The sequence below is a fragment of the Stegostoma tigrinum genome, chromosome 2, assembly GCF_030684315.1.
Source record: "Stegostoma tigrinum isolate sSteTig4 chromosome 2, sSteTig4.hap1, whole genome shotgun sequence".
Classification (NCBI taxonomy): domain Eukaryota; kingdom Metazoa; phylum Chordata; class Chondrichthyes; order Orectolobiformes; family Stegostomatidae; genus Stegostoma; species Stegostoma tigrinum.
The window spans coordinates 20,738,107-21,313,445 of NC_081355.1; the positions used below are offsets into that span (position 1 = coordinate 20,738,107).

General features: G+C 41.4%; 8 protein-coding genes across 18 annotated transcripts; 5 read left to right on the top strand and 3 right to left on the bottom strand.

The window, feature by feature from the left end:
- The first annotated feature begins 40,498 nt into the window (after positions 1–40,498).
- Positions 40,499–87,944, top strand: LOC125461187 (ankyrin repeat and SAM domain-containing protein 6-like). Of its 3 annotated transcripts, none has more exons than XR_007249426.2 (15): positions 40,501–41,910; positions 46,291–46,335; positions 50,830–51,034; positions 53,910–54,016; positions 59,003–59,148; positions 61,975–62,203; positions 63,945–63,994; positions 68,272–68,475; positions 69,588–69,765; positions 72,555–72,724; positions 73,481–73,664; positions 77,800–77,867; positions 78,807–78,850; positions 81,086–81,202; positions 85,030–85,126. XR_007249426.2 is itself a non-coding variant. In XM_048549673.2 (15 exons), exons 1-15 carry the CDS (start codon positions 41,058–41,060, stop codon positions 87,409–87,411), a joined length of 2,697 nt encoding a protein of 898 aa, XP_048405630.1. In that variant the 5' UTR covers positions 40,508–41,057; the 3' UTR covers positions 87,412–87,944. The 3 variants fall into 3 exon arrangements, 1 of the variants encoding a protein (XP_048405630.1); XM_048549673.2 differs by lacking the exon at positions 78,807–78,850 and adding an exon at positions 87,368–87,944 and having other exon boundaries at positions 40,508–41,910; XR_007249428.2 differs by lacking the exons at positions 81,086–81,202; positions 85,030–85,126 and adding an exon at positions 75,464–75,668 and having other exon boundaries at positions 40,499–41,910; positions 78,807–78,849.
- Positions 87,945–88,766: 822 nt separating this feature from the next.
- pdcd6 (programmed cell death 6) lies at positions 88,767–118,211 on the bottom strand. The gene is made up of 6 exons (XM_048554936.2): positions 117,889–118,211; positions 106,019–106,080; positions 101,947–101,991; positions 99,443–99,601; positions 92,510–92,619; positions 88,767–89,545 (listed from the first exon to the last, which is right to left on the bottom strand). The coding sequence occupies exons 1-6, from the start codon at positions 117,966–117,968 to the stop codon at positions 89,447–89,449; spliced, it is 555 nt and encodes a 184-aa protein (XP_048410893.1). The 5' UTR covers positions 117,969–118,211; the 3' UTR covers positions 88,767–89,446.
- Positions 118,063–132,703, top strand: pigm (phosphatidylinositol glycan anchor biosynthesis, class M). Of its 3 annotated transcripts, none has more exons than XM_048554915.2 (5): positions 118,063–118,260; positions 124,148–124,734; positions 125,892–126,150; positions 128,254–128,355; positions 128,804–132,703. In XM_048554915.2, exons 1-5 carry the CDS (start codon positions 118,174–118,176, stop codon positions 128,969–128,971), a joined length of 1,203 nt encoding a protein of 400 aa, XP_048410872.1. In that variant the 5' UTR covers positions 118,063–118,173; the 3' UTR covers positions 128,972–132,703. The 3 variants fall into 3 exon arrangements, with proteins under 3 accessions (XP_048410872.1, XP_048410881.1, XP_048410862.1); XM_048554924.2 differs by having other exon boundaries at positions 118,123–118,500; positions 128,285–128,355; positions 128,804–128,917; XM_048554905.2 differs by having other exon boundaries at positions 118,125–118,500.
- Positions 132,704–133,936: 1,233 nt separating this feature from the next.
- On the bottom strand, positions 133,937–168,032 carry exoc3 (exocyst complex component 3). 2 transcript variants are annotated; one of them, XM_048559885.1, is made up of 14 exons: positions 167,734–168,032; positions 164,029–164,074; positions 160,836–161,002; positions 157,936–158,155; positions 150,643–151,324; positions 148,596–148,713; positions 146,503–146,628; positions 144,714–144,814; positions 142,323–142,433; positions 141,740–141,896; positions 140,823–140,945; positions 140,221–140,382; positions 136,833–136,960; positions 133,937–134,859 (listed from the first exon to the last, which is right to left on the bottom strand). In XM_048559885.1, exons 3-14 carry the CDS (start codon positions 160,977–160,979, stop codon positions 134,688–134,690), a joined length of 2,244 nt encoding a protein of 747 aa, XP_048415842.1. In that variant the 5' UTR covers positions 160,980–161,002; positions 164,029–164,074; positions 167,734–168,032; the 3' UTR covers positions 133,937–134,687. The 2 variants fall into 2 exon arrangements, with proteins under 2 accessions (XP_048415842.1, XP_048415833.1); XM_048559876.1 differs by lacking the exon at positions 164,029–164,074.
- Positions 168,033–169,973: 1,941 nt separating this feature from the next.
- LOC125460580 (aryl hydrocarbon receptor repressor-like) lies at positions 169,974–366,868 on the bottom strand. 3 transcript variants are annotated; one of them, XM_048548199.2, is made up of 11 exons: positions 366,823–366,868; positions 366,087–366,320; positions 323,213–323,394; positions 226,402–226,520; positions 196,288–196,377; positions 185,411–185,546; positions 183,091–183,218; positions 181,751–181,953; positions 176,268–176,374; positions 175,804–175,945; positions 169,974–175,327 (listed from the first exon to the last, which is right to left on the bottom strand). In XM_048548199.2, exons 2-11 carry the CDS (start codon positions 366,146–366,148, stop codon positions 174,100–174,102), a joined length of 2,397 nt encoding a protein of 798 aa, XP_048404156.1. In that variant the 5' UTR covers positions 366,149–366,320; positions 366,823–366,868; the 3' UTR covers positions 169,974–174,099. The 3 variants fall into 3 exon arrangements, with proteins under 3 accessions (XP_048404156.1, XP_048404172.1, XP_048404164.1); XM_048548215.2 differs by lacking the exon at positions 366,823–366,868 and adding an exon at positions 366,586–366,747 and having other exon boundaries at positions 366,087–366,159; XM_048548207.2 differs by lacking the exon at positions 366,823–366,868 and adding an exon at positions 366,586–366,747.
- Positions 366,869–375,611: 8,743 nt separating this feature from the next.
- LOC125448717 (small nuclear ribonucleoprotein-associated protein B'-like) lies at positions 375,612–390,445 on the top strand. The gene is made up of 7 exons (XM_048524195.1): positions 375,612–375,632; positions 379,877–380,028; positions 380,529–380,640; positions 383,453–383,593; positions 385,686–385,803; positions 387,648–387,776; positions 390,408–390,445. Exons 1-7 carry the CDS (start codon positions 375,630–375,632, stop codon positions 390,443–390,445), a joined length of 693 nt encoding a protein of 230 aa, XP_048380152.1. The 5' UTR covers positions 375,612–375,629.
- A 27,976-nt stretch (positions 390,446–418,421) lies between these two features.
- LOC125465597 (NFX1-type zinc finger-containing protein 1-like) lies at positions 418,422–481,436 on the top strand. Its single transcript, XM_059652771.1, is given in 20 exon segments — positions 418,422–418,480; positions 431,689–431,786; positions 434,417–434,704; positions 441,792–441,998; positions 444,082–444,288; positions 447,933–449,588; positions 451,202–451,330; positions 454,115–454,263; positions 458,324–458,467; positions 460,394–460,556; positions 460,951–461,012; positions 461,739–461,874; positions 462,782–463,017; positions 468,488–468,627; positions 471,090–471,244; positions 472,720–472,865; positions 474,427–474,537; positions 476,092–476,187; positions 477,352–479,389; positions 479,392–481,436. Coding segments are annotated over 19 exon segments (6,228 nt in total). The 5' UTR covers positions 418,422–418,480; positions 431,689–431,728; the 3' UTR covers positions 479,499–481,436.
- A 29,475-nt stretch (positions 481,437–510,911) lies between these two features.
- On the top strand, positions 510,912–572,769 carry LOC125448602 (nucleotide-binding oligomerization domain-containing protein 1). 4 transcript variants are annotated; one of them, XM_059652783.1, is made up of 13 exons: positions 510,912–511,033; positions 537,178–537,468; positions 539,805–539,979; positions 541,164–542,123; positions 542,595–542,964; positions 550,144–550,227; positions 556,295–556,378; positions 559,805–559,888; positions 563,276–563,359; positions 564,857–564,940; positions 566,409–566,492; positions 567,804–567,887; positions 572,217–572,769. In XM_059652783.1, the coding sequence occupies exons 2-13, from the start codon at positions 537,178–537,180 to the stop codon at positions 572,284–572,286; spliced, it is 2,454 nt and encodes an 817-aa protein (XP_059508766.1). In that variant the 5' UTR covers positions 510,912–511,033; the 3' UTR covers positions 572,287–572,769. The 4 variants fall into 4 exon arrangements, with proteins under 4 accessions (XP_059508766.1, XP_059508757.1, XP_059508758.1 ...); XM_059652774.1 differs by having other exon boundaries at positions 541,164–542,964; XM_059652775.1 differs by lacking the exon at positions 510,912–511,033 and adding an exon at positions 518,119–518,231 and having other exon boundaries at positions 541,164–542,964.
- The last annotated feature ends 2,570 nt before the right edge of the window (positions 572,770–575,339 follow it).

Sequence of the window (575,339 nt, forward strand, 5' to 3'; positions counted from 1 at the left end):
AATAGATGTGAGTATGAGCTGTGAAAAGGAGAAAATGGGACTGCAGTGCTGACTACAAAGCCAACAAGATACAAACAAGTTTCATGGTTGGGGCAGAGTAGGGATGTGAGAAAAATGGAGCACAGAGATCATATTCTGCAGTTGTGGAACTCAATAATTAGTCCGAGAGACTGTAAAATGCTTAAGTGTAAATGCGATATTATTCCACTGGGGATAGTAAGAACTGCAGGTGTTGGAGTCAGAGATAACACAGTGTGGAGCTGGAAGAACACAGCAGGCCAGACAGCATCAGAGGAACAGGAAAGTTGATGTTTCAGGTCAGGACCCATCTTCAGGTTCCCAATCCAAAACATCAACATTCCTGCTCCTCTGATGCTGCCTGGCCTGCTGTGTTCCTCCAGCTCCACACTGTGTAGTATAGTACTAATAATCTGCATTGGCAGCTGCATTCTATCCTATCAAAAGCAAGACACCACAGCCATTGCTGCCTACATGCCCAGTTGGTTAGAAAACTTGTTACTTGTTGTGAGGAGAGATAATGGGAACTGCAGATGCTGGAGAATCCAAGATAATAAAATGTGAGGCTGGATGAACACAGCAGGCCAAGCAGCATCTCAGGAGCTCCTGAGATGCTGCTTGGCCTGCTGTGTTCATCCAGCCTCACATTTTATTAACTTGTTGTGAGGAGTCTACACTAGGGGTGGTGGTGTGCTGTCTGGCTTACTGCAGTTCTTATTTTCCTGTCTTCAATCAAAACTGTGTTGTTTCTGTTATTCCACCAGGTTGTGTTCTAGACATCCCTGCCCCAGAGATGTGTCATACTGTGCCTGAACCCCCAGGGCTTTAATGGGTGCAATGATAATGTTCCTACTTCTGGTAGAGCTAGAAGGTCTTGGTTCAAATCCTATGTGTGCTGTAACATGTCTGAACCAATTGATTAAAACTATCCACAAACTTATCTAGCAAAGGTTCTAGGCCTGAAACGTCAGCGTTTGTGCTTCTGAGATGCCTGCTGTGTTCATCCAGCTCCACACTTTGTTATCTTATGTTAAATGCAACCTGCCTGATTGAAACTGGAGTGCCACCACTGGTAAAAAGCTGTAATTACAGTGTTACTGAATAAATGTGAGCAATTCCTGACATAAATGTGAAGTCAGAATGCATAGCAGAAATACAACAAGGGAATATTGCTTTAAAATTGGACTCTTGTTATGCTGTGGTCTCTAGTCCGATTGGCTCTTGCTTCTAAACCTGTTTCAATTGAAGACAGGAAAACCAGAACTGCAGTAAGCCAGACAGCACACCACCACCCCCAGTGTAGACTCCTCACAACAAGTAACAAGTTTTCTAACCAACTGGGCATGTAGGCAGCAATGGCTGTGGTGTCTTGCTTTTGATAGGATAGAATACAGCTGCCAATGCAGATTATTAACAGTAGAAATTTATCTGGAGTTTGAATGGTGAGTGCTGCAAAGACCAATAGCATAAGAAGCAATACTTTTCCCAAGTAATGTTGTACAATAATTATCTTACTATAGTTCCAATAATATGGATAACATTTGTTGACTTTCTGATTAAAATAATTATTATAACAACAAAATTAGTTGTGGAGTCAGGATGTTTCAGAATGCCAATTTAATGTGTAGTCAGATATGAGATGGCCAACACAATCATTGGATGTTTAAGGCTACTTCATAGCTCAGGCTTCCAATTAGTGTATAAGAATTCATGATTTCCACCTGTTTGGGTTTTGAAAGTAGAAGATCAAACTCATGTTCATGTGTAACAAGAAATCCCCTGTAAGAAATGTATTCTATTGTACAAGAAGTTTCTTTGTTGGTTTGAATTGTGTGAAAACCTATAAGATCTGTTAAGCAAAAGAATCAGTTACTGTAGTTTTGCACAATTCTCACTATAATATTCTTTCGCAAGTACCGATGTTCCTTTTACTGAAAATATTCACTGAACCTTCAATAAGGTTCTCTGCAGTAGATTGGTTAGTAAGGTTAGATCACATGGGACCCAGGGAGAGCTACCCAATTGGATACAAAATTGGCTTGACGGTAGAAAGCAGAGGGTGGTGGTAGATGGTTGTTGTTCAGACTGGAGGCCTGTGACCAGCAGTGTGCCACAAGGATTGGTGTTAGCTCCACTGCTGTTGGTCATTTATATGAAGAATTTGGATGAGAATATCGGAGGCCTGGTTAATAAATTTGCAGGTGACAACAAAATTGGTACTATCTTGGATGATGAAGACGATTATCTAAGAATATAATGGGATCTTGATCAACTGTGCCAGTGGCCCAAGGAATGGCAGATGGAGTTTAATGCGGATAAGTACAAAGACTCGCAATTTGGTAAGACAAACCAGAGCAGGACTAATACAATTAATGGTAGGGTCCTGGGGAGTGTTGTTGAACTGAGGTGTGTTGGTACACAGTTCCTTGAAAGTGGCGTCACCTGTAGACAGGTTGGTGAAGAAGGCATTTGGCACACTTGCCTTCATCAGTCAGAGCATTGAGTCTAGAAGTTGGGATATCATGTTACGCTGTTCAAGACTTTCGTAAGGCCACATTCTGAGTACTGTACTACATAGAATTCTGGTCATGTTGCTGTAGGAAGGATATTATACTGGAGAGGTTACCATTAAGATTTGCAAGGATGTTACTGAGATTGGATGCTTTGAGGTATAAGAAGAGACTGCAGAGGCTGGGACTTTTTTTCTTGGAGCGTAGGAGGCTGAAGAGTAACCTTATACAGGTACATAAACTCATGAGGGGCACAAATAAGGTGAATAGCAAAGGTCTCTTCTCCAGAGTAGGGGGGTCCAGAACTAGAGGGCATAGGTTTAAGGTGAGACTTGAAAGATTTAAAAAGAGACCTGAGGGGGCAACTTATCACACAGAGGATGATACGTAAATGGAATGGTAAATGCAGGTGTATTTACAACATTTAAATGACATTTGGACAGGTAAACAAATAGGAAAGGTTTAAAGGGATGTGGGCCAAATGCAGGCAAATGGGACTAGTTCAGTTTAGGAAACCTGGTCAGCATGGATGAAAAAGGCCTATTTCCATGCTGTATGACTCTTTGTTCTTCTGTTCATAGTTATTCATAGATGAAATACAAATAATGACAATAAATCAAGACATTGTGTCAGACTTAACATGTGAAGGTGGTGTTTAATAGACCAAGTTTACCAGACAAATTAATACCTCATGTGCTGTCTGTCAGTGCTTTGGGGAATGAAGAGCACAAGTGCGTGGACGGCGATGAAAAGTATGTATGACAGCTGATATTGGCGACCATGCCTTTAGCCAATAAGCCTTGACTTTCCTGAAATAATTCTCTCCCTAAATTTCTTCATCTTTCCACCTCCCTGTCCTTCTTTGAGACCTTCCTTAAAACTCATTTCTTTGCCTGAGCTTTTGCACACCTAACAATTTTTTTCCGTAGGTCATCACACAGAAAGACAGGTTTCCAGGTATCTGCCATCTTATATTTCATATGAATGAAATCAACAGATAATAAAGAAATTGAAGACTGTTTTAAATCTGCTTGGCTGGTTTCACTTCACGTTGGAATTTCTTTTGGTTTGCACTCTAAAGTTTTTCTCACATGCAATGGACACCTCACTAATTGATATTGACAATTAGTATATTGCTTATTAAACATTCAAGCTGATGATGTATTCTGGATTCAAAATGTTCCAAAAAATTTAATATCTATTGATTAATTGAGACAGAAACCCATGTCACATCCAAAGTTCAAGACATAGATGTATTGTTTAGCTAACTCACTGAATGTTGCTCAATTTGTTTTTGTACTGTGTAAAGCCCAAAGCACATGAAAGTAATGAGTGTAATTTCATGTGCCATTTAAATGAATAAAAACATATTAAATGCAGACAAAATATAAATCATTGGAATGCAGAAACAATAAAGGAGCGATTACATGTTTTTGTTTTATTTTCTAAGCCAAATAGATTAAAGGCCATAAGATAGATTTATAAATAAATTACCAAGTAAAACTAGAGAATAATGAGAGGCTTTAACTAATCCAATGTTGAATGGGATGATGCGAGGATTGTGTAAAGACTAGAGAAAATGATGAACTTCCAAAGGTTATCCAGGAGATTTTTCTTGATCACTCTGTTTCTGCCCAGTGGGGAAGAGAATGTAACTAATCCTGGAGAATGAAATGGGTCAAGTGAAGAATATCAGAGATGAACAGCATCACAGAAATGGTAATGAGAGTATCGTTAGGTTTAGATCAGTTACAGAGAAGTATAAGGAGCAATCTAGAATAAAAATACTTAATTGCAGGAAAGCTAATTTCAGCAGATTGAGAATGGTTATGACCTGGGTGAATAGGAATCTAAAGCGGGAAGATTTGATTTGAATTGAACGATTTATTGTCACGTGTATTCAAAGTAAAAATACAGTGAAAAGTGTGTACCTTCGCCGTACATACATGGCGCCGTTCACATTAACTTACAATAAGGCAAGAAGGTAACTTAAGAAGGTCCAACTTTTCTTTCCACTGCCACAGCCCCATTCAGAGTTTTCCAGCCCTTGCCTTGCCTCCACGAGAGTCTCGTTTCGGGCTTTCCAGCCCACGCCATGCCGGTGTCAGCATGCGGCTGTGGGTGGCCTCACTGTCCCGATCTCTTGCCAGACCACTCTTGACCTGCCACCGTTGCTCCAGTCCACGCTGGATCCGCCATCGTTGCAGGACACAACCCGTACGTTCAGCTCCTGCTATGTGGTTCCCGTTCATCAGCCAGCTCCTTGCCGACTCCTTAGGTAAATAGTTAAAAGGGGTGGGTGGGGAGGGAGAGATAGAATTAAAGGCGTTTCATGGAGAAATCAACAGCTTTTCTTGTGGGGGTATTTGGATCTGGTCCAGGTGCTCATTTACAAGGGGAAATAGGAGGACACAAAGATTAAGGCTAAGATAACAAAGTGTGAAGCTGGATGAACACAGCAGGCCAAGCAGCACCTCAGGAGCACAAGAGCTGACGTTTCGGGCCTAGACTCAGAGGGTCTAGGCCCGAAACGTCAGCTTTTGTGCTCCTGAAATGCTGCTTGGCCTGCTGTGTTCATCCAGCTTCACACTTTGTTATCTTGGATTCTCCAGCATCTGCAGTTCCAATTATCTCTGACCACGAAGATAAAGGCTCTTTGGTTGAAGGAAATTGAGAGAAGGAGGAAGCAGGAAAAGAAGTCCTCTGATAGATGTCAGCTTTGTAATACAAATGTGAATCAAGCTGAATATAAAAATTACAGTGGACTAGGGAAAAACGAAATAAGATAGTACAAGAACAGCTTGGCTGCTGATTTAGGAGGAGATCCAAGGTCTTCTAAAGGCATTTAACAGTTTTAAGAAGATGTTAGAGGAGTGGTGGGATGAAAATCGAGAACAATTTATGTAGGCAGAAGCAAAAGACAAATTTGAGGTACCAAATCAGTGTTTACCCAGATGACATTTCCAGAGTTGTTGGTAAACAAGAGGTTGCTGGAATACTGTTTGAGATTAAAGGCACTAGAAAAGCTGATAATATTTAAAGCGGATTAATTATCTGGTCTGAAACAGATTGGATTAAGATTAGAAATTCCAAAGGAGCTAGTCTCAATCTTTCTATGTTCCAGGGTTTTTTCTAGTTAGAGGTGGTGCCAAAAGATCCAAGGACAGCAAAATGTTAAACACTTGTTTAGAAAACAGAAGAATGATAAACTATGCAATTACAGACCAATCATCTTATTGTTGGGGAAAGTTTTGGAAATAGTAGTCCAGGAAAGAAATGAACGGTAATTTAAGCAAAAATAAGTAACAGGAGAAAATAGTAGGAGCTGGAGTTGACCAGTCGGCCTACACCAACATTCAATATGAATTTATTATGATCAAGGATTATCATGCAACTCAGTACCCTGTTCCCACTTTCTTGCCATACCCTTTGATCCCTTTAGCCTTACGAATATATCTAACCACTTCTTGAAAACAGACAGTAAGGGAAAAAAAGGTTTTAGTACAGGCAAATCAGTGCTTGACGTGCTTTAATGATATTTTAATGTAACAGAGATGAAGTATATGTGAAGTCCAGTTAAAGTTGTGTACCTGGACTTGCTAAAGGCATTTGAAAGGAATGTAAAGGCATCCTTTCTAAAGGATAAAGTATACACAGGACCTGTTAGCAAAATTGATACTCAAGGAACTTAAAGATAAATAGCAGAATTGATAGAAAGCTACCTGCGATATAAAAAGAAAGGCCTGAGTTTTCATTGCCAGGTCAGGAGCAATATATTTGAGACAATTTCCAGGTCTGCCAATCCAATTTTGGAAAAAAAAATTCCCTGGATGTCATATTTTCATGACAGGTGCACAGATTCTCTAAGGGGCAAGCCAATGTTGCAGAAGGTTTCTTGTGGGAAGCTGGACTGGGCAGAATGCCTGCTTCGGTTTTCTGGAATTAAGAAAGAAAAGCAATAAAATATAAATCTGACCTCTAACCCACACCATTCCACACATGCCCCTTTCAGGCCACCAAATGCCTCCCACCCAACCAATGATCTCTCATATACCCCATGCCAAGGTTTTTCATTTGCTCACCTGATTACCCCACTTATGTTTCATTCCAAGCAATAAGCTCACCCACTCTCAAGGCCTCTTTAATGACAACTTAGAGCCAACACACCCTTTGCTCTAGCACCTACTACCATAAGCAGACCTCAAGACCCAAACTGAGATGAAGTAAAATAAAGCTTGAGTGTCTATTGCAGGTTTTCATTAAAAACAGTAGTTCTCACAAATCCATTCATTGTATTTACATTCCTTCAACTTCATAATTCTTGATAGTAACACACATTTTATTCAAGTACATAATCCTAATTAAAAAAATAGAATTCATAATCCTATTCCATGAAATGCACATTCATGTAAAGTTCTGTGTTTGGAGATGAAATTTCCTATTTTTGGCCTCTTCTACTATTTTTGCAATAAAAATGAGGTTCTCCATCATTCCTAAACTCCAGGCCAGAGAATTATGGTGAATGGCTTTCTGTCTGGAGAAAGATACATGGTGGTGTTCAATGAGAGTCATTACTGCAATGACTGCTGTTATTGGTTTAAATTAATTACATCACCTACAGGTTGAGGACACAATTTTGAAATTTCAGATGATGCACTATGGGGAAGTATTGTAAATAGTAAGAAAGGTTGGAAAAGACTCCAAGAGATTGTAGACTGGCTGGTTTAATGATGCAATTTATAGGCATGCAAACAAAATGAGACAGATGTGAGAATGGTTATGCAAAAACCTTTCAAGATGGCAGGACAAATTTACAAAGAATTTAATAAAGCATATCAGATCTTGGGCTTTTTAAATAGATGCATTATGTATAAGAGGCAGGAAGTTATCCTAAAATATATAAAATTCTAGTCTGTCTCTAGCTGAAGTATTTTCCATTCCAGGCCAATCTGTGCCTGCATCTTTGAAACTGTAATGGATCTTTGTTCCTGCTCATTCAAACTTGGATGTAATAAGCAAGCAATTATTTTTAACCAATTCTGAAAAATGCCTTTGTGTCAGCCATGGGTCAGAGACTGCACTTTCACCTCCATGTCAAAAGATTATTCTGGGTTTGTACAGCACTTCAGAGATCTAAGATCAAAAGCTGGGGTGAAATTTCGGTGCTGCACTAACGTCATGATTCAGATGAGAAGTGAAACCCATGGCCTATTAGCTCCTTGAAATTAATGTAAGAGATTCGGTGGCAATATTCACATAGTAGTAGAGCCCTTCCCACTGTCTAGCTCAAACTTTAACCCTCAACAACGTCACTAAAATAGATTATTCAATCACTTAATTCATTGCTGACTGTGCACCTGCCCTATATGCAGATTAGGTGCTCTGTCTGCTATATTTCAACCGCAGCTGCATTTCAAATGTACTTTATTAGTTGTAAAGTTGTGAAAGGGATTAAAGTGCAAGTCTTTTCTTTGCTGAGAATGATTCTGGATCAGAGTTCCCGTGAAGGGAAAGTGATCTGGAACAGAATGTTGAATTCTGCATTTGGATCAGATTCTGCGGCCAATAAGCTTGATATAGATTTGATACAAGAAAACGGCTCATATACAGTTCACTTCTTTGTTGAGTGGTAGATCTTTTATGAATCACAAGATAATTTAACCTGACAAAAATAAAACACCCAATTACCAGCCCCAAAATCTTACATGAAGTGTTGTGGCTAATGTTTGTCCATCACTTAAGAAAAAATGACACAACTGCAAGAACTATGAGGGAAAAATAATCAGCTAATGCATGTTGGTTTCTTCTGATTAGAAGCTAGAGATTGATATATTATGACACTGGTGTTATGAGCAGGGAAAATCGCCTTGGCTACTGGATAAACTTTGCCCTGCATGACTGCTTGGTCAGTGGGCTTAAAGGTATAGGAAAGAAGAAAACAAAAACTCCATCTTGGGCGGCACGGTGGCTCAGTGGTTAACACTGCAGCCTCACAGCGCCAGGGACCCAGGTTCAATTCTAGCCTCGGGTAACTGTCTGTGTGGAGTTTGCACATTCTCCCCGTGTCTGCGTGGGTTTCCTCCGGGTGTTCCGGTTTCCTCGCACAGTCCAAAGACGTGCAGGCTAGGTGGATTGGCCATGCTAAATTGCCCATAGTGTTCAGGGGTGTGTGGGTTATAGGGGGATGGGTCTGGGTGGGATGCTTCAAGGGGCGGTGTGGACTTGTTGGGCCGAAGGGCCTGTTTCCACACTGTAGGGAATTTAATCTAATCTAATCTTCAGCATATCAAAATTGTTGCTTGAGACTACCACGACAAAAAGCCCAGATATCTGCCAGAATACAAAATGTAATAACAACAATTAGTTTAAATGGTACCAAACAAGAGTACTGCATAAATGTAGAACAGAAAAGTTCTAAATTTCTAAATGTCAGAGAATCATAACATTTGAGCATTTTATTGAACAATGCAGTGAGTCCACATTTAGACAAAATGTGAATCATTAGCAAGAATGCAATTGTAGTGGCTTTCCAGTTTAATACCAATGAATTCTGTGTTTACTAGTTTTGGTATGTGATATAGAAGAATCTAGTTCCATGATTAGCTATTTGTATTCTATATGAGGTCAAAAGTTGACTGTCAAATGCATCATGTATTCCTTAATTCTTATTGAATGTAATGACTACTATGTAATATTATCTCTCAGTTATTAATGTCTTATCTTTTAGCGTCAATCAATGTCATTTGCTTCAGTAATTAAAGAAAGATTCTTCAATATTTAAATCAAGATCAATAAATCTGAAAGCTCCAGGATGCCACTAATGTGTATAGTGGTGGGTTGTGTAACAACTTGCGTAATGATTTATAAAGACAAATATTTATTTTTAATATTTCTAGTTTCTAGAATTTCTAGTTGAAAGAAAGCCATGAGAACAATTCACATTTTAAAACTTTTATTTTAACAGATGACTCATAAAAAGACAGTGACAAAACACCATTTATTTTTGTTGACAATTTATATTTTAACCTACCAGAAGTGATTTTCCTTTTTTATACTCATCACATATCACATTCTACATTGAATTTCAGTCCCTTTAGCAAACAGTCCACAGTTCCTCCTTGCCTCCAATGGGTTGACATATCAACATTTTGCCAGGTAGTAACCATCTTTAGGTGCTTTCCTTAATTGACAGACTGTTCCTTAAATCTATCAGCAGTGGTAAATCCTGTTATAATGATTTTTCTTCACCCTGAGCGTGCCATGCCTAGCCAAATCTCCTGAAATGCTTAGAAAGGCACAGATGCATCTCTTTGGATAGAGGCTTCTCCTTCCTGCATCTGGCTCTGCAGCTTGCCAAGCCAAGCAGTCTTTCATTTGGCTGACCACGCGGCATCTAATTTGAGTTGATTGATTTATTATTGTCACATGTTCCTCGGTACAGTGAAAAGTTTTGTTTTGTGTGCAGTACAGACATATCATACCAGACAAAGTGCATTAGGTTAATAGAACAGAGCAAAGAATACAATATTGTATCTACATTGAAGGTACCAAAGGTGCACAAAGAATGAGGGCAATATTTAAATTCAAAATTCAAGCAGTCCATTCAGAAGTCTGACAACAGTGGGGAAGAGGCTGTATTGAATCTGTTGGTACGTGTGTTTGAGCTTTTGTATCTTCTGCTTGACAGAATAGCATCGGAAGGGTCTTTGATAACGTTGGCTGCCTTCCCAAGACAGCGAGAAGTATGTTTGTTGTTAGCAATCCCAAGGACAGAACAGCAAGAAAAGGCTGATAAAAGCCCCAACAAGCTTTGCAGTACATATTTAACAGAAATTAGAGAGTCTGGGAAAGATGTCTGTTCTCAGCATTTAAAACAGTAGCTGTCTGTATGTGAGATAACATGGTGCAGAGCTGGATGAACACAGCAGGCCAAGCAGCATCAGACAAGCAAGAAGGCTGACGTTTCGGACCTAGATCCTTTTTCAAAAATTTTCTGAAGAAGGGTCTAGGCCCAAAATGTCAGCCTTCCTGCTCCTCTGATGCTGCTTGGCCTGTTGTGTTCATCCAGCTCTTCACCTTGTTATCTCAGATTCTCCAGTATCTGCAGTTCCTACTGTCAGCTGTCTGTATGTGCTGCCTTCCTAAATAAGAACATTTCCCACCAATTAGTTATTTCTCTTAAGATTTCTCTAATCAGTCAGTTATACTACTACAAGTAGGTTTTAATTAAGATTCTTCAAGATAATCATAGATATAGTTTCCAAATAAATTGTAGATTTAACACACAAATATATATATAAACAATCATTTAAAAATTGGAAAGAAATATTTAAAAATTAATTACAAAGGGGCTTCCCTTATCTTGCACCAAGGACTGTAGCTATAAGAATAACCAAACAAAAGTTGAAAAATAGTACTCACTAAGAGTGAAACTTTTCACATACCAAAAGGGCCCTTTCAGATCACAACAATGAGTAATTACTAATATAGAATGATATACTAAAAACCCAATCATAGTTAGACGACTAACCACTAATTTACTTGTATTTAGAATTAAAACATCATTGCCTTTTCTTCCAATCTGAGCTGAAGATTAAGGGACTAATTGAACCCTCAAATTGATGCCAGATTTGGGGTAGTCTGTGGCCTTTCCTTGCATTGTGCTATTAGATGCTTGAAATAAAATACCACATGGCTGAATTCTGCTGCTTCCTGAAAATTTATTACCTCCGTAAACTCATTCCTACATTTTTGTTATTCAGTGATTTGTAGATAAGCCTTAAAGTTGATCTCTGACCTGACTTGCTCTGCCATCTTTACCCATGATAGTGTGAAACATATTAACTTTACATCTAAACTGAAATGCTGATTTACCAGATAATAAAATGTGAGGCTGGATGAACACAGCAGGCCAAGCAGCATCTCAGGAGCACAAAAGCTGACGTTTCGGGCCTAGACCCTTCATCAGAGAGGGGGATGGGGGGAGGGAACTGGAATAAATAGGGAGAGAGGGGGAGGCGGACCGAAGATGGAGAGTAAAGAAGATAGGTGGAGAGGGTGTAGGTGGGGAGGTAGGGAGGGGATAGGTCAGTCCAGGGAAGACGGACAGGTCAAGGAGGTGGGATGAGGTTAGTAGGTAGCTGGGGGTGCGGCTTGGGGTGGGAGGAAGGGATGGGTGAGAGGAAGAACCGGTTAGGGAGGCAGAGACAGGTTGGACTGGTTTTGGGATGCAGTGGGTGGGGGGGAAGAGCTGGGCTGGTTGTGTGGTGCAGTGGGGGGAGGGGATGAACTGGGCTGGTTGAGGGATGCAGTGGGGGAAGGGGAGATTTTGAAACTGGTGAAGTCCACATTGATACCATATGGCTGCAGGGTTCCCAGGCGGAATATGAGTTGCTGTTCCTGCAACCTTCGGGTGGCATCATTGTGGCAGTGCAGGAGGCCCATGATGGACATGTCATCAAGAGAATGGGAGGGGGAGTGGAAATGGTTTGCGACTGGGAGGTGCAGTTGTTTGTTGCGAACTGAGCGGAGGTGTTCTGCAAAGCGGTCCCCAAGCCTCCGCTTGGTTTCCCCAATGTAGAGAAAGATATTTGAAAACAATGGGAGCAATCTCTGAGTTAACAATGAGTAGACTCTGAGTCTCCCAACATCCCAGAATGATGTTGTTGGTGTAGATTATAAACAATTATAAACTGCCCCTCTATTTCTCATTTCCACTCCCCCTCCCATTCTCTTGATGACATGTCCATCATGGGCCTCCTGCACTGCCACAATGATGCCACCCGAAGGTTGCAGGAACAGCAACTCATATTCCGCCTGGGAACCCTGCAGCCATATGGTATCAATGTGGACTTCACCAGTTTCAAAATCTCCCCTTCCCCCACTGCATCCCTCAACCAGCCCAGTTCATCCCCTCCCCCCACTGCACCACACAACCAGCCCAGCTCTTCCCCCCCACCCACTGCATCCCAAAACCAGTCCAACCTGTCTCTGCCTCCCTAACCGGTTCTTCCTCTCACCCATCCCTTCCTCCCACCCCAAGCCGCACCCCCAGCTACCTACTAACCTCATCCCACCTCCTTGACCTGTCCGTCTTCCCTGGACTGACCTATCCCCTCCCTACCTCCCCACCTACACCCTCTCCACCTATCTTCTTTACTCTCCATCTTCGGTCCGCCTCCCCCTCTCTCCCTATTTATTCCAGTTCCCTCCCCCCATCCCCCTCTCTGATGAAGGGTCTAGGCCCGAAACGTCAGCTTTTGTGCTCCTGAGATGCTGCTTGGCCTGCTGTGTTCATCCAGCCTCACATTTTATTATCTTGGAATCTCCAGCATCTGCAGTTCCCATTATCTGCTGATTTACCATCTTTGTGTACAACTCCCTTTGATCTGAGAAATAGAGGGGCAGTTTATAATTGTTTATAATCTACACCAACAACATCATTCTGGGATGTTGGGAGACTCAGAGTCTACTCATTGTTAACTCAGAGATTGCTCCCATTGTTTTCAAATATCTTACGTTGTCTTACTATGAAAAAGGTGCAAGTCTTCCTTTGATCGGTAACAATCAGGCTTACTGACAAGTGTACTGCAACAAGTCATTTCACCCTCTCCATTTACCTTGACATTCATCACTGCTTGAACAAACTGTAGTGTAAAGTGTATTTACAACAAGTATCAGGTAACTTGGTTTTAAAAATGAGGTAAAACTTCCACAATTCTTGTTTTTTAAAACAGTCCTTTTTGTATACAAGTCCACAGTCTAAACTACAGAAAAACCAACAGATATGGTATTTATATTCATCACAGGACATAGAAATGAGTGTTGTGCACCAGTTGCAGGAGGTCATACCCTCAACATAGGGTGTATAGGAAGATCAGATTCAGCATATGATTGAACAGTAATGTCTCAGGAGCCTCAGATCTTCCAGACTGGAATTTCCAGCCTCCAGCCAGAAGAGCTCCTTCCATAAAGACTAGATGAGCACACATTACCAGTGACAAAACCACCACAGCTCTGAATTTCTTCACCCTTGGCTTCTTCTGGGGCAATTTGTTGATCCGCTGGTGCCTCTCCAAATTGTACTGCCATGGCCAGAATTTATGTGGACTTGGCTACTAGGAAGGTCAGGGAGAATGGAGGGCCTTGGATTAGGTACTCTGTCTCAATTCTTAAAGGTCCAGAGATTTAAAAATAGCACAGATGTAGCAATCAAGGCATCCTCTAAACGCCAAAAGTATTCATGAACAGGAAAAAAAATTCAACTTAGGCAATGGCCAACTGGTCGACGACTACTGAAAGGTCATCAGCCATTTCTGTGCAACATATCAAGGGAACTATCATGATGCTTTCATCCTGCAAATCAGTCTGGTATCCACAAGTATTCCCATATCTAAACATAATTAACAGATAGCTCTTTGGAGACAAGGTCTACCTGCCAGAAACATGGTTGATGACTGTTGACACACCTGCCTTCAAAATAGAAACAATGTTTGATTCCCATTGTTTTTCCAAACTGCTGTCTCATCTCCAGTCTGCGATCTGTTAAACATCCCAGAATGTTTTGCTGTCCCTCCCAAGTTCTATCTTTCCTCAAAGTCCATATTTGAATGTCTCCAGACAGGTTTGTATACCTGCTTCTGCACTGAAATAGCTATTAGCAATGTCACATTCATGTGACGTTGACAAAGGCAAACTTCCATCTTTGCGCAGTCTCTGATATAGGTGATCACACCATCGTCATTTAATGTCTCTCCACTGTCATCTAGCTGTCACCTACTCTTTCTAATCATGGCCAGAAGATCTGTTCCTATGCATCCTTCGCTTGTTTCCACACCATTATCACTGGTCTTTCCTGTTACTTGTCTGGCTTCTATTCCTCATCTACATGCTGGCACTGTTATCAATTTTACATGTATGTTGACAACATCCAATTTTAGCTCATCACCACTTTCCTTGACTCATGGGAACAGGAGGAGGCCATTTATCCCCCTCAAGCCTGTTCTACCAATCAGTGAGGTCATGGCTGATCCATGGCCTTACTCCATTTGCCAACCTTGGCCCAATATACTGTAATACTTTGACAAAATTTATCTGTCTCAGCTTTAAAATTAGTATCTGGCCCTATGTCCATTGCCATTTTTGGATGAGAGTTCGAAACATCTACCACTTTTTGAGTGTAGAAATGCTTCGTAACATCTCTCCTGAACCCAAATTCTCAGGGTGTGCACCCAATTCTAGAATCCACAACCAATGGAAATAGCTTAACTACTGTTTTTTCCTGTTAATATCATGAAGATTTCAATCAGATCACCCCTTAACCTTCTAAATTCTAGAGAAAACAGGCCTAATTTGTATATTCTCTCCTCATAGCTTAACCCCTGAAGTCCAGGTATTATTCTACGTTCTACTCCCTCCAAGGTCAATATCTCTTCCTAAGGTGTGGTGCCCTGATCTACTCACAGTACTCCAAGTGGGGGACCTTCCTGTTATGAAATGATTGGACTGCATCCAGTGGGAATATCCTCCAAATATTGGGAAGACTGAAGTCATTGTATGCCAGGCATGCTCAAAACTATTGTTCCCAAGCTATGGACTTGATCTCTCTCCCAGGCAACATTTCAGCATAAACCAGGCTGGTCACAACCTTGGTGTTTCATTTGATTCCAAGTTGAGTATTTGAGGACTGATGCTATTGAGTCATTTCCCCAGTTCTTTTACTCCTCTAACTACAGCCAATTTGTTTGACTGTATCTGTATATGTTTGGGGAGTTTTAAAGAAGATTGAAGTTTCAACCGGTAGAGTTCTATGTTGCCAATTCATAGCTGGTTACCGGTAGTTAGAAGCTATTTCTTTGTAATGTGCTTGTCATGTGCAAAAACTGGTCCAAATTTTCTGTATCTGAGTACTTCATTAAAGTTTTTTAACTTTTGTAGTCACTCTAGGGCTTGATTTCCAGCACGCAACCCTAATGAGGCATGATAACATTTCGTGGGGGTTCATGTGGGACATTGTAAAACCAAAATTAAGGAGAATGCGGATGAAGAAAAACACCAGATGATGTACTACATCTAAGAATTGGCACTGGAAATGACAAAGGATTTCCTGCAGGTGACAGAGTTCCCCGGCAAACTTGAATTTTCACGCTTGGTGTCATTTGAGAAAATAGGGAGACAAATGAATTGGGCAAAAGAACTCTGGGCATTGCTTATGCAGAATAAGTTCACAGGTAAAGCACAGGAAATTTATACTCTAATAGTCAAAGAAGTTTGCATGCAATTACAATGCTGTTAAAAAAAAACTTCCATTGGCTGCATACGAATTAGTGCCTGAGGCACATGGTCAGGGGTTTTGGAATTTAAGGTAACAACCTAGGAAAACCTACATTGAATTCGAAAGGGTTAAACAGAGTAATTTTGATGGCTGAATAGAAAATTAAAAGTTGAGAGCACCTATAAACCCCTTAGAGAGATTATTCTCTTACATGAATTTAAAAATTCACGAACTTTCATTCTTAGATCCATGCTGAGAACCAAAGTTTTGCAAATGCGAAACAAGCAACAATACTAACTGATTGTGAGCTAATCCATCAATGAAGCATTTTTTTCCGTCATCCTCACAACTTTGAAAGGCATAGAAAATAGCGGATTGAAAAGAAGGCAAGTAGTGAGGGGAAAGAATGGATCGCTGGAAATGTCTTAAGGTATTCTCAGATTTGAAAGGAATCTAAGGGTGGAGATGAAATTCAAAAGCAGAATTGTTTCCATTGTAACAAAATGGGACATGTTTGCTAAGAATGCTAAAAGTTACGAGGGAAACTTGTGGTTCTTTCTGAAGCCAGTAAGAATGAGTTCAAGAAAGAAACTCAAAAGGAAAATGCCATAGATGGAGTTGTAATTTTAACTACAACTAAGAGACCAGGTATGGAAGAAACATATTGGGTAGATGAGAGATATGAAAGTTTTTTTGCCCGAAGGGAAGATAACCAATTTTTCTTCAAATGAAGCATCCAGGCACTTAACAACACAAAGGTATATAAGGTCCATCAAATTTTTTGATGGAGAAAGATTTAATTTTCCCTCCATACTGTTCAATCAAAGCTAAACTGTTGGCCCGTGAAATAGATGGAGAGTATATCACAGTTCCGTTACACAAAACCCACTTGGAGTGTGACTTCTTTGTGTGGAGCATTGGTAGTTGGGTAGTTAAGAAATTACCAGCGGACGGAGTTGATTTACTGCTGGGAAATGATTTAGCAGGAGTGAAAGTTATAGCTTCACCCGTAATCATGGGAAGCCCAGTTCAGACTGAAGAGAAAGAGAATTATTGCAAGAATAGGTTTCTGGGTACTTTTCCATTGAGTGTAGTGATTAGGGTAATGGCTAAAGAAAGCCCATCACCAGAGGTCAAAGTAATACTGCCAGTAAATGTTAGGGTAGCAAAAATTTTATTTAAGAATGAGGATTATTCAAAAAACGTGTTTGGCATGTTTACCTTAATTGAGGCTCAAGAAGCAGATCCAGAGTTAAATAAGTAAGCACAGACAGCTCACATTCAAACTGAGGTTGAAGGAGTCTGGGAATATTATTGTATTGAAAGCAGACTTCTGATGAAGAAATGGAGACAATCTTACAAACCTGTGAACAAAGTATGTGCGGCTGTTCATCAAATAGTGGTACCACTCAAATATCATAAGGGGCTATTGTGAGTAGCACATGAAATTTCTAATGGAAAGATATACAAAATACAGAATACAAAAACACAAACATTGATTAACAGCTATTTGACATGGCCAAGACTTCGTAAAGACATAGTGCAGTTTTATAAAAAGCATCATGCGTAGCAAGCAGTTAGAAAATTTCAACTTTAATTTGATACCTATACTAGTTTTGAAGATCCATTCAATTAAGTATTAGTAGGCTGTGAAGACATTACCTAAAACAAAAGCAGAACATCAGTATATTTTTAGAAAAATGGATATAACAATTCCTGGAAACTATTCCTTTAAGGTGGAAATGAAAAGTTAACTCTTTTTTAACTTATTTTGAATTACCAACTGAGATGCAAAACTAATCAAGTTTCTTTCTTAATTGTCAAAAGTTTTCCAGGTGATCGTTAGCAGTTTGACCTCAAGACCGTTGAAGTTAACTGCTTGTCATCCGCAACCATAGAGAATTTGGACTCTCAAAGCAATGACGAAGACATACTGTCATGAATACCTATAGGGCTGAGACAAAGGATTAGTTTTCTTACTATTTGCTGCCATAAGCTCCCCAGATGAAACAACTGGTTTTAGTCTATTTGAGTTCATTTGTAACCATGAGATTTGTGGTCCATAAAAATTGATTAGAAATAAATTCTTGAACAAAAAGATGAATACTCAATGTTAAATCACTTGTCCATGTTTTTAGAAAGATTCACAGGAGCATGTAAGGTAGCACAAGAGAATACCTCTGAGTTTTACAAGTGAACATGAAAGAATGGGAAATAAAATTTCATAAATTGACTGACAGAATAAATACTCCTGGAGCTCGGAGGAAGAATTGATTATGTCACACAAACATGTTGAAGATGTATCAGCACAGTGAAGAGGATAAGGAAGAAAAATTGTGTAATTGTAAAATTGTGGTAAGTGTAGTGGAGGATGACAGAGACAATAAGAGTAAGGAATAGCAAACAGTTCTCAAAGCAAGCCTCCTTCAATTTGGTTATCCAACATAGAAATATTGGGATGTTTAGACACTATATACTCATATTTAGAGAAAGGAGAATCATGTAAGACTACTTAGGAAGTGTAAGGTGAACTGCAGAGATTGGAACCCAAAGTACAAGCTCAGATAAAATTTGATACAGCTAGAAAATCCCTTGATTGAACCTGGTCAAAGCAGCTGGAGTTCATTCGTAGTTCCCAAAACTGAAACAGAGATCATGAGATTTTTAGGAATGCTTGCGCTTTGTTTTGGAAATTTCTGAGTAATTTCAGCACAATGGCTGTAGCTGTAACAACTTTTTAAGGGAGCAAACAAAAGTGGTACAGTCAGCAGAAGCCAGGCAGCAATTGAGACTAGTATTGAAAGTCATTGATTTTCCCAGACCTTTCTAAATAGTGATTGATTCTCATCACTTGGGTTTAGGTGTGGACATGTGACAGGATGTGCAGTTTGGAAAAAAGAAGCCAGAGGAGTCCTGTAAGACATTTAACTATTATCAGAAGAAGTAGTCTATCAAAGAAAAGGAGAGTTTAGAATTATTTAGAATTAGCACTTTGAAGTCTATATCCACAATGATAACAAAGAAACAGTAATCTCTGCTGAATATAATCCATTAATTGAAAATTTGAAATCCATGACTTTTTAGATGGAGTCTTTTGTTTCAACCATTTTAATGTAAAGATTATTCACATGGCTCGAAAAAATAACATATTGACTTGTTTGTAAAATAACAAAATAAGTTAAAGTTTGAAGAAATGCAAAGATTGGAGAAGGTTATGAGGAAAGGATGGATGAATGGATTTAAGCCCTGAGTTTTGTTGTTTATACATCACATATTTTGTAGAAACAAATTTTTGAAATGTTGCTTTACCTTTTAAAATGGAGGCATGTAAAAGCGATATCTTTTTATTTTAGTTTTTATTATGGACTGAGCTGAGAAGACGAACTGTTAGGACTATCGAAGGAGATCCTGCACATTTATAAAGCAAGTTATGAAATTTGTTTTAAGTTGCATAAACACTGTTTTGTTCAAGGAGTGGGGGAGATATTTGGTAATTAGCACCAGTGTCATACACATGTACAGTATGGAAACAGACCCTTTGGTCCAACTCATCTATGCCGACTGGATATCCTAAATTAAACATGTCATATTTGCCAGCATTTGGCCTGTATCTTTCTAAACCCTTTGTTTTCATAAAACTATCCAAACGCCTGTTAAACGTTGTAATTGTACCAGCCTCCACCACTTCCTCTGGCAGTTCATTCCATACATGCACCACCCTCTGTGTGAAAAAGTTGCCCCTTAAGTCCCTTTTAAATCTGGTGTGTTCACTAGGTGAGATTTGGCCAGGAACAGGGCGCTGATTGGTTTGTGGAGATGTGACTATTTGTGGATGCCAAAGGCCATCAGCCCAGCGGCAACTAATTGATTGACTCCTGGATAGCTGAACAGCTTGTGGGTGTGTGAATGACACTGACAGAACTCTTTGGACTATTGAAAGGGCACATGGTCTCTCTCCCTCTCTCTCTCTCTCTCTCGTGAAATACATAAAGCCCAAAGAAAGGCTGTTTCTTTCCCAACCATTGCTGTAAGTCATTATTTTTAACCGCTAATGCAGAAACTTTATAATTGGTTAACCAGTTACTCTGTACCTCCTACTATGAAGTGTGAAAACCTGAAAGAAAAGCTCGAAGGACTGAAGGACTTGTGAAACAAAAGGAACACTCCATTGGACCCTGAGGGCTTGTGCTATTGAACTGTTTCCCCAGTACTTTTTGTGTTCCATATCAATAACACAATTTTATCTGTCTGTAAATGATATTCAGGGAGTTTAGAAGGGGGTTAGAGTTTTAACTGGTGAAATCATATGTTGTCAGTCTATAGTTGTTTAACCCATGGTTAGAATGTCGTTGTTTATACTACACTGTAGTCCTTGTCAAGTACACAAACTGGTGCATATTTTCCATTAATCTGGGTCTATTAAACAGATAATTTGGGGACTTTGCATCGTTTGATAATTTTTTTTAACTTTTGCAATGACTTGGGGAATAGCAGAGCTTGATTTCCAGTGCACTACGCTCATGAGATGTGACAAAATTGTGATCAAATACACGAGGAAAAAAAATATCGGGATTGTGAAGTGTTGCACCCAGGTCCTTTATAAACCATTTAAGTATGGGAAAGAAATTATTAGGAGGAGAAAGAAACAGTGAAGTAGAACTGGTTTAGCTAACATAAGAACATCTTGCCACCTTATTGCAATTATCCACGACTTTTAATAAATATACTCTGAGAAATTACAGCTCTAGTTATGGCAGCACAAAGCGCTGTGTTGTGGTTAGGTCACTAATGTGCTACCACTTCTTCTAAATCTTTATGTAACTTAAATTTTAATCTACTGTGATGCTACTGAATACTTAATGTGTCCTCAGTCTGTCCTTTCAAAATACAATACTTTTAAAACTCAGACATGGAAATTAATGTGAGTAGCATGATTGAGAGTGCAACGTGTAAAATCATGGTAGATAGGTCACCTTCACAAAGCAACAAGACAAATTTTGTACAATTGCAGTCATGGAGACAGGGTAAATTTTAGTTAGCCCCTTGTGGTCTCCTATTCATCTTAAGAGGCCGAATAGTTGCTGGATGATGCTTGTGAGAATTTCTTTAGGATAGAGCTTAGGGGAAAGCAGCTGTTGTAAAAAAGTGAGTAGTTTGTTTTTCCACTTTCTTTTTTTTCCTTAAATTAAATCCTGTTTTAATTTATAACTACCATTAATAGATGCTAAACATATTTGTAAACAGACTTAGGACTTGGATATCAAAAATGATCTAGAAATGAAATGTTCTCATTCTTTACATAAATGCTAAAAGCATTATCAAATATCAAAACCTATGTTCAAATGATTGAAATATTTGATATCCCTTCCTCCTCCCAAAATATATTTGTGTATATTTTATTAAAATACCGTAACATTAAAAGTAAAACTAATTTTATATTAAGTTCATTTAGGACACATTTCTAACAGGTGGATGAAAGCATAGGTCAGATAAATAAAGCTACAAAACTGGAAAAGGAAAATACAAAAAATGCTAGTGGAATGTTTGCCTGAGAAACAGAGTTAACTTTCCATGTCCAGATAGACTCTCCTTTAGAGCTGAAAGGTGTTGAAAAATGGTGTCCTTTCTACTTGTGACATAGGTGGAGGAGCAACAAGGGAAACACATTGTGTGGAGGCCCAGTGGAAAAGCCAGAGAGGTTGCTGATTGTGGTGAAAGAGAAATAGACATGTTAAATTGGTGTAAATTAAGATGTGCAAGGGAGAAAATAAGTCGTCTCCGCTGAGTACGAGTTAAAAGTCAAGGACATTGGGGGAGAGAGAATGTAAGAAAAATGGAAAACGAATGTCATGCAGACAGGCAGGTCAAGTTGTGGAATTCAGTATTGAGTCCTAGAGGTTATAAAGTGCTGAAGTAGAAAATTAGTTCTTTGTTTCTCAAGCTTGCGTTATGGTGAAACATTACAGCAGACCCAGGACAGAAACTTTGGCCTGAGAACAAAGTTGTTATTGAAATAACAAGCAACTAGAAGGTCAGGGACATTGTCATGGATAGAATGAAGGTTTTCCACATAGATATCACCCAGTTTACATTTGGCCTTGCCAACACAAAGGAGACTGCATGTGAAGAGTGAATACAGTAGACTAAATTGTAAGAAGTACAAGTAAGATAAAATGTAGCATTTCCTTCCTATTCACTGTCTAAAAGGTCTCAAACACACCTTACAGTTAAAGCACAGTTTTATTTGTACTTCTTTCAAGCCACTCTACTAAATTTGCTGCACACAATGCAGTTTTCAGTTCTGAAGAAGAGACATACCAGATTTAATACAGTAACTGTGTTTCTTCTCTACAGATGGCACCAGACCTGTTGGATCTTGCCAGCATTTTTTGTGTTTGTTTCAGATTTCCAGTATCCACTATATTTTGTTTTCATCTACATAATTGAAGCTTGCGATGCCTTGAGTTCCCAGAAATCAGAAATAATTGGCCTATTTAAGACACATGCAGGAACTTACATTGAGTGTATTTTTCCAGATCTCACGGTGTCCTGCAGCATTGTTGCTTTTGGAACACTGACTGCGCTGCAATGTTTTCAGGAGGTAATGACTAAATTAGCAAAAGGAGATCTTGTGGATGTGATCTATTTGTATTTCCAGAGTGCCTTTTACAAGGTTCCACATAGGAGATCGTTAAATAAGATAAGAGCACATGATGTTAGGAGCAATGTGGCATGGATACAGCTTAGTCAGATAAAGGGATCTTTCTCAGGATGGCAGGTGGTGACTGGTGGAGTTCCACAAGGGTCAATGTTGGCACCAAAACTGTTCACTTTATGTATTAACGATATGGATGAAGAAACTAAGTTTGCAGATGACACAAAGATCAGTAGAGCGACAGGTAGTGTTGAGGAAGTGGAAGGCTGATAAAGGACCTGGACAGCCTAGGAGAGTGGACAAAGAGGTGACAGTTGGAAAACAAAATGGGGAAGTATGATTGATTGATTTTATTGTCATGTGTACCGAAATACAGTGAAAAGCTTTGTTTATGAGCGGTACAGGCAGATCACAGTAAGCAAAGCATGTACAGATCAGAAAGACTTAGAGGCATACAGGTTACATTGCAGGTTACATTATTTGAGGCTAGAGTCCATTCAACAGTCTGATAATGGCTGGAAAGCAGCTGTACCTGAACCTGCTGGGGCGTGTGTTCAGGCTTCTTTATCTTCTGCCTGATGGAAGGGGTTGCAGGAGGTCATTACCAGGGTGTGATGGGTCTTTGATCACGTTGACCACCTTTCCCTAGCAGCAAGCAGTATACATAGAGTCCCCGAATGGAAATTTGGCTTTCATGATGGTCTGGGCGTGCACACCACCTTCTGTAGTTCCAGACCATAAGACGTAGGAGCAGAAATTAGGCCATTCGTCCCATCGAGTCTGCTCCGCCATTCAATCATGGTTGATAAGTTCCTCAATCTCATTCTCCTGCTTTCTCCCCATAACCCTTGATTCCCTTGATAATCAAGAACCTATCTATCTCAGTCTTAAATGTAGTTAATGACCTAGCCTCCATAGCCTTCTGTGGCAGTGAATTCAGCAGATTCACCACTCTCTGGCTGAAGAAGTTTTTCCTTATCTCTATTCTAAAAGGTCTTCCAATTACTCTAAAGTTGTGCCCTCGGGTCCTAGTCTCTCCTACCAATGGAAGCATCTTCCCAACATCCACTTTGTCCAGGCTATTCAGTATTCTGAAAGTTTCAATTAGATCCCCCTATATCTTTCCAAACTCCAATGAATATAGTCCCAGAGTCCTCAAACATTCCTCAAATGTAAGCTTTCCATTCCTGGGACCATTCTTGTGAACTTCCTCTGAATCCGCTCCAGGGCCAGTACATCCTTCCTGAGATATGGGGCCCAAAACTGCACACAATACTCCAAATGAGGCCTGACCAGAGCCTTATAAAGCCTTAGTAGTGCATCCCTGCTTTTATATTCAAGTCCTCTCAGAATAAATGCCAACATTGCATTTGGCTTCCTGACTACTGACTTAACCTACAAGTTTGCCTTGAGAGAATACTGGACTAGAACTCTCAAGTGTCTTTGCACTTCAGACTTCTGAATTTTTCTCCCCATTTAGAAGATAGTCCAAGCTTTTATTCTTCTTACCAAAGTGCATGACCTCACACTTTCCCACATTGTACTCCATCTGCCACTTCTTTGCCTACTCTCCCAACCTGTCCAAATCCTTCTGCAGCCTCCCTACCTCCTCAATACTATGAGGTCCCTCTACCTATCTTTGTATCATCTGCAAACTTAGCCTGAATGCCCACAGTTCCTTCATCTAGATCATTTATGTACAAAGTGAAAAGTTGTGGTCCCAGCACTGATCCTTGTGGAACACCACTTGTCACTGACTGCCATCCTGAGAAAGACCTCTTTATCCCCACTCTCTGCTTTCTGCCAGACAACCAATCTTCTATCCATGCTACCACCTTGCCTCTAACACCGTGGGCCCTTATCTTACTCAGCAGCCTCCTCTGTGGCACCTTATCAAAGGCCTTCTTTAAGTCCTGGTAGCTAACTTCCATTGGCTCTCCTTGGTCTACTCTGCTCGCTACTTCCTCAAACAATTTTAGCAGATTTGTCAGGCATGACCTCCCCTTGATGAAACCATGCTAACCTTGCCCTATTTTACTGTACACTTCTAAATAATCAGAAATCTCATCCTTTACAATGGACTCCAAAATCTTACCCACAACCGAGGTTAGGCTAATCAGCCTGTAATTTTCAGGCTTTTGCCTTACTCCCTTTTTCAACAGGGGTATCACGTTAGCGATTTTCCAGTCCTCTGGGATCCTCCCTGACTCTAGCGATTCCTGAAAGATCACCACTAATGCTTCCACTATCTCTTCAGCCATCTCCTTTAGGACTCTGGAGTGTAGTCCATCTTGTCCAGGTGGTTTATCCACCTTCAGGCCAATTAGTTTTACCAGCACCTTTTCATTGGTGATGGCCAACATACTGAGCTCTGCCCTCTGACTCTCTTGAATTTTTGGGATACTACACATGTCTCCCACCGTGAAGACTGACGTGAAGGAATTATTCAGTTCCTCAGGCATTTCCTTGTGCCCCTTTACTATCTCTCCACTGTTACTTTTCCAGTGGTCCACTGTCCACTTTTGCCTGCCTTTTGCCCTTTATATACCTAAAGAAACTCTTACGGTTTTAATTTATATTATTGGCTAGCTTACCCTCTTTTTCATCTTCTCCCTCCTCTTTGTTGCCCTAAATTGATCTTTGTAAGCTTCCTAGTCCTCTGGTTTCCCACTGCCCTTTGCCACATTATATGCTTTCTCTTTTGCTTTTATGCTATCCTTGACTTCCTTAGTCAGTTTCTTATAGACCAGATGCCATATGCATCATTATGGGCAGTATGCTTTCAATGATGCTTCTATAGAAGTTGATGAGGGACTTTATGCACATGCCAAATTTCCTGAACTGCCTGAAGTTAGGTACACTGATAGGAAGAATAGAGGTTCTCTAAATGGAGAAAAAGTTTGGAGATCTGAAGCACAAAGGGACTTGGGAGTCCCAGTTAAGGAATTTCTTCAGGTTAAAATGTAGGTTCAATTGGTAAATAAGAAGGCAAATGCAATGTTAGCATTCATTTCAAAAAGTCTAGGATACAAAAGCAGAGATGTACGCTGGGTTACTGGGTAGGGTGTAATGCTGTTTGGAGGGTCAGTGCAGACTCAATGGGCTGAATGGCCTCCTTCTGCACTGTAGGGATTCTATGATTCCAGACTGACTGAATTTATCTGTCTTTGAAACAATGTGCCATTGGGTAATGTATTGTTGAGGTCATTATAATGAACCCAACTGCAAATTCCATACTTTCTGGAGATGAACGATCAACCTTACATTAATCCCTGAATCAGCAAATATAAATTGTGTTGCTGTGGTGATTGCCTTAGCTCTCAAATCTTTCATCTTTCTGGTGAACAAGAACTTTGAGTAATACTACTACTACTAGATACAATTCTTGGTTGTGTTAAACTAATTGACTCCTACAATATTGCACGATCAGTGTAGTACCTCACAAGCTATCATTTCTTTCTGCATTTCTGATAAACATTGCATGTAGCTACCTTGCTTTTGATGGCTTTGTAGATGCTTATACATTACATAGTTGACCTGTCTCTAAGTTCACACTTACTCCTGTGTGGCCTTCACATATCTTACGCAGAGTCTTTCAGTACTATTTTTGAGAAGATAGTTTGGATTTGGCCAACAGAATAAATTCCAGTAAGATATCTGATTGACCAATACTGTGATAGAGTCATAGAGTGTGGAAAGAGACCCTTCAGTCCAACTAGTGCACGCCAACCTTGCTCCCAAACTAAACTAGTACCTCTTGCCTGCATTTAGTCCATATCCCTCCAAACCTTTCCTATTCATGTACTTATCCAAATGTTTTTAAAATGTAATTGTACCTGCATGTACCACTTCCTCTGGCAGTTCATTCCACATACGAACTGCTCAGTGTCAAAAAAAGTTGCCCCCATGTCCTTTTTAAATCTTTCCTCCTCTCACTTTAGAAGTATGCCCCCTAGTTTTGAACTCCCCACTCTAGGAAAAAGACCCATGCTATTCATCTTATCTGCACCCCTCATGATTTTATAAATCTCACTCTCCTATGCTCCAGTGGAAAAAGTCCTAGCTTATCTTTACAACTCAAACCTTCTATTCTCGGCAACATCGTGGTAAATCATTTCTAAACACTGTACAATTTAATAATACCCTTCCAATAGCAGGGTGCTCAGAAATATACACAGTACTTAAAAACAGGCCTCACCAATGTGCTGTACATCCTAATATCTACAGTCAGAGGTCTGAGCAAAGAAGGCAAGTGTGCTAAACATCTTCTTAACCACTATGTCGATATGTGATGCAAATCTCAAGTAATGATGGACCTTAATCCCTAGGTCTCTGTTCGACTACACTACCCCGAATGCCACATTTAATTGAATAAGTGCTGCCCTTTCTTGTTTTATCAAAATGCAATAACTTGCACTTATCCAAATTAAATTTCATCTGTGTCTCCTCAGTCCAGGTCTTGCTGTGTTTCCTGCATTTCAGGCCATTTTTGGATTACTTGGTGAAAGTACCTGTAATTCTTCAACATCTGGCTCAGTTTCAGCGACGTTACATTCCACTGATGGATACTCACATGTGGATCTTTCATCTTTTGTCTCTCATGTGGTTGCAGACTAGATAGAGCATCTGACAACTCTTCTTTTCCTGGTTGTATTTCAAAGTAAAACCATTAGTATTGATGGTGCTCTATGTGAATTTAACATGAACAACTGCTGTAACGGATGATGATCACTTTTCACTATTAACATTTTAACATCGAGATTTGTATGGAATTTCTTCAACTCATATGCCATTGCGAAAAGTGCTCTTATATCAGCATTGCTGATCTCATCCCACAGTTCTTTTGGGCGTGAATGCTGTTAGGTTTCCCTCTGGTACTATGGCTACTCCCAGTCCTTTAGTAGAAACATTCATTTGCTGTGGCTGCTTTCAGACTGTTGTAGTTTGAGACACTTGTCTTCTGGAATATTGCGTCTTTGAGTTTGTTGAAACGAATTTCATGTGAGTCTGACCACTGGCACTCAGCATCACTCAGAGGTTTGCTGTGTTCCGATATGTCTGAGGTGATCTGAACATTTTGTCCTCAAATTCACAAACATCTTCCAGGCTGTGAATATTATGGTTCAGTTTCTGGTGTGTCCAGTTGCTATGCCTTTGGTAATTCCTTTGCATGTTTTCTTTCCGTATGTCTTCCGGTAGTTTCTGGAGCACATTCTGTGGTCGCTAACAACTATTCTTTGTTCAGCCAGTGTCAATTTTTTTAAAAAAACATAGTTTTTTACACAATTTAAGATTTCTTTTTTGTGCCTCCTAGGTGCCACATTACAAACATCTGCCACCACCATTTGTGTGGGTCCCAGTAGTGTGAAATAATCAACTACCTAACAAAAATACTGCACCTTACGTAGAATACATTCTTCCTAACCATGTGCTGCACAGTGACATTACTGCTTTACACACAGACTATATAAAGTAAAATAGCAACTAATGTACAACCTAGTTATATGTGCAAAAAAATAAAAAAATAAAGTTCCCTAAGCCATTTTAGAATAACACTGAGTTCTAATCAGAATTTTCTCCTCCACTGGCTTTAAAAAAAAGTCATGTTAGTCATTCAAATCTGAAGTTTCCACGATTGATTTCCAGTCTGTTTTAATGTAGTGACTGCCAGCTTACAAAATAGTAGAGGTGCCACAGTTAGTCGCAGCTAGGTAGGGGATTAAAAAGGTGGTCCATGTTCTGCATTGCTGTATCATAAGGCAATGATTTGGTATTGTTCTGTGTTGCTGACAGCAAGTAAATTTTAGTTAACAGAAAAATACTTGGAAATGATACTATATCTGAGCAGTAGTTTAGATAGAATTGAGAGCTACATTACATCATTTTGCTTAGATACAAGTCACTGTGACAAGTGTGCATAGCCACTGTGTCTCCATTGTTTCCTTATCAAAATCTTGTCAAACAAAACCTACACTTTTACAAATGCCTAGTGGTTCTCCTTAAATAACTCTCATATTTCTGACTGCATGCTTAACCTTCTTTCACTTTTTGAGTTTCTAAGCACAGTTGGGTTGATTGGCCTATATCTCTTGAATAATCCTGTTCGAATTGATGTGTTCCATTGATACTTGCAGCCCTCTGACACAATTTTCATTTCTTAGGATGTGATTAATAAAACTTCTGGTATTTATCCCTCAACTTCCCTCCATATTCTAAGATGTGTATCAAAATGTCTGTAAGTTTTTCCATGTGCTTATCCAGATTTATCATATCTGATCTTTCTGCTTCCTTCTATCATTAATTGGTCCTACCTTTTTTCTAATATTTTAATGTACTTAGAGAGTTATCTTTGATGCTATGTTTTGCTTCTATATTTGGATTGATGTTTTTACATTATAAGCCTTTCTATCAGAACACATAAAGTGAATAAGCAGTAGTACCTCAGTGAAACTCAGTTGCCTTCCTGTACGTCACTGATAGTGCTCTTGTCTCTGAGTTATAAGATTATGTTTCATTCTAAGCAGCTTACTTAGGTTGACATTTGTTGGTTGAGACATTAAATTGGGCCCTGTTTGCCAGTACCTGTGGACATTAAGGATTCCAAGGCATGATTCAAAGAGTTCTGGAATTCTACTGTTCTAGCCAATATTTATCAACCAACGTCATAGGCAGAATATTAGAGTCCACTGCTGGCACTTTTACAAGCAGAATGAAGACCCAATAAAATCCTGCCAGGCACTGAACTTTCTGCAATTTTACAGGGAAAAGTGAGTACTAGGGTGACCTGTCCAACTACAACCCAAGGGAAGCCATTAAATGATCATTTTCAGCCTGACTTCAATGTTGAGGCTTGAGACTGGAGTTTAGAGGTGAGGAAATTACAGATCATCCAGTTCTTGCCTCAGCTGGGATGAGAAGGGACGGGAAGGGAATGACTTCCACAATGGCTCACTTAAGGTCTGCTCCCCACAGTTGCTCCTTTCGATCCTGTCCTCCCCATACAGCTTGTTTTTTTCCTCATGGACGCTGCCTGACCCACTGTGATCTCCAGAATTTTGTGTTTTCAGTGCCAATCCCCAAACCTTCCTTGCATAATCCTGAATTTCACTTTTCTTTTTTACAGTGAAGACCAACCCTTGCTATTTAAAGTTACCTGGTCCTGGACTTACAATTTTAAAACAGAGTGTAGTTGCAGTAGCAGCCTCTATTGCTGCTGGTTGACAGCTTTGTCAGTTGAGACTTAAGTCTGAATGAGAAGAGGAAGTCCTGCCTTTAGCCAAATATCACTTTTTAGAGAATTAGATGGTTGCTGTGAGCGGTGAGGACACATTCCCTGCTGACGCTTTGGGTGATGAGTCCAAAAACCCTGTCATCTGAAAAAAACCTTCCTGCTGAGATTCTGCATGGTAGGCTGGTTAGCCAGATTAAATCACATGGAATACAGGGAGAACTAGCCATTTGGATACAGAACTGGGTCGAAGGTAGGAGACAAAGGGTCGTGGTGGAGGGTTGCTTTTCAGACTAGACGCCTGTGAACAGCGGTGTGCCATGAGGATTGGTGCTGGGTCAACTGCTTCTTCTCAGTTACATAAAATGATTTGGATGTGATGTAAGAGGTATGGTTAGTAAGTTTGCAGATGACACCAAAATTGGTTGTGTAGTGGGCAGCCAACAACATTACCTCAGAGTATAACATGACCTCGATCAGATGGGCCAATGAATGGCAAATGGAGTTTAATTTAGATAAATATGCGGACTTCCATTTTGGAAAGGCAAATCAGGGGAGGATTTATACACTTAACAGTAATGTTTTGGGGAATGTTGCTTAACAAAGAGACCTTGGAGTGCAGTTCATAGTTCCTGGAAAGTAATCGCAGGTAGACAGGATAGTGAAGAAGGCATTTGGTACGCTTGCCTTAGTTGGTCAGTGCATTGAGTATAGGAGTTGGGAGGTCATGCTTTAGCCGTTTAGGACATTTGTTTGGCCAATTTTGGAATACTGCTTTCAATTCTGGTCCCCCTGCTTTGGAAGGATGTTGTGAAGCTTGAAAGGGTTCAGATAAGATTTACAAGGATGGTGCCAAGGTTGGAGGGACTGAGCTGTAGGGAGAGGCTGAATAGGCAGGGGCTTTTTATCCTGGAGTATTGGAGGCTGACGGGTAGCCTGATAGAAATTTATAAAATCATGAGGGGCATAGGTAGGGGGAATAGCCAAGGTCCTTTCTCCAGGGTAGGGGAGTCCAAAACTAGACGGCATAGTTTAGGTGAGAGAGGAAAGATTTTAAAGGGATCTAAGGAGCAACTTTTTCACACAGAGGGTGGTATGTGTATGGAACAAGCTGCCAGAGGAGGTGGTGGAGGCTGGTACAATTACAACATTTAAAAGGCATCTGGATGGGTACATGAATAGGAAGGGTTAGACGGATATGGGCCATATGCTGGCAAATGGGACTAGATTAATTTAGGATATCTGGTTTCCATGGACAAGTTGGACAAAGGGCCTGTTTTCATGCTGTATAGCTCTACGACACTAAATTCTATTAACTGGCTTTTTTTTTCTCTCTGTACTGTTTGTGGGGCCTTGCTTTGAAGCAACTGGCTGCTGAATTTATCCATATGACAACAGTGATTACACTTCAAAAGTAATCAATTGGCTGTAAAACATTTTGGAATAAAAACGTAAGAACTAGGAGTAAAAACAGGCAACTTAGTCCCTTGAGCCTTTGGAGCAATTTAATTCAATCATATCTGATCTCATCTCGGCCTCAAAAATCTTTTTCTGACAATCCCTGTGTTACAAACGGGTTGCCTTCTCGAGTGCATTCGCCAGTCAATTTACACAAAAGTCTGAACACAACACAGGACAATATAGCCAGTTGTAAGTACAGGAAACGTTTGTATGTCAGATCTTTAAAAGTTCACCTTTGTATGAAATCATGTTTACAAATACAAGAGTTCGTAAATCAGATGTTTATAAATTGGGGACCGCCTGTACTTAAAAAGGATGCTATTTAAATAAAAATACTTTTCTTTTCCTTGTTCATTTCATATGAAGAAAATCATTGAAGGCTGTGATGTTGATTTACATCATGAAATTGATCTGTTTTATAAGTTGGAAAATAATTTATACCAAAAAGCAACAAACCACAGCAGCCTGGAGTAGAAATCTATATGGCACCCGCCTGCAGCATGAGCACACTGGAAGCTGCTAACGTTAAATCCAATGAAATTGACTAACATTGGAAGGAAAAATCAATACAGGCACAGAGCTGAGGATTAAATGAAGCTATTTTTATTGATATGAGCAGAGCAAAGCACACACTATTCCCTTCAAATTGTTTCCAAAGATATCCTGGAAACAATTGTCAGCTAGTTCCCAAAATAGCTGGGATATCTGTGGCATAATTCTGATGACATTGAAGAGAAGCATTAGTATTCAGGCTTCTGTCTCATGTTAACAGGAAGGGCAGGCAATTGAGCATTGTTACAGGCAACTTTTACATTACGAGACTGGGAAATCCAACAGAAGTTTTGATATTTAAATACAGTCTAAAGGAGGTGAGCTATACTGTCTTTTTATTGCAGCAACTGGCAAACATCTTCAAATTGAATGCAAAGACTCGGATGATGTGGAATTCATGACTGAGAGGAACAAAGTCTTCTTGCAGCCAATGGGGGACAACAAGGCTGAAGTTTTTTTTGAAACAAAGTCGAGGAGTACCCTAACTGATGTCTTTAACATTGTAATGGAGGGAATCCTTAACTCAGATCGTAAATATATGCCAGTAACTAATAACTCCAATCTGGAACTCAAAAGAATCTCCTTAGCTAGAATATAGTTAGAATATGAAAGTTACCGCAACAAAATGAGACAAATGGCATATGTAAAACAAAGCTCGATAAATGCATTTTATAGAAAGAAGTAGTCATTGGGGACTCCATAGTTAGGGGAGACAGATAGTAGGTTCTGTGGGGACGAGAGAGACTCACGGTTGGTGTGTTGCCTCCCAGGTGCCAGGGTGCGTGATGTCTCTGGTTGTGTTTTTGGGATTCTTAAGGGGGAGCGGGAGCAGCCCCAAGTCGTGGTCCACATTGACACCAATGACATAGGTAGTAAGAGAGATGGGGATTTAAGGCAGAAATTCAGGGAGCGAGGATTGAAGCTGAGAGCTAGGATGAACAGAGTTGTTGTCTCTGGTTTGTTGTCCGTGCCACGTGCTATGAGACGGGGAATAGGGAGAGAGAGGAGTTGAACACGTGGCTTCAGGGATGGTGCAGGAGGGAGGGTTTTGGATTCTTGGATAATTGGGGCTCTTTCTGGGGTAGGTGGGACCTCTACAAGCAAGATGGTCTTTCCCTGAACCAGAGGCATACCGATATGCTGGGGGGGAAATTTGCTAATGCTATTCGGGTGGGTTTAAACTAATTCAGCAGGGGGATGGGCACCAAAATTGTAGTTCGACTATAGAAAAGGTTGAGAGTAGGGTGGTCCGAAATAAAGTTTCAGGGACGCGAGATGGCACCAGCAAACAAGAAGTTGGATTGAAGTGTGTCTACTTCAACGCCAGGAGCATCCGGAATAAGGTGGGTGAACTTGCAGCATGGGTTAGTACCTGGGACTTCGATGTTGTGGCCATTTCGGACACATGGATAGAGCAGGGACAGGAATGGTTGTTGCAGGTTCTGGGATTTAAATGTTTCACTAAGAACAGAGAAGATGGTAAAAGGGGGGGAGGTGTGGCATTGTTGGTCAAGGACAGTATTACAGTTGCAGAAAGGATGTTTGGGGACTCGTCAACTGAGGTAGTATGGGCTGAGGTTAGAAACAGGAAAGGAGAGGTCACCCTGTGGGGAGTTTTCTATAGGCCTCCGAATAGTTCCAGAGATGTAGAGGAAAGGATAGCAAAGATGATTCTCGATAGGACTGAGAGACAGGGTAGTTGTCATGGGGGACTTCAACTTTCCAAATATTGACTGGGAACACTGTAGTTTGAGTACTATAGATGGGTCAGTTTTTGTCCAGTGTATGCAGGAGGGTTTCCTGACACAGTATGTAGATAGGCCGACAAGGGGCAAAGCCACATTAGATTTGGTACTGGGTAATGAGCCCGGCCAGGTGTTAGATTTGGAAGTAGGTGAGCACTTTGGTGATAGCGATCACAATTCTGTTATGTTTACTTTAGTGATGGAAAGGGATAGGTGTATACCACTGGGCAAGAGATATTGCTGGGGGAAAGGCAATTACGATGAGATTAGGCAAGATTTAGGGAGCATAGGATGGGGAAGGAAACTGCAGGGGATGGGCACATTAGAAATGTGGAGCTTATTCAAGGAAAAGCTCCTGTGTGTCCGAGATAAGTATGTACCTGTCAGGCAGGGAGGAAGCTGTAGAGTGCGGGAGCCATGGTTTACGAAGGAGGTGGAATCTCTGGTAAGGAGGAAGAAGAAGGCTTATGTTTAGATGAGATGTGAAGGCTCAGGGCGCTTGAGGGCTACGAGGTAGCCAGGAAAGACCTAAAGAGAGAGCTCAGAAGAGCCAGGAGGAGACATGAGAAGTTGTTGGTGGATAGGATCAGGGTAAACCCTAAGGCTTTCTATAGGTATTTAAGGAATAAAAGAATGACGAAAGTAAGATTAGGGCCAATCAAGGATCGTAGTGGAAAGTTGTGTGTGGAGTCAGAGGAGATAGGGGAAACACTAAATGAATATTTTCAAACAGTATTCACTCTAGAAAACAACAATGTTGTCGAAGAGAATACTGAGATACAGGCTACTAGACCAGGTGGGATTGAGGTTCACAAGGAAGAGGTATTCGAAATCCTACAGAGGGTGAAGATAGATAAGTCCCCTGGGCCGGATGGGATTTATCCTAGGATCCTCTGGGAAGCCAGGGAGGAGATTGCTGAACCTTTGGCATTGATCTTTAACTCGTCATTGTCTACAGGAATAGTGCCAGATGACTGGAGGATAGCAAATGTGGTTCCCCTGTTCAAGAAGGGGAGTAGAGACAACCCTGGTAATTATAGACCAGTGAGCCTTACCTCAGTTGTTGGTAAAATGTTGGAAAAGGTTATAAGGGATAGGATTTATAATCATCTAGAAAAGAACAAATTGATTAGGGATAGTCAGCACAGTTTTGTGAAGGGAAGGTCGTGCCTCACAAACCTTATTGAGTTCTTTGAGAAGGTGACCAAACAGGTAGATGAGAGTAAACCAGTCGATGTGGTGTATATAGATTTCAGCAAGGCGTTCGATAAGGTTCCCCACAGTAGGCTATTGTACAAAATGCGGAGGAATGGGATTGTGGGAGATATAGCAGTTTGGATTGGAAATTGGCTTGCTGAAAGAAGACAGAGGGTGGTAGTTGATGGGAAATGTTCATCCTGGAGACCAGTTACTAGTGGTGTACCACAAGGGTCGGTGTTGGGTCCACTGCTGTTTGTCATTTTTATAAATGACCTGGATGAGGGCGTAGAAGGATGGGTTAGTAAATTTGCAGATGACACTAAGCTCAGTGGAGTTGTGGATAGTGACGAAGGATGCTGTAGGTTGCAGAGAGACATAGATAAGCTGCAGAGCTGGGCAGAGAGGTGGCAAATGGAGTTTAATGCAGACAAGTGTGAGGTTATGCACTTTGGTAGGAGTACCTGGAAGGCAAAGTACTGGGCTAATGGTAAGATTCTCAGTAGTGTAGATGAGCAGAGACATCTCAGTGTCCATGTACACAGATCCTTGAAAGTTGCCATCCAGGTTGACAGGGCTGTAAGAAAGCATACAGTGTTTTAGCTTTTATTAATAGAGGGATCGAGTTCCGGAACCAAGAGGTTATGCTGCAGCTGTACAAAACTCTGGTGCAGCCGCACTTGGAGTATTGCATACAGTTCTGGTCACCGCAGTATAAGAAGGATGTGGAAGCTTTGGAAAGGGTGCAGAGGAGATTAACTAGAATGTTGCCTGGTATGGAGGGAAGGTCTTTCTAGAAAAGGCTGAGGGACTTGAGGCTGTTTTCATTCGAGAGAAGGTTGAGAGGTGACTTAATTGAAACATATAAAATAATCAGAGGGTTAGATAGGGTGGATAGGGAGAGCCTTTTTCCTAGGATAGATACGGCGAGCATGAGGGGGCATCGCTTTAAATTGAGGGTGAAAGATACAGGACAGATGTCAGAGGCGGTTTCTTTACTCAGAGAGTAGTAAGGAAATGGAACGCTTTGCCTGCAACGGTAGTAGATTCGCCAACTTTAGGTACATTTAAGTCGTCATTGGATAATCATATGGACGTACATGGAATAGTGTAGGTTAGATGGGCTTCAGATCAGTATGACAGGTCGGCACAACATGGAGGGCTGAAGGGCCTGTACTGTGCTGTAATGTTCCATGTTATGTTCTAAAAATTATTTCCTGAGGCTCACATCTAGCGTACACTTTGGCATCGACCAACTGGACAAAGTTAACTATTACTCCAGGGGAAGACGAAGGCAATTTGGTGAGTAGTCTCTGGAACTCTAGGTTATTGCACAGTGCGTGAAGGGTGAAGGAGAAAGTTCAGTGTCAAGAGAATAGAATGAGAAAATGGCCAAACAACTCTTAGTTCATTTCTTCCTGCTTCTCCATCTTCCATGCTTCTTCCCATCTCTGGAATCGACATATAAAGCAGCATTCTATTGTATGGCAATTGAGTGAATGATGTTATTTGTCTTAAATTAGTATTGGTACACACCAGCCTGACCTGTAAGAATAGTGGGAGAGTGCTGATGTATCACCGGTGATCATTGCAAAAATGTATGCCTATGATCGCCTAGCATAATTTACACAGCAAGAGAAAGAATCAGCAGGTGTCAGGAACACAGTTCAGTAATGCTGTGGGCAGTAGCAGGTGCAAAGCTTGAAAACAGAAGGAGCTGCCAATCATAGAATCCCTACAGTGTTGAAACAGGCCCTTTGAGTCAACAAGTCCACACCAAACCTCATAGCATTCCATGCAGATTCATCCCCCATAACCCACCTAATCTAGGGCAATTTAGCATGACCAATTCACCTAATGTGCACTTTGGACTGTGGGAGGAAACCGGAGCACCTGCAGGAAACGCACACAGACACTGGGAGAATGTGCAAACTCCACACAGGCAGTTGCCCAAGGCTGGGATCGAACCCCGGTCCCTGGTGCTGTGAGGCAGCAGTGCTAACCACTGAGCCACCACGACACCCCCTAGTTATTCAGCTGTTGCCAAAGGATATAAGTGAATGTTATATGTCAGTTGTATGAAAGACATGATGTTGGAATGTGACATGGAGGTGGAGGTCTAAAATGAAGAAGCTATCAACATTCTGAATGGAAGCAGGAAAAGTGAAGGATCACAAACTATTCAAACACCAGAACTAAGAGGAATACAAGACCTTTTTCCTTGTGAGCAATAGCACCATCTGAGTGATATCACTTAATTAAGAAGATTTTCACTAAATTAGGTAAAGAAGATTTTGACTGACAGGGGAATAAATTATTTACACAATGAAAGTCCTTTTAGAATTACTATCTCAAATAGAGGAACAAAAGTTTGAGTCTAGGCAATGGTCTTAAGAATAGAAGTACATCTACAGTTATGTGATGAAAAAACTACAAATATGGAGGCCAATAATATTTAGTAGGTGAATTCTGAATAAATTAATTCAAAAATAGCTTGGAAATTCACACATGGATGACAGTGTGTCTTGGATCACAGTGCATCCAAGTGGTTCTTTTCAGATTCGGTTAAATGTGGTTAAGAGAAGGCTCAACAATAGCAATTTGCTTAAATATGAACATTTATTGAGTTATAATAAAAGCTGAAAAAGAAAGAAACATTTATTAAGTAAATAAAAAGAATGATAAAGAGAGGAAAAAAACAATAAGCCTCCCGCCCTTATGCCTGTCAGGGTCCCCTTGATCGAGGGCTGGTCTGGAGGCTGAGTTGTTTCTGGCAACATCTGCAATCCTGATCCGAGGTGAAGTCCAGTGACTTGGAACAAAACTCTCTCTCTTATACGGTGTAACAAACAGCAAGGCAAAGAAAAAAACAATTATAGAAAAACACGATTGTGCTGTCTTCAGCACATACAGGAATGCTCACTGGACTCCTTCAAGGTCGTGCAGCTTTCGAATATCATCATTGACTTTTAGCCCTTTGGTACATCCTATCCAAATTACAATCAGAAATGGAGGTGCTTTCTGGTTTTGGAGACACTGAACAAACGAACAGACAGCCCCATTTTTAAATATGGGGTGGCATAAATACAAGTGTTTCAAAAGATTTGGAGATTACATAACTGAATGATAGAGGAAGTTCTCCAAGAAATCTCATATCTTAGAGAATAGTGGGAAAACTGAGAAGAATCACTGGTGAATTCCTGAAAGCTGTGGCACCAAGGACCGGGGTTCGATCCCAGCCTTGGGCAACTGCCTGTGTGGAGTTTGCACATTCTCCCAGTGTCTGTGTGGGGTTCCTGCAGGTGCTCCGGTCTCCTCCCACAGTCCAAAAATGTGCCCATTAGGTGAATTGGTCATGCTAAATTGCCCTAGATTAGGTGGGTTATGGGGATGAATCCTAAAAAGTGTAGACTCAGTTAGATCCTGCACGTGCAAGGGAACACTTGGGTGGAAATAAAGATCATAAGATATAGGAGCAGAATTAGGCCATTTGCCCATAAACACTATTAACAGGGACTTTGCATTGAGATTTTTGCATTGAAAATCCAACTGTTTACAAAATAGAGTGTTAAACTAATTATACTTGTTCTATTTAGCTCTTGTACAGTATGAGTTCTTTTTGTTTGAAATGTGGATCTATGACACATTATTCTTTCAAATAATAATTGGTAGTTTGAGTTGGGGTTAAATGTTAATAATCTCCTTCAAGATTGTAACATCATTTGAAAAAAATTCAAGCCAAAATGGAAAAATCAGGACAGTGGCACTTTATGCATTTCTCCATCAGAGTATTAGCATAATCAGAATGGTCTTCTTCCGTGCTAAAAACATTCTGTAATCATCTGAAAAGGAAGAATTTGCAGGGAGCAGGGAGAAAGCCAGGTAGTGGAACTAGATAAATTGCTAATGCCTCTGCACACATGAAAGATCAAAAAGCCTTCTCCTGTGCTGGGATCATTCTGTAATTTTGTCTTCTACCTAACCAGATCTGGTTGTGTGGGGTTAAGGTCTAGATGATAGGCATGTTTACCTGGGAGATGGTGCTGCTGTTGGATGAACTTGCTTGACATGGGATTTTAAGCTTCACGTGAAGGTACTGGTGTTACCATAAGACATATGACCATAGGCCATTTGGCTCAAGGAGTCAATTTTGCCATTCAATGAGTTCAGTGGCTGATCTGATAATCCTCAACTCCAATTTCCTGCTGTATCTCAATAACTCGAGAAACCCTTCCTGATCAAAAATCTGTCCGTCTCAACCTTGAACGCTGTAAGACTGTGACCCCTAACCAAGGACAAAGACTCAGGAGATAGACAGGATTCAGGCACGTAGTGGACATTTAGTCAAGCAAAAACCAGTTAATGCAGGGAGAGGGCCAAATAATCTTCCTTGAACCTGGCTTGGACATGAGAACACAATTGTTCCCTTAATCTGCATCTCAGATCAGAAAAGAGATCAATCACATGCTGATTTTTACAGTAAAAATGGAGTATTTTTATACATTTTGTTTTACAATGATCATACACAATGTGGTTACTGTACCCTCACCTTCCTGTCAATAGGACCAATCCTGTAAAACACCTGATCAATGATGGGCATTAGTATAGACAACCCTCGAATCCCTTAGCCTTTTAACAATTACTGTAATCTTTAGACTTTGGGACCTTTCTATGTTGCATTCCAAAGTTACTGGTCGCACTCCTCTGGCCACCTCGTGGCCCGCTCACCTCTGAGGACTGACTGGATTCCACCGTTTACTGCACTTGTCATACTCATCAAATTTTATTACTTCTTTTTAATTTAAAAAAAGTTAATTCTGTTATAAAATTCATATTAAAATTGTGTAATTACTTCTACAGTTAACACTCTTTAGTTAATGAGACAAGATATGCTAGACATCTCTTTAACGTTTTCGTTTGGTGCCTTCATTTTTAAGTTTTATAATGACATTGAAATTTTTCGTGATTTAAAAAAAACCTTTAACTAGAACCAAGTAACACTGTAAACAACTTCAAAGAAACAGCCAATCTGCGAGATAACACATTTAATGACCAGCCTCCACAGTCAAGAATTCCAGATTATTACCATTTGAAAGAAAACAAACTGTCTTAAACAGGCAATTTCTTTACTCTGAGATTAAGCTCTCTGCTCCAAAACTCTCCCACAAGGAGAAACAGTGTCTCCTCATCTACTTTGTTAAGCTCTACAAGAATCTTGTTTCTGTAAGATTGCTTCTCATTCTTCTAAATGTCAGCTACCCAACCAAGTCCAAACTACACGACCTCTCCCCGAAAGACAATTCCCCGCATCCCTGCAATCAACATAGTGAACTTTTCTCTGAATGGTCTCCAATGCCAGTGTATCTTTTCCAAGGCAAGGAGATCAAATTTGTTGACATAGTCCAGGGTGAGGTCTGACTAATGTCTTGTGTAATTTTAGCCACACCTCCCTATTTTTAGGTATTTTCTGATCAACTCAAATGTTTTGCACATGCTGATGGAACTTGAACGGAAGCCTCCTGGCTCAGAAATTAGGTCACTACCACTACACAAGGCTCTACTGATTTTCCAATGCTTTAAACTGCCCTCTGTGGGTTGCCCAAGCGTCTTCAGTTTTTAGTAGCACGGACACCATTGCTGTCTAATAAACCACAAGATCAGACTTGGGTTGCAGGTCCTGGTCCTGAAACACTATTTCATTCAAAAATTAGAGGCGTGATAAATTTGGTCATCTGGTTTATTTGCCGAATGTTTAGTCCATTTCTCTCGTATGCTTTGGGACTTCAAAAAAGTAGCCAGCCTCATCCCGGAGCGAGTGCATACAGAAGCATCACGTAGATTGTTCGGCAGCCCCCTCGATCACTGAGGTTAGTGTACAGCTGGGCTCTGGGACGCGCATGAGCGCGGGGTTCCCATAGTCAGAAGCAGAGCCTGGGGAAATCCCATTGTGACGCATGTGGTAGCGTCATTCGGCACAGCCTATTAGCCAGCCCTTTGGGAACAGTTCGACGTGTCGCTCGGTACTGAAGCCTCGTCCCTCCTCGCCGCGAATCGCGCGGTTTCGGGGCTCTTCAAATGAAGTCGGGAAGGAGGCGGGGAAACGAGTGAGACGGTGGTGTCTGATTGGTCGTTCGTCATGTCAATCGCAGGGAGGGTTACTTGGGCTCGGCCCTTCTGTTTTCTGCACCGACCCGTCAATAGGGTTCAGCACCGGGAGAACTGACCTCAATTGGTCGCTATAGTAACGGGAAAGACGGTTCCAACGTGCATCAGGGTTCCTCGCAAATCCCGACTGGCGACCAACTCCGGCGTGAGAGGAAAGAAGAACGTCGCAGCGATGTCGTTGCTTCAGGGCTGGACGCTGATGGGCGACCGGGACGCATCACCTTTGCTGTTGCCGCCTAGGCCTTAAAAAAAAATGGAGTGCGGGATCCCCCCAATCTACCAGCTTCTGTTCCGCGCCTGCGAAGAAGGAAACTTCGAGAACGCCAGGCGGCTGCTGGAGCCGGCACCGCGAGACGGCGACGAGGAGGATGAGGAGAAGAAGAAAGAGGAGGTAGAGCGGGGCGAGCAGGCGGCGGGCCCGGACTTCAGGGCCCCGCAGGTGCCCGTCGACTGCACGGACGACGACGGCAACTCGGCGCTGCAGTTCGCGGCCGGCCACGGCCACGAGCACCTGGTGCGGTTCCTGCTGATGAAGGGCGCCTCGGTGGACAGCCGCAACCGCTACGGCTGGACGCCGCTGATGCAGGCGGCCCGCTTCGGGCAGCTGGGCGTAGCGCGCGTGCTGCTGGAGCACGGCGCCGACGCCAACGCCGCCAACAAGCTGGGCGCCAGCGTGCTGACGGCGGCGGCGCGCGGAGGCCACGTCGGCCTGGCGCGCGCCCTGCTGGAGGGCGGCGCGTGCCCGGATGCGGGCGGTGGGGGCCGGCAGCAGCGGGTGGGGGAGGGGCAGGAGCCTGCGCTCGCCCCCGCCTTGACACCCCTGATGGTGGCGGCCCAACATGGCGCTGAGCCGCTGGTCAGGGCCCTGCTGGAATGGGGGGCTTCCTGCTCCGGAGCGCCTGCGGGACGCGCTGGGGGCTGGAGCGCCCTGATGCTGGCGGCACTCAACGGCGAGCTGGCCGTGGCCCAGCAGCTGGTCGATGCAGGCTCGGATCCCAATCAGACGAACGTGGGAGGGATGACCGCCTTCGAGATCGCCTGCGCCTGTAGGCAGAAGGAGATCAGAGACTACCTGGATTCCAAGACCACCAATCGGCCCAAATCAGGTAGGGGTTTGAAGGGGATGGCAGCAATGCAGATGCTGGAAATCTGCAATAAACTCAAGACGCTGGAAATAGCAGCACCATCGTAGAGAGAAACAGAATTAACGTCTGCAGTCCAATATGTGCTCAACCTTAAAATAACAGGGGACTTTTTAAAATTCATTCACGGGATGAGAGCGTCGCTGCTAGGCAGCATTTGTTGCCCATCGCTGATTGCCCAGAGGACAGTTAAGTGGCCTGCTGTGTTCATCCAGCTTCACACTTTGTTATCTTGTTCTATTATCTTGTCAATGTAGCTGAAATTGACAACACTTCCAACCAGAAGGTGGTGTATTCGGCTCCAACAAAATCCAGCACTGGCATAGTGTTGTGATATAACAGGTACTTTCCCGATGAAATGTAAATCAGAAGAAATGCCTAACCTTGTGAGAGGATAAGGGTCTAGGCCCAAAACGTCAGCTTTCCTGCTCCTGTGATACTGCTTGGCCTGCTGTGTTCATCAGCTCTGCACCTTGTTATCTCATGTATGAGTATAATTTATGCTCTTTCATAGAGGAACAATGACATTTAGTCATAGAGATTTACAGCAGGGAAACAGACCCTTCATTCCAACTCATCTATACCAACCAGGTATCCTAAATTAATCTAGTCCTATTTGCTTCCTGATATTTATCCTTTATCGCTGATTCTTGTAAAATGGATCACAACATGACAAGCAACCTTTGAGAGATAATGGGAACTGCAGATGCTGGAGATTCCAAGATAATAAAATGTGAGGCTGGATGAACACAGCAGGCCAAGCAGCATCTCGGGAGCACAAAAGCTGACGTTTCGGGCCTAGACCCTTCATCAGAGCTCTGATGAAGGGTCTAGGCCCGAAACGTCAGCTTTTGTGCTCCTGAGATGCTGCTTGGCCTGCTGTGTTCATCCAGCCTCACATTTTATTATCAAGCAACCTTTGAGCTTGCATCACCATTTTATCAGACAAAGACTGGTCTGATTTTCACTTCAATTCCACATTCCTGCATACTCCCAATAATGTTTCATCCCCCTTATAATCAAAAATCTATCTACCGATGCCTAAATTTGGATGGGAATTCAGAAGGTCTGGTTAGTACATCTGTGGGTGGCAAAATTAGTGGTATAGTCGACAGTGAAGAAGGTTATCTAAAGTTACAAAGGGATCTTGATCAATTGGGCCAATGGGCTGAGGACTGACAGATGACATTTAATTTGAATTAATGCAAGAGTTTGTATTTTGATAAAATGAACAAGGGCAAGATTTATACAGTTAATGGTAGGGCTCTAGGCACTGTTGTAGAAGAGAGACATAGGAGTTTAGATACAAAGTTCTTTGAAAGTTATGCCCTAAGTAGGCAGAATGGTTAAGAGGGCATCTAGCATGTTTGTTTTCATTGCTCAGACCATTGAGTGTAAGAGTTGGAACAACATTTTGAGGTTGCACAAGATGTTGGCGAGGCCACTTTTGGAGTACTGTGTACAGTTCTGGGTGGCCTGCTTTGGGAAGGATATTCGTATTAAATTGGAGAGGGTGCAGAAAAGATTTATCAGGATTTTGCTGGGATTGGAGGATTTCAGTTGTAAGGAGAAGCATGGATAAGCTGGGACTTTTTTCACTGGAATGTAGGAGGTTGAGAGGTGACTGCATAGAAATTTATGAAATCATGAGGAGCATTGATAAGGTAATAGCAAAGGTCTTTTCCTGAACATGGGAGAAACGAAGGGGCATATTTTTAAGCTAACATGAGGTGCAACTTTTTTAAACAGAAGTTGATTCGTTTGTGGAATGAACTGCCAGATGAAGTAGCAGATGCAAGTACAGTTACGACATTAAAAGACATTTGGACAGGCACATGAATAGGAATTTAGAGAGACCCGAAACGTTAACTCTGATTTTTCTTCACAGATGCTGCCAGACTTGCCCAGCAACTTCTGTGTTTGTTCAAAGTTTAGAGGGATGTGCACCAAATGCAGGCAAGTAGGACTAGTTCAGTTTGGGGAACTTGGTCGGCATGGACAAGTTGGACTGAAGGTGTTTTCCCTGCTGTATGACTCTATAAAACATTTAAAACATTCAGAACTCCGAACGTTTGAAAAAGGGTCTCTGGACTTGAAACATTAACTCTGACTTTTCTCCACAAGTGCTGCCAGACCTGAGCTTTTCCAGCAATTTCTGTTTTTGTTTCAGATCTCCAGCATCCGTAGTTTCTTTTTTGGTGTATTTTTTAAAGATTCTGCCATTTGGGAATGGAATTCCAAAGACACTCAACCCTATGCGAAAACTATATCCTCAAAACTATTCTATGTAGGCATTTCCCTTACTTTTAAACTTCCATAAGAACAAACTTTTAACTTCTACCTGGTCAAGTCCCCTCAAGGCCTTGTGTTTCAATTAGCTCACTTCTGATTCTTCTTATCTCTAGAGGGCACAGGCCTAGCCTATTCTCACAGGGAAATCTGCTCATTCCCCATTAGTCCAGTAAACCTCTGAACTGCTTCCAATGCATTAACAACCTTCTATAAGTAGTACATCCTTATATCCATTATTTCAGGTCTGGTCTCATCGATGCCCTTTTATAACGGAAGCTTTTGCATTTAATTCCCCCTGCAATTAAACATAACATTCTGCTAGCTGTCACGATTACTTGCTGTACTTGTATACTAACCTGCGGTTTGTGTTTTAGGACTGCCAGATTTCTCTACATCTCAGAACTCTGCAACCTCTGACTATTTAAATAATGCTTTTAAAATTCATTCTGCCAAAATGGACAATTTCACACCTTGACACAGTATTGTCTATTTGCCCATCACTTAGTTGTAGTCCTTTGTAGGCTTCTTATGTCCTCTTCACAACTCTCATTCCTACCAATCTGTGTCATCAGCACATTTTATCTACGATGCCTTTAGTTCCTTCAGCAAAATAATTTTTAGAAATTATAAGCAGTTGAGGCCTCGGGGCCTGTGGCACACGACACATGACATCCTGTCATCTTGACAAGGACCCATTTATTCCAACTCTGTTTTCTGTCAGCCACCAATATGTTATCCCCTACACCATGAGCTTATATTTACTGAATTAATCTTTGATGAGGCACCTTATCAAATGCCTTCTGAAAATCTAAATACAATGTATCCACTAGTTCCCCTTTTATTGACAATACAAGTTCTACTTCAGAGAACTCCAATAAATCAATTAGATATACCATTTCACAATGGCATTGCCTGATGATCTTGAACTAGCCCAAGTGCCCCATTGTAATGTTTTAATAATAGCTTCTAGCATTTTCCCAATGACAGATGGTAAGCTGACTAGCCTGTAGTTACCTGCTTTCTGCCTCCCTTGAATAACCTGAAGGAACATTAAATAAGTCTAATGAGTTTTGGAACAATAGCACAATTATGCAACTATTACTTTTCTTTTAAAGACCCCAGGATGAAATCCTGAAACTTATCAACTTGCAGCTCCAACAATTTACTGTAGTACTGCACTAGTGTGAGTGATACCTACACCCCATGCATTGTGCTTTTACAATGATTATGTGGACCTCTTGATCCACTGGAATATTTGGTCATTTCCCATACTTCTGGTTCCAATGGTGCCGATTAATAACAAGTTTGCTGCATTTTAAATTTTCTTTCATTTCTCCTTCCCTTTCTGTTGCTCACTTACAGCTATTATAACCTGTATCCACTTTAATGAAGACCAATGCAAAATAAGTGTTCAATTTGTCTGCCACCTGTATCCTCCATTACTAGTTCCTCTGACTGATTTTGGCTAACTTTCTCTCATACTCTAATTTTTCCTTTCTTATTATTCTTTTAGTAATTCTTTGCTGTTTATTGTCTTCTATCCAGTCTTTTGACCTGCCACCTATATTAGCACAATCATTATTAACTTACAGGTTATGGGGCATCTCTGTATTCAAATTGGCTGCTGACTTTAATTAAGCAGTAAATTTCACAAAATATGATCAGGACTAGGTCTTTTTTTTTTTTGAAAGGAAGCGACAACCCCGAGATACCCTCATTCACCAAACTCCCAGTTTCTTGCTCAGTCCGAGTGCACTACATGCACCGTCCCATTTATATTAATCTTCTAGATTCAATGTTATAACACAAATTTAGTATCCAACGGAATGTGGTAACTATTAACTGATAAGATGTAAAGAGTTTTACTATGTTTGGGTTTTTGTGCTTGTCGAATGGCTGTGTAGGTCTCATTTTTCTATGTTTAAATGCCTAATCAGTTTGTTAATTTGGAAATTAAGAGTTTTGTGCACTGAGAGTGTGTTACCTGGAAACGATTGATAGAGGAAAATTGATGTTAACTGTTATTGCTGATGTGTTTCTATTTTGTTTCAGATGAAGACAAAAAGAGACCAGACATATTTCATGCATTAAAACTGGGTAAGCACTAATGCATTATGTTTTGCCTTCATTTGGAGGGCTAGAGATTACGTTGAGTTGGATTATGTCAAATTACAGTTGAACTTTTGTATAAACTATGTGAAGTGCATTTTTTTTATCATAAATGTATCCTTTCCATTCAGACAGCAGTTCTGAAGGACAGCCTTGAAAAGTATAGTAAACAGGGGATTGCTAGTGAGTACTGATATTCTGCACCCCACCTGTTCATCTGGCAACTTTAAATCTGTTTGCTCTTCATCTGCAAAGAGAATGGTCAATACGCTTTACAGGCTGGTGGGCACATTGGAAGAAATTGAACACAGGTGCTTTGAAAGCCTACAAAAACACAGTCCAAGGGGGAATATAAAAGGCAGCAGTGGAAGTGAATTACAGAGATGCTAAAGGAAAACGTTCTAAGACTGAGGACAGTAGTGGCTTAAGAATTGCTTATACTCAATAGAGATAATGGAAGGGACAAACCCAAGCAGGAGTTGATGGTATGTTGAATTTGTCTTGATTTGGGACTAGAGAATTATTAGAGATAGGTCTGGTGGGGTTATGAAGATGCAGATGAGAAAGTGGGTTGTAATTTTCTCAATTTGATTTTAAGAATAGTGGAGGCAGATAATGAAAGAGTCAGAGAGTTGATTCTTTTAAGTGACTTTACAAATCTGGATTAAGGGAGAGAGGCTTGATGCAGAAATTGATATTACAGATATGAAAATTGATCTTGCTGATGTGAAATAATGAACCTGTGTTTATATTACTCAGTATGTGTCAAAGCACTTTACAGCCAATTGAGAATTTTGATTGTTTCAAGAGCAAGAGGAGAGATATTTACCTGAAGTAGTAAACAGAGCCTAAGCTGCTGAGGTTCTGAGGAAGGGTCACCGGATCCAAAACATTAATTCTGTTTTCTCCTCCACAGATGTTGCTAGAACTGCTGAGCTTTTCCAGCAACTTTATTTTTGTTGCTAAGATGCCGAGGTCGTTAAGGAGGAAATTTCAGGATCGTTTTCATGAAAAGAGCAATATGGTGGTTATGAAAGATGGAAATAATCAAGCAAAGTTCATGAACTGCTGGAAAAAATGAGAACCATGAACAGGGGAGTGAACAAGAAGTTTCATGAGAAAAGAAGCAGAGGGTGGGCACCTTGGGAAGAAAAATGAATGAGGAAAGATTAGGAGGAAGAGACAAAAGATAATATGCATTGGCCAGAGAAAATGGGAAGACTGGACTTTAGCAACTTGCCTTAACTATAAATAAATATTACTGTCATCTCAGGCCAAGTGAGAGATATGGAACCGTCTCAGCTGCTACAGGTTTCAGCATTGATTTAGTTCACTTTTTCAAATGAACACAGGTTCAAGTATCACATTAGGAAATTGAGTGCTTAATCTGGGGTCACATTTTAAATAATGAGGGAGTACTGCATTGCTAGAGTTGCAATCGTGTGGATGAGACATTAAACCAAGACCATGTCTATCATTTCATACAAATGCAAAATCTCCTGTAGGACTACCTAATATGCTAACTGACATTCATCTGTCATGAACACTCCTATCTGAGTGTTATTTGTGAACTCTTGTACGGCACAAATTGGCTGCCACATTGAAACAAGCAAAATTCTCAATTGGCTGTAAAGTGCTTTGACACATACTGAGGATAGAAAAGTAGTAATATAAACACAGGCTCACTATTTCACATCAGCAAAGTCAATTTTCATATCTGTAATATCAAATTCTGCATCAAGCCTCTCTCCCTTAATCCAGATTTGTAAAGTCACTTAAAAGAATCAACTCTCTGACTCTTTCATTATCTGCCTCCACTATTCTTAAAATCAAATTGAGAAAATTACAACCCACTTTCTCATCTGCATCTTCATAACCCCACCAGACCTATCTCTCATAATTCTCTAGTCCCAAATCAAGACAAATTCAACATACCATCAACTGCTGCTTGGGTTTGTCCCTTCCATTAATTCTTAAGCCACTACATTCCTCAGTCTTAGAACATTTTCCTTTAGCATCTCTAATTCACTTCCATTGCTGCCTTTTATACTCCCTCTTGGACTGCGTTTTTTGTAGGCTTTCAAAGCCTCTGTGTTCAATTTCTTCCAACGTGCCCACCAGCCTGTAAAGCATATTGACGGTTCATGTTCCTGCTTTCTTCTTTAAACCCTGGCACCTTGTTCGGTGTTCTTTTTCCCCCCATAAATCCTTGTATGTTAAAAATATTTGACTTCCCATTCAACCATGCTCTCTCAGAACCTCAGTTGAGTCAATCACAATCAAGGTCTGTATTGCACACCATTCTCACCTCCTATGAACTCCTGTGTCTTTCTCTAAGGGATTTTAAAAAAAATCTTACCAAAGTTAGCATCAGCAGCAGTTTCTAGCTGTTTACCTTTGATCATTCATTCAGTCCAGCTATTGATCTGCTTAGGTACAATGTCAGCTCTAGTTTCAAGTCAATGTACAGTTAAAACTGTCTTACCCTAATCATTTTCTTGAGTATACTTGAGCACAGTTGGTTTTAGACCTTTATTGATGGATCAGATAAGCCTTGTTAGACCCTTCTGTTCACTACCAGAATGGTTCAATTCCAGTGTCATCTTCCTTCTCCCTTTTCCTAATTCATCAAGCTAAAATTACCTCCCCTCTCTGCCAGCACTTGCTGTGGTGATATCTCTATGTAATTTCACTCCTATCTCTCCACATCTCCTGATTTTAGCTTGGTTATTTGACTTGTCTGATTTTGGTGTATTTCTGTTAAATTCTTGACTGACCAGCTTTCTTTTCCTTTTGCCTATGCTAACTAATATGTTTAAAGTTTTCCTATCCACCAATCACAACATGCCCCTTTGAAATCTCATATCTTCTCATTGATCATAAAAAAATCCATCTTCAACCTTCTGTATTTCTCCAAAATCCTGCAAGTGTTAGTACCTCCTAAATCTCTGTCATTCCTATCATGTTTAAATCTAATCAGGTTTCCACCCTGCACAGTACTGAATAGGCTAAAGGTCATAAATCATATTCTCTAAACTGTGACTGTAATGTGCTGTTGCTGTCCATCCTTCTTTACAAATCTGAAGCTCACCATACCATTATCTTTTCTTTGCTCGTTGGATAGGTGTGAGTGTCCTAGCCTACTTAATATTGATATCAAAAGCTCTAATCGAAGCTTTAACTTACCAATATAATGCCTCTTTTGACAGCCATAAAAATGCACTTTAGACTTGAAGTTTTCATATTACACTCACATGGGTAGCCAAGTATCAGGCATTTTGGGTGCTTAACCAGCTGCATGACTCGGTTGCGACTATCTAAATATTGTAACATTTGGCACAAGAGTTGATGTGGGTCATTGGGGAGAGAGCGCCTCTTGCTGAAGATGTGTGCTGAGCATGCATCTTTAATCATCAACGGAGTTTCTGCCTCCCTAAATGCAACATGACTTCTTGAACCAGATGGTGAAATAACCATCAGGGATAAAAATGCTGCTTTGAACTTTTCCTCCCAGGCTACCTGTCTTAGATCCATGAGGATATTTTTGGAGTGGCTGCTGCATAGTACTTAGGGAGATGAAGTTCTGAATTAATTGTGAAGACATCTTCCATCATGTTGTGACGTGACCACCATACTGAAAGTGAAATATTGCAATCAGTTCAAGCCATTCAGAGTTGGATTTTGAAAATATCCTGTGGATCACCAGCAACAGCAAAAATATATTCCACTATATTTCCAAAAGCCATTTGACAAAAATGCTGCACAAAAAGCTGCTGCATAAAATAAAAGTGCATAGCGTTACAGGCAATGTATTTAGCATGGATTGAGGATTGGTTAACTAACAGGAAGCAAAGAGTGGGAATAAATGCGTGCTTTTCTGGTTGGCGAACAGTGACTAGTGGTGTACATTGGGCATCAGTGCTGGGACTGAAATTGTTTATAATTTACCTTGATGATTTGGAGTTGAACCATGTGTACTCTGTTAAAGTTTGCGGATGAGTGGCTGAGCAAAGTGTGCAGAGGACTCTGAAAAAGGTTAAAAACTACATATACGGAGCAAGGATAGGCAAGCATTGTCAGCATATACTTGACTACCCTAGTTTCCAAGAGTTGTTTGCCATTCCTCAACCAGCATTTTTGCACCCCATCCTTCCTTTCAGCTCATTTGTGGATCTTTCAGCTGCCTTGGTGGGTGCCCTTTGCCCGAGCTTGCTTCCTTCCTTTTGTGTCTATGCAGAAATTCTTTTTCTGTCCTTGACTTCAATGCTTCTCTCTCTTCATCAAAGGCTTGGTCATCTCGCTTGTTGATTTACCATAGCTATTTTACTCATTTTAACTTCCCCCTCCAATATGTTCAAATGCAAAGTGACTTCGGGTTGATTTTAGATTTAATGTTGGTTTGCAAGTACAGCATTACAGTTCCTTTCTGAATAAAATGCAAAAAAAATTGTTTCTTCTGAATTTGCTTTGTTTTGTAAATAGGAAGCTATCAGTTGGTGAAAGAGATTCTTGATGAAGATGAATTTCAGGCCAATGTCACTAATGCAGATGGCGCCTCTCCATTAATGATTGCTGCCATGACAGGTCAACTAGACCTTGTACAACTTCTTAGTGAGAGGAACTCTGATATTGACAAGCAAGATGGTGTACATGGATGGACAGCCTTAATGCAAGCTACTTATCATGGGTAGGTAAAACAAACTTATTCACTTTTTAAGATGTCTATTAATTTCATAATTGAGATATTCTTGGAGATTCTTGGAGATTCATAGAACATAGAACAGTACAGCACAGAACAGGCCCTTCAGCCCACAATGTTGTGCCGACCATTGATCCTCATGTATGCACCCTCAAATTTCTGTGACCATATACATGTCCAGCAGTCTCTTAAATGACCCCAATGACCTTGCTTCCACAACTGCTGCTGGCAACGCATTCCATGCTCCCACAACTCTCTGCGCAAAGAACCCGCCTCTGACATCCCCTCGATACTTTCCACCAACCAGCTTAAAACTATGACCCCTCGTGCTAGCCATTTCTGCCCTGGGAAATAGTCTCTGGCTATCAACTCTATCCACGCCTCTCACTATCCCGTATACCTCAACCAGGTCCCCTCTCCTCCTCCCTTTCTCCAATGAAAAGAGACCGAGCTCAGTCAACCTCTCTTCCTAAGATAAGCCCTCCAGTCCAGGCAGCACCCCGGCGAACCCCCCCCAAAGCATCCACATCCTTCCTACAAGAGGGCGCCCAGAACTGGACGCAGCACTCCAAGTGCGGTCCAACCAAAGTCCCATAGAGCTGCAACAAGATCTCACGACTCTTAAACTCAATCCCCCTGTTAATGAAAGCCAAAACACCATATGCTTTCTTAACAACCCCGTCCACCTGGGTGGCCATCCTAAGGGATCCATGTATCTGCACACCAAGATCCATGTATCTGCACACCAAGATAACTAAATATTTTGTCAGGAATGTGTTCTGAGGGAAAATGTGGATAGTGGGTCTATGCTGGTTTGTCCCATATATAGGGAATGTGTCTACATTGAGATCGTCTTACTCAGATTCCTGGAACTTTGTAACTACATTTTGCATTAATTTCACCCTTCCTTCACTTTGAAGAAGGAGGGAGTAGGTACAGAATTCAGGAAGAGGGACTGAGGGATTTGTGAGCATTTTTATCTAAAATGTGAGAAGATGCTAGAAGTTTTGGCAGGCTTAAAAATGGACACATGCCTTTTTCTAGATGAATTGTATCCGAGGGAGATGTGGGAGATGAGGGGGAAATGGCAGGGGCTCTGACTCAAATTTTTAATTGCTGTCTGGCCACTGGGAAGAGGTTAGAGGACTGGAGAATGGCTAATAGTAGGCTTCCACTTTTCAAAAACGGTAGTAGAGATAAACCAGGGAATTTCAGATGAGTGAGAGCCACATTGGTGAACTATTGGAGAAAATTTTGAAGGAGAGAATTAATATTCACTTAGCCAAGCAAAGTTTGATCAGGATAGTCAGCATGGCTTTGTCAGAGGGAGGTCATGACCAACAAATTTGATTTACTTTTTTGAGGATGTGACCAGGTGTGTAGATGAGGATAGTGTGGTTGATGTAGTTTATTTCAATTTCAGCAAAGCTTTTGACAAGGTTGCATATGGGTCAATGATAAAACGGTAAAAACATATGGGATCCAGGGAACCATGACAAGTTGGATCCAAAATTGGCTTGTTGATAGGGGACAGATTTTGGTAAAGTTACAGCTGGAGTACTGTGTGCCGTTCTCGTCATTGCACTGGAGGGGTGCAAAGGAGATTGACTAGGGTGTTGTCTGGGCTGGAGCACTGTAGCTGTGAAGAGAGACTAGATAAGCTCATGTTTTTTGAAACAGGAGAAGACTGACAGGGGACCTGTTTGAGGCATGTTGGATGGACAGGGTGAACAGAAAGCAATTTTTCCCCTTAGTTGAACAAGGGACATCATTTTAATGTTAAAGGTACAAAGTTTAGATGGCATTTAATGAAAATATTTTTCACCCAGGGTGATGGGAATCTGGAATACTCTCCTAGGGAGGTTAGTTAAGGCAGATAACCTCACAGCCTTTTAAAAAGTGTTTGGATGAACACTTGAAGTATCATGATGTTCAAGGTTATGAGCCACGTGTTGGAAAGTGAGACTGATGTAGGTTTAGAGTAGTTTTTGCTGGTTGATGGGCCAAAGGGCCACATCACACTATGATTCAATTATTCTGATTAAACTAAAGCAAGGTCAGGAAATTGCTTTTTTAAGAAAGTTTGAACAAATGGAGCCAGTATATTCTTTTGGTTTTGTATTTATTCACTAGTCTTTGCTATCTAGAAAAGATTAGCTTTTTGAGTCACTGAATTCAAAATTAGGATCTCACTGATGCAGTTCAACAACATTTGTGTTACTTTTCTGTATCAGTTCCTCATTTGGTGTGTTTGTGCATGAGTTTTTTTTTTAGGGAACTTGGGATAATGATGATTCCAAGAAAGATATACAGCAAACCTTTTATTATCTGCTATCTCTTGGACTAGGAGTGAGCCTGTTGATCAAGAGGTCCATTATGAATGTATAATCTGTAATGTATAATCTGTAATGTATAATCTGTAATGTATAATCTGTAATGTATAATCAACGTAGAAACACCTATGAAGCAATAGAAACATAATGCAGGGGTATATGATCATGTTATACTTTATTTACAGCATAAATCAGTTAAATAATAATGCATCTTTGGGTTAAACTAAACATACTAGCAGGGAGCTTTCACACTCTCATTCTGAACTGACTATTCAGGCACTGCGGAGATTGCAATAATACAATTAACTTCCAGGATTTGAAGTATTCGATTTTTTTTGCTTGTTTATTGAACATGCCGGTTCAAACTAAGTTTGCTGTACCTGGAAGTTGGCCAGTGTAAAATCATAAGTTGCCTCTTTGAATATGAGAGGAAAAGACCTGGATTCCCTCCCTGGTTTTGAAATGGTTTGAGATGTTTGCAGAGTGACAATGTAATGCAGTATAATTTGTACATTGTTTTCTTGTTAAAGGAGTAAAGATGTTGTGAAGTACTTGTTGAATCAAGGAGCAGATGTGAACCTGCGAGCCAAAAATGGAGTAACTGCATTTGATCTTGTAATGCTGCTAAATGATCCAGGTAACTGTGCAGGTTAACTTTAAGCTCATAAGCAAGTAACATAAGTAACCACTAATCCATGTTTTCAGTTTTGAACACTTTTGTTATGAGTAGTTATCTGCCGCAACAACTACTGTGTGACGGTTAGCAAACAATATTAAAAACTAAAACATAGCAGTGAATCAGTAATAACCAGATGTCCTGTTATAACTGTTATACTAGCTTACAATTAGCAATGCAAAATGCTGGCAGGCAACAAGTGGAGGAGAGCATATGCAGTGAGAAGTCATGCGGAAGCATACATTTTTTTTTAAGGGTTTTGAGAAGTGATGTGGAAAAGCCCTGGTTTGGGGCCTTCAGTTAGCTACAAGGTTTTTCCAGGTGCTTAATCTGGTAGAACAGCCCTCTTTACCTGTTTCAATCTGATTTTCAGACAGTAAGGACTGCAGATGCTGGAAGCCAGAGTCAATAGATGTGAAGCTGAAAAGGCACAGGAGGTCAGACAGCATCTGAGGAGCAGGAAAATCAGTGTTTCCTGCTGAAACCCTTCGTCAAGACTGGGGAGGGGTAGAGGAGCCCAGAAGTAATTAGAGGGAGAGGGTGGCGCAGTGATAGATTTATTGTGATTGGTCAGTGGGAAGGGTAGAGCAGATTGTTGAGCAGGCTAGGTCAGGTCAGGAGAAGACGGGCTGGACATGGGATAAGGCTGGAGTTGGAAGGATTTTGAAGCTGGTGAGGTTAATATTGAGGCAATTGGGCTGTAAGCTCCTAAAGTGAAATATTAGCTGTTGTTCCTCCAGTTTACATTTGGCTTCATTCTGACAGTGAAGGAGGCCCAGGATCGACATGTCGCCAGGGGTTTGGGAGGGGGAATTAAAATGGATGGCAACCAGAAAATCCGGGTTGAGTGCTGCCACTTCTGCCAATGTAGAAGACTGCATGTCTGCCGACAGTATTGATGACCACGTTACTTTTGCTTCCACCAACATGACCGCTCCAGTGCCCATACCCACACCTGATGAAGTCTCCACTCATGTTCCTGACATCAGCTCTCCACTCAGCCCCAAAACCCTGCTGCGTATTCACCGTCCCCCCAAGACCTCCCTGTCACAGAAGTTGAACAGTCAGTCCTCAACAAAGGGCTCGCCTTCATTCCCCTATGCCCATACGCAAACGAGTTCTGAGCAAATCATGATGTCGAACTATTTTTCCGCCGCCCCTACCTCCACACCTATTTCTTTGGATGGGAATCCAACCCACCCTCTAACAACCCCTTCTCCTGCCTTCAGTAAAAACTCCATCTTTCTGGACGCTGTCTCCTGGCCTGGCTTCCTACCCTACCTTGACGCCCTCATCTCAAACTGCCACTGTGACATCAATCACTTGGATCTCTCTGTCCCTGTCACTTACTCCAACCTGTACCCATTGGAATGCACAGCACTCTGCTCCCTTCGCTCCAACCCCAACCTCACTGTCTAACCTGCTGACAAGGGGGTTGGAGTAGTCGGTGGGGTGGGGTGGGGGGGGGGTGGTGGTGGTGTAGGTGGGGAGGTGGGGGAACGGGTTTGCAGAAGGGGTTTGATGGTAAAATGGCAAACTGACCTCTATCACTGTGGACAGATGCCAACTCTCTGACATTTCCTCCTACTGTCCCCTCAATTGTGACCCCACCTCTCACTCCAAACCATAATCTCCCAGACCATCAAATCCTCATCACTTCATCCCATCCACAGCCTCCAACCTGATAGCTTCCCAATCCCGCACCACGCGTTTCTATCTCCTTCCCAAAATTCATAAATCCGACTGCCCAAGTTGACCCATTGTCCCTACCTGCTCCTGCCTCCTTGAGCTCCTCTCCTCCTATCTTGACTCTGTTCTTACCCCCTTTGGCCCAGGTACACCCCACCTACATGTGCGACATAACCCATGTATCCTCTCTTTCTGCCTCTCCCGTAGGCCGAACCAGTCCCCCTCCACTGACACACTCAATTGTTTGGCAGAACTGATTGACACACTCGACAGTTTTTCCTTTGATTCCTCCCACTTCATACAAGCCAAAGGGGTGACCATGGGCACTTGCGTGGCCCTGAGCAACACCTGCCTCTGTGTAGGATTTGTGGAATAGTCCCACAAATACACCAGCACAATCCCTCGCCTCTTTCTCCACTATATTGATGACTGGATCATTGCTGCCTCGTGCATCTGCAACAAGATTGAGGAGCACATCAACTTTGCCAACACCTTCCACCACATCCTCAAAGTCATCTAGACTGTTTTTGACATCTCCATCCCCTTCCTGGACCCCTCCGTCTCAATCTCCTCCAACTCATCTCCGGCATCCATTTCAAACCCACTGACTCTTACAGCTACATCAACTACACCTCATCTCACTCATTCATTCTCCTGAAAAATGCCATCCCATATTCTCAATTTCTCCGTCTCTGCGGCATCTGCTCCCAAGATGAGGTATTCTACTCCAGGAAATCCCAGATCTCCACCTTTAGGTACTGTGGTTTCCCTTCCTCTGCAATTAATGATGCCATCAACTACATCTCCTCCATTGCCTGCACTTCTGCCTTCAAAACCCCCTCCCCCGAACAGCAATAAGGGTGGACTCCTCTTAGCCCTCATGTCCCACCCCTCCAACCTCTGAATCCAACACATCATTCTCTGATGTTTCTGCCACCTACAATCAAACCCCCACCATCAAAGAAATTTTCTTCCCACCCCGTCAGCTTTCTGCAGGGGCTGTTCGTTCCACGACTCCCTTGTTAGGTCTGCATTCCCCACCAAATTCTCCTCCACACATGGTACCTTTCCCTGCAACTGCAAGAGGTGCAACACCTGTCCCTACACCTCTGTTCTCACCTCTACCCAAGGCCCCAAACAATCTTTCCAGATCTGGCAGAGATTCACCTGCACTTTGTCCAATCTGACCTATTGTATTCGTTGCTCCCAGTGTGGTCTTGTCTATTTCAGAGAGACCAAACACAGACTTGGGAACTGTTCGCGGAGCATCTGTGCTCTGCATGCGTCAACCAACTTGACCTTCCAGTTGCCATCCATTTTAATTCCTCCTCCAACTCCCAAAATGACATGTCCATCTTTGGTCTCCTCCACTATCAGAATGAGGCCAAATGTACACTGGAAGAACAACAGCTGATATCTTGCCTTGGGAGCTTACAACACCCATTGGCGTCAGTATTGACTTCAGCTTCAAAATCCCTCCACCCCAGCTTAATCCCATGTCCAGCCCCCTCCTCAACACCTCCCTTACCTGATCTACCTATCGTCCTACTCCCCTATCCACTCCGCCCTTCCCACTGACCAATCATAATAAACTATCACTATCTCACCTACCCTTTCCCCAGCCCCAGCATCCTCCCTCTGTTTGATTTTGGGCTCCCCTTCCCCTCCCCAGTCCTGATGAAGGGTTTCAGTAGGAAGCGTTGGCTTTCCTGCTCCTCCAATTTCTGACCTAATTGCTTTTCCAGCTCCACATCTATTGACTCTATCTGATTTCCAGTAGACCTCTATGGTCTACCAATAAAGTGCAACATCTTTTTTAAAAAAAAATCTTTTAAAAGATGTGAACTGTCATACACTATGGTGTTTACCTCAAATAAGGGAGAGCTTTTACATTAGACAAGGGTATTTGAAGTTCATGGAGTAAATGGATTCAATGTGCAGGTCAGTGATGACCCAAATGAGCAGCAGAACAGACTCAGGATTGATGGGGCTACTGTTTTCTAAATTGCGTTCCTTTCTACGTTATCATCAATTGACTGTTGAATAGAAGAACTGCATCTCAGTCGAAACTATTATTCATCGACATCCTAGTGTCTCTGTATTACAAAACAAGTCTGTAATTGTAATTACAGCGCAAGGATTTTTGTGTCGTCTTTTTAACCTTTAGGTTTCATCTTCAATGTGTCAACACCCCATCATGTTGTACTACATCATTGATAAGATAGTGAAGTCTTTCAATAATATACTACTATTCATATAAGGAAATGTTGCAATACATTCCAAAATGCCTGGAGCAAGCACTCCACCTCTTTCATTTGTTTGATTTAACACATTGTTGGATATTGTAAGCGAGAGATTATTGTTGATAAGTTTGCCTCGTCAATTCAAGAGAGATGTGTTCTGGATCTCGTCTACCCGTGCACTTACCTTGGAGGTGGTCTATGTTTTACAGATAAAATCCAGGATTTGGCTGTGCATTCACACAGCATGAGAACTATATGAAGCATTGGGTCAAAAGTCTTATGAAAGTCGCTGAAAGCAGTGTAAGTGTAGTGCAGAAAAACAGTATAGTTTGAAGAGGGTGAGGTGATAGGAGTGTTGGAGAGAATGGAATGTATGTTACAATATATTTTGTAATTTTTGATAGCCTAGAGATTAATTGGAGTCTTCAAAAGGTCTGGACTTTAAGTGATGATCCTTAATACAGTGTTTGATTTTCTTGTGGTCTTCCTTTTCCCATATCTATTTAGTCACCTTGGCTGTTGCCTCCCACCTCCACAATAGCTCACTTGTTGCTTGCCCTAAGTCCTTCTGTTGATGCCAAAACCATGGGTTATACCTTCACCAACCAATTAAGCTTCAAGCAACAAACATAACAAACCTATATATTTGAGTCATGTAGTCTATTAGAGGAGTATCACTGAACTGAAAATATAAGTTCAGATCTAATGTAGATATTTCCTTCCTAATTCTTCATTTTATACTTCTATTTCAAACTTGGTTTCAAGAGCTTTGTTAAATATGCAAAAACAGATTATTTTCTGCTCTAGTGGGAAAACGCTTTTGTGATTTGAAGCCATGAGAACATTGATAAGTGTTTATAAGACAGCTCATTCTTTTGCTGCTTTTAATTTAGTAGAATGTAGAATGCCTATAACACCCCACTTCTCAAAGAAAAGTAGAGTTGTTTTGGCAGTCTTTTCCTGAAAATGATCAAAACTATATAAAATTTCTTGACTCTTTTTTACTACCCATTAGATACAGAACTTGTGCGACTTCTGGCATCAGTCTGCATGCAGTTAGATAAAGAGAAGAGCAAACAAAAATCCAAGACAATGCCTCGTTCGAAAAGTAAAGCGTCATTAACGATTCCTGTACCCCCAGAAGACAAAGGAGGATTGAAGGTATAATAATTTTTTGATCCATTTAAATTTGTTTTTGTGTCGGTGTTAACTTGTGAATTTCAGAAAGAAACTTTCCCTGACTTAGGTCACCTTTCACTAGGGAAACAGCACAATGTCCTTTTCTTACTTTGCTGGTACAATTATTCCTGTCACACAGAATTGATTGTATATTACTCATACCACATTTATAGAAGTAATTGAAAGTATATGACACTGAAATAGCTTCTTGATCCACTGCATGTTTGGTGACTGACAAATGAGCCGTCTGGCTTAATCCCACATTTCAGTGACCAGTTTGTGGTCTTTCAGATTATATCCCTTGAGGTGCATATACTTTTTAAATGAGTTTAGCGTTTCTACCTTTGCTATTTTTATTAGACAGAGTCCCATGCCCCTATCAACTTCTGGGTAGAAAAAGCCTTTAATCCTTCTGCCACTTACTTTAAATCTGTGCCCTTTAGTCACTTACTTCCCTGCTAAAATAAATAGACATCTCCAATACACACTCTACGGTGCCCTCACAACTTTTTTATACTTTGATCTGTTACAAGGAGTCTAGCTCCAGCCTGTCCAATCTTTGCCCTTAGTTGCAGTTTTCCAGTCCTCGTAGCATCTTTGTAAATCTCTTTGTGTGATTAGATATCAAGAGCTGCATACAGTACTCAAGTTTTAGCCTGACTTGAAATTTGTACAGTTCCATCACAACCTCCCTACTGTTACAGTCTATACCTCTGATAATAAAGGATTCTATACATTGTTTTGACCACTATCTCAATCTGTTCTGCTGTCATCATCACCACGTTGTAAAGATTCATTCCAAGATTACTTATTTCCTCTTGTAACTTCTTATTAATTTTGTATTCTATTGCTTGATTGACCTTCCCAGATGCTAATGCAACCCCTCACGCATCTGGATTATGAACATATGAATGAGGAATAAGTAGTAGACCATTTGGCCCTTCAATAAGATTATAGATGATCTAATTTTACTCTCTGTATACACCTGTGTACCTTTAATAATCTTTCATTCCCCTGATATTCAAAAAGTGCTAAAAGATTCTCCATCCAGTCCCTTTTGAGAAAGGGAATTTCAAAGACACTCAGCTCAGAATTTTCTTTCCTTCTCTCAATCTTAAATGGGCAATCCTTTATTTTTAATCTATGACTAGTTTCTCACAAATGAGAAAACACCCTTTTCCACATCCAGCTGGTTAAGTTCCCTCAGGATATTTTACGTTTCATTTAAGGCACCTCTCACTCTTCTAAACTCCGAAAGATACAGGTCTACCCTATCAAGCCTTTCATAAGGCAATGCACACATTCCAAGAATTATTGTGGTAAACCTCTGAACCTCTTCAAATGCATTAATATTCTTTCATAAATATGGTGTTCAATTCTTTATGTAACTTTTCTGCTCATGTGACCAGTTCTAGTCTCCAATAGTATTATAGTATTACTTACTTTAAAAATCAAACTTTCCACGTGTGCATCATATGATACAACACTTCTATTAAAATGGAATTCATATTGCTTTTGTCTGATCCTTTATGGTCAAAATATAATGATGATGAATGATCACTCCAGCTAATTATTGGTGATCACTGCTGTTTCTAAGGGAGGTTTGCAGGTTGGTATTTACATATAAATCACTTGAACAAGTCAAATTTATAAGCTCAGAAGAATTAATTGAGAATGAAAAGCTTTATCTTTTTACATTTTTCCTAAATTATAGGATGCAAGCTTTTTAAAATGATTTGTACTTGGTTTATGTCTTGCTTTGAAATGTGTACACTGCTTTATAGTTTCTCTGACACAATTGAACTGCCTTCCATCCCCTCACCTGCTAAAATGATTAATGGATAAAAGAATAGTGTATCTTAGTGTAGGTTGTCCAACTCCTCATTACTAATGGGATGACTTGTCCAACTAGTACGTAATGGGTCCAATTTTTATTTCTCTGCATGGTAAGTATCATATTTTAGGTTCTGGGGAAATATATAAAACTTACATCTTGAACTTCATTCCAAATCTTTTCAGTTGCCGTATGCACCTTTTCTCCAAATCAGTACATAAATGAAAAATATTGCATGATTTAACCAAAACAAAATCGTAATGCCTGAAAAAACAACGATCCAAGTTGGCAATTTAGAAAATGGAAACCCGATGAAAATCAGTTTGAACATTTAGTAGACAGATGAGTTACTGTTAAACAAAAGACAACCAAATCGTATCAAGTAATTTGGAATTGGCAATAACAACGAAACAAACCAGTCAAACTGTTCATATAATTCATAATTGTCAACTGCCCATTTCCTCCTCAGCATTGTGTTTATACAGCTAGCAATAACTTGCATAATACTATAATCACAGAACATAATTCTGAATAAACTCTTGAGCAAGAAGAGTAGGCATCCTGTTTTATCTTGAGCCCTAGCATGAATTGAAAATTTAATTTGGTGCTGCACATTTCTGTATTGCAAGTTTAATTATTGATGTGGAGTTCCTGCTAGAGGCACTATAAGCAACAGACATCCAAAATTTGCTGGATATTGAACCTGTGCTGAAGTGCCTGCATAAATTTGGCACAAGGTCAAACATAAAATCTCTTTATGAATCAGTACAAGCAGATGTTGTGATTGACTGGAGTTTGTTATATAATGTACTAGCATAATGCACCCAGAAATTTGCAAAACAAAAACTTTATTTTAAATTAATTTATCTGCAGCAGCATAATTCAATCCAGAATTGAAGCCTTGGCCTTGCTTCCTAATGGAGTTTGATTAACTGCTGATTCCTTCAAATAATTGTTTTCTTCATTTTATGTAGTCTTGGTGGAACAGAATGTCCAACAGATTTCGAAAACTGAAGCTGACTAGGACACTCAGACATGGCTTTTCCACAAATAGGCTTGCTCCTTTTCTAGATGAAGCGGAAGTGGGATTGGATGCAACAATGAAAGCTAACCTGAAAGATGACAGCAACCATTCGGCAGTGATCATGTCTACACCTAATACTGATAGCTCATTGGCTTGGGCGTCAAAAAGAAAGGACAGTGGTAAGGAAATGCTTTTTTTATGAAGCGCCTTTGTGTGTATGTTCTCTGAAAATAATAAAGCCTGCAACATAAATCAAAATGTTCTCCAATTTTTCACTTGTAGCTAGTCTAGTTACAACCGACAATAAAATGGTCTTAAAGCTGCTACAAGTTACATACCTATGCCGTGAACAGCATAGGGATATCTATTCATGACAGTCATGTTATTTTATATCTTATTGTAGGCGTGCTTAAATCTTTCAAGTTCTTGCTCTTCCTGTACAGATTTTTTTTTTAAAAACAGAAATGAGGTATGCATGAAGTTCTGGGATGATATTGAATCAGGCAGTATGAATTGAATTGGGACAAGATGTATTTATTTCTTGAGAGAAAGCTAATTGGAAATGTGTTTGAGAAGTTGGATAAATAGAATTGATGAAAAATGTTTTATTTTTAACCTAATTGGCCCCTAATTGAATACAAGAATGTGCAATATTATTTCACCTCTGAGATCTGGGTTTGAATCTTTCACCTAACTGGTGGGATAATAGTTCTGACCCAATCAGAACATAACATGTGAGAAGGAGTAGGCCAAAGAGCTTGTTGAGCCTAGTTTCAAGTACACATTCTTTGACTCTGTCCAAAACTCTGTTTTGGCCTTGATTGTATTCAATTAACCTAGCCTCCACTACTCTGGGATAGAATTCTGAAGGTTCTTGACTTTGAGAAAAGAAACTTGAAGGGCCCCAACCTGAAACATCAACTTGTCTGCACCTCTGATGCTGCCTGGCCTGCGGTGCTCCTCCAGCTCCACACTGTTATCTTCTCACCTGTCTTAAATAGGTGATCATTTCTTAAGAAGCTCTTATGCTTCATTTTGGATTCTCCCAGGAGCAGAACCATCCTCTTGTCAGGCCAAACACCCGCTTCCAACGAAACACCAATCCATGTTGAAATCTGTAGAGCATACAGTTCTCCCAATGTCCTGCGAATGTGCCCCTTCTCCACCACCATAAGCACATTTTAACTGATAACTTATTTCATTTCTGTTGGCGGTCCTCTTTTGTTGAGAATTGATCGCAACTTTCATAATGTTTTGCCAATTCCAACACTTTGGAAATAATTAATGTTCAAGATGACCCTGGTAATTAAGTAATTTATTTCCTTACTGCTAGGCAGGTAAACCACTGGTTCAGTGAAAGGTTGTTTTATGTTTCCATGACTGCCACGTTGACAACAAATGATTGCTTCAAATATTACCACATAACTAACTAGTATATGTATGTCAAGTTTATCTTTCTGAAAGTGGTAAGTGTAAACAATGCAACCTCTGCTTCTTGTCCTGTTTTTGAAGTCTCTCTCTCTGTGAAAGGAATTCAGTCTCCCTCGTTATATGTAACACATTAAAGAATAAGCAGTCATGGCCTTCCATGTTTAATTATATTCTTTTTATAATCCTTAGTGTATCAAGCTCTCAAACAGCCATTCTCTATGGTATTATTAGATAATGTGTACATTGCAAAGTTGTGTGTGTTTGGTGCTTTATACTATGAGAGTTTGAGTACTATACAGTTGAAATGATTACTAAAATTACAAAGTGATAGATTTCCTGTTAATATATCTAATTATTTATTCTTGACGTTTGTGTTTTGATTTGTACTAGATATCCTGTTGAAAAATGAATTTAAGTACCAAAGTTTTATATACATCTGATTTAAGCACAGTTCAATGTGTATATTTATTATTTTAATTCACTTAATAGGACTTGACCATACCATTGGAGGAAAAGGCGATGTTCTTCTCTCAACTATGGTAGGTTGTGAATTTGTATGTTAGGTAATCACTCTTTCAGTCAGTCTTATATTGCTGAAATTGAATTTGAATTTTTCAGGGTTAGTATTTGTTGCTGAACCCACTGCTTTCTGTGCATTATAAGAATTAATGTGAAGGACTGACTGCCAAAAAATAGTTGGCAATTTTGGATGGTGCTTTTTTTTTGTTTAGTTAACTCATGGTATGTGGGGGTCACTGGCTGGCCAGCATTTACTTCTTGTCCCCAGCTGTCCTTGAGAAGGTTTGGTGGTGAATTGCCTCTTGAGCCATCGAAATTCATGTCCTTAGGGAGAGAACTCCAGGATTTTGACCCAGAGACAGTGAAGGAACAGTCAGAATGGTGAGTGGCTTGGAAGGGGAACCTTGCAGGTGGTGGTGTTCCCATGTATGTGCTGCTCGTATCTTTCTAGATGGAAGTAGTCTTGGGTTTGGAAGGTGCTGTCTAAGGATCTTTGCATTTTGCAGTTAATCTTGTGGATAGTGCACACTGCTGTAACTGAGAGTTGGTGATGGAGGGATTGGATGCTTGTGGGTCTGCTGCCCAGTCAAGCAGGTTGCTTTGTCCAGCATGGTGTCAAGCTTCTTGAGTGTTGTTGGAGCTGTACCCGTCAAGGCAACGGGAGAGTATTGCGTCACGCTTTTGACTTGTGCTTTGCCAATGATGGACAGACTTCGGAGTGTCAGGAGATGAGTTACTGGCCACAGTATTCCTAGCCTCTGACTTGCTCTTGTAGCCACTGTATTAAATCTAGTTGAGTTCTGGTCAATGGTAAATTACTCAATGTTGGTAGTAGTGGATTCACTGTTGGTTATGCCATTGAATTTCATGGGGAAGTGGTTATATTGTCTTTGGTTTTGGAGGTGGTCATTGCCTCACATTTGTGTGGCACGAATGTGACTTGCCATTAGTCAGGCCAAGGCTAAGTATTGTCCAGGACTTGTTGCATTTGAACATGAACTACTTTAGTATTTGTGGAATTATGAATGGCATAGAACATTATGCAATCATTGGCGAATACTTCTGATCTTATGATGGAGGGATTGTTGTTGATAAAGCAACTAAAGATAGTTGACTGAGGACACTACCTTGAGGTTCTCCTGTAGAGATGACTGACCTCCAACAATCACAACTGTCTTCCTATATCGCATTCCAACTGTAACTTGTAACTGATATTTACATTCTTTTCCTAATTTGTTTGATTCTAAGTGATTGATACTTCTGCAAATTATCATGGAGGCTCTATATTTAATTTTATGAGGACCAGAGTTTTGAAGGATTATGGGAATATGATTTATTATCTAGCTGTGCAGCGATATGTTTTTTTGTTGAGTAAGTCAATGAAAGGATACCAAAACTTTTCTTAAAATTACTTATAGGAAGTCACATGACTTGAGCTGATTACTTGAACTTGCTTCTTAAAAATCATCTGCCTGGGTTCTCGCTTTTTTGTATGAACAATGTTTGGTTTTCTTGGAATTTTTTTGCTTTTCAGTTGAGACAGGGAAAAGCTTGTTGAGCTGAGGATACCTGCCTTATCTTTTGTTTCTCAGAAACCCCTGTTGTGAACCAGTAGGCTTCACTAGGTGCTGTTGTTGTTGATAAGTATGTCTGCAAGACTCCTGGATATTATTTCCTGAGCAAGCAGTGTCTGCTAAGATTCCCAGAGGCATGACTGGTCACCTGTCAGTATGGCTGAATGCCAGATCAGCAGCCATCTGAACATTTCACATCTTGCTTTTCTCTTCAGGGATTAACTGTTGTTCACCAGAAGTGATTTTTTTTTGTTTAAAGTGAATTTCTGCAGAAAAATGTTTGAGTATTATTTAGTATGTGTTTGTGTTATTTAGAGGCAGAAACATTTATATTTTTGCATTACATTTTATGGATTGACCAGTATGTTATGATTCTTTGAATTAGTTTTGTCTTATAATTACCTTTTTTTTATTCTAAGTATAATCTATGGAGAGCATACGATTAGTCATGTCAAATACTATTTCAGACATGTTGTGGAATTAGACATGGTGCAATCCTCCAATTTTTCTTCTTGTTAACCTCGATCATGGGATGTGGGTGTCACTGATAAGGCTAGCAGTTATTGCCCAGAGGACATATAAGAATCAGCCACATTATTGTGGCTTCGGGGGTCACATGTTTGCCATATAAACATAGATGATAGAAGCAGGAATAAGCCATTTGACCTCTTGAATCTGCCCTGCCATTCAATATGATAACAGCTGATCAATACACCTATCCCACCCGCCTCCCATATCCATTGATCCCATTTTCCACAAGAGCTATAATGATTTGCCTCAACCAGTTTCTGTGGTAGTGAATTCCTCAGTGTCTCTAGTCTCTGGATGAAAACATTTATCCTTGTCTCAGTTCTAAAAGGTTTAGGCCTCATTCGTAAATTATGACTCTGATTCTGAATTCGTCCTTCATTGGGAATATTCTTTCTGCACCTACTCTGCCCAGTCGTGTTAGAATTGTGAACAAAAAAAAGAAGCTACAAATCCTCTTTCGTTCTTCTAAATTTCAGTGAATGCACTTCCAACTAAGTCAATCTCTCCTCATATGTCAGGAATCAATTTTCTAAACCTTTTGATGTATTCCATCTATAGCAAGAATGGCCTTTCTCAGGTAAAGAGACTTAAACTGCGCACAGTCCCCCAGGTGTGGCCTCATCAATGACTTGGCTAATTGCAGTAGCAGAAATTTCTTCCTGTGCTGAAATCCTGTTGCTATGAAAGTCAACATACAATTTGCCTTCTTTACTGCCTGCTGCACCTGTGCGCTTACTTTTGGCGACTGGTTTGCAAGGAAACTTGGGTCTCAACTTACAACCATTCAAATCATAGCCCTCCTATTTTTACTGTTAAAGTTGATGACTTCACATTTATCCACATTATGCTGCATCTGCCATGCATTTGCCCACTCAGCCTGTACAAATCACACTGCAGCACCTCTGCATCCTCCTCGCAAATCACCCTTCCTCCCAACGTTGTCAAAATTTCTGCAAATTTTGAGATATTACTTTTAGTTGTCTCATCTAAATCATTAACATGAAATATGAATAGCTGGGATCCTAGCACTGATCCCTGCAATACCCCATTAGTCACTGCCTGCTGTTCAGAAAAAGACCCATTTATCCATACTCTTTGTTTCTTGTTTGCTAACGAATTTTCTAAGGCCACCTTGGGTAAGGACAGCACATTTCCTTCCCTAATGGACGTTAGTGGACAAAATGGTATTTTCAACAATCTGCCATTAGGAGCCATAATTAGTGTTAGGTTTGTCTTTTCGTTCCACATTTTTATTGATTTGAATCAATAATGCCCTCAACATTAGCCCAGGTTAGTGGATTATTAGTCCAGTGACATTACCAGTAGGCCAACACCTCTCCTTTGGTCATAACAAGTTAGAATAACTTGTAGTTTATAATGCCCTCGCCAAATGGTTGTGCTGTATGGTAGCAGCAGAACTCTTGATCCTGTTGCCTAAGATGCTTCTGTATCTCATTTCGGAAGATTTCCCACATGCTATTGTTGCATTTATTCCCTACTTTAGTCCTTCCTGTGGATATCCTGAGATTGTAATATGTATGGTACTGGAACCTAGGTGGAGCCTATCAAAAATCTGAAAAGGGCCTATGCTTGTTTTGCAGAATTGAGTTTATATTAAGTGTGATTCCTTAATCTTTTAAAAAAAGCCCATAATTTGTTACTGAGATCAGAAAGGAGCAGAATTAGTGATTCATAAGCTAGTGATTGGCTTGATTGTCACTGTTTAAAAGATTGCAGTTTTTTGGTTAAAATTGATAGAATAGAAGAAATTCTGCAGCTTTGAGCAATTGGGGGTAAATATAAGTGTGAGGCTGTCATGGGTTTTAATTTTTAATGTGGTGGGAAAACAATAAAGTGAAAGAACATGCACTACAAGATTTGAGAAGGAAATGAAAAGAAAATTTTGAGCACATGAACAGAGGTTTTGCTAAATCACTGCTATAATGAGTCCTTGAAAGGAGATTTTGTTTTGATTAAGTTTACCAAGTCTGAATTTCCATAAATGATCTTCAGTGAGTGCATTGTTCTCGTGGAGACACACACTATAGTGGACCAAGTGTTGCTGCATGTGTTTTGCATCTTTCATATACATTTTTAGTTAATGTAAAAAATGTACCCGGCCTACTTCACAAGGACTTGTAAAATCTATAGAATACTAGTTTTGCCATATTTAAGTAATCCCTCTATTACAGTTGAGAAACGGTGCACCCTTCACTCGTCTTCCAAGCGACAAGTTGAAAGCAGTTATTCCTCCATTTTTGCCTCCGTCCAACTTTGAACTATGGAGCTGTGACAGGACACGAATAAACAAAGAGGGCAAACTGGATCATGTTGGGCTATCTGCGCCTCGTCGCCTTGCAAAACCCAATTTCAACAGCAGTGGTAATTCTGACATTGTAAGATTTGTTTTGTTTTATTACTTTGTACCACATTTGTCTTTTGGAAAAAGTTGGTAGTAACAGATATTGTTGCAAACTTCAGATGGAAACATTGGTGTGTATGGTAATAATGCAGCATAAAATTGATTTAATGGAGGTAGCCTAACTGAAGACAAATTACACTGAGATCAAAAAAATTGACTTTGTGGGGCTCATTAACTGAAGGATCATTGAAATTTGCACTTAAAGTATGTACCTGGAATTCGCTGAATCAAGCATGTGGAATATAATGATTTGGCCAAAAATTGTAAGAAATGACTTGTATTCTATTTGAGAGTTATTTTGAAACCTAAAATGACTTTGGGAGTGAAATTTTCTCTTGATGTGAAATTTTGTGGTATGTGCAACTGTGTAACTATTTCCAATTTGTTATAATTTGATATATTATTTTCCCCAGTCAAATTTCAGAGTAAAGTCTCAGAATACAAAGTGAAATTTATACTTTTAGCCCACGCATCAGTTGTACTAAAATTCGTTAGCAACTTTCATTCATTTGTAACCTAATTGATTGAAAATATTTTTTAAGTAAGTGAGCATCCCTGTGTAGTGTTTTTGTGATGTCTCAAGTGCTAACATTCTTTACAGGTAAACAAAACATAGATGTAGGTGCATGATTTTTATTAAGCTGGTTAAAATTAGATATCTTCTGTAGATGATGTGTGTAGTTTATAACTATGAACGTATTTTAAGGCAGTCAAACTTTAATCTTGTGAATATAATTTTACTTTTGGCTAAAAATTATAATTGTGTGCTAGAGGTTAGATCTTACTGTACTTGTATTAGGTTATTATAAATGGGTTAAAATAGGTGGGGCAATGCTTCTTAAGGTAAACGTTGCTGAAACACCTGCAACATTTATTGATGAAAAGCATTCATAGTAGTTTCTAGCCCTTTGCATTTAAAATTTGAAATTGTCGCCCTCTGCATGTAATTTTATTTTAATTTGTTTTCCGATTTGCATCACATGCCATAACAAGTGGCAAATGTGAATTGCTTTTTGGAATAAGTAAAAATATGTGCAGTAAATGTTACAAATGGTGGATGGCTTGCCATTTGCTTGTTTATTTCAGACTTCTGTCAGCAGAATGGGCAGATCTGTTAAACTTCCTCCTATTACAAATCTTACGAGGCGCCCAGCTTCTCCCCCAAACTCTGGACGTTTCAATTATTCTCCACATTCCTCTGGTGGATCTAATGGAGTGGTTGGCATCAGTAGACATTGCATCAGTGAACCACATAACCGCTCAGGTTTGAAGAATATTCTTGCTGGCTTCTGTTAAAAGCAGTTTTGTTTTTAGATTTGAGTGCCTTCTAGTGTTCAATGTCGATAATCAATTTGATGAGATTAAATTGCCTCCAGCAATTGGAGTTCTGTGCTTGATCTTTTGTGTTCAACATACAGTCATTTGGGGTCAATTGATGTAATTGTTGTCAAGGGCAGCATTTTCTAACCAAAGAAATCAGAGATTCTAGCAGTGCAGAAGGCACCCATTCAGCTTATTCTGAGATTGGAAGTAGCTACCCAGCTAGGCTTACTTCTCTGACTTTCCCCACAGCTCTTGCCAAAGATGTCGGATGTTTTTCCTTAAATTTTGATCCTTTCCCCAGTGGACATTTCATCATTATTTACTCTCTCTCAAATCATTTGAAGTTTTGAGCAAGTATATTACATTTCTTATTAATTGTTTCTGCTGTAAGGACAATACCAGCTTTTGTCTGCAAGTCACTTAAGTAAATTATTTTTAATTTTTTTCCCCTCCACTGGATGACACTTCTAATTTTACTGTATAAAATAATTGGTATTAAGGTAACCATGTTGTAGTGTGCTTTTCTAAAGTATATGTCTTGAGATTCTGTTGTAATGCACTAATGTAGAATAGCCATTTAAGTGGTTGCCATATGTAGTACGTTGTGATTTTTTTTAAATTAGAAAAATTTTGTAAACATAGTCCTGAAGAAGTTAGAATTGTTTGAATGTACAATGTCTAACTTCTGGTTAGTGACTGAATCCCACTGTTAACATCAACCAAGGAACGAATTGCATCCACTTCAAAACTTTAAACCAGTAATCCACAATGTACAGTTTATTCTTCATTTCATTTTGTATAATTTTAAAACATCTGATTCTATTTATTTAAGCACCAAATCACTTATTATTTATGCTTGCTGCTTTGAATCACTGATTTTTAGAACAAATTTAAATTATTAGACATAGTCTACACTTAAAATGCTGCACATGTAGTTTAAAAGAGAAATTTTCCACATTATGCATTCTTGAATTTTGAAGGGCTTCCATGAGATATTTTGTAATTATTAGTTGACATTCAACATATACTGCTTGGACATTTACAAATGTGAATGAGCAAACGTACAGTTGAAAATGTGTCTCAACACTTCTCAGGGTTTGGGCTTTTTAACCCGCATAACCTGTCTCCTCCTGAACAATGAAACATCATTGCAATGGTCAGTTTTGATATTTTTCTGAAGTCTTCAACCAACTAAGTGGATTCAGTGCATGAAAGCATATAAAACCTTGGCTAGACTTGGCATTCTTGTTAGAATAATGCAGTCAACAGGAAATATAATAGAAGTATCTAAAATTATTGCAGAATAGGACAGTGTACTGTTTCTGGTGGTAGAGTGGCCATGAATATAAACATGATTCAAACAGTTGCCTGGTGGTAGAGAACTTGGACCTTCCCATTACCACAGAGTTAATGTCTGCATATTTGAATGAATAAAGCACCTGAGTTGTATGGAATTCAGCCTTCAATTCTTGATGTTCATGTTGGTCTGGCAGAACTAGTGCTCAAATAGCTTAGTAATTTCCTAGATATTTGGGTTATCGATTGCAGAATGTCAAATGTAAGGTGGTTAACAGGAATACGTAGGGGGCCGGAGAAGCATAGACAAGTTATTCTTCTGTTACAGGAAAGAAATTTTAGAATTAATTGTAAGAAATTTGATGTAATATCTAATTGATACAAACTAACTGGTGAGATTTGGCTTGCGTTTGTTAAGGGAAAATCCTAACAAATCAATTTAATAGGTATATTTTAATTTTTGTATTTATAAACTGCTAACGTGTAGATTGAGACAGCAGTAGACGTAGTTCGCTTGCGTTTTGAACAATCTTTGAAGCCTGTTGGACAGATCTCAACACAAGATAGATTAGTAGAAAGGAACAAAAAAAACATTGTAGGTTTGTTCGGTCAAAATAGAAATACGTGGATATAATCTAGTGAAACTGGATGACTGAGAATGTTGATATGGTATATCACGACTAACGTTGCAGGGATGTCTAAAAGGGATAAAGTATCTTGTCACAGTTATGTTGAATACTGTGAGTTAGTTTTGGTTAGAGTTGCTTAATTGTAATGAAGTAATGGGAATATGATGAATCTTAGCAGAAAATTATGACAGAGCTGAGAGTTCAAGTAGAAGAAAACTATTTAAGACGAGAGGAAGGAGAACGTGCAGCTAAGGCAAGTACGAGGATAAAGTATATCACATTAACTAAAATCCATTCACTCTGTACTTAGTGTTTAAGGAGGTAGTTGTTTAGAGAAGAGAAGGATTGTGAGGTTATTGAAATTAATGAAAAGTCAGTAGGTGACTTCTGATGTGGTGAAGTACAATCTGAATAAGATATGAGCATAAGTTGTTGGAGGATAAATATTTTTAATATTTATAAAGAAGGTTGTAGGCACATTGGGGTAACTTTTATGAAAGCTCATCGTATATTCTTGTGAGGATACCTATTGAAATGACTGTAGCCTTTTCCAGCTTAGCATGGAGAAAAGCAAGCAACTGACTTCAAGGCTCAGTTTGTGTCATCATTTAAGCTGCTGGAAGTCATGTCGATAGGCTAGTGGCTGCTAACAGTTGTCTTTCCTCATTCTGCTCTGCATGGCTTTCTTCACAGCATGGTTAAGGTTTGAATTTAATTGGGATATCCCTATGACCTTCATCTTGGTGTCTATCTCTTATCAGCAATTGAGGAATGTAACTGAAATTACATCATTTTAAATTCACAGGAGGAAGTTCAGATAATGTCTTGTCACAAATTGCTGCCCAGAGACGGAAGGCAGCAGGCTTACCTGAGCTAAAAACAAACCGATGTGAGATTTTGCCTCACCCAATTTCTGTTGAAACTAGCCTTCCTGAGCTGCCAGTCTCACCAGCTGACAGTAACTGCATTGTACAGGTAAGTGGTGAATGTGACCATTTGAATAGTGTGTCATTTGACCTTGTGTATAATAACAATAATGATCCCGCTCTTAAGGTGACATTCAGAGCTTTGCACTAATCAGCTCCAGATAAACAATCAAATTTGGTTTAACATGTTTTGGTTTGATAACTATTAAAAACTGGAATAATGATGGGTTGAAATAATCATTATATATTTCTTTTGTCAAGAGAAAAGGAATATGATCTAATTTTTTTTATGCCCGAATTAAAAAGAACTATGCTAGACATATTATGTTTTTTCACTTTGCAAAAGATGTAGCAAAGAAACTCAAGTGCTCTTTGCCCTCCTGCTTTGCAAATCAGTTTAAAAATGTGTTGGGCTTTAAATTAGATACTAAATTTTGAAGTTAACTATTGTGATATGCTAGACTATTCTTGATTGCCTTATTGTGCTGGAGAGCAATTTGTCAGTTTCATTTTGACTCCTAAATCAGATCCGTTTTTTGCCTTTTTCCAGGAGATTACCTGCTGGTCAGGTGGGAAACAAATGGTCTAGTTATAATATTGTAGGCATCAAAATATAGAACATGCTTGATCCAATTAGTCTTTTTCTGTCTTATTATTTTCTTGATTTTATACTGTATTGCAGTCATAAGAAATGTAGGCGTCTTGATAGTGAGCAGAGCACGAACAGCACTTAAAATTTAAACTGTTATTGCTCTAGAATTACTCGAGTGTCAATTTACACAAATTATATCTTCTGTTAACATAGAAATGTGGGAAACAGCGTCCATCATCTTGTACATCATCAAATTCAAAGAGCACCTCTCCTACTCTGACTCCATCACCGTCTCCGACCCCTAAGAGTCCCCAGGGGGAATCATCGCTAGCCTCATCTTCACATCAGCAGTCTAAGAGCAGTGGCGGGTCCAGTAGTGGAACCCTCACAGATGAAGGTAATGCATATTTTGTAATGTGGATATTTTGTACTTCCCTCCAGCAGGATTTGGCAGAGCTTTTTGGGCTAAATACGATTCAACTAAGTGTGCTATAACACCTGTGAATGTTGATAGTTATGAAAATGTAGTGCTTTGAAGGAACCAATGTAATATCTAAGAAAATGAAAGATGAATTTTATGTATTTTTGAGTCATCTGCAAACATGGCTATAGAACATTCACTTTCTTCATTCGAGTCATTGATATATTATAAAAATTGTGGCACCCACTAGTTACAGATTGCTATCCTGAAAATACCCCCTCATCCCAATGGTGTCATCTGTTAGTTAGCAAGCTTCTATCCATGCTGATATACTACCTTTAATACCGTGGGCTCTTGGCTTTTTACAGAGCCTAACTATGGAAAAAGGATGGTGTCATACTATGAAGAAAAGTTGCCATAGTCCTACCAGATTTCAGGGCAGCTCATTAGAAAGAGACAGCTGTTGGTGGTTTAATGTCAGAGTCACCACACCTCATGCGAGAGAGGTTGATGAGAAGAATCGTTCATGGTAGCCCTAGCCATTGCAGGAATTGAACCCATGATGTTGACATTATTCTGCATTGCAAAGTGGCTGTTTTACTGTCTGAGTTAACTGACCCTGTTATGCTGTGCAGAATAACTAGGACAAGGAAGATTAATGCTATTGATGGAGATAAGGCCAAAAGTAGAGGAGAGGGTGTGATTGAACAGAATGGTAGATACAGAATTGGTTGTTGTAATAGTGTATTAGTTTCCTGAGAGTCTAGCACCAAGAGGGTGTAATCTCATTTTAAGGAGCCTCATATATCAAGGGAATGAGGAGGGATTTCTTCTTTTGAAGCCGTGAATCTGTGGCGTTCCTTACCATAGAGACTGGGTCGTTAACTATATTCAAGGCTAAGATTGGTGAGTGATCAGTAAGAAAAACATGTTTTGTGGGGAAAAGGCAGGAAAATGGAGCTGAAGATTATCAGATCAGTCATGAATTTATTAAATGACAGAGCAGTTTAATGGATAGAGTAGCCTACTTTTGCTCCAGGGCCTTCCAGACCAAGTGATGCAGATTACAATGTCTCCGGTCAACGTCTGATTTTCCCATTATTTGCTAAAATGAGTCAATGGCACTGTTTGATCCCACTTTCCTCTACCATTCTATGATCATTTTGGAATATGAAGGTAGTTCTTTATGTACACTAAAAAATAGCAGCAGCAGTTGGTCACCTCGTGTCTTCAGATTAATACACCCCCACCTACCAAATAGACTAAGTAAAAAGGGAGAAAATGCTACAGTTGTTGGGATGATTTGTAACCAGATGATACAAATTTGAAATAATTTATGAAAACATTGATTGGGGGCAGCCCATTCAATCATTACTTTCATAGGAAAATTGGGCATATATCTTACAAGAAAAACCAAGAAATTTTCAGGAAAAGAGTTAGATTTCTTAAAAAAAACACTTTGATGTGGAGGTGCCAGTGTTGGACTGGAGTGGGCAAGGTCAGAAATCACACAACACCAAGTTGTAGTCCAACAGATTTATTTGACATCACAAGCTTTTGGAGCGCTGCTCCTTCGTCAGGTGAAGTCACATTAAAACATTTTACTTTCCTTTGAGATCAAAAATTTGTCTAACTGAGTATATTAAATGAGACCGCAGCTGTGATCTAAATTACAAAAATCCAAAGATTAATAATCCTTGGAAAGAGACAATTTCTCCTTCTCTCCATTCTAGGTAGGTAACCTCTCATTTTGAATATGTGGCTCCTTGTTCTAGATTTCTTCTCGAAGAGAAATATTCTCTCAACATCTACTCTGTCGAGCCTTCTCTTATGTTCATAAGATCTCGTCTCATGCAACTGAACTTGAATGGGTATAAACCCAACCTACTCAACCTTTTTTTTGTAAGATCATTATTTCATCTCTGGAATCAGACTAATGAATCATCTCTGAACTTTTCGCAGTACAAATATTTCCTTCAGGTAAGGAGACCAAAACTGCAAAGTAGCTTGAGCGTATCCTCACCAGTGCCCTGTGCAGTTGCAACAGAGTCTGTACTTACATATTTCATTTCCATGTAAATATCAGCATTTAATTTGCCTTCCTAGTTAGTTAATTCATATGCATGCTAACATTTTGTGATTCGTATACAAAAATAACTGAATCTCTCTGGATCACAGCCCTACTGTTTGCCTGTACTAAAATAACATTCTGCTTTTCTACTTTTCCCAAATAAAACTTGTCTGCCAACATTTTACTCATTGAAACTATGTGACCTTCTCACAACTTTGTTTCTTATCTATGCTTGGATTGTCAGCAAATGTTATAGGGTCGTAGAATCCTAGAGGTCTCTAGGTCTTCTGCCGGCTTGAATCTGTGCAGGTCAAAAACATCCACCTAATTATTCTAATCCTGTTTTCTACACTTGGTCAATAGCTTTGCATGTCTTGGCATTGCAAGTGCACATCTAAATACTGCTTAAATATTGAGGATTTCTGCTTTTATTACCTTTTTACAGGCAGAGTTCCAGATTCCCACCACCCTCAAGTGAAAAAAAATTTATGTAAAATCCACTCTAAAGCTCCTGCCCTTTCCTGAAATCTATGCTTCCTGGCCACTGATCGTTCCACCAAGGAGAAAAGTTCTTTTCTGCCCATTCTGTCTATAGCCATATTGTTATTCTTCTTAATAATGTCCTGCTTCAGCTTCCTCTTCAGATGTACCAGTGAATCCCTGAACCAGAATTCCCAAGTGACCTTTGTATTAGATTTCAAAAATCTTTCCTCAGTTAGAAAATGGTCTACACCTCTATTCCTACCGAAGTGCATAACCTCACACTTCCTACGCACTACCCTACAGCTTTCTCTGGCAACTCTCAGAAGCAATTTCTCCTCCTCTCAGTCTTAAATTGGTGCCCTTTATTCTGAGACTATACCCTCTGGCCGTAGATTCATCCCCTCAGCATTCATCCTGTCAGTCCCCTTAAGAATCCTAGAAATTTCAATTTGATCGCTGCTCATTCATCTAAATTTCAATGAGTAGAGTCCCAACCTGGTCATTCTTGCCCACAAGATAGTCTCCCCAAACGGAGGATCATCATATTTATTTTTATCTGAGCTATGTCCAGTGAAGTAATATCTTTGCTTAAATGATGGGACCAAAACTGCTTTCAGTACTCCTGATGTTATTACACTGTTATGTAGTTGTAGCAAGACTTCCCCACTTATGCTGCAGCCTCCTTTAAAATAAGGATACAGATTCCCTTAGCCTTCCTGAATACCTGCTGCACCTGTTTGCTCGCTCTCTTTGTTTCATGCAGAAATAGCCCATCCCCCACCCAACCACCACATCACTTGCTTTTGGCCCAGAAGGAGAAGTTGAAGCTTTCAGCCAAAGGAATGGCAGATTTAAAACTAGTGAGAAGAAATTTCTTTGAAATGATAATGAATTTATGGAATTCACTGCTTCAGTGTACAGTGAATATCAGGACATTGTCCATCTCTTCCTCAAATTTATTGATTGTTAATCAAATATGTTGTATGGTCTAACATCCTCCAGTGTCTTTTCAGGCAGAGAGTTGCAGATATCCTCCAACTTTGAGAAAATCAGAATTGAATTCCGTTTGGCTCCAATGCATTTGGCTCTTTTGTCTAAGTTGTTAATGTAGGTTAAAAAATTTGACATTCTAGCATTAATCCTACTGATCCTTTGGCACCTCACTAGTTTGTTTGGTAACATGAAAATTACCCATTTATCTCATCTTTGTTTCCTGGTAGTTAGCCAACCCCCTATCCGTGCTAATAACATTGCCCCCAATTTTAGGAGTTAGCCTTCCAAACCAGTCTAAATGAAATTAGATCACCATTCCTTCACTGTCACTGAATCAAAATTTTAAAACTCTCTTGCTAACAACGTTGAACATCGAGATGGTCATAAGTCCAGGTCTTTGTTTTCTCTTGAAGCTGTGTTTGTGAAGTTAAATCTGCTTTTATTTTGTATGTCCTTTTGTATAAGGGCATACAATATTCTTAGACTTTACTGCTTCACAGATGAATTCCAAGTAAATTTTGATTTTGAAGAATAATTTGCTGATCCTTCCTCATGTTTCTCCAGATGAATTATCCAGTATCCTAAAAAGGTTATCGTTGGAAAAATACCAACCTATATTTGAAGAACAGGAGGTAATATTGTTTTGATTCTCTTCAGAAGTTAGTATCTTTATTCATATCTTATTAAAGTTATGTGGAAGTTTAACTTGCAAAACCTGCTTATTGTGTCAAACTGTGCATTCTACAGGACTAAAACAAAAGATCCCTGTGGTGTAAAATATTTTATTTTGTAGCAGCAACTTCCAACATTTGCTACATTCCAATGTGCATAAAGCAGGAGTTTTTCCTTCTACTTCAGATGTGTTCTGTCTATAATTTCTGCTATTCTTTAAACATTTTCCTTATCAAATTTGATGAGTGATTTTATTGTCAACTTTTCTTTACATGAGTATTTTATATCTGATCAATCCTGGAAGGATTAAGGAAAAGCCAAAGGATATCATGTTATTCATCTTACCTGTAATGTATTGTCAGTTTTATTTTTATTAATACTATATTAGGTTTATTTTTGGTTTTAATTTCACTTTTTAATCCTTTCAAGCTTTATCATCACCACCTTCATCAGAAATTCTTGGGTTTTCTTATGGAAGACCTTTTGTCATATTATTATTCCTTGGCTCAGGTTTAAGCAAGAGTGCAGTTAGCTCTCAATGAACCTGACAGTGCTGGTCTTGAGCTTGTCAGTGAAATAGCCTACTTGCTATTTCACTTATTTTCTCAAAATATTTCAAACATTTCTCGTTTCCTTGGTTGTTTAATAGATATTCACTAGATGGAATGAGCATACTATTTCAGTGTTGGTCACAGTTCTGCTTCTAGTTCTTTAATAGTATTTTGATTAGTCACGTTTTTTTATATACTCCTTTCAATTTCACTCTTGACAGAGAAATTCTTGACAATTATCCTGATTAGTGTGATTCTGAGAGAGTTCTGACTTCTTGCTTATTTCTGTGTATATTTCAATGGCGTATGATATCCCAAATCTCTATATCCTCTCTTGTCTTTCTGCAGTCTTCCACTTCAATTCTGTCTCTAGTTGTGAATATAACCAGATGGTAAGTTTTCATTCTTGTAAAGAATGTCAGTCCAGTCTGTTCTTCTGATTGTTTCTTTATATATTAAGCAGATCTGTTCACTGCACTGCAAAATGTTGTTCTTTCAATTTCAGCTGCAAATAAAATTTTTTAAATATATAGTTTCTGTTGTCTTGTTTCAGCCGTTGTCTAATGCAGCTATTGTTTCTGTGACAGTAATGTATTAAGAAGGAGGTTTAATAGATTGGTTAAATGATGGATTTCCACAGAAGTCTTTTTTATGGTGAATGATCTTGCAGTGCAATTTCACTGGAATTGTCTACTGTGTATTTTCTGACATTCAAATTATTTGAAAACCACTTTTTTCTTTGTTATAACATGAACTGCATAATGTCTGAAATGAATTAGCAAAGGAAATGCCACCTAAAAGTGAACTCTGTTCACAATGTGAAATAGGAACATTAGTACCATTAGGCCCTGTGAGCCTGTTCCGCCAGTTAAAAGGATCGTGACTGATCTGCTTGTTTTGAATTCCACATTTCCTGCTATCCTGATAATCTTTGATATCCTAGCCGAACAAGAATCTAGCTCTGCCTTAAAAGTATTGAATGACACCTCATCCACCATCTTCTGAGGCCAGGAGTTTCAAAGCCATACACAATCTTCAGAAAAGTCATTTCTTCTATCCTAGAAGGGCAACTCCTGATTTTAAAATGTACCCTCTAGTTTGGACTTACTGACGAGAATAAACATCCTTTCTGCACCTAAGCCCTTTCAAGATCTTATACACTTCAATCAGATTAGCCCTCATGCTTTTCAAGTCTGATGGAAACCGGCCCTGTCTGTTAACAATCTGACTGTTCAACCTGGTGTACTGATCATGTAGTACTTGGATGACGTTGTGATTTGTTGCTAGAGATTGCAACCAATTTTGACCCAAGCAGTTGTAATTATCTTTACATCCTTCTTTCTATTCCACACAACCTCTGAGATCCAAGTTAAAATGAAGTTTACATGTAAGGATCCCTTTAGGAATCTGACATTAAGTGGATGGTGTAAAATGCACAGATTAATAATTATATTGTTTAAAGTCATAAGCCCTATTTCTAAGTAATACCTGGGCATGTAGCATTGTGTATTTATTCTTTGTTGCTGGATGGAAACAGAAAGGCATTACATAGAATCATAGAAGATAGGAGCAGGAGGAGGTCATTCGGCCCTTTGAGCCTGCTCTGCCATTCTTCACGATCATGGCTGATTGTCCAACTCAATAGCCTAATCTTGCTTTCTTCCCATAACCTGTGATCCCATTCCAAGTGCTACATCTAGTTGCCTGTTGAATACATTGTGTTTTGGCATCAACTCCTTCCTGTGGTAATGAATTCCACAGGCTCACCACTCTTTTTTGGGTGAAGAAATGACCCCTCATCTCCAAACCAAATCATTTACCCCAAAACCTCATACTGTGACCCTTGGTTCTGAACATACCCGCTGTGGGGTACATCCTACCTGCATATACCCTGACCAGTCCTGTTAGAATGTTATAAGTCTCTGTGAGATTCCACCACTTCTCTCTCCCACCCCCCTTCATTTGTCTAAACTCAGCAAAATCAATCCTGGTCAATCTCTCCTCATATGTCAGACACACTATCCCCAGAATCAGTCTGGTGAACCTTCGCTGTACTCCCTTGAGTGCAAGAGCATCCTTCCTCAGAAAAGGAGACCAGAACTGCACACAGCATTCTAGGTGTGGTCTCACCAAGGCCCTGTACAACAGCAACAACTGAAGGAAGGATATGGAGGCTTTGGAGAGGGTGCAAAAGAAGTTTACCAGGATGTTTACCGGATTGGAAGTGTATTAGCTACATATATTTCCCTGCCACGACTACCACTCCTCCTTCCTGTGGCTTTGTATCCAAATATGAAATTATGTGCAAAAGAGAGAAACCTTTCTTCATTCTTCCTGTGAGCATGTTTCACCATCATTTCCTTCCCCTTTCTCCAGCCTATCACTGAAACATTACGAAATGCAAACTGAGATATACCTTGCTCCAAATATAAACTGACTGTCCAAGGCAGAATATGCTATTTAGCAGCAGTGTATTTAAATGGGATGTTCAGTACCAAATATCTTAATGGGTTGTGTTCATTTCCAGCAGAATTTCTGTATGGAAGGTGCTAATTAGAAGAAGAGTTATGCTAGAATATATGTTTGGTCAAGCATCCAAAGATAAGAGCTCACTCTTGTCGTTACAGGTGGATATGGAAGCATTCCTAACACTAACTGATGGTGATTTGAAGGAGTTGGGTGTAAAGACAGATGGTTCAAGGCAACAGATCTTGGCTGCAATCTCAGAGTTGAATGCTGGAAAGGTATGGATAGAAATAACTTTAGTATTCTGGTCTCTAAAATTTGATTTAGTTTGTTGCTCATTTTTTTAAATAGAATCCCTATAGTGTGGAAACAGGACTTTTGGCCCAACAAGTCCACACCGAGCCATCCCCTTATAACCCATTTAGTCTCCACATCCCTGAACAGTACGGGCAATTTAGCATGGCCACTCCACCTAACCTGAACATCTTTGGACTGAGAGTTATTCAAGAAATAGTCCAAACAGTAATGTGCAATTAACACAGTGTAAGGAGATTTATTTTTAACTCATGTAAATGCTTCATTGTAGTTTTCTCTTGTGTACTGTCCAAATTAAAATTCTTTGTAAGACTCTGATAGCATGATAATTGTTGTTACAACCAGGAGGGGAGGAGTGATAGGCTTCCCTCTTTTTGAACACTCTGTCAGTCACAATAAGTAACTTCATTTCGTTTTTTTAGCACATAACTATCAGGCTTCTATTAAATCCAGTTAACCATATCAAAAATGAAGAGAACCAATTCCAAGGCTTTGAATGAAGAAAAGGTTTCATTTTTTAAATCTCTTAACCCCAAGGAAGAAAAATAAGTAAACACACCTAATCTGAATGCTCAACGCAGATTATAAGGTTGCAAAGATGAATAGGGATGCACACAGAGTTGCCTCTTACTATTTTGAAGCCCTTGAGTTGTAAGCATGAAACTTGAGAACCACCAGGTTAACTGTTGTCCTGTTTCTCTAGCAGTGGCAGGGATTTTGGATAAGCTTTGATTTCTCGGTGAATGGTGATTTTCTCCAAGTGGCTTTTTCATTGGGTGCTGACTTTTGAGATCGACTGTACCACAGTTCTTTGTTTCCCTGTCTCTATGCTGCTGTTCATCTATAAGTATTTTTAATTCATAGAAGGACACTGGTATTAGAATCAGATGACAGAAGTTGAATATTGATAGTCTATTTTGACTTAGTTGTCATGCTGATATAATCAAACCAAGGATGAAAAGCTTGGTTTTTATGATTAATGTATGTTCAACTATCACGCAAGTTATAGCTATGACGAAGCCACTACCTATTCAAACAGATTCCTCTTTACCCATTTCATGTGTCCAGAAATTTTTCATACATTCTTAAAGAACCCTGTTTTTGATGGAGATCTTGAATATGACACCAAACGTTGAAAAGAAATTTTCTCTCCAGACCCCTTGGCTGTGAAATAATGACATTTTGATTGTTAACTGCCGATTGGCATCGCAAAGGATCAGATGGTGCATTATTAGCAGTTTTTTGTTCCCTTTTATTGGTTCCACTAAACCTCTGACATTCATAACAATTGGTATTTAAATACTGTTTTTAATGTAGTGTGATATCTCAAAGACGTTCATTAAAGTGTTATAAAGCAAATGTGCCACAGACCCACACAGAATTCATAGAATCTCTACAGTGTGGAAGCAGGCTGTTTGGCCCATCAAGTCCACACTGACCCTCCAAAGAGCAATCCACTCAAGATCCTCCTCGGTTCCCTTTCCCTGTAACCCTGCATTTCCCACAGTTAATCCTCTAGCTTGGATACTACGGGCAATTTAGCATGCCTCATCCACCTAAATCTTTGGATTGTGGGAGGAAACCACAGCACCCAGAGGAAATCCATGCAGAAATGGGGAGAATGTACCAACTCTATACAGACAGTTGCCTGGAGGCTGGAATTGAACCTAGGTCCCTGGCACTGAGACAGTAATGCTAACCACTGAGCCACTTGGGCAGAGACTTATTAAATGTGAGACATGAGGACTACAGAGGAAGGAAAAGAGGCTTAGAGCAGGAATTTCAGAACTTAATACCTAGGCAACTGAAGGCACAGCCACAAGAACAAGCAATTAAAGTCCAGGATGTTCAAGGCTAGAATTAAAAGACTGCAGACATTTTAGTTGTTCATAGCACAGGGAGAGTTGAGGCAGTGGAAGAATCTGATATTTCCGACTACTCTGCTGTCAAATATCTGTATCAAATTGCTGGGTCAAATAGAAGAGTGTGATTCTTTGTACTGCTGTGGTTCAATGTGCCTCTGTGCTCCAAAGGTAATACAGTCATATGCAGCTGCAAACATATCACACAATCCTACTTGATTTTGATGTTTGGCAGTGTCTAACTTCCATTCCACTTCATAGTTTAAAAAAGGAAAATTGTGGTCCCTTATTCATCATGGGCGGGATGGGTTGATGCAGAGAAGCTAATATGCAGGTGAAAATGAGCAATCTTAGTGATGGCAGTGATATGTAATTGAAATTTCTATCTCTGGGTAAAATAGTGCCAGTCTACTTTATAGTCAATGAATTGAGAATTGAAAGAGCCAATCCTGGATATCTGATATTGTAGTGATTCTGGAAGAGTAGAGAGAGCTGACGGAAAGAGAAACCTAAACGTTTTCAGATGCTGCTGAGGGGCAGCATGCATTTGGGAAACGAGAGAGTTGAAGATAGACACAAGTGGTAACAGATCAGGAAAAGAAACCATTGTAGGTGATACTATGACTGGTTAGAGAGATGAGAGTTGGTCAGTATGAATTTCAATTCCTCCTATTTGGACATGAAGAAACACTAGGCTGGGGCTGTGGACAAGTGAGGAATATCAAGCAGTGATATCCTAATCTAACAGTGACTTCATGATGTGAGACCTTTGAGTTCTAATATGGCTATATATTGGAACTGTATATTTAAACTGACAATCATAATGAAAGAATTAAAGAGCTTACTTCTATTTGTACTTCAGTGACAACATTCTAATATTCCATAAGTTAGATTTTTAAAAATAACTAATTCTGGATGAGATTTGCTCGCTGAGCTGGAGGGTTTGTTTTCAAACGTTTCGTCACCATTCTAGGTAACATCATCAAGTGAGCCTCCGACGAAGCACTGCTGTTATGTCCCGCTTTCTATTTATCTGGTTAGGTTTCCTTGGGTTGGTGATACTATCCCCTGAGAAAAAGAACAGGAAATGACATCACCAACCCAAGGAAACCTAACCAGATAAATAGAAAGGGGGACATAACACCAGCGCTTCATCGGAGGCTCACTGATGATGTTACCTAGAATGGTGACAATGTCTGAAAATGAACTTTCCAGCTCAGCGAGCAAACTTGCATTCAGAACCTCAACCTGAGCTACAAATCTTCTCAAAACTCACTATAACTATTAGTATCACTTTTAATAAGGAGAAGAAAATTAATAAAACTATTTTCTCTACACTGTTGGCCTATGTAGAGGGGTACCCTTTGTTAGAGTTGACAGCTGTCTTTTTAAACTTTCTCTCGGGATGTGTTCCCAGCAGCCAAATTAAGAATTGACCTGTACTCAATGAGGAATGAGTGCACGAGCTTCAACTCTGGGTCTAGTATCTTCTCTAAATTTGTCATTTGCTAATGCTAACATCTGTCTGAAATATGGTGAATTTAAATGTGATCCTTTAATTTTACTTGCCTTTTTGTTTTCAGTGACTGATTGTAGGCTTGAGCTAGTAGGCTGATATAGTACTTCATGGTTGGACCAATATTTATATAGTGTAAGCTAATTGTTTACATGGTAAACGAAGAAAGTACTCTACTCAATCCATGGAGTTTCACCTTGACTTAGATCCAACAGAAATGTATTATAGTAAATGGTAACCTGCACTAATAATCCCTATATTAGTAATTTCTGACAGCATCGCCAATGGTACCACTTATCCATTTTGTTCTTAAGCCACCTGCTTGTACAGACTTTCAATCTTTGCCTTGTAAACATTGATGTAACAGATACAATATTTTTCACCTAAATGTGAAGTTTTCTTTTAAATACAGGGACGTGAGAGGCAGATTCTACAAGAAACTATTCATAACTTCCATTCATCTTTTGGAAGTAGTGCAAGCAATTCTCGTCAACAGAATTTTTTGCAATGTAAGTTTTTTTTATTCTGAATAGTGAACTTTGAATTAATTACAGGTGATGCCTTGAGTCCACAGAAGTTCATACTATGGATTCACAAGCTCAAGATTTTTCAAAATGCATGTTGTCTAATCTTGGCTAGGGTCCGGATTGTCATGGACCTTATTGTCATCTACCTGAAAATCTTCTGCATTTCTGCTTTAGTTGAATTTTGTCTACCTAAATGAAAAAATGACAAACAACATTGTTTATGGCCTGTTGAAATATTTATAACTTACTTTTCATTGCTTCAGTGGTCATGATAGAATATAGTAGGCAGCTGAAAGCAGCCAGAACCACCTAAAATACATAGGTAATAGCAAAATTGCTTTCCTAAAATCAGTGTGGAATATAAAGCTAACTCCTGGCATCTCTTCCTGTTGTAAACTACCTTGTGAAACAGTTCTATTCTAGCACATTTAGAATCTCATGGGATTTTTTTTGTCTCAGACATGAGACATTTGATCAACTTCCTCTGCCACTTCCCTGAAATCCCATCCTGTCTCTTCTTTTGTCCAAAGAGATCTGCCTTCTGCTCCCTCAATTTGATCCTATTAAATTGCTGATCACTGAACTTGCCTTCCTGGCTTACCTGCTAGCTGGTGTTATTTAATGGTTCCTTCTATTTCAGACATTGTATCTCTGTCCTTTACGTCTGCCTTATCTCCCACTACACTTGAAGTAAAATGGCTTGCAATATTGTCTTTTTCTAGAATAGCTTCATGACACGGTAATACAGTCAAGGAAAAATGTCCAATAGCAAGTAGTTCAATTAATTCAAAGTAAATCATAAGTTTAAAAAGGTACTAATAGCCTCGACTCAAATCTTAGCAAACGTGCTTAACTTTTCATCTTTGGAATGCAATGTGAGGTGTTTCTTTTAGGGTGCTGTAGATTCCTGGCATTGTCAAACAATTGCAGCAAACTGAGAACAACTTAAATCTCAACTTTATTTTTGTTTGAAACCTTGTTTTGATTTGAAATTGGTTTTTTGAACAGGAAGTACATTTTACTGATATCAAATAAAACCAAGTTGTGGATATCTTTCATTTGTAGGGCTTTTAATTTATCTAGTTCACTATCCTAATGGTGGGACACCAACCCAATGCCCCTATAGCATAGATTGAGAAATAAACTATTTCAGTTAATGTAACATGTACAGATATTAATTCAAGGTAAAAATGAAGTAAGTACACTAGTAAGAATTGCTATTTAAACATAATTCAATAAGTGAGAGGCATTGCTACAATTGAATATTAGCTCACTATAGGAAAGCTGCCTGGAACAGTAGCTGGTTAAGAAATGTCTTCTGCTGCTCCAGTGCTGTTTACAAGTCTCAAAACTAGTGACTGTCAAAATCAACTATGTAGCCACCCTTGTTATCAACTAATACACGGATAAACAAATATTCTTGTAATACAGCATTTAGTTGGCGACTGAAAACACCTTCAGTGTGACTCATTTAATAAAAGAATTTGCATTAAAACCATACCTTAAGTATAGAATCCTACGATCCTTCAGAGGCATAAATAAAAAGCTAGTCGCCACTTTTTTTGGTTTCCAAACCTTAGAGTTGAGATGGGAATATTGTTAAAGGTTCAAAACACAAGGAGGAAATGCATTCAATTTTTTTGAAAGAATACTCCAAATGATTCTACTCCACTGGTCCAGCAGATTTCTCCTTTAAGAATTTACCAGATTCTGACTGTATTCCAGTTTCCACCTCAGTGCTCAGTGTTTTTAATGATGAATAGGAACCCTGAAGTACTGTGAACTCTTAAAGACAGTCTGGAATTAGAGTGAATAACTGCAGGTGCAAAAAAAAAAATTAGGTAGGACCATGGTGATGTAACACCAAGTTGTCAATGAAACATCATGGGACCAATGTGTTTAAAAAACTGGGAATCTTAGCCGGTATCGGGTCGTAATAGCATACAGGTCACTTCACCCAACAAGTAAGGCCCTGCAAAATGAAATTTGGACAAAAACTTGTGGCACACGTGAAAATACTATATAGGCAGCATACTAGAGCTGTACCATTGGATTACTTTTTTGGCACAATGACCAATACTACCTCTGCTGATTGGGTTGGCAACCTAGATTGCATCTATGGACTTCTGAATTGTCTAACTAATATTGGAAACTTAGACTAATGTTTATGGTGATTTGTATGGAATTTAATGCAGTCAACTACAATACATTTATTTTCTGCAGCTCCTGCATGGACTAGACCAGTTGTAACGTCTGAAAAGAGATGACCTTTAACTGGATGGACTATTCGAAGAAGGATTTTTTTGCAAAAGCATGTGTAAACTAATTTTAAATCTCAGCATTTTGGTGCACAATCACTGCAGCAGTGACCATGGTTGCAGATGATATGTAAGCCTTAAAATTACCACTTCACTAGGAGGATAGAAATCAATTTTGTCACTTCAGTTTATGAAGTTCTGCCTGCCTTAGATGTTTGGTTTATGTTTAATTTAAAAATGCAAAACACTATATGCTAGCTATTAAATCTAATACTTTTCAACTGTATATCCATTAATCTTGTATGAATGTGATGTATTAAACAATTACCATAAATAAGTGAAATAAACCAAAACTTTTTTAAAAAACTTACTTCAGTACTCCACTCAGTAAATTACTTATTGCTTTGAACGGAAGTTAAGGATGCTGCATAGGCTAAGTGTTTTAATTAGTGGTATTTCAGGGTTGAAGTCCCACTTGCTCCATAGATACGGCACGTCACTAAACAATGACATTTTTTAAACAACTGAAGTACAATGATACTAAATTTCCTACAACAGATACATGTTCCATTTATCATAAATCATATCTTGGAATTATTTGAGTTCAGACAGTAGTTGGGGGGGGGGGGGGGGAAGAGGAGGAGAAGAAGAATCTTATTTCAAATCACATTTGCACAAATTTAGACATTTTGATGAATATGAAGTTGCTACATTCAAAGGAAAGGAACTGCACTCCTGAAAAGCATTTTCTACCTATAAAGTTCCTCTCTGCCTTATAGACCAGTAAGTCCCTGGTTTAACTCTCAAGGAGCAGTAAAGACAGTGTATTTGGACTTGGAAGGGGAAAACGTAGCCAACATTAAAGGGCAGAAAGTCACTGCTAACAAATATGGATCTGAAGATTTTCACTCAAAGGAAGCAATGACTTATATAATCCAATACTGAGAAAGTAGATTAGAAGCTTATGCAGGACTAACTGTTGTTTATCTGGTTGCTGAAAAGGGGTCAGTTTTGTTATTTGTAAAAAAAACTACTTAATTCTATTTAATGGGGGTCATTAGCTTGCAACATTCATTACAATGATCTGATATTTCTACTACTCATCCCTCTGAAGCAATAACTCAAGCTTTTCAAAGAATCTGATATAGAGGGTACAATCAGCATGATGGAGAAAGTGAAAAGGGAATAGAGTTGACAGGGGTGTAATCTAGGTCGGTGTTGATTCTTTTTAAAAAAAAAACAAAAGATAGAAAGTCAATTCTTAAGAGACATATCCAGGAGGGTGGAGTTGGGAGATTGACAGCCTACCACATTTATTATTCTTTGTCTGAAAAAAGTAATATTAATTTTCTTGTCAAAATCCATTCAGATAACAAAAGTAAGATTTATTTCACTTTGAATTACTGTTAGCATTATAAATGTTACAGTAGATAAATATTTGGCACCACTTCTACTTGTTTAGAGCATTGTGTATACAAGATCAAGTTTCATAAATGGCATTTCCCCTGCTAAGTACAAAAAGCTCAAGTCTGTGCATATTACATGATGCTTTATGATACCCATTACAATTTCAAAACTATTAACATATTTTGTTTAATATAAATTACAAAGAATTTAAAATGAAACAACTAAATTTACCAGGGTACAGCTTGCCTAGGTTTACAGATTTACTCAGTTTGGACTAAATACTTGCATTACAGTTAATTTCATAAGGCACCATGCATAACTAAAAGCTTCTCCTGCTCTAGATGGGCTTGGCTATTATATATCTAAAATAGTTAATCAACTCATTTGTTACAGATGCAACAAAATATTGTATGGCACATCTGCATGCAAAAAGCAACTGCCAATATTAAAGGAGTTAAATGTCTTCATTTTATAAAAAGAAATTGGTCAACATTTTCTTGTACATTATGCCTTTAAGATTTACATCAGTATTTAACTTTTGTGTTCTCAATTAAGTCTAAGTTGTGACATAATAATCTGCAACAATCACCTGACTCAAAAGTTGGCTACAGTCAAAGGTTTATAAAGTATTAAACGTTTATAGGACAGTGAAGACCAAGTTGAGGTACTGTTCGTATGAAATTTGAATCCAGCCATCCTGGTCAGTATCATATCGCCTGAATAAGTCAGTCAGTCTCTGCACAAAGAAAAATAAATCTTTATATGCAGTAAAATATTCAACATTCAAACTGGTACTATTTAGATTTAAGTATTATCCTTAAGCGTTTCAAATACAAGCTGGGACAAAAGCCAGGAACTTTGTCAAAGTGATTATTCTCATCCTTTCCCTAAAGCAAGGGTTTCAACTGTGAATTTTGATTTAATCTGAGCAAGCTTCCAATCTTCAGTCAACATTATGAACAGAAAATGAAATCCCATTATCAAAATTTAGTGAACTACACCGATTGACTCCCAAAGCTTTCTTCTACTCTGGTGAAGATGCAGAGCCAAACAAGTCAACTATTAGGGATCATGCTCTCATCTCACATAGAAAAGTCAGAGTAGTGATAAGGAACAGAAATCCTGACCGATCCTTCCCCTCTCTAAGCATTGCAGTGACAATCATAGTACTCCTACCCAATGCTGATTCATCATACAACTGAGCTGGGTACTGCTTTCCTGGTCCAAAATGTCCATTCAGAAAGTCTTTACATCCCTGTTGTAGTTGTTCCACAGCAATGTAATTCATAAAACTTTAGAAGATTCCAAGGATGCACCAGCTCAGCATTGAGGTGGCGATACAAAAGTAATGTTCACTTTGTCAGTGCTATAAATAAGACCATCACAGGACAGATTCCAGCGAACACTAAACTTATCACTACAGTCTTTTATTTGGAAGAATTTGAGAATAGATAGCAGGAATAGCTTGGATGTATTAAACGGAGGACTAGATAAGCACATGGAGATAGGATAGATGAATATGCTGACTGGACAAAGCACAGTTTGAAAAAGGTTTCTGCAGTTTAAATGCCTGCACAGGTCTGTTGGGTATTCAAGAGGATACAGAAGATAGTGAACTTGGGGAAATAAATAGCAGTATCTTGAAAAATGTCCATATTATAGAGGTAGTGGTGCTGTGTCTTAAAACACATGAAGGTTGATAAGTACCCAGGACCAGATCAGGTGTACCCTAGATTTCGGACAGAAGCTAGGGAAATGATTGCGGGACCCCTTGCTGAGGTATTTATATCATAGTCAGTCACCGATGAGCTGTTAGAAGACTGAGGTCGGCTATCATGGTGTCACTATTAAAGCCAGGAAACAGGCTGGTGAGCCTGACAACAGTGGAGGGCAGGTTGTTTAGGGGTGATCCCGTGGGACAGGATTAACATGTATTTGGAAAGGCTTTGTGCATGGGAAATAGTGTCTCACTAACTTGAGTTTTTGAAGAAGGCAGAGCAGTGGACGTGATCTACATGGACTTCAGTAAGGCATTTGACAAGGTCTGTTGTAGTAGACTGGTTAGCAAGATAAGATAGTATCAAATACAGACAGAACTAGCCATTTGGATACAGAACTGGCTCAAAAGTAGAGGGTGGTGGTGGTGGAGGTTTGCTTTTCTAAATGAAGGCCTGTGACCATTGGTGTGCCACAAGGATTGGTGCTGGGTTCCCTGCTTTTTGTCATTTTATATGAATGATCTAGATGTGAACGTAGGAGGTATTGCCAGTAAGTTTCGAAATGACGCCAAAATTGGTGATGTCGTGGACAGGGGAGGTTACCTCCGTACAACAGAACCTTGATCCGATGGACCAATGGGCCAAGGAGTGACAAATGCTGCATGTTGGAAAGGCAAATCAGGGCAGGACTTATAACACTTAGACCTTGGAGCACAGGATCATGGTTCCTCAAAAGAGACCCAGGTAGACAGGATAATGAAGGGAGTATTTGGTATGCTTGCCTTTATTGGTCAGTGCATTGAGTATAGGAGTTGAGAGGTCATGTTGCTGCTGTACAGGACATTGGTTAGGCCGCTTTTGGAATACTGCTATGGAAAAGGTGCTATGAAACTTGAAAAGGTTCAGAAAAGATTTACAAGGATGTTGCCAGGGTTGGAGGGGTTGAGGTATTTTTGCTGGAGTGTCAAAGACTGAGGGGTGACTTTACAAAGGGTTATAAGATCATGAGAAGCACGCATAGGGTGAATAGCCAAAGTCTTTTCCCTGGGGTGGGGGAGTCCAAAACCAGAGGGCATAGGTTTAAGTTGAGGGGAAAGATTTAAAAGGGACGTTAAGGGGCAGCTTTTTCCACAGAGTGGAGCATTTATGGAATGAGCTGCCAGAGGAAGTGGAGGAGGCTGGTACAATTACAACATGTAGAAGCTATCTGAATGGTATTTGAAATAGGAAGGGTTGAGGGGGATACTGGGCCAAATGGGACTAAATTAATGTAGAATCTGGTTGCTATGGATGAGTTGGACCAAAGGGTCTGCTTCCATGCTGTATAGCTGTGACACTTAAAAACTTACATCTATGCTATATGCTCATAGGTAATATTTTTACTGGATGGTGAAGTAATCATTTTTTTTTGTACTTCACACGATTGGTGTACACACCAGTGACACCTCAAATGAAAATGCATGTGAAACAGTCTTAGTTCACTCCAGAATAAAAACCAAAAGAAATGTGGATGTGTAAATCAGAAACAAAAACAAGGTTGCTGGAAAAGCTCAGCAGGTCTGGCAGCATCCGTGGAGAAGAAAACAGAGTTAATGTTTTGGGTCCGGTGACCCTTCCTCAGAACAGTTCTGAGGAAGGGTCACTGGCCCCAAAACGTTAACTCTGTTTTCTCCTCCACAGATGCTGCCAGACCTGCTGAGCTTTTCTAGCAACCTTGTCTTTGTTTCACTCCAGATTGAATGTTCAGACCAATCTAATTCTTATGATCACTTCCAGGTTTGCTGAACGAGGATTCACAATAACCAACAGGTAGATAATTAATGTATCATATGATTAGTCTATAAGTGTCACCTAGAAATCAGGAGTTCCAACTTAATAGCTCAATCCTATTCTTCAGATTTACTCCTAAGTTTTCTACATTCAGTTACCTTTTTCCTATTCACTGAACAGCCTGGATAGCTATGGAACGATCTCAAGCTTACCTGCAAGACAATGCAGCACTGAATAAAATCGTCAAAGGCTACCTGTCCTCGCCCTTGTCGGTCAAATTTATTAAGGAGGACATGGTAGAACTGGTCTGACAGACGGTACCCTTGAAAAAGATTAGTGGCAAGAAGAATACTTTAGAGACAGTCTTGTAGTTGGACACTGAAACTTCGAGTTACATTTCATTTGTCATATCTAAACACACAGTAATACAAACACAATTAAACTAATTTTGACAGGATTCTCCTTTCTGAAACAACAAGCTTACACGGGTGGCATAGTTTTCTTTGGTATGATTAAATACAGACTTTATACCCACAAAAGGTACAGGAAGAGAGATACCTAAACACATCCCATGAAGCCCACAACTGTTTCAGAGGTAATGGGAACTGCAGATGCTGGAGAATTCCAAGATAATAAAGTGTGAAGCTGGATGAACACAGCAGGCCAAGCAGCATCTCAGGAGCACAAAAGCTGACTTTTCGGGCCCAGACCCTTCATCAGAGAGGGGGATGGGGAGAGGGAACTGGAATAAATAGGGAGAGAGGGGGAGGCGGACTGAAGATGGAGAGAGTATAGGTGGGGAGGTAGGGAGGGGATAGGTCAGTCCAGGGAAGACGGACAGGTCAAGGAGGTTGGATGAGGTTAGTAGGTAGATGGGGGTGTGGCTTGGGGTGGGAGAAAGGGATGGGTGAGAGGAAGAACCGGTTAGGGAGGCAGAGACAGGTTGGACTGGTTTTGGGATGCAGTGGGTGGGCGGGGGGGGGGGGGGGGGGGGGGGGGGGGGGGAGAAGAGCTGGGCTGGTTGTGTGGTGCAGTGGGGGGAGGAGACAAACTGGGCAGGTTTAGGGATGCAGTAGGGGAAGGGGAGATTTTGAAACTGGTGAAGTCCACATTGATACCATTAGGCTGCAGGGTTCCCAGGCGGAATATGAGTTGCTGTTCCTGCAACCTACGGGTGGCATCATTGTGGCAGTGCAGGAGGCCCATGATGGACATGTCATCTAGAGACTGGGAGGGGGAGTGGAAATGGTTTGCGACTGGGAGGGGCAGTTGTTTGTTGCGAACTGAGCGGAGGTGTTCTGCAAAGCGGTCTCCAAGCCTCCGCTTGGTTTCCCCAATGTAGAGGAAGCCACACCGGGTACAGTGGATGCAGTATACCACATTGGCAGATGTGCAGGTGAACCTCTGCTTAATGTGGAATGTCATCTTGGGGCCTGGGATAGGGGTGAGGGAGGAGGTGTGGGGGCAAGTGTAGCATTTCCTGCGGTTGCAGGGGAAGGTGCCGGGTGTGGTGGGGTTGGAGGGCAGTGTGGAGCAAACAAGGGAGTCACGGGAGCCACTTCCTACAGACTAAGGGGGTGGCCATGGGCACCCGCATGGGCCCCAGCTATGCCTGCCTCTTTGTAGGTTAGGTGGAACAGTCCCTCTTCCGCACCTACACAGGCCCCAAACCCCACCTCTTCCTCCAGTACATTGATGACTGTATCGGCGCCGCCTCTTGCTCCCCAGAGGAGCTCGAACAGTTCATCCACTTCAACACCTTCCACCCCAACCTTCAGTTCACCTGGGCCATCTCCAGCACATCCCTCACCTTCCTGGACCTCTCAGTCTCCATCTCAGGCAACCAGCTTGTAACTGATGTCCATTTCAAGCCCACCGACTCCCACAGCTACCTAGAATACACCTCCTCCCACCCACCCTCCTGCAAAAATTCCATCCCCTATTCCCAATTCCTCCGCCTCCGCCGCATCTGCTCCCACGATAAGACATTCCACTCCCGCACATCCCAGATGTCCAAGTTCTTCAAGGACCGCAACTTTCCCCCCCACAGTGATCGAGAACGCCCTTGACCGCGTCTCCCGTATTTCCAGCTACACATCCCTCACACCCCGCCCCCGCCACAACCGCCCTAAGAGGATCCCCCTCGTTCTCACACACCATCCTACCAACCTCCGGATACAACGCATCATCCTCCGACACTTTCGCCATTTACAATCCGACCCCACCACCCAAGACATTTTTCCATCCCCACCCCTGTCTGCTTTCCGGAGAGACCACTCTCTCCGTGACTCCCTTGTTCGCTCCACACTGCCCTCCAACCCCACCACACCTGGCACCTTCCCCTGCAACCGCAGGAAATGCTACACTTGCCCCCACACCTCCTCCCTCACCCCTATCCCAGGCCCCAAGATGACATTCCACATTAAGCAGAGGTTCACCTGCACATCTGCCAATGTGGTATACTGCATCCACTGTACCCGGTGTGGCTTCCTCTACATTGGGGAAATCAAGCGGAGGCTTGGGGACCGCTTTGCAGAACACCTCCGCTCAGTTCGCAACAAACAACTGCACCTCCCAGTCGCAAACCATTTCCACTCCCCCTCCCATTCTCTCGATGACATGTCCATCATGGGCCTCCTGCACTGCCACAATGATGCCCCCCGAAGGTTGCAGGAACAGCAACTCACATTCCGCCTGGGAACCCTGCAGCCTAATGGTATCAACTTCACCAGTTTCAAAATCTCCCCTTCCCCTACTGCATCCCTAAACCAGCCCAGTTCGTCTCCTCCCCCCACTGCACCACACAACCAGCCCAGCTCTTCCCCCCCCCCCCTCCACTGCATCCCAAAACCAGTCCAACCTGTCTCTGCCTCCCTAACCGGTTCTTCCTCTCACCCATCCCAAGCCGCACCCCCATCTACCTACTAACCTCATCCCACCTCCTTGACCTGTCCGTCTTCCCTGGACTGACCTATCCCCTCCCTACCTATCTTCTTTACTCTCCATCTTCGGTCCGCCTCCCCCTCTCTCCCTATTTATTCCAGTTCCCTCTCCCCATTCCCCTCTCTGATGAAGGGTCTGGGCCCGAAACGTCAGCTTTTGTGCTCCTGAGATGCTGCTTGGCCTGCTGTGTTCATCCAGCATCACTGTTTCAGAGGCACTGGCAAAAATCACGGATTCTGACTGTTGCTATCTAATCTGGAACTTCAAAAGAGTGAATAATAATGTTTGAACAGAACAAAATGACTTAATGGTATCCAGGCTATATTTATCTCTCAGCAAGCAGAGATATTAGAAGCTTAGCCAATTACAAGCAAATTACTTAAACTGTAAGTAATGAGACTTACATTTATTTACCTTGTTTCCTCACTTTCAGGACCAATTATATATCAGAGCTGTGACATCTTTATTGCATTAAGATGACAAGTTTCTAAAATTAAGGGTAATGGCAGTGTCACTGTAACCATGACAATGAAACAATCAATTTTTATAAAAACACATTTGGTTACTGATGTCCTTTGGGGGAGCCAACTGCCATCCAGACCTGGGCTGGCCTAAAGTGACTCCAGGCCCAATGCAACATTATTGACTATTAAATGCTCTCTGAAATGGCCTAGCAAACTACTCAGTTCACAGTTGGGGATGGACAACACATGCTGGTTTCACCAACTGATGCTCATATCCCATACAGTTTTTGAAAATTAATGGCACCATTTAGAGTAGTAATGACTGCCTGATTTGCTATGCTTGATAAGTATTCAAATAACACAGCAAAACTGGGAGCATGCTCACAATGGTTAAACTGGGATGTGAAATGATTCAATTACTGCTGCAGGAACAATGTATTCTTGCTAGAGGAACTTGGGGAGTTCTTTTATGCATTAACATTTGTGTACCTTATTTCTCAAATTTAGAAATGAACTGTCAATTACAAAATCAAGTAATCAAATGAGATCATTCTAAATTAAAGCAATCCTCTGTCTATAACCCACACAACATTCAAAAGCATATGGTATAAGCTTAATAACACAGTCAACTAAAGCAACAACTGTTGTAAGTGTGTATAATGTTAACAATTTTAGAATTTACATTTTTAAAATGAGGCAGATGGGTTTCGGTTGGTCCTAAGGGTTTATTTTAAGTAGTCAGGAAATAATTTGAACATTGACCTAAACACAGAATTTCTAGAAGGCATAAGACTTCAGCTAACTGCCTATCAAAGCTTGCAGTGTAAATAAAATGTTTATATAGTTATGACAGATAAACAAACATTAAGGCCATTACGTTAAAGGTCTCAGTTCAGAAGAGTATTTTTCTACTAGTACAAGAATCAGGATTTTCAGATCAGGAGACCAGTCGCCTTTTAGAAGTGGTTTCTAGTCTGAAGCATCCATATTGAGAGTGTGGAGAGAAGTGTCCTATTATCTAAAATTAAAAGATTTAAGTGAGCAAATTCAGAAAGGTTCATGGCAGTACACTTGGGGGGAAAAAAAATTCTCTCTGCAATCCGAAGGAAGGAAACTAGAATTTCAAAGATAACAAAGTGTGGGGCTGGATGAACACAGCAGGCCAGGCAGCATCTTAGGAGCACAGAAGCTGATGTTTCGGGCCAAGACCCTTCAGTGTTCATCCAGCCCCATATCTTGTTATCTTGGATTCTCTGGCATCTGCAGTTCCCATTATCTCTGATAGAATTTCAAAGAGTTGAGTTGGAACTGGAGTTTCTCAGTAGCTTTGATTTTAACAGCCTTGTGAGTATTACACAAGAATAAAGAACATCTACAGTGTCATGTGAATGTGTTTCACAGAAAAATCACCACAATATGTAACCAGCTGCAAAAGTTAAACTTATGACCTATCAAGCTAGGATCATTTTAGGATCTGACTTGTCCAGTATTACCATCAGCTGGGTTGTAACACTTTTTTAAACTAGGTTAATATTAGGTTTGAAGATGCAACCAAAGCAACACCAGGTAACTACAGATTTCTTGCAATTACAAAAACACCTAAATATGTAAGTGGTCAGTTTAAATATAGCAATTGAAGGGGCTTTCATTGTGCTGTTATTACACTGGAGTTTTACCGACTACAGAAAATATCCTCAGATCAATGAAAAGGACTTTCTTAAAAAAGGTATGAATTTAAAATGTTGCATTTCCATCCTTCAGTTCAGGTCACTTAAAAAACTTCACAACAACTCTGACTGACTGATAGACTTGTAATTCACAATGATATTAGAGATCTACAGCACAGCAAAAGGCCCTTCAGCCAATCATATCCATGTCAATGAAAAACCACCAAGTACCTATTCCAATCCAATTGTTTAGTACTTGGTCCATGGCCTCGTATACCTTAGCATTGCAAGTTCACATCTAAATGTTTCTTAAAATGTCAAGAGCTTTTGCCTCCACCACCCTTACAGGCACTGAGTTCCAGATTCCCACCATACACTGGGTGTAAACATTTCTCCTACCATCCGAAACCTTCTACCCCTTCCCTAGAATCTGTGGCCCCAGTCACAGACCTCCCAAGCAAAGGGAGAAAAGTTTATTCCTATCTATGCCCCCTCAATTTCATACCTCTCAATCATGTCCTTTCTCAACCTCCTCCACACTAAGGAATACAACCCCAGTTTGTCCAATCTGTCTTCATTATCAAAACCCTTCTGTCCATTCTGGTATTGCTATCACATCCTTCCTGGAATGTGGATTCTAGAACTGCATGTGATACTCTTAGCTGTGGCTTAACTAACATTTTATTTTAGCATAACCTCCCTGCTTTGACAATAAAAGTATCCCGTTTACCTCCTCAATCACTTCATCCAGCTGCCTGATACCTTAAGGGACCAGTGTACATGCACTGGTCTTTCTGTGCTTTCCAGGGTCCTGATGTTCATCACATATTCCCTTGCATTGTTTGTCCTGCATTAATCTCACATTTACAGATTGGATTCCATTTGCCACTGATCAGCCCAATTATACTCTCCAGTCATCTAAAGATTTCCTACTAATTATTTACCACCCCATGTATTAGTAGCGCACTTACAGATCAAGTCACCTACATTCAAGTCTAAAATAATTTATATAAAATCATAAACAGCAACGAACCAACATGGACCTTTGTGACCCCACTGGACAAAGCCTCCAGTCAGAAACACACCCCTCAACCAACACCCTCTGGTTCCTGCCACTCAGCCACAGTGGATTCAATTTACCAAATTTCCTTGGATCACATTGGCTCTTACCTTTGTTATCAGTCTTCCATGGGGAACCTTTTCAAAAGTTGTGCTGAAGTCCAAGCAGATGACATTAAAAGCATTCCCCTCATCTAGCCACCTCTTCAAATATTTTAATCAAGTTCGTCATATATGGCCTCACCTTAATACCATGCCAACCATTCTTGGTTAATCCCTGCCGCTCCAAATGCAGATTAATTCTGTCTCTCAGAATTGCTTCCAATAGTTTCCCCACCATTGAGATTAGACTGATTGGTCTGTAGGTTCCCGTTTTATTCCTTGTTCCCTTGAGTATCACTACTCTAGCTTAGGAAATAGCATTCTGGAAATAAAGTTTCTGAAATCCTGAATAAAAACCAAAAGAACTGCAGATGCTGTAAATCAGAATCAAAAACAGAAGTTGCTGGAAAAGCTCAGTAGATCTGCCAGCGTCTGTAGACAGAAATCAGTTAACGTTTCAGGTCTAGTGATTTTCTCCAAACTGATTGTACCTAGGAAAATATTGGTTTATATACAGAAGATAGGGTGGAGGGAAGGGGTAAGGAGTAAACAATATGGTGATAGAGCCCAAACAGAAAAGAATAGTTGGACAAAGGAGTGGATAACCATCTGGCCAGGAGAGTGAATAGCTGTTAATGGAGACTGTTTGTAGCTAACAATAGGTAGTAGGAAATGACAAACGTGATAACAGTCACTTTAAAAACCAATATATTCCCAGCTACCGTCAGTTCTGAGGAAGGGTCACTGGATCTGAAACGTTAACTGATCTCTCTTCACAGATGCTGCCAGACCTGCTGAGCTTTTCCAGTAATATTTGTTTTTGGTTCTGTAATCCTTCTTCATGCCTATTGCTACTTTCCCTTTAAAAAGCTAATGAACTAAGTTCATACTCAAATTCTGAAGCACTTACCAAAACCTGACAATGCCTGTTTAAGTTCGTTTTTGTCGATGAAATTAGAGTTATCCCGGTCATAAGTTCGAAAGATGTTCTGCCAGTCAATTATGTACTTCCAAAGACCCATGAATTCATTGAAATCCACTCCTCCTCTATTATTCCGGTCAAACATTCCTGTGTTTACAATAAAACTAAAATGTGCCATTGTGTAATACATTTAATGTGGAGCCATATTAATTGATATTAACATTAAAAGTTCAAATCAAATATAAAAGGAGAGAAATAAATTACCTTTTAACCAAAGAATAAAACCGCTCTGACAACCAAGTACTAAATATTTTACCTGCTATGAGCTTAGATAAGACTGAGCAACTGCATTTCAGTTCATAAGAACTAGGAACAGGAGTAGGCCATATGGCCCATCGAGCCGGCCCCACCATTTAATAAGATAGACAAAAGGTGCAGGAGTAGGCCATTCGGCCCTTCGAGCCAGCACCACCATTCATTATGATCATGGCTGATCATCCACAATCAGTACCCTGTTCCTGCCTTATCCCCATAACCCTTGATTCCACTATCTTTAAGAGCTCTATCTCTTTCTTGAAAGTCCTCCACTGCCTTCCGGGGGAGAGCATTCCATATATCCACCACTCTCTGGGTGAAGAGGTTTCTCCTCAACTCTGTTCTAAATGGCCTACCCCTTATTTTTAAACTGTGTCCTCTGGTTCTGGACTCCCCCATCAACAGAAACATGCTTCTTGCCTCCACAGTGTCCAATCCTTTAATTACGTTATGCTTCTCAATCAGATCCCCTCCCATCCTTCTAAACTCAAGTGTATACAAGCCCAGTCGCTCCAATCTTTCAACATAGCATAGTCCCGCCATTCTGGGAATTGACCTCATTAACCTACGCTGCACTCCCTCAATAGACAGAATGCCCTTCCTCAAATTTGGAGACCAAAACTGCACACAATACTCCAGGTGCGGTCTCACCAGGGCCCTGTACAGCTGCAGAAGGACCTCTTTGCTCCTATACTCAATTCCTCTTGTTATGAAGGCCAGCATGCCGTTAGCTTTCTTCACTGCCTGCTGTACCTGCATGCTTGCTTTCATTGACTGATGTACAAGAACACCCACATCTCGTTGTACTTCCCCTTTACCTAACTTGACTCCATTGAGATAGTAATCTGCCTTCCTGTTCTTGCCACCAAAGTGGATAACCACACATGTATCCACATTAAACTGCATCTGCCATACATCCATCCACTCACCTAGCCTGTCCAAGTCACCCTGTATTCTCATAACATCTTCCTCACATTTCACCCTGCCACCCAGCTTTGTGTCATCAGCAAATTTGCTAATATTACTTTTAATGCCTTCATCCACGGCCGATCTTTGAGACTCAGCTCCACGTACCTGCCCACTCACCATAACCCTCAATTCCTTCACTGTTCAAAAGTTTATCTAGCCTTGCCTTAAAAACATTCAGTGAGATAGCTTCAACCACTTCACTGGGCAGAGAATTCCACACATTCACAACCCTTTGGGTGAAGAAGTTCCTCCTGACCTCAGTCCTACATCTGCTTCCCTTCATAATCTTATGTTTCTACAAGATCTCCCCTCATTCTTCTGAATTCCAAAGAGTATAATCCCAGTCTACTCCGTCTCTCCTCATAATCCAACAGGCTCAACTCTGGAATCAACCGTGTGAATCTCCTCTGCACCCCTTCTATATATCTCTACAAGTAGTGAAAGAAAATTGGTGTTGGATTTGAACTCGGGTAAAAGGACTATGCTAAATAATTACTACCCAACACCTAACGAATTAACAAGAGTAGATTGGGAATTTCAGAGAATACATTATTGTGCCCATTATAGCTGGTGAGCCAAGTTCTAAACTTTCTGTCAAACCATATACTTGCCTTGATTTTCCAATCTTCCACAGTAATGCCTACACTATATTTCTTACCTTTTATTCGTTCAGACAATAAGCTAGGAATGGGCTATGGATTTATACTGGAAACAATTTCAAATTAACAACTACAAAAATGGACATCTGTGCGGGTTTTAAAAGTGACCCTCCATTTAATTTGTTTTATTATTAAATCAGTCAACTAGCTTAATGTCTCTCTCATGGGCAGTATTATACACTGTCATTGCTAAAACATGAATCAAGAATTTGGTTGTATTAATCAATTAATGAAGATCATCCTATTAAAGTAATCTTTAATCCAGACTTCAAACAGAAAAGAGAACAGTACGAAAAGAAAATTCATGTTCTAGATCTAATCTTCTGCAAAAAAGAGCAGTTTCACAGCCATTAACCCTCTGTGATTCCCGAGTAGCAAAACATCCCCCTTCCATGTTTTATCTGGTCACCATCACATTTTCCTTACCGCATTTCACGCAAGGCTTTTTCCAGCACCTAATTAATAACATTACTACAACCCGTAATACTTCCACTAATAGTGAGCTGTAATTATTATTAACAAATGAAATGGAATGAACAGATTTCTTACCAATGATGGACCTGACAGTCTTTGGATTGAAGGGTGTCCATGTTCCTATCAAAGGAAAAAGACAAACTTAACTTTGGAAGTGTAATGTCTTCTTGTTTCATTCCTAGCAAGTAACTGCTATCGAGAAAGCAAGTGGGCAATTCACTCCCAGGGAACATGTTGCTGCCCAGAAGTAGATGTTTACTTTTGCACTTCAACCTCTCATTCCCAAACTCAACACAAAACATCCATGCTGTGATCAGTACTGTTTTGCTTAATCAAAATAAAAAGTCTCACCAAGTTGTAATTTTTAACTATATCCTTTCCTCCAAGGATGAGCAACTTGGTTCTTAATTTCCTTGGGCTTTACTAGAGAATTATATCAGGTCAAAGGCAGGGAGAGAGCAAGAGCGAAGTAGAGAATTGAGGCAACAAATTCTGCAACGCACTCTAAATCTGGCAACATTGATCTCTCTCAATCACAGCTCAAATCACCTCTGTATTTGACGTGAACCTCCTGCACTAGTTCTTCAATACTGCTAAAATATTTGGATTACATTCACCACAATGCTATTGCAACAGGATTTATTTGTCCTTACATACAAACCAAAATAATCATCCACCATAAAGAACTTAGTCTTTTAGGTAACAGGAAAAAAAATGAATACATTGACATAAGGACGTTTATCCAGTTTACGGGGAAATAACAAACATTTGCAGGTTAAAATAGTATCAGAGATAATGGGAACTGCAGATGCTGGAGAATCCAAGATAATAAAATGTGAGGCTGGATGAACACAGCAGGCCAAGCAGCATCTCAGGAGCACAAAAGCTGACGTTTCGGGCCTAGACCCGTCATCAGAGAGGAGGATGGGGTGAGGGTTCTGGAATAAATAGGGAGAGAGGGGGAGGCGGACCAAAGATGGAGAGAAAAGAAGATAGGTGGAGAGGTGGGGAGGTAGGGAGGGGATAGGTCGGTCCAGGGAAGACGGACAGGTCAAGGAGGCGGGATGAGGTTAGTAGGTAGATGGGGGTGCAGCTTGGGGTGGGAGGAAGGGATGGGTGAGAGGAAGAACAGGTTAGGGAGGCAGGGACAGGTTGGAATGGTTTTGGGATGCAGTGGGTGGAGGGGAAGAGCTGGGCTGGTTGTGCGGTGCAGTGGGGGGAGGGGACGAACTGGGCTGGTTTAGGGATGCGGTGGGGGAATGGGAGATTTTGAAACTGGTGAAGTCCACATTGACACCATTAGGCTGCAGGGTTCCCAGGCGGAATATGAGTTGCTGTTCCTGCAACCTTCGGGTGGCATCACTGTGGCACTGCAGGAGGCCCATGATGGACATGTCATCTAAAGAATGGGAGGGGGAGTGGAAATGGTTTGCGACTGGGAGGTGCAGTTGTTTGTTGCAAACTGAGCGGAAGTGTTCTGCAAAGTGGTCCCCAAGCCTCCGCTTGGTTTCCCCAATGTAGAGGTAGCCACACCGGGTACAGTGGATGCAGTATACCACATTGGCAGATGTGCAGGTGAACCTCTGCTTAATGTGGAATGTCATCTTGGGGCCTGGGATAGGGGTGAGGGATGAGGTGTGGGGGCAAGTGTAGCATTTCCTGCGGTTGCAGGGGAAGGTGCCAGGTGTGGTGGGGTTGGAGGGCAGTGTGGAGCGAACAAGGGAGTCACGGAGAGAGTGGTCTCTCCGGAAAGCAGACAGGAGTGGGGATGGAAAAATGTCTTGGGTGGTGGGGTCGGATTGTAGATGGCTGAAGTGTCGGAGGATGATGCGTTGTATCTGGAGGTTGGTGGGGTGGTGTGTGAGAACGAGGGGGATCCTCTTTGGGCAGTTGTGGCGGTGGCGGGGTGTGAGGGATGTGTTGCGGGAAATACGGGAGACGTGGTCAAGGGCGTTCTCGACCACTGTGGGGGGAAAGTTGCGGTCCTTAAAGAACTTGGACATCTGGGATGTGCGGGAGTGGAATGTCTTATCGTGGGAGCAGATGCGGCGGAGGCAGAGGAATTGGGAATAGGGGATGGAATTTTTGCAGGAGGGTGGGTGGGAGGAGGAGGTGTATTCTAGGTAGCTGTGGGAGTCGGTGGGCTTGAAATGGACATCAGTTACAAGCTGGTTGCCTGAGATGGAGACTGAGGGGTCCAGGAAGGTGAGGGATGTGCTGGAGATGGCCCAGGTGAACTGAAGGTTGGGGTGGAAGGCGTTGGTGAAGTGGATGAACTGTTCGAGCTCCTCTGGGGAGCAAGAGGCGGCGCCGATACAGTCATCAATGTACCGGAGGAAGAGGTGGGGTTTGGGGCCTGTGTAGGTGCGGAACAGGGACTGTTCCACGTAAGCTACAAAGAGGCAGGCATAGCTGGGGCCCATGGCCAACCCTTTAGTTTGTAGGAAGTGGGAGGAGTCAAAAGAGAAGTTGTTGAGGGGGAGGACGAGTTCGGCTAGGCGGATGAGGGTGTCGGTGGAGGGGGACTGGTTGGGCCTTCGGGACAGGAAGAAGCGGAGGGCCTTGTTGCAGGTGGGCTTGGTCTAGTAGCTGTGTCCTTTAGGACTTGGTTAGCTTGCTCAGTAACGGTGCTACTGAGCCACTCTTCCCTCACCGCTTCCCTAAACCAGCCCAGTTCATCCCCTCCCCCCACTGCACCACACAACCAGCCCAGCTCTTTCCCTCCACCCACTGCATCCCAAAACCAGTCCAACCTGTCTCTGCCTCCCTAACCGGTTCTTCCTCTCACCCATCCCTTCCTCCCATCCCAAGCCACACTCCCATCTACCTACTAACCTCATCCCACCTCCTTGACCTGTCCGTTTTTCCTGGACTGACCCTTCCCCTCCCTACCTCCCCACCTATACTCTCTCCACCTACCTTCTTTTCTCTCCATCTTCGGTCCGCCTCCCCCTCTCTCCCTATTTATTCCAGAACCCTCACCCCATCCCCCTCTCTGAAGAAGGGTCTAGGCCCGAAACCTCTGCTTTTGTGCTCCTGAGATGCTGCTTGGCCTGCTGTGTTCATCCAGCCTCACATTTTATTATCATGCATTTGCAGGTGTTGAGTTAGATCAAAGCCACGTGTACTAGTTCAATGACATGCTGTGCTGAATTGATTTACTGTTTGCCCAACTTTCAAAGACTCCACTTCAAAATGACCTTCCCGAGGTTGCAGTGGCATACTGTCAGGAGGGAGTTGCCCTGGGAGTGATCAAGATGGACTCTGGACCCCATGATGTCTCATAAGGGTGAAATAAGGGCAAGAAAATCACCTGATTACCATCTATGACTCCCAGTTGATGCATCAATTCTCCATATTGACCAAATTTAAAGTTGCACTTTGGGAAGCAAGGGCATAGAATGCATTTTGGAGGGGGGCTTCAACATATCACCAAGAGTGGCTCAGTAGCACCATTACTGAGCAAGCTAACCAAGTCCTAAAGGACACAGCTACTAGACCAAGCCCACCTGCAACAAATTGGTGAGGGAACCAAGAGGGAAAGATATACTTGATCTTAGGCTCACTAGTCTACAAGCAGCAGGTGTATCAGTCCATGACAGTGTCAAAAAGAATGAGATCCACACACAATCTTGGTGGAGATGAAGACCTGCCTCCATACAGTCTGCTACGTTGTCTGAACTATCATGCTGATTGGAACGGATTTGAAACTAACTGGGAGGTGGACACACCGGAAGTAAGGAATAACAAAAAAAAAACACCACCCCTGTCAAGCTTCAAAACAGGACCGCTTGCATGCCGATTAATCTCACAAACGACATATCGGATAAAAATTAAAGTATGAAAAATTAGTACTGAGTGAGAAACGAGTCAAAATGAAATATTATTTTGTGAACAGTAATGACAAGGGTTTACACATGAAAGCCAAAGCAAATAGTAACTCTAAGCAATATGAATTAAGTTCAGTTTTACTGTGCATTTTTTAAAATTTGCAATCCAGTACCTTTACACAAGCCAGCATTGATATCTTTTCATTTATCCCACCATCATGAAATTTCATTTCAGTGCCATGATAGTCAGTAAACGGTATTTTTTTTTAGTTTCAAGAAAGACACTACAAAATTAAAGACTGTATTTATCATCTTACCATTGGATAAAGCCTGCTGAAGCTCACTTTCAGTGATAACACCACTTCGGTCTCTATCAACTCTGAAACAAGGATGAAGAAGGTATGAATAATGTAGCATCAGTTACAATTTTCATAGAGATGATTTATCAATACACAATTTCCACCTCAATTTTGATACTCAAGATCTGCATGAAGTAAAATGGCTATTTAAAAGCGCATGAATGCTGATCAAAATGGCTGTGATCAAGTTGAGCCATGCTCAATAAACATGTCAACCGGAGCTGAAATAAACCTGTTATGAAAAGGCATTGAAAGTGACCTCTGCATCTCCTGTTTACCCATACATAACTGAAAAGTTTTTTTTTCCAAAATCTAAACTATTTTCTAAACAACCTATTCAGCAATGTTAATACACATTTCTGGAGCAAGCGAGATTAGAAGACAGGCTTCTGGGTCCAGAGGTTGATATTTTCCCCAGTGCCACAAGAGGGCACCCTACGTAAATGGAAGTTGCTCACTGAGATGGAAGTCACGTGCAGATCATCCAGTTTGGGGGAAACCAAGAATCCGCAAAGGAACTGTACTTCAGGCAACTGTTTTGAGAAGCAGTGAGAAGAAAATATGAAGGAAGAGATTTCCCCTTTGTCTCTCTCGATCTCAGTGCCAGTGAAAGAGCAATTTGGAAAAAGTAACCATTTGCTAGGAGCTCAAGGATATCTGCAAATTTCACTGCTACTGAAGAAAGACAACTAGTAAACAGTTCAAACTCGTGTTAATTCTTAACTCAAGAACGTTAAACTACAACTGCCTTGTTCCTATCCGGAATAGAAATCCTCCTTGCACTTTTTAAGCTTATTATTAGTGCTTGTGTTTGACGTCGTGGTGTTATTTTTTTAATGGGTTACTATGAAAATTTCCTTTTCTTACAACACGAGTAAACCAGACCTAATTTGACTCTCTAATTTTTGATGTAGTAAATGATGTTGAAAGCTCAAGAAAGCAAAATTGTCGCAACAGAACAAGATATTATTGAAAGGGGAGCCAATTCCCTTTCCTCATCTGGTAACATTGCTATGTACTATTTCACGCATACTGCTTCAAAATCGGTGAAACACTCTTTTCTGACGCTATCCCAGCAGGCAGCTTGGTCAAGACGATAGGTTTATGGGACCATGTGGTAGCACCATGTCTTTGTCCATTGTGATTCTGTGAAATGGATGTAGTGGTTTTTTTAAAAAAATAGACTATAGAGAAGTTAAAATACACTACAAGAAAGTAAGTGTCTTCCTCCATTTATTGTGAACTCTTAATTTTTGACTGGGGAACTGGATACAAGAGCAAAGCCTAATAAATGAATCAGTAAGAAAGAGGCAAAGTATTTAGATCACTGCAAAACATTTCCCCTCAGCTTATGACTGGAAGCCTCCAAATTTCTATAGGAATTGATTGCAGCAAGTTGAGTGCAAAGTGTGGAAAAGCCAAGATTACTTAGAATCAGCAATATTAATAAGAAATCAGAAACTCCAAAGTTTCCCAAGGTGAGCATAGTTTTCATTAGTAATAAATTCAACAGATAAATGGTATTAATTCCAGAAAAAAAATTAATGAAAGCTTCAGCTCTTATTCTGTGCAATAAGACATTCGAGGTGATTCTATATAAGCAAAGATCAAAGACTAATGAAATCTACAGATGCCTGGGTCAACAATTTTACAAACTGAAACATTGGTATGCACCCAATTTAATGTACCCTTTGTACATTGGACACACTTATGAAGAGCATTTGTTATTTTACGATATGCATCTTAGCACCTTAGAATACCATCAATTCCTGGAAACTTAATTTAAAATTTCTCAACTTAGATTGAACCATTCCATTTTGATCAATTTGATTTTTAAAAAATTTATCACATTTATATAAAAATACAGTGAAAAATGTGCAAAATGCAAAGTGACACCATGCTCCGCCAACATGTTGAAACACCGAATATAAGGCAAGACTTTACTGCAAGTGTTCATCTTTCCCTCTTCTTACTACCCTCCACTATTCGACAAGAGCCAAGCACTGTAATGGGCTCTGAAATCTCCGTCTCAGGTTCCCTCCACCATTGCCACCATTTCCAGCTGTCCGGCAGCAGGAGGCGGCCATTTGACCCATTGAGCCTGCTCTGCCATTCATCACAATCAAAGCTGATTGTCCAACTCAACACCTTAATCCTGCTTTCTCCTCAAAATCTTTGATCCCATTTCGACACAAGTGCTATATCTAGCCACCTCTTGAATACATTCAATGTTTTCGCATCAATTGTTTCTTGTGGTAATGAATTCCACAATTTCACCACTCTGGGTGGTTTCTGTCCTAAATGATCTACCCCAAATCCTCAGACTGTGACCCCTGTTTCTGGACATATCCATCATCGGGAACATCCTCTCTGCATCAATGCTGTCAAGTCATGTTATATAAGTCATATAAGTCTCTATGATATTCCCAGTCATTCATCTCAACTGCAGTAAAAACAATCCTAACCTAGTTAATCTCTCCTGCCAACCTGGAATCAGCTTGGTAAGCCTTCACTGCACTCCCAAGAGCATCTTTCCTCAGAAAAAGGAGACCAGAATGGCACACGATATTCTGGGCGCAGCCTCACCAAGACCCTGCATAACTGCAACACATCCCTGCTCCTGTACTTAAAACCTCTGGCAATAAAGTCCAATATACCATTTTCATTCTTTACTGCCTGCTGCACCTGCATGCTTACATTCAGTGACTGGTGCACAAGGACACCCAAGTCGAGCTGCACACACTCTCGTCCCAAATTACAGCCATTCACGTAGTAATCTGCCTCCTCCTTTTTGCTTCAAAAGTAAACAACATCACATTTCTCCAAATTATACTGCATCTGCCATTGATTTGCCCACTCACCTAACCTGTCCAGATCATGCTGAACGATCACTGCATCCTCACAGTTCACCCTCCCACCCAATTTGGACTCGCCGATAAACTTTGAAATATTACATTTTGTTCCCTCATTATATATTGTGAATAGCTGGGGGTCTCAGCAATGATCCCTGTGGCACGCCACTAGTTACTGCCTGCCAAAGAACCTGCACAACATTTGAGAAGTGCATTGTGATCACTTGAAGCTTCATATTATACAAGGCTGTGGGCCAACTGATTGAATTGCTCAATGACTGGCAATGGGCCGAATGAGCCATTTCTGTGATGTAAACCATTTACCAAACTTTTGATCAAGGCTTACCTTAACACATGCAACTAAATTTGTGCAAACCTTCTAGGCACCGACTGAATCGGACCAGCACCCTGGTTTATGAGGGGAAATCGTAAAGCATGGAAACAGACCTTTCAGTCCAACCAATCCATAATTCCAAAACTAAGATAACAAAGTGTGAAGCTGGATGAACACAGCAGGACAAGCAGCATCTTAGGAGCACAAAAGCTGACATTTCAGGGCCCTTCTGGTCTAAGCCCGAAATGTCAGCTTTTGTGCTCCTAAATTGCTGCTTGGCCTGCTGTGTTCATCCAGCTCTACACCTTGTTATCTTGGATTCTCCAGCATCTGCAGTTCCCTTTGTCTCTGACATAACTCCAAACTAAACTGGTTCCATCTGCGTTCACTTGGCCTGTATCCCTCCAAACATTTCTTATTCTTGTACTTATCTAAATGTCTTGTAAACGTACCTGCATCCATCATTTCCTCTGGAAATTCATTTCACACACAAATCAGTGTATAAAAAAAAAGTGCCCCTCATTTCTTTTTTAAAAATCTTTCTTCTCTCACCATAAAAATATGCCCCTAGTCTTGAAAATCTGCACCCTAGAGAAAATACACCTGCCCTTCACCTTAGCTGCACCCCACACACGATTTTGTAAACCTTTGTAAGGTCACTTCTCAACATCCTACGCTCCACCGAAAAAAGTCTCAGCCTATCCTTAGAACTCAAACAACACCATTCCCAGCAACATCCTGGTAAATACCTTCTGAGCCCTCTCCACCTTAACAATATCCTTCCTACAAGGAAACCATAACTGGACACAGTACTCCAGAAGACGCCTCACCAACAACCTGTGCAACCTCAACACAATTTCTCATCTCCTACACTTAGAAATCTGAGCAAATGAAAGCAAGCATGCTCAATGCCTTCTTAACCATCCTATCCATATGTAATGCAAACTTCAAAAGAATTATGTACCTAAATGTAGACCATGAAGACACATGTAAATCAAGTGAATGAAAATGTGGAAGTAAATATCACCAATTTCAAGTACACTGCTCCAGGAAACTGGAACTTAACTTTAGCTTTCAACCTTGATCAAGAACAATCATCTTCAGACACATGGGCAAAGTTATCACAACGGACAATACACTCCATCAGGTAATAAAGACAATGCTGAAAGATATTTTGAAAAGGGACTTGGATGAGGAGGTTGAGGGGTGGGTTAGTATGTTTGCTGATGACACAAAGGTTGGAGGTGCCGTTGATAGTATTGAGGGCTATTGCAGGCTTCAGCGAGACACTGGCAGTATGCAGAGCTGGGCTGAGAAATGGCAGATGGAGTTCAACCTGGATAAATGCGAAGTGATGCATTTTGGAAGGTCAAACTTAAATGCTGAATATAGGATTAAAGGCAGGATTCTCGGCAGTGTGGATGAACAGTGGGATCTTGGTGTTCAAGTGCATAGCTCCCTCAAAGTTGCCACCCAAGTGGATAAGGTTGTTAAGAAAGCATATGGTGTTTTGGCTTTCATTAACAGGAGGATTGGGTTTAAGAGCCGCGAGGTTATGCTGCAGCTCTACAAAACCCTGGTGAGACCACACTTGGAATATTGTGTCTAGTTCTGGTCGCCCTATTATAGGAAAGATGTGGAGGCTTTGGAGAGGGTGCAAAGGAGGTTTACCAGGATGCTGCCTGGACTGGAGGGCTCGTCTTACGAGGAGAGGTTGACTGAGCTCAGACTTTTCTCTCTGGAGAGAAGGAGGAAGAAAGGTGACCTGATCGAGGTGTATAAGGTAATGAGAGGCATGGATAGAGTCAATAGCCAGAGGCTTTTCCCCAGGGCAGGATTGACTGCCACGAGGGGTCATAGTTTTAAGGTGTTAGGAGGAAGGTATAGAGGAGATGTCAGAAGGAGGTTCTTCACCCAGAGAGTTGTGAGCGCATGGAATAGTTTGCCAGTGGTAGTCGTGGAAGCAGAGTCACTAGTGACATTTAATCGACTGCTGGACATGCACATGGACAGCAGTGAATTGAGGGGAATGTAGGTTCGGTTATTTTATTTTTGGATTAGGATTATTCCAGGGCACAACATCATGGGCCGAAGGGCCTGTACTGTGCTGTACTTTTCTATGTTCTATTATCTATAGGGAGGTCCCATATAGGTTGCCAGAGTTAAAAGCAAGTGCCTGCAAGAACAGTTTACTCCAGGTTGGAGTGTGCAGAGGTTGAGACCTGTGGTGCCAAGGATGTTCATTATAGTGAATATTGGTGAGATTCCATTAGATTAAATAAACATGTAATTTCTAAAATATATAACCTAGTGACCAAATGGACCCATGCAGATATAACCTCATTTTTCTTCAGGTGCAGTTCAACTTTGATTTTTCTCATTATCAATGTGCATCTTAACATATATACATTTAACTTGTGAATATCAGATATACATTCTGATTAACTGTCAGCCAATAAAATGGAAGGTCTTTTAAGTTAACCAACACACTCTTTAGCAAAGCATGCGTAGGACGAATGTAGGGAGTTAATACAACTCAGGATCACTAGATAGATGAATAGCCCAAGTCAGAATGTGTAGTAGTTTATATGGTAAATTTTCATACACTATTAGAACAAGTCTACAAACAAACACTATCTGAAATTATTTAATTTCAATTGATTGACTTTATTGTCACGTGTACTGAAATACAGTGAATTATGAGCACTACAGGAGATCACAGCAAAGGATGTACAGATCAAAAAGACTTACAGGCATATAGGTTACATTGCAAGTTACATTATTTGAGGCTACAGTCATTCAACAGTTTGATAATGGCTGGATTTACATGACAAGATCATTTGAAATGCACTTAGAAGATCCGTAACTTTCCAGCAAGTGTCGAGTTTTCATTTTTGAAGCAATCCAAATTAGAGTTGGGGGCAATAATATTGAATCATTAGGAATAGACAGGTTCCATGCCAAAGATCAAGACAACAAATATGAATGGCTTGCACTTCAAATTATTTGCAATCTGAGTTTAATAGAAATGATGTTTTTGAAAAGAACTGTAGTTCAAATTAAAATTGAACTTCTGAGGAAAACATTAAATGTTTTTGAAATACAAAATTTCCAAACCTCAAATATTAGTCGTCAACAATTTTAATTGCTGTAGTAAAGTCATTGCTTCAATTGATTTATTCTAAGTAGTCATTTTGGACACATTTGATTACACTTGCAACATGGGAATATTTCTTAACAGTTTCAGTTTACACGGTAAACTAACAATCTGAAATAGTAAGTCTTTTTGGTGATTTAGCAATGATCATTCCCATGGCTATCTGCACTGGCTTTTCTGGTGGCCAGAAAGTAGATTTTTCTCATTATCAATATGCATTCTAACACATGTATGTTTAACTTGTGAATATCAGGCATACATTCTGATTTACTGGATTCATACCAGTGTTTCACATTTAAATAAATCATTAGGACACAGTTTTTATACACTACTTCTATTTCCACTACGTAGTTAAATCACATTAGAATATCAAACAACTCCTGTTACTGAAGTCTTCACAGTGCCTCTTTCATTATGAGATGTTAGTCCCAACACAACCCGCAATGCCTAGCAACTGCAGGAAAATAACCACCTAAATATCAAACAAAGACTTGGTGGAGAAATTCTTTGACTGAAAGAATGCACTGCCTATTTTTTTTTCTTAAAATCATAATCCCTACCCACAATAACACAAATCACAAAAAAACCAAGATCCCAAAAACAACAATTTTCAGCAGGTTTAAAAAAAAGAGTTGTAAGGTCATAGAGATGTACAGCACTGAAACAGATGCTTCAGTCCAACTATTCCACGCCAACCAGATATCTTAATTTTACCTCATCTGATTTGCCAGCATTTCAGACATATCCCTCTAAAACCTTTCTATTCATGTACCCATCCAGATGCCTTCCAAATGTTGTATTTGTACTAGCCTCCACCACTTCCTCTGGCAGCTCATTCTACACACACTACCCTCTGCGTGGAAAAGTTGTCCCCCTCAGGGGTCCGTTTTAAATCTTTCCCCCCTCACCATAAACCTATGCGCTCTAGTTTTGGGCTTACCTACTCAGGGTAAAAAGACAGTCTTTTCCCCAATCTATGCCCCCAAGACTTTATAAACCTCTATAAAATCACCGCTCAGCCTCTAATGATTCCAGGGAAAATAGCCCCAGCCTATTCAACCTCTCTCTCGCTCAAACCCTCCAGCCCCAGCAACATCCCAAATATTTTCTGAAATCACAAGGGTTTCACCAGTGTACTGTGTTAAACCCTCAACAGGTAATCTTGTTAAATATTATATTTCCTTTTAAGCTTTTTTCAATCCAATTCATCACTCTACATATGCAAAAGCTGCAAGTTTTCTCAAGCACTCGTCATTTCAACATCTTTAAACCTTTATAAAGTCAAACTATAGACAATGTATGTATTGCTAAAACTTTCCATTTCTACTTTTAACAATTACCAATTGTGAAATTTTAGTGTAAAGTCTGAAGTCAGTAAATATTTCTTGCATTATCTAAAAATTTTCCCACTATCCATTTTCAGCTACATGCTGAAACATCAGAACTCAACACCAATTTACGACAAACATGAACTCATCATTTACAGCAAGAAACACACAAACATGATCTTCCACCCTAACCTGTCAAGGGAGTATTGACAATTAAACCAGTAAAGCATTTCATAGTTTTCTCTTTACAGGAACTAGGAGGGGGAAAAAAACAAACTCTAGAGTCCCAGTGGGATTAACTTCCCTCCAGTGCCTTATGCAAAATATGCAAGCCTTTAGTTGGGGGACTAGAAAATCAGCATTACTGTGAAACTTGGAATGTAGGTGCAAACAATGGGTATGAATATATCCTCACCTACTCAATACAAGCAGGCATGTCATGAAGATGGCAGACAGGCAGACAGGCAAACCTTGTTAATTTCTTCCTTTTCTAGAGACATTCAAGTCAAATGGATTGCTTCCACTGTACCGCAGCACAAAACAAGTTCAAACTGCAGAATATTTTGACATGACTCAATGTACATTTTACATCTACACAAATAAATCCACAGAGTATTACATAAAGTGCATCCCACACAATCATGTTACAGCTAAACAAATTCCATTTCTTCAAAACAACAAGTGTTATCGGTTGCCCATACCTCTTTTTACTCAATACCTTCAATCTGAAAAATTTCAAATAGTGGATCAAGACTTTTTTTAAAAAACTATAAAATAAGCATCAGTGTTGAGTATATCCCAAAATTTAATTTTACTTTCTCATCTAGTATAAAACAGTAAGATGATATCCTAGCTACTAAAGTTATAAATTTTCCAGCAGTCAGCATAGCTCCAATTTTTAACTCCATTTGCCTTTTTAAGAAGTGAAATCACTCCTGTGACCAAAGTGATGGGTTTTCTCAGTTTATGTTCGCACAAACTTTAGCAACATAGTTCTTCTTTAGATCTTTACAGAGCTCAATGTTAAAACTTAAAAATGATAGATAGTAGCACATAGATGAATGATCTCCAATGATACTAAGGAATAATTGTGAACTTAATTTGCTCAAATGTCCTGAAATAACAGATATAACCAAACAGCATGCCAAGGGCCTCAATCTTCTAGATTTATATGATGTGTCACTGCTAAAGCAAGTGTGATTAAATCACATTCAAGTCCAGCAGAATCCTGACAGGACTTCACATTTGACTCTGTGTGCATTTTAGATTTCATCAATTTAGTCACTTACTTCAGTTTTCTCTTCCGTCTATTTCCCTACTCACGTTTGAGAGATTCTCTTTTAAGGACAACCAGTGAGGCTGCAAGAAAAAAATCTAACAGTGCTGCCAACTGTTTCTGCGTTACACTAAACTTCCGTATCAAGCTGTGCCACCCTTCCCCATGCGAATTCACTAAGAAACTACCTGGGGTTGGTTAGCTCAGTTGGATGGGTAGCTGGATTGCGATGCAGAGTGTCATCAAAAGTATGGGTTTGATCCGTGTACTGGCTGCAGTTACCATAAATGTCCAGCCTTCTCAACCTTGGCCCTTGTCTGCGTTGTGGTGATCCATGGGTTAAACTCACCAGTTGTCTCTCTAATAGGAAGATGGCAACTTTATTTTTGCCTCAAAAGCTACTTCGTTAGGATGCTAGAAAACTATAAGATTCTAAATTGATTACAACGAGACTAAAGTAGGTAAGGACCTAGACACAATCATTATCATGTAACAGGTAGTATTGGGTAAGCAAATGGCCAAAGATAGACAAGTCTCCTGGCTCTGATGGAATGCATCCAGGGTACTAAAAGCGATGGCAAGAGTAATAGCAAATGCACTTGGGGTAATTTGCCAAAATTTGCTGGACTCTGGGGCAGTTCCAGCAGATTGGCTATTTTCCAATGTGACGCCACTGTTTGAAAAAGAGGGTGGACAAAAGATGGGGAATTATAGGCCAGTTGGCTTAACTTCTGTAGTGGGAAAATACTTAAATCTATCAAGGAAGAAACAGTGAGACAACTAGATAGAAATTCCCCTAATGGGCAGATGCCACATACCTTCATTAAAGACTGGTCATGCTTGACTAATTTGCTGGAATTCTAAGAAGACATTGAGCTCAGTGGACAACAGGGGTCCAGTAAATGTTGTGTATCTGGATTTCCAAAAGGCATTCGAGAGGTTTGACACACCAAAGGCTGCTGCATAAGATAAAGACGCATGGCATTACAGGTAATGTATTAGCATGGATTGAGGATTGGTAAACTAACAGGAAGCAAAGAATGGGGATAAACAAGTGTTTTGCTGGTTGGCAAACAGTAACTAGCGGTGTGCCCCAGGGATCACTCCGAGGACCGCAACTGTTGATAACTTGGACTTGGGGACCACATGTAATGTGTGTCACTGCTTGCGATGACACTAACATGAATGGTACAGGAAGGTGTGCAGAGGACTCTGAAAATTTTTGGAGGGACACAGATAGTTTAAGTGAGTGGGCGAAGGTCCGGCAGATGAAAGCCAATGTTGATAAATGAGAAGTCATCCATTTTAGTAGGAGTAACAGTAAAAGAGACTATTATTTGAACAGTAAAAAGTTGCCACATTCTGCTGTGCAGAGGGACTTGTGTGCCCTTGTGCACGAATCACAGATGGTTGGTTTGCAAGAGATATTTCTGCCATCGCAAACTGATGAGGCCAAAACACTGACGGCTTTCAAGAAAGGTGTAGATTTAGTTTTTAGGGCTAAAGGGATCAAAGGATACAGGGAAAAAAACTGGAAAATGTACGAAGTTGATGATCAGTCATGATCATATTGAACAGCAACCAAAGGGCTGATTGACCTACTGATGCAACAATATTCTATGTTTCTATGTAAGCCTGCAACATGAACTGTAGCCAGCAATTAGAAATTTGTTCAGATACTAGTCTGTTATGCATTATCCAACTTCTGAATGCACCTATGGTTAGTAGCAGAGTAAAGCCTTTGATTCTCCAGCTTATACAGCATTTACAGCTGAGCTTTGAGGGAATATAATGTTACTAGTGGTAGAAATGCCTGGATGAGACAAAGTTGTTGTTTCTTTTAATTCCCCTGGAGAACATAAAAGATCCAGTGAGGTAGGAACAGAAGTAGAACAATACACCAGGTGTAGGGACCAGACTTTACCATTCAAAACTTTAACCAGTCACTTGGCTTATTGTGGTCTGGATATTTGTCAACAAATTGGTGGATGTGTTCTCCAAATAACAATGACAGCCATTCAAAAATAATTTGCTCCCTGTAAAGCAATCTGAACACTCAAAAGTTGTTACATTAAAGCAAGTGGTAAGACTCTGAAGGGTACTATGCAAATATCAGTACTGAGGGTCTGAAAGGTGCAGCATAAATGCCCATTCCGAGGGCGTAATGGGGACAGTACAAGTGACGCTGACAAAAGGAGTTGTTTGAACAGTCATCCCAGAGAGAATTCCACTAAGCCTCACCCCAGAGGAAGGAAACATTACCAGTAAAGGATGAAGTACCATCATAGTTAATGAAGTAATGTGGGAAAGGCAACAATTTTGCACACAAACTACGTGAAAACAAGCTCATTACCTTCAGTGACTTTAATTAAGAAGTCTTGTAGCAATACGAATTTCCCTCGTTATTCAGACAGTCAGTGCGCGAGGAACACTCTGGCAATCAGTCAAGGAGCCCGCTGGCCCTGTCACTTCACCCCTTGCTTCCAGGGTACCATGTGAGTGGGCTCAGGCCCTCCCCGGTGGGGGAGCGGGCTCAGTGTTTTCCCCCAAAGATGGGAGAGGAAGGAGAGAGAGAGAGAGAGAGAGAGAGAGAGAGAGAGAGAGAGAGAGAGAAACAAGACTTGAGGATGGTGAAGCCAGTTAGGGGAGTGTGGAGATAATGGGGTGGAGTAGGACAGAGGGCATATTGGAGAGGAGTAGCAGCATGGGGTGGGTGGTGGTTGTTGTGGAGAGGAATAAGAGTCTCTCCCATGATACTTCAACGCTCCGGACCATCTAAATCAATCAAGCTCGCTCTCTCTCTCGTCCGTCCGTCCGTCCGTCCGCCCGCCTGCCTCCCTCCCACACGTTCCGCGCCTCCCGTAATCAAGATGCCATGTACCTCTGGAAGACATTCCACAGGAAGCCTTGGTCGGGAAGGCCGTTGTTGGCCGGTTGCTGCGGCCGGTAGTGATACGCCATCGGAGACCGTTGTTGCCACGAGCTTGGTCTCAATAGCTTCCCCCGCTCGAACTATCTCGCTTCCGCCCGCATCACCTGACCCCGCCGCGCCCCTCCGCGTCCAGCCACGTGATAGTGAGCCGTCCCGCGATGGTTCCGTCTCAACTGCTTCGCGCTCCGTGGCGGTTGCGGTGATCTTTCAGACCTGCATGCATAAACATCCAGAATGGGATTTGAAAACCTCCGAGAGGACAGGGACCGACGGTTCGACCTCCTCAGATCAACCGCTTGCTGTTTCGCCACCGTTGCTGGGGTGACGTCCCCGTTAAAGTTCCTTGTAATTTTACATTGGCCGATGTAAATTTCCCCGCCCCCCCCCCCCCGATCAATGGGCCGAGCTTTGAACCCTGGGCGCGCTGCCCTGTTTGCAGTCGCTTTCTGCCTCCGCGTCGGCCTTGTCTTCTATGGGCTGCACCAGGACCGCTCCATGCCGGTCAAATACACCGATGTGGATTATCATGTCTTCACAGACGCCGCCAGGTTTGTCACTCAGGTAAACCGGATTGGGCGTGGAAAGTTCAATGGCGCAACTCTGGAGCTGTTGCGTCTTGAACCCGAATCCCCTTGCTGGCATACAGACCGAAAGAACTGCGGAAGCTGTAAATCCGAAACAGAATTTGCTGGAAAAGCTCAGCAGACCTGGCAGCATCTGTGAAGAGAAATCAGAGTTAACATTTCGGGTCCGGTGCCCCTTCCTCAGAACAGATGCTATCTAAGGAAATGGTAGACAAACAGGGGGTCCCTGGGGAGCGCTGCTGAACGAAGAGACCTAGAGGTGCAGTTCCTTGAAAGTGGAGTTGGCAGGTTAACAGGTTTGCGAAAGTGGCATGGCACCCTTGCATTCACTGGGCACAACATTGAGTCTAGGAATTTGAATGTCATGTCGCAACTGTACGTGAAATTGGCGAGGCCAGTTTTAAAATACTGCATTAAATTCTGGTCACCCTCCTATATGCAGGATGTTGCTCAACTTGAGAGGGCGCAGAATGGTTTTACAAGGGCTGCCAGGACTGGATGGTTTGGGTTATAGAGAGGGGCTGAATAGACTGGGGCATTGTTTTCTGCAGCTTTAGAAGCTGAGGAATGACCTTGTAAAGGTTTGTAAAATCATGAGGGGCATGGATCAGGTGAGTAGCCAAAGTTGTTTTTTCTACAGTAGGGGATCCAAAACCAAAAGGCATAGGTTTAATGTGAGAGGGGAAAGACTTAAAAGGGACCTAAGGGGTAAGTTTTTCATGCAGAACATGGTGCATGAATGGAACAAGTTGCTAGACGAAGTGGTGGACGATGGTTCCCTAGGGCATTAGCCTGGGCCTCTGGGTTACAAGTCCAACGATAGTACTACTTTGTCACCACTTCCCTGGCTGTTGTATTTTCTGAGCCTGAGAAATCATTCTGGAAATGTTCAGCAGATCAGTCAGGATTAATTAACACACACAGTTTCAGGATTAAGGGGAGTGTTTATAGGAGAAGTAAGGGATCAAAGATTTATCTGGAAGAATGAATAGCTGGTGTCTGAAAGTAAAAGGAATAAGAAAAAATGTCATGACTCGTGCTGGAAATCAAACCCCAAAATTCCTGTAAAAGCCAAAAGAGCTGCGGATGCTGTAAACCAGTAACAAAAACAGAACAGCAGGTCTGGCAGCATCTGTGAAGAAAAAAATCAGAGTTAACGTTTTGGGTCCAGTGACTTTTACTCAGTATGGTAGTTGGGAAAATGTCCCTAATTTCTGCATATAAACTGATGTTTTGCCGACATTTTAACCAACATTAACTCTGATTTTGTTTTCTTCACAGTTGCAGCCAAACCTGCTGAGCTTTTGCAGAAAATTTTATTTTTGCTCCAGTATTCCTACATTCCCTCGACTGAAAATTTGGTTGAACAATTAACTATCTAATTTTACCTAGTTTTCTAGTTCAGGTTAAAAGAATGTGCACATCTGGCTTTTTAATATCAAGTCAATAAAAAGTAAAATCACCATTGTCCCCTCTCATTAGAAAGAGATGACGGATGGTGGTCACTATGCTTCAAGCAAGGGGAGAGGCTGAGAAGGAGAATCCTTCGTGGTAACCTCAGCTGGTGCAGGAATTGACTCAATGCTGTTGGCATCACTTTTCATCTCACGCCAACTAACTGAGCTCCTAGTGATGTTAACTATTCATCTGTTCTGGACCAACTGCAAGAAACAAAAAAGAATTGCTAACAAATTAACTAAAATTCTACCCACTTTCTAAAATTCCCATACACAGCAGGGACAAAATGTCGTAAGACACAAATTTTATAGGTGGGAAGGGGACAAAAGGTAAAGAAGCATAGTTCTAGCGCCATTTTGGATCACAGATTTCAATGAATTATTTGTTTTAGTTTATTTCTCTGCACAGAATTGTTGTGGCACAGAAAGAGGCCATTTGGTCAATCATCCACAGTGTCCTGGCTGGTGATTCATGAACTCAGATCATAATTACAGGATATGGGGTCAGTGAATTAGGATCAAGATTAAGTGAACTTTCTCCCTTATTGGCTTGTGAATCTTTGATATTCAATAGCACAACGGGTTGTGAAGGCTTAAACAATGAGTACATTTAAGATAACAATAGATTTTAGGTACAAAGGGAAATTGAGGGATGATGGACAGGAAAGTGGAGTTGATGTAAAAGTTGACCCATAATCTTTTTGAATGGGGCATCAGTGTTGTGGAACCATATGGCCTACTTTGAATTGTAGTCCTTGAGAGCTTATGAATTTTCAAATTTATTAGTGCTGAATTCACGGTTCTGTAAATTCTCTGGATTATTCCAAATCAGATTTTGTATAAATCAGAAAATAGATCAAATGGATCATTGTGTGGCAATTGTCACAAAAACACAGTTATTTCAGAGCCGAAGGAGGCAATTTAGCCAATCATGTATGTGTTGGCACTGCAAATGAGTAATTGACTTGCTGCTATTGTCTTGCTTTACCCCCCATAACAATGTGCAAAATTCATGGGAGTGACAGGCAAATCTGCTCCCAAAATATCCAGTTGCCTGGGAAAATTCAATCTTAGGGTGACTGATCAAAGAAATGTCACTCCCCTAATAGAAAGGAAGGAATTAGTGAGGAACTGATTCTCTAATTACAGGCACAGTAGAATTGCTAACTTCTGCAATCAGTCTTCGTAACTGAAGTTACTCATTCCTGGAATCACTTTGGTGTATTATTTTCTTTGTTCTCATGAATCAATGTCTTCACATTCTTAAGTGAGTCATCCATATGAATCAATCTTCTTTTTTTGATCACTCCCTCCAAAACCATTACCTTCCACAACAGGATTGTAATTTTTTCTAAAACTTCTGTTTTAAAGCTATTGTAAACAAAATGGTGCTTTGAGAGTATGGATTGTAAGCACTTTGTGTTTATGAGATCGAAGACTGTGACATAGCACTGTGACATACATAGAACAGAACAGGCCCTTCAGCCTACGATGTTGTACCGACCATTGATCCTCATGTATGCACCCTTAAATTTCTGTGACCATACGCATGTCCAGCAGTCTTTTAAATGACCCCAATGACCTTGCTTCCACAACTGCTGCTGGCAACACATTCCATGCTCTCACAACTCTCTGTGTAAAGAACCCGCCTCTGACATCCCCTCTATACTTTCTTCCGACCAGCTTAAAACCATGACCCCTCGTGTTAGCCTCGTGTTAGTCTCTGGCTATCAACTCTCTCTATGCCTCTCATTATCTTGTATACCTCAATTAGGTCCCCTCTCCTCCTCCTCCTCTTCAATGAAAAAAGTCCGAGCTCAGTCAACCTCTCTTCGTAAGATAAGCCGTCCAGTCCAGGCAGCATCCTGGTAAACCTCCTCTGAACCCTCTCCAAAGCATCCACATCTTTCCTATAATAGGGCGACCAGAACTGGACGCAGTATTCCAAGTGCGGTCTAACCAAAGTTTTATAGAGCTGCAACAAGATCTCAACACTCTTAAACTCAATCCCCCTGCTAATGAAAGCCAAAACACCATATGCTTTCTTAACAACCCTGTCCACTTGGGTGGCCGTTTTAAGGGATCTATGTATCTGCACACCAAGACCCCTCTGTTCCTCCACGCTGCCAAGAATCCTATCCTTAATCCTGTACTCAGCTTTCAAATTCGACCTTCCAAAATGCATCACCTCGCATTTATCCAGGTTGAACGCCATCTGCCACCTCTCCGCCCATCTCTGCATCCTGTCAATGTCCCGCTGCAGCCTACAACAGCCCTCTATCCTGTCAACGACACCTCCAACCTTCGTGTCGTCTGCAAACTTACTGACCCATCCTTCAATCCCCTCATCCAAGTTATTAATAAAAATTACAAACAGTAGAGGCCCAAGGACAGAGCACTGTGGAACCCCACTCACCACTGACTTCCAGGCAGAATATTTTCCTTCTGCTACCACTCGCTGTCTTCTGTTGGCCAGCCAATTCTGTATCCAGACAGCTAAGTTCCCCTGTATCCCATTCCTCCTGACCTTCTGAATGAGCCTACCATGGGGAACCTTATCAAATGCCTTGCTGAAGTCCATATACACCACATCCACAGCTCGACCCTCGTCAACTTTTCTAGTCACATCCTCAAAGAACTCGATAAGGTTTGTGAGGCATGACCTGCCCCTCTCAAAGCCGTGTTGACTGCATTTAATCAAGCCATGCTCTTCCAGATGGTAATAAATCCTATCCCTCAGAATCCTTTCTAACACCTTGCAGACAACAGACGTGAGACTTACTGGTCTGTAATTGCCGGGGATTTCCCTATTTACTTTCTTGAAGAGAGGAATTACATTTGCCTCTCTCCAGTCCTCGGGTACGACTCCAGTGGAGAGCGAGGATGCAAAGATCTTCGCAAGTGGCAAAGCAATTGCATTTCTCGTTTCCCAAAGCAGCCGAGGACAAATCTGGTCCGGGCCTGGCGACTTGTCAATCTTAATCTTCATCTAAATGATCTTTGTTATGAGGTTACAAGTTGTAAGTTTTGAATATTTACCTCTTCCCAATGCAACTTTTATAGCTTACTGTTGACATTGTGTTTATCAGAGATAAGGTACAAAGTGACCTGTATAGTTTAGCTTAGTTAGGTTCTTGTCTAGCATACATTCTTAATAAAGTGGGCTGTAATTAATTAATTGGGCTGTACTTTGGAGATTGAGTTCTTAGTGATGGGTTGTCCTATTTTTTTCCCCTTCCTGCCTCCTGAGTTCCAACTCGTCTGCGTCAACCAGACATCCTACTCCCATTTGCTAGCATTTGGTCCATATTCCATTAACCCTTCCTAATGCCTTTTAAAGTGTTATTATTGTACCTGCCTCCACCACTTCCACTAGCAGCTCATTCCATACTTGCACCAGCTGTGAAGCCCTCAGATGCTTTTTAAACATTTCCCCTCTGACCCTAAACCAATGCCGTCTAGTTCTGGCCTCTCTACTGTAGGGAAAAGATCTTGTCTATTCACCCTGTCCATACGCCTCAACCTCCAATACCTTCTGAATAGCTTGGGAAGAATAGCTTGACTTTTGATCAGACAACACTGAGGCAACATCAGGTTCAATGGAAAACATTAGTCTCATGGTCAAGTCCAACATTCAAGTGTTTCTTTTTCTTTGCTCGCAATCCTACATGTTGAAAATTCAATCTTGCATTTGTATATTGTAACAATAAAATAAATTTTGCTTAAAAACTACGTTGTTCATCCTTGTGCTTGTGATAACCCATGCTGTGCACATGGTGCCAGACTGGTTGGTCAATGTCGCGTGAGTTCTGCGGGAGAAGGTACTGTGTTATCTTGTGTGGCCTCAGCCTCTGACATCGCAGAGAGGCTGCCATTTTGAACCAACTTGTGGCCTCACTGGCAAAGTGCAGCATTCCCACTGACACCTGGGAATCTCTGGCCCAAGACTATCCAAAGTTGAGAAGGTGCATCTCAGAAGGCATTGATGAAATATTGGTGTTTATGAAACTACTGTAAGTTCAGAATGAAGTGGACACATTTGAAATAAAGTAAGACATTTATGCAAAAAAGACTGCATTTTTAATAGCATATTTCAACCAGTATTCTAAATATGTCTCTAGCTTACAGTGATCATCAAATGAATAATTGTATCTTTTTCTGTTTCAGGGAGATTCTCCTTACAGAAGAGCAACCTATCGTTACACCCCATTATTGGCATGGATGCTGACTCCCAACATCAACCTCACAGAGCTGTATGGGAAAATCCTCTTCATTATATGTGATATTCTTGCTGCTCATTTCATGCATAGAATCCTAAGCCTTCGAGGATTTGACAACCGGAAAGCATGCTGGTACTGCAGTCTATGGCTTTTCAACCCGTTGCCAATGATTGTCTCAAGCAGAGGGAATGCAGAAGCCATTCTTGCAGGCTTGGTGATGGTGACTTTGTACTACCTGGAAAGTAGGCAGATTGTGAAGGCTGCATTATTCTATGGGCTTTCTGTGCATATGAAAATTTACCCAGTGACTTATGCTGTACCCATAGTCTTATCACTTCAGACTGATCAGCAAGCAATGGAGGAAAATAATTTGACTAAATGGAATGAAGGCTACCTTAAAAAAGGCACATGTTTTCACAATTGTATAAGGAACTTTCTGAAGCTGGTTGTCAGACTGCTAAACCAGGAAGTGCTGCTATTCATTTCTATTGCAGGACTGCTATTTTTTGGTCTGGGAGTACTTTTCTATTGCAGGTAAAGTAACTTAAAGTACTCTTCGCTCAATGGGCTCAACAGCCATAAGTTGTGCTCTGTAGAATTCTCTGAAACAGCCTCACAAAGTCAACTATCTAGCTGCATGCCTGTCAGAAGCTATCCTGCAAGGCAAGCTGTCAGCTATGAAGGAGAAAGTTTCCCACTCATTTATTCCATTCTAAAATATGTCTCACAATATGAAATGACTGACTACAGAGAAGAAATACAACTAAAACAATAGAATAGAAATTGTTTTAGTGGCATAAATTGAGGTATGAAAGCTGGTCAGGTTCCATAGATCAATGATTAATATATATAAGAATTCCAAAACAGCAACAAAAACAGAAGTTTGAAAATGCTCAGCTGGTTTGGCAGCACCTGTGAAGGAAAAAAATCAGAGTTAACCTTTCAGGTCTGATGATCCTTCCTCAGGATCCGAGGAAAGGTCACTGGACCCGAAACGTTAACTGATTTTTTTTTTCTTCACAGATGTTGCCAATCGCCTTAAATTTGTGTTTCTAGTAATTGACTGTCTACTAGGGGAATCAAGTTTTCCCTATCGATATCTTGTACACCTCAATTAAGTCACTCTCCATCTTCTCTGCTTTAAAGAAATCAACGCCGGCCTATCCAATTTTTCTTCCTAAAGCAGGGCTTTCAAGCCCTGCTACCATCTTTGTAAATCTCCTCTGTATTCCCCCTGGAGCATTACGTCCTGGTAATGTGACTAGAATTATATGCAGAACTTTAGCTGTGTCCTAATCAATGTCTTGCATTGTTTCAGTATTGCGTCCCAATATTTTGCATTCAATATCTTACCTAATGAAGGAATCCATTCACCTTATCTTTACCACCATATTTATTTGTTCTCTCAGATCTCTCATTTCTTTGACCCTTCTAAAAATACACCATGTGTGTTTCTTTGCTAAATATCAAATTTACTAATGCCACCATCTGTGGTGGGATTTAAACCTGAGTCCCCAGAACATTAGCTGCGTTTCTGGATTAATAGTCTGGCAATTATACCACTAGGTCATTGCCTACCCATTTACCCAAGCGCAATAAAATTGTCAGCTATGAAAAATAGCATTCTGTTACAGTGCTTTGATTGTAGCACGTACAGTCTCAGTTTACATTTGTTTTTGTTTCAAATCCAGATATGGCTGGGAGTTTCTGGATCACACGTACCATTATCACTTAACACGACGAGACATTCGCCACAACTTCTCGCCCTACTTCTACATGTTGTATTTGACGGCAGAGAGTGAGTGGAGCTGTGGCCTGGCTCTAGCTGCTTTCATCCCACAGTCTCTGCTGCTCCTTGTCACATCTTTTGCATATTACAAGGACCTGACCTTTTGCTGCTTCTTGCAAACTGCGATTTTTGTCACTTTCAACAAAGTGTGTACTTCACAGGTAAATGTGAAGAAATTCTCCTTTGCAACTTTTTAATTAATTGTATTTCAAATTATCCCTGGAAAATTACCATTTTAGGACTGTGGGTGAATCAGGCTGAATGAATTAGATATAACAAAGTGTGGAACTGGAGGAACACAGCAAGCCAAGCAGCATCAGAGGAACAGGAAAGCTGACGTTTTGGGTTGGGACCATTCTTCAGAAATGGGCAGGGGGAGAGGAGCTCAGAAATAAATCGAGAGGATGGGTAGGGTTGGGGAAGGTAGATGGGTTGGTGGTGGGTGAAGGCAGTGGTTGCAATTGCTTAGTGATGTTGGAGTGGTGGATTGATGGGAGGGAAGATGGACAGAGACAGGAACTGCCAATGCTGGAGAATCTGAGATGTGTGGGAGTGGAACGCTCCATCTTGGGAGCAGATGCACTGGAGGAATTGGGAGGGGGTGAGAGGAAGTGTAGTCTAGGTAGCTCTGGGAGTCAGTGGGCTTGAAATAGATGTCGGTCACGACGCAGACATCAGAGATAGAAACAGTGAGGTCCAGGAATGAAAGAGAGAGGTATCGGAGATGGTCCAGGTGGATTTGAGGTCGGTGTGAAAGGTGTTAGTAAAGTTGATGAACTGTTCCAAGTTCCTCGTGGGAGCACGAGGCAGTGCTGATGCAGTCATCCACATAGCAAAGGAAAAGGCGGGAGAAAACGCCAGTGTAGCAGCAGAAGAGGGACTGTTCCATGTCTCCTACGAAGAGACAGGCATAACTTGGGCTCATATGGGTTCCTGTGGCCACCCCCTTAGTTTGTAGGAAGTGGGAGGATTGAAGGAGAAGTTGTTAAGGGTAAGGATGAGTTCAGTTAAGTGAATGAGGATGTCGATGAAGTGGGAGAGGAAGAAACGTAGGGCTTTTAGGCCATCCACATGGGTGATACAAGTGTAGAGGGATTGGATGTCTATAGTAAAGATGAGGCGCTGGAGGCCAGGGAAATGGAAGTCCTGAGAAGGCAGAGGGTGTAGGCGATGTCCCAGATGTAGGTGGGGAGATCCTGGACTTGTGGGGGTGGGGGGGGAGATAAAAAGAGTCAAGGTAGGTGGAGATGAGTTCATTGGGCAAGAGAAGGTAGAGACATTGGGTCAGCCGGGTTTGTGGATTTTGGGAAGGAGGGAGAAGGATGAATTAATTGTGGTTTTGGCAGTTCTAAAAGGACTAGATGATCCAGAATACCACAAATTATTTCACCTTCTCTAGAACCAGAGAATATGATGTTAATATCAAATTAATTTTTCGAATCTGTTTTACCTGCCCTAAGAGGTTGGAGTGGAGGCAGGGCCTGGCAAAATACTGGGGAGTAGCACCATTGAGCTGGATGACATACCCCAGTTGCTGGGAAGGATTCACAGTGACAGGAAGGAGGCAAGCCAGGATGAGATTTGATTTTTTTTTATGGGCTGTAAAATGAAGTTCTCGCAAGGGAAGGCCACCACCAATTCCGTTGACCCATAGGCTACCCTGGCCAGAGATGGTGCTGCAAACAGCAATTGCAGCCCCTGTAGTCCCAAACTCTTGCACCCTTGATCAGTCTGAATTTAAACTGCACCTCTCCTGGGTGCATCCATTTTGAGACACCCTGAGAATCTCTTAGCTGCCTCAACAGCATCTATCTCTCCGTGTTCGAGTGAGCAGAATCAGGAACCTATCTGACACCCTCAATTGGACAGCAGGCCCAGAGGCTGTCTCTGGCTTTTTAAAAGAGAGGTTGAACCAGGGCCACTGACATCCTTTGGTCCTGATTCTGATAATTTTATGGGGGAAAACATCACTAGGGAGAAGGCTGAAACAAAATTAATTCATGCAAATCTGAATTCTTATATTCAAAGGTACTGATTATTTTCTGAAAAAAAAAGTGTTAATGTAGCATGAATGAAACAGGGTCAAAGTCACTAAAGATTTCCAAATTTCACACTCTCTCTTTATCATTTGTCTTGTCCCATCTCTAGATTTCATGCAAATGAAATATTGTATAACCTTTCAGTCATGTGGCAAGTTGAAAGAAACTTGCATTCACTATATTTAAAACTTTGCAAATATTTACATACTGTATTTACAATTTTAGTATTTCCTGTGGTATTTGTGTCTGCTCCCAGTGGTTCTTCCAAATCTGGCGCTGACCTGGAGAAGAGGCATGGTGTTGTTGGTTTTGTGGTTCATCGGTCAGGTTAGTACTGTTGCTTTATCCTATTGATGTCTTAGTGTTATGGTCACAGAAAGTACCACAGCTTCATTTGTAACATCATGTACAGGGGGCTGTTTAGTGGAACATTGTTGCTAGGCTGCAGTTGTGCAACTCCTAGTTAGCCAGTGTTGTGTAGCAAGAGCTTTGGATATAAGTGGCTGTTTTAGCGTCTACTTCTTATTTTTATTGTCTGTGTGCTTGTCCCTGCAAAATTCTAGTGTGTTGGCTTTTATCGGCCCAATATGTGTCATCTTCAATGTGTTTTAACCGTTGCAGAACACAGTTCACCAAATGGTTGGGAAGGGAGGCAAAGAAAATATTTTTAGAAAAGGGAATGTTAATGTCAGACAGAAACTTTGTTTGTATAAACACATTTCTTTAGAACCAGGACTGAATTTTTTTTTGTTTTGGTTTTGTTTTGTCAACCTAGGGATTATGGCTCACCCCTGCATATTACCTGGAATTTGAAGGACAGAACACCTTTCTGTTTATTTGGTTGGCTGGTTTGGTATTTCTCTCCATCAACTGCTACATTCTGTTGGTATTGATCTCAAGCTACAAGGAAAGGGAATTGCAGCCAAAAACAAAGACTGAATAACAGAAGTGCTTCTATGTACAGAATGTTGCTGTAGATTCTGATCTGTTATGATCTCTATGAGGCAAGTTGACTCGGATTAATTGATCAAGGCATTATCGTGGAGAATGCACCAGGACCTTTTCTTGCCGTGAGCTTTGTTGAGCAAAAAGAAAGACACAATATCTGAACATGCTGTATGAATCAGTGTAGCATGTAGCAAGTAAAAGTGAGCTATGTTGCAAATCTGATTAACGACCTTAATTTGGGTGTTTGTGTGATTCTTCAGCAGTTTTTGAAGGATGAGTTCTGCTAATTGATGTAAACTCTTAAGACCTTTTCAAACAATCTTGAAATTACAAATTCCGCAGACAACTTAATGTTTCACTTGCACAAAGGAACATATTTTGTAAATGAAGTAGTTATCCACTTGTGGGAAATAGACTGCAACATATTGCAGACGCCCTGCTTCTAAGGATATCAAGGGAAATACAATCATAAATCTTTTTGTTTAGGAACGGTAATCTTTGACCCAGAGTACTACTGTAAAGAACATTTATAATTTTTAAGTTGTATGTGGAATGTGTAATTGTTTTTTAAAAATGTACATAAAGGACTTAAATGTTTGCATTAATTAGCAAGATTTACCCTTTGAAAATTGTATGGTCAGTATTACACTGCTTTTTAAAATTCAGTTACGGGATGAAGGCATTACTGGCTAGGCCACCTTTCATTGCCCATCCCTAATTATCCAGAAGGCTGTTAAGAGTTAAGCATGTTGCTGTGGGTGTGGAGTCGCACGTAGGCCAGACCTGGTAAGGATGGCAGTTTCCTTCCCTAAATGAAATTAGTGAACCAGATGGGCTTTTCCGACAACCAGCTTTGTGGCCATCATTTGACTGTTAATTCCAGATTTTTATTGAATTCAAATTCCACCATCATGGGAAACCCTAAACACTTTCCCTGCCAATTTCAATCTGTGCTAGAAGCTCATTTGTCTTGTATAGGATATTGCCTGCATTTAAGTACAAAACTCAGTCCTACATAAACTGCCTCTTCCTCGGCTGTACCTGAAGTTACATTACTGGCCCCTTCCAGACTGCGTCTTACTACTTGTTCTGGAAACTTAAATAACCTCCACTGATTTCCCCCCACCCCGTCTTACCACTTCCATAACTTTTCAAGCGACTGAACCCACCCCACTGTTTAGCTTAAACCATTTAGGACTGAGGAGAAGAAAATTCTTCCCCCAGAGTGGTGAGTCTGTGGAATTCTCAACCACAGAAAGCAGTTAAGATCGAAACACTATCATTTGAACAAGGAGTTAGATAGCCTAGATAGAATGGACGTAGAGAAGATTTTCCACTAGTAGGAGAGACTAATACTGGAGGCCAAAGCCTCAGACTGAAAGGATGACCTTTTAGAACTGAGATGAGGCATTTCTTCAGCCAGAGCCTGGTGAATCTGTAGAATTCTTTGCTGCAGAAGGCTGTGGAGGCCAAGTCATTGAGTGTATTTAAGACAGATATCGGAGTAATCAGGAAAATGGGGTTGAGAAACACATCAGCTGCAATTCATACATGATGGGCTGAATGGCTTAATTCTGCTCCTATAGATTACAGTCTATACCCATTGGTCATCCACAACATCCTACTTCAACCCTGTCTCATCCTGTTAGAGTTTTATATGTTTCTATGAGATTCTACCTTTTTTTTGAAATCCAGTGAATCTCGTCCCAACTGATTCAACCTCTTCTCATATGTCAGTCTCTGCATACCCTCTGTAGCAAGGACATCCTTCTTCAGCTAAGATCCAATCTGCACACAAAATACCAGGCATGGTCTCACCAAAGCCCTGTGTCATCACACCAAGACATCCTGGCTCCTGTACTCATATCCTCTCACTATGATGGCCAACATACCAGTTATCATCTTCACCAAGTGCTGCACCTGCATGCTTACTTTATGACTAGTGTACAAGGTCACCCATGTCTTGTTGCTGTTTTGATAATCTGCATCTCTATTTCTTTTCCTCCTAAACTGGATAATTTCACATTTATCTGTATTTGCCATATTTGCAAATTCAGCTTGTTCAGATCAGTGAAGCATCTCTCCCTCCTTACCCTTCCATGTAGCTTTGTGTCATCTGCAAATTTGAAGATATTACATTGAGTTTCCTCATCCAAATCAATGTTGTGAATGGTGGAGTCCTAGCACTGTTCCTGCCAGTACCCTACTATTTACTGTCTGTCATTGAGAAAACCATGTATTTATTCCTACTTGTTGTTTTCTGTCTGCCAATCCATTTGTGATCCATCTTCATACACTACATTCCCCCTCACCCCAACCCTATGTACTTTAATTTTACATGCTAATCTCTTGGACTTTCAGAAGACTTTTAACAAGTAAACCATATCTATTGGCTCCCTCTTGCCAACCCCAAATTACTGCCTTGAAGAATTCCAGTATGTTTATGAAATATGCTTTTTGTGAATCCATGATGATCATCTGATCCTGCCATGGTCAAACACAGCAGCTCAGAACTTTATTTTAGATAATCAACAATAGCAGTGTCTTGACTGAAGCATCTTTAGCTGCATTTTTTATAGTCATCCCCCCCATGATAGAGTTGGAAATAAAATGTTCATAGGTTGTGTGTCAGTAACATTTGTGCCTCACAAGGAAAAGGCAGTAACTATCTCCAACATGATGCACTTATTCTCCATCTTAAAAAACACTGCGCTGAATCAGCCACACCAGAGCAACAAAAAACAGGTTAAGAGGCAGGGAATTCTGAAGTAACACGTCCCTTGCTACAGTCTGTACACCATCTACAAGACAAGTCAGGAATATAATGTAATGCTTCATGCCTGTCTGTATGAGTGCAACCCTAAGAACAAAGTTCAGTATCCAAGATGAAACAGTCCCTTGGTTGTCACTGGTGAATGGGTTGCCGAAGTGTACCAAAAGTTGCTAATGAACTGACTCTTTGGAGCTGAGTGGACTTGATAGAGGTTCAGTAGGATGATTCCTAGTATGGAGAGATTCTCGCGTGAGCAAAGGCTGAACAGATTAGGGATCTCCTGATTGGAGCTTAAAAGAATAAGAGATGATCTCATTGAAAGATATAGGATTCTTAAGAGGCTTGCAAAGGTAAACGCTGAGAGGATGTATAACCTCATGGGAAGTGTCTAGGACTAGACAGCACTACTCTGAATAAAGGAGTACCAATTTAAGACTGAGATGACAAGGAATTTCTTCTGAGAGTCTCTGAAACAGATAGCCATGAGGGCAGAGTCATATATATTTAAGGCTGGGATTGACAGAATCTTGGTGAGTAGGGGTAATCCAGGATAACAGGGAAAATGCAGGAACGTGGACATGAGAAATGTCAGATCAGCCATCCTATTCTATGTTATGGCAGGCCTACTCTTCCTAGGTCTTCTTATAGAGATATATTAAGTTATGAGGGGCGTAGATAACATAAACAAGTGATGGGAGGAACAATGACCAGGGGCATAAATTCAAGGTAAGTGGAGGTTTAGAGATGTGAGGAAAACATTTTTCAAAAGTGGTGGGAATCTGGTGCTCACTGCCTGTGTGGTTGGCAGACGCAGAAGCCCACCTAACATTTAGTTATGCACTTGTGATAGCAAAGCATACAAGGCTATGGGGGCAAGTGTTGGAAAATAGGATTTGAATAGTTAGAGATAATGGGAACTGCAGATGATGAAGATTCCAAGATAATAAAATGTGAGGCTGGATGAACACAGCAGGCCAAGCAGCATCTCAGGAGCACAAAAGCTGACGTTTCGGGCCTAGACCCTTCATCATCTGATGAAGGGTCTAGGCCCGAAACGTCAGCTTTTGTGCTCCTGAGATGCTGCTTGGCCTGCTGTGTTCATCCAGCCTCACATTTTATTATCTTTGAATAGTTAGATGTTGTTTTGATTGGCCCAAGGGCCTTTTTCTGTGCTGTAGTTCTGTATTGACACCATCATCCTGCTATGGAAATATGTTACTCCTCCCTCACTATCACTGGGTAAAAATTCTGGAATTTCAGCTCAGTATCATAAGTGTACCTATAAGTATTGGTGATTCAAGAATTTAGCTCACCATCACTTTCTCAAGTGTAATTAGGAATGAACAATAATGCTAGCCCTGCCAGTAATACTCTCATGCACAAATTAAAAAGCTAGTATCAATGACCATGATCATGTATCTGCTGGATTGTTGTAAAAACAAACGTTTACAAATATCCTTTAGGAAAAAAAATCTGCCTTCAGCTGGTTTGTGATTTAAGAACCATAGCAACGTGGATGACTTTTGTGCCTCAAATGACCAGGCAATTCATCAACACCTCTTCAAGGACAATAAAAGTTTGTCTTCCCATCAATAACAATATCCCTGTGAATTAATTAAAAATTAATTCAATTTACATAAATGTCTTCTGGTAAAATCTGTTGTCATAATGTTAGATTTTCATTTTAACTGAAGTGTCTGCTTCCTTTTATTGTATTCAAGGGAATGCCTTCAGCTCTAGTTAATTCATTCTGTTCTTTCCTCCTTCAAAAGATATCGATAACTCTAATTTTTAATTTCTCCCAACTTGTGGAATTCACCAGCTCGGTAACGGTTCAGCCATCTTAGTTTGATGTGTTCTATTCACCATACTTTTAAGCAATTTGCCAATAACTCTTAGTCTAAACCAGGTATACTAATCTCCCCGGTGAGATGAGGGGAAACAAAATTCTGAGGTTTAAAAAAAGTGTTACATTTTGTTCCTCCACCCTTCCAAATAACAAAACCAAGGTACAATTCCTAAATGGTCAGGTCAAAACAACTAGACAATGTGATACTAATTCATTTTTCACCAAATACCTCTGCCATTAGGTAGGCCAATTTTCGTAACAAAAGTACTGATCACTTAATTTAGAAATATATGAAAAGATAAGTTCTAAGATAGCATGAAATAGAGCCTACCACTGTAAACCACTGCATCAATGCTTTATTATTTTTGCTTTGTATAGACGAAGTTGTCAAAAAAGCAACCATTGCACAAAAACATCTTTATGTTCATTATTAAATATTGATTTTCTTTTCATGTTAGGTGTACATGTTCACTCAACCATTTTGCTTCAGACCATCTAAATCTGATGCAAAAATCTACAACAAAACCCGATCAATTTTGCTAATGGAAACATACCTTAAATTCTGTACAAGTGCACATACATAAAAATACATTCCTCATTTTGTCTGTCTTCCAAAATGTGGCATTAATTACTCTCAAAAATTCAGAAGACAAAGGCAAAAATACATTTAATGTAGCCCCTCATGAATGACAGTTGTACCTCACATTTCTCACAGCACCCGATTGCCATCAATAAGTTTATTAAAAACAGTCTAGCCCTTTTAATTAACAAAATAATGAAACCACAGCTACGATCTTCCAGCAGTCCAATATCTGAGAACACTAAGCTGCCACAGGGCTGCCTAGACGACATACTATAAGCAGTATAGGTGAGCCCATTAAGTTACATTGGTATCTCATGAACAGAGCTCATTCATTTCATAATTCAAGAATGATTTTTGAAGGAAGAGAGGCTTGCAAATGATCGTTAAAAATTACTCCAGGAAAAGGATACTGGAGCTTAATTCTTCTGTAACACTTTCTATATGCCTCTCAAATGTAGCTGTATTGGGTGAAGGCCTACTATAAAGTAACTTGCAAAATGTACATTTTACTTGACTAATTTTGACAATGTTAGATTTTGTACTGAAATATCTTTGAAGATTGGCTTAAAATTAGGACCAGGTTGTGCTGGGTTTTGCCACAAAATCTCAATGACCGTCTGCTTCATTTCTCTGCTGGCATCACCTCTCATTGACATCAGTGCTGTAATGTGTTCTTCCCTGTGGGGTAAGATGGACAGTTACAAGTGCAGCAAAATCATAAAAGGTTCGTGAGAACATAAATTTATTTTGTTAACACATTACAGATGTGCGTATTGCTCAAAACCCACAATATTAAAAATCTTTAACACAAGTTGTTTATAAATAAACCAATATACTGTTGATTTCCTAAAGAGTTAAGGACTCCAAGTGGAAAAGTGATCCTTAGCTGATGTGGAGTTAGAGTGATGGAGATAACTAGACTAGGCACATTCCTGTGCAGTTTTTACATTCCCTCCTCATTTCTAGATTTTGATGATAAATTCTTATATAATATCCTCAACAGAAATTAAATGTAATAGCATATTAGAGGTCTACAAATTCTGGCCACTTACAATGCAACAACATATTGCTGAAGGGTGCAATTACAAACTGCAAGTTTACATTCTTGGTGACAACTAAGTGTTTATACTAGGCAGACGCATGCATTTTAACATAAATATTAGAACATTAGTAATTGTGTCTTTTTTAATTCACACTAATATAATTTAAAAAGAAAATCTTCAGTTGTGGTTTGCATATTCCTATGCAGAGCAACTTATTATTGCAGTCAGCTGAAGTTGTCTACAGCAGGTTTGAATACAATTTCTACAGCCTTTTCTCCCAGACTGACATTGGTTACACATTCTGCATTACCACTGACACCAAGGATTCGAGTGTTATGCTTATGTGTAGCACATATACACAGCACTACAGAACTGTGATGTATTTCAGGCTTAGTGGCCAAGTCATTTTGCATAAAGTCTGACCTCACTTGTGCCATTTTATTTTTGAATTCCGCCTGCAATAGGGTCTACTTCACTGATCATGTCTCACAAGGAGCAGCTGTTGACACAGCTTCCAGCATCTAGGGAAAATGCAATATTTGTTGGGCCACTCTGATAGTAGTGTCCTGCCACTGTGAGAGAATTTGAATGAAAGCTTTAATGAAATATGAATTTGCTACTGGAAACCACCAAAGCACAACAATGCATGGAACTGCAAAGTCTAATACTTTCATAGAAGATGCAATTTCTAAATTATCCAGAAACTATTTTCTCAGCTTAATGAGCTGCCTCTGTGTCGAGTGGAGAGAAAAGCCCTTTCTCGGGCTTAACAAGGCTTAATGGAGACTCCAGTGTATTATTGAGAAGACTGGGTGGTAACACACTTCTCACAAGTTATCTGCCTGTTCCAGTAGTTTAGGTGAACACTGAAGATCAGCTGATTCTTCACTTTATTGATGATATTACTTTTAAATGGAGTCCCCTTACGACATTTCGTCAGAAGTTGCAAATTTATGAAAGGCATGTGCTCATTATAGAAAACAAATGAGAACTGAGATAAAAAAATACATTTCCTGATCAGAAGTGTGGACTATTAGCAGGCTACAATTCCTCCTAACAGTACTAGATTTCAAAATGTGATAGAGAGGTCAAGGACTGGGACCCTACCTAAACAGCATTGTCAATAAATCTTTGTTAAATTTACTTTCCCCCTTCTTGAGCCTTGCCAAAGTTTACAAGTTCCCAATTGCTGTAACTATAAACGTTTTATCTGTGAAACATTGGAGTTCAAAATAAATAATTTTCCTCTCCTCTCCTTGTATTATGTTCCAGTCTCTTGACAGAATTTGGTGGCCCACAAGTTACTTATGACTGTTTCCAATGTCACCCCATTAGGGAACAGGAATGTGAGAAAATTAAAGTGTGTCTTATTAGAAAGAGAAGATTTCTGCTTTTTGATATAATGAACAAAGATAACCTTGCTCACATTTAATCCAAACTGGGTTCTGAATATTGCGCAGATCTGGGACTTAAAACGTTTTGCTGAGATCAAAGCTTTACCAGTTCACCTGATGGATTGATTGTGTAGTAAGCAATGGCTCTAAACATGCTGCTCCCTACAAAATAATACTATTTTTCCATGACAACATGTTTAATAAGAAATCTAACCTGAAGTCAGGAAATTTGTTCACCAATGTCGAGACCTCAAGACTTAATAATGATGGATCAGTGAGCTTCAACACTTCAGCGAGAGCTGGAATAGCATCACACAACAAATCTGTGTCCTCTCCAAAGCCCTGTATGTACAGACAAAACAACTGGTGGTTATAAACACAACAGCATATCCTCTATATAAATATGGAATTCAGTCATGCAGTCTGATTTGTGTGGAAGATTTGTGTCACATTTTTGATTTACTACTTATTCTTTTATAATCATTTTCCTTTCCTCTACATCCACATTAGTCTTATCTCTCTGCTAGCAGTCACAAGTGTGGCTTGTTGATGGTTTTCTTCCAAATGTAGGTAGATATCTAACTTCCTCAGCAGTGCCGTCAAAGGTGGAACTCTCACCAGATTCAGACAAGTGGAGCTATTCTATCATCAGTTATAGTTCTACAACTGAAGAGTTAATATATTGCACTACACTAATGAAGAAGAACAAAAACACTTTAAAGTACTTGTGCAATTTATTCCGTAGGTATGTCCATGTTAGGCATCTAAGCAGCTATTGTGGGAAGCCCAAACCAAATTTCTGATCAACAATACAACAGACGGAGCATCATGGTGGTACTCTTAAGACAATGTGCTGAAAACTGGCATCTATAAGCACCATGTAATAAGTTATATACCAAGAGGATTGAGGGTTGTTAGATTGTGATATGAAGAATAAGAAAGTCACATACTGGTTGGATAACTAGCATGTGAATAGGCAGAACAGTTGATATAAATACTCATAACTGTAAAAGTAGCGATGTAGCTTTATGAAGCCAGAACAATAAGCAAATAAAGCAAGAGTACTCATTTCTAGACAGAACTAAAAAACAGAATAGATTTGGTTAGAACACTCTTAAGGGTACAGTGTTTAATTATTATCTCCATCCTACAGAATGGATTTGTATCCCTGAGAAATATCTAAAACACTCACGTGGATGACACAAGAAGATAATCATTAGGAAAGGAGATAACAAAGTGTGAAGCTGGATGAACACAGCAGGCCAAGCAGCATCTCAGAAGCACAAAAGCTGACGTTTCGGGCCTAGACCCTTCTTCAGAGAGGGGGACGGGGAGAGGGTTCTGAAATAAATAGGGCAAGAGGGGGAGGCGGACCGAAGATGGATAGAGGAGAAGATAGGTGGAGAGGAGAGTATAGGTGGGGAGGTGGAGAGGGGATAGGTCAGTCCGGGGAGGACATACAGGTCAAGGAGGCGGGATGAGGTTAGTAGGTAGGAAATGGAGATGTGGCTTGGGGTGGGAGGAGGGGGTAGGCGATGGGAAGAACAGGTTAGGCAGGAGGGGACGAGCTGGGCTGGTTTTGGGATGCATTGGGGGGAGGGGAGATTTTGAAGCTGGTGAAATCCACATTGATACCATTGGGCTGCAGGATTCCCAAGCGGAATATGAGTTGCTATTCCTGCAGCCTTCGTGTGGCTTGATTATGGCACTGCAGGAGGCCCAGGATGGACCTGTCATCTAAGGGATGGGAGGAGGAGTTAAAATGGTTCGCGACTGGGAGGTGCAGTTGTTTACTGCGAATTGAATGGAGGTGTTCTGCAAAGCGGTCCCCAAACCTCCGCTTGGTTTCCCCAATGTAGAGGTAGCCACAACGGGTACTGTGGATGCAGTATACCACACTGGCAGATGTGCAGTTGAACATCTGCTTGATATGGAAAGTCATCTTGGGGCCTGGGATGGGGGTGAGGTAGGAGGTGTGGGGGCAAGTGTAGCACTTCCTGCCGATGCAGGGGAAGATGCGGGGGTGGTGGGGTTGGAGGGGTCTTTGGAGCAGACAAGGGAGTCCCGGAGAGAGTGGTCTCTCTGCAAGGCAGACAAGGGTGGGGATAGAAAACTGTCTTGGGTGGTGGGGTCGGATTGTAGATGGCGGAAGTCCAATGTACCCGTTGTGGCTGCCTCTACATTGGGGAAAATCAAGTGGAGGCTTGGGGACCGCTTTGCAGAACACCTCCGTTCGGTTCGCAATAAACAACTGCATCTACCAGTCGCAAACCATTTCAACTCCCCTCCCATTCCTTAGACGACATGTCCATCCTGGGCCTCCTGCAGTGCCATAATCAAGCCACACGAAGGCTGCAGGAACAGCAACTCATATTGCGCTTGGGAACCCTGCAGCCTAACGGTATCAATTTGAATTTCACCAGCTTCAAAATCTCCCCTCCCCCACTGCATCCCAAAACCAGCCCAGTTCGTCCCCTCCTGCCTAACCTGTTCTTCCTCTCACCTACCCCCTCCTCCCACCTCAAGCCACACCTCTATTTCCTACCTACTAACCTCATCCCGCCTCCTTGACTTGCCGTCCTCCCCGGACTGACCTATCCCCTCTCTACCTCCCCACCTATACTCTCCTCTCCACCTATCTTCTCCTCTATCCATCTTCGGTCCGCCTCCCCCTCTCTCCCTATTTATTTCAGAACCCTCTCCCCATTCCCCTCTCTGAATAAGGGTCTAGGCCCAAAACGTCAGCTTTTGTGCTCCTGAGATGCTGCTTGGCCTGCTGTGTTCATCCAGCTTCATGCTTTGTTATCTCGGATTCTCCAGCATCTGCAGTTGCCATTATCTCTGATCATTAGGAAAGGCTTTGCTTTACAACATTAAAAAAAAGAGCAGTAACCTAGTAGAGAATTTTTAAAGACAGTGATGCAGCGAAGATGTTTCCATTTGTGAGGGAGACCAAACTGGAGACCACAAGTGTCAGATAGTCACCAATAAACCCAACAGGGAGTTCAGGAGACTTCTTTACTGACAGCGTGGTTAGAACTTGGAACTAACAGCCATATGAAGTGGCTGAGATCCTGCATAAAACCAGGGCCACGTAGCCAGTTTCCAAGTGTTGAAAATTCTATGCAATTCTGCTGGGAAAGCACAGCTTCAACAAGCATCAATGCACCTCATGACTTTTATGTACTTTCGGGTGGCCGTTAACAGGGCAAATCATTAGGAAAATTCAATAAAGACATACATTCGGCTGGGTGCTGTGCTTACCAGTAACGCAAATCAGGAACTGAGGCAATGTATGCCCCATCTTCCACCATCATTAAAATTTTTTAAAAAATGTGGACAGCAGCTCAATCTGAATATTATATTTGAACCCATCAGATGGGCTTCCTGTTGCAGCATAGTTTCAGAAAATGATCCAATAGTCTGGCCTCTTGTTACTTTGGATAGGAGACTAGAAAAAGCATTGGGGATGACAGGAACTTTTTAAAAAAAACTCACTGTTCAACCCATACTGATTATATCTCATGGAGTTTACAATGTCCATTTCATCAGTTTAGAAACATCACTGAAACCTCCACAATAGGGGAAACCAAACTACTTACTGCAGAAAGTTTATTGAACAAGAATCGAAACTGCTCTGCATCTCTGATCACTCTCTCAGCTCCCTCTCTGCGCTCCTCCAAATTCCTAAAGGTGATCCTTCTTTGCATCATAGTTCTGATATACTCCACCACGACCCTTCGATGAGCTTCTATTGTTATTTCCTGCATGTAGAACACAAGGTAGTTTTTGATGCTATAAAGATCTCCAGAGGGAATTGCTGTCACGCATGTTCTTTTCAAACCAGAACAATCCAATCTACAAATAGTTCCAAGGGAGGGTCACTGGATCAGAAACGTTAATACTGATTTTTCTTCACAGATACTGCCACACCTATTGAGCTTTTCTAACAACTTCTGTCTTTGTTACAAACATCAGTGAATGAAAGAAATCTGTGGCAGACAACCGTTAATTTTCTGCATCTTCTATATTGTGAACTTCAACTTACTATATCAAAAGAAAATCTACAATTTTTATGGAATTGTTTAAGACAGATAACTGTTCACAACCAAGTAACATATGGGCAGTTAAGGATATTAGTTCTCCTTAAGGAATAACATTTTGAAAAGAAGAAATGGTTCTAAATGAAAAATTCGATTTGTACCTTATTGTATGGCTTTTTAATTTTAGCAAAATCGTTGAAATAATCCTCAATGGTAACACAAATGATATCCACAGCTTTAGACCCGGCAAGCCATTTTCTGGTCATCAGCTCCTGGAGATGGGACTGAAATACAGTATGTGGATTTTAGCTATGCACAATGGCCATAAATCCTAATTGTGCCAGTGTGCATGACAGAGCCACTTGCACTCAAAAGAAAATGCATTTTATCATTAGTTCATTTGCTTAAAATACAATGGCTGTTGGGCTCCTTTGAATCATTCCCATCACTTGAAAGAAAAAAAAACACACATCCCCAAATTACAAAACAAAATATATATTATTGCAAGCTTATCCAAAGTCAGGATGCCGTAGAACCTTTCAGAATCAATTAATCACTTGTAAAGATTAATCTCTAGGCAGGGATGAATGGTCATTTGCACAAAGCAAACAAGATAACTTGTTTTTGTTAGCTGATTGCAAAGCTCCCTACTCATTTTTAAGTAGATCCATGGGATCTTTTGCATCAACATGAAAGACCTTGGTTTAATGATTAATTCACATGACATATCCAACACTGTATCACAGTCTTGGTTCTGTACATTTTCATTATATTCATGCTCTCTGCACGCTACTAGTGTTATTATAAAAACATTCATGAGGGAAAGTACAAGTCTTCCCTCACTTTCTTCTCTCAGCAGTGAGAACAGTAAGTTTTGTAGGGGCTAAGGTTAAAATAAAATACATTTCAATTGCAAATAGTTTCAAAGTGAAAATAAAAGTAAATGGACTTTTGAGAGTGAATATTTTACGAACCGTATCAATATGTCCTTAGAGTCTTCTAAAACTACTCTTCTTATATCAGTCAATTCATTCTATGTTTTACTTATAATTGAAGTAGTATTTAAGAGTACACTCACCTCCAAGTCAAGGAAGACTTCATCTAACAGATAGGTACACCCATCCTTGGCAATAGTATCTAGAGTTACCTCAATTGTTGGTTGATTAGCATAATGTTCTTCCTCCATCTCTAACTCATAGTTTGTATATTTTCTCTTCAAACTATTGACAGATTCTCTGCAGTAAACAAAATGAATAACTTAACATTAATTACCTCAAGTCTGTTTGAAGAACATTTAGGCTTCCTGTAGTGCAGACATGTTTCTTGGCAAAAAACAATTGTTCTTCCACTACTGCACAAGAAACAGCGACATAATCAGTACTTTAATAGTCGGTGATGCTTTCATTCTTGTTGTTAAACTCTGGTTAATTGTTAAAAATGGAACTGTGAACTCTGTAAAGATCTGTCCTATCATTGATAGTTCTGCAGACACCCAGGAGTATTCACAGGTCAGTTCCATTGTATACAAGGGCAGTGTTGTTAAAAATCTACGTAGCCTAGGTATTAACATCTTAGCAATACAGAGAAGAGATTCAATCAAGTTAAACTTTTCAATGCAACTAAACAGTATATATGGTAAAGAAAATAAGCTAGACATTTACTTGAAAGTCTGGCAATTATTAACGACTGCAATCATGTACTGAATGTAGAACTGAGGATTCTGACGATCTTTCAGATGATCATCTTTATACACAGTCACTTCTTCTTTGTACCTGGCAAATTGAGAAATCCCATTATTTCAGCATTCAGGCAAACCTAATGTACTATTCAGATGTATCCAAACACTGTCTTCATACAACATTTAAAATTAAAGAGCCCTCAGACCTCTCTCAGCATACTTCAATCAAGAGTCTATGCCTGTGTATCAGAGTTCTTTACCTCTCCACTAGGTAAGGTTGCCAGCTGATGTCGTCACCTATGAGTTTGACTTGGAAGATACTCTGCTCTATCTGGCATTGCCTACAGTTGTACACTTTACAGTTGTGAAGTACCAGTGAATAGAATGGAACATAAGGGCCTTTGTAGTGCAATGGTAATATCCCTACAAATGAGCCAGGAGGCCCGGGTATCTCTGGACTGATTGATTACTTCAGGTTTTCTACTTGAAAACTACAACATGCAAAACATTTAGAGGCAATCATCTCTAAAAACTCCATATTTTACTTTTTCCATATCAATTATCTTTCCTGGTTGGTGTATGACTAGCAGTGGACAACTCTGTCCAGGCATCCTAAAAAAAATCACCTGCGTCTGCTTCTATAGAATCACATTTTCAGATATTTTAGAGAACAAAGAAATTTTTGCACATTACCAGCTCTCGCTGACATGCTGAGGTGTATACTTTTCCAATTTGAATTAAGCATGAGTAAATATCAAATCATAAAATTAATCCAATCATTTTAATACCTGAAACTCTAAATAAAAGAATTATGCAGAGTTTATCAGATCTTTATTGGTATTTTAAATTGGAAAAATGAAATTTTTCAAATCATGACGCTGCTTTCCTTTTCAGGAGATTGAATATTTGGGTGCAAACTATACAAAGGCAACAGGAGGATTGTGACCAGACTACTTAAACATATGTCAGTCCACTGCAAATACAGGAACATATCTAAAGCATTGCTCCTCCAGTTTTTCCCACACACCTGACTGTGTAGGAAATTACCAATTAGCCTTAGTTAAGCTACTTTCCATTCAAGATATTTTCGAATCAACCTGTTTTTAGTTGCTATTGCACGTATCTGGAGAAGGTAGTACTTGAACCCGAGCCTTCCGGCCCAGAGATAGGAAGACTACCATTGCACTACAAGTGTCCTTACGTTTCATTCTATTTGCTGACACTTTAATTCTGTGCAACTGTCGGTAATGCCAGATAGAGCACAGCATCTTCCAACTGAAACCAACAGGCTAAAATATCAGTTGAAAACCTTCTCTAGTGGAGATGTAAAGAACTGGGATACACGCGCACACAATTTTGATGAGAAGATCTAGTATGTGGCAAAATGGACAGAGACATCTTTAGATACACTGTGGGTTGGGTGATCTTGCAACAATTGGGAATGAGGGATTCCTAACTGAAATAACTCCAGCAATTCAAGAACTTTGAGGATTGTTTGGAATCATTCATCTGGGCCAGCATAGTGCTCAGTGGTTAGCACTGCTGCCTTCCAGCACAAGAAACCGGTGTGCGATTCCAACCTCGGGCGACTGTCTCTGTGGAGTTTGCACATTCTGTGTCTGTGTGAGTCTCCTCTGGGTACCCTGGTTTCCTCCCACAGTTCAAACACGTGCACACTAGGTAGACTGGCCATGCTAAATTGCCCATCGTATCTAGGGATGCGTTGATTAGGTGAGTTATTGGGGGGGGGGGGGGGGGGGGGGGGAAGAAGAGGAGGTAGGTCTGCGTGGGATGCTCTGAGGGTTAGTGTAAGACTTGTTGGGCTGAAGGGCCTGTTAACACACTGTAGAGATTCTATGATCCAAGATCTTCTAAAAGAGGAGCTAACAGGAAACACCCATAAAATTTTGACTTTTTCTAAGCTGTGAAAATACTTTTTTTTGAGAGGAAAAGTGCAATTTTCAAGTTTCAAGGACACCAACCTAATTAATGAATCTCAACAGACACCAAGTACATGCATTTTGGACTCTCTAGTTGCTAGTTGCAAATGTTTCTAAATAACAAAGTGTAGAGCTGGATGAACACAGCAGGTCAAGCAGCATCTTAGGAGCACAAAAGCTGACGTTTCGGGCCTAGACCCTTCATCAGAAAATGATTTTCTAATGAAGGGTCTAGGCCCGAAACGTCAGCTTTTGTGCTCCTAAGATGCTGCTTGACCTGCTGTGTTCATCCAGCTCTACACTTCGTTATCTCAGACTCTCCAGCATCTGCAGTTCCTATTATCTCTGACTAGATTCTAAATGTCACTTAGTTCCATTGTTTTCTGTAGACTTTGAACAGCAGGGCTGCACAAATGCTGGAAATGTATACTCACCTGCTCAAGAAAGAGTTCATTTGCTGAAGACACAATGTCAGCACCTTAAGTTTCAGATCATTACTGATCTGAGCAGCGACCTGTAGATTCTGTTCAAACATCTGAAACAACATGTCAACGAATGATGTCTATTGTTAAGTGTACATCAATCACACTGATAGCCCCAAAAACTGCCACCTCTGTCGACTGTTTTCCTTAATCAGAAAACTACAGATCAGTGCAAAGGGTCTGATCAGGGGGGCTGTTTTATCTATCCATTTGTATTTTCCAATGTTATTTTTTATTTTAAAAAAGATACTGCTGTACAGCATACACACAATGTTACTTACTTGTATGTGCATGGCAGAAAGGGTTTAAAATTCCTTAAGGTTAGTCTCAAAAAATGGTTGTCTATGCCCTATCACTGATACAGCAGGAGCTCAGACAAACCCAAACAAGACTTCCTGGACTATATTCCAGGGTGTTTACGAATTGCACAATTAATGCTGCACAACACTACTTCCAAAAGCAGCATTAACAGCTGCTTCAAATTAGTTCTGCAACATATAAATGTGGAGAAAAGCCATTCTATTCGTTTTTAAAAAAATACTGCAAGCTTTGGAAGAGCCTAAGAATAAAAGAGAGGCAACCGAACTCTGGAAAGAAATATTTGTTTCTAGCTAAGGAAACAACACTTTCTTAATAAAAGCATGATTTCTTGTGGTCAAAGTCATAGCCAGTCAAAGCTGTCATTAAAATTCAACCAAAAATAGAGGCAAAATCTCCCAATTAATAATGCAATCAGTCAAGTTTAGAGTACAACTCTTGAACAGGTGTGCAGATCTGACATTTTTAATAAAAAAGGTGAAATTTTTAACATTACATTTCTACAAAGCCAAGCATTTTGAATAAAACACATTACTCCAATTTCACTTCCTCTTAAATGAGGTGATGTAGTGATGCCATGCTATGTTTGAATAGTCTGTTAATATTTAGAGAAACACGCACTTTATTAAAAATATCAGTTGCACTGAAATTCTTGATTATAATTAATGTGATCATCCTACAATTTAACAGTATAATTTCATGTTTTAAATGGAAGGTATTAACAGTGAAGAAATACTAGACAATTTAGAATTTTACTACAAACTAGTTGTCTCTTTCAGTGTTGCCCACAAGCAGTGAAGATTAAACGTAGACTTCATTTGAGATGTCGTTAAAATGCGGGATGTAAGTGGATCAGAGAACCCCAAAATATTTCACTCCCCACTTTGAACAAGTGCATTCTACCCTTATTTTTATGTAAAATGTCAGTGTTTTCAATCATCAATTCCCATATCCAGATGTATAATGATTCTGAAGTATAAACTTGTCACAATGTAAAGCCACCCTCCACTAGTTTGATGATGCAGTGCCTCCACTATCTGGAAGGTATAATTACAATGTGACATGTCTGGACAAGCAGTTTCCATAATAAAGGTGAACAGGAATGTCAAGGGGAAAGCTGACAGGAAGTGCATGGATGTGAAAGAGTTTCAACATATTCGAGACCGGACATTAAAAGAGAAGACTTCCTACTAGTACAATAACAGTTTCACATCTTTCAGGACAACTTAGTTTTGTTGTCATAGTTCTGCTCTACAGAAGCAAGCAGATTGAGGAGGTTCACCTACAAAACAGTATTATATGGATAGCTAAAATTTGTCTTGGATGCCACTGGTAACAATTTAACCATGTCAGAGTGCCTCACGTCATAATAAAATGCATACACAGTATTTGCAAAAGATGTAATCGAAGAGTCTAAAAATACCTGGAACACAATAGCTGGCAATGTGGTCTGATAATATCCATCCTGATCTGCTTCTGGCTCTTGCTCTTTTTTCCAATCCTTCTTGTCAGTTTCCAGTGCTTTCCGTAGCCAGCCAATAATGTTGGACTGCAAAGATTAAAGTAGTCTTCATTAAGGTGCAAACTTTTCATCATATTCTCAACTGCCTTAAAACAACTGAAGCATGAAAACTCAAACTCACTGAGTTAACTTGAAGAACAACAACATACAGCAAGATCTCTCTACAAACTGACCATCACTGTTTTGGAGCAATGCAACATCTTGGTTGACAAATCTTCTCAGCTTCTTTAAAATCTTCATAATTTTTTTTGTTTCTCTTTTCATATGATTTGGGTCTCATTGGCTAGGCCAGCATTTATTGCTTTTTCCCAATAATCCTCGAACAGGTGGTGAACTGCTTTTGTGCACCACTTGAAGTTCAGTGGGTGCAGATAAGCCATCATGCTGTTAGAAAGGGGGATCAGGTGTTCATACCCAGTGACTGAAGGAATATCTACAGTTTCAAAGCAGGATGGTACACACTTTGGAGGCAGCAAGAGTAAGCTGATGGGGTGGTAATTGGCTGGCTTGGATTTGTCCTGCTTTTTATGGACATAATCTACCTATGTCAATTTTCCACAATTGATGGGTAGATACCAGTGTTGTATCTGAACTGGACTAGCTTGGCTAGGGGTGCAATTAGTAGGGAACACATGTCTGCATGACGATATCTATGATGCTGCCAAGCTCCTCTGTAGCAGCCAATGTGTTTGGCCATATTTTGATACTAGGCTGTTGTTTAAGAATCTGTTGAACAGCTCTCCCCAGATGTTACTAAGAAGGATCCTTCAAGGTTAACAGGGGTGGGTGTGTTGCTGTTGTTTCTGGTTGATGCTGTGCGGTCCACATAGTTTCATTCCTTATTAACTGTTCTTAAATGGTGTGACACAAGCAAGTGGTTTGCTATTTCAGAAGTCATTTAAGACCAAATTGCTGCATGTCTGGAGTCTTGCCGGACCGGCTAAGAAGAGCAAATTTTCATCCCCAAATGATATTAGTAGATCAGACAGGTTCTTACGATAATTAACATTGGATTCATGGTCACCATTACCAAGACTAGCACTCTATAGAAAGACATTAATTTGGGATAACAAAAACTATGAAGTTACACATGAAAGATCTGTAATTAAAAGCAACATGAATGTGCAGAGAACATCGGACTGTACAAAGTTATTGTTAAAGATGTAAAAGTAGAATGTACTTACGAGAGGAAAAAATGTCATATCTGGAGGATGTTGCTGTGAAGACTATCAAATACAACAAGTGTTCGACTTCTGCCACCAATGTTCTTACCCAATTACATATTTGGACTATGTCCTTTTGCAGCCTTTTTATGACCCCCATCTCACATAGTTTTATAAAAATAGCAAACCTAGATATATTACACTTGGTTCCTTAACTAAGTCACTGATATAGATTATAAAGAGCTAAATACAAGCATTGATCCTTTCCAAAATTCCACTGCTTGCTTACAACCTGCCAAATCAAAAGTGACTCATTTATTCCTATTTTCTGGCCTTGAACTAATCCTTAACCCATGCTTACGTATTATTCCCAATTCTCTCATCCTGCTCTTGTGTGACAAACCTTTGTGTAGCACGTGATCAAATGCCTTCTAAAAATTCAAAATTATACATCCATTGGTTTTCCTTTAGCTACTCTGCTAGAGATTTCCAAGTACCTCCACACTCAGATTAAATCACTTGTCACCTCCTGTCCCAGGTAGCAGTAAAACCACATTATTTTAACAGGAAATTTTAATTGTTATTACGAAAATGCTCCACTGTTAGACCTTGTTTCAGTTAAGACTTTGTGCCTGAGTAGTGCCCAGACATTTTAAAAACAAGGTTCCACCTGCTCAGAGTGTGTTTTCTTTCTTCTCTCAACTCTTGACTATAAGAAATGTTTGTGGAAAATGTACCATAAACCTTTAGTTTTATTCAGAAAGGATGTAAATGCTGATTTTATACAGATATCACACCCGTCCCTCCCCCATTTAGATGCTGTTAACTCACTTTTAGGGTTGTCATGTATCTGCTGAGGAGCACATCGGCCACATCATTTGACAATAAGGGTTCCAAGCTCTTTACATCCACCTCTGGCGCTAGGTCGGGATGTCCCATCATATCCACACTATAAAGATATCAGAACGTAACAGAATTAAATTGTAATTAAAATTCAACAGCACAAACTCAAAGTTTAAAATGAAGAACCAGAGCAAGCCGTTGAAGATAAATCCTAGCAACTTTATGATACAACTGCAGAAAGTTCTGAGCAGACTGTACGTAAAATATTGCATCAGGTTCGAGACATCACACTAATCTTGGATTCCTCAGGTTGTTACCAATATTAATGGGGTTAAATGAAACCATTTCCCTTTGTCATTCAGTGTCATTATCACCACTGAATCACCCATTTAAATGGCCAGAAACTCAACTGGACTGTCTATTTAAATACTACACCTACAAGAGCAGGTCAGATGTTAGGAATCCTGAAGAGCATAACTCACATCTTGACCTCTTAGTAGCAGTGGTAAGTACCATTCATCCTATACAGCAAAAATTCACCAAGGCTTCTTAGCACCATTCTAAACCTTGACCACCATGAAGAAGGATGACAGCAACAGATACAAAGGAGTACAACCACCTGCAAGCGTCCTGTCAATCCACTCACCGTCATTACTTGGTAATGTATCAGCATTCCTTCAGTGTCGCTGAATCAAAATGCAGAAACTCCCTTTCCAACATCATTTTGGGCATATCTAATGGACATGCAGCAGTTGAAGGTGGCAACTCACCATCAAATTCTCAACAGCTTCTCGGGATGGGGAATAAATACTTGCCTACGTCCACATCCCATGAACAGACAGGGAAAAAAAAAATCATACAAGATCAAATTCCAAAGGCTAGACATGAGTTCCTTCAAGAATCGATGACTGCAGTTGATCCAATGGAGATGCTTTCAATTAGAAACGATCAACAGATTAAACAAAAATGACTCTATCCAAGACCCACGTTCAGTGGTAACTGTGTGCAACATACAAAATGCAGCAATGGGGAAACAATTAAATTGGAGCTAGTTCGATGTAAGGAAAAACCTCTTCCAAATAGCCTATAAACCTTGTAGAGGCCAGGTAAATTGGAGATTAACATCTTAAAGGGTATTAAAATAGGTAAATTCATAATCTCTGCTCAGAACAGGGTCACAGGGCTGAATGCCTGACTCCTATTCCTCCATTCCCATATTGAGTTTAGCTTTGTATTTATTTTGATTAGTATTTTTAATAAAGTTTAGTTGCAAATTTTCTTCACTGAAACAAGATGGCAGAGCTGAAAATTAGTTCAACAGAAAACATGAGGATTCCTAAAATTCTAATTAAAGTATGGCTTTAATACCTCGACTAGGAGTCAAAAATACTTCATGAGGCATAGTATTTTGAAGTCTGTCTTCTAACTGTCAACTGGAACATTTATCTCCTTAAAAAAAAATGGGCCAGTGAAAGCAACGTTATTTTTCTCGTTTTCATCCATTCACTCATTCCTACCTCACTTTTGCAACTATTCTGAGCATGCCAGTGCCTCATAGCAATTAATACATTTGCTTTATTTTACTTTGGTTCCTATTGTTTCAGGCTAACATAATGGCATCTTAAAAAAAAAATCGCTTTGTCACCCAAGCATTTTCCGTGTGCCCTCTATTTTTAAACGCTTGCAAATTCCTTCAGTTTATCAATAATGTTAAGTCATCCATTCGCTTTCACAAATGCTGGCTAGAAGTATTTCCAGTATTTCATGCTGATACGTCAAAAAAAACCTCAGTAAATAACTCGGATCAACCTGTAATGTAAATGGTGTGCTGAATGCACCCACATACATATTCCTGGTTCCACAATAACTTGCCTCTAATTTTTCTTTCCTTCTCCCACCAGTCAGAAAATGTTTGTTTCTTCCTATTCCCTGAAGACATCAAAATGGGGGCTTAACAGGTCAGGACAAATCATGTGAGAAAAATTGCACACTCACACCCCATATGGTATCACACACCGACATGTTCAACTCTTACCTATGGTATGTATTTAGAACCCATGTCAGAAGGGAAACAATTTCATTGGCCTCCAAATCCTCAGAGGCTAGTTCCTCTACACGCGCTATTAGTCCCTGGTGATACAAATTCTGAAGTTTTTTGAAGATGTTGTAATGAGGGGGAAAACACTGCACCATCAAGCTCTTCATGACTAGCAAGTCCTCAAGAACATACTTTCGCAAGAGCTCCAGATGACGCACAAGCCACATTTTGTCTTGCTCCCGTGTATCAGACTGACTGGCTTCAATCCGATTGGCAACAGTCTGTTCCAGCACAGCAAACAACTTGTCTTTCCACCGTTTCGGTCTCCCAGGTGGTATGAATCCTGTCTGTTTCTGACGGTCAAGCATCCGCTTATCAATTTTTTCCTCTCTCTCAATTATTCGAATCACTGAAACGAGCTGGGCTGGGTCACTGCGCACTGTGACCGAAGCCCTTTGCACCAGCATCCAGATCTGCTTGCCCATTTGTTCAGAGAGGTTCTGCACCTCAGTAAAGTAAGCCTGGATGAGTTTCATATCATGTGTATTCTTGCTGTCCATGCGGTACTGCTCATACATGAGGTCATCACGGGAACACTCCAGATCCATCAGTTTTCGGTGTGCTGCAAGTAGTTCTCCTTGTTCTATCAGTTCACAGGCTTCCTGCACAATCTCTGGAACTATAAAACCAAAGAAGTAGAATATTAACTGATGTACAGTCACTGTCTCAAAAGTAATACTGCAATACAGTACACAAATAGTGAAATAATCTCGAGTGAATATCATTTCAAATAAAGTTGCGTCTTACAAATTCTTTACAAAGATAGTGACAAGAGAGGTTAGAAGGAATGTCTTTACACAGAATATTAAGGTGTAGCCCATTGCATCTATTTTCTGAATCCAGCAAAGACATGATGATCCAAACAGCTTCTTTCTGTAAGCTTGAATACAGGTAAGGAAAAACATGTTCAACAACACAAATTGAACCCTCATGTAATACCTATTCCCAGTGGAAGCAAACCTTCTTGCTTACAAACAACCTGCACATTATTTCATGAGTCTAGGAATTTTCCCCAAGGTTTTTGTCTCATTGTGCCAGTATACAATTGAAGGGGATAGAAACTATTGCCCTGATATAGAGAAAATTGATTCACAATTCTTTAGAAAGAGAAGTAATCTTCTCCACTGGGCTATACCAATGTATGTATTAAATACAAAGGATTTAGTTTTTTTTCCCACACAAAAAAAACAGCCAAATCCAAGTGTTTCTACAATCAAGATAATAAAATGTGAGGCTGGATGAACACAGCAGGCCAAGCAGCATCTCAGGAGCACAAAAGCTGACGTTTCGGGCCTGGACCCTTCATCAGAGAGGGGGATGGAAAAAGAGGGAACTGGAATAAATAGGGAGAGAGGGGGAGGCGGACCGAAGATGGAGAGAGTATAGGTGGGGAGGTAGGGAGGGGATAGTCAGTCCAGGGAAGATGGACAGGTCAAGGAGGTGGATGAGGTTAGTAGGTAGATGGGGTGCGGCTTGGGGTGGGAGGAAGGGATGGGTGAGAGGAAGAACCGGTTAGGGAGGCAGAGACAGGTTGGACTGGTATGGGGATGCAGTGGGTGGGGGGGGGGGGGGGGGGAGAAGAGCTGGGCTGTTGTGTGGTGCAGTGGGGGGAGGGCACAAACTAGACTGGTTTAGGGATGCAGTAGGGGAAGGGGAGATTTTGAAACTGGTGAAGTCCACATTGATACCATTAGGCTGCAGGTTCCCAGGCAGAATATGAGTTGCAACTCATATTCCGCCTGGGAACCCTGCAGCCTAATGGTATCAATGTGGACTTCACCAGTTTCAAAATCTCCCCTTCCCCTACTGCATCCCTAAACCAGCCTAGTTCGTCCCCTCCCCCCACTGCACCACACAACCAGCCCCAGCTCTTCCCCCCCCCCCCCCCCCCCCCCCACCCGCTGCATCCCAATACCAGTCCAACCTGTCTCTGCCTCCCTAACCGGTTCTTCCTCTCACCCATCCCTTCCTCCCACCCCAAGCCGCACCCCCATCTACCTCCTAACCTCATCCACCTCCTTGACTGTCTGTCTTCCCTGGACTGACCTATCCCCTCCCTACCTCCCCACCTATACTCTCTCCACCTATCTTCTTTACTCTCCATCTTCGGTCCGACTCCCCCTCTCTCCCTATTTATTCCAGTTCCCTCTCCCCATCCCCCTCTCTGATGAAGGGTCCAGGCCCGAAACGTCAGCTTTTGTGCTCCTGAGATGCTGCTTGGCCTGCTGTGTTCATCCAGCCTCACATTTTATTATCTTGGAATTCTCCAGCATCTGCAGTTCCCATTATCTCTGTTTCTACAATCAATTCTTTGCAGATATAAATTTGTTTTGAAAGATGAACACAGAGCTCAGGTTTTGAATATAGCTTGCTGCAATGTCACAAATTTAAACTACTTAAATCCATTGTTAAACTACCTAATCCCTTGTCTCAGAGTATATTAGTGTAGTGGGGATGGGCTTAAACTTGTAAGGCAGACTGGTGGGTTGAGTAATCGACCTGGTTTTGGAAGTACCAGTGAGGGCAAAAGAGAAGATGGGAAATAGAAAAAAGGAAGTGAGGAAGACTTGAATGTTGACAATGGACCAAGAAATGGTCAGCTTCCACTGGGCAAAACTCTATGTATGTAAATACACAGATGATAGTGAACAAAATTAGGCAACAGGAAGCAGAAATTGCTCAAAGGGAGTATTACATAACAGCATTGACAGAAATGTGGCTCAAGCTAGAACTGGGCTACATACTTAACATTCCATAAGATTTTTAGTAGAAACAGGGTGTGTAAAAAGGGAGGTGTTGCAGTCTTGGTCAAAGGTGATACCATTGCCCTTGAACGGAATGTAGTTCCTGAATTAGAATCTATACATTTAGAGCTGAGCAACAGGAAAGAAGCAGTGACATTGTTGAGTGTTTATTACAGTTCTCCAATAGTGGGGAGCAATTCCTGCAGTGTGTGCAGGAAAATTTTCTGGGACAGTACATTTTCTGTCATACCAAGGAGGAAGCTGTGCTGGGTCTGGTCCTGGGAAATGAGGCAGGCTAAATGGAAAACATCAGAGCGGGAGAGCATTTGGGAATCGCAATCAGAATATACGGTTCAATATTAAGTTGGAAAAGGATAAAAAATCAGTCAAGAATTCAAATCCCAGGCTGGAAAAGGACAGATTTTGAGGGTCTAAAAGTTAAACAGAAGGAAGTGGATTGAGAATGTATTTTGATGGATAAAAGAGCGGATGAAAAATGGGAGACTTTCAAAAGAGTGACGAACAGGGTGCAAGTTAGGTACATACTCATGAGAAATAAAAACAGAGTATCCAAAGATGAATTACCCTGGATGACTAAAGATATTTATCAGAAAGCAAGGAACAGAAAGGAGCTACATGATGCATACCGAAATAATAATAGCAATAAAAATCAGCAAGAGTATCTGAAATGACGGAAACAGGCTACGGCTGGAAACAAAGGAGGCTAGAGGAAGTGTGAAAAAACGATGGCATCTTGTGCTAAAACAAATTGTAAGATGTTCTTCGAACATATTAACATGAAAATTAATGAAGGATAGATCTGAGCCCATAAGGGACAAGCAGGATAAGCTGCTCACTGAAGCAAAGGGTATGGCAGAGGTACTAAATGAGTACTTTCCTTCTATATTTAGCAAATTATGGTCCAGTTGAAAATATAACTGTTGAGCAACTGAGCAGTATAGCGTAAAGAAGAGATACTGAAAAGGCAGGCAGTGGTCCAGGTAGACAAGTCACCCGGCCCCGATGGGAATGCATACTAGAGTGTCAAGAGAGGTAAGGAGCAAATCACACAACCACTGACAGAAATTTTCCAGGCCTCTGTGAACACAAGATTAGTCCCAGGAGAGTGGAGGATCGCAAATGTGCAAATAAGAATGCAGCAAAGGACAATTCAGGAAACTGTAGACCTGTCAGCTTGACGTCAGTAGTGGGAAAGCTAATGGAGGCCATTATATGGGTTAAACTAAATATATGCTTAGGAAAAAAAATAATTCTAGACCGTTAACATAGCTTTGTCAAGGGCAGATCATGTCTGAGAAACTTAACTGAACTCTTAGACAAGGTGACACAGACAATGGAAGAGGCAGTGCTGTGGATGTTGTATATTTGGACTTTCAGAAAGCATTTGCTAAGTTGACACATGGCAGGTTAGTTAGCAGGTTATAAATGTTTGGGATTGATGGTTCCTTGCCAACAAAAATTAAAAATGATGGTTGGTTGGCTCGCCGAGCTGGTTTGTTGTTCCGCAGACATTTCATTACCCTGCTGGGTAACGTCATCATTGCAGCCTCCGATGAAGAGCCAGGGTGTTTTCCCACCTGGTTTTTTAAACTCTGGAGTCCGTTGAACTGGATTGCCTCACTTCCGGTTTTCCTTCACTGTTGAGAGTATGTGGAGTTTGAATTCTACATGCTTATTGATGGCTTTCTTCATAGCTTCTACAGTTTTCTAGAAATTCCCATGCCTGTCTCTGCTGAGCTACAAATCTACTCCAAAACCTTAGAAATTAAAAATTAGCTAAAAGCTAAGCAGAGGGTAGGCACAGATGGATATTTCTCAGAGTGGAGGCAAGTTGAAGGTGCTGTCCACCAGGGATAAGTGTTGGGACCCTTGCTTTTTCTAATTTACATAAACAGTTTGGAGATGGGTGTTGAGGACAAAACTTATAATTCTGTAGATGGGAAAATCTCCACTGTTTGAAGCCATATCCAATATGTAAAAAGCTGGTTTTGTTCAGAGATCATTTTGTAGAACAGAGGAACCTTGGCATTCAGGTACATAATTCTTTGAAGTCCGTGTCACATACGGACAGGGCGGTTCGAAGGCATTTGGCATGCTTACTTTCATTGCTCAGTCCTTTGAGATGGAGATTTGGGAAGTCACGTTGAGATTGTACAGGACATTGGTGACACCTCTTCTGGAATATTGTGTCCAGTTCTGGTAGCCCAGTTATAGGGAGGATATTATTAAGCTGGAGAGGGTTCTGAAGAGATTCACCAGGGTATAGAAGGCTTGAGTTATAACTAAAGGCAGGATAGGCTGGGACCTTTTTCCACTGCATCTTAGGAGGTTGAGAGGCGACCTGATACCAGTTTATAAAACAATGAGGGGGTACAGATAGAGTTAATGGTAATTGTCTTTCCCCAAAGATGGGGGCTTCATTGGTATGGGACACATTTCTAAGGTGACAGGACAGGAATTTTAAAAAGCCAGAGGGACTATTTTTTTTAAAACACAGAGGGTGGTTTGCTTGTGGCTGAGGAAGTGAGGGCACAATTACAATGTTTAAAAGACTTCTGGATAAGTACACAAATTGGAAAAGTTGGGAGAGATATGATCCAGGAGCAGGCAGGTGGGGCTAGTTTAGTTTGGGATTATGAGTCTATTTCTGCGCTCTATGACACTATCTCAGCCTCTGAACAGTGCTGCAGGAGATACTTAGGGTGGTGACCTTTGCTTAACTTTAACCTTAAAAGTGGGGATGTTAATATTGAAAAGTGGCTTCGGCAACTCCTCATATTAAAACAGGCTGCGCTTGCAAGAAGATCCAGACAATATTCACATTTAGGTTTAAGTAACGAATAGCATTCATGCAGCACAAGTGCCAGACACTAGCCATTGCAAACAAGAGTGAATCTAACAATTTTCCTATGACATTCAACAAGCATTACAACTGCTGAATCCCTCACTAACAGCATTCTGACAGATACCACTGAGTAGAAACTTAATTGGACCAGCAGAGTAACCAGCAAATTAGTTACAAGAACAGGTCAGAGACTGCTAATTCTGTTGCATGTAAGTTAACCTTCCGAGACATGCTTTTTGCTCCAGAGCACAGTGTCGATCCCTACCACTACCTTACCTATCCGGCAACTCCCACTTTTAAATAACCAGAAGAGCCTGAAACCTGTCATATAACTGCAAAGGCTGAGGCTCCTACACTCTTGTCCCAGTTGCAGCCACACCTTTCATTTGCCAACTAATGACCAAACAGAAGGTCCTAGTATAAGGGGTGAGACCACCTCCCAGAATAAAATGGCCAGGTAAACCTTCCTCTCCTTGAGAAATTTGTAGTTTGGATTCCACCTCAGTTTCTGAACTGAAGATTCCAGTTGAAAACACTCGCTCAGACAAATATGCCCTGGATCACGGTGGCATCCAGGAGCTCCCATATATTGCAGCTGTAACATACCACATTGTAGTTAAAATGGCAATTAATGGCTATCTTGTGGGAACTCAAAAATATGCTTTTCTTGCATTCCAAAATACCCATCCAAATCCTAAAAGCAATTCAAAATATCCTTATTAATGATCCTACCCCAAATGTTAAAAGGTAGTAAATTAATTACATTGGTAAATTGTGAGTTAGGCTGGAGCGCTATATCCAATTCTGGCCAGTGCACTTTAAGATAATATTCCTTGTAGTAGTACATAATGGGACTGAAATAAGGGACTAGTTACATGAAGTGCAGTTTGTTCTCCTTAGAGCAGAGTTTAATGGAAATTTAGTAAGTGTTCAAAATCACCGTCAATTTTGATAGTGAAAATAAAGGGAAACTATCTTCAGTGGTGAGACTCAGATGGTCACACAGATTCAAGATTTAAGATAACTGGCAAAAAAAAACCCAGGTGGGAGGGAGGAAAACTATATTTCTTCTAGTGAATTACGATTAATTTGAATGCAATGCTTGGAAGGTTGGTATATGTAGATTCAACAGAAACTTGGGATCTGGACATCTTTCTTAAAAGGCAAAGCAAAATGTTTCAAGGCAATAAGAAGGGGCAATTAACTGGCAGCTCTTTAAAAGAGATAGTACACTATGTTGAGTCAGCTGACTCCATTTTCTGTTATATGATTCAATAATACAGCATCACATCCAGATACTTCCTCTTCTCATGTAAGATATCGTTGTCTCTTCAATTTAATGCTAGCATTATATCTGGAAATTATTCTCAATCTAGAATGGCAAGTAATTATTTTTCACAGAATGAATTGCATTTGCTCAGTGGTGGCCATCACAGCACATTTAGATGTGCTTTGTCATTACTAATCAATCGTCTGAGCATCATAGACAAGAATTCTACACCAAGTGCACCCTAACTGAAACTGGGTTACATTGAAGAGACTAATTTCACCAAGATTTTCCTCAGTTTAAATTCTCATTCAGGGATTGTCACATACCAAAAACATAAAAGTTAAAATTACCTGAAAAAATATTTTTGAGGTTTTCCACAGCAGCTGCCAGTTGGCTATGTTGAACCACAGCATCTTTTACATCCTTCAAGTTCTCTATCGTATTAATGCTCTGTCTCCAGTCCTTACTGACATCTGCCAAAGAATGCTGGATGTCTTTAACATCATTCAAGGCATTGTGAAGCTGGCTTAGCCCTGTCCGCACTCCATCCAACTGGCTCTGGATGGCTGCCTGAAAGACAGTTCAAAAGCAATGTTTGTAACAATGCGAAAAATGCTGACAGCTTGAAGCACTGCTTAGGACATGTCATTTGCTGAACAATGAAGTTTTATCATTATGGAAGGTTCATTGAATTTGTTTCAAACTATAGGCAGACACATGATCAGAGATAATGGGAACTGCAGATGCTGGAGAATCCAAGATAACAAAGTGTGGAGCTGGATGAACACAGCAAGCCAAGCAGCATCTTAGGAACACAAAGGCTGACGTTTCAGGCCTAGACCCTTCATCAGATACATGATGCTTTTTCTCCCTTGTGTAAGTTTTAGTCTACAAACATTCTCCCATTCAGTTTGAAGATTTAAAATGAGGATGATCCTTTCTGCAGTAACTGTCCTTGCTTGTGTGAAGGATAAATGTCAAATGGACAGGCTCAACTGAATGGCCAGATCTGTGCTATAACATTGATATACCATTTGTAGGCAGGATTTGGATCACAGGACATGAAATATCAACAATCCAGAGGTGCAAAGGCTTGGTAGATTCCTCAGAATAAAAATCAGTTTAGTACATTCAGGCCAAGCAGCATCTTAGGAGCATAAAAGCTGACGTTTCGAGCCTAGACCCTTCATCAGAACACCTCATCCCACACACCCCACCCCCACAATAACCGCCAAAAGAGAATCCCCTAGTCCTTATAAACCACCCCACCAACCTCCGGATACAACGCATCATCCTCCGACACTTCGGCCATCTACAATCCAACCCCACCGCACCCAGCACTTTCCCCTGCAGCCGCAGGAAGTGCTACACCAGCCCCCACATCTCCACCCTCACCCCCATCCCAGGCCCCAAAATGACCTTCCACATCAAGCAGATGTTCACCTGCACATCCACCAACGTGATATATTGCATCCACTGTACCCAGTGTGGATTCCTCTACATTGGGGAAACCAAGCGGAGACAGAACACCTACGCTCGGTTTGCAATAAACAACTGCACCTCCCAGTCGCAAACCATTTCAACTCCCCCTCCCATTCCTTAGAGGACATGTCCATCCTAGGCCTCCTGCAGTGCCATAATGATGCCACCCGTAGGTTGCAGGAACAGCAACTCATATTCCGCTTGGGAACCCTGCAGCCTAATGGTATCAATATGGATTTCACCAGCTTCAAAATCTCCCCTCCCCCCCACTGCATCCCAAAACCAGCCCAGCTCGTCCCCATCTGCCTAACCTGTTCTTCCTCTCACCTGTACCCTCCTCCCACCTCAAGCCACACCTCCATTTCCTACCTACTAACCTTATCCCACCCCCTTGACCTGTCCGTCCTCCCCGGACTGACCTATCCCCTCCCCAACCATACTCTCCTCTCCACCTATCTTTTCCCCTATCCATCTTCAGTCCACCTCCCCCCTCCCCTTATTTATTTCAGAATTCTCTCCCCACCCCTTTTTCTGATGAAGAGTCTAGGCCCGAAACATCAGCTTTTATACTCCTAAGATGCTGTTTGGCTTGCTGTGTTCATCCAGCCCTACACTTTGTTATCTTTGATTCTCCAGCAACTGCAGTTCTCATTACCTCTTAGTACATTTCAAATTGGTCATATTTAGAATTTGAGATAGCTAAAAGTAGTATCAATAGTTAATGTTTTCAGTGTTCTTGAATGGATTTTAATGTAACCTGGCAAAAGCAGATAGCTGAAAAATTACACCTTTCAGTACAATTTAAATAAATTACTCTTAATAGTAAATCTGAACTTTTTCATTTAAAATTAATTTTAAATTTGTAAGAAACTCTGATAGGACAAAGACTTTAATTTACAAGTTAGCATATGGAATTAGTTTAGTAACAGATTAAAAATACAACTAAAACCTTACTCAGTTTGAGGAAACTGAGTACTTTAGAATAGCTATTTTACTTTAAGATATATTTATATTTGAGATTTTCCATTTTTATTTACTTCTAACAACAATCATACAGAGACAGTAAGACTCAGAACCATTATAACACAGAAGGCTATTTCACCCATGCCAGCTCGCAGCGGCGTAACAGTCAGTCCCATTTCCACACTTCATCCCCAGAGCCCTGCAAATTTGTTTTCCTCAAGTTCCCGTACAATTTCCTTTCTAAACTTACTGATATGCTTTGCTTGCAAAACCCTCATAGGCTGCAAGCTTCAGGTCATTAGCATATCCTGCATAGAAGTTCTTCCTCTCATCCTAGTGCATTTTTTACCCAAAGCCTTAAAACTGTGCCTCTTATCATTGTGTAATCAACGAATTTGAATTTAAGTGGATTAATGGGAAGTTAATGTTATCTATTGTAAATGATTGGGTCCACTTTAATTTAGTTTGTCAAACTACTTTGACAGCACTGCCTGCAGTGGAGTCATTGCACTGTAGTGATTGGAAAGTGGACTTGCATGACAAGCTTACACAGGTAGCTTCAAATATGGAACTATAAAAGATTGAGACAGTGAATGACGTCTAAATGTGAAGTGAATAATTTCTATGCAACCATTCCCCCCTTTTCACTTGAATTCTTGTTTTTCAACATGCAAAACAGGAGGATAACTCGACAGGTAGTCAAGTTATTGTTTACATGACATGAAGAGAACATATCAGGAGGTTCCTCCTTCACAATATGCAGGTCAAAAGGAAGAACTGTATTCTGCCCTTCCAGCATACTAACCTTCAGCCTGGCTTCCACAGAGGCCTTCTTCCGAGCCTCCCGTCTGCGATACTGCTCCACCTTATCAAGCTGATCAGGTCGCTGCAGCATCCCAGCCACTCGCTGTGCAGCTGTCCACACAGCTTCCCGGTCAGTCTCTTCCATATTCAAAAAGTTTACTGTAAATCCTAAAAAAAAAGTGGATGCTTGTGCAAGTTAACATTTAAATACTCCCTCCCCTCCTAATTTAACTAGGCAGTATTGAATTTCTGGCATTAGGACACATTTTAAATATTTTGTTTAAATTTATATTTTGTTCAATCTACCATGTTAGTTATTTAGACAAGTTACTCTCCATTTGTACAGGCAGAAAATGGAGGCAGTTTAGTAATCTTGTGGGATTTTATTTAAAATATTTGGAAGAACCGCGGATGCCAGAAACAAAAACAGAAATTGCCGGGAAAATTTTATTCTGTTGCCTTTAATCTTTTGACACTGCACACTGTTCCTTACTCAATATTGCTACTGATGATCGACCAGGTGACCAGAAATAGTCTGTCACTTGGATACGGGTTCCAATAGACAAGCCATGTCTGGCAGTTTGATGAATCTTTGCTGGGGCTTTAGCCAAGTCCAGTGATAATTCCGTAGATTCTAGGATTTGGTGAAGCCAATCTGTAACCAAGCTGTCTGAAATCAGGTTATTGTAATTATCATTATGATAAAAAAGAAGTGCCATCACAGTTTTGGAAACCTATTTGATTTCCTAACCTGAATTGGAGCTCATGATAACAAGGTGTAGAGCTGGATGAACACAGCAGGCCAAGCAGCAGAGGAGCAGGAAAGCTGACGTTTCAGGCGTAAACCCTTTGTGAAAGTGGAGCAGCTAGGTCTTTTTATATTAATAAAATGTGAGGCTGGATGAACACAGCAGGCCAAGCAGCATCTCAGGAGCACAAAAGCTGACGTTTCGGGCCTAGACCCTTCATCAGAGAGGGGGATGGGGAGAGGGAACTGGAATAAATAGGGAGACAGGGGGAGGCGGACCGAAGATGGAGAGTAAAGAAGATAGGTGGAGAGGTAGGGAGGGGATAGGTCAGTCCAGGGAAGACGGACAGGTCAAGGAGGTGGGATGAGGTTAGTAGGTAGCTGGGGGTGCGGCTTGGGGTGGGAGGAAGGGATGGGTGAGAGGAAGAACCGGTTAGGGAGGCAGAGACAGGTTGGACTGGTTTTGGGATGCAGTGGGGTGGGGGGGGGGGGGGGGGGGGGGAGCTGGGCTGGTTGTGTGGTGCAGTGGGGGGAGGGGACGAACTGGGCTGGTTTAGGGATGCAGTAGGGGAAGGGGAGATTTTGAAACTGGTGAAGTCCACATTGATACCATATGGCTGCAGGGTTCCCAGGCAGAATATGAGTTGCTGTTCCTGCAACCTTCGGGTGGCATCATTGTGGCACTGCAGGAGGCCCATGATGGACATGTCATCTAGAGAATGGGAGGGGGAGTGGAAATGGTTTGCGACTGGGAGGTGCAGTTGTTTGTTGCGAACTGAGCGGAGGTGTTCTGCAAAGCGGTCCCCAAGCCTCCGCTTGGTTCTTTCTATATATAGCTTTTAAAATCCTTTGCTGTCTGTGAAGGCATCCTCTGCTTAATGCGATGTGTAGATGAAGCCATCTTGAAGCCTGTATTTGAATTGTGGATAGTTAGAAAGGTTGAAAAACCTGGAAGATTTTCTGCAACCGCTTTTAGGATGCTAAGGGTCCAGGCCCGAAACATCAGCCTTCCTGCTCCTCTGATGCTGCTTGTTCTGCTGTGTGCATCCAGCTCTACACTTTGTCACCTTAGATTCTCCAGCATCTACAGTTCCTACTATCTCTGGAGCTCATGATGATTTATGCATGTATTTAGACAGTTGCTAAACAATCTGATTGTACATCACTTCAATGTCAGTTTGCAGCCAAAAACAAAAGCGGTTGCAGAAAATCTTCCAGGTTTTTCAACCTTTCTAACCATCCACAAGTCGAATACAGGCTTCAAGATGGCTTCATCTACACATCGTATTAAGCAGAGGATGTCTTCACAGACAGCAAAGGATTTTAGCTATAAATAAAAATACATAGCTGCTCCACTTTCACAAAAGGCTTATGGAATCTCACCACTTCCAGTCAAGTAATGGCCTCTGCTGGATGGTTTAGCAGATTACAAAAGGAAGAAAAGTCTTACTTCCAAATTTAGAAGAAATATATTTTCATACAGTAAAATAGCAAATTAAGAACTATTCTTGAAGGGATTTGTATACTGTATTGGGCTGCATCTATCAATCCTATGCAGATAAAATGTTTTCCTTTTTTGTATTTGATGTCGTAGTATAATATTCATTGTCTGTGGTTAGCTGGATGGCTGGTGTACCATGCAGTGTGATGCTAACAGCATCCATTCAATTGCTCAACTGACCAAGGTTACTGTGAAAGGCTGTCCTTCCCAATCACTCCCCTGCCCTGAAGTGTGCTGACCCTCTGGATAAAGCAACCATCAACTCTCTCTCTGAGAGGGGAGCTCTATGATCCAGTAGAACTATGGTGTCTTTATGTTTACCTATAACATTCAGTATCTAATCGTATTAGTCACGAAATAAGTCACGAAAGATCATTTTGTGTGATGGAATCCATTACAATCATAGAGCCATGAAACAGACTCTTTGGCCCAACTCATCCAAATTTCACAAACTAAACAAACTAGTCCCATTTGCCCACATTTTGTCCTATTCCTCTAAATTTTTCCTATTCGTGTAGCTGTCCAGATGTCTTCTGTATGGGATAGAAAAATTCTTTTAAACCAATATTTTCAATCTTAGTACACTTTGTGATCTACTCCAAACCATAAATTGCTCCCTGTGCTATCACAATCAGTAATTTATCCAAGTATTATATTTATCCAATGTTCTCTCCAAACACAAATAATACAAACATTTGCACAATCAGAGCATTTTCCTTTAGATCAGGGCAAAAATTTCACATGATGACTTAACCAAGAAAATATTGTGACAACAATCTGCAATAATTTTAAAAATGTATAAAACTTTTAGATGATGCTTCTTTTCATAAATCTAAGTAACTCCTGGGTACCACTCTGAAAGTAATTAATGTTTTCTTTTGAACAAGGTATGCTGCATTGGAGTAGGTCAACCAAAGTGAAAGATATTTAGAATGTCTTACTTACTCCACTTTGTTAACTAAAGGGTGAAATCTGATGGCAGAGATCCAACCTGCACAATGAAAAAATGTGTGAATTGTTTGATGTAGACTGAAGGAGACCCCAGTTATAGCTGTGGCTTGTCATGTGTTACTGTTGAAGTAATTGTTCTTCCCCATAGCTTTGAATATATCATGCTGTACTCTTCCTCCTCCTCGCATCCTCACTGTGCTTAAATCAAGACATAGTATGCCATCTCCTCTCCAAAGTCATTCTTTACCAACAGTTTAAAACTGTGGAACTTAGTATCTTCCTTCCTGAAAACTCTTATCTTTTAAAACCCATGGCCAAAATCAATAAATCACTGGGATAACAAAGTGTGGAGCTGGATGAACACAGCAGGCCAAGCAGCATCTTAGGAGTACAAAAGCTGACGTTTCAGGCCTAGACCCTTCATCAGAAAAGGGGGCTGGGGAGGGGATTCTGAAATAAATATGAAGGGGGGTAGGCGGACCGAAGATGGATAGAGGAGAAGATAGGTGGAGAGGAGGAGCAGATGATTACCTGTACATCCGCCAATGAGGTATACTGCATCCGCTGTACCCGGTGTGGTTTCCTCTACACTGGGGAAACCAAGCAGAGATTTGGGAAATGCTTTGCAGAACACCTACGCTCGGTTCGCAATAAAGAACTGCACCTCCCAGTCATGAACCATTTCAACTCTCTCTCCCATTCCTTAGACATGTCCATCCTGGGCCTCCTGCAGTGCCATAATGATGCCACCCATAGGTTGCAGGAACAGCAACTCATATTCCGCTTGGGAACCCTGCAGTCCAATGGTATCAATGTGGATTTCACCAGCGTCAAAATCTCCCCTCCCCCCAATGCATCCCAAAACCAGCCCAGCTCGTCCCCGCCTGCCTAACCTGTTCTTCCTCTCACCTATACCCTCTCCTCCCACCTCAAACCACACCTCCATTTCCTACCTACCAACCTCATCCCGCCCCCTTGACCTGTCCGTCCTCCCTGGACTGACCTATCCCCTCCCCACCTCACCACGCATACTCTCCTCTCCACCTATATTCTCCTCTAACCATCTTTGGCCCGCCTCCCCCCTCGCCCTACCTATTTCAGAATCCTCTCCCCGTCCTCCTTTTCTGATGAAGGGTCTAGGCCTGAAACGTCAGCTTTTGTACTCCTAAGATGCTGCTTGGCCTGCTGTGTTCATCCAGCTCCACACTTTGTTATCTCGGATTCTCCAGCATCTGCAGTTCCCATTATCTCTGATCTCAATAAATCACTGGTTCTTGATTTACCATTTTATCTCCAGCTTTCATAACCTTGATGCTGCACTGCATCACAGACTTTAGCCTGTCAACAAGATCAAGTAATGTGGCTCAATGACCCAAATGAAAGAATATTATATGATCAGCAGACGCATAACCTTCTTTTACCACTTTTGCATTTTGTACATTGGGAAAGAAAAAAAGCTGCCAACTCAGGGCATTGGAGTAAGATGCTATAAACCATTTTAGCCTGATGTGTTGTATTACAAAAAGCCAGTTGGCGAAGAACAGAACCTTCTTAACGCAAAGATAAACCTTTTAATTTAACAACAGTTTTAGTTTGTCTAGCTCCTCTGCTAGGAATTCCATCCTTACACTTTATTTCCAAAGTCGATGGAGACTGATTTAGCTCAGTCATTACCAAGATCATCATTTGGCCAAGCACTATCCACTCAAAGTTTCCAAACTGATAGGTAAAATGGGAAGCTAAAGCTCCTAAGAGTTTACCCTGGCCTAGCAGATGGATGAATTTGACATCTTTGGTAGTTGGGCCATTCAGATACAGCGAGGCAGTGACTGGGTTGAATTGATTTCCAGAGATCAATTTACTGCAGAAAGGAAGCATACAAAGGAATTTTGAGTGAACGGTGTCTGTTCAAAGCAGATTTGAGACAATCTCACAAACAGACAGACCTTACAAGACATTGGGAATTGTAAAGAAGCCTGGGCCAGATGCCCCACTGATTGGTCTCTCCATAATCACTCCCTGGTTATGCCAGTCTTCCACCTACAGCATAACAGTGTTCAAACAATTGCATATCTTGAATCTTACTTATGCTGAATAAAATATAACCAAAGTATTATTACTCTGAATCATTTTGGAACTCGGGACAGGAGGCTAAATGACTCCCAGAATCCAGATTTTTTAGCACGCACATGACTGATCTTGATTCATATTTTACACTAGAATTAGTTTAACTGAAATGAGTGTTCAGACTAGGTGGCTGCAGAGTGAGAAAGAAACAATATTGCTTTAAAGTTTGGCTTGAAGCTGCTGAACAGTACAGAACATATAAGGGACAATAGTGAAGTCAGATTAACAGAGACAGAATTACACTTGCTGATACAGTAGGGATGTTGAGCAAGACAGTAAAGTGGCTAGCAGAAATAAACTACAACTTAAAAAACAAACACAATTTTACTGAGGAAAAAACCTCTCTATAGCAGGAATCAAGTTTGTGTTATGAAACATGAAATACTCCCTAAAACAAATACCATTACTGATTTTAAAAAAATGTTTCTGATTGCAAATACATCCTACAACAAAACGGCATTCACAATTTTGCTGCAAATAAATTGTTCATAAAACTGGGGAAAAAATCTTCTCAGACAGTGTCCAAATAAAGGACTTGATTTTGTAATGAAATGTTATAAATAAAGCTACAAAACCAAATACTTCTCTGAAAATCATAAATAATTAGGCATTTATGAAACTAAAGTGATGCAAAATGTATATTGACATTGGTAACAGGTATAGTACTACAAATAATCATCCTATCAAGTTGTCTAATCATGAACAAAAAGTAATGTCCCATTTTGTTGGTAGCTGCAACAAAACAGTGGTCATTCCCCACTACATTGCCCCATATGACTTGGTGTTATCAGAATGGAAGAATGGAAATGGAATTCTGCAGAGATACTGAGTGCCAGTTTGTCTCTGTGATAGCAATCACCCTTCTGAAGGCAAAAAGACTGAAGCTTCAACACTAGCACAGGACTCTGCAAAAACTAACGTGACACTTTAATGTAGTACTGCGGGAGTGAATGATCATAACTCCACTTTTCTGCTAGGGTGTTACCCAGAGCTCAGTTCACCTGTTTAAGCTGCTCTCAAATCAATATGCCCTCATTCTGGTTGAACATAGTGCACTACAATAAGAAACTTTAGCTACCTGACCAAGACTAAAGGATAGTAAGTGCTGGATTGAAATTTTGACATAATCCTTTAACTGACACTTCACAATAACAATTCTTTAAGGCTATCGTAAACTTTTGACAATTGCCTTATGTAAAGGTAACTTTCTAATATATTTCATCTCCAGTTCTAGGACAACAATAAATAACAACACAGCTGAACAATAACACGACAGCGTGGGGTAGCAATAGCACAGAGAAGGAAGCAAGTCCCAGATCTTGAAGCTGTAATATCATCATTGACAAGGGTTCGCAATGATTGCCATTTACCAGGCCCTGAGACTGCAATAACACGCACAGTTGGATCTGAGGATTTTAATAAGATTGCTAGACTGAGAACACCAGACAAGCACAGACTCCCATAGACCCGCACTAACATTTACCCAGAGCCAGCGACTGCAATGTCACCAGACTGCACTCTTAATCTGAAACGAAATGCGTCCCGAACCGCAAATGTCACTGACTGTCCTACCCTGGGAACGAAATAACACCACACCCGGGCTCGTTTGACCGTTTCTTGTCTTTTGACGCCTCTCTGCACTTCAAGCAGCAGGAACAGGCCCCAGGCCCGGGCCTAGCACCACCTTCACCACTCCAGATCCTCCTAACCCTGCCTGGGGTACTACGGCCTCTCGCAGCGCCAGAGGGACGGCGGGAAGACAATAACGAAATCGAACACCACGAGCATTCAAACCGTGTCCCGCGACGGCACGAAACTCCGACCGGCCAGATTAGAAACCGCGCCGTCCGACGGGTAGTGTAGTCGGCCTGTCGCATTGGGGAAACTACATAACCCAGCATGCACCACGGCAGAGCAAGTACATTTCCGGCCAGCTGGGGAACGGTTTGGAGATTGTACTTTGGCTGCGGTCTCCATTCCTATCTGCATTAGACTATCCAAGAAATCAGTGAGCTATGTCTAGAGCAGTCTGAAGCTGTCGTAGCAAACATAATTTATCTAAACCAAAGTCTGTATACGCTGCAAAGAGAGTCTATCTTAAAAATAATCTCTACAAACCACAACAAACAATCTATGGCCGAAATTATAGCAAAGTATACTAATAGACACTGGGAGTTACATAAAATCTGGGATCTGGAGTGGGCCATTCAAACCCTTATGCGTGAGCGATGTCAAAAAGATCACGGCTGATCTCACTGCCTTGCCTCTACTTGCCTGCTTGTTTCCCATAGCCCTTGACTTCCTTGTTGATCAAAACCCTAGCTAACTCAACCTTGAATGACTTCAAAGATCCAGCCTTTGCTTCTGCCTGTGGAAGACAATTCAAGGCTAACCAGTTGCTGAGAGAAGTGTGCGAAAGCAAGTTGGCTATGTTGATAGAACGTGAGATTGTCTTAAACTGGGGTTGCGAGCCCAGCTAGTCCAGGCACCACATTTTGGTGAGGATGTGAAGGCATAGGAGAGAGTTCAGAAAAAAAATCATGAGAACGGTTCTCAAGATGAGAAAGTTATGAAGGACCATTTCTGTTGGAGAGTAGAAGGCTGAACAGAGATTTAATAGATGCAGTGAGCAATCCTACCAAAATAGATCGGGAGAAACTTACCATTTGTGAAGAGATAGAGAACATAATGACATAGTTTTACAATAATTAGTAAAAGAAACAAAGGCAATGAGATTTTTTTCACATAATGAGTGGTTCTGTTTAAGGTGTACTAACTGAGATTGTAACAAAGGCAGATTCAGTTGAAGCACTCACAGTAGAGTTAGACTATTATCTGAAAAGGAAGAATATACAGGGTTTCAGACAGAAGACCAGGAAATGGCACTAAGTGAATATCCCATCCGGAGAGCTGGCAGAGGCATGATGGGTCAAACTGCCCTATAATTTGTCAAATTATGTGAAGAAATGCTTGCATTCGAACAGCACCTTTCATTATCTCAACACATTCCAAAGCTTTTTAGCCATTGAAATATTTTAAACAATTGTTACTGTAATAATATAGGGAATTACAGTAACCAATTGTTCACAGGACAAACCCACAGGATAATTTGATAATGACCACATAATTCATTGTTGCTACAGGAATAAATACAGCCCTGGGCACTGGGGAGAAATGCCACTGCTTTTCATCAAATTGTCACATGGTGTTTTCACATTGATCTGAGTGCACTTGAGAGCACACAGTGAGAGTAAGTCTTACCTTAGTGTCTCAATTATAAGGCAGCACCTGCAACTGTGCAGCACTAACACAGTACCGCAATGGCAGTTTCAGCCCAGAATTTATTCTCCACTTCCTGGATCAGAACTTGAACTCAAGACATTCTGCCTCATCCACAACTTGTGTTCCAGCTGAATATTAGTAGCAGGAGTATTCAACACCAAGAGTCTGCTCAAATCATGGCTGGTCTGCACCTCAATTGCATTTGTCTGCCTTGCTCCACATTCTTTACCACTTACCCAACAAAAATCTACTGATATCTGTCATGGACACCTCCAGCAGCCACAGAATTTTGGGGGATAATGTTCTGATTTATGCCCATTTTTCCCTTTTTAATTCACATCAAAATGTTCTTGCAATAAATAGACATAACAATAGCACTGTGTTAAAGAAAGATAGCCTAGAATTTACAACTTCAAACAACACTTGTCTATCTTTGGTGCCTTGTTGAGTTGTATGCTACTTGCAAAGACACTGATAGCAGCAATTCCAAGACGTTTTGACAAGATCTGTACAAATACTTTATTGTAGGTTTTTAAACTAAGTATTTACAATGTTTTGTAATTATAAAACAATAATTAGTGCACACTGCAAAATGGCAGAACTTGAAGGATTCTTTCATTGTCAAACATTGAAAAAAACATTCATTGGAGAAACTGACTGTTTACATGTTCTCCTGATAGATCCACACAATCTGAAAGAAAATGAGGATAATTTTCTTCTATGTATTTTCATTAAGGAAATATGGAATTCAATGATGTAAACTGTACTGTAATGAAGATTTTACAAAGTTTTGTTTTTGAACAGAACCAATCTTCTCAAGCTTTAGAAAAACACAGTTATTGCATATATATATATTTCAAACCCTATATTAAAAACTTTACATTTACAAAGACCTCCAGTTATTATTTTACCATTGAAAACCCTTTTGTCCATATTTATTCTGGAAAGTGTAGCAACACCACATAGGGTAGTGGATAGAATAGTTTTACATAGGGAAGGAAAAATAATAGAGCTTGCAATTATATAGTATTTCTCCAATGTTAGAACATTCCAAAATTCTCATGAGCAATTGAATACTTTTGAATTGTCATCACTGAAGATATGACAGCTAATCCATGCACAACACAACGCAATAATGAGTTCATACTTTATTTTAGTGAACTTGTTTTAGGGATAATTGTTGACTTGGACTTGGACACCAACTCCCCTGTTTTTTCTTTGAAGTAGTACTATGAGATCATTTACATTTACCTGAAAGGGCAGATGGACCCTCAGTTTAAAGCCTCACAGGTCATATCCATTTAAAGGTGGAGACATAGGAACCTATCATAGAAGTGAACAGGAAAGGACAGAGTGTATGATGCCAAACCTGGACTGAAATACATTATTGTGTTTTTCTCCATCTGAAAACAATATTATGTCTTGACTACATGTGTGCAACACTACTTAAGATTGACTGGCATTGAAAATAAAATGTAATTTAAAACTTACAAATGATCTCAGAAATATCTGCCAGTGAAAACTTCTAAAATATGCAATAGGAACTGCAGAACAACTGGGTGTAGAAACCTTGACGTTCTCCAAAAGGGAAGTGGGGAGCTGACAGGGAACAAGTACTTAGCAGTCATAGGTTTGAACTGTTAAACACCTATTTGTTACAGCAGTGGGTTTATGAAATTTGTGTTGTTGTTGTTTGTTGTTGTGGAGTGGGTTTATAAAGTTGACTTTAAGGCAATTTGTTGGAACCGAGGAATGGCTATCAGCAAATATTTGACCAACAAGTGCTTTTTTGCAATAATCTGCACTATCCCAAAAGAAAAAGATTATTAGACACAAACAAAAGCAAAGTATTAAAGATATGACATATGTTAAAGCTAAATTGTCATTTCATAAATACATGTTGCTTTCTGTACATTATTGCTGTTTTTATATTTATTTACAAAAATGAGCAGCAACATTGACAAAGTATTTTAACAGTTTGTAAACAGTGATGGAGAAGCACTTGTTCTCAAAATTTTATCTCTTTAATACTTGATTTAATAGGCTAGGCATATTTGTTTCTCTTTCTGGTGTTCTGAAAGAGACAACACAGAAGAATAAACATTTTTGAGACAACAGGCAAAGAGAATTATATAAATCTTCACAGGGAAGCTGTCTGAATTAAAACGTAATGTTGGGGTTATCACATTTAATATGTGATGTATGGAACAATGTTTAATGTCTCCCAGTGATGTACTGAGGTGAAATCCCTTTGATCTTGCAGTAATTAGGTCACAGATATAATGAATGAATGCAATGGGGTAAAATTGTTTAAAACGGTATCTACTTTCAACCTTAGCTCTAATTTATTGTTACAAGTAACATCGATATTTTTATGTAGATGCAATCAGAATGATGTTCTTAAGTAAATATTTAATAACATGTGATGCTCCTATCTTACTATGTCAATGAAACAATTTGCTGTGTCTGATTTCATATGATTATTGTCTGTGTTTTCTGATTCTTATGATTATGACACTTTTGAACAAAAAATACAAAATCATTTTGACTTGGTAAGTATTCAAAGCATCATACAAATGCAAACGAAGAAGATGAGGAATATGTTGCAGGCACCTGTGTTTATAACAGAATTGCAAATGGGATATTGGCATTATTGGCAAGGCAATAATTTATTGACACTCACTGATTACTTTGAGAAGGTAATGATGCAACTGAGTATCTGAGTTTGTTATGGTCTCTTCCAGAGCATAACAGAAAGTCTGTTATGAAATCACACACAGAGACCACACTGGACAAAGGTGAAAGGTTTCCTTCCTGAAAGGACGTCAGTGTTTTTGGACAATCCAACAGCCACAGGGTCACATTCAATGTGAACTTACACTCTATAGAGGTATAGCCCAACAATATATCCATTATACTACTCAGGCCCTGGGTAGATTTTTCTACTTAGGGTCAGGACCCTGACATCGGGATCAAATCCTGTTTCCAACTCTGCATTTTGTCAGGACGGGTCGTCTGACACAGATTTTGCCTTGATTCTAGCCAATTAGAGACTTGAAAACATGCCTGCCATCCAATTAACACTGGTGGGTGGGCTTTTAAAGCACAGAAGCCAATGAGACACCCTCCAGCACAGAAGGAACTGCGGCCCACCATTGTTGGCAAGGAAGAAATAGGATTTTTCCATTTTGAAGAATATCCCAGTCGGCCTGTGGTCCAAGACCTTAATTGGGCTCTAATGACCCTAACTACCTACGATCCAGTTGCAGGTGGGTAGCTGTTCCACCCTGACCAGGCCCTCACAAAAATGGCTTGGGGCCAGAATTATGCTGGTAAACTGGCATGCTAGCTGGTGGTGCAAAATGATGCCTTGTTCCTGTTGCATAACAGGATGAAAATCCTGCTCTATGTTCTGTTACAGAGCAGGTTTGAACATGCATGATTGCGGACACAGGTCCAAATACAATAGAAAATCAATATATAGGGGAGGTGCATCTCTAAACTCTGTTATTCTACATGTTGGATCCAACAGCATGCATTTACATAGTGTCTTTGAAGCAAACAGATGTCCCAAGATACTTCATTTCCTTCTTCATTTAAAGAACAGGAAAACTCCCTGCACTTTATGCTGTCTGTCAAGCACATGGTTCGCAAAGTAGTGTGCATAACAATCTTAGTTAATTATGCATTAGATGGTTTAAAGTGGAAAAAGAAACAAGCCCAGGTACAATACTGAGAAAGGAAGATCCTACACTTCATCTCTGATCTGTGCTGTCCTGTTAAGCATCGCAGGATTGTAATTAGCCTGAATGTGGTCATTTCAGGTAAAATACACCTCATTTCTCCATGATCACCAACATTCAGGTGCTGGAGCTCTGTGGATATCAGGTTCAGACTGGATGAGGCTGAGCTATTCAGTAGATCTGCTATTTCATAGACTGATAACATGAAAAAAATTTCAGACAAGGTATCAACAGCAGAACAGTGGACAACTGTTTTAAGGACAAGACCAGCAACTCAATGGTCAAGAATAAAAAGAAATTGAATGTTTTTGTACCTGGCAACATAAAGGCTACATATCTTTTAACTAAATAGGTGCCCTCATTTTAACAGTCCGTAGACTCAATACCGTATGTTAAAGTCAGGAATTTATTCCATTCACTTGGACGCTAAGACTTGAAAGCACAGACCCTAAGCTTTGGAATTTCCCAGCTGTCCCACTGATCCTTTTTTCCTCTCTAGTTCTCTCTTCTTTTAGAACACTCCTTAAAGCCTACCTCTTTGGTCAAGTTGTCCTAATATCTTCTTTGCAGGTCTTAGGATCAAACTTCATCTGCTAATGTAGTTTTAAAGTGCTTTAAACCTTTAAAATTCTGTTAAAAGCACTGTACAAATCCAATTATTGTTCTACCTGTGGATTCTTCAGACATAAATATCAAGTATTTCAATGTTTTTCATGTGCTCCCAAGACTGCTACATTCATACACAATACATCATAGGCAAATTATAATGAAAGTCCTCATACAAAATTGCAAAATAAATGGCAATAGGTAATACATCAGGGTTTACAGCAAAGTAAATATTTTCATTAGACATTCTTAGAGTAAAGGCATTTTGAAATAAAAACTGTAAAATAATTTCATTATAAAACAAAAATTACAAGTATGTGTTCTGTGTAATTTTGTGAGTCAATGAATTTAACAAACAACTGGGCATATTTCTTTGTAAGCTTGACTGTATGTTGTGTGGATTGTCACAAGACCAAGGAGGAGAGAGTGAGGGTTCGCGTTTGATGACTGTGTGGATTAGGTCATGACCTTTGAACTGCAGCGGTATTTTGTGTGTCTCCTGACTTAAGCCCTTGTCCTGGATAGCACGCTGTGGGAAGGCACCTGCCTGTAAACAGTCTGCGACTTGATCATGGTGAGTGCAACGGGACTGGACAGCCCTCTGTGGACTGAAATGAGCCATGTCTATGTCATGTTTCAACAGCCTGTTGTGGTTACATGTGCTGCTTGTCATCCACAGGCCATTGCCTTTGACCATGCTGGCTCTGCAGAATGGGGGTAGCAGAGGAGTCTTCAGTTTTTCACAGGCTGGCAACTGCTCCAGCGCATTGGGGTCGCACTTCACCTGAGGCTGCCCTGGGAAGCTCGTTGCCATTTTCTGCCCAACTTCTCCACTGTCAGCCCATTGATGACTTGGAGATCCCAGTGGCTCGTCCAATTCATTGTGCGGGTCAGGACTGTATTCACTTTTGATGTGCACTCCCAGAAACACTTCTGCACTGTTGCAGTACCCCACAGTGGGGTGCTCCTTTGGCCTGCTAGCCACAAAGCTGGCATCATTAGTCTTACAGCTTTCAGACGGGTAGCCATCCAGGTTGGTGTATGGCAAGCTGCCATAGGGCTGGTTCTGCTGCACCTCTTCTCCAATGCTCCTGAAGCTCTGGGGTATACCTTGAAAGCTGGAGACCTGGGTGCTACATCTGAGCCGGGGTTCGGACAACTGTCTACTTCTGCCACAGAAGGGTTTGGCCTCCCGACCAGGAATGTTACTTATCTTCTCCATTTGTTTTGGTGGCTGCAAATTCGAGAGACCTCTGGAGTACTCTGGACCCCATAAATCATCTGCCATGCTAACTTTTGGAACCCTGGGAAATGAGGTGCAAAAATTAAGTGGTTCATTTTGGTTGATGCCACCGTCACTTTTAATGGTCTCATATTTCTCCTCTCTTCCTTCTTTTTCTGCATGCTGCTCATACAGATGTTTTAACTGCAGAGGTGTTTCAGCGCAGTTGCTGTACACTAGTCTGTTGGCACTGGCAGTCTGGTCAGGATTTGACTGGTTCCTCAGGCGCTCCTCTCTGGATCTCTCTACGTCCCTGTGGAAAGCAAGAAACATTATTACACCATGCATGGAGTATGGCTTTGAAGATTAACGACCATGAATCTAGGCATTCACCCATTTGTGTTAACTTCAGTTTTAAAGTGGCTGGTTATAGCATTTTAAGTATTCTTCTGGGCAGAAGCATTTGGGATTACTCCCCCATTCACAGCTCATTTCTGCGCATTGATCAAATTAATAGATAAATGAACCAAGATAATCCTCTTCTAAGTGAGGTAAGATTACAATTTGTACTGACTGTAGTTTAGAGTTGCAGGGTGGAAAGGAACTGGTAATAAATGCACAAAAGTCCTAAATTACCCTGGAGATCCCAAGAATGTAAAGATTAATCTCCAGAATACTTTTGACAGCAACACTGGAGGAAAACAAAAATGTATGTTTTGACACTTAAAATAAAAAATAATTAATAGTCAGTGACTGACAATAATGCAAAAATTGTGAAATGAGACTTACTTGATTTCCTCGTTAGGTGACATGGCATCTTCTGGGGTTTTGTTCCTGTGGGGCAGATGGCCATTACTTTGAAGCCAAACCCATTGGCCGTCCTTTGTGAGTACTCTGAAGACTGTCACACCCTTTTCTTCAGCATTCATCACTGTTTGTGAGAACATAAAACATTTCTCAGAATAACATTCGATCAACTTTACTCTGCTTAGCCTTCCTGTTTCTAGTCAATTTGGAAAATTTCACACATTGATTGTGGAGTGGAGATTCTAACCTACAACAACTTTATACTCACATGGTGCCTTTAACCTATCAAAAAGTGCCATTATGTTTCATAGCAATGTAATCAAGCGTAATATAACACTGAGCCACATCAGGATAGGTGACCAATAACTTGGCAAAGACCAAGTTAAATGAGCAAGCTTTAAAAGGAGAGAGAAATAGCGAGATGGAGGTGTTCGGGGGGAACTTACTTCGTATTTGGTTCTCTGCGCAGTACAGCATGTCTGTGAAGTGGAGGTAGTGGCAGCCTGACCTTGCTCGGAGTTCTGCGTCTGAGAATCCTGCAGCTGCTTTGCCCCTGCGTGCAACAAAATAGAACCATTGCATCATTAGAGGGTAGATGTTATGTTAAATTCATATAAAATTCTGCTCAGACAGCATCTAGTGCAGTGTGTTCAGTTTGGGGTATTGCACCACAGGAGCTAAAAAGATTAAATATTAAGGACTAATAATAAGGACAATGTGGACTTCACAAGCTTCAAAATCTCTCCTCTCCCAACTTCATCCCAAAACCAGCACAGCTTGTCCCCGCCTCCCTAACCTGTCCTTCCTCCCACCTCAAGCCCCACCCCTATCTCCTACCTACCAGCCTCATCTCACCCCCTTGACCTGTCTGTCCTCCCTGGACTGACCTATCCCCTCCCTAACTCCCCACCTATACTCACCTTCACTGGCTCCACTCCTGCCTCTTTGACCTGTCTGTTTCCTCTTCACCTATCTTCTCCTTTATCCATCTTCTATCTGCCTCTCTCCCTATTTGTTTCAGAATCCCCTTCCCCTCCCCCTTTTCTGATGAAGGGTCCAGGCCCGAAACGTCAGCTTTCCTACTCCTCTGATGCTGCTTGGCCTGCTGTGTTCATGCAGCTCCACACCATGTTATCTCAGGGAGAGAATTCCTGGAGTGGTAATGTATATTTGTTTATATTGCTTGAGTTTTACAATGAAACAAAAGAGCAGTAGCTTGAATTTGGTTTAGAAGAATCAGGAATTGATTTTTTAGGGGAAAAGCCTATAGCTTGGAAAACTTTTTGTTTCAGTTCACAGAGGTTCTAGTTGAAGTAAGATGTAAGAAACAGTTTGTCCTGGAGAAAGGAATCAGTTTAGAACAATTAGGAAATAGGTTACCTCAATGGCACCATTTTAGTTGAAGGCTTCAAACCAAAATGCTTGGTTTGAACCCTGAAGGGGTTATTTGAAGCTGAGAAAGTCTATGCTCAGTTGTGCGAATAATTGAGGAAAAGACTATCAAACTCCTAAAGCTGAGAATTGAATGCAAAGGTACATCAAACCTCTAGATGTATGAAAAAAGGGGACTCTCTCTGATACCGAGTATTGTAAATGATAGTATTGGAATAGATGGGATGGTATTTTTATTCTGTGTTTCAAAATCTTTCAAATTGTATTTCACATAAACAGCTGGGTTTATTCTGTTTTATCTTAATTTCTTTCTCATATTAAACTTTTGTTCTGGTTAAACCATATCTACAGAATTGAGTGCTTGTGGTTCAAAGAAAAACAAGCTAGTTCAATAAAAAAAATGATAATCCAACTAGATTTTAGTCTGGGATCTGCTTCAAAAACAAAGTTGCTGGAAAAGCTCAGCAAGTCTGGCAGCTTCTGTGAAGGATAAAACAGAGTTAACATTTCGGGTCCCGTCACCCTTCCCCAGAACAGATCTGCTTGTCCAGTAATAATATCAGGTAGAATCATTACAACAGGTTTTTGGTAGACAAAGATATTACAGTCTACACTGCCAGGATTGGTTAAGATACAAACTAACAAAATGGCAGAACAGGCTTTAGGGCCTGAATGACCTATTCCTGTTTCTCTGTTCCAAAAAACAGAAAGAATTTGTAGCAACAGGAAGATCAAATGGTATGAGGGAGATTTCTGGGACACTCACTATACCACATGAACATGGGGAAAAAAACAAGCCAATAGGAAAGGCAATGGGCAACCTTCATATGAGAGAGTCCATTGGCCCTTACTGGGACAGAGAAATGATCTGAATGACCTTAATTTCCAAGGATATATCTAGCCTTTGTTGAGTGAGGGATCAATTGCAATTGGTTCAGGGTCGCTTTGAGCTTTATTATAATTGAGGCATTTTCTACATTATCTTCTCTTGTGCACATTACAAACTATCACTCTCATAGGTCTAAGTGCCAAAGCATGACATCCTGTGCAAAGTACCCTGGAAGATTTGATCCCTGGGATAGGCAATGAAATTTAGCTGCTAGTAATGCATTGTATATACTATAAGATTCCATGCAATGTAAAAATCAGACTGGCTTCAACAAATCGATTCATTGTCAATTTAGTTAGAATGTTACAAGATACTTAACTGTATCTGCACCACGAACTGTAGTGTTCAAAGAAGGTGACTCATTAATATCACATCTCAGGTCGAAAGAGCAACAATGAAAATCCCAGATTTAGCTTTCACAAAAATTTAACAAAACTTTGAATGCAGGCTGGTTCTCAATGATAGGGCGAGGCACTGGCTCATGGTATTATCACTGGATTGTTGACCTAGTTAACTTTCTGGGGATCCAGATTCAAATCCCGCCATGGCAGATGGTGGAATTTGAATTCAATAGAATACCTTGAATTAAGACTAATGATGACTGTGAATCCATTGTCAATTGTCTGAAAAACCCATCTGTTCATGAATGCCCTTTAGGAAACTGCCATCCTTACCTGGTCTGCCTACATATGTCTTCAGACCCACAGCAATCTGGTTGACTCTAAACTGCCCTCCGGGCAATTCGGGATTGGCAATAAATGCTGCCTAGCCAGCAATGCCGGCATCCCGTGAATAAATAAGTTTAAAAAATGCTGCATGTACTAAACTTGCCTTACACCCAAAGATCAGATGATCCTCTGTGGATTTAGGGGTACTGTACCATATTCAATATTAAGTACTATATAGTATCTAATATGCAAATTAATATTGCGACAAAAACCACCTTCTTGAAGGCATCCAGGGATAAAGCAATAAATTGGCTTAACTGAAAAATACAATGAGCAGAAGCAGGGGAAAAATAGGGTTAATACACTTTCTTTAAACTACAATGTCTGTTTCAAATGATTTAAAAATATTGCCAAGTACAATGACTGTTGGCTTTGCAGCTTAAGAGAACCATAAAAGGGATTTAGATGCATGTGTAATTCTGGCTGTTTACCAGCAGATGGAAATGCTGGACTTGTATTGCTCGGTGGAACTCGGAGTAAGTGTTTTGATGGAGGGGATAGAATTCCGGAAATAAATATTCTCAGAACAAAAACATAATGCTGGAACACTCAATTTGGCATCATGTGTGTTGACATTCTGTATTCTGACCCAATTATTGGATGGAGTGCTTTGTGTCCTGAAGTAACCCTGATTGTTTCAGGTCACATAGTGAATTTGAGGGTGGGTGTTTGTGGGGGTGGTGGAGACAGTGAGGAAGGGCGAGGAAACTGGATGCTGAATTTTGCTTTGTCCATCCCTATTAATAAAAACACAGAATTTCTGTTTTCATTTATCAATCAGCTCATTGCCCTAATAACCACATCTGATTTAATTGGAGTTTAAGACTGAGCAGGAGAAAGCAGAAAAACAGAGGCAGATTCTTCAACAGCCATCAGAAAGAACATCCACAAGCCTTTTTTGTAGCATCGCCAAATTTGAATACTGTCTCCCACCAGTGACATTTGAAAATAAAATGTATATGCTAATTCTTATTTCATCTCCATTCAATTGGTATCAAGTTTGCTTCTGAGCAAAGACCTCCGACCACGTAGGAAAGGAAATAGGCCATTCAGCCCCTTGAGTCTTTACTGACATTTGTTAGAATTGTGGCAGACTTGATCAACTACATTTACCTGCACTTATTCTGCACTCTTTGATTCTTTACTTGACAAAAATCCACTGGTCTCAGGTCTTAAGAATTTCATTTCTGATCTTTAGTCTTCCTCAAGTCAAAGGCTTAGCTGTTATGAATTATAAGAAGGAACTTCCCCAATTTAAACCAGGTCCAGTTGTGTTTGGGGCAGGGGATGTGAGGAGTGGGTTAGGAAGAAATGAAGGCAGGATGAGAAAGGAGTTCAGAAGAGGAACGGGTGACATTTTGGTTTACCCTGAAGGCCATCTGGTATTGCCTAACCTTTGAAGACACCCTACAGTTTGTTTCCCTGAATTTAAATAGCTTTGCTTGTGATCAGTGAAAGTAGACCAGAGTGGGAATGAGGAGATGGAGGCAGCTGCAATTCATGCATTTTGAAGTAATTTGACTTGAAGCTGGAAAATATATTGTTTTTAGTTGGTTACTGAGTGCCTGCTGCATCCAGAGGCTTTACCAAAATAATAGTATTAATGATGGTTAGGCCACTCTGCCAGTAATTCAGAGACTTAACTTAATAATCCAGATAACATGAGTTCAGGTATCTCAATGGCACATTGACAGTTTGAATTTGATTTAAAACAAATGAAGAGGGAACTCTGTTTGTATTGTGACAGCTGTGGCAAACTCTAACACATCTGCTGAGCCAATTCACAACCTTCTAAAACAATCAACAATGCTCAAAATTAAACAACTCACAACATTCTCTTAGAAGTGTCAATTTGCCCCATGCCCCAGTGTTAACAAATCTTCAAAAAATTCCGATGTCCAGATTTACATCTTCACCAAAAATTGAGCAGTTTTCCTTGGGCCTTACCCGACTTTGTGTACCAAATTTTGTTGAACTTCATCTGTTAGTTCGGGATTTATTGTTTATGCACAAACAGGGTAATAGGGACAAAAACATTTATCTTCAGTGATGAAGATAAAAATGTGGAAATAAAGTGTATGGATCAGCAAAAATAACTTTCACTGCGACTGTATACTAACCACCGTCTGAAAAAGCCTAACAAACCACTAGCACTATTGTAAGCTAGCAGCTTACAATAAAGGCTATGTATCTTCTCAGGATATTTCAGGAAAGGAGACAAATGCTGACCTGGCCAGTGACACCCATAAATTAAAAACGGTTATAGATTCTAAAAAGTTCAGGACAAAAACATAATAGTTATATCCAATTTGATATGTAAATGTGACTAATTAAGAACTTAGTTTGGCTATTTGTATTTCTGATTGTTAAATTAGAAAAAACCAAGAGACATTATTGCTGGGCATATGATATTTTAAAGTTTTCAAAAATATATTAATTTGAGATGAGTCAGCTTCAGCATGGAGAATATTCATTGTCCATTACTTGTTATCTTGATTTGCAGTCACTTGCACCTTCAGAAGGCAGCTAAAAGTCAACCATGTTATCATGGGACTGGAGTTAAAGATCATGCCCGACCTAGTAAGAATGTTGAGATTCCTTCTCCAAAAGACAACTTTTATTTAGAACATCCTCAAAAGAGATAGTGCATTTCATCTTCTCATGAGCTCTCTTGTTATATCCTTGTCTCTGTTTCACTAATTATGGAATCAAAAAACACTGAAGGTGTTCATCATCCTAGTACCAGTGCTCTTGAAAACACTATGCAGTTTGTTTTACTCCTCCACTCTTTCCCCAGAGCACTGTAAAATTGTCTTTCTCATGCATATAATTTGAAAGTTAGTTTATTTGTTTCTACTTGTTTCATGAAGTGCATTGATGATAATTCTAATACAATTGAGTTAGGGAACTTATCGCTTACTTTGCATTGAGTGCCTGAGGACTGAGGTCGAGCCTGTGCTTGGTTTTGAGGAGCAAACCTTTCAGATTCATCTCGCTAATGGGAGGGAACAACAGCGGCACGGCAATACAGAACAAACCCAGCTGTGGTGGAAGGTTGGCACCAGAACCAGTTTTCTTCTTCTGTCCCTGGAGGTACTTCAGTCTGCCTTGGAACTGCATCGTCTGCCATGAGAAGGCGAGAGGAGAGAAAAGATGAAGAACCAAGCAGAGCAGACGATAAAATAATGAATGTGCAAAAACTGGTTGAAACAGTGACGGAATTACACTTCTTTTCCATTACATTTAGAAGATCAAGGAGTGATCAAATCAGCATATTTAAATATTAAAAGAATTGCCAGGGTAGCAATCAAGAACCAGTTTCCTTTGCGAAAGGAGTCCAGAATCTGGGAGGAGAGGGGACTAATCTTGAAGTTAAAGCTGAGCCATATGTGGGTGATGTCAGGAAGTAATTTTTCATACAATAGGTAGTGAAAATTTGGAAATTTCTCCCCAGAAATTCTCTTGAAGGCACATCAATTGAAACTTTCAAGATCCAGTTTTATTTTGTTGAGTAAGGATATTGGGTATCTTAAAATCAAGGCAGGTAGACAGAATTAAGATATAGATCGACCGTGATCCATTTGAATGGCAGAAGATGCTTGAGTGTCTGAATGGTCCACTCCTGTTCCTGTCTGAAACATGAGAACCAGAAGGCTCCCCAGGTCTATCAGCTGTAGTATTCTCAATGAAGGCTGATGATCAGACCAGGCCCTAACCTACAGAGCATTTTCCTATGGTTTGGTTCATGTAGAGGGGTAGGTGAGCCTTCACTCATTCTGACTGAGTCCATTTATCTGGAAGTGCCAGATTGAGGACTCTGTAATTGTGAAGACCCATGTCTCAAGTCTGCTGGATGTGGTCAGTGGATCCTCAGAGGCTGGAAGGCTGAGAGAAAGGAGGCATAACAAACTTGATGGCAGCAATTGTGGGCCTTTCCTTGGAGTGGGAAGGTGGAAGGACGGAGACGGCCATAAAAGTCATCTTTCTAGTGAGTTAGTGGTAGGAGAGAATTCTGAGACTGGTAGATGCCTGACAATTCTGATGGGGCAGACTGGAACCTAAGGTTGGCACATAGTGACATAGATATACACTCATGACAAGACCTCTCCTCCTACTGAAATGATATGCTTAGGCTGTGTCATGTTGGAGGCCCTCGCCAATGATGATTCACAATGCTTTCATGGGGATCAGGCCCCTGCTTCTGTCCTTGGATGTCAAGTCACTTGAAGGCAGTAGCTTTTTCCTCAACAGTTAACATACCAGGAATCCCGATGTGCTATCCAACAGGCATCGCACTCGGCTGATGAAACAACGGTTCAAAAATGGAGAAAACTCTGGTGGCAGAACTTTTGGGTCATGAACTTTGTAAGAGCCCCGATACTCGTCACCTGAAATTTGACAAAGTAAAGTTAGCTTCAGAATAACTAATCTCTCACCAAGAAATCAAGTCACAGTCATATCCACTACAACTGATATAGCAGTAGACAAGGCAATAGGAGGCTTCAGGTGATTCAATATATCTTGGAAGCCTAGAAAAAAACTGAAAACTAGCGTTGCATACTAAAGCCTTATCATATCTTTCAGAACGTACTTCATAGCATCCATGCAAGGAATCCAGTCACTGCCTCCATTACATAAACAGCAAAGGTGATTTTCAATTCACCAGTGTTTAGCACTATTGATTGAGAGAAGATGACAAAGAGAGAACTCCAAGATAACAAAGTGTGGAGCTGGATGAACACAGCAGGCCAAGCAGCATCTTAGGAGCACAAAAGCTGACGTTTCGGGCCCAGACCCTTCTTCAGAAAAGAGGAATGGGGAGAGGATTCCAAAATAAATAGGGAGAGAGGGGGAGGTGGACTGAAGATGGATCCCCTGCTCTTCTTCAGATAGTCCTCTGGACCGATATGCATCAAGACATACTAATGTGATTTTGGCTTAATGTCCCATCAGGAGAATGAGTAGGAATGCAGTTCTGAAATATCAGACTTGACTATGATCTCCACTCCTGTGATTGGCTTGAACTCTCAACCTTCTAACTCAGAGGCTGGAGTGCTATCAACTGAGCCAAGCTGATGCTGCAGTTTGGGCTTTCCAAAATCATCTCAGTTATGTAGATCATAGAGACTAAACAATATTACCAGTACTTGAATTTTCTTGTCAAAAATAGAATTCCATTTAATAATAAACTCCATCTGTTTACCATCTCTTAAAAATGTTCCAAACACTATTATAAAGGAAGAAAAGAAAACTTGCACTTCAATCTTACTCCATAGTGCTGTACAACCAATGAAATAACTTTGAAGTATATTTGCTATTGTAATTTTGGGAAGCCGTTTGTTCACAGTAAACTCTCACAAACAGCAATGTGATCTTGACTAGTTAATCTGATGCATGATATTGGTAGATATTAAGCAGAACACTGGAAGAAACCTTGTGCTCTTCTTCACAATAGCAGGTCATCAGAATATTTAAGTCCAGCTCAGAGGGCAAATGCTGTCTCGCTTTAATTTTCCATCCGAAAGACAGCAGCTCTGACTATACAGCACTCCTTCAGTAACACAGTGGAGTGTGAGTCCAGATTATGCATTTTAGTCTCTAGAATGGGACACAAACCTACAATATTTTACCTCAGTGGCGAGAGGACTACCTCTAAGCTAGAGGCAATACCAAGTCTAACAAAGTTTAATATTTATCCAACTAGTTACCTCTACACTTGGTCATTTGCATGTTCACCCATTGTTTTTCGCGTTTAATCTGACTAGGCTGGACTGTCCTCAGGGAGTCTTACGCACAGAGACCAGGTTTTGGAAATTCAAAAACACACCAATGCTGCATTTTCTGTAGTTGGTTTTAGTGAAGGGAAGATAACTTGATAGAGCTCTAATACTGTGTGGATTTTGTTAGATGGCATTTTGGGTCAGAGATAGCGCTAGCTAATAACAATATAGAGATTTTCAGTGAAGAAGAATAACCTATTGTAAAGCTGGCAAATATGTCAGTCCTCTACTGTTGCATTTTTAACAAAATCATCCATATTGACAGAGCATAGGTCATATTCCAGCCTTTGTGAACATGAAAACATGAAAAATGATAGAACTGAATTCAATTAATTTGTTAGGTTGCAGGTCAACAGGAGAAACACAGCAATGAAAGCTGCCAGATTGATGGAAGACCCAAGCCTGGGATGGAATTTTGACTTTGTGCAACATTATAAATATTGAAATCAATGGAATTGAAAATTGGGAGATGTCGAATAGATTGCTGATGGATTATCGTCAATTTTCTGTCATTGCGCAAAGTTAAGATTATACTCTCCAACCAGTTCATTAAATGGGAGAATCTGGCCTGGTCTGGTCGAGATTTGACTGCAATCCAATACTGTGCTGCAGAGTATTAATGCCCTCTGATATAGTTTAGAAAATCACTGAATTGTGCTGTAAGGCAAGAAGGTACAGCACCACCTGTTCATACAACCACAAGTCAATTTTGTCCTACTGCTACTCTACAAGGGCAACGCTCACTTCTCATACTCCATGATGCATTGAGGGTAATGAGAAAGCAGACTGAATGTACGCACCATTGGCTCCCTGTCCTGGAGGCTCTGGCCCAGGCACCTGCTGGGGTGGATTCATGGCCCAGTGTAGCTGCCTCTGGAACTCCTGCCGATCATCAACATGGATGAAGTCATACACACTTTGGTGCATCACATCAGTCTGAATATGCAAAAATAGACAGGTTAGCTTGCAGCAGACACCAGTCAAAGGAAAGTCTTAATATATGTAGAGACATAGGTTTAGAATTTAAGATGTCACAGTACAAGTCTGTATTGGAGGGACAAAGAAGGATCAGATTAGAGAAATACTGCACTCAACATGAAGCATCAGAAATATAAAAAAATCGCTTCTTCTTTACTCCATGAACCTCCCACGAGTCTGTTTGGGCAATGAAATGTTGGTTTTTCTCCTTGCTGTGTGTGGGAGGAGTTCCCAGTAAAATTGATAAGCAGATGACATAAAGTCCTGTTGTGTAAAAATTCTACCCTCCTCCACACTGCCTCATGATTTCTGGAGATTAGTAGAATTCATTTTTGTACTTTCTGTTAATTTGGGGGATGTGGGTGCTGCTGGATAGGCATTTATTGCCCATCCTTAGTATATCTTGAGGACTTCACTTTCTTTGTAAACTTATCAGTTTGTGCGATAAAGTTAATCCCATAGTGCCTTTAGCTTGGGAATTCCAGAATTTTAAGATAACTATGTTGAAGGAATGAACAACTCAGTTTGGCAGTATGGAGCAGAATTTGGAGGTGAGGGTGTCCTCACACACTGGCTTCTATTTTCCTGCTGGATTGGAAGGTTCCATACATTTCATCGCAAGCGATGATGTGGAAGATGAACTCCAGCACCACACACTGTCCAGTGATGAGGACACTATCCCAAGGATCTTTGCATTCAGAAGAAGAGATGAGGGTTCAGTGCATTTGGAGTGGATCTCCTTGTTCTCTGATTCCTCCGTCCCTTAGCCAGGTGTTCTGTGTCCTGGGTCCAAGCAAGGAAGACTGCGTTAGCAGAGATGCAGGTGATGCAGTCTAATTGGGGGTCCCTGCAAAATGAAGCTAACTCCCCCCAACCTTTACAGCCATATATTCAGGGATATGAGCAACCTGTCTTCACCTTCCCTGTGGCCACAAGGGGGGCACTGCTTAAGAGTGTTTGAGAGCAAAGGCAACGGTGTCAGTTATAGCATTAATGGAATCGCTGTGTTGTTTAGATAAGTTTATTTGTGTTAAGCAAGGAACTAGGAATGCATAAACAAAACAGATACATTTATCTGTGAAAAATAATGGCTATCATCATTGTATTAACAAGCATGTACATAAAGTCCAAATAACTTATTATCTTAGCCAATCTAAGCAGTATATCCTTCTGTGGTCCATCAATCCTCTAGCCTTCTGGGTCTTTCTAATGTTTATTCCCTAATGTAGCCAGGTCACTTAGTCTGAACCTCTGGTCAGTTTACAACCTCAGGGCACAGAACCATCTAACAATGAGCCATTGCATCTGGTGATGATGGGCCCTACATGAATTGTTTACGGCAAGCGGATGGATGAGCCGGAGTGAACTCTTGTTGACATTCACCTCACCAGCCTTGTGGGTACCGAATGTTTCCAACTCCTTATCTGAGGGGTGGATGCATTCCTTCTTGGGGTCCAGATTGAACTGATATTGGTAGAAAACTGTGGAACATGCAGAAGATCACATTTATTCTGGGAGGCGCCCACTGCACTGAGTCCTCCGGGCACCTGATCTACACATTGAGAAGATTTCTGAGCTGTTCAGTGAGTGGCCTTGTATGAATGAGGCTGCCGGTGTACCTTCTCTGCAGTTGAGTCAGGAGATGTTGTAGCTCTGTAAGAAATCACGTTTTTAGGGATTAGCTTTTCTCCTGGAGGATTCAGCTATGCTCAAGGAAAGTGAGTCTAAACCTTCTTGGCAATCCAGACTGCCTGAGGATAAACAAATCATGGCAACTGATACAAACATGTAACCGCCTTTTGTGATGGTCACAGAGGGGTTACCTTGTTGAGGGAGGCGGTGGCCCCTTTCAGCTGCTGTGCCTGACTGCATTCACATGGGGTATCCTTATTGTAACATGCACACAGTCAACTAAAGCCTGTACCTAGGAGGATTCAGGGACAGAGAAAAATCCTGACAGCCTCTGTGTCTGCAGCACTCCATCTGAGTTGAAGCAAGTGAAATGCACTACCCTGGCATAAAGGGCAATAGTTGCCTGATGGATACTCCCTGTGTGCTTCAGATTGAGAGACTCACAGTGGAGCTTTGAAAAGAGCAAAGATGTATAGGAATCGAGAATCCTGGTCACCTTCTAGGGCAGTGAACGCAACTGATTTCTCTTTGGCTTGAAACCTTCTTGCAAAATGTTCTAACGCCTAACCACCACATCTCTGAAGAGACACAGCTTCCTCCAACCTTGCCTTTTGATCATATCGAGGTTCTTTATCCTATACCTGTATAGCCTCTCAGCTGGATGCCTCCTCAGCATACTGCACCTCCTTCTTGTAGAATCTCAATGCAGCTGTGCCTTGGAGCCAGGTAGGTGACACATAAGTCGCTTTTAAGCTGTTGCTCCATCTTTGTCTCTACATACCACAGATGGAACAGGACTGTTTCCATTCTAAATTTCAGATTTTAAAAGGGCTTTTCTTAATGCTCAGGAGGTTGAGTTCAGCTTCTTCTTTCTGGTGTTCAGATGTTTTGGGCTTTGATTTAATGTAATTCTCCGTTCAGCCTCCCTTCCGACTAAATATTTTATGTCCTCATACACCGTGATTTGTGGCTTATAAGTTGCAGAAAAACATCAAGGACAATCACTGTACTTTACGCATTTCCTTTTCACAGCCCGATGAATTTCCTCAGGACTAAATAGGCATCCATTTATTTGGTTCGTTAAATGCACACTTCTCAATGAAAATTAGGAAATACAAATTTCTTCCCTCTCTTACACAAAAGAATTTGAATCCAGCAGACGTGGTTATACATTGTACACAGGGAGCATTGTGACTTGCAAAAAAATAGCATTATAAAGTGGTGTTCAGTGAGGCAGAAGAAAATAGTGTTTGCCTTGAAAAATTCTAAGTTTGGCCTTTTGAGAATGAGAAACACCTCTAAAACCAGATGAAAATTAGCCCCATCATGTTTGAAGAAATTTTGAATATTTGGGGGAAATAAAATTGCTCCCTTTGACACACGATTGAGAAGAGGTCAGTATTCAAACAGTTGATATGGCTAGTCTAAAAGTAGCAGCACTAATACTACCTATAGAACAGCACAAGAGTCAAATCAACTGATTATGTCTCCGAATGAGCAATTCATTCAGCTCCATTCTCCCAGCTTCTCCTTAGAGCTCTGCAAATCTTCCTTTTTGGATAATAGTCTAATTCCCTCTTGAATGCATTAATTGGATCTGCAACAACCATAATGTCAGGGAGTGCAGTCTAGACCTTAATCATTTGCTGTACAAAAATAATTTTTCCTCATGTCATTTTTGCTTCTGTTACCAATTATTTGATACTCATGCCTTCTTCTCAATCTGCTCAAGGTTGGAACCAGTTTTTCCCCTTTTATAGTGCCCAGAACTCTATCAAATCTCCTCTCAATCTTCTTTTCTCCAAGGAAAGCAGTCTTAACTCTGCCTACCTACCTTCCAAATTGAAGTTCCTCATCCCTAGAGCTATTCTTCTGAATCATTTCTGCACTCTCTCCAATGTCTTCATATTCTTCCTAAAGTACAGCATCCAGAACTTGTCAGAATGCTCCAGCTGAGGTTGAACCAGTGTCTAAAATAGATTCAGTGCAACCTCCTCTCACTTGGACTCCAAGCCAATATTAATAAAGCCTTGGACACTGTCTATTGTTTTGAATTGCTCTCTCAACCTGTCCTGACACTCTCAATGAATTGTACACTTCTACACTCAGGTGTCTCTGCTCCTGTACACCTTGTGAACTGAGCCCTTCGTTTTATGCCATCCTTCCATGTTCTTCATACCAAAATGAATCACTTCCTTGCGTTGAGCCCATATCAGATAAAACTAGACTATCTTGAGTTAATTTCTCTAGTAGTAATCGTAGATTAGATAAGTTTGCTTATACAGTTAAAGGTTATCATATTTCTTAAAAATATTCTATTTAGAGAAAGAAATGCTTGCAACTGTCTCAAGCCTTTTCAAATGTGGTTTGTCTCAAAAGACTTTACGGCATTGAAATATTTTTAAATTGAAACATAATGATACAATCACAGCTGATGCTAATACTAGACAAGTCCAATTCCAAAATGAAAGCTGGCTTGATAGGCAACTATATTTTTGCTGTTTGTTTACCACAATGGCTAGTCACTGAACGTATCCCCAACAGGCTGCCAATGTCACTTTAACAAAAGAATCTCAATATTTATCATGCACACAAAAACCCAAACCATTTTACACAATACAAGACCTACTTCAAACCGTCTTATTACCAAATTATAAATAAAGATTAAACTCTTTCACCCTCATTTGCAACCTTAAAAGCACTCAAATCTCAATGAAGGATGACTTAAGTTCTTCATTCAGGTGGTGTGGCTTTAATTGTTTCTGGAGCTTTTTACTTGACTTTTAAGCACTCTTCAGTTTCCATGTGCTCTAAGTTTTGTAGTTTCTGTTTCTGGAGTTTTCTTTTAAGCCAGTTGGGACCTTTTTGGAGATTGCAAAACCAACTACACATTTTAACTCTAACTGAACACGCATGTACTGCCCTTTCTTCTCCTTGTTGCTCGTCAACAGCTTGGTTATTTTTTCGCTTCTATTACCCTTTTTCCAAATGCACTGAACCATTCACCTCCAGGGTTTTAAAGACCCCCTTTTGATATAACCAAAAAACAGGAGGCGATGGCCTCGTGGCAAAATTGCTGGGCAGTTAATCTAGAGACCCAGGTAATGTTCTGGGGATCTGGGTTCAAATCCTGGCACAGCAGAGGGTGGAATTTGAATTCAACAAATATCTGGAATTAAGAGTCTACTGACAGTAATTAATTGGTTGATTTTGGAGGAAAAACCCATCTGGTTCACTAATATCTTTTAGGTAAGGAAACTGCCTTCCTTACCTGATCTGGACTACATGTGACTCCAGACCACGCAATGTGGTTGACTGTTAACTGCCCTCTGGGCAATTAGGGATGGGCAATAAATGCTGCCTCACCAGCGACGCACTCATCCCCTGAATGAATATTAAAAAAGTTCTGAATTCAAGAACATAACTAAAACTATGTTCTTCTCTTCCTAACACACACAATATACAAATACAAACCAAACTTAAAGGCTACACATTATTTATCCACTTTAGAAACCGAGTCCTAAAAAATAATATGTGATGAACCCTCATCACAGTAGTCACTATTGTAACAAGAAATGCGCTAGTCAACTTGTGCACAACAAAGTCCCACAAAGAGCAATTAAATACTGACAAAAAAAATCTTCAGTAGCAATGGATGAGCAATAAATGTTTGGCTTATACCATAAAAAACTACCTTGCTCTTCAATCAAAGGTTCTATAGACCTTTCACATCTGCCTTTGAGGCAGGATTGAGCTTCATTTTAGTGTCTCATCTAATAGACAGAACCTGTGACAGTGTAGAGCTCGTATAACCTGGCATGGGAGTATCAGGCAAGGGCATGTCACTAGAGTAAAATCAATGCCACTAGAGTAGAATCTCAACTTACAACCTTTGGACTTGGAGTATAGGGTGGTACAAACATGATCATAGCTGTGATCGTGTCAGCACATTCATTTTCTGGGAATATCTAGGCTTTATGGTCATTCATAATGCTCCTTCTTCTGATCAATTATGCTTTGACTTGAACGATTATTCATAAACAAAAACTTGTGTCTTCTCCTCCAGACAGGAATGCTTTAGATGACAAGATGTCCTGAATTATTTATCCTCTGCATATTTTCCAAACTGTGGCATGCTAGGAGCTGAATAGCAGAAAATGATGACTGAACATTTAAACACTGTGTCACAAGTGGCCAACAATTGAAACAGTTTGTATAATACTGGGGCTGGCAGATCAAATGCTCATTGCACGACAGCAGCCTTTTGAAAGAGCCTCAGTGTTTCTCCTGGCACAAGCTTGTTTTTGTTCAAAGGCTGTAATTTTAAGTAGCCTTCTGCTTTTACTGAACAATTTTGCTTTCATTCTATGCTTTTCATTGAGGTGAACAGAAAATAAGACTTTGGGTATTAGGTTGGTAGTTTTGACAAAGAGCTAAACAATATTGCTTGGCCATTCAAATTTCAATGTTTTGTTCAAAGAAAATGCATTCATCTACCCACTTCATTATGAGTTATCTTGAATTAACCTGTCTCAGTATAAACCCTGCTCGAACATGGCTCATCATTTTGAAAGATCCAAAATTCCTGGCTTTGCTACATCCAAGATTCCATGGGCCATTTGTGCTGACACTCCACATGCCCATTTCATACATTGACTGGTGCTTAGCTCTGCATTTAATTGTGGGTGGGATGGGGAAGTGGGTTCGGGGTAGACATGTGAAAGCTGATCAGTCTAATCCCCTCACTGAGAGGATTTTAAACACATAATGCACCAAGATCTGGGTGATTTTAAATACCTCTTCACTCAGACCTGGCTGATATTAATTCTCCTGGCACTGAGACCAGGGTGAATTGATCGAGCCCCTCACTGCAACAGAATCATTTTAAGGCATTGAAAGTTTGAGAACCTGAATTTGCAAACTGTAAGGAAGAAATTATGCCTTGAATTACTTCCGGATATCCAGAAGCACTCTATGTCAATGAATTTATTTTGGAGTATAGTCGCTGTTGTAATGTAGCAAACATCAGAGCAAATTTGCATGAATGAGGCTTTATAAAGGCACTTGAATACTGATCAAATAACCCGCTTTCACTGATGTTGTTGTAGGATAAATATTGATGGCAATGTCACAAAGAACTCCAATACGCTTCTTAAAATAGTGCATTGGAATAATTCATGTCTGCCTTGATTTAATGTTTAATCCAAAATTTGGCACGTCCGATAATGATGTTGGCACACCTTCAACAGTGCAGTAAACACAGCTGTTTATCAATGCTGTTTAACGCGAATACGAAGGATATCTGACAGATTGAGTCAAACAAAATTTGTGGTTAAAAATTAAACCTCAGTTTAAACAGCCTCCATCAATTTTTATTGACAAATAAATAAATGCAAAGGTCAATTCAGAATATTACTTTACTCAACTGCATTTATACTGTGGGCCTCCTGTTATGAAGTAGCTCAGATTGCTGCAAAAAGAATTGCTGTATGGAGGAATTAATTTCACCGTTGTGAGATCTGCCAAAGGTTCCTTCAAGAATATATAGTTCTTTCAGCACTGGACCAAAGAGATATTTGGTGTTACAATGTCTGAAGACGGCTTTTGTTACAAGTATGTAACTATCAGGGGAATCTTTTTCTTGGCTGCACAGTGATACATGGAAGATCTTTAAAATACTTGAGGCAAGCAGAACAAAGTCTGGGTAAAGGGTAGGGTAGGTGCACCAGAGTGGTATGGCAGGGGCTTTAGATTTGAAGGGAGGAGTCTCAAAGTTCACATGATCTGACATTTTTCACCCCTTTGACCTTGTGGAGGAAGAGAAAAAGAACTTTTGAAGAACCTTCAGGAGACTAGTAAAGGTAAACCAAGGTTTCTTCAACTGTACCTGCCTAACCCACTGCCTCTACCTTCTAAAAGGAGAAGGAAATCCTTGGAAATAATATCTTCGCTGAGCCAAGAAAGGAAGGATTTGCAGTTTCACCATGCGCGGTTTGGTTTCTGCTGAGGTCCCAAATCATGCTGGAAGCTCGGTGTAAACATGAATGAGAGAGTTGAATTTCAACAGTGAGGTGAGAGTGACTGCCCTTAACAGCAAGATATCAAGACATCATCCATCATAAATCATTTGTAGGGATCTTCGTTTATGTTCAATTCCATTACAGCCTCCTTAAACAATGTTACACTCCATCCTCACACTTATCAAAACTTGGACAACATCCAGGCTCGGGCTGATAAGCGACAATCAATATTCAAGTCACATAAGTGGCAATGATAATCTCCAACGAGAGAAAGTCTAACCACATCCTCTTGAGACTCAACACCATGACCATCACCGAATCCACATTCATCAACATTCTGATCGTCTTTGATCAGAACCTTAACTGGACCAGACATGTAGATATTATGACAGTAAGAGCAGGTCAAAGGTTGGGTGTTCTGTGGCAAGTGGCTCATATACTGAACACCAAAGTTTTCCTATGATCCACAAAGCACAAGCCAGGAGTGTGACTGAATATTTTTCACTTGCCTGGATGAATGTGGCTCCAATGATACTCAAGGACCTTGACAGCATGCAGGACAAAGCAGTCTGTTTGATAAGTATCCCAACCACCAAATTAAATCTCAGGACAGTCCATCACCATCTATATCATAGACTGCAGCAACTCACCAAAGCTTCTTCAACTGTACCTGCCTAACCCACTGCCTCTAGCTTCTAAAAGGAGAAGGAAATCCTTGGAAATAATATCTTCACTGGGCCAAAGAGCACTTTCGCCACATGGACTGCAGCAGATGGCTCACCTCCACTTTCTCATGGACAAATAGGAAAAAGGAATAAGCTTTGGACTTTCCAGTGACCCCACATCCCATGAATGGATTAGAAAAATAGTTTGTGATACCGCAAAGCACTTTGCAGCCAATGAAGCAGTTTGAAGTATAGTGACTGTTATCAAGTACAGATTATATGACAACAGGAAAATGATACTGTAATCTTTCTGTTAAAATTGCATTCAAACAAACTGAATATTGAGAGTTCATTATTCAATCATAGCCACCATGAAACTGTTTTCAAAACACCTGGAAGTTCATGAGGAAATGGCATTAAAAAAGCCACCATCACTGAAGGTCAAATAGTTAATTCATGTCATAGAGTCGTAGAGTCATACAGATGCAGAGCACAGAAACAGACCCTTCAGCCCAACTCGTACGGGCTGACCAGATGTCTGAAATTAATCTAGTCCTATTTGTCTGCATTTAGCCAATATCCCTCTAAAGGCTTCCTATTCATATACATATACATCCATATGCTTTTTAAATGCTGTGATTGTACCAGCCTCCACCTCTTCCCCTGATAGCACATTCCATACACGCGCCCTCTCTGCATGAAAATGTTGCCCCTCAGGTCTCTTTTAAATCTTCTCCCCTCTCACCTCAAACCTATGCTGCCTAGTTTTGGACTTCACTACCTTCAGGTAAAGACCTTGGCTACTTGCCCTATCCATGCCCCTCATGATTTTATAGGCTTCTATAAGTGACCCCTCAGTCTTTGACACTCCAGGGAAAATAGCCCTAGCCTATTCTGTCTCTCACTTTAGCTCAAGCCCTCCAACCGCGGCAACACCCTTGTAAGTCATTTATAGATCTCTAACATCTACCTGTTCTGATCTATAGGGTACCTAGGTGACTATGCTGTCTCTTGCTCATGTCACATGAAAATCTAATTAAAATTTCATAACGAAATGTAGAACTTGTGTAAATTTGTCTAACTACATCTAATTTATGCTATTTATTTAGAATTTTATGACCTTAATATCCCCCATTTCCTGATGATTGCAGCATTTGGTAAAGCTGTGAAAGGGCCAAACAAGAAACAGTCTCTTTAAATATGCCAATGTGCAGATATGTAGCAACCTAAGGAGACCCTTCAGTCCAACAAACAGCCTGCACAGAGCCGGGGGAGGTCAGAGAAAATATTGGTGTTGGAAAGTGTGCCATATAAGTTACTAAGCTTGGTGAGATGGGACACTGTATTCACACCATGTAATTTATACCTGTTTTACATTTAACAGATGCTAGCCAGATTTCCTAGGGCTCAGGATAACCAGTAGTGATAAGAAGGCAGAGGTTACAGGCTCAGAAGGCTAATTAATTTTAATGGCACTCTTGGCTAGTATGCCTCTCAAAGAAGCCTTCAGCTTTCCCTTCTTCTGATCGCAGTCTCTAACTAGCTGCTGATGCAATCAGTGGCCTCTACCTTCCAGTCTGTTATGAAATCCACACACTCTGACCCCAGTCAAGCACTAGCCCACAGATCTCTATCCCCTCCTGATTGTCATGGATGGTCTACAAGGGTCTGTGTATGTAGCCTCCTGATACTGGTCTTGCTCAGTAGCTATCTAGTCTGAAAATCTGGCCAGTGGTCAGCCAGGAGATGGAAGAGTAAAATGATAAGGAGATCCTGCAGTTAAATTGAGCAGGTCGTCTGCATCCACAGCCTTGCTGAAATTTCCTCTTTCCCAAAAATCTCAAGAGAAAGAGATGTTACACTGCAGAATGATGCCATTTAGTCCACTATAATGGATACAGTATAGTCCTCTCCAGTCTGAAAATTAGTCATTCAGCATTGTTCCCTGAGTCTTCGCCAATTTTGTACCTGCATAGCCACAACCTGTTCAATTCCATAGGCTTCAACATCGCTAATAAGTGTATTTTATGGTATGGTTTTCAAAATGAGCAACTTCTTTTAGAGGGAACTTATTTTTCGCTTTGTTTTATTTTCCCAGTTCCAAGCTCTGTAGATGTCTCTTATCTTAAGGGAGTGAACACAGCTTGAATTATGGACTGCCCATGCTCTTTCTGGGACAACTAGAAAGGCAGCAGCTTGGGAGGATAACCTTTTAGAATTTTCCTGTGCCCCTGTGGAGATATCTTTGGCCTGAGGCTCATGTGCCATGATCCTGAGGTAAGAAACCCAAGGAATGGAAAGCTCACAGGTTTGAAAATCAACACAGAAGAAGATATCGCTTGCAAAAATGCATTAGAATGTTCCAGAAGAGTATCTCCCTACCTGATGAAATCCCAGATAGTCGATGATTGTAGGAGATGCATAAAATATCATTCCATCAGCACTCACTAGAAGTACAAACCCATCCAGTGCCTGAAAAAAAGGAAAAATCAAAGTAGTTCAGCTTGATATTGAAAACTTTGTGAATGACTGGGCCTTCAATTGCATTGGTCCTAAGATCTAGAACTTCTTTCCTAAACCACTCCATTTCTTTATGACATTCTTTAAAATCTAATTCTTTGACACAAATTAGGTCGCCTGATCGAACGTTTCTTTCTTTGGCTCAGTGTCAATTTATTGTTCAATTACATTGACATGCAGCACCTAGGCATATTTATTATATTAAATGTTCAATGCAAACATAAGGTGTTGTTGCACAGATGCATCAAGGAGGTTTGGGGTATTTCTTAAAAATAAAGCACTTTGGGTTTTGTATTGCAGGTTTCTCCCCTGATTTGGAGCAAGGCTATAAATTGGCCAGTAACTTTCATGGCTTGAGGGTAATATATATTCAAACATAGGTCAAAATGATGGAGCAACAAAGCCATTGTGTGTAGGGGCATCAGGTGTGCCTTTGGAAATTTTGGGATTGATATTCCTTGTAGATCTGCCTGCATCCTACTACATTATGGTGCGAGACTAGGAGTCCAGTCCAGTCTGCTTTCAGGGTATTCCTCTGGAGTTTAGTAAGTGATAAACCTCTTTCCCCCCAAACTTGGCTATCCATTTCATTGGGGACAGGGATATTCAACCACAAAGTGGTTCTGGGCCTACAGCTCAAATGGGGATCCAGTCAAGCATTGACACCCAGTCTACTGATGAACAAGAGATACATTAGGTATAAAGTCAGGCATCTACAAGATGTACCAGAGCAACTCATTAAGGCTTCTCCGATAGCACCTTCCAAACCCATGACTTTTATCACTTAGAAGAATAAGGCACCAGGTGGGTAGGAACATCGGTAGCTACAATTTGTTCCCCAAGCCACTCACCACGCTGACTTGGAACTATTTAGCTGTTCCTTCAATGTTATTGTGTCAAACTCCTCAAATCCCCTTTCTGACAGCACTGAGGGTTTCCCTAAACATTAAGGACTGTAATGGTTCAAGCACACAGCTTATCACAATATTTTCCAGACAGTTCAGGATGGGTAATAAATGCTGACTCAGCCAGAGACCTCTGTATCTCATGAATGAATGAATAAAGAAATAGATAATACCCATTATCAGTCCAATGACTCCCACAGTTAACTCAAGACCCTAACTTTACAATCTACATTCTGTAGGAATTCTATTCCATTCTCAATTTTCCTCAATCTCCAACAAACCTATTTTGACAACGTAACTTCTACACCAGTGCTGCAGAGATATCATACCACTTCTCTTAACCGAAAATTCCAATAGCTGACAACTGACTGTGAATGCCACATTTCCTACATTTCTTCTCTTGACCCTTTGTCTACCTCCCACAATGATGATAGGGTTCCCTTTAGTCTCACCTTCTACCTCACCAGTCTCCATATTCGGTGACCTGTCTGCTATCTCCAGGGTGATATCACCAATAAATACATCTTCCCCTCCCCTGTACACATTCTGAAAGGACCATTCCCTTTATGAAACCCTGGTCCACTCTTCAATCATTCCCAATACCTCAATTCATTTCTAGGCAAGCACAAGAGAACTTATCCTACTGCATGTCTCTTGTCATTGTCCAAGACCTTAAATAGTCCTTCCAGATGAAGCAACAATTTACTTTTCAATCTAGTCTGCTGTATTTGCCGCTTACAATGTGGTTTACTGTAACTAGGGAGACAAAATCTAAATTGAATGACTACTTTGCAAAACTCCTCCATTCTGTTCAAACATTGAGTTCAATATTGGGAGACTGCAAATCTATTTTGTGTCCTTTTTGGTGTTTGTTAGGTTTTTCTCTCTTTTGTCTTATTTTTGCTTTCAGACAGCATCACATATGCTCCAGGAACACCTTTATTTTATTTGTTTATTGTCTTCCTCCATCACAATTGCCCTTGACCCGATAAGACTAAATCTTGTGTCATTCAATCTGTCCTGTTTTCCACTCTAACACAGACCTCTCTGTGTCTTCACCGCACGCAGCTCTTGCTTAAAATCCATTTCATGCCTAACTTTCCTCAGTTAGGAACAAATCTCCTCGATCTGAAACATTAACTCTGGTTCTCTTTCCACAGATACTGCCTGATCTGCTGAGCATTTCCGGCATTTTTCTCATTCTGCATTTCCAGCTTCTTTTCCATAGAATCCCTACAGTATGGAAACAGACGATTTGGCCCAACAAGTGCACTCCAATCCTCCAAAGAGTATCCCACTCAGAGACTCCACATGTCTGCATTTTCCATGGCTAACATACCTAGCCTTCTACACATCCCAGAACACTATGTGTAATTTAGCATGGCCAATCCACCTTACATGTAAATCTTTAGACTGTGAGAGGAAACCAGAGCACCCAACAGAAATTCGTGCGGAGACAGGGAGAATGTGCAAACTCCAGCAAGATAGTTGTTCAAGGCTGGAATTGAACCTGAATCCCCTGGTGCTGTGAGACAACAGTGCTAACCAATGAGCCACAATGCCACCATTTGCAGTATTCTGCTTTCAGAAAGAAAGTGCTACTTATTTTCACTAGAAAGGGGTCTAGGGTATAGTCTGAAGTAGTAGAGTCTAAAAACCAAAACCAGACCTGGAGTAAAATTAGGAGACTTTTCATCACACAAAAAGTAGTATAGGTATGGAACTCTCTTCTGCAAATGACAAGTGATGGTAGATCAATTGATAATTTTAAAACTGAGTTTCATTGATTTTTGTTAACCAAATATATGAAGGGATATTAGGAAAAAGTGGGGCATATGGCATTGGGTTTGAGAGAAGATGTGACCTCATTGAATTGCAGTACAGGCTCAAACAGCCAATGGCCTAATGCTGGCCTACGTTCCACGTGATGAAAGTGTTGTTAGATAGTTTAACCAAGGCACTGTGACATGTTGCTAGACAACAGAAAGCATAATTACTGGTGAGTTAGATAATAGCACTGCCTTTCTCTACACTCTAAATTATAGTCTCATAGCCAGTGCTGGTAAGGGCATTTATCAGAAGCTGAGGAAAACGCATTGGCTATAGGCCCAAGCTGTATACCATAAAATATGTTTACAATGTTACACAAAGTAGAATATTCTCAATGCCAAATGATCACATCAGCTATGACTCAGTGACAGTACTCTGGCCCTGAGTCAGAAGGTTGTAGGTTCAAATTCCACTAGAACAGTAATTTCTAGGCTGACATTTCCATATTGTACTCTTTAGAGGACTGCACTGATATAGGTTATTCTGTAAGACTGAAATATTAAACTTTGAACTTGTCTGTTCTATCAGGTGGAGGCAAGAATCATTATTTCAAAGAAGAGTAACAAAATTCTCCAGCTTTCAGGCCAACATTTATACCACAACAGACATCAATAAAGAAATGACCTGGTTAAAACACTGTTACTATTAGTGGGATCTTGCTGTGCACAAATTGGATGCCATATTTCCCAATGAACAGAGTGATCATGCTCAAAATTGATCTACATTAATAGTAAAGCACTTTAAAATGTCTTGAGCCATGAAAGATGCTATGCAAATGCAAGTTATTTCTTTACCACCAGACTGACAACATGCAGGTTAATAAGCAGTTGGCAGCATCTATTCAAACGAATTTTGTTTGGTTTCCCAGTAACCTGCCTCCTATATAAAAGGTTACTGATACCTTTATGTTTAAAATCAATCCTAAACAGTGCATTACATCAAATGATACTAAAACCCCTCCTTTAGCAAATCCTCTATCCTAAGGACCATGAACATCTAAGCATGAAATAATACATAACCCACAGCAGTGGCCAGGAAATTTCTATCAAGAACAAATTAACAAAATTGCAACACTTACAAAACTTATTTTACTCCCAGCAACCATTACCTGTACATGATTTATAGAAATTTAGGCTGATAAAGCACACACAGATATTTCAATACTGTGATATATTTTGTATTAATTTATGTAAATTCCACATAGATCTGGGTTGAAAGGAATCATTCCTTAATCAAACTCTGACCCTAGCATACACCCTAATGTGAATCAGAGATAATCATTTTTTGCATAGTTTAATAGTAAATTACTGGCAGCTTGGCCTAGAGCCATGTTTCTAGAACAAGGCATCTAAATTTGGTGTCTGTTTTTTTCACACACTGGTATGAATTCAAATTCAAACCACATGCCTGAAAATCATAAAGGGAGGAATGAATCAGGAATATAATTAGAGAATGTGAAGACTGAAATTCTCACACATCTCACTAAAATGACTAATGTCTAAAATGTCTTGATCTTACTAAATGTCATGAGAGACCATTTCTGAATAGGTTCACAAAATATATGCTTAGCTGTAATTCCACAAAATTACATACAATGTCCAATACAGCACCAGAGCATTTGGCCCAACAGGTCAATGCCAGGACTCATATTCTACATGAATTTCCTCCCGCTGCTCTTCATGTTCAATCTTTTCCTCCCTCATGTGTTTATCCAACCTCCCTTAAATATATCTATGTTACTAGCCTTTCTTACTGCCTGTGGTAACGGGTTCCACATTATAATCACCCTTTGGAATAAAACAAAAGACGTTCCTGAATTCTCTCTTTGATTTATTTGTGAAAACCTTGTACTTATGTTTTAGTTTTAACCTGCCCTACAAGTGAACTCATTTGTTTTACATCCATCTATCAAACCATGTCATAATCTTAAATAATTCCATCAGGTAGCTCCCCTTAGTCTTTATTTTACTAGAGAAAAGACCCTCAGCCTATGAGAACTTTTCCACAAACTCTCAGTTCTGGTATTATTCTTCAAAATGTTTTTGCACCTTTTCCAGACTTCTCCATCACCTACATAAGGTGGAGACTAAAACTGTGCAGACTACTCCATGTGTGGTCTAACTAAGATTCCATGCAAGTTTAACATAACAGCTACACAGGTGCACCATCGTGCCTAGGGTTGTATTTCATTACCATATCTTTTTAAAGGTTAGCACAAGTAAGAACCATTATATCCCATCTATTTACCTTCATCAAGGCCCATATTAATTTTGGTTTACTAATCACAAGTCAGCTGGATTTTGACTGGACTCTCCCACACCCTTTTCTCTTCACAAATGAATTTGGAATGTAATGTCAAAAATGGTTTACAGTTTAATCCTTTTGAAATGTTTGACCTTTCTTGGCATACAGGTATTCCTAAGTCACGTTAAACAAGTAAATGCAATTACCCTTTGTTGCCTCTGGGTAGAGCCATAACTCATATCAAACCTTTCAGCAAATTGTGATTTGAAGTTTGAGATCTTTATAGGTCTCTAATTGCACACAACATCTTGGTGATTCATCATGTAATCATTAGTGTGATAACAGTTATGATGAGCAAAATGAAGTACTGTCTACAAAATATCACAAGTCAACTTGTTTACAAGACGGCAACTCTGGGACCTGAATATTCAAGGGTGCATGACATTGAGGAAGGACTGAAAGCTGGGAAAATATAGAGAGGTGGCTTTGTTAATTAAGGTTGCTTTGGTATAACAGCATGAGGTGACTGTATTTCTGGAGACCAGAATGTAGAATCAGTTTGGGTAGAGATCGTAAGTAGTAAAGAGAAGAAGTTACTTGTAAGAATGGTTTATAGGCCTGCTTAACAGTCACGGTAACGCAACACATACAGAAAGAAGTAATCTGAGCTTGTGAGATGGGTATGGCAATCATGGGTAATTTTAAACAACATGTAGATAGGATGGCTCTACCAGGTTGTCTCTGTATTGCAGATGACATTGCAGTTTTGGGAAGAACTAAACATGTGCATGACACCACCCTCCTTTCAGCTTTTAACAGCAAGAAGGAAACAGCAACGAACGTCAGGACAATATTACAATAAAATCAATTTATTTGGTACAATCCATCCATTAACCAATATTAGGCCTGATCCTGTGAAATTAGAAGATGGACAGAAGATGCCTACACCACAAGACAAAGATGATTTACAAAAGATTTTTCTTTTTTTTAGGCAATAGATTCCTTACAGTGCAGCAAGATTCTTCACCAACCCTCTGAATTGCATCATACCCCACATTTACCATGGCTAATCTTCCTAACATCCACTTGCCGAGACACTATGGGGCAATTTAGCATGGCCAATCCACCTAACCTGCACATCTTTGGACTGTAGGAGGAAGCTGGAGCATCTGGAGGAAACCCACATAGACATGGAGAGAATGTGCAAACTCCGCACAGACAGTTGTTTGAGATCGGGATTAAATCCAGGTCCTTGGTGTTACGAAGCAGCAGTGCCAACCACTGAGTTACCTTGCTGCTGAATTTTGTGATCAAGGTATTTTATCTTTGAGATTGTCTCTACAAATTACATTATACATATGGCAAGAAGATCGTCAGCATATTTTTAATTTCTCAAAAATTCTCTTCCACCCAGCAAGTTTGTACTTCAATATTATGATCCATCCAAACTTAGCACATTGTAAGTAGATGCCAACCAGAAAGACCTTGGAGCACATCTGACATGGGAACAAAACAAGCATATTGCCTTTGGCTGTCAGATCTTTACAACTGTTCAGTCTAACCCTTCCAATATCAAAAGAGAGTCTCTTGCCCTAGTTTTTGATTTGCCACAGTTTGATAAGTACCTAGTCACCAGACGCTTCATACAAGTTGAGTTCTCAAAGGGCCATCTCCACTGTTCTTGGCCAACTTCCAAACTTCAAAAAGAACAAAGGAATCTCTTTAGACCTACAAGTGGATAATAATGAGTTTGAACTGGAAAATGGTCTTAACATTGATTTTGTACATTTTGGCCATGCATTCCATAAGCTATATCAGATGATGCTCAGCTTTAACAGCTGAAAAACCTCATCATTAGCAGGTGACCTGAGTTGGTATTCTCTTTCTGATCATGCATTGATGAACTCAAACTCTCCCTGAATATTATCTTCAAAGGCAAGCAAGTCATTAATTCCACATCCTCTACAACCAAGACATGTTAGAACATATAAATATAGGTTGTATTGGTGTAGATGAAGCCAAGACTTTTGCATATGACACTGTATATTGGCCGAGCATAAGTAAAAACGTCAGTCAAATAATCAAGAGTTGTGCAAGTTAGGTGGATTGGCCATACTAAATTGCCGATAGTGTCCAGGGATGTGCAGGCTAAGTGGGCTAGCCATGGGAAATGCAGGGTTACAGGGATAACGTAGAAAGGTGGGTCTGGGTGGGATGCTCTTTGGAGGGTCAGTGTAGACTCGATGGGCTGAATGACCTGCATCCACACTGTCAGGATTCTATGATCAATGTCATTCTATCAACCTCAACAAATCAACCTCTTCTTCCATGTGTGATTCCTCCTGAGCTGTGGCACAAGATTTTTCATTATGTTTTCCATGTCCAAGGACACAATTATATTCTGGTCACTGAATATCATTTCACCAAATTTCCTTCAGTAAAATAAATGAAAGATTAGCACCAGAGTAATGATTGTTGACACATGGCCACCTTATTCAGTACATTTGGTGCACCTCAACAAATTATGTCTGCAGCACTTTTGCGCACCTTCCCTCAACATGTGCAGGAAATTAGTGTTCAATATATTACAGCTTTTCCTCAGTCCCCTCAGTTTAATGGTCTTACAGTGTGCACTTTATATATGGTTAAATCCTTGATCATCGAATGTAAAGCAACTTGCAAAGATTTTTAGATAACAATGCTAAAAGTATGTGTTGCTCCTCATGGTGATGGTTTAGTTTCACCAGCAGTTCTCATGTTTAGAAAAAGATATGCATTAGTCTTCATCCAGTACAGTTACCACTCAACCACATGTGCACAATGCATCATTGGAAAGATAGGAGAAAATTTAATAAAGGCACGATGAATAAGCAAGCAGACAGCTATCTCAAATTAAACAAAACAAGGTTTATGAGGGTTGAGAGATAGTAAGAACTGCAGATGCTGGATTCAGAGACTTCCATTCAAACACGAGACTTAATGGAAAGAGACAATGCCATTGTATCCAGCCTAGGTCATATGAAGTTGTGATGTGCAACGATCAAGTCCTGTGAAGAAATAAACAATATTTACAAACTGATTATCAACCACAGATCACACAGGGTGACCACTGAGGATACCATGACAGACAACAGCCTCACATGTACACCCCACCACACCCGGCACTTTTCCCTGCAACCGCAGAAAGTGCTACACCTGCCCCTGCACCACCCCCTCACCTCCATCCCAGGCCGCAAGAAGACTTTCCACATTGAGCAGATGTTAACCTGCACATCTGCTAATGTGGTATATGGCATCCGCTGTTCCCGTTGTGACCTCCTCTACATTGGGGAAACCAAGCGGAGGCTTGGGGACCGCTTTGCAGAACACCTACGTTCGGTTTGCACTAAACAACTGCACCTCCCAGTCGCGAACCATTTCAACTCCCCCTTGCATTCCGCTGATGACATGTCCATCATGGGCCTCCTGCAGTGCCACAATGATGCCACCCGAAGGTTGCAGGAACAGCAACTCATATTCCACTTGGGAACCCTGCAGCCCAATGGTATCAATGTGGACTTCACAAGCTTGAAAATCTCCCTTCCCCCAACCGCATCCCAAAACCAGCCCAGCTCGTCCCCAACTCCCTAACCTGTCCTTCCTCCCACCTCAAGCCCCACCCCCATCTCCTACCTACTAATCTCATCCCGCCCCCTTGACCTTTCTGCCCTTCCTGGACTGACCTATCTCCTCCCTACCTCCCCACCTACACTTACCTTTACTGGCTCCATCCCCGCCTCCTCAACCGGTATGTCTCCTCTCCACCTATCTTCTCCTCTATCCATCTTCTATCTGCCTCTCCCTCTCTCCCTATTTATTTTAGAACCCCCTTTCCCTCCCCCATTTCTGATGAAGGGTCTAGGCCCAAAACATCAGCCTTCACTGCTCCTCTGTGCTGCTTGGCCTGCTGTGTTCATCCAGTTGTGCACCTTGTTATCTCAGATTCCCCAGCATCTGCAGTTCCTACTAGCTCTGATAAATGTTGTACAGCTATCCACAGTGAGAGACTGCAGACCATGGAGTGAAAGTACACCAACTTATGGAAACTGCATAAGGATTAGATCTGGTTGTGCCTGCTCACCAAGGTGTCCTTTGCACATTTTATTGGAAAAACATTCTCATTCTTTAAATGTAAAAGGAAGGATATTGTATTGTAGCCTAGTTTCGAGACTGGGCAGGCCTGTAACTTTAAGACAGTTACATGATATCATATTGCGCTGGTATAAAGGTATCTGCATTGCACTCACACTATTGTGTAAAGAAGTCAATGTAATGTCATCAATCAGTCATTTATTTATGTATAATGTACAGTGACATTAATAAACACAGATCCCAGACTGTGTGTACACAGTCCCTTTAGGGAAGGAAACTGCCATCTCTACCTGGTCTGGCTGACATGTGACTTCAGACCCACAGAAATGTGGTTAACACTTAATTGCCCTCTGGGCAATTAGGGATGGGCAATAAATGCTGCCTAGCCAATGATGCCCTCATCCCCTGAATGAATAAAGAGTAAACATAGATAAAGGGGAATTGCAGATGTGCTGTACTTTGTTATCAAATATTTGTTTGTAATTAATAAGTAAAATATTTCAAGAAAAATCAATATGTTTAAAACTTCTGATTTTACCTCAGGCTGTTCACAAAATTGTCTAAATGATTAATTGTTAATTCCTGAAGATTATGGGAGAATCTAGGAATCTGACAATTATTTGTGATGAGGGATTAATCTGGTAGTGTCAAACGAAGAGACATTGAGGTGCCATTTTTTGCCAGAACACACAAAAAGATTCTTCTCATTTCCATTTTAAAAGCGAGACTCCTCGTTCCTAAACTGCTACATAAATGCAAGCTCTTTCGTGTTTCTGCAGGAAAAGTACCTAGCACCCTTTCCAAAGGAAACACCAAATTCCTGTACTTTAATATTAGAAGGAGTGGTAACTGCTTGGATTTGTATAGTGTCAATATGAAATAAAAGTATCAGACAAATGAAGAAAAATAAATTTCTCTGAGAACGACATGGATACAGATGGGATTTCCTGCCGAAAATATGTCTTGCCATTTTTCGCTCTCTCTCAAAGCAGGACATGAGCCAGCTAGCCAGAACTTCAAAGTTGTTCCATCAAGGTCAGGACATATTAAAGAATAACTGTTCCAAACAACATTTCTCTTATTAGGCCTTTCTTTGAGAAAGGGGAAAAAAAATTATTGGCATGGCGGCCCCTGGAGAAATTGTTTCCATAGTAACTCAAGAATAATTATAATGGCCTCCAGTCATTCCCTGCTGTGAACTGCTTTTAAGTCACGCAATTTGGGCACCACATTCCCAGGGTCAATTGCCGTTTGATTTGCCTGGAATTGTTTCATGTCAGATACTGAACTGTTGCTCCCACAACTTCTCGATAGATTAATTTAGATTGAAAATTGCGAGAGAGAAACTTGATAGCAATCATTGCATATCCAAAACAGAGACGGTGCAAGCAGTCACATGCTTGTCATTTACATGCCACTTTTTTTTGTTAAAATTTGTGGGTTTATCTACTAAAAAAACATTAACTGACCTCGTAGTGAAAATTGAGACAGACTGAAAAGTTGGGATTGTTTTCACTTTTAACAAGATATTAACAGGAAAAGACAAGGTAGATAAAGATAAACTATTTCCAATTGTTGTGGACTCTAGGACTAGGGGGCATAGTCTGAGAATTAGGACCAGGCAGTTCAGGAGAGATGTTAGGGAGCACTTCTACACACAAAGGGGGATAGGTATTTGGAACTCTCACAAATGCTATGGAGACTGGATCAGTTGTTCAATTTAAATCTGTGATACATAATACCTCTGATTCTTAATTCCATATTTATTACTGAGTTCACATTCCACTATTTGCCATGGCAGGATCTGAACCCAGTTTCCCAGAACATTGTGGGGTGTCTCCGGATTAATAGTCCAGTGATAATACCACTAGGCTTAGAAGTGCGATGGAGGCAGGTTCAACTGAGGCATTCAAGAGGACATTGGATAATTATTTGTATAGAGACATATGCAAGGGTGCTGGGAAGTAATTGCTCGACTTGAAGTTCTGGTTTCAGGGGGAATGTTCAGGTCACTTGCCCCTGGAACCAGATCCATGTCAAGGTCTACCTTCAGTGAATGGCTGCTGATATGTTCGTGCACATGCAAACAAACACACACATACATTCTAGCAAGTGCCATTAAATCACCATCAGCAGCAATGTCACCAATTCTCCAGGAACTAAAGACTAGTCTCCAAGACATGGTCACAAGAACTCAGGTGAAAGGTCATAGGGATCAAACAACGAAAATGCTGGAGAAACTCAGGAGGTCTGGCAGCACTTGTGAAGAGAGAAACAGAGTTAGCATGTGGACCCCAGTGTGATTCGTCTTCAGAAGTACAGTTTTTCTCTCTCCACAGATAATGCCAGAACAGCTCAGTCTCTCCCACTTTCTCTGTGCTTGTTTTGGATTTCCAGCATCCGGGGTATTTCACTTGCGTTTGAAAAATAAAATCAGGCATTGTGGACAATTGTTTCTTCAATTTTCATCGAAACGTCTGCTATTTGAGCTGTAAAAGTCCTGTAAATGAGGAAAAAATTAGCTGAGGATCAATAATTCATTTGAGAACGAAGAAGCTGGCTGCAAAGTTCTGACTTTTAAAATTTGCTCAAGAGATGTGGGTGTCGTTAGCTAGGTCGACATTTGATATCCTTGCCAAAATATACCTGACATCCCATCCCAGAGACCACAGACGTTCACTAACAAAGGATACCTCATTCCATCCATAAATTGTCTTACAACATGCCCACAAGGGTTCCTTAGCTCTCCAAAGGTTACCATGACTCTCCAAAATATGTTAAGAACAGACCTGTTCTAAATCCATACTCCAGGTTCTGGACAGGAGGTGTTACCAATCTGGTTTGATGGGAAGCAGCGCATTATTTATAAGGCTAGCTGCTTCCATAAGCTGTTCAGGCATGAACTGTGGCTTCCTCCTTACCCCACACTCTACAAAAATGCGAAAAACTGGGGTTGAGGAGGGGACTTAGGGCTTAATATGCCTTTCACCATTTACATCACAGCTGAGAGGCTCTGACAGGCTGTCAAAAATCAGGCCCTGAGCCTCTAACAAGAGTATGTAGTATCATTGTGAACTCTGATGGAGAGATAATCAGGAGCTGTGTAAATCTGGCTGCTGACTCACAACAAGCCCGTATTTCATCAGTGGTGCACACAATTTCACATCCCATATGTTTTAAGGAGCATTTAACGGAAGAGAGTGAGGAAGAGTGCTTTAGGGGTTTAGATATTGAAAGGTTTAGAGCCTAAGCAATGGAGAGCTCCCCCCTCAAAGTTCACTCTTTATACTTTCCCATTTACAATTCTGTGCATTCTATATTCATTTCTCCCCCCAAAAATTGAATCAATATCTTAGGGATTCTATACCCTAACCTTTGGAACTTTCTCTCCCTCTTTATAGCCAGACTTAAAAATTACCTGTTTAACTAGCCATTTTAGTAACCACTATTGGTCTGCTTACTCTTCCATGAAATGTTCTGAGATTTTTCTAATGTTGAAGGTGGTATCTAACTGCAGTTGTTATCTACTTGGGCTGCATTTCAGGAATACACAAATGGATCTATTTAAATTAAATTATTATCAATAAATTAATTAAATCTATTTAATTAAATTGCAAATAGGGAGTGGGGTGTGTGTTAGTGGTTGGTGGAGAGATGGGAGATCTTTCACAATATGCGCTGTCAGTGTTTCTATACCAGGATTGTGCATTAATTGTATCTTTGCCCTTTTGTGTCGCATTAACTGGTAACTGTCTTGCCATTTAAATGCTCCTTTGGGAAATTCCAGTGGAAGAAAGCTTTGTTAATTGTTTTACAAAATAATTCCCAATGTGTCAATTGCACATCAATTTGAACGTGGCACTGCGGGGGAGGGGGGATAGGCAACATACCCACTTTCAGCGATCTTGCGATGAATTGCTTTAAATTTTATGTGGAAATGACATTTTCGTGTGTAGAAAGTAACAAAACTCAGACATAAATGCATCAGCTGACATTGGTAGAACTTGGAAGGAAATTCGTCAAAGAGACAGAGGTATGTATCCTTTCAAACCAACACAATAACTTTACAATTCAACTGGGCCTTAAGGTTTAGATTTTTTTTCAACTTTATGGCAGCCTGAAATAGTTGAAGCGGTTGATTTAATCTGCTCAGTTTATGATGGATTTCACTGATTAGCAATTAGGATTATAAATTTAAATATCTATCCCTGTGTTGGTGTGAATGGTTCAATATTTTCAGTTCCATTTGTTATTAAAGAGTATTTGACAGAGGCTGCTGAGGTAAGGAAAATACTAACTTTATTTAAGGCGCATCTTGTAATGGCAAAAGGGAGTGAGAGGGAGATCATAAGAGTTTGATTCGTTTCTTATTTCATTAGCATGTCACACAGTCAGACTGGAACCCTGATATTATGCTTGGGGCACACATATTGCCTCCTATATTCACGTAAATGCAGAATCTGAATAGGGATAGGCCATAAGCACAAAATCTATATCCCGGTTATGTGTCAGTGATATATAAAGTCAGGCTCTGTACCTCCCTTCTCGTAAAGTCATAGGGACATACAGCATGGAAACAGATCATTTGGTTCAACATTTGGCTCAAATCCTCTAAACCCTTCCTATTCATGCACCCATCCAGATGCCTTTTAAATGTTGTACTCGTATCAGCCTCCACCACTTCCTCTGCAGTTCATTCCATACACACACCACCCTCTGTGAGAAAAAATTGTCTATTAGGTGCCTTTTGAATCTTTCTGCTTACACCTTAAACCTATGTCCTCAAGCTTTGGACTCCCCTACCTTGGGGTAAAGATCTTGACTATTCACCCTATTCATTCTCCTCATGATTTTACAAACTTCTACCAGGTCACCTCTCAACCTTTGACACTCCAGGGAAAATAGCCCCATCCTATTTAGCCTCTCCCCATAGCTCAAACCCTCCAGCTCTGGCAACATCCATGTACATGTGATCTGAACTCTTTCAAGCTTAACAACATCTTTCCTAACTTTGCTGCAACGCATTGTAATGATATGGTAAATATTGGGAAGCCTAAGACCAACTAATCAGTATTAACTTGTCAATTTGAGGGTACTGACCAGATCAAGCAAAACACATGATCTGAGGCTTGTTCTTTCAAATGAAACATAAACATTGACATATAGAATATAGGAACTGAAGTAGTCCTTTGAGTTTGCCCCAACATTCAATATAATCAGGGCTGATCATCCTACTCAATATCTTATTCCTGCTTTCACCCCATAATCTTTGATCCCTTTAGTCGCAATAACTTTACCTAAGGAACGAAGTGCAATTAAAAAGTAGAGACATCAGATTGAAAACCTGTTCTCTCACTCACATCCATAGCCACACCTACAGATCATGAGTGACCAATTCAGAGATACAACAATTAATACCAAGTAGTACTATTTTAGAGAAAGCCACACCTCACCAATTAGCATATTTAGTAGAAATAAGTGCATTTTAGTGATATCAGAACAGTGGCCCCCATATCTCGCAGTAGACCTTTCACCTCTTCATCAGAAGTTTGCAAGTTCAAGTCCCAGTCCAGAGATTTGATTCCAATGGCTAGACTGACATTCTCAGTGCTATGTAGAGGAAAGCAGGGTTGCTGTCTTTTGCATTTAATGTTTTCCTTTCCAACTGGAGGAAGAAGATTCCATTGAACAGCTTTGAAAGGCCTGGAAAGCTCTTTGCAGTATCTTGGATAATGTTTGTGGGTGTTTGGCCTTTTTTTTTCATCACTACAGAGCTTACATATTGATGACAATACTCCTTTGGCTAAAAAGCATTTTGGGATATCATGAGGTAATGAAAAACCCAGTCCAGCTGCAAACAAAACTGGTTCAAAGGTAAAAGACAGATGGTGGTGGTGGAGGGTTGCTTTTCAAATGCCTGTGACTAACGGTGGTCCACAAGGATCGGTGCTGGGGCTACTGATTTTCGACATATATATAAATGATATGGATCTGAAAATAAGAGGTACAGATGACACCAAAATGTACAGCAAAGAAGGTTACCTCTGAGTACAAGGGGACCATGATCAGATGGTCCAATGGGCTGGGGAATGACAGATGGAATTGAGTTTAAATAAATGTGAGGTGCTGCATTTGGAAAGGCAAATCAGGCCAGTACATCTACAATTAATCGTAATGTCCTGGGGAGTGTTGCTGAACAAAGAGACCTCGGAGTCTGGGTTCATTATTCCTTGAACATAGAGTCCCAGGTAGACAGGGAATGAAGAAGGCATTTGGTATGCTCGCCTTCATTGGTCAGTGCATCAAGTATAGGAGTTGGGAGGTCATGTTGCTGCTGTACAGGACGTTGGCTCAGCCACTTTTGGAAAATGGTGTGCAATTCTGGTCTCTCTCCTGTCGAATGGATGTTATGAAATGAGGAAGAGTTCAGAAAAGATTTACAAAGATGTTGCCAAGGTTGAAGGGTGTGAGCGGGAGAAACAAGCTGAACAGGCTGGGTCTATTTTCCCTGGAGCATTGGAGGCTGAGGGGTGATCTTGTAGAGATTTATAAAATCATGGGGTCATGGGTAATGCAAATAGCCAAGGTCTTTTCCCCAGGGTGGGGGAGTCCAAAACCAGACAGCATAGGTTGAAGGTGAGAGGGGAACCATTTAAAAGGGATCTATGAGACAACATTTTCATGCAGAACGTGGTGTGTGTATGGCACGAGCTGCCAGAGGAGGTGATGGAGGCTGGTAGATTTACAACATTTAAAAGGCATCCAGATGAGCGTATGAATAGAAAGTGTTTGCAGGGATATGGGATAATATTGGCAAATAGGACTAGGTTTACTTAGGATATCTGGTCAGCATTGATGAATTGGACTGGAGGGTCTGTTTCCATGTTGTACAGCTCTATGACTCTGAGTTTTTCTGACTTTTATCCTCATTTTTACTTATTTTTGCAAAAGATACTGGAACATTGAATATATGTCCCTTTTGATCTGTGCTGATGCACTTACGATGGACAGTAGGATTCAAAAGGCCTGATATACACATCTGATGTTGATCCCTTTCTTTAAGGCAAAAGGCAATTTCTCATTTCATACAAAGATGAGAATTGGTTATTTGTAAACTGTTTCAAACTACCTATCCCATTGGAATGAATCATGTAAGCATAGAGAAAGGGAAAAAAAAACCATTAGCTTTATTGTTCTTGGCGACGTGGAGCCAGACATAGGCCAGATGTTTCCTCATTTTGTTCAGCCTGGTTCCAATGATCGACTGGCATCAGCTGCTGGCGTATGACAGGAAGTGATTCAGTTATACATGCATTAGGTTGAATAGATGATGAGGAAGGACCTTGAGAAAATAATACCATTCCCTGCTGGCCCAGAATAGAGTTTTACCCAATTTCTCTATTGGTCCAACAAGACCAGCCCTGTTATAAATCATTATAGGGAAAAAAGTACAAGTCAGGGGACCTCACTTCAAGCTGATCCAACACCCCGAAAATGGTCAATAGTTGAGTTTAGAAAATTCACAGTGAAATCATCCATGATTACTTAAAATAATGAATGGATCCAATAGGACAGAGACAGGGAAACTGCAAAGCATTTGGTTAACTCACTTGGCTGAAGCTAAGTTTGATTCCTGGATTGTCTGAGATCACTGTGAATATTCTGCCTTCTCAACCCTACTCCTCACCTGAGCCTCACCACTAGTTGTCTCTTGCTAATGAGATAGGGCAGCCCTATGGTTTCCTTGGACTATGGCAACATTCCGTCACCTTACAGAAAAGTTATTTCCTCCTCTTTGGGAATCCCAAACCAGGTTGTACATACTCTGAATTAGAGGCGGGCTATTTAGGAACAAGCTTAGAAAGCATTTTTTCATGTAGAGATTAGCAATGTTCTAGAATACTCTCACAAAAGATGCTGAGCTGATGGAAGTTTTCTGGACTGACATTGGTAGACTTTTGCCACAAAAGCACCTGATAGGATGTGGAGCATAACCAGGTATGCATGTAAAGGTTATAAAAAGATCTAGCACTGAACTGAATGATATAGCAGATTTGAAGGTCTCAAGGGTAGTATAAAGAAAACTTAAAGTTGCCAGACACTTGCTACTTAAGGACCTCAGTTGGCCCATGGATGAGCTGGTGCCTCCGTTACTGCTGCAAAAATATACCTTTTGAATCAGCTGAGCAATCGGCAGGCAAATGTGCTTTTATTACCTACTCAACAGTCGGCTGTCAGGGTGGGATTGTTGGGGAAGGCCATAAAATCCCATCCTTTGTTTCTTTGCATTAATCAAGGTCAATGCTCATCATTAGATATCTATACAGATACAAATTATTGGAGGAAAATTAGAAATTCTACAGAATCTCTGTGATTTAATGAGGGTGTATTTATCAGATATTAGAAAATTAAGAGAGGGGACAGAACTAGACATGAATAGCATTCTTAGATTACCACAAGGAGGTGGATGTTTTCTCCCATAAGCTTCACATCATAGATATTTTAGTCGATCCTTTCGGATATGTTCTCATACATCCCTGGAGTGTGTGGAACTTGAACTCAGGCCTTCTAACCCTCAAGGAGTTGTATCAGGTTGGGTCCCTTTGCTCAATTTACGACTGGGCATGAAGCAAGAAAAAGTGTATTAATTGCCCTCTAATGATTACCTTGGCTGTTAACAGGAGCTAAATGAAAACCTTCCCAACATCAATAATGAGATGCTGGATAGGTTGGGACTTTTTTCACTGGAATATAGGAGGTTGACCTTGTAAAGGTTTATAAAATCATGAGGGGTTAGTGATAAGGTGAATGCCAGGTGTCTTTTCCCGAGGGTTGGGGATTATTTTTAAGGTGAGAGGAGAAAGATTTGAGGGACAATTTTTAATCACAGGGAGCCATTTATATGTGGAATGAACCTCCAGTGGAAATAGTAGATGCAGGTACAACATTTTAAAGACGTATGGGTAAGTATCTGAAGAAGAAATGTTTGGAGGCATAAGGGCTAAGCACAGGCAGGTGGGACAGGTTTAATTTGGGATTATGGTTGGAATCAACTGATAGGACTGAAAGGTCTGTTTCCGTGCTGTGTGACTCTCTGAATCTATGACTGGTTCACATCAAGCAAAACTGGCTTTGATATTTTAAAAAGAAAACCACTTTGGACACAAATTCATTCTTTAAAGACTTGCAAACAGTCCTGCCTTTTAAAAGCCATGACCGCTCTGTGAAATTGGATCTCTGAAATAGGCCACTCACACAGTGCCAGGAAAATCATTGAACTGGAAACAGATGACCATGCGAAGGCCTGGCTGATAGACAAAGCTATTTGACTAGTTTCATTGATTAGTCTCTAGGGCCTATAGAAGATTAAGGAATGATGGAATTGCAGAGTTTAATATGATTATAGATTTAAATAAGATAAATAGACGGAAACAATTTCCTGCAATGGAGCCATCCAGATCAAGGAGATGTAACCTTGAAATTTGGACTGGCCCATTGATGATGAGACCAAGAAGCACATTCTTCACACAAAGGGCAATGTAAATCAAAACCTCTGCCCCATAAACACAATTCAGGTTCTAGGGCAATTAAAAATTTCCAAAAACGTCATTGATAATTGTTTTGCTGGGAAAAAGCAACTGGTACAAATTCAGGGTGGTTAGATGGAGTTAAGACACAGATTAACCATTCATCCAACTGAGTAGTGATGCAAATGCAAAAGGTTAACATCTCTTACCTCTGTTCTTGACTCAGGAAATAAAGGTCACTGAAATAGATGTCATACATCATCAATATTTTGCAGTCATTCTCTTTCAGATGAGCTATGAAGTCACGAAGCTTAGAAAGAGACAAGTGCATGACACAGTGTGGTCAAGAGGTCAACATGAAATGGTCAGAAACAGAGATAATGGGACCTGCAGATGCTGGAGAATCCAAGATAACAAAGTGTGAAGCTGGATGAACACAGCAGGCCAAACAGCATCTTAGGAGCACAAAAGCTGACGTTTCGAGCTTAGACCCTTCATCAGAGAGGGGGACGGGGAGACGGTTCTGAAATAAATAGGGAGAGAGGGGGAGGCAGTCCGAAGATGGATAGAGGAGAAGATAGGTGGAGAGGAGAGTATTGGTGGGGAGGTAGGGAGGGGATAGGTCAGCCCAGGGAGGACGGACAGGTCAAGGAGGCGAGATGAGGTTAGTAGGTGGGAAATGGAGGTGTGGCTTGAGGTGGGAGGAGGGGATAGGTGAGAGGAAGAACAGGTTAGGGAGGCGGGGACGAGTTAGGCTGGTTTTGGGGTGCAGTGGGGGGAGGGGACGAGCTGGGCTGGTTTTGGGATGCAGCAGGGGAAGCGGAGATTTTGAAGCTTGCAAAGTCCACATTGATACCATAATCAACACTCTCAGGTCCATTGAAAAGGACCTCATTTTCTCAAGTTTATCCTTCGCTATAGTATCCCATCTGCAGCATCATGCAGCTGTATGCTCGCAATGACCATACGTAAACATTCAAGCATCACATATTTTCCAAACTGAATCCTTTCAAGTTGATCTAGAAACTAATTCAGGTTGATCTGGTTTCAAAGTATCAATCAGAACTCATTGCCAGTGCTGATGGTTTGGCTCGTTTGTTACTAGAGCTAAATACTGTTAACCAACAATTAATTTAGATAAACTCATCTTCATATTTATGTTCTTGGGTTTAGTGGTGACCTTTTGTAGGATGGCAGTGAATGATTTTCGTAACTCAAATGAGGAAACATATCTAATTTCTGATGATGGTTGATCTGACCTTTCAATGGGCATGTGCAACAAGAGTTCATTGTTTTCATTGTTGTTGACTGAAACCAATTGTTTTCAGTCAAGTTAATATACAAAACTAATCGTTCCTTGCTTTCAATGTAAGGTCAAATGGATTTGTGTTGATGATTGACAGTTTATGAATTGCTTCCAACATTAACCACGTCCATCTCAGCGTAAACCAGCAAAGGTTTAATCAAGCACTGCCTGTCCAACTTCCCTCATTCAATCTTTCGTGATAAATCTAACTTCAGTCTCACAATGTCTAGCTTACATCCAATTTCTCCAATCTTTCTGGTTTGATTTCCCTGCCTTTTCCTTTGGGTATGCTCCCAGGCTACATGTGGCAAGGTAAATGAAACTTTTTCTGACTTTCCCTGCAGTTTCTTGATCTCTTGTTCTACAGATATTGTCCACAGTTGCTTCTCAGCTGATTCCATGTCGGTAATGACAAACAATTTCAGCCTCAAACTGTTAGATGTGGCTCCATGCATAAACCCTGGATTACAGCTGAACTGCTGGATCCTATTAGAGCCAGGGACTTCTCTTTCAATAAGACAAGCAAATCAAAGGAACTCTCAGATCAGGCTAAATATACAATGATTAAACACAAAGTCATTAATCTTCTTAAACTTACCAAAAGAAAGTTCTACAAGCATTTCCTCACTGAAAACACATGTTCCAAAAATCTTTGGTTAGCATTATGTATTCATTCAGAAACGTTCTATCAAACTGCAGCTTGATGTTTGGCAGCCAAACTTTCTAGTATAGATACAGGATGAGATCTGTAATAATGGAGGTGTTATCTTTCAGATGCGATGTTAAACCAAGGCCCTGTCTGCCTTTTCAGTTGGAGGCAAACAGTCCCAAGGCACCATTTTAAGAGCTAAGGAAGTTTTCCATTGTGTGCCATTCAATATTTATCTCTTAACAAAGATCACTGACATTTTTTTGAGAAGATTTGTAGCTCAGATTGTGGATGAGATTGTAGACTTGCTCGCCGAACTGGTGGGATTGGTTGCAAACGTTTTGTCACCCTCCTAGGGCAACATTGTCAGTGCGCCTCCATCCCATTTGTTATTTATATGCCTCAGTTTGCTGGGGTAGTTGGCATTACATCCAGTTCTGTTTTTTAGTGGTTTGTATATTGGGTCAAGTTCAATGTGTTTGTTGATGGAGTTTCATCGATAGAAGTGATGCCAATCACCCCAGCAAACCGAGGCATAAATAACACATGGGGCAGAACACCAATGCTTCACTGGAGGTGCTCTGACATTGTTACTGAGCAGGGTGATGAATCGCCTGCAATCAAACGCAATGGCTCTGGTGAGCAAGTCTACAACATCACTAACATCTGTTATCTCATTGCTGCTTAGGCTGTTATGCACAAATTGTCTGCTGCCATTCTTGCAATACATAGATGACAGAAATCATAGAAACAGGCCCTTTGGCCCAACAAGTCCATCCTACTATAGCCCACCTAATCTACACATCCCTGAACACTATGGGCAATTTAGCATGGCCAATCCACTTAACCTGCACATCTTTGGACTGTGGGAAGAAACCGGAGCACCCAGAGAAAACCCACACAGACATGGGGAGAATGTGCAAACTCCACACAGACAGTCGCCTGGCCACAAATTTTTTATTTGTGTGTAATGCATGAATTCTGAGGTTGTGCAATCTCCTACATAAAGATAATTTGTTCTTTATGTTTTTTAGGAGTCAGGAGGGCTAAAAGGGGTCATGAAAAGTCACTGGCCAACAGGATTAAGGAAAATCCCAAGGCTTTTTATACATATATAAAGAGTAAGAGGGTAGCCAGGCAGAAAGTTGGCCCACTCAAGGACAGGAAAGGAAATTTATATGTGGAGCCAGAGGAAATGGGTGAGGTATTAAATAATACTTTGTGACAGTAATCACCACAGAGATGGACTTTGTGCTTGATGAGTCTGGGGAAGGGTGTGCAGATAGTTTGGGGTCATGTCGAGATCAAAAGGGAGGAGATATTGGGAGGTCTTGAAAAAAATTAAGGTAGACAAGTCCTGAGAGCCTGATGGGATATACCCCAGAATACTGTGTGAGGCAAGAGAGGAAATTGATGGGGCGTTGAGGGAAATCTTTGTATCCTTACTGGCTACAGGGGAGAACCCAGAGGACTGGAAAATAGCCAATGTTTTCCTTTGTTTAAGTAGGGTGGCAGGGATAATCCAGCTAATTACAGGCCGGTCAGCCTTACATCAGTGGTAGGGAAATTACTGGAGTGGATTTTTCGTGACAAGGTTTACTCCCACTTGGAAATAAATGGGCATATTAGTGAGATGCAACATGGTTTTGTGAAGGGGAGGTCATGTCTCACTAACATGATTGAGTTTTTTGAGGAAGTGACAAAGATGATCGATGCGGGTAAGTCAGTGGAAGTTGTCTACATGGACTTCAGTAAAGTCTTTGGCCAGGTTCCTCATGGCAGGCTGATACAGAAGGTAAAGTCACACAGGGTCAGAGGCGAGCTTGCAAGATGGATAAAAAACTGGCTCAGTCATAGAAGACAGAGGGCAGCAGTGGGAGGATGCATTTCTGAATGGTGGGCTATGGCTAGTGGCATTCCTCGGTGATCAGTGTTGGGATCTTTGCTATTTGTAATATATATAAAGGATTCAGAGGAGAATGTAACTGGTCTAATTAGTAGGTTTGCCGATGACACAAAGTTGGTGGAATTGCAGGGAGTGACGAGAACTGTCAAAGGATACAGTTGGTGTCTTGGACAGAGAGATGGCAGATGGAGTTTAATGCGGAAAAATGTAAGATAATGTATTTTGAAAGATCTAATCCAGATGGAAAATGTACAGTAAATGGCAGAACTCATAAGAGTACTGAGAGGCAGAGGGATCTGGGTGTACAAGTACACAGGTCACTGAAAGCGTCAACACAGGGGAAAAAGGTAGTCAACAAGGCATATGGCATGCTTGCCTTCATCAGCCAGGGCACTAAGTTTAAAAATTGCTAGGTAATGTTGCAGCTTTGATGAAACTTAGTTAGGCTGCATTTGGAATATTGTGACGTATTGGTTGCCACAATACCAGAAGGATGTGGAGGCTTTGGAGAGGCTACAGAAAAGATTTACCAGAATGTTGCCTGGTATGGAAGGCTTTAGCTATGAGGAGAGGTTGGAGAAACTTGGCTTGTTCTCACTGGAACAACGGAGGTTGAGGGGCGACCTGATAGAGGTCTACAAAATTATGAAGGGCATGGAGAGAGTGGACAGTCAGAAGCTTTTTCTCAGGGTGGAAGAGTCATTTACCAAAGGCCATGGGTTTAAAGTGTGAGGGGTAAAGTTTAAAGGTGATATACGAGGCAAGTTTTTTACACAGAGGGTGGTGAGTGCCTGGAACTCGCTGCCAGGGGAGGTAGTGGAATCAGATACATAGTGACCTTTAAAGGGTGTCTTGACAAACATATGAATAGGATGGGAATAGAGGGACACGGTCCCCAGAAGGGAAGGTGGTTTTAGTTGTGACAGGCAACATGTCAGTGCAGGCTTGGAGAGCCAAAGGGCCTGTTCCTGTACTGTAGTTTTATTTGTTCTTTGTTTACATAACTATAAGACCATAAAACATTGGAGCAGAAGTTAGGCCATTCAGCCCATCTAGTCTGCTCCATCATTCAAACATGGCTGATAGGTTTCTCAATCCCATTCTCCCGCTTCTCTCCATAACCTTTGATTCCCCTTAAGTAACAAGAACCTACCTATCAAGGACCCATCTATCTCAGTTTTAAATATACTCAATGACCTGGCCTCCACGGCCTTCTGTGACAGTGAATTCCATAGATTCACCACTCTCTGGTTAAAGAAGTTTCTGCTTATCTCCATTCCAGAAGGTCTTCCCTTTACTCTAGGGCTGTGCCCTTGGGTCCTAGTCTCTCCTACCAATGGAAACATCTTCGCAACATCCACTCCATCCAGGCCATAGAGTATTCTGTAAGCTTCAAGTAAATCCCCCCATAAACTTCTAAACTCCTTCTAAACTCCACCGAGTATAGACCCTGAGTCCTCAAACCTTCCTCATATGTTAATATGACAGCATACACAATTATATTGGCATTGTAGGGGTATAGATTTGCTTCTATGTGCTGTAATTGAACTATTGAGAATCATTGCATATCCTCCTTCTAGTCTGGAAATTCTCAAGTTTGGAAACTTAAAAACAATATAGGTGCATTTGGGATAATTTTTGAGGCTTCACTTCATGACTTGGGTACAGATGCAACCATGTGGTGTCACATCCAGTTTCTGCTACAGCCTTCCAAAGATCCAATCCCAACGCACAGAATGACTCCAATAATATGAGCTGCACTCTGTCCTTAGTCAGTGCTGAGTGATTTGACCTTGCCTGGAGCTATAATTTGTCTTAATATTCTTATAATCCTTGGTTAGAGGAACACAGAGACATGAGAAAGCCATTCAACTTGTCAACCCTGTTATGGCATTTAGTTGGATCTTATATGTTTCTCTAACTCCATCTACCTGCCTTGGTTCCTCAATAAAAAAAAAATCAACTTCAGATCTGAGAGGTGAAAATATAGTCAGACGGGGCTTATGGTCCTGATCATTACCCAATAATTCCTGCTATAAAATGTACATAGAAATCAGTATCATTTATTCTTATGTGGGATGTTGCTATTGGCAAGTCTGTTGTTAATATTGTCTTCAGTGAGTTGAGGGACAACTATTGAGCAAGACACAATGGAATAGATCCCTATCTCTTATTATGTGTTGTCCACTCCTATTCGCCATTGAAATGATTGGCTCTCTTAATAACTTTAGTGGCAGGTAAGAGTGGGTCTGATGTCAAATTGCAGGCCAGAACAGTTAAGGACAGAACATTTCCTTCCCTCGAGGGTATTAGTGAACCAGACATGTTATGACATAGAAACATAGAAAATAGGAGCAGGAGTAGGCCAAGCTTCAAGCTTGTTCCGCCATTCATTATTATTATAGCAGATCATCCAATTCAATAACGTGTTCTCACTTTTCCCCCCATTCTTTGATCCTTTTAGCCCAAAGTACTATGTCCAACTCCTTCTTGAAATCATGCAAATTTTGACCTCAACTGCTTTTTGAGGTAGTGAATTCCACAGGCTCACTACTCTCTGGGTGAAGAAATTTCTCCTCATTTCAGAGCTAAATGGTTTTCTCCATATCCTTCGGCTATGACTCCTATTCTGGACTCCTCCATCAGTGAAATTGCCCTTCCTGCATCTACCCTGTTGCTTTTGACTAACTTTTTGTACTAGACCGCATCTTTTGCCACGGTGGGATTTGAAGCCTTGCCCGCAGAACATTAGCCTGCAGTTCTGGGTTACTAGTTTAGTGACATTGCCACTCACTCCCTCAGGATGTGCGAACAGGGTTCTTGCACTGCAAGAGCCGAATAACTTGTCAATTCTCAGCAAGAACAGTGGAGTGAGACGCAGGAAAGTAGTATGTGTACCAAAAGGTACAAGCAGCACAAATCAGGGGATTCGTAGGAGAAGGTTTAAACTGAATTAATTGGAGAAAACCATGAATGAATAAAATACTGGGATATTGTTACTGTGTTCCAACTCAATATGAGATTTAGACATAGTAATAATTAAGCTTGATTTGTTTTATTCTTCTTCAAAATAATAGCACCAAACGTTTTAGGGTGAAGGAATGTCTTAGGAACATGCAAATATAATTGAACATAATCTATGAATGCTAACTGTCCCTCCCACAGGACCACAGAGAATTTGCTTATTATTTCCATTCTATTATCTCACTATGCTAAGTGTCATACCACTAGACATCATGATTCATGAATTCCAAAACTCAATTCCATCACTGAATCAGGTTCTTTACAAATGGTTCGTCTGCTTCCTGGATGTGCAGGAATGCTAACACAGTTTTCTGTTTATTACCTATTTTCTTCAATTTAAAGATTTCTAGGCTTCACTTGTTTCTGGTAGTCTGCTTCATCAGAGAAATGATCATGACAAAAAGCATTGACCATTGTAACAAGAACAGGCATTGAAAGAGGGGTCCTGGTATTTGCTTCTGTTAAAAAAAATGGCTTTGAGCAATTTACAGTGATTATACACAAAAGGCCTAGAGACCACACACGCTCATACAAAGGGAGAGAAAGGTTTCAATTTCACGAGAATTACATCATCTCAAGTATGCTGCATAATTTCACTGCCAATAAATCCAATCCAACTTAGTCCAAAATATTTGTGCATTGAGTGAGCCAATGTAAGGATAAAATCAGTGTTTTCTTTTAGCGATAGGTATTTAAAGACTGCACAATAGTTAATGTGTAAAAATCTGTACCATTTGTTCACTAATGTTCTGTAGGCAACCTGCTGCTTTTATCTGGTTTAGCCAATGCAACTCCAGCCCCACACCACGGTTAATTCTTAATTTCCCTCTGAAGTGGCCTAGTAAGCCCACGCTTATGTCAACTGCTATACCACAGTAAAACCCTCACCATATGTTTCATGAAGAAAGGACACCGTCGCCTACACAAAAGCGTAAGACAATAACGAGAACAACAAACTATATTTATATTGTGCCTTTAATGTAATGAAACATCCTGAGGCCCCGCCACAGGAGAATATCAAAAGAAAGTAAGACACAAAGGACTTATTAGGTCAGATTACCACAACCTTTTGGCATTTTAAAGGAAGAAATTGGGTTAGAAAGGTGCAGAAATGTTGGCAGGAAATTTCTCAACTTGGGACCTGAGCAATTGAATGCACAGCCACTAGTGGTGGGGCAATTATACAGTATCTGTACAAAAGATCAGAATTAGGGGAATGCAGATATTTTGGAGCATTCTGAGGCTGAAGGTGGTTACAAACTTGGAAGGACAGGCCCATAGAGGGACTTGAAGACCAGGTGAGAATTTTACAATCAAGACATTGCTCTACTAGGTCAACATAAATTTAGAGCGAACACAAGGTTGATACAGGGAAGGAATTTGGTAAGAGCAAAGGAATAGTCAGCTGTGTTTAGATGATATAATCTTTATGAAGGGTGGAGTGTGGGAGACCAGCCAGATATGGATTAGAGTGGTTGAGTCTGGATGTAACAAATGCATGCACGGCTTATATATGGCAACGATACCCACACCCAAGAATCAAATTTTAAAAATGATAGCTTTCCAGTTGAGGGTAGGTTAGTTCGTCAACACTAAAAAGCACTGAACTATCAATCCAACTCATGAAAGACATAATGGGGCTTGCTGCTTAACTGGGCAAGTCCAATATAATATGGAAAACCAGAATCATCCCGGATCTATTTGTTTCCAGTGTCAAATGCTCCTCAACCTATCAGTTGTGAAAACAACTGCTGACAACCTGCTTTATTAATTCATTCTGTTATCACAATCTGTTGATCATCACATCACTTTATGCCATGACTCGTTCATTAAGACAAAACAAATTCCAATACTCCAGTCTCTTTTCAGCCAATAAATACCATTGTAGATCTTTAATATTATTGTTGTAATTTCTTGTGAAGATCCTGTTCAAAGTTCTTACAATTTTAGCACAGTGACCACAGAACCTATTGCATAGAAAAATTGATGGTGTGGTAAAGTCAACAGAAATAGGAAGATCATTTTGTACCGACACTTTGGTGCTTCTGCTTAATCGTGATTCCTTTTGAGTTTAGCCAATAAGGCTTTACCTGCACTAGAGGCACAAAGAAAATTTCATGTAACATTGACAAAGCAGTCTTTGGAACCTTGACTTCAGATGAAGTGTCACCGGAGATTAAACATTGACTCTGCTTTCTCTCCACAGATGCTTCCAGACCTGCTGAGCTTCTCCAGCAATTTCTGTTTTCAATTCAGGTTTACGGCATCCATGGTTTTTGCTTTTATGTCTTTGGACCAATGGATATGAACATGTTTAAGGCGATTGGAAACTTAGGATGATTTAGCTGTTTCGCTTAACATCATACATCAGCTGTTTTAAAATGATGGTTCAGGTTTTGCAGTAGTGGAGTGCCTCATGGCTTGTCCCAGTAGTTAGAACTTCTCTCCCAAACTTCAGTTGTTTAAAAAAAATGGCCTTGCAGCTTACCGGATGTCTGAATTAATAATGGAGCAATTGGGACCCTGGTGAGCAGCAGGACCACCAACTTACCTCGGGGCTTTCAAGTATCAGTAACTTGGCCCCAAGTGGAGCCAAAGACTAAAACTGTGGAGTCCTGAGATCGGAAGCAGAAATGGCTGCCATGAAGTTCTGATTGAGTTGGAACAAGTATGCTCACACTCTAACAGATCCCAGCTGTCAGACTTCTCATAAGTGCAACAATTTTCTAGCCTCAATATGGGTCAAAGGTTTGGGAAGCATTGGCCCACCTCCTTCAGTTAACAGATTCAAAGATCAGGAAAGTGACAGACCTGGACATGATTTTTCTCTCCCCGAAGGTGAGAAGGGAGGTGACATAATGGGGAAGTAATGTGACATGTTGAACCTGGGAGAAACTCATCCTCTTCCCTCCATTCTGCAATTAAATGTTGGGCAAGAAGATGCACTGGGGGCTTTCTTGACTCACCAGCAGTTAAGGCCCTTAAGTGGTAAATTAACACCATCTAAGGGTCTCAATTTGCCACTTCCACAAGAGTCTGCCTCCCTGGTTGGTAAGAAAGGTTTCCTCACTAATAACCCATAATGCACTGCCTGCCACATTAGGTAGGGAGTGCTTCCAGTTGCCCCAGTCTGAGAGAAATCGGAGACATGAATGGTGGGCTGGAGGAATATCCTTTGACAGCCACATGTCTGCCCTTGTCTTCAACTCTTCTTATGTCCTTCTGCAATTGCTAATACTCTGGAAGAAAATGCAAATAAAAACATAACTTCTCATCACTGGATCCCAAAAGGAGCAGGCCTGTAATGATGGACTTTAGGACCTAGAAGCTGCTGGCCAATGATTGGCTGGGAGCTTCTGGTAACCCAGGTTGACAGTGTTGAGGCCTGTTACCAGGCAAATGATTATTATTATTGTAATGGGATGAATTATCTTGCCCTTGAGGGTGACACGTTCGTAACCCCAGAAAAAAGAGGAAACTTCCACGCAGGGGAACAGTGATGAAGGACAAAGGATGAATTAAATTCACAATAGAAGTAGAAAGAAAAGTAAAAAAGATGAAAATGCTGGGTTAAGAGAGGGATAGAAAAGAAAGATGGAAAGGAAAAATAAGACAACAATTCTAAAACAAAAATTAAAAACTTAAGACATCTCTGGCAACCGTTTGTATCCAGAGGAATGAGACTCTACAGCTAAATTGTTCCCTTTCTAAAATAGGAATGTTAAGTGGTGTTGTATCCCCTAATTTTCAGTGACAAGTTAAATTGGTAACTAATATACAAACACAGCAACATCATGAAATTCTTAGGAAGTTTGGAGATCAGCTATCATCCCCCATGAAACTAACAGAGGACAATGTGAAACATCCAGCAATTTATGTCAATTTGCTTTTAACCAGGAATCTCTTCCTTGCCACAAATTGCTGGACAATTTCTGCTTTCAAGGACATTGTATTTACACAACCATCCTTATGACAGCAATTTTTTCTTGTTTATAAACAGTTTGCAGAGCAATCCCCAATTATGGAACTTGTGGAAAAAAGAGGCAGCTTGAGAATTTGAATCCATTTTTAACACCCCAAGGAAATGAAAAGCCAGCACCAACAAAAGTGACCATGAAGTTTTGGAATGGTCTAAAACCTGAACTGGATCATTAGTTGTCCTTTAGGAAAGGAAACCTATCGCCTATATCCATTCAGGCCTATGTGTGACTCCAGGTCCACACTATCATGGTGGATTTTTAACTGCCCTCTGAAGTGACAGAGCAAGCCATTTGGTTGTATCAAAAGGAAATGTCTTATCACCATGGTCCAAGGGCAACCGAGGATGGGCAATAAATTTTGGCCATGCCATAGTCTCAGAATTCTGAAGAAGTCTCATCATGCCAATTATCTCGCCTGCCACTTCCTTGCAATACCTACTTATTTACACTTTATTATTTGTTGCTGATACTCACATCCAGCAGAAGCTCCCCTTCTGATTGCCAATTCCCAGTCAAAAGTGTGTTATGACTATCCTTCATGTCATGGTTGATAGGTTGGTGAGATTCCTTCCTCAGCTCTGTCTCTTCTAAGGCTGTAAAGCAAACAAAACCCAAAAAGAAAAGTCAGCTGAGTCCAGTAAAGGGCAGACCAAAGAACATGTATTCTCAAAGCATTAGGAGAGAGACAACACTCCTCAGACACATTCATCAGAGAATTTGTTGGCTACCCTATCAATCAGATCTACTTCAGTACAGAATGGTAAATCCTGAAGAGATTGTAGGTGAAGGAGGATGGGGCCTGCCAGGTGTAAGATTTCTTGTTTGCTGCCCCACAATGCTCAACAAAAAAAAATTAAAATACCATAATCAAGAAAAGGATAGAGACTTTTGTTGGTCCCAGCTGGAGTCAGAGTGAAAAAGATAGGCCAAAAACTACAGGTATGATGTTTTAAAATGACAGCAGAGTTCATCTTTATCCCAAGCCTGCCTGGGCAGCTGAAGAAACGGTTGCCAAAGGCGGAAGAAAATATTTGGATGAGAACGGAAGCAGGCTTTTTCAGTGTTCCATTCTGAGCTTAACTGGCCTTAATTTCCACTTCTCTAAGTATTTCATATCCACCTCCAAAGCACAACTTTTCAGGCCACTTCTGCCTAGAACACCAGAAAATCCAACCTCCCAATAAGATTGAGGCAGGATCACAATGGTGGGATTAATCCTGACTCTTGATTTCCACCTTGGATATGAAAATCTATCTCTCAATCTTGCCATGCCTCAGTTTTAATATTTACACCCTTGCATTCAAATCTTTCCAGGGCTTCGCTGTCTATCTCTGTTCAAAACTCTACAATTCACTAAGACCTTTGCATTTTGCCAACTCCAAACTCTCCTGTAATGTGACTGTGATTAAATTGGTGACTGACATTAACAGAACAGTCAGGATTAGTAGCATGATCGGGATTACTACTGTGATCTCATTTAGGAGCCTGATGAATCATGTCATGTTCAGGAATATTAGTGTAATTGGCATTAACTGTGTGTAAATTGATATCGGGATTAGCATTTTCTCATTTTTATTTGTGCTTCATCTGAAATAACAATGACAACTTGCTGTTGTAAGTATGTCTTTCCCAATTTCTCAACCAGGTGCACAGACTTGTATTGGATTTTCACAATTGAGATGAAAGATTATTCCAAATGAAAGTACCTAACTGACCATTTCTGCTTCATGTTTGAGCCCCACCAATAAACGTGGGCAGACTTGTCTTCCATGGTAAACATTTCAGCAAAGTTCAGTCCCATGCTGCACTGACTCAGACGCCACTGTCTTTGTCTGTACAACTCTGGCAGATTCAGTCTCCGCCACCCTCGATCCTGAACAAACTGAGCCAAAATAAACTAGCCAGGCAAAATTTAAACATCAGTGGAATAACTTACAAGTGTTAAGATGCAAGATACAAATCTAGCTTCGCTCAACACTGTTACCTAATTTTGGCTGATGGAGGACTACATCCCTCAAACTTTCTGAAAATATTTTTACTTGGAGAACCCACAGCACATCCATACCTCCATAAGCAGCTTTGATTTTCCATACACCTTTGCATCCCTGCTGGTTTCAGAAATTCCTGAAACCTTGAATGGAAATAGGCATAGAGATATACAGCACAGTCCATGCAGACCAGATATCCTAAATTAATCTGTTCCCATTTGCCAGAGTTTAGCCCAAATCCTCCAAAACCCATAGGATCCCTACACTGTGGAAACAGACTATTTGGCCAATGAGTCCACACTGATCCTCCAAAGATCCCCTACCCTATTTGTGCATTTCCCATGGCGAATTCCACTTCACCTCCAAATCACTGAACACCATGGGTAAATTAGCATGGTCAATCCACCTAACTTGCACAGTTTGGGCTGGGGGGAAACCCATGCTGACATGGGAACAATGTACAAACTCCACGTAGTCACCTGAGGGTGGAATTGAGCTGCGTCCCTGAGGCTGTGAAGTAACAGTGCTAACCACTGAGCCATTGTGCCACCCACAAACCCTTCCTATTTATATACTCATCCAGATGCCCTTTAAATCTTGAATTGTACCAGCCTCCACCATTACCTCTGACAGCTCATTCTGTATATGCACCACTGTCTGTGAGAAAGTGTTGCCCCTTAGGCACCTACTAAATCTTCCCCTGCTCACCTGAAACCTGTGCCCTCTAGTTTTCGACTCAACTTCCCTGGGGGAAAGACCTAGACTATTTACCTCATTCAAGCCCCTCATGATCTTATAAACTTCTATAAGATCACCCCTCAGCTTTCTATGCTCCAGGGAAAATAGCCCTGGCCTATTCAGCCTCTCCCTATAGCACAAACCTTGCAGCCCTGACAACATCCTTGTAAATCTTTTCTGAACCCTTTCAAGTTTAACAACATCTTTCCATAGCAAAGAGACCAGAATTGAATGCAGTATTCCAAAAGTGGCCTAAATCAATGTCCTGGGCAACTGTAACATGACCACCCAGCCCCTATGCTCAATGCACTGACCAATAAAGGCAAGCATACCAAACACTTGTTCACTACCTTGTCTACCTGCGATTCCACTTTCAAGGAACTATGAACCTGTACACCAAGGTCCCTTTGTTTGGCAACACTTCCCAGGAACCTACCATTAAGTACTCCTAATTAAGGACTCTGAAAACTGGGCACCTCCATGCCCAGCGACACACAAGCAGTTGTGTCAGGGCATATCAACAAAAATACATAATGAGAAGTTCAAAACGATCACAATAGCGAGGTTTCCACATGGTTCACTATATTTCTTGCTCTTTTCAAATGTCTTGTGAGGAACTCTGTAGGTTTGAGTTATTTTTCAATAATTAATAATGTTGACTTGATTCACAATTAAGGAACTAACTTGCATTCTGTTTGAACGTATGGTTAACATGCTCTATAAAAAGACTTCAAGGTGGGATGTATGACCAAGACGTTGACAGATAACATGAAAAATTGAGGGCGCAGTGATAAACAGTGAGGAGGTTAGCCATAAACTGCAGAAAGATATCGATGGACTGGTCTGGTGGGCACAGCAGAGGCAAATGCAACTTAACCTGGAAAAGTATGAGGTAATGAACTTGAGGAGGGCAAACAAGACAAGGGATTACACATTGAATGGCAGAATCCTAAAAAGTACTGAAGATCTGAGAAAACTTAGTGAGCACATGCACATATCACTGAAGGACAGGTAGTTAAGGTGGTATGGAAAGCTCTGTTAGACAAGGCATAAAATACAAGAGCAAGCAACTGTGCTAGAATTTTAGAATATGCTGGTTAAGCCACAACTGGAGCATTGCGCGCATTTCTGGTCATTATGCTATAGGAAGACAGTGATTGCACTTGAGAGGGGGCAAGGAGATTTATGAGGTTGTTGCCTAAACTGGAGGGACTGAGCTATGAAGAAACATTGGATACGGAAGGGTCCCTTCCTTGAAGAAATGAAAGTTGCGGCGGCGGTGGGGGGGGGGGGTGTGACCTGATAGAGGTGTATAAGATTATGAGGAACATGGACAGGATGGATAAGAAGAAACATTTGCCCATTAGTAGAGGGGTTCTAACCAAGGAATATATATTTAAGGCGAAAGATAGAAGGCTTAGAGGGGAGTTGAGAAGAAATTTTTCACTCGAATGGTCGAGTGCATCTCGATGGGCGATTGAGCCAGAAACTCTTGTAAGGTTTAAGCAGGATTTAGATATTCACTTACGCTGTAATATCTTCCACTGTGTTTAGCCAAAGAGCTGGGAAGTGGGATTAGTGCGGTGTAGAATAGTGTATTCAAGATCTTTGTTGATTGGTGCAGCCAGGATGAGCCAAATGAACTCCTTCCATGCTGTAAATGTTAATGAATGAGTCTGTAAATAAGCCATTTGGTCAGGTCAAAATTAGGAGTGTTAGGTTATGATTTTATTGCTGTTTTATGACTCAGGGTAATGGAAATGAAGGCTTATGCATGTGAGAATGCTTTAAGAGAAAAAAAGGTTTTACTCACAATTGTTCACTTTTTCAACAAAGTATATAATAGAGCTATGGAAAGGTATGCATATGTGTCTGTATATTTACATTTTAGTTTGGAATTAGGTTTTGAAGTGAATTTCGTAGTGGTTTTGCTATATTAATTTTTATGATGTATCATTTACAACATTTATTGAAGGTGGTCTCTGATCATTGGACCAATAATTCATAACCCTAGATTAATGCTATGGGCATAAGGATTCAAAATTCATTGTGACAGATGGAGAAATTTGAATTCAATAAGAGTCTGAGAAATAAAGCTTGCCTAATGGCAACATGTAACCACTATTGACTGTGTTAAATCTGTGCTAACACAGTAATGTTCTTTGGTTTAGCTGCCATGTGGCTCCAGGCCCACAGCAATGCGATTGACTCTTAACTACCTCCTGGGCAATTAGAGATGAGCAATAAATACTGGCTTAACCAGAGAAGCTGGCATTCCAGGAAAAGAATAAAAAACATTTGAAATGATGAAGACTGGAAGTGATATGAAATTCCCTCAGTAGGCACATAAATGGTGGTAGTGATTATGGGAACTGCAGATGCTGGAGAATCCAAGATAACAAAGTGTGGAGCTGGATGAACACAGCAGGCCAAGCAGCATCTCAGGAGCACAAAAGCTGACGTTTCGGGCCTAGACCCTTCATCAGAGGCTCCTGAGATGCTGCTTGGCCTGCTGTGTTCATCCAGCTCCTCACTTTGTTAACATAAATGGTGGTACTTTGTCTTCATAAAAATCTATGGACTTGGTAAGCTTAGAGGGAAAGATGCTATGAAAGGGAATATCTTCCAGAGTAACTGATATGTCAAAGAATTAATCAAGAGATCACAGAAACTAACGTGCACTAACATACATGACGTTGCCTCTGTGACCAGGGATTTGCAGCTACAAAGGGTTAATAAAGTCTAATTCTTACCGGTACAATGTTCAGAAAGATGACAGAAGGAGAACTTCAGTCAATTGAATGAAAGAAGAAACACTTCCTGGGCACCAGAAAGAGAAAGCTTTCCACTGAGAATCAACGGAGTCCGTTCTCTTATTAAGCATCAATTCTTTCCTACTTGCTTAATAAATTTGTCAAACTTGTTTAAATATCACCAAACCCAGAGTGTTCTTGTATTTAGTCAGACCCAGAGGCACTTTAGACTGGGTCTCTCAAATTTGGTCTTTGATTATAATTAACCACATCTCACAATTAATGTTGAATTGAATTCCAAAATCTTATAAGACCGTTGCCACCCTTTTGCCCTGGGGGCTCGAGCTCAACTCTGCCCTTAATTAGGAGATATGAGCCTGGAAAGCAGATCAGAACCATTGGTCTCAGCACAGTCCAACTTGTTATGATTTAGTGCACCATCCAGCAAGAACATTTATTTATGAAGCACCTTCAATCTCATGAATCATCCCGAAGATCATCAAATCACAAACAAATTAAATTGATCAAAATATTTATATGGGCAGTGAAAAGCTTAGTCAAAGAGGTAAGTTTTAAAGAATGTCTTATAGGGGAAGTGTGAGCTAGAGAGGCAGAGATATTTATGGACGGAATTCCACAAATAGTTATCTAAGCAACTAAAGGTGTGTCTCCTAGTGATGTGGTAAGGAAGCCAGGAAGCATAACAGGCCCAAATTAGAGGCGTGCAGAGACTTTAGAGACTTATTGGGCTGGAGGGGCTTACACAGGTAGGAAGGGGTGAGGCCATGTACAGATTTGCAAGCAAGAATGAGAATTTTAAAAAGGGTGCATTGCTGGTCCAAGAATCAAAACAGGTGACAGACAACAGGGACACTGGGTGAAAAGGGATTTGATGCAAGTTAGGACAGAGGCAGCAGAGAAGTGGATGAGCTCAAACTTACATAGTGTACAGCCAGGGAAGAATTCAAGTAGCCACTCCTGGAGGCAACAGAGACATGGATGAGGATTTAGCAGCAGACGAGCTGAGGTGGGGATAGAGACAGGTTTCAGGGCGAGGGATTGGAGGAACATATTGAGCGTTGACTGCAATGGTCAAGCGTCACACAGTGCACCCCTACTGCATGATGTGTGTCTGTGTGTTGGGGGTGGAAGAGTCACCTTATGCCTCTGGGTATAGTACAGATCACTGTCAAAGCCTCACACAAGAATGACTGGGCACTTCCACGTGACTCAGAGACTGTGCTTCAGCGAAGGAGTTAACCCCATCTGGATGGGAGGGGGCAAAACTGGTAATAATGTCTTGTAACTTTTCAAACTTGGACCTTGTGGTTTTCCTTAAATGTTTATTTCCCTTTCATGCCATTTCACTGTTAAATTTGAACCGTGGCATCTGTAGGTTTAATTTTTCACTGCATATTTCTCTGGAGCATTATTCCCAGATTCCAAGTGTGCATTTTATATAAAGTTGTTGTTATTTTTTGATTTGTTTTGCTGCGTTCTGAAGGGACAATTATTCTATTTTTCCCTCTCAGGCTGCATGACGGATCGCGGATGCCAAGTCTCAGGTTTAATAACTGCTCAGGCGTGTCTGAATACATTCATCCCTGTCAGCTTTGCGTGCAGTCAACAGGAGGAGATGTCTTCACTGGAGGCACATAGGCGGGAGTGGGCGCTGAGCCATTTCATCTGTGTAACTCCACCCCTCCACCTCCACTCCTCTCTTCCCCCAATCCCATCCTCAAACAAAAAAACACAGTAGAAATTCCGTCCAACTGAAATACCGAACACAAACTGCCAGCTCGGCAAAGCCCCACTGTCACGCAATGTAGCAGAGTGTCAATCTTCCCCTTGTGTCTGACAAGCTATTGGCTCAGGTTCAAAGCCATTGCGTGCAAGCAGCCTAGCCACATAACTCTGTAAAGTATTTCATAATAACAACAGCTGTTAAATATTGATGACTGCCGCCAAGCACTCGACGCTGTTCTTAAAGGTTAAGCTGGAATATAATGGAACCTAATTCATTACTGTTTGTCGTATCAGATATCCAAGAGGTTTTTTTTCTTTATTTATAACAGTCGTGACTGTCAGTTCCGATAGAACAAAAAACAAATATACTAATTATACATGTACACAGAGAAGGGAGAATAAAGAAAGACGGACGGGTAGAAAATGTAGAGACAAGGAAAGATAAAGAATGAGAGGAATAGAAAGAAAAAAGACGGAGAAAGAAAATGCAGAGAAAAGGAAAGATTAAGAGAAATAGAGAGAAGAAAAAAGAGAGGGAGAAAGAAGGAACATGTGGAGAAAAGCAAAGACTAGGAGAAATAGAGGGAAGAAGAAAGAGAGGGAGGGGAATTTTTGGATTTAGCTCTGGGCTGCAGCATATCAGATATCATGGGTCAAGAGCGTGCCCAGTTCGTACTGTCCAGACTGAGTGAGACGCGAGCGTCAAGTTGGAAAATGGTCCCTAGAGGCTATAGAGAGAAAGGAAGACGCTGACCGTGTGCTAATTTTGTTTTTAAAAAGTAATACGTGTCATGCACTGAAGCTTTACTACAATACACGAGATCTGCAAACAGATGTGTGCGCCCGTGATACAGGTCCCCTGTAGGTCATTTCCCTGATAAATGTTTAATGTTTTTTTAATTTTTTTGAAAATAAATAACCCCTCTCTTCCTCCCGAATCACTTCCTTTTCCGCTCCCTCCCACTGGAGAAGTGTACGGCAAAAATCGACAGCAGCACATCCGTCTTGTCTTTCAAATGCAGTGTTACTCACCAATTTTGTTCTGGAAACTTTACCTTGACACCACTTCCTTCCTTGTGGTTAGGAAGTGTTTTACGCCTTTTAGAATTGCCTCAGTACTCATGCACCAAAATGAGATATGCTCAACAGATCGGGGTAATTGTGTTATGAGCATTTTTAGCAGTTAAGAGGAAATAGGAGGAGGCCATTCAGCCCTTCAGATTATCTCCATCAATTCAATTAGATGGTAGCTGACTGTTCCAGAATACAGAACTCTCTGAGGAGAGAGAGTTCCGTTTCGCTATTACCATTTGTCTGAAAAAAATTCTTTCAAATGCACTGCCCAGTGTCATAGCCCGTTATCCTTGACCCCACACCAGAGGAAACAAGACGATATTTATTGAAGCAAAGAACATGAGGAGTTTGTGCATACTTTCCGTGTCTGCGTGGGTTTCTGCCGGGTGCACCGGTTTTCTCCCAAAGTCCAAAGATGTGCAGGCTAGGTGGATTGGTCATTGCTAAATTGCCTATAGTGCTCAGGGATATTTAGGTTAGGTAGGTTAGACATGGGAAATGTAGGGGAATGGATCTGGGTGGGATGCTGTTTGGAGGGGCAGTGTGGACTTGTTGGGCCAAATGGCCTGTTTCCACACTCTAGGGATTCTATGATCTATGAGAACAGTGCAGAATAGGAACAGGCTCTTTCACCCACCAAGACTACACTGATGCCTTTCTAAACTAATTGCCATTTGCCTCAATGTGGTCTGCATCCCTCTATTCACAGCCTATTCATGATTCCGTCAAGATGCCTCCTAAACATTCCTATTCTGTCTGTTTCTACTATCTTTCAGCCAGCGCATTCCAGCCATTTATCTGTCTCTACGTTTAAAAAAAGCCTCCCACATCTCCTACAAACTTAACCCTCTTTACCTTAAACTTACGTCCCCTAATCGTTTGACATTTCTACCCTGGGAATGAGACTTCAACCATTTTATCCATGCCTCTCGTAACTTTGTAAACTTCCATCTGGTTGCCCCTTAACCTTCAACGTGCAAGTGAAAGCAACCCAGATTTGTCCAATCTCTCCTCTTAGCTAATTCCCTTCAAACTAGGCAACATCCTGGTAAATCTTTTCCATACCGTCTCCAAATCCTCCACATCCTTCTGACTGTGTGATGACCAGAACTGTATGCAATATTCCAAATGTTACCAAATTAAAGTTTTATACAGCTGCAACTTCACCCTCCAATTTTTTAATCCTATGCTCCAACTAATGAAGGTAAGCATGCCATAATCCTTCTTGATCACTTTATCTACTCATGTTGCCACTTTCAGGCAACTGTGGACCTGTAAGCCTAGGTTCCTCTGTATGTTAATACTGATAAGGGTTATCTCATTTACTGTATACTTCCCTCCTGTATTAGACCTTCCAAAACAGATAACCTTTCATTTGTCCAGATTAAATTGCATCTGTCATTTCTACGCCCAAGTCTCCAGCATATCTATATCCTCTGGCTAATCTGATTCTTTTAACATGTTAAACAGCTCTGTCAGAGTAGCCCTCAATTTACAATACTCAAGAGAAGCAAAACCAGGTTTATGCAACTTGGCCTCTCAATTTAAATTCTCTAAGCTGCTGGCATTGTTTTGGTCAATCTGCACTGAAGCCGTTCCAAGGTCAATATATATTCTTTGTAGGATGCAGTGTCCAAAACTGAACACAGTGCTGCAGATGAGGTCTGGCCAAGGCTTTGTGTGAATGGAGTTCAACTTGCTCCTGTTTGGATTCCAGCTCTCCTAATCTCCATCAACCTTTTGGTTTATTTTGTTGGGGATGGATTTATGGAAAGCAGGACTTTCCTGCAAGCTTTGGGAATGAGTGGGGTTTCTAAGCCAATACTTGTTAGGAGCCAGACTAGTCAAGTTATTTTCCTGAACACAGTCATTGAATTGGCTCTGAGAATGATGGATAAAATCTTGGCACATCTAACAGCTTTGGTACTCTTAGGAGAGGTGGCATTGCTGAAGTATGAAGGACATAAAGAGAGAACCCAGATTGTGGGGTGGTGTGGAAGTGTTGAGTTTAAGTTTGATTCATTGTTTCACATGAACCAACATCCAGTGAAAAGTGTTGTTTTGTGTGCTATACAGGCAGATCGTACCATAGAAAGTCTATCAGGGAAAGTTCAACATTAACATTTGAGAGGTCTGTTCAGAAGTCTCAGAGCTTTTGAGTCTTTGGTCAGATGCTTCTAACAGTGTCAAGGAATATGGAAATAATACAGTTAAAGGGAACAGAGATGCAGATCAGCCATCATCAAATTGATAACCACGGTGGGGGATGAGTGACAGAACCTTTGGATTGAAGAAAAGCCTCTCCAACTTGAATCATTGGAGCATAGGTGATACCGCTCCTGACTGTGAACCCCTATTTGGGAGATGAATGCCCAGTCCAATGGTCTCTAGAGCTGTTGGCCACTCCACATATCCAGGGAGTGTTCTGTTATTACTAAAATGTCAACAATGCTGTCAAATAGTTCCTAATTGGGGTGTTGGATATTTAAACTTCCTCCACAACCTCATCCAGTCACCCCAGATGGATCCCCAATACTTTCTTAGCCTCTGCTCTCCACCATCCCAATTCCCAGGAAATTTCAGCCCATACATTCAGGTACACAAGCTTCTGGTTTCCAAAATCAAAGTCAAAAGGGAAACCACACTTTAGAGCAAGTTGAAGGACGAAATTCCCATCACCACCCACCCCCCTCCAGTATATGACACATTCTTCGCATAAACTCCCAATATTGACCTGTGAAACCTACACCCAAAAATTTGAAAAAGGGGGTCAAATGGCCCTGCCATAATCCAAATAACTCATTTGTATCTCAAAAGACTTTATTAAATTTGAAGTACACACCCTGGTGTCCTCAGGGAACTTTGGCTCATCATCTGAACTTCTAATGATGACATTGTAAAATCAAAGCAGAGAAAGTTTTTTTTAGGTGAAGAAGTCTTTAGAGCAAGATCAGTGTAATATTGAATGTAACCAATTCTGGTGCATAGATGCTGATATGATATTCAAAGGGAACAATCTTTTGAATTACCTGACATTGCTTGTGGGGTGTATAAACAGCAAGAGTAAGAATGTATAACCAACTTACTGCAGGGTTTGAATTGAAAATGTGCACCAAGATAATGATGTTATTTGATTTTGCACAGAATGCAATGAGCTCACAGATTTTGTTCTAGACATTCAACAGGAATTTGCAAGTGCTGCAGAATTTGCTTCCTCTAAAACTTTAGTTTTGTAGATTTGTGATTCTTCTACACATGTGCTTATATTAGGCCCTAAGCTCTCAAAGATGCTGTATCTTATAAAGCAGAAGGAACAAGTTCTTCTCAGCCAAAAGAAGATATTGGAAAAGGGAAACTGTCTTAGTCTTCTGAAAAGAGACAAAGAATTTGAAGCTAATTTCCTGAATATCTGGCGGCTGTCTGTCTGTGTATTGTTAAACAGTTGACTTTGAACTGCCAGTACTTTGATTTAATGAATAATATAAAGAGAGTCCTGCAAAAAAAATATACGTAATAAAGCTGGCCAAGAGTTGTCAGCCAATAATTGAGTTAAGTGCTTTTGATGTAATTGATTGGAGGTGCCGTAATTCAATTGAAATGTTAAACCACAGTCCTGTCTGCCCCTCTTTGGTGAATATAAAAGACCCCCATGACAATACTTTGAAGAGCAGAGGAGTTCTCCTTAACATTGTGCCCAAAATTTAGGTTTCAGCTAACACCTCAGAACAGATGATCTGGTCATTTAACTCATTGGCATTTGTAAGTACTGACTCTGCTCAAATTGCTCGTCACATTTCTTAGATATTCTCAGAGACTATGCTTCAAACTGAATGTGAAATGCTTTGAGACTGTCATAAGATAGTGGAAGGCACTACACAAGTGCAAGATTTTTCTTTGATTTGACAGTTCCCAGTTAACATTGGAGAACAAATTAATTATTGTTCAAAGAATTAAGCAGAACCATTTTGGGACTCACAGGGATTTGAAGAACATTCCTTACATCAGGAATTTGGCTGACTCTTGTTAATTAACTGAAAATTAACCTCACCACATTTATGATCATAAACATGTCTCAAGACACTGTTCTCAATTTCCTGGGATGGTTGTTGGGGATAGCAGGGAGGTGACAGCATTTTTACAACAAAGGATACAATGTTCCACACTAATTTGATTCAGCATCCTTCTGAAGTGGACTAGAGAAACATTTGAAAGCAAAGAACTGCCTTGATAATTACAAGAGATGCCCATACCCTAAGAGTGAAAACAAAAGTTAGTGAAGGTTTAGAAGTGACATGGATATTGGAGGGATAACAAATCTAACCTACGATCCTAAATTTCTTGAATTTTTCAATTTTACACTATTTACCAATTGTTCAAGTCATGAAGAGTTCTCCTCTCACTGAAACAAAGATGATTCTGGGTGAGAACTTGTCCAGGTCTTTGAAACATTAAAAGATACATTAAAACACATTAAACAGATGATTTAACTCAGCTCATGATCAGTTCAAATTTAACAAACTATGCTACAGATTAGAAGATTTTTTTCTTTCCTCAGCAGATTAATTCAGGCTACCATCAAAATTACTAAGAATACCAAATAGAATTATCTATTTTGTTAACCAGGATTACTTTTCATTTTGGTCTTTAGTGGGCCTATCACCTCAAAAAAGCAATGCAATACACACATAAACACTTAATACAAAGAAAATACATTCAGTCCATCTTTTGCAGGTCACCATGTGCCTTCATAGGTGAATGCTGAATAGTTGTAAATTATAGTTGTGCCCAAAAGGTATAAAGTGAGGTATCTGTACTTCTGTTGAATTAAAAGTAAATTTAAAAGAATATAGAATTCTGAGGTGTAGAGGCATCTGGGTGTTCTTGTGCATGGATCACAGTAAGTTGCTACTCAAGTACTGTAAGAGATTAAGAAGGTTTATGAAATGCTATCCTTCGTTATGAGAGGAATTGAATATAAAAGGAAAGATGTTATGCTTCAGCTATACAGGGCATTAGTGATACTACATTCCAAATACTGTGTGTAGTTTTGGTTCCCTTTTATAAAGAGGAATGTAAATGCCTTGGAGGTGGTTCCAGAGGAGGTTTACCAGATTGATATGTAGAATGAACAGGTTTCTAGTGAGCAATGATTTGAGAGGCTGTGCTTGTTTTCCCCAGAGTTTAAGAGACTCAGGGCTGAGTTCATTAACCACAAGACCATAAAAAATAGGAACAGAAATAGACTGTTTGGACCTCCAAAACTGTTCACCATTTAATATGATCATGGCTGATTTGACACTCCTCATGTCCACTTTCGTGCTCATCCCCCATAACCCTTGATTCTCTGACTGATCAAAAATCAACCTTAACTCAACCTTAAATATACACAAAGACTCTGCTCCTACAGCTTTCTGAGGTAAGGAGTTACAAAGACTCACAACCTTCTGAGAGAAGAAATTCCTCCTCATCTCAGTTTAAATTGGCACCCCTTCATTCTGAGACTCTGGCCTCAAGTAGTAGATTCTCCCATAAGGGGAAACACATCCTCTCAACATTTATCCAGTATAGACCCTTAAGAATTCAACACATTTCATTGAGATCACCTCCCACTCTTCTAAATTCCAATAGTAGAGTTCCAACCTGTTCAAACTTTGTTCATAAGACAATCTGTCCATGTTGGGAATGATCTGAGTGAGCTTTCTCTTAACTGCCTCTAATTAAGAAATAACATTTCTTAAAAAAGGGGACCAAAACTGGTCACAGTACTCAGATGTGGTTTCATACATTGGAGTGTATTAGATTCTGAATGGTCCTGACAAGATGGATGTGTAAAAAATAATTATTCTTGGAGGTGGGTCCAGAACCAGTCCAGAAACATTACACCTCAATTCTTCAGAACAGAGATAAGGGGAAATATTGTCTCTCAGAGAAGAGACATTGAAACTCTGTCTCAGAAGGTGGTTGAGGCAGAATTATTGATTTCTTTTTGAGGTGGAAGTAGATAGATTCTTGTTAGTCAAGGGAATTAAAGACTTTTGGGAAATAGAGGAGAATATGGAATTTGAAACATAAACACATCCACCATAATCTTATTGAATGATGAAGAGCCATATGTCCTACTATTGCTTCAAATGTGCATGAAAACTAACAATACTTTAAACCTATTTTGTTCAAGAAAAAAAGGAGACAGGCATTTATATATCAGCTTTCACAACCACAAGAGACCCCAAAGCACCTTACAACCAATTAATACTTTTGAAGTGATGTCATGGTGGTAAAACAGGGGCCACAGCAGTCAATTCACACGCAGCAAATTCCCACAAACAACAATGTTGTAATCACCACATAGTTGGTGTTCGTGACACTGATGATGGACAAAAATTGCTTAAGCTATCTGTGGCTATTTCCCTATTCTTCTTCAAAATACTGCCATTGGGTCTTTTATATCCATCAAGCGAAGACTCAATTGAAGATCTCATTCAAAAGACACACCTCCAAGATTGCAGCCGTCCAGTCCTGGAGTTGGATTTGAACCCAGATGTGGGTCTAAGTCAGATGTGAAAGCTATACCAACTGAACTATGGCAGACACTCGATTGAATGGACTACAGATGAGGAAAAACCACTTATGGTTCCCGCTATTGGTAACCGTCTAAAGTGTACTGCCCAACAGTATGCTTGAGTCTTTTAATGGGCCTGGGTTTGGCATTGAGCCAAATGGCTTTGGGTGGAATAGTCAATTGGGATTCACAGTTTGAGGCTCTCATGTTTTACAAAATTAATACCCTGCTCAGCGTGAAAAGGGAGGGAAAGGAAAGGGAATGAACATTGAAAGGGGAATACTTGATTCTCAATATTCATATAAATGGTCTTGGTAGACTCCTGCCAAAATTATATATGAACCTTTAAACTGTCAGTTATTAGCAGCATGTGTTCCGTGTATTTATTAGATTTTTCTGTTTTAGTCTTCCACAGGCAACGCAGACAGGCTGACTTATTCTGACAGGATGGACAATATGCGATCAATTTAAAGACAATGGGGTAATCTTCAACCTAACTTCCTGTGTGGAAACCTGATGTAGAATGTGCCCAATGTTTACACATTTCAAATCAAAGAAAATGAAAACTGAACCATCTACTCAATGAGGGGAATTGAAAATGTGCCTTAATCCTGCCTCAGACACCACACACTGGGTTCAGTCTGATTGAACCATCACAAAGGAACACAGAAATTGTTAGACAAATAAGGGCGGACTCCATATTGTTTGCCTACTACTATCTCCTTTCCCTTCCTTTGTTAATTGTTCCTTCCTGATCGTTTGTCCCCATATGTGAAGCACATTGCATGTCTGAACATTGAATTTCATCTGCCAACTGTCTGCCTAATGTTCAAATTCATTCAGAGTTCTCTGTAGTTTATTTTGTTACGATTAGGAACACACCAGCTTTAACATTATATGATCTACTAATTTAGCCAGCGTGCTTGTGACACTTTGTTCCTGATCATTTATGAAGCTAACAAACAAAAGAGGCCCTTAAGTGTAGAATGTCATTGTGAATGACTGGTGATAAACCCTGGACCATGCGTTGTCCTATAATACAACAAGGAGTTATTCACCAGTGGTTGCAAACAATTGCTAACAATTAGTCTACTAACAATCTAAACACGAGGTGAGGAAAACCCCATTTGCTTGAGAGCTTTGATTAGATTCAGTCTGCAGAAAATGTTCCTTACATGCTTGCAAAATGTAACAAGTCACAAACTCACATTATCCATACAATGTATCTAAAATATATTATTTTCTCTAAAAAAATCTAAATTGTATTTAACTGAATCAACACAATCGGCTTTCACCATCTTTTTAAGAAGTCTTTTCCATAGATTTACTACTTGCTTATTGAAGTACTGTTTCTGCAGAATAATGGTGCATTCTCCACCCACTCAAGAGAAGGTTATGTCTTCCAACCCAATTATTCTGAAGGTGAAATAGTTTCTATGCAGTCTATCTTATCTTGCCTTTTTACACTCCTAAAATTAATCATTGTATAATTTCTCAACATTTTCTTTTCCCAATAGAATGGGCTAAATTCACAAAATTTCTCAGCATAACCCAAACTGACCAGCTCCTCAATCATTCTGATATTATCAATTGTCGCAAAATCCAATTTGTATTGCAGTGGTCAGAGCTGTATAATGATTTTAAAAGTGGCAGGATTATCTCACTGATTGGCTCCTGTTTGACTATTTAATACATCTTACCATCTGATTTGTTTTAGTTATTGCCAATGAGTATTGCTGCAACAGTTTTAACTTACTGTCAATCAGGACTTCCATATCTCTTTCATTTTCCATGAGCATTATTTTCAGTCCCTTTCTGTAACTGTCTCTGCCTGATTGTATCAAGCACTTTGTATTTCTCTACATTGAAATTCATCTGCCTCTTATTTGTCCAATTCCCAAATATCTCCATAGTTAATATTGTTCAATTGTGTAGTCTGCCACTTTCATTAGCTTTACAACATCCTCAGAAGTAGCCACTGAGCAAGTAAGTCATGTCTTGGGATCATTTATGAAAACATTAAATGAAAGAGTTCCAAAGTCAATCTTAATGGACCCCACTCATAGCAGGCTGGTAACAATCTACACACCACTACCTTCATAGTTCTACCAGTCAGCCATTTATATACCCATTCATTTAAAAAAGATTTGTACTGGAATTTAACTTTATTTTCAGTACCAGCATTTGCAAAGAAATTTTATCAGTGATCCCACTGAAATTGAAGCACACCACATGGACTGAATTACCCTCATCGAGCTCCTTCATTACATGCTCAAAGAAAGCCAGTAAGTTAGATTGTCAAGACCCCCCCTTCACGGACCCACGTTAACAATCTTTCATGATTTTCCTCGGCCTTCTCTTTAATTACGGTTTTCATGAGTGTACTCATAATAGACATCAGACTCAACTATCTCAGACTCACTGAATTGTGGTTTTCTGGATCACTTCTGTTACCTTTTCTAAAAACAGGATTAACATTTGCCTTTACTGGCTACAGACCACTGTCTATTAGATATATTTGCTGTTAGTGGATAGAATTAAGTTGAAGTTCTTGCTTAACAGGGAAGTGAGCTAATAATTGCAGCACTCACAACTGTAATGCATTTCAAGAAATCCCATAAACTAATTTCTGTAACATTTTTATGTGTAGGAAAAGAGATGTTGGACAAATGCAGCATTTTATTTTGAACTTCAATTGTAGTAATTGGAATTTCTTGAAATGCATTTCAGTTGTGAGCACTGCAATTATTCGCTCACTTCCCTGTTAAACAAGAACTTGAACTTAATTCTATCCAAAATCATATCATTAAATGCAAATATGTATAAGAGACAGTGATCTGTAGGTGCTGCAGGCAAATGTTAATTCAGTTTTTAGAAAAGATAGCAGAAGTGATCCAGAAAACTACAATTCAATATGTCTGATGTCTATTATGAACAAATGCAACATTTTAGTTTGAAGTTCAATTACAGTGACTGTTATTGGACAGTTTCCATGGCTGTTTCCAACTTTTAAGGTGCAACTCTTAACCTGAACCATTAATAAATTTACAAGGGTCATTTCTACAGGAAAGAGGAAAATGCACCTCTTTAGAAATCTTTCTGCCGCAGTTACACAGTAAGAAATAAATTCCTGTTTTCTGATTCTGGTTACAAGTATTTTCTGATCAACCTGTTCAGAGATATTATTATACACCTTTGGAAAGGGTGGGCCTTGAAGTGCAATATGTAGAACATAGAACATAGAACATTACAGCACAGTACAGGCCCTTCGGCCCCCGATGTTGTGCCGATGTTGTGCTGACCTGTCATACCGATCTCAAGCCCATCTAACCTACACTATTCCATGTACGTCCATATGCTTATCCAAGGACGACTTAAATGTACCTAAAGTTGGCGAATCTACTACCGTTGCAGGCAAAGCGTTCCATTCCCTTCCTACTCTCTGAGTAAAGAAACTACCTCTGACATCTGTCCTATATCTTTCACCCCTCAATTTAAAGCTATGCCCCCTCGTGCTTGCCATCACCATCCTAGGAAAAAGGCTCTCCCTATCCACCCTATCTAACCCTCTGATTATTTTATATGTTTCAATTAAGTCACCTCTCAACCTTCTTCTCTCTAATGAAAACAGCCTCAAGTCCCTCAGCCATTCCTCATAAGACCTTCCCTCCATACCAGGCAACATCTTAGTAAATCTCCTCTGCACCCTTTCCAAAGCTTCCACATCCTTCTTATAATGTGCTGACCAGAACTGTACACAATACTCCAAGTGCGACCGCACCAGAGTTTTGTACAGCTTCACCATAACCTCTTGGTTCCAGAACTCGATCCCTCTATTAATAAAGGCTAAAACACTGTATGCCTTCTTAACAGCCCTGTCAACCTGGGTGGCAACTTTCAGGGATCTGTGTACATGGACACCAAGATCTCTCTGCTCATTTACACTACTAAGAATCTTACCATTAGCCCAGTACTTTGCCTTCCGGTTACTCCTACCAAAGTGCATCACCTCACACTTGTCTGCATTAAACTCCATTTGCCACCTCTCAGCCCAGCTCTGCAGCTTATCTATGTCTCTCTGCAACCTACAGCATCCTTCGTCACTATCCACAACTCCACTGACCTTCGTATCGTCTGCAAATTTACTAACCCATCCTTCTATGCCCTCATCCAGGTCATTTATAAAAATGACAAACAGCAGTGGACCCAACACTGACCCTTGCAGTACACCACTAGTAACTGGTCTCCAGGATGAACATTTCCCATCAACTACCACCCTCTGTCTTCTTTCAGCAAGCCAATTTCCGATCCAAACTGCTATATCTCCCACAATTCCATTCCTCTGCATTTTGTACAATAGCCTACTGTGGGGAACCTTATCGAACTCCTTGCTGAAATCCATATACACCACATCAACTGGTTTACTCTCATCTACCTGTTTGGTCACCTTCTCAAAGAACTCAATAAGGTTTGTGAGGGATGACCTTCCCTTCACAAAACCGTGCTGACTATCCCTAATCAATTTATTCTTTTCTAGATGATTATAAATCCTATCCCTTATAACCTTTACCAACACTTTACCAAAAACTGAGGTAAGGCTCACTGGTCTATAATTACCAGGGTTGTCTCAACTCCCCTTCTTGAACAGGGGAACCACATTTGCTATCCTCCAGTCATCTAGCACTATTCCTCTGAACAATGACGAGTTAAAGATGAATGCCAAAGGCTCAGCAATCTCCTCCCTGGCTTCCAAGAGGATCCTAGGATAAATCCCATCCGGCCTAGGGCACTTATCCATCTTCACCCTCTGTAGGATTTCTAATACCTCTTCCTTGTGAACCTCAATCCCACCTGGTCTAGTAGCCTGTATCTCAGTATTCTCCCTGACAACATTGTCGTTTTCTAGAGTGAATACTGTTGAAAAATATTCATTTGGCACTTCCCCTATCTCATCTGACTCCACACACAACTTTCCACTACTATCCTTGATTGGGCCTAATCTTACTTTCGTCATTCTTTTATTCCTTAAATACCCATAGAAAGCCTTAGGGTTTACCCTGATCCTATCCACCAACAACTTCTCATGTCTCCTTCTGGCTCTTCTGAGCTCTCTCTTTAGGTCTTTCCTGGCTACCTCGTAGCCCTCAAGCGCCCTAACTGAGCCTTCACATCTCATCCTAACATAAGCCTTCTTCTTCCTCTTGACCAGAGATTCCACCTCCTTCATAAACTACGGCTCCCGCACTCTACAGCTTCCTCCCTGCCTGACAGGTACATATTTATCTTGGACACACAGGAGCTTTTCCTTGAATAAGCTCCACATTTCTAATGTGCCCATCCCCTGCAGTTTCCTTCCCCATCCTATGCTCCCTAAATCTTGCCTAATCTCATCGTAATTGCCTTTCCCCCAGCTATAACTCTTGCCCAGTGGTATACACCTATCCCTTTCCATCACTAAAGTAAACATAACAGAATTGTGATCGCTATCACCAAAGTGCTCACCTACTTCCAAATCTAACACCTGGCCGGGCTCATTACTCAGTACCAAATCTAATGTGGCTTTGCCCCTTGTTGGCCTATCTACATACTGTGTCAGGAAGCCCTCCTGCACACACTGGACAAAAACTGACCCATCTATAGTACTCGAACTATAGTGTTCCCAGTCAATATTTGGAAAGTTGAAGTCCCCCATGACAACTACCCTGTCTCTCTCACTCCTATCGAGAATCATCTTTGCTATCCTTTCCTCTACATCTCTGGAACTATTTGGAGGCCTATAGAAAACTCCCAACAGGGTGACCTCTCCTTTCCTGTTTCTAACCTCAGCCCATACTACCTCAGTTGACGAGTCCCCAAACATCCTTTCTGCAACTGTAATACTGTCCTTGACCAACAATGCTACACCTCCCCCACCTTTTACCATCTTCTCTGTTCTTACTGAATATATATTTTAATCAACCTGTTCAGAAACATAAAAGCAGGGCAAATCCAATCAATGCACTCTCAATGGCATGACCACCGACATTTTCTAATCAACCTGTTCAGAGATGTTATCACTCATTTCTGGAAAAGATGGGCTTTGAATCCAGGCCTCCTTCCTCAAAGGCAGGGAAACTGTCATTTGCAGTGCAAGTGCCTTCTGGGTCTGGATACAGTTATTTTCAATTCGACCCATTCAGACTTGTTATTACACACCTCATTAGCATGGAAGAACTATTAATTGTCAATCTTAGTCCTCTAGCATGCACAAATGCATCACACTGTGCTCGATAGTTAACCTTAAATTGGTAATTCGTAGCGCAGTCCAGGTTATTTAATAAACACTTCCTGTACCATAGTCACATCTGAGGTTGGACGTAATATTCTGGGGTTTGCAAGCGTGGGCTGGTCAAGCACAATAGGCGCACTGCCCACTGGTTAACAGAACATATTTTCTGATATGGTCCACCAGTAAATGGATGTACAGCGTAAATATTTGGACTCATACCAGCATTGAAACTTGCACATCACATTGCTCATTTGTGTGGTAGGTAAAATGTGTTGACTCAGCATCCTGTTAGTGGAGAAAACTACTGGTTCCACAGAAAAGTAGCAATGAGAGACAGCTAGCTTCATTCATTACTCAAATGTTTGAGACATTTCAGTGTAATCTAAGGTGGACTAGACAATATTTATGACCTAAAGTGGTGCTCATAAGCTCTATCATAAGTTTGTGTGATATATGAGTGATGATTTGATCATGGTGGGCCTTACATCATGCAAAATAGTTTTGATTGATTGTGTAATCTGTGGAACCATAGAAAGCCCAATACAAACATGAACCAGTGGACATAGGCTTTCAGGAGAAAGGAGTAGGAAACCCTCTGGCAGATTTTTCAAGTAATACATTGAGGAGAGGAGGCTTGTTCGGTTGTCCCATTTCAAAGGTACATTTGAGTGTGTGAAATTTAAGCGTAAAGACATTATTTTTCAACATGCATTTATGTGCTACATCTATTAACACACTGGACCCTGTTTCATGCGAGCAAGAGGAATTTATACATACGTTGCACCTTTTTCCTTGAGAATAAAAGGGTCACAATTGCTGCTGGGTTCGTATGTCAACATGACCAACCAGAATCTATCTGCTTGGATTGAGAACTAAAACTGATAGTGAACTATTCCTTCGGTATTTCAATGCCAGAGATCAGTCGAGACATGCTTTCATGCAGTGTAAATGGGTTAGTCTTTTCCGAAGTGTTGCTTCTTGAGTCCTAGTCCTGATGAGTGCAAAGCAAGAAAAAGGTTTGACTTCATATCTGTTTTAACAATTTTTGAGTTCTATACTACTATACATTATTTAGAACTGAAGAAAGGTATAAAGGTTAATTTACCAAGATTTTAGCCATTGGAAGAGAGGGGAGGGTGGCAGGAAGAATAAATATGAAGACCTGTGATAGGGTGGATGCCAGGGGAGATGAAATAACAAAAGATTAAAGGTGCAACAGCCAAAAATAGTGGCAATGAAATTGTAAATAAACTAAGGTTCTGTCCAAACAAGCGGTGAATTTTACTTAAAAAAAATCTGAATGCAGAGAAGGCTGATCAAACAAATCAACAAATAATAGAGCAAATGAAAAAATATACGGAACAGGGTTAAGGATGAGGCTATGATATCAAGTTCTTGAACTCAATGTTGAGTTCAGAAGCCTGGAGTCTGCTGAGTGGAAGGAGTAATAAGGAATTGTTCCTCAAGCATGTATTGAGCTTCAATTATAGCATGCCATGGACAGAAAACTCAACATAGGAGCAAGAGTTTAACATCACACTGTCAGTAACAGAGAGCTTGCAATGCTTTTTTCATCACCAGATGGTTCCAGCACCACATGCCTTTTTACAGGCTGTATCTACCAGTACACTCCCATAAACGCACAAGCCCTATATTCAAACCCTAAGCAGTTCAAATATTGAATCAATCAGGAACAGGAATGGAATGTGAATAATCAGTTAAAAATAGGTACAAAAATCAGGCTGTCACCTGCGGTCATGCGAGTGTTAAAATGCCGATTATATATATATGTATATATATATTCACTTAAAATTCACATTATCATTCAGTGTTCTTTTCATCATTTTGTAATGGTTAAGAATTAGAAGATTGTGTTGTAATCAAAGTTTTCACATATTCAAAGTGTATTCACCTAACTGATTAGAAAAAACACACAATAAAATGAGGTTAATAGATTAATGAGTTACGTTTGGTGAGTATTTTCCTTGAGACTAAATGATAAAAAAAAGTTAGCAACTGTCTTTGTAATTAATACACATCTCAAATCCAGTTTGTTAATTAGTCCCTGGTTTTGGTACTTTGCATCAGGCCCGTGTGATATGGGGCCTCCTTTGGTATTTTTTTGAATTTAGACGAATAGAAAAATGAGGCTGAAACAAAAGTAGCCCTGGTGGTCAGAAATTTCCACCCGGGACATTAAACAGAACCTTTGTAGATAAAACAGATCAAAGTGAAAATAAGTAATTTCTCCAAATAGGTCACCTATTTCCAAAATAAAGTTGTCAGGTGATTGGTGAGCTCCACAATATTATTCTTATAGTAATTAAGCAGAGTGATTCAATATATCTTGAAAGATTTGCCACTGAATTGAAGTGGCAGGAAATATTGAAAAACTAAATAATAACTTGCTTGGGAATTAAATTCTGAGTTTTGAAAATATCTTTCTATAAAATACGAGAGAAACAATTGAATTTGTGTGTGCTTCAAGGTTATTATTTTCTAATAAGTTTTTTTATTTGAGGGGGGAAGCAATGGCCTAATCCAGAAATTCAGCTAATGTTCTGGGGTTTGATTCCCAACACAGTAGATCATGGAAATTGAATTTAACGAAAAATATCTGGAACTAAGAGTCTACTGATGACCGTGAAGCCATGCTGATTGTCAGGAAGAACCACCTGGCTCAGTGATGTTTGTCAAGGAAGGAAATCTGCCATCCTTACCTGGTCTGGCCTGCATGTGACTTCAGACCCACAGCAATGTGCTTGATTCTCAACTGCCCTCTGATATGGTCTACCAAACCACTCACTTGTATCAATTGCTACAAAGAAATAAAACCAGATGGAGAACCTGGCATTGCCTAGGTACGAGAAATGGCAATAGCAAAAATAGCTCTGTCTAACCTGCAAAGTCGTCCTTACTAACATCGGGGGTGGGGGGGGGATGAGTGCCAAAATTGGGAGAACTGTCTCATAGTCTAGTCAAGCAAGGGCCTGACATGGTCATTAATCACGGAAACATAACTGACTGACAATATTGCCAGACATCATCATCACCATCCCTGGATACATCCAGTCCCAATGGCAGGGCAGATCCAGCAGAGGCAGTGGTACACTGGAATACAGTCAGGAGGGAGAACTCAACATTGACTCTGGGCCTCACCTCATGATGTCTCATGGTTGCAGGTTAAACATGGGCAAAGAAGCCTCCTGCTTGTTGCCATGTACCAGCCTCCTGCAGCGGATGAATCGATACTCCTTCATGCTGAGCAACATTTGGAATAAGCGCTGAAAATGGCAAGGGCGCAAAACGTACGCTGGGTGAAAGATTTCGATGTCCACTACAAAGAGTGGCTCAACAGCTGCACTATTGATTGAGCTGGTCAGGTCCTAAAGGATATACCTTCGAGACTGGGTCTGTGGCGGGTGGGTGAGGGAATCAGCAAGAGGGAAAACATATTTGCCCTCATTCTGTCCAATCTGCCCAGCTGCAGATGCATCTGTCCATGACAGTATCAGTAAGAGTGACCGCCATACAGTCATTGTGGAGATTAAGTCCTGTCTTCATGTTGAGAATACCCTCCATCATGTTGTGTGGCACAATCACTGCGCTAAATGCGACAGCTTTGAACACAGACTTAGGGCAGCATAGTGGCTCAGTGATTAGCACCCCGTTGCCTCACAGCACCGGAGACCCAGGTTCGATTCCAGCCTCGGGTGACTGTCTGTGTAAAGTTTGCATGCTCTCCCCGTGTCTGCGTGGGTTTCCTTCAGGTGCTCCAGTTTCCTCTTACAGTCAAAAGATGTACAGGTTAGGTGGATTGGCCATGCTAAATTGCCTGTAGTCTTCAGGGATGTGTAGATTCTGTGGGTTATAGGGGGATGGATCTGGGTGGGATGCTCCAAGGGTCGGTGTGGACGTGTTGGGCCGAAGGACCTGTTTCCACACTGTAGGGATTCTTTGATTCTGTGAGATCTAGCAACTCAAGGCTGGGTACCCACAAGTCATTGTGGCCCATTAACAACAGCAGAATCGCACTTCAGCACAATCCGAAACATCGCGTTCCAACATATCCCCCACTCAACCACTACCATCAAGTTAGGGGATCAAACCTAGCTCAATAAAGAGTGCTGGAAGGTATGCTAGAGCAGCACCAGGCATAGCTACAAATGGGGTGTCAATGTGGTGAAGCTACCAAACGGGACCACTTGCATGCCAAACAGCAGAAGCAGTAAGCGATAGACAGAGCTAGGCGATCCCACAACCAACAGATCAGATCTAAGTTCTGCAGTCCTGCCACATCCAGTCATGATTTATGTGGTGCCCCAGTCATTTATAATTCTTTGTACATTGGACATTGAAATGTTCTTTCTTTTAACATCACCAATCCATTTCTTATGTTTTGTTCTTATTCATCCCTACGCTTACGGATCTGAGGGCCTCAGTAGTGTTACTTTCACTTTTGATCCTGAATATCGTGGGGTTAAGCCCCACTCCTGAGACTTTTAGAATCATGGAATAGTCACCGTAGAGACAGTGGCCATTTAGCCCATCATGTCTCGGTCAGCTCACTGCAAGATAACCAGCTAGGCCTACTCTAGTTTCTCCAATTCCTTTTTGAGAGCCATGATTGAGTTTAACGTCAGTACAGTTGCAGGCAGTGCTTCCCAGAGCCTAGCTACTCAGTGTGTAAAAACAGCTTTTCCAAGGATCAACATTATAACTTACATTACTGCCCATTGCCTCTCAAGCCTTGTGTCAATGGAGATAGTTTGTCCCTATCTATTCAAATTAAACCTCTCATGATGTTGAATTCCTATATCAAATCTTAAGCATGTAATATAACTCTCACTGAACAATAGTAGGGAAGACCGTACTGTCACATGTTTTCTGCCTTCTCAGGCGAGTGCAAAAGATCTCCCATCACACTATTATCCGATGTAGAAGAGTTTTTCTCAGAATTGTTGTGATCCCAGGTGATGCTATTACTGGACACGACAGACCCCAGATTGAAATCTCAGCGTTATAAAGGTCAACAGCACAGAAGAAGGCTCTACGGCCCATCAAATTTACGCCAGTCAAAAACAACCATTTTTCTTTTCTAATCTTATTTTCCAGCCCTTGGCCCGTAGTCTTGAATATGAGACATTGTAAGTATACATCTAAATCCTTCTTGAACGTTACGAGAGTTTCTGCCTCTATCAGTGAGTTCCAGATTCCCACTGCCCTCTGGCTGGAAAATAGTTTTCTCATAAGCCCTCTGAATCTCCTGCCCCTTCCCTGAACTCTATGCCCCTGGTCACTGATCCTTTCACCAAGGGTCAAGGTTCCTTTCTGTCTACCCTGTCTATAAACCTTATAATGTTACACTTTGTAGTCATGTCCCCCTCAGTCTCCTCTGCTTCCAATCTCTCCTCATAACTAAACTCCTTAGCTCAGGCAATATCGTGGTAAATCTCCTCTGCAAACTCGTAGTGCAATCACATCCCTCCTACAATGTGCATACCAGAACTGCACACTGTATTCTAGCTTTGGCCTAACTTTTATGTAGTTCTGGCATAACTTCCCTAATCTTAAACTCTATGCTGTTTCTGCTAAAGGCACCCTATCCCATATGCCTTCTTAACCACCTGTCTACCTGTCTCGCTACCTTAAGGCACCAATGGACATGCATGCCAGGATGCTTCTGCTCTTCAGTGCTTCCCAGGTTTCTGCCAATCAATTTCACTTCAGGAGATATATTTTGTTTTTGGTTTGAAGAAGGTGATCATTACCTGAAACGCACACATGCACTGCTGCAACATAGCAGACGTTTATTAGGCAAAAGAAATGAAGGAAAGAGACCAGAATAAACCAAACTATTTACATATAACACACAACAGTACTCCAGGGTTGCTAAGAGCCTCTGCTCCTGGAGATTATGGTGTTTAGGGTAAAAAAGTAACAGTGCAGCTCGTGTTCCACATCAGCCACTTCAAACCAAGAACAGCTTCTCTCTGCTGGGTTGCTGTGATACTTGCTTATGTCTCATTTAAATGTTCCATATGGAAGGAACTGCCAGAGGAAGTGGTAGAGGCAGGTACAATTACAACATTTAAAAGACAGTTGGATAGGAACATGGATAGGAAATGTTTAAAGGGATATGGGCCAAACGCAGGCAAATGGGACTAGTTTAGTTTAAGAAACCTGGTCAGCATGGACAAGTTGGGCCAAAGGGCATGGTAATGTGCTATATATCTCTAAAACTCTATGACTTTAGATGTTAAAATATAATCCCATTAATCCCAAAAGTTCCCCTCTACAGCATTCACACCAGAGAAAATTCGACTCTCAAATACCTCCATAGAACTTAATTTAACTGTGGTTTCGACTTCTGTTCTCGAGAATCTAACAGCGTCATCCTGGATTTTCATGAATTTACACTCTCTCAGCTTCAAATAAACTCTTCAGCATTTTAACTAAAAGCTTCTGGATTGGAACTTTTATGAAACTCCTTGCGCTGAAGTAACTGTATTTAACAATTCTAACTATCATTTCCCTTTCTTAGAAGCAAATGTTGTACACATTCAGCTCCAGACATGACTCTAGCAGAACTGTCTAAACAGAAGCAAAATACAAAGCTTTTGTTTTCCAAACTATTAGAGGTTCCTGTAATCAAAAAAGAATAAAAACAAACAATTGTTGATCTTCTAAATTGGAGCCTAACGCACAACTATTTACTTTGTTCACTGGTAAAATTCTCCTAATATAAACAAAAATTCCCAATCCTTTCACACTGTATTTTAAACTAAATCTTCATGGCTACAGAAATACTTACAAATTAATTCTTAAACTCTTCAGCCATAGTTTAAATTCAAAAACCCAAACTCAAAAATATATGATATATATTTCAACATATAGCTTACATTGCAGTATCCTGGCTAAAATTTATTCCTTACCTAGCATCACTAAAATGGTATCTGACACAAGTGTATTGTTGTTTGTAGGATCTTGCCTTATGCAAATTGGCTTCAAAGATTCCTACATTACAGTACTGACTAAATCAATTAGTTGGCATAAAGCACTCTAGGACTTCGGCATTTTTGTTACAGTAATAATATAGAAATTGTGGCAGCCAATTTGCACAGAGTACAGTCTCAGTTACAGCAATGAAAATAAGGAGCAGACAATCTGTTGGAATGATGATGTTTGAAGGATAAATATTGGCTCCAGCAGTAAGCAAATCCCTTCGGGGATCTTCGGTACAGGATCAACCAAAACCACCTGAAAGAGCTGATAGTGACCTTCGTCAAAAGGACAGTATCTCTGACAGTGCAGCACTCCATCCTTCAGGAAAAATGTGCAACTGGTACAAAATACGATAAATATTAAACTCTAATAGAAATATAAACAATCAATCACATCACATTTTGTAAGGGAATGTGTGCACCACCTTGCAACTATCTTTTACATTGTAGGCTATCATTTATGAGCAGGCAAAGTGTGCAATCAAGATTCAGTCATGCAAAAAGAAAGACTTTGCCAATGTGATTAAATCCGGATTAACGTGATTAGTTAGTCAAGAAGGATTCTGGTTTGGATCAAGTTGTCTACAAACTGCAGACAATAAGTAGCCATTTGTTCAATCTTACTAATGTAGACAAGTTAATTATTCACTGTGATAAAGTAAGCACTAGAGTTCAGAAGGCTGAACATCTGTGGCCTTTTCCGCATTTGCCTGTTGCTAAGGTGCATAGTGCAGTGTTCATTCCAACTTACAACATGTTTCACAAGAGCAAAAGAGACTGGGGCGTGTAAGATATGGGAAAAGAGGAGCTGACAGGAGATTCCACATTCCTCAACTGGTGGCATGGCCTGGAGGTCCAGGCATTGGTCATGATGTAGAATTATTGTGTATTTTGAAAAGTATTTTTACACTGCTGAGAAAGAGTGCCAGTTGGTAAACTTTGGGCGCTCCAAATGGGAATTTTAGTGTCCGCTCCTTCACACCTGGCAGTCTTTGCATTGTGTGACCTTCTCCCTAAAGTCGCTGCCCAAGATGCACCATTCCAGTGCTTGTACCACCTCAATTATTTATATTAGATGCTCTCTCCCTGACTCCCTATAGATTGGCAGAAATGGAGCCAGCAGAATTCAAACCTTTCATCAGTATTAGACTGTTGGTGGATTTTTCCACTCTCCATTAAAATATTGGTGTCCATGACTTCAACTGTTTACAGCCGAATCTTTGGAAATTTCCCATAAAATATATTGTATTCCTCCCCACTTCCTCCACCCCACCCACCAAGCCCACACCCCTCCACCTCAGTCTTTAAAACCCTCCTAAATGCTTCCCTCTTTGACCAAATTTTAATCACTCCACCTTGTGTTTCCTGCTTTGGCTTTCTATCATTTCATTGCCAGGTTGGTCTTTAAGAAGAGTCTAGAGTCATTTCACTGTTATAAAAAGATGCTATAGAAATAACAAATGGCGAATGATTCTGAACCAACACAGATGGAAGAAAATTTGGTTAAAAATAGCTCCAAAAGGCTTGGAGAGAAATTTGTTTGCCTCGTGCCATACTGATGTAGGTTTGCAGAACACTGCTTTTATTTGGAAACTTGGATTTGAAAGGGTGGAAAAATAGATATTCATTTTCAGGTATGTGATAGGGACTTGTTCTCTTTAAACCAAGGGTCAGAAAGTCATTTTGAACAGTCAAATTTCCCAAGAAAACATTTGACTTAAGTAACTCAGTCTGCTACCTGGGGAGCTAATTGCTTAATGTTCACAAAGCTGTGGTTTTATGATGCAGAATTAGATAGTTAAGAGCCATTAGGAAGTGGAGGTCAGCAGAAAAGTCATTCCAGCAGAAGGGCAGGAATTAATTGGTGAATGCTTCCTGACTGCAAGAGTTCTATCAGTTTGTAGAAGTCTCTAGGTTGTGAGTGTTCGTGGAAACCTCCAAGGGGTCAGAATTGGATTGAAGAACGAGGCCATCATTGCTGAAAAGGAGTCTTAAGTTGCTTCAGCAGTTCAAGATAAAGGTTTGGAAACCGTCATTTGAGTAAGAAATCAAAAAGTTTAGAAATTAACAAGTTAACTCAAGGTGGTAGATTGATTGTAAAAGATATTGCTGGGAAAAGGGTTGAACTTTACTTTTTGTTGTTCATGTCAAAATTTTCCTGAATTATCATATGTGTTGGCTTGTGATCTTTTCTACTAAACTTGTAGTTTTTTGTCAAAAGAAGATTGGCAGACTTATGTGAATTTCTTCTGTGACTGATCACCACAGTAACCAACCACAAAAATAAAGCCAGGTTTTGCTCTGAAATCTGAATTTTGAATCTTACCATCAGCAGGGACTGTATCACACCACAACACAAACGTAAATTAATTTTTCAGAAACAGAGAACAATATTCGCTGTGCGTTGCATGAACAAGAAGGAATGTGCTACGTTAGGAATAGGCAAGCACTATACAAGAACATGCCCATTTAGATACTCATGTGCATGACTGCGTAGTAACATCAAGGTTCCGGGCAAAGCAACAAGCCATTCACACACTGCGACCAGACGTTCGAGGGATCTTACCGAGCTGAACCAGAAGCCACTACCTGCATGGCCCACATTGCTTTCTTCACTGTATCAACTGAATTGAGGCTCTAGAAGTGTCACTAGAAGTGGTGCGACAAGAACAGATTTCTTCCTGATTCAGTAACAAAATTTACTCAAACGTTTTCAGTGATGAAAAGCTTTTAAAGATCCTACAATGCTCAAGTGTAGACATTAAAGCTAAAGCCTCATGTCTTATCCAAATTAAATTGCCAAAAACACTTAGGTAAAACTTTGATTACTCTCTTTAAACTGTAATTCCCTGAGCATTATAAAAGCAATGAACAAATCTTTGGCATGCAGCAAAGATGAACATTTACTAGAAATCATTCTGAACAGCAACTGAAAGCATTATATTTTTGTATTAAACCAGTTGAATTGAGAACTATACATTTATCTATGTGCATGCCACTTTATTCATTACCTGGATACAGTTTGTGTATTGAGCTAACAATCTATCAGTCTACAACACATCATGTGCTCTGTGAAGTGCAATTGAGGAAAGCTCCACCAGTTTATGTCTAAAAGAATGATTATTTTAAACTTTCAAGAATGACAACACATTAGAGTTACTCACTGACTTCATTGTCAGGACTCTGGAAGTGGATCCTAAATCTGCAATCTTCAAATTTAGATCCGACAGTGGTTCCCAAAATCCAATTTCCATCTTAGCATGTCGATCAGAACAGCTCATATAAGAGGGAATATTTTTATGGCTCCAGGACTAGAATCTTGTGAAGAATGTTTTTAAAATTTAATTTTAAAGACTTGGGCTCCACTGGCAAGGCTAGTATTTACTACCAACTTTTAATCATTCTTTACAAAATTGCTGGTTTACCTTGTTCTTGAACCAAACCAGCCTGCTTCTCTTGAACCAAACAAGTTCTACTAGTAAGGATATGGGCTTTCCAGGATTTTGTCTGAGAAACAATGAAAGCATGTCCACATTGGGTTGACACTTGACTCGGAGGCTTATTGGTGTATGGTTTATTCTTGAAACACAAGAAAATAACTATTCTTCAACAATTACCCATTCAAAGTCATTCGATAATTGTTGGCATTTCCATGTTAAATCTGTAAAAGGTTTCATACAACACTACCTATTGTTGCTGCTTTGAATGGAAATGCTTGGGGTGGAGATTTTCTTAATTCTTTTCAGATGATTGTAACAATAAAAGAGAAAACATTTGGTGACTCCTGTCACTTCCTATTTGTACTTATTCTTGTCAAGGATACTTTAGGATGTTAATTTTATCCAGCTTGTGGGAAAAGATAAACTACAATAATTGCTTGCTATAAATGATGAGGGGGCACAATAAATTATACATAAATACTGCTTCTTTGAGTTCTGCAAAGAATGGCCTGAAACACTAATAACACAACAGAGGCATGCTTGTTAGGCATTTCTGTTCAGAAAAAAAAATTAGAGAAGTAAAACATTTTTAGTGACAAATGAAAATGAAACAGAATCTTGGCTGTTTATATCTTATTTAAAAAACACAATTCAGTTTCCTGATGTTAGCATTAGTTTTGACTCTTTTATCTTTACATATTTGAGAGTCTATTAATCTGCTGATCCTCTGCGGTTTCTGAGATCAAATGTTGCTGGCTTCAAAGGCAGAATTCCAACCTACCCTCATCACTACAATACTTTTGCAGCTCTTCAATATCCAAAGAGCAGCTTCTTATGCTATATTCTGGAGGAAATCCCCTGGCTCTACTTGAAGACGAGTAGGGGAGTTCTGTGCATCTGGATCAAATTCATCCCTCACTACCACTGTCAAAATATAATCTGGCCTATTCCACATTGTTGTGCGTAAATTGGCTGCTGTGTGATCTTATGTTACAACAATGGGTTACACTTTGAAAACACTTTACCTGCTAAACATTCAGAATATACTGTAAATAAATGGGAGTTACTTCTTAATATATTTTGTCTTTTTTATAGTCCAGCACGCACAGGCTGGTAAAACATAAAATTCAGGTGAACTGCGCATTTTTACTTTAAATTACCTGAGCACTGTGACCACCAAAAAAGAGAATTACCACGAGCCCCTTGGGACTGAATCCAATTGATCAAGATAGAAGAAATTCAAGAGAAAATGCTTCACCCGGAGCATGATTAGAATGTGGAACTTACTGCCACGTGGAACAGTGGAGGGAAGGGAGATTAAGTTAAAGAAAAACCAGATAAGTACATGAGAGGGAAAGGAAAGGAAGAATATGCTGATAGGCTTAGAGTGAATAAGTTAGGAGAAGGCTGAAATGGTTTCCTTCTGTGTCATAAATTCTACGAAACTGGACAGCTTGCAATCGCTTCCTGTCTGTCCATTCAAATACTAAATACCTGCAATGCCGCAGAACTAAGAACCGCAGACACTCCAGCATCAGTGCTTGAGATTTAGAAGCTGTTGTGTGCTGCAATAGTCTTTGACTTGTCACTTCCATAATGAGTCTGAAACACTTGGTTTTTATATGTTGATAATCTGCACTTAGTGTCAAGCAAAGGTGATTGTTCTGTTTTTGTACCTACATGTCCTTTCTGTCGTAGAGCTGTATTTAGCAATGGGAGGTATCGCTGGCTGATTAACAGCTTGGCAGGTTATAATGCAAGCACTCCTGCCATCACAAAGTGTCTCTATGCCAGCTTTACATTGATAGTACTATATAGCAGGAGTTCTGTGACCCATAAAATGATGTCAGGAAAACAGTGCAATCCTAAAATATTTTTGGCCCATTGTACTGTTTTAAACTGTTTAATCTCAATTTTTGTGGATTGAATTTTACACATATATAACATCAGGCACTGAAGCTTTAAAAACCAGCTACAGTAGGAAAGGTGACAGGGAGTCTGTAGCTCATCTGTAATGATTCTGTGATATAGCAAGATACTAAAAAATTAAAGCTCTCTATTGAGAAATCATCTGTAGTGATTGTAACCAGGTGGATCCAGAGAATATGAGTTCCCTGATTGGGACTGTTAATCAGGGTCAATCAGGGAGCCCTGGATGACAGATACAAACAGGAATGGCAGGGGTTCTAAGATAGCAAAGTTTGGAGCTGGATGAACGCAGCAGGCCAAGCAGCATCTCAGGAGCACAAAAGCTGACATTTTGGGCCTAGACCCTTCATCAGAGAGGGGGATGGGGAGAGGGTGCTGAAATAAATAGGGAGAGAGGGGGGAGGCGGACCAAAGATGGAGAGAAAAGAAGATAGGTGGAGAGGAAAGTATAGGTGGTGAGGTAGGGAGGGGACAGGTCAGTCCAGGGAGGATGGGCAAGTCAAGGAGGCAGGAGGCCAAGCAGCATTTCAGGAGCACAAAAGCTGACGTTTCATGCCTAGACCCTTCATCAGAGAGGGGGATGGAGAGAGGGGTCTTTTCGGGCTTAGACCCTTCATCAGAGAGTGGGATGGGGAGAGGGGACGTTTCAGCCCTAGACCCTTCATCAGAGAGGGGGATGGGGAGAGGGATGGGGCATTCCACTCCTGCACATCCCAGATGTCCACGTTCTTCAAAGACCGCAACTTTCCCCCCGCAGTGGTCGAGGACGCCCTTGACCGCGTCTCCCGCATTTCCCGTGACACATCCCTCACACCCTGCCCCCACAACAACCACCCTACGAGGATCCACCTTGTCCTCACATACCAACCCACCAACCTCCGGATACAACGCATCATCCTCCGACACTTCCGCCATCTACAATCCGACCCCACCACCCAAGACATTTTTCCATCCCCACCCTTGTCTGCCTTCCGGAGAGACCACTCTCTCCATGACTCCCTTGTCCGCTCCACACTCCCGTCCAACCCCACCACACCCGGCACCTTCCCCTGCAACCGCAGGAAGTGCTACACTTGCCCCCACACCTCCTCCCTCACCCCCATCCCAGGCCCCAAGATGACTTTCCATAATAAGCAGATGTTCACCTGCACATCTGCCAATGTGTTATACTGTATCCACTGTTAGCGAGTTTTGAGAAGATTTGTATCCACTGTACCTGGTGTGGCTTCCTCTACATTGGGGAAACCAAGCGGAGGCTTGGGGACCGCTTTGCAGAACACCTCTGTTCGGTTCGCAATAAACAACTGCACCTCCCAGTTGCAAACCATTTTAACTCCCCCTCCCATTCCTCAGACGACATGTCCATCATGGGCCTCCTGCAGTGCCGCAATGATGCCACCCGAAGGTTGCAGGAACAGCAACTCATATTCCGCTTGGGAACCCTGCAGCGCAATGGTATCAATGTGGATTTCACATGCTTGAAAATCTCCCCTTCCCCCACTGCATCCCAAAACCAGCCCAGCTCATCCCCTCCCCCCACTGCATCCAAAAACCAGCCCATCTTGTCCCCGCCTCCATAACCTGTTCTTCCTCTCACCTATCCCCTCCTCCCACCTCAAGCCGCACCTCCATTTCCTACCTACTAACCTCATCCCACCTCCTTGACCTGTCCATCCTCCCTGGACTGACCTATCCCCTCCCTACCTCCCTACCTATCCTCTCCTCTCCACCTATCTTCTTTTCTCTCCATCTTTGGTCCGCCTCCCCCTCTCTCCCTATTTATTCCAGTTCCCTCTCCCCATCCCCCTACCTGATGAAGAGTCTAGGCCCGAAAAGTCAGCTTTTGTGCTCCTGAGATGCTGCTTGGCCTGCTGTGTTCATCCATCTCCAAACTTTGCTATCTTGGATTCTCCAGCATCTGCAGTTCCCATTATCTCTGATGGCAGGGGTTCTGTTCACTGTGAGACCTCACTTTGAGGAAGCTGGATCAATGTCAGGACTTCTCCACATGTAAATAAAGGGTGACTTGGTGACAGGATATCGGCCTCTGTGGAGTTATTCCATCATCAAACTCCTTTAGGCATTCATTTAAAAGGAAATTTATTTCAGACCAAATAAATTGTGGATCTGACAGAGTTAGAGAAAGATCAGATTCCTATATTTCACATAATGCCTACTGTAGTGGCACTTCTTCAAGATGGTCATTGTTAGAACACATATTTACCTCACCAATTGCTGAATTTGAAGCAAGGAAAAATAAATTGCTCACATCATAATTTAAGTTTGCTTTTGCTTCAAAAAGACATTTTTATAATGCACCACAGGAATTTCTATCTGAAATTACTTCAATATGCAGCTCACACAACTGCCAAACACTTGTAAATACAAACATTGCAGGTCACCAATGGAATCGGCAAAGTCAACAGCCCAGGTTTGATCAACTAATTATGGTCTCGTGTTGTTCAGTTATGGTCAATTGATTCTGCTTTACATGGGGGAGGTTTTACAGATAACTCCTGTGCTCACCTGATTTTGGCCCCCTGACTTCACCCTGATTTAGCCCAGTTCAGGTCGTATACAGACACAACCCCTCTCTGGTGGCTATCACAGTTCATTGGAGTCACAGGTGTAAATTGTCATTGCCCAAATCGGTCATTAAATTCAGGAGTCCGGGCACAACTAATTCCTCAGTAAATTAGTCTCTTATCTAGTATATTGGTCTGCAAAGTGGAGTTTAATTTCTGTATTATATTCAACAATTGACTAAGTATTCTTGTAACTTTCAGGAGGTCATCTGAGCTTTCAAGTTCACAGTTTTATGAAGATCGATGGAAACAACGGAATTGCGGTTCTCCTGAATTCTGTTTATCAGCTTAAGCAAAGCCTTAACTTGCTCAGCATGTTCTTCACCAGATCTGCGCTGATCCTTAAGGAGTGATCCAAAATGCTGCTGGCAGTGGTGGTATTGAAGTACAATATATCTATGTGATAAGAAAGGAAATGTCTATGGGTTCAGTTTTAGTTTGCTTATTTCCATAATTGAGAACAACTCAAGGTATCACAAGGCAGGACAATTTTAACATGAGGATAGAAGGTGAAATGGGAAAATAGAAAGGAAGTATCACCAAAACAGACCTTCCCTCGCAGCTCAGTGAATACATTGTCATGTGGCATGACAGTGTGAGATATCAATTAGAGAACATCTGATTCAACTAAGTGACTCTGTCTCTTTGCCACTTCAGAGGGCAATTGAAAATCTAAAACATTGGGTGTAGGAAAGGAATCACAGATAGGGACAGATTGCATAAAGTTCCAACTTCGTGATCAATTTTACTAATATTAGCATTTGTATTTCCAATTATTTTTAAAAACTGAATTCAAATTATCAAACTGCTCTGGTAGCATTTGAACTGACATCACCTGTTTGCTTAGTGCAGACTTTTCATTGCTATCCCCATAATGTAACGTTTTCTTTCAATCAATGTATTTATGTGTAAAATTTGTAAAATTGCATTACAAAACATTTTTACTTGAATATTGCAAATTTATGATACAATTCTCATGCAGCGTATTCCACCCAATATGCTTGTAATAGTTATACTTACCAAATATTTCATGTCAGATTCACAGCCTGATGGCAAAATGGTTACTTGTAGGTGGCCTACAAGAGTGCCCTACAGTTTCCAACACCTAAGTGTATTATCACTGAAAAGCCATATACAATGACCTTTCCTATTGTGCCTCATTGGTGCTGCCTCAAGTTTTATTGCATCTGTCAACACGTTGTCCTGGAATGTGCCAGTCTGCAACTGTCAGCCCAGGCCAACTCCTCACACTAGGAAACCAGCAAGGTTCAAGTTGAATGAAGATCATCGTTCACTGAGTTGATGGTCCATCAGTTGCAATTGATATCTGACCTCACTAGCATCTCTGGGAACAGAGTCTGCTCCTTGAAACTGCTTGGACTAAAATTGGACAAAATCCAATGCATCCACTAGAAGGTGGACAATAGCCTCTTTCCCATGACAGCTGTCTCAAGGGAAATATGCAGAGGTGGAGTGACTCCAGGCCTGTATATAGGATCTGACAAGGAATGCCTTTCTTACCACCAGCCAAGCTATGTCTTAGTGGTAGCTTGCAAGTTTTGGTGATGAGGCATTCTCAAGAAGACATTCACAGTCTGATCAAGGAACTCACCAACATGTTTTCAAGAGCACTAATAAAACAATTGTAAATGACAGCACCCATGACAAAGTACTACCTACACTGGATTTATTTCCAAAGTTAACATATACATAAAAACATAGAACATAAGAGCAGGTCATTTGATTGCTCAAGACGACTCATCATTCAATAGAATCATGACTGATTGTTGAGATGAATACCCTTATCCTACCTTCCCCCCTACTTCTAAATCCCTTCAAAGCTTTAGCCGCAATAACTTTAACTACCTCTGTGAAAACACAATGTTTTGGCTTCAACCACTTTCTAAGGTAGTAAATGCCACAGGCTCACCGATCTCTGGGTGAAGAAATTTCACCTCATCCAAGTCTTAAAATACTTACCCCTTATCCTTAAACAATTCTGGACCTCACCGTCAGGGACATCCTTCCTATATCTAATCTGTCTAGCCCTGTTAAACCCCCTCTCATTCTTCTAAACTCTAGTGAACACAATCCCAACTGACTCAATCTCTCCTCATATGTCAGTCCTACTGTAACAGTAATCAATTTGATAAACCTTTACCACACTCCCTCCATAGCAAGAGCATCCTTCCTCAGTTAGGGTGACCAAAACCATACGCAAGACCCACAATAAATTATATTATGGCAAACTTTGTTTAACCTGCACCTTATGAACTAGCACTCAATGAACCAGCAAAAAGTAGATACTTAAAATACAGAAAATTTACCTGAAATACCAGAAGTTTATATGTTGCCGTAATCTCTCAATAGTCAGTTGAAAATGCGAGTAAGAAGGCTGCCTGCTGCTATGTTTTATTTAAGGCAAAATTGCATCATCCTTTTAGTGATTTATGCTATAAATAAAGCACAATAAAGTGATGTGTATATCCCTACACTCCATTTCTATTCCATGTGTTTTTACATTGATTTTGTAGATCTCTTGACTAACTGGAATATTTGTTCAACCAGCATATTCCTGGTCCCATGGGTGCCAGTTAATAAAATGTTTGCTGTATAATCACCCCATTATTTTATAATGACAGTAAAGGTTTCTTTCCTTAGATTTCTCTTCTTATCCCAGTGTTTTGGCATCCAATTATAGAATTTCTCCACTTGATCAGGCAAATTTTAAGTCCTCCATTTTTTTCTTAGGAATTGATCCTTGTGGCTTTTTTAAGGTAACCTTTTTGGCAGATCAGCATTTGTGATGGTTTTGATAGTTGAGCAGCAGTTCAAGTTACCGAAGTACACTCCTTACAAACTCCCACGACCTGTTTGCTTGAGTTCAACTGCAAGCTGCACACTTTTTCCTGCTAACAGTGTTTACCAAGCATTTACATCTGCAACTGCCTAAGATTTCTTTCCATTACCAGCTACTGTAAAAGAAATTTGGAATTTTAACTTTCTGGCATAATTTGTGAAATAAAAAATGAGGGGGATAAATGGCTGCCTTCATGTAATTAACTGCAGAAGTGAAAATGAAACATAATTTTGAAGTGTGCTTGCATCAAAATTTATTTTTAAGCAAACTGAATGAAGCAGCATAAGGTGGAAGTGAAAAGGAACAGCTAAAAGTAACCTCTTAAAGACAATACTGTTGCTTAGAAATCTGACAAGGACATATTTTTATATAACACCTTTAATGTAATAAGACATTACAAAGTGCTTCATAAATGTATACTCAGTCGAAAATCGACTCAAAGCCAAGAAAGAGACATTTGGACTGGTGACTAATTAATGGTAGGGCCCTGGTTAGTGCTGTAAAACAGACAGACAGACCTAGGGATTCAGATACACAATTCTTTGAAATTTGCATCATAGGTAAACAGGATGGTTAAGAGTGCATTTAGCACACTTGCCTTCATTGCTCGGTTTTTTGAATATAGCAGTTGGGATGTCATGTTGAGGTCATACAGGATGTTGGTGAGGCCTCTTCTGGAGTACTGTGTACAGTTCTGGTCGCCCTGTTGTCGGAAGGATATTATTAAACTGGAAAGGATTCAGTGAAGATTTACCAGGATGTTGCAGGAAATGGAGGGCCTGAGATATAAAAATAGATTGGAAACGCTGGGACTTCTTACGCTGGAGTGTGGCAGGTGGAGGGGTGGCCATATTGAGGTTTATAAGTTCATGAGGGGACTAGATAAGGTGAATTACAAGGATCTTTTCCCTAGGGTGAGGGACTTCAAAATAGGGGCATATTTTTCAGTTGATAGGAGAGAGATTTGAAAAGGACATGAGGGGCAATGTTTAAATGCAGATAACAGTTTACATGTGGAATGACCTGCCAGAGAAAGTGTTGGATGTAGATTCACTTACAACAGTTAAAATACATTTGGCCAATTTTACGAATAGAAAACGTTTGGAGGGCTGTGGGCGTAGCACAGACGGTGGATCTAGTTTAGTTTGTGAGTATGGGTGACATGCACTGGCTGGACCGAGAGGTCGGTTTCTATGCTGTATGACTCTATGATGAAATCACGTGAAGCTTCATCAAGGAGCTATGTTTTAAGGAAAATTTTAAAGGAAGAGCAACAATGAAAGCTGAAGGTTTGAGGAAAGAATTCCAGGGAGCTAGGTGGCTGTAGGCACATTGAGGTGAGTGGGAAATGCATCAGAGGCTAGGACTGGAAGGAATTTAGGATTGTCCCAGAGTTTATAGGGCTGAAGAGATTACAGGGGCAGAAGGGGAAAAGCCATGGAGAGATCTGAACACAAGAATGATTATTTTTTAAATCCAACTATCACTGTTCCAGGAATCAGCCTGTTTTGGCGATCACCAAGGTAACTGGGTGTGAGTTTGCTCGCTGAGCTGGAAGGTTGTTTTCAGATATTTCGTCACCATTCTAGGTAACATCATCAGTGAGCCTCCGACGAAGTGCTGGTGTTATGTCCTGCTTTCCATTTATCTGGTTAGGTTTCCTTGGGTTGGTGATGTCATTTCCTGCATTGGTGATGTCACTTTCTGTTCTTTTTCTCAGGGGGTGGTAGATTGGCTCCAAATCAATGTGTTCGTTGATGGAGTTCTGGTTGGAATGCCATGCTTCTAGGAATTCTCGTGCGTGTCTCTGTTTGGCTTGTCCTAGAATGGATGTGTTGTCCCAATCAAAGTGGTGTCCTTCCTCATCTGTATGTAAGGATATGAGTGATAGTGGGTCATGTCGTTTTGTGGCTAGTTGATGTTCATGTATCCTGGTGGCTAGCTTTCTGCCAGTTTGTCCAATGTAGTGTTTGTCACAGTTCTTGCAAGGTATTTTGTAGATGACGTTCATTTTATTTGATGTCTGTATAGGGTCTTTTAAGTTCATTAGCCGCTGTTTTAGTGTGTTGGTGGGTTTGTGGGCTACCATGATGCCAAGAAGTCCGAGTAGTCTGGCAGTCATTTCGGAAATGTCTTTGATGTAGGGGAGAGTGGTTATGGTTTCTGAGCCCGTTTTGTCTGTTTGTTTGGGTTTCTTGCTGAGGAATCGGCGGACTGTGTTCATAGGTACCCATTCTTTTTGAATACGCTGTATAGGTGATTTTCCTCTGCTCTGCGTAGTTCCTCTGTGCTGCAGTGTGTGGTGGCTCGTTGGAATAATGTTCTAATGCAGCTTCGTTTGTGGGTGTTGGGATGGTTGCTCCTGTAGTTCAGTATTTGGTCCGTATGTGTTGTTTTCTTGTACACGCTGGTTTGAAGTTCCCCATTGGCTGTTCGCTCTACTGTGACATCTAGGAATGGCCGTTTGTTGTTGTTTTCCTCCTCTTTTGTGAATGTTATGCCAGTAAAGGGTATTATTGATGGTCTTGAAGGTTTCCTCTAATTTGTTTTGTTTAGTGATGACAAAGGTGTCATCCACATAGCAGACCCAAAGTTTGGGTTGGATGATTGGCAGAGCTGTTTGTTCGAGTCTGCATTACTGCCTCTGCTAAGAACCCTGATATCGGAGATCCCATGGGTGTACCGTTGGTTTGTCTGTAGGTTTTGTTATTGAAAGTGAAGTGGGTGGTGAGGCATAGGTCCACTAGCTTGATGATGTTGTCCTTGCTGATGAGGTTGGTGGTGTCTGGTGTATGTGTCTTCGGTTCTTCTAATAGTGTCATCAGTGTTTCTTTAGCCAGGTTGATGTTGATGGATGTGAACAGGGCTGTTACGTCAAAGGAGACCATTATTTCATTCTCTTCTATCTTGGTGCCTTTGATGGTGTTCAGGAATTCTTGGGTGGAGCGAATGGAGTAGTGGCAGTCTTCTACTAGGTGTTTTAGTCTTTGGTGTAGTTCCTTGGCTAATCTGTAGGTTGGTGTTCCAGGTAGCGACACTATGGGTCTGAGGGGGGCTCCTGGTTTGTAAATTTTTGGTAGTCCGTAGAAGCGTGGTGTGTTGGATCCATCTGGTTTCATTTTTTGGAAGTCTCTCTTGTTTAATTCTCCAGATTTTTGAAGTTTTTTGAGTAAGGCTGTCATTCGGTTCTCTAGAAAGAGTTGAAGTTGAATAGCAGAAAGCTTTATTGTCACTCCTACTGTAAAGGAGATTAATAGCATTATCATTCCAATGGTCAGATAAGTAATTTCTAATGGCTGGAGATCGTGACAAAAAATCCAAAGGATAACTCAATTCTTTTCAATAGTTTCATGTTTAAGTTCTGTTTCTTATAAAAATAATCAATCTTGATGGACTTGTAAAATGGCTGAGAGTGATCATATGAATTCATTTCCAGATGCATCTAATACCCTAGAATCTTAGGCATTCCAGTTAACGTTGACACTAAGGACTTGGGGATGAGTTAAAGCCAGCTCTGGACTAAGGAAAATATCTAACCTCGTTACGTTAAATGGACACTAATTCTTTACCAGTTACTTCATCACCTCTAATGGGAGAGGTGAAGCTATACCGTCAGCTTAATGACCTTAAAGATTTAGCTCACTGAGATGGGCCATCAGCACATGAAATGCCAGTCTTTGACACATGACTGAAATCTGAGCTTGTTGGATGTTTAAGTGTATAATTTTGGGATTTGAAACCAGTTCTTGATTAACCTCAAGACAGACAGCAAGACTCAGGTTGAGTTTGCAGCATGTCTAAGACCCTCCATCCCATTCTTCAAGTCTTAGGCTGGAAAGTAGTTTACAGTTTCCCTGTACTTTGAGGAAACTATTATTGGTCATTGATTTCTAGGATCTTTCAATGTAATCGCTACATTCTCTAAACTGCTCTGAGCTTCCTCCAAGCTTGGTGTAATGATGCATTCACTTCCGGGTTCAGAAATTGATGTTGTGCATGGACATTCGAGGTCCTCACATCAAATAAATTAGAGGGAGTATTGCTCACATGAACAGATTTTCAGTATCACAGGAATTACTAAAACTTGTCATTTGTAACCTATCTCCTCTCTTAACCTGCCTTCCTTACTTTCCAGGGTACTTGTAACCTGTGGACGGAGCAGCAAAGCAATTCCCTCACAGTTTGAAAGTTGTGTTAATAAACCTTATCTCTGATTATATCTTAAAGATTTTTTGCAGTGGGTTTATTTCTAAAACTGGAAGCTAAGAGCCAGTGCTTGGTGAACCCCCTTTGGCCAACTTAGTAATAAGGAGGAACTTGGACAATCCGTTGCTGTGTCAGATTTAAGAGGGGGAAGAGCAATCATAATTTAAAACTCAGCTCCATTGCCTGTCTGTCTGTAACAGAATGAATAAAGCAGTGGGAATTAAAACAAATTGAAAAAGTTGAGTCTTTCAAATTGCAGATACACATGCAAATTCACTTGAAACAGTGGTGAGAATTTTTCAGGAGTGATATCAGCAGTTTTGAAAATTGTATAATACAGTGTCCAATTTCAATACTTTTGCAAATTTAAGAATTGTGGCTCAGGGAATTATAGCTCTGTTAGCTTTGCATCTGTAGCGTGAAAAGTATTGGAATGAGTTCAAAAGATAGAAAAGAATGAAAGCAGTAAATTCTAAGCCAAGATGGGACTATTGAAGAGAATTAGTGCCAAAGAAATGTATTAGATATGTTTCTGGACTCAATGTGATTGAGGCACGATAGCAATATGCTTGACATACTATCATTCAATTTTTTTTAGAATGCATTTAATAGAGGTTGCTCACAAGTCTGCTGTGGTTGATTTAAAAGATGTGGAGATAAATAAGAGTCTTACAGATAGGATAACACATGGGACAATAATAGGAAACAGGGCAATAGAGGCAAATACTCTAATTGGGCAGCTAAGAACAAGCAAGTCCCTATGGTATTAATGTGAGACCATGCTTTGTTTTATACAAATATTTCATACCGGAGGTCTTAAAATATGATGCGCACATCTGTAGAGGATTTGAATTCATCTCCAGAAGGCAGGATGTTCTCAGGAATGTGATATAACATACAAAAACACGCTGAGACTTTGCAATGGGCACATGACATTATGAAGAGACATAGGTGATGTGCAACAATTCTACTCTGCACATTAGAGGTGAACAAAAATATCATGCTCCTCCCTATTTCACCTCCTGCAAAATCTGGACTCTCCCAACTGATTCTGTTGTGCATCCCACTAACTTTCTTTGCCCCATAATTGGCAGGCACACTTCCATATGTCTGACTCTTTGATTCCTTCGTTTAGCCTTTCTCCTCCTTTGCCATTACTCTTTAACCAAGCCTATAGTCATAAGTTGGTCAGTATCAATGTTTATTTAGTACAGTCTCGTGAACTGTCTTAGGATGTTTGTCGATGTTGAAGGCACTTAATAAAATTTAAGAAAATCCATCTTCCATAGCTATAGTAACAATAACAGGGTTATCAGAGGGGTGATTGGATCAGTTCGGGATCAAAATGGAGTTTAGCTGGTGCAAGTAGAAGATATTGCTAATGACTAAATGAATACTTTGCATCAAAACCAGGAAGAGGATTTCACTAAATTACGATATTCAAGGGGTTGCTGGGATACCCAATGTGACAAATACAGATAAAGAGGGGACCAGTAGTGAGGTTGGTAAATTTAAAGTGCATAAGTCATTTGACCCAGATGAGATTCATTCAAGTTTGTTGAGCGAGGTGAGGGTAGAAATTGTACAAGTGCTGGTAATAACCTTTCAAGCCCTCTTTCTTAGTCTGCTTGTTCCAAAGAACTTGATGATTGTAAATATTATACCCTTGCTCAAAAAAGGGCAGAGATAAACCTGGGACAGGCAGTTAATATTGGTGGTGGGGAAGTTTCTAGAAATACTAATCTGGGAGAAAGTAAACATACCAATCATAGACTAAGAAAGAAGAGCTGGCTCACACTTGTGAAATGTAAATAGTGTTTAACCAAATAAATAGAGACATATTTCGAAGGTTTGATGAGGACATGATAGTTGTTGTCACATATATATTCTAGACGTTTGATAAAGTACCTTATAATAAACTAAATAAAGGGAACCTGTTCAGGTAATGGAAGGATCAATAACCAGAAACATTGATTTAGGGTAATTGACAGGAGAATGAGAACAGGCACAAGTTAAACCTTCCCTAAATAATGAGGAACTAACATTTGAAATACATTGCTTGCTAGGATAGTGGTAGTGGTTATGGATTTTATAGCAAATTTCAACAGAGAATAGAATAAACACTTCAAGGAGAAAAATAATGCAATAGAGGAGTCTGAGTATCTGGACTGTTCTTCAGAAGTTAGCTGAGCCAAGTGATCTTTTTCTATGCTGTGCGATTATATAATTCAGTGATAAATGTAAGCTGTTTTTCCAGTAAGATTACTGGATGGAAAACCAGGCGTGCTCATGATTCGCCATGATGCATCCCTGTGAGCACCACTCCCCGCTGAGACCACAGGATCAGGAAATGACCCCAGTGAAATCACACATGGAGCTCTTTGTAGCACATTCCAATAGACTGATTAGAGGATGTCTTTGTGAGACTCCATTCGCTCACCAATTGCAGCATATGTAGATGTTTGGTGGTGTAGAATTTCAATATTGCTGAAAAGAGAGGAAAAAAGAGAAGCTTTTTGACTTGCATTCACCAAGACAATTTCTAAGAAATACCATATTATAGGAGAACATTTATACTCTATGAGAGAAAAATGCTGATCGATGGGCAAGTAAACTCTGATTGACAGAGGCATGGCCATGGGGAATGCATCAGCTAATGATAGCTTACAGTTAAGTTGACTTAGATTGGTCAAGGTTCACAAGAAGTGAACCAAAGAACGACTGTGACCTATTTTCTTGCATTGAGACAGGTACAATGTATGTGAAAACTAATGCTGAGAGTTAATTTAGGACTATGAATTGGGCCCACAGTATGGTGCATTTGCATCTATTGCAAGTTACATATAGTAATAGGTTGGACCCTATTCATTGCAGAGAGAGAGAGAGCATGTACACATTAGGTCAATGTCTTGACCGGAGACAAAATGCATTGTTTAAAATTTAAATGAGTCTTAGCAGTTAACCGTCAGTCAGCATTAGCTAGCACATATCCCACAGCAATAACACCAGCAATCAGGGATCACTTGTTAACCAATTAGCATTTGTCCTCTCATAAAATATAAATGCTGTTTTCTTTTTACTAGTATTTCTTGTGAATTGTCCTGATGAGTGTTAGATAAAGAGCTTTGACAAAATATGTCTTTTTTTTTGTTCAAAAATACAGCATAAATATTTTTCCCACGCTACCAAAACATGATCACGAGTTTTAGAGTATGGTTACAAACCAACTTTTAAAAATTCCAAATTTTCCAAAGCCATCATCCATTTTTTTCTCTGTAATCATTTACAACTCATCTGTAGCTGGTTATCGATCTAAAACATGAATGGGCTGGAGTTTCACAAACAAGATGGTAATCTGGGGTCAGGAAACTTCCCATCTCCAGATGTACAGCACCCACATTAGTACTTTTGCACTGGGAAGTAGGGTCAGGATCAATTCAGACCCACTGTCAGAGGTAGGCTTCTTAGAAGTCCCACATCAGTTCTTTGGAACTTCACTCCAATTATATTAAAGGCTGTTATGTTCTTAAACTCTCATTGCTGACATCTTTTTTTTTATCTGTTCTCCAGGCCCTCTCAGACCCCTGGTGGCCCCTGTCATGTCACTTTGCATCCTCCATTTATTTTGGTTTAGTTGAAGTGAAATCAATGTCCTGCCCTCACAAGTGGGTTGTAAAAGAAAATCCCATGGTTACACAACAAAGACAAGCAGAGAAGTTATTCCTAATGCACTGGCAAATACATATTCCTCAGTCAACATCACAAAGATAGTTGATCTGGTTATTATCACACTCATGTTTGTGCAAGCTGGTTATATGTATATTGCTATATATGCATTACATACGATGATGCCTCAAATGTACTTCGCTGGTTATGAAGAACATCCTGTGGTCATGAATTGTGCTATATAAATACACGTCTGTTTTTGCTTCCCCCCCCCCACCGCCAATAAACCATGAGAATAACATGTAAACCAAGACCAATTTCCTTTCCAAGATTAGTCTAAGTGAAAGAGTTGAGACATAACCAATAATTTAGGAAGGCTTTCCATTCAACTCTTACTTTCGTTACGGATGATACAGCAGGATGAAGAAACAGTCTGCATTTAAATGTGTAGGTGCAGGGGATTGATTAGCTCAGTTGGCTGCACAGCTGGTTTGCAAACCAGAGTGATACCAATAGCATGGGTTCAATTTCTACACCAGGTTATCATGAAGGATTCTTCTTACCTGAGGTGGGGTGACCCCCAAATTAAATCATCATCCCTTTCTAAAGTTGGAGAAGCAGCCCTCTGGCCTACTAGGACCATGGCAACTTTACTTTTACATCTGTAGGTATGTATATTAGAAGTTGCTGACAAGTTTACTCCATAAAAATAGTGAGCAGGCTTAACCTCATTGCTCTGCTCCATGCAAATCTGGAGCCATTGTGATGTATGTCACGAAGAATAAATTGAATACAAGCCGAGGTATGCAGAGTGAAGGACTAAACCTCAAGTATGGAAATAGCTAGTCTGCATTAGTAATTATATAAGAGATTAAATGGAGATCAGGATATAAAGGTCTGTTCCTGGGATGGGCTAATCAGTGTCATAGAATCCCTACAGTGTGGGAACAGACTCTTCAGCACAACAAGTCCACACCAACAACAACAGAAATAAAGTTGCTGGAAAAGCTCAGCAGGTCTGGCAGCATCTGTGGAGGAGAAAACAGAGTTAATGTTTCAGGTCCAGTGACCCTTCCTCAGACCACACCAACCATCACAGCATCCCAACCATACCCCATCCCCTGGGAAACCACCTAACCAACACATCCCTGAGCACTATAAGCAATTTAGCATGGCCAATCCACCTAGCCTGCACATCTTTGGACTGTGGGAGGAAACCAGAGCAAATCCACAGAGACACAAGGGAAAATACACAAATTCCATACAGGCATTCACCCAAGGGTGGAATTGAACCCAGGTCCCTGGCGTTGTGAGGCAGCAGTGCTAACTGCTGAGCCACTGTGCTGCCATGTCTTTACCAAACAAGCACAGAGAATACTGGAGAAACTCAGCAGGTCTGGCAGCATCTGCAAAAAGAGTCATACCCGACTTGAAGTGTTAACTCTTTTTACCCATTAATAAAATAGTTAAAATGTGTAATTCGACTATTTAGAGCGAGGAAAATCAAAGGCAGTAGAACAAATTACAAAAGATCAGTGTTTTGAACAACTACAAAATTGCTTTGAACAACTGAACATTTTCTTAAAGAAGTGACAAGAGTGCTTTGCTGTTTGCTAATCTAAAACAGTGCAAAAATTACAGATAAGATTGGAAAGGGCACATATCATCCATATTGTTAAAAAAAAGGTACAAAAGCCATTCATAAAGGGGTGGAATATCTCAAAATTACAGTTTATCTTCCACATTGGGAGAAAACAAATAGAATATTTCATTTTAAAACATTTCAACAATCTTTAAATGCTTGAAAACAGATTTTCGACACCTCATGCACTGCAGGCAAGGATGCCCCCAGGCATGGTATATCATTGAGACCATACAGGTGCTATGACAATGGATGAACGCACACCATGCAACAATCTGAAAACAGGAATGTTCCCTCCCAGTCAGGGAACATTTCAGTGGTCAAGGGCATTCAGCCTCTGATCTTCAAGTAAGCGTCCTCCAAAGGGGCCTTTTAGATAGATAACAATGCAGAATTGTTGAGCAGAAACTGGTGGCTAAGTTCCGTACCCATGAAGACAGCTTTAACCATGATCTTGGGTTCATGTTGCACTACATGTAACCACACCGTTCTGTTCGATATTTGTAAAGTCTTTCTCACTATCCTGTTTTGTCACCATGACCTCAATAACTTGTTATTATCTCTCTACCTCAATTAGTTTGTACAGTCTTGGATTATTTATTAATTTGGTTAGACCATTGGTATGTGACTCTTATACCTATCATGTTATTTCAGCCATTTGGTTTGTCTCCAGCATTAATATATTTTTAATTTTTTGTAATTACCTCTCTGCCTCAATTAATTGGAGCATGAATCATTCCTTCGCTTGCTATTCCGCTGTTGACACTTTACCCATACCATCCAACACTTTTGATCATCTGAGAGACTTGTTATTCAGCCTATCGACACTCCATTCACACTACTCACACGATCTTTTGATCTCTCTGCCTATAAATTCTGTGTCTGTGTGCTTTCTTTCACTTCACCTGACAAAGGAGCAGAGCTCTGAAAGTTTGTGATTTCAAATAAATCTGTTGGACTGTAACCTGGTGACGTATGACCACCCCAGTCCAACACTGGCACCTCCATATCTCAGTTATTCCATGGCTGGTGTCAGTTTGCGTTAGTTGACGGTGCTGTCACTGCAGCAGGATGCAGATTGAATTTCCACTTCAAACATTGAACCAAAATCTGTGCAAATATCCAGTGTAGTACAGAGAAAGCAATATACCTTCCAAAAGGCTGCCTTTCAGATAAGATGTTAAGTCAATGATTCACTGTCTGTGTGCAATTTGGGGATGCCATGGTTACCCAAATAACAAGAATATTTGGATTGCCTAAAGTTTTATGTTGACTTTGAAGCAACTTGGGACATTAAGGACATGAAAGGGTAATGTGCTGATAGATAAAATTTTCAGGATAGTACTGCTCTGCGTGGAGTGTTGCAGTACAGTCACAAGGAAATCATAATGCCCTTGGGCTCCATTGGCACAGACCCAGATATCTCCTATGAGTTCTGGGACAAACTTCAGCTTGAGTCAAACACAGTTAATGTAATGTATCCAAAACGAATGCTATTAAAAAAAAACTTGAGGAACAGAACAACAGATCCTCAACATATTTATTTTCTCAAATCATTCACGGACCAACTTTGTGACAGCTTGACAATTGATTGCCTTTTGACACACCATCTCACTGAAATAAAATCTAATAGACTGTCAAGTTATACAGTGTTACATGCACATGACAACCTAGTAATTACTGATCCCAAATGAAAAACATCTGCATTTCACATGACAATTAAGGCAGAGCAACAGTTTAAATGATTGTTTAAAATGTGAATGGACTTGCTTAGATCAATTGACCAATTCAATATTCAAAGTTCTTCTTCTTGGAGTATTCTTCCTCTGATATACCTGAAATGAAAAGCTCCCTGCATGAAGGGTAAATTCACATCTGAATACTCCCACAATGAGATTTAGTTGAAATGAATTCAAGAAATGATTGGAGTAGACCCCGTAACCTGACAATAAATATCAATTGTGAAGGAATTGTCTAATATTGAGTTGCATTCCAAACAATGCAACACCATTTGATAGGCAATCCCAAGTCCTTTACAATGACACAAATAAGCTGCAATGGTATTACAGCAACAATTAAGAGAAACATAAATTGTGTGATGTGTGATGCTAGTATTGCAAATCAATCTTTGTAACAGTAATCCTGTGGAAGGTAAATTCTAAGAACAAGCTAGTGGTCACTATTTGCAATATTAACTTCTTTTAGTCTGATATCCATTTTGGTCTGATAGTGCATTCTTGCAATACTTTATCATGCTATAAAGCTGTATCAATGCAAATTATTATTGATTTACATTTCATGTCAAGATTATTGTCATGGTCATGAAATTGGTTAATAAGGAAAGTTGATAAGAGATAAGCTGTGAGTGTATAATATGACAATATTGGTAACTATGAACTGGTGATAGTTTACGCCTACAAATCTTCACACAAATGATAGGCAGACTGTTGACAAAGATGGAGAGGGGCAATGTGATTTTCTAGCAGCTGGATAATGAATCATTCTTTTGTACACCATGACTTGCCATAGATGTAACCTCTGATGTCATCATACGTAGATAAAATTTTAATAGCTGCTCTGCTGTGAATTGATGCCCAGCAGTGGCACCATGTTATACTCTGATGTCTGCATTCCAACCTCTGGTGGCTGGTGATTGTGGTTGAATGCTGCCACCAATCCTGATTCCTATGCTAACATATGGGGCTGTTCAATGGGTTGTGGTGGAGGACAGTCTACATCTGAGTCTCAGCAGAAGAAACTCATCTTTCCTAACAGTCTGTATAGAGTCACTGTTATGTTAACTCTTAGGCAATAATACTAACAATAGGTAGAAAATATTTGTATGTTTCTATTAGGAGACTGTGCCAAAGCCCAAATGATTCTCCATCCAGAGTCTGCGTAATGTCATCAGACAGATTGGAGCTTGGTATAATAACTCTTTCAGAATCATTAGCTGATACAACAGAAGCCAAACCACATGGAACAGAAATTATAATCAAGGTAGTTCGTCACACACAAACAGAAATTGTTGGAAAAATTCAGCAGATCTGTCAGCACCTGTGGAGAAGAAAGGTCACTGGATGGAAAACATTAACTTTGCTTTTTCTTCACAGATGCTGCTAGATCAGCTGAGTTTTTCCACCAATTTCTGTTCTTGTTTCCGATTTCCAACATCCACTGTTCTTTGGTTTTTAGCTCCTCACACAAAATTTTGAGATGACTGCAGCACTGATAAGCATGGCGCAGAATTTGCAATGTGTGTTAGGGGTCTATCAGAAAAATCCTCACTGAAATATCGATCTAAATACTATACTTGTAGCATGATTTTATTTACGCAGTCATTGAATTGTCATGGAGCTGTAGCACAGAAGAAAGCCTTTTATGTCATTATGCCATGTTGGCTTTTGAAGCAATAGTAACTCCCATTCCCTGCTCTTTCCTCATAGATTTGCTAATTTCTTCTCCTGAAATACTTATCTAGTTCCATATTGAAACTTACAATGGAATCTGTGTTGATTTTCATTAGCTTGCACACATGTTCCCACCTGCCACATACTCAAATTGTGGTACAGTGTAGCATCTCTATATCTGGACCAGAAGGTCTAGATTCAAATCCTGCCTGGACAGAGGTGTGTTAATAACATGTCTATTCAGGTTGATTTTTTTAACAAAATGAACAAAGTACCAACAGATGCTTCCACCCCTCATATAAACTAGGTATTACAAATTGACACATGCCCCACCCAGACACAAAATACTGTACATTCCATCATGACTCGCATATCTGTCATGTCCTCTGGGTGCTCTAAGCTCACGCATACATTCCATCAGCCATGATACTCATCATAAACTCACACATTTCCCCATCTCCAGCTTCTCACAGGAGGTTAGCTGAATATTAAGAGCACCCTGGCACCCTTGAGGTCAAGGGCAGGTGAAGATGCCAGATTAATTTTTAGTACAGGCGATTGAAGAAAACCAGCCATTCCAGACCAGCCAGCTTGTCAATTTAATTCTGTCAGAGTTAAAGTTAACTCAATAGCATCATAGCACCACAGAATGATACCGCACAGTCAAAGGCCATGTGGCCCATCGTACTTGTGAAGGCTCTTTGAAAGATCGATTCAACACTCCAACTCCCCTGCTCTTTGGAACAAACAATTCAAGTATTTGACTTTTGTGTGTTCACCTAATGCCCTTTTGAATGTTATTAATTTGTCTGTTTCTATTACTTGCAGAGCAGTACATTCTTGTTTATTACAACTCACTGCTGGAAAATATTCCTCCTCATCTCCTACCATTTGGTCAATTAATTCAAATATGTCTTCCAGCTGTCAACACTTCTGCTGCTGCAAACTGTTTCTCTTTCTTACCCTATTAACTAATTTCCTGATTTTGAACACATCTTCCCTGAACTTCCTCTGCCCTAAGAAGGGCAATTGCAACTTTTCTAATTTTTCCAAAATTGAAGGTCCACATCCCAGATACCTGCACCGTTCCAAGGTTTTGTCATCAGTCCCATAAACTGGTTCACAGAGTTGTGTATATTAACTTTGGCTGAGACATTGCCAGTCATTTATGAATTTTTTGGCAACCTCTTTGCTTTGTGTTCCTGATTAACAGCAGGATTAAGAAGCAAGTTGATCGGTAATTTTTAATTGTTGGCCTGTGTTATGTAATTAATAGTGAAGGAAGGGCATTCTTTGTTCATTGCACTAACAGCTGCCCACAGATTTATGGGGGCTTTTAACTGCAAGGTTACAGTTCGGCCAGATCATTTGCAGTGTAATACCCACTACGTGGAGCCCTTTGATATATGTAAACAGGAGAAGCAATGACATTATCTCTTCAACCAATCAGATTCGAAAATTTTGATCTGTGGAGTGTGGGGGGTTAAGGTCCTACTATATTAGGGTGGCACGGTGGCTCAGTGGTTAGCACTGCAGTGTCACAGCGCCAGGGACCTGAGTTCAATTCCAGCCTCGGGTAACTGTCTGTATGGAGTTTGCACATTCTCCCCGTATCTGTGTGGGTTTCCTCCGGGTGCTCCAGTTTCCTCCCACAGTCCAAAGATGTGCAGGCTAGGTGGGCTGGCCATGCTAAATTTCCCATAGTGTTCAGGGGTGTGTGGGTTCTAGGGGGATGGGTCTGGGTGGGATGCTCCAAGGGGCAGTGTGGACTTGTTGGGCTGAAGAGCCTGTTTCCACACCATAGGGAATCTAATCTAATCTAATCTATTTAAATTCCTGACCCAAATCTGCTAATCCCCTTCCACAGAAATGGACTGCTCCTTTAAATGTGATAATGAAACCATGGGCTACATTGTCAAGCAGCTTTCAATCACAATCTTTGTCAGCCTCCCATGCACTGGAGAAGCCAGTAGTCACATTGAGGTGAGGATTTGGAAGATCCAGGTGGCAATTGCCTTTACATCTACACCTTGGATCAAGTGGGTCAGTTTGCTCAGTTGGGTGATTTGCAATGCAACGTGATGCTAAAAGTGTGAAGGCCTGAGCAGGATGGTCTCAGGTGGAAAAGAGCCCTGGGTGAGAGGTCAGAGGCCTGGATTCAATTCCTGCACTGATTGAGGTTCTTGCCAAGGACTCTCTTTCTCAACTTCTCCCCTTGTCTGTGGCACCGTGACCCTTAGTTTAAACCATCGCCAGTCATCCCTCTGAGACAGTGGCCTCTTGGAGTTCAGCAACTTGACCTTTGCCTTAGATCTTGCCTGAGGAGACACTGCAGCTGAGCCCCCAGCTCCATCTGACTTTCCCCAAGGCTTCCAATTCCACATTGCAGCCTCAGACCCAGATTCTACCATGTGTACTCACTAAATATCCCATCCTCCCACCATGTTTCTGATCTGAGCCTCCAATCCTCCCACAAGGTAGCTAATTCCTTCTCTTCCACCAAAGTGGTTCCTTCAAGCCTTTGACCTCTAACCTAAGGCTCTTTTCCATCTGAGATCATCCTGCTCAGGCCTTCATCCATTTAGCTTAGATTTCAGCTCTCCCACCACCTCCAACAGATTGTCCACCATTGTGCCTTTGATTTCCAACCCCAACAACATTCTCACACCAAAGCTTTTCACCTTCCTTCTGCTACCATGGGTTAACTGATTGGTGACAAGTTGCAGAGTTAAAAACTGAACTTACTTCTGGGTTTCCTGTGACTTTTTGACTTTGATTGGTCAGATAAATAAAAAAATTCAGCTCACAGTGTCTAAACCACAAAGTATAAATTAGAACATTTAGGTCAGTTAGGGGAAACAAGAAAAGCGAGAATAATGAGATTAAAGGAGAACCGCAAAAAGAATGACAAGGTAAAAGAAAACCTTTGAAGTTACAAAATAAATCAAGGAATAATATATTTCCAAGTCAGGATGGTGTGTGGCCTGGAGAAAAATGTATCTATGTTTAAAAAACATTTCGAATAATTACATGAATAAGAAATGTTTGGAGGGATACGGGCCAAATGCTGTCGGGCGGGACAAGTTTAGTTTGGGATTATGGGTGGTGTAGAGTAGTTGGATTCAAGGATCTGTTTTCATGCTGTATGACTCTATGACTGTGTACCTTCTCAGGGAACAAGACTCTATAATCTGTAAAACTCTATTTTCAAGTCCAGAGAGATTGTTAAGCAATTCGTACCAGAAATTTGTGGAAAATTAATGCACTGGTTCCACATTTTCTGCAATGTTTTACGAGTAATTTGTTAATTAAGAAAATTTGTCCCCTTAAGATTTTAATGTTGACTCTCGGCAATGTAATGGCAGCGTAGAAATTGCAAAGCAAGATGACAAATGTAATACCAAATTCTAGATTTCTGTATTTAACTGCACATGTACTGACTTTGCATGTTGTTGCCTGAGGTACTTCGTAGCATCTGGGTTAGTGATGTTTACCATTTCATTACCCTTAACCCAAATTCTGGAACAGTATCTTTCACCCTTTCCTACATTAATAAAAAACGCAACAATCTGCAAATCGCAACATTTTTCTACAACTTCATAATTTTAATATATTACCATCAGCTTGTGCAAGATTGTGAATTCAAAAATATTAACTGGAAAAGAATCGCCTGAAAATAAACAATGTGACAAATTTAATAGTCACAACTGCGTGGACCGAGAAGGTGCCCTGAACACAATGCAACTGGCACACGAGAATAGAATAATAACATGAAATGGCCCTTAGCACGATTATAAACTCAGCAACAGCCGAGAGAGAGATGAAAGAATCATAAATTGTTCAGGCTGCCGATTGCCAGTGTTTCCCTGAGCGATAAAAAGGAGGCTCATTTTTGCATTGCTGGCCACTTCTACAGTGCAATCCCGTTTCTCTGATCGACAGATCGTTTTCATAACCACTTTTCTGAGGTCACAGCTGAGCCTGTTCCAGTCACGCAATCCCTAGCCTATTGGGGTTTACTATTACACTATAGAGGATGTTGTTGCAGAGGCTCGCTAGAGCTCCCATTCAAAAAGAACTCAATTTTCTGTGCAGCGCTGTTAACCCTTTCCCATCAACAAGAATCTCTCCTTTTCAAACATAAAACAGAAACCAAATGCATGAAAACGAAGTTTTACATTTACATTGTGAGAGTTGCGTGGTGAAATAATTATTTGCATTTTATTTTCCTATGGAAGCCAGGGTTCATGAATTGCAAATCCGCAACGAAAGGAAACAGAAATAATAAAATGTGAGGCTGGATGAACACAGCAGGCCAAGCAGCATCTCAGGAGCACAAAAGCTGACGTTTCGGGCCTAGACCCTTCATCAGAGAGGGGGATGGGGAGAGGGAACTGGAATAAATAGGGAGAGAGGGGGAGGCGGATCGAAGATGGAGAGTAAAGAAGATAGGTGGAGAGAGTATAGGTGGGGAGGTAGGGAGGGGATAGGTCAGTCCAGGGAAGACGGACAGGTCAAGGAGGTGGGATGAGGTTAGTAGGTAGCTGGGGGTGCGGCTTGGGGTGGGAGGAAGGGATGGGTGAGAGGAAGAACCGGTTAGGGAGGCAGAGACAGGTTGGACTGGTTTTGGGATGCAGTGGGTGGGGGGGAAGAGCTGGGCTGGTTGTGTGGTGCAGTGGGGGGAGGGGACGAACTGGGCTGGTTTAGGGATGCAGTAGGAGAAGGGGAGATTTTGAAACTGGTGAAGTCCACATTGATACCATATGGCTGCAGGGTTCCCAGGCGGAATATGAGTTGCTGTTCCTGCAACCTTCGGGTGGCATCATTGTGGCACTGCAGGAGGCCCATGATGGACATGTCATCTAGAGAATGGGAGGGGGAGTGGAAATGGTTTGCGACTGGGAGGTGCAGTTGTTTGTTGCGGACTGAGCGGAGGTGTTCTGCAAAGCGGTCCCCAAGCCTCCGCTTGGTTTCCCCAATGTAGAGGAAGCCACACCGGGTACAGTGGATGCAGTATACCACATTGGCAGATGTGCAGGTGAACCTTTGCTTAATGTGGAATGTCATCTTGGGGCCTGGGATGGGGGTGAGGGAGGAGGTGTGGGGACAAGTGTAGCATTTCCTGCGGTTGCAGGGGAAGGTGCCGGGTGTGGTGGGGTTGGAGGGCAGTGTGGAGCGAACAAGGGAGTCACGGAGAGAGTGGTCTCTCCGGAAAGCTGACAGGGGAGGGGATGGAAAAATGTCTAGGGTGGTGGGGTCGGATTGTAAATGGCGGAAGTGTCGGAGGATAATGCGTTGTATCCGGAGGTTGGTAGGGTGGTGTGTGAGTATCCGGAGGTTGGTAGGGTGGTGTGACTCCCTTGTTCGCTCCACACTGCCCTCCAACCCCACCACACCCGGCACCTTCCCCTGCAACCGCAGGAAATGCTACACTTGTCCCCACACCTCCTCCCTCACCCCCATCCCAGGCCCCAAGATGACATTCCACATTAAGCAGAGGTTCACCTGCACATCTGCCAATGTGGTATACTGCATCCACTGTACCCGGTGCGGCTTCCTCTACATTGGGGAAACCAAGCGGAGGCTTGGGGACCGCTTTGCAGAACACCTCCGCTCAGTCCGCAACAAACAACTGCACCTCCCAGTCGCAAACCATTTCCACTCCCCCTCCCATTCTCTAGATGACATGTCCATCATGGGCCTCCTGCAGTGCCACAATGATGCCACCCGAAGGTTGCAGGAACAGCAACTCATATTCCGCCTGGGAACCCTGCAGCCATATGGTATCAATGTGGACTTCACCAGTTTCAAAATCTCCCCTTCTCCTACTGCATCCCTAAACCAGCCCAGTTCGTCTCCTCCCCCCACTGCACCACACAACCAGCCCAGCTCTTCCCCCCCACCCACTGCATCCCAAAACCAGTCCAACCTGTCTCTGCCTCCCTAACCGGTTCTTCCTCTCACCCATCCCTTCCTCCCACCCCAAGCCGCACCCCCAGCTACCTACTAACCTCATCCCACCTCCTTGACCTGTCCGTCTTCCCTGGACTGACCTATCCCCTCCCTACCTCCCCACCTACACTCTCTCCACCTATCTTCTTTACTCTCCATCTTCGGTCCGCCTCCCCCTCTCTCCCTATTTATTCCAGTTCCCTCTCCCCATCCCCCTCTCTGATGAAGGGTCTAGGCCCGAAACGTCAGCTTTTGTGCTCCTGAGATGCTGCTGGGCCTGCTGTGTTCATCCAGCCTCACATTTTATTATCTTGGAATTCTCCAGCATCTGCAGTTCCCATTATCTCTGAAACAGAAATAATGTTGTGTTTGCACAACTGGAGAAGGTTTTTTTAAAAGCAGAAATGCGAGTTTATAACTTGCTTTTAGAATATTTTATAATCGTGGATCATCCCAAAGCCCGCCTCCCACGCGCAGTCAGTGAAACACACCCTCCATTGTCACAAGCTATGATTCTCAAACTGGGATCTGTGGACCCTCTGGGAGGGAGGGTCAGTCAGTGGGGAGGCAATGTCCGGAGAGGGGTGTGGTGTGAGCTGGGAGTGAAGGGCACTCCGAAGAAGGGTCTAGGCCCGAAACGTCAGCCTTCCTGCTCCCCTGATGCTGCTTGGCTTGCTGTGTTCATCCAGCTCTACGCCTTGTTACCTCAGATTCTCCAGCATCTGCAGTTCCTACTATCACTGGGACCCAATATCGCTGCTCCCTGGTTTGTGAAGGGGTGAACTCATTTTCCAACCTCATTATCTCCCTGTTCACTACAACAAAGCTTTATAGGAAAGTAAACAATTGTTCCTTGCAATAAACAATTGGTCTCTTTCTCACCACAGATACTGCCAAACCCGCTGAGTTTCTCCAGGATTCTCTCTGTGCTGGTGTACTATTTCCAGCATTTGACAGTCTTTTGCCCCTTGAACCATCCACATGGGTTGGGTGCAGCCTCCACTATGCTTTCCAAGCGGCCTAGTCAAGCCTATTCTCATGTTGACTGGATATGATCTGTCTAGTTAGTTGGCACTGCAGCCAAAACAAGTGCCTAGTTAAATGCGACAGCCTCCTTTGCAGGGTGGTGTGTGGACTGTATTCACTCCAAATCCACTCCAGCCACTGGGCTACGGCCAATGCAGAAGGAAAGAAAACGTAAAACTTGCCAGTGATACATACTTCATAAAATCACTACTGCATGGAAGCAGGCCATTTGGCCCATCAAGTCCACACCAACCCTCTAAAGAGCATCCCATCCCTCACCCTATAATCCTGCATTTTCCCAAGGCCAACCCACCTAGCCTGTACATCGCTGGACACTATGAGTAACTTAGCATGGCCAATCGACCCGGCCTGCACATCTTTGGACTGTGGGATGAAACTGGAGCACCTGGAGGAAACCCGCGCAGACACGGGGAGAATGCACAATCTCCACACAGACAGTCACTGAAAACTGCAGTTGAACCCAGGTTCCTGACGCTGTGAGGCAGCAGCTGTAACCACTGAGACACCATACTGCCCTTTGATCGATAGCTTACATATATACTTACTTGACATACATCTTGTATATTTGAAAATGATGTCCAGTATGACCATTACATTCATTTCCAAGTATTATTGAACGCTGTTACTGTTTGTATTCTTCTTTTGGGTGGTTGTTCAGTGCAGTCCGGCCTTCTGGCAATTTAATATTTTAACCTGATCCTCAGAGGGGAACGCTGCTTTGCATGCCTTCTCTCTGTGTAAAGGAATAGGCAGTTCTCATTTCAGCATGTCGGGGTGCTGCTGTATCGTTGCTACAGGGGCTTTTCTCGATCCACTGGTGTCCATAATTGGATGGTACCTAGAAAAAGCTGTCAATCAACAATTGCAAGTATGGTGTGGGGGGGTCAGGACCCACGTTTGATCCTGGTGTGAGAGCCCACCACTGAAGAGAAATTCCAGCCAGCTATTTTTGTTATGTTCTGTATGCAATGAAAATTAAATCACTCCATTAAAAAAATTCCAGCATACCATGTGCTTTTGCAAAGATTGAATTAATAGATAGCTCTGTTGAACTCCTCTGTTTTAATAATAGATCAGAGACTATAGCAGACTGCAGTCTGCTCCAAGCTCCACACCTCAACACGGGTTCCTCGGAAATGTAGATAATAGACAATAGACAATAGACAATAGGTGCTGGAGTAGGCCATTTGGCCCTTCGAGCCAGCACCGCCATTCATTATGATCATGGCTGATCATCCACAATCAGTATCCTGTTCCTGTCTTATCCCCATAACCCTTAATTCGACTATCTTTAAGAGCTCTATCCATCTCTTTCTTGAAAGTATCCAGAGAGTTGGCCTCCACTGCCTTCTGGGGCAGAGCATTCCATATATCCACCACTGTCTGGGTGAAGAAGTTTTTCCTCAACTCTGTTCTAAATGGCCTACCCCTTACTTTTAAACTGTGTCCTCTGGTTCTAGACTCACCCATCAGCAGAAACATGCTTCCTGCCTCCACAGTGTCCAATCCTTTAATTACGTTATGTGTCTCAATCAGATCCCCTCTCATCCTTCTAAACTCAAGTGTATACAAACCCAGTCGCTCCAATCTTTCAACATATGGTAGTCCCGCCATTCCGGGAATTGACCTCGTGAACCTACGTTGCACTCCCTCAATAGCAAGAATGTCCTTCCTCCAAATTTGGAGATGGTGCAAATTCACCAGAATGATACCTGAGCTCCAAGCAATGCCTAAAGTACACAAGGACGTGGAGTGCATTCACCCGAACATAGGGAAAATTTAATCTTAAGGGAGAAACATGGCCCCCATAAGCAGAATGGACAGAACTGGTGAGGAACTGCGGTTCTATCACAGGCCACTTTACTCTTGCATTTACTGTTAATTGCCTCACTCTCCTCTGACAGTGAACCTGTCTGGGTGGCCCTTCGGGAGTGAGATTGATTAGGCCTGGAGAAAGAGGCTGCTGTGGTCACAGCCCATGTAGTGAGGTCCAGTCTCAGGCAACGAGCTAGCTGAGGCTGGCATTCAGGACTCAGAAAGCGAGGCTGTTAAGATGGGGCCCACAGAGCATGGTTTGTAGGCAGGGGAAATGCGAGACTATAATGTGGGGAGAGGGACTGCAAAAGGATGATAGGAACTGCAGAAATGAGAGAGGCGCCATAAAGTGAGTTGGAGATGTGCTGCAACATTGGTGGAGAGGGGCTGCAAAGGGAGTGAGGGGTCAAAGGTCAAAGAGGATCTGGAAAGCGGAGAAAGGGGCCATGAGGCTCTGTTAAGAAGAGATAGGGATACGAAGGGCAGAGCAGAACCCGCCAAGTGGCGATGGTCTGTAAAAGGGGAGAAAGATGCAAAGGGACAATTGTGCCAATTTAAATACAGCGGTGTCGGGAAAATTAATGTTTTCTTTGTGGAAGCTGAGCAGTGATTATTTTTGAGAATGTTGATGGATTCTTCTCATTCCACTTCTGTGAGAGTCCAAATTCACTGTGTGACAACACAAATACAAAAAATATTGTATCGAGCGAAGCATTGTCTAATGAAGGTGTCCACAGGACTGATAAAGGAACCCCTGCAAGCCAAAAAGTAGCTCCCAAAAATAAAATAAAAGGACCCCTCAAGAAAATCTCAAGAGAAGCCCTTTAAAAAAGGAGATTTTGACTCCTGACTGCAACGGTTCAATTCTGAGGACTGTCGTATAAAGCAGTCCATTTCTGGACCTCCAGGAGTTCATACAGGCTTTTCAGGAGGTTCACAAGATAATTGACCAGTGCCTAAATGTGAGATTAGTGTAAACTAAGAGATAGAAGTGCGAAATTTAGAAGTGTCTTGTAGCATGATCTGACTGTCTCATGAAAGTGCACAAGTAGAAGTACTGAGATTTGCACCAAGATCGCCAGATTGACCTCCATAATGGCTGGTTTTTGATGTCAGTTGAGTTCCAAGTTTGCTCCAAACGTGGGTGAGCTTTTTAAATAGTTAAGTAATGAGCACTGAGCAGGAACACACCTATCTCACTGATATCTGTGAATGAATCCCTCATCAGAACACTGTTATACATGTTTTACATGTAGCACTTCTACATTATGAATATTATATTGTATTACAATTTAAATAGAAGGGTCCAGATTTATTTCAAAAGAAATCCTACATTACAAGATTGATTATACTTCAAAAGTATGTAAGAGGCAATGAGGGGATGTTTACCAGGTAGGAATTTAGAGGAATGAAAGGTAATATTGTTGAAACACATAATAAGATACTGAAGGCTTGACAGGGTAATTGTGGCAAGGAATCAAAATGCTTGTAAATCACTGGCCTGGATAATATGTTTGCCTTGTAAACTTTTATATATTTGTATTTAAACATTTGCCCATTAAAGCGAAGGAGGTTTTTTGTTTAAAATGTCAATCAAAGGGGAGAATTCTAACTCACAAGGCCTGGTGAAAATGTGATGGGCATGTAATTAAACAAACGAACTTGCATTGATGTAGCCCCTTTCATGACATCGCAAGTACATTACAAAGTAATTCATAAGATCCAAAGATTATGAGCAACAGGAGCATGAATAAGCCATTTGGCCCATTAAGTCTGTTCTACCATTCAATAATGTGGCCGAATTGATTGTGGCCTTAACTCCACACTTCTTGTCTCTTTTATTTATTTCCCTTCACTATTCAACTGTTGATCAAAAATCTAATTCTGACTTGAATATATTCAGTGACTCAGTCACAGATGCTGTCTGGGGTAGGGTATTCTTAGGCTAATGATCCTTTGAGATAATAAATTCCTTTTCCTCTCTCATTTACATCGGAGCCCACTGAATGTTAAACTGTGCTTCCGCTTGTTCTAGATAGCACAACATACGTAGAATTCCTTTCCACAATTACCCTGTCAAGCCTTCAGTATCTTATGTGTTTCAATAATATTACCTTCCATTCATCTAAACTCCAACCTGGTAAACATTCCCTCATTGCCAGTTAAATACTTTTGAATCATAGTCAATCTTGTAATGTGGGACAAATTACAGCCAATCCACTTCCACAAACTTCAATAATGACCATCAGTTTATCTGTCTTGGCAATATTGCTTGAGGGATGAGTTTAGGTCTAGTTTTAGGGCACTTAGAATAGCTCCTCTACATTTCTTTGAATAGGATCTTTGGTCCAGAACAAATGTACACATATCTTCATCCTTTACCAATGAACAAGCCAATTATTGCAATTACAGGTTTTGTGGTTATGGCATTGGACTAGTTCAATAGCAAGTTTTGTAGAGACTCAAGAAGATACAATACAGGCTAAAGGATCGCTGGACCTGAAATGTTAACTGTGTTTTCTCTCTCAAAAATGCTTATATCTATTGAGATGATATTTATGTGTTTTGTAGCTAGTCCTGCTCAAGCTAAGGAAGTACTTTCCTTTAATATAAATCATGATAGTTTATTCCTAATCACTTCCTCACCTGAAAGCAACCGACTTCCAAAATCATATTATCTTATTGTAATGGCACTAAATGAAAAGTAGGTACTTAATAAAAAAAAGAAAGCCAGTGAGTGGGAAAGAACCTTTAGTTTGATGTAATTAATTGAGATTATCATCAAAAGTACATTCACATTATTCATCAATGGAACTGAGGGTATGGACCAAAGCATTGTTCTGCAGTAGTAAAATTTCAAACTAAGACATGGCAATCAAGCTGCCAGCAAGCTGTAGCCATGATTTGGCAGGGGTCCCTGGCTTTCATTTGCTGCAATCTCATTGAACAACTCCAAAGCTCAATTTTTCAATAAAAAAGGCCGTTGGCGTTTGTGAGTCAGAGTGTAATATTAGTGGAGAACCTGCTGAAGGGACGTGACAAAACAATGATTCTCAGGTCAGGAGGGCAAGCATTCAAATTTTCTAATATTGAGGCATTTCCACTTTCAAAGCTATCAGTGGAATCTGACCATATTTCTTAAAAAAGTTTGATTGCATTCTAACATATATCGCTGTTACAGTATTCTGATGTACACATGAATGTTCTCACATGCAGTGAGTGATGTGTTGCACAGCCATTTCCAGCTCTACTCTGACCTACCTTTACTTAAACTGCAGCCAGTATTTAGAATAAACTATAACTACACACCATTTATAAGAATACGAAGAGTTTAAGTGCATGAGAGGTGATTGAATATTAACAAACACTATTTGCTTGACTTGTTTTTTTGCATTCTATGCTCTTTTACAAATCAATGAACTCGTGAGTAATCCTGGTTGTTTCAACTCAAAGTAAAGAGAACATTTGACACTAAAGCAGGCAACGGTGAAATGACCATGAATGCAAATTGATAATAATTGTAGAAACAGAAATGCTGGTTTAGTGGAAAAGGTAGAAAAGTGGAATTGAGGGTTATCCATTCAGCCAAAATGTCATTGAATGGTGCAGCAGACCCGATGGGCTGAATGGCCTACTTCTGCTCCTACATCTTATTGTCTTGTAATGTCATTTGGTTTCCATTCTCTGCAAACAGGAACTTGACATATGGATAACTGTAAACATGAACTGGACTCCACTTTTCTGGTGCAGTTTTTTGAGTTTTATACATTCCTGGGATCAATTTCACATGCTCTCTCTCTCGCTGAAAATCTCCACTGAATCTGCCATAGATAACGAAGTGTACGGCTGGATGAACACAGCAGGTCAAGCAGCATCAGAGGAACAGAAAGGCTGATGTTTCGGGCCTAGACCCTTCATGAGAAATGGTGGAAGGGAAGGGGGTTCTGAAATAAATAGGGAGAGAGGGGGAGGCGGATAGAAGATGGATAGAGGAGAAGATAGGTGGAGCGGAGACAGAACAGGTCAAAGAGGCGGGGATGGAACCAGTAAAGGTGAGTGTAGGTGGGGAGATAGGGGGGAGATAGGTCAGTCCAGGGAGGATGGACAGGTCAAGGGGGTGGGACTTCCCCACCTACACTCACCTTTACTGGCTACATTCCCACCTCTTTGACCTGTTCTGTCTCTTTTCCAACTATCTTCTCCTCTATCAATCTTCTATTCACCTCCCATTCTCTCCCTATTTATTTCAGAATCCCCCTTCCCCTCTCCCATTTCTGAAGAAGGGTCTAGACCCAAAACATCAGCCTTCCTGCTCCTCTGATGCTGCTTGGCTGCTTTGTTCATCCAGCTCCACGTCTTGTTATCTCAGATTCTCCAGCATTTGCAGTTCCTACTGTCATTGAATGTGCCGTGTTGTTTCCCAAAGACTAGTAAAGAAAAGTATCTTTGAAGGAAAATGACAATATGACACAATGATTTCTCATCAGTTTCCAGAGGTAAATAGTCAGCACTAAACATGGGACAAAACTAGGTGTGACTGAACTCTGCTTTTTCTCTACTGCTTCTTGCATTTAAGTTTGGGCCATCTGGGGTAAATTTGTTTGTGATTCCCTGGAATTGCACCTTATAAACAAAAACTGAGACACTCATGGACTCCTTTGAAAGGATGAGTCAGGATGGGTTTAATGTACCTCCCTTACATGCAGTTAGGTTCAATTTTCAAAACTCCTTAGAGCTGAGAAGGTGTCGCTCACAGCCATTAAAATGCTGAGCTGCTAAATTGACTTTTTAAATGGAATACACCTAATTTAGGTAAACTATGTACAGTTGGCATAATAATGTGCCACAACTGCCAAATGGTTAAGTCTTTAAATGCTGAACACTCTTTGAAGGTTTTACATATATAGCATATGTTTTCTATCATGTAATGTCAATAAACCAACAAATGTTTCCATTGACTCTGCATAAATATTTAGCCACTTTGATGCATAACTTGGTATGAGAAGTGAATTCCACAACATCAAGGTACACCCCAACCATGTGTGTAACTCTGGATACAAGCATAACATGTCAGTACATAATCCTGAGTCAAGCATTGGACCTATGTCACATTTAAATGTTTAATTCACTATCGAATTTAGTATAGAGTTAGTAGCATGTAATAAAAGTCTAATATGTAGTGCAACACGTAGTCATTCCAGTAAAATGTGGGTCTCTGCTTGGGGACCATGCAGCCTTCAGGACTCAATATTGAGTTCAATAATTTCGGAGCCTGAATGCCTTCTTTCATGTCTTTTGCCACTGATACCCCCAGCCCTGTCATGATATGGACTGCTTTCAGCACAGCCAACCCAGCTTCACCTACTTTTGATCTCCTTTATCAGCTTTCCTTTCTTCTTGGCTTACTATCTAAAACCTCAACTTTCTTATTCCTCTGAAACTCCTGACGTGCTGCTTTCCTCCAGCTCCACACTGTGTCATCTACTATCAACCATCCATTTGTTTGACTAACTCTCTTTCTGGGCTCCATCGCCAACCATCCGCACACTACTTTTTCTCCTCTCCCATCCCAGTCTTCAGCAATATATACTCTAGTGACTGGAACAGGATCAGCCAGGTGACCTCTTAGAATATGAGTTCCCTGATGGGGGTTATTAACCTTGTCTAATCAGGGTGTCCCAGCTGAGTAAACAGGAGTATCAGGAGTTCTGTTCAGCCTAGGAGTTGGCTCTGAGCTAGCTGGTTTGTATCACGTACTTAGTGATAGGATGCTGGCCTTCTTCGAATTATTTCATATACCATCTTTTCCTAGCTACTAACAGTTCTGAAGAAGGGTCACTGTGCTCAAAACGTGGAGCCTACTTTCTCTCCACAGATGCTGTCTGACCTGCTGAGCTTTGCCAGCAATTTCTGTTTATGTAATCATTCCTTTTCAATGTTCAATAAAGGTTAATTCACACCCAAATGGTTTGCTGTGGCAGTACATACTCAAAGGAGGAATCTATAATTTCAAAGCATCTGTCATATCCTCAGGACACACCAACTTGTTTTACAGCTAACTACTTTCTAAGATGTGCTGTTTCGGTAGACAAAGCCTGCTGTGAACTTTTGCACAAACAGGGACTCACAGAATTTGTCCAAATTTTCTTTGAGTTGGCTGAGGAGAAAGTATGGGTCAGGAAACAAGGCGAGCTCCGTGTTCTTCTTTGACTATGCCCCCATATGCATCTAAAATTACATTAATTTGAAGTGTTGTCAGAATGCCTGCACCTCCTATCAGGTAGTACGCCGTCAGCATTGAAGGGTCAGCCTGTTCTCTGTGTTGATGCTCTGGCGTGCAGCTTTTGAGAATTAAGACATATGAAGGTAACCCAGCGCACAAGTGAACAGTTAGAGCAAGCTGGTTAAATTGGAGAGAAGAACAAGAAAACTTGCAAAATAAAAACAGGCCGAAGCATTTGGCAGGAGAGAAAGCAAGTCAGCTTGTGATAAATTGCTGGGGATCCTCAACCCATTAAAGACAATAATATAATACTATCTTACTTTGATTTTTAAATACTAGCAAAGTCTAGATTAATATTTCCATTTTACAATTTAAAAACAAGATTGGAAAAGTTTAGCCGTAATACTATAACCTGGGACTGAAGGAGGTGTTAATTATAATATTCTCATGCATTCCAAACCACTCCAGAGCTTTGAGTTCATAATCCTTATTGTCATATCAATGCAACGCTAAGGGAACTAAATTGTCGGAAATACCATCTTTTAGGTGAAATTTTAAACAAAGCTGTGCTAAACTAAAAACGTTCACATGGAGCCACATCATCTCATGGCCATTATTTTGGAGAAGGATCAAGGATGTTTATTAAATAATAAAAAATGGGAACAGGAATAGGTCAGTCACCCCCATGCTCCTGGTTGATTATTCTATTCAATATCTTGTTCTCACTTTCACCACAGACTCTTTGATTGCTTTAGCACTAGGAAATACATCTAACTCCTTCTTGAAAGGAATATTTATGCCTTAAACATTATTTCAGAAACAGCCCTATGTGATCATTATCACAGAGCTTGTTGTGTGCTAAATGGGTGCCACATTTCCTATGTTATATCAATTGCTATGCATCAAAAGTACTTACAAAATGCTTTGATAAGATTGTCCAAGACACAATATTTATTGCAAGCTGTTCCTTTTAAGGACAGTCTGAAGATTAATTACAAAGGACAGTCTTATACATTAATTTGTGTGAGATGGTCTTCATCAGGTATGTTTGTTGGTGAAAGGATATTATGAGACAAGTTGGGTATTGAGTGACAAACCAAATCATTTATATTGAGTTGCTTGTTATACAGGGTTATATTCTTACTGACAAAGTGGAAAGCACACAAAGAGGCAGGAGTAGAATGTTCAATTCTGTTGGAGCTGAGTACTTCAATTTAAGCTATATCTACAGATTCCCTGCTAGTCTGTTTCTACAGAGAGAAGTCAAGCAAAATGATACTGATGGAGTGTTACCGAGCCAATGAAACACCCAATAATCAAGGGCCATAGGCAGCACTGTGAATTCTGTGAAAAATTGACAGATAAAAATATGTGTGAAGTTCTGCTTTTAATGGTTTCAGCTGAATAATGCAAATGATTTGGCTGTAATTTTGTGCCTGTCAAAATGGTATCCTGCAAGCTCCAACCTTGGGCTTATTATTAGAGGCTAAAATAAGAACTACCAAAAAGATTAATTTCCATTTTGATATTAACGTTGAAATGCATTGTTTTCTGTGAATGTTGAGACTGAAGTGAGTCATGACTGTGTGAACACTACACTGTTTGTTTTCTCAGTGGTCTGAAAAACTCCTCTGCTCATATTAGTTGAGGACTTGCTCTCATTTTCTGTACTATTTCTTCCTTTTAATGTGGGATGGCTTGCTGTTGACCTATGGAGGGAACCCAGTGACCTTAGTGCACTCAAAGACGAAATTCTGCCCCCACACCAAGATGAAAAACTAATGAAGCACTGTGTTGATTGTCATAAGCAGTGTCACACTTTACATAGCCTGTTTGTCATAGTGATTCTGCTCTAACTACTAGAGCAATGGAAGAGCTGGATTTTTATTAGATAGGGGTCAACCGCAGAAATTTGCATTCATCCAGGCTGAGAATCACAAGAAAAGTTAAAAAAAAACAATGCATTTGTATTGTTTTACAACCCCAGGACACCCCAAGGAGGTTGACAGCCAATAAACTACTTTTGAAAAGGAGCTACAGTTGTAACATAGGAAGCTGAACAGCTAATTTGCACAACATATCCCACAAATAGCAACATGGACAAAAACCAAATGTTCTGTTTTCCATATTATTGATAGAGGGTTGATTATTGGTCAAGTCATTGGAGTGAGCATTGGAGTGAACTTTTCTTCAGAATCATGCCATTGGAACTTTTACATCCTCCTAGGGACAGATGGGGTCTCAGATCAAAATCTTATCTGAAAGTTGGCATCTCTAACAATACAGCACACCCTTTGGAAATGTCAGCCTAAATTGTGTGTTCCAATCATTAGTACAGGTCTTGAGCCCATAACCAAGGGCTGCACAGTGGCTCAGCGGTTAGAACTACCTCCTCACAGCACCAGAGACCTGGGTTTGATATCCCCCTCAGGCGTCAGTCTGTGTGGAGTTTACACATTCTCCCTGTGTGCGTGTGTTTCCTCCCGCAGTCCAAAGATGTGTAGGTTAGGTGGATTGGTCACGCTAAATCGCCAATATTGTCCAGGGATGTGCAGGCTAGGCAGGAGAAATGCAGAGCTACAGGGGCTTGGAACTGGGTGGGATGCTCTTCGGAGGGTTAGTGTGGACTTGATGGGTTGAATGGCCTGTTTGCACACTGTACGGATTTGATGCAATTCTTTTCTCTTCTATCACTGACTCAGATCTGAGATTGCATTCAGATGGCCGAGCAGTATTGTCGCTAGAGTGTTAATCCAGAGAGACAGGTAATGTTGTCAGGACACAGGTTTGAATCCCACCGTGGCAGATGGTGAAATTTGAATTCCAAAATAAAAATCTGGAATTAAGTATCTAATGATGGCCATATATCAACTGTCGATTGATGGAAAATCCATCTAGTTCATTAATGCCCTTTAAGGAAGGAAACTGCCATCCTTTCTTGGTCTGGACTACATGTGACTCCAGATGTGGTTAACTCAAGTGCTCAAACAAAAGCAATAAATGCTGGCCAAGCCAGTGATGTCCTCATCCTGTGAATACATTTTAAAAAAGGCTGACGTTTTGCTGTGGAGAGATGTTTAGCTCCAAACCCACATGCTGCTATTTTAACTGGTTCTTTTCTCAGTTGTCTGTTGCACCTGCCTGGCACAAGAATACAGCTTTATGTTGCATGCTAATGCCCTGATGGAGAGCAGGAAAACTAATACAACTAGGCAAAGGATAAGCTCCTTATAATTTACTTTATCTGTGTTGCAGTTTAACTTTGTTATAGTTCTATTGCAGCAGTATATGAATTGTCACAAAGAGGCGATAAAAGTATAAAATGTGGGCGTTTGCGTAGATTCCCAACATTCAATAAATTCTTGTTTACACAGCTTGGAAGAATGGTTTGTTTGAGTAGCTAACTGAACCACCAAAATTCATTTACAAGTGCCACCCTTCAAGCATTTGTTTAAGCACTGTAGTAGGTACACTGAATGAATCTGTGTGGCCAAGAATCCTACTGATTTCAGGACCAAACATTAAATAGACATCCCTCGTTTAACAGACTCAGGAGTTGTTACTAACCCCATTTCACCCAATCTTGCAACAAAAAACAGGAAGGAAATATTCATCCTGATGAGATCAACAATTTGGGCCAATCTGGCTGGTACAGAAACTTTTATTTCAGTAAAGATAACAAAGTGTGAAGCTGGATGAACACAGCAGGCCAAGCAGCATCTCAGGAGCACAAAAGCTGACGTTTTGGGCCGACACCCTTCATCAGAGAGGGGGATGGGGTGAGGGTTCTGGAATAAATAGGGAGAGAGGGGGAGGCGGACCGAAGATGGAGAGAAAACAAGAGAGGTGGAGAGGAGAGTATAGGTGGGGAGGTAGGGAGGGGATTGGTCTGTCCAGGGAAGATGGACAGATCAAGGAGGTGGGATGAGGTGGTAGGTAGGAAATGGAGGTGCGGCTTGAGGTGGGAGGAAGGGATGGGTGAGAGGAAGAACAGGTTAGGGAAGCAGAGACTGGCTGGGCTGATTTTGGGATGCATTGGGGGGAGGGGAAGAGCTGGGCTGGTTTTGTGATGCAGTGGGGGGAGGGGAAGAACTGGGCTGGTTTTGGGATGCAGTGGGGGAAGGGGAGATTTTGAAGCTTGTGAAGTCCACATTGACACCATTGGGCCGCAGGGCTCCCAAGTGGAACATGAGTCACCGTTCCTGCAACCTTTGGGTGGCATCATTGCGGCACTGCAGGAGGCCCATGATGGACATGTCGTCTGAGGAATGGGAGGGGGAATTGAAATGGTTCGCGAATGGGAGGTGCAGTTGTTTGTTGCGAACTGAGCGGAGGTGTCCTGCAAAGCTGTCCCCAAGCCTCCGCCCGGTGTCCCCAATGTAGAGGAAGCCACACCGGGCGCAACAGATACAATACACCACACTGGTAGATGTGCAGGTGAACATCTGCCCGATATGGAAGGTCATCTTGGGGCCTGGGATAGGGGTGAGGGAGGAGGTGTGGGGGAAGTGTAGCACTTCCTGCGGTTGCAGGGGAAGGTGCCAGGTGTGGTGAGGTTAGGTTGGAGGGGAGTGTGGACCGGACAAGGGAGTAGCAGAGACAGTGGTCTCTCCAGAAGGCAGATCAGGGTGGGGATGGAAAAATGTGTTGGCTGGTGGGGTCGGATTGTAGATGGCGGCAGTGTCGGAGGATCATACGTTGTATCCGGAGGTTGGTGGGGTGGTATGTGAGAATGAGGGGGATCCTCTGGGGGCGGTTGTGACGGGGACAGGGTGTGAGGGATGTGTTGCGGGAAATGCGGGAGACGCGGTCAAGGGCGTTCTCAACCACTGCGGGGGGACAGTTGCGGTCCTTGAAGAACGTGGATATCTGGGATGTGCGGGAGTGGAATGCCTCATCCTGGGAGCAGATGCGGCGGAGGCGGAGGAATTGGGAATAGGGGATGGAATTTTTGCAGGAAGGTGGGTGGGAGGAGGTGTATTCTAGGTAGCTGTGGCAGTCAGTGGGCTTGAAATGGACATCAGTTTCTAGCTGGTTACCTGAGATCCCAGTCGCAAACCATTTCAACTCCCCCTCCCATTCCTCAGACGACGTGTCCGTCATGGGCCTCCTGCAGTGCCACAATGATGCCACCCGAAGGTTGAAGGTACGGGGACTCATGTTCTACTTGGGAACCCTGCGGCCCAATGGTGTCAATGTGGACTTCACAAGCTTCAAAATCTCCCCTTCCCCCACTGCATCCCAAAACCAGCCCAGTTCTTCCCCTCCCCCCACTGCATCACAAAACCAGTCCAGCTCTTCCCCTCCCCCCAATGCATCCCAAAACCAGCCCAGCCTGTCTCTGCTTCCCTAACCTGTTCTTCCTCTCACCCATCCCTTCCTCCCACCTCAAGCCACCCCTCCATTTCCTACCTACCACCTCATCCCGCCTCCTTGATCTGTCCATCTTCGCTGGACTGACCAATCCCCTCCCAACCTCCTCACCTATACTCCCTTCTCCACCTATCTTGTTTTCTCTCCATCTTCGGTCCACCTCTCCCTCTCTCCCTATTTATTCCAGAACCCTCACCCCATCCCCCTCTCTGATGAAGGGTGTCGGCCCAAAACGTCAGCTTTTGTGCTCCTGAGATGCTGCTTGGCCTGCTGTGTTCATCCAGCTTCACACTTTGTTATCTTGGATTGTCCAGCATCTGCAGTTCCCATTATCACTTTTACTTCAGTAATTTTGATTAAAAGCTGCATTTTGCTGATATTAACCAAAAGGAAAAGCTTTCCATTTAGCTGTGAGTTATCAATGCTTTAAATTGTAAGAAAAAATGGCCTTTAAGCATGAGCCTATTTTTTGAATTGCTAATTTTTTTCCAAATGGCCAGGAGTGTGTCAGGTGCAAAAAAATAGCACCTTACTTACTTAGATAAAGGCATAGTTTGTAATGTTGTCCAAATAAAGCCATCTTTAAATATCAGTACACTGTATCTTTTTCACAATCTATTGCAAAATACCATGGAAATAGAGGTTTGACCTGATATGAAGCTAATTTATAACTTGAGACCATATAGGATATGTTCTTGAATATTAATGAATAAAAGTGAACATTGCAAGGTGAAAGAGACAACTTTAGCAGATTTTATCACACCATACATGTGGCTTGCATTAAAATTAGAATTTACACATCCCTTGAACTAGCTACAGAAGGTGAAGAGTAAATAGGTAGATCAGCATTAGCATCAGACATAATGGGAACTGCAGATGCTGGAGACTCTGAGATAACAAAGTGTGGAGCTGGATGAACACAGCAGGCCAAGCAGCATCTTAGGAGCACAGAAGCTGACGTTTTGGGCCTAGACCCTTCATCATAAAAGGGGGAGGGGGAGAGGGTTCTGGAATAAATAGGGAGAGAGGGGCAGGTGGATCGAAGGTGGATAGAGGAGAAGATAGGTGGAGAGGAGACAGACAAATTAAATGGGTGGGGATGGAGTCTGTAGAGGTGTGTGTAGGTGGGGAGGGGATAGGTCAGTCTGGGGAGGATGGACAGGTCAAGGGGGTGGGATGAGGTTAGAAGGTAAGAAATGGAGGGGCGGCTTGAGGTGGGAGAAGGGGATAGGTGAGAGGATACAATACACCACATTGGCAGATGTGCAGGTGAACATCTGCTTATTATGGAAAGTCATCTTGGGGCCTGGGATGGGGGTGAGGGAGAATGTGTGGGGGCAAGTGTAGCACTTCCTGCGGTTGCAGAGGCAAGTGCCAGGTGAGGTGGGGTTGGAGGGGAGTGTGGAGCAGACAAGGGAGTCCCGGAGAGAGTGGTCTTTCTGCAAGGCAGACAAGGGTGGGGATGGAAAAATGTGTTGGCTGGTGGGGTCGGATTGTAGATGGCGGAAGTGTAGGAGGATGATGCGTAGTATCCGGAGGTTGGTGGGGTGATATGTGAGGATGAGGGGGATTGTCTTTTGGCGGTTATTGCGGGGATGGGTGTGAGGGATATGTTGCGGGAAATGCGGGAGACATGGTCGAGGGCATTCTTGACCACTGCCGGGGTGGTTGGGGGGGGTGGGTGTTGCCCTCTCCTCCTCCTCCTTTTCTGATGAAAGGCTAGGCCTGAAATATCAGCTTCTGTGCTCCTAAGATGCTGCTTAGCAACCTTTTCTGATGAAAGGCTAGGCCTGAAACATCAGCTTCTGTGCTCCTAAGATGCTGCTTAGCATTAGCATTCTCAGTTTTCAGTGTTGAAGCCCCGCCCCAGAGGATCCAACACAAAATCTAGAATCCTTGCCATGTGGAAGCAGGCTATTTGGCCCATCAAGTCCATACTGACCGTCCAAACAGTTTCCCAACCAGACCTTTTGTATCCTTGTAACCCTATATTTCCCATGCCTAATCCACCTTACCTGTAGATCTTTGGGAGGAAACCAGAAAGAACAACTTGGAGAATGTGTAAACTCTACACAGACAGTCGCCCAAGCTGGGATCAAACCTGAGATCCTGATCCTGGCATTGTTAGCCAGCAGTTCTAACCACTGAACCAACATGCCACCCTTAATCTGACATCTCATTTCAGCACAGTATTGAGGTAGTGCTGTACTGCTGGTAGAGCTGTCTTCCTTCTATTTTGATATGGAAGTCAATTCTGTCCTCCACAATAAATTGCTGCTTGTGGGAAATGGCTGTTCATAAATTGCCACACCTTTTACACTTCAAAAGTCCTTTATTGGCTGTGAAGTTTTGGGATGTCCTGAGGCAAAATGTAAAGGCAAGTTCTTTCCCATAACCAGTTTTCACAACTTAACAGTAGGTCATTATTCCTCATGGTTTATCCTTTATATAAACATAATTTGTTATTGCAAAGAACTAGGCTCATTAGTTCAGAGCCGTATTACTAGCTACATCTCCAGTTATAACCGCAACAAACATCTTCTAACTTGATGGCTTCTGCAAATTTTTTTTTCAAAAAAAGATTCTTTAAACCAAAGTAAAGTGGAAGTTTGATATTTTCAGGTACTGACTTTAAACAAACTGCAACACTGATCTTCTGACAAACAGCAAGACCTTTTCTTATAAACAATCATTAACGTGCTCCCTCTGGCAAGACAACTTGGCAGGGAACTGTAAATATCTGAGCTATAAATATCTAACATGCAACCAATGTAGGAACTGCTAGACAAAAATGGCTCCAAGTTCGATCTAGTCAATCGTCCTCTAACTTGGTAGTCACAAGACACAACTACAATGAAGTCATTCGGCGGAATCTTTTGTCGTGGTGTACAAGTTCGACACAGGACATAGTGGTGAACTTCAGTTCCTCCAGTGTAGGTCAGCTTTTCCTTGCATGAGCACACAGTTGTCAGCTCATCGCACATACTTGCACAAGGATTATGGCGAATTTAGTAGCAGATGGGAAGAAAATCAATGACTCCACTTAGTTTGAATGTCCTGAGAGCATATTCAAAGGGCACCTGGAAAGGCATTCATTCTTACGGTCAAGAAAATCACTCAATATCACTTGGGCTTTTGGCGTGGACACCTGCAATTGAACGCTCAGGCCCTTCCATCTTTCCCCAGTCAGCATACCTCCCTTCCCCAGACAGATTTTCACCCTCAGGCAACATCTTTACCTTGACCTGCGCAACACAATTGACTTACTATAGAGATGGATGTGTATTAGCCCTACTGCAACAGACCCAGAAATAAAACAAGGAAAATTGTAGTAGTGATCACATGTGGAACTACAAATCTGAATTCACCTGTTTTTTTCCTGAAACATAAAACATTTATATGCTATGCCCCATCTAAGTCATATTTTCTGAAAGAAATATGTTTGTTACAATGAATCTGAAATAACTGAATAGAGGCTGATATCCCATCAACCAGTCACCTTCTTATTACATGAGCACAGTACCAGCCAACTTCAAGCCAGTCCAGAATGACAAGGCTTTCTGAATCTCCTGTTTAAATCTGTCAGCCAGGTCTCCCTGATTGCCCAGGTTACCAAGCCAAATCAAGAGTCTCAATCAATGAGACCCACCGGGCCCTTGTTCCAATGGCTACAAAATCAATATTGCTTTTCCCCTAGGTAGTCAGTAATAGATTCTCTATGTTTATGTTAATTGAAATCCCAAGACTCTACCCCAAGAGTGAAGAGTGTAGCTCATATTGTGATTTAGACAAGAGTTTGGGGGTACTGAGATATAGGTGATGAACAATCATCTTGAACCACCTCAGCCCTCGACATGCTAAAGCTGTCAAAGGGACTTCCGTTAGCATTATTTTGCATTTGTTAGTGTTTATGAATAAGTAAAATCTGCTTGATTGGTGCCCCTCAATGCTGAGCAGAAAGGTCATGGGTTCAAGGATTAGAACACACAACTTAGACTGACATGTCTTCAGTACCAAGGAAGTCATATACTGTAGAGGTCATTGGGTAATGTCCTTGAAGGTGAGGAGGGAATTTTTTTTTGGAATTTCACCAGAACATGTCCTTTGATAGATTACGGGGTCTTTTATTTTCAGTGTTGTTTGAGGAATCTTACTGTACACAAATTTGCTGCTATTTTTGACATTACAACAGTGCCCAAACTTCTACAGTAATTCATTAGCTGAAAAACACTTGGAACAACTTCAGCTTACTTTTTTTGCTGATGGTGCAGGGAGGCAGGGAAATCAGGCAGCAGAGTTTGTCAATGGTCAATTCATGGGAAGTGGGTAGTAGCCAATAAAAGAAGTGGTTACAACGTAGCAGATATCATCTGGGTATCAATGAAGGAGAGGCAGCACCTCTAGCTACGTAGAGAATATCATTTTATAAAATTCTGAACTCTTAAACATTTATTTTTCTCATGTCTTTTACCAGTGGCCAAAGAAATTCCTGTTTGATCCAATAGATCAAATGAACAAATTGATGCTTTTTCAAAAGAAAATTACTCAGAAGAAAATTCTTGAAATGGAAAAAGTGAGTAACTTGGAAACAAACCAAAAACAATAAACCCAGGATCTTGAATCAGGCCAGATGTTATGACACATAACACTAATATCTCGTGTTGGCATTTGGGAAGTGAGAGGTGTGTCTCATCCATTATCATTTCTTTATGCCATTTTGAAGAGGTGGGTGGGGGAGGGGGAGTAGATTGACCATCCAATTTGACTCTGCCACAGGCTGCACAGGTTAGGTTGCAAATTAGGCTCTAAAATTTACATAACTTTATTAAGTTTCAAAGGTGTTCAAGGATCCTTCAGACCAGATGCTGGTCTACACCAAAGTTATACATTAATGTAGTTTATTAGTGCTACTGTCTGCACTGTATTCTAGCCATGGAACGAGCTTAGCCTGGGTTATATTTGCACAGTTTCATTGTATCACTGTTTACACTATTGCAGTATCCCTTACATTACCAGTATCAACTGCAATAAAAATTATTGTGGAGGGAAGAGGCTTCCCTCATATCATACAGTAGGAAATTTATTTTCTGCAAAGTTCAGTTGGTCTTTTAGAATTATTAAATATTTACAGCATGGAGGAAGACCATTCATTCTGCTGTATGCATGTTGGCTCCATACAACAGCAACTCACCTAGTCCCACTCCAGCTGCTTTTATTTTTCTTGCAGATTTGCAAGTTGTGACTGTTCTGATCATTTCCATTTCCTTCTGAACGTCTTGATTAGACATGCCTCCACAACACTGTTGGTCTGTGCATTCCAGATCCTAAATATCCACTTCTTAGAAGTGCCTTTCTTTGGGTTGCTGTTGCTGTCATTTTCCTTTCATGGATCAGTTGCCAGTTTCAGTGTGACACAAGGTTCCAAGGGAAAGAATCGAGAAGGAGGTGATGGTTTTTGCGATCTTCTTCCCTCCAGAGAAATAACACCTGGGTCTTCATTTTAAAGCAGTGAGAGCAGAGAAAATGGGGCTGCCAGCTGGCAACAGGAATGACTTATTATCATTTTCATTTTAATGACTTAACTAGGTCAAGAAAAGATAAGTTGATAAAACTCACCTTCATTTTATCATGGTCTTCCCTTCAATCTGGTTCCCCAAACACACTCCATTCACGTCACTACTCTCTCCCACTTCAGTTTCAGCTCAGTCTTTCACCCATTCACCACTGCCACTCAAATCCTTATGTAATGCAATAACATCTCAGTCAACTTCCCACATTCTCAATGCACATCATCAAACAATACTTTGAACATATTCCTCAAAGGCATACAAAGGACACAGGGTGCCGCAGTGGCTCAATGGTTAGCTCTGCTGCCTTGCAGTGCCAGAGAATGTGGTTCGATTCTAGCCTTGGGCCTGTGTCTAGCCTGTGTCTGTGCGGGTTTTCTCTGGGTGCTCCAGTTTCTTCCCCAAGTCCAACATTGCACAGATCAGGTGGATTAGCTGTGTGGGAGTAGGCCCGTCAGCTAGGTCTGGGTAGGATGCTCTTTGGAATGTTGGTACAGGCTCGATGGACCAAATGGCCTCTTTCCACACTGTATGGATTCTACAAAACCATTATACTGTCCATTATGTTGCTTTCTGAATGAATGTTGCCAAATGGTACAACTGAATCATTTGTGGCTAATTCTTTCACCAAACTCTTCACCAGAGGGAACTGAGAAAGCAGCCATAAGCACAGAAACAAGATGGCTTCTGGACTATGGATACTCCCAAAACAGTGATGTTCAATCAACGATTAGTTTTATCACTATGTTTTTCAAATAAGCATGGGAATTGGTGCTAGACCAATTAATACCAAATTGGACTGACAACTGCATTATAGGAGATTGATTTAAGTGTTAATTTTGGACCCATTGTATCATCCACTCTTACAGAAAAGGGAATAGGCACTTGCATGGCAGCTTAGTGTTGTAATTTGCACATTTCATGACTAATGCCCGACCTTGCATCTTGCCATCACCCTCCAACACACTGTGGCTGATTCAATTTCTAGTTTCAGGCCATCAATCAACTTATGGCACCCGTTGGCAAGGCCAAGGTTAAACATAATTCGGACTGACTTTAGGTAGAAGCAGCTGCCCTTTGTGTTTCACAAGAATCTGCTTTTCATATCATCTCAGAAAATACTTAATGTTCACTTAAGGAAAACTTAGCCATCAAGAGAGCTCTCTGCTGGAAATCTAAAAGTTCCAGATGGTTGTCTCATCAACTTTGTTTCGTCAATTCTTTTTTCCATTACTTGACAAAGATGTCTGTTGCATCATCCAACAATCATTCCATAGTTATCTCTTCCCTTTCTTGCCACTTTGTATTTCTCCCTGATTTCCACCCTTTTTTTTATATCCCGCTAATATCTTGTGAATAGATGTATCTCTTTATCGGCAAAGAATCTTCAACAATAAATAATAAATTGATTCTGGCTTGCAACTTGGTTAAACAAAAGCTTAACTGCTGGTCTGTTTTAAATTGAATGGCTAGAAATTAAAAAGGGGTTGACATGGTGGCTCAGTGGTTAGCACAGCTGCCTCACAGCGCTTGGAACCTGGGTTTGATTCCAACCTCGGGCAACTATCTATGCGGAATTTGCACATCCTCCCTGTGTCTGCGTGGGTGTGCTCTGGTTTCAGTCCAAAGATGTGCAGAATAGATGGATTGGCCATTCTAAAATACCCAGTGTCCAGGGATGTGGACACATGGGAAATATAGATTAGAGGGGTGGGTCTGGGTGGGATGCTCTTCAGAGGATCATTTGGACTTGATGGGTCAAATGGCCTGCTTCCACACTGTAGGGATTCTATGACTCTACATGAGCTAGACAAATCTCCAGCTCATTGACTATGTGATGAACATGCCTGGTGATCATGACAACATTAATTTTTCTCTTCTGACCAATTATTTCATGTTTTTTCAAATATTTCTCAATGACTATACAGCTGTGATATCCAACCAAAGTTCAACATGATCTGGAACTGGGGCTCCAATTCAAAATGTCTTGTTGCCATCTTCCTATTTTTATTTTATTCTATTATTCATAAAAAAAACTCTTGTTAATCAACTGTTGATTCATTGTTATTACTAGATTAGTCATAAAAAGGCATTGACTACTAATCACGAGAATGAGTTAGAATTCTACTAAACATAAATTCAGTTAAATAGAATCCAGAAAAGGAAAATAAAAATTGGTTAGTGACTAGGAACAGGAAAGTTGACGTTTTGGATCAGTACCCTTCATTATACTGTGTTGATTCTGACTCCAACATCTGCAGTTCTTGTTATGTCCTGTTGATGCCAATGGCTATACAATTCAGAAAATTAAAATCTTTACAAGTTGACCTTACAACCATGGAACTCTTATGCAGTTGTACTTGAGCATTCTATCGAAGCCTGGCTTGGCACAGCAATAATTGGCAAACCAGCTCTTTAAGGATGCAAGGAGTACTAAATTGTGAAGGAAACATATTTGAGAAGCTGATCTTTCCTTGACACAATCTGCACTCAATTTACTTGATGAATGTCTTGAGTGTCATGAACAATGAGAAACACCCCCTATCTCAGTTTAGCTTTTGAATGTGCTCAGGGAAAAGGCTACAATCCTTTACCTGCAGGGTAAGAAATTAGCTCCTCAGCTCATTGCCACTTTGTCCAGGAGAATCCGTAACATGAACTGATGTATCGATATCACTATGTAGTCATAATCGACTTGCTGATTGATTATTTGAATTAACTAAAATATATTAAAATTATTAGAGTGTTGAACATGATTTCTGTGATGGATTAAAAAAAACTCTTGTTATTATTTGCTTATACATAATCCTTTAATGAATAGCAATGTGCCCTTTTGGGGTTCACTGAAGGAACAATGAACTGAAAGTGAAAACTCAAATAGTTCACAAATGGTCGTTAGAAAATTAAATCTGCCTTTGTTTCCTAGTGCCTTATGTATGAATCCAGACACACCCCTGGTATTATTGACTCTGAACTGGCCTCTGAAATGGCAAATTGGCACTGGGAAAAATGCATAAGCTTATGTAGGAAGTATATCTTTACCATTTCAGTGAAATGAGGGACAAAAGTAATAAATGTTGGCTTCATCAATAATGCCCACATCCTGAGGAAGTGGATATTGACTGATAAGCATGTAATGGTATCATTACAATTTTTCAGTGCAAGTATTTTTGTACACGCTGACACTGTCCAATTACTAACCTGCAAGTGTCAACTTTTGTGCCACTGGGAAAACATGCAAGAATCATAAACTGGTTAACTCATCCAATAAACTTCACACAACATAACTGTAAAAACAAAATAGAAAACCCAGTTTTAAAGGTCGATATTCTCACACTAGAATGACAAATAAGCCAGTGCAACTACATTATCACAGCATACGTCATCTGAACCCTTTGAAATGAAAACAGCCATGAAATGTACCCATTGATCTTAACATTGCAAACAAAAGTAAACTTCCCACTCTAATTAATAACACACACACACACACACACACACACACTAGGTGTTTTTTTCTCTACCATTGACTAAACAGAAAATAAGATGTTAATATGAAATAACAAAGCAAAACATGGAACTTACAAATTGTGAATCATAAATATCTCCAGGCAAGTTAAAACCTTACCTATAGCTGCAGTTGAGCACTTAATTTCTGGCAGTAGTTAAAATAGTAAATGGTGTCAAAAATAAGTGAGAAAATCCATTTCTTTAATCCAGGAGGATCCCATTTTCCTCACAGAAAATTCCTTTACATGACTTTCTTCCAGGGTATCCAAGGAAGCTAGCATGGTAATAATGTTGGTGTGTTATAGGCTGAATATTCTCAGCCCCTGAACAATGTGGGGCATTGGAGAGTCAGTTAGGAAACTATGGTACAATTGGAAAAATAAAGTCCTTGATGTGAATAAAAGGATTCTGATTCTGCAACCAAGTTTTGAACAGTGAAACAAGAACCTTGCTAAAGGGTGACAAGAGGGTTATTTTGATGCTTGTTATATCTAATCTCACCTCATTTACATGCAATTTTGCACTCTTCTATAGGCTGGATAGAAACTAGATGCCGACAATTCCTGACATGAAAGTTGGAGCAGGCACCTGGTAAAATCAGCTCAACACTTGCTCCTCTGGGCCTCCATCTTGGACATCAATCCTTAACATCTCTGGGCATGTTTCTTCATTGGTAAGTGTCCACACCGCACCAGCCAGTACAGAGCTTGGCATTGGACATGTATCAGGCTCTCCATTCTCATGTCACATCTCCAATCCAGTCAGAATACAATTCTGCATCTCAATGCTGCACTTTGGAGTGCACTGGCACCTTTCGTTGTAATGCTGCTTCCAGGACACCTTTGGTGCAGGATAGGCACCCATCTCTTGGATTGGACCAGGCTGCAACACAAGCTGCTCGCTTGTTCCTTGGTGTTCACTCATTCTGCATCTACTTGGATATTGATAGCTTCTCTGTTTTTCCATGGGTTTTGTTTTGTACTTTTTACACTCATGTATTACTTAAAGGTTCCTCACTGAATTCACCACCTTATTGTGGCGGAGAGGCCTATGTCTATCAAGGAACCGGAAAACTAAACTGTCTGGAGTGTAGCTCCTGGCAGGGTCATCCATGACAGTAAGGTCAAGGGGTGGGGGGGAGGGTCCAGACAAAGCACGATCAACGAAGAGCTCAATGGTGGAGCAGGAGGCCGATGATAGCTGAACTTAAAATCAGAGCATCACAATGGTTGCAAAAGAGAATGGAGGCTGCCACAGAGCAGGGTCACCAGTCATCCCAGTCTCCATGCCACTGGGCTTCGATCCTCGTGTGCCAACGTCCATGTGGTGACTGTCTGAGTACCAGCCTCCCCACATTAAAAGGCATTATTCGCGGTTGTCCTCCCAACAGGTATCTTTCCTACTCACAGCCTGGACAAAAGTCCTATGCTGATCAGCTAGTGGTAGATGGGGCAGGACTGTGATATCTGGAAGCTCCTAGTCACAAACGGACACATTGGGTGGTGGGTGTCAGATTCAGTTGCCCTTCTCCTGGGCGAGGCAGACAGAGTATTTCAGCAGCTGCGCCCGCAATTGAACATCCTGTTTAGGATCTGCTCTGCTCAGTCCAATACGAGGCAGGGCTGGAAAAAAATGCTCTAAAAACAGCCTGCCTCAAAACTCCTGACTGGATTACCAAGTCCAGAGGGATCAGCCACACGCAGCCAGAAATGAGGAACAATAAACTTTGTAGCCTGGAATGTAAGAACCCTGATGGACCCGGCTGACAGTGACCAAGCTGAGATGAGAAACACGATCATAGCCAGAGAATTGAAGAGATGTCAGGTCGATCTAACTGTTCTGTTGGAAACATGCCTTGCAGATGAAGGGAAACTAAAGGAGGTAAAAGTGGTTACACCTTCTTCTGGAAGAGGAAAGCTGCTGATGGCCCCAATGGTATTGGATTCATAATTAAGAGCCAGCTCATCAGTTACCTCTCTGAAATTCCTGTTGGGATCAATGACCGACTCATGACCATCTACCAGATGCTCACCAATAGCCAGATAGCTACAGTTGTGAGTGTTTATGCCCAAACTCTTGATTCAGAGGAGGAGATAAACAAGATTTTTCTTGCCAACCTTGACACACTGTTGTCTAGCACCCCAAGGAATACAAGATGATTCTTCTTGGAGACTTCAATGCCAGGATTAGTCGAGACCACAACCTTTGGATTGGCACCATGGGAAGGGAAGGTATTAGCAGCATCGAATCAACTCAATGAAAGTCGAGAGGAGTTGTTAAGAGCAACTGCTGTAATGCAGAAGTGCTGCAAGTCAATTCTGGGGATTGGAGGCATTATGCTGGATGCAGAAAGGACAATAATTATGAAAGAGCGAGCTCAACATATTGGGGACGGCTTGGGGATCAGATAATATTGCATGGGCAGTCATGGGTTAATACTGGGGGATTGGGGTGTGAAACCATTGGCAGTAACAACCACCCTGGCTTTCACAGAGGGGCAGGGCAGCATAATGGTTAGTGAAGCCAAACTGTAGGGCTCAGTGGGGAATGTTGGGGGATGAAGTCATAATTCTACGAGTTACGTGGGGACATGTGGAAGCTCAATGCTGATAGGTTTAACAGGGAGTGCAAGGAAGAAAGGAACAGAGATTTTGATGGTGAGGGGAGAAGGTAGGGGAGAAGGCCAGCTGAGCTTGCAATTCATGGTGCCGACACAAACTGCTTCACCTTCCACTCTAATTTTAATGGTGAACCTTAAATTGAAATGGCTCATCGTCATATCTATAAAGCAGCAGTGACCTTAAATGTTACATCCGCAGGCTTCAATTCAAAATGACAGTCCAAGGTTTCATAGGCTGTACAGGGCCATAGAGCTGATTTCCTCTCAGCTTAAACTGTTAGCATTTGACAACGTGCAGTGCTGCCTTTCTTGAGTGATGCTGTGGGTGGAGAGCATGGTATTAGTAATCAATGTGGACTTCACAAGCTTCAAAATCTCCCCTCCCACTACCGTATCCCAAAACCAGGCCAGCTCATCCCTGCCTCCCTAACCTGTCCTTCCTCCCATCTATTCCCTTGTCTCACCTCAAGCCCCACCCCCTCTCCTACCTACGAACCTCATCCCGCCTCCTTGACCTGTCTGTCCTCCCTGGACTAACCAATCTCCTCCCTATCTCCCCACCTACACTTACCTTTACTGGCTTCATCCTCGCCTCTTTGACCTGTCTGTCTCCTCTCCACCTATCTTCTCCTCTATCCATCTTCTATCTGCCTCCCCCAATCTCCCTATTTATTTCAGAAACCCCTTCACCTCCCCCATTTCTGAAGAAGGGTCTAGGCCTGAAATGTCAGCCTTCCTGCTCCTCTGATGCTGTTTGGCCTGCTATGGTTCATCCAGCTCTACACCTTGTTATCTCACACTTATAATTATTTCTTGTTTTTGTGAGGCTTACCATGAGCCGTATGCATGGAATAAGGTCTCTACGTCAAAGGTCCATGTAGAAGCCTCCACGCCTCCTTGTCAGAGTCCTCCTTGTCCTACTGTATGGAGGACTATGCTAAACCACAATTTGTGTGTGATGTGAATGCTAGCTGCTCTCAAAACTAAGTCTGTTCTGTTTCTGATATTCCTCCCACAGGTTCATTGGAAACATGACCCTGTTGTGGTTAGATCCACTGGTCATCACTATAGAGGTCACTGTGCTATGATCATTCATTGACTGTAAACTTGTTTTTGCTCGCAAGTAGGCCCTATCTGTTCTCAGAAGCTAATGGAGTTTTTTCATTGCTTGTTTTCTTTTTCTTTGCTTTTGCAGTTGATGCATAAGTGTGAACATTTACAATCGCTTGAGTACTTCCCCGAATGTGGTACTCCCACATTAAACAATGAGACATTGAGCAACAATGGGTGTCATGGAAAGAGTAACACCTCCTTAGACAAGGTTCTAAGAATACATGACACAGAAACAAAGCAATTAAGAGCAGGAGTACACCAATAAGTCCTTTGAGGCTGCTCCACCATTCAGTATGATCATGGCTGTCTATCCAACTCCATAGACTGTTCCTGGTTTTCTCCCATAACTTTTGACCTCTTTAGCTGCAAGTGCTTTGTCCAACTTCTTGAAATCATAAAATATTTTGGCTTTGACTGTTCTCTGTGATAATCAGTTTCAGGGGGTCACCACTCTCCGGGCGAAGAAATTTCTCCTCATCACCATCTATAAGACTGTGACCTCTAGTTCTGGAACATCCCTCCTGGAGCATCAATCCTATCTAGCCCTCTTAAAATTTTGTAGGTTTTGAGGAGGCTCCCCCACCTTGTTCTTCTGAATGCCAGCAAATATAATCCTAACTGATTCAACCTCTCCTCATATGTCAGTGCTGCCATCTTAGGAATCAGCCTGGTAAACCTTCACTACATTTCTTTTATCTTTCCTCACATAACGAGATCAAATTTGCCCACAAAATTCCAGGCATGGTCTCGCCAGGACCTTGTACAATTGCAACACGACATCCCTGCTCCTGCGCTCGAATCCTTGCTCTACGAAGGCCAACATACCATTTAGCTTCTTCATTGCTTGATGGTACTTCTACCATTTGCGTGCTTACCATCAGCAAGTGGAACATGAGGACATCTCCTTCTTGTTGCACATTCCCCTCTCAATTTATAGCCATTCAGGTAATAACCCGTCTTCCTATTTTTGTCACCATGGTAGATAACCTCATATTGGTCCATGTTATACTGCTTTTGCCTTGCATTTCCTCACTGCCTCAGATTGTCCAAATCACAGTGAAGGATCTCTGCATCATCTTCACTGCACACCTTCCCACCCAGGTTTTGTAACACTAGCAGAACCGTGGAAAAACATGAACATTAAATCATGCCCAAGATTGTCTTATAAAATCCCCTCCCTCCCCGGTCTCCATTACAATTCAAGTGAGAAGTAAATTACACTATAGCTCTTTCAGAGGAACAAAAAACGACCTGGCTAATTCATTGTGTATAACGAAAACTAGCATGAGCACTAATTAACCTGGGATTAGAACCCAAGTTGTTAAGTTTCAAGTTCATTGACATCTGCTTGCCTATACTGAATTTCAGTTTGAAGTTGGATGGACTAGTGTCTTGAGCAAAGTCACAAAATCTCCATGCACATATTGGGATGCAGCCCAGCAAATTTCTTCTGCAGCTCTGGAATCACAGAATCTAAAGATTGAGATCTTTCTGCTACATATTTAACATGTTCAATTTCTTTTGTTCATTCCCAAGCCAGTGTCAGTCAGTGATCTCAAGGCTAATGGGTGATTTACAAATGTGTGCACACACGCTTGTGTGTAAGAAAGAGTTGACTCAGTTTCCAAGATGCCAAGAACGACTATTCTTGTTTCGTAAACAGAGGTAAGAGATTTTAGAGATGTGCAGAACCTGAGCTACATTGGCTCAGTGATATTCGGAATTGAAGATGGTATCAAACTGATGGCCAATTTCTGACCTGTGAGCATGCCTAGTAAATGCCACCCTAATGACTGTTTATAAACTCAGTCGTGTAAAGCCAGAAGATTGGAGCCAGATGGCATGAACTTCATACAAATGGAAACAACAGGGAGTCTAGTTTGATGCACTGAGTGATTCAGCGGGGTTTACATTAATTTAGCTGACATAGCATATACAGATCTAAATCGTTGTGCATGCAAAAATTAATGCATTTGAAGAAGTTAGTTTGCCTTTGTTTAATGACCATTCTGTCTTTAATACTGCTGTCATGCCATTCAATGTAATTCTAATAAATGAACAACATGTTTGCCGGAGGCACATACCAGGAGAAACTTCAACTGATGAATCATTGAAACACCCAAGCATTTTCTTATGTTTATTTTGTACCTGACCTTCAGCTGAATTTGAGCAGGTAAACACAGTTGGCAGTTTACAATGATGGTTGACATCTGCTGGTTGAAAATATTGAAATTATATCAGAAAATGAAAGCAGACATAATTGAAAAGTGTTTATTGGTTGGAATAGCATTTTCAACCTAAAAAGAATAACATGTATTGGAATGAAGAGGATACAATTGTGTTAAGTAGAATTCTCTGTTGCAATCAGAGTTTTGTTTTGTTGAATCGGGGTGTGTTTATCTAGAGTCAAACCAGGCTACATCCTAAAAGACTTGCAAGTGCTGAATAATGTCAGTCATGGTGTAGCCATTTCATGTCTGCTAATTCCCCAGGTTTAAAAAAGGAGAAATCATAGCCACAGGTGCCCACAAACTTTCTTAATGGTAACAACCATGCCTTTTTTAAAATTTTTCTGTGCTTTTGATTGTGGACTAAAATGGGAAAAAAAATTTTTTTAAATCCAAGAATTGCTGAAGGTTTGCTGCAGTTTTTAAAAGTAGCCTGACACTCATTGTAACTGCCTTTTGGTTAAAAAAAAATAGTTTGCAGGCAAGCTGGAGCTGAGGACTGTGCACAAAAGGGGACTCAGCTATCACCAGTTGGCTGATTGATCACTTATCACTATTTCAGGAACCAGTGACAAAGCCAGTTAACAACTATGCAGCATTCTGATCAAGACCAGGACCACCCCAGCAGATTCTGTGAATAGAGACCCCACTGAACTGTTTTCCCAGTTTTCCCTCCATCCAAATACCCATGACATATCTTTCTGTGGATGTCTATTTTTGTGTTAGTGTCTGTGTGTGTTTGCATTTATTTGCCTGTGTGAGTAAGATGGAGTTTATAAAGGTAAACAATAGAATTACATGTTGATCGTTCATAATTGTGTACCTTTAGCTAGAGTCTATTTACTGACAGTAAATAGTAAGTCTTGTGAAATACAGAAACCTTTGTCAATCCAGATATGAAAGTCAGGTGATTGGGGTATTTTGCAGCCTTTAACTTTTGAGGCAGAATAGCAGGGTTTGATTTTCAGTGTGCTACCCCAGCGTGGTGGAACATAGCCTTAAATTGTGAAATTAGTGCAGGATACAATAAAATAACCCCAGCTCCACTTTGTCTCTCTGCTACCAACAATTGGCTTTAATTCTGCACCCTTGTATCCCCTCTGTGCATCAATGTGAAGATGGTGGTGTTCACACCCAAACTTAAGAATTTTCACACCTCTACCTCTTTCCCTCATTCATGAAATCTACGTTGTCCCAAAGTTTCTCTGCTGTCATAGTTTTGAACCTATAACTTTCTTGTTTCTCTATCTCTCCGCATTCCTGTTTTATAGACAAAGATGTTTTTGTTGAAATGTAGTTACTATTGTAAATGTAGGACTCATGGCAGTCAGAATGCATTCAGTAAATCCCACAAACAGCAACATGATTACGATAACATAATCCCTTATCCATAACATTGATTGGAGAATAATTAATGGCTAGGACACTCTGGATAACTCCACAGATGCTCTTCAAGTGAATGGATGTGGTTACAGTTCAAACATTACATTGCCAACAGTATGGTGCTCCATCAGTACAGCACAAGAGTTAGCCTTAACATAGAAATATAAAAGATAGGAGCAGGGCAAGGCCATTCAGCCCTTTGAGCCTGATCCACCATTCTTCATGGTCATGGCTGATTGTCCAACTCAATAGCCAAACCCTGCTTTCTCCCCATAGCCTTTGATCCCATTTGCCCCATTTGCTATATCTCGTCACCTCTTGAGTACATTCAATGTTTTGGTATCAACTACCTCCTATGATAATGAATTCCACAGGCTCAGCACTCTTTGGGTGAAGAAACGTCTCCTCTTCTCTGTCCTAAATGGTCTATCCTGAATCATCATACTGTGGCCCCTGGTTCTGGACACACCCACCATCAGGAACATCCTCCCTGCATTTATCCTGTCCAGTCCTGTTAGAATTTTCTAAATCTCTATGAGATTCCCCCCTCATTCATCTGAACTCTAGTGAAAACAATCCCAACCTAGTAAATCTCTCCTCATTCGTCAGGCCCATCATCCCCAGAATCACTCCCTTGAAAGCAAGTGCATCCTTCCTCAGAAAAGGAGACCAAAACTGCACACAATATTCCAGATGTAGCCTCACCAGGCTCTGTATAACTGCAACAACACATCCCTGGTCCTGTACGCAAAACCTCTTGCAATGAAGGCCAACATACCACTTACCTTCTTTACCGCCTGCTGCACCTGCATGCTTACCTTCAGCAACTGGTGTACAAGGACACCCAGGTCCTGCTGTACACTCCCCTCTCACAATTTACAGCTGTTCAGGCAGTGATCTGCCTTCTTGTTTTGCTTCTGAAGTGAATGACCTCACATTTATTCAAATTATACTGTATCTGTCATTGATTTGCCCACTCACCCAACGTGTCGAGATCATGCTAAAGGATCACTGCATCCTCCCACCCAGTTTGGTATCATCTACAAACTTGGAGATATTGTATTTTGTTCCCTCATCCAAATCATTATTATATATTGTGAATAGCTGGGGTCCCAGCACCGATCCCTGTGGCACCCCACCAATTACTACCTGCCAATTTGAAAAGGACCCATTAATTCTTAGTCTGTTTCCTCTATGCCATCCAGTTTCCTATCCGATTTGACACGTTTCACCCCAATCCCATGAGTTTTAATCTTGAACATTAATCTCTTATGTGAGACTTTGCCAAATGTTTTCTGAAAGTCCAAATATACTAAATTGACTGGCTCCCCCTTGTCAACTCTATCAGTTACATCTTCATAGAGTTCCAACAGATTTGTCAAGCATGATTTCACCTTCATAAATCCCGTTTTCTCTGTTTGATCCTGCCACTGCTTTCTGAAAGCTCTGCTATGAAGTCCTTGAGAATGGATTTGACTGATGTTAGGCTTACCAGTCTGTAATTCCCTTTTTTCCCTCTAACTCCCTTTTTGAATATTGGAGTGACATTAACCACCCTCTGATCTGCAGGGTTTGTTCCAGAGTCTGGAAGAATCCTGGAAGATGACCACCAATGCATCCACTATTTCTAGACCTACTTCCTTAGTATTCTGGGTTGTACTAGCTTTGATTTTTGAGGTGAAATGCTGGAGTGGGATTGAAATTGGAACCTTAGTGACTGCACTTTCCTTATTCAACTCCTCCTTTGTCAAGCATGGTGGAAATGCCCTTGCCTGGTTCTACTGGTATCTATCTAATCACAAGCTGAGAATCCCCAGCAATGGCTTCTTTCTCACTCCATTACTTGTGGAGTACCATAGAACTATTCTTGACTCCCTCTTAAAGGGAGGGTGATATCTTGACCCCCCTCTCAAAGGGATATCAGGTTCCACGTGTATGCTAGTGAGTCAATTCTATGTCATCACCACTCTCAACCCCTCAGCTGCCTTTGTGCCGTCAAATAGTGTGTTCCAGTCCCTGTTTGCCACGTCTAGTTTCCAGTTAAATTGACATGAGTTAGGTGCTAAGCCCAATTCCACAATTCCCGACCCCCACCCCGTACTTAGAAATGTTGCACACAATCTGTGAAGTTCAGTTAACTTGGTTAAAGTCCATGATAATTTTGGCAAAGGTAGTCCATCCTCCAACAGACCACTTCCAACTGAAAAAGAAACTTGGCTTTGCCCCGGAAATCTGAAAGCTAAATTGAGACTTCAAGGTACCTGACCCCATTGTGCCTGCTTCATTTTGCCTCCAAAAGAGCCAATACTTTGTCAGAGATGTTCGCCGCATAATAATGCAAAAGCAGATTCTGACAAAGCATGGAGATTGTTTACTTGAAACTTGGAAGGAAAATGTTAACAGGATGGATATGCTGATTTTGATGTGAGTAAATGATTGCATTTTTCCAACCAGCAGGAATCATGTCTCCAAGCTGTGCAGCAGACAGGATGCACACATGCCTGGCGTAATCTGAAGTTTACTTTAAAAAAGAATTCATGGGGATGTGAACAGCACTGACCAAGCCAGTGTTCATTACCCATTCCTGATTTTCATTGCTACCTACAGTTTGAGACAATTGGCCGTGGGTGTCTGCAACAAACACTGCTCGAGGCTGCTTGCTTCTTCACTCTAAGTCAAAATTTCAACTCCTTATGTACTTTTGCACTCTAACTTACATCTCTCTACATAGTAGGTTCTTAATCACAGTTCTGCAGTGTCATGTCTAAGGCCTCTCTCCTCAGGCCCGAAACATCAGCTTTCCTGCTCCTAAGAAACTGCTTGGCCTGCTGTGTTCATCCAGCTCCACACCTTGTTATCTCTCATTCTAGACAGGGGTGTCTTCTCCTTTAACGGCATTGGAGTCGAGTCTCAGCTATATCATCATGATTTACATGAATCTCTTTACATCATAAAATCTGGAGGCCCAGACTAATCACCTGTAGATATCAGTCCAAATCAGCTCACAGCAGTTTTTAAATTTTAATTCAATTAATTAAATAAATACAGAATAAAATACACGCATCAGTAGAGAAGCAGCCTGCCTTCACTTGTTGTGTTCCTTTGTGGAGATAAGTAGCATAATGAGGAAGCGAGGGCAGTAGTAATTGTAATTCACTGAGGGAATACACATGGGTATTTGACAAAACATTAAGTTTCCTGTTTTTATAATGCCACATTAATATCTATTGATTCACATGACTTGTATATCTTGCCCAATGTTTCATTTGAGTGACAACTTGACCTTTCATTCCTTTTGTGGTGAATGGTAGGACAGTCTTTCATTTGTTGTTTGTTCCATAGTTGGAATAATTAATTGAGCCATCTACAAGGACATTCTAGGCTGCCTGTGCAGTTGATCTGGAACTGATCCACCTCCAATTCTGTCCATTGTGCATTGTTGTGCAAAATGCAGTACACCAGATTCTGGACAACTTTGGCTCATGCCTAGTGGAGGGTGGCTCCACACATACATATGCCAATGAAGCACAATTTTAACCATATCAATGTTTTGCCCACTGACACACCTGAGTGCATTTCAACAACCCCGAGGAAATCCGCACCCCCCTGCACTTCATACAAACTATGTATTGAAACAGAACATTTGTGGCATAGAAATCAACCAAATGACCCATCACGTCATTGCAGGACGATCAAATAGTAATATGGTGCAATCCCCTTTTCTGACTCTTGGCTTCTGTCCAGTAGATTATATGACTTTGGTGAACTTCCAAGTCTTTTAAAAAGGTAATGAGATTTCACAGTCTATCACAGAATCACTACAGTGCAGATAGAGGCCTTTTGGTTCATCAAGGCTGCACCGACCTTTTGAAGAGGATTCCACCTTATCCTTGTGACCCTCCATTTACCACAGTTCATCCACCTGGCTTGCACCTCCCTGGACACTACAGGGCTATTTAGCATGGCCAATCCACCTAACCTGCACACCTTTGGACTGTAGGGGGAAACCAGAACACCTGGAGGAAACCCATGCAGACGCAGGGAGAATATGCAAACTTCACAGATGATGACCCAACGCTGGAATCAAATCTGTGTCCCTGGCACCATGAGGTAGCAATGTTAACCACTGAGCCACTGCACCAGGCAATGAGATCCAGAACACTACTACTTTCCACATCAAAAACACTTGCCTTCAACACCTCTTTAATCCTTCTCCTAATTACTTTAAACCTGTACGCTCAAGTTACTGACCAGTCTTATCTTTCAAAACAGACCCTAACTGTTCTCTTTCTGCCCCATAACTTTATACATCTCAACCAAAATATCTCTCAACTCCAGAAAACAAACCCGGCTTGTCTAATCTTCTCTCCTAGCTAGAATTTTCCATTCCTGCTAGCATACTTACATGTTTCGTCAGCACCCAGTCTAGCAGACTCACCCTTCCTATATTTCGATGAACAGATCATAATATTCCTGCTGTTAGAACTAACTCTTTTGCACTTAATAGAAGTTATTGGTCGCTGTGGAGATCCTTGAATTGCTGCTTATGTGCAATCACTGACACCCTGTATTTGTACCCAGTGTTGGAATTATAGTGATGGAAGGTGTCATCAACAGTACTATCAAGCAGCACCTGCTGAACAATAACCTGCTCAGTGATGCCCAGTTTACGTTCTGCCAGTGTCACTAAACTCCTAACTTCATTACAGCCTTGGTTCAAACATGGACAAAAGAGCTGAACACCAGAGGGGAAGCATGATAGTGACAGCCCTTGACATAAAGCCCACATTTGACCAAGTGTGGCATCAATAAGCCCTAGCAAAATTGGAGTCAGCCAAAGGGTATCAGGGACAAACTTTCTACTACTTGGAGTCATACCTAGCATATAGGAAGATGATTATGGTTGTTGGTAATCAGTTATCTCTATTCCAGGACATCTCTGCAGGAGTTCTTCAGGGAAATGTGCCAGGTCCATCCATCTTCAGCTGCTTCATTAATGAGCTTCCATCCATCATAAAGTCAGAAATGGGGATGCTCGCTGATGATTGCATAATGTTCAGCACTATTTGCGACTCCTCAGATACTGAAACAATCCATGATCAAATGCAACAAGAGCTAGACTATATTCAAGGCTGGTCTGCCAACTGGCAATATTCACATTACACAACGTGCCAAGCAATGACCATCTCCAATACTAGATAATCTGACCACTGCCCCTTGACATTCAATGGTAGTTCCAAAACTGAATTCCCCCAACAATCACCATCTTTGGGGTTACCACTGACCAGAAACTCAACTGGATTCACTACAAATACAGTGGCTGTAAGAGCAGGTCAGAAATGAAGAATACTGAAGTTACTCATCTCCTGACTTCCGAACACCTATCCACCATATACAAGCCACAAATTAGGAGTGTGATGGAATACTCTTGACTTGTCTGGATAAGTGCAGCTCCAATCACACTTAAGAAGTTTGATACCACCCAGGAAAAAGCAGTTTGCTTGATTGGCACCACATCCAAAAACATTTACTCCCTCCACCACTGAGGCTTAGTAGCAGCAGTATGGACTATCTACAAGATACACTGCAGAGATTAACCAAAGATCCTTAGACAGTGCCTTCCAAACCCACAAACATTTCCATCTGGAAGGACAAGGGCAACAAATATACTAAAACACCACCATATGCAAGTTAACCTCCAAACCATCACCATTGTGACTTGGAAACATATTGCCAGTCCTTCATTATGACTGGGTCAAAATGCCTCCCTAACGGCATTGGAGGGGTCTACGTGCAACACATGGAGTGCAGCAGTTCATGAAGGCAGTTCACCTCCACCTTCTCAAGGGCAGCTAGGATGGCCAATAAATGCTGGCCAGCTAGCAATGTCCACGTCCCAGTAGAGAATGAAAGTCAGACTTCAATGGAGTACCTACTTACAAACTCAGTTTATATGCTTATGAGCTGAGAAATTTGAGATGTGATAATGCACTGGTGGGTAAAAAAGAATTAGGGTGGTGATGGTTTCGACAGTGATGGATAAGGTGTGGGCTCCAAGTCTAGAAGGGAGCAGCTCCCCTCCAAATTTGTTTCCCACCTGTCAGGACAATAAACCTGCTCTGAATTGCATTGCTCTTCAGTCAGATCAATGGAGTTAATATTATCTGTTGACCCTCCTGCATGGGTCATGTGTCCTATGATCCTGGTACCTCTGTTGCTCTCCCTTTTGCTGTTCTGCACTTCTGCTGATCCCACCACATCACACTTTTGCTGGCGCAGACATTGGCCAATTTTCTCATCCAATGCAATGTCCATGATCCATGATGCCTACTTCTGAGCCTTTAATAATATCGAGCAATCTGAATTTTTTTTTCCTATTCATCCGTGGGATGCATGAGTTGCTGGCTGTCTAGCATTTCATGTTGATCCCTAGTTGCCTTGAGAAGGTGGTGGTGAGCTGCTTTCTTGACCCCCAATGCCATTAGGGAGAGAATTCCAGGATTTTGTCCATGTAGGCCAGACCAGGTTGGGGTGGCAGATTTCCATCCCTGAAGGACATTAGTGAACTAGACGGGTATTTCCTGACAGCCAGCAAATGTTTTCATGATGATCAGTAGGTTCTTAATTCCAGACTTTTAAAACAAAAATTGAATGCAAATTCCACCATATGCTGTGATGGGATTCGCACTTGGGTCCCCAGAACATTAGCTGGATTTCTGGATTAATAGTCTAGCAATAATACCAGTAGGCTGTCGCCTACCCATAATACAACTAGGCCATTTCATTTTAATGAAACATTTCTGGAGGTAGTGCTAAATTCAAGAAAGTATAAACGCAAATTAAAAATCTCATCAGTTTCATGTAATTATAATGCTAAATGTGTTGCTGCTGATTCGCTTGCACTAATCATTACCAATTCCTGTGAATATATTACACAAAGCCAAAAGCACCGCTTCTCAAAACTGGACCATACATACATTGGAGTGGTTTGTGGGCGCTCTTCAATTTTCTGTTCTTTTCAGTTTCCACCCAACAGCATTCTTGGATTTTAAAAATCCCCCATTTGACTCAGAAACTGTTACATTAGTGTATTCAAGCAACTGGCAGCCCTTCCATTTTTACTGTTCTAATTTCTAACCTGATGACTCTCATTGCATCATGCACTGTGTTCCATTATAACATTTAATCTAAACTGGACAATGCATTTATTTACAGATGCACACAATACCCAAAGAGCAGCTGTCTGCCAGCATTGTGACAGTACCACAGGCCTGTACTGCTACAATGAAAGGAGCCAAAGGCAAGTGGCTAGACAGATTACATTTAATAGTAAATAACAGTTTGAAGTTATGTAGCACATTTAATGCAGTAAAATATCAAAAGATGCTTTAACGGGGCATTGTCACAAAATTTAACACCACCCTCATGAAATGTTGAGACAGACGACCAAATGTTTAGTAAAAAGAGATAGGTTTTAAGGATCGCAAAAGGAGAGGGGAGATAGAGTAGTGGTGAGTTTTGGCAAGAGAAAGAGAGGAAGGATTTTCAGAGCTCAGAGCTTAGGCAGCAAATGGCATAGCTGCAGGTGATGAGTCAATTAAAATGGGTCATTTTGGTGATGAAACCAAAATTGAAGGGTCACAGTGATGCAATGGTTCAGAGATTGAGAAGATTTCTGAGATAAAAGAGGAACAAGACTTTGGATGGACTTGTAAACAAAGGGAAGAATTTTTAAGTCAAAAACATCCTGTAACTCAGACTACAACCTAGTGGTTAAAGGGATAAAAATCAGGCTCAAGATGATCAAGACCAAAAACTGTTAAGGATTAACAATGACTGTTTCAATCAATCACAAAGCAAAGAAACATGCTATGAAAATAAACAACAGAATTGTTCAGTTTTGAAAGGGATGTAGTATGTGCTATTAAATAACACTGGCACAAATTTAAAACAGCTTTGCTTGGAAGAACAGAGGTAATCTTCAAGGAAGAAGCCAAAAGACAAAGATAGCAATAGAGAATTCATATCCTCCAGGTGCCAAGTTGGCAGAAAAATGTTGAGATCATTTTAAATGTAATTCCTACAAGAACATACATTTTTAATTGTGATAGAGGTAAAAAGATACATAGTTTATCAGCCAAATAAGTTAATACTAGGATAGATGACTCAGAGACGTCAAGCAACAGGAAGTGATAGTAGGATGGATAATTAAAAGCTGGTTTCAAGGAAGTGACATTTACAGAAAAAGGTATGGATGAAAAGGAGGGAGGCAAAGCCTTTAGAGAGAGGGAATTTCTGAGTTTGCCTTTAGATAACTGAAGGAATGTCAGTTGGGATGAAAGATAGAGGTCATTCAGAGGGGCTCCAAGAAATAGTACAGGAAAATAGACCAATGTAAATGAAAGAAAGAAATGTGCAGCAAATAGCAAAACCAAGTAGAGAAGGAAAATGCAAAAAAAGGAATTTGATTAAGACCAAGCAGGGCTAGATTTTACAGGGTTAAAGATTAAGACTTGTCAATTCAAATGACCACATAAGAGATGAAAATTGAGTAAAAATCAAGATCCCATTAGTGTTAAACGAACCTACCTTGGAAGAAGTTTTTCACTCGGAGGTAGCTGACACTGAGGCGTAGGACGGAAAGTTTATCCAATTTGGAAATAATATCTGGTGGAAATGGCAGGAGATTAGCCAAATGGTCTAATTCAGCATTCAGACGATCTCTGTGTCTTTTAGATGGATTTGATTTCACACTGGTCAGTGTTGACTTGCTGTTTGGAAGATTCCAGAAATAGCAGTGATTAGTAAAAATATGTAACTAGTTTATGGATTTAGTGAAGGCAACAAACAAACAAACATACACACAGACTATTGGGTACCTTGTATTACAGAATTGGACAGGTTGATGTTAAATATGGAAGGGATAAAGTCTACCAAAAGGAAGGTCCGAGAGCATTGGTGCTGCTCATAAGATACTGAGAGTGGAAGTGATGTGGGCTGGACTTGGATTGGATATCTGATTGATACATAACCATTGGATAGACCACAGCCTTGAGCCCCAGCCAACATTCACATTCCCAAATTTTCCTTGCCATTTCTCACATTCTGTTGAAACCATTTAACAACACTTTTTGCCAATTTTATTTCTTCATTTTGTTCTGTTTCCACCATCCTTTACCTCATGCCAGCATCTCCTTGTTATTTAAGCCTTCCCATTCCTCTATCTAATCACAGATGTTCCTCTTTGCTCTTTCTTTGTTCCTTTGTTCTGCTCTTATTAGAAACACCAGCGTGGCCAGATTTGGATGGAATATCACAAATATTGAATTTGATTATATCTTGGAGGCGCTTTCCGATCATAGGACCCATGAAATCCAAATAATATTTTCGTGCTGTGGAATGCCCAATTTCACAGTGGCCAACCAGTTATTGTTGTATTTTCAGTTTTTATATCTCCATGCACACAACACAACATCAATTCAACCACTAATTCAAAATTGCAACTTGGAAGGTTTTGCATTAAGATGGTTAATATGATGGACTCAGTATGTTCAAAGTTTGCCCATTGGATTCAGCGCCATGCTTGATGTACTATTAAGGGCATCAGGGAACAGAAAGATTATATCTCCTCCTAGCAATGGAAAGAGGAAACCATGCTGAGGAAGGTGTAATTAAAGTTAGATGAGAAGGTTGACAGCAGGAACTTTATAGCCCATAATTGGGTTTGTATGGGAAGTACCTTAATTATCCACACATTTACAGAATTAGCTACATTCTGTGGTAAAAGGTGGGTTGGTCCCAGAGAATTGTAGAGTTGCTTCCCCTTTACAGAGAGTCAACTGGTGATGAGTTTAACCCTAGTGTCACCATGCCTCAGGTGAGGGAGGATGTTGAGAAGACAGGATTTGCATGGTAACCTCAGCTGGTGCAGAAATTGACTCTGCACTGTTGGCATCACTCCGTATCTCAAACCAGACATCCAGCCAACTGAGCTAACTGGCCCACAACATCTGTAGCACACATCTAAATGAGAATATGAAAGAGGTCAGAAGCTGAGAAAGGGCAAAATAATAAACGCTTTAAGCATGAAGTAAACGGCCGAATTGGCTAAAAGGCCAGTGGTCTGATTTGGACGCAGAAGCAAATAATGTTAGATGGAATTGTAAGGGGTATTCCACCACATCAATCTTCACAGCTGCTTCAGTATATAGAACGTTGCTTCACTTTCTTTGCATTTCCTCATCAAACCATCCATTCATTCACTGCTGCCATTCAGCCCAAGGCTTATGTAATGTTATGCATCTGTCTGACATCGACCTCACCAATTGTACTGTATTCATTATTCTCTGACAACAACTTATAGATCTAGTATTGCTCTGTGCTGGTGAAGTGAATGTAGAATATAAGGGAAGGGGCAAATGGTTGGTCACCATAACTCAACTGTGAAAGCAGTGGGTCATCTGGGGATTTCCACTGCCTGACTATCAGAGATGGGTTGGATTTTCATGTAGCAAGTTCATTTCTGCCACAAACCCATCCGATAGGAAGTCAGTATCTATAGATGGGTTGGGGACAAGTCTCCCAGCCAATTAATGGTTAGAGGGAGGAGATGCAGAGAAGAGAGACATGGCACAACCTTACTTGTGAAGTTAGGGAAAAGGAGAACTCTACAATGTTCACATTTCTGAGGGCAGGTACAGACATGGAATCTAGTATAGAAGATACATTAAAATTTGTTAAAAATTTGGGCTGCTTAGCCTTTGAAAATTTGTCACGAATCACATGTAAACTTCTAATGAGCTTCTAATTTGCCTTAATTGGCTTGATTATTACTTTAGGTGGAGTTATTACAAATTAATTTATTTCTGTCTTAACAGCCTGGAGGAGAGAAATTTTATCCTTCAGTGGTATAACTCAGTAGAATGTCAATTGCAGCAATGAGCAAGCCTCTGCAGATTTTAGATATTTTTCTTTTATTATGTTTTTATCAGCCTGTTCAGATTTGCTATGACACATCTCCATAGCAGGTGGAACTTGAACCTGAACTTTTTTAAAAATTCGCTTGAGGGAGGTGGGCATTGCTGGTTCGGCCACCATTTATTGCGCATCCCTAGTTGGTCTTTAGAAGGTAGTGGTGAGCTGCCTTCTTGAACTGTTGCAGTCCATGTGGTTTAAGTAGAACACAATACCTTTTGGAAGTGAATTTCAGGCAACAATCATTTCCAATAAGAGAAAGGCAAACAGACAGCCAATCTAAACAATGCCCCTTGACACTCAATGGCTTTGCTGATATTGAATCTCCCAAAGTTAACAGCATGGAGGTTACCATTTACCAAAAACTCAAATGGATTTGTCATATAAATACAATGGGTACAAGTGCAGGTCAGAGGCTAGAAATACTACGGCAAGTAACTCAACTTCTGACTCCCCAAAGCTTGTCCACCATGAGGAGTGTGATTCAATACTCCCTATTTGGCTGGATGGATGCAGCTCCAACAATACCATACAGGACAAAATAGTCTGCTTAACTGAAACCACATTCACAACACCCCTTCCCTCCATCAACAATGTTTGGTCGCAACAGTATGCACCATCTAAAGGAGGCACTGCATAAATTCAGGACCTTCCAAACCTATGACTGCTACCATCAAGAAGGACAAGGGCAGCAGATACATGGAAATACCACCACTTGTAAGTTTCCTTCCAAGTCATTCACCAACTTGACTTGGAAATATATCACTGTTCCTTTACTGTCACTGGGACAAAATCCTGAAATTCTCTCCCTAAAGACATTGTGGGTCTACCTAGAACACAGGGACTGCAGCAGCTCAAGAAGGTAGCTCACCATCACCAAGGTCGAGTAGGAATAGCAATAAAAGCCAGTGACACCCATGTTCCATGTGTATGTAAAAGTACAGCTTGATAGCACCTTTGATCACTTTGCTAACAATTGAATATAGACTGATGGGGAGGTAGTTGGTTCATTTGAGTTGGTCTAGCTTTGTGTGTTCAGGACATACCTGGGTAATTTTCCACATGTTTGGGTAATTGCCAATGCTGTTGTTGTATTGGAAGAGAGCTTGGCTAGAGTGTGTCAAATTCTGCAGCGCAAGTCTTGAGTATTATTATTGAAAGATGTCAGGACACACAGCTTTTGCTGATTCCAGTACCGCTAACCATTTTTTGATATCACGTGGAATGAATTGAATTGGCTGAAGACTGGTTTCTGTAATGCTGGGGACTACTTGACACTCTGAACTAAGATTGCTGTGAAGGCTCCATTCATATCTTTTGCACTTGAGTAGGGCTCCTCCATCATTGAGGATGGGGATATTTGTGGAGCCTCGTCCTCCAGTGAGTTGTTTAATTGTTCACTACCATTCATGACCATATGTGGCAGGACTGCAAAGCTTAGATCTGATCTGTTGGTTGTAGAATCGCTTAACTTCATCTGTCATTTTCCACTTATGTTGTTTGGTGTCGAATAGTCCTGTTTGGTAATTTCACCAGGCTGACACCTCATTTTCAAGTATGCCTAGTGCTGCTCCTGGCATACCCTACTGCACTCTTCATTAAACCCTGCAATTCTGCTGCTGTTTGAAGTCTGCCCCATTTAGCACAGTAATAGTGCCACATAACACGATGGAGGGTATTCTCAATATAAAAGTGGGACTTCATCTCCACAGTGATTGTGTGATGGTTACTGTTATTGATACGGTCATGGACACAGGCGAGAATGTGATCAAATATGTTTTTCACTCTCTTTGGTTCCCTCACCACCTCCCACAGACCCTGCATAGCAGCAATATTCTTTAGGACTTGATCTGCTCGAACAGTAGTACTGCTGTCATGCCACACTTGGTGGAGGACATTGCATATATTTTGTGCCCTTTCCACCCTCAGTGCTTCTTCTAAGAGTTGTTCAGCATGGAGAAGTACTGATTCATAAACTCAGGAGGACAGTTTGTGGTAGTCAGCAGGAGGTTTCCCTCCATATGTTTGACCTGGTGCCATGTTACTTCATGGTGTCTGGAGTCAATGTTGACATCTCCCAAGGCAACTTCCTCCCAACCGTATGCCATTGTGTCACCACTTCTGCTGGGCCTTTCCTGCTGGCCAGGGATGGTGACTGTGGTACCTGGGATATCGCCTGTTAGTTATAGCTGGATCAGAAATAGAGACACTACTGGTACGTCAATATTATGAGCATTGACTAATAACTGAAGATGGCTGATGACAGTCTTTTGGGATTTATAGGCATTGTGGGGCATGTTTACTTACTTCCATAATGAAATGTGAACGAATCCTGTTTCATTCATTGTGCAGGGAAAATGTTATGACAATGGAGATCGTAACTTTGAGTCACTTATAAATATATTAAAATGTTAAGTTCAACACATATTTTGTTTTTGAAAGAAAAATATACAAATCAAATGAACATTTGATTGAGTGGGCTTCTCAGAAACCCTGCATGGATTACATGGAGTCCTCGGAGGAATCATGGAATGTCACACACGAAGTGTCAAGGGAACTTCAGACTTCAAAGTGAGCAATGTTATTGAATAAGATAAATTGTGTTCTCTTTTGGATTGCGTCCAAGACTGTGAATATGCTGAGCAGAAAGGAAGGCAGTCATAGGTGAAAAAAGAACACATTTGTGTTTTTTCTCCCTTGCACACGTGCATAAGAAAAAAAGTTAAAAATCACCCACAACCCTGGTCTCTATGTGCTATAGCACTGGAATGCTAGTGTGCTAGTGTTTATGATTCATTATGTTGCAGCTTGCTAAAGTGTGATACGAAGGACAAGCTGAGAACGTCCACTTTGCATATGCATGTGCAGATAACAGGAAATAAAAAAAACCTCCCCGATTTCTGAAAACTTGAGGGTGAGAGAGAGAGACTTCAGTTCAGAAGAAATGATCAATATCAGGAGATGTGCTGTTCAACAGTCTCAAAATTGTTAAAGTAATGGGGGAACATCCTGAATTCTTATTTTCTCCTTAGAATTCAGTCAGAAAAGCCAATGAGTCTATGTAATTGTGAGGAGAAGGAGAGAATTTTATCTAGTGAACGTCCAGAAATTTACTGAAAGGAAATGGTTACAACCTCATCACTTGAGAAAGAATTGGTAGAACTGAACCACGGAAGTATTATTGTTCCAATATACAGTGTGTCTGTAATAGGATATTGGTGGGGGGGGGGGGGGGGGTGCTTTTTACTGTTTATGATCTTTTCAAACAAGTATTTATGCATAGCTTTTGTATTCTTCTATATAATAAGCTTTGATGTTCTTTTGTTAAAAAGTACACTGGCAGCCTCTTGGGATAATGTTCAGTGTCTGACCACCATGATAAACAAATCACAAAAGGATGTTATGACCTATCCAGTAAATGCAATGTTCACTCTGGAATCAGACTTGTCTAATATTATATCAGTTAGGAACATAACGTAAATATTTCCAATTTTATTGTAGTTTTACAAATGTGATTAACAGAATGTATAATTTTTCCTTTTGAATCAGAGTCCAGTGAAGCATCAGTAGAACAAATTCTCTTGAAATGGGAATCTCAACAAGAAAGCAAGTTGTACAGAAAGAGAGAGATTTCCATTTCCAAGGAGGCTTTCATAACTCTAGCAAATCCTAAACACTTTACAGTCAATTAGGTAGCTGCATTTGTAATCAGTGTGACGATGTAGGAAATACTGCAGCCAATGTGTAAATAGTGGGCTGCACAAACAGCCAGGAAAGGATAAGATGCTGCTTGGCCTGCTGTGTTCATCCAGCTCCACACTTTGTTATCTTGGATTCTCCAGCATCTGCAGTTCCCATTATCTCCGAAGCAGGAAAGGATAATCTGCTTTGGTTACGGTCCGGAAAGAATAATACTGGTCAGGGCATGGAGATTTCTCCTGCTATAATGCAGAGCCATGGGATTTTATATGCCCGCCGAGGAGAGCAGAAAATGTATTGACCAGTTGGCCTAGATTTAAGTTCTCAAGTACCTAGCCTCAAATAATGGAATAGGTGTAGAAACAAATACATTAGTTACTTTACAATCTTGGTTTGTACACAGAGAAGTCTCTGTGCAATCTGGAACCTAAATGCTATACTCTAAACTTTTAAAAAAAATCCAGGAAAGGGAATCAGGAATGTACAAATTTCACCTACAGCACATTCCCAAACCAACAAAGGTAGCTGACTAAACAAGCTATCCAATAGCCGATACAGCCATCATGCCACAATGATGCCACCCGAAGGTTGCAGGAACAGCAACTCATAGTCCGCTTGGGAACCCTGCAGCCCAATGGTATCAATGTGGACTTCACCAGCTTCAAAATCTCCCCTTCCCCCACAGCATCCCAAAACCAGCCCAGTTCATCCCCTCCCCCCACTGCATCACCAAACCAGCCCAGCTTGTCCCTGCCTCCCTAACCTGTCCTTCCTCTCACCTATCCCCTCCTCCCCCTCAAGCTGCACCTCCATTTCCCACCTACCAACCTCATCCCACCTCCTTGACCAGTCCGTCCTCCCCGGACTGACCTATCCCCTCCCCACCTATCTTCTCCTCTATCCATCTTCCGTCCACCTCCCCCTCTCTCCCTATTTATTCCAGAACCCTCTCCCCATCCCCCTCTCTGATGAAGGGTCTAGGCCCGAAACGTCAGCTTTTGTGCTCCTGAGATGCTGCTTGGCCTGCTGTGTTCATCCAGCTCCACACTTTGTTATCATAAGTGAACCATTTGGATTTTAAACTTTGGGCAACTTCCTGATCACTTTTGATTGGCACTAACTTTTACTTCTAAGTTTATTTTTTTTTCAGTTACTGAATTCAATATACCACGGTCAGATTCGAATTCACTTTTCTACATTACCAGTCAAACCCTCAAGTTCACAACCTTCCAGACCCAGTATCAAATTTAACAAGTTCAAAGCATTATTTCAGACAGTAGATTTTGGTAATGGTTCTATTTTAGTCTTTTACAGCCTCTCTGGATTCATCTTTTATTCCTTCACTAACCCATATATCGTCCGTTCTTGCTTTGCGCCAACAACCCCTTTCTCAATTAGTCTCTCTCTTGCTTTCCACCTTATGACAGAGTTTTCGATTTTGTCTTTTCTTCTCCTGGCCTTTTCCCTGCCCCTGTGCTTCCTTAAAACCAATTACATCTTTCATTTCTTCAATTCCGACACAAAATCATCCACGAGTCTCTCTCCAGACATGAAACCTAAATTGTTACTTCTCACATTTTACCAGCTCTGTTAAAAAAAAAATTCTCAATAATGGGGCTCAGTGGTGCAAAGTTTTTCAGTAGTTAGGGAATGATAGTATACAATTAATGGGGGGACAACTGAAAGGGCAAAATCAAAAAGATAATTCCTTGAAAATGCAAGTTCAGATAGAGTTATACAGCAACCACTCTGAATGCAAAAATGTTGACCCTTGTGATTTTTAAAAAATCCTTTCTCCTCAGATAGATAAAACTTGTAAAAAAAGTCAAAACTGCATTTTGGATTCTGAAAATAAGGGCATGAGGTCGAAGTACAAGAAGGTGGTGACAAATTTGTCCAAAACATCAGTCAGGCAATTGTTATAATGTTATGCGCAGACTTCATTATTTCACATAGAAAGGATAAAAGAAGTACAATAAACCACAGACAGTGAATACAATGCAGACTCACTAGGTTGGTCACAGGGATTGGAACCATAGTCATGGGAAGAAACTTCAGATGCTGAGATTATTTCCATTAGATCAGAGCAGTGGAAGAGCAAATAAAAAGGCTTTTAAAAATTATGTAGGATTCCAGCAGGTCAACTGGGAAAGACTATTTGTTTTGTTGGCTACTCTTGACAACAATTTAAAATGGTCACTGAGTGAACGAGGTAAGTGGTGAAGAGAGGTAATAGGGACTGCAGATGTTGGAGAATCCAAGATAACAAGGTGTAGAGCTGGATGAACACATCAGGCCAAGCAGCATCTTAGGAGCAGGAAAGCTGACGTTTCAGGCCTAGACCCTAGAGTTGTTGAAGCATAAAAGATTTTGTGCCTTTAAATAGATGCATCTCTTAAGGGTAAATTATAAATACATATATGGTGGCTAGATGTAAATTCTACAATTGAGTTCTGCTGTAAATTATTAAAATGTATTGTTTCACAAGCCAGAGTGGTCATTGCCTATCCTAATAATTAGATCAGTAGCATGAAAGGAGGAAAAGAAAATTCAAATTACCAATTTTTAAATGGTACTTTGTGGAATACCATTTAAAAAATATTTGAAACTGTTCATCCTGGTCAACTAAGTAATCTTAGATTTATTTCAAAAGTATGCAAAAATGGCTTAAAGCATGACAATAAAGATTTTTTTAAAAAATGATGTAAATTTTTAAAATTCCACAAGTAGGACAGAAAAGGAAATGTACAATATTAATTCCATCAAAAGTTGATGAATGTAAGAACCAGATTCAACAGTCAACATCACAACAGAAAAACTTAAAGTGCCAGCAGAAGTAAGGAGAGTGAGGGAGCTCCAGGGAATATTGCTTCTTTGTACTGCGGACATGGATGAACAAATCAGTAGCAGTCAGTGATCAAATCAACCAGAGATCAGATACTTCATTCTACTTCAGGGAGTGAAAAATTCTTAAGAGGTACCATATTCTCCACATTACCTCTCTGCATTGTACTTTAAAAAAAGCTGTGACATAGCAGTAACACAAAGCCACTTCTAGGCTTTTAACATCAACATAGCCATGTCAACAATTGCGAGAGGGAGGACTATGCCATCGGAAAACGGAACAGTGGCTATGCATTCATGTTATACACTTGGGCAGCACATAGTTAGTGTAGGAAGTTGATCCACTGCGCAGTCAAATAGCAGAATAGATAGCCTCTGTAGCAAAAGAAAAGCTTGCATTTATGCAGACCTCTTATCGTCAATGCAAAGTCCAAAGTATTTACAATGAACCAAAACATTTTACAAGCAATTAGAAGCTTTTCAATGCAGGCACTGTTGTTAACTAGACTGAAGAGTTTGTCAATCAGAACTCTATTAACTCATCCGAAGGTCTGTGTAGGAAATCGAAGGCTAACATCCAATGCTTTTGTAAATGCTCTACAGGATCAGACTTTGATAGGCTCAAAACCTAACCAGTGCAAAGCATGAAGTTCATACAGGAACATGTGATCAATGAAAGCAGCACTTGTCAAGAAATGCTTGATCGTCCTGTTGGGCTAACTTTTTGTGTGAATGTACCTTTTAAGGGATGTATCTTAACCCACTGTCCATCAAATCAAAAAGATAGAATGTGATGTAGTAATCCATGAACTCAGAACACTGAAACAACCCTGCCAGTAGATGCCACAGAACTCCCCCAGTTAACACCATATGTATTTTAGTTCTAACTTCTAATAAATAACTACCATGATTGTTATATCAATTCTGTTGAATAATTGGTATGTTTATTACCAACTGAAGAACATAATATGGTGGCAGCACTTCTAAAATGGTTTGGCTGAAAATGTACAGGCCTCACTTTTTCATACACTCAAGAACTGGCCTGGAAGTGAAATGATGGTCAAGTATCCACCATGCAGATGTTGATTCTGCAATATTGTAGGAAACTTACACATTGTACCTTCATTCCAGAAGATCCTTTGTGAGTTTTGTGGCACTAGATCCTGATAGGTTTGTCCAACTTGGGAGAGTTCAATTAGTCTATGCCGTTCTGCTGCACTGCTTTTGCAACAATAGGGATTAAATAGTCAACACCAGAGGTTTAGTTTTAATCAGAACTCCACACACACATAGAATTCATTACTGTTCCAGACCAAGGTGGAATATGAAGTGTTTCAATTCCAGATTCTGGGTGGCATCATTGTAACACTGGAAGAGGCACAGGATGGACATATCACCCAGGGAGTGGGAAGGGGAGTTTCTTTTTTTCAAGTCATACACAGGATGAGGGCATTGCTGGCTAGGCAGCATTTACTGCTCATCTCTAATTGCCCAGAAAGTGGTTAAGAGTTTTTCAATCAAAGTTATGTGGGCCTGGAGTCACATGTAGGCCAGACCAGGTAAGGATAGCAGTTTCCTTCCCTGAGAGGCATTGGTGAACCAGTTGGATCTTTCCAACAATTGCCAATAGATTCACGGTCATCATTAGGCTCTTAATTCCAGATACTTATTGAGTTCAAATTCCACCATCTGCTGTGGCAGGATTCGAAACTGGGTCCCCAGAACATTATCTAGGTGTACTGGGTTAACAGCCCAGCTAGTGTTAAAAACACTAGGCCATCACCTTCCCTATTGAAATGATCTGCGACTGGAAGGTGTTGTTGTTTGTTGCTAACGGAGTGCAGATGCTCTACAAGGTGGTGTCTCAGGCTCTGCTTGGTCTCACCGATGTAGAGGATGCCACATTGAGACCAGTGGATGCAAAAGATCACATTGATGGATGAGCAGGTGAACCTCTGTCTGATGTGGAAGGTTTGATTTGGTGCCTTGAATGGAGGTGAGGGGGGAGGTGTAGGGGCAGGTGTAGCACTTGCAAGGAAAGGTGCTGGGGGGTGGCAGGGGCAGTGGGGAGTCTGGAGTGGATGAGGGAGTCGCAGACAGAGTGGTCCCTATGGAAGGCAGGTAGGGGTAGAGAGGGAAATATATTCTTAGTTGTGAGGTCAGATTGCAGGTGGCGGAAATGGCGGAGACTGACGCATTGAATCCGGAGTTTAATGGGATGGTACGTGAGGATAAGGGGAATTCTGCCTTTGTTTTTATTGTGGGGAGGGGATGTGAGGGCTGAGGTATGGGAAATGCAAAAGATGTGGTCGAGAGCATTTTCCACCACCGCAGTTGGGGCGGGTGGGGGGTAGGGGGGGTGGGGGGCATGCGGAGTTGCAGCCCTTGAAATAAGAGGACATCTGGATGTTCAGGAATGGAATGCCCCATCTTGGGGGCAGATGTGGCAGAAGTGGAGGAATTTGGAGTCAGGGATTGCATTCTTGCAGGAAGGTGTGTGAGAGAAGGTATAGTCTAGGTAGTGGTAGGAGTTTGTGGGCTTGAAATAGATGGCGGTTTTGAGGTGGTCACCGGAGATGGAGACAGAGAGGTCCAGAAAGGAGAGAGAGGTATTGGAGGTGGTCCAGGTGAACTTGATGTTTTGAAAGGTGTTAGTAAAATTGGTGAACTATTCAAGCTCCTTGTGAGAGCACGAGGCAGCGTCAATACAGTTATTGATGTCGAGGAGGAAGAGGTGGGGGATAGGGCCCGTGTAACTGCAGAAGACGGACTGTTCCACATATCCTATGAAGAGGCAGGCATAGCTTGGGCCTGTGCAGGTGCCCATGGCCACCCCCTTAGTTTGTAGGAAGTGGGAGGAGTTAAGGGAGAAGTTGTTAAGGGTAAGGACGTGTTCAGTTAAGTGGATGAGGGTGTTGGTGGAGGAGGGCTGGTAGGGTTTATGGGAGAGGAAGAAGCGAAGGGCTTTTATGTGTAATGCAAGTGTATAGGGGATGGATGTCACTAGTGAAGATGAAGTGCTTGGGGGCCAGGGAATTGAAAGTCTTAGAGGAGATGGAGGGTAAAACAACAGGGGCCATTGAACAATTCATAATCAAATACAAAGACAAGGGAACGGATTGTGACTTTCAATGTCAGAGCTAGTTGACAGAATAATCAAGCTACCAACAACATATAACTTAAAGGTTTACAGTGTAGATATACTACTGCAGAGCAGACGCAAATACAAAGCTATATTGCAGGGCACCTTGTCCACAGTAATTCATCCACCATTGGCACAACACTCAATGCAGACAATTTAAGTAAGCAACATAGGTGCTGTAACCTCCTGGATGCACCCAAAAATTGTTCAGTTTTTAAACAATTGACATAGGGCATGTGGCACAGGTTCACACTTGAGGTTCCAATGCCAAAAGCCAAGACCAGGACAATCGGAACAATGTCACAAGAAGCTACAGTATGTTCTGCACTCCATCACTGAAAAGTACACACAAAGAGAAAAACCAAAAGAACTGCAGATGCTGTGAATCAGGAACAAAAACAGAAGTTGCTGGAAAAGCTCAGCGGGTCTGGCAGCACCTGTGCAGGAAAAAACAGAGTTAAATGTTAACACCCAGACCCGCTGAGCTTTTCCAGCAACCTCTTGTTTTTGTACGTACAATGGTCTTAGAACATTACAGCACAGTACAGGCCCTTTGGCCCTCGATGTTGTGCCGACCTGTCATACCGATCTCAAGCCCATCTAACCTACACTAATCCACGTACGTCCATATGCTTATCCAAGGACGACTTAAATGTACCTAAAGTTGGTGAATCTACTACCGTGGCAGGCAAAGCGTTCCATTCCCTTCCTACTCTCTGAGTAAAGAAACTACCTCTGACATCTGTCCTATATCTTTCACCCCTCAATTTAAAGCGATGCCCCCTCTTGCTTGCCATCACCATCCGAGGAAAAAGGCTCTCCCTATCCACCCTATCTAACCCTCTGATTATTTTATATGTTTCAATTAAGTCACCTCTCATCCTTCTTCTCTCTAATGAAAACAGCCTCAAGTCCCTCAGCCTTTCCTTGTAAGACCTTCCCTCCATACCAGGCATAATCCTAGTAAATCTCCTCTGCACCCTTTCCAAAGCTTCCACATCCTTCTTATAATGCGGTGACCAGAACGGTACACAATACTCCAAGTGCGGCCGCATCAGAGTTTTTTACAGCTTCACCATAACCTCTTGGTTCCGGAACTCGATCCCACTATTAATAAAAGCCAAAACACTGTATGCCTTCTTAACAGCCCTGTCAACCTGGGTGGCAACTTTCAAGGATCTGTGTACATGGACACCGAGATCTCTCTGCTCATCTACACTACTAAGAATCTTACCATTAGCCCTGTACTTTGCCTTCCGGTTACTCCTACCAAAGTGCATCACCTCACACTTGTCTACATTAAACTCCATTTGCCACCTCTCAGCCCAGCTCAGCAGCTTATCTATGTCTCGCTGCAACCTACAGCATCCTTCGTCACTATCCACAACTCCACTGACCTTAGTGTCATCTGCAAATTTACTAACCCATCCTTCTACGCCCTCATCCAGGTCATTTATAAAAATGACAAACAGCAGTGGACCCAACACTGACCCTTGCAGTACACCACTAGTAACTGGTCTCCAGGATGAACATTTCCCATCAACTACCACCCTCTGTCTTCTTTCAGCAAGCCAATTTCCGATCCAAACTGCTATATCTCCCACAATTCCATTCCTCCGCATTTTGTACAATAGCCTACTGTGGGGAACCTTATCGAACGCCTTGCTGAAGTCCATATACACCACATCAACTGGTTTATTCTCATCTACCTGTTTGGTCACCTTCTCAAAGAACTCAATAAGGTTTGTGAGGGACGACCTTCCATTCACAAAACCGTGCTGACTATTCCTAATCAATTTATTCTTTTCTAGATGATTATAAATCCTATCCCTTATAACCTTTTCCAACATTTTACCAACAACTGAGGTAAGGCTCACTGGTCTATAATTACCAGGGTTGTCTCTACTCCCCTTCTTGAACAGGGGAACCACATTCACTATCCTCCAGTCATCTGGCACTATTCCTGTAGACAATGACGAGTTAAAGATCAATGCCAAAGGCTCGGCAATCTCCTCCCTGGCTTCCCAGAGGATCCGAGGATAAATCCCATCCGGCCCAGGGGACTTATCTATCTTCACCCTCTGTAGGATTTCTAATTCCTCTTCCTTGTGAACCTCAATCCCACCTAGTCTAGTAGCCTGTATCTCAGTATTCTCCTCGACAACATTGTCGTTTTCTAGAGTGAATACTGTTGAAAAATATTCACTTAGCGCTTCCCCTATCTCATCGGACTCCACACACAACTTACCACTACTATCCTTGATTGGGCCTAATCTTACTTTCGTCATTCTTTTATTCCTTAAACACCCATAGAAAGCCTTAGGGTTTACCCTGATCCTGTCCACCAACAACTTCTCATGTCTCCTTCTGGCTCTTCTGAGCTCTCTCTTTAGGTCTTTCCTGGCTACCTCGTAGCCCTCAAGTGCCCTAACTGAGCCTTCACATCTCATCTAAACATAAGCCTTCTTCTTCCTCTTGACCAGAGATTCCACCTCCTTCGTAAACCACGGCTCCCGCACTCTACAGCTTCCTCCCTGCCGGACAGGTACATATTTATCTTGGACACACAGGAGTTTTTCCTTGAATAAGCTCCACATTTCTAATGTGCCCATCCCCTGCAGTTTTCTTCCCCATTCTATGCTCTCTAAATCTTGCCTAATCTCATCGTAATTGCCTTTCCCCCAGCTATAACTCTTGCCCAGTGGTATACACCTATCCCTTTCCATCACTAAAGTAAACATAACAGAATTGTGATCGCTATCACCAAAGTGCTCACCTACTTCCAAATCTAACACCTGGCCGGGCTCATTACTCAGTACCAAATCTAATGTGGCTTTGCCCCTTGTTGGCCTATCTACATACTTTGTCAGGAAGCCCTCCTGCACACGCTGGACAAAAACTGACCCATCTATAGTACTCGAGCTATAGTGTTCCCAGTCAATATTTGGAAAGTTGAAGTCCCCCATGACAACTACCATGTCTCTCTCACTCCTATCGAGAATCATCTTTGCTATCCTTTCCTCTACATGTCTGGAACTATTCGGAGGCCTATAGAAAACTCCCAACAGGGTGACCTCTCCTTTCCTGTTTCTAACCTCAGCCCATACTACCTCAGTTGACGAGTCCCCAAACATCCTTTCTGCAACTGTAATACTGTCCTTGACCAACAATGCCACACCTCCACCCCTTTTACCATCTTCTCTGTTCTTACTGAAACATCTAAATCCCGGAACCTGCAACAACCATTCCTGTCCCTGCTCTATCCATGTCTCCGAAATGGCCACAACATCGAAGTCCCAGGTACTAACCCATGCTGCAAGTTCACCCACCTTATTCTGGACGCTCCTGGCATTGAAGTAGACACACTTCAATCCAACTTCTTGCTTGCTGGTGCCATCTCGCGTCCCTGAAACTTTATTTCGGACCACCCTACTCTCAACCTTTTCTATAGTCGAGCTACAATTTTGGTGCCCATCCCCCTGCTGAATTAGTTTAAACCCACCCGAACAGCCTTAGCAAATGTCCCCCCCAGGATATCGGTACGCCTCTGGTTCAGGTGAAGACCATCCTGCTTGTAGAGGTCCCACCTACCCCAGAAAGAGCCCCAATTATCCAAGAATCCAAAACCCTCCCTCCTGCACCATCCCTGTAGCCACGTGTTCAACTCCTCCTTCTCCCTATTCCTCGCCTCACTAGCACGTGGCACGGGCAACAAACCAGAGACAACAACTCTACTCGTCCTAGCTCTCAGCTTCCATCCTAGCTCCCTGAATGTCTGCCTTAAGTCCCCGTCTCTCTTCCTACTATGTTGTTGGTGCCAATGTGGACCACGACTTGGGGCTGCTCCCCCTCCCCCTTAAGGATCCCAAAAACACGATCAGAGACATCACGCACCCTGGCACCTGGGAGGCAATACATCAACTGTGAGTCTCTCCCGTCCCCACAAAACCTCCTATCTCTCCCCCTAACTATGGAGTCCCCAATGACTAATGCTCTGCTCCTCTTCCCCCTTCCTTTCTGAGCAGTAGGGACAGACTCTGTGCCAGAGACCTGTGCCCCACTGCTCTCCCCTGGTAAGTCCCCCCCCCCAACAATATCCAAAACAGTATACTTATTGTTGAGGGGAATGGCCACAGGGGATCCCTGCACTGTCTGCCAGTTCCCTTTCCGTCCCCTGACTGTAACCCATCTGCTCTGCCTTTTTCCTGTACTTGAGGAGTGACTGCCTCCCTGTAACTCCTCTCAATAACCCCCTCTGCCTCCCGAATGATCCGAAGTTGCTCCAGCTCCAGTTCCCTAACGGGGTTTTCAAGGAGCTGGAGTTGGGTGCGCTTTCTGCAGATGTAGTCAGCAGGGACACTAGTGGTGACCCTTACCTCCTACATTCTGCAGGAGGAACATTCAACTGCCCTGACCTCCGTTTCCATTATTCTAAATTCCCAAAGACTTAAAAAAAAAGAATAAAAAATAAACTTGTTACCTTACCAATCAGGCACACAGAACCTTTTTTTTTGGTTAGAGGAGGAGAATGGGTGGGAGACACTACCTGGGTAGTGTTTCGGGTAACGCAACCACACAAATATATTACCTCACTCACTCACCAGTCCCGTGTCGGCTCCTGCTCAGCGTCCCTCCACCTAATTGAGGTAAGCTTTTTAAAGATTCAAAAACCGTGACTCACCGGCTTCCCGACAGGCTCCTGCTCTTGTGACAAGTCAAGGAAACATACAGCACAGAAGAGGCTCTTTGGCTCATCAAGTCTGTATCACCAAAATGGCACTGAATTTACACCAGTCCCACAGCTTGAGTGTAATGATATTTCTCATCCAAGTACTTGTTAAAGATGCTAGGTGACCCACATCAAATATCTTCCAAGGCAGTGCATTTCAGATTCCACCACCTACTGCTCAAATCCCCGCTAATCTTTCTGTTTGTCATCTTAAAAACTATGCCCCTTATGTTACTGACCTTTCAGATAAATAGAGCAGATGCTTCCTATCCATGTACCTCAATCTTATAAACTTCTGTCAGGTCCTCCTTCAATCTTCTTTGCTCCAAAGAAAACAAATTGAGCTTATCCAGCTTCACTTCACAGTTGAAATATATTGCATTCCAGGCAAAATCCTGATGAATATCCCCTGTACTCCTTCCAATGCAGTCATATCCTTCCTAGTACAGTGACCAGAACAGCACACAGCAGACCAGCTGTGCCCTAACCAAAGTCCTGTACACATCCAAAATAACCTCCTTGCTTTAATAATCTATGCTATTGCTGATAAAGGCAAGTGTCCTGTATGCCCTCTAAAATGCCCTATTAACCTGCCCTGACACCTTCAGGGTTTAGTGGACAAACTTTCCAAGATGCCCCTGTTCCTCTGATCTTCCTAGCGTCTTACCATTCATTGATTACCCCCTTGCCTTGTTACTTCTTCCAAAGTGCATCACCTACCACTGTTCGGGGCTAAATTCCATCTCCCACTGGTTGCCCATTCGACCAACTCATTTGTATTTTCCATAACCTAAGATCTTGATGAGCCTGGGGGCCATTCTTGCTGGCAGAATAGGAAATCCATTGAAGGATTCCCATGATAAACTGAATTTCCTGAATGGTTACTCCATATTAGAGAAACCCATGCACATTCATAGATCTGCGCCCATGAATTGAAACAGAGTTAATCTACTGTAGATCAAAATGATGAACAAGCCACCAATGAGCATCTTGATCTCTCTGGAAGAACACTGCATGTCTGACTACACCCTTGAGGAAGTTAAAAGCGCAGTTGATTGGAGACAAAGTGAAGTTGATACAAGTAGAAAACTGTGGTGCTAAGAGAAAAATGGACACCACTATAGAGTGAAACAGTCTAACATCATGTTTGTCACCACTCTGACAGAGATGGGGAGTATATTGGAACTGTTTGGCCAGCTGGTGTTCTCTTCAGGGTTTGTCTATCAGGATGTCAATAAAGCTCTGCTAATGAGAAACAAGGCAGCTTGAACAGGGAACATACCCATGTCTCCTGGTATCCTACAAGATAGCAGAGTAGCCCTGGCAGTCAGGAGTTCACTTGCAGTGATGTATAGCTGTGCCAATTCAAGACAAGGCAAGGTTTCATTTTCTGCACAATTATGATATCAAAATGGTATTGTCTATGTCCTGAATGAATACGTACCAAAAGACATTCTGAACTTGGATGAAACCAGACTGTTTTGCTATCTTTTACTGGATCATTGAGGGCAGCATGGTACCTTAGTGGTTAGCACTGCTGCTTCACAGCAGCAAGGATACAGGTTCAATTCCATTCTCGAGCGACTGCCTGTGTGGAGTTTGCATGTTCCCCGTGCATGGGCAGGTTTCCTCCGGGTGTTCCAGTTTCCTTCCACAGTCCAAAGACATGTTGATTAGGATAAATTGGCCATGCTAAAATTTCCCAGGATGTGCAGGCTAGATGGAATTGCAGAGACAGGGTGAGGGAATGGGTCTGGGGTGGGATGCCCTTCAGAGGGTTGGTGTCGAGTCAGCGGGCCGAATGGCCCGCTTCCACATTGTAGGGATTCCATGATTCTTTAGTGTTGAAAGTTTAATGGTGGAAAGTGAAGCAAAGAGTATGCCACTAGTTTAAAGCTGCATCAACATGGAAGGCACTGAAAAGCTGCTGTTATGTGATTGTCAAGGCAGTATACAGTCAGAGGCTAAAGAAAAAAGCCACCTGCGTGGTCTCCAGAACTTGAAGCGTAGATCAGGTAAGTGAATAAAATCTTCTCAATAGGGAAAAGGAAGATTGCTGTACTTAAGAGGCAACTGCCCCATGCACCCCAACATCACTGGCCTCAACAGCATCAAGCTGACAAAGGCTAAGCTCCAGCTAATGGATCTGGGATGATTCAGAATGTTAAAACCGACTGCCAACAGCAGCTAATCTAGGTTATCTAGGCCATCAACAATTGTCTCAACTCTGTTCATAATTAAGGAGGCATGTAAATGTAGTGACAGAAGCCACAATTACCAATAGGCTCCACATCACTGGGTTCAAATGGATCACAACTCTGCCAAGATGCTGAGAACGAGGAGGGGGGCAGAGGAGGTTAATCAACCTGATGAGGAGGCTCTTGGCTGCATGCTGGTGGGAGGCCAGGAAGGCAGCTCCAGCAAAGGCAGAGATCGTAGGAACTGCCGATGCTGGAGAATCTGAGATGGCAAGGTGCATCCAGCAAAGGCAACCTTGGAAACTGGAGCCACTGCACTTAGTACAACGAAACTGACAGATGAGGTATTCGTACTTTCTTCGGTCAAGGAGACTGATAGTCCCGAACCGTCCAATGAATGCCTGCTCACTTACTTGCTCATTTCCAAGATGAAACTGCGACATGAAAACACGCTTCACAGGATTGACGATATGGCAAGCCAAATCACACTCATCCAAAGGTAGAATACTCAGCATCAAAAGACTACTGAGATTTCCCAAGCTAACATTTTTCATTGCCTTTTATAAGGTCAGGCCATTGTAAGATGTGAACAAATTGAGAAAAAAAGACTTTTTAATTTTTTTTTGACAGAGTGCAGTGAATCAGGTTACAAAGCTATATCCAAGATCCTCCCAAAACAAATTTGTGGCTCTGTCCCTTGAGATTCCATCTATCATAATTTTACTGTAACAGAGATTTAAAATTAAATCCATCTAATACCTTGCCAAGTTACACAGCTGATGAGGATAACTAGACTATCATTACACAAAGTGAATAGACATTCAACACGCTGATCAAAGGCTGTGTTGGCACGGTCGTACCAATGAAGGGATTGCCACTGTCAAAACGTATACGCTTACAGATGCGGAGACAGCACAAACTATATGCAAAAAGATGGGTGCCAGTTTAGGTGCATGCATCCTTCCACTTCACACATTGAAATCTATGTATCCAGTCTGTGGCCAGTTCTAGGGATCAGTCAGCAATGGCTTGTGTCAGAGAGATCTAAAGAAACTTCCCATAAACCCAAAAACACCTCCTTCTCTGCTGATTCAAATTATAGCACTAAACACACAAGGACCAATTTTGCAAATCCTTCTTTCCATTGGGTTCCTTATCTGCTGGGAATGAATTTCAAGGAATTTGCTGACTCTTCTTCAAAATCTCCCAGTTAAAAAAAATGTTTAAAACCTTAGGGCGAGCTGTGGATGCGGCAAAGACCCTTCACATACCCGATGAACAAGCCCCCAGGCAGAGGAAAATTAATTGTAAATCTGAACTCTAAGCCCAATCTTGCTCTGGGGCAAGATTCACATCACTTCAATTTAAAATGTCTGGTGTGGAGTAAATCCGCCGAGGTGGAAGAGATGGTTTGCTCTTGTTAAATCTCAACTAACATTATTTAGAGAGCAGGGATTTTCCTTTTCCCTAATCTGTCCAAACAGTTAAATGTTGAATGACAGGAGGTAGTTCTGCATGACTTTTCTCTTGGCCAGTCTGCCATAGGATGTAGCCAGACAGGATCTTATACTGTAAACAGGGCACTTAATGCCTGGAAATATAAATGTCATCCAAACCCCACAATAATAAAGAAATGGCAATGCGGAACTGACTCTGTTATAACGCAATACCCTTCTGTTCATATGTTTTCCAAAGCAGACATGAATATCTCAGGCAGCTGGTGAAAAATAAAAGGTACGTTGTGTCAATCAGCATCTGTCTCTCTGGTTCAGCATGTAATACTCATGCCTCAAAGTTGAAAAGGTGTCTATTCAATATCAACACCACAGACGTTTGAGCATGCAATCTAATTCAACATTCTAATGCTGTACTGAAGGACTGCTGCACTACTGGGGGTGATGTCTTTCAAAGTGATCATGAGTGATTTTAATCTGCACATAGATTGGGCAAATCAAATTAGCCACAATGCTGTAGAGGTGGAATTCCTCGAGTGTATACGGTTGGTTTTTTTGACTGATATGTGGAGGAACCAATTAGAGAGCAGGCCATCTTAGACTGGATATTGTATAATGAGAAAGGAATCATTGCCAATCTAGCTGTGTGAGACCCCTTGGGGAAGAGCGACCATAACATGATTGATTTTTTTTATCAAGATGGCGAGTGAGGCTGTTGATTCTGAGTTGAGGGTGGTGAACCTTATCAAAGGAAACTATGAGGATATGAGACGTGAGTTAGCCTTGATAGATTTGGGAGAGTTACTTAAAGGGATGATAGTGGATAGGCAACGGCAAACATTCAAGGAACATATGGGGGAACTGGAACAATTGTTTATTCCTGTCTGGCATAAAAGCAAAATGGAAATTAGAGATAGTATCTGATCTAAGACAGAAGCATACAGATTGGCCAAGAAAAATAGTATGTTTGATGATTGGGAACAGCTTAGAACTCAGCAAAGAAGGGCCAAGGCATTGATTAAGAAAGGGAAAATAGAGTATGAAAGTATGCTTGGAGAGAATATAAAGACTGATGATAAGAGTTTCTATAAGTACGTGAAGAGAAAGAGATTGGTGAAGACAAATGTAAGTCCCCTACTGACAGAAATGGGGGAGTGTATAACAGAGGAGAAAGAAATGACTGAGCAATTAAATACATACTTTGGCTCTGTCTTCACAAAAGAGGATGCAAATCAGATACCAGAACTGTTGGAGGGTGCAAGGTTTAGTGGGAAGGAAAAACTGAGCGAAATGAATATCAGTAGAAATATGGTGCTGGGAAAATTGTTTGGATTGAAGGTTGATAAATCTACAGGGCCTGATAATCTATATCTCAGAGTACTAAGGAAGTAGCTCTAGAAATAATGAATGCATTGGTGGTTATCTTCCAGAATTCTATAGTCGCTGGAATGGTCCCTGCAGATTGTAGGGTGGCTAATATCATTCCAGTATTCAAAAAGGGAGGCAGAAAGAAAACAGGGAATTATAGACTGGTGAGCCGAACATTGATAGTGGGGAAAATTCTCGAAACCATTGTCAAGAATTTTATAGCTGAGCATTTAGAAAGCAGTGGCAGGATCAGACAAAATCAGCATGGATTTATGAAGGGGATATCATGCTTGACAAATCTGTTGGCATTCTATGAAGATGTAACTAGTAGACAAAGCATTTGGCAAAGTCTCACTTTAGAGATTAATGTGCAAGATTAAAACACATGGGACCGGGGGAAGTGTATTGAGATGGATAGAAACTAGTTGGAAGAGAGGAAACAAAGAATAGGAATTAATGGGTCCTTTTCAAACTGACAGGCATTAACTAGTGGGGTGCCACAGGCATTAGTGCTGGGACCCCAGCTATTCACAGTAAATATTAATGATTTGGATAAGGGAACAAAAGGTAACATCTCCAAGTTTGTAGATGATACGATGTTGGGTGGGAGGGTGAACGGTGATGAGGATGCAGAGATCCTTCAACATGATCTTGACAGGCTGGGTGAGTGGGCGAATCAATGGCGGGTGCAGTATAGTGTGGATAAATGTGAGGATTTTCACTTCAGAAGCAAGAACAAGAAGGTAGATTACAACCTGAATAGCTGTAATTTGGGAGAGGGGAGTATGCAGCTAGACCTGAGTGTCCTTGTGCGTCAGTCACTGAAGGTAAGCATGCAGGTGCAGCAGGGGATAAAGAAGGCAAAGGGTATGTTGGTCTTTATAGCAAGAGGTTTCAAGTGCAGGAGCAGGGATGTGTTGCAATTATACAGGGGCTTGGTGAGGCCACACCTGGAATATTGTGTGCAGTGTTGATCTTCCTTTCAGAGGAAGGATGCTCTTGCTCTTGAGGGAGTGTAGCGAAGATTTACTAGGCTGATTCCAGGTATCGTGGGTCTGACATATGAGGAGAGGTTGGTTAGAGTTCAGACGAATGAGGGGGGAATCTCACTGAGACTTATTAAACCCTGTGGTCGTGACTGGGTGGTTAAGGCAATGGATTCGAAATCCATTGGGGTATGCCCACGCAGGTTCAACCCCTGCCGGCTACATTTCTAGGACGGCACAGCGGCTCAGTGGTGAGCACTGCTGCCGCACACAGCGCCAGGGACCTGGGTTCGATTTCACTCTCAGGCAACTGTCTGTGTGGAGCTTCCACATTCTCCCTGTGTCTGTGTGGGTTTCCTCTGGGTGCTCCAGTTTCCTCCCACAGTCCAAAGATGTGCAGGCTCGGTGGATTGGCCGTGGAAAATTGCCCGTAGTGTTCAGGGGTGTGTAGATTAGGTGGGTTATAGAGGGATTGATCTGGGTGGGATACTGTGAGGGTTGGTGTGGGCTTGTTGGGCCGAAGGGCCTGTTTCCACACTGTGGGGATTCTATGAATAAAATTCTAACAGGGCTGGACAGGTTCGATGCAGGGAGGATGTTCACGATGGTGAGTGTGCCAAGACCAAGGGGCCACACTATGAGGATTTGGGGCAGACCATTTATTACAGAGATGAGGAGACACTTCTTCAACCGAAGAGTGGTGAGCCTATGGAATTCATTACCACAGGAGGTAGTTGATGCCAAAACATTGAATGTATTTAAGAGGCGACTGGATATAACACTTGGAGCGAATGAGATAAAAGGTTTTGGGAGAAAGCAGGATTGGGCTAATGAGTTGGACAATCAGCCATGATCGTGAAGAATGGCAAAGCAGGCTCGAATGGCCCCCACATGCTCTTATCTTCTATGTTTCTAGGTTTCTAAGTTATGCCAAGGTGGTGTTTGGCTTTGCAGGTGACACTACTTTGAAGAAGAGAGGTGGGGGGAGATCTCGTATTTATTCCTCAACCAACATCATAACAAAGTACAATGAAAGCAAAGTACTATGTGCACTAAACAGCTGAAAGCCAACAGGCTTGGCAGCATCTGTGGAGAGACACACAGAGATTAAGTTTCAAGTCTGCTATGACTCTTCAGAAATGAAGGAAACTGAAAGTGAGTTATTCTCGTCCCCTTAAGTTCTGAACTGTATTGGATTTGAAATGTTTGCTCTGTCTCTCTCTATCTGCATGTGTTGTAAGACCTGCTGAGTTTCTTCAGCCCTTTCCATTTTCATTTCATAACCGATTGTCTGGTCATTGCTGTTTGTAGAACTAAGATATGTACTAATTAGTTGTCATGTTCCCCACATTAATCACTACAGGTAATGAACAACTTTTGAGGTTTACATCTGTTGTACGATGTCCTGAGGTTGTGAAAGGTATAATAAAGTGAATGACTTTACTTTTCTTTGATATTATTCATTCTGGAGAACAGCCAGTGCTTTTCAGTGAGCATAGGTTTCAGAGAGCAAGAACGAGAGTAACAAAAATGGGTGGGAAGATGAGAAAGAGAGACAATAAGTGGTAAAGTGAACACAGCAAAAAAGTCAAGGATGCAGGATGAGACAGAAACGGACATCAGAAACTGCAAGTAATGAGATTGAGTAACAAAATAATCGGATCTGAATGAAGACTCATACCAGACACAAAATGTTTCTCTTTCCATAGATACTGCCAGACCTGTCAACATTTTCCAGCAGTTTCTGTTTTTATGTTAGTTGTCAATATTTTATCTGTCTCATTTGTCCAGTATGGCATTTATTCATGTTCATATGCTATATAAATGCATCTGCTATACATTTAGGACTAAATGTATTAAAGAATGCAATGTACTCTTGCTGAGGATTAGCAGATGAAGAATAATTTAGATAAATGTGAGGTGTTGCATTTTGGTAAAAGAAAACAGTGCAGGACTTACACAGTTAATGATAGGGCCCAGGGAAGTGTTGTCAAACAGAGGGATGTAGGTTCATAGTCCCTTGAAAGCGGTGTCACAGGTAGACAGGGTGGTGAAGAAGACATTTGTGTTGCTTGTCTTCAATGGTCAGAACATTGAGTTCACGAGTTGGGGGCGTCATGTTACAGCTGTTCAAGACACTGATGAGGCCTTATTTGGAGTACTGTATACAATTCTGATTATCCTGCTATAGGAAGAAGTTGTTAAACTGAAAGGGTATAAAAAAGATTTACAAGGATATTAGTGAGGCTGGAAGATTTGAATTACTGGGATGAGGCTGGATATGCTGGGGCTATGAGGCTAAGGGATAACTTAATAAATGTTTACAAATTCGCAAGGAGCATTGATAGGGTGAAAAGCCAAAGTATTTTTCCCAGGGTAGTAGAGTCCAAACTAGAGAGCCTTGTTTTAAGGTGAGAGGGGTAAGATGTAAAAGGGACCCAAGGGCAATTTTTTTACATTGGGTGGTGAGTGTTTGGAAAGGGCTGCCAGAGGAAGTGATAGTTGGGTACAATTACAACATTTAAAAGACATTTGGAAGGGCACATAGATAGGAACGGCTGAGAGGGATATGTGCAAATTTAGATGAATGGTGATAGTTTGGTTTCGGAAACCTGGTCAGCACAGACAGTTTGGGCTAAACGATCTGCTTCCGTGATATATGACACTTGGACTGTATTAATCAATATCTCATCCTCCTTTGATGGATCCTACTGGTAAATCTAATGATATCTATGACTTTCGTCTGGTTGTCCATGAAAAGAAAAGTCTTTCTAAGTGAATCAAAAGCCAGGCAAAAGTCAGAAAGAATGGGGGAGGATCAGGAACATAGCAGCAACATGAGACCATTTAGCACCTTGAGCCTGTTTCTCCACTTAGACAGACCTGTACCTTTGCTCCATTCACCAAGCTCCCTTTAATAAACCTTAATATCCATACCCATCGATAATTAATGTTAGATAGCTTCAGTAGTCAACACAGTGATAAACAAACATATTTTTAATTGTCATTTGGTAGTACAAAGCTTCAGTTTTGCTGAAAGGAGAGGCACATTTTGTTGAAGCTTTGGTCTTGCACTCAACAGGACAATTTGCAAGAACACCAGTCTGAAGTAAAATGATCACATTTACGCTGCTCATGAGGACAGTGCTGATTGATTGGCAAGTAAACTGTCATTGGTAAGGATGCTACCATGGAGAATGCACCATTTATGCTAATGGCCTGAGATCATCCAGACTTTCCTTTTTTTTAGTCAAGGCAGCCATTTGCTGTTTCAATACCTTGACAATGAGCCTATTAGCAGCAAGCACAGGAGAGGGCCAGCCTGCAATTGGAGGAGCACCTCCTCACAGCTTCCTTTCATTCTATTGACTGTGGTGACTTACCTCTGATTGGTCATCTATGAATGAATATTCTCAGGCAATTTGAGAATCTCACAGGCAGATTCACTCATTATCCCCATATATTTTGAGGGTTGCTTTGTAGTTCATGTGCTCCTCACAGCTTACACTTTCACAGAGTTTATATCATCAGCAAATTTGATACATGATTCTGTATCTTCATCCAAGTCACTAATATACATTACAAACAACAGGATAGTGTTAAATAGGCGAAACCTGAAAGCATTCTGAATGCAGCATTTGTAACAAGAAAGAATAATTGATGGTGATAGCAGAAGCAAAAGGATACAGTTTCATTATTATTGTGGAGGTATTACTGTAGGGTGACCCAGTCTGGAAACTGAATATAAGTGGATGTTTGACATTTAGAAGGGCTGGACAAAAGAAAGAAAAGGAGATAGAAGAGTGCTGCAAATAAGGGATAGGATGACTGTTTTAGTGAGAGAGAATCTCTGATTTGAAGAACAAGATCTGGCCCCCTGTAGAAATATATCAGAATAATCAGATAATATCAGAATTAACAATGGAGGACTGAGAAATTGATAAAGAAAGAATAGAACAAAAATGTTAAATAGCAAGAAACATAAAAGTGCATTATAAAAATTTATAGAGATAAATAAAAAGGAAAAGATTAGGAGAGTCAAATGTGGGTCAATTATATACAGAAACAGGAGAATTTACAAGAGTAAATAGCAAAATGGCAGAGAAGCTTAAAAAAAAACTGGGCAGCTCAGTGGTTAGCACTGCAGCCTCACAGCACCAGGGACCCAGGTTCGATTCCTGCCTTGGGCGACTGTCTGTGCAGAGTTTGCACATTCTCCCTGTGTCTGCGTGGGTTTTCTCCGGGTGCTCTGATTTCCTCCCACAGCCCAAAGATGTGCAGGTTAGGTGGATTGGCCATGCTAAATTGCCCGTAGTGTTCAGGGGTGTGTAGATTAGGTAGGTTATAGGGGGATGGGTCTGGGTGGGATGCTTCAAGGAGTGGTGTGGACTTGTTGGGCCGAAGGGCCTGTTTCCACACTGTAGGGAATCTAAACAGTATGTGTTCCTCCTTCACAGAGGAAGAAGCAAGGAGTCTCCTAGAAATAAATAAGATTCAAAGATCTAATAAGAACTTAAAACTTCATAAATTATTATCAATGTGACAATGCCTTCAGGGCCATGGGAATCGATAATTAATCTCAATAATCCAATTAATTGAGAAACCTGTTGAGCATGAGTCCCCTGGAGCAGGTAATATTTTCCTAGCTGGAACTTGTCACCCTGTCTCTGGTCAACAAGGTCCGATAGGGGGCTCTTATAGCAGTGTCCCTACTTCCTGGACCAGAGGCCTAGGTTCAATTCCCATGTGCTCCAGAGGTATTACGTACTACAGAAGGAGGTGCAGCAAAGGTTCATCAGACTGATCCTTGGGATGACAGGAATATCTTTTGAAGTCAGATCAAGGAAACAAGGCCTGTATTCATTGGAGGTTGAAGTGTAAGAAGTGATCTTGTAGAAACTTTGAATAATCCTTAAAGGGATAGTTGAAATAGATTTTTTAAAAATGATGTATCCCTTGGCTGTGGAGCCTAGAACCAAGGGACACAGCTCCTGAATAAAATTTGGGACCAGGACAAGGAATTTCTTCAGTCTGAGAGTGGTAAATAATTGGAATTCTCTACTACACGGTGCTGGTGAAGTTCAGTTATTAAGTACAAGACAGATTGATAGACTTATAATAGCCAATGACATCAACAGGTATGGGGGTAACAAAGTACTATGGCTTTAAAGATAGATGATTAGCTAATGACCCAAACAATAGAGCAGGCTTGACAAGCTCAATAGCCCAACTCGAGCTCTTACATTCCTACAAGATCAAAAGAGGTGCTTTGAGTTCAGTTACTGTTCAAAAAGAATGATGAATGAGTAGTTCTGTAATTACATAAGCATTCATCCTCGAAAGAATCTGGAATGGCCAATGGAATTTTCTTCATGAACTAATTCTGATAGAAATGAGTCAGTTTTCCCAATGAGGAAAATCTGACCTAAAAAGGAAAAATGTCCCCCTCGTTCCCTCACTTTGCCCTGCCCTCTCTTGAAGGTGCTGACATTGCTGAGGGACAGATGTTATGTGCACATAACATGTGTAACAACAGAAAGGCATGTGGAATTTGGAGAATGAAATTCTGTGGTTAGTGGTGGGCAACTAATGTTATCAGCCTGAAATTTAACATGACATATTTACTTTCAAACTTTCCAATTGGAAATCAGTGGTGTATATCAGACAGAAAAGAGAATCAGTGGAGTGCGTATTGTAAAGGCCATATCTTTGTGTTTTTTTCTGTATTTCTGTTTCTGACTGAATTTGAAAGAGGGCTGTTTCAAAAAACCAAGGATTGTGGAAAAGTTTACTATGCTTTTTAAAAGCCGATTACCGATATTCGTTGTAAGTGCTGCTTACACTGTTGTTTATTCAAGTAAGGAAGCTAAAGCCAGGGGATCTATATGAAGGGAGATTCAGCTGGCAACATATAGCAGATTGGTTTGTGGACCAGTGGCCAGTTATTGATGAGAAAGGCCTTTAGCTTGTCAACAAATACATGATTAGCTTCCAGCAGGCTGAACAGCTTGCAGCTGTAAAGGTTTGGTTAGAAACCAGCCATCTAGAAGGGACAGAACTGTTCTTCAGTGAATAAACCCTTAAGACTAAAGAAAACCAGTTCATGCTGTAAGCTCGAGCTAGTAAGAACTGTTGATGCTGGAGTCTGAGATAACACAGTGTGGAACTGGAGGAACACAGCAGGCCAGGCAACATTGGAGGAACAGGAAAGGTGATGTTTTGGGTCAGGACCCTTCCTGAAACATCAGCTTTCCTCCTCCTCTGATGCTGCCTGGCCTGCTGTGTTCCTCTAGCTCCATACTGTGTTATCATGCTGTAAGCTGTGGCTTTTAATCAACAAGTCACAGACCTCAAGTGTAAACCTATCCCTCTGTTTCTCCTGAAAGCAAGATCGAGGAGCGATGAGTCCTGACAAGCTGAAAGGATCATGTTAGTGAAACTTGTGTTTAAATACTCCACAAAGGCTGATATTCCATTACCAAGTTACCCTTTATGAACATGTATATAATATCGACACTGGTCAGCTTCCTCAGAGTCAGCTCTCTGTGAACAGAACTTCTGACACTCCTGTCGGTCAGGGCCCCCTGATTGGACCATGTTAACAGCCCCAATCAGGGGACACATTCTATGAAGTCCAGCCAGCTAACTCATTACGATCACTACACTGTGGACAGAGAATATTGAACTAGGTTCCTAGTCTTTCCCTCCACTGATAATACTCAATTTTTTTTGCGCTTGTCCGGGTTTATGTATAGGTGGCATTTTAGAAAGGGGTTGGAGTTTTAACTAGTAGAGTTACGAGTCAATGGTTCATAATTGTTTACCTGTACTTAGAATCCATTTATGTTTAATAAACAGTAGTTCATGGTAAGAACAGAAGCCTGGGCCTAAAAGACAGGAAAATGGAGTAATTTTGCAAACTTTTCAATAAAATCTTTAACTTTTGTGACCTTTCTGGAATATCTTCTGAGTTTGATTTTTCTGCATGTGTTCCAATGGCTGGCTGTTGACTGACCAGTTTTACAAAATTTACTAGCTGAAAACAAAATCCCTAAAGTAAAATCAAGCAGGTTGCAAAACTAGCATTGCAAGAAAAGCAACTTTATATGGTGCCTTTAACGTAATGAAAATCTTCCCACTAAAAGCTGCATCAGCTCATACTAGGACAGACTTGGATAAGCAGGAGAGTGAAATGTGGGTGACGTCAGGTGGAAATAGACATAATTGGGTGAGGGTGCAGACGTTATAATTTCACTGCGAGAATGAACACAGAGGGATGGAATTGGTGGTGAGGAAATGGAATTTGTGGCCTTGATCAAAGACAGTGGCTTTTTCATCATTCTCTAGTCCATAGCAAACAATGTCAATTGCAGTGACATAGATCAAGGATTACATTCATATCTATTAATCTATATGATTCAGTTTGAAGTTTGTCAATTAAGGCATTGAAGAAAGATTCAAAACAAAATTGTTTTAAAGGAGTGGAACAGAGCCAAAATAAACCCAGAAGGAAGGAAGACACAATTTTAAAATAACAACCTTTTTGTTTAATTGGAGACAGTGTAATGATTTCTACACTGATACCTTTAGTTTGTTCTGAAGAACAACACAAGCAAATGATTTGGAAATTTTCTGTAGTGTTTCATAAAGATGTGAGGATATGTATCCATCCTCAAAAGAAAGCAAATTGCTTTTCAGCCATCTTATTGGCTGGGTTCTTACCAGCAATCTGGTTAGCCAATAGTATTTAGCAAGTGTTTCTCTCTCGGAGTCTGACTTATGGTTATACAGAGCAAAGTACTGTCATCTATACAGCATACAATTGTGTTGAAATTTAAGTGACCTATGATTATGTAGTAATTAACTGATGATTTCTCTGCTGTGTCTGATCAATAAAGCAGTTTGTTGCTGGGATAGGCAGCATAGGTTTATTGAGTGGATTACATGGTTTATAATTTCAACTCATTACAAATGTGTCACAGGAGCTATCCTATAATACTTCTATTTTACGGACTTGAATGTGCAAGTGTCCCCAACTCTGAGCCAGGAGGGCTGGGTCAAGTCCCACCTGCTCAGGGGCGTTAATAACTCTCCGAACAGGTTGATTAGAAAAGATCTAGAAGGGTTATATGGGAAGGGCAGGGAATGGCACTAATAAGGTTCAACAACAGTCCAGGCACAATGAACTTACTGGCACCGTCCGTGCTTTAAGTTTCCATCTTGCAATTCACTTCAAGGCACAAAAATTAAAATATTAAGGAGGAATGATCAAAACCGAGAAATCCACTTGTTTTAAGTTCTCATTAGCTCTAGGGACATGAAATAACAACATGTGAAAACGCCATGTTATTTAAAAATATACACAAATTGGAAAAAATCAAAGTTTGGACACTGCTGTGTTGCAGAGAACATACTGGTGTGTTTTATGTATTTTTTTTCTTTGCAACTTGTAAAGTCAAACATGAAACTGTGCAGTGTTCACATATTGGTTACACAAGGTCATGTTAACTTTAGGAGAGGCTGTGTTTGATCCTTTTAACGATGCAACATGGCACTAGGAGCCTTTGGGTTGAAAAATTGCCTAAAAAATGCTTTTGGTTTTTTAAGTTACAAATTATCACATATCTAACAAAGTACAATTGAAATCAGACCTTCAGAAACCCTGCAAGCAAAGGCAAGTTTCTCTTTCATACCCACAGAAAGTGTGAAAACATTAAAAAAAAAACTTCTGAAACAAAGATCTAGGTCCAAATGACCAGTGATTTTCTATCATTCGCTAGTTGGCAACAATGTGATATCATCATCATAAAAAAACAGAAGAACTGCGAGCAAATCACCTCATTCCACTTTTTGTGGTTTGGAATCTAGATCCACATAATTTGTTCCTTTTTGTCTGTTGACATTCTTGTGTGTTTGTCAATGTAGGAACTAATCATTCTGGGAAGATCATAGGGTAACAAGTGGTTGAGGGTGTATGGGTAAGAAATAGGAGGACAGTATTGATAACATTTTTATATTCAGTGTTTTTTTTCATGTATGTGATCAATATTCTCTCACTGACTCTGCAATGTTTGTGCTAAGTGCAGATTTATATCTGAATGGAATGCATTCCTAATTGATCGGTCTTGAAAATGTCAATTGTCCCAGCATCCCACAACTGTGGGCAAACAATAAACTCTTCCTTGCTTCATTTCAAAGTAATTTGGCTCACTACCAATATCATGCCCCAGTGTTGAAGACTTTCACAGCAAAAACAATGGGATATGCATATCCACCCTATCAAATTCCTCAACTACTTTAAACACCTCAATTAGAAAGCTCCTTGGCCTTCTAAACAAGGAAATAGAAGTCTACCTTTTGCAGCACACAGTCCTAGTCGCTAAAATTAAATAAGGAAAGAAATTCTGAGAGTACAGAAATTAAATATTGCTAAAAATGAAACATTTTGCTCTGAACAATACAGCACAAAATGTTCCAACAATTTGCAATAATCACTGACATAAAAGGAAACATTTTATACAAAGAGTTGAGACTACTGATTGGTTGACAGTAGACTCTTTGGTAAAGGCACTGCCATGAAGAAAGCCATCAACCAGTTCCCCATATTTCATGGTCATTTAATCATCTCTTTCATTTGTTGAAGAGATGTAATCAGCCAACTTCCCATGTAATGTATTCATGTCATCATGCAATTCCCCAAGTCATATGATTGATAGCAACTAGACCTCACATTTATTTTGCCTGTTGCACCTTTTTCAGACATCTGAGATTTAAAATAATGCTTTACCACGGAAAATGTGGAGATTAGGTGAAAGCATTTAACCACAATGATAGAACAAACAAAGAAAGTGGACATTAAAATCATTCTGACTCATTTTTAATAGTTTAAAACTCTAGATGGGATACTATTGTTATGTTTCTCTTCAATAATCCAGCTTTTGCTGTTCAAAGTCACTTAAAGATTCTTTAAAACACATTTGACTATGACAGGAAAATTAGTGAAACTGCAAAATAATTTGTGATGAATAATACAGGAAATGCACAAATACAAAAGAAACTTAATGCAAGTTAATAATGTTGCAGCCAGTATTTAATTTTGTTGTTTTCATTATCCATTGCAATAGCTCAGCTCATTTGATACACTGATCAAAATGACTTTTCTTAGGAAGGGAGAGTATCAACTTTCCTTCACAGTCAAGGATCAGCTGATAAAATTGGGGAATGCTTTGATGTGAGTGATTGCGTTAGTTGATTAATCGAAAACCAAAAAGAGCCACCCATTCATTCAGAAACTTGCTCAAACTCAGGGTCTTCCAACATACTTTTAAACCAATGAATTATTCCTTGAAATGTAGACATTACTTCAACAGATGTAGAAAATACTGTAGCCATTCTACATGTTACTTTACAGTGTGTATTAATGTCCCCAAATCAGCAAGATAATAAGATGATTTCTCCGAGGTATGTTGCTCGAGGGACAAGTGATAGCCAGGACAACTTGGAGAAATCTCTTGTTTCACCTCAAAATAATTGCATGGGATTCTAAGGGAATAGACGGAGCCTCATTTTAAAGTCTTATTTGAAATACAACAGATTGCTCCTTAAATACCTAGAGATAACATTCAGACCCACATGAGAACATTTTACCAAAAGGGCTAGAGCTGACACAGGAATGGAGTTCCTCAAACCAGTTGGCACTAAGAATACAGTGGATTTGCACCTCAACTCTGTTTACCCCCACTTCTTATTAAGTAGAAATCCCAGTTCTGAAAGGACCTTTTGGCTCTTACATCCTACAGCCTTTTGAGGCTAGTAGTGGGTTTTAGTAGCCTACTACACTTTATGTGCAAACATGCTCCTTTATCTCACACTCAAATTTTCCAGTTATAATTAAGATTGTGCTCCATTAGAAAGAGTTGGTTTTCAGTATCTGTCCAATGAGTTTTCAGGGCACATTCCAGTCATTTGTAGTATTACAATGAAGATATAAATGAGTAATTTTGAGTCATTGGTTGGTTGAAGCTCCCCTTCATGATCATCTCCTCACTACATGAGAGACCAAGAGCAGGATATAAAGTGCAAAGATGAAACAGGACATTCTTTTTAGGCTTTCCTCCACCATCCCCCAGCCCCAGCCCCAGCTTTAAAAATCTAAGAGGTGAGAAGTGGGGCTGAAGGTAGACAGAAAGAGAGAAGGACTTACCACCTCTACTAGTTGATCTAATTGGTTAGCTAACAGTGGGGGGTAGCGGTGGGAAAAAGCATCAACGGATCATTTCAGGCTGGCAATATGCAAGAAGTGGAGTGTCACAAGAATCAATTTAGAATATGTATAAATCACTTGGGTGAAGGGACCAAATGTATTATTAAATGCATTAGTGAGACAACAAAAATGGTAGGAAATTGGATTGAGCATAAAAGGAGTCTGCAAATGGTTATAGCTAAGTTAGGTAAGTGGGCAAAAATTGGAATATAATGAGAAACTGTGAAGATGTCCACTTTGGCAAGAAGAATAGAAATGCTTTGTATTATTTAAATAGAAAAGACATACAGAGGGATCTGATTGTCCTGGTAAATGAACCACAAAGTCAGTATGCAGGCACAACAACTGATTAGAAAAGGGACAAATTGAATGTGGTCATTTATTGCAAGGAGAATGTAATCCAGAAGTACTCTACATTTGTACAGGGCATTAATGCGATCATATATGTAGTCCTGTGGGTAGTTTTGGTCACTTTGTTTAAAGGAGGAATATAATTACATTCAATGAAGTTCAAAGAATGTTTTTTGAACAACTTTTCCTCATAAGATGACCTTTCATCTCAAAAGTTGTAAACGTTGGTCTTGTATCCATTTGAATGTGGAAGAATGAAATCTGACCTAATTGAAATAAAAAAATCGAGGCAGCTTGAAGGATGGAATGCTGAAAGGCTGTTTCCCTAGTGCAAGAGACTAGATTTAGGTGTACAACTTAAAACTAAGGAGTCTCCTACTAAGACAGAGCTGAGGAGGAATTCATTTCCCTCTCATATGGTCATGAGTATTTTTAAATTTATTTCTCCAGAGAGCAGGGGAAGCAGTGCCATTGAATATATTTAAGGCTGATGTAAATTGACTCCTGTGTTCGTCAAGAATCCAAGAGTGGATAGGAAAGTGGAGTTGAGAACATATCAGCCATGATCATATCAAACATTGAAGCACGCTTGAAGGAGTGAAAGGTGTATTCGTGCTCCTAATTCATATATTCATACTTTTTGTGTATGACAGCATGTTGTGCCACGCTGATGAACAATGTTATCGTAGCTAGCAATACTTAATATGACAACAATTCAGATCATGTTGGGTTTCTGATCTTTGCTTCTGAGCCTTCTAGTCTTTGTCCACAATCATATTCATCAAGTCAAATGAAAGTAATTCTGCCACAAAGCAAGGCCTCACCATTGGCCCTGAAATAATCCAAATAGTGAAAGATGAATGCAGGAATTGCTGATGTTGACATTATTATAGGAAATCTGATACAGAACAATTTGATATTCATTTATATTTAGATCATTGGGCCCTCTTCAGGCAGAGTTGTGTTCAGTCATGAGAAGACAAGAGGTAGAAGCATTTGTGGAACAGAAAAAAAGCAGCCACTTTCTTTGAGATATCACATTTGATTTTATGGTGTTAAATCAAAAGGAGACCTTTTTTCCTGCCTCAGATTCAATCAATTAAATGGAATTGGTTGTGGGCTAAATATTGGACAGGTCATGAGACAGACCTTTTTTATTTTTGTTTGGAAAGATGTTAATGAACCTCTTACATTATCTGAGAGTACAGACAAAATTCACTTTGTGCACCATTCAAACACTAACACCCCCAATGGAGCACATGGTGGCAATACTGGAATGAAGTGACAATGTAGGTTTTGTGCTCACTATCCCTGGAGACGGATTTTAACCAAGGCTTGAAGTTCACACAAAACGAGAAGGACTAGGTCACTGGACCCCTTGAGCCTGCTCTGTCATTCAATAAGATCATGGCTGATCTGATTACTCTATATTCTTGCTTACCCTTATAATCTTTTACCCCCTCGCCAAACAAAAATCTACGTACCTTTGTTAAAAATATTCAAGGACTCTGCTTCCACTGCCTTTTGAAGAAGAGAGTTCCAAAGTCTCGTAACCCTCAAAAAATAAATTCTCCTTCTCTCCGCTCTAAATGGCAACCTCTTATTTTTAATAAGTAATGTCTAGTTCTAGGTTTTCCTAGAAGTGGAAATATCCTTCCCACACGGACCCGGTTCAGATTGCTCAGGTCCTAAAGTTTCAAACAAGTTACTCATTCTCTTAAACGCCAGTGAATAAAAGCCTAATCTGTCCAAACTTTACCTCAAGATAGTCCATCCATTCTACGCATCAGTTGAATAAACATTCTCTGAACTGCAACTTCCAATGAATTCTTCCTTTAAAGGAGACCAACATTATTGAAAGAAGGGGTGCGTCTGGGTGGGATGCTCTTCAGATGGTCATTGTGGACTCAAATGGGTCAAATGACCTGCCTCAACTCTGAAGAGATTCTATGATTCTAATCTAGGTGTAGTCTCACCAATGCTAAGCACAATTGTAGCACCACCCTACTTCTGCATTCAATTTCCCTCACAATGAAAGCAACATCTGATTAACTTTCCTAATTGCTTACTATAGCTGTAAACTTATTCATACACAGGAACCATATTCATTTGCTTCTCAGTGCTGTGCAATTTCTCTTTTCCAAAACTGAAAAATTGCAAATCCCACTCCAATCACCAGGATATTCATACATTCACTTATCTATATTTCTTCGTGCACGCCTTGAATTTTCTTCATACCTTACTTTTTGCTTATCTGTGCATCGTCATCAAGTTTAGCAACCACAGCTTCATCTCTTCATTGGAGTCATTTATGTAATTTGTATAAAGCTGAGGCGGCAGCCAGCATTCGCTCTAATTTTCTTTGACTGTGTGGGCCATGAGGTGTGTATGCAGCAGCAACTTCTGGAACCAGAAGTCAATGCTGCAACTGGTGTGTTGACACTATGAATGGGTCCTTGGAGTCCACACAGCTAGGCAGCTTACAGTGAATACTGATCCCAGTGCTCTTCATGGTACCCACTCATTACATTTTGCCAAACAGAATATTACTCATTTATGATGACTGTTTTCTGTTAGCTTGTCAATATTCTTCTCATGCCAACATGTTACCCCCATACCATAATCTTTTATATCCTGCAGTAACCTTTGATAGGGCACCTTATTAAATGCCTTTTGGAAATAAGAGTATGTTAGATCCAATTCTCCTTTATCCACAGCACGTTACTTGCTCAAAGAACTCCACTAGATTGATTAAGCATGATTTCCCTTTCACAAAACTGTGTTGACTCTGATGACCTTGAAATTTTTGAGTTCCCTGATATTGTGACTTTAATAATAGATTCTAACAGTCTGTCATAGGAAGCTGTTAAGTCGCTTAACATATTAACTTCTCCCCCAGCAACCCCCCCAACCATTTTTAGAAGAAAGATTTACACTCACTATTTTACAACTTAAATGGAACTTTTCCAAAATCTAGAGAATTTTAAAAAACTAAAACCATCAGATATCTCACTAGCCACTAAACAACCTTCAGAGAAATCCATTAAAATCAGAAGACCTAGTTTCACAGCTCCAATAATCTGCTCGGTACCACTTCGTTGGTGATCATACTTTACTGGAGTTCCTTCCCTCCATTTCCTGATTAACATCTATTTCTGGAATTTACTTACATCCTGTATAGTGAAGACCAATGCAAAATTCATCCACCATCCTTATTTTCCATTAATTTCCCAGTCCATTTTCTATAGGACCAATGTTCACTTTATTTTTAAAAAAGGTCTACGGAAACACTTACAAATTGGTTTTATACTTCTAGCTCCCTTTCTCATGATCACATTTTGTAGTCAGTCATTCTTTTCTCTTTTTTATATTCTGTCCAGTCTTCTGACCCCACTACCCACCTTTTATATAAAATTGTATAGTTTTCCTTCAATTTTGGTACTGCTTTTACTTTATTTAAAAAAAAGGTGTGGCGGATTAGCATCCTGGGATTTTTCATTCTGAAAAGAATGAATCTATTGGGTATTCTGAAATATCTCCATAAACATCTGCAATACATCTCTCAACCTATCATTTAACCTTCTTTGCCAGTTCATTTTAGTTAGCTCCACTTTCATACCCTTAAGTTTAACATTCTAGTTTTGGCCTATTTCTCTCTGAAACTGAAAGTAAAATTCAATCATATTAAAGGTCACAGCTACCTAGAGACATCTTCACAGTGAGATCGTAAACTAATCCCATCTCATTGCACAATATCAGCTACCACAGTCAGAGGCACCTGCTCTCTGGTTGGTTCCAGAACATGCTGTTGTAAGAAAATATGCCACAAATATTCTATGAATTGCTCATCTTAGCTACCTTTGCCTCTCTCTCTTTCCCCACTCTATAGGCAGATTAAAATCTCCTATGACTATCACTGTAACCTTTCTGATAAACCCCAGATATTTCTTCCTTTCTGCTCCACCCTACCACATGGTTACAGTTAAAGAGTCTGTATACAATTCTCACATGTAAGATTTCGCCTGGATCACTTTTCATTTCTACCCAAACTGTTTCTAAATTCTAACATCCTGAACATAGATCATCCCTCTGGGTTGTGCTAATACCATCATTTAACAGAACCTGTCAAAAGCAAGTGTTATCCACTGCTGATACTTTTCATGCTCCAGTTAACTGATGCAAGCACCTTACAAATTCCAACTTTAAAATACACATTACACAGCTGATATGATGTCCATAGCACTTTGCAAGCGTGTGCTCAGTAAACACAACTAACTATGCAGTCAGTTTCTCTCATTAGTGCCCTCAGTGCAGAGGCACCCACATAAAAAAAATGTTCAGTTTCAGAGCTGCAAGAATAAATATTCTGTAACCCAGGAGGTTTCATTCATTTAAGAAAGTGTAACATCTCAGACTCCTGGTGAGAGAACGGTTCCACATCTGATACATTCAGCTGGTAGATTTACAAGTGAAAAATAATTCTAAATGTAGAATGGATCACTGGAAAAGAGAAAAGAAAAACAAAAAACACTAAAAGCATTGTGCTAGTTTTCGTACACATTTATTTGTGCAGTTTCTGATTTCTGACTGCAGGGTTTTATAGACTGCTATACAACTGTGCAGAGTTCAATATACATACCAAAAATCGGTCAACTGAGTCTTTACAGCTAGAATAAATTATTTCGAAATACAAGTCAATAATATTCTTTAAGTTGCACTGGGCACAGCTAACAGGTCTACAACAGAGAGACCCACATCCAGGTCAATGAAGAGGACTGTATACTTCTCCCCTATCCCACTTAAGGTAATTCTTTCCAAATAAATGTCATGTTTAGATGAAATGGTTTATATGATAAAAGCACCCAAACTCTTTGTTTGGGCTAAGTATCTTAATGTATAAACAGCACATTCTTAAGAAGAGTTAGCTAGGAATCAGGATAATAGCTAAAAGATCATAAAATTGTCAAATTAATACCTACATAGAATGAAGGAGAACAGACAATTTAAAATGATGCTAAAACTTGCTAACCTTTCAGGTTTCAAACAGTTCGCAAACTAGATTTTAAAAAAAACAGTAGTGTGTGTTTGGACTGACTGTGAGGATATAGGCAAGAGCACAGAGTTTGAACCGGCCTGCTGACCCCTTATCAAAAATGGGACTGAGGGAGTGCATTGTCGGAGGGTCTGATCTCCAGCAAAAGTAAAGGATGGTTATTGTTGCTTTCTTGTTTGTGATATTATCACTTAAAAAGATTATATATGTCAAGACTTGGGATGTCAGCAGACACTGCCAAAGGATTATTCACAACCAAACTGGTATCAATCTAAATACATAGCAACACAGTGAACTGAACATTGAGGTCTCCCCAGCCAACAGAAATGGTCACTGATAACTCAAAGATCATGAGCAAAGAATTGAACCCTGATTGTAACTGAACCAGCCGAGGCAACATGATGGTTGCCCGAGAGAAAAAGGCAGAGGGAATTGCCCCTCTGATCAATCTCCTGCTTTATGTCCTGCCCGAATATGTTTAATTGGCATGAAATAATTTTGAAAGTGTGAACAATCTGGTTTATAATTAGATTTAAGAATCGCTTCCCTTTACCATCACCACCCCTACCCCACCTACCCAAATACCAACCTAGCTGTAACCAACTTCCTCAAAAATGTTAGGGGAAAAAATAGTTGACAACAAACTTTGTGCATGAACAGCACAAACTCTCCACTATGGAGAGAGTTACAACCTAACCCTAGCTGTTGAAGGGCTCCTGGCCAATTTCAACTTCAGACCTCACTCTCCCAGCTCAATTTCGAGTTTTGGCTGTTTGCTCCTGAGGTATGGGCATGAGGCAATGAGCTGCAGGGCACATAACATGCTCTAATGGGTGTCTAAGATTGATGCCTCCTAGTATCAACAACATGCATTATTCCAATACGTAAGGTGCAAAGATTTAGAAGGAACCGGACAGGGAAAGACACTGTAGTACTCCTTCCCCCGGCTCAAGAATCTAGAGCATGGGAACACAATCTCAGGACTGGGGAAAGGCGAGCAGGGTGGGGCACACGTTAATCATTCATGCAACCTTTCTTAGCTTTAAAAAAAGTGTTATACACATCTTTGGATTTATCTATCCTCGAAGATTGTGGTGTTCCGTAGTTGATTACATACAAGTTTGGAAAATAAAGATTTTTGATCTCCCTGGGAATCAAGGGATATGGGAAGTGGGCATGAAAGTGAAGTTCAAGTTGATGATGGTATATAATAGCAGAGGAAGCTCCAATGGGTTGTGGGATCCTCTCTGGCTCCTAGCGCTTACGCTCTTAAATGTAGTAAAATATCCAAGGCGCTTCACAAGATTGTTCTCCGATGCAATTCAACACTGATGTACAAAATGACTAAGAAGCCAGAATTGAAGGAATACAATGTTCTCAGATAGTAACAGGAAAAAGTGAGGCCATGGGAGGGGGTTGGGATTTGAAAAAAGTATAAGAATTTTAAATGAGCTTCTCACAGACTCTCTTCATCAAGCCATTCAAAGGAGAATTTTAATCTAACCCCGGGTGATGGACTGAGAAAGGTCTCGACAGTCTATATCAATTTTACACTCTACATTTCTCCGAATTGTTGGTTCACTGTTTTTAAATTGGACAAAGATGGTGGCTGAACAAAATTTGGTGATTGGGTTGCAAGGCCAGCACAGGATTGGGTCATGTTCATATATGTGCATTTTGCAGAAAAAAGACAGACCTACTGAAAAAGAAGGGCAATGCCCTGAGCAGCCAGTGCTCGGCCCCTTTCAAAATATCCTCTGTGTCTTAGTTCATTGTAACTGGATGAGACAAGGCTGGTCCCATGTTGAGGTTATCACTGCCTGTGTTAATATTAGAAAATTAGTGTGAAATTGACATCTCCCTCATGCTCAACCTCTCAGCGGTGTGATGTTAAACAGGTACTGGGCCTGAATGAATTCTGTTCTAGATTAGATTAATATAGGGCTCATTAATCAATAGGAGAAATTCCTGTATCACTAAACTCTATGGCCAATCTTTATTGTTCCTGAAGCAAACATTGAATTGGAGCCAGACTGATTTGTCAAACTAATATTCCATTTAAGACTGCATTTCAAAAGTACAGGATCAATACCCATGCTCAATGTCAGATTTTATGAAACAGCTGCATAGCCACAATATTAATAAAGAGCATGTAGCACCTTTGAGTTTAAAATGTAATTGAACATATATAATGATAAAAAGCATGAAGCCCATGAGAATGTCATCTTAAAACTAAATATAGTGGTATCATGGATTTAATTGTTCCAAATAGGATTAAGCAGAAGGAACATTTAAAATCATTTCTTACCCAACTACTTGAAATTAATTATGCAAGTAAGTGTTTTATAATTCAAATTTCCAAATTGAATGTACAATTCTAAACACTGCAGGTAGTTAGAAAGAAAGAGAAGTGCATGTTCATCGAATAATCAGCTGTAATTTGAAGAATCCTATTGTAGAGGAACATATGGTGGCTCAGTGGTTAGCATTGCTGCCTCACAGTTCCTGGGATCTGGGCTTAATTCCACCCTCAGGTGCCTGTCTGCGTAGAGCTTGCACATTTCGCCTGTGTCTGCCTGCATTTCCCCTGGGTGCACTAGTTTCCTCCCACAGTCCAAAGATGTGGAGGTTAGGTGTATTGGGCATGCCTAATTGTCTATAGCGTCCAGGGGTGTACCTGCTACGTGGATTAGCTATGGAATTGCAGGGTTTCAGGCATAGCGAGGGGCAGAATGGTCTTCTGGGAGTGGGTGTGTGGTCGATGGGCCAAATGGCCTGTTTCCTCAGTGAAGGGGTTCCAGGAATAGAAACTGATGTTGTTATGGGTTGTTCTACAAAGGAGCACCTAATGGAGTGAAAAATTTACGCAGTTTTTTTTAACCTTACTAAATGTGTAGTTTACAAAGTGTACGTATACAAACAAAATGCAACTGTGCAACATTTAATGTCATGCATACTAAATATATCTATATATTCAATTGTGAAATAAACACATTTTATAATTGATGTATATTTAATGTTCTGTAGATTGCTATGTTCAATAATTAACATCCGTACTTCAATAATGAAACGAGAATCATTGTTTGTGATGGCAACTTGAAATGTCCCGGTTTCGTCTATCTTGCTTTTCTTAAGCGTGCACATTCAGCTATTAAAATTCCAGATCCTTTGAAAGAAACTCACTCGGCACAGTCCTCTTCACATCAAGATTGATGGGTACTTTTTTTAAATAAAAAGTGTATATTTATATATTAGGTTTCTGGCCAGGAGGGAAACAAAAACGTCATTCAATTCAGACAATCGCTGCCCCAAGCACCTGGCATCAACTGTGTTTAATTTTTTAAAAGGCAACAAAATTAGACATTTCACAGCTGTCCATCCGGCTGCTGGTACTGTACTCACTGTTTCTGAATCGGTTTCCTCCGTTTTCTGCCAGCGTACATACACTCGCCGAGCGGAATCATGGCTTTAAGACCTGCCGACAGTTACAGGTGCTGTTTTAGTCGAGTTCAGTCCAGTTCCCTCTGTGCCATCCGAATCATTTTATTACATTAGTCCCTTTAAAGTGATACACCGCACGGCGTTCAAGTCTGCAGTCCTCTTAGTCTCTACATCAGTTTAGCAACACGACAGGACCTTTTAAAAAACTTTCATGGTTAGTTTAACTGGAGTGCAAGCACAATCTAACCCAACCGAGTCTGCGAGTTGTCCAGGGCAACAGCCAATCGCTTTTAAATCCCAACTGTGATAAGACTTAGCTGTAAAACTCGCTTTTACGTTGGCAACGCGTGACTGTCGCCGTAATAGTACAGAAACCCCCGGCTCCACCTGTTAAGTTGCTGCGTGTTATCTACACCTCCCGCCTCTGAAACTGACCATCTCCTGGGTGAAATCGACATACCTGTCTGTCACAAGCCGACCTTTGACGGAACTTGGAGCTAGCTGTGTGAACACAGCGCAAGGGACAGCACCAGTTGCTATCACAACGCAACTCTCGCTTACTAGTTAACACAACGCAAAGGCAGATTCGGGCAGCATGGGTATAAAATGTGGTGCAAATCAATCACTGGTTTGGAATATGTAGCCCCGAGTGATGGGTTTTGCCGCGCTCAGTAACCCAACCAAAGCAAAGACTCACTTCCTTATATTTCAGGTGCTGGATCCTTTTCAATGTCATGAGAAGCTTTGCACGCAATGTCAACAAAACACTAACCAGAGTCGCGGGTGCAGAAAGAGAGAGGTTGAACTCTCTCATTCATCAGCGCGCCCAACACACTGTGGCCTTACACACCAAAACATTGAACCAACTAGACACCTACAGCCGGCTTATGTCTCGCTGAATCTGCAGGCTTGCAAATTATAACATTTCAAACATTATCCGATTACTTTCGGTTCCAGGTTGGATTGATTGCCGACCGTTTATACAACTTTCCAATTGCACGCAGTGCCATAGTAAATGCAGGGTTATAGGGGTAGGATACTTCTCAGAGGGTCGGCAAAGGTTCGGTGGACCGAACAGCCGCCCTTCGTACTTGCAGGGATTCTACCGTTCGAACAGCCTTACTTGCGACGTGCTGGAAGAGGAACTGGTCTAATATTAAATAGTTAATCAAAAGGTAATCTCTGGACACAGCATTATTCCAGAAGACCTGTAGAACACCATCAAATCATATGGTAATCTATATTAGCAATTCTTGTAACCCCAAAGACCACCCTTATTGCGAATATTCATCACAATGACAATATTAACAGACCATCCCTTAAATACTCCTCTGCAGTCCGCGTTGAAGCGACAACCAAGCGAAAGTTCCCTGAATCTGAACGATACATCCTTTGCTTTAAGCTGCAATTTGAGATTGAAAGATCGAGATATCCAAATGTAGAACTACTCATGCTTTTTGTGCAAAATTAATTCGGAAATCACTTTTAGATCGTACTAATCAGGTTTTTGTCTTGACAGGTAAATTGCTGAACAGGTTTATTTCATCACCAGCTCCTTCTTCCCTCGTATTTGCTTGGATTATCACTCAGGTTGACCAACATTCAGGAATTTCTTTTTTAAAAACAAAATCAATATGTTCAGATATATCGGGAGTCACTTCAGGGACAAGTAAGAACTTTGCCACTGCACCACAAGAGCCACAACGTGAAGAGCAGAAATTTCCTTCAATTAGTTACTGAGAAATCAGAAGCCTCCACATTTGGTCTCTCTCAGACCCTTCTGTCCCATCATCCATATTGCCATTCATCTCACTGCCTTAAGTCTGAGATTGAACACCGCATGCCCATTTAACCTGGAGCTGACCTTCCACCTAATTTCCAAGATCACCAATACCCAACTCTGGAATATTATCCATACCTGGTACTGTATCAGCTCATCTGCTACTGAAATCCCCATCAGTGACATTGGTACCTCTAAATTGCACAACTCCAATGCTCTCCTTAGCATCTCACCCTCCATTCACTTAGCCATCCATAATCTAACACATCCCAGATACTACATATACATTTCACCTCTGCTCTCTAATCCACACTAATTCTCAGTCTCACAAATATATCAATTGTAAAATGTACATTTGCCTCAGCCCAAACCCCATGGCCTTACATCTCTTCTTTATATCCTCCTCCAATTCCAATTCCATCCAGAACTTCAATTAAAGCACAGTTTGAATTTCTCCACCATAAGGCTTCAGTTGTCATGGCCCTAAGCATAGGATTTCTTCTTACACAATACTGTCCCAGTCCTGGAAGTATTTGATGGGGATAGTGTAGAGACACCTTCAGTTTAAAAGAGTAGAATTTCTGTGCCTGTCTTTCAAATAATTCTTAAACACAAGCTTCAGCCATCAAGTTTTTGATTGTCCTAATACTCCACATGATTCAGAATCAAAAGGTGTATGGATACACTCTTATATAGCACTTTGGGATTTCTTCATTACATTAAAAGTACTAAATAAATTTGGGTTTCTATTAATTAAGCATTTCTGTTGTAAAGAATTAACAAATCAACCTGGTCACATGCTATAAAAGTGGAAGAACTAATAAAAAAGTTGGGCAGAAAACCGTTCACCATTAAATAACTTTCAGATTAAGTCATGGGAAAATGAAAAATGAGCCACAAAATTGTATTTCTAACACCTTATTAACTACTGCCCATAGTTTGACTGAAGCTTGTTCCTAGACATAGTCACACTGAGCCTTGGTGTTTCTTACATGGAAGATTGGAAAATACCACCCTCTGCTGGGCATAAACAGTCATGCACTTTCAAAACAATTTGGGGCATACTCTATTTCGGATAAATGTTTGCATTGTTTCTTTGGTTTCAATACTGTAACACAATTACCGTAGCTGAGTGGTATTCGGCAGTGCATGGAGGATCTGCTTGTTCTAGACACAGTGGCAATGTCCCTATCTCAAGTCCAGAAAGCTTGATTCAAGCCTCGCCTACTCCAGAGATGTATGATAACGTGTTAAAAGATTTGCAATACCTTGACTAATGTTTCCTTTCCTAGTATTTGCTGAATTTATTGTAGTAGCTACTCAGCTGAATGAGTAGAAGAACCTGGAGGCTGAACCTTGATCTTTAGTTTTCTCCATTAGGTTCACATAAGAATTACTGCATGAATGCGAAGTGCCATTTAACTAATGCTTCCATCTATTCAAAGTCATTGTAGATTTTTTCCAATAAAGCAATGAATTGTTTCCAAAGAATCATGTTGCTTGTACATTCATTCTTTTAAGTAAAATATTTTTATCTATCTTCATTGCTTTAGATGAAGTAGAATTTCTTGACAAAATGTCATTGATAGCTCTAAGCCCATGTTTCCTCGTTCAATACCTAAGTAAAACAAAATTTGACACCGAATCAAAGGAGGCCGATAACTGTTAAATAAAGATCAACCAAGGCTTAAATGATATGCAGAACAAGCTCAACAGGCTGAATGGTTCACTTCTGTTTCTATATCTAATGTTAACAGTAATTTTGCTGCAAAATATGTAATACATCATTTTGGGATATGAACTTGATTGAGTTGTGTTGGTGGTTTGCATTCCTCTACTCTGTTAGTGTAGAAAGCCACCATAATGTTTGATTTTCAAATTATATTTGATTGCAGATGATGCATTGGCCAAGAATGTGAGAGCTAAATCACTGCAGCACAATGAAACAAATAGCAGATATATATTGAAACCCTTCAGCCTATGTCTTTTACAAAAACTTGGTTAAACCAGACCTCTTCTGCGTATGACTAAACTTTTGGTTTAAACAGCATCACTAGAATTGACACAACTTACCAAGCTAATTTCACTGGTGTGATCCAGCCCTACTGCTTCTACCACTGGAACAGGAGTAGGTGGTCCCAAGTGAACGTGAATCTGTTTCTGAGCCAGATGGTCTGGGATTTCAAGTCCCATTCCAGGATTTAATGGCAGAGAGAGGTGTGCTCTTAATATGGCCAAACAGTTTGAGGATCAACTTGTAAGTTTTTCCAACACATGTAGATGGCAGGCAGGAAGAAAGAGTGAAAGAAATTCCCAGTCATCTACATTTTGGAATGAAATTGGAGCTTCAAATAAACTTGTGAAAGGGGAATCGTGTTGGACAAACTTAATAGAGTTTTGAAGATATAACAAGTAGGCTTGATAAAGGGAAGCCAGTAAATCTAACATATTTGGACTTCCAGAAGGAATTTGATCAGGTTCTACATGAAATAAAGAGTATTACACAAACTAGGAGCTCAGTTTTGAGCGCAACGTACTAGCATTGATTGAGGATTGGTTAACACAAAGAAGACAGAATTAGGAATAATGGTTCTTTTTCAGGTTGGAAAGACATAACCAGTGAATTGCCACAGGCCTCAGTCCTAATTATTTACTATCCATATTAATGAATTGGTGCAGAGGGCAGAGTTTTGCTGACAAAACAAAAAAATGAGTGATAGGGCATGTTGTGATTCGGGTATAAGGAATCCACAAGGGGTTGTGAATAGGTTCAGTGTGTGGGCAAAAAGTTGACAGATGGAGCTCAATGTAAAAAAAGTGTGAGGACATGCACTATAGTAGGAAGGATCAAAAGGCAGGGTATTGTTTAAGTGGAAAGAAGTTTCAAAATAAAAAAAATCAGGGGATTTAGTTGTTGTGGCACACTTAACCTAAACAGTTAGCACACTGGTGCAGAAAGTAATTAAGAGGGCAAATTGAATTTTGGTCTTTATTACTAGGGGAATAAAATATTGAAAATAGGGAAGTCTCATTAACAATTATATGTTTCTGAGGCTGCACCCTGGAGTACAGTTGGGCCCCAGTATTTAGGAAAGAATGTATTGGTATTGGAGGCAGTTCAAAGAGATTCACCAGGCTGATTCGCAGGATCAAAGGGATTGAAATATCAAGAACCGTACTCAGGTTAGGCCTTTATTCATTAGAGCTTAGAAGAATGAGTGGTGATCTTACAGAAACGTTCAAGGTTCTGAGTGGGACATGATAGGGTAGACGTTGAGAAGATGTTTCAACAAGTGAAGAAATCTTGAACTAGGTGACATAATTAAAGAATAAAGATGACTTATTTATTAAAATTAAAAGAAATGCAAAGGAATGTCTTGTCCCAGAGGGAAGTGAGTGTCTCTGCCTGAGAGAGATGAGAAAGGTAAATATTTAAAGGGTAAGTAGATAGATTTTTTTAAAAATAGTGGACTTGACAGCTGTGATACACTCGCACAAAAGTGCAGTTGAGGCCTTCAGCAGATCTAATTGAGTTGTGGGGCAGGCTTGAGAGACAAAAGGCCTACTTCTGCGTCTATTTCTTACGTACCATCACTATCCATAACTCTAGGTGCCACAGCAAGCATATTGCTATATTGCTATAGTGCTTCAGATTCATTTGGCTGGATGTTCAGAATGGATCAGATCGGCGCTAACAGCGCAAGGTTCGATTCCCAATCCAGTTAGGTTCTGAATCCAGCCTATGTCCTTGAACTACCCATTCTGAAGACTGCACTGCTATGGATCAGTCATGCTTTCAGGGAGAGAACACAAGAGGAAAAAAAAAACAGGATTAAAATGTTCGGTCTCTTAAACCTGCTCCACTAACTATTGAGATTATCACTTAAATTTACCTGAATTCCAAACACCTAGCCTTAGTTCCATACATTTACTTAGCTTTGGACTTGTTTTTGCCAATCTTAGATTTAAAATTAAAATTGATAAAGTGAATAGTATTTTTGAGAGAGTATTCTACGCTTCCAACATTCTTCAAGTGAAGTTGTAATTCCTAATTTCTCTCCTAAATTTGTATTATTCTGTTAAGGTTATATCCACTTGTCCTAGGTTCTGCTGTCAGCAGTAAACATTTCTCTCTAATCACCTTTCAAAAATCATAAGATTCTCAATCAAATCATCCATAAATATCTGTGGTCTTTGCAATAAAAACAAAATGGTCATAATTGCAGCTCAAAATCCAACTCCTAATGCTGCGGTAACATTCTTGTTAATCTGACCTATACTTCTTTCACATTTAATATTTTCTAAGGTGTAGTGCCAGAACTGCTCATTGGAGGAGCATGTCTAACCATCCAAAATGGACTAACCAGGCTTTGGTCAATTGCAGCAAAGCTTTGCAATTAGGGACGGAAGTTAACATTTTATGCACCTGACTACTACAAGCTAGGGACCTCAATCTCTTTGGACCTCCATAGTGGTTTTCTTTTTCCATCATTTAGATAACAATTAATCAACATTTTCATTTCAAGTCAATTACTTGATGACTACATCTATTGATATCAATCTGTTACAGTTTTTTTTTCCACTCACCTAATTAAATCAGTGGCTCTTTTTAATTTTATGCTTCCACCGACCCAACTAATTTGAGCGTCATTAGCAATCCTGAATGCGTAGCTGTCTTATTGGTGTTATCTATGTCATTAACAGTGAATAGCTGAGACCCAAGTTCAGAGCTTGATCACTTTCTTCTTGGAATTCTCTACCCCAGAGAACAGTGGATTGTTGAATATATTCAAGGCTGAGTTAGACAAATTATTCATCAATAAGAGAGCCAAAAAAATGCTGTGGGCAAGGTAGAAAAGTGGAGTTGAGGTCACAATAAGATTAACCATATCTTATTTGAATAATGTAGTGGCATTAAGAGTCCAAATGGATTACACCTATACATGTTGTGTACTCTGTAACAGTATATATCTATTGTCCAAACTCTTCTACTCCCTAAACAAACAATCTTCAAACCAGGCCAATCATTGCGTTGCTACCCACTAGCGGGTGGTGAATTGAACCCCGCTATTCCTGGAGTTGTAACAAATGTTAACGTTTTAACAGTACAAACTGTATCCCAATTAATGAGTCTCAGATCAAAACTGATAGAAGGTACAGGACAGGTTTCTGTATTAAACAAGATTTATTGCAAGTAATTAAACTATAGAAAGTTCATAAATAAAAACCATTGGCATATAACCCAACAAAAAAATTCTAATAACTTCATAAACTCCTCTACATGCACCCAAATAGATAAATAAGGTGGATAGATTAAGGTGGGGAAAAAAAACTGGGAAGTCAGTTCAATGGCTTTGCTTCCTAATTCTGATGTCAAGGTGATTAATCATTTATTTTCCACCACCAATGTCATACTGATGGATCTATTATTTTAAAAGTTGTACTCTATCATCCTTCTTACTTATGAGTTATCTATCTGCCGGCTCTCTGATCTAGGCTCTTGCTGTTTAGTTGCCTCTCTGTGGAAATTTTCATTGGTTCCTACTCCGACTGGAAGTACAGGGTGACTGATTCACTTGGAAAGTGCTTTGGATTTATCAGCTCTAAGGTCACAGCTCACAGCAAATGCTACAGGAAAGGTGACTGGTGTTCCAAAAGTTTAAACTGAGGGTTTTTATTAACTGCAGAGAACAGGCAGCTTCTGGTGGGAGACCAGCACGCCCTTCGATATTCTCTCTGTACTTGTGTCTCTGGAATTTGTTTCCAGTTCCAAACTGCAGAGTTAGCTGAGAACTTGTGAATAATTCTTCTGCTCTTGATTGACAGCATATGCCTTACAACAGCAAAAGATGCCATAGTCTTACTGGAAGATAGGGCTGTTCTCTCATGACTGTTCATGGTGAGTTTAACCCAAGAGTCATCGTGCCTCAGGCAAGAAGAGAGATTGAGAAGGATAGTCCTAAAATGATCATCTCAGCTGGTGCAGAATTGAACTCATGCCACTAGCATCATCTGTATTGTAAACTGGCTGCCCAGTCAACAAAATTGACCAACCCCCAGCTCATGAGTCAAAAAAAACCCACTTTAATCATCTCAAAATGTAGAGGAACTCAGTCCTTAAGATATTCCAATAACTTTATTACAATGGGTGTTAGACCATGTCAATGATGTATTGGTTTCATTCTCTCGCTTTTCTTAGCAGTTGAGGTGTTACCAGTTGAAAAGGACTTTTTTGTTTAAACTCAAACTTTGAAAGACGTGCAAAATCAGAGAGCTGGCAGATAGATAACTCATAAGTAAGGAGGATGATGGAGTGCACCTTTAAATTAATAAATCCATCAGTATGACATTGGTGGTAGAAAAAAAATGGAATCCTCACTGAAGGAGAAGGTAGAACAAACATCAAGAAACAAAATAGATAGTGATAAATGCTCAGCATGTATTTTGAGAGGAAGATTATTACTTGACCAGCCCCATGAATTCTTTGATGGAATAACAAAGAGACTAAGTAAGAGTAATGCATCAGATGTCATCTTTGTAGACTTCCAAATAAAAACCTTCAATAAAAGATGTCTGATGTAATAGAGTAAGACCAGCTGAGGCTGGGTTAGGTAACAAGTATCAGAATGCATAACCAGCTGGTTGCTTCACAGAGGGGGCAATAAACTGTCCTAACAGAACTATTGCTGAGAACACGGATTTTAAAAATCCTCCACTCACCACTGTGATTCAGATGAAGTGCTTGAAGGTACTCCAGCATTCTCCACTACCCATGATACAAACTACATTGGACTGGGCTTTGGGAACTTTGAACTTAACAAGCACCAGAGGCAGTCACATTGTGAAAGACATTTAAAAAGAACATCATCGTTGTGAATAGGATTCTGGCTGCTTTTAAAGGGGTTACAGGATATAAATTTAACATAACACGTCTGTATTCAATAGATTTTACACAACTTTAGGTTTCCAATTATAAAAAGGATTGTGATTCACTACTCATTTGGGACATTGGTGTTGAATAAGCTAACAGCTCTGAAGAAATTAATGTTCATGTCACATCAGTTTCACAATTTCTACTGATGTAACATACACAGGGTGGAGACAGCGGTCAACTTTAGCTTTCACGTACAAGTGTACTAGTCCCCCAAGGTGCCCATAATTATGCCTGTACTTGTACTTATTGCTATAATAAGCTTCCTTGTCATCTAAGAACAGTACTTCTTCTGAAGATACTTCACATAATGCATCCTCTACCACTTATTATTAGATAAGGTTAAGACAGAGCAAAGACAAAAGAGGATTGGTGACAGTGAACCACATCAGACAACCCTCACCTAGGACCACATTCCAGTAGAAATGACAAATACCACAGAGTACTAAGAGTGGTGGTTTGGGGAAAATACTTCACCTGATTGCTCATCAGTCCTGCCAGAAGAGTCGGAGATATTACGTGACATAGTTGCAAAAATAAAGACCCATTGACATATGAAGAACGTAAGGGGTATTTATCATTAAGAACGATAAGCATTAACCAGCTGAAAATGGTGTTTGTTCCCAACACCGACTGCACAAGTATTGCAGGACTTTTCTAAATTATACTTGGAACAGGCTTGGATTTAATCTCATGATTGGTACTTGACTAATTCAAAGTCTCCCCCGATTGGCTCAATTTAATATGTTTCTCGCTAACCAAGAGGAACTGGAAAGGCAGTAGCTGGATCAGAATGGTGAGAGAAGAGTTTCTGTGTTTTGCTCAGAACAGAATCTATTATATTGGAACAATGAGCGTGTTAACTTTTGATGTAACTGCAGTGGGAAACTTGAAAGTGTCGAAGTCCAGGAAGAGCCGGTTGTAAGTGGGGAAGTAGGAGAAGGATTACTAAACAGATACAAGTCACATGGAATGGGACATAAGTGTGCAGGATTGGATTATATAGGGCCCGGAAGCTGCACTGCATTAGAAATTTGGTCACCAATAACCACTTATTGGATCTATGCTCTCTAATGAGCAAAGTTTGACTCTAAGTAGTCTGGCAAACACTTGAAAAGAACTGCAGGATCTAGAACTAGAGTTGGGGAAAGCTACAACAGGTCAGACAGCACCCATTTCAATACTGTACGTTGCAAGAATTTGAGAATTCAGTTGCCTCCTTTCCTGATGTGGATTTCCCCGTTGATTTCTGTGGTTTAAAACTTTTACAACGAGGGATCTGGCCTAATGAGGCACTTAAGTGTATAAATTGACTTGGCGGTTTGTTTTCCAATAGTCAAAGTGCGTATCTGACTGCACTTTGATTTCAATGTTAGAGGTGCCTCCACACACGGTTCCGGATTGCTAGTTTAATCAAATGTAACTCCAAATCCTCGCACAATTGCTCGCGAAACCAATTTAGAAAGACGATGCAGAAGTCAGAGCTACACGCAGCAGAGTTCGATATTAAGATCTACGTTATACCTTTTCGTTTTAAAGAGGTCCAGCCCAAACTTTTGAGGAAATCCCATTGACTTTATTTGCAGATAGCTGGAGACAGAGTTTAGACAACCCGTTCAGAGACCCTATTCCACAATACTCGAGGAGGTGGGACTTGAATCTAGATGTTGGCTCAGAGATAAGGTCACTACCACTGGGTTACAAGAGCACAGTAAAGGTGCTGCCAAAAGCTGGGATTGAACCAGGATCCTTTAGCCTATCCTAATCAATCTGTTTAGGGACATTGACATATTCCCTGCCTGTAATCTGAATCTCCTGGCTCAGACATGGGGATGCTACCTCTGCATCACCAGGTCAGTCAAGACTTTTGATGTAATGCTGTACCAACCAAAATATTTCTGCTGGTATAAACAGCTGACAGGCTTCCAGTTTTGTTTTGGGTCCACCTCTAATTGCATCTAACAATGTAGTTTCAAAAGTATTGCTGGGCAGCTCAGTGGTAGTACCGATGCCTCAAAGTGCCAGGGACTTGGTTTCAGTTTCAGCCTTTGGCAACTGTCTGTGTGGATTTTGCAAAGTTTTCCTGTGTGTGTGTGTGTGTGTGTGTGTGTGCGTGCGTGCGCTTCCTTTCGGTGTGCTGGTTTCCTCCCACAGTACAAAGATGTGCAGGTTAGGTGGCTTGACCATGGCAAATACAAGGGTAGGAGAGGGCTGTGAGCCTGGGTGAAATGCTGTTAAGAGGGTCAGTGTGAACTCAATGGACAGAATAGCCTGTTTTCACAGTAGGAATTTTTTTGTTCTAACTTCAATTAGTGCAGAGTGCGAGTATGGTGGACTATTCAGATGCTGGACCTGTTTGAAAAGCTAACCAATTAATGCCACTCCCCAGCTATGAAAGGTCACAAACCTTGAATGTCAAGATTGGTAAAATTAAACTCTTGACATCAAGGGAATGAAAGGTCTTATTTTCCACCCAAAACTTTGGCTAGATGAGAAGCTAACTTGTGAGAGATGAGAGTCTTAATTGCAGGCAATAACATCATTATTGCTTAGTCTTGACTTGTTAATACACAAGTCACTGTTTTCTCAGGCAGTGGAGAGAAGTTAGTTCGTGACAAATCCCAGCACGAACATTTGAGCGGATGCTGGGTGGCTGCAGCTCTTTGATAGCTTCTCCAGTCCTCCATCTTTGTCAACTTTTCCCAACATTCTTATGGAATCAGGGTGTCCTGGGACACCTTTTCAAGAACTGTCATTTGCTGAAGCACAGTCATGGAGCACTAAAATGAAAAGGTGCTTGCAAACTGAAGGGGTCGGTGGCCATCCTATTTCATTGGCTGTCGAGCAGATAACCATGCTAAATCTCTATGTAACTGGTTGCTTCCAAAAATCTACTGGGGACCTTTGTGGGATTTTGCAATCCTCAGCCCACAAATGTGTCAAGGCTATTACTAAGTTTGTACAAGTTTGCACCACTTCACCCCATTTCTCATGTCGAGGTCAAGGCTGTAGCCTGGAATACTAGGCTTTGCCAACAAAGCTGCCTTCCCCCAGGTGTGCACACTATAAACAGGCTGAAAATGCCATAACATAATATAATATAACATAACAAAGTTGACTTTACCAACAGAAGAGTTCCATTCCATCAATGTTTACGTCATCTTTGGTCATCAGTATCATATCTTCGAGTTCTGCGCTAGGTACCTTGGAAATTTCCATGACTTTCTGCAAGCACACAACCAGGACTGACCTGGCTCACCCCCTGACCAACTTGGAAAGGCAGAAAGCTGAACTGAGGATTCTGAGATTTACCACAATAATGGAGTGAGGCTGATGGTTGCCCAGTACCAACCTCCCTGGACTGGTACCTTAGAGTTTATCACAATGCCCATTTCTGTGCTAACTTTCAGGTACCTTCCCCCTGTAATTGTAAAAGATGCAATGCCTGCCTGAACACCACCTCCTTCACCTCCATTTAGAGCCCTAAATAGCTGTTCCAAGTGAGAGCTTCACCTGCATCTCCTCCAACCTAGTCTATTGCATCCAGTGCTCCTAGTGTGGTCTTTCTCTATGTTGGTGAGACCAAATGTACACTGGGTGACAGTTTCGCCCAGCTTCTCTACTTGGCCACTAATGACCAACCTAACCTCCTGGTCACCGCCTAATTCAACCCTTCGTTTGACATTTCCATGCTCCGCCTCCTCCAATGTTGCAGCGACTTATTACACAAATTTGAAGAACAGCACTTCATCTTCCACCTGGGCACACTATAACCAGGAGGACTCCACTTTGAGTTCTCCAATTTCAAATAACCTTTCCACCTTCTGACCCTCCCTTCCAGCCAACAACTGGATACGTCCCTCCTAATGACCTGCCAGGTTGTATCTACCACCAGTGTCCACCTATCATACCATTCCACCTCGACCCATCCCTGGCCTCTTTGCAGCTCCTCTACTCCCACGTCCAGACCTGAAGAAGGGTAATTTCCAAAATGTTGACTGTTGCTTTTCTCCAGATGCTGCCTGGCCTGCTGTGTTCTTCTAGCCTCCTGTTTGTCTATCCTGCTTCCTTTCAGTGGCTACATGCTATATGGGGATGGCTGCTGAGAGACAAGGGCTACCCTCTGCAGGCATGGCTAATGATTCAGTTCTGCAGCTCTCAACTGAGGCCAAGAGTAGATGCGATGTAGTTCATTCTTCCACCAGGATCATTGTGGAACAGATGGTCTGCCAACTGAAAATGAGGGTCCGTGCTTTGATCGGACTTGAATGTCCCTGCTGTATGTTCCACACAGAGTGTGCTGCGGTATCTTTTGCATGTTGTGCTCTGTACCACTGGAGAAAGCGAAGACTGGATGTGTTGGACGGTGAAGAGCTGGAAGAGCAGCAGAGATATTTTTGGGGAGGAAGCCAATGTTGAAAAGGAGGACTATCACCTCCTCAATGACGGAGGAGTGCAGCACCAGGCACAACAAGTTATACCCAATTTATTTCACAGATGCTTCTGTGTGTCTCTGAATCTTACCTTTTCCATTTCCTTCCCACTTATTCAACTGGGAAGGGCAGCTCCTGGCTGGTAACTTTTGACGGGGTTCACAGCTGGGCTTTAAATGTGATGCCAGGAGAGTCCTGGCAGCAGTGAGCATGTGAGTGCTGTAAAAGCATAGTGCACTTAATGAGGTGAACAGGGGAGAATTATGTGACATAACTTGCTAGAGCTCACAGAGAAACCCTCCATGAAACTCTCTGAAAATAACAATTCACCAGGTTTTGAAAAAATTCAGACCGCTAACTGTTGCCCACCACACATACCTGCTGAGAATCTGTAGCATTTTCTGTCATTAATATCACTCCCTGCTCTTTGCCTCTACTGTGATGTGTATTTTTCTTGTTTCATTTTCATATAACCGATAATTTCATAATCCTAAAATAGTTTCCTGTTGAGTAAAAGCATGGTATGTGCATCTTATCAGTTATGGTTTAAGACTGAGAAAGGCCATTCAGCACGAATTTGATCAGCAGATATTTTTTCTCTTTGCAGCCGATTGGAAGAAGTGCTAAAATGGTACAATATGTGGATTACAGGATGAGATGTGTGCTCCAAGACGGCCGTGTTTTCATTGGCTTTCTCAAAGCTTTCGACCGACACATGAACCTCATTCTGTGCGACTGTGATGAATTCAGAAGGTTAAAGTATGTATGTATGTTTGCTGGTGTACCTTTCTGCTGTGCAAAAATGGTCTGATTCGGCTTTGATCTCTTATCGCAAGTCACACCAGGTTCCCATTGGGTTACATTTATTCCTGCCTGAAAGGGGCCCTTTCCTTCTTTCCTTCTCTTCGCAAATCCTTCCACTGCCTTGCCTCCCCACCTCTTCAACCCCCTTTGAAGTTACCACCTTAGGCTATCTGCTCCTCTAATTTTCGCTCCCTTGTGCAGCGCTGATTTTTGTTATTGAACAATCACTGGATGTGGTCTCACCTGCCTGAAACTCTAGGTTCTGATATTTCCTTTTTACCTCCATCAGATGCTCCTTAAGCTGTATCTCCGATCAAGCTTTCACCACCCAGCCTAGTGTCTCCTTATGAGATTTGGTTGCTTATTTTATCCAAAAGTATTTCCTTGAATGCTTTTGCAATATTTTCTGAAGTACTGTTCAAGGATGTTTTTTTTTGCTGACCTGATTTTTGTAGGTCGAAAAGCTCCAAGCAAGGTGAAAGAGAAGAAAGACGGGCCCTTGGCCTTGTGTTGCTTCGAGGGGAATCACTTGTGACGATGACTGTGGAAGGGCCTCCGGTCAGAGATGTAAGTAACAGTTCACACAGATTGCCTTACGTCCCTCTCCCACCTAGTCTACTTAAACTTATTGTGAGGCCATGCTAAATTGCCCGTAGTGTTCAGGGGTGTGTGTGGGTTATAGGGGGATGAGTCTGCAAGGGGTGGTGTGGACTTGTTGGGCCAAAGGGCCTGTTTCCACACTGTAGAGAATCTAATCTAAATGCTTACTTGCCAAAGGTGATACTATTCAGAGTGTGAGTTAAGGTTTTCAATATTCTGACTGAGAATTTGATGTAAGAAAGTGTAGAGATAAGTAGCCAGCAATGGAATGAAGCAAAAACTTGGGGTCAGGGGAGCAAAATGTTATGAAAGAATTGTGGATCATTTGAGTAATAAGTTGGGAAGGCCATGGAGTAATTAGTAAAGAAGTAGTAAATAGTAAATAAATTTGATTTTTACTTTGCAGCACATTAAACATTTTATTCTCCTGCACAGATGTCTTGTTTTGGTGGTATATCTTGACTGTGTTCTAGGGTAAACATGATTCTTGTCTCCGTCGCAACTAACTGATTATATTTTCTTAAATCTGGTTTTATATGGAAATTCATCTTGATATGGATGAGTCAAGAATGATCTAAGTGCCTGCCCAGCTGAGCAAGATGCTAAGAATGATTTGGGCACAGAATTTTCTAATTGGACATGTTGGGTAAATTTTGCTCTGTGACTGCATCAAGGTAGTAGTTGTCGCTGGAGATCATGTTGATTACACTACACTACACTACATTACTAACTCTGGATAACACTGAAAACTGGCATTGTGGGAAGAGCTGACTCGAGTATGAGAATGGGCAATTTCATAAGATCCTGTAACCTAAAGAGTAATGTCCCATGAGTCGAACAATGCCTTTGCTTGGTTATACTTATCCTCCTACAAATGTTGCACTGTGTGCAACAGTGTCACCAGTAACAAGTATTTTTTCAGTAAGCCGTTCCTTTATACAATTTGTTATTTCGTGAAATTTCTTTTATGGCTGTAAGCTTGTCCTTGATAGTTTGCCTTGTGGCATTCTGTACTGTCTTGATTAAGTTAGTGTGCTGGGGGAATGGACTGGGTGAGGGGCAGAAAAGGTGCAAAGTTAATTTGACAAAACAGAATACAATTTCAGATGCTCAGATGTTAAATGCAGTTAAATCTGCAATTTTACAAAACCTAATGGTGTGCTAGGATCTTTCTCACTCCCATGTTTTCAAAATTAGCTGTGCTACATGGGTACATACCCATGGAGGGAGCTGACATGTTTGAAACACTTCACATTTCTTGGCTGGAATTTAAACAGACTACAATATCACTCTAGTTGTCGCTGGGTTAAAAAAAGGAGTTTTGATACTTAATATACTTTTTTGTGGCAGGCGGAGATATTTCCAATGACGAAGTGGTCAGTAATTAGAAAATTTATGCAGTTGTGACTTTAAAATATAATATTAAGAAAATACATTGATATATTACTTCTGTAATTTATTAGATGTTAATAAATAATATAAAATAATATTTTAATACATAACAGTGTTGACATACTGTTTTGCTGTGCTGTCCTCAGTAGTAGTACTCATCTCATTTTAGATGGTTAAATGTTCATGCCCTAGTCAAAAATGGATCTGTAAATAACAATGGGGACTGATAGAACATCAGATATTTTGTCTGTTTAGAATCAAAGTTAAACCAAAGCTATTTCTCTCCCTTAAATAACAAAGTGTGGAGCTGGATGAACACAGCAGGCCAAGCAGCATCTCAGGAGCACAAAAACTGACGTTTCGGGCCAGAGAGCTCTGATGAAGGGTCTAGGCCCGAAACATCAGCTTTTGTGCTCCTGAGATGCTGCTTGGCCTGCTGTGTTCATCCAGCTCCACACTTTGTTACCTTGGATTCTCCAGCATCTGCAGTTCCCATTATCACCATTTCTCTCCCTTGATGGACATGAACGATGCAGAGTTATTATAAGCATGGAAGTTCTCCCAGTGTTTCCCAAACAATATTTATCTCTTAACTAACATTTGAAAATGCCATGTGTCATTTTCTCATTTCTGGAAACCTGCTATGTACAACTTGGATACCAAGTTTCTTACTTTACAGAAGTGTCAGCATGTCAGAAAAATACGAAAATAAAACATTGCCTGCATGTGTTTTGCTAATCAACGCTGAGTTTGTGGTATCTTGCAGTGCGTGATCAACATGTTTTTGACAGTCACTGCACCTTGAACAAATCCATCAAATAAGTTTGTTTCCATTTGAATATTTCTGAACATGGAAAGATACCAACATAAATGAAAGTCCATAATTGTGCAGCAGAGCAACATGGCTGCGCTGATCAAAGATCATCAACCTGAAACTAACTTTATTTCATACTGGTTCCACCTACTGGGCTACTTAAGACCAGAAGTTTTAAATGCATTGTTGTAATTTGTAAGGTCACTATAGGTAGTGTGTATGTGTTGTGTGAGATAATGCTCAATGAAGGAGGGTGTTTTGGTATCTGATGCTTCAGCTGATTCCAGTTAAAGATGTCAAAGATATGGAACGTATCCTACACATTCCATCCCACCTATGGAGGAATATGAATGTAAGGAATTCAGAGCAGCTGAATGGCCAATTTTTATTGAGTTATGTTTATGTCAGAGAGTCCCAAGATGGACTGCAATTAAAATTATGGGCTTTAGTGGGAGTAACCAACTACAGATGATGGCTTTCTAATTTGAATTTCTGAGTTTATTCTACTCAAATTGTTTATTTTCTGGGGATTAACATTCTCCAGTACTCTTTTTGTTTAATGTTAATGCACAGGTTGGCATTTCAAGAGTCCCTGTAGGTGGCGCTGGTGTTGGTAGAGCAGCAGGGAGAGGGATGCCACCCAGCATACCAATGGCTCAGGTACCTGCAGGACTAATGGGACCAGTAAGAGGTGTTGGAGGTCCTTCCCAGCAGGTAAGGATGAACCATTGATTATTTCTAAACACACGTTTTAGGTCAGATGTGGTTGTTCCTTCCTAAGCCCTAAAGGATCAGGCTTTCATTGGACAAGAAAATTTGCCAGACCACAGGATGTCATCTGTCAGGGTCAGCATGCGATTTCTTAAACCAGTCCGTTCTCTACTCCTGACCTCTTTAAAAGGCAGGAGCTCTGCTTGCTGTGTTTTAATCTGCCTTTACAGCAGTTAAGTGGCTGATGATTTTCCTTGCTGCACTGTAAAATATATTGCCATAAGTTGGTATTTTGAATGCCATGATGACAGCTTGCATTCCTTCTAAACTGCACAGCAATGCAGCTGCTCATGCTCAGAGGTTCCGTGCACACCAATTTTAATAGTGACACTTCTCCCAGCATTAGCTTTGGTTTCACACACCTTCTGCCCACACACCTCAGAACGCCTTGCAGCAGAAAAAAAATAACTGGAGGGATTGCCAATGACAACTGGCAAATTGGTACTTTCTGATTAGTGCAGGTCTTGATTTACTGATTTGGAGGAGGGGGATGAATTTCAACTTCAGAGCCACGGATGGTATTAATTTAGCTGTCCATTAAATCCCTTCTATTTTTATCTTTCGATTAGTTAGTCATCTCAATCTGCTCATCTTCCTAAAAAATTTACATTTTGCTTCCATTATGTGAACTGATTACATTCTTGCCGTCTGATATGGAATTTAGAAACTCACTCCATACCTTTCGAGAATTCCCAGTATTGACTGTAAGATGATGAGCTTTTTGTTTTGAACCGCTAACTGAATTGTAAGAATAAAATTAGTAAATTTCCTCCAATGGATGCTAAAGTTTTTTTGAGAATGTTCTATATTTTCATCAAGATACAAAAAGTGATTTAATTCTTGTTGAATTATACATCTGTCTTTTCTGTAAAAGAAATTAGTATTATCATGTAGCTCCAAGAAATGTTCCCAGAAACGTAATAGGCTAACAATTGGGAAATTGATTTTCAACCTATGATTTATGGAACAAGATCGAGATATAAAAACTAGTTATACATATTGGGTTAAAAATAATTATGCAATGCTTGGCTTCATGATAACGCTCACATTTCAGAAGATGCAAGATCATGCATTCAGGCCCTGCCCTGGATTTTCATGTAATAAAGGTGAATTTTCTGTTACATCCTGCATGTGATACACAAAACATTCTAATTTATAGGATTTTGCATATTTATTGGCACAAAGCATACATGAGGGTCAAGTGAATGGAAATTTTTACCTCTGTGGTAACTGTTTTTAAAATGGACATCTCCTATGACTCAGTTGGAAGCACTCCATCTGTTCTTGAGTCAGAAAGTTGTAAGTTCTACCCATAGTCCACAGGCATGAGCACAGATCAGGGGTGATGTTACAGTTTAGGAGTGCTGAACTGTTGATAATGTTGTTATTTAAATGAGTCTTAAATTCAACAGAGATAACACGGTGTAGAGCTGGATGAACGCAGCAGGCCAAGCAGCATCAGAGGAGCAGGAAGGCTGATGTTTCGGGTCGAGACCCTTCTTCAGAAAGGGTCTGAAGAAGAGCCTTGACCTGAAACGTCAGCCTTCCTGTTCCGCTGATGCTGCTTGGCTTGCTGTGTGCATCCAGCTGTACACCATGTCATCTCAGATTCTCCAGCATTGGCAGTTCCTACTATCTCTGCTTAACTGTCTTTCCCTTCTCTGGGCATTTAAAAGAAAAATCTCATGCTTTTTTGAAGAACATAGGAATTCTCTTTAGTACTCTGCCCAATCACTTCAACATATGAAAACTGATGATTTGGTTATTTATCCCAATTTAAATACATTACTGTCCATAAATTGGCTGCCATGCATCAATAACTAAGTATTAAAAGGAAAGTATTGACTGTGAAGTCTTTCCACCTGCAGAGTTTGTGAAGGATATTGATGCACATATGTTCTATTTAAAGACGGTTAGCATTTTGAAAGCCAGTCACTGCTGGCTGTTGGTCAATATTTGATTATTTTTGTCAACAGTAAGTGGCTAACCAATGCATTGTAGATGTACAAAATTGTGTTTTATGCACTTTGTTTAGGAAATGGCCCCTCAGACAAGAGGAACTGGAATTGCATCTACTCCTAGCTTTTCTGCTATCCCACAACCTTATGGACCAATCCGGGGAGCTCCTCCAGTTCTTGGTGAGCCGAGGCCAGGTAGGTTAATCTGTATTTGACCATGACACTGACCACCAGTGTTTGATACTGTTGCCATCTGACCTGGGCAAGACTTGGAGACCATTGTGAATATGCATTTGTTCAATTTGTATTTTAAACTTGCAAGGTGGACTCTGCCTGTGTGGTAATCTAGTATTGAATGGATTGTCTGCTTGTTGAAGAACCTACCTGGATGCCCTGAAGGAAAAACAATCTTGTCTGCCAAATTATTACCCAGTCAATAAAGTTAAAAATTACACCCAAACAAGTTGCCCTATCCTTATTCAGAGTGGAAGTGTTGCAACATTTGAGCTTAGAGCTCTGTACCAAGCCATGGGCCATAATGATCCCTGTAGTCATAACAATTTCTAAAATTACATTCCAACTTTTTTTTTCACATTGTTAACCATTCCTGTTAACAGTATCATTGCAGTATTATGTGCCAGTCAATTTGGCTCATTCTAATAGGCAAAATGATATTTCCTTACCACCAGCCCGCTTGCCAAACTTGCAACTCAGAACAGCATTCCAAATTCAAATAGTTAAAATTCCTGAATTGAGTTTACAAAACATAATGCCGAATGATTATTATTCTCCATTATGACCAGATGGCTAAATAGTACAAAAAAGCAAAATGCTGCAAATGCTGGAAAATGTGTGTTTCTTCCTTTCTCTCTCCTACGAAATGTCCTGAGCATTTCCACCACTTTTATTTTTAGTTCCAGGATAGTGCAGTACACAATATATGTAACTTTGACCACTCCTTGTGGAATAGACATTCCATGTGCAATGGGGTAGGTGGTATTGTAGTGCTAATGCCATTGGGCCATTAATGCAAAACCCCAGGCTAATGTTCTGTAGATTGTTTCGCACTCCACCTTGGTAGATTAGATTAGATTTGATTCCCTACAGTGTGGAAACAGGCCCTTCGGCCCAACAAGTTCCACATCGCCTCTTGGACCATCCCACCGAGATCCATCCCCCTGTAACCCACACACCCCTCAACACTATGGGCAATTTAGCACGGCCAATCCATCTAGCCTGCACATCTTTGGACTGTGGGAGGAAACCAGAGCACCTGGAGGAAACCCATGCAGACACGGGGAGAATGTGCAACCAGTTGCCTGATGCTGGGATTGAACCTGGGCCCCTGGCGCTGTGAGGCTGCAGTGCTAACCACTGAGCCACCGTGCCACCCTAGTACCTACTGGTAGTAGGTAAAATTTGAAATCTGGAATTAAAAGCTAGCCTAATGGCAGCCATTAGCCACTATCAATTATCATATAAAGAAGTCTGACTCAGTAATGTCCTTTAGGGAAGGAAATCTGCCATTTTTTCCTGGTCTGGACTACACGTGACCCCAGCCTGACAGTAGTGTTTTTGATTTTTAACTGTTGGAGATGTGCAATAAATGTTGATCTGACCCTGTGATGCCCACATCTCATGCATAACTAAGAAAAAGGATATAGTGCTGGGATAACAGACAAGTCTTTCATCTTCATATGAGGTGACTTTAAATGTAGAGAGAAAATTGGATCAGGACATGCAAGTGTATCCATGTTTTTAATGTTTATCTTGTGTTTTAATGCTTCAATGTTCAGAGATCCTGTAGTTTTATCTTTCCTTGTAGTTGAATATGTTGAACACTTTCTATAATGAGGGAAGTTGTTTCCTTCTGCATACTTTTTCAGGTTTAAGGGCAATATTGACCATAGTTGCCTGTCTGCTGTGTTAATGAATGTTGCTGAGACAGAATAAAATGATGGAACAAAAAGTTAGAGCAAAGGGTATTCCAGTGTTGAACACTGCAAATTGTCAACATCCCATCAATCTCCATTTTCCAGGCTTTATGAGACCACCGCCAGGCATGAGACTTCCATTTGCACCACCAACAATTGGGATGCCTTCAGGCAGAGTAACTCCCATGGGAGTTCCTCCAGGAATGAGACCGCCAATGATGCCAAGGATGAGAGGTAAGTGTATAACTAGCATTTGACTTTGATATGCACATTCCTCCTCTGAGGCTATTCGATATAGTTTGGAGGGGTTTGATTTTCTCATTGTGTGCACCTGTATCAGAGGTGCAATTTGTGAGACTTCACTTTATTGAGATGTTTGTGCCTGATATTTTCCTATTGTTCTCAGTATTAGTTGTGTTCATGGTGTATTACTTGAGTCATTCAGCACAGATGCACACTCTTCGGTCCAACTCATCTATGCCAACCGGGCTTCCTAAACTGAATTAGTCCCATTAAACTGAATTAGTCCCATTTGGCTGCGTTTGTCCCATATCCTTCTAAATGTTTTTCTACTCATCTACTTGTCCAAATGTCTTTTAAATGTTATAACTGTATTCCTCTCTACCACTTCCTCTGGTAGCTCATTCCATGTACGCACCATCCCCTGTGTGAAAAAGTTGCCTCTTGAATTCCTTTTAAATCTTTCTCCTCTGACTTTAAACCTATTCCCTCTAGTTTTGAACTCTGCTACCTTGGGGTAAAAGCCTTTGCTATTCATCTTACCTATACCTATCATGGTTTTATAACCCTCTACAGGGTCACCCCTCAGCCTCTGACGCTTCAGGGACAGAAGTCCCAGCCTATGGAGTCTCTCCTCATAACTCTAGTCCCCCAGTAATGTCCTTGTAAATCTTTTCTGTGTCCTTTCTAGTTTAATAACATCCTTCTTATAACAGGGAGACCAGAATTGTACACAGTACTCCAAAAGTGGCCTCACCAGTGTCTTGGACAGCCACAACATGACATCCCAGCTCCTATACTCAGTGCTCTGACCAATAAAGGCAAGCAAGCCAGATGCTTTCTTTGCCACTTTGTCTATCTGTGATGCTGCTTTCAAGGATGTGCCTGTACCCCTAGGTCTCTCTGTTTGACAATACTCCCCAGGGACTGACTGTCTGGTTTGTCTTACCAAAATGCGACATTTCACGTGTGTAAATGAAACTTCATACGCCACTCTTCAGCTCATTGGCTCAGCTGATCGAGATCTTGTTGTATCTTAGATAACCTTCCTCACTGTACACGAATTTTGGTGTAATCTGTAATCTTGCTAGTCATGCCTACTATTATTCTCATCCAAATCATGCAAATCAACGATAAACGACAGTAGATCCACTGTCAAGCCAACTTTGCATCCATTGGTTAACTCGCCCTGGATTCCATGTGATCTAACCTTACTAACCAGTCTACCATGTGGAACCTTGTTGAAGGCTTTGTTAAAGCCCATGTAAACAATATCTACTGCCCTGCCTTCATCTACCTTCTTGGTCACCTCTTCAAAAAACTCGATCAAGTTTGTGAGACACGATTTCCCACATACTAATCCCAAGATTGTTATCATCTGTTCAGTCATCTTTGCTGCTGATTCTCAATTCCTTTTGACTGAGTTCTGAAATTGCTTTTCTCTTCTCTATCTGCCTCATGTTCTCTCCAGGCTCAACTTACCAATGGAATCTACAAACCATTTGCCTTATCATATTCTCACTCCATAGAACAATTATTGGTTAAGGTCAAAATGTCACATGACACCAGATTTATAGCCCAACAGGTTTATTTGAAATCACAAGCTTTCGGAGTGCTGCTGCTTCATCAGGTGAAGGGGCAGCACTCCGAACACTTGTGATTTCAAATAAACTTGGTGTCATGTGACTTTTGACATTGTCCACCCCAGTCCAACACCAGCACCTCTTGTTATTGGTACACACTGCTGCCAACATGAAACTCCTTCCTTGCGGGGGAAAGAAACACACACACACACACGTGCACATCACCCCCCGCCGCACACACAGCCCCCCGCGCACCCCCCCCCCCCCCCCGCACATACACCCCCTCCCGCACACACACCCCCACACTTCGGACTCCTTTGCCACTCAATCCACTTCCTACATTTGTTTCCGCCATACATGAATGTATAGTTGCATCCTAGTTGCATTTTTTTCTCTAGTTCCCTGTTTAAACCTCTCCCAGTGGTTTCCATTTCTAAAACAGCCTCAACCAAAGTTAAAACGATAGTTTGACTCTTGTGAATATGGCGCATTATTTCTCCTCAATGCATTTGCAGCTTCTCCCATGGTAGCCCACATTTCCTTTCTTCAATGTTGCAATCTTGTCGAGATCAATGGTATCTTCACTTGGTTTTATTTGTGGTCTGCCCTATTGCAGTAACAGTATCACCTTTCCTATCTGCCCCTCAACTGCTACTTATGAAATCCTTCAAGAAATAATTGATTCTGGAATCAGAGATAATGGGAACTGCAGATGCTGGAGAAACCGAGATAACAAAGTGTGGAGCTGGATGAACACAGCAGGCCAAGTAGCATCTTAGGAGCACAAAAGCTGACGTTTCGGGCCTGGATCCTTCTGGCCCGAAACATCACCTTTTGTGCTCCTAAGATGCTGCTTGGCCTGCTGTGTTCATCCAGCTCCACACTTTATCATCATTGATTGCAGAATATTCTTTTTGTCAAATGTGAACCTTATGAAGAACTAGTCTACTGTTTACACATTAACTGCTATAGAAATGCTGGCTTTGTTTTTGACAATGTAAATTGTAAAGTTGTATTCATACTGCTCTCTTCCTTTTTCAAGGTCCTCCAGGAACTAGAACACATCCTCCAAAACCTTAAAGTTTTAGCTTTGAAGGACTTTTCCATTAGGCTTTACTGTAGTACTAATGCCTTTTGAAGCAATTTACTCTAAAGAGTTTTCATGAAATTGTTGTGTTCCATTTCAATCCTTGAAATGTTTGTAGAGGAACCAGAACTCTTTCAATGTTGTGGGGGGAGTGGGGGGTGGGGAATCAATCGAGGTATGAAATATTTGCTGCCCAGGAGACTCCGATAAGCTGCTGAGCCCCAGCACATACAATACTTCCATTTTGGACTACATATTTTTGTTCTCTTGTTAAGGGCAAATCCCTGTTGTCTACATTTTTTTTTCAAAAATACATTTTATTTATAAAATTCATATGCAAAATACCCATTTGTGTGTTGTAAGATTTTCAAGCAATTTCAACAAGTACATTTTTAATATTTTTTAATATTTTTTAACATTTTTAATAGCAAATACATTCCATATCAGGTATGCAGTCCGAGACCAAAATATTTCATAGTGCAAAATATGGAAAATGCTGTTGGTACAATGATCTCTATGCAACATGTTTCACTCTGAGATTCTTCCAATATGTTTTTGATACTCTCACACTAAACATTCTGAGATGCACAGTGCTGGGTCTTAAGGCCTCAGAGAGTGACCTGTCCCCAGTGTGCCTCTACTGGGACTCCCCAAGCTTTAGTGAGTCACACAGCACCAAGTCCTGACCTTGGCATGTGCTGGTCTTCACCGTTCAGTTGAGGACAACTCTGTACATTAGAAGACCAGCAAGTTATGGGCAGAACAAAGAGCATCTTTCACTGATTTGAAGCACCTCCTGGCACAGTTGATGTTTGTTTTGGTGTGAATTCCTGGGGACGGTCCATTGAGTACAAATCCCTGTGTCATGGAGCTGCTAAGTATGAACCTCGACAAAACTCATTGCATCTTCCGACATTCTTTACAAAAGCATGTTTCATAAGTAGGTGGACAGTAGCTGCATGCCCAACCAAGTCAGTTCAAGGGCAGTGTGCTCTCCCCGTCACCCTTGATTCCTTTTGAGATCAAGAATTTGTTAATCTCTGCCTTGAAGGCATCCAACGTCCTGGCCGCCACTGCACTCTGTGGCAATGAATTCCACAAGCCCATCACACTCTGGCTGAAGAAATGTCGTCTTATTTCAGTTTTAAATTTACCCCCACTAATTTTAAGGCTGTGCCCACAGGTCCTAGTCTCCCCACCTAACAGAAATAACTTCATAGCGTCCACCCCTTCTAAACCATACATTGTCTTGTAAGTTTCTATTAGATTGCCCCTCAATCTTCTACCCTGTAATGAGTACAATCCCAGGATCCTTAGCCGTTCATCATACGTTAAACCTACCATTCCAGGGATCAAAGATAATAAAGTGTGAAGCTGGACGAACACAGCAGGCCAAGCAGCATCTCAGGAGCACAAAAGCTGATGTTTCAGGCCTAGACCCTTCAGACAGGGGGATGCGGTGAGGGTTCTGGAATAAATAGGGAGAGAGGGGGAGGTGGACCGAAAGGATCATCCGTGTGAATCTCTGCTGGACACGCTCCAGGGCTAGTATGTCCTTCCTGAGGTGTGGGGCCCAAAATTGGACACAGTATTCTAAATGGGGCGTAACTGGATCCTTATAAAGCCTCAGAAGCACATCGCTGCTTTTATATTCCAACCATTTTATATCCCAACATATGCTGATCCAAACAATTCAGCCTGGTTATGATCTGTAAGGAAATGGAATGAGGGTTTCATTTTGCCTTTCTCTGCTGTCCATAGCTGAATTCGGGGCTTGTCTGGAATTTGAAACAATTGGACTAAAAGCACGTGAAATCTGACAATAATGGAAACAATTGGAAACCAAGAAGTAAGGTTCAATTGCTGACATTGTGTATTTAAAGCAAAAAGACTACAAAAGCAAATTTCATGCAAAAACCTGAAAGTAGCATAGCTAGTTTTGATACCAAATTATTCATTGAACAGAAGGATTCGCCACGGAGTGCAGTGGAGGCCAGGACATTGGATGCCTTCAAGGCAGAGATCGACAAATGCTTGATCTCAGAAGGAATCAGGGGCTACGGGGGGAGTGCAGGGAAGTCAAGTTGAAATGCCCATCAGCCATGATTTAAATGGCGGAGTGGACTTGATGGGCCGAATGGCCTTACTTCCACTCCTATGTCTTATGGTCTTATGGACTCAACTTGCCATAAATTGGAAGCCCAACCACCAAATAGCTTAAAGTAAGAGCAATGCAGGTAAAATTTAGTGTAAAACAAAAAAAACAAAAAGGCTTGAAGTGCTACAGGTGCAAATAGAGCACCCTTCCTTCATCTGAAATCATGCAGAAGATGTAGATGTGGAAGCAGATCAGCTTACCTTATTCAAAATTCACCCAGAGGCTGGAGACAAAGAGCAAAGGGGAGTCCCAGAAGGAAGGGGAGGAACTTGAAAAGGAATTGCAAGCTTAAAGGGTCAGAGAATTGAGACAGATTGAAGCATATGCAGAGACATTGTCTTTTCCTGGTGATAACACAGCTGATAACGCAAATAACCTGATTGGCTCAGAGGCAAGCTTTCATTTCTGGAAGTATTCCTGGTTAATAATTAAGTTTGGAAATGCTGATGTTGAACCCTTCACAGCCCTCGAGAAGATAGCTGACCCGATAAAGGGCTGAGTAAATTTCTGGACTCTCCTAATGGAAGGTCAGTATTATTTTATTCACTCTTGCAATGTGGGCGTTTGGCTGGCCAAGGTTCATCGCCTGTCCATAATTGCCCTTGAGATAGGCTTGGTCTGACAAATGGCAAGTAACTTCCATGCCTCACAAATCTCTGAAAGGCATTCATGAGCCAGATAGATTTTTCTGACAACTGACAATAATTTCATGGTCATTGGTCGATTCTTAATTCCAGATTTTTTTAACTGAATTCAAATTCCACCTTCTGTGGTGTGGATTCAAGCCCAGAATCCCAGAACATTAGCTAAGTTTTTGAATTAATAATTTAGCAATAATTCACAGGGCTATCCCGTTAAAGGGCTTGCGCTATTGCTAAAAGCTAGTCAAATGGGGAAAGTCCAAATGTTTTAGCTGCTGCTGCCTTCAGACAGGTTCATAAACTAGGAACAGGGAAATATAGAACATAGAACACAGAACAGTACAGCACAATACAGGCCCTTCAGCCCACAATGTTGTGCTGAGCTTTTACCCTTATCCTAGGGTCAATCTAATCTCTGCCCTTACCTTATACTATCATCCATATGCCTATCTTATAGCTGCTTATTTGCCCCAATGAGGCCGAATCCACTACCCTCTCCGGCAATACATTGCACACCCCAACCACTCTCTGAGTAAAGAACCTACCTCTGACATCTTTCCTGTATCTACCTCCACTCACTTTAAAACTATGCCCCCGCGTAATAGCTACCTCCACCCCAGGAAAATGTCTCTGGCTGTCTACTCTATCTATGCCTCTGATCATTTTGTATACCTCCATCAAGTCACCTCTTATCCTTCATCGTTCTAAAGAGAAAAGCCCTAGCTCTCTCAACCTTTCCTCATGAGACCTTCCCTCCATTCCAGGCAACATCCTGGTAAATCTCCTCTGCACCTTTTCCAACGCTTCCACATCTTTCCTGTAATGAGGACACAATACCCCAGATGTGACCGAACCAGGCTTTTGTAGAGCTAGAACATAACTTCACGGCTCTTGAACTCAATTCCTCTATTAATGAAAGCTAACACACCATATGCCTTCTTAACAACTCTATCCACTTTCAGAGTGGCAGCTTTCAGGGAACTGTGGACATGAACCCCAAGATCCCTCTGCTCCTCCATACTGCCAAGAATCTTTCCGTTAACCCTGTATTCTGCTTTCAAGTTTGTCCTTCCAAACGGAATCACCTCACACTTTTCAGGGTTCAACTCCATCTGCCACTTTTCAGCCTAGCTCTGCATCATATCAATGTCACTTTGTAACCTAGAACAGCCCTCTGTACTGTCCACAATGTGACCCACCTTCGTATCATCCGCAAATTTACTAATCCACCCTTCCAGCCCTTCATCCAAATCATTTACAAAAATCACAAACGGAAGAAGACCCAGAACAGATCCTTGTGGTACACCACTTGTAACTGAGCACCATTTTGAATATTTTCTGCCAATACCACCCTCTGTCTTCAAAGGATCAACCAATTCTGAATGCTGCCACATTTTCCCCTGTCCCATGCCTCCTTACCTTCTTCATGAGCCTACCTTGGAGAACCTTATCAAACACCTTACTTCAATCCATGTATACCACATCCACTGCTCTACCTTCATCCATGTGTTTGGTCACCTCTTCAAAGAATTCAATCAGGTTTGTGAGGCATGATCTACCCCACACAAATCCATGCTGACTATCATGAATCAAGCTGTTCCTTTCCAAGTGATCATAAATCCTATGTCTCAGAGCCCTTTCCAATAATTTGCTCACCGTTGACATGAGACTAACTGACCTGTAATTTCCAGGGTTATCCCTATTCCCTTTTTTGAACAAGGGAATGATTTTTGCCTCTCTCCAATCTTCTGGCACTATACCCGTGGGCAGTGAGGATGAAAAGATCGTCGCCAAAGGCCCTGCAATCTCTTCTCTTTCTTCCCATAGAATCCTTGGATAAATCCCATCAGGCCCGAGAGACTTATCTATCTTCAACTTCCTCAAAATTCTAGCACATCATCCTTACTAACAGCAACATCCTCCAGCCTACAAGACTGTTTCACACTGTCCTCCTCTACAACTAGGTCCCTCTCTGTTGTGAATACCAAAGAAAAGTATTCATTAAGGACCTCTCCTATCTCTTTAGGCTCCGTGCACAAATTCCCTTTACAATCCTTGATCAGTCCTACCCTTTCTCAGGCCATTCTCTTATTCTTCACATATGTGTAGAAAGCCTTGGAGTTTTCCTTGATCCTATCTGCCAAGGTTTTCTCATGCCCCCTTATAGCTGTCCTAAGCCCATTCTTCAGCTCCTTCCTGGATAACTTATATGCCTCTGGAGCCTTTTCTGTTCCTTGTTTCCTAAACCTTTTATAAGCATCCTACTTCCTCTTAACCAGTTGTTTGACCTCTCTTGAGAACATAGGCTCCCTTAGTCAACCGCATCTTCCCTGCCTGCTAGGGACAAACATATCGAGCACATGCAGTATGTATTCCTTAAACAATCTCCACATTTCAATAGTGCCCTTCCCTGACAGCATCTATTCCCATTTTATGTTATCCAGTTCTTGCCTAACAGAATTGTAATTACCCTTACCCCAATTATAAACCTTACCCTGCACTATGTACCTATCCTTTTCCATGACTATTGTAAAAGTAACAGAGTTAAGATCGCTACCACCAAAATGCTGTCATACCAACAGGTCTAACACTTGGCCCGGTTCATTGCCAAACACTAAATCCAAAGTGGCCTCTCCTTATGTTGGTCTATCTACATTCTGTGTCAGGAATCCTTCCTGAATGCACTGGACAAAATCTACTCCATCTAAAACTATTACAACTAAAATGTTTCCAATCAATGTTTGGAGAGTTGAAGTCACCCATGACTACAATGCTGTGACCTCTGCACCTTTCCAGTATCTGCCTCCCAATCTGCTCCTCCACTTCTCTGCAACCATTAGGGGATCTGTAAAAAAAAATCCCAATAAAGTGACTGCTCCCTTCTTGTTCCAGACCTCAACCCAAACTGACTCTGTAGACATATCATTCTTGAACTGCCTTTCAGTAGCTGCTATACTAGCCCTGACTCTCAATGCCAGTCACCTGCCTCTCTCAGAAATAGTGCCATCTCAACTGCTTATGAATTAGTGCTGGAAAAATGCTCCTAGAAATGTAGGAATTCTTACAAAAAGCATAGTTGATCTTTGAAATTGAAATAATTAAATAGCTCGAATCTGGCTGTTAAGTACGTTTACTCAAAATTGCCCTCATACGTGAATGGTTTAGGGAAGTAAGCCTGTCAGAGAAGTTCAAAAACTCTCTTGTGTGATCTTAAAAACTGCATGAGAGTTTCAGAAAAGCAACTATTATAACAGGCGACTATAATTTGACCCATGTACATCTAATGCGGAATAAATGCTAGTTTAGTAACTCTTACAAGGTCTAATGAGATAGTTTGGAGGCGAATAAAACAGAAAGTTCCAGAGAAAGAAATGTAAGGAAGGAAAAGCAGAACGGTAAGGATTTTCTGTTGAAAGGGCGAAATTACTTCTAGGACCCTGAGAAAAGGAGCAAACTGTCCTCAGGGACACTGACCATCCTCAAATCCTACCTTTAGCAAAGGTTGTAGGGATGCTGTCTAAAGGCAGAACAAAGCACTGTGTTGGCAACAGAATAATGTTTGAAAATTCTATTAGTTAGAATTCACATGTGGAGTAAATTGGTGTACAGAGTAGTGATGTTTGAATAATACCCTGAGCTTAACATTGCAAAGAGCGCATCTGTTGCTAGGCAGTGGCAGCCCATAAGACGTGGAGCAGTACAAGGGGCCTGGCTGGGGATGGTAAGGGGGTTAACGTTAGGAACAAACAAAATGCTGTTCAACTGCAAGGGCTGTTGAAAGTCCTAAATTTCTACAGTGTGTGAGATAATTAAACCAGTAAGGATGGCAGGGGTTAAAATGACAGCAGAATTTACAAGTGTTAGGTTAGAACACCTAGGATTTAAATTAAAAGGATGAAAGTATGGCTAGCGGAGTGTAAAAGTATTGTTTTAAATCAGCAAGTGTTGAAGGAACTGCAGCCGAGGTGTGGTTGGCAGAAACCTTTCTCCAGGATTTAACTAGGGCCCAAGAGAGTTTCCAAGGCTGGCAGACGATTGGGGAGGGATATGGGTCCCACAGTCAAAGAAGTACAGTATAAGCTGGACCAGCGCCTGAAGACAATTGTGCCCCAGTGGACATGTGACTGATTAGGTAAAACCACAATAAAGTGTCGCCAGCTGGGGAATGCCCACTAAAATCAAATGGTCAAGGTCAGACTGGAAATTTCACCAAACCAACAATTCAGCTTCAGAGCCAAATTGGATGAGGCGCATTGAGTGAATCCAGATATTTTGTAGACACCTAAAACCAGGTCACCATTCACAATCACGTTGAAAATAAGAATTATGGATGGACTTGAATGGGAGTGATTAGATGCATGAATTTGCAGAAATGGCTATCAAAAGGTTAACAGTTTTACACGAAGAGCAACTAATGTCATAACAGAATTTTGCATAGTACAAGCATTGTTATTTAGCAGATTGTGAAATACAATTCTTTCTGGAAATGCAGAATCAAACATAACACTCCCATAATACCAGTGCTTACCAGATGTTACATGTCTATTGGTAGTAGTGCCTGCAAAGCATTACTTCCAGCTGCTTATAGAAATATTAGCCCATGAGACAACACATAACTGTGAATTTTAACAGGAAAAATGGGGATAGATGGTGCTAGAGTCCTGAACACAAGCCTTCTTCAAACCTGCGCTGACACCAGCAGAAAACTGTTACAGGCAGTTGAAATGCCAGATCAATGTGTCGATTGTACAATAAATTACAAGATGTGTGATCCTATTTCTCTTGCTTTAACAAGAAAGAAATGTGAAAAACATGTCGTCAAACTCCCTTTTGTTTTCAGTGTTGCCGATGCATGTCATATCTAGGGAAGGCACATCCTAACAATACATGTCCTAACATCTTGTAGGAGTTTCTAGAATTATGTTTTATATTTTAAAATAAATTATCTCAAGATAGTTAGAATAGCTGTCAAGAGTCAGGTGAGCTTTACGATTCAACAGACTATTAAAGAACAATGCTTTCATCAGATAAATTTAGGTAAATTTCTACTTCAACATTAGTTGCTCAATGTGTAAAGTTCTCAAACTTTTGATGTCTGATTCCTCAGTCTAATGTGTCTAATTGCTTCAGATGAGGTTCATTAACAATTCTTACTCTTAAGGTGAGCTGGGTTTGGATCTTGGAAAAGCGTTCAGATTCTCCAACGTGTTTAAATTAGGTCCTCGAATTGAATTGTTGGGCTTAGATACTGAAATCCACTATTATCCCAAGACTCTGGAAAAAGTCTATGCAGTCTGCAGAAAGACATTTTTTTTCAAGAAGAAAAGGCAGTTTAATCTTTGATTTTTACATGCAGTAGGATATAAAGTCTTTTTAAAAATCATCCCAACATGATTCCTAAATCTAGGTCTGATTGCAAAAATTGGACTTTCTGTATGTAAATTGAAAGTGCATAATCTCGTAACCTGCTGAACATTTATTCTTCAAAAGAACTCTGCAATTATCCTGATATCTGACACTACCTATCTGAACTCATCTAAAATATAATTCAAGGTTGGAAAAGATTTCAATTTTCACCATACCCTCAAAGACTATTTCCCGCCGATGAGCTAGACACATGAACATAACCTATTCTTTTGCTTATAACTCTGTAACTGTATATTTTTCTTCCTCTTGAACACACAGGTGCTGAGTGACTGATATTACATTTAGACTTAAGATGAATATGTCAGTAAATGCAGTCAAGAAATTCCAATAGCGGAGAGTCGTTGCAGGAGTACAGACTGGAATTGCACATGGAATCTTACAGAAATCGCAATGAGGTTGATTCCAAGGTGTTGAAGTTAAACATTCTGATCAGTAATTCCTGGGAACCTTTAAAGCAATGCTCTTGTCTAAGTTATGGGGCTATGCAGCCATTCTGAGGGTAACTGCAAGCCAATTTACAGCCATTCCCAATAATGACTTCTGGTTTTGGGCATCGCCACCTCACAAGAACCTCTGATCTCCATGAACAAGAAATAGAAATAGAGGGAATAGAGCCCTCAGACTCAGAGGATTCAGAAAGTTATGACCCCCTTAACATTAGTAGTTAAAATTACAGGATTAAATGCCTATTCCAACTCTGAAGTAACTACTGAACTGAATCACCAACTGACCGCTGACACCTATTACTGCCCTGAATCAATGTTATTGCACATAGAACCTCTCCCCTACTCAACCAGCATAATCTCTCCAGATCTGGTAACACCTGGCCAATTTAATCCTGTTGGACCTGGCATACCCACGGACTGAATGCACTAGACTAATACCCCACTCCCACTAACCAAACCCCTTTTGCACCCAGCAACCAAATGCAGCCTCCCAATCCAGCTGAACCGGCTGGCCCCAACCCCTCTTTGACCTCACCTAGTCCAGCTGGACAATGCCAGCCCCAAACCAACCTGATCCACTGGCCTGACACCATCTCCCCACTGACTTACCTGAACAGACCTACCATGCCAGCACTCCCACCCATTACTGGACCTAACATCTGGCCCTGGCCCATCTGTGCCCCATTTGACCAATATCACCCCCCACCCGAATCAACCTGAGCCAGTGCAACCCACTCATTGGACTTTGGCGCCTCCTCTTGACCAATCCTATCGGACCCAACAACAATCCTCAACAATCCCCAACTTCGCACAACTCAACCCAGCCCTTTTAGACCCAACGTCAACCATATAAGAAGGGAATTGGAAGAGTCAGATAACCTCTCTCCTCTGTCCTTAACAGAATCTGTTCCCCGTAACATCTTGAAAATCTTAGTCAAATGACTGAGATAACAAGGTGTAGACCTGGATGACCACAGCAGGCCAAGCAGCATCAGGGGAGCAGGAAAGCTGATGTTTCGGACCTGGACCCAGTTCCTTCTCAATTTTTCCCCTGACAAGAGGTATGGTGACCATCAGGTTAAACTCACTGCCAGTCATCTTTCTGTCACTGATGAGACAGCAGCCTATGGTCTACTGTGGCTATGGTGAGGATGCATTACCTTAATGTAATGGTTGAGCTGATAGGTTAGCATTACTGACTGTTAATTACAGCAGTTTCATGTACACATTTCAAAAAATATTACAGGCTGAGTTTAGAATGATAAAACATGTTGCATTTATATCATACCATGCCACAGATCGTGCTTTTGAGCCAAGTGAGTAATGTTGATGTGTTGTCATTATTATGAAAGTGGCTGTACACCTTTGGAGATGACAGACTGCATCTTGGATATGCCACTCTTGCATTGTACACCGTTTGTTGCTGCTGTAAAGGCAGATTTGTAAGTAGTCTCTTTCACAGCTAACATTGATGTACAGTATTGATCTGAAATTTGACTGATGTTTTTTATCCTCCTGGCGCATTCTCATTTCTATTGCCCACTGCTTTGTTCACCTACTTTCTGAGTGCTTGTTTCCAGGATTGGAATCACTGTTGAGAAGTAGGAATTGCAGCAGCCGATTCTGTGCACCAAAAAGACTCACAAACAGCAATGCAATTGTGAGCAGTTAACGTTTCTGCCATGTTGATTGAGGGATATATATTGGCCAGAACACACCGACTCTTCCTTGATATGATGTCATGGGATCATTTCTATCTGCTTGTGTTTAATATTTCATCCAAAAGGTGGCAGCTTCCTCATTACTGTCCTGGAGAGGGACTTGAACTTTCTGATTCATAGGCAAAAATCGCTGCTGTCTTAGTCACAGCTCACACTAGGGAATAATTGGAGCCAACAGGGTAGTAGGAAAATAAATTTTCTGAACGATATTTTGGAAAATCTAGTATATAATTATAGCAGAGTATCAATTCTAAATCGCTAGAGAATTGTTGATGAGCACGAATCTTTCGTCTCTCTTGCATTATCATTTGTAACATAGGCTCTGAGAAACTATTGCCTCTCAGTTGTTTTGAATGAAGGACCTCTTTCTATTTTGATTTGGCATAAAGAACAGCCTGGCCAAATTACAGTATTTGAAAATGCTCAGAATATGAAAATCTTACATGCAAATCGGTTCTTATTTTAAATAATGCTTTTAAAAGAATTGTTTACGCACAGCCATCAGTTAAATGGGTGTGGCTGTCTTTCACTGCCAATTCTGTCTGTCTTTGGCAGCAGCTCAGAGAAAGCAAGAGCCCAGGGGAGAACAGAACATGTAGAAAGCTCCAGAAGAGCACGGGGGGGGGGAAGGCAAGGAGAACACAGAAGATACCTCTGACTGCTCTTTACTCTCTTGACCTCAGCACTCCGGGAATTTGATCATATCATTGAATCATAAAAAGGTTACAGCACAGAGATGACCATTTGGTTGTTGTTTTGTTTTATTGTTATCACATGCACCCAAGGTATATTGAAAGTGTTTTTCTGTGTGCTCTACAAACAAATCTACAAAGTGTATCAGGGTGACAGAACAGAATACAGTGTTACAACTACAAACAAGGTTCAAGGAGAGAGGTCAGAATTAATGTTTAAGAGGTCTGTTCAAAAGTCTGACAAAAATGGGGAAGAAGCTGTTTGTGAATCTGTTTGTACATGTATTCAGACTTTTATATCTTGTTCTCTACAAAAGAAGATGGAAGAGAGTGTAAGTGGAGTTGGAAGGATTTTTGATAATGTGAATTGCTTTCCTGAAGAGTGGGAAGTATAGATGAAGTTAATAGATGGAAGCCTGGTTGGCATGATGGATTGGGCTTTGTTCACAACTTTCCGTAGTATCTTGCAGTCTTAGAGAGGGCAGTTGCAATACCATGCTGTGATGCACCCAGGTAAGAGTTTTTATGGGCATGCCGAATTTCCTTAGCCTCCTGAGGAAGTAGAGGCATTGTTGTACTTTCTTGACCTTTGCTTTGATGTAGGCGGACCAGGACAGATTATTGGTGATGATCACTCCCAGGAAATTGATGTTCTTGACCATCTCCACCTCAGCATCATTGATACAGACAGGGGCGTACTCTCCACTCTGCTTCCTGAAATCAATGACCAGCTCCTTTGTTTTGCTGACATTGATGGAGAGTTATTGTCTTTACACCATGCTGCTAAACACTCCACCTCTTTCCTGTACTCAGTCTTGTCATTTGTTTGAGATTCGACCTCCAACGATGGTTTCATCAGAAACTTGTTAATGGAGTTGGAGTAGAATTTGGCCACACAGTCATAAGTATATAAGGAGTACAGTAGGGGGCTGGGTTGTGGGGCACCGGTGCTGAGATTATTGTGCAGGAGGTGCTGACACCTATCTTTACAGGAAGTTGAGGATCGAGTTACAGAGGGAGAAGCTGAGACCTTGGTCTCTGAGTGTGGAGATGAGTTTCTTTGGAATTATGGTGTTGACTACAGCTCTGCCTTCAATCAGGAGAGGCTTGACATGGGTATCCTTGTTGTTCAGAGATTCCAGTAATGAGTGTAGGGCTGGGGAGATGGTATCTGCTGTGGACCTGTTGGGCCAGTAGGCAAATTGCAAAGGATCAAGACGATCTGGAGTTGATGTGAGCCATGACTAACCTCTCGAAACACTTCATAATTATGGAGGTCAGAGCCACCCGAGGCCTTGTTCATTTGTAGCTGGTGGCTTCAACTAGGCCAACCAAGAATGTGCTACCAAAATATCATTAATACGTCTCCTGTCCCACCAGAGATCTGAACATTCTTGACCACTGTTATACAACCTTCAAAGATGCCTACCACTCTACCTTCCCCCATCCATATTTTAGAAAATCAGATCATAATGCCAGTTGTAGTCATTGAGGCATGCTGAATGATTTTGCTTTTGCACTGGGTTGATGGTGGGGACTTCAGACACAGCAAGGAGAGGTTAAAGATGTCTGCAATTACTTCCACAGATCCACAGGATTTGAGTGCAGAGCTGTGGACTGCATCCAGGCCAGTCACTTTCTATGGGTTCACTCTGAAGAAGGTCATTCTAATGTCTGCGGCACTGGCCATGGATACAGGCGCATCCAAGACTATTGGGCTAGGTGACATTGTGTTATTGACCTTCTGATCAAAGCAAGCGTCGAATGCATTGAGCTTATCGGGAAGAGATTTATTGACGCCTGTGATTCTGTTTGACCTCGTTTTGTAGCCCATTATGTGCTGTAAGCTTTGCCACAAATGACAGGTGTCCATGTGGTTTGTCTGGGTCTCAAGCTTAGTTGGGTATTGCCTTTTGGCATCTCTGATGGCCTTACAAAGGTTGTAGCTGGATTTCCTGTGTATATCAGGGTCAGCCAACTTAAATGCCTCAGACCTAGACTTCAATAAGGTGTGGATCTCCCAGTTCATCCATGATTTTCTGTTGGGGAACATTTGGATTAACTTCTTCAGCACAAAGTCATCTACTCACTTACTACTGAAGTCTATGGTGGTAGTGGCATACTTGTTTAATATGGCCACTAAGTTCTTGCATATGGACCAGTCCGCCGATTCTAAGCAGTCTGTCGAAGCCCTTTTAGTTTCCTCTGACCAATGGTGCATTACTTTCTATACCAGGTCCTCATACTTCAATTTCTGCTTGTGAGTCAGGAAGAAGAGCAAAGTGTTGTGCTTTGATTTTCCAAAATGCAGATTGAGGATGGAACGATGGGCATCTTTGATGGTTGGATAGCCATCGTCAAGGATGTTGGAACCTTTGGTGGGACATGTGACTTGTTGATGGTATTTTGGGTAGCACATTCTTGAGGTTGACCTGGCTGAAGTCACCAACTGCAACAAACAGACCTCGATTATTGTGTCTCAAGCCAGTTTGTGGTGTTTAATACTTCATCGATTGGACTCTTCACTTCCTCATGCCGTGGGACGTAGTCTGCTGTCAGGATTGCGGAGGTGAATCCGTGTAGCAGATAGTGGAGATGTCACTTTACTGTAAGACATTCTAGATCTGAGGTGCAGTAACTTGCCAGGGTCACCACATCTGAGCACCAGGAGGTGTTGATTAAGATTCAGACCTCCCTGCTCCTTGGCTTGCCTGCAGCTGCTGTGTGGTCCATTCGATGAACTGATCAACACTGAGGTTGTAAGGCACAATCTGATATAGCAAGAATGAGCCATGTCTCTGTGAAATACAGCACACAGCAGTGTAAGTAAGTCTAGCTTTGGGGTCATCCATCTTGTTTTCAGTCGATTAGACATTTGCCAGGGGCATGCTGCAGGTTGGGGGGGGGTGGTGGAAGGGAAACCCCAAAGTTTCAGTTTCACTTTAAGTCCAGCATGTTTTCCACATTTCCTGGGCATATGGCAGCTCCTAGTCAATCCTGGAGTTGCTCCAAGAGGTAGGTGGGTGCATCCAATGGGATGTTGGGCACCAGTCACAACCTTGAGCCTTCCGGGTGTTGGGGTTGGGGGGAGCAGTGGCTGGGTCTTGTGGTTGCTTCGGTCAGTCAGGCCTTCTCAATGTCAGGTCACTGTCGGGTCAAGTCTTGTTCCCACACTGGTTGGGCCTCGGTTCTGGGTTTCCATGAGCTTGGAGAGGTCAGGCCTGTGAGAGGCTGGAAGGCCCCTGATCCCTCTGGGCTTGCCTCCACCATGGATAATTGAGCCTTGTTGGTTGGAGAATCTTCAAACCTGTGAATAGATTTCAGAGAATGTTGTTTGTAATTCTGATTGACTTAGAATTGAAGTTTAGAAGAGCATAATGATTACAAGATATGCAACAGTAAGACCTGTTGCAGACAGTTCACACAGAGTTGCATTGCTCCAGTGTCATGCAGGCTCCTCATATCCCTAAAATCTCCTGTGAGACAACTCTGCTAGTCCTGATCCACCTTTTTTTCCCCGTAACACTGCAAATGTGTACTTTTGTGATAATTATCCAAATTCTTTTTTAAAAACCATGACTGAATCTGCCTCCACCACAGGCAATGCATTCCAGGTCCTAAAATTAAAAAAAATGCTGTGGAAATCTGAAACAAAAATGAGTGTCCTGGAGAACCACAACAGGTATGGTAGCATCCTTCGAGAGAAGCCAGAGGTAATGTTTCGAGTCCAGTTACCCTTCGTTAGAATGATAACTCTGTTTTCCCTCTCCGGGGTGGCGCAGTTGCTAACACTGCTGCCACCAAGGACCCGGGTTCAATTCCACCCCTCGGAGACTGTCTGTGTGGAGTTTGCACATTCTCCCCGTGTCTGCGTGGGTTCCTGTTTCCTCCCACAATCCAAAGATGTGCAGGCCAGGTGGCTTAGCCATGCTAAATTACCTGTAGCGTTTATGAACATGTGAATTAAGTTGGCTACAGGGGGATGAGCTTGCGTGGAATGCTCTGAAGGTTGGTGTGGACTTGTTGGGCCGAATGACCTGTTCCCACACTTTAGGGATTATATGAGATGCTGGCGTTCCAGATCTGAACTGTGTGTTACATTAAAAAAAGGATTTTACCCCATATTGATTAGATTAAATTCCCTACAGTGTGGAAACAGGCTCTTCGGCCCAACAAGTCCACAATGCCCCTTGCAGCATCCCACCCAGACACAACTCCCTATAACCCACACACCCCTGAACACTACGGGCAATTTAGCATGGCTAATTCACCTAGCCTGCACATCATTGGACTGTGGGAGGAAACCGGAGCACCCGGAGGAAACCCACGCAGACACGGGGAGAATGTGCAAACTCCGCACAGTTACCCGAGGCTGAAAGTGAACCTGGGTCCCTGGTGCTGTGATGCTACATTGCCAACCACTGAGCCACTGTGCCGCATTTGTGTTTTTTGCCACTCACCAAATGATGGTCCTCTGGCTTTCGCCTCCTTTCCAATGGCAACGGTTTCTGGCTATTGGTTCTGTCCATTCCCCTCATGATTCTGTTGGATAAGGCTGAAGATAATGGGAAGATAACAGAAACTGACAGGAACTGATAAGAGTCCGAATGATGGGCTGCTATGTGAATGGAATTATATCGAGTCAGTCAGATCTGCTAAGAGATAAAACTGCAGGAAACCAGGAACGACTGTTTCTACCGGATAAGACAAACATCTGGACAAAAAAGCGGCACGGTGGCTCAGTGGTTAGCACTGCAGCCTCACAGCTCCAGGGACCCGGGTTCGATTCCAGCCCTGGGCGACTGCCTGTGTGGAGTTTGCACATTCTCCTCGTGTCTGCATGAGTTTCCTCCGGGTGCTCCGGTTTCCTCACACAGTCCAAAAATGTGCAGGCTAGATGGATTGGCCATGCTAAATTGCCTGTAGTGTTCAGGGGTGTGTGGGTTATAGGGGGATTGGTCTGGGTGGGATTCTTCAAAGGGCGGTGTGGACTTGTTGGGCCAAAGGGCCTGTTTCCACACTGTAGGTCATTATCTAAAAAAAAGATTCAGGATTGCTTATGTGCATGGATAAGTCCAAAGAGGACATGCATTTGGAAAAAAATGTTCAGGATTGGTCACGTGCATACATAATTCCAAATAAAGCACATGCTTGGCATGGAGGATTATGTATAAAAAGCCTGACGAGGTTTAAAGTTTTGGCAAAGACCTGTGGTTCGGGTTGTGAGTGAGGTTTTTGACTTGCTCACCGAGCTGGCTTGTTTTTGTTCAGACATTTTGGCACCGTGCTAGGTGACATCATCAGTGGAACCTTTGATGAGGTGATGTTATTCTACTCCGCTTGGAACTTATACTGTCTAGTCTGTTATGGTGATTACTGTCATTTCTGGTTTTGGTCTGTATGGGTCCAATTCTATATGTTTGTTGATTACATTATGGGTGGAAAACCATGCCTCTAGGAATTCCCATGTGTGCCTATGTTTGGCTTGCTCTACTATGGTTACCTTGTCCCAGTTAAACTGATGGCCTTCATTGTCTGGGTGTACTGATATTAGGGAACGTTCGTCATGCCATTTTGCCGCTAGCTGATGTTTGTGTATTTTGATGGCTAGTTTCCTTCCTGTCTGTCCGATGTAATGTTTGTGGCAGTCATCGAATGGTATTTTGTAAACCACGCTCATTCTGCATGTTATGGGAACGGAGTCTTTAATCCTTGTAAGTGTTTGTTGTAGCATGGCTGTGAGCTTCTGGGGGGTCACCGTGATTCCTAGTGGTCTTAGAAGTCTTGTTGTCGGTTCTGATATGTATCACAAACCAGATCAAAACTGGAAACGACAGTAATCACCATAACAAACCGGACAGTATAAATTCCAAGTGGAGTGGAATAACATCGCTTCCTCGGAGGCTCCACTGATGCTAACGAAATGTCTGAACAAAAATAAGCCAGCTTGTCAGCCCAGTTCGTCCCCTCCCCCCACTGCATCCCAAAACCAGCCCAGCTCGTCCCCACCTCCCTAACCTGTTCTTTCTCTCACCCATCCCTTCCTCCCACCTCAAGCCACACCTCCATTTCCTACCTACCAACCTCATCCCACCTCCTTGACCAGTCCGTCCTCCCCAGACTGACCTATCCTCTCCCTACCTCCCCACCTATACTCTCCTCTCCACCTATCTGCTCCTCTATCCATCTTCGGTCCGCCTCCCCCTCTCTCCCTATTTATTCCAGAACCCTCATCCCATCCCCCTCTCTGATGAAGGGTCTAGGCCCGAAACGTCAGCTTTTGTGCTCCTGAGATGCTGCTTGGCCTGCTGTGTTCATCCAGCCTCACATTTTATCAGCTTGGCAAGCAGGTCAACAACCTCAGCCTGAAGAAATCCCTTTGTTCAACAACACTTTGAAGATTAAGGTTGTGTAAGAAGATTCCTTACATCAGAAGGTGGGCTGAAGATGTCGAACAGAGTTTTCAGCCTGGTCAGCTGCAAACTGTCCCAGTTAATAACTTTTGAGTTTAGCTACAGAAATCAGGGTAATCTGACAGTAATTGAGATATCTAGTAGTTAAAAGTGTGTGTTATTCATTTAAGTACTTAATAAATGAATTGTGATTTTATAGAGTTCCAAGGGTCTCCACCATATCTTTGTCTGTGTATGTATTGTTGTCGTTCAGAGACAGGCAACAGTTTGTAACTCCTGTGTCAAATTTGATCCTGACCTTACCTTCTTTAGAGAAGCCAGGATTGTTCTATCTTTGCAACTCCCCCCAGTGGACTCCCCAGAAAGTCTCTGTAGACCCAAGTTATGGTACAGAGATACCAGCGGTGTATGGAGTATTATAGGAGAAAAATAATTTAATTGATTTGCATTATTACCATCCTTAACTTTTATGAAACTTTCTGTGGGTAGATCACCATGAATATGGAAATTAACCCTGTTTGGCTAGAAAGGGAATTTATTTGTCTGTTTTATCACATAGGTTGATTCATATTTATAACTGTCCTATGATTTATTTCAGATTATTTGAGTATTTTATTTGTGGCTTGTTCTTTAAGGAGCTCCCAATTCTGCTGACATTTCTCAAGGATGTACTTCTCTGTCAGTCTCAATATGAAACGTGATTTGATTGACCATTTCCTTACATATCCCTCATGTTTTGATCTAAAAACTAACCTAAATACAACCAAAATAAAACAATTACTCAGTTATGATTGATGATGAACAAACCTTTTGGATTTTAGTTATTCACTGAATCCAGCCTAGCCTGAACAAGGTTTGACCTGCATGCTGTTGAAACCAATCTGACCCATTCCGGCTGTCCAGCTGACTGATTTCTCCAAGGATCATGGAATCATAGAATTTCTTGCTGTGACAACATGCATTTTTATATGCATATGGAGATATAGATGGTGGTGGTAGAGTCCCAATTCTTTCTTTCTTATGGGTGTGGGAAATCACATGGCTAACCTGAAGTGTCTCTCACTCCTACCATCCAATATGGTCAAATATTGGAAGGATTTCCGAGTCAATAGTCATCCTTTTCAGCTGCAGTATGAATACTCATCCCTCAGTCGTCTAGTCTGGAGTGAGACCTGAACCATGAGCTTCGGACTTAGAGGCAGGGACACTGCCACTTAATCGCAAGACCTGCTTTCTACCACACATGTACAAGCAAAGTCTACTTTCAACAGGTAAAGGCAGATCTACTCATGCTAACCAGCACTGTCAGAACCATCACCAGGTCCCATGCTATCAACATTCTGGTCAGTCAGGAGGGTAAGTTACTTCACTAGCTAGAGATTGATATGGATAAGCTAAGCCAATCAGATGATGAGAAGTTCATGTCTTGACCTCCCACTCCAGTACCTATAAAACTCCAGAGAGGAATGTGATAGTAGGCACATTGCTTCCTTAGATGATTCAAACTGCCACAATACCCACAGTACTACCGTCATCCAGGGTAAGACAGGATTGCTGTTGCTATTGTCATTCCACTCAATATCCAGCCTATGCAGCAATTCAGTACTGTACCTGCTCTATAGGATGCATTCACCAATGTTAGTTGTAGCAATCCCTCCCACCTTTGTAACATCTGCATAAGAGCAGCATGATAATTGGAAACATCAAAAATTCCAAATTCTTTAAATATCACATCCTCCTAACCTGGACAGAAGTTGCTGTTAGTTCATTATGAATGACTCAAAATCCCAGCAAACACCATTTTGGGGGCACCATCACCAAGAGAACAGTAATGCTTCAAAGAGAAATTATCACTTTCTGAGTGATATCAATTAACAATGGGCAGTAAAGATCCAGCTGACCTCTACATCGCCAAGGCCAAACGCCAACTCTCCGATACCTCCTCCTACCGCCCCCGGATCACGACCCCACCCCTGAGCACCAAACCATCATCTCCCAAACCATTCACAACCTCATCACCTCAGGTGACCTCCCACCCACAGCCTCCAACCTCATTGTTCCCCAACCCTGCACGGCCTGCTTCTATCTCCTTCCCAAAATCCACAAATCTGCCTGCCCTGGTTGACCCATTGTCTCTGCCTGCTCCTGCCCCACCGAACGCATCTCCACCTTTCTGGACTCCATTTTCTCCTCCTCGGTCCAGGAACTCCCTACCTACGTCCGTGATACCTCCCACCCCCTCCACGTCCTCCAGAACTTCCAATTCCCCGGTCCCCAACACCTCATTTTCACTATGGACGTCCAGTCCCTATACACCTGCATTCCCCATACAGATGGCCTAAAAGCCTTCTGCTTCTTCCCGTCCCACAGACCCGACCAGACCCCCTCCACCGACACCCTCATCCGCCTCGTCCTCACCCTCAACAACTTCTCTTTCAATTCCTCCCACTTCCTACAGACAAAGGGGGTGGCCATGGGTACCTGCATGGGCACAAGCTATGCCTGCCTCTTTGTTGGTTACGTGGAACAGTCCCTCTTCCGCACCTACACTGGCCCCAAACCCCACCTCTTCCTCCGTTACATTGATGACTGTATCGGCGCCGCCTCTTGCTCCCAAGAGGAGCTCGAATAGTTCATCCACTTCACCAACACCTTCCACCCCAACCTCAAGTTCACCTGGGCCATCTCCAATACATCCCTCACCTTCCTGGACCTCCCTGTCTCCATCTCAGGCAACCAGCTAGAAACTGATATCCATTTCAAGCCCACCGACTCCCACAGCTACCTAGAATACACCTCTTCCCACCCACCCTCCTGCAAAAATTCCATCCCCTATTCTTAATTCCTTCGCCTCCGCTGCATCTGTTCCCAGGATGAGGCATTCCAATCCCGCACATCCGAGATGTCCGCGTTTTTCAAGGACTGCAACATCCCCCCCCGCAGTGGTCGAGAACGTCCCTCAACTGTGTCTCCCACATTTCCCGCAACACATCCCTCACACCCCGCCCCCGCAATAACCACCCAAAGAGAATCTCCCTAGTCCTCACATACCACTCCACCAACCTCCGGATACAACGCATCATCCTCCGACACTTCCGCCATCTACAATCCGACACCACCACCCAAGACATTTTTCCATCCCCACCCTTGTCTGCCTTCCAGAGAGACCACTGTCTCCGTGACTCCCTTGTTCACTCCACACTGCCCTCCAACCCCACCACACCCGGCACCTTCCCCTGCAACTGCAGGAAGTGCTACACTTGCCCCCACACCTCCTCCCTCACCCCCATCCCAGGCCCCAAGGTGACTTTCCATATCAAGCAGATGTTCACCTGCACATCTGCCAATGTGGTATACTGCATCCGCTTCCTCTACATTGGGGAAACTAAGCGGAGACTTGGGGACTGCTTTGCAGAACACCTCCCCTCGGTTCGCAATAAACAACTGCACCTCCCAATCGCGAACCATTTTAACTCTCCCTCCCATTCCTTAGATGACATGTTCAACCTGGGCCTCTTGCAGTACCATAATGATGCCACCCGAAGGTTGCAGGAACAGCAACTCATATTCCGCCTGGGAACCCTGCAGCCCAATGGTATCAATGTGGACTTCACAAGCTTCAAAATCTCCCCTCCCCCCACTGCATCCCAAAACCAGCCCAGCTTGTCCCCACCTCCCTAACCTGTTCTTCCTCTCACCTATTCCCTCCTCCCACCTCAAGCCATACCTCCATTTCCTACCTACTAACCTCATCCCACCTCCTTGACCAGTCCGTCCTCCCCAGACTGACCTATCCTCTCCCTACCTCCCCACCTATACTCTCCTCTCCACCTATCTGCTCCTCTATCCATCTTTGATCCACCTCCCCCTCTCTCCCTATTTATTCCAGAACCCTCTCCCCATCCCCCTCTCTGATGAAGGGTCTAGGCCCAAAATGTCAGCTTTTGTGCTCCTAAGATGCTGCTTGGCCTGCTGTGTTCATCCAGCTTCACGCTTTGTTGTCAAAGATCCAGCTGCCATGGTATTTATTAATGGCTTTAACTTTGAGAGATAAGTATAAAACAGATGACACTAACTGAGATGTTCATTCTATATCTGGTCATATTTTATTTTCTGCTCTACAAGGGTATATATCTGTGACACCTATTGCTGACTCATAAACCCTTAAACTGTACTCTTGACAATGTCACATGTTTGCACTCTGCTCTTGCTATGGATTTGGACAAAGTCCATTTAATCATGTTATGTGACAGAAGTCGATTCAACAATGAATTCAGACTTAGATTGCTGGAGTTTTGTTGGGTCAGGGCATCAAAAGGTATGGAAATAAGGCAGCAAATGAAGTTGAGTCACACCAATTGTGCAAATTTGTTGACTCAGTACCCAAAATGGCCAATTACTTCTTTATTACTACTATCAAAAATAAATTTCTACCACATTCCTCTATTTAATTCATTCATGGGACATGGGCATTATTGGCTGACTAGCATTTATTGCCTGTTCCTAGAGAAGGTGGTGGTGAGCTTTTTGTTTGAACTGCTGCAGTCCATTATGTTGTTGGTAGATCCACAATGCCCTTAGGGAGGGAATTTCAGGATATTGACCCAGTGATAGTGATATATTTCCGAGTCAGGATGGCTCAGAGGGGATTTTGCACCTTGTAGTGTTCCCATGTATCTACTGCCCTGTCTTTCTAAATGGAAGTGGTTGTGGGTTTGGAAGATACTGTCTGAGGATCTTTGGTGAATTTCTGCAGTTCATCTTGTTGATAGTACACACTGCTGCTACTGAGCATCAGTGGTGGAGGGAGTTGATGCTTGTCCGCATCAAGAGGGCTGCTTGTCCAGGATGGTGTCAAACTTCTTGCATGTTATTGGAGCTGCACAGATCCAGTCAAGTCGGCAGTATTCCATCATGCACCTAATGTGTGCCTTGTATGTGGTAGACAGACTTTGAGGAGGCAGGAGGCAAGTTTACTGCTATAGTATTCCTATTTTGTGCTCTTGTGGCCACTGTACTTGTATGGATGGAGTTTCTGGTCAATAGTAAACCCTCATAATGTTGATCGTGATGATTTAATGACAGTAACGCCACTGAATGAGTAGGGGTGATGGTTGGATTGTCTCTTATGGGTGATGGTCATTGCCTGACATTTGTATGGCACGGATGTTACTTGTCACTTTTCACACTAAGCCTGGATATTGTCCAGGCCTTGTTGCATTAGGATATAAGTTGCTTCAGTATCTGAGGAGTTGTGAATGATGTTGAACATTGTGCAATCATTGGCGAACATTCCCACTTCTTACCTTAACATGGAGGAAAGGTCATTGATGAAGCAGCTGAAGATGTTTTGGCCTAGGACACTAGACTGAGAAACTCCTGCAGACATGTCCTGGAGCTGAGATGATGGACCTCCTACACCCACAACCATCTTCCTAGGTACCAGATATACTCCAACCAGTGGAGACTTTTCCCTGTTTCCCTTTGGCTTAGTTTTGGTAGGGCTCCTTGATGCCACACTTGGAAAAAGGCAGCATCGTTGTCAAGGGCTGTTACTCTCACCTTCTTTCTGGAATTCAGCTGTTTTGTCCATGTTTGAACCAAGGCTGTAATAAGGTCAGGGGCTGAGTGGCCTTGGCAGCACCCAAACTGTGCTTCAATGAACAGGTTATTGTTGGAAAAGTGCTGCTTGATAGCATTGTCAATGACCCCTTCCATCACTTTACAAATTACTTCATGGAACAACAAAAAAAAAGTTATTCTGAGCAAAATTTATTCTTAGAGCTAGTGATAATAATCGATTAGCACTTACGCTAGGAATCAAAACTGTATCCCATTAATCCCACATCCATAGACAGAAGCATAAAAGATAAAAGCAGGAGTAGGCCATTTGATCCCTCAAGTCTGCTCTGCAATTCAATATGATCATGGCTGATCATCTAGCTCAATAGCATAATCTCACTGACTCCCATATCCCTCGAACTCTTTAGCCAGAAGGGCTATATCTACCTGTTTTCTTGAAAACTCATAATGTTTTAGCCTCAACTGCTTTCTGTGGCAGTGAATTCCACAGGCTTCCCACTCTCTGGGTGAAGAAATGTTTCCTCATCTCAGTCCTGAAAGGCTTACCCCTTATCCTGAAACTAAGACCCCCCCGGGTTCTGGCACCATCGGGAACATTCTTCCAGACCTAAGTGTCTAGTCACAGAATGATAGAATCCCTACAGTGTGGAAGGTGGTCATTTGGCCCATCAAGTCCACACCAGCCCTCCAAACAGCATCCCACCCAGACCCACCCCAATGGCCTATCCCTGTAACTCTGCATTTCCCATGACTAATCCATCTAACCTTCTCAAAACAGGGCAATTTAGAATGGCTAATCCACCTAACCAGCACGTCTTTGGCCTGTGGGAGAAAACCAGACTCCCCAGAAGAAACCCCTGCAATCACAGGGAGAATGTGCAAATTCCATTCCGTCACCCGAGTCCTGTTGGAATTTTTGAAATTTTATAGGTTTCTATGAGATCCCATCGCCCCTCCCATTCTTCTAAACTCCAGTGAATACAATCCAAACTGACTTAATCTCTCCTCAAATAACAATCTTGTCATCCCAGGAGTCAGTCTGAGAAACCTACATTACACTCCCTCTGTAGTAAGAACATCCTTCCTCAGAGAAGGAGACAAAAATTGTCATCTGCAAATCTCTCTCTCCTCATGGACCTCTCTGTTTCCATCTCTTGCAACCACCTGGAAACCAATATCCATTTCAAGCCTACTGACTCACACAACCACCTAGAATATACCTCATCCCACCCACCTTCCTGCAAAAATGCCATCCCCTATTTCTAATTCCTTCGCCTCTGCCGCATCTGCTCCCAGGATGAGGCATTCCATTCCTGAACATCTCAGATGTCCTCGTTTTTCAAGGAGCTCAAAGAACGCCCTTGACTGTGTCTCCCACATTTCCCGCAACTCATCCCTCACACCCACTCCCTGCAATAACAACCAAAACAGAATCCCCCTTGTCCTCACGTATCATTCGACCAACCTCCGGATTCAACACATCATCCTCTGACACTTCTGCCATCTGCAATCTGACCGCATCACAAAAGACATTTTTCCATCCCCACCCTTATCTGCTTTCCGGAGGAACTACTCTCTCTGTGACTCCCTTGTCCACTCCACACTCCCCTCCAGCCCCACCACATCTGGCACTTTTCCCTGCAACCGCAGGAAGTGCTACACTTGCCACGACGCCTCCCCCCTCACCCCATCCCAGGTTCCAAGAAGACTTTCCACATTAAGCAGATATTCACCTGCACATGTGGTATTCTGTATCCGCTGTTCCAGATGTGGCCTCTCTACATCGGGGAAACTAAGTAGAGGCTTGGGGACTACTTTGTCGAACACCTATGCTCGGTTCGCAACAAACAACTGCACCTCCCAGTCGTGAACCATTTCAACTCCCCCTCCCATTCCTTAGACGACATGTCTATCCTGGGCCTCCTGCAGTGCCACAATGATGCCATCCAAAGGTTGCAGGAACAGCACCTCATATTTTGCTTGGGAACCCTGCAGCCCATTGGTATCAATGTGGACTTCATATGTTTGAAAATCTCCCCTCCCCCAAGTGCATCCCTAAGCCAGCCCAGCTCATCCTCGCCTCCCAAACCTGTCCTTCCTCCCACCTATCCCCTCCTCCTACCTCAAGCCCCACCCCCATCTCCTACCTATGACCCTCATCACGTCTCCTTGACCTGTCCATCCTCCTGGACTGACTTATCCCCTCCCTAACTCCCCATATACACTCACCTTTACTGGCTCAACCCCCCCTCTTTGACCTGCTTGTCTCCTCTCCACCTATCATCTCGTTTATACAACTTCTATCTGCCTCCCCACCTGCCTATTCATTTCAGAATCCCCTTCTCCTCCCCCATTTCTGAAGAAGTGTCTAGGCCAGAAACGTGAGCCTTCCTGCTCCCGTGGTGCTGCTTGGCCTGCTGTGTTCATCCAGCTCTACACCTTGTTATCTCAGGCAAAAATTGTACACAGTTTTCCAGGTGTGGCTTCACCAATGTCCTGCATAATTGCACCAAGTCATCCTTATTCCTGTACTTGAATCCTTTCACTATAAAGGCCAACATACAATTTGCCTTCTTCACTGTCCACTGCACTGCATAATTCCATTCAGCAACTGCTACGTGAGGACATCTCAGGCCCAGGAAGGTAATAATAATTTACCTTCCTATTTTTATTTCCAAAGTGGATAACAACATTTTTCCACATTACACTGTATCTGCCATATATTTGCCCACTTGCTCAGTCTGTCAAATCACACTGCAACATCTCTGCACCATCCTCTCAGCTCAGGTTTCCACTCAGCTTTGTGTCATCTGCAAGTTTAGAGATACTACATTTAGTTCCCTCATTGAAATCATTAACATATATTGTGAATAGCTGGGTACTGATTCTTAGTACTGAATTTGGTGGTACCCCACTATTCACTTCCAACCATTTGGAAAATAGTTAATTTATTCCCACTCTTTGCTTCCAGTCTGCAAACCAAATTTATGTCCATCTCAGTATATTACCTCCATCCCATGTGCTTTAATTTTACACATTAATCTCTTATGTGGAATTTTGTCAAAGAATCCAGTAGATTTGTCAAGCTTGATTTCCCTTTCATAAATCCACGCTGTTTTTGATTCTACCACTGATTTCTTAGTGACCTGCTTTAGAATCCTTCATAATAGACTCTAGACTTCCACACACGTGACAGACACGTGAAGGGACGATAAGATTTAAAAATTAAAGGTAAAAGGGAAAAGAAACCGTGTTGTAATGTTCTGCCACCAAGGAATAAAATGTGATGACTTCTCATGACCATTGGATTGCTTGCTGATGAATTACTAACAGTCCTAACTGTTGGGACATGTTCTGCTCTGACTGGTGAACTTGGGTTTGAGTTTTTGTGGTGTGGAAACAGTCCATCTCTTCTGGTTTCAGCTGGCAGATAGAAAGACTGACATTTCGAAACACTTATCAGGTTACCAGGAACTTCTACTGAGATACAGGATTGTTTTTTTTTACCGGTCTGGTGCTCATGCTAAATTATTAGTGAAGAACCAAATCCCTCTCTTTCAGCTATTGTCCCTGTTAAATGGGAATCAGTCTGTTATTCTTCATCATGGCCTGTTTTTCTGAGTTTGTGCAAATCACCGACCCCGTGCAAGTCAACCAACTTTGGTTAGTTTCGATTTCTTTGACGTGATGCGAGCCAGGACTTCAGTAATTGGCTTTCGGCTGTGAAAAGGGCGTGAGTATCGGCGTGGAAGTGTCGAGGAATCGAAACTGAGCAGCAGCAGCACGGAAGTGACTGCCTTTGTTGGTTTTTACTGCCTTTCAGTGAGACCGGTGGAAGGGAATGAGAAAGAGTTGTTTCTGTGATCAGGTACACTATATGTAAAGGGTCAGCCGACCCCATTGATGTTTCTCTACTTAAATGTGTTGAATTGCATGAGATACTCACTGTTTTAAATCGACTGCTTAGAGAGCGTTGCTTGCGTATATCTCTGAATATGTTTATTTTCCTTCCAGCACTAATTAAGAGGAGCGGCCGAAAAGAAATGTGAAATATTATGTAAAATGTATTTCCGTTTGTTTTATTTTTCCGGCGACAGATGCCCAAAGTTCGCCCAATCGGGTGTGCGATTAACGTCATCCTTTGCGTACGTGTTAAATGATCTGAATTAGCTACATGTTGTGACTTAAATTTATAGATGTAACAATGCGAATTTATGAAAATAGTTTGCGACCTCAAACCAAAAGTTGGGTTTTTAAGTTTTGGGGTGGCTCCTACCTTAATGCAGGAAGCACCTTCAACGGTAGGAATTGGTGTCACCGGTGCCATTAATGTAATGAAACGTCTCAAAGCATTTCGAAGCAGCATCTTAAAAAAAATACGAACGGAAACCGGAAACATATTCTAGAAAATAAGTTTAAAGAGTGTCACCTCGAAGGATAGTGAGGCAGGGAAAGAATTCCAGAACTTAGCCAACTGAAGACACGGCCACCGGTGGGTTAAAACGCGGGACACTGCAGAAGCTGGAATATCTGGGACAATAGGTCATTCCAGATATTTACACTTGCAGCGTTAAAGGCGCGTTGCAATCTGCAAAACACACGGAGTCTGCAATGCTTGTTGAAAGTATGACTGTTAAAGTGTCACTATAGTCACAGGCATAGCTAGTCATAGATAGTCACAAGGCTCTTCCTCAAGCTTTTAATATGCAAACACTCCACTGAATTCGTCTCGAGTAATGCAGCTGCAAAACTTCTAAATTTGCTTTCCCAATCTAGGACGTAGGAATTGGGATAGCTCACTCAGCTCAAGTTTGTTCTACATTCGGTTGGATCATGATTTACCTGTTCTTCCTGCAGATTCTGCTGAGGGTGTATGGACTGAGTTGCTATTCCAGAGGAAGTGGTAGGGGTTGGCACAATTACAACACTTAAAAAGCATCTGGCTAGGTATGTGAATGGGGGGGGGTGGGATTTATAGGGATATGCACCAAATGCTGGCAAATGGGAGTAGATTTATTTAGGATATCTGGTCGGGTTGGACCGAAGATAACAAAGTGTGAAGCTGGATGAACACAGCAGGCCAAGCAGCATCTCAGGAGCACAAAAGCTGACATTTCGGGTCTAGACCCTTCATCAGAGAGGGGGATGGGCTGAGGGTTCTGGAATAAATAGGGAGAGAGGGACCGAATGCTCTTGTTTCCATGCTGTACAGCTCCATGGCTCTGTGAGGCTGGGGATATTTTCCCTAGAGTGTCAGAGGCTGAGGGTTGACCTTGTAAAAGTTTGTAAGCTCATGAAGGGCACAAACAGGGTGAATAGACAAGGACTTTCTTTTCCAGGATGTGCAAGTCCAAAACTAGAGAGCATAGATTTAAGGGAAGAGGGGAAGATTTTAAAAGGACCTAAGGGGCAACTTCTTCACACACCGGGTGGTGCGTGCATGGGATAAGCTGCCAGAAGAAGTGATGGAGACTGGTAAAATTATGACATTTAAAAGGCATCTGGATGAGTTGACGAATAGAAGGGTTTAAATGGATATGGACAAGATGATGGCAAGCGGGATTACCTGTAGATTAATTTAGGATATCTGGTCGGCCCGGATGAGATGGTCTGAAGGGCCTGTTTCCGTACTTTACATCTCTGTGACTGTATTAATAACCTGACTAACAAACTCATCAGTCTTGAAAATTTCTATTCATCGATCATGCACAGCATATTGGATGGGACTGTCTATGTAGGCATGGATAGTAGATTTTTGGTCTACCTTGATCGTTTTGGGCTGTTTTCACATTTTGTAAACAAACCAACAAGAGTCGATTCAGCCCCTTGAGCCTGCTCTGCTATTTAATAAACACATTGTTGACCTGACAGTACAGTTTTACTCCCTAAAACTTTTCACTCCTTGGAAGATCAAGTATCCATCTGTTTCGAGAAATGCATTTTTACACTGTGACTTGTGACATCTAGCTGCTTTTATGAATGAAGGGATAAAGCCAGAAGCCATTAATGTTAGCACATTGGAGCATGCTGAGAAGGCCGCAGTTGAAATTTCATTGACTTTGAGAGCTGCAAGAAAGCCAGATACTGCAAATCATTAATAAAAATCAAAATCTTCAATCTGCAACTTAATATTAGTGAATGAATCGATACAGCTTAGCATTTTCAAGTCATAAAGATCTATGAACATAGAAGCAGAAGTAGACCATTCAGCCCCTCAAGTCTACACTGCCCATCTGTAAGGTTAATGCTGATCACACTTTGTGTTTCAAATTCTGCATTCCAGCTATATTTGATAACCTTTGATGCCCTTACCTAACAAGAATGTGCCACCGCTGTCTTAACATTTTTCACTGACCATGCCTCCATCGCCTCCTGAGGCAGAAAGTTCCAAAGTCACATAACCTTTAGAGAGAAAAAGAACATTTTCCTCATTTCTGATCTGAAAGGAAGACCCCTAATTTTAAATTAGTGTCCTTAGTTCTGGACTGTCTCACAATGAGAAATATAATTTCTGCATCAACCTTATCGAGACCACTTTAGTCAAGTTGCCTCTCATTCTTCCAAACTCTAGTGGAAATGAACGCAGCCTGTCTAACCCATCTCTATAAGAAAATCTGCTCATTCCAAGTGTCAATCTTCCTTAAATGTGGGGCCAAAATTGCACACAATATTTTCAGATGTGGTCTCACCAATGCCTGGTATAACTGAATCATAACCTCCCTATTTTTAAGTTCAATTTCTCTCATAATATAGGATAGCATCCCATTAGCCTGCTTGTTATGTGCTGTACCTGGATGCTAACCTTTCATGACTCATGCATTAGAACACCTAAGCCCTCTGCACCTCAGAATTTCTCGGTCATTTTCTGTTTAAATAATACTCTGCCTTTTAATTCTACCTATGAAAGTGAACAACTTCACATTTTCCCATATTATTCTTCAACTGCTTCATTTTTGCGCACTCACCCAAACTAATTATTTCCATCTGCAACACTGTTATGTCTTCCTCATATCGTACTTTCCTACCTATTTTAGTGTCATTTATGAACTTAGCTACCATGTCTTCACTGTCCTCATTCAAGAAATTGATGGCATTTATAAAAGTTTGAGGCCCTTGCGCAGACCTCTGCAGGGGTCTATTGATCACAACTTTATACATCCTCTGTTATCAGTTAGCCAGCCAATCCTCCACCCATTTGTTACTCCCGCCACCATCAGCTTTCATTTTCTTCAATAACCTTCGATGTGCCACCTTATCAACTTGCTATCTGGAAAACTAAGTAGATTACATCTTTTGGGCTTCCTCATTATCCAAACAGAATGTTACTGCTTCAAAGAACAGCAACAAATTGGTTAAACACAGTTTTCCTCTTTGATGAATCTAAGCTGAGTCTTTGCAATGACCTTGGATTGTTTGAATTGCACAGTTATAATCTTTTAAGAGATTGATCCTAGCATCTTCCTCAAGATACATTAGACTAACTGATCTATAGCTTCCTGTTGTCCCTTCTTGAATAGACAAGTTACAATTTCTGCTCCTATGGTGCTGCATAGTGACATGAGACAGAATTGGAAATTCTTACATTTTCAATTGCCTATTTTGAAAACACTGCTAATATTATTAATGAGGTTATGTGTTTAATGCTAAAAGTCAAGAAGAGAAGGAGAATAGTGTTTGGCATTTGACTGCGCTGCTACAGAGTGGAATCTTCTTGAGTTTGGGCATCAGAAATAGAATGATCTTAAGAGTAAGAGATCCCACAATGAAAGTGTAGCTGCTGAGAGAATAGAAACTTGCTCTTAAGATAGCTATTGACAAATGCAGACATTATTAATCATGAGGTGGAGAGTATTAATTTGTGAACTTACAAGGCTTTGCATTATGATAAGGCCAGAACCTATCAGGGACCATACCATGGTGAAAAGGAAGAAAGGTTTCAATCGTGCCAGCAAAAACATCAAGATGTAAATATTTACTGTTTTTCGCCATTTCTCCAATAAGTTGTAATAGGGATGAGTGGCCTTAGGTAACCCGATTTGACTCCCTTTATTAGTCACATCTCAGGACCCCTACATACTGTCCTAACCTAGGAAATTACTGACTCTCCACATGTGCTCCATTTCCTCTAACATAGGGTACAGAAGGAACTCTGATGTATCCTCCTCTAAATCAGAATTGGTCTCTCGCACCATGGGAGGGGCTGATCCCATACCAAGTTTTCAACACATCTTCCACAGAGAATACATAACACTGGTGCTGTCAGCGACTATTTCAGCTCTATTTATGTCTGCATTCAACAAAGCAGCAAATGTCTCATTTCGATTGTTTTTTTTCTTCTTTCGCTTCCTATCTTTTCCCGGTATACCCTTTACTCCATTCTCCAGCATCACTAGAGTTTTAGCTTGGCTTTCTTCAACATCTGCTAACTGTCCTAACATTCACCTGCTGCTCTGCCCAGAGTTGGCCCCACCAACCGTCTGGTCCCTGGAAGTTGTTGGTGTAACAATCTTGTTACGTAGCTAATTTTCACAATAGGGCAGTTCCCTCTGGAATGGTACACTATGGAGCAGTTTCCTGCTCCCACTCCATGGAGTTCTCACTGCTGCACATATCCGTGCAGCCAATGTTCCTGTCCCTTGGACCTCATTTACAGCATTATTGGTGGCTGGATGTGGAGACAAGACTCCCATGCTCTGAAGTTCCTCATTAGGGAGGGAGACACATTGATGTACTGAGTCCCACAGCCAGGTTGTTCAAGCTCCCAGTGACTCTCCTGCCTTCTGACGGAATATTTTTTCCAAATCCTGCAATTCTGTTTGGTGTGTAATTCTGCATAATTCGAGTAAACTGCAGAACCTGATGGCCATACCTTATTAATTATTAACAGATATGCTCGGGGTACATTAACATTACTGGCTTCTCCTTCCCCATCTGTCCACTTCTATTCTGAGTTGGATGAATACCACATATCCCCATCCCATTGATCGGTGTCCCAACCAACTGAAGTTAATAAAGAGCATACTTTAGCTGGATTCGCTGGGGTCCTCTTGCAGTGCAGAGGTAGAATCCCTACTCCTGGACCAGGTGGCCTGGGTTCAAATCCCATCTGCTCGAGGTGTGACATCTGTGAACAGGTTGATTAGAAATATGGGTTGATTTTTAAAAAAAGAAGTGGCTGGATTCACTTTCCAGTTTCTTGGCTCGCCCATTTTGTGTGTTTAACTGTGACCAATGTGCGGTCTATGCTAATCAGTTTCTCTTCGGCTTTATCTGCCCGTTCCTGAGTAGTCTGAGCTACCGTCACACCAGCGTAATCTTCTGCTGTGGCCAGCGACCCAGTCAATGTCCCACCCACCACCTTTCCACCTCGCACCTCCCGAGACAGCACCCGGAGCCCGGTTAGCAGAATTCACCCCATTTAGGCAACAACTTTGATTTGCTTGGGGAAGCCCACTTCCTCCAGACAGTCCCTTATGCCTGGCAGTTGTCCCTTGGGACTTAGTCCCAAATCTTTCTCCCAAAATTGCTGGGGCCCTAACTCAGCTAACCCAGTTCGCTAGCACATGAAACCATTATTTGACGACTATCTCGGGACACACAACTTTTCCTCCACTGGGACATTTCATCTTCTTTTTGAACATTTTGCTTGGACCCTACTTGCAGTGCCAAACGTAATGTAAAGCTGAAAGTTCTTAACGCGTTCTTTTAAGGTCTGATCAAAATGATTACAAAAAGACATTCCGTAAGTTTTAGAATAGTGATCACAATTCCATAAGTTTTAGAATACTGATGGGCAAAGACAAGAGTGGTCCTAGAGGAAGAGTGCTGAATTGGGGGAAGGCCAACTCTCGCAAAATTCGGCAGGAGCTGTGGAATGTGGATTGGGAGCAGCTGTTTGAGGGCAAATTCACATTTGATATGTGGGAGGCTTTTAAAGAGAGGTTGATTAGAGCGCAGGACAGACATGAACCTGTGAAAAATGAGGGATAAAAGGGCAAGATTAGGGAACCATGGATGACAGGTGAAATTGTGAAACTAGCATAGAGGAAAAAGGAAGCGTACATAAGGTCAAGGCAACTGAAAACTGAAGCCTTGGAAGAACATCGGGAAAGTAGGACCAATCTGAAACGAGGGATTAAGAGGGCTAAAAGGGGTCATGAAATATCTTTAGCAAACAGGGTTAAGGAAAATCCCAAAGCCTTTTATTTATGCATAAGGAGCAAGAGGGTAACTAGAGAAAGGGTTGGTCCACTCAAGGACAAAGGGTGGGGGAAGTTATGTGAGGAGTCAGAGAAAATAAGTGAGATTCTTAATAAGTACTTTGCGTCAGTATTCACTGAAGAGAGGGACATGATGGATGTTGAGGTTAGGGATAGATGTTTGATTACTCTCGGTCAAGTCAGCATAAGGAGGGGGGACGTGTTGGGTATTCTAAAAGGCATTAGAGTGGACAAGTCCCCAGGTCTGGATGGGATTTATCCCAGATTACTGAGGGAAGCGAGAGAGGAAATAGCAGGGGCCTTAACAGACATCTTTGCAGCATCCTTGAGCACGGGTCAGATCACAGAGGACTGGAGAATTGCTAATGTTGTCTCCTTGGTTAAGAAGGGTAGCAAGGCTAATGCAGGTAATTATCGACCGGTGAGCCTGATGTCAGTGGTAGGGAAGCTACTGGAAAGGATACTGAGGGATAGGATCTATTTACATTTGGAAGGAAATGGACTTATTAGTGATAGGGAGCATGGTTTTGTGCGGGGAAGATCATGTCTTGCCAACTTGATAGAATTATTTGAGGAAGTGACAAAGTTGATAGATGAGGGAGGGGCTGTAGATGTCATATACATGGACTTCAGTAAGCCGTTTGATAAGGTTCCCCATGGTAGGCTGATGAAGAAGGTGAAGTCGCATGGGGTTCAGGGTGTACTAGCTAGTTGAATAGAGAACTGGCTGGGCAACAGGATACAGAGAGTTGTAGTGGAAGGGAGTTTCTCAAAATGGAGAACTGTGACCAGTGGTGTCCCACAGGGATCCGTGTTGGGACCACAGTTGATTGTGACATACATAAATGATCTGGAGGAGGGTATAGATGGACTGATGAGCAAGTTTACAGCTGACACTAGGATTGGTGGAGTAGCTGATAGTGAAGGGGACTGTCGGAGAATGCAACAGAACATAGATAGATTAGAGAGTTGGGCAGAGAAATGGCAGATGGAGTTCAATCCAGGCAAACGCGAGGTGATGCATTTTGGAAGATTCAATTCAAGAGTGAACTATACGGTAAATGGAAAAGCCCTGGGGAAAATTGATGCACAGAGAGAGATCTGGGTACTCACGTCCATTGTACCCTGAAGGTGGCAATGCAGGTGGATAGAGTGGTCAAGAAGGCATACGGCATGCTTTGCTTCATCGGACAGAGTATTGAGTACAAGAGTGGGAAGGTCATGTCACAGTTGTATAGGACTTTGGGTGGACCACATTTGAAATACTGCGTGCAGTTCTGGTCGCCACATTACTAGAAGGATGTGGATGCTTTGAAGAGGGTGCAGAGGAGGTTTACCAGGAAGTTGTCTGGTATGGAGGGTGCTAGCTATGAAGAAAGGTTAAGTAGAATAGGATTATTTACATTAGAAAAACGGAGATTGACGGGGGACCTGATTGAGGCCTACAAAATCATGGGAAGTATAGACAGGGTGGATAGCAAGAAGCATTTTCCCCAGAGTGAGGGACTCAATTACTAGGGGTCACAATTTCAAAGTGAGAGGGGAAACGTTTAAGAGAGATATGTGTGGAAAGTTCTTTACGCAGAGGGTAGTGGGTGCCTGGAAAGTGCTGCCAGCGGAGGTGGTAGAGGCGGGCACGATAGCATCATTTAAGATGTATCTAGCCAGATATATGAATGGACAGGGAGCAGAGGGGTACCGATCCTTGGAAAAAAGGCGATAACAAGGTGTAGAGCTGGATGAACACAGCAGGCCAAGCAGCATCAGAGGAGCAGGAAGGCCGATGTTTTGGGCCTAGACCCTTCGCCTGCCCCATTTCTGAAGAAGAGGTTTTGAAACAAATAGGGAGCGAGGGGGAAGCAGATAGAAGATAGGTGGAGAGACGACAGACAGATCTAAGAGGTGGGGATGGACCCAATAAAGGTGAGTGTAGGAGGGGAGGTAGGGAGGAGATAGGTCAGTCCAGGGAGGACAGACAGGTCAAGGAGGTGGGATGAGGTTAGTAGCTGGGAGAAGGGGATGGGGCTTGAGGCGACAGGAGGGAATAGGTGGGGGGAAGAACAGTTTAGGGAGGCGGGGATGAGCTGGGCTGGTTTGGGATGCAGTAGTGGATGGGGAGATTTTGAAGCTTGCGAAGTCCACATTGGTACCATTGGGCTGCAGGGTTCTCAAGTGGAATATGAGTTGCTATTTCTGCAACCTTCGGGTTGCATCGTTGTGGCACTGTAGGAGGCCCAGAATGGACACATTGTCTGCAGAATGGGAGGGGGAGTTGAAGTGCTTCATGACTGGGAGGTGCTTTTGTTTAATGCTAACCAAGTGTAGATGTTCTGCAAGTGGTCCCCAAGCCTCCACTTGGTTTCCCCGATGTAGAGGAGGCCACAACGGGAACAGCAGATGCAGTATACCACATTGGCAGATGTGCAGGTGAACATCTGCTTGATGTGGAAAGTCTTCTTGCAGCCTGAGATGGGGGTGAGGGAGGAGGCGTAGGGGCAAGTGCAGCACTTCTGGCGGTTGCAGGGAAATGTGCCGGGGATGGTGGGGCGAGAGGGGAGTGTCGAGCAGACAAGGGAGTTACAGAGAGAGTGGTGACCCGGAAAGCAGGTAAGGCTAGGGAGGGAAAAATGTCTTTGGCAGTGGGGTCGGATTGCAGATTGTGGAAGTGTCGGAGGATGATGTGTTGGATCCGGAGGTTGGTGGGGTAGTATGTGAGGACGAGCGGCATTCTGTTTTGGTTGTTGTTGCGGGGAGTAGGTGTGAGGGATGAATTGCGGGAAATACGGGAGACACGGTTGAGGGCATTCTCAACCACTGAGTAGGGGGAAGTTACAATCCTTGAAAAACAAGGACATGTGAGATGTTCGGGAGTGGAATGCCTCATCCTGGGAGCAGATGCAGTGGTGACGAAGGAATTGGGAATAGGGGATAGCATTTTTTGCAGGAAGGTGGGATTGAGGAGGTGTATTCTAGGTAGCTGTGGGAGTTGGTGGGCTTGAAATAAATATCGGTTGCTATCTCCGGCAACCGGCGAGCAACCGATATCCATTTCAAGCCCACCAACTTGACACCCCTCCCCTTCTCAGTTCTAGTTTGGCCCACAAGTGGAAACATCATCTCAGCATCTACTCTGCCAATTCCCCTTAGAATCCAGTAAGTTTCAATAGTATCAACTATCATTCTTTAAAACTCCAATGGATACAGTTCCAGTCTCATCTCATATGATAACCTCTTTTATCCTAGAGAGCAGTTATCCTCTGAAGTGTTTCTAATGTTGTTATATGTTTTCTTACATAACAAGACCAAAACTCTATACAGTACTCCAGATCAGGAGTCACAAACACTGCCTGCAACAGTAGTGATACTCCCCTACTTTTATATTCCATTTCTTCTACAATGACTCATAACATTCCAGTTGTTTCCCTAACAGTTGGCTGTAACTGCGCATTAACTTATCGTGATTCATGTGTCAGCACTCTCAGGTCCCTTTATTCTGCAGAGTTTTTTTTAAATGTTTCTCCATTTAAATATTTTGCAGTTTATTTGTCCTTTATGTCAAAGTGGAAAAGTTCACATTTTCCCACATAATGCTCAATCAGCCAATTTTTTGCCAACCTACTTATCTACTATTACCATGGAAGTCTCATGGTATACTTATTGCAAGTAATGTCTAATTAAGTTTCAATCAGGTACACACTGGTAAATGATTTGTGATTGGATTCGGATGTACAAATTATATATTCCAAAAACTTTAATCAAAAATTCTAACTAGTGCCAGGAGTGCTTCCTGGTTTAATTCCTGAATGGCCTAGCTTTGGTTGTAAGATTATGCACCCTTCTTTTAGGTTCCATTCTTTTAGATGCCATTGTTTTTCTATGTCCACCCAATCAAATCCCTCATTAAATTTTAAGCTCCTCAATTGGAACACAGTTCAATCTCTTATATGTGAGGAAGTACAGGTAGCTTTACGTTACCTCATAAGTCAACCCTTTTAAGTCTGTCATCTTGTTGCACATGTGCTGGCATCCCTGCTAAAGCCAATATCTCTCTGCTGACTTCCATTGCCTTAAACTGAACGTAGAATTTGCAAATGCGGTCTATCCCATGTTTTATGCAACTGAAGCTTAACTTGTATTTCAACTTCCTTAAAATAAAGGCCAGTGTTTCATTCTTCTTTTAGATTACTTTGTATACCTACATAATAACATTTAGTGATAGGTGTGCATGGATACCGAGATTCCTTTGACCCTCCACGTCTTGTAATCTCTTCCATGAAGAAGATATCCCAACTGTGTGGTGAAAAGTGGACAGTCTCCAAGTTTTTACTACTGAGACTAGCATTTCATAAGTCCACGTTTAGGTTAGCTAATGCTGCATGAAAAAATGTTGAAGGAATACAAATATTAGTCAATGATGGCAACAGTACTTAAGGTAAAACAGAAGTTGGAATAATGGGAGAACTTTGACATCACTTTTTCAAGGTCACTGAGTTTAGTTAGAAGTAGTTACGAACTTTACTGCACCATTTAAAAACAAAATTTAACTGGGTAAAACTTTGAGTTATATTGGAAGGCTAAACCTCAAAATTAAAAGCTAAAGTTGTTGTATTTCATTGATTTCTAACTGCTTGCATATTGGGAGAGCTCAACAGCGTACCTCTGGAGAAGTATTGACATTAATTTGAGTTATTGTCTTCAACTGTTTGCCCCCGAGTTCTAGATATTCAGAGGAGTAATGACAATTAAAAATAATACCTGAAGAATTGTCAGCTGTTTGGCTGGTTGATGTCTGCTAGTTGCTGATTTGTAACTTTTCTCGGTCTTATAGTGAATATAAATTAATTCCTCAACATCCAGTGGGATATTTTTCCAAATCTGTATGATTAGGATAACAGATATTGGTTATTTGAGACACCAAAAGTATGTTATTTGCACTGTTCAATGTTCTAAGAATTGTGTGAGGACTTGAATAGTACATCCTTTTGAGGAGCAGGGTATCACTGATAATAACTTTGCATTTCTGTTTTAAATGGCATACATGTGAATATGATGATGGTGAATACTGATGGTTTCCTTCTCATCGCACATGTTAGTTACGGATCAACAACAAATCCATATACTTCTGGTTTAACTACTGCTTTCCTGAAAAAGGTGTGTTACGTGACCTGCCTCCAGTCACCCAACAGAATTTGGATCTCTAAGGAGCATTTAAGATTTATCTCCAGAATCACTTCTACTTAAAAAAACTAATTGAGGTATATTTTAATGTTGTTGCTCTAGCGGTGGGCTTGTTGAATTCATTGCCACGGAGTGCAGTGGAGGCCGGGACGTTAGATGCCTTCAAGGCAGAGATTGATAAATTCTTGATCTCACAAGGGATCAAGGGCTACGGGGAGAGTGCAGGGAAGTGGTGTTGAAATGCCCATCAGCCATGGTTTAAATGGCGGAGTGGACTCAATGGGCCAATGGCCTTACTTCCACTCCTCTGTCTTATGGTCTTATGGTCTTAAAAACTGCAAGCGCAAGACCTTTGAATGAATGCTTCAGCTTAAGTTGACATTCTTTTAATGTCCAAGAGTCCAGTTAATGGATTTCAAGTTTGGATAATTCAGTCTTGACTGACTACTAGACACTGAATCATAGAGTTATAGATTCATAGAGTCATAAGCATGGAAACAGACATTTTAATCCAAAAAGTCCACGCTGACAACAATTCCAAACTAAACTAATCCACCTGCCTGCCCTTGGCTCATATGCCTCCAAACATTTCTTTTTGTGTGCTTATCTAAATGCTTTAAACACTATAAATGTACCTGCATCACTTCCTCTGGAAGTTCATTCCATACCCTAACCACTTCCTGTGTAAAAACATTTACTCCTTAAGTCGTTTTTAAATCTTTCTCTTTGCACCTTAAAAATATGCCCCGTAGACTTTAAATCTCCACCCTAGGGAAAAGACACTTGCCTTTTGCCTTATCTATACACGACATGCTTTTATAAACCTCTAAAGTCACCCCTCAACCTCCTAAGCCCCAGCCTATTCAGCATCTCCTTATACTCAAACCCTCCAGTGGCAACATCCTGGTAAATTTCTTCCAAACCTTCTTCAGCTTAATAGTATCTTTCCTATAGAATATCCTTCCTATTGTGTAGAAAATTAGTACTTTAATCTGGGGCACTGACTGACTGTGAACCAGTGCGGGGGAATCCTGTACCACACTAAACTTAATGAATCTTTTTGGTGAGGGTCTACATTTGAACTCTGAATCTCAAGATCTTTAAAGAATTAAGATTCCTTCAAGGCAAGAAAATTTTAAAATAGTGATAATTAAAAGTTATAAATAAACATTGAAATTATTTCCCCTGCATTACTGATTTCCTTTCTTTTAAGGCTGTTCCATTGTTAGTGTTGACTTCACATTGATTAGTAAATGTTTTTGCTACAGACAAAGAAAGCTCCAACATGTTGAAAAATATTGGAGTTATTTTAACTAATTTAAACACGTTACATTATGAGGCCTTGTTCCAGACACAAAGCCTGCATCCTGAGAGTTCTTTAAACTAAGGGCTGATCTAACTGACTATTGAATCGTAAATGGAGGGAAATATTTACTCTGGTGGCAAATGTAGAATAAGGTGGTGGAATGCCAAATTGGAATGAATCTGCTTAGTGATCATGTCAGGAATCAATTTTTACTCAAATGGTAGTAGATATTTGGAAGTCTCTTCCTGAAATGCTACTGAGACTGCGAGGCACTGAAAATTGTAACTCCAACTGATTGATACACTTTTCAACCAATGTGACATATATATCATAAGGTGAATAGATGAAGTTAGAATATGGATCAGCCATGTTCTAATCAAATAGCAATTCAGACACAGGGCGGGCCCCTTATTTGTATGGCAAACATCCAACTCAACCTGTTTTATCACTTCACTTGAGTAAAAATGAGCAACTTTAAATGTTGCCATCATTGATTCCTCTGCAATATGTTTCTGCTTTGCTGAATGAGACTTGTTGTCTTGAGTATTTGAGTTCAGAAGTAAGGATGTCTTACAGCAGCTATTCACAGGCTTGGTGAGATCACACCTGAGAGTATTGTTGCAGTTTTGGTCACCCTATTTAAGAAAGGATATACTTTCTGGAGAGGGAGTACAATAAAGTTTCACGGGCATCTCTGCCAGGGATGGCAGGACAGCCCTGCGAGGAGATATTGGTTCAACAGGGGCTGTGTTTACTAGAAGGGATCTGATTGAAATGTTTAACATTCTAACAGATGGACAGACTAGATGCAGGGAATATGTTTTCCCTCCATGGAGTGTCTAGAACTATGAGGCATAGTCTCAGCATATGCAATAGGCCATTTAGGATTGAGATGAGGGAAGGTTTCTTCATTAGAAGGGTAGTGAATCTGTAGAACCCTCTGCCATAGAAGACTGTAGAGGACAAGTCACTGAAAATATTCAAGAGGGAGATTTCTTTTCATATTTTAAAGGCATCAAGGGATATGGGGAGAAAGCGGGAACATGGCAATGAGATAGAGGATTAGCCATGATCATATTGAGTGGCAAAGCAGGCTCAAAGAGTCAAATGACCTATTCTTGCTCCCAGTTTCAATGTTGCAAAGAGCACCAAGGTAAGTTATACTACAGTATAGTATTTGAGCAATTATGTAATATAAACACAGCCATAACCCTGGAATACAGAAATAATACCAGAAAATGTTGGAAGTGCTTGGTAGGTCAGGTAGCATATGAAGAGAAGAAGTTAGTGTTGTAAGTTAATGAATTTTTAAAAATTAGAACTGGAAAAACATAGAAATTTAATAGTTTATAAGTTAAAGTATCGGCATGAAATGCATTGCAATGCTTGACTGTGTTAAAGGGTCTAGATAAATGTAAATTTTTGTTCTTGAATTTTTTTATTTTTAACAGTGATAACCAGATTCAACCTTATAAAGAGCATCTGAAGTTAATGATGTACAAACGGCTTGAGGACCTGCAGAAGTTATGTGCACAACTCAATCTAACAGGTATGTTTTCTGAGAGTTTATTCATGTTAAATTAAGAATATGTTGGAATACACTGGATTCTTTGCATCTAGTGTGAATTCAGACCAAAAACACTCTTGGAAAGCGTAAAATGCATCATTCGCAGTTTTCAAATGTATTTGGTGTTCACCTTTAACCTGTAAATGGGCAAACTCCCCACATCACTGGTTTTTGGAAATCACCATTGCATGCAGGCCATTCACCAGTTTGCTGAAGATAGTTGTTGAACTCTGAGATCATGAATTAAAATGTTTGATTCCATCAGACTTCTGTGCATCATTGTTTATCATATGATGGCTCTTCTTTGCTTCTGCATCTTTGCTAAGTTGAACTGTGCTCAGCATTATGGCAGAACAGCTATTGCTTAAGTATCATTGTAATGCAGTGAGGATATTGGACCCTCCCCATGGGGACAAAGTCTATTTGCCATTGATTCAGTACTACGTAATAGGTGTGACAAAAGTCTGCTTTTGTGTAACCAGCAAACAACATGACTTTACACTATTAGCTGCTTCGATCAGTTACATTTACATTCTACACTTGGTATTATGTTCAGCTCCAGACTTTATTTTGAATACCATAAGGTCCTCAGTCATCTAAATGTGTCCCTGGTCAGACTACTGAATGCAGCTTAGAGTATAATATTCTCTATAATTAAAAGTTTTTTTTAGCGTCAATCCAAATCTTGTGTTACACACTGCAATCTTCAAGTATGTATGGATGTTAGTGTTGCCATGCTACATCTTGCCTTTTGTTTATTTCAACAAACCAAACAGCCAATCATCAAAAAATATAAGACATTTCCCCCCCGCCTTGGAGGTGGTACGAGAGGTGATTAGAAGGAGAAATAATAGGGAAGGTTGGCCCTTGTGTGGTACTGGCCCCCTCGCTAACTACCCTCGCCAGTTAACTGTCTTCCCAGTGGGTGAGAAATGTGGTTAGTTTTCTGACTGGGAAACCAGGGTTAACTGCCTCGTTAGGGACAGGCTTTTGGGGGCAATTGAGGCATAGATGGGAGGACAAAGGGCTGGTCCCTGAAAGCCACACTCGCTGTCCTGGACTCTGACCCCTTCCAACTCCCACCCTGCGAGAAGACTGTAAAGAAATGCTTGAATTTTCATCGCTGACTCATCACTCATCCCACCCCAGCCAACAAACCACCCCCCCCCCCCCCCCCCCCCATGCCAAGGAGTACATCTCAACCATGACTGTTATGGTCCAGAAGCCACTGGCCTTTAAGTGTTGAGGCTTGTAATTCTCCAGGAAACCCCACCCAAACTCTGCCTGTCAGCTCCTAATGAGTTTTTCAGTGGCCAATAGATTAGATTTTATCAGTGATGTCAATGGTGTGTTATTTGCCAGTAAGATGCTCACTTCCAATGAGATAATCATGCTAGATGCATAATACTGTTAATTTTTAGAGTGATTTAGTCACTGTGTCTCTGCTGACATTTAAAATGCAATGGTTGAAAAAAAATTACCTTAGTGCCATGTCCTGTTGTAAACTTACTGCCACATTTTTGTACATGAAAAGACACAATTTAAAATATGATATTTTGTTTTATTTTCAATGTTCTCATACTGGTTCTCTAGCTCCAAACAGATAGCTGTCATGTAAACATGGAAATTATAAATCAAAGTATCATAATTGCTTGGGAAACAAAATACAGATTAGTAAAATAAACAGATACTGTCTCTTATTGCCAAGTTTTAATACTATAAATCTGTAATAATTAATTTCAAGATACCATTTAAAACGGATGCAAATGTTGGCATAGAATAAGCTCTCACAAGAATGCAACACTAAATATTTGTTTAAATAATTTGCAATCGGCAAACTGTCTGAAGAACAAAAGCAAAATCATCTAGATGATGTAAAACTGAATTTAAGAACAGATTTTATGTTACAAGCTTATTGCTGGAATTATTCAGCAGAGTTATTCAGCATCTGTAGAGAGAGAAACAAAGTTAACATTTCAAGTTGATAATGACTTTTTCAGAATTGAAGAAAGGGAGGTATGTGATGGGTTTAAACTGTTGAAAACTGGAGGTGCATAAGGTTGGAGGTCAAAATAGCAGGCCTGGGATAGAATAGAGGGCAGGAAAGATGAACTGATGAAGGTGTCATGGAAGGAGCATAACTTCGGTTGTAATTAAGATATAAAGCACTTGTCCAGAGTCAGTGTGAGTGTCCACCTTGCTATCATACTCTATCCTCAGCTTGCTGCAGTGTTCAAATGATGCCTCTTGTATTTGTCGATCTTCTACTGGAATCATCTAGAATGTCTTGGGTGGATCCACTGCCACCAATTATTCTTGCTGATATCATTCTAAGGTACTAATACCATGTGCAGAAAGATGCCCACATGAGCTGTGGCAGTGGATTGGCTGAAGCTTGATGAGCAATAAATGTGTTTGTTACTTTTGGATAGAGCTGTTTATTAATCTGCCACTCATGTTCAGTCTGGACAGATACTTTGGGGTGAGGATGGGTGTTGATAGCCGGTTTTATATTTAAATTAATTTTTATTTTGATTGGCGGGAATGGTCGACATTTGTAATGAAATTGTTAAAATTAATCTATTAAACCCATGTTGTACTATGTCCTACAGATAATGCACATCAGCAATCAGGTGACCAACCCAGAAGGCCTAGTACTTCAAGAGGCCAAAGGTCAAACCGGCAGCATTCACAAGACAGAAGGCATGGGAATTACCAGGGTTTTTCAGTATTTAAGCCCACTGACGGCCCTGTCAGCTCCAGACAGCAGTCTTCTGAATGGCCTGAAACTAGCAGTGGCACTCAGCCTGGGAGAGAGCCAAGGAAATTTGGAAATCACTACCGCCAGGCAAGTGGTCAGAAAGAAACTTCTGGAGCAAGTGCTGAAGGAAAGTCGAGAGGTGAGCATGGAGCAGACTTGTTAACATGAGAAGGGGAGATTTTAATTTTCTTTTTACAAGTATCACTTTAGTTTTGTCGGCATTCACCTGAGAGAGCAGGCAGGCTTCAGTTTCATGTCTCATCTGAAGGGCAGCAGTTCTTATAGGACAGCACTCCCTGAGTCCCACCCTAGAGCGCACCAAACGTTGCACTGAAGTCTTCAGATTAGGACTTGAACTCCAAGGTTTCTGACTTAGAAGTGAAAGTGCTACTTCTTGTGATAAGGCTGGTGCGGCAGCACTATAATCTATAGCTCAGGTTACCCATTACAGGACATTTTAGAGGCAACATTACCCTGGCTGTAACCAGGAATTATATTAATGAACAGACTTGGAAATTAGAGATTTAAAACATGACTTGATGGAAGCCTTTTGAAAGACTACCAGGAAGTAGTAAGACAATAAATGAGGTGTTGAATTTAAAATTACTATAAAATGAGTTGCAGAAAACAATTGTTTGTTCAGATAGTGTCAAATATATTTGCAGTAAGGTGTTCCTTTATAAAACTTTACTTAAACAGAGACTCTAAATTTTCTGACTCCATTTGCTGGATAATCAATGATGGGCAATTTTCTTGGAGGCCCTAAATAATAAATATCATTCAAGAAAGTGGGGGAGAATTCTGGAAACATCTTTCTGTCCTCGCTTGGCAATGTTTTACATGTCTGCTTTTGCACAAAGAATCATTATGGTGTGGAAACAGGCTATCCTGTCCAGCAAATTCTCACCAACTCTCTGAAGAGCATCCTGCCCACACCCACCCCCTTACCTGTTCTCTCTACACACTGTTAGCAATTTAGCATGGCCAATCCACCTACCTTGCACATCTTTGGACTGTGCGAAGAAACCGGAACATCCAGAGGAAACCCACACAGACATGGGGAGAAGATGCAGACTGCACAGAAACAGTGGCCCAAGGGAGGAATTGAACCCTAGTCCCTGGCACTGAGACAGAAGCGCTAACCACTGAGCCACTGTACTGCTGCATTGATTGGTGGAGTAACTTGGTACCTCAGCCCTTAATTTTGACATTCTGAGACCAAATTTAGCAACTTTTCAGGGTCTCAATGGAAAGTAGTTAACTCAATCCCTTCAATCTTTTCAGTAACTGTGGCTTACTCCCCCAATATATCCATTGTCTGCTTGAGCATTGTGGAAAGGAATGGGTTAGGCAACTGTGTGAAATAAACATGATTTACTTCCTGGTTGGTTGTGAATAACAAAGGTTCTCTACCAGCCTCCTCCTGCCACACGATACTGCCATCAACCTTCAGAATCCATGGTGAACCCCTGGACAGCATGGATCATTTCCCATACCTTGAGAACCTCCTCTCAGTGTGAGCTGACATTGACAACAAAATCCAGTATTCACTCCAATGTGCTAGTGCAGCAGTCGGATGCCTGAAGAACAGAGCATTCAAAGTCTAGGACCTCGAATGCAGCACCCTACCAGCAAGCTTATGTTCTACAGAGCAGCCATGGTCTCCACCCTCCTGCATACGTCAGAAAAAGGAGCATGTACATTATACATCTCAAATTCCTGGAGAGTTATCACTAGTGCTGCCTTTGCAAAATTCTGTATGCTACAATACATTGGCTTTAAAAAATGTATTTTGTCTTGGTCTTCTTTATGAAGAGAGGTTGAGACAGAGGTACCAAGTGGTCTGCTTCAAGCCAATGAAGTAAATAGCTTGTGAGGCCTTGGGTTATTTTCTAAAGTTGGACAATAGAAGCAACCTGAAGTGGTGGGGTCAAGCTCCCTAAGAACCAGGATATTTAGTTTAGTTTTCAGTAGCAGTTGCTGGAATCTTGAAGTTGGATGTGGAAGCTCTTATTCGTTTCTCTGTTATAGCTATAACCTAGGATTCACTTCCGGCTGCTAGACTTACATGTGAGACAGTCTATGTTACTAACTTTGCCTTTGCCAACAGTCTGCTTATGGAATTTTACTATATATCGGCCAATGAGTAGTTGATTATTTTGTTAAATATATCAATAGAGTTACAGTTAAGTCAGTTCTTCTATTTTTACTTTCTCTGTATTTTATACCACATGAATAAAGTGTGTTTTGCTTCTAGCCTGGTAGTTTGACCAATTGAATTGCACCTGGAATGCAATGCCTGGGACTGGCACTGGGACATATCAAAAAAAAGTTAGTCTGGGCTATTTTCTTTACATGTTTTGAGAGGCTTGGTCTGGTCCATAAAAATGTAAATCCACTAACAGGGAAGGTGTACCAACATGAACCGCCTCTACCAGGCCAATATCCCCAGTATTGAGGCACTGGTCATACATAGCAAAGTCTTTGACAAAGTTTCACATAGTAGACTAATTCGTAAAGTTAGGTCACATGGGATGCAGGGTGAGCTTACCAATTGGATACATAAATGGCTTAATGGCAGGAGACAGAGAGTGGTGGTGAAGGGTTGCATTTCAGACCGGAGGCCTGTCACCAGCAGTGTTTCACAGAGATCGATTCTGTGTCCCCTTTTATTTGTCATTTATATAAATGACTTGGGGATGAAAATATACTAACCGTGATTAGTAAGTTTGTGGATGACGCTGGCATTGTCGACAGTGAAGAAAGCTTTCTAAGATTACAAAGTGATCTTAATGAAATGGACCAATAGGCTGAAAAATGGGGCAGATGGAGTTCAATCTGGATAAATGTGAGATATTGCTCGTTGGCACAACAAACAAGGGTAGGGCTTATACAGTTAAAGGTAGGGCCTTGTGTAGTGTTGTAGAACAGAGGGGCCGAGGGGTTTAGGTACATAATTCTTTAAAGTTCATGTCACATATAGACAAGGTGGTTAAAAAGGCATTTGGCAGACCTGCCTTCATTGCTCAGTCTTTTGCGTATAGGAGTTGGGAAGTCATATTGAGGTTGTACAGGACATTGGTGAGCCCTCTTCTGAAATATTGTCTTCAGTTCTGGTTACCTTGTTGTTGGAAGTATATTGTTAATCTGGAGAAGGTTCAAAAGAGATTTACCAGGACATTGCTATTGGTATTGAAGGTTTGAGTTACAAAAAATGGCTGGACAGGCTGGCGCATTTTTCACTGGAGTGTAGGTAGTTGAGAAGGTGACCTGACGGAAGTTTATGAAATCATGAGGGCCATAGATAGAGTTAATGATAGTTGTCTTTTCCCTAGGATGAGAGATTTCAAGACTAGGGGGCACACTTCCAAGTTGAGAGGAGAGATATTTAAAGAAGACGAAAGGCACATTTTTTAGACAGATATGATCATGGTTCATGTCTTGAATGGACTTCCTGAGGAAGTGGTGGATGTGGTACAATTACAACATTTGAAAGACATTCGGATAAGCACATGAATAGGGAAGGTTTGGACATATTTGGGATAGGAACAGGCAGGTGGGACTAGTTTTCTTTGAGAATATGGTCAGAATGGACTGAACAAAGAACAAAGAAAATAACAGCACAGGAACAGGCCCTTCAGCCCTCCAAGCCTGCACCAATCGAGATCCTCTGTCTAAACCTGTCATCTGTTTTCTAAGGGTCTGTATCCCTTTGCTCCCTGTCCATCCATGTACCTGTCCAGACACTATTGTGTCTGCATCTACCAACTCCACTGGCAACACGTTCCAGGCACCCACCACCCTATGCGTAAAGAACTTCCCATGCATATCTTCCCTAAACTTTCCTCCTCTCACTTTGAACTCATGACCCCTAGTAATTGAGTCCCCCACTCTGGGGAAAAAGCTTCTTGCTATCCACCCTGTCTATACCCCTCATGATTTTGTAGACCTCAATCAGGTCCCTCATCAATCTCCGTCTTTCTAAAGAAAATAATCCTAATCTACTCAACCTTTCTTCATAGTTAGCGCCCTCCATACCAGGCAACATCCTGGTGAACCTCCTCTGCACCCTCTCCAAAGCATCCACATCCTTTTGGTAATGTGGCGACCAGAACTGTATGCAGTACCCTAAATGCGGCTGAACCAAAGTCTCATACAACTGTAACATGGCCTGCCAACCCTTGTACTCAATACCCCGTGCGATGAAGGAAAGCATGCCGTATGCCGCCTTGACCACTCTATTGACCTGCGTTGCCACCTTCAGGGAACAATGGACCTGAGCACCCAGATCTCTCTGTACATCAATTTTCCCTAGGACTTTTCCATTTACTGTATAGTTCATTCTTGAATTAGATCTTCCAAAAGACTGGTTGGACTTGTTTCTGTACTGCATGACTCTATGACCCTGTGCCTCTATGACTGGCAGCAAAGGGCAGACCACATTGTCTGTCTGCCTGACACAAGACTCCCTAAACAAATGCTCTATTCTGAGCTCCGCAATGGAAAGCGATCATTAGGCGGGTAGGGGAAATGCTACAAGGACACCCTGAAAACATTTGTAGCAAGTGCAATATTCCCATTGACGCACGGTAATTGTTTGCCTGAGAACACACAAGAAGGATCCATCTAGGCATCGTCCTCTTTGAGTGTCACTGAATGGAGCATGTGGAGGCTAAGTTCAAGCAACAGCTCTGCCTCAGAAGCTTGAGAAAGCACAATCATTGAGTAGGTTGAAGACAGAAATTGATAGAATGCTGGAGAATAATGACATCAAGAGGATAGTGCATGAAAATGGCTTCGAGTTAAATTAATAGCCATGACCCAATTGAATTGTGGACCTAGCTTGATGGTTGGAGATTACAGTTAAGAGTCATTGGGGTGCTGAGGAAATACCAGTTGAGAGAGAAGTGGGGGCAGCTTTTCCCTGCCAGAGGACAAAGGGAGGGATTGAAGATGATGGAAATGGATGGAAGAAGATTTATTGGAGAGATGATGAGGTGTCTGCAGTAAGCGAGTAGGAAGCTTAGAGGGCCGGGAGGATTAGTGATTTTGGAAGATGAGGTGGGTGAGAGCTGTGGAGGGGATGTGATGCGTGTAGGAACAAGAGTTGTGGTCTGTGAGCCTTGGAGAGATAAGACAGTGTAGTCCTGAAAGTGTGAAGCAGCAGAGAGAAGATGGTAGCACTTACTGCTGAAGAGCACAGAAGACCATCACTTTCTTAGTCACTGAATGTGTTCAAGAGCAAAATAAAATGCCTAGACACTGAATGCGTCAAGGGATATGGGGAGAGAGTGAGAATGCAGATCTGAGATGGAAGATTAGCTGTTATATTACATAGCAATGCTGGCTCATTCAGTCAAAAAGGCCTACTCCTGCTCCTATTTTCTAAGCTTCTGTTTCTTCCTGCACTGCTGGTGGCCCATTTTAACCCAAGGTCACTATCTGGGTCAAGTGGCAGTGTCTACTTGTGTGGCCTCCTGTGGCAGTCAGCAGGAAACAGTGTAGTCAACGCCCAGCCTCCCTAACCACCAGGTTCTTGTCGGTGAAGCAAGAAGCCAGCTTTCCCTTTCTGGGCCATGTTCTGAGTCATAATGGATGAGTCCCATGGTGTGAGGGGCAGTTCCTGACTTTCAGCAGCTGATGTGGTGTACGGCTGGGCTAGTGGTGTGAATGCGAGCAACAGCAGTGAGTGTTTCCACCTTTTCTGCCACGTGGATTGCAGGAGAAGAGGGTCAAAGATCCCAGTTAGATAATTAATGTGATGGAGAAGAGAGGGTCGCATTAGAAAAGTTGCTGTGAGTCATGGCAGAACAGGCAAAACACTTCAACTGAAAATTGGAAAACTTGGCCTTTAAGTAATATTTCAGATTGTGATGACCCTTCAATACAGTTCATCGGAAATCACTTACTTGAAATGATCTTTCACTTTTTAAGCTTTAGTGTCTCTGCAAAGCCCCCTGAAAAAGTGAACTACATTTAGTTAGGTGTAAACTGGGTTTTTAATTGCATTGTAAGCATTAATTATTGCTGACTAATCTCACCGACACTTACAAACTGTTTAAAAACTTTAACAAACTTATTTGGGCAATATCAAAATTCTCCACTCTATAATAAATTGCCATAGATTTTTGTCATTTTTAAGTTTATTTCCAATTTCTGTTTCTACCTTTAGTGCCATGTACATGTCCCAATCTTTTATTTTGCTGTCGGACTAAAGCAAATAACAAAGCCTTACCTCTTGATATTGCGGCTTGTTATCTGAAAATTCAACAATACTGCTACTCCACCTGCTTGGTGATATTACGGTTGCTGGACATATTGTCCCAATAGCCAGGTCAGAATGTAACCCCGTGTTTAGAAAAGTTGAAACAGAAACCACAGAGACCAGCAGATCGTTGTGGGCAACTTTCTTCAAGATCAGCACTGAGCACTGTATAATTTTACTGTCGTTTGCCAAATTCAGGCCAGTGTTTTCAACGCCACAGGGGATATGGATGAGCCTCAAAGGAAATATGATCCCCTTGGATCTTGTGAACAATGTAAACTTCTGTTTTGGAAGTTTTACTTGTTGTTTGCCCCCTTCAAGAGATTTAAGCAGGTTGAGTAAAGGGCAAAGTAGGGTATAATGTACACAATTTACTGGGTTTAATGCTATTTCCTTGACCCATTCCTCATGCAACTCTTACGCAACCTAAACACGTAATAAGTTGAATTTTAGATAGATGTTCCAGACTCCTGATCCAGTGACATTGCTATTTTCGTACTTTGGTTTATACCAAATGCATGTATTCTGTTATCCTTTTTTGCTTTAGCATTCAGAGCTTTTGCAGTGGTTTTTGTTCAGAGAACAAAGGATTTGACCAGTGAGCTTGATCGCCTCTCAAACAGGTCACAATCATGTTATGTATCAACCTCATTTGCCTGCCTTTTTTCTATCTTCCTTGATCCCCTCATCCACCAAAAATCTTTCACTCTCCAGTCTTAAATATTTAAACTGATCCCAAGATCCAGATTTCCAATGGCTTTGGTCGCTGTGGTGCCTGACTTTACTGGCAGTGTTGCTGTTGAGAGCAGGAACGTTGGTTAAATCCTGCCTCTATCCCTTCCTCCATGCTGATTCTTGACAAGTTAGACTGGTCTTAAATTGAGTTCTTTTATTTTTAATTCCTTCTTCAATCCTTTTGAAATATGTGTCTCCAATGTGCTAAGCTGTCTTTTTATTCCAGGGCAGAGAGATGGGCAACGAGGGAGGCACCCGCATCAAATGCAAAATAGGTCAGAGAACACCTCTGCAAAGACGAGGTTTGAGCATCGTGAACAGTCTGCGTCTCGCGTGAGAAATCCCAGGTTCAGTGGAATTCAGTCGAACTTGCTTGATTTGCCTGTAAAAGGCAGTGTGGAGCATAAGACACCAAGACAGCAGAAAGTAGAAGGTTAGCAGAACATGGGCTATGTAACTTGGAAATTTAAAGCAAGAGAAACCACGTTGAATGTTGAAATGTTAATAAGTCAGACACTTGCACGATTTTCCATAATCTGCAAAAAAATCAAAAAGTATTGTCTCGTGATCTAAAGCTGTCCCGAAGCATTTTGCCTCCAATTAAATACAATTGAAGCGTGATTGCTGTTTTAGTGTAGGAAATTTAGAAGTCCATTTGCAGACAGCAAGCACCCACAAGTAGATTGTCTTTTAGTCCAGAGATAAATATTGACTGGGATTTGAATCCGTACAGTGTGGAAACAGGTCCTTCAGCCCAGCAAGTCCACACTGACCCTCGGAGCATCCTACCCAGACCCATCCCTATAGTCCACCTAATCGACACATCCCTGAACACTACGGGCAATTTAGCATGACCAATCCACTTAGCCTGCACATCTTTGGACCGTGGGAGGAAACCTGAGCAAACCCACGCAGACATAGGGAGAATGTGCAAATGCCACACACACAGTTGTTGAAGGGTGGAATCAAACGCAGGCCCTTGGTTCTATGAGGCAGCAGTGCTAATGACTGAGCCACCGTGTTACCCCATATCATGGAGAGCTCTCAATAAAGGCAAAATACTGCAGATGCTGTAAATCTGAAACAAACAGCAGGTCTGGTAGCAGAGAGAGAAACAGTTAACATTTTGAGACTGGTTCTAAAGAGTTATTGCAGACTTGAAATGTTAACTCTGTTTTTCTCTCTGTACAGAAGCTGCCACATCTGCTGAGTTTCACCCACAATCCCTGTGTTTATATCATAGAAAACTCTCCTGCTGTTTTTCTAGTAGCGTCACGGGATTTTCTGGGTGTTCCTGATGAGATGTGAGGCAAGGTTTATTGTCTCATCCAGAGGACTCTATCTTCAACAGTGGCACTGCACTAAAAAGCCACACCCTTCTGAATGAGAGCCTAGAGAGTTACCACTGAGCCATGACTGACACACAGTGACAGCAGTATCAGAGATGATAGAGGGATGGCTGATCAACAAATAGCCTTTCACTAAGTTGCTGATTAAGAATGTGACATTGGGCAAGAAGAACAGTTCATTCAACGAATGTAATGATTTCTTAAATATCGCAGTTTTAAAGCTGTATCAAGTCATGAAAAGAAGCTTTTTGGGTTCTTTAAGGTTCTGGGGACATGACTTCTTTCCCACCCTGTCTTATAGGTTTTATTCTGTCATTCTTTCCTTGTTCATTAGGCTGTGAAGTGGCAGTTGTTTATTCTCTTGTTTCACAATGGTTAATCCCCCCTACCCCGACTATGTCATTTGTTTCTTGGTGCTCTTGTGACATTAACCTGTTTGTACGTCTTTATTGTTCTAATCTGCCTTCTGATGGAGAAACAGTTTCTTTCCACTGTCCACAGCCATTTATTTATAGAAAGATCAGTTGAATCCCATAATGTTATTTGGTCAGTTGCTTTTATAATTTTAACTCACCCATGTAAGTGTATTTATATGTAGTAACAATGACTTAAAAGCCTAGATTAATGTGGGCTCAGACTTCTTTTCTAATCTACCAGCTGGTATCAGGTTCTTATCAAGGTTCTCCAAGCGTGTTTATTGAAACCAATCTCTGCGTCCAAGGCTCACCGCCTCCAGAAATCTAATTAAATTTCCTAGCTATTGTTATTTAAAAGGCTTATCTAAGGTGTGTCAAGCTTTCCAATTCTATTTCATAACAAAGTAGGAAATTTGAAATCAGACTTTTTTCATCTGAGCTATCCTTATCAGAAAAGTACAATCTTACTGTCAGCATTCTAGCCCCATCTTACCAAGACTGTGTTGTGGCTCTCAGAGGCATTTTCTTATCTGTCTGTGAAGGCCATGATCCGAGCAATATGAAATGCTGCATCTGCTACAGTTTTCTTCAACCATCTTGTGTCAGCTAAAATAAAAATCAGTAGCCATTTTGTCCCATTCAGCCACGGGCAGCTGCAACACCAAAGTTTAAGTGGAAAATACGTTGAAAATTAGTCTTGTGAGATGGGTATTGCTGGCAGAGACTCCAATATCTTCTTTTTAAATTCCAGGACAGAGACAAAGACAGCGAAGTAGGCACCCACATCAAGCGAAAAATAGGTCTGAGAGCGTGTCGGCAAAAAATAGGTCTGAGCATCGTGACTCGTTTGAGCATCATACAAAAAATCTCTGGTTGTATGGAAGTCAGCCTAACCTGCTTGATTCTTTCAGGGAAAACGTGAAGGAAAATGATAACCATCGCCAACAGAAATCACAAGGTCAGCAAGGGTGGGCTATATGACTTGAAAGTTTAAGCGTGAAAAGGAGCAATTGTTAAAATATCGCTAACAGAATGTTTGCCATAATCTACAAAATAATGTAAGATGAGGAAATCAAAGAAACTTGCATTTCTGTGGTGGTTTTCATGAATTCAATATGTCCTAATGTATTTACAATTAAGTACTTTTTGGTGTGGTGCCTTGTTGTACCGTGGGAAACATGGCAATCATTTTACTCCCAGCATGCTCCACAAACAGCAGTATGATAATGACTAGATCATTTGTAAAGCTCTTTTGGTTGAGGGATAAGCCCCAGCACCAGGGAGAACGCCCTAAACTTTCTCCATTGGCGTGATTTTTCATGTCCACCTGAGATAGTAGTGAGAAATAAAAATGAAAAATCCTGGAGAAACTCAATAAGATTGGCATCTGTGGACAAAGAAAAAGAGTTAATGTTTCAAGTCCAAATATGACTCCTCTGATGATGTCTCAGGCATCACAGCAAAGAGTACAAATTAAGTGCTAAAGTTCTTTAATTAAATTTTTTGGGATTTTTGTGTAAAGAGATCTTTAATAACCCATAATTCTGATATATTAGTCCCATTTTCATGGAGTTTCTGATTCAGTTGTGTGCTAGTTTTAACTCTTACATCCAGTTTAATAGTTGCAGATGGAAGCTATGCACCATTCTTAATTTAAGGTGTTTTCCTGAAATATTGCTATTTTTGTGCCAACATAATAGCATGAGTGCTATTAGTTTCAATTCGAAAAGGCCAAAGCTAAAATGAGACATTCTATTGCTTCAGAAAAGAGGTTTTTTGCATATCCATGTCACTGTCAGGGCTGAATCACGCAGAAACAGCAATTGCTGGAGAAACTCACCAGGTCTGTCAGCATCTACAGGGAGAAGACAGAGTTGGTGTTGTGAATCCAATGAGTCTGACTGGCAGTCCTGTCAGTTATTACCCATCTAGTTGCCCTGGAGAATGTGGTGCTCTTTCTTTGACAGTATAGTGGATGTTTCTCCACAAACACTGTTATATGGGCATGTTTGAGTTTATGACCCAGCATCAATGAGGAGAATGATAGCAATGAGCCAGTTTTCATCCTTAAGCTGGCTGAGGGAATTCCTGGTCCCACTGGAGGGGCAGACGGTGGCTGAAGTTGGGTGAGCCAACTCAGGAGGAGTTTTTATTTTGAAGGGAGCCACATTGGCTGTGGTGGTGTCTTTTTAACAGGCCAACCTCAGTGTTGAACAACTGTGCCCAGCAGCAATAAAAATGGCATGGCCCTGCAGCTTTCACCCATCCCAAGCCCCATCGGTGCCATCTTATATCCTCTAAACTTATGCAGCTTATGCCATTCCTAAGCTTGTCCACCCCCTACACACCACCTGAAAGCTATGAACCCTCAAGTGGCAGCTTGATGTGCAAAAGGAAAACTTTTTTTTAATAAAAGGGTGGTCCATTCATAATCCTTCACTGCTTTTAGAACAGAAACTCCAAGCCTCACTGTGTATTCTTGACCGAGGGCTCAGCCAATGATTCAGTTGCTGATGCAGCAGTGCAACTTGATTGACAGATAAAAACCGAAAGAACTGCTGATGCTGTAAATCAGGAACAAAAACAAAGTTGCTGGAAAAGCTCAGCAGGTCTGGCAGCATCTGTGAAGGAGAAAAATCAGAGTTAACGTTTCGGGTCCGGTGACCCTTCCTCAGTGTTCTGAAGAATGGTCACCAGACCCGAAACATCAACTCTGATTTTTTTTCTTCACAGATGCTGCCAGGCCTGCTGAATTTGATTGACAGCTCTGGTTTCAAGTACCTTGTAGTTTCAGTTATTGAAACTTACTAAACAGGTCTGGATGAATGCTTTACAGTAGAAAGGAGTATTTTTTAACACAATGAAAAGCTTTTAAAAATAATTAATTTATAACTTCTTTTAAACACATCCAACTATTACTATAAAGTTAATTGCTTTCATGTCGTGTCTATTGGATGAAGAGGAAGAGAGGTGCCATTCATGACATGAGGGTTATTTAGGGGCCTTGCATCGGACACTTGGGACCAATGGGATATGGGAGGTGATGCTTGGGATTCCTTATGCCCACCCAGGGATTGTTTTCTGAGGGTTGGCCATATCTTGGTATGGCTGGGTGTGGGGGCTGTGGTGAGGTATAAGGCGGACATTTTAAACCCCTATTTCAAAGGTTCCCTCATGCAAACTGTGATTCAGGACACCGTTGATGTGCTATGAACCACAAATACTTTGAAAACCTTGTCTGACCCCCACGAAGGAGTAGGTTAGGCCTATCTTCTCAAAGAAGCCCCCAGGGTTAGGGTGCCTGCTTGCCTGAGAAGAAGCATTCCCAAAATCAGAAAGCCCGGAATAGGGTTGAGAATCTCAAAGCCAGTCGCATGCGTCCTTTTCTGAAAAGCTTCTGAGTCATCCTGAATTAGCAAAAAAAGATGTCTGGCCCTGGATTCCCTTTTCAATCCATAAGCCAGTTTGACGTGTGTAACATGAGAGTAAGTGTACTGTCGCAAAATTCATGGATGACACATATGTGGAAAGGCAGAGGGACGCAGTTTACAGAGAGATAGTGATAGACTAAGTAAGTGAGCAAAAAGATGACAAATGGAGTTTAACGTGGAAAAAATATGAAGTTTTACAATTTGGAAGGGAGAACAAAAGTACAGAATATTGCTTAAATGGAGAAAAAGAAACTGCCATAAACTGCAACACAAAACGAGTTGGGGGTACTTGCACATGAAACACAGAAAGCTAGCACACGACTGCAGCAGGTAATCAGAATGGTTACTGAAATGTTGGCCCTTATTTCAAGGATATTGGAGTATAACAGTAAGGAAGTCTTACTGTAACTACAAGGTGCTGTTGAGTACTGTGAACAATTACTCCATAAAATTATATTATCTCATTGATGCAGTTCAGAGAAGGTTCACTAAATTGATCCATGGTATGGACAGATTGTCTTATAAGCAAAGTTTAAATAGTATGGGACTCTACTCACTTGGGTTTCGGAGAATGAGAGGTGATCTCATCGAAACGTGTTGGATTCTCAAGGGCCTTGACAGCATAAATGCTTGGAGGATATTCCCCTTCATGGGACGGTCTAGGACTAGAAGACATGGACTCAGACTTAAAGAGTGCAAATTTAAGACTGAGATGGGGAGGAATTTATTGTCTCAGAGGGTTGAGAATCTTTAGAGTGTGCCACAGAGACCCGCAGGGGCAGAATCCTTGTTTATTTAAGGCTGAGATAGATAAATTCTAGATTGGTAGGAGAATCAAAGGTTATGAGGAAAGAGCAGGAAAGTGGACATGAGGAATGTCAGATCAGTCATGTTCCTATTGAAAGGTGGAGCAAGCTCAAGGGACCAAATGACCTATTTTTTTATGGTCTTAATGATTTCCTGTGGCCTGTAAGGAATGCGTAGTGCAGCACTGGCTCATGAATGGTAGCTGGAATACATGTTTAAGTTGTTGATTGGATGACCGATCAAGCTGATGGTTTTATCACAATGGTGTCGAGCATCCTCAGCAATGTAGTATCATAATTGAACAATGATGGCATATCTGCTAACACAAAATATTCTGTTTCCCTCCCCAATGGTGCAATTACAGGTAGATCCCCACACTCTCAAGGAATGGGCAGAACAAACCAGCCTGCTACCCACAAAAGTCATTCACAGCAGAGTTACAAACAATCTAGTAATCAAACCCAGGGACAACACACATCCACGTCCAATCGTAGAACCAACCAACAGTCCCGGGCTGCCAGCCCTTCAGCATCCCTACCCAGCAAACCCGTTCAACACAGGCAGTGGAATATAGACAGCCGAGAGCTCCAAAGGTTGGCCATAATGAAACCAGCAGATGTTATAATGAGACTGGCCTCTCCCAGAAGTGGGCTCAAGGACTTCCTAAACCAAGCTAATCCTGAAAGAAACCTCATTTTGTCCTTTCTGAAAGTTCTCAATTCAACATTCGAATGCCAGTCCAACCGAAGTAATTTACATTATCTTCTACAGCTGATCAAGGATTCCATGTTTCTGAAAAGTATCCTCCCTGAATTTGTTGTCAGTGCTCAGACAGAAACATTGACAAAATCACTTTTGGAAAACTCTGTTCACCTTAATTCTATAGTAAACTTGCTCCATCAGCTGATTACTGTCTACCCTGCGAGTGCTTTTTTGGAAGTGACTCTTCTAGCCTCATTGGTGCAGTCGACTTCAAATTACCTGCGGTCTATTGGTTTCCCTGGCTCAACCGAAACCAGGAAAAGCCTCGAGAACCTGCAGGCTATGGTTGCCGACCTGCAGGAGAAGAAGCGACTTGGGAATTTGAAATCCGATACCTACACCTACTTTAAAGGGACTTACGTGGAAGACTTTAGATGCCTTTCAATATATCCAACCTATGAAGACATTCATTTAATCAACAAACCTTATGTGAGACCCAACATTGTCACTGGAAAATATCCAGATACTGCCACATACCTTGACATACACTTTCGCCTACTCCGGGAAGACTTTGTTCGCCCATTAAGAGACGGTATTTCCAAGCTGTTGTCCTGTGACCAGAAGGAGCTACGAAAGAACAAAATAGATGATATCAGAATTTACTTTGACGCACATATACTTGGTCCATTATGCACACGTAGCGGTGTCTTCTTCCAGATTAAGTTTGACATAAAGCCGCTGAAGTCCATTCGATGGGAGAGCTCTAAGCGACTGTTGTTTGGGTCGTTTCTTTGCCTATCCAAAGATAAATTTGAAACAATGCTGTGTGCAACAGTGGCAGACAGGGACCTTGAAGGACTGAAAGAAGGCATCATCACGCTGCATTTCACCGAAGATAGCCGGGATCAACTGGCGGATGTTAATCCAAGAGACTCTTTTCTCATGGTTGAAACAACTGCATACTTTGAAGCCTACCGCCACATTTTGGAAGGCCTTAAAGAGATTAAAGACAATGAGCTACCCTTCCAGAAATACATTGTGGAAGGCCAGGCTCAAATTGCAGAACCCAAATATCTAACTTCAGGTCAAGCCTATACACTTGAGCCTTTGATGACAGACCAATGTCTTCCAACCGCAAAACAGTCAAACATGCCCATGTTTGCTGCCAACCTGCTGAACTTGGGTAGTAATTTTGATGTGCGTGATTTTACAAAATGGCCTTCTATACAGAAGTTAAACTTTGACAAATCCCAAATGCAAGCCATGCAGTTGGCCCTGACCAAAGAGGTTGCCATTATCCAGGGTCCACCAGGAACAGGTAAAGTTGTTTCACTTGGATTGAATTCTATAACATAATAGATAGGATTTGCACTTGTGTAGCACCTTTCGCTGTCACTCTAGAAGCCCCACTGAAATGCACTGTCTGGTGTGTTTGCGAAATGCAGCAGCTGTTTGGCACCTAGCAAGCTCCCAAGAGCAACATTAAAATAAATGCCAGAGAATGTTGTTCTCTGATGTTAATTGAGGAATATATGTTACAGTGGACACCAGGGAGAACACCCCTCACTTAATACTGCAGCAAGTTCTAATGTTCATGTGGTCCTCGAGTTCACATTGCCAGTAGGCCTATTGGAAATGAACAGAAGCCTAATTCAGATAGTCAGATAGGGGTCAAATGGCATTGTCAAGATGTCCAGCACCATGTCTCTGGAAGTTGGTCACCACAGTTTTTTTAGATTAGATTAGATTTCCTACAGTGTGGAAACAGGCCCTTCGGCCCAACAAGTCCACACCGCCCCTTGAAGCATCCCACCCAGACCCACCCCGCTATAACCCACACACCCCCTAAACACTTCGGGCACTTTAGCATGGCCGATCCACCTAACCTGCACATCTTTGGACTGTGGGAGGAAACCGGAGCACCCGGAGGAAACCCACACAGACACCGGGAGAATGTGCAAACTCCACACAGACAGTCGCCTGAGAGTGAAATCGAACCTGGGTCCCTGGCGCTGTGAGGCTGCAGTTGATTGGTTTTTGATGCAAAGTGACACCAACATCACGGGTTTAGTTCCCACACCGGCCAAGGTTTACCGTGAAGGTCCCGCCTTCTCAACCTCACCCCGCAGGTTAAACTCCCACCAGCTGTCTCGCTCAATAATGAAAGAGCAGCCCTGAAGGTGACTTGACCTTTTGCATCAAGCAGCGTTGCCAGCACTTCTTCCTTAGATCCCCAACAGAAAAAAGAGGTAATATGAGTCAGCCAACAGCCATTTTACAGGAATTGTTAGTTGAAATTAGAGAAATGTGGAATCTGAATAAACCCAACATTTTGCAGACACAGGAAATATTAACCAAGCAGAGAGAATGTTGGAGAAACTCAACTGGTCTGACAGCATCTGTGAACAGAAAAACAGTTCATCTTTTGAGTTTGGTATTACACTTTCATTCTGAAGAAGTCATACTGGACTCGAAATATTAAGGCTGAAATCTGGTTTGGCTGAAGGGGTTCCATCCGTTCATCCCACTCCCTGATATGCACACTGATATTGACCTACTGCTGAAATCTACCAGCTCTGTTCACACCCTTTTGTTTTAAGACCCACAATGAGCAATTTCTTACATCTGGTATGTTGGCAAATGTTTATTTGTAATTAAATTAAAGGATCTCTTGTGAAAGGCAACATGGTGATCACATTAAAACTGCAGCATAAATGCAAGTTATTGTTATTGATAAGCTGCAGGATTAATGCTTGCATATCTTTCCTCACCCCATTTAAATTGGGCTCGTTCAGCCAATCAGGACTCCTCCAGGCTTTGGGTGTCATAGATGGGAAAAACAATATTACACTGCTTAGTACATGCTCTAGTGATTCACTTTCAAAGTTAATTTTATATCCTTTAATAACAGTTGTATTTTCTGATTTGCAGGGAAGACTTTCCTGGGACTGAAAGTCGCAAAGGTGCTTCTGGCTAATGAGAATATTTGGCAATCTGGTACTGGTTCACCTATATTGGTGGTCTGCTACACAAATCATGCACTGGATCAGTTTTTGGAAGGTCAGAGTTTCCAATATGTGATGGATGGTTGAGGCTGTTGATTACCATTTCATAAATGTTGGAGCAATGCAATAATTGATTAATGTATGGCATTGTCTGTTGTTACAATTTCTACCAATATCACAATTATGTGCACATACTGATTCCGCATCATCCATCCGACCAAAGCGGGACAAATGTCAACCAGGTTAATTTTAAGTTGATGCCCCTTTTACTTCTGAACTCTCACACTGAAGGACATAGCTCCACTCCACTGTATCAACTCCTTCAATCACCTTCATACACCTTGATTATTGTTATGACCAGGTGAGGAAGGGTGAATTGCCTCTCCTGTTCTCAACTTTCCACAGCAGGCTGCAATAAAGGTTGATGGCTCTTTTTAGCATGATGCATTTTGGAAGGTCAAATTTGAAAGCTGAGTACAGGATTAAGGATAGGATTCTTGGCAGTGTGGAGGAACAGAGGGATCTTGGTGTGCAGATACATAGATCCCTTAAAATGGCCTCCCAAGTGGACAGGGTTGTTAAGAAAGTATATGGTGTTTTGGCTTTCACTAACAGGGGGATTGAGTTTAAGAGTCGTGAGATCTTGTTGCAGCTCTATAAAACTTTGGTTAGACCGCACTTGGAATACTGCGTCCAGTTCTGATCGCCCTATTATAGGAAAGATGTGGATGCTTTGGAGAGGGTTCAGAGGAGGTTTACCAGGATGCTGCCTGGACTTGAGGGCTTATCTTGTGAAGAGAGGTTGACTGAGCTTGGACTTGTTTCATTGAAGAGAAGGAGGAGGAGAGGGGACCTAATTGAGGTATACAAGATAATGAGAGGCATAGATACAGTTGATAGCCAGAGGCTATTTCCCAGGGCAGAAATGGCTAACATGAGGGGTCATAGTTTTAAGCTGGTTGGAGGAAAGTATAGAGGGGATGTCAGAGGCGGGTTCTTTACACAGAGAATTGTGAGAGCGTAGAATGCGTTGACAGCAGCAGTTGTGGAAGCAAGGTCATTGGGGTCATTCAAGAGACTGCTGGACATGCATATGGTCACAGAAATTTGAGGGTGCATACATGAGGATCAATGGTCGGCACAACATTGTGGGCTGAAGGGCCTGTTCTGTGCTGTACTGTTCTATGTTCTATGTTATGCCTCTGTGTAGTGTAAATGTTGCTATTTAATGTCCATTACATTAATATGGAGCTAAATGCAAGATTTTCCTGAGTGACATGCAGAGAAATTTTATTATCTGCTAACCCGGAAGAAAATATGATAAAGATAATATCTTCTACTGCACATTGGCTAGCTTGCATGGTCAGCTGGGTGCAGTGGCCGTTTGTAAACCTACATGTTTCCCTCTGGAACCATTTCAGTTCTTGGATGTCTTAAAATCAGGTTACGGGAATTGAAAATCAGTAGCCCTTTTTTTAATCACTGATGTAATATTAGAACACCTTCACTTCGCTTTCTGAATGCCAGGTAATACAAAACTAGTATATGCCAACTGATATCACTGTATAGCCCTTTTAACCATTGGAATCATTCTGATCAATCTGTGATGCATTTCTTCTATTATATCCTTCCTCAGCGAGCATTGGCCAGAATTCAATGTTATGTTTCAGCCGCTGACTAACCCAAGCTCGATGGAGATTTTTAGGACCACATGATTTCACACACTAGATGAGTACTGAGACAGGATCAATACACAACTAATTATAAAGGGTTTTCTCAGTGAACTTGTTGGTTGTGTTAATTCTGTTCCCTTTTTGGAGCATGAATAAGTAGTCCTTCCAATTCACCTCTCTGAAGATGATACAAATTTTAAAATAGCAAAGGAAGAAAATGGACAAGTCAATTCAGTTCTTGTTGTTGATTTATTTTAATAATTCTTGGACTGTGAGCCCCATAGGCAGGACCATGTAATAGGCTCGAAATACTGGGAATGTAAGTGAGCGAAAATTTCAATGGCGAACTATGGTACTGGTGACATTTCTGCTTGGGAGGTTGGAGGGATGGGATTCAGCATAAATGCAACAGCATGAGTTTGATTACCCATTTTAGTTCATTGGAGACTGAAATAACTCCACTGAGGCCTGTGATGAAGTTATCCTTTATTTAAATGCACTTGACACTGGTCTGGCTTGCCAGCTCTCAGAGTGGACAGAACTTCTAACATTCCTGTCAGCCATGGCTCCCTGATTGGGCCAGGTTAACATCCCCAACTGGGGATCTCACAGCTAGGATGTCCACCAGACTAGGCACATTACAGTCACAACAGAGACATGGGCCGTGCCACTGAGAGTGGGAGGCAATTAAAAAACACAGTTCAGGGTGAAGTGTCAGCAGGCAATGAGCCAAGGACCTGCTTTCAGGTAGAGCACACATGATGAATTGGGGAAGGGGTAGTAGGGGAATTGGCAGGAAATCAGGTGTAGAGATCTTCCATGCTCCACATCCTATTGTTCTTCATGTTCCTGGATGGGGTTGCATGTGTTTTTTTTTTGTCCAGTCCTAGTTTCCTCAGGAGATTGATGCAACTGAACAGTTTTCTGGATCATTTTGGAGGGCAGTTAAAAGTGAGTAGACCAGTTTGGATACAATTATAGTGTCATTGAGTCACACAGCAGTTGGCAAATTTCCTCACTTCCAAAGAGGTTTGGTGAAGATCCCTCTTTATTTTGTCTCTAATTGCCAATTTCATGTCAAACAGTATTTGAAATGTCATTCGTTGTTGACTAAGGAACTGTTAATTGTCTTTTGAGTCTACAAATGAAGTGACCTGCCGTTTTAGGGATCCTCAAGTTTCTGGACACTGGGCTGGTCAGAGTTGGAGGAAGGAGCAGTAATAGATCACTGTCCAGATTTTCTATGCACACGCTAAGAAAGCAGCATACCTTCAGGAAAAATCTGCCAGGATATTTGAAAGGTGCACAAACTGTGGTGAGTTTGACAAGTTGAATGTTTTCAGTTGAGGGGTGTGCTCATTTTGCAAACACTGAGTGCATAACAAAATTAAAATGCAAACTGGCATTAGAACGTGTCTTTCTGTCAAGTGCATCTACTAGGCACAGAACTCGCATTTGTACCAGGTCTTCGAAAACCTCGGTAAAGCCTCCGAGAGAACTTCACAGCAAGTATTTGAGTGTAGTTACAATTGGTAATGCAGGGAATGCAACAAATATTTTGTGTACAGCAAGGTGCCTTAAATTACCGGTCCTGCTCTCCGTCTTTCTCTTCCACTCCCCCTCCTCTGCTGCCCCTCATCTGCTCTCCCTCATTCACTCTATCTCTCTTTGTGTTGGGGATGTGTGGCTATATATTTGACATGTGTAGCAGTATTTTAATGTCATGGCAGGCTGGAAGCTACCACCATGGCTGATTGAGCTCTAAGGCCATATCACTTGCATTCCCTAACCATACCCTATCCTCAGACCCACAAACCTCTTCTTGGGCTGCCAACAGAATCCTTGCTGCCTTAACGAAATTCAGTCCATCAAGTCACAGTGGCACAGAAGGAGACTTTGTTTGGAGATAGTAGGGACTGCCGATGCTGGAGTCTGAGATGACAAGGTGTGGAGCTGGATAAACACAGCACGCCAAGCAGCGTCAGAGGAGCAGGAAAGCTGACGTTTCAGTTCTGGATCCTTTTCCAGAACTGGGGGAGGGGAAGGGGGCTCTGATATAAATAGAGAGAGCGGGAGGTGGTGATAGAAGGTAGAAGCCACAACGATGCCACCTGAAAACTGGAGGAACAGCACCTCAAATTTTGTTTGGGACCCCTACAAACTAATGGTCTCAATATGGGCTTTACAAGCTTCAAAATCTCCCCACCCCTGCCTCATCCCAAGACCAGACCCCCTCTCATCCCCGCCTCCTTAACCTGTCAGTCTTTTCTCCCACCTATCCGAGTCTCCCACCTCACTGACCAACCTCCACCCCCACTTTCCTCACCTCTACTAGCCTCATTCCCGTCTCTTTGACCTGTCCGTCTTCCCTCTCGCCTACCCGCCCCTCCCTCCTCACTGACCAACCCCCATCCCAACTCCCTACCTACACTCACCTTTACTGACTTCATCCCCATCTCCTTGACCTGTCCTCCTCCTCTCCATCTATCTGCTCCACCATCTAACTTGTATCACCGCCTCCCCCCTCTCTATTTATTTCAGAGCCCCCTTCCCCTCCCCCATTTCTGCAGAAGGTTCCAGACCCGAAATGTCAGCTTTCCTGCTCCTCTGATGCTGCCTGGCTTGCTATACTCATCCAGATACACACCTTGTTATCAGGAGTCGTTGTTCATTTGGACTTCACATCCCCACTAATGGGAATCCAAAGGGAGCTCAGAACAGCCCTTAAATGTGCATTCGAGGCTTGGAGGGATTTTAGTTTAGGTCCCTGATTTAGCTCCAAATTCAGCAGTATCCTACCCTTTTCTGTGCCTCCACCCCACTGGTGTTCCAATATATTTTGTTGTATGATAACAAGGTGTGGAGCATTTCTGATGAAGGGTCTAGGCCCAAAACGTCAGCCTTGCTGCTCCTAAGGTGTTGCGTGGCCTGCTGTGTTCATCCAGCTCTACACCTCATTATCTTGGCTTTTCCAGCATCTGCAGTTCCTATTATCTCTGATATTACACTGTATAGTATGGAATAGTATTGGTTTGCATTTGTCAGCTGCAAAATTGTACAGGATCAGCCAAGTGGAGATTGACTGCTTCTCTAAAGCGAAGAGAATACTTTGTCACACTTGAACAACCCTGAACCTTTAGATCAGAGATTGCTCTGAGGCTCGGGACACTGTTTCTGATTTGATCAAGTAATTGTGGAATCTTGCAGCACAGAGGGAACCATCATATGTGCCTTGGCTCCATACAGCCATCAAGTGAATCCTGCCCGCTTGCTGTTTTCCTGCACCCTTGCTGTCTTTTCCTCTTCAAATACTTAACCAATTGCCTTTTCAAAGTTAGTATTGAATCTACTTGCAGCACATTTTCAGGCATTCGGTCCAGATCACAATCACGTGTTCTATGAAAAAAACTTCATTGTTCCCTCCAGTTCCTTTGCTATCTGTCTTACATCTGTTTCTTCTTGCTGACCTTCCTATTACTCCTTATGTTATTCTGTTAGAAACCCATCATTATTTTGATTATTTGTACTAAATTCCTTCCTTCATCTTCTGTGCTACGATCATACGGAAATGTTTATGCGGAGCAGGAGTAGGTAATTCACCCCACAGGCACCTGCTGCACCACTTGATAATGTGTGACTGACCTGACTGTGGTCTCAATGCTGTTAGCCTATTCTTAGCCATACTCTTTTATATCCTTGGGAATCTATCTAACTCGTTCTTAAAAATATTCAGGAACTCAGTATCTACTGCTCGTAGGGAAGAGCGTTCCATACACTAATGATTCTCCGAAAGTATTTCCCCATGTTTCTGCCTTATAGGAAGTAGCTCTTATTTTCAAACTGTGCCCCCTAGTTCTATTCTGTCCCGTAATGGGAATTCTTGTCTCAACATCCACCTTATATATTTTAATAAAATCAGCTTTCTTTCTTCTAAATGTCAGTGGATGCAGCCCAATATTTCCTGATAAAATAACGCCGTCAAGTGAGCCTTCTCTGAATTGCTTCTCACGCAATATCCTTTTTTTTCAGGAAGGAAACTGAAACTAGATAGTATTATAGATGCCATCTCACCAAGATCCTGTGCATTGATGTGGAGATGATGGTGTTGGACTGGGGTGGACAAACTCAAAGGTTCACACCATTGATGAGGATATATTAAACAAACCTAAGATCCTGTTAAATCTTTAATGAGTTAGAAGGATTTAATTGATTAATGCGTATATGTAAATCCTCAAATTCCTTTCAAATCATAGTTCTGAGAAAACTAATAGTTTTATCAGTGTAAAAAGGTGACCTTTTAGGTCAGACAATGCATGTTGGGTGTGAGACATTTTTTAGAATCTGTTTGTGTTTTAGTTTGGAGTCAGACTGGTTTTATTTCTAAAGTAGGAATTTATTAAATGCCATATTGACTGTCTACAAATTGTGTGCTTTTTGAACAAAAATAACCTTTAGTTGTCTCAGGACCATGACTTGAAAGGAATTCGGGGAAACATACACATTTTACTCAATTAAAACCTTGTAACCTATTTAAAAATAAACAGCACCTCGGGCTTGTTTAATATATCCTCATCTATGGTGTGAACCTTTTAATCTTTTACTCATAAATTCAGTGTCTGATACTACCTCTCTCACTAACACCTGAAGAATGAGTGAGACTCCGAAAGCTTGTGTTTTCAAATAAACCTGTCGGACTCTGACCTGGTATCGTGTGATTTCTGACAGAGATCATGCACAACCATTGCTAAACTTCCATATGTTTATATTCTGTTCCCTTTGTCATAAGCAACAACATTGCATTTGCCTCCCTCATCACTTGCTTTGCATGCTAACTTTGTGATCCATATACCAGAACACCCAACCCTTTTGTTCTACAGAATACTGCTTCCTCCTTTTAAATAGTACATTACTTTTGTCTTCTTGCCAAAGAAGACAAATTCACATTTCCCAGATTATACTCAAACTGACAAATCTTATGTACTCACTTAACCTATTTAATTCACAACCTGTTTTCTTACATACCTTGTGTCGCCAGCAAGTTTATCAATGGTGCATTTCATCTCTCCATCCAAATCATTGATACAGATTGGAAATAGCTAAGGCCCCAGCACTGATGCCTGTAGCCCTCCACTGATTACAGCTTGCTAATCCAAAAATGAACCTGTTCATTCCTGGTTTTTTTTGTTAGCTAACTAATCCTCTATTGACATGAATCTGTTAACCCCATACCATGAGCTCTTGCTTTATGTAACTTTATCAAATGATCACTTTGGCATATGGAATAGTGAAAACATTAATGTAAATGAGGTACAAACAATCCAGAGAACTGGTCACATATTACCTCTAAGCTGAGTTGTACTCTTTTATTCCTGCAGCTGATTGAAGAAAGAGAAGTGATTCAACGTGACATTGAAATATTAACTGCATCATTGGCTGCAAGTGAGAATGGCGTACTTCAGTTGTATTCTTTATCCAAATACATTTCTACAAATCACATGCAGAGTCTTCAGCTGGGAATGGTATGTGTCCAGATGTGCATAAAGAACATAGAACATGGAACATTACAGCACAGTACAGGCCCTTCAGCCCTCGATGTTGCACCGACCTGTGAAACCAGTCTGAAGCCCATCTAACCTACACTATTCCATTATCATCCATATGTTTATCCAATGACCATTTAAATGCCCTTAAAGTTGGTGAGTCTACAACTGTTGTAGGCAGGGCATTCCATTCTCTTGAGTAAAGAACCTATCTCTGACATCTGTCCTATATCTATCACCCCTCAATTTAAAGCTATGTCCCCTTGTGCTAGCCATCACCATCCAAGGAAAAAGGCTCTCACCGTCCACCCTATCTCCATCCTTTATTCCCACTCCTTCTCATTAATTGATGACAGGTTTTCTCCCTTCAACAGTTCACCAAGGGAAGAGGTGGAGGTCATACAGCACAGAAACAGACCCTTAAGTCCAACCAATCCATGCCTAACATAGTCCAAAACTAAACTAGTCCCACCTGCCTGCTCCTGGCTCGTATCCCTCCTTTCCTATTCATGTACTTATACAAATGTCTTTTAAACATTGTAATTGTACCCACAGCCACCACTTCCACATTCGTGAGTTTTTCATTCTGCAACTGAGAAGAGATTCTCTTGCATTGTCCAGTATTCACCGGCAAGGTTATTAGATTCCCGTCAAAGTTAGACTTTTTGTATTGCTGTTAAATTTTGCTTGCATCATAATTTTAAAGAAGCATTTTGCAAAAGATGTTTCTTGACTGCTCCCATAATTGCACTGTGCATCCCTTAGAAAGCTACCTGCCCAACATTTGGGTCTCGTGACATCCTCGAGCTGAACATGGAACACTGTCACTGTCCTGATTAAATAGATTGTACCACATGATATTGCATAGTCTTGTCTTCAGTAGTTGGAAAAATGTACTGTTAGTAGACTTTAGCAGTCAAGTGTACTTAATCCGAAATAGGTAAATGCTGACACATTTATGCAAGAGATATAGTTAGTAAAACATCACAAGGCATTTTATAAAAGCTGAACAAAGTTATGTTTGGTGATAGACAAGGCCTAATGGTATTATCACTTGATTGGCAATCCAAAGATCGAGGTAATGTCAGGGAACCCACACAACCCATGGCAAATGGTGGAACCTGAATTCAATAGAAACCTGCAATTAAAAGCCTATGAAATGCAATGACTATGAAATCATTGTCAATTGTCATAAAAGCCCAACTAGGTCATGAATGTCCTTTATTGCAAGGAAACAGGTCAGTCTGCTGTACATATGACTCCAGGCATACAGCGATGACCTTTAACCCTCTGAAATGGCCTAGCAAATCATTCAGCTGATGGAAAGAAATAAAGGAATGAAACCAGATGGACCACCTGGCATTGACCTAGGTACCAGGAATGATAACGACAAACATACCCTGTCAATCCTACAAAATCCTCCTTCCCAACACTTGGGAGTTAGTGCCATCATCGGGACAGCTATCTAACAGTATAATAAAGCAACAGCCTAACATACTCACAATCTCCCAGCTTAGACACATTGTCCCAGACACATCAGCAATTTCTATTTTCCATCTTTATTTCCTATACTTAATGCATTGATCAATAAAAGGAAGCATACCAAATGCCTTCTTCACTGTCCTGTCCATCTGCGACTCCACTTTCAAGAAACTGTGAACCTGCACTCCAACGTCTCTTTGTTCAGTAGCTGTCCCCTTACTCATTGCTGGACCTAATAATGTCACCCCTTTGACTGTTATCATAGGCTGATATTTGATCATTGTGAGTTCGAGTAACAACGAAGCAAAGAATTAACTCAAGCACAGCTTTGATTAAAACATTTACCAACCAATAACTGATATTCTGAATTACTCTTGTCCACGATCAGAACAATTGTTAAATAGGTATTATTTACATTTTAAGGAGACCTGTGAAGATCGTTCCGCTGGTTGTTATGACATACTGGATTGGTTAGGAATATTACCTACAAATGGTTGTTATTTCATGTTTGGATCAACAACGTCAGAGGAAAGGACAGAAAGGGATCTGGTGGAAATGGACTTAGATGCCATGGAGGCAGAGACCGGTAATATCAAAAATTCTAACTTTTTTTTCTCGAAATTTAAAAATAGTTGTAAGTAAACATACTAAATTCGATACAGTCTTGCCAAACCATAGAGCTGCTTTGTCATTAGAGAGAGGGGCACAACTGGTAATGGTTTATCCTAAGGGTCACCAGGCTTCCAGTGAGGGGAGAGGTTAAGAAGAAGAGTCCTTTATGGTAACCGCAGCCAATGTGCAAATTAAACCCTTGTTGTTGGCATCACTTTGGATTGCAAACCAGGATTTTCAGTTTGTATTTCTATGAATATCTTGTTTGGTGCTTATTATCAATAAAGAAGAAAATATTCTCCCTTCTACTGAGAGCTTCTTTTTTGTCTTGATCAAGACAGTAATTACTAAGTGTTGATATCTTTTAGGGAGTCGCAGTGATCTGTCGGATGAGGAAGAAGATGATGATGGTGATGATGAGCGATATCAGGTAACTACAGAGGCTGGGGTACAAGTAGCAAGTATATATAGTATATATACCTCTCACTCTTTGTGCACCTTCTCAGCAGCTGTAACATTGTATTCTTTTCCCTGTTCTATTACCCTAATACACTTTGTATGGTATGATCTGCCTTTACTGCATGCAAAACAAAACTTTCACTGTACCTAAGTACATTGGACAATAATAAGTCAAATCAAATTGAATCAGTTCAACAGGATGCAAATATTTGAATGGAACAAAACCCCATGCAATGTGATATGACCATATAATCTTTTGTTTTAGGTGCTGGTTCAAAGTCTGATATCTACCAGACATTGAGACCTTCGACATGAATAATCAGGAGTCGCACAAAACCAGATTATGGCCCAATGGGTTTATTCGAAATCACAGGCTTTCAGATTTCAAATAAACCTGTTGGACTATAATCTGATGTCGTGTGACTTCTGACCTTGCCCATCCTGGTCCAACATCAGCACCACCACATTACATCAGTAATCGAGTTTGAATTTGCTCATTCCAGACAGAACACAGCAGACCACAACACTTCCTAAATTAAGTCCAGCTTAAATCTGATGCCGCATTAGCTCTAGCAGTAATTGAGAAAATAAATAATTTGTGTAAATTTGATTCAAACTTTTGTCAAGCAGTAATGTGATTTATCCCTAGGTATAATCAAAATAATGGTTAACAAAATGGTGTTCTTTATATTTTAAGCTGGATCCTGAACGTGGTCCCTCTGCTCAATCTCAAGAAGTGGAAAGATCAGATTTGACATCTTTATCCAAACATTATTCAAGACCTGAAGAGGATGAAGAGGATTCAAACTCAAACTCCACGGAGTGGGATACAGGTAATATTGAAAATTCCAAGTGTTATCTAAATTTTGTAGCCCAGTTAGGATTGATGAGTATTTTTCTTTCATTGAGGGTAATAAGTCTGTTGAATTCTTAACAGCAGAGAACTCTAGAGACTGTGCCATTAAGTATATTCCAGCCCGAAACAGGCAGGGTTTTAATCAATAAGGAAATCAATGGCCGTGGGGGGAAAGGCAGAAAAGTGTAGTTGAGTTCAATCACGTCAGTCATAATCCCTCACAATGGCAGATCAGGCGCAACCGGCTGGATGTCTTACTTCTTCTCCAATGCCTTAAGGTATTTATTTAAACTTAAAATTGAAATGTGAGCAACTGTGATCTTTATGGGTGATTTAGGTTGAGGAATGTCCATCACAGTCAGTTGAATAACCTGAGCAGTTACTTAAACTAAATAACAAGATCTGCTGACTTGAGATCAGAGATAATGGGAACTGCAGATGCTGGAAATCCGAGATAACAAAATGTGGGGCTGGATGAACACAGCAGGCCCAGCAGCATCTCAGGAGCACAAAAGCTGACGTTTCGGGCCTAGACCCTTCTAGGCCTGAAACGTCAGCTTTTGTGCTCCTAAGTTGCTGCTAGATCTGATGACTTGTTGTTTGGCTTTGTCATGAGTCATAGAGGCGTACAGCACAGAAACAGATCCTTCGGTCCAACTTGCCCATGCCGACCAGATATCTGAAATTAATCTAGTCCTATTTTCCAGCATTTGGTCCACATGCCTCTAAGCTGTTCCTATTCATTTACCCACTCAGATGCCTTTTAAATTATACCGGCCTCCACCAATTCCTCTGGCAGCTCAGGTTTGTGCTTTGTTTTGTTTTCTGTTGCAAATAATATTTTTGTTCCTTCATGAAGGGATAAATTACCTAAATACTTTCAGGAACTTCCAGTGACCTGGCTGAAGAGGAAGATGATGACGAGCTAATTCAAGTGACTGAGGAGGCTGAGCTGTTGGAGGCAGACAGAATGATTGAAGACGAAGACATTCAGAAACAAGTGAAGAATGCAACTGCCCGTTTGGCTGAAATCCAGGATAGGTTTCTGGCCTTTAAAACTAAAGGCACTGCATTCCTTTCCAGATCTCAAGCTGAGAGTAACAGTGATGGTGAATGGGAGGTACGCTTTTAAAAAATCTTTGTTTTGGGGTATTTATCATTGGCATTTATTAACCAGTCTTAGTTCTCCTTGAAGAGAAAGAACTTGTGTTTAGATAATACCCTTCAGAAGCTTATGAACACTGTTTCTAAAGAATAGTCCCTGTTACACTATTGGAATTATGACTACCAATTTCCACACAGTCAGACCCTAAAAGCAGACAATTTATTTAATTGATGCTAGTTGAGAAATAATGATTAGCCAGGATAGGGCCAAGCTCCCACACTTTGCTTCAAATCAGCAACATGGGATATTTTACATCTACCTGAAAGGCCGGTCTGGTCCTCTCAACTGAAAGGCCACCCTTGACAATGTGGCACTGCAATGTTATTGCATTAGAGCATCCAATCAGGGTTTGTGCTGAAGTCCCTGCTGTGGGACTTGAAGCCACAAGCTTCTCACTCAGATCAAAGTGTGCTCTCAACTGAATCAATGTTGATGACTTGAAAATCTAGTAGTAAGTTGTCTCTGCTAACCGCTGCAGTCTGTGTGGAGAGGGAGCACTCAAGGCTGTTAGGTAAGGGCGTTTGTGATATTGACCTAGTGGTGAGAAGGAATAGTGAAGTGAAGGAAATGTCCAATTAAGGATGATGTAGAGAACCAGGAGTTACGGTATGACTATGCACCTGCTACCCTTGCTTTCTGTGTGGTGGGGTTACATTTTTGGGAGATTTATTGAAGATATAATGCAAATGGCAAAATTATACAGACAGCATAAACATCAGCATACCAATTGGCTAACGTTAATAATGCCTCCATGTGCTTCCTGACCCAGCATGCAATCTTTAATAAGTCTGTCTCAAGAGCCATTGTGGGGATCAAAAATTCTCATTCAGTGAGAATGCTTTGGATCTTAGTTTGAAGTCTTTTATAGCTCCCAAGTATTCAAGAATGTGTCTGATGTAAAACACATAGATGTTGAATTAACCATAAATAGAAAAGCTACAACAGAGTTGGTAAACAAGCCAGGTCTGCTTTTTAACATTAGTACTTTGTCTATCAGTTCCTGTCTGTTTAATTTCAGCATATCGAGTTCTGAGAAGATTTGTAGCTCAGGTTGAGGTTCTGGATGTGAGTTTGCTCACTGAGCTGGAAGGTTTGTTTTCAGACGTTTCGTCACCATTCTAGGTAACGTCATCAGTGAGCCTCCGGTGAAGCGCTGGTGTAATGCCCTGCTTTCTATTTATCTGTTTAGGTTTCCTTGGGTTGGTGATGTCATTTCCTGCTCTTTTTCTCAAAGGGTGGTAGATGGACTCCAAATCAATGTGTTTGTTGATGAGTTCCGGTTGGAATGCCACGCTTCTAGGAATTCTCGTGCGTATCTCTGGTTGGCTTGTCCTAGGATGGATGTGTTGTCCCAATCAAAGTGGTGTCCTTCCTCATCTGTATGTAAGGATACTAGTGATAGACATGATCCACTATCACTCGTATCCTTACATACAGATGAGGAAGGACACCACTTTGATTGGGACAACACATCCATCCTAGGACAAGCCAAACAGAGATACGCACGAGAATTCCTAGAAGCGTGGCATTCCAACCGGAACTCCATCAACAAACACATTGATTTGGAGCCCATCTGCCACCCTTGAGAAAAAGAACAGGAAATGGCATTGCCAAAGCAGGAAATGACATCACCAACCCAAGGAAACCTAACCAGATAAATAGAAAGCGGGACATAACACCAGCGCTTCACCGGAGGCTCACTGATGATGTTACCTAGAATGGTGACGAAACGTCTGAAAACCAACCTTCCAGCTCAGCGAACAAACTCACATCCAGAGTTTCAGCAAATTTCAGGCAGATGTATCAATTCACACACCTTTTAAGAATGGTCAGATAATCGTAAAATAGTAAGAGAAATGAACAATTTGTACTGACTAGCTTCTTATTTAGTATTGTATTAGCAGCTAACAGAAGCTGCTTGAGAACTTCAGAAAATGTGATGTAATGAATTTTGGGTAACCTTTTCTTACCACTTGTGTTCAATTCTGGTTGCTACATTACATGAAGGATGTGAGGACTTTGGAGAGGGTGCAGAAGAGGTCTACCAGAATGCTGCCTGGATTTGAGAGTTGAGCTATATGGAGAGGCTAGAAAACCTCAGGTTATTTTCTCTAGAGCGGCAGAGGCTGAGGGGAGACTTGATTGGAGTCTACAAAATCATAATGCAGTGACAGGGTTGACTGTCTGAATCTTTGCCCAGAATTGAAATGTCTAATACAAGGGGATGTGCATTTAAGGTGGGGGGGGGGGGGTGGGGGCGGGTGGAATTTCAAAGATGAGGGGCAAGTTTTTTTACACAGAGAGTGATAGGAGCCTGGAACGCGCTGCATGGGCTGGTGGTGGAGGCAGATACAATAGAGGCATTTAAGGAGCTTTTAGATAAGCACATGAATATGCAAGAAATGGAGGGATATGGAGCAAGGGCAGGGAGAAGGGATTAGTTTAAATCTGGCATTATGTTCAGCAAAACATCATGGGCTGAAGGCCCCATTCCTGTGCTGTACAGATCTCTGTTCTAACCAAGTAAATAGTATTTATTTAAGTTATTTGATGTGAATCTCCAGCCTTGCCATGACAATCTCGAAGAGAATATTTTAATGTTGTACGGTGTAAAGAACATTTTTTCCTGGTATGTTTCAATTTGAATTTATTTTTGTGTTACATCAGTATTCTGTGAATATTTGACAAATAGTTTGCGTTTACTGTTAGTGATAATGGGAACTGCAGATGCTGGAGAATCCAAGATATTAAAGTGTGAAGCTGGATGAACACAGCAGGCCAAGCAGCATCTCAGGAGCACAAAAGCTGACGTTTCGGGCCTAGACCCTTCATCAGAGAGGTGAAACATCAGCTTTTGTGCTCCTGAGATGCTGCTTGGCCTGCTGTGTTCATCCAGCTTCACACTTTATTATCTTGCATTTACTGTTAAACAGTTTGAGTTCAAAAATTCTTGAATTTCTCAAGCCAATTATAAGTGAGATATGGGACTGCACTTTACTCCAAAATCAGGTACCTATAGAGAATGAGAGGGAATAGACCTAGTAAAAATGCTGTTGCCATGGTCCTGCTGGATCGTAGGGCGGCTGTTTCATTAGTGAGAGACAACTCGTGGTGGTTTAACCTGAGAGTCACCGCTCCTCAGGCAAGGGGCAAGGTTGAGGAGAGTTCTTCACAGTAACCTCAGTTAGTGCAGGAATTGAACACATGCTGTTGCCATAATTCTGCATCACCAAACCAGCCATCCAGACAACTGAGGTATTACTAATCTTCCATAGTGACAGGGAGGTTTACTGCAATGCATTGGCTGATTTGTATGTTCTTCAATGTATGTACCACTGCTGTTTCTTCATCTGAATAAAGTTCCCATTTCTTATCATCACTGAATCCCTACAGCGTGGAAGCGGCCCATCATGTTCACGCCATCCCCCGCCCAAGACCATCCCACCCAGACCCCACACCCCCCAACCCTATCCCTGTAACCCTGCATTTCCCATGACCAATCCACCTAACCTGGACATGTTTGGACTGCAGGAGGAAACCTACGCAGACACGGGGAGAATGTACAAACACCACACAGACAGTCACCCAAGGCTGGAATCAAACCTGGGTCTCTGACACTGTCAGGCAGCAGTGCTAACCACTGAGTCATCATGCTGCCCGGTGTATTTGTGCAATGACACCCAAGCCAGTGATGATGGGTAGGGGTATCTTAGGGATTTGTAAGAAAGCTGTGGATTACTGTTAAATAAACCGAACAAGGCTGCATGGATTGCAACCAACCTCATGTAAACTGAGGTCAGCACAAATAATAATTGCATATCATTTAGATGGGATTAGAAAGGTTTTGTTCCCAAAATATAACAGCACTTTCAGGAGATGCTGTTTAACTATGTTCCTTTAAAGTGTGAATGAGTGAGTAAATCCAGTTCTTTCTCTCCAAGATAAACTGAGCAAATAAGATGCTCTAATAGGCAGAAAATCGATGTTAACACCAATCCATAACCATTATGATTTTTTGGTTGATATAAATGTCTATGTTAAAAATGATGAGATTTTAAGATTGTAATAGTGAAAATGTTGTCTGAAATTGCATTGAAGAATTTGACTCCTGGTTATTTCTTGAGGGAGCTACGGCTGTGCTCCCCACTCTTGCACTTTTGTAAGTCAATGGGTAATTGTGCCCCATAGTGATAAGAATCCCAGTAAGAAAGCTGACAGCTTGCTGTAACCCTTCTCTAAGCCCACCACAAAAAAGAGGCAGTATTCTATTGATATCAGAGGGCCAAACCTTCTTTGGGAGAAAATTCTCAACTAATTAATACAGAAAAAAAAGCAGGAGAATTTTTGCTGCGAAGCTGTTCCACTGCAAATGCAGTATGTCAACGTGACAAATCATAGAATAGAATTCCTACAGTGTGGAACCAGGCCATTCAGCCCATCAAGTTTACACTGATCCTCTGAAGAGTATCCCACCCAGACACACGCCCTACCCTATCCCTGTAACCATGCACCTCCCCGTGGCTAATCCACGTAACCTACACATCTTTGGACTGTGGGAGAAAACTGGAGCACCTGGAGGAAAACCATTCAAACATGGGAAGAATGTGCAAACTCCAACTGGCAGTCTCCTGAGGCTGGAATCAAACGCAGGTCCCAGGCACTCTGAAGCAGCAGTGCTAACCATTGAGCCACTCTGCTGTCCACAATAAGCTTGCTGCAATAGTCTTAGTTCATAAAACCAAACTAACTTTCAACATAGTTGGACAGCTTTTCTAGAATATACAGGACAGAAAAAGCCATTAGAATTGTGAAGATAGTCCAAAGTAGGCAAAAGCAGATTATTTCCAGTAGCTTGGCGTCATGACTTGGAGACTGTCGATATAAAGTTGAGATTTAAGACAGTGGAAATAAAAATCCTCTTTGCATAGATGATTGAGAGGCTGTGGAATTTACTGTCAGGATTGCTAGCTGAGTCAGAAACTGTCAATATTAAAGAACAGATTAGAGAGCTAGCTAAAGGTAAAGGAAATGAAAGAATATGAGAACAGGGTGATAAAAGTGATTCAAATTATTTATTCTGATGCAATGTAAAGGCTAACATCAACTGGTTGCTTTAAAGGCCTATTTTATGTTGTAGGTTCTTTTTGAGATAAATGGCTTATGGCTAATTTCAACTGAACAGTGATCTTGGTTTAACAAGAAATGGTAAATCTCTTCTAGCTGTGTGCAGTATTCAGAGTTATAATTTAGTGCTTCAGTTGCAGCCATTCTGAAGCTGGTCCTGGTATCAAAATGCCACTTGCACTATTAAGGGCCATAGATTTTTCTCAAAATGTTTGGTGAGACCATACACACTGGAAACACTGATGAACTACTTATTGCTAGCTCTCATTGTAGTAAATGACTCTTTACTGTTTTTAAATAGCAAACCAAGGAAACAAAGGATAGGATACGAAAAATGGTAAAGAAACAGTTGAAGCTTACAGGCTATATGCCAGAAGATGAAGCTGACAGTATCGATAATGTTTGGGAACTTGCACTGCTTGATCGCTGGAGATTGTACAGGTTTAATTTCTCATTAACTGGCTAATTAATTGTGCTTGAGATGATGTGTAAATTACATCTTTTTAAATTAACTATTTCAAAAGGTTAACATTTTGACAACTTTCTGTTTGAGCCCATCCACCCACTAACCACTGCTGATACAGTAAAACTTCCCTTGAAGCCTTAATCATCATGGCTGGATAATCTTAAAAATGACTCTGGTATAGTGCAGATGGAGTAAAATGTTTCAGTAAACTGTAATCCAAAGTTAATTTCTTTATGGTCAAAGTGTATGGATGTGAAGTACTTTGAATCTGCAGCGTTGATGTGATAAAAGTCACATTGCAGATGGTAGTTTGGCATAATCTTAGAAAGATGGAACTTACTTCAATATTAAAATGTGGTTTTACATTTAATGGGGAGCTGTGCACCACTGCAGACACCATCCCCCCAACCTAACACAGAAATTGAACACGACGTGGTGTTAATTGCTTTAAAGAGAGACTTCCACCATTATCTAAGGAAGAAGTCTCATCTGACACAAATGCCAGCCAAACAGATGGTTGAGCAACACCAGGCAGCAGTAGTCCCTGTTGGAGCTACAGGTAGACCCACCATGCCTAGGAGCACAGGTAAGTCCAAGTTTTGAGGTCTCAGTGATGGAGATGAGAGAGGACCAGGGTCAATAGGCCAGACAGGAGGATTGACTGTGGAGAATCTCTTTTTTTTTTGGAGAGGTCTTGCCTCTTATAGGCCCACTTGTTAATGGGATTCCTCACAGTGTAGGTCTCCCCTTGTCGCAGGTAAAATACTAGCAGTACCACTCAGCAATTGTCTGTTTTTCTTTTTATTCATTCATATGATTTGGAAGTCACTAGCTGGGCCAATATTTATTGCCCGTGCCTCACTGTCATTGGTGAGGTGGTGGTGAGCAACATCATAGGTCTGTTTCTACACTAAACAGTAGAAGCAGCAAGCATTTGACAGAGGTCGGTGACTTCGCAACCGACAGGCTGGACCTACACTTCGCACACCTGCTATGTTGAATCCTGGATAGTTAAACAGCCAACAGAAGGATGTGTCTCCACAAACACCCCATCCTCAATGATAGGGGAGCTCAGCATTTTAATGCAAAAGACAAGGATTACCAACTTCAGTTGGAGTGCCTATTGGACGACCCATTTTGTCTTTCTCCCAAGGGCCTCAGCAATACGGACGTCGGACTTCAGCCAATTCAGTTCACTCCAAATGATGCCAAGAAATGGCTGAGTACAATGGATACTGCAAAGGCTTATTCTGGCAATAGTATTGAAGGATTGTGCTCCAGAACTAGCCTTGCATGTTACCAATTTGTTCCCATACAGCTACAGCACTGACGTTTTCCCAGCAATGTAGAAAATTGCTCAGCTATGTCCTGTACACAGTAAGCAGCATAAATCAAACCCAGCCAATTACCAGCCTATCCAGCTGACTTGCAATCATGAGTAAAGCTATGCAGTTGGCTATCGGCAGTGCTATCAGGTGGCATTTGCTCAGTAATAACTTACTCACCGAATCTTAGTTTGGGTTCTTCCAGAGACATTCAGCATCTGATCTCATTACAGGACAAAAGAGCTGAATTCTTAGAGGTAAGGTGAAAGTGACTGTTTTAAACATCAAGGCAGCATTAAATCTAGTATGATATCAACAAGCTCTAACTGGAGTCAGTGGGAATCAGGGCGAAATCCCTTTGCAACGAAGCTGTTTGGCATTGATGGAAATCAATCATTGCAGTCCCAGGACACTTCTGTGGGAATTTCTCCGTGGAGTTTGTAGGCCCTACCATCTTCAGCTACTTCATCAGTGGCCTTTTCTCCATCATGAAGCCAGAAATGGGGATGTTCGCTGATGCTGTGCAATGCTTGTTGGTTATTATATGCCTGTTTTTTTATCTTTGGGCACCTTGATCCTACTGTGTTCCAATCAGGCATACACCCAGGCACATCGAGCCTCACATCCAATAACACCACCAGTAGGGCAGAGTATGATCCCGCTATTGAGGGCTACTGTCAGTCTGAAGCTGGAAGCTCTTCAGAACCAGCTGCGCCTCCAGGAGTAGTGGCCATTGCCTGTATTATTGTGCCATCTACCATGAGAATCCCTGACGGATCTCCGCATATGTATGAGTGGTTGGCTATGGGAGTTGCAAATGGAGACATTGCCACCTAGTCGTTGTAAAGAGCTTAGCAGTAAGGGCAGAGGATAGCAGTTAGGGTTTGCTGAGCAACCTTTCTAATGGCAGGACCCCCAGATATGATCAATAGGAGGTGGAAAGGCAGTGGGATCTCCATCTTGCATACTGTTGCTCAAACACAGAGCTCCTCTGCATCTGAACTCACCTGTGGGTTAGTTTGGGGGGGGGAAGGGGAGACATTAAATGCCATCCAGTATCTGCCAATGATGGATTGCCCAGATAATGGTGTAACGAGGTGATCTTATTTCAGGTTGTGGTTGTCAAAGTACCAAACTGAAACCAGACGTAAAATATTAAGACATGAACAGCAATATCAGAAGATTGTTAACCGCCTCCTTGAGCTAAGAAACCAAGAGGAACTGATCATCCTTAGAGCGGCTAAAGTGGTGGGAATGACCACAACAGGTACACAAAGCTACTTCTAACAGTGATAATAAATATTCTTTTTACATTTACTTGCTTCCATGAAAAACAGTTGGAAAATATCAACTTTCTTCATTGTGATAGTTGCTTTGCATCGTTCACAAACAAAACTATGCTTTAACTTTTTTGAATTTTAGTTTAATGCTAATTTCAACAGCATTTTATTATCTCTCACTTCAGATCCTTGGATATAATTATACCAAGCACATTCTCCGGTGGGCATTGGGTTTACCAACGTTTTTAGTTTAATTTCTCCTCTGCTCCTTGAATGGTTTATACAGTCATGAGAAAATTTGTACGCACTGGAAGGAAATGGAGGCCATAGCAAAAATGCGCTGTCCTGTGTATTGGCAGTTTTTTTTCCCTCATATGTATGAGCAAATCATTAACAAAATAGACCATTTTGACCTTTTATTTCAAGGAGGATGTATTATACCTCATTGCTCCATAGTCTTGCACAAACAGCTATGTTGATCCTGTATTGAGAGGTGACTCTGGAGAATGTATCCTGATTGCACCCCATCACCATCACTCTTGAATTCTCTGCTAGCTGAATGAAAATTTCCTCCATTATTGGGAGGACTTGATCGCTGATCCAAACTCTGTTCCCTAGCTATTGACTTTGTCCTGGCAACACACTGCCAACAGTCTGAGACTGAGTAAGTCTGTTCACAACCTTGGGTTTGACCCTGAGATGAGCTTCTGACGTCATTTGGTGTCATCACCAAGTCCACCCCTTTTCATTTCTGTAACATCTCCTGACTTCACACTGTCTCAGGTGACCTGCTGTGGGAACCTCTTTTGTGCATTTCTTACCTCTACACTTGACTATTTCAATGTACTCCTGGCTGATAAAATCCTTGTTCTACCCTCTACAAAGATCTGCCCGTGTCTTAACTCACACCAAGTCCCATTTACATTTCGGAAGGGTCCCAACCCGAAACGTCAGTTTTCCTGCTCCTCTGATGCTGCCTGGCCTACTGTGTTCCTCCAGCTCCACACTCTGTTATCTCTGACTCCAGCATCAGCAGTTCTTACTATCTCCCATCTACTTGTGCTTGTTGACTAATATTGGGTCACAATCAAGCATTATCTTGATTTTCAAGCGCTCATTCTTGTTTTTAAATCCCTCCATGCACTTGTCCCTTTCTTTTCCAGCCCCACAGTCTCCCAGGATACCTGAGGTCCTCTAATGTTTCCTCGTTTTGAGTGTCCTAGTCTTCAGCTGCCTAGGCCCTAAGCTGTGAAATTCTCTCCACATAGTTATCCAGCTCCCTATTCACATTTTCCCCTTTAAGATATGCTTCAAAACTTACCCAAGTGTTTGGTCATTTGACCTAATTTTTTTTATGTGTTTCTGTGTCATATACTTTTTAATGCTCTTCTGAAGCACTTTGGGATGATGTTAAAGGTGCTGTATACATTTATTACACAGATTGAAATGTTTCTTTTTTTAGGTGCAGCAAGATACAGAACTGTCCTGCAGGACATTCAGCCAAGGATTGTGATTGTAGAAGAGGCAGCTGAAGTGCTGGAAGCTCATATACTCACGACCCTTAGCTCAGCCTGCGAACACCTCATTTTAATTGGTGATCATCAGCAGGTAAGAATTATTACTGAAGGGAGGTCAAACATTTAGGACTTATACAACACAAACAAATGGAAGATGAGTCAGTAGCCTGTTTTTGGTCTGTCTTGATTTATATTTGCGCTGACTTTGAATTTCTTTTATTTTAAGTATTTCTGTTTGTTCAGACCATCAGCCTTCAGAATCATGAAAGCTTTGCCCTAACATGAAAGATTAAACCACCTGGTTCGTCAGCTCCATCATTCATTGTGATCATGGTTAATCTTCCAACTGCCTATATCAATTAATTCCCTTAGTACCTAAAAATGTATTGATCTGTGTCTCAAATATACTCAATGACTGAGCATCCACAGCTTTGAGTATTTCAAAGGTTCCCAATCCTTTCAGTGGATACCTTCTTCGTCATCAATGTCTTCAATGACCAGTCATTTGAAATGATTGTGTGGAACTTAGTTCTCACTGTCAAGTCTGGGAAGTGTTATCTACCCAACGATTCCCTCAAGAATTCTGTATGTTTCAGTGGAATCAGACCAACCATGATCGCATCGAATGGTCAGGTCATCTCCATGGGCTAAATGTCCTGCTTCTGCTCTGATGTCTTAAGGTCTGACATTGTATCATCAATACAAATCTAGGTATATTACACTAACTCGGTACTTTTTGAAATGTGTCACTATTTTAATTGCGAATGCAACGGAAGAAAATCTAGTCGCTAATTATAGTACAGCAATGCCCCAAGGGAGTTGCAATGTGAGAATGACCAGAAAATAGAAAATAAGATCAGCGATCCTGAGTCTCAACTTTTTGCAATCTGCTTGAATTCACAAGTTCATGTTGACTCCAATGTATAATCAGGGGCAACACTCTAGTACAATACAAAAGGAATGTTTCACTATCAGAGGTGTCCGATTTTACACGTGACAGGAAATCAAGGCTCCAATTTGCCTTTTCAACTGGATGGGAAGGGTGCCATTCAAAGAAAAGAAGGGGAATCATTCCCACTTTCTCAGCCCCTTATTTCTTGATATCTTCAACCAAGATCACTGTAACATGTTATCTGGTCATTGTCAGAGATAATGGGAACTGCGGATGCTGGAGAATCCGAGATAACAAAGTGTAGAGCTGGATGAATGCAGCAGGCCCATCAGCATCTTAGGAGCACAAAAGCTGACATTTCGGGAAGGGTCTAGGCCCGAAACGTCAGCTTTTGTGCTCCTAAGATGCTGCTTGGCTTGCTGTGTTCATCCAGCTCTACACTTTATCATCCGGTCATTGTCACATTACTGCTTGTGGGACCCTGCTGTTTTCTAATTAGCACTAGCTTTCCTACAATAATAACAGTAATTCCCCACAAGTACTTCATTCCTTTGGGGATGACTTGAGGTGCTATATTAATGCAAGTCTTCTCGCTCTGATTGGTTCAACTTTAGCGAAGCAAACTCAAATTATGCTTTGTCTCCTGTCAGTAAGCAATTAATCCTGTGTTCAGTTTTGAAGATTAGAAAGGGAGGAGTGTTACAATTTGCTGCACTTTACAACTTTTATGCTAATTTAATGTTTTATCACCTAATTTCAGCTTCGTCCAAGTGCAACAGTGTATGAGCTTGCAAGAGATTTCAACTTGGATGTCTCTTTGTTTGAGCGGCTGATTAGAATGAAAGTAGAATTTGTCCGGCTTGATTATCAAGTGAGTTAGTTTTCTTATCTGGTAACTGTTGGCAATTTAACTAAGATTCATGAGAGTCTGAGTCCATTTTGCTTTTTGTGACACAAAATGATCCTGAAATTACACTCTTTCACCTTCTTCCTGTCTTCAAGGATTATTGACATACTTTCCGGTCAACCTTCAGTTGTGGTCTCTGCCTTGGAAAGTGAGAGAAATCAGGAAAAAGATGCCAATTTTTGAGTCTTTTCCTCTAAGCATGGATCAAAACCATCAAGTTTGATACTGAGGTGCCATGCACCAATGCCTAATTTGAAATCTGTGATACATGCCTCTAATTTCAACAGTTTCTTTACTGAAGTATAATGTTTCTTTACATTTGTAGTCTAATCAGCCACTGGCTATTGGTATGAACTGCCAGTGACCAAATGAATGAATGAGGGACTGTAACATCTGCAAATCTTAATAATCTTCTGTTTTATATCAGTGGGGTGAAAAGGGGCCATGAAGGAAAATCTTCATACTGTAACAAAAGAGCAGTAGAGTGAAAGCAATGAGATAGCTTTTTCCATCAGCTATGTGTTGCACCAAATGGTAAAATTCTGTGCCTGATTTTGGGAATAGGATAACAGCTTTGTTCTCTTACAATATTGAGGTTTGATCTTATATAAAATGGAGCACATCATCTTCCATCCCTTACGCCCTACCCTTTTCAATGGGTGGATACAGCATTTGTATGTACAATGGAATTTCTTGTCTCTGCTCAGAGCTGGTTGACCGTTGAGATGAAACTATATTTCAGACCAGAGAGAGACACCAACATTCTACATTGCTTGCCAGTCAAAGCTGATGACTTGCGTCTGTTGAAATGCCCAACAGGATCAGGCTGAAGTGTAATAACAACTATTATTAAAATGCATTTACAAAAACTGGGTGTGGAATTAAGGTCAGGAGAGGAAAGGTATGGAGTTGAAAGAAGAGGGAGAACAAAAAAGCCACAAAGTTTAATCACTATAAAGAGTTAAATATTTGACCTTGCATCAGAAAAGAAATTTAGAAGTTCATTAACCTCAAACATCTCAATTTCTCTTTCTACATTAGGAGATTGCCTGCCTATTAAGTGTTTCCATTAATTTCTGCTTGTATTATAATTTCTAGCATTGCATCTGCAGTTGTTCGAATATCACTTCTCTCCTATTCAACAACAAAATTTCTTAACTGACTAATTGATTTTGGAATTCGTATCCTGGGTACTGAATATTACACTGATCTGTTCAATAGAAGGTGAACTAATGATATTAGACTGATAGTTTGAGGAAGAGAATTGTATCAAAACTCTCTCTTGCTGGGAGATTTAAAAAAATTTCTGCCCCTAGTAATTTCCTCTGAAAATCATGTGCCCTGACGGTTTTGCTTTTGAAGTGCCCACAATAGTATGTTGTGATCTGGTTATTTTTCTCCAGTTGTTGAGAGTTTTTCTGCATCAGTTCTTAGTTCTGCACTGTCAGTGTGTACCAATTTTATCTTAAACCAGTTTTCAGGAATCTCATCGTAATTCTTTTTCCATTCCTTACTCAGCATCGTATGCGCCCTGAAATTGCAAGCCTGATAACTCCACACATCTATGACAAGTTGGAAAATTCACTGTCTGTGCAACTCTATGAAAAGATCAAGGTAGGTTTTACTGTAAGCTAGTGAATATTTTGTGTCTTACTTGGACCTCCTTCCCAGAAGACATTAGGCTGTAGATTTTCTACAGTTAGTGTTGCCATTTGTAACCTTTGGATCAGACATTGATATGAGATGTTGGGTACTAGGTGCTGTTACAGGGTATAATCACACCACGGATACAAGTCTAAGCTGTGCCTCAATTGGTTGAGCTCTCACTCAATGGGCTCAGTGCCCACCCTGGAGATTGGAGCACAGAATTCCAGCTTTCATTCCTGTTCAGAATTGTAGATGCGGGTCACACCATATTTTTTGCATGAGATGCTAAACCAAGGGTCTGTCAGTCCTTTTGCATGGACATAAAAGATCTCATAGGACTATTTGATGAAACATTGTGGATTTCTCCCTGATAAGCATCAGCCTTTAATTATTGCCAAATATTGTGGGTTTTATAATGTGCTGCTTTCCATGAATTGCATGAGACTGTTGCTGGAAAAGCCAGCATTTGTTGTTAATCCCTAATTGCCCCTCTACTAAGAAACTGCTAGGGCCATTTCAGGTGGCAGTCAATAGTCAACCACATTGATGCAGGCCTGGAGTCACCTGTTGGCCAGACCAGATAGGGACAGCAAACTTCCTTCCCTGTAGGATATTAGTGAACCAGATAGGTTTTTAATGACAATCGATAATTACTTCATGGTCAGTGTTACTAAGCTAGTTTACATTCAAGACCTATTAATAACAATTAAATTGCACCAGTTGCTCTGGTTCAAACCCATATTCCTATATCATTAACCCTATATCATTGAATCCAGTGACATTACCACAACACCAACATTTATCTCTTGTTCAGCATTCATTTTATTCAGGTTGAACTTCACAGCTGAGACCTGGTTAGTTTATCTGTATACCGGCAGGGGTGGGAGGACTACAATTTAGGAAAGCAATGACGACAGAGGAGTAGCCTGTGAATGAATAGCAAAAATGTGAAATGCCTCATCCCTTGCTCCATTCCAATTAATCTCCCTTGTACCGTCACTGAGGTGTTGACATTTTCATAATACAGGCTATGGAAAGTGCAGACTTATGAAAAGGCATCTTACCACCTGACACTAAATGTTAATTTCTGCCTAAATATTAAGGATGCTTTCTGTTTTTGTTCTGAATTAGGGGGTCTCCACAAACCTGTATTTTATTAACCATCAGCAGCTGGAGAATGTGAATCTGGAAGGAAAAAGCTACCATAATCCGCACGAGGCTCATTTTGTGAAGTCCCTTTGTGAATATTTCATCCAACAAGAATACCAGCCTTCGCAGATAACCATCCTTACCACATACTCAGGGCAGTTGCTGTACTTGAGGAAGTTGATGCCAAAAAATCGATTCAATGGGGTTCGGGTCTGTGTGGTGGACAAATACCAAGGGGAAGAGAATGACATTGTTATTCTGTCACTCGTTCGAAGCAATCCGAAGGGTGTGGTAGGTTTCCTGCGGATTCCAAACCGCATCTGTGTGGCTTTGTCTCGGGCAAAGAAAGGCTTCTATTGCATAGGCAACATGAGTATGTTGTCCAGCAGAGTCCCATTGTGGAGCAGTATAGTAGATTTTCTATACAGAAGTGAAAAAATAGGTCCTGCACTCAGGCTGTCCTGCCAAAACCATCCAGAAAACCACACTTTGGTGTCGACGCCTGAAGATTTTAAACAGGTTCCTGAGGGAGGGTGCACCAAGCCTTGTGATTTCCGACTGGAATGCGGTCATGTGTGTGGCTCTCCTTGTCATCCTTTTGACCCGGAGCACAAGCAGTATAAATGTCTCAAACCCTGCCAGGTACGCTGTAAGGAGGGGCACCAATGTCCTACACCTTGTGGTAAGCCATGTGGCAAATGTACTGTCAAGGTAACCAAAGTCGTCCCTCAGTGTGGTCATGAGCAACAGATACCCTGTTCCTGTCCACCTGAAATGTTTACCTGCCAGGTGCCCTGCACCAAAACCATTGAGTGCGGCCACCAATGCATGCGGCGCTGCGGGGAGATCTGCACAAGGAAGTGCCCTGTAAAGGTCAGTGTCACGCTGAGTTGCGGGCATGAGAGGAAGGTGATGTGCCACTTGCAGAAGGAGGCCGAGGCAGCTGGTGTATCCTTGTTGTGCCAAATGAAATGCGGTGTGCAACTGGCATGCGGCCATTCCTGCCAGGCGATGTGCTCAGAGTGTGCTGGTGGGCGGCTTCACCTTCCCTGCAGCTCTCCCTGCCAGCGAACGTTGATCTGTGGCCATGTGTGCAAGAAGCAGTGCTCAACCACAGAGTGCCCTCCTTGTGACCAGCCGTGTGAGAACCGCTGCCCACACGGCAAGTGTCCAAAGGCGTGTGGCAAGATGTGTGTGCCCTGCATGGAGCCCTGCCAATGGGCCTGCCCGCACTCACGCTGCACAAAGCTGTGCCATGAGCCTTGTGACCGAGCACCCTGCAACAGGCCGTGCCTGAAAGTGCTTCAGTGCAAGCACCCTTGCATCGGACTGTGTGGAGAGCCATGCCCCAGCAAGTGCCGCGTATGCCATGAGGCTGAAGTCACTGAGATATTCTTTGGGAACGAAGTTGACCCTGAAAGCAGATTTGTCCAGCTGGAAGACTGCCAACATGTCGTTGCACTGCCTGGGTTTGATGACTGGATACAACAGTCGGAAGATAATGAGTCCACACTGAAGCTCAGCCTTTGCCCTAAATGCTCAACACCAATTCGGAGCAACATGCGTTATGGAAACACCATCAAAAGCACTCTGGCTAAAATAGAGAAAACCAAAGCAAACATTTTGGGAGATGAAGATGCTCTGAATGACTGGAAGGACTGTCTTGAAGAATTTCTGGGAACAAAGGTGGAATTGTCCAAATATTATTCGACAGAATTCCTAGATCTGCAGTTTCAACTGCAAGAGCCAAACACAAACAGGTGGAAGTTGGCTGTCCTTGGAAATCAGATCAGGCTCCTGTCCAAAATTGCTTTGTTGAAATCCAAAGGAAGTGAGCTCCTGGAAGAACAAAGAGCAAAAATTGAGAAGGAAATGGAAATACAGGCAAAGTGGATCATGAGGAGTAGAGTTCAGTTTACTGATCAAGAGATTTCAAATATTGAAAGGGAAATATCAAAGCTAACAGCTCTAAGTGACACATACTTAAAACAAAACTCCATGCAAAAGCCACGAAGACTGATCACACAATACAGTTAACTATCAATGACTTTCTACATGCACTTGAAGGCAGGAAAGCAAAATATGAAGAGAAGTGGTTGCAAGAGACTGTCAATGGTTTAAAAAAATAAGTAGCTGATTCCAGATGAAAAGTGTCATGCTTGTTGAAACTTACTGCTGCAAAACTGATGTGGCCACTGGTATGATTTAAATGCAAATGCACATCATACATCTGGATTGTTAGTTGTTAAGTGTATGAAATGAAACATTGGAATTAGTATTAAAATAAATCAGGATTTTTGCATAGGCAATTAGGATAGGTTCAGGATGGATTTAGCCTGGATTTATACTTCTTCTAAATTTTGTCAAATTTGTTTAGATTGTAGAGTAAAATGTGAAACTACATTGTACTTAGTATCTAGATTATGTTATATCTGCGTGTGTCTATATTTAATGACAAAGTGCTAGGTTAGGTAATGAACCAGCAATCTGTGTCCCTCTGAGGATGGACAGAGAGGAATTAGCTCATATGAGAATAGGAGAAAGAGATGTATTGGAAAATGCTGATAGGGTGAACACAAAGCATGGACAATGGTGAAATTGCATCATGCTGTGATCTTCTGGACAAGAGATGAAAAAAGAAGAAGCAGAAAGCAAGATAATAAAGTGTAGAGCTGGATGAACACAGCAGGCCAAGCAGCATCTCAGGAGCACAAAAGCTGACGTTTCGGGCCTAGACCCTTCATCAGAGAGGGGGATGGGGAGAGGGTTCTGGAATAAATAGGGAGAGAGGGAGAGGTGGACGGAAGATGGATAGAGGAGAAGATAGGTGGAGAGGAGAGTATAGGTGGGGAATTGAGTTTGCACAACTACCTCTTGTGGGAGAGTAATGCTTTACATCTGCCTGAGATTCTAAATTATTTATTGACCATCCTGACTTCAGTAGGAATAGGAGGATCTTTTTTATATTGTTAGGACAAGCAAATAATCTTAAAGAATGGGACCTCATAGGGATTTGCCTTGTGTGGGTCATGGCAAGGTGTCTGCAGAATCAGGCAACAGGTGCAGTTAAGCTATCTCAACTTTGAGACCTACCCACATCACCTTTTCTGCTTTTCACAAGTGGCATGGAGAGACAAATAGACAGTGATGAATTGATAATGAAGAAATAATGCTGGTTAATCACTTTGTTATGGCACAATTCAACTCATTAATATTTAGCTTCCCATTTTACCAAAATTTCCAAACAAGCTAGACTTCAGGAAATCTTGACCTTGAAACTGGAGTGAATACCTGTTGGATTCAGCTTGTTGCTTGCTCTGGACAACCTCCACATTGGAAACTGGGTATCAACATCACAGAGCATGCTCCCTGGGCACTGGGCAAATGCATCTCAAATCTAGGGACATTGGTATCTGATATGTGCCAGCCTCCAACAACCTTTTGGACTCTTAAGGCTCATTAATGCTGCACCTTCAAATGCTGGTGAATTCTAAGATGTCCGCCGAGCAGCGAAATGTTCCAGTAACAATGTATAGTAAGGTGGGGTGGAAATCAGATACGTGAGACATCATAAGGGCACAGAGAGTAGGTACTTAATGATTGTGTTTGTTTGGATAAGGCCAAAAAACTTGCTCGGCCCTGTGATGAGAACTTTTCAAAAAACATGACGCAGCTTAGACTTAGCAAAATGGTGTAAGATCCAGCCCAAGTACAGTCTGTTAATGGTAATATGAATCCCAATGTTGTTATACAATATTCATCAGAAGAGCAATTTTCAATTACAGTTTTGTATCGTGAGTTCCCTTCCTTATATAGAAGTCATCACATCCTATTTGCTCTTACCTGGATACGTTTAATAAAAATGAATTTGCCCTGTTTTTCAGCAAGAACATTTGAGCTGATTGTATGGAAGTATAAAAATGCCTGCATGTCATGCTTCTTTGTTACATCATAGCTTCCACATTGTTGCAATATTTGCTTGAAAGAAACCATTCCGAAGTAAAATATGGATGTTGTTAGTTTAGTTTATTGTATTGTAATAATAGGGTAAAATAAAAATAAAATAATTGAGCCAAACTGCATGCTGCATCTTGTTTTCAAACCAGTTTCTATAATTTTATGATTTAGCCAAAGGTTTAGATAAAATGGAAAGTGTTTACTTACTCCAAGGTGATCTTAATGCACTCTGGCCAATTAGGGAAGGGATAAAAATATGAATGAATGGTGGTTGAAATACCACACAAACAGACGTCTTGTTTTGTATTTCTATTCATATCTGGCACAGTAGAAGATGGTTGTGGTTGTTGGAGGTCAGTCATCTCAGCTGCAACACATCTCTGCAGGAGTTCCTCAGGGTAATGTCCTGGGTCCAACAATCTTCAGTTGCTTCACCACTGACTTTCTCTCCATCATAAGGTCAGAATTGGTGGTTTGCCAATAATTGCAAAATGTTTAACACAATTCATGACTCCTTGGACACTCAAGCAGTCCGTGTTCAAATGCAGTATTCGGGCTTGGGCTGACAAATGGCAAATAACATTCATGCCACTGAAATGCCAGGCAATGACTCTGTCCAATGAGAGACAATTTAAACACCGCCCCTTGACATTCAATGATGTTCCCATCACTGAAACCCCACAATCAACATCCTGGGGGTTATCATTGACCAGAAATTCAACTGGATTCACCATATAAATACAGTTAGCGAGTTTTGAGAAGATTTGTAGCTCAGGTTGAGGTTCTGGATGTGAGTTTGCTCGCTGAGCTGGAAGGTTAGTTTTCAGACATTTCATCACCTTTTTTTTATTTGAAAAAATTACTTTATTCATAGAATGTACAAAAAAATAAAACATTTATACACCTACCCAGTCATGCAAGCCACTCCGGATTACGCAGGGGGTACATACACCAACTAAAGGGAAAAAAAAACAAAAAAAAAGCAAAGAAAATACCCCGGCAGTCGTCACCCCGCACAGTCCCCGTTGGCCCCCCGACCAGTTGGGGAAGGCGCCAACTGGGCCCTGTTACCAGATAGGGTTCTTTTCCCTTTTCTGGATGAGGGGGAGTCATACGGTGGTCTTTCCCCACCGCGCCTTGGCGGCGGCTCCCCAAGCTTTAGCGTGTCCCTCAGCACGTAGTCCTGGGCCTTGGAGTGCGCCAGTCTGCAACACTCGGTCGGGGTCAGTTCTTTCAGCTGGCAGACCAGCAAGTTGCGGGCAGACCAAAGAGCGTCTTTCACCGCATTGATGGTCCTCCTGGCGCAGTTGATGTTGGTCTCGGTGTGCGTCCCCGGAAACAGCCCGTAGAGCACGGAGTCCCGTGTCACGGAGCTGCTTGGGACGAACCTGGACAAATACCACTGCATCCCCCTCCAGACCTCCTGCGCATAGGCACACTCCAGAAGGAGGTGATCGACAGTCTCGTCCCCCCCGCAGCCACCTCGAGGGCAGCGTGCGGTGGTGCAGAGATTCCGGGCAGGCATAAAGGATCTCACTGGCAGAGCCCCTCTCACCGCCAGCCAAGCAATGTCCTTGTGCTTGTTTGAAAGTTCTGGCGATGAGGCATTCTGCCAAACGACTTTGGCAGTCTGCGTGGGGAACCACACGACGGGATCCACCCTCTCCTTTTCCCGAAGGGTCCCGAGGATACTACCTGCTGACCACTGCCTGACGGCCTTGTGGTCAAAGGTGTTTCCCTTCAAAAATTTCTCCACGAAGGACAAGTGGTACGGAACGGTCCAACTACTCGGAGCGTTCCGCGGCAATGAGGCCAGGTCCATCCTTCGCAACACCGGGGACAGGTAGAACCTCAGTAAGTAGTGACACTTGGTGTTTGCGTACTGAGGATCTACGCACAGCTTGATGCAGCCGCACACAAAGGTAGCCGTCAGGGCGAGGGTGGCGTTCGGTACGCCCTTTCCCCCATTTTCCAGGTCTTTGTACATGGTGTCCCTGTGGACCTGGTCCATCCTCGACCCCCAAATGAAGTGGAAGATGGCCCGGGTGACCGCAGCGGCGCAGGTCCAGGGAATAGGCCAGGCCTGTGCCACATACAACAGGACCGAAAGCCCCTCACACCTGACAACTAGGTTCTTACCCGCGATGGAGAGGGACCGGAGCGTCCACCTGCCCAGCTTCTGCTTCAATTTGGCAATACGCTCCTCCCAAGTCTTAGTGCATGCCCCAGCTCCACCAAACCAAACACCCAGCACCTTCAGGTAGTCTGTCCTGACGGTGAAGGGGATGAAGGAGCGGTCGTCCCAGTTCCCGAAGAACATGACCTCGCTCTTACCCCTATTGACTTTGGCACCCGAGGCCAGTTCAAACTGGCCGCAGATGTCCAATAGTCTACTCACCGACCGACGATCGGTGCAGAAGACGGCGACGTCGTCCACGTACAGGGAGGTCTTGACCTGAAGGCCTCCGCTGCCTGGGATAGTCACGCCCTTCAGGCTCACGTCCTTCCTGATGGAGGCGGCGAAGAGCTCCACACAGCACACGAACAAGGCAGGAGAGAGTGGGCAGCCCTGCCTGACTCCAGATCTGACGGGAAAACTGTCCGATTCCCACCCGTTGATCGAGACTGCGCTAACGGTGTTGGTGTAGAGCAGCCGGATCCAATTGCGGATGCCCTCCCCGAACCCCAATTGGGAGAGGACGTCCCTCATGAAAACATGAGAGACCCTGTCGAAGGCCTTCTCCTGGTCCAGGCTGACGAGGCAGGTGTCCACCCGCCTGTCCTGTACGTAGGCGATCATATCCCTGATGAGCGCGAGGCTCTCGGCGATCTTCCAGCCCGGCACAGCAGAGGTTTGGTCAGGGTGAATCACTGACTTCAGGACAGGCCTGACCCGGTTGGCTATGACCTTGGCCAGGATTTTGTAGTCCACGTTCAAAAGTGAAATGGGACGCCAATTCTTAATTTCTTCCCTCTTCCCCCTTCCTCTTGTAAATGAGGGTGATGATGCCCTTCCTCATGGACTTGCACATTTCCCCTGCCCGAAGCGCACTAGCGTACACCTCCAGCAGGTCCTGGCCGACAAGGCCCCACAGAGCGGAATACAGATCGACCGGTAAGCCGTCGCTTCCGGGAGTCCTATTCCTCTGCAAGGACTTGAGGGCTCTGGCCAGCTCGTCCAGGGATATCGGCCGGTCCAGCCACTCCCTCGTGCCGTCGTCTAAGACCTCCGTGATAGACGACAGGAACGACTCGGAGGCCGTGCTGTCCGTGGGCTCCATGTCGTACAGTCCGGCATAGAAGGATCTGCTCAACCTCAAAATGTCGGGCCGAGACGACGTCACCGAGCCGTCGTCCTCCTTCAGCCGGCTAAGCACAGAGCTCTCTTTGTGCACCTTCTGAAAAAAGAAACGCGAGCACGTCTCGTCCTGCTCCACGGAGTGGACCCTGGACCGGAAGATTATCCTGGAGGCCTCCACGGCGAAGAGCGAGGCTTGCTGGCCCCTCACCTCGCGGAGGTCCTCCGTGACATCGACCCCCATCAACTGCAGAAGGAGCAGGTTCTGCACCCTTTTCTGGAGTCGCGACAGCTTTCCCCGCCTCTCTCTTGCCTTCTGAACACCCTTGAGGACAAAGAACCTCTTGATGTTCTCCTTCACCGTCTCCCACCAGTCGCCTGGAGACTCAAAGAGGGGTTTCACGGTTCTCCAACCGGCGTACTCCCCCTTAAGCTCCTCGACGTTCTCTGGGGTCAACAGAGTCGTGTTGAGCTTCCACATCCCCGTGCCAGCCGGCTGGTCGTCCTGTAAGTGACAGTCGGCCAGCAGGAGGCAGTGGTCAGAGAAGAACACCGGCTCGACGCCGGTGGAGCTGACCGAGAATGTCCTTGACACAAACAGGAAGTCTATCCTTGAGTGGATAGACCCGTCTGGCCGCGACCAGGTGTACCTCTGCTGCGCTCCGTCTGCAGGGGTGCTGAAGACGTCGAGCAGCTTGGCGTCCTTCACCGTGCCCATCAGGAATCTGGACGTGACGTCCAGTTGACTCTCCCCACCCGCTGTCCCCACGCCGGATCTTCCATCTGCATCGATGATGCAGTTGAAGTCTCCGCCTAGGATGACCGGCCTGGACGTAGCCAGCAGGGGTGGAAGCCGCTGCAGGACGGCCAACCGCTCACTCCGTACCGCTGGGGCATACACGTTGATCAGCCTCAGGGGAGCATTCCTGTAGGTGATGTCAGCGACTAGGAGGCTCCCCACCCCACCACCTCCTGAACTTGAGAGATGGTGAAGTCGCGCCCCCGCAGCAGAATAGCCAGGCCTGAGGAGCGACAGTCGTTACCCCCCGACCAGATCGAAGGCCCACAGGTCCAGGCGCCGGACCATTTCCCGTACCTGCCGAGGTGCGGTATCCCGCACTCCTGCAGAAACAGGAGGTCCGCCTTGATGGTGGTCAGGTAGGCCAACGTGGACACACATCTCACGGTTGACTTGACGCTGCGCACATTAATGCTCGCAACTCGTACCCCCATTGTGGGCAGTGACCGCAGTACCCTCCCCAAGTCCAAGGTCCAGCCCCTCCATCTGTCCCTTCATGCCCATTGCCCGGGCTAACTGCTGGACGCTCTCCGGGCTCAGGAAACCGTCCGTGCTGCCTTCCGGGTGGCATCCCCCCGTCAGGGGTGCGGAGGCAGGAGGTTCCGGCTCCGGGTCAGGCTGGGGACGCGCTGTTTCCTCCTTTCCGCCTGGAAGTTCCGGGGGGCCCTCCAGTGCTCCAGCGGCACTTGACTGGGTGTTGGAGGGAGCCTCAGGACGCCTCCCGTTACCTGGAAGCGGGGGGCTGCTTTCCTTCCCCCTCGAGACCTTTAACTTCTGCTTCGGGTGGGCCCTCTCCGAATCCTCCTCGTCAGAGGAGCTCTTATAGCCCCCCTGTAGCTGCCTCTTCCCGCCTGACAGTTGCGGTTCCTGGGCCCGTCGACGCACCTTCCTCCTCACTTTCCGGACTGTCGTCCACTCCCCTGGGTCGCCTGTCGCCGCCTCCATTGGCTCCAGGTTGTCGGGGGGGGGGGGGATCGGAGCCTGCAGGGGTGCTTTGCTGGCCTCGGGCCCATCCTGCAGGGCTGGGCCCTCCTGCATGGCCTGGCCCTCCTGCACATTAGTGGGGTCCTTGCTGGACCCTGGTGCCTTCCTCTCCTCCGGGGGGGCTGGCCCCGCAATTCCCCTGCCGGCGACCTGGGCGTAGGTGGTACCCCACCGCGGGCATGCCCTATAGAAGTGGCCCGCTTCCCCGCAAAGGTTGCAACTTCTCTCTCGTGGGCAACCCTTTGCCAGGTGTCCCTCCTCCCTGCAGTTCCTGCAGATGGTGGCTTTGCAGTCGGCCGCCACGTGACCTGACCTACCACAGACATGGCAGACTTTCGGTTGCCCTGCATAGGTCAGGTAGCCCCTGCTCCCGCCGATTGCGAAGCTGGACGGTGGGTGTGCGACATTCCCGTCTGCGCCCATCCTCAGCGTCACCTTGACCTGCCTCTTACTCGTCCAGATGTCAAAGGGGTCCACGATGTCAGTTAGGTCCCCTTCCACCTTCACATACCTTCCGAGGAAGGTCAGGACATCAACTGCTGGCACATGCGGGTTGTACATGTGTACAGTCACCATACGGCTCCTCTGCGCTGGCATCACAAACAGCGGGACAGTGGTCAATACAGAGAGGGGGCCCTCACCTCCTTTCTCCTTGAAAACCTCCAGGAAGCGCTCGCAAAGCTTGGCACTCCGGAAGGTCACGTCGTAAAAACCTCCTCCGGGGAAATCCTGCAGGCAGTAAATGTCCGCAGCAGCGAACCCACAACAGTCCAACAGGACCCTCTTCACGAAGAAGGTCCGGTCCACAGGTGCACCTTCATCCACCTTCTTTACAGAAACACGGATGGTGTTCCGGACCCCCTGACCTGGGGCACGAGCACTTGCCGCAGCCATCGCTGCAGGTTGGCTGCTCCCCTGAACCAGCGTTAGGCCGAAGCCAGCATTAAGATCCACTGGTCGCAAGGGCGCACAGCCAACCCGACGTCCTCCTTTCACCTCCAAGACAGCACTCTCCTCCTCTCGGTCCACAAGAGAGTGGGTCTTTATTGTGTTCCAGATGTAAGCTAGTTCACTGAGCTCACTGGTTTGTTCCCAGATGTTTCGTCACCTTTTTTTTATTTGAAAAAATATACTTTATTCATAGAATGTACAAAAAATAAAACATTTATACACCTACCCAGTCATGCAAGCCACTCCGGGTTACCCAGGGGTACGTACACCAACTAAAGGAAAAAAATCAAAACAGAGAAAAAAAAGCAAAGCAAAGAAACCGCCCCGGCAGTCGTCACCACGCACAGTCCCAGTTGGCCCCCTGACCAGTTGGGGAAGGCGCCAGCTGGGCCCAGTTACCAGATAGGGTTCTTTTCCCTTTTCTGGACGAGGGGGAGTCATACGGTGGTCTTTCCCCACCGCGCCTTGGCGGTGGCTGCCCCAAGCTTTAGCGCGTCCCTCAGCACGTAGTCCTGGACCTTGGAGTGCACCAGTCTGCAACACTCGGTCGGGGTCAGTTCTTTCAGCTGGCAGATCAGCAAGTTGCGGGCAGACCAAAGAGCGTCTTTCACCGCATTGATGGTCCTCCAGGCGCAGTTGATGTTGGTCTCGGTGTGCGTCCCCGGAAAAAGCCCGTAGAGCACGGAGTCCCGCGTCACGGAGCTGCTCGGGACGAACCTCGACAAATACCACTGCATCCCCCTCCAGACCTCCCGCGCATAGGCACACTCCAGAAGGAGGTGATCGACAGTCTCATCCCCCCCGCAGCCGCCTCGAGGGCAGCGTGCGGTGGCGCAGAGATTCCGGGCAGGCATAAAGGATCTCACTGGCAGAGCCCCTCTCACCGCCAGCCAAGCAATGTCCTTGTGCTTGTTTGAAAGTTCTGGCGATGAGGCATTCTGCCAAACGACTTTGGCAGTCTGCATGGGGAACCACATGACAGGATCCACCCTCTCCTTTTCCCAAAGGGTCCCGAGGATACTACGTGCTGACCACTGCCTGACGGCCTTGTGGTCAAAGGTGTTTCCTTTCAAAAATTTCTCCACGAAGGACAGGTGGTACGGGACGGTCCAACTACTCGGAGCGTTCCGCGGCAACGAGGCCAGGCCCATCCTTCGCAACACCGGGGACAGGTAGAACCTCAGTAAGTAGTGACACTTGGTGTTTGCGTACTGAGGATCTACGCACAGCTTGATGCAGCCGCACACAAAGGTAGCCGTCAGGGCGAGGGTGGCGTTCAGTACGCCCTTTCCCCCATTTTCCATGTCTTTGTACATGGTGTCTCTGCACACCCGGTCCATCCTCGACCCCCAAATGAAGTGGAAGATGGCCCGGGTGACCGCAGCGGCGCAGGTCCGGGGAATAGGCCAGGCCTGCGCCACATACAACAGTACCGAAAGCCCCTCACACCTGACAACCATGTTCTTACCCGCGATGGAGAGGGACCGGAGCGTCCACCTGCCCAGCTTCTGCTTCAATTTGGTGATATGCTCCTCCCAAGTCTTAGTGCATGCCCCAGCTCCACCAAACCAAACACCCAGCACCTTCAGGTAGTCTGTCCTGACGGTAAAGGGGATGAAGGAGCAGTCGTCCCAGTTCCCGAAGAACATGACCTCACTCTTACCCCTATTGACTTTGGCACGCGAGGCCAGTTCAAACTGGCCGCAGATGTCCAATAGTCTACTCACCGACCGACAATCGGTGCAGAAGACGGCGACATCGTCCACGTACAGGGAGGTCTTGACCTGAAGGCCTCCGCTGCCTGGGATAGTCACGCCCTTCAGGCTCACGTCCTTCCTGATGGAGGACTTGACGGCTCTGGCCAGCTCGTCCAGGGATATCGGCCGGTCCAGCCACTCCCTCGTGCCGTCGTCTAAGACCTCCGTGATAGACGACAGGAACGACTCGGAGGCCGTGCTGTCCGTGGGCTTCGTGTCGTACAGTCCGGCATAGAAGGATCTGCTCAACCTCAAAATGTCGGGCCGAGATGACGTCACCGAGCCGTCATCCTCCTTCAGCCGCCTAAGCACAGAGCTCTCTTTGTGCACTTTCTGAAACAAGAAACGCAAGCACGTCTCGTCCTGTTCCACGGAGCGGACCCTGGACCGGAAAAGTATCCGGGAGGCCTCCGCAGCGAAGAGCGAGGCTTGCTGGCCCCTCACCTCGCGCAGGTCCTCCGTGACATCGACCCCCATCAACTGCAAAAGGAGCAGGTTCTGCACCCTTTTCTGGAGTTGCGACAGCTTTCCCCGCCTCTCTCTTGCCTTCTGAACACCCTTGAGGACAAAGAACCTCTTGATGTTCTCCTTCACCGTCTCCCACCAGTCGCCTGGAGACTCAAAGAGGGGTTTCACGGTTCTCTAACCGGCGTACTCCCTCTTAAGCTCCTCGACGTTCTCTGGGGTCAACAGAGTCGTGTTGAGCTTCCACGTCCCCTCGCCGGCCAGCTGGTCGTCCTGTAAGTGACAGTCGGCCAGCAGGAGGCAGTGGTCAGAGAAGAACACCGGCTCGACGCCGGTGGAGCTGACCGAGAACGTCAGTGACACAAACAGGAAGTCTATCCTTGAGTGGATAGACCCGTCTGGCCGCGACCAGGTGTACCTCTGCTGCGCTCCGTCTGCAGGGGTGCTGAAGACGTCGAGCAGCTTGGCGTCCTTCACCGAGCCCATCAGGAATCTGGACGTGACGTCCAGTTGACTCTCCCCACCCGCTGTCCCCACGCCGGATCTTCCATCTGCATCAATGATGCAGTTGAAGTCTCCGCCTAGGATGAATGGCCTGGACGTAGCCAGCAGGGGTGGAAGCCGCTGCAGGACGGCCAACCGCTCACTCCGTACCGCTGGGGTGTACACATTGATCAGCCTCAGGGGAGCATTCCTGTAGGTGACATCAACCACTAGGAGGCGCCCCCCCACCACCTCCTGAACTTGAGAGATGGTGAAGTCTCGCCCCCGCAGCAGAATAGCCAGGCCCGAGGAGCGACAGTCGTTACCCCCTGACCAGATCGAAGGCCCACAGGTCCAGGCGCTGGACCATTTCCCGTACTTGCCAAGGTGCGGTATCCCGCACTCCTGCAGAAACAGGAGGTCCGCCTTGATGGTGGTCAGGTAGGCCAACGTGGACACACATCTCGCGGTTGACTTGACGCTGCGCACATTAATGCTCGCAACTCGTACCCCCATTGTGGGCAGTGACCGCAATACCCTCCCCAAGTCCAAGGTCCAGCCCCTCCATCTGTCCCTTCATGCCCATTGCCCGGGCTAACTGCTGGACGCTCTCCGGGCTCAGGAAACTGTCCGTGCTGCCTTCCGGGTGGCATCCCCCCGTCAGGGGTGCGGAGGGAGGACGGTCCGGCTCCGGGTCAGGCTGGGGACGCGCTGTTTCCTCCTTCCCGCCTGGAAGTTCCGGGGGGCCCTCCGGTGCTCCAGCGGCACTTGACTGGGTGTCGGAGTGATCCTCAGAACGCCTCCCGTCACCTGGAAGCGGGGTGCTGCTTTCCTTCCCCCTCGAGACCTTTAACTTCTGCTTCGGGTGGGCCCTCTCCGAATCCTCCTCGTCAGAGGAGCTCTTATAGCCCCCCTGTAGCTGCCTCTTCCCGCCTGATGGTTGCGGTTCCTGGGCCCGTCGACGCACCTTCCTCCTCGCCTTCTGGACTGTTGTCCACTCCCCTGGGTCGCCTGTCGCCGCCTCCATTGACTCCGGGTTGTCGGGGGGGATCGGAGCCTGCAGGGGCGCTTTGCTGGCCTCGGGCCCATCCTGCGGGGCTGGACCCTCCTGCACGGCCTGGCCCTCCTGCACATTAGTGGGGTCCTTGCTGGGCCCTGGTGCCTTCCTCTCCTCCGGGGGGGCTGGCCCCGCATTGCCCCTGCCGGCGACCTGGGCGTAGGTGGTCCCCCGCCGCGGGCATGCCCGATAGAGGTGGCCCGCTTCCCCGCAAAGGGTGCAGCTTTTCTCTCGTGGGCAATCCTTTGCAAGGTGTCCCTCCTCCCTGCAGTTCCTGCAGATGGTGGCTTTGCAGTCGGCCGCCACGTGACCTGACCTACCACAGACATGGCAGACTTTCGGTTGCCCTGCATAGGTCAGGTAGCCCCTGCTCCCGCCGATTGCGAAGCTGGACGGTGGGTGTGCGACATTCCCGTCTGCGCCCATCCTCAGCGTCACCTTGACCTGCCTCTTACTCGTCCAGATGTCAAAGGGGTCCACGATGTCAGTTAGGTCCCCTTCCACCTTCACATACCTTCCAAGGAAGGTCAGGACATCAACTGCTGGCACATGCGGGTTGTACATGTGTACAGTCACCATACGGCTCCTCTGCACTGGCATCACAAACAGTGGGACAGCGGTCAATACAGAGAGGGGGCCCTCACCTCCTTTCTCCTTGAAAACCTCCAGGAAGCGCTCGCAAAGCTTGGCACTCCTGAAGGTCATGTCGTAAAAACCTCCTCCGGGGAAATCCTGCAGGCAGTAAATGTCCGCAGCAGCGAACCCACAACAGTCCAACAGGACCCTCTTCACGAAGAAGGTGCGGTCCACAGGTGCACCTTCATCCACCTTCTTTACAGAAACACGGATGGTGTTCCGGACCCCCTGACCTGGGGCATGAGCACTTGCCGCAGCCATCGTTGCAGGTTGGCTGCTCCCCTGAACCAGCGTTAGGCCGAAGCCAGCATTAAGATCCACCGGTCGCAAGGGCGCACAGCCAACCCGACGTCCTCCTTTCACCTCCAAGACAGCACTCTCGTCCTCTCGGTCCACAAGAGAGTGGGTCTTTATTTTGTTCGAGATGTGAGCTGGTTCACTGAGCTTGCCGGTTTGTTCCCAGATGTTTTGTCACCATTCTAGGTAACATCATCAGTGAGCCACTGACAAAGCGCTGGTGTTATGTCCCGCTTTCTATTTATCTGGTTAGGTTTCCTTGGGTTGGTGAAGTCATTTCCTGTTCTTTTTCTCAGGGGATGGTAGATTGATTTGGAGCCAATGTGTTTGTTGATGGAGTTCCGGTTGGAATGCCATGCTTCTAGGAATTCTTGTGCATGTCTCTGTTTGGCTTGTCCTAGGATTGATGTGTTGTCCCAATCAAAGTGGTGTCCTTCCTCATCTGTATGTAAGGATACGAGTGATAGTGGGTCATGTCGCTTTGTGGCTAGTTGATGTTCATGTATCCTGGTGGCTAGCTTTCTGCCAGTTTGTCCAATGTACTGTTTGTCACAGTTCTTGCAAGGTTTGTTGTCTGTATAGAGTCTTGTAAGTTCATTAGCTGTTCTTTTAGTGTGTTGGTGGGTTTGTGGGCTACCCTGATGCCAAACTAACCTTCCAGCTCAGCGAGCAAACTCACATCCATATAAATACAGTGGCTACAACAGCAGGTCAGGGGCTAGGCATACTACAGTTAGTAACTCACCTCCTGATTTCTCCAAAGCCTGTCCAGCATCTACAAGGTACTGTGAGGATTGTGATGGAATACTCCCTACTTGACTGGATGAGTACAGTTATAACAACACTCAAGAAGTTTGACACCATACAGCCCATTTGATTGGCAATACATCTGCATATATCCACTCCACCACAAAAGCCCAGTAGCAGTAGGATGGCATGTAAGCTCCCGTCCAGGTCACAAGTGGTGATTTTCCCATACCCATTGTTCTTGTAGTGTGGAGGGCATTGGTTTGGATGATATTCAAGAAGCCTTGGCAAGTTGCTGCAGTGCATCTTGTATTTAGTACATATAGCTGCCACTATACACTGATTATGGAGGGAGTGAATATGGTTTTGGGTATATTTAGTTGACTGAAACCATCCAAGATCAGCACTGACTTTTGCTACTGAATTCACTGGGACAGATGAGATGGGGCCAGACTGATTCACACCAGTTGGAGTGCATCGTAACCTGGCTGGTATGTCATATGAGTAGAGATTTTGTGTCTAGGCTGTATTCACTTGAGTTTGGAAGAATGGGAGGCATCTCATTGAAACAGGAATTCAAGACTTGAGATCTTCTACCATCTCACAAATAGTCGAACATAACCACTGAGGCTCAAGAGAGTCTGCCTCCTGATATAAATGTGCCCAAAATTTGACAACAAAGATTGTGAAGCAGATCCAGTGCCACTTTCATCAGATCTCTGTTACCTGGAAATTTTGATCTCTTGTGTATTTTTGATCCTTATTGTTCCACTATTGGCTGTCATACCTCCATTGGCCTAGGCCTTAAGCGCTGGTATTCTCTCCATGTCTTTCTGTCTCTAATTCTTTAAAATGCACCTTAAAATCTACCTCTAATCAAGTTTTGATCACTTATACAGTGACCAAATCCAGCGTAAATTCACTTCAATTAGTTTCCTGTATTTTGGGATTTTTAAACAAATATGCTGAAGCTGCTAAATCAATGCAGCTTTCCAATAGGATTTTTATATTTTCGTTACAAACTACTTCCTAATTTCACATCTGAATAATTTAATTGTAATTTTAAGATTATCCCACTGTCCTGAAATCCTCCACCAAATGGCACTTTGCTCGACCAACCCTGTCAAATCTTCTTGTTATTGTAAAGAGCTCAATTAGATAACCTCTCCACTTTCTGAATGGAGGGGGGAACATAAGCAATATTTTTGCAACCCGTCCTCAGTTTGACCTTTAGTGCTCCGTATCATTCTGGTGAAACTGCCCTGCAGTGCTTCCAGGGCCAGTACACTCTGAGGATGCAAAGTGCAGAACTGAATGCTATACTCAAGATATGGCCTGACCAACCTATACATCCGCAACACTATTACCCTCTCTCATTTGAATTCCATCCCCATTTAGATAAAAGCCAATGAATTATTAACCATTTGATTACCTTTTGTACCTGAACATTAACCTACAATGATTCTTTACAACCAGAACTTCCTTGCTTGTCCGCATCTCCTACTTTCTCACTGGATGTTCTGATTTTCCTTTGCCTTTGCAGAAGTAGAACAACAAGGCCACGGAAGGAGCAAATCAAGCACTGGGCCGTAATTTTAGAGAAATTGAATTGAAAAGCAGGAAACCAATGTTAAATCTGTATTGAACTTTTCTGGATTCGTTTCAGAGTAAAGCATGCAGTTCCAGTTATCATCATGGGGAAAAGGATATAAGACACTGAAAACTGTAAGAGGATGATACTGGAAATTCATTATCAGAAAAAGATTGCCAGGGTGGATCTGGTTCTTTTGAAAAAGTAGGAACAAATTACTGCAGATGCTGGAACCTGTACTGAAAATAGAAAATGCTGGAACTCACCACAGGTTGGGCAGCATCCATGGAGAGATAGCACACTCATGTTTCGTATCTGGATGACTCTACATTACAGCTCTGATGAAGAATCATCTGGACTTGAAATGTTAGCTATCCCTCCATGGGTGCTGCCTGACTTTTGAATAAACATTTAGAAAGATGACTTAATAGTGGGCTTTGTAGCAAGATCAGGGTTAGATTAGATAGAAGGCTATAAACAACATGACAATGAACTTTCAACAACTTTCATTACACAGAATTGCATATGAGAGATAAGAGGCATCTCTCAAAAGCTACCGACTCAAGTCCCATCTCCATGTGATCTGACATCATTATGACATTGCTTCTTGCACATGTGCTATTTGGGGAGTAACAGCAGAGTTAATTTTTTGCTGCAGTCTTTGAAGTTATGAAAGATTTTGCTAATAGATACAGAGAGCCTGTTTCCCTTGTGGGGAAATAGCATAACCAAATGCCATGAGTACAAGGTAGTTACCAAGAAATTCAACAGGAAATTCAAAATAAGTGTCTTTACCCTAATATGAGTGAGAATGTGAAACCTGCTACCAGGCAGTCATTGCAGAAAAACGTATAGATTTTTGTAAGGGGAAGCTAGAGGAGTGCGGGAGGCAGATGTAAAGAGAAGGTTACAATGATAAAATGAAAACAAAAGCTGCAAGGGAGTTGGAGTGGATTTTATGCTGGCAAGTCGTCTGTTTCCGTGTTGTATTTCCTGTGTAATTTTTATGTAAAATAACTTCACACAGCCATATATTAAACTCCATTTACCACAGTTTATCCAATCACTTTAATTATAATTAGTCTGAATCTCTGTAATTTTTCTCCCAGTGGCACAACTTACTACGCCTCCTGTAGATGGTTTCAGCAGCTTATGGCAGGAGTACAGTGGTGGTATATTCAGTGGTCTGCATTGCTACTTAATACATTATATCATACCCTAATAACTTCCCATAATTAACAAATGAAGTTTCCCAATCGAGGGACTGCGTGTTTATATGGTCAGAGACCACGCGGTGATTCAGTAAGGTGTTGCAGTTACTCCCTGCTCCACAGAGTGGCAGCAGAATCCACAAACTGAGTTTCCTAGTTTTTCGAGGCTCTTGGGAAGCAACATCATTCCACACCAGTTACGGTTAAAGCAGTTCTAAATAACACGACTGAGAGAAGTCCTTCACTAGATCTAGCAAGCTATCAATCTCTGAAAATCAGTAGCAATCAACCTCCCACAATAAGAAGATGATTGGACTGGAAGACACAGGGAAAATCCCTGGTAAGGTCAGACACACATCCTTTGGGATAAGCAAATTCTACAATTGTAAAAATGCAGAATTGCAGTTGGAATTGCTGCATTGAGTGCTTCATGAGATATTTTTGTCATTGCCCTTAATTACGTTACCTTGTTCATTCCCACATCCATTTCAAAGATGTCAAGTGTTGGTGGGCAGAAGAGGCAGAAGAATAAAGAACTTGCATTTTTTTAAATGACTTCAATGTGTCCTGAAGAATGCTCCCTGAATGTGACTGAAGATCTTCTGCTTATCTTGTTACTCAAACTCTGTTGATCTAACCATTGCAGGAGATTGATAATTGACATCTCATGATGGGCAACTGGCCTTTCTGCTCACAATTTTTATAAACACTGTTGAATAAAACATTACATCCATGCAATTACACAATGCAGACCACAAAACATAGAGAAGGGAGAAAAATGACAGCATAGGAATAAATTCTACCAGTAGGGCCATAATAAAAGGTTTCATCCAATACCAGGTTTGCTTCAGGCTCTTTTGTAAACATGATGTGTATTTTCCTCTGTGCTTGCAGTTTTGTCATATACCAAATTTTATCAAGTCAGCGCTCAGGCATTCTTGCAGCAAAATGACCTTTGTTCCTTTTATCCTGTGTTGAAAAATGTAGAATTCCCCCACCCTATCTTTTGCATAAAAACCAACTTTTTCCTCGATACCACCTGTTCTAAGGAAGGGTCACTGGACTCAAAACATTAACTCTGATTTCTTTCTACAGCTTCTGCCAGATCTGATGAGCTTTTCCAGCAATTTCTGTTTCTTCCTCCTGATTTCCGGCATTCACCGTTCTTTCGGTTTTTAATGTAAAGTTCAAACCTTCTTACACCACCTTCTTACAATTCTTCAACAAGTTGTGAAGAAGAGTCACTGGACTCAAAGCATTAACTCTCCTTTCTCTCCACAATGTTTCCAGACCTGCTGAATTTCTCCCGCAATTTCTGTTTTGAATGGCCTGTTTCCACACTGTCGGGATTCAATGATATCTAACTGGTGATTGCTTGAATAAAGGCCCACTACGTGCCCATATCCTGTCTGCTTTCTGAGTCTTTGTTCCCGGCCAGAGGAATCTTGCTCCTACAGAAGGCGAACATGCTAAATGCCGTCCTAATCATCCTGTCTACCTGTGTTGCAAATTTCAAAGAATTAAAGACCTGAAGCGCTAGATTTCCCTATGCTACAGCACTACACATTAATTGTGTAAGTCCAGCCCTTGTTTGTTTTACCAAAATGCAATATCTCATTTTTATCCAAAGTCGACTGACTGCCACTCCTCAGGCCATTGACCCATCTGATCAACAGCACTGTGTAATCTTAGAAAACCTTCTTCACTGTCCACTATACCACCAATTTTGGTGTCATCCGCCACCTTACTAACCATGCCTCCAATGATTTCATCTAAATCATTTATATAAATGACAAACAATATTGGACACAGTTCTGATCCTTGCGGAACACCACTGGTCACAGAACCCCAATCCAAAACACAATCCTCCACCACCAGCCTCTGTGTCCTATTGTCAAACCAGTTTTGTATCCAATCAGCAAGCTCACTCTGAATCCCACGTGATCTAACTTGACTAATTAGTCTGCCATGCAGAACCTTGTCAAAGGCTTTACTGAAGTCCACGTAAACAATATTTACTGCTCTGCCCCCATCAATTTTTTTGGTTACTTCCTCAAAAAGCTCAATCAAATTTGAGAGACACAACTTCCCTCACGCAAAACCGTACTGATTAGCCCTAATCAGTCCTTGCCTCTTCAAATGCACGTAAATCCTATCTTTCAAAATCACCTCCAACAACTTGAAACAAAGGAGTTCCATGTGAATTCACAAGAATATAGGCATCATGGCAGGTCCCAGGGTACCTTGCACAGACTGTTAAGATACAAATGTTATGATCACAAATGACTTGTACAGTGATGGATCAAATCCTTTTCTGTTGATGAAGTAGGTTGCGTAATGATAGAGTGTTATCAATGTGACATACATACAAGTCTATTGTGGCCTGTAGGTTCGAAAATCCACCAATCTTGACAAAACCTTCTTCAAGAGCAGTGGCATTGACCTCATCACTGGGAAATGAAATGAAATGATGTGATCAGACATTGCTAACAACCATGATATATTTTGGGTTAAGGATTGAGAGATACCTCACAGTCCCCAATGCACCCTTGCTAGCAGCCAGTTCACAGAATTTTGGAAGAGGGCCATTTGACCCATTCAGTCCAAATCACCCAAGAATATCCCACACAGACCCACTCCCCCTTCCCTACCCTGTAATCCTGCATTTCCCATGACTAATCCACCTCTCCCACACCTGCCTGGACACTGCGGGCAACTTAACATGGCCAATCCACCTAGACATCGGGGAGAACATGCAAACCAGACACAGTCATCCAGTAGTGGGATCGCGCTGTGAGGCTGCAGTGCTAACCACCGAGCCACTGTGTTGCCCAGCGGCATAAGAGCTTAGTGCAGCTGCCACCTTGATGGTCACCAAGATAAGTTGGTCCCCCCCCACCCTCCCCTCCATGTTGCTGGACCCAGTCTGTGGCAATGCCCTGGGACAACTACAGTATGCAGAAACATTGTGCCTTGCTCATCTCAAAGAAATAGCACCAAAGACAATATACTTCAACCGTCCTGTAACTCCTCCACAGTGGACCATCAGCTGTAGCTTCTTCATGTGCAGGGTGCTTGGCAGCCATCAGAGTTTGCTGCTGCTTCTGGGCTTGCTGATGCATCAGTTGTCCCTCAGTTTCTCTGCACCTTCATAACACTGACACTACTTCATCAGTAACCCCTGCAGTGGATGAATACATACTTCTAAGGAAACAGTGTGAGGATTATCAGAAACAGAACGGGTCCTTAGTAATGCGAGCACTCATTATTTACATCAGACAGAAATGACAGCTGAGCATAGTCTCCCATCCAGTGGAGTCTGGACAATTCTGACAAGGACATCCAGGAATGTCTTTACATGGACCTTTGGCAGAGGGACCTTATTCTGATGAATGGAGTATAAACCATGTCATGCACATACAATGGATATTATGACTGCTGTGTGAGTAATGATACTTTGTGCTAAGCAATACCTACACCACCCAAGAAAGACAGCATTGCCTGTTAGAGTACGTTGATGAATACTTCCAGTTCAAGGTAAGAGGAAATTGATCTTGAGTTGTCTTTCCATTTTGTTATCCACCTTTCATCCCTGTTACATGTACTCACCTAAAACCTGTTACATCTTATGATTTTTTTTTCAATTCTGATGAAAGAAGCATCTTAAAGAGGAAAAAGAAGTGGGAATGCACAGATTTTTCCAGGGGGAATTCCAGGGCTGAAGAGCTAGGCTACCAATCTTTGACCAATGCTGCTGTCACCTAACATAGCGCCTTGTCAAATTCTACCTGATATTGGCAAAATGCTACAGATATTGGAAATCGGAAACAAAGTCAGAAAACGCTGGAGAAAGTCAACAGGTCTGTCAGCATCTGTTTCTCCAAAGAGGCCAAGTTTGTCCAGCATTCTCACGATTTCATAATGGTCCTGCAAAGCACATGGGGAAATTTCACATTAAATACCCTATATAATGGGGGCCATTGCTATGGTTACATATTTCTGGCCTCTTGTCACATGTGCTGAGTGCCCCAGTCCTTCTAACCAACATTGTGCTGAGTCGCTCTCACTAGTGACTCGCAGCGCACAAACTGTAAGAAATGGTACAGCCATGAGATTAATGCTAGACCTCCACTTCCAATTCCTTGACATCCCTTTCATCTGGAACATTCTGTACTCCTAAGGATTCAAAACACTTCGACTGTTGATGACTTCCTCAGTTTTCAATGTACTGTCTCCCTTTATCTGCCGTTTCCAATGCTTTTAGAGAGGGATTGTGGCCCAATTTGAAGGAAACTAATGTGTACCAGCAATGTGTATAGCCCTGCAGTCTCCTTGTATGTGTTCCTGTACCTGAAGCCATACAGGGACGCTGTGTTATCTAACTCACTTCTGCTTCCAATGTGTCTCATCTAGCGAGTCACAGGCAAGCCTACAGTCATGACAATCTGTAGAAAGTCACTTACAAAAACCCAAACACATCTGTGCTTTTACAAAATACCTGAATTGTTGCCAGAGTGCTATAAAGATGCTTTAAGGTTAATATTGCTTGGAGGACTTGAGTTTACAGGATTCTGGAAAAGGGAATTTATCTCAAATTTTGTGGATTTACCTATAATGGTTTATTTAAAAGAGGTAGTTGGAAGTTCACTGTAAACGTTAGATTTTTTTTAAAATGAGATTTCTTAGTTTGATGATAATTGTTTGTATTGCTGCAGACCCTGCTGGGATTGTTTTAAAACAATGACTTAATTGGAAGGAAGCTTGGTTAAAAAAAACCGAAGGTTACAGCAACTCATATTCCGCCTGGGAACCCTGCAGCCATATGGTATCAATGTGGACTTCACCAGTTTCAAAATCTCCCCTTCCCCCACTGCATCCCTCAACCAGCCCAGTTCATCCCCTCCCCCCACTGCACCACACAACCAGCCCAGCTCTTCCCCCCCACCCACTGCATCCCAAAACCAGTCCAACCTGTCTCTGCCTCCCTAACCGGTTCTTCCTCTCACCCATCCCTTCCTCCCACCCCAAGCCGCACCCCCAGCTACCTACTAACCTCATCCCACCTCCTTGACCTGTCCGTCTTCCCTGGACTGACCTATCCCCTCCCTACCTCCCCACCTACACCCTCTCCACCTATCTTCTTTACTCTCCATCTTCGGTCCGCCTCCCCCTCTCTCCCTATTTATTCCAGTTCCCTCCCCCCATCCCCCTCTCTGATGAAGGGTCTAGGCCCGAAACGTCAGCTTTTGTGCTCCTGAGATGCTGCTTGGCCTGCTGTGTTCATCCAGCCTCACATTTTATTACCATGAATTGGAAGAAAGCTTGCTATGAACAAAAAGCCCAGATGATGTCTCCCGTTTTTGAAAAGAACACCATCAACTTCAGGTCAGGCTGAAACCAAGTGCTCTTTTGAAAGGGCGATTGAAAGAACATCTCGAGATTAGTATTTCCTGACCAAATCATGTTGGTAAACTTCAGAGCCAGCCATGCATGTTTATTGAGTTATAGAGTCATACAGTCATACAGCATGGAAACAAATCCTTTGGTCTAACCAGCCCATGCTGAACACAATCCCAAACTAAACTGGTTCCACCTGCCTGCTCCTGGGTCATATCCCTCCAAACCTTTCCTATTCATATATCCAAATGTCTTCAAACGTTGTAATTGTACCTACATCTACCACTTGACCACATGAGCCAGAACGTCAGACCAACAGACTTCAGAAAACCTTATGCGCTATCCTCTTGCCTTCAAGAATAACCCTGGGCTAAAGTCTTTTTTCCAAAAGCTAACCTCAGCAGAGAACTTTGTTTTATCTTTCACTTTCCTGAAGAGTATGTGTGTGTTTTTGTGGATAATTGTTTATACTTCTATATTAGCAACTGTTTATTTAAACAAATTATTGCATCTTTATTGAATAAAATCTGTTTTGATAATAAACCTATTACATGTACTAAGAGACTTCAGCTAACATCTCTGTTTAAAAGCTGACATAGTTACAGCATTTAATTGGCAATGTTGGCAACTAAAAATTGTATTTTTGTTTCACATTGCAACCATTGGAGGAGTGGGACATGAGCAAGGGTGCTGTTCTCCAGCCTTGGTCATGACAAGAATGCTAAGTTATCATTTTCCAATACTCCATTCATCCACGGTGGGATAAATTGTAACAAAAACAAAGTTGCTGATAAAGCTCAGCAGGTCTGGCTGCATCTATGAAGGAAAAAAACAGTTAACATTTTGGGTCTCATGACCCTTCCTCAGTTATCTGGTCACTTGTGAGCACAATTACCCAGATTGAGACAAAGTTCTTTTTCACTTGGCCTCAGGGTCTGCACATAGGCAAGATAACACTGATTCCTTTAGAATACCCATCCACTAGCATTGATCTTCATTGGATGCTATTTTTGCATTTCAGCTAGAAATGCATTTTTCAGTGAGCGTGCCAAAGCAACATTCTGGATTACCATTCTAACATGTATCAACAATGGTTCATGGACCAGACCCTACCTAAATCAGGAATGCATGGGAAGTTAATATCTAATAAGTAACCAGTTTGACAGCTTTAAAAGATGTGTTCTCATTTCACCTTTCTCCCCTAAGGGTTTATCTGGGGTGTGCCTCTCATGACGCTAATGATTGCTTAGTCAAAGGCAAAGACGTTGCAGAGATTATCTCTTTGACAAATGTTCACAGAGCATGGATTTGGAGAAATTGCAGTGTCAGCTGTCTCTGGTTGCTGAATTAGTCTGATAATTTAATACTAGCTCTGTTAGTACTCAATATACACTTTGTTAACTATTGGCTTATTGATACTTTCTTCCCTTCCGTGTAGGTTTGTTTTAGCGTTCCATTGGCTTTTTGCAATAGCATGTGAATTAGAATTAGAATCCGTAGGGTGTGGAAACAGGCCATTCGGTCCAACATTACCAAAGGACTGAGCAGGCTCATATTTTACATGGGCCTGCTGTAGCAAATGGTGCTTTCATTCGTAAAAGACCAAATTGAGCTGAGGTTTCTCACTTCCCAATTGCTTAGCCTCTTGTCTATGGACTTACTCTTGGCACCACTCTCCCTCTTCAATAGACTTGCTGTTGCCCCGGCTGGCTACCAGCATGGCTGATGCCAATCTCCTGATTCACTGCTGCCATGCTTTCTGGTCTTCTTATTGGATTTTTCCCTTTTTGTTGAACTACAGGCTTGTATCACTCTGACTGGCTGAAATTCTCAACCCTTCTAGCTCTCCCAGGTCAGAAGCAAGAGAGCCAGCAACAGAGTCAAAGCTTCCGTCCACCTATTTTTCCATTGTTTTGTGTATCATGTACCACTCTAGATGGTCTTCGAGATAGGAAGAACTGCACATGCTGTAGTCAGAGATAACACAGTGTGGAGCTGGAGGTACACAGCAGGCCAGGCAGCATCAGAGGAGCAAGAGCTATTCCTGCTCCTCTGATGCTGCCTGGCCTGCTATATTCCTCAAGGTCTACACTTAGATGGTCTAAGTAATGATCTCATTGCTTTTAAGGGGAGGTTTTTACTGCAAGTTGGCTGCTCCTCTAAACTGCACAAGTTGCCATGTGGGTCATTCACATGGAGTCATAGAATGGCTGTAACACAGAAAGAGGCCATTTGGCCCATTGAGCCAGTAGTAATTCTGTGCAAAAGCTATTCTGTTTGTGCCTTGACCCTGTAGCCTTGCAATTTCTTTATTTTTTTGAAAATTGTTATCTGTACCTCAACCACATACTCAGCCTCCTTCTTAGAGGTGGCCACTATACTCACCTCTGTCCCTTGATTCTTTTAAACTTATTAAGTTTTAAAATTCTGTTATGCTGCTAGTGTCTTCAGTAAAAACTGATGCATTCAGTTCCTCTGCCATTTCTTTGCTTCCCATTACTTTTTCTCCAGTCTCATGTTCTAGCAGTCCAATGTGGCCTCTTTCTTAAGTTTTAGATATCTAAAAAAAATCTCTTGCTATCTTCTTGTACATTACTAGCCAGCTTACCCTCATATTTCATCTTCTCTCTCCCTTATTGATTTTTTTTAAGCTATCTTCTGCTGGTTTTTGAAGGCTTCCTAATTCTCCAGCTTCCCACTAATTTTCACCACATTGTATGCATTTTCTTATGTTTTTATGTTGTCAGCCCTCGTTCACTTCCCTAGTCAGCCATGGTTGTCTCGTTCTCCCCTTAGTGTTTTTCTTTTTCCTTGGGATGAATTTCTGCTGTGCCTCCCAAATGATCCCCAGAAACTCCTGCCATTGCTACTCCACTGTCTTCCCTGCTGGGCTCCCCATCCAATCAACTGTGGCCAGCTCCTCCCTCATGTCTTTGTAGTTATCCTTACTCAATTGTAGTACTATTACATCTAATTCCAATTTCTCCCTCTCAAACTACAGAGTGAATTCTATCATATTATGGCCACTGCCTCTACGGGGTTCCTTTACCTTAAGCTCCCTAATCAAGTCTGCCTCATTACACATTACTAAATCCAGAATCACCTGTTCCTTTGTGGGATCTACCTCAAGCTGCTCCAAAAAATGAATCTCATAGACATTTAATGAATTTCTTTGTTTGAGAACTGCTACCAACCTGATTTTCCCAGTCCACTAGCATATTGAAGTCCTCCATGACTATTGTAATAGTGCCTTTCCTATTGTCTGATTTATTTTCTCACTCACATCCTGACTACTGCTAGAAGACCTGTACATAACTTATTTTTTCCTTTGTGGTTCCTCAACTCTATGCACACATATGCTATGCCTTCGAATTCTACATCACTTTTTGTCATTGATTTAATTTCATTTCTTACTAATAAGGTAAACCTGCCCCCCTCCGCCCATCTGACTATTCCTTTTATAGGACTAGTATCCTTGGGTATTTAGTTCCCAGACCTGATCCCCTCACAGCCATGTCTCTGTGATACCCACTATATTGGATCTACACATTGCAATCTGTTCTACAAGCTCCTTTACCTTCTTTCGTATACTGTGTGCATTTAAGTACAACACCCTTAATCCTGCTTTAACTGTCCCCCTTCTCATAGTTGTCCCCTTATCTGCCGTGCCTGAAGTTAGATTTTTGGTCCTCTGTATTCATAAGACATAAAAACTAGGAGCAGGAGTAGGCCATCTGGCCCCTTGATCCTGCCCCACCATTCAATAAGATTGTGGCTCATCTTTCTGAGACTCAGCTTCACTTACCCACCCACTCATCATAACCCTTAATTCCTTTACTGTACCAAAATGTATCTAGCCTTGCCTTAAAAACATTCAGCGAGGTAGCTTCAACCGCTTCATTGGGCAGCGAATTCCACAGATTCACAACCCTTTGGGTGAAGAAGTTCCTCCTGACCGCAGTCCTACATCTGCTTCCCCTTATTTTGAGGCGATGCCCCATAGCTCTAGTTTCACCTGCTAGCAGAAACACCCTCCCTACCTCCTCCTTATCTATTCCCTTCATAATCTTACATGTTTCTATAAGATCTCTCCTCATTCTTCTGAATTCCAATGAGTATAATCCCAGTCTACTCGGTCTCTCCTCATAATCCAACGCTCTCAACTCTGGAATCAACCGAGTGAATCTCCTCGGCACCCCCTCCAGTGCTAGTATATCCCTTCTCAAGTAAGGAAACCAAAACTGCACACAGTGCTCCAGGAGTGGCCTCACCAGGACTCTATACAGCTGCAGCGTCGCCTCCCTGTTTTTAAACTCCATCCCTCTAGCAATGGCAGACAATATTCCATTTCCCTTTTTAATTACCTGCTGCACCCGCAATCCTACTTTTAGCGAATTATGCGCAAAAACGCCCAAGTCCCTCTGCACAGCAGCGTGCTGCAATTTTTTACCATTTAAAACATAGTCCATTTTGCTGTTATTCCTACCAAAATGGATTCTCTCTGTCCTATTACTTGTCTTGAAAACTATAATAATCTCTGCTGAGCCCTCTCTCCATTTTAACTTTTCAGTAATTTTCCATGCGATTGAACCCCTCCCCCATCTGTTATTTTTTTAAAAGCCTTATCTATTGCCGTACTTATGATTCAGATAGCGCCCATCCCATTGGCACAGCTTCAATTCTTCCCTGGTACTGGTGTCAATGTATCTTGAATTTGAACGAAAAGAACCGTGTGTGCTGTAAATCAGGAACAAAAACAAAGTTGCAGGAAAAGCTCAGCAGGTCTGGCAGCATCTGTGAAAGAGAAAACATAGTTAATGTTTCTGGTTGGTGGCCCTTCCTCAGAACTGATGGCTGGGAAAACGTCAGGTTATATGCAGAAAATAGGGAGGTGGGTGGGGTAGGGAGTAAACGATAGGATAGAGTCCAAAGAGAGAGAGAAAAAGACAGTTGGACAGACCAAGGAGTTGCTAATGATCAGGTTGGGAGGGTGAATAGTTGTTAATGGGGTCTGTTAGTGACTAACAACAGGGGGTATGTAGTGGCAGACTATGTGGTAACAAGGCTTTGTGTGTGGGATGTGGGTCTGGGACATGGGACAATTTAGATCCTAAACTTATTGAACTCAGTATTGAGTCTGGAGAGCTGTAGGGTCCCCAAGTGGAAAATGAGGTGTTGTTCCTCCAGCTTGCATTGGGTTTCACTGGAACACTGCAGCAAGCCGGAGTCAGAGATGTTGGCCAGAGAGCAGGGTGGTGCATTGAAATGGCAGGCAACAGATAGTTCAGGGTCTTTTTTGCGAGTAGATGTTCTGTGAAGTGATCGCCAAGTCTACGCTTTGTTTCCCCAGTGTAGAGGAGACCACATTGTGAGTGGCGAATGCAGTAGACTAGATTCTGGGAAGTGCAGGTGAAGTGTTGCTTCACTTGGAAGGTATGTTTGGGCCCTTGGATATGGGGAGGGAGGAGGTAAATGGGCAGGTGTTGCACCTTTGCCGGTTACAGGGGAAGGTGTCGTAGGGCTGTGGGGAGGTGTTGTGGGTGAAGGGAGTGTGGACCAAGGTGTCCCAGAGGGAACGGTCCCTGTGGAAGGCGGACAAGGGAGGGGAGGGGAATATGTGTCTGGTGGTGGCTTTTTACTGGAGGCCTGCTGGGCTTTTCCAGCAACTTTGTTTTTGTCTCTTGAGTTTGAAGCCATTTATCCCACCCCAATTACATTTACCAGTTTAGTTTTGTTAACTTTTAATTAACTCATAGCTCAGGCAGTAATCAAGAGACTGTTTACCTTTCTCGTTCTGTTTCTTAATTTAGCTCCTAGCTGCTCATCTTCTCTCAGCAAAATCCCTTCTAAATATATTGTTGCTAATCTCCTGGACCACGATAACTGGATCTTTCCCCTGCCACTCCAAGTTCTTCTGCAGCCCAGATGAGAGATCCTGAACCCAAGCACCAGGCAAGCAACACAGCCTTGGGATTCCCAATCTTGGCCTCAGAGAATAGTGCAGATAGCAAGAACTGCAGATGCTGGAGTCAGAGTCAATATAGTGTGGAGCTGGAAGAACACAACAGGTCAGGCAGTATCAGAGGAGCGGGGAAGTCGACGTTTCATCTAGTCCCCTGACTACACAGTTCCCAATTACAACTGCATTTCTCTTTTCTCTCCTTTCTTGTCTGTATTATGGTGATACAATCGCCGCTCTCAACCATACAGGGAGCAAGAATCTCAAACCTGTTAGACAAGTTCAAAGGCGGAGGCTCTTCTGGAGTACCTCCTGGATCCCTCTACCTGTCTCATTCCTAGGCACATCCTCCTGCCCCAGACTGAATTCAAGATACTTAATCTAAGGGCTGCGACTGTCTCTGAAACACAGCGTCCAGGTACTCTTCCCCATCTTGACACGTTATAGTGTTCAAAGCTCAGACTGCAGCCAGTCAACTCTGAGTCACAGTTCACCAAAAAGCCAACACTTGCTATAGATACATTCACTATCAACCACAATGGGGTCCAAAAGCTCCCACATCTTGCAGTACAACACATCACCTGGCCCTGTATCTCAATTTTATTTACCTAGTTCGTAATTTGACTTTTAAAAATGCCCTCGTCTTTTAGCTTGTAATCTAAAGACAACTATTATTAACTCTACAGATAGTAGGAACTGCAGATGCTGGAGAATCTGAGATAACAAGGTGTAGACCTGGATGGACACAGCAGGCCAAGCAGCTTCAGAGGAGCAGGAAGGCTGACGTTTTAGGCCTAGACCCTTCTTCAGAAAAATGAAGAAGGGTCTAGGCCTGAAACGTCAGCTCCTCTGATGCTGCTTGGCCTGCTGTGTCCATCCAGCTCTACACCTTGTTATCTACCGTTAACTCTATCTATACCTCTCACTATTTTATAAATTTCTATCAGGTCATCTCTGATTCCAGTATAACTGCGGCGCATTTGTTCACGCCACCATAAAATTCTCTGATCTACTTTTTACTTGAGGTTACCCCTTGTCCTTTTCTATGGTTAACCTGAACCTGGTGATAGTGTGATCACTATTCACTAACAATGTTGATATTTCCCCTATTTACCGTCAATCTGAAAGTAACCCAGATGAAGAAAAATTAGAGTTAATGTTTTGGATCTGGTGACCCTTCCTCAGACCTGGACCCGAAACTTTAACACTGATATTTCTTCACAGGTGCTGCTTGACCTGCTGAACTTTGCCAGTGACCTTCTGTTTCTGTTCCTACTTTACAGCAACTGCAGTTCCGAGTTTTTATGAAAGTGATCTGTTATAGATAGTCAAATTGACATCTATTACCAACCAATGAATTTACAATTTTCCTGTGATGTTATTCTTGTGCTGAGGCCCTGATCCTGGGCTTCAATTTATCCTCTTAGAAAAAACCTTACAAACTAAGACTGGAAAAAGCAAGCAAAAAAGCACTTCTTCCCAGAAATTCCCAGGGTGTCTCTAAAATTCCTGAACTATATATTCACTCAGGCTGTGTCTCACTATAGATATGGTCTTTCCTTTCTGACCGTGCAAAGCTTGCTGATTGTGTACTTTCAACAGCCCCCCTCTTAAATCAAGCTGAGATGAACTGAGTGATAATGGGAACTGCAGATGCTGGAGAATCCGAGATAATAAAGTGTGAAGCTGGATGAACACAGCAGGCCAAGCAGCATCTCAGGAGCACAAAAGCTGATGTTTCGGGCCTAGACCCTTCATCAGAGCTAGGCCCGAAACGTCAGCTTTTGTGCTCCTGAGATGCTGCTGGGCCTGCTGTGTTCATCCAGCCTCACATTTTAGTATCTGAGATGAACTGAGATGACTGACACTAGTCAAGTTTCAACAGCAATCAACACTTATTGAAACTCTACTCAACCTTCAGGTTCTGACTATTAACTGTCCATCAGTCAGCTGAATCAGTTACCTTATCCACCTTTTAACAGACAACCAAATTTCAAATTTTTAAAATGGAGAAGAGGAAGAAAGAATTGCCAATTCTGTTCACATGCTGCTTCCAAATTCCCCAAACTATATACTCACCCAGTCTGCGTCTCACTCTGGATGTGATCTCTGCTTCCGGACTGTGTGCATTTACAGTCCATATGGTTCTAGCTACAATATCAACTTATAAGTACAACAACCTATTTTAAAAACTCCTTTTTATCAAGTTTTCTCCCCTTCAGTTTGTAGCTATGATGTTGGTATCTTCACCTTCAGTAAAGACAGGAGCAGAGTACTCTTTTAATACCTCAGTCATGGCATTTGGCTTCAAGAATCGATCTCTTTTGGATCCCAAATGCTTCATTTCTTGGAACTTGTAAAAATATTTATATACTAATACTGCTTAATATGCTATTGGATTCTCTTTTCTCTTGGCTGCCAATCTTTTGGTATACTTCCTCTTTGACTTGGATTTCCTTTCACACTTCCCCTCTGAACTTTTCACATTCAGACTGGTTCTCATTTATGTTATCAACCCAACATTTGATCCTCTCCCTCTTTTATCGGAATTGCTATTTTGTCACCCTGGCTCAGCCTCCCCTAACTTTCAAATGGTGCAAATTTATCTAAAACTGTCTCCTCTTTAAAGGACCCATTGCAGTTTTGTCTGTATATAGAGCCATACAGCATGGAAACTGATCCTTCAGTTCAACTAGTCAATGCTGAACATAATCCCAAACTGTACTAGTTCCACCGCCTGCTTCCGGCCCATATCCCTCCAAACCTTTTCAACTCACTTATCTATCCAAATATCTTTTAAACATTGTAATTGTACCCGCATCCACCATTGCCTCAGGAAGTTCATTTCACATGCAAACCACCGTCTCTATAAAAAATTTGCCTCTCATGTCTTTTTAAAAAATCTCTCCTCTTAGCTTAAAAACGTGCTCCCTAGTCTTGGAATCTCCCATCCTAGAGAAAAGATAGTTACCATTAACTCTATCCATACCTCCCATTATTTTCTAAACTTCTTTTGATTCCAGTATAACTGGGGCACATCTGTTCCCACCACCATAAAATCCTCTGATCTACTTTTTACTTTTGATTACCCCTTGTCCTTTTCTATGGTTAACCTGAACCTGATGATAGTGTGATCACTATTCACTAACAATGTGGAAGAAATGGGGAAGAGGCAGGAGCATGATATGAGTCAAGATGCTCACTGTGACAGCTAGTGTAACATGATGGGCTGAATGGCCTCCTTCTGCACCATAACACTTCTGTTATATTCCCCAAATGTTCTCTAACACTTGGTGCACTTGATTCGTTTCTCAGAAACAAAATCCAAGTAAATCTCCCCCCCACTCCATAATTAGATTAGAAACATACTTTGTTGCAGCAAATTGGCTTGAACACACTTCAGAACCTCTCTGTGCCCCTTCTACTACAATTATCCCAGCATAAAATGTAGGGGCAGACCATTCAGCCCCTCAAATCTCCTGTGCTATTCAACAGGATCACAGCTAATCTGTCCCACGGTTCAACTCGTCTTTCACACCAGCGCATGGTAACTTTCAATTCCTCTCTCCCAACACCCTCGTTTATTAGACGTCCCAAATGGGCCACTATTTCAATCACCAGTGCAGTCCAAAGGCTACATTGGTGATTACAGTTAAAAACTGAAGTTTGCAAATTATTAAGTTTGATGGTGTTTCTACTCAAGGTCAATTGCTTGTAAAGGAAGGGTAAATCATTGTTACAAAACACCATCACCTAATTATTTTAGGACTGTGATAATTTTAAACATTGTAATGCATGTTTTAGCACATGTAAAAAAAATCCAAGAAATTAAACATAAATATTAACCGGGAATGAAGTACATGGCGGGGGGGGAGGAATTATTTTTTGCCATTTCAGCAATGCTAAGGGGGCAGGGTGAGGGTAACCTCCCACAAGTTAGTTGGGATGTTCTCTGGGAGTTAGCTGCCCGCTGTTTCCTGGTTCAGTTCGAGCCGGTGCTTCTGACTCGCTTCGCTCCCGGCAGCTGGGGGGCTTCCAGCTGATCGGCCCGATCACCGGCAGCAGCCGCTTCGAGGTGAGAGCGGGGACGGGGTGGAGCAGGGAGTATGCAAAAGGCCCGTGACCCAGGGTAAAGTCCGAGACCAGCCCTGACAGAGGGTCCCCTCCACTCCTCAGGGTATTCCTTTACACAAAGCTGCAGCTAATGGGAACCGCGGCTGGTGAGAGGGATGGGAAAGGGTCGGGGTGGGGGGGAGGAAGAGAGGGGTAGGGGAAGGGAAGAGGTACGCAGATATTTTGTAGGGAATGGGGGAGGATGGAGAGAAGGGGAACCTCTGAAAATTGCATGAGGAGGGGTTGTACTGGGGCAATGCACTTGAGGGGCAGAATGGGGAGGGGAGAGGGTGTCCTGTTCTGGCTGAGTGGGGAGGTGAGAAGGCCCTGAGGCATAGGAGTGACAAAGAATTATGTGGTTGGAGGCCTGGAGAGAGGATCCTGAGAGAGGCTTATGAAGAAGAGAGGGAGAGAACCGAGGGGTTGAGATAGGGAGACAGCCCCAGAGGCTGGTTATTGGGACACTGGCCTGAACCTTTAGAGCAGACTGGGGCCTGGGCTAGGGAGAGTGGCCTGGCGTTTGTGATGGCAACAGTGGGAAGCCCTGACATGGGTGTACATCCTAAAACCAATCATCTGGTCATGACCACTTTACTGAATTCAGACATCTTGGCTATGTGCGGTTTGGGTGCTGCATTTCCCACATTAAAACAGAGACTAAACGTCTTTTCCTGTAACATGTTTTTGAGATCCTGAGGTCATGAAAGGTGTGGTACGAATAGAAATCTTTCTTTAATGCCATGCCTGGCACTTTGCTGAGAAGACAAATCTAATGATCTCTGTGACTATGTCACAGGCTGTTGAGTTGGAGAATATTGTTACATATAATTCAGATAGGAAAGGAGTGGCAAGCTTCTCTCCCTGGGAACTTTAGTGAAGTAACTGGATTTTGCAATAATCCAAATTCTTGCATTCAAATACCACAGATTACCCGATTTTATTTAATTTTGCAATTTGCCATGATGTGGTTTGATCTTATAACTCTGGAACACTAGCCTACTGTGATGAGCCCAGGAACACCAAACACATTAGAAATGTGTATCCATGTTTGCACTCATATATGCTGTTAGACTGCTTAAAAATAGAAAGAACTGGCAGATGCTATAAATCAGAAACAAAAACAGAAGTTGCTGGAAAAGCTTAGTGTATCTGGCAGCATCTGTGCAGCAAAATCAAATGTGATGGCCCTTGGAAGGGCCTCTGCACCTGAAACATTAACTTTGATTTTATTTTCCACAGATGCTGCCAGATACACTAAGCTTTTCCAGTAACTTCTGTTTTTGTTCCTGTTAAACTGCATGTTGTTATTGCACGTTGAAGAAAAACTAATTCAAAAATAGCAGCAGTGGAGGTTATCTTTTACTCCATGTTACTGAATGTCAGTAACCAAGAGTTTCTTTTATGGGTCAAATCGGTCAGTTATGAATAATGCATTTGAGGACTACTCAGAAAAACAACATTTTAAGTCATTGCATAGCAACTGTATGAGCTAATTTGAGAGGAAATGCAATACCTCCTGCACAGAAAGGTTGTTGCATAATCTGATGAATAGTGTGTGTTTTCCAGCTGCAAATAGTTTTTCTGTCCATTACAGGAATTTATTCCATTTGAAAACATAAACATACTCACTTAACAGGGAAATAGATACTTATTTTAGGTCTAACTGAACATTTACAGCAGATGTTATTTTCTTCTTGGATAAATATTCATATTGACTTAGATTGAAATTACAGCACAAAACAAGTTAATCGCACAACTTGCATTTTGTTATAATCAGGTAAAGAGTCATGGAATAGATCCCTTCCTTTCATTTGAGAACATGTGTTTCTGATTGCTAATTCAAGGGGTGTTTAACTATTTAGATGTGATATAAAAGACACACAAACAGGTTTCTTTTAACATTTTAAAAAGGAAAGGGAAATAGTATTATACCTAACCTGCTTTAATTAAAATAATCTAAAATGAGTTCTGTCTTTCATACACTCCATGTACTCAACCACAAGCATACAAAAGTTAGAATGATTAGGTAGATTAAGCTGTCTTTTTGGAGTCTAATAAAAGTTAAATGCATATGGGGCCTGTAGATTGATGACTTGGATAGTTTCAGGTTGAGCTTGTTGGACCTTCGGAATTCAGTCGCGAGATTAATCAAATATGTTGATGGTTGATGGGTAACTTTCAATCTGTCCTTCTAGTGCCAGCAGCTACTGAGCTACTTCTCAACACAATGCCTGTGGATGAGTGGCAGGTTGGCAGACAGGGCTCAAACTTGCAGGCCAAAATGAATAAAAGAAGAATGGCGCACATAGGGATTTCTGCTTCTTCAGCATCTGTTTTGTGGCCTGGAGTAAAGTAATTTCTAAACTATGAAATAGAACTACTCGGTTTGTCGGATGATCTTCCCTCCGCCTGACCATTTATCCAAGGATGGGGATAGATAGTGGATTCCAGGTATATGGATCACATGATAAGATTGTTTGGGTTAATTCCTTTCTCAGGAAAGTTCAATGACTGAGATGCTTTGTCTAATGCTTGACCATCAACTGCTTGATCACCGAGATGTTGTTGGAATGCTTTGTGATTGGGTTAGGTGATGTCCCTCTTTCAAGTTAATTGTTTCTTGTGGAGTTTTAATAGGCTGACTCTATTTCAATTTTGTGAACATGAATAGATAATATTAATGTAACTGTTGGAATTAAGATTTCAAAAGAGAGGTAAATAGGTGTTGGTTATACCTGTGAGAGCTTTTTAAAAGAAAAATAAGGATATTCTTAATAGAACAGTGATCTAAATCCAGCATTTTGTCACAAAGCAAGTAATTCAGTTCCCTGTGGTGTTAACAGAACAATGCTTATACTTCTGAATTTACAATAGATACGGAAAACATATCTTTGTTTTCAGTTCAGAAGAATCTTGGATTGAGCAAGTTTTTGTAATTCAGTTCAGAAACACCTGAGTTGAGTTCACAAACAAGATTAGATTCTCCCTTGAAGTAGTTCAGGGAACCAGTTCCCCTCAACAGAGGAGTTCAGTTTGTGAATCTTCCAATCCAGAGAGTTTGGTTAGAAATTTGAAAGAGGCAGCTATTAGAACAGAGGCAGTTTAGACACTCGGATATCTGGCTTGCCAAATGCACAGGAACTGCATTGAGTCAGTTAAGTAGAAAGTTAAGGAATTCAGATAGGGCTGTAATTTCACTAGTCTGGAATGCCTAATGGATTGTGTTGTTAAACAGTTGCAAGTTTGTTTTTCAGTGTGATTGACGATCATTCAGTCTTCTATATCAAGCTTATTTTTCTTTTGTGTAATAAACCCTTTTTTTTGATTTTATAAAAAAAATCTGCAGCCCCAAGTGAATATGTTTCAAAGACTAACCACCACGTTCTAACAAAAAAAAGTCAAGCTGGCGTTTATTCTAGGATCTGAAGTGCCCAGCAGTACTATTAGCTAGGATCATAACGACATTGAAGTTCATGATTCACAGTCATGCAGAGGTTAAGCCATCTTAGAAGCTGCTATAAGTCATTAGAATACCATTTCAGTCTTTTAAAATTCAATTAGCAGTTTTCAGCTAGAAAATACATAAAGTAGTTCTGAACAAAAACAAAGTTGTTGGAAAAGCCCAGCAGGTCTGGCAGCACCTGTGAAAGAAAAATCAGTTAACATTTTGGGCCTGGTGACCCTTCCTCAGAACTGATGGTGCCTGGGAAAACTTCAGTTTATATTATTTTAAAAAGTAGTTTTGATATTATTCATGACTTTAAGTTAGTTTATGTCGCATCTTGAAAAAAACAAAATATTCCAATGTCCAACTGACCAATACCAGTGATTATGACTTCATGAGCCTATCAATGTGTCTTTCTATTTCTTTTCTCGCTCCTGCATTATGTAACCTGTCTTTATGTGCATCCATGTTATTCACCTCAACTACTTAATGTGGGTGGAATTTCGATATTCTGGCTACTTTGTCCAGGTAGATAAGTTTCTCTTGCATTCATTATTGAATTTATGAGAGAATACTTGAAATTTATGACTCCTAGTTTTGCATTCTGTCTAAAAGCATCAATATCATCCCTTCCCAACTAGGCTGTCAAATCTGTTCATGATTTTGAAAACTACTTTCAGGACATCCCTCTGCCTTTTTTTCTTTTAGTGTAACGAACTATGGCCTTTTCAGTCTTGCCTGCTATTTGTAAGACTTCTCTCCTGGTATCATGTTTGTGTTGTGACTAACTCGGGAAGCAGGCAAAAAATCAAGCCACCCTATTCCTGGAGTCCATAAGACCATAAGACATAGGAGTGGAAGTAAGGCCATTGGGCCCATCGAGTCCACTCCACCATTTAATCATGGCTGATGGGCGTTTCAACTCCACTTCCCTGCAGTCTCCCCGTAGCTTTTGATTCCTTGTGAGGTCAAGAATTGATCAATTTCTGCCTTGAAGACATTTAACATCCCAGCCTCCACTGTGCTCCGTGGCAATGAATTCCACAGGCCCACCACTCTTTGGCTGAAGAAATGTCTCCTCATTTCCGTTTTAAATTTACCCCCTCTAATTCTAAGGCTGTGCCCACGGGTCCTAGTCTCCCCGTATAATGGAAACAACTTCCCAGCGTCCACCCTTTCTAAGCCATACATTATCTTGTAAGTTTCTATTAGATCGCCCCTCAACCTTCTAAACTCTAATGAATACAATTCCAGGATCCTTAGCTGTTCATGGTACATTAAACCTACCATTCCAGGGATCATCCGTGTGAATCTCCGCTGGACACGCTCCAGGGCTAGTATGTCCTTCCTGAAGTGTGGTGCCCAAAATTGGACACCGTATTCTAAATGGGACCTAACTAGAGTCTCATAAAGCCTCAGAAGCACATCGCTGCTTTTATATTCCAACCCTCTTGAGATAAAGAGTCATTACAAAATGTAAAGTATGTGCAGTTCTCCAATTTACCTGACCTTCAGATCCAACTTAATAGAAAATTTCTGCACTGAACAAGAATCACAAAACATCACAAGTACTTAGACCTTCCTGTAGATAAACACTTATAAACCATTGACATGTAATACTTAAATTTAACCCCACGCACACGCACACAGGGTCAAATAAATTATGGACGGTCCAGAAGTCTTCGTTCCCAGGTGTTTTTTTTGTTGAGATTATCTTAATCATTCTTCTGCTGCTCAGTATGTTGCTTCAGTCATCTTTCTTCAGTTGCTTCCGCTGGTCCGTTTATTAAAAGTCTCTGACTGAAACTTATGGCATTCAACCACTAATGCAGGAAAGATAAACAGGTTTTCTTCACATTTATAATATACTGAAGAAAATAGAGAGTGTATTCCTAAGCTGGGAAGAACCAAAAACTACTATCATTGATGACTGGTCACTAGCTCGTAGACCAGTCAACATCTTTTGCCAGTAACGGCTACACTTCTACACCCACTCAGCTCCAAATTATCTGCAACTCGGAATCCAATTCATGCTTGTTCAAACAGTTGTTTACATAATGCTTGGCTTGGGTGTCAAAACTGCAGCCACTCTTTTGGATTTTGAAACAGATTTGTCTCATTTTAGCCCCAACTTTTTTTTAAAAAAAAGAAAAATACAAAGGATTCCAACAATGATAAATCTCTCTTGAATCTTATCGAGTAACTATTTAACTTTGTCCAGACTGTGTGCATGACTTGAAAAGGCAAATATTTGTTAGGCTGCATGATACATTCGAGGAATAGGCCTAATTGGACCGCTTTCTAAAGGAGTTAGCACAAGTATTATGGCCTGAAATGTCCTCCCCTTATGCAATATGCATTGATTGAGTTCCTCACTTGCCTCTGATACTCTGATTGTAGATTCCAAAATTTGACAGACCAGGAACCTCAAAGATAATTGATATCTATATATTAGTGGAATAATGGAGAATTGTATAATGACAGCAGACCCTCTAATACTTGTACCTGGATCAGATTCTCCATTCTTCAAAGCACTGTGAAAGCAGCTTCCGCCACATGGACTCCATCAGTTTAAGAAGAGGACTACAGACAGGAACTGACAATGAATATCATCCATCTCATCAATGAATTTTTTTTTTAAAAAAAAGCAAAGACATCTGAAGATAGTGTATTGAGGGGACTGAATTCTTCAAATGCTTCCTTACACATTCCACTGAAAGGACAGACTACAACATATGCTGTGATCATGCCCCTGCATTCAACCATTCTAAGCAGCAATTTTCACAGTTCAATGAGAATATGGAGATTCACAGTTTGTAAGACACAGTATACACACACACACACATTGAAATGCCATGACAATTTTAGAGTATCTTTACCAGTGTGAACTGCAGTCAATTAGGAAGAGTCATAGCCACATTTTTGGGGGATGGACAATAAATGCTAAACTAGATGATGATGCCATTCATGCATTACAGCAGTGACTACAGCTCAGAAGTATAGATTGGCTGTAAAATGCTTTCAGATGGCTTGTGGTTATGAAAGGTGCTATATAAATGCAACTCTCTTTTATTCCTATCCCACAAATGAATTAAAACCACTTTTTGATGACTCCAACAAATATATTCACATGCTGTTTTATATAAAGAAACTTTTGTGACAAAACTAAGATGATGATAAATAGACGTGGAGTTTTTTTCATATATGTGCCTTTTGCTGAAACAAAATTTAAAAAAAATTTACTACTTTTTCTGGATTCTTCTAATGGATTTTATGCAAAACTGAGAAATATAAAACCTTATGTATAGAATTCATGTTTTGTTACAAATGAAAGAACCATCTATGAAATGGTCAAAAATCTCTATACAAAGTTTGCAATGATATCCTGAGAGGGCAAAGGATTCAGTTACATAATTATTTTGAGTCAGTGTGAAGGGTGTGGAATGCTGCCATAATTGTTGGCTCTGTATACGACAGAGCAGATATTCTCACTTGACAACTGCGTCACTAGAGCTTTCAGACATGCATACTGTAAGTTTTGCCTTCAGTTCTTCTGGCAGCAGTCCATACTTTGCTGGGCATTGCTACAAGTAAGACCTCATTTCCTGTAAATGGCTGCAGGAGTCACACTGTCATCGGGCAGAAGAACAGGACAGATAGATTAAAGTGTGTGTTGCTGGGCCTCTTGTACAGGGCTGCTTATTGAAAATGATGTGTAAGTACACGAGCTTATTCTAAGCCATGTCAATTTAGGCAATTTGTGCTCCAGGATATTTTAACTGGGATTTCTGTGTTAAGGTTAATCAGGTTTAAGTCAGTGCAGCTTATTGACTTTGGGATAAAAACTGGGTACAAGAAATTTTAGAACAATCAATGAAGCCTTATGTGGAGCAGATGTTCAACATGTTATGTTGGAAGATGGGCTGCTAACAAGGGTTTAGGGGCATGACAGCCTACCTCCTAACATGTGTAACCCCGAGGGCCTGACATAAGAAAGGCATGGAACCTCCCTCCATGCTTATCACAATTTTGAGCTCTTTGCTTCTCCAGTTCTGACTTCTAGTGCAGCACTTCCTTTGCCACACCATTGATGTCTGTGCATTCACCTACCTTAGTCTGGGAATTCAATCCTTAAAACCTCCCTGTCTTTCCACCTATTTTCTGTACTTCGATCTTCCTCTCTGACCAAGGTTTTGATAATCTGACTTACTTCCCTTGTGGCTGTATGAAAAATAAGGATACATCCTAATCCGTTGTTAAAGTAGCTAAAGAAATGTAAGTGGTCAATATTGAGACAAAGTTTCTAAGGAAAAATATGCAAAAATATTGGTGGCTTAGTGGTTAACACTGCAGCCTCAGCGCCAGGAACCCAGGTTCGATTCCAGCCTTGGGCGACTGTCTGTGTGGAGTTTGCACGTTCTCCTCGTGTCTGTGTGGGTTTCCTCCGGGTGCTCCAGTTTCCTCCTACAGTCCAAAGATGTGCAGTCTAGGTGGATTGGCCATTGCTAAATTGCCTGTAGTGTTCATGTGTGTGTGGGTAATGGGGGTTGGGTCTGGGTGAAATGTTCGAAGGGGCGGTGTGGACTTGTTGGGCTGAAGGGCCTGTTTCTACACTGCAGGGAATCCAATCTTATCTAATCTAAAAAAGTTTCTCGAATGTGATTCCCTGTCAAGGCTAATATTTGTCTTGCCTGGATGCTTTGTGGCCTGTTCTACCAGTTTAAAGTGGTGGTGACTCCTTGAACCTCTGTTGTCAATGTGGTTATTCTGTGCACTAATTTATTGCAACTTTGTGGTTGTCTGGGATACTTCAGAAAACAATTAAGAGTTGCCAATCATAGTACAACACTGGAGTCACACATTGACCAAATGGTGTGAACACAGCAAGTTTCCTTTCCTACATGAGTAAACCAGTTGGGTTTTTGCAATATTCTAGCTGCTTTAATGTTTACTTCCACTATTACCAGTTTTTAATTTCTCAGTTTGTTGCATGCAGATTTCAAATACTGCCTTGGTTAGATCGGAACTCAAATTATTCATTCAACATTTCTAGTTTGCAATGAAGTGATATAAACATTGCACTACTATGCGTGTAGTTTATAACATGAAGAATTGTTGTGTTTTGTTTGAAAGAAAGCCAATGAAAGGCTTGCATTTATACATCACCTCTACATCCCAAAGTGCTTTTATAGCTTTCTAAAATATTTGTTCATGTGATGTGGTCATTGCTGAATAGGCCAATACTTATCGGCCATCGCTATTGCCTTTGAAAAGGAGGTGATGGGCTGCATATTTGACCCGCTGCAGTCTTTCAGGAAAGGACTTACAGGATTTTGACCCAGTGTCAGAGGAGAAATGGCTATTATAGTTCTAAGTCAAGACGGTGTGGCTTGGAGAGAATTTGTAGGTGATGGTGCTTCCATTTATTTGCTACCCTAATCCTTCTAAGTGTTAGCGGCTGTGGGTTTGGAAGGTGCCGTCGAAGAGGTCTTTGTGAGTTGCTGCCATGCATTTTGTAGATAGTACTCGCTCCTGCTGCCACTGTGTGTTGGTAGAGAAGTGAATGAGTGCTGAAGGTACTGGATGGGATGCTGTATTCTGAAAACTGTTGAGTTTCTTCAGTCTTTGGTGGAGCAGCACGCATCCAGGCAAGTGGCAAGTTATAAACTCATGGAGGCCTACAAGTAGGGAAACGGGCCCTTCGGCACAACTTGCATATGCTGCCCAGTTTTCACAATTAAACTGATCCCTTTTGGCTCATGTCCCTCTATACCTATCCCACCCATGTACCTGAGCATTCCATCACTGTCCTGAATGGTGCTTTGTCAGTGCTGGACAGGCACTAAGGGGTGCAGCAGATGAGTTACTCATCACAGAATTCTAGCCTCTGATCTGCTGTAGCAACCGTCTTGTATATGGTTGATCCAGTTCAGTTTCTGGTCAATGATAACCCACAGATAGCAGGAGATTCAGCATTGGTAATGTCATTGAATGTCATGGGGAGATGGTTAGATTCTCGCATGTTGGACCTGGCAGATGTGTAGCATTAATGTATCTTGTCCTTTATCAGTCCACCTCTCAATGTTGCCTGAGAGTGGCTGCATATGAGCCTGGGAGTGGTATAAAAGAATGCCATTCGACTCACCTTGTCTGTCTGGCTCTCTACTGTGAGAGAGTCATGACTGGAGTTGATCATTGTGTAGTCATCAGCAAACAGCCCCATTTTTGTGCTTCAGATGGAAAGAAGGCTACTTGTGAAAATGCTCAAAGTGCTTGAGTAGAGAAAACAATGCTGAGGAACGATTTTGAAATACTTCTAAATGTAATCACTGGTGTAATGTAGGAAATGCTCCTCAGAAAAGTTTACTATGCTAATTTTACCTTCGTGGTTGACCTTGCACTATATTTGTTCAGTGCATACTACTTTCTGATTTTTGATTTTTCTGTTGTCGTATATGCTCATGTAAAAGTAAATCTTGTGAAAACCAACCCAATGATTTTTGGCCTAAAACAATATAACTCTTTTACACACCTCACGGAAAAGTTTATGTTACTTTTTCAGGGATCAGAGTCCCAAAGTTTCAGACCCCACGTATAATCTTGGAGATGGTGGGGCTTTGGATAGTGTTGTAGAACAGAGGGACCTAGGGCATCAGGTACATAATTCATTGAAATTTGCATCACATATAGACAGGGTGTTTAAAAAAGTATTTGGCATGCTTGCCTTTATTGCTCAGACCTTTTGAGTATGGGAGGTGGGACATCATGTTGAGCTTGTACAGGATGTTAGTAACAGCTCTTCTAGAATATTGTGTGCTGTTCTCGTTGCCATGTTGTGGGAAGGATATTATTAAGCTGGAGAGGGTTCAGAAGAGATTTACCAGGATGTTGCTGGGTGTGGAAGACTTGAGTTAAAGGAAAGGCTGGGTAGGCTAGGACTTTTTCACTGGAGTGTAGGAGATTGGGAGGTGACCTGATGGAAGTTTATAGAATAATAAGTGGTATAGATAGGGATAACGGCAGTTGTCTTTTCCCTACGATGGGGAATTTCGAGACTTGGGGGAACATTTTTAAGAGAAGAGAGAGATTTAAAAAAAGACAGGAGGGGCAAATTTTTTACATAGGAGATGATTCATGTGTGGAATGAGTTTCCTGAGGACATGGTGAAAGTGAGTACGATTACAATGTTTAAAAGACATTTGGATAAGTACGTGAAAAGGAAGGGATTTTTGGATATGGATGACGAGCAGGCAGGAGTGCCGAGGTTAGTTTGGGATTATGCCTGACATGGACTACTTGGACTAAAAGGTGTGTTTCCACGCTGTGAGACTCTGATTTTATGACTGTGTTTATGATTTGATTTTTATGATAAATGTATCAATAAATTAGTGCTTAAATGTTTACATGTAAGTCTTTTGCTTCTATTTATTCAATTATTAAAATGATGAAATTATGAATGTCAAAACACAGTTTGATTATTTTTAATTTACCAGTAATTATTATAACTTATTCTTAATTGTTATGATTTATTACGAATGTTTTGTGGATTATGCTTGGACCTAGAGCAAGCGCACAAGCCAAACGTTGGAAAACACTACCTGTGTACAAGTTGGCACAAGGACTTTTGTCTTAAAAATGGATCCAAACGTTTTTACTTTTACATGTGCTTAGATTAGATTAGATTAGATTCCCTACAGTGTGGAAACAGGCCCTTTGGCCCAACAAGCCCACACCGCCACTTGAAGCATCCCACCCAGACCCATCCCCCTATAACCCACACACCCTGAACTCCACGGACAATTTAGCATGGCCAATCCACCTAGCCTGCACATCTTGGGACTGTGGGAGGAAACTGGAGCACCCGGAGGAAACCCACGCTGACACGGGGAGAATGTGCAAACTCCTCACAGACTGTCACTTGAGGCTGGAATTGATCCTGGGTCCCTGGTGCTGTGAGGCTTCAGTGCTAACCACTGAGCCACCGTGCCGCCCCTTATGTGGGAATAATTGTAGAAGTTAACATTTTGTAAAATTTATGCCCTGGTGTTTTTTTAATTGTGCTCTCAGTATTAATGTAAAACAGGTTTCAGTAGGTACAGCCCCCTAATTCTGGGAAAGATTTTGTGCTAAAAGCTTTGAAATGATCAGCGAGTGGATCTAGTGCTTTCCAACTAGAAGATTTCTGACACATGTAGTTGCAATTGTTAGCTGGAAAATTGGCAAGGGATTGAGAGGAGATGCTCCTCACTCCATGTGTCGTGAAAGAGATCAGAGAGTGAGTTCACTAACGACAGGTCAGAATCTGCTTCCGCCGGTATGTCCGTGTCCTGGACTTTGTCACAGGGATGCCAGAAATTCCTCTGGATCTATGACCCTCCTCCAATTTTGGTGTCTTCATCTCTGTCTTCCCCTTTGCCACTGGCAGTTGTTTCTTCAGCTGTGCCTGGACCCTTTGCTGTGGAATCCCTTCCCTAAATATCTGTCTTCACAATCACAGAATTACAAAAGCACAATGGTGCTGAAGGAGGACATTCGAATCACATTATCTGTTCTGGATCTCTGAAAAGTTTGTGTTCGTGCAAATCTCCTGCCTTTCCCCCGTAACCCTGCACATTTGTTTCTGTTTAAATGATTGTCTAATTTCCTCTTGAGTGTCTTAACTAAACCTGAACCACACTTCTAAGCAGAGCATTCGAGACCCTAAATACTTGCTGAGTGAAGCTATTTATCACACAATGATCCTTGAGACACATTTCTTTAACAGAGCTAAGATAATAAAGTGTGGAGCTGGATGAACACAGCAGGCCAAGCAGCATCTCAGGAGCACAAAAGCTGATGTTTCGGGCCTAACCCTTCATCGTGACTGTCATGTGTTCTTTTTAAAGATACAATCTTTAACAGAGCTATTGGTCCTCAGTTGCATTCAGGGCTTATGTTTATTCCTTTGTCTGATAACACTTCTGTGATTGTGGTGAAACCATTAGATAAATACAAGTTGTTATTGAGGTAAAAGAACTCTTAAAACAATGTCATTATGTCTAAGTTGGTGAGAGTGACATTAACTTCCCATCTACTCGTAGGAGAAAAATGTGGTAGCCTTTCTTCTTAAACTGCTGCAGTCGATGGGGTTGAAATTGTATCAGAGATAAAAGGAACTGCAGATGCTGGAGAATCCGAGATAACAAAGTGTAGAGCCGGATGAACACAGCAGGCCAAGCAGCATCAGAGGAGCAGAAAAGCATCAAATGAAGGGTCTAGGCCCGAAACGTCAGCTTTTCTGCTCCTAAGATGCTGCTTGGCCTGCTGTGTTCATCCGGCTATACACTTTGTTATCTCACAGTCAATGGGGTTATTCTGTGTACAGACCTAATGTGGTTGAATTACTTCTTTCGCTACTCCAGGGGACAGTTAAGGGCCAACTACATGGCTGTGGGACTGGTTGAGGATGACAGTAGTTTTATGATGGTTTTACAGTCTCCACCACTGATTTGCAAATTCTCTCTTCTTTTGGTTTTTCTGCATATTACATGAGATCATCACAATGCCAGTTGATCCTGCTTCCCATCAACCATCACTTTTTGATTTGATGGGTCAGTTATGCAGCCGGAGACCATTCTTGCTGATAGCCTTCCCTATGTGTGCAGGCTGAGGACCAACACCAGTGTGTGTTGGTTTTCCTACACCAACGGCTAGTCTCTTCCAAGGTGATCTCTTCAACTGGGCTATCAATTCCCTGATTTTCAAAAAATGAGTGCAAAAACTGTCACTGTGGTTCAAATTATTGTTTGTAACCCTTAAAAACTACTAGTTTAAGCTTCAGGATCACTGGTATGATAATAAAACTGTTGCACAACAACCAGTATACCAACAGGTCATAATGTGAAGAGTTAGAAAGTTTTGTTTAAAAGAGAATAGAATGAAAGGCTTGCGTTTGACAAAACACCATTTCCTAACACTCATGAACTACTTTTGAAATGGACTCCCTGTTAGAAGATATGGATTGCTTCTTTGAAAGATTTAATGTGATAATTTGAGTTTCAATATTTATCTGTTTATCAAGCTGCTTATTAGATTTGGATTTTTCATGTGTTCTGTTAATAGGCTCAACATTTACTTCCGTTAAGTTAAGATGGGCTGACTTGTGTTTTAAATTGGGATAAAATCATCTTTAGCTGTGCGTAATAGTGTGTTATTGTTACAATTAAGAAAGAGGAAATGATCTAATGGGCGGTTGCTCAAGTTTGGCCAGCTCTGGCAGCACGCCCTTTCAGAATATTCTTTGAGAGTAACGGGTTCTGTTATCTCCGAAAATAAGTATTTCTGCTTCCTGACTGATTATAAAAAGAGAAAAGAACTTATGTTTTGTAGTGGCTTTGACACATCCCAAAGCATCAGGACGTTAATTGCATAAAATCTCTAAACAAATAGTTGACTCAGCACGCCAGATCAAAAATAACTGATGGACAATAGGACCTTTCACCTACTTTTTTCGTAAGATAAAGCCCCAACACTATGGTTTAGATAGATATGACTCCAAACATTATAAATGGGAAGCAAAGTCAATGGTAGAATTTTTGTGTTCCATAAAGTTATTTTTAAATGATAAACTTGCTTCTGTATATTTCTGTTATTTGAGAAGGAAATAGCATGTTTGAAGGGAAATTGGCGATAACTTTCCATTATGACCACCCTGCGTATTCACAGACATTGAAATGCTTTCCTATTTTATTTGGCATCCCACGGACCAGGAAAGTATCAGTCCTACAAGCCATGACTTTCATAGTCACTTCACCAGCAGTTGCTTCTTCCAATTTCATCGGCTGCTTGCACATATGTATTGGTGGTATTCGAGTTGAGAAATTTGCCTTCATTCCCGCCTGATTTTTGGATGCAAAACAGGAGACACAAGTGACTGTGCTAGGGTATAGCCTACAGTGTCCCAAAGATGATTGAATTACATTGGATGCCATAATTGGTAGAGTTTGATTATCATGCCTTTGGGAAAACCACCTAAAACAGCCAATATGTGAATCTAATGATGAACCCAAGGCCTGAATTAGATATCCTCCTGAAGAAGTGCAGCGTTTTGGCTTAAATGGCTAATGTGCAGTTTGGAATAATGTCAGCAACACTTTTAATTCCCATACTGGGAGAGGTAAACTTGGACCAGCCTCCTGGCTCTGCTCTCGAGAGTGGGAGACAATTGCAAATCAGTACTGACATAAGTTGCCCAGAAAATGGCTTGGGAAGAATTATCAGCAGATAATGAACCAAGAAGCTGCCTTCAGACAGAGCGTAGTATAATGTGATTTAGGTGCTGCTCATGTTTTAGTTGTGGTTGGCAAAGCTGGATGGTTTGGGGCATTTTATTTTATTAAAGGCAGTATATAAATGTAGGTTGTTGTAGCAGCACACAGCTGCCACTAAAAATATAGGCCTATTTTAAACGCTGATACATGAAGAACAGGAATGTGCCTCCTAGTTTCACAGCACACCTGTGAAGCATTGTCAACATACAACTGGACCCTAGGCCCACTTTTATGAAATACATCTCATGGACACACACAAACTAAGCAAGAAAGATCAATCAATGACATACTCAGGAAATTTAAGGTTAGTATTAGGTTAAAAGAAGAGGCTTAAAAGGTTGCAAGAATATGTATTAGGAGCATTTTAGAAACCGGTAAATGGCCATGAAAAAGATGGAAAGGGGGGAAAAAAAAGTTGAAGCAAATTAGCAAGGAATTGAAAATTGGATTTGAGAATCTTTACAGGTATATAATAGAAGAGCATTGATCCCTTAGAAGCAGCGACAAGAGAAAACGAGGAAATAGCAGAGGTTTTGAACACACATTTCGTTTGTGTCCTCACCATTGATGATACAAGTTGCATACCAGAAATGATGGGCAACCCCGGTGCAAAAGTGGGTGAGGGAATTAGAAATTATATAGCAGCAGAGAAAAAAAGTACTGAAGACATTTTAGGAACTAAAATCCAACAAATTCCCAGGATTTGACAGCAGCAACCTTCATTATAAAAGAATTGGCTGCTCTTAAGGTCAACTCTTATTGATACAGATAAGTTGCAAAGTTGTAATGCACGCTGCATTTCAAAGTAAGAGTACAAAGAATATAATCAACATGTGACTATGAAAACTCTCCACAGACATAGATCAATCAAATAAATATGTTGGTTACCCACACTTCAGAATTACTGTCAGAAAAGTGGTTAATCTAATTTTAAATTGACAGCACTAGACTGGCCCTGTTATTCACTGGCAGTTCTATGATTGGAATCCTGTTGAAGCTTTGCAGCTGTCATTTTTGCTTTCAAGTTGGATCCCATTTAAGAAATATTTCTGGCTATGAAGTCTTTGGAAGAGATAGAGGTTGGAAGGCACGATAACATAATTAACCAAGAGTTCAATTAACACAGTAGAACGAAGATGGCTTTTGAAGGTGGTGTTTAGACTGTGTCTCCAGATTGAACTAAAATAAGCAGTCTGGGTGCATATTTTGACTACAAAATAGCAAAGAAAGAAAGAGAATATTTCATTATTTTTATTCATTCATGAGATGTGAGTGTTGCTGGCTGGACCAGCATTTGTTGCCTGTCCCTAGATAAACTCGAACTGAGAAGCTTGTTACATTATTTCGGAGGGCTGTTAAGAGTCAACCGCATTGCTATGGGTCTGGAGTCATACATAGGCCAGACCAGGTAAAGATGGCAGTTTCCTTCCCTAAAGGACATTAGTGAACCAGACAGGTTTTATTGCAATAGACAAAGGTTTTCATCATTGTCATGATATTTTTAATTCTGAATTTAAAACAAAAAGAATGCAACTTCCACCATCTGCTATGATGGAATTCGAACCTAGGTCTCTCAGGTGTTACTTGGGTCTCTGGATTGTGATTCCAACACCAATACCACTGCCTCCTTTTATAGAGTGCTAGTTTAGATCTCAGGATGGTCGAATGCATTGACAGACAATGAAGCACTTCTGAAGTATAGGCGAAATTATAAAGGGGAAAAATGAAACAAAAAGTAATGAGTGTGGAAAAGGTTGGACTAAACAAGAGAGGATGTAAGAAATTAATGTTGTAATAATTGTTTTTACTTTCCACATGCAAAGAAAGAACGTGCATTTATGTAGCATCTTCCATGACTTTAGAATGATCCAAAACACTTTGCAGTCCATGAAGCACTGTTGCCACTGCTTTATTTAGGCTGATTGATGTAAATGTGATATACCTTGTATTACACTTTTGGCCATTTTAAAACGTTAGTATTTTTACATTATTCCACTATCTCTCAAAATTATACCAACAGCAGCCGCTAATTACTCTAAACTGTAAATGCACTCAATTTCAAAGGGATTAAGTACACAAGTTAAAAGCCGACTCTGTATATTTAGATAGTGCTAATATTGATAGTTAGAGTGAGAAGAGGGTTAACAGAATACATTTCAGAACCTAAAAATGGGGTTGGTCAGCTCAGTTAGCTGGATGGTTGGTTTGCAATGTAGAAGAATGCCAACAGCATGGGTTCAGTTCCTGCACCAACTCAGGTTACCATGAGAGCTCTCCTGAGGCATGGTGACCATGGGTTAAACCACTACCAGTCATCTCTCGCTAAATAGCAAACAGCCCTGTGGTCTGGTAAAACAACGGTGACTTCATCATGCTAAAATATCATGTTAATACTAAGTAAGAAATAACGCAATGCTGGATCTCCTAAATGATCTGAAGCCAGGGTGAGACCTAAACCATTGTGGCAAAATTAGGTTCAAAGGCAAAACGGAGAAAGGGAAAAAAATGAAACACCTCAGTGTATTAAAAAAAATCACATTAAAGGGGAACGTTCAGCTAACAACTCAGATACATTGAAAAGGAAAAAAATGTTAATTTTTGGTTGCTTGTCAAGCAAATATGTACCTATTTATACTCATCTATTTCCCTCAGCAACGTCCAGTGGATCAATTGTCCAGTTGTTGGAAAACCAATGTATTACAGTGGGGGTGGGGAAGGTGTTGCTGTGTGCTGGTATTGACCTTGATACTACAAGGAGGTGCCTAGCGGATCATCACTCGCGCTGATTGCTGGGCAGTCAGCTATGAATGCCATTGGACAAGCTAACATTGTTTGAATGGGCCAAGAGAAAACATTTGAATGTAATCACTTGACTGAGGTTGAGGGGAGAAAGTCTTTGCCATGTGCGAAGGTCAGAATGATAGTTGACCTTTACGAGGAAGCATAAACTTCCATTTATACAGCAAGTCTGTCTTTGAGGAAAGCTGTATCCTGTTCTAATCTGTCAAAATGAAAACTGGCCTGAAAATACACTCGTGTGTATCAGTTCCCTTCCTGCATGTGAAAAACTTCCAAAAAAAAAACTGATCACGAGCTCAGGTCAGTGCATTTGCCGAATTGTGAGCATTTGTCTACAGAAATAGCAATTGATTTTTGTTTTCAGGAATTCATTACTGAAACAACTCTTATTTCTAAAATACTCTGTAGAATGCTATATATAAAGATTGCGCCTGGTGCGGAATGACCGACAGCAATAAGATACCTTTGGATTACATCCAGTCTCTAATTTTGATATTGAGTAGACTCACATCAGGAGGGGCTGAGTGCAGGTTATTATTTTGATTTGCTGAATTCTAACATTTTAATATTTAGCAATTAACTACTTCTGTCTGGTGTAGATTATCCTCCAGATACAGCATCCAGACAAGTCACAGCCTTAGAAATTTGTTATTGTAAATTTTCAGATGCATGACCTGTGGCATGGACTTAAACCAAGTTGAAACAGTAAGGCACCGATATCAGTCTAACCCTGAGTTTAATGCCGTATTAACATGAATTGGCTGAGGTCCAGGTGCCTTCTGAACCTCTAGTATTTAATTGCCCAATTTTACATTGTTCAACTGAGTTATGCCCAGATTATCTGATTATTATCAGGCTGCTATAGGTGGGAGGTTGGTGCATGCAAATGTACCTCTTCACTTGTATTACATCAAGAAATGTACTTAATTGGCAGAAAAAGGCTTGGTCTGTTCTGAAGTGCTGCATGGTGCAATGTGGATGCAAAGTTTTCTTTTTCACTAGTCTCCTATCAGTGCACACCATCTGATTTATCTTGATGAAGGAACTGTGTAAATATAAATATTGCAATGTAATCAGTAGATCCATGACTAAAAATACATTTCCTTAATTCTTATGAGCAATTTACATGCTGTTCCTGTCCATCAGCAAATCATGTTATGGAGTTTTTCTGCCCAAGAGGGCAGATAGGGTCATGCATTAGCATCTCACACAAGAATCTCTGACCACGCAACAATCCCTCGGACAGCGTTAGCCCTATGCCTTGTGACTAATAAAGGAAGACGTGCATTTATATAGCACTGCTCATGATCACTAGCTGGTTCAAAGCACTTTGTTTTTAATAAAGAAAGATTTGCAGATGCAAAACACTTTTCACAGTCTCCACAATGAAAATGCTTTGTATGCGGGTGAAATGAAATCACCGCTGCAACATAGGAAGTGTAGCAGCTAATTTACACTCAGAAACGCAATAATTGATAGCAACCTGATAAGATGTATTTTTAGATGGATAATTGTTGACCAGGGCACTGGGGAAACCTCCCCTGCTTTTCTTTGAAGTAATGTCATGGAATCTTTCACACCCACCCAACCTGACCAGTAGCCCCCAGTTTTAACATCTTCCTCTGAAATGTCAGATCAGAAAGGTAGTAATTCCAGCAGCAGCGACAGTAACTACGGCAGTGGTGTCAGGAGCAGACAGCTGGGGCCTTCCCAGACAGGAAGATGAGCAGAGGACTTATCAAAGACTGCTGAACTTTTAACGTATTTCATTGTCTTCCTAGTTTAAACTATTACCTTTTTTTAAATTTTTCTACTAACCGATGAAGTAATGCTTAACTTTTTAACTTTCGTTTCTCTTACTACTTTTGTAGCTAAACTTTTTTTTTGTAGTTAAGTACCTTAGTACCTAAGATAGTGCCATGTCATATAGTCACAGACACTTTGATCCAACTCATTTAAGCTGACCAGATGTCCTAAATTAATGTAGTTCCATTTACCAGTGTTTGGCCCATATCCCCCTAAACATTTCCTATTCATATACTCATTCCAGATATCTTTTAAATGTTGTAATTGTACCAGCTTCCACCACTTCCTCTGGCAGCTCATTCTATACACACACACACACACACACACACACACACACACACACACACACACACACACCACCTTCTGTGCAAAAAAGTTTCCCCTTAGGTCCCTTTTAAACCTTTTCCAGTTCACCTTAAACCTATGCCTTCTAGTTTTGGACTCTCTTACTCTACGAAAAAGACCTTAGCTATTCACCTTACCTGTGCCCCTCATGTTTTCACATCCCACGGGCCCATCTGTCCATGTCCAATGCGATGGCCTAGGCATGTAACTTGGACTTTTATGAATTCTTTCTTAGCCAGGTTTATCACTAAGCACACCTTCTGAAGTCTACCACATAATTGTGATAGATACTTTAAATGTCCCTTCCACATATGACTAAAAATCACCAAATTGTCTATTTATATCAAACAATTGAGTAATCCCGAAATGATTTTGTTGTCTAGTTTTTGAAATGTAGCTGGTGCAGTTTTCATACCAAATGGCATAACTTTAAACTGGTAAAGTCCATTCTGTGTCACAGAAGCTGAAATTTCCTTCAGTCTGTCAACTAAAGGGACCTGCTGGTATCCTTTTGAGTAAGTTTAGGTTCAAAATAAAAGTTGCTTGTCCTGCCTTCTCAGTACAATCTTCCAGCATGGAATAGACCATAAGACATAGGAGTGGAAGTAAGTCCACTCCGCCCATCAAGTCCATTCCGCCATTTAAATCATGGCTGATGGGCATTTCAACACCACTTCCCTGCACTCTGCCCGTAGCCCTTGATTCCTTTTGAGATCAAGATTTTGTCGATCTCTGCCTTGAAGGCATCCAACGTCCTGGCCTCTACTGCACTCTGTGGCAATGAATTCCACAAGCCCACCACTCTCTGGCTGAAGAAATGTCGTCTCATTTCAGTTTTAAATTTACCCCCACTAATTTTTAGGATTAGAATAGGATATGAATCAGATTCCATAACTGCATTGACATTGTGGTAATCAACACACTCATTGGATACTGTCTGATTTTGGCACCAACAATATGGGTGAACTCCATTTGCTGCAACTCACTTCAAATACATTACCTTAAGCATGCTTTCAATTTCTTTTTGAACTTGTCATTTTTAGAGATTTAAATCTATAAAGGACATGGCTTGATTGGAATGGCATCTCCAATATCTACATCAGGCATAATCGTGTTTGTGCTTCACAGCTTATTCCCATATATCTCTCCATGTGATTTTAATAACTTTTTCAGATCATTCTGATTTTCTTCTGGAAGGTAACTCAATAATATATCCCAATTTTTGAGAACTTCATTACCCAACTTAATTTAAGGAAGATCAAATTCAAACTTGACTGCATTTAGTTCTTCACACTGAATTGCAACAAGTACCACATTCTCTCTCTTGTTTCCTTCCTCATCAAAATACTGTTTGAGCCTATTCACATGACACAATCTTGAGAGTTTTCCTTCTTTCTGTGTGGCAACATTATACAGTTTTCGCTGTACTCCTGTACTTAGGTACACTTGACAATAAAATTTAAATCTAAAAATCTGCATGCAGCATATTCAAAAGTGCCTTCTCAGTACTGCATTGGAGTGTCAGCCTTGGGTACTGTGCTCAGGCCCCGGAGAAAGACTTGAACCCAGGAACTTGTGGTTCAGAGATATGTGTGCCACTGACTGAGTCATAGCTGACAAAATGAGAATGAGGTACTCTTTGAAGTTTAGTCACAAGTTGCCATGTCGGAAATGCGCACCAGTCTCTGGAGGAGGACCTGTATCCTCCAAATTAAGAACGGGGTGCTATCGGCGAGCAACAGCTGCTGCATTCAGACAACGAAAGTAGTTCATACAGATTGTTTTGTGAAACTCTTAAGGGCAAATAGGGAAGTAGTAGGGCAGGCACCAATCAGCGATAGATCAAACACGGATCTGTGAAAGTAATAGTACTGTTGACTACACAAAGGATCGGCACGTTTTAAAAGTGTTTATCTGTATCCTACTCGTGAGGATGATGCTTCCCACTTCAACTTTGCTTTGCAAGTAGAAGATCTGGCTGTTGAGGTTGATTGCTTATTCAATGCTTTTCAGAGGGACAGTGTTTGACATTTTGAGGTGAGCACTCTGGATTGAGGAAGCAAAGTTATCAGATCTACGCTGCTGGTTTTACAAAACGTGTGGCACTTCTGTTTAAGAATTGATTTGTGCTGATTGGTGATGAGACAAGAAAACTCACAAAAGAGCTTCAGGCGATCTCTTAAAACAGGATAATGGCCTAGATCAGTGTTGGCCATGGGATTAATTGGGAATCTGGATGGGGCTAATTGGATTTCGGATTAGTAAATAATGAATTGGCTACAGGATAGCAATTGACACATTAACTTGCTGAGCATGTGAACTTTAACCTTTCTGCACATTCCTAAATTGCAGGATTCCAGGGAAAAAGGAGATTTATCCTACATGCTCAGAGGGCTGGTGTAAGCAAAAGGGGCTGAGTGGCCTCTCTATGCACTGTAACAATTCTCTGAAGGTGGAAAACAAACTGTGAAAACTAATTTGATCTTTGTGGCTCCCTTAATTCCTTGGTTAATGAATGGTGGTAAATACCTGTTTAGTAAATATGAGTTGTCAAGTATATTTACCTGAATTGTGTATAAGATGTACTCTGCTAAAATTCATATATCTGATAAAACGGTGCCATGGGGTGAGTTCTGAATAAGTGTCAAATGGGACTGGAAACGTTAGCTTTGTTTCTCTGTCCACAGATGCTGAGTTTCTCCAGCATTTATAGTATTTTGATTTTATAATAGTAATTAATTTGTAGTTAGTTTGGAAGCGCTATATGCACAGAACAGCAGTTCTGTGGAAACCAAGTGCTGAGGATGTAAAAGTGAAACAGATTTCAAACCATTGAGAAGTATTTCCAAACTAACTTCCAGAGTAGCTGCTGATCATTGATGACTGAAAGAAGGTCCTAGGATATCAGACAACGTAACAGTTAGTGGGCCTTCACGGTCAGATTTTGGAATGTTCTGTGGCTTGAAGAGGAAGAGACAGGTTTTTGAAATTGCTCTGTTTGATTTTGTTTGACAATCTACAGTGAGGGCAGTTGTATAAATATAATCACTCATATAGCTCCAGCAGACCAATGGAGGATATCAGTCTGTGAAATTCAGTATGTTTAATATGCTTATTCAGTACAAACAGCCTACTTCAAATATTCTGGAGGAAATTTTTCCTAAGTCTCTTCTTCTGAACTGCCTGCCCTTTCCTGTGTTCTACTTAATTGCTGCTGATTGTGCAACCATTTGAGTAATGGAGACAATGTGCATGAGTGGCAGTCAGCCTTTCCTCAGAGAACATTGGGATGTAAACTTAAATGGCCTCGAATGCACTGGCAATAAGAACTGTTTTTTCTTACTTCCTTCTTTTCTGTTAGCCAAGTCTTTGAAAAATATTCATTTCTTGGTATTTGAGGTTTATTTACAAATACAGTGACCCTGATAACCTTGTATTTTTTTTGACACTTCTGAAAACAAAACATGGTGCCTGTCTTTTTCGCAGTCTGTGTAAAATTAAAGAGAGATCCTCTCCGCCACTCCACCCCGTTGAGAAGCGACAGGTCGTGTCCAGTTAGTCAGCCAAGTGAACCTCTATAAGCAAGGTATGAGCTCTGGCTGGTATATCACACAGCACAGCAGGTAATCAGTCAGTCACAGAGTTCTATAGCACAGAAAAAGGCCATTAGGCCCGTCAGGTCTGTACCAGACCAAAATAACCACCTAACTATTGTCATCCTAATTTTCCAACGCCTATTTTAAACCAGAGATGCTGGAATGGACACAGGAAAAGTACAGGAAGCTCATTTTGCACCATTAAGCATGAACCAAAGCAGCCATTTTAGTCAAATTGTTTTGGGGTTGGGGTTTGGTGGATGTCAGTTATAGTCTATTGCAATCGAATGCTTTGCCATTTGATGTTTTGTATTCTTCTACTGACTGAAAAGTTGTATAAATTTCTGCCTGTAAAATTTTGTTTTCATGTTAATGCCAGGAATTAGGCTATAAACCTCTGTTGGCTGTTAGTTCCGATCACCCTAAAAAGTGAAAAATTGGAACCAATGCCTCAGAACACCTTCCTGTTTGAAGGCAGATGTGTGAAGAAGTGTGTTTGTTAAGGACTCAGTAATGCTATGACTTTCCAGGTCGCCTCAGTTGTAAGTACTTTCAGGTTCAAAGAAGTTACGAAGCCTCCATGTGAAACAGCAAGGTCATGCAAAATCCAGCCCTTGGAGTTTTCCCTGCCTACTACCCGGTCCAGTCTGTCTGACCTTCACAGGGGATGGTGGAGAGGTTAGATGGCCAGCTTACTCTTGAAGTCTCTGTTCAATTACTACAAAGAATAAACAACAGTACAGTGCAGGAACAGGCCCTTCAACCCACCAAGACTGTGTTGACACATGATATCTTTAAAAAACCTTTTGTCTTTCTGCGGTCTGTATCTCTTTCTTCCCTGCCTATTCATATAGCTGTTAAGATGCCTCTTAAAAAATCACTGTTGTATCTACCTCCAAAGTTTGACTAATGTCCATATCCTGCTGTTTGACAAAAGGTAGAGAGAGGGGTATGCCTGTGAGAAATCCTGAAGTTTCAAAAGCACAGCCTGCTCTCTGGCAAAGGCGAGGGAGGGATCTCCCTTTGGGGTTTTCCTAGTCCGGCCTATCACAGGTGGTTCTCCCTTTGACATCTTTCCCCCAGACTCTTGAATCCAACCCTTCACAGCTTCAACCAAGCCATCATCCCCACCCATTTTGCTGTGATCTCTGACTCTGGCCTACCCCCAGTATTGATGCTGGCCTTTCGTCTCAACAGTGGCTAGTGGGGGTGCTTCTGGGATTGGAGAGCAAAGGGCCAATGTGATTGGGTGACAGCTCCCTCAGGCAGGAGCTCCTCCTCAGAAAGCAGCAGAAATCTTTACTCGATGCAGTTGATGTGGGACCTAGCATTAGATTGTTGCAGGATAATCCTTGAGATCATGAGTGATTTCTTCCTGACTTTTGAGCCAGGATGGGATGGTGACCACGGTGTCCCTTAGAATCCAGCCAATGGATTAAGTTCATGCATAAGCTTGCTGCCCATGTTGGTATCATGTGGAGAAATTATGGCCCAGTTATATCTTTCTAATATTGTATGAAAATGACATTAGCATGGGCATCTCATTCCAGTCAACATAACTTTTACTATGGTAATTCAAAAAAAAGAGTGTATTACTAGTCAGGGAAAGAAACAAATAAGGTCACTTCAAAGTGATTCTGAAATAGTGCCAAATTCTTCTCTAAATGGGAAGCATGGCAAGACACCAACCACAAAGACACAATATACTTTGAGGTATGTCATATATCATGATGTTGAAAATAAACACAGGCTCAGGAGCTCTTAGCAAAGAATAAAAACCAAACTGCTGTGACAAAAAGGTACTGTTCAATCCATAGTTACTATTCTTTGGGAAGAAAAGAAGTCTAAATATTCATCAATGAACTTGGGACTGATGATGAAATGATTTCCCAACTGCTTTAATCAAAAGATGAACAATGATTCTATCACTGAGTGACTGTAGCATGGGCCGGTTCTGCAAAACATTTACAACATTCACTGAATTCATTTAAATAAATTCAGAAAGTTGCTGCTGTTTTACCAGACCCTAGGGCTGCCCACTCTTTAGAGAGAGAGATGACTGGTGGTGGTTTAACCTGAAGATCAACATGCCTCTGAAGAGGGGAGACTTTGGGAAGGTAAGTCCTTCATTGTAACCTCAGCTGGTGACAGGAATTGAACGGACACTGCTGGCATCACTGAATCACAAACCAGCCATCCAGCCAATTGAGCTAACTGATCCTTAAAACAAAACAGCTCTTCTTCAGAGTTATTGCCCCCTACAGTGCTGACGTCAAGTTGATCTTCATTGATAGGAAAGACCTACAAGACTTTGTTTTAATTTTGAAAACAAGCAATTCTAAAGCTTTTTGACAAAAGTTCAGGCCAGTCAGCTTGTATGGCCAAGTGGTAGGTGATGCATTTACAGAATCAACACTTAAAGAATGGGTACTTTACAAATAGACATAGGCAAATAGGGAGATCAAAGGGGTCATTTACCAAATTGCATGGAAATTCACTGCCAGTACTTGGACTTAGAAGAAGTAATACCAAGTATTGTTGATTTTATTTGGAGCATCGAGTCCAGCGAGAAAGAGAGAGCGTAATCTTAAATGCATGAAACATTTAAAATAAAGAAACACCGAGATGCAAGGATAGAGTGGATACTAGGAATAAGTGTGGATTTCTTTGATAAACAGCTTACTCGGAAACAAACGGGCCAAGTGGCTGCTTTCTGGAAGTATCTGTTGTTTTGCATTAGCAGGTTTTAATTGGTGCTAATATTTTCACTTTTACGCTTTTAATTAATGTATTACGATTTTTGTAGATGCGTGATGTGGAATTCAAAAATGAACTCCTGCATCCCAGTGACCTGCTTGGCAAGGGAAGCCTGTTGAAGGATGCTTCTGTAACCATGGGTACAGTGCTCCAGCCTGGGTTGCATCGAGTGCCATTAATAGCAACACACTCATTTACTAAGTTGCTGAAGTTGCACCGAGAGGTCTTAGTTGGTTGTATCAAGAACACAGAGTGTGTGCTGATTAACCTGATAAAACATGAATACATTTCCACAGAAGAGGCTGAGATGTCCCAACAGCATCCTACGCAAGCAGCAAAGGTAATGACAGATGTTTATCACCTCATTGTTTGAGAAAGAAACAGAAAATGCCAGAAATACTCAAAAGGCTTGGCAGCTAAGAATGCACAGTGCTGCTTGGCTGAGCACAGACCTCTATCTGACCATGGAAACAACTCTGGGAAAACAGTGTTTGACCTGTAGCTCTGGCTCTCTGATTTATTCTGCGCAGAGTTTATTTATTCAAGACAAAGAGATTTGTAATTTACGCCCTTAAGACTTTAAAGGTCCAGGATGATTTACTCTTTCCTTGGGCTGTTGATAAAAGAAATGAATGTTTGTTTGCTTCTAAAACTTCTTTTTAACTCATCCTGTTGTTACCACGGGGTTCATTGGCCATTTCCAGTGTTTCACAGGTTGGCATGAAGGATATGAAAGGCCATGGTGGAGAAATGAAGGGGTGTAGCTTGGCATGAATGATATGAGGGCCATGGCTGTGGAGAGGCATAGCCTGACATGGACAGTATGAGGTTCCATGGGGGTTTGGATAGTGGCATAGATTGACATGGCAGTATGGATAAGATCTTTTGAACATACCTTTCCAAAAGATTCCTTCATCTAGTCTCTGGTTTGCAGATTTTAACATTCAGTGAAACACAAATTCTTTCAAAATCTGTCCCAGGTCCTTGAATTCCGGTGGACTTGTGGAATCTTCTCGATTTCATAGAAATTCAAGCCCAAATGTCTACGTTGAGATCCAAGGGCATAGGTGAGGGTCCAGGCCTAGCATGAGCAGGGTCATGCAATATTTCGAAGGGATGCTGAATCTTTGAGTATGGGAGATGGTTCTGGTAACACTGGTGAGGGTAGTTCTGGAGCAAGTGCTGCTGTTATAGGGAAGAGGCATGCTGGGATATGAGAGATCTTTGAAAGAGAATCTGGGAGTAATGACAACAGTTCATGGCTCAGAACATGAGCACAAGTTAAGGATTTGTCAGCATAGAATGATATGCTGGGAACATCTGCAAAACCACACATACTTTGAAGACGTAGATGTGATTGGTGGGTCAGGCCAACTCATGATTGCTTAAAGTATCTATTTGAGGCCCAACTCTTTTTGAAATGGGTTAGAAGTCACACAATGCCAGTTTTTGTCCTTCGTCAGACTTCACCTGACGAAAGAGCAGCGCTCCAAAAGATTGTGATTTCAAATAAACCTGTTGCGCTATAGCCTGGTGTCGTGTGACTTCTGATCTTGTCTGCTCCAGACCAACACTGGCACCTCCACATCTTTTGAAATAGTCAGAGGTCTTGCAAAGATGCTTTGATGAAGAATTTGAAATCTGGCAAAGGCAACTCATTGTGTAAATGATGTCATTGTGACATTGGTAAATTCATTAATTTGAATGATACGTCTAGAACTTTGTTCAACAGTATTGGGAAATTTTGAGGTGTTGAGGGGCAAGTGAAAGGGATTTTCTTTTAGAAAAGGAGTTTGAGTGATTTCTTTAGGATAAGATTTTATTTGTGAGATTTCTTTTTTGCATTACATATGTAGACATGTTTGAGATTTTTTTGCATGATAAGTGTTCACTTAAAAAGTATTACAGATAATAGTGTTTGTGAACAGGAGATTTTCGACTGACACAAGGAAGCACTGAAACTCTGATCATCTTGGGTCTCCAATCCTGGTTTCAGAAGAAGAAATTTAATATGTGTTTGTATGACAAAGTAAATTAAAGCTGTCAATATCTCATGGGTAAAAGCACAATTGGATGTAGAATTGCAAAACAAGTGATCCCTGGCTTAACTGATCCGTAATTGGGAAGGTCAAATGTCAAGTTGAAGTCACTGAATGAATAATCCAGAGTGCCAGGCTAATACCATGGGACCAAGGGTTCAAATCTCACAACAACTGATGCTGAGATTTGAATTCAATAGAAGTTTGAAATATAAAATTTAGCCCAGTGGTATCCAAGTAATTGGGGTCAGTTGCCATAAAAATCCTGGTTTTTATTCCCTAGTCTGGCCGAAAATGACACCAGATCACAACCAAATGGTTCGTACTTAGTTACCCTCTGGACAGTTAGGAATAGGTAATAAAGTGGAATAGGCAGCGAAACCTACACCCCATGAGCCAATAGTTTTTAAAAATATACACCACATAATGTGCTCCAGCTCCAACCTCAGGAGAGCACTTCCTCTTGTATTGTCATAACACTTCTAATTCCAAATTGCCAGGTCGTGCCATTATTAGGGACAGCTTTGCACTGTAGCCTATTAGGAACTGGTTGGAGACTGTCCTTACAGCCAGATTGATTTGTGACTCCTGGTGACAGTCTGCACCATCCCTTACACTGTAACATGGTTTCTTTTAGGTTCGAAAAATATTGGATCTGGTTGAGAGCAAAGGAGAAGAAACAGCAGAGTATTTTCTACACATCCTGTACCAGGCCAGGGAGATTTACGCTGACCTTAGCCCATGGCTGAAAGAAATAGAGTATCAACCATCAGAATACATACTGGGCAAACCAGTCATTATCACAGATGCTGGTAAATATTTCCCCCACATATCTAATGAATAATTATAAATCTCTCTTCCTTTCAGCTTTTGTCATGGTAAAACCTGATATAAATTTGTCACATAATAATTACACCTTCCTCTGAGTGGTGATATGATAGTGGCACTACTGGTGGGGATGTATAATTACAGGTTGGCATGTATTTGTGAATTGTTCATTATAAGCAGTATATGGGAATTTATAGTACACAAACAGAAATGATGACACGTGACTTTAAAGTGAAGATTTAACTAATATGATCACTGCTTTTTGAGTCCCTACTCACCTGAAGACTACACTTGACATGATTCTTCCATTGCAACACAATGGGAAATCAGCTAGATTATTATTAATTATACATTTTGAATGTTCATTCATGTTCTTATCTTCTGGATTGTACATATCTTTGATTTTACCGCATGGTTTTTCTCTTGTCAGCATCTACATGAAAGGTAGAAGCAAAATTTGTAATTGTATCTTATTAATGATTGGGGAAAGTGTCCCCACAGTATCTTCTCTGAGACCTTGTCATTTGCCTGTGGACTCCACCATTATTGAAATTTTATCTGCGAAAGGCCAAGGAAGAGTGATGAACATAAGAGTATTTTTTTTTAAGAACAACACTCTTTTTAAAACAGTACGCCTACAGTTCTTTTTGGGAGATTTTTAATTGAATTACAAACAAATTGTTGCTCAGAAGGAGCCTCAAGTGATTTATACCACAATTAACAATCTTCCCTTTATATATTTTCATTGAGCCCTTTCACCATATATTTTTACTTTTTGTCCCTCCTATGTATCTAGCTTCCTCCTAAATACATCTGTGCTATTCCCCTGGCTTACTCTGACAGCAAGTTTAATATTCTTACCACGCTTTGGGTTAAGATCTTTTAGAAGCACTTTTGTATTTATGGTCCTTTTTGTTCTGGCCTTCCACCAAGTGACAGGATTTTCTCTACATCTGCCCTATCAATCCTGTTCGTGCCGTCCTTCAATCTTCTGTGGTCTAGAGTAAAGGACTCCAATCTATTCAACTTTTTTTGATCTTGTTAATCTCTCAATAGTGTTATTGACTTCAACAGTTGATCAAAGTAACGTACAGTGATTAGGCCTGTTGTTATGATTACAATTGCAGAGTAAAAGCAGGTTGCAGTAACTTTGCATTTCTTTTTCTAGTCTGTCAGTACACTCAGAAGATTAAACATGATCTACGGCAGGACACTAAGTTCGTCACATCGTATGTCCAGAAAGAAGACATCTTACTGGATGATACATACACTGAGACTCTTATGGAACTAATCAATGGAGTCAATGAAACCAAAGGAACCATTTCCAACTTGGAGGATTTGTTCAGTGACACAGGCATCATCAACGAGGATGCAGAGACAGTGTTTGTAACCGGTGATGCTGGGGTTGGTAAGACCATCCTGCTCCAGAGACTTCAGAACCTGTGGTCCAAAGGAGAGCTCTGTGCTGATGTTAAATTCTTCTTCAAATTTAGATGCCGAATGTTCAATAGCTTTAGAGAGGAAGATAAATTTTCTCTCAGAGATTTACTGTTCAAATACAACTGTTACCCTGACAAAGACGCTGATGAGATATTTAGTTACATCCGACAACACCCAGATTCTGTTCTCTTCACACTGGACGGGTTTGATGAAATTAGTGTTGATTGCGACCTGAGTGATATCCCTGATGTCTCTTCACCCTTTGACCCCACACATCCGCTCACTCTGTTGATGAATCTTCTCCGAGGAAAGTTATTAAAAGGTTCCAAAAAATTATTGACGGCAAGAACTGGCACAAACCTACCATTGAGAATGGTGAGAAAGAGAGTGACACTAAAGGGCTTTACAAAGGATAATTTACTGCAATATTTGAAGAAGTTCTTCAAAAATCAACCCCATCAAACTTTGGTTTTGACCCAGCTGGAGGCAAACCCCCATCTGTGTAGTTTATGTTCAGTGCCATTGTTCTGCTGGATTATATTTAAATGTTACAAACACTTACAGTCGGAATGTAACTCCCAACAAATATTGGATTATGTAACATTGACTGACATCTACCTGTTGATGTTGGAGGTTTTCCTAAACCGTTCTTCCAAAACGGGGTTGAACAGAAGAAACAAAAGTCAAAGTGAGACGTTCAAAGCGAAGAGGGATTCTCTAATGAGTTTGGGAAAATTGGCAAAAGAGGGAATTGAAAGCAATAACTTTATCTTTAGTCAGGAGCAAATTGCAGCAGTTGGCATCTCAGAGGAGGATTTACAGTTGGGTTTTGTCAAGAGTGCAGGCCACTATGATGGATGTGGGAACCAATCCACTTATGAATTCCTTCATCTGACCCTCCAGTCATTTTTCACTGCGCTTTTCCTAGTTGTTAATGAGAGAATTAGTGCGAAGGAAATCATTACGTTTTTTGCAAAATGTGATCATTATTTGACTGGACCTCGAGCCAGTATTGTTTTCTTGAGATGTTTGGGCTATAAGTCACGTCACAGAAAGGACCCATTTGAAACAAATGAACATCTGCAGTTCACCACACTTTTCCTCTGTGGCCTATTGTGTAAAACTAAGAAGGACTTATTCAAACATTTATCTTCTGCAGGAAGTGTCCAAAGAAAGCGGTCAGCACTGAAGGCCTACCTTGCCGACTGTGTAAAGTTACACTTAAAAAATCTTCCTCAAGCGCCATTTGAAGAATTTTGTAGAGTGCAAGTCTTGCCTCGATTTGTCTGGTTGATGCGCTACATTTTTGAAACCCAGAGTGAAGCTGTAGCCAGTCTTGCAGCAAAGGGGATTTGCGCGGATTATATCAAACTCACTTTCTGCAATGCCTTCTCTGCCGACTGCAGTGCAATTGCAAACATATTACGTCATCGTAAAAAATCAATTGCACTTGAACTGGACAACAATAATATCAATGATTATGGAGTGAAGGAATTAGTTCCTTGTTTCAATAAACTCACGGTAGTTAGGTATGTTTTCAAATATTTTCCTCTCATTTGTCATGAAAATATCTAACTCCTTGTCTCAATGTATTGTGTCATTTACATAGAAACGCAAGGAAGAAAGACATTTGATTTATACCTTTCAGGGTGTCCTAATGGTTTCATAGCCAATGAAGTAGTATTGAAATATAGTCATTGTTGTAATGTAGGAAAATGTGGCAGTCAATTTGCACAGGTAAAATACAATAATGTGCTAATTACTAGAACGTCTTTTAAAATAAGGGCTATAGGAGCCTTGACACTGAAAAGAGTTAGCCTGGTTTTCATTAAGGCAGTGCAATTGTATCTTTTGTGTTCATCTGACAGACAAAACCTTGGACAGCTCAGTATTCTATGAAAGAACTTGCATTTATAATGTAATTTTTGATTCACCAAAATGTTCCAGAGTACCTTACAGATCGTTAATTACTTTAGAACAGTAATCACTGTTGTCCTGCAATTAAACGTGGTGTTCAATTCCACCTAGTGAGGCACCATAGTGAGATCATTTACCAAGCTAATTAGTTTGCTAGAGAGGAGAACGGTGATCAGTTCAGATGGCGCTTGAGGCTTCTCTTTAACACTTCATCCACAAGATCGTCCCATAATGCTGTAACACTTCCAGAGTATTGTACTTAAATGTCAGACTGGATTATTCATTGAAGTCTCTGGACCATGCACTGAATGCACAACTTCTGACCTAGAGGCAAGACTGCCAACTTGGTGCCAGTTGATACATCAAGTCCAGAAGACTCCCTTTGAATACTTTCCTTACACCCTTCATTCACTCCTGCACCCCCATCTTTAGTTTCTATGGGTTAACTGTGCTGATTTTATTTTCTCTGTTAATGCCTGTTGTTTACCCAGTCACTAGTACTGCTAGTAATTGCTTTGCCTTTCACTCTGGGATACTTTTCACATTTGTTCTGTTTGCTTTTCCTCTCCCTTTATTTTACACCATAATAAAATATCATTTTACAGCCTCTTCAATTTTTAGGACGAGTCACATTGGATTTGAAATGTTAACTTGGTACCACAGCCTTCTGACTATCTGCTGCACCTTTTTATTTATGCATGACCAAGGGTCTCTCAAAGAACTGAAATATCATTTCTGAACAAAATGATTATAATCGTAAGATTCTGTTGTACTATGCCTTTGAAACAGCTATCCATTTACACCCGCGCTCCTGCTCTTTTCCAAAATAGTCCTGCTCACAGTTCCTTTCCCAGTATACATCTAATCATGTTTTTGAAAGTTACTGTTCAATTTATTTCCACCAATCTTTGGGTAGCATGTTGCGCATGTTAGCAACTTAATGAATTTAAAATAAAATTCTTAATTTCTTTTCAGGGCTCAGTGCCTTTATCTTCAATCCATGTCCTTTGGCTTTTCACCCTTCTGCCAATAGCAAAATCAACTTATCCATCTTTGCAAAATTCCACATGGTTTTGAATATCGCTATTGAATGCTCCCAACCCACCCATCTTTCTTTAGTGCAATTCTGCAATCTTGCTTTTCTGCTCTTCCTGAGGAAACCATTAATTAAACAGGGAGGTAAATTTGAGCTGCATCAATAAAAGTAGAAGGTGCTTGCTGTATGGGCAGGCCAGCTACATTTTCTGCAAACTGAAACCAAAAGCCAATAAGTCTTAAGCAAAATTCAGTTGCTGGTTCTTCTAAATCAAAAGAAGCCAATGCCTTTCCATGTTTGCTCTCTCTAATAATAAAACTCACAAACAAAAACTTGCCATTTTCATTTCAGGAGAGCACTCAGTCATCTGATCTCTGACACATAGATTTAAAATCGTAGTGTCTGAAATACTGACACATTAACCATTAAAGCCCTTCATACACACAGATTAAAGCCCACATGTCACTAGTTCAAAATCTAAACTCCAAATTAATACGTTAATCAGGTGTCTTACTTCAAAATTATTTATTACATTGTTAGAGATACTTTGAAGAGGACCAGATAAGAGATCTCACTCTTTCAGATCCTAAGCTGTTCTCCCCAATTTTTATATCAACATCATAGTGAGTGGTGCTGATAGGATCCTCAGTGTTAACTCTCTTGGAACATATACACAGTTTGAAATCCAGGATAATCTTTGACTTGAACTTAAAGGTTAAGATGAGAAAAGGTTGCCTAATCTCAAAAAAAGAGTAGCTCAGTGATATTTTCTTTGCTGCCATTGTCAATGTATTCTGTTTTCCTGGATTGTGTCAAGTTTCTGTTTTGTAATTCACACACTATCCCCTTCACCTGGTCCCTTTGGTCAGTAATCCACATTGGCTCCTTGCACTGCTGTCCCCAATTTTAACATTCTCATCTTCCTGTTCAAAATCCTCCACTGCCTTGCCCCTATCCATCTCTGTAACCATTCTGAGCCTTCCAACCTGCAGAGACCTCTGATTCTTAATGAATGGATTCTTGTGTTTCTGTCAGCTGGCAGCAATGCCTTCAGCTTTATAACTGTGAGCTCTGAAATTTTCTCCTGCAGCATCTCCGATTTTTTTCTCATCCCTTAACACACTCGACAAAGCCTACCTCTTTGAAACTTTGACCATTTGTTCTACCTTTCTCTTTTGGAGTCACATGTACTCTGACAACAGCAACACGATTAGGAGAAATTACGAAAATAAGGCCCCTGTTTTTTCTTTCACTTTTGTCACTCTACACCGTTATTGTGCATATTCAGAAAATGTTTTTGTTGCTATTATTTGCTTAACATGAACAAGTCGTTAAGAATATAAGGATGAAGAAGTGAGAGTTGGATTGGTATTTGCAAACAATCTTGATTCATTGCAGAGTTTTGTATTTCATTGATTTGACAACTTTTCTGAGATACTATGGGTATGGAGAGAAACCGGGAATATTCCATTAAGATAGAGAATCAGCCATGATCCTATTGAATGGTGGAGCAGGCTCAATAGGTGAATGGTCTACTCCTTCTCCTCCTTTTTAAGTAAAATGAAATGTCCACAATCTTACATGTTAAAGGAAGGAGGTGCCCCCAAACCTAACAATTTTTCACCCACCTCCAATTCTTTTCTAAAAACTGAAAGAAACGCAGATGCTGTAAATCAAAAACAAAAATTGCTGGAAAACCTGGGCAGGTCTGGCAGTATCTGTGGAGAGAAATCGATGTTAGTGTTTTGGGTCAAGTGACCAACCAGTTCTAATCTATTGCCTTGGGGTATCCATTTTACACAGAACTCCCTCATGTAACATCATACAAAGGGCAAACAACAAAGGGTAAATCTTTGACAATCAATAAACATGAATTTCATTCTAATCGTTCTCGAAACATGGAATAAAATAGCTGCTCAGAGATCCTTCGTGCACAAATTACTAATGGATTGCACTCATTATGCTGTTCCTTAAAGAAAAGAATAACTCTGTTAATTATCCAGCACCATCTCAAACCCTGACAAAAAATGGCTGTAATTTAGGAAATTCAGTCGGTTGTGGCATCAGAGCTTTGCTACAGCCTGAGTTTAAGAAATGAGAGGTGCGAATTACTGCTGCTTTTGTACCACCACTGACAAGAGAGTGTCTTCACAATACATTATGTGTACCACGGCAAATTCCATAATAAACATGGACGTAGAAATTGACTTATAACAGAAAAGGTTGGCACAGAAATATATTTAAGTTGCAATACTGGTCATGAGAGCTTGCTGTATGCAAATTGGCTACTGTAAATCCTACACACTAGTCAGACCACACGTCAAAAACACATCAGTGGCTGTACAGTGTGTTGGGATATCCTTATATAGTCAAAGGTACTAGAAAAATGCTTTTTTATTGACGTTCTTGTCCAACACCCCATTCAACCATTATTTTATTGTTGTATTGAATATTTATCCATACAAATACATATCATTGCAGTAAAGTTTTCAAAAGTAGTCCTTGGTTGTATATTCACATGGAATCCTTGAATATAGGTAGAGGAATTATTTCAGTTATTGTATCCATGCCAATTCTCTGCGAGAGAAAATTTGCTCTTCCAACTTCAACATCCTTTCCCCAAAGCCCGAGAAATGATATCTCTTCACATGCTTATATGATTCCATTTGAAAATCAAGATTGAATCTGCCTTTACCACACTGTCAGGCAATGCATTCCAATTCCTGACAACTTGTTGAATTTAAAACAAATGCTTTTCCTTTTCACTATAGCTTATTTAGTTATTGACTTGATAGCTGAGTCCTGTAGTCCTGAACCCTTCTGCTGATAGGAGTAGTTTCTCTCAACTCTGTCTGGACACCTCATGACTTGAATCACCTCTTTCAAAACTCTTCTGAACCTGCCTTTCTCTGAGGCAAACCTCCTAAGCTTTTCCAGCCTATCCATATAATTGGAGTCCCTCCATCCCTTGTAATTCTTTTTGCCTCCCTCTAATGCCTTCATATCCTTCCTAAAGTATGGTGCCCAAAATACTGGATGCAAATCTCCAGTTACAGTTGAGCTTGTATTTTGTATTTACATTTTGTATTGGTTTCTTTGTTTTTGTGCTCTGTGCATCTAGTTAGAAAAGTCAGAATCATATATACTTTAATCACTTTCTTAATGCACCCTGATACCTTGAACAATTTACACATACAAACAGCCATTCTGTATGTTCCTACATCCTCCTATGGAATTGAACTCTGTTTTTATCACCTTTCCTTAACCTTCCCACCAAAATGTATCACTTCAGCCTTGTCTGTATTAAATTTTGTCTGTCATGTGTCTGCTCACACAGCTCATGTCTTGTCCAAGGTGATTCTGTTCACAGTTCACACCACATTCAAGTTTTGTCTAATCTGAACATTTTGAGATTGTCCTTTTGTTGAGGTCAATCCAACCAGCTTGAATTTTCCTTCCCAGAACTGGTCTCGATGTCACTGGAATTTAAAAGTGTCCAGCCACAAATGTATCTGCTGTTTCCTCCTATTTTACATACTGACAGTAATCTGGAGATTATAGCTTTTGAGTCCCAGCTTGCTGGTTTTCTTCTTTCCTCCCTAAAGTCTGCATGCAAGGCATTATCACTTTTTCCATCTGCTCTGTTGTTACTGAAATGGGCTAAGACTCCTGGGTGTTCATTGTCACCTCCTGAGAGTTCTGTAGCCAGTCATATCCTCGTCTCACGAGGGAGGCAACATGTCATCCTAAGTTCATGCCTGTAGCTGCTGATTTGCTACTTCATACCTCCTGATGATCAAATCCCCATCAGTGTCACATTCCCAATCTCCACCATGTCCCTGTGCAGTTGAATTACTTATGATATCATGTATGTGGCTCTAGCTGAACTCACCAGAGGAATCATCATCCTCACCAGTATTCACGACTGAAGCTCGATTGAGGGTACTTCTGCATGCTTGATTGGTCCTCCCTGTCTTCCCTTTCTCATCCAGCATACCTTTAAACTCTGTGTGACCATATACCAGTATCATTCACATTGTTCTAAGACCAACAGATACACTGTGTCTTTAACCAAAGTGTCTAAATAACCAAATGAAACACTTAATACATTATCTCAATAATGCTGTTGGTATAATCAATATCTGCATCTGCTTGCTTGATCTAATTGCTCCCCCATCACTTTATCTGAAAACTACATTTAATCTTTACACTTCCTGTGCGGTGACCATAGGAGGTTGTCCAATTAATTGATATTTTCACTTGTCTTTTGTATCCCAGATGACCTTTTCTGATAGTTTGTGGTCTTTGTTACCTATACCAGAATGTGGTATTGGGTAAGGGTTGGTAGAGAAGGTATTTCACTGACACCGACCCTCCTTTGTCTTTGCATTGCCTTGGGTCAATCTAGTGATTAATGGTAAAGGAAACATCACTGCAGCGTATCCCTAGGAGGCACTGGTCTTCGCTAAGAAGGTAATACAGGTCATCAGGAATAAATGTTAATACCTCCGTGAGTTGAAACCAACACATCTGATCCTTGTGAAAATTAAAGTAAAACCCCTTGCCTGCACCTTATTATTATCTCATCTGATGTTACTACTGGACAAGTCAAATCCCAGAATGAAATCTGACATGATAGATAATTTTGATTTTGCGAAACATTACTGTGGCACTTTATCTTGAACATAGGTAAGGCTGCAGATTTGATTTTCAACATCAACGGATAAATTTGTTATATAGGACAATTTTTAAAAGGCCAAGCTATCGAAATAAATACAATACAGTTTGAAAGATTTCAAAACATATAGCAAAATAAAGTCCCATATAATCTCCAGCACCATCACTTTACAGTCATGGAATCCCTACCATGTGGAAGCAGGCCAAACGGTCCATTGAGTCCACACCAACTTTCTGAAGAGCAGCCTGATACCACATTCTGGTAGAGGTAGCAAACAGCAGAAAGTATCAGCAATGGTCATCTGGGAAAATAGCACCTAGTGTACATCACACACAAAAGATAAATGGAGATACCAATAACTGATCACCCAAAAAAAAGGAGCAATTTTCCTTCCTTGTCCAATCTATGTTAACTAGTTTTTTTTTCCCCTCAGTTCCTGTTCTGTGAGCTGTAAAGTCTTTTCCTTGAATCATCACCCTACTGAGATCTTAGACGCTTTCAGCTTTTAATAATGTATGAGAGTTTCCAACCAAACGCTCCCCAGTCTGCAACTGTAGAAATTGTAACACTTTACACTGAGATTTATTCCCTTAACTGTTCAGAAAACAAAAGTACTTTTGCTGTGAGAAACTATTCTTAAACTAACTTCAGTTCGATCTCTTTCTTACTGAATTCAGAAGATTTTAATTATTTACGTACCAAAGTTATTGTTTGATATTTTCTTTGCCTTCTTCTATGGTAAAACCCCGCAACAGAAACAAACTTCCACTAACATTAAAGTAGGCCTTTAGGCACTTACTATCTGAACCGTGCTGCTTTCAAATCTTGGTTCTGAAAAGACTGACCTTGTTAAGTATTGAACCCCTTCACAGAAAAAAAAACATTCATATGCCACCAATTTGAAAATCAGAATCTAAAAATAATGATAATATGTACAAAACACCTTTCAATGCAAGCCACACATTGTGCGTACCATGAATAGAATGGTTGGAGGTACTGGATCATGTCATATAAGGAGGGGTTAATTTTCATGATTATCCTTTGTTATTCTAATGTATCCTTTATCATTAAACTTAGATTGAGTGTAAACCAGGTCACGGATGATGGAGCTAAAGTACTGGCTGAGGAGCTCCTAAAGTACAAAATTATTAAGATCCTTGGGTAAGTGTTGAATGAATATAATTTTGCTAGATGAATATACATCATTATGTGCAATCATTCTACAAATTGTGGCAGTAGGCTGTCAGAGATTAGTAAGCAGTTTTCATGTTTTGACCAAGCAGAGGCAGTTTGGAGTCAAGGTAGGATCATCTGTGGGTGCTGGAGAATGTCTGGGCCGAAACACAACTTCTCCAGGTCCAGAGCTAATAGAACTGCAAATGCTGGAAAATCCGAGCTAACAAGATGTAGAGCTGGATGAACATAGCAGGCCAAGCAGCATCATAGGAGCTGGAAGCCTGACGTTTCAGGCCTAGACCCTTCATCAGAAAGGGTCTAGGCTTGAAACGTCAGGCTTCCAGCTCCTATGATGCTGCTTGGCCTGCTACGTTCATCCAGCTCTACACCTTGTTCTCTAGGTCCAGACTGATATTCAAAGGTCTTGGGTTCTGTCTCTTGTTACAGGTTTATCTGCTCCATGGTGCCGCATGCTCTGAGGAAATTTACAGCAGGTTGACACTGGGTGTAAAGAAAGTTGCTTGTACTTTTGTACGATAAGTGCTGTTTTTTGAAATTGTGGTGCGTGTTATCCATTCCTCTGTTGCTTCTGCTCCGTTCCCTTTACTGCAAATGTATAAATGAGCGAGAAGTTCCTATAATCCATCTCCTGCAAAAACCACAATGCTTTCCACTTCACAAGGTCCACGCTTCTCACACTGCCACAATATGTGGGAAAGACAAAGCAGTAGGGAAAAGGCCAGGCCGATTTGGAGGTGGATGGTGTGATAAGATTTAATGAATTCCTTTCTGCTACTTTTCCACGAGGTCAGTCTGACCCTGATTAACATTTCACTGTACATGCTCCTTGTATGTGGTGATCTTTGGCCCCAGGCAGGAACAGATTCAGCTTTTGCTTGAAAGGATTTCGTGAGTGTCATGATTATCAAGCAGAGAATTTAGAAGGAAGAATACTGGTATAGATTATTTTCTAAATAGGGGAAAGCAATGGAAATCTGAAACACAAAGGGATTTAGGAGTCCCGGTTCAGGATTCTCTTAAGGGTTGAGATGCAGCTTCAATTGGCATTTAGGAAGGCAAATGCAATGTTAGTGCTCATTTCAAGAGGGCTAGAATACAACAACAGGGATGGACTGGTCATTAGATATGTGGCCCAAAACTGCTCACAATATTCCAGATGTGGTCTGACCATAGCCTAATTGCCGTGGGCTTGCCTAGAGTCCCTTTGGTCAGGTTATGTCCTGAGTGAGGTTTTGCAAATGCCTTCATTCAAGTGGTGTTCCCCAGGTTCAGTCAGACTGATGAGGGTGTCCACCTCCATGCAAACCTGCAACTTGTATGGCCCGCTTGCCGTATTTTCTGATGATAAAACCAGTTGTAGTGCCTGTCCGCCAAGTCCATTTGGGCTTCAGCTAGTAGGCATTTGTGCATGTTACATCATTAATCCCACACACACACAAACGGTCTCTCAGCATCTCATTAAAGATTAAACCAAAGTCACATGCCTCTGTCAGTCATCTTAACCTAGTCATAAATCCCAATATGGATTCCCCTCGTTCTCAAATTGCTGAGTAAAACTGGTAGTGTCTCAGAATTAAAGAAAGCTTTGCGTCATAATATTCCTTAAATTAATTTTTCAACTCTTGAAAGGTTTTGGTGTCTGGTGCCTCCAAAGAAAGTTGTACTCCTAATAACTGAAAAAGCTGCAGGCCCAGAAGCAGTGAGGAGAATTACTCATTTTTCATCTGCTCCATTGTCATTTGCCCAGGGGAAAAAAAAAACATTCTTTCCACATACTAGGCCCAGTCTTTGATGGCAGGGTCAACCAAGTTCAGCTTCCCAAATAACGGCATGATGCCGGAAATGGCTATCCCAACTCAAAGACAACTGTAGTAAGCAACTTTCATCAGGAGCATGCTTTTCTCTTGTTGCCAGTAAAATAACTTCACAGAAGCTGGTGGTCCACACCAAGTTACCCTTTATTTACATGTGGAGAGTCTTTGACACTGATCCTGTTCCCCCGACCCAGCTTTCAGAGTAAAAAGGATGTCTGACACTCCTGTCAGCCAGGGCTTCCTGTTTAGGGCTGTTAATCTGGTCTGATCAGTGAACTTGTATTCTGAGGCCCATCTGGCTGATTTCATTGCAATTACTACAGTAGCCAAATCAAGGATAATGGGAACTGCAGATGCTGGAGAATCCAAGATAACAAAGTGTGAAGCTGGATGAACACAGCAGGCCAAGCAGCATCTCAGGAGCACAAAAGCTGACGTTTCGGGCCTAGACCCTTCTTCATCCTCTCTGATGAAGGGTCTAGGCCCGAAACGTCAGCTTTTGTGCTCCTGAGATGCTGCTTGGCCTGCTGTGTTCATCCAGCTTCACACTTTGTTATCTTAGCCAAATCAAATTCATATTCAACCCTTCTCTTCCACTTGCAATCACAGTGCTTCGTTAAATATGTACCAGTGAAACCGTACAAAGGGATTTTAATTTCTCTTTCCCTTGAAATAAAGCCACACATCAATAAAATTGATGTTCAAGAGCAACATCATAGCTGTATAACATCATCCCTGTAAGGGAAGCTTTTCTTGTTAGGAAAGAACATTGAGAATACTATATCTCTATTAGTTGTGTTGATTGTCCATGTTATATTGCTAATAGTGATCATACCTATTGCTGCATTGTAATTCATGGTAACGTATAATTACATTATGTGAAAAACGTGCCAGAGAAAATCATTACATTTTCTATTTATAGAGAATGAGTCTGTTCTCCATCGACAGAATTAAATTTAAAGGGCTGGTGTGGGCACACATCTTATTCTATGTCAGTTTGGCATTGAGATTCATGTAGGCTATGTGTAGAGAGAAAATTTGGGCAGGGAAAGTGATTGGCAGCCAATGAGAATCATGCATACCTAACCGAATACAGTGACCATTCCAATTGCAGTCAATCCTTCCTGTCAGATTTTCCTCCCAGACAAAGTTTTTAGTGCCCAGCTGACAATCATTAAAAATCTACCGCTAATGTGCTTATGAAAAGGCCAGCTAGCTTAAAATCTATTACCAGGAAAAATATGCAATTATTAGTGATATTATAGGAGAGCACCTAGAAAAAATGTGACTAATTTTTTTGGAGTTCCTTGATGAAGTAACATAAAGTGTGGATGAAGGGGAACAGGTGGATGTACTGTGTTTGGATTTCCAGAAGGTTTTTGATAAGGTGCGCTATGAAAGGTTGTTGGGGAAGGTAAATGCTCACGGTGTAAGGTGTAAGATATTGCTATGGATCGAAGATTTAGCTGGCACCAGGAAGTGGTGTATAGATGTAACTGGTTTTGCTGGTTTGCAAGCTGCAATGAGTGGTGTGCTGGAATCAGTGCTGGAATCTCGACTGTTCACAATTATGTAAATTACTTGCATGACGGGTTTGAAAGGTATAGTTGCTAAATTTGGTGATGGTACAAGGATAGTTTTGAAAGTAAAGTTATGAAGAGGACATAAGGAGGCTATAAAAGTGTATAAATGGTTCAAGTGAATGCACAAAGCTCAATGAAAATAATCATGAAATCCCAAAAATGTGGAAGCAGGCTATTCAGCCTATTGAGTCCACAATGACCTTCTGAAGAGCATCCAACCCAGACTCAATCCCCTCTACCCTATCCTTGTAACCTTGTATTTCCCATTGCCTAATCCACCTAGCCTGCATAGCCCTGACACTGTTAGCAATTTAGCATTGCTGATCCACTTAACCTGCACACTGTTGGCCTGTGGGATGAAACTGGAGCACCCAAAGAAAACCCACACAGACACAGGGAGAATGTGCAAACTCCACACAGATAGTGGTGTTGTGAGGTAGCAGTGCTGACCACTGAGCTACAGTGCCGCCATGTGGGCCCACAATATATTGTGGGAAAACATGCATTTATCTACTTTGGTAGGAAGTTAAAAAAAGGTTTATTATTTAAATGGTGAGAGATTACAGAGCTCTGAGATGCTGAGGGATCCGGATGTCTTCATGAATGAGTCATAAAAGGTTACCACGCAGGTATAGTAAGTCATCAAATCTACTAGAATATGGTCCTTTATTGCAGAGGGGAATAGAATACCAAACTACAGAATTTACATTTCAGTTATACAGGACGTTAGTGAGACCATATGTGGTCCACACTGTATAGTATTGCTCACTTATTAAAGAAGGATGTAAATGCATTGGATGCATTTCAGGAGAGGTTTACTGGACTGGCAGGTTAAAATAGAGGAAAGATTGGGTAGGCTTTGCTTGTATCCCCTGCAATCTAGAACAGTAAGAGATGACTTGATTGAAGCACATAAGCTCCCGAGGGGGATGTGGAAGGGAAGTTTCCACATGGGGGTGAATCTAAAAATAGGGGCCAAAGATTAAAAATAAGGGCTTGCCCATTTCTAGCAGCTGAGGAGAATGTTTTAGAGATGGTTCTGAGTGGTTTGAACTCTCTGCCTGAAAACCAGCGGAAGTATAGTCTTTTGAATGTGTCTCTAAGACAGAAGTAGATCGATTCTTGATAAGCAAGGGTTGAAATGTTATCTGAAGTAGTTGGCAATGTGATGTAGTTAGAGCAGCTTTTGATTTTTTTTGAATGGCAGAGCAGACTCGAGGGGATATGGGGTCTACTCCAGCTTCTATTTCATAAGTAGATATGTTCTTTGTAGGTGGTGGAGCAGGTTGAAAGAGTGATAAAATAGACATACAAGATCCCAAGTTAATAAAGATAGGCATGGTGTACAAAACCAAGGGATTTGTGATGTATCTATATAAAACTCTTGTTCATCTTTGACTGAAAACAAAAAATGCTGGAAATCACAGCAGATCAGGCAGCATCCTTTGGAGAGACAGCAAGCTAAGGCTTCAAGTCGAGATGACTTTTCAGCTCTGATCAGCTCCAGCCAGATTATTCAACTTAATTCTGGGCATTTTAGAAGGGGTGTGAAGTGTTTAGAAAAGTTAACATAAACAGTCCAGTGATGAGGGGCTTCAGGTCAAGGAGAATTGGTAGGGCTGTTCAGGATCATGAAGATTCTGGTTGGAGTCAATAGGGAGGAATCACCTCAATTGAAGAAGGCCTGAGGATCAAAGAATATTGATTTAAGTTGGTTAGCAAGAGAACCACCAGCAAGACAAGAAAAAAACCTTTTTTTATGCAGCAAGTAATTAAAATCTGGAATGCATTACCTGAGAATCTGATGCAGGCAAATCCAATTATGACTTTCAAAGGGACTTGGATAGCAACTGAAGAGAAATAATTGCAGCTGTACATTGAAGTGGCAGGGTTTGGATGGGACTAACTGTGTTGCTCGTATGGAAAGCTAGCACTGGGTCAGATGGCCTTTTCTGTGCATCAGTCATTCAGCGACTCTATGAAATGAAGCCAGTGCAAAATGAACTTGGAAGGGCTTTTTTATTTTTATTTTCTGATCCTATTCCCTCATGTTGCTCTATTCACCAACTTTGTGAGGGAATGAACAATGATCCTGGAGCAGAAACATTTACAAACATGGTGAGTTTCGTTTATAGGGAGAGGCTGACTAAGCTGGGGCTATTTCCCTGAAGAGTCAGAGACCTTAGAGAGGTTTATAAAATCATGAGGTGCATGGATAGGGTGAATAGCCAAAGTTTCTTCCCTCCCAGCATAATGGAGTACAAAACTAGAGGTCTTAGGTTGAATGTGATAGGGGAAAGATTTTAAAAAGGGCCTAAGGGGTAACTTTTTCACTAGACGATGGTGCGTGAGTGGAACAAGCTGTCAGAGGAAGTGGTGAAGGTGGGTACAATTACAACATTTAAAAGACATCTGGATGGGTATATGAATAGAAAGGGTTTTAGAGGGATATGAGCCAAATGCTGACAAATGAGACAAGATTAATTTAGGATATCTGGTCAGCATTGACAAGTTCAATGGAAGGGTCTGTGTCCATGCTGTAGAACTCTATGACTCTTTATCGGTCAGTTGCTAATCTTTCAGTATTGCATCACTATTTGGTTACCTCTTTAAAGCAAAGTGTTATTTTTCCAGCCTATACAGGAATCAGATCACTGATGTTGGTGCCAGGTTCATTGCCCAAGTTGTTGAAGAATGCCCACATCTTCGAACATTAAAGTAAGAAATAACATGCTTACACTTTGCACAACTTGTTTACACTGTATTAAATTTAAAGGAAACATAGAGATTAACCAACAGCAGGTTGAAATTACAAAAATCTTACCTCAATGACAAAGAATGCTTGTAACATTGGAAAAAAATCGCTAAATATTATTGCAATTTCTAGATACCACAAAGCCATTTAAAAAGATAAAGGGTTTGAATTTATGTAGTTAGGGTCTCTTGAAATGCTTCACTGCCAAAGAGGTACATTTTGAAGTGTAGGGCAACATGAACATCCAACTAATCCAACCACTTCACCCATTCCTAAGGTATGGTGACCCTCAGGTTAAACCATCACCAGTCATCTTTCTGTAAAGAGGGAGCAGCCCCAGGTGTGGTCCCTTTTCCTTAGTCTGCAATGTCTGAAAACATGGCAGCAATGATATGATGACCAGATAACTTATTTTGTTAATGTTCGTTAGGAGATAGGTACCTGTCAGACCACTAGGGGGATCTCTTCTTTGTGCATTGTTATGAAGGAACCAAACATTTCTGAGAGGCAGGAAGTTGGAGTTGTAAGGTTATCTTAAAGACAGCATCTACAACACTGGCTCCTTACTGCCTTGAAATGTCAGCTTGGATTATGGGCCCTCTGGAGTGAGACTCAAAGTTACGAATTTCTCATTCTGGTAAGAGTACTCCGCCAAGCTACAATACACACACTGTTACCACTTAGTTTAGGTTGATTATTGAAAAAAAATGCTAACACCGCGATAGAGTAATAATATGTAGGTTTGTTCCTTTAATTGACTAGATAGGAAGTCCCTGAGTTTATTCAGCTGTCGCAGTTAGCCATATAAAGAGGGGAGAAAAATTGTGCAAATCTATTTGAATCCAACAGTATTTGTGTCACAAGATAGTGAATCAGTTTAGCAAGACCATGAAATTCTCTGATAGCTGAGTATGTTTCTCCAGTGAGTAGTCTTAAATGAGTTCACTGGCCCCAGCCAGGTCATGCCAAGACCTGGTGAGAGAGAAGAGATTGCTATAGTTGGCTTTAGCACTCATAGTTTTTTTTATCCTTCTAACTGAATTATCTGCCTGAAGGCAGACCCAACCCACAGTGCTGTGGTCTCCACCAAGGCTAGGACAAAGAGGAAAGTGCTGAATCCATAGCATGAACCCTGTGCTGTCAGTCTGATCCACACAGATCTTGCAGTCAATTGGGCCCCGTGGAGTCTGACTTGCTGTAGTACTGGTAGCATGCATGCTGTAACCTGGAGCTATGAGTGGTGATGGCTGAGGTTCCAGTCTCTACCCATCATGGCTGAATTGGAAATTTTCCCAACCTTATCAAATGTCGTCAGTATGGGGTGGAGTGACTTCTAAGTTGATTGGCTATCGAGTCCTGGCATGAGAATTGAGCCCAAAGATTCTGACTCAGAGGCGGGGAGTCTACCCACTGTGCCACAAGATGGCCTGGCCCCCTAGATTAAGAAAAGGAAAATTAGCCAGGGTTGCCAATTCCATTGCCAATCAAAACCTTGGCATTTGAATGTTCAAGGAGGACATTGCCAAGCTCAGTTATGATACCAAGCCTCTTTTAATCTTTATTTCCCTCAATCAGCACTCAATGATGAGGCAAAGTATTTGATCATGACAAGCACCTAGTAGATGAAACCCATGAAGAAATTAATTTAATCTGGGTCTGTTGTAGCTTATTTAACAGAATCCAAATGCCAACACTCAACACTTGCCTGGGAATGGCTTGTTGGTCTAGGGGTGTGATTCTCATTTAGGGTGCTATGCAGTGTTGACACATGAGAGGTCCCAGGTTCAACTCCCGGACAAGCCCCAGTATCTTATTTTGGGGGCGGCACAGTAGCTCAGTGGTTAGCACTGCTATCTCACAGCGCCAGAGACCTGGGGTCGATTCCAGCCTTGGGCAGCTGTCTGAGTGGGTTTCCTCCCACAGTGCAAAGATGTGCAGGCTAGGTGGATTGGCCGTGTTAAATTGCCCATAGTCTTCAGGGATGTGTAGATTAGGTGGGTTATAGGGGGATGGGTCTGGGTGGGATGCTCCAAGGGAGTGTGGACTTGTTGCGCTGAAGGGCCTGTTTCCTCACTGTAGAGATTCTATGATTCTATGAATTCCAAGATGATTGTATAGTATTATATGAGGAATACAGTAGTAGAATTCAAATTGGGTTCTCTTTGCCCTTTTTTGTGCAGCAGATCTTTAAAAAGATGGGTGACACCTGACAAAGAGTCAAAATAATGGAGTAAAATTGTTTGAGCTTTCTTCCAGTCTCTTGCCAGATCATTGTCAGATGTTCAGTGGAAACCCTGAAAAAATGTCACAAAGACTCAGTTATGACGTTTTTCCAGAGTTTCTGCTGAAGTTCTGATTGAAGATTGAGGGTCCCAGTATAATTCCTACTTTCTAGAAGAGCTAATCAGTGAGTTAGAATGAAGATTGAAAAGGCTGAAAACTTTTTCTCACCCCAATAATGGTAAGTCAACATAGAGCAGGGATCATGATGGCTATTTATTCAGGTTTTTTTGGCACTTTCAAAGGCCTATAAATCCAAATTTCTCAATCCAGGAGCTAGTTACATAGGTAGACAAATTACAGTGGGAAAGCTGGGGAGAGGGGCAATTTTTCTGAGGTAGTTCTATATATTGGCCTGTAGTGCCTGCAGCACCTAAGTAGGCAGGGAGGGCCTTGAGGTTCGACTGGAGTGCTGGCCCTTTGCTCTGTCCCTGAAAGGTCACTTCCAGGTAAGCAAACTGGACATTGTTGCTTTTGAGGATCTGGAGGCTGACTGGAAAATCCCTCCATTAATTCGCCTTAAATGGCCATTAACAAGTTTGCTCAACTATCTGCAGCATGTGAGTGGGTGCGCCTTTCCACGCCTCTGCAAAAATGGTACAAGGGCTATGATAAAGTGGGAACCAAACATGTTACAGAGGAGGAGTTGCTGGATGCCTTAAAATACACAAAGGTGGATAAATCCCTGGGATCTGATCAGGTGTACCCTTGAACTTTGTGGGAAGTCAGGGAAATGACTGGAGCAAAGGGTCTGTTTCTGTGCTGTACATCTCTATGACATTTTCTGGCAGCACAACCTATAGCATCCAGCCACCTCCAGTATTGACCCAAACATATTTGCCTCGTATCCCTTAAAACTTTTAATTAATAAAAACCATCAAATTCAGATTGTTATTACCAATTGATCTAGCATTAATTGTTATTTGCAGAAGTGAACTGTCAATTTCTTCTACCATAGAGGGAAGTCCTCTTCTAGGTTGCTGTTATTAAAATACTACTTGTGAGCATTGAAGAATCCATGAAAGAAAGAAAGGGAAATTTCAAGTTTAGTGTTTGACCTGTAAATTAAGAATTCTAAAGCACTAAAGCAGAATAATCTGTTATTGCAGAATTGGACTCAACAAACTTACAAGTGAAGGAGGGAAATTATTAGCACGAGCAATTCAGAAAAGCAAAGCCATCAAAGATATAGGGTGAGTATTCAGTATGATGTTAAAACTCTTGGCGTGTGTAAGATGATAATAGAAATCATTTAGTTCATTCTAGTTTAACCATCCAGAATGATCCTGGAATCATCTTAAATGTTTCTAGGTTTTTCTCTCTGTCTTTCATTCCCTGTGCAATGAAAGAAAAGCATTGATGTAACTGCTGCATTGAATCGTTCTAATATTCTGCATTTTGAACAATTTGTTCCTCAATCTTGAAGGAAGGTGATATGAAATCAGTTTTCTGTTTCATGCCTTCCTCTTGCCATCCTGTTAGGGTTATATATTTCTGCATTCCATATTTATTATTATTATTCTTTGAATGTCTGTGCTTGTGGATATGGCACTTTTAACTTTGCACCCCAACCGCGACAGTGCTTCTCAACATTCACTTCTGATTAGCAACACTGACTTCCTCCAAGATGTGAAATGTGGCTTTGAAGGAACACCTGTTTAAATTTCACTTTACAGCAAGTGATGTGTTTTCTCCCGTGGAACACCTCCCAAATAAACCAACTCTGGAATTTCCTTTGTACCCAAATATATGCAAAAAAAAACTCAGTCCTCTAGTACAAATCTAGTACAAGTACACTGTGAGACTGCTCATTTTGAATGAGAAATAAGTATTCTCTCCCTTTTTTGGGTGTATGTTATAAATAATGTACGATAAACCACCTTGCAAGCCGAACTGCACCTTGTTTATCTGCACTAATTGGAAGTACCTCTACGGTTCATTCCCTTTAAACCATCAGTCCCTGTACTGAAACCACATAATTTGATTGTGCTGTTAATTTCAAGTTCCTGATGATTTTTATTACCATATATCAAGAAAAAATATTTCCGAATTGGGGAATGGAACACTCTCCTCACCAGTTATCCTTCTTTGAAGAGCAAAGAGAATAAATTTCTTAATTTTCATTAATCTCTATCTTTTCTCAAGCAAATGCAGAAACTTCGATGTGCAGTAATTACTAGCTGTTCTAATCCCAGTGTCAGAAGGTCAAGAATTGAATCAAAAGAAAGGCCTTGCAATTATATAGCACTTTTTGTGACCTAAGGATGACCCAAAATGCTTTACAGTCAAATAAGTTACTTTTAAATGTAGATGCTGTTGTAAATTAGGGCACAAAACAGTCATTTGTCTGGTCCCACAATCAGCAATGAAGTAAATCTGTTTCAGAGATAATGGGAACTGCAGATGCTGGAGAATCCAAGATAATAAAATGTGAGGCTGGATGAACACAGCAGGCCAAGCAGCATCTCAGGAGCACAAAAGCTGACGTTTCGGGCCGAGACCCTTCATCAGAGATGGCCTGTTGTGTTCATCCAGCCTCACATTTTATTATCTAAGTAAATCTGTTTGGTAGTTTTAGTTGAGTGATAAATATTGCCCAGGACACTGGGAAAACTCTCCTGCTGTTCTTCCAAACAAGTTGCAGAGCCTTTCACCCTTACCGCATTTAATATCTCCCAAAAGAAGGGATATCCTGAGGTGCAGCATTCCCTCAGTATTGCATTTCAGCTTAGATCATGAACTGAAGTTTCTAGAGTCAGCCTCGAGCAAAGACCCTCTGACTCAAAGTGAGTGTTCTCCCAAATGAATCAAAGATATCTGAACCCCAAACTGCACAAGTGTTTACAGTTTCCCATCAATAATAACCCTGAGGTCCCTCTGAGTGGTTATCAGTGTTTTAAAGCAACTTACCTTACACCTAAAAATGTTCCTTGCTACTCAATAAACGCTTAAATATATCATAAAAAAACAAAAGAACTGCGGATGCTGTAAATTAGGACCAAACACAGAAGTTGCTGGAAAAGCTGAGCAGGTTGGGCAGCATTCATGAGGAAAAAGTCAGAGTTAATGTTTCGGGTCTGGTCACCATCCTGAGGAAGGATCAACAGACCCGAAACGTTAACTCTGATTTTTCTCTTCACAGATGCTGCCAGACCTGCTGAGCTTTTCCAGCAACTCCTGTTTTTGTTCTTAAATATATCAGTTGGATATTTTCAATCCAAATGTAGCCAGGACACCACTTGGAAGCGGAAGTGTTATAGAATTGTAATATTATGGAAGAAAGCTATTTGGACCATCATTCTTATGTTAGCACTTTGACACAGCTATCCAATTAGTTCCTCTTGCCTGTTGTTTCTCTATAGCTGTTTTTTTTCCCTTTTCAAATACATATCCAATTCCCTTTCATAACACACTATTTGATTTGTTTCCACCTTTCTTTCAGAGAGTTCATTCTGAATCAAAAAAAAGATTTCTGCGTAACAACGCATTCCTGTCATTTTTTTTCTGGCTATTCTCCTAATTCTCTTGAATCTGTGTTGTCTAGCAACTGAGCCACCTTCCAGTGGAAACTGTTCCTTTCTATTTAATCTGTCAAAACTCTCCATCGTTATGAAAACCTCCTATAATACCTGTCAACGTTGTCACTTCTGAAGAGGATAAGCTTAGCTTCTTTAGTCTCACCACTTGACTGAAGTATCTCGTTAGTGGTACATTTCCAATAAATATTCTCTGTACCCTATTAAATGCCATGAGATTTCTCCAAAGTATGCTGCTCAGAATTCACGCAATACACAGACTGAGGACTAACCAGTGATTTACATAAAGTACAATCCAATTGCATTTTATCAAAGACATAGTTGAAGAAGTGAAAACATGTAAGTAAAGCACTATTCTTAACTTGGTCCCTGGTTTATTGAAATAGTTCTTCTTCAAGAGCAGACACGATACTTTTAAAATGTTACATCTTCAAATAGTTTGCAGTCATGATGGACTTCTGACTTCAGCAGTGTCAATGGAGGAAGACATCAAGCACAGGTCAGAAGCTTGTAATCAGAGACAGACAGAGGGTGAGAGAGAGAGAAATATTCAGAAGAGTCACCAAGGCCATCCCTTTGAACCTCATGGAGACAAGTCATTAAGTAGCATTGATATTGGTTTCAGAACAGCACTTGCTCTCCATCAGAAAATAGTTCATGGCAGTAAGAGACCATTAAGAGAGGAAGGAATATAGTGTTGATCTTTCTTTTAAAAAAAGTTTGCTTTGCACCATCACAATTGTTAATTCCCAATGTGAAACTGAGATCCTGATACCTGACAGTTAGTGAGAGGTGGCTTGTGTTCATTATTCAAAATTTAATCATGGAGTGGTATTTCTCTACAGCATGTATCCATCATAGAAAAGTATTCAGCCTAGCAATTTGAAGCTTGTTTCTAAGATAATAATGCTGTTACTTCAATGTAGCAAATCAGTTAATACTAAAAAGATAACTTTGTTCTCACACGTGTGTGTGTATATACATATCTGCTTTGTTTGAATTTGTAGTAATTGTCATTCTAAGAAATTTTGAATTTAATTTCAGGATGTGGGGGAATCAGATTGGAGATGTGGGTGCAGTCGCTTTTGCTGAAGCTATAAGAAATCATCCTTCAATAAAAGAGCTCAGGTAGTCCCATTTCTTAAGCCTTTTGATGATATGAAGCAATTAAATACCTGCTTGACAAAAATAAGTCATCTGTCCGAAAACTCTCAAACTCACAGTCAATTACAGTACAGAAGAAAGCCATTTGGCCCATCGTATCTGTGCCAGTCAACCAAGATCTGACTATACTAGTCCCAATTTCCATCTCTTAGCCCACAGCCTTCGAGGCTATGGCTATACAAATGAATATCTATTACCTAAATGTTATGAGAGTTTCTGACCCAACCGTCCTTTCAGGTAACTTGTTACTGTATTCATCACTCATTAGGTGGAAGAAATGCTCTTAAACTTTCTTCTTACTTTAAACCTATGCTCCCTACTTTTTATCCTCTATATTAATGAAAAAAATTGCCTTCCTGGTCATCTCATCCATACGCCTCATAATCTTCAACTGGGTCCCTGCCTCACCCTTTACTGTACAGGGGTAAAATAATGCCAGACCTATCCAATCTTTAGTCATAGTCATAACTGTCCAACCTAGACAGTAAATCTTTTCTGCACCCTCTCCAGGGCAATCTTGTCACTCCTATAATGTGGTGACCAGAACTGCAGGCTGTAATCTATTGGTAGCTCAACAAATGTTTTGTAAAGTTCCAGCATAACCTCCCTGCTGTTGTATTCTATGCCTTGGGTAAATAAAGATATGTATTCCATATCCCTCCTTATCCACATTATCTACCTGTAACCTTCCTCTAATGATGGTAGACTGTCACTCAGTGACCCATTCTTTTCAATGAAGACATGCGTGAAGCAGTAAGGAACAGCATAAAAATAAAATACAAACCATAAATAAAAATGTGACAACTGGCATAAATACTTGCAAATGGGAAAGAATAACAAAACTGATTGTATGAGTTAATAAAGAAAGGAGTACGAAATGTAAGCAAAAGTGTGGATGCTAGCTATCCCTGAAATAACAATAGAAACTGCAAGAAGTGCTCAGCATTTCTGACAGCATCTGCAAAAAGAACCATCCCGAGGTGCTAAGACAGGTGACCAAAAACTTCATCGAAGAGAGTAGACTTTAAGGGCTGTCTTATTGAAGGAAAACAAGGTAGAGAGCCAGAGAGGCACAGGGAGGGAATTCTTTCAAAACTACTTCATTGGCGTTGGGACTTTGCTCATTAAAGGCTATGTCACATAAATGCAAGCCCCTTTTTACAAAGAGGAATGAGACAGTGGAAGAATTTGAACATGTTGATATGAATTTTAAAATTGAGGCAAGTTGTATCGATAGTTAAGGCTTAATGAACATCTTTAAGGAGGAGAAGATGAGGTAGGTTTAGTAAGAAAATTCCAAATCATAGGACCTAGGTACTTTGGAAACCACGTAGTCTAATTGGGAATATGGAGCATTTCTTTACAAAGATATGTATAATTATATATATTAAATTATATTCTTCAAACTATATCATTATTTTCCTTCTGTCGGTATTCACAGTATTTGTGTTCTTTATCTAGCCTGGCAGCCAATGGAATTTCGACAGAGGGTGGGAAAAGTTTGGCAGCAGCTCTGCAAGACAACAGATCCTTGGAGATATTTTGGTAATCATATCTCAGTTTCAGAATTTCCAGCCTTCCTCTGATGAACTGCAAGATTTTGTCAAAGCCTCATTGTAGTATATCCAAATTTTCTGATTGCTGTTCTTAGCTCTTTAAGAGAAAGAAAGAAATTGCATTTGCTTGGGACGTTTTCCCATCTCAGCATATCCCAAAAGCTTTACAAACAATTGAGTATTCTTTGAAGCAGTGATCTCTCAAGACTGCTTGGCCACGCAGTGTTCCAACACAGATCCAGCAGAGGTTGGCCCTTTATGTTATGACACATGAACAGTCGTAGCAAAATATTTTAAAACTTCACACGTTTAAGTAAATAGTCCACGCACAATGAAGAAAACGCGGGACGGTGGCTTTGAGGTGTTGCAGTATGCAATGAACGTTTATGGATAGCACATTTATGGACCTGTGCAGGAATACTGCGTGGTCAAGCAGTCTAGAGATATCATTGCTTGAGACTGGCATTGTATCAGCTGAGTAGTAGCACTCGCACCAGTGAACCAGAAGTTGAGGTTCAATCTTTACCGCAGAGTTGATGAGTTTGAGGGCAGCATGGTGGCACAGTGGCTAGTGCTACTGCCTCACGGTGCCAGGGACCTGGGTTTGATTCCAACCTCTGCTAGCTGTCTGTGTGGAGTTTGCTTATTCTCCTTTTGTCTGCGTGGGTTTCCTGCAGGTATTCGGGTTCCCTCCCACAGTCCAAAGATGCACAGATTAGGTGGATTGGCCATGCTAAATTGTCCATAGTGTCCAGGGATGTGCAGACTAGGTGGATTGGCCATGGTAAGTACAGGGTTACAGCTATAGGGTAGGGCGTGTGTCTGGATGGGATGGGATGCTGTTTGGAGGGTCAGTGTGGACTTGGTTGGTTGAATGGCCTGCTTCCACACTGTAAGGATTCTATTCTATGATGGTGAGGTAATCGTTTTACTGATGTTGTTCAGTTACGACACTGGGGAAAGCCCATCTCCTCCTCTTCAACGTAGTGTCACGGACATGCATCTGAGAAAGCAGAAATGACCTTACTTAGCATCTCATCTAAAACTCAGCATGTCCTTTGGTATTGCAGTGAAATGCTAACCTGTAAATGCCCTCAGTATTTTCTTGTGCTGCTGCTGGGTTGACCTAATGCCAACAGGTCATGGATTGACAGTTACAAATTTACAAGCAATATTAGCAAGTTAATGACAAACAATTCATGCAATGCTGATATTACATGAAGAAAAAAACAGATCTTCTGTGTTTAATTAAGTTGGATAAAACAGTTAGCATCCTAATTGATGGTACACACTTTAATTAAAGATAGCTTCTTCCATCAGTTGTGTGTTTCCCAGCTTTTCTCTGCTTTTCTTTTATTAAAGCTTGTCACTGTTTTGCTTCCAACTTAACTGTGACTGATTAACACTCAATTTCAGGAGCTTTGTCACTTTCTTTAACAGTCTCTTCTGTAAATTAGGTTGACAGAAAACCAGTTGAATGATGAAGCAGCCGTATTATTTGCGGAAGCACTCAGGGTCAACAAAAGCCTGCTTCATTTATGGTAAGTGTCTCTGCGCATTATGTAGACTCCATTTGCTTTTACTGACCATTAGCTTTTATACCTGTCACTCCTACTATGCCGCATTGAGACAAACAGCCTTTTTTTTAAACCCTTCCCTCCAATATTTTTATGACTAATAAGTGCAAACAGAAAATGTGAAGAAATACACAACATCGTTTTGTAATGTTGTTATAATTTCTCACTAAGATTTCTCACAACAGTTAGAATTAATTAATAAATTTGTGGTAGATTAATTGGGTGTAGAGCTGGATGAACACAGCAGGCCAAGCAGCATCAGAGAAGCAGGAAGGCTGACGTTTCAGGCCTAGACCCTTTCTAAAAATGCGGATGCTGCTTGGCCTGCTGTGTTCATCCAGCTCTACATTTGTTATCTCAGATTCTCCAGCATCTGCAGTTCCTATTATCTCTGGGAGATTAATTGTTCATTCATGGAGATGCTGGGCCTTCAGATCCCAGGCTCTAGATTACTGAAAGCACAGCTGTCTATTGTGAGTGAAGGAATTGGGAGTTGGCACAAAAAGGTAGGTCTAGAATAAAACAGGATTCTCTAAGTGATGCAGGACAGGAGGAGATAGGGAGGAGTGAGGCCATGGATTTGAACACATATATGAAAATTTTAAAATAAAAATGTTGTTAGACCTGGAGTGAAAGTAGGTCAATGAGTGCAGGAGACAAGCAGTAGATGAACTTGAGCATATGAAGAGTGGAATTTGAGAGACCAACTGGGAGGACACCGGAATAGTTGAATTTAGAAGTAACAAAAGCATGGATGAGAATCTGAGCAGCAGATTGAGAGAAATAGGGGTGGCAACAGGTAATATTGCAGCATGTGGAAGAATTTGAGATACGGGAATCATGGAATAGAATTCCTCCAGTGTGGAAAGAGGCCATTGGGCCTATTGAATCCACAACCTGAACCTCAGCCGAGCATCCCACCCTCGTACCCTATCCCCATAACCCCACATTTACCATGGTTAATCCACCCTCTGTACTCTACAGACGATTTAGCATGACTAATCCACCTAACCCGCAAATCTTTGGACAGTGGGAAGAAATCCACACAGACACGGAGTGGATGTGCAAACTCCACACACATAGTCACCTGAGGCTGGAATTCAACCAGAATCCCTAGCGTTGTGCGGCAGTAGGGCTAACCACTGAGCCACCATGCCACTCAGATGGAAAGGCAACTCATTAACCAATGTAATTGTCGTTACTAGCCGTCCCAATTGTCAAGATTAGAATTGAAATGCTGATACGTTTTAATGATTAAATCATATTTATTTACAGGATAATAAACAACAGAATTACAGACATGGGGGCAAATTGTTTCTTTGAGATACTCAAAGAAAATGCAACAATAGAAGAGATTTGGTAAGAAACATCTCATTGCCTGGGAATATCATCGAATCTTGAAGCACAAAGGGAGAACATTCCACACATTAGGCTGGCTCTTTGAAAGTGTGATCCAGTTATCCTCTCCCTCTTGCTCCCCTCCTCCCCACTTCCCTGTAGTCCTACAGTTTTATTTTCCTTGTCAAGCATGTATCCAATTATTGAATTATTCATATTGACAATGCCACATTGTGTTTTCTTTTCTGTGGTGACTCTCCTTTGTTGTGCACCATTTCGTGTTGGAGAGATTTGAAATAGATTCAGCTTTTTGATAAAACTGTTTGAACAAAAAAAAGTACAAAACGTTTCTGGGATATCAACAGGCTGTCTCCTGAAGGGAATTTTTGTTGTACCAGGCGGTTAATACCTGAAAGGGTTAACTGAGGTCACAAGATAATCTCTGCCTATCAGGATACAAAGGTCTGCTCTTGGTAGGAACTAACCAGTTGTGTGTTCTAGTTCAGTAGCAGTAGCATATACTCATTCTCAAATCCACCCTGATGCTGCTCAAGATATTATCATGTAACTAAAGTGTAATGTAACTAGTTATTGAGTACTATGTAACAAACTAATTCTGTTTAACAAGACCAAACTTATCTTATGCCAAAATCTTTGTATGGGCATCCTCCCCCACATGCTATCAGTAACTTAGCCAATACCAGTAGGAGGAAATGGTGGTGGTGAATCCACTGAGACATCTCAGATGGTTTGTGTAGACATGACCACAACATATACCATGCTGCAGAGGTGTGGAACTTATAATATATACAGTTTCATAATCAGAAACAGGGGATTTGGAGTCAAGTGTGGTGTAAAAGTTTTTGAAATTTCAAACCTGTCCCTGACAATCCACTTCTGGATGTAAAAGGGGGAGTACAAGGGTTGGCCAGCTAGCCCATTTCATAGGAAGTGTGTTGCCATTTTAGCTTGTGAATGAGGCTGGAAGTCTCACTTTCACACGCTACATTGTGGCTGGATGGGTTTTTCAGCTCTCTGGAAACACAGCTTGTAGGCCAAGAGGAGTGGGGTGGGGAGGGCTGCATGCACACTCCTTCCTAGTCCACCATCTACACTGTCACTGGATCAACTCAACCTCTCATCATTGGATCCTCCCCATCTGAAGCTGCCTCCTAGCATTAAGATTTGAGATCTTGAAATGTCCCCCTGAACATACTCCATGCTCCCAGTAACTGTGTAGCCCTTTCTGTTCCTACAGTTTCCTTTCCCACCCAAAAATGAGCCAAGCCAATCAGGCTAAATTCTCAGCTGGAACCGTGGGAGAATAACAGCTACATTGTGGTGTACTCAGCTCATGAGGAAATTCAGACTTCTGGAGTTTCCCCCCGCCACGACAACTTCCCCCAAGCACTAGTTCACAGATCCACTCCCTATTGAGACCACAGTGTAAAGCCGCTTTAATATGCTGTAATCACAACAGAAACACATGGTTAAGGCTACTTGCTGCTCTGACAACACATTGTTACAAGTGATTCCGCTTTAGGATTGAGCATCAGTTTTTACAATTGCATCATTGATGTACTAATATTTCACATTTTGCACTACAAGGTTGAAGGAGTACCACACATGGAGACACAGGGCACAGATGAGGTCTTAAATTAATACTTTGCATCTGTCTTTACTAAGACTTGGAGAATGAGGCGTCATTCAGTTATTTAGAATGGTTCATAATCAATAAGGAATCAACATTGGATAGGTTGTATATACTTAACATTGACCATGCACTGGGAACGGATGAGTTGCATCCCAGGATATTGAGGGAAGTGAGTGTAGAAATTGCAAAGATACTGGCAATAATTTTTCACTTGTCCTTAGATTACAAGGGTGGTGGAATATATGCCAATCAGTTTAGATTCTATGATGGGGAAACTTCTGGAAACAAAAATGTGGTACAAAATTAACAGCCACATGGACAAATGTGAGCTAATTATCGAAAACAGACATAGATCTCTATAAGGGAAAATTACATTTCACTAACTTGCTAGAGTTTTTGGAAGAGATAACTGAGAAGGTTGATCAATGCTGTTGATGTGGTGTACATACATTTCAGAAAGCTATCTGATACGGTGCCAGACAGTACACTTGAAATCAAAGTTATGTCCCATGGGATTAAAGGGGCTGTAGCAACATCAGAAACAGGAAACGGAGAGTAGCATTTAAGAAATTTTCTTTGGGTTGCAATAAAGCCTATTGTGGAGTTTCCCAGGGGTCCATGTTGGGACTTTTGTTTCTCCTGATCGTATATTAATGAGTTATATTATGGGAAAAGTCCCAGCTCCGAGGACCCAACTTTTTAAAAATGGCTGCCCACACTCTCCATTTTTACTGTGTTGGAGAAACTGGATAGGACACCAGGCCCGGCAACCTGGAGAGAGCTGAAGAGGCTGCCAGTTGCCTAGTCAGACTTCAAAAAGAAAAATCTTACTCAGGGCTTCAGCACAATCCAAAGATTAAAATGAAAGTATAAAGCATACAACAGTACAAGGTCCTTTACCCCTTTAACTCTTCCTCACTGCAGGCCAGCCCAGGGCCCTAAGGTCCTGTATCATTTCCTTTGGCGCCTTAAACCCACTGTGGAACCCTAGGCTCCTCTCTCTCCTTATGGAGTGTCATACCTCATATGCCAAGTTAGTGTTTATTACCACACCTTTTCCCCATCACTTACCATGCTTTAATACTTAGGATCCCCAAGAACCCATGGGCATAGGAGAACAAATGGAATTCTAGTACTTAAACACCACGTTATTTTAAAAAACACTTTCATTCACGTAAAAATATATTTTTACATGTTTTGACACTAATTCACAGTTCGACATTTCTTGACTTGTGTTGACAAGTTTGACACTTCTTAAAATTACTAGACAGGTCTTGACACTTCTTCTTTTACAGGTTTGACTGTTCCAAGAGCTTAATGCCCCTTTTGCGGACAGTCATCTCTACAGTTAATGATCCCAAAGGATACCTGAAGACCCTTGCTGATGTAAAAAAGGAAAACTAACCTCCACCCACAAAGTATTCTGTGTGCATTTCGAGGGGGAGGGGGGTCCCTCAGCTCACTTAAGGGTACTCCAAAAACTAAAAACAGACATGTTCTTGATAACAAAGTGTGGAGCTGGATGAACACAGCAGGCCAAGCAGCATCTTAGGAGCACAAAAGCTGACGTTTCGGGCCTAAACCTCCAAAGAAGCTGCTTGGCCTGCTGTGTTCATCCAGATCCACACTTTGTTATCTCGGATTCTCCAACATCTGTAGTTCCCATTATCTCTGACAGACGTGTTCTTGTTTGGTCAAATCTCTACACCCTGGTTCAAGACAGGGGTGCAGTTTCGTAGTTCCTTGAAAGTAGAGTCCCAGGTAGACAGGGTAGTGAAGAAAATGTTTGGTATGCTTGCCTTTATTGGTCAGTGCATAGAGTATTGGCTTTGGGAGATCACGTTGCGGCTGTACAGGACATTGGTTAGGTCACTTTTGGAATACTGTATTCAATTCTGCTCTACCTGCTATAAGAAAGATGTTGTTTAAACTAGAAAGGGTTCAGAACAGATTTGTGAGGATGTTGCCAGGGTTGGAGGGTTTGAGCTGTAGCAAGAAGCTGAATAGGCTCGGGATTATTTCCCCCGGGGAGCATCAGAAGCTGAGGGGTGACCTTTACAGAGGTTTATAACATCATGAGAGGCGTGCATAGGATGAATAGTCAAGGTCTTTTTCCCCAGGGTAGGGGAGTCCAAAACCAGAGGACAAAGGTTTAGTGTGAGAGGGGCAAGATTTGAAAGGGACAGAAGGGGCAACATTTCCCACAGAGGGTGGTGCATGTATAGTATGAGCTGCCAGGGGAAGAGTTGGAGGCTGGTTTAATTACAACATTTAAAAGGCATCTGGATGGGTATACAAACAGAGGTATATGGGCCAAATACTGGCAAATGGGACTAGATTTATTTAGGACATCTGGTCAGCATGGAGACTTGGACCAAAAAGTCTGTTTCTGTGCTGTACATCTATGAACGGGGATTTGAAAATACAACTTGAGTGGAGGAAGGTGATCATTTAAATTGGCATTTGCCTCCACAAATTATACATGCATGAAGCATAGCCCATAGCCCACACCCTCACCCTCATCATGAGAACGTAGGAAATGTCAGGTTCAGGGATAAAACTTTGGATTTCTTACCTCTTCTGCTATTTTTCTTTGATGGAGAGCTCTCTGCAATGGTGCACATCTGGGCCTCAGACATAGTTTTGTGGATCTCTTTGACAGGCATTAACCTGTTCAATTTTTTTTTCCTAATCAGCTTGAATGGTAATGATATCTCTGCAGAAGGAGCCAAGAGGTTCGCTGAAGAAAAACGGATTGTGCTGTGAGTGACATTTCCTTTGTGGTTAACATACCGGAGCCATCGTACACCATTGGAGCTGTAGAAGGTTCAACAGTTGTAACACTACCTATAGAACACAATAAGAAACCTGCCAGTTATTTTCTATGAGGTTTGCAGTGACTGGGACAATCTGAAAGAACTGAAATTAATCTGGAAAACCAGTTTCCAAACCATGGCCTTTCCTGTTGCTGTTCAAGAAATACTGAAAGTGTCTTTGTGACTCATTGCATATGAGCAACCTGTAACTGCTGACACTAACATGAAAGTATTTGTACAAAGACTTGAAAGTAAGCATGACATCTATCATCGCTGTTCTTTCACCCTGCATTAAAATAATTTTTACTGAAGCTGTGTCAAGTTGGAATTTCCATCACTGAAATGGCAGCTAGCAGCTAAACGTTTGTATTTATTTATGGTTATTTATGTTATGACTTACTGGTGGACAATAAAATAAATTTGTTGGAATGTCTTAAGTTTGTAACAAATAAAAAGTTACGTTGATCAGAACAACTTACCAAAATATGTGACAGCTATCTGCCAGTAATTTCTCAAGGCAATGCTTTAAATCATCAAAGTTAACCTGTCTGATTTTAAGTTTATGCAAAGCTTGGCAGTTGATTGTCAAACATCATTAACTAGTGCATGATAATGCTCTTCCAAAATTAATTTGTCAACAAATCAATACTCTTCTGTTACACAGTGTTACCGCTGGTTTTCCTCTTAAACTGGTATTCTTGAAAATTGACTTGACGAGTGCAATTTGACAAAATGTCTTTTTTCCACAATTTGCTAGTTCTACAACCAAATTCACCACCCTCTATTCAATTCCTTATGTCATTTTAAATGAATATCTTGGCACATAAATGTGATTACAAAAATGCTATGGTAAAGAATCAAAGTATTAAATTCTTTAGCCTTATTATGTCAAGCATGTTAGAACTTATTGCAAACAGCATCTCATTGATTGGATTTTTTTTACAACCAGTCCATTATCACCATCAAACAATTCTCCTTTCCCATGTGGACATTCTCTGGGCTGTAATCCTAGCTAGTACTTGAAGATTGTGCTTGTTTGTGACCTGCCCAGGAAAGCATTCCAGTATCCAGCTTCCAAAGGAGAGCAGGATTTGCAACCCTAGGACCTTAAGTGATGAGAGGGTGGACAAGAGACCAGTGGAAGGAAATTCAACACAATGAATCACTTTAAGAATAATTTTAAATTATTCTTAATGTTGTTTCAGGCTATAATTCTGTGGCTTTGACTCATGTGACTTAGTCAAAAACAACATGAAACAAGCCAAAACATCAGTGTGGTCTTCATGAACTTGGGTGTTAGCCCTCAGAGATTAGGGTAAAGGAAACGCTAGTTAAAGGAATTCCAACCCTCTCCCTATCAATAAGTGCATCTGGTTTAGGCAAAGGCCCCACAGGAAATACAAGATACAATAATCGCAAAGAAACATAAAAAATAGGTGCAGGAGTAGGCCATTCAGCCCTTCGAGCCTGCACCAACATCCGATATGATCATAAATAAAAACTGAAAGAAGTGCGCAAGCTATAAATCAGGAAAAAAATAACAGAAGTTGCTGGAAAAGCTCAGCAGGTCTGGCAGCATCAGTGAAGAAAATATCAAAATTAATGTTTTGGGTTGGGAAGGATCACTGGACCTGAAACGTTAACTCTGACTTTTTCATCACAGATGTTGCCAATATGATCATGGCTGATTATAAAATTTCAGTATGCCACTCCTGCCTTCTGTCCATGCCCTAATCTCCCTTTAGCTGCAAGGGCCATGTCTGGCTGTCTCTCGAATATATCTAACAAACCGGCCCCAACAGTTTCCTGTGGGAGAGAATTCTACAGATTCACAATTCTTAGTGAAGAAATTCTTCCTCTCCTCAGTCCTTATTCTTAGACTGTTCTTGTTCTGAACTTCCCCAACATTGGGAACATGCCTTTCCTGCATCTGGCCTGTTCAGTCTTATCAGGATTTAATATGTTTCTATAAGATTCCCCCCCCCCCCCTTATTCTTCTAAATTCCAGTGTGTACAAGCCCACTGGATCCAGTCCTTCCTCCTATGTCCGTGCTGCCATCCTGGGAATCAGTCTGGTGAACCTTCACTAGATTCCCTCTATAGCAAGAATGTCCTTTCTCAGACTAGGAGTCCAAAACTGCACAGAAAGGCTGGGCCTTGTTACTACTTTAAAATGTAAGTACTCCAAAAGAGGAGAAGACTTTCAGCCCCAATTTTATTTTCATTCCCAACATGGCATTCATTTGCTCCTTCCTGCTAATAAAAGAATACTTTATAATGTTGTAAAATCATTATAACACATAGGAGGCCATTCATCCCATTGAGTCCATAAAATATGAAATTTATACACTATTGTAACTTCCAACAAAATATTGTCTTAACTCAGTGGTAAAACTGCTCCTCTGTGAAAGATTGTCTACTCAAGTCCTACTCCAGTGACTCAAAATCATAGAATGGTTTAAAATGTTTATCTTTTCAGGTAATTATCTAGTGTCACAATGAATTTTATCTCCATAATACTCCTGAGCAGAGTTGTATAAGTGAAGGTTTCACTCATACCAGCTTTGATTCATTTATAGAATCATAGAATAGTTACAGTGCAGAAGCAGGCAAGTTGGCCCATCTTGTTCATACCAACCCTCCAAAGAGCATCCCACTGAGACCCACCCCGCCACCCTATCTCCATAACCCTGTGTTTCCCACAGCTAATCCACCTAACTACACATCGTCGGAAACTATGAGCAATTTAGCATAGCCAATCCACCTAACCTGCGGACATCTTTGGACTGGATCACCAGGAAGAAACCTATGCACACCTGGCAAAAATGCACAGACAGTCACCCAATGCTGTGCCATCCACTTTAAATTAGTTTCCTCTGCATTTTCTTTGTTGTCCCTATAATTTCTGCCTATCCGTTCCTTCCTGTTTCCTCATGATCTTAAACACAAATCCGCTCTCAATCTTCTCTTTCGGAACAGCCACAGCTTCCCAATAAGTAACTG

Excerpts from the sequence above, each read along its gene's own strand:
- pigm (XM_048554905.2), top strand. The coding sequence starts at position 118,336 with ATGGGCCGAGCTTTGAACCCTGGGCGCGCTGCCCTGTTTGCAGTCGCT. Across the intron at positions 118,501-124,147 it reads CCGCCAGGTTTGTCACTCAG|GGAGATTCTCCTTACAGAAG; the intron begins GTAAACCGGATT and ends TTTCTGTTTCAG. Across the intron at positions 128,356-128,803 it reads TTTTGTGGTTCATCGGTCAG|GGATTATGGCTCACCCCTGC; the intron begins GTTAGTACTGTT and ends TTGTCAACCTAG.
- pdcd6 (XM_048554936.2), bottom strand. The coding sequence starts at position 117,968 with ATGGCGTATCACTACCGGCCGCAGCAACCGGCCAACAACGGCCTTCCC. Across the intron at positions 106,081-117,888 it reads CTGTGGAATGTCTTCCAGAG|AGTTGATAGAGACCGAAGTG; the intron begins GTACATGGCATC and ends TCCTTGTTTCAG. Across the intron at positions 92,620-99,442 it reads ACAGGCATTGTCAGGTTTTG|GGTACCGTCTGTCAGACCAG; the intron begins GTAAGTGCTTCA and ends ATCTTTTTCAAG.
- LOC125448602 (XM_059652774.1), top strand. The coding sequence starts at position 537,178 with ATGCGTGATGTGGAATTCAAAAATGAACTCCTGCATCCCAGTGACCTG. Across the intron at positions 559,889-563,275 it reads AAAGCCATCAAAGATATAGG|GATGTGGGGGAATCAGATTG; the intron begins GTGAGTATTCAG and ends ATTTAATTTCAG. Across the intron at positions 566,493-567,803 it reads AAAAGCCTGCTTCATTTATG|GATAATAAACAACAGAATTA; the intron begins GTAAGTGTCTCT and ends ATTTATTTACAG.
- LOC125461187 (XM_048549673.2), top strand. The coding sequence starts at position 41,058 with ATGGAGTGCGGGATCCCCCCAATCTACCAGCTTCTGTTCCGCGCCTGC. Across the intron at positions 69,766-72,554 it reads TGAACCACATAACCGCTCAG|GAGGAAGTTCAGATAATGTC; the intron begins GTTTGAAGAATA and ends TTAAATTCACAG. Across the intron at positions 72,725-73,480 it reads ACAGTAACTGCATTGTACAG|AAATGTGGGAAACAGCGTCC; the intron begins GTAAGTGGTGAA and ends CTGTTAACATAG.
- LOC125460580 (XM_048548199.2), bottom strand. The coding sequence starts at position 366,148 with ATGATTCCGCTCGGCGAGTGTATGTACGCTGGCAGAAAACGGAGGAAA. Across the intron at positions 323,395-366,086 it reads AGGAAACCGATTCAGAAACA|CAAGTCAACACTGACCAGTG; the intron begins GTGAGTACAGTA and ends TCTTCCAAACAG. Across the intron at positions 176,375-181,750 it reads CCTCAGGCACTCAATGCAAA|GGGCAAAGCAGCTGCAGGAT; the intron begins GTAAGCGATAAG and ends TGTTGCACGCAG.
- LOC125448717 (XM_048524195.1), top strand. Across the intron at positions 380,641-383,452 it reads AAGGGCCTCCGGTCAGAGAT|GTTGGCATTTCAAGAGTCCC; the intron begins GTAAGTAACAGT and ends GTTAATGCACAG. Across the intron at positions 385,804-387,647 it reads TCTTGGTGAGCCGAGGCCAG|GCTTTATGAGACCACCGCCA; the intron begins GTAGGTTAATCT and ends TCCATTTTCCAG.
- exoc3 (XM_048559876.1), bottom strand. The coding sequence starts at position 160,979 with ATGGAAGAGACTGACCGGGAAGCTGTGTGGACAGCTGCACAGCGAGTG. Across the intron at positions 141,897-142,322 it reads AATAATTGCCAGACTTTCAA|AGAATCTGTCAATAGTTTGA; the intron begins GTAAATGTCTAG and ends TGTTTACTGCAG. Across the intron at positions 134,860-136,832 it reads AACAAATTTCCTGACTTCAG|GGAAGAACACATTACAGCAC; the intron begins GTTAGATTTCTT and ends CTTACCCCACAG.